The 519062-nt window shown below is 44.7% G+C and overlaps 3 protein-coding genes and 1 non-coding gene across 10 annotated transcripts in view; 1 reads left to right on the top strand and 3 right to left on the bottom strand.

The window, feature by feature from the left end:
- Positions 1 to 9957, bottom strand: part of NOPCHAP1 (NOP protein chaperone 1) — a 24468-nt gene extending 14511 nt beyond the window's left edge. For all 4 annotated transcript variants that reach the window (XR_007135926.1, XM_047788123.1, XM_047788121.1 and 1 more), the window contains exons 1-2: positions 9791 to 9957; positions 7877 to 7963 (exon numbers count right to left, since the gene is read on the bottom strand). Coding sequence is in view for 3 of the 4 variants with exons in the window: in XM_047788123.1 (XP_047644079.1) it covers positions 7877 to 7963; positions 9791 to 9905 (202 nt within the window). In the remaining variant the exon portion in view is untranslated. The remainder of the gene's footprint in view (positions 1 to 7876; positions 7964 to 9790) is intronic.
- Positions 9958 to 28381: 18424 nt separating this feature from the next.
- On the top strand, positions 28382 to 156811 carry SLC41A2 (solute carrier family 41 member 2). Of its 3 annotated transcripts, none has more exons than XM_047788127.1 (11): positions 28382 to 28642; positions 52819 to 53543; positions 66286 to 66393; positions 80221 to 80292; positions 83956 to 84100; positions 87071 to 87217; positions 97685 to 97832; positions 102880 to 102959; positions 113842 to 113973; positions 114996 to 115144; positions 131943 to 132118. In XM_047788127.1, the coding sequence occupies exons 2-11, from the start codon at positions 52989 to 52991 to the stop codon at positions 132048 to 132050; spliced, it is 1644 nt and encodes a 547-aa protein (XP_047644083.1). In that variant the 5' UTR covers positions 28382 to 28642; positions 52819 to 52988; the 3' UTR covers positions 132051 to 132118. The 3 variants fall into 3 exon arrangements, with proteins under 3 accessions (XP_047644083.1, XP_047644082.1, XP_047644081.1); XM_047788126.1 differs by lacking the exon at positions 131943 to 132118 and adding an exon at positions 153123 to 156811 and having other exon boundaries at positions 28383 to 28655; XM_047788125.1 differs by lacking the exon at positions 131943 to 132118 and adding an exon at positions 153123 to 156811 and having other exon boundaries at positions 28383 to 28642.
- LOC125131908 (U6 spliceosomal RNA) lies at positions 112227 to 112334 on the bottom strand. The gene has a single exon (XR_007136083.1). It is a non-coding gene; the product is annotated as a U6 spliceosomal RNA (small nuclear RNA).
- Positions 156812 to 211671: 54860 nt separating the features above from the next.
- Positions 211672 to 487260, bottom strand: CHST11 (carbohydrate sulfotransferase 11). 2 transcript variants are annotated; one of them, XM_047788129.1, is made up of 3 exons: positions 486496 to 487260; positions 360190 to 360275; positions 211672 to 213054 (listed from the first exon to the last, which is right to left on the bottom strand). In XM_047788129.1, the coding sequence occupies exons 1-3, from the start codon at positions 486596 to 486598 to the stop codon at positions 212200 to 212202; spliced, it is 1044 nt and encodes a 347-aa protein (XP_047644085.1). In that variant the 5' UTR covers positions 486599 to 487260; the 3' UTR covers positions 211672 to 212199. The 2 variants fall into 2 exon arrangements, with proteins under 2 accessions (XP_047644085.1, XP_047644084.1); XM_047788128.1 differs by having other exon boundaries at positions 486481 to 487260.
- Positions 487261 to 519062: the final 31802 nt, after the last annotated feature.

Below are 519062 nucleotides of genomic sequence, written 5' to 3' on the forward strand. Positions count from 1 at the left end.
CTGTAAAACACGTCTCACTTTGATAGGAATGAGGACAATAATTATAATAAAAAATATTTCAAATTCCTCCTATTTAAAAAATCTTCATCCTCTTCTAAATTCTTTTTTTTTTTTTTGGTCTTTTTGCTTTTTCTAGGGCTGCTCCTGTGGCATATGGAGGTTCCCAAGCTAGGGGTCTAATCGGAGCTGTAGCCGCCGGCCTAAGCCAGAGCCACAGCAACGCAGGATCCAAGCCGCATCTGTAACCTACACCACAGCTTACAGCAACGATGGAACCTCAACCCACTGAGCAAGGCCAGGGATCGAACCCACAACCTCATGGCTCCTAGTTGGATTCGTTAACCACTGCACCACGACGGGAACTCCCTCTTCTAAATTCTTAAAGCAGAAGGACTATACAATTCAGCAGTTATTTCTCATTGTTTTGTGTTTTTCATATATCCTCAGAACTGGAAATGTCTACAAGGCTGGCTTTCAACAAATAGTCACTGCATAAGTAGTAGACAATAGGATTTAATAGTTAAATGCAGGAAGCTGAGGTTTTGGGGTCAGACTGATGAGGTTATTAATGGAACCCCAGTTCCACCTCTTACCATCTGAGTTGCCTTGGGCATGTTAATAAAGCAGTGGTTGTTTTTACCTGCCCAATATCTGTTCCCTTTTCTTCTGAAAACAAAACCCTGACTTTCCTTTTAAACTCTGTCAAGAGTCTTCCTCACTCTTGTCCCTACCCCATTCTTGCCGATATGTTCCACACTCTTGGTCACTGCAATCTGGTTCAGTGACACTGATCTGTCGGGCCCAAAAGAGATCACTCTGGGACTTCGGTTTGACCTGTTGAGAAAGAGACCCTTCTTTCAGAGGAAAAGTATCCGTGAGCTGCTGAATGTAAGCCTGGAGCTGCTCCTAAACTGGTCCACTTGCCACCTGCTGGGGAGAGCTTGTTCTGGATGAAGCCAACACCTAGGAAAGCAGAACTAAGATACAGAGCAACTCAGATACAAAGCATCTGTCTGATGATACCACGCACCTGGATGCAGGTGTAGCTGAAATCACTGGACTATTTTTTCCCCAACAAAATGAGTCAACGTTATTTCTTTTTTTGGCTGAAGGCAACCTGAGCTGGTTGTTTTAGTCATCTGCAACCACAGGAGTCCTAACTAACACATTTACTCATTCAAAACCCCACTTTACTCATCAGTGTAACATTGTGCTAAGTACAGGGGAGTCAATACACAAGGGATATCTCATATCTTTAGCTCTCAAAAGAGGTCCAGGAATTCCCATCGTGGTGCAGTGGAAACGTATCCGACTAGGAACCATGAGGTTTCGGGTTTGATCCCTGGCCTCGCTCAGCGAGTTAAGGATCAAGCATTGCTGTGAACTGTGGTGTAGGTCCCAGATGCGGTTTGGATCCCGGGCTACTGTGGCTGTGGCATAGGCTGGTGGTTACAGCTCCAATTAGACCCCTGGCGTGGGAACCTCCATGTGCCACAGGTGCAGCCCTAAAATGTCAAAAGAAAAAAAATTTAAAAAGCAGCCCAGCACATAACGGGCTCTCAGATTTGTTAGGTCACCAGTGTAGTCACACAAGAGCTGACTAAAATATCCAGAGTAAGGAGGAAAAGAAGAAAACGGTGGTGAAGGTCAAGAAATGGCCTTTAATCGTAAAATAGGACTGCTGGAAGGATTCAGTGAGGTTATGCACACACAAAGCCCCATACAATGCCTGGCACATACTAAATACTGAATAAAAATTAGCTCTCACACCTCTTTAAACACACAGTAAGATAAGTGACCTATAAAAATAAAGGTATAGGGGTGGGGGGTGGCACACCTGCAGCATGTGGAAGTTCCTGGGCCAAGGACTGAACCCATACCACAGCAGCGACCTGAGCCACCCCAGTGACTATGCTGGATCCTTAACCCTCTGTGCACAAGGCAAGTCCAATGATATAAATCTTTACCACAAGAGGATGATCAGGCCAGATTTTGTTCTGCTTTTGTTTTTAGATAATGAATCATGTGGAACAAAACATGCACCTACAAGTGGCATGAACCATAACTCTGAAAAGCCAAATGTTTCTAGAAGAGTACATGCTAAACTCTGAAACTAGGCCAGTTATAGTTCTTTTAAACAGAAGAAAACATAATCTAGCTTACAAGATAAAATTTGAAATGTCCAGCATCCAAATTACCAAGCACGCAAATAAGCAGGGGAATATAATCCATAAAAAGAAAAAGTCGACAGATCCAGAAATGACAGAGATTACAGAATCAGCAATAAGAATGTTAAAACATATTTATGTTAAAATAAAAATATATTATATATATATATTCAAGAAAGCAGAGAAAAATAAGAAAATTCTTCTCATTTCTCACAATGAGGAAATAAATGAAAGATATAAAAAAAGACAGAAAGTGGAATTCCAGAGATAAAAACTACAATACTTGACCTGAAAAATAAACTGGATGGGTATAAGCAGCAGATTAGACAATAGAAAAGATTAGTGAACTTGAGGACATAACAACAGAAACTACTCAAAATGAAACACACACACACACACACACACACACACTCAAACTCACACACACAAATAAGACTGAAAACAACAACCACAAAACCCCTACAAAACAAAACCAAGCATCAGTGAGCTGTGAGACAATTTCAAGTAGAAAAATTATGTGTAACTGGAGTCCCTTAGTGAGAGAGAAGGGGGACATAAAAAAAAAAACTACAAAAATGACCCCAAATTTCCCAAATTTGAAAAAAAAAGTTATAAATCCACAGATCCAAGTTCAACAAACCCAAACTCAAGAATCACAAAGAAAACTACAAGGCACATCACCATCAAATTGGTAAAAAATCAGGGAAAAAGAAGAACATTGTACCAATAGCCAGAGAAAAAAAGAAATCTACACAAGACAAAGATGAGAATGATAGCATCAAAAACCATACAAGTCCAAAAGATAGTAGAGCAACATCTCAAAAATACCGAAAGATGGAGCTCCCACTGTGGCACAGCGGAAACGAATCCGACTAAAAACCATGAGGTTGTGAGTTCGATCCCTAGCCTCGCTCAGTGGGTTAAGGATCTGGCGTTGCCATGAGCTGTGGCGTAGGTCTCAGACGCAGCTTGGATCTGACGTTGCTGTAGCTATGATGGGGTAGGCTGGTGGCTGTAGCTCCGATTAGACCCCTAGCCTGGGAACCTCCATATGCTGCAGGAGCAGCCCTAGCAAAGGCAAAAAGCCAAAACAAAAAAACCAAAAAACCCCAAAAACCTAAAGATAAAAAAACCTGTCAAGCTAGAATTCTACATCCATTAATGACACCTTTTGAAATCAAAAACAAAATACTTTCTTGGACATACAAAAGCTAGTAAATTCATCAGCAGCAGGTCTGCACTCTAAGAAATGGTGTTTATCAATAATATAAACACCTTGTTTTTTAAAATGGGCTAAAGATATGAACACACAACAAAGACATAAATGGTGAATAAACATGAAAAGGTGTTCAATATCTTAGTCACTAGGGAAAAACAAATTAAGGTCACAATGTATAACCATAACATATACACTAGAATAGCTAAAATTAAGATGACACACTTTACCACAGCTTGTGAGAATGTATAGCAGCTAAACTCTCATACCTGGCCAGTGGGAACACAAGATGGTATATTCAACTTTGAAAACAGTTTGGAAATTTTTCTCTTCTCTTCTTTTTTTTTTAAATTGTTATTTCCCCAATAAAAAATCTTTTTTTCTACTATACAGCATGGTGACCCAGTTACACATACATGTACACATTCTATTTTCTCACATTATCATGCTCCATCATAAGTGACTAGACATAGTTCCCAGGGCTACACAGCAGAATCTCATTGCTAATCCATTCCACAGGCAATAGTTTGCATCTATTAACCCCCAGCTCCCCATACACCCTCCCACCCCCCCCTTGGCAACCACAAGTCTATTCTCCAAGTCCATGACTTTCTTTTCTGTGGAAAGGTTAATTTGTGCTGTATATTAGATTCCAGATATCAGTGATATCATATGGAATTTGTCTTTCTCTTTCTGACTTACTTCACTCAGTATGAGAGTCTCTAGTTCCATCTATGTTGCTGCAGATGGCAGTATTTTGTTCTTTTTTATGGTTGAGTAGTATTCCATTGAGTATATATACCACATCTTCCTAATCCAGTCATCTGTTGATGAACATCTGGGTTGTTTCCATGTCTTGGCTATTGTGAATAGAGCTGCAATGAACAAGTGGGTGCATGTGTCTTTTTTTAAGGACAGTTTTGTCTGGATATATGCCCAAGAGTGGGATTTCTGGGTCATATGGTAGTTCTATGTAGAGTTTTCTAAGGTACCTCCATACTGTTCTCCATAGTGGCTGTACCAGTTTACATTCCCTTTTCTCCAAACCCCCTCCAGCATTTGTTATTTGTGGAGTTATTAATGATGGCCATTCTGAGTGGTGTGAGGTGGTATCTCGTGGTAGTTTTGATTTGCATTTCTCTAATAATCAGGGATGTTGAGCATTTTTTCATGTGGTTGTTGGCCATCTGTACATCTTCCTTGGAAAAATGTCTTTTCAGGTCTTTTGCCCATTTTTCAATTGGGTTGTTGGCTTTTTTGGTGTTGAGTTGTATAAGTTGCTTCTATATTCTAGAGATTAAGCCCTTGTCAGTTGCATCATTTGAAACTACTTTCTCCCATTCTGTAAGTTGTCTTTTCGTTTTCTTTTTGGTTTCCTTTGCTGTGCAAAAACTTATCAGTTTGATTAGGTCCCATTGGTTTATTTTTGCTTTTATTTCTGTTGCTTTGTGAGACTGACCTGAGAAAATATTCATAAGATTAATGTCAGAGAATGTTTTTCCTATGTTCTCTTCCAGGAGTTTGAAGGTGTCTGGTCTTATATTCAAGTCTCTAAGCCATTTTGAGTTTATTTTTGTGCATGGTGTGAGGGTGTGTTCTAGTTTCATTGATTTGCATGTAGCTGTCCAGGTTTCCCAGCAATACTTGCTGAAAAGACTGTCTTTTTCCCATTTTATGTTCTTGCCTCCTTTGTCAAAGATTAATTGACCATAGGTGTCTGGGTTTATTTCTGGGTTCTCTATTCTGTTCCATTGGTCTCTATGTCTGTTTTGGTACCAGTAGCACACTGTCTTGATTTCGGTAGCTTTGTAGTATTGCCTGAAGTCTGGGAGAGTTATGCCTCCTGCTTGGTTTTTGTTCCTCAGGATTACTTTGGCAATTCTGGGTCTTTTTTGTTTCAATATAAATTTTTGGATTGTTTGTTCTAGTTCTGTGAAAATGTCATGGGTAATTTAATAGGGATTGCATTGAATCTGTAGATTGCTTTGGGTAGTATGGCCATTTTTACAATATTAATTTTTCCAATCCAGGAATATGGATTTCTTTGCATCTTCCATTTATTTGCATCTTCTTTCATTTCCTTGATTAATGTTTTGTAGTTCTCAGTATATAAGTCCTTTACCTCCTTGGTCAGGTGTATTCCCAGGTATTTGATTTTTTGGGGGTACAATTTTAAAAGGTATTGTATTTTTCTATTCCTTTTCTAATATTTCCTTGTTAGTATACAGAAATGCGACTGATTTCTGAATGTTAATCTTAGGTTCTGCTACTTTGCCGAATTTGTTGATCAGTTCAAGTAGTTTTTGGGTTGAGTCCTTAGGGTTTTCTATATATAGTATCATGTCATCTGTATACAGTGACAGTTTTACCTCTTCTCTTCCCCTTTGTATGCCTTTTATTTCTTTTGTTTGTCTGATTGCTGTGGCTAGGACTTCTAGTACTATGTTGAATAGCAGTGGTGAGTGTGAGTATCCCTGTCTTGTTCCAGATTTTAGTGGGAAGGCTTTCAGCTTTTCTCCATTGAGTATTATATTTGCTGTGGGTTTGTCATAAATGGCTTTTATTATGTTAAGGTATGTTCCCTCTATACCCACTTTGGTAAGAGTTTTGATCATGAATGGATGTTGGACTTTGTCAGATGCTTTTTCTGCATCTATTGAGATGATCATGTGGTTTTTGACTTTTCTTTTGTTAATGTGGTGTAGGACGTTGATTGATTTGTGTATGTTGAACCATCCTTGTGCACCTGGGATGAATCCCACCTGGTTGTGTATGATCTTTTTTATATGTTGTTGGATTTGATGGCTAAAATTTTGTTGAGAATTTTTGCATCTATATTCATCAAAGATATTGGCCTATAGTTTTCTTTTTTGGTGGTACCTTTGTCTGGTTTTGGAATGAGGGTGATGGTGGCATCATAGAATGTCTTTGGGAATGTTCCTTCTTCTTCAACCTCTTGAAAAAGTTTTAGGAGGATGGGTATAAGCTCCTCTTTGTATGTTTGGTAGAATTCACCTGTGAAGCCATCTGGTCCTGGACTTTTATTTGTAGGGAGTATTTTTTTTTTTTTTTGTCTTTTTGCCATTTCTTGGGCCACTCCCGCCACATATGGAGGTTCCCAGGCTAGGGGTCGAATCGGAGCTGTAGCCACCGGCCTATGCCAGAGCCACAGCAATGTGGGATCCAAGCCATGTCTGCGACCTACACTACAGCTCATGGCAACGCCGGATCCTTAACCCACTGAGCAAGGCCAGGGACCGAACCAGCAATCTCATGGTTCCTAGTTGGATTCGTTAACCACTGAGCCACGACAGGAACTCCTGTAGGGAGTATTTATGACATATTCAATTTCATTTCTAGTGACTGGTCTGTTCAGTTGATCTATTTCTTCTTGATTCAGTTTTGGCATTTTTTTCTTTATAAATGTTTTTCTTTCATTTCAGACTCATCAATTCCACTCAGGTACACACCTCCCAAAATAAAAAGCCATGTCCACTCAAAGCCTTGTATTTGAATGGAGAGCCACTGTGCAGTCATTTTATTTTATTTTATTTTATTATTATTTTTTTCTTTTTATAGCCACACCTGAGGCATATGGAAGTTTCCAGGCTAGGGGATGAATTGGAGCTGCAACTTCAGGCCTACCCTACAGCCACAGCAAAACCAGATCTGAGCTGCATCTGCGACCCACGCTGAAGCTTGTGGTAACACAGGATCCTTAACCCACTAAGTTAGACCAAGGATGGAACCTGCATCCTCATGGACAGGACACTTTGTCAGGTTCTTAAGCCACTGAGCCACAACGGGAACTCTTATAGTCATTTTAGCTGTTGCAGATTTAGTGCATGCTATAGTTAAATTCCCCTCTCAGAATACTCACAAGTTCTTAGTTTATAGACCTGATAACCTCATGAATCATTTACACTGTTTTCACAAATTCTTGCCTTTTTTAAAAAAAAACATTGAGTGAATTACACAGATGCTGAGTATTACATGAAAGCTATCTGAACAGTCTGAGTGGTTTATATTTGAGTGTGCAGTAGAGCAATGTCACAGAGTAATTAAGAAAGAGAACCGGCCCTGTTGTGTCACATCATGAGTAACATTTACCATTTAAGTAATTATGTCCAATTTAATGGGATGTGATGTTTTTCCATACATGTATACTAAATTTGAGACTCAGAAGCCTCTAGAAAAAAATTCCCATGAAGATTAACAATAATTGGGTTTGCTTTCCAAAAAACCCTCCCATAAGGAGTTTTTCTGGGCAAAGTTACCCTCTTACAGCAGAGGAATAATACAAGAAATTTCATCAGTGTGCACTGACTTCACGATGTAAATCCCAAGTAAGAACTGCTCACTGGACTCTCTGTGGTTTGATATCTGACCACAAAGGCAGATATTGTCTCATCACGTAAATGCTTGACAAGGCAAAATTTAACAGAGAGGGTTCTTGAGAGAGAGGAAGAGAGAGACAGGGAAGGGTACTTACAGGGACTCCTCTCTATCCGAACTGTTTGAAGAGTGGAATTCTTTCTGGAATTAGGCTTGGAGTTGATGAGCAGCTTATCCCATATACCTGAAAACACACACTAAATTTATTAAAACATAAAGGAATAAGAGCCCACTGGCAAACTTGCCAAGACCACCCTCAAGTTTTGACCATTCTTTCCTCCCTTCCCAAGACACTGTTTAACAAAGAAGCTCTCCAGAGTTCCCATCGTGGCACAGTGGTTAACGAATCCGACTAAGAACCATGAGGTTGTGGGTTCGATCCCTGGCCTTGCTCAGTGGGTTAAGGATCCGGTGTTGCCGTGAGCTGTGGTGTAGGCTGCAGACGTGGCTCGGATCCTGCGTTGCTGTGGCTCTGGCAAAGGCCGGTGGCTACAGCTCTGATTGGATCCCTAGCCTGGGAACCTCCATATGCCGAGAGAGCGGCCCAAGAAATGGCAAAAAGACAAAAAACAAACAAACAAAAAAACCCCAAGAAGTTCTCCAAGTTCTCATACAACATTTTACTTCTTTACACATATCGATCTCCCCTTTCTTAAACCTGTCTCATACATCTGTGTCACCAATGCCAAGTAATACATGCACCCAAAATGCATCTTTCTGAGTCAGAAACCCATCCGCCACAAATGCAGGTTGGCCATGACAGAACTCAGGAAGCAGTACAAAGTACAATCACGGTTAAGTGAGGCTTTACCATCTGCATTTTATTGGGAAAATTACTTAAGCTCTTTGATGTCCAACCTAGACAAAAAGCCTTTGGAGAAATGCTCTCTCTCCCCACTCAGCTCCACCTATTCACTCTGATTCAAAACTCCTCAAATCAACCCTCTCTTCTGTCCATTAGAGCTCAGAGAATAAGACTTGTCTTTCAAAACCCAAGGCTTTGTGTACCTGGTTTCCAACACCTGGAGAATCTCTTCACTCTGATATAAAAATCCTGTTCACCCTCAAAACAGCAGCTTCATATTCCCTAAAGAACTACCTTAGGCCTAGCAACTGGATTAGTGTAAAGAGCATGGACCCTGGAGCCACAATGACTGGATCCAAATCCCAGCTTTGCCACTTCCTGGTCACATGATCTCCAGCAAGTTACTTATTTGTATGACACCAGGACTCAGTTTCCTCATCTATAAAATGGCACTAACAGAACTTTTACACAGGGCAACTGCAGAAGATTGGATTTGTGAGTCAATTCCTGGGGCATAGTAGGCACAACTAAAGCTTATGTATTATTTTAACTTTGGATGTTCTGGGTTCTCACAGCATCGTTTCTTCAAGGTAATATTTAAACAATACGGCCGAGACCTTAGGTACATTCTTTTCAAAAAAAGTTTTACAGGTACTACTACCTCCATTTTCCAAATGTAAAAACCGGGGTATTGAGAATGTAAACAACTCTCCTGAACTTTCACAGCTAATTACTCATGGAGCTGGGATTGGTGTCTTGCTTTTTAATTTTCTATTATGTTGTCTGAAATCCTATGTGGATTTCCTGGACCCATCTGGCTGTACAAGCAAGCAGCAATAACGGTGGCTCTGTGAGCATTTACAGAGAGAGGGTGGTAAATGCATTATACTCCTCTGCTCCCCCTACCAGCCACCTCTTGGGACACAGGACTGACCCTAAGGCCGCCCCTTTAGGGGTGATGTTTTGCTACAGCGCTCGGCAGTGGGCACTCACCACTGTGCGGAACACCTGGACCACCCGTGAGCCCCGACCCCCGCGGTGGGTGGGGCACTCTGGAGTCCTGAGGCCACTTTCGGGGATCCCTGTCAGGTGCCAGGCCTGGACAGGGAGCAGCCAACTGGCCCCGGTCGGCTCTCACTCCCCGCCCCCCGCCACATGTGACGACCCAAGCCTCCACTGCCGCCGCTGCCGCCGCCCGCCCCTCACCTCCTTGGCCGCCGCTCCCCGCCGTCAGCAGCTCCTTGGACACTGAGACCCCAGAGTGGTTCTGGGAGGACGACGAACAGGTCGGGCCAGACTGGGATTCCGACTGAACCTCCATGCTGCTCACCCGTTGTCAGAGCCAGCCCATCCAGGACCGGATGCAGGAAATAGGCTAGGGCGAAGGGCGGAGCCACGACTCCGATTGGCGGATAATTGGAGGGGGCGGGGCTAAAGGCGGGGCGAGGACGGCCCAACGGCGAGGGCGACACCTATCAGAGCCAGGAGGCCATTCCTGTCATGCGTAAAGGAAGGCGGAGGCTCCACAGACTCTGTAGCTGGATTTTAGCTAAACCAATCCGAACGTGAAGTGCCGCACCAGGCGGCCAAACCCCTCTTCATTTTTTTTTTTTTTTAATTGTGGTTAAAAAAACACACAACATAAAATGTACGATCTTAAAATGTATTTACCATGTACAATTCAGAAGTATTAATTATATGTTGTTATGTGACAAATCTCTGGAATTCTTTTCATCTTACAAAACTGAAATTCTCTGTCCATTGAGCAACCTCCACCCCCCACTGCCCCTTGCTTCCAGCCCCTGACAACCACTGTTCTAATTTCTGTTTATATGAATTTAATTACTTCAGATATTTCATATAATTGGAATCATACAGTATTTATCTTTTTGCAACTGTTAGGTTTCACTTATTAGTACAACGTACTCAAAGCTTACCCATGTACCACATGATTCCCTTCTTTTTTAAGGCTGAATGATATTCTGTTCCATGCACGTACCACATTTGCTTTACCTATGCATTCCTTGATAGACATTTGGGTTGCTTCCCCTCGGATATTGGGAATAATGTTGCAGTGAACATAGGTATGCAAATATTGATACTGCTTTCAATTATTTTGGATTTATACCCAGAAGTGTGATTGCCGACCATGTGGAAATTTTTTTGTTTGTTTTTATGGCCACAGTGTGGCATATGTAAGTTCCTGGGCCAGGGATTGAATCCAGCTCTCAGCTGCAACCTAAGCAGTAGCTGAGGCAAGGCCAGAATTCTTTCACCCACTGTGCCTTTCAGGGATTGACCCCATGCTTTTCTAGCAACCTGAGCTGCTGTAGTCAGATTCTTAACCCACTGTGCCACAACAGAGGGGAACTCTTGGTAATTCTATTTTTAACTTTTTAAGAACCTTAGTACTTGTTTCCACAGAAGCTGCATTATCTTACATTCCCACCAGTAGGGCATAAGGGTTCCAGTTTCTCCACATCCTCACCAATGCTTTTTCCATTCATTATTTTTTTTATTAGCGGCCATCCTAGTTGGTCCTGGGTGGTAATTCAGTGTAGTTTTGATTTGCATTTTTGTAACGATTGGTAATGTTGAACATCTTTTCATGTGTTCAATGGTCATTTGTACATCTACTTGGGAGAAATGTATATTCACATCCATTGCCCATTTTAATTCAGGTTGTTTTGTTGGTGAGTTTGAGTTGTATGAGTTATTTATATATTCTTGTCAGATATATGATCATGTTTTAGAGACACAAACCATTATGAACATGCAAAAACTTGGGAAATATTGTTCCCATAGCCTTCTTGAGGAATTTAGTAAAGGATATGATTCAGAAAATAATTGGAGAAATCCAATTCAAGTTTTGTTGGTAAACATTTTACAGTAGAATTGAGGAGGAACAGTGAGAATAAGGTTGAAAGAATAGTATTTAATTTTCATAGGTTTTGATAATATGGATGTAAGACAAAAATTAAGATGGGGAGAGGCGTTCCCACTGTGGTGCAATGGGTTCAGTGGCACTTCTGCATCACCAGGATGCAGGTTTGACTCCCCAGTCTGGCACAGGGGGTTAAAGAATTTTGTGGCACCACAGGTGTGGGTCGAAACTGTGGCTTGGATCTGATCCCTGGATCAGAATTCCATATGCTGCAGAGCGGCCACAAAAGAAAAAAAAAATGGGGAAAATTATATCTGAAGAGGAAATTTTTCTTTTTAAAAACTGGGAATGAAACGGTAAGACTTCAAGTTAGATGTTGGGAGTAAAGGAGAGAAGAGAAGAGAGAGGGTACTAGCTAATTACAATATTGTTCACAGTGGGAAGACAATATCAAAACAAAAGAGGACTGAGTGGTATTGAGTAAAGTTAATAAAATGAAATTAAAATATTCTGAAAACCAAAATTCATTAGACAGAGAAAGAGAAATAAAACAGACTTCCTAGGAAAAAATGTATATGACAAACTGAAGCACAGCATTCAATCGTATCTGTACATGCAATAGGGCTTAACTCATCTATAAAAAGAAGGATTTTCAGATTGGATAAAAGTCAATGTCCAACTTTATGCTGGATAGAAGAGACACCTAAAATATAAAGTTAAAGTGGAAAAAGGATGATTTTTAAATAAATGTTATTGAAGTATAGTTGATTTACAATATTGTGTTAATTTCTGCTCTACAGCAAAGTGATTCCATTATACATATATATGTATTCCTTTCCATATTATTTTCCAGTCTGGTATATCACAGGATATTGAATGTAGTTCCTTGTGCTATACAGTAGGACCTTATTTATCCATCCTACATATACTAGTTTGCATCTGCTAATCCCAAACTCCCCATCTTCCCCTCCCTCACTCCCCTCCCTCTTGGGAGCCATAAATCTGTTCTCTTTGTCTGTGAATCTGTTTCTGTTTTATAGATATATTCATTTGTCTCGTATTTTAGATTTCGCATCCATTTAGACTCACATGATATTTCCCTTTCTCTTTCCAACCTACTTTGCTTAGTATGATAATATCTAGGCCATTCATACTGCTGGAAATAGCATTATTTCATCTTTTTATGGCTGAGTAATATTCCATTGTGTGTATATATCTTCTTAATCCATTGTCTGTCAATGGACATTTAGGTCGTTTCCATGTCTTGGCTATTGTGAATAGTGCAGCTGCTATGAACATAGGGGTCTAAGTATCTTTTCGTATTATAGTTTTATCTGGATATATGCCCAGGAGTGGGATCGCTAGATCATATGGCAACTCTTTTTCTAGTTTTTTTTTTTTTTTTGTCTTTTTTGTCTTTGTTGTTGTTGTTGTTGCTATTTCTTGGGCCGCTCCCGCGGCATATGGAGGTTCCCAGGCTAGGGGTCGAATCGGAGCCGTAGCCACTGGCCTACGCCAGAGCCACAGCAACGCGGGATCCGAGCCGCGTCTGCAACCTACACCACAGCTCACGGCAACGCCGGATCGTTAACCCACTGAGCAAGGGCAGGGACCGAACCCGCAACCTCCTTGTTCCTAGTCGGATTCGTTAACCACTGCGCCACGACGGGAACTCCTTTTTCTAGTTTTTTTAAGGAAGCACCATACCATCTTCCTAAGTGGCTGTACCAATTCACATTCCCAAGGGACAGTGTTTATTTTTTTTTTAATTTAAATACACCTGATTTATCTATAGCTATTCTAAATAAAACCTAAATTTTAAAGGGGGGGGGCAAATCAAAATCAGGAGATATCACCTCACACCTGTTAGAATGGCTATTACTAAAAAAGACAAGACATAGCAAGTGTTGGTCAGGATATGGAAAAAAAGGTCACCCATGTACACTGTTGATGGAAATGTATATTGATGCAGCCACTGTGGCAAACAGTATAGAGATCTCTCAAAAATTACAAATAGAACTACTATATAATCCACCAATTCCAATTCTGGGTGTTTGTTTGAAGAAAATGCAATTTCTACCTCAAAAAGATATCAGTCCTCCCATGTTTTGCAGCATTATTTACAATTGCCAAGACATGGAAACAACCTATGTGTCTATCAGCAGGTGAATGGATAAAGAAAATGTGGCATATATATTATTCAGCCCTGAAAAGAAGGAAATCCTACCATTTGAAACAACTTGGAAGGACCCTGAGGGCATTACACTAAGCAAAATAAGTCAAATAGAGAAAGACAAATACTATGTGTTCTCACTTACATCTGGAACTAAAAAAAAAAAAGAAGGAGAAAGAAACTACAGAGAGCATAGATACAGAGAACAGGTTAGTGGCTGCCAGAGGAGGGGAGTGGTGGTGGATGAAATAGATGAAATTCTAGTTATAAGATAAATAATTGGAGAAATAAGGTACAACATGGTGACTAAAGTTAACAATACCGTATTTTATATTTGTAAGTTACTAAGAGAATGGATCTTAAAAGTTCGCATCACAAGAAAAAAAAATTGCAAGCATGTGAGATAATGGATGATAACTTATTCTGGTAATCATTTTGCAGTATATACATATATCGAATCATTGTAATTTACACCTAAAACTAATATATGTTATATGTCAATTGCATCTCAATTTTAAAAAAGGAAACGGAGTTCCCGTCGTGGCGCAGTGGTTAACGAATCCGACTAGGAACCATGAGGTTGCGGGTTCGGTCCCTGGCCTTGCTCAGTGGGTTAACGATCCGGCGTTGCCGTGAGCTGTGGTGTAGGTCGCAGACGCGGCTCGGATCCCGCGTTGCTGTGGCTCTGGCGTAGGCCAGTGGCTACAGCTCCGATTCGACCCCTAGCCTGGGAACCTCCATATGCCGCGGGAGCGGCCCAAGAAATAGCAACAACAACAAAAGACAAAAAAAAAAAAAAGGAAACAGGATCAAGACTTTTTTTTTTTTTTTGCTCTTTCTTGGGCCACTGGATCGTTAACCCACTGAGCAAGGGCAGGGACCGAACCCGCAACCTCATGGTTCCTAGTCGGATTCGTTAACCACTGCGCCGCGACTGGAACTCCGGATCATGACTTTTTACTATACAAGGCACAATTCAGTCCTGTCCTCCCAAAAGGAAATGAAAAGACCCTCTATTACGCTAAATGCGACAATTTACAAAGAGGAAAACCATCATTAATATCCACATGCTAATAAGACAGTAACAAGTATTATAAAAGAGAAACCAAAAAGAGTGCAAGATTAACAAGCAGAAACTCTAATAATTGGAAATTTTATCACCTTTCAGAACAGAATAGACCTAACTGGACAAAAATTAATATGGATACAAAAGACTTAAACAAAATTATCAACAAAGTAGATCTAATAAATGTATATTGAACACTGAATCCTAATAATAGAGATTAAACCTTTTAAGTCACATGGAAAATTCACTAAATTGACCTATTATAGTCCACAAAGAAAATTTCAAAACAATCTAAAAATGAAAATGATGTATGGGACTTCTGTGGTCACAATTTTCTGTAACTACAAAGAATGACATTAAAAAGTCTCTTCCACCTAAAACTTTAAAAATGCACTGCTAATCAATCCTTGCATCAAGAGGAAAGTATGAAATGAAACTCTCTTCCAAAAGCTAAGTATCAAAAGGGTAAAAATAAAATTTTAAAAGGCAGGAAAATAGACAAATCACTAGCTAACATAAACCAAAACAGGAGAGAGGAGGGAGTTCCCTGGTGGCTCAGCAGGTTAAGGACCTGGTATTATCACTGCTGTGGCTTGAGTCACTCTGTGGTGCAGGTTGGATCCCTGGCCCCAGAACTTCTGCATGCCATGGGTATGGCCAAAAAAAAAAAAAAAAAAAGTTTAAAAAATATACAGGAATGGAGAAAGGCTTGGAGGTATAAATATATGAAATAAAAGGTAATATATGAAATAAAAGTTATGGGTAATAGAATAATACCTATAAAATCAGAGGAAATGTATAGAAACTGATGAAACAATATAAAATGGTTAATATTCCAGAAATAATTTACAAAAATTTCCCCAGAATCAATAGCAAGCCTGAACAGATCAATTTCTGTAGACATTACAGAGAAGATGGTCAGAGCTCCTACAGGAAAGCACCATACCCAGTTGGTCTAACAGGGGAGTTCTGCCAAACTTCTAAAGATCAGATAAATCTAATGCTACTTAAACTATTTCAGAGTATAGGGAATAAAAGTAAAATTCCCAAATTCTAAGAAAGGAATATAGCATTCCTTTCAAACGTCACAAAGATTGTATAAAAAAGCAAATTATAGACCTGGCTTAATTGGTTTTCCCCAGAGGCCAATCTAGAGGTGAGGTTCAAGTGCAAGTAGTTTGGGAGCCAGAGAGGGAACGAGAAACAAGAAAGGAAGGGAAGCAATAATGTGTCATTATTAAGAAAATTGTTGCTAATGGCAACTGGCACCTAATTCACAGTTATCCTGAGTGAGCCTAGGTATTCACCAGCTTATGTCAGTCATTGGTTGAGGGCTACTCCCAGAGGATGCAAACTTCTCATCATTTCTGGCCTGCTCCTTGCTCTCTAGGTATGTGGGCTCCAGTGGCCAGAGAAAATCTTCAGGCAGGGTTGCAAATGCTGGCCAGTGAAAATTGGGCAGAGGTGTTCACAAATGGTAAATGCCAATGGGGGTGTGGGAGAGGCACTGACAGTCTCTGTTACAAGACGGGTCTTATTTGCGAATATTGACACAACAAATTAAATATTAGCAAACAAGAGCACATTAAAAAAATATATGCCATTCTGGAGGTGTTTATTCCAGGAGGAATTAGTTTATTCATTAATATACTGGGGTTTTTTTCTCTTTTTTTGTTTTGTCTTTTCTAGGGCCACACCCACGGCATATGGAGATTCCCAGACTAGGGGTTGAATCGCAGCTGTAGCCACCGGCCGACGCCAGAGCCACAGCAACGCCAGATCTGAGCTGCGTCTGCGACCTACATCATAGCTCACTGCAACTCCAGGTCCTTAACCCACTGAACGAGGCCAGGGATCGAACCTGCAACCTCATGGTTCCTAGTCGGATTCTTTAACCACTGAGCCACAGTGGGAACTCTTCATTAATATATTAGTATAGTTATTAATGGAATTCATAGGCTTAACAAAATTAAGGAGGAAAATCGTATAGTCATCTGTATAGATGCTAAAAAGATACTTGACAAAATTCAACATTCAATAAGATGAAAATTGATACCCATTATGTATAATAAAATGTATGTACCTCTGCCCCCCAAATCAGCATTTAACTTAAAGGAGAAATACAGGGCTTTTCCTGTTACAGTCTCTAGAGGAAATACAAGGGTGTACACACTCTTCCCTTAATTGCAATATTAGCCAAAACAGTTTCCTAAGAGGAAATAGAAACATAAGAAATGGAAAGCACGAGGTAAGACTATTTCTTTTTCTTTTTTGTCTGTGCCCAAAGCACACAAAAATTTCTGGCCCAGGGATCAAATCTGTGCCACAGCAGTGACCCGAACCACTGCAGGGACAATGCCAGATACTTAACATCTAGGCCACCAGGGAACTCCCAGGTACTATTTCTTTTATTTATTTATTTATTTATTTATTTATTTATTTATTTATTTATTTATTTTGCTTTTTAGGGCCTCAACCATAGCACATGGAAGTTCCTAGTCTAGGGGTCAAATCAGACCTACATTTGCCGGCCTACACCACAGCAACGTGGGATCTGAGTCTCATCTGCAACCTCCACCACAGCTCACGGCAATGCCAGATCCTTAAACCACTGAGCAAGGCCAGGGATTGAACCCGCATCCTCATGGATTCTAGTCAGATTAGTTTCCCCTGCACCACAAAGGGAACTCTCCAGGCACTGGTTCTATATGTAGAAGCTATGATGGTGTGTGTATCTGGGGGTGGGGGTGGGGGAAGCATTAGAAAAACTGCTACAGACAAGAAAATGTGGTAAAGTAGTAAGAAATAAAATAAATATACAGAAATGCCATCCAGGAATATAAACCTTGGACATCTGTGGAGCCAGAAAGCAAGGAAGCTCTCCAAGACTATTGGGGTATTGTCAAAAGGAATCTGGAACATATTTCGGAGACTGCCACTAGCCAGAGCTGACAAAACTGGCTCTGCCAGCTCTTCTGACATCACTCAGAGCGTGACCAATCCGAGTTTGTGTGCCCCTGACCTAACACATTAGAGGGTGCACAGTGCCACCGAATACGTTCTGTAAAACAATGAAGACTTTCCTAAAAGCCCCAGTTCTAAGTACCATCTTGTAGGAAATATGAGGAATAGAAAGATAAGTGACACTACTCAAGGAAGCAATCAGCCAAAGCTAGAATGTGCGAAATCCTGCAGGATAAATGTCTCTTTTATTCAACAGGAAAATCATACAATAAGAAGGTGAACTGTTTTAAATTTTAAGATATGTAAAAGGCACATAAATATAAGAAATTTGCTAGTTGACTTGCACATAGGTTATAGTTACTCTCTTGGGTGAGAAGGGAAGAAGCTCCTGATTGCTGATTGGATAATAAAACTTTGCCAGGAAATTGGAATTAAGATTGCCATCCAAAAGTTATAATGTAAAACTAACCAATTTGGGTCACAGGCCCACCATGGAACTAGTTAAGACACTGGGAATAGATTAATCCTAATTGGTTTAGGCCTATCAGGGCCTACCCTCTTCAGCTGGGGGTGGGTGGGTCAGTATTACCCAGAAGGCAGAGCTGCTGTGAATGGAAGAGGGTGCAAAAAAAATTAAGGAGGCACCCACATGTCTACTACAATCAATAATATTTGGGATTTATTATTTTGAGCTTTCTTCCTAAGAGGTAAATTTTACTTTTTTTTTTTTTCAATCTTTGGCAGATTAACCACACCAACAATTTATGTTGGTAAACTTTCAAGTTGGTATTACCTGGCTCCCAGGCCAATAGGAACAATTATCTGCTTGATTTCATTACCCAATTTTGTAAATCAAAACAATTTTATCTCTAGAGACATGAATACTTTAATGCTGAAAATGATGGTGTAATTACATGGCAAATAATTTATTTTGGCTAGCCTCTAATTCGTCTACTTAAGGCTATGGATAAAAATCAAACATTTGTGTCAAAGAAATACTTTATTTTCTAGCAACATAAAATTTTCACTCCAGGGTAGGGAGTGGGAAAGAGGGGAAAGAGGATTGTATTTCTAGTAATATTCTGAATAGTAGCCACCTAAAATAAACCGGCTTAAACCTTGATTTTTCTGCCTCCTGTGCTAGAATTATTTATTCATTTTTAAATTTGTTTTGCCTTTTTAGGCATATCTAAGTTCCCAGGCTAGGGGTCGACTCCAAGCCACAGCCACACCAGATTTGAGCCACATCTGTGGCCTACACTGCAGCTTGTGACAGTGCTGGATCCTTAACCTAATGAGTGAAGCCAGGGATCAAACCCATATCTTCCTGGATACTAGTTGGGTTTTTAAACTGCTGAGCCACAGCGGGAACTCATTTTAATTACTTTTTTTAAGGTTTGAATATTGTATATAGTGCAAGGCATCATTTATTCATCAAAGTTTCATCCATAGCAAAGCACAAATGAGGTCTGTGTTAAATTCTGCTAAATATCCCAGAAGTAACACTCATGAGTTAAATTTTGAGAGAGGACTGGAAGGAAACAGATTTTTTTTTTTAACATGGGTAAATTGTGTACGGTTTGTACTGTTCCCTTTTCTCATCCTACACTACCTCTTTCACCTATCTCATGTTAAGAATATCTTGCATGTTCAGATATTCTGATTACAAACTATGACAGGGCCCTCAAATTGCTATCCAGGACAGAGAGATCTCTAGTGTTTAAAATGAATACTTTCATTTTCACAAAAGCTGTCTTCCTTTGAAGTTGCCCGAACAGAACACCTACACAGTGGCGATTAGTCCCTGATTTTTTCAGCCAAGAATACAGAAGTTATCAAAAGAGAAGTGGCTGCAGAGAAGCAGAAGCAGAACCAGCATATTTTTGTATGGCTTTTCCCACTGCACTGGTGGGATGTTGCCAAAGTAATTTTTATGTCTCTGTTCCCCCATCTCAATTTTTAGTTGGCCATATTCTTAAGGCACAGCAGGTTAAGGACCTGGCATTGTCACTCAGTGGCTCGGGTCCATGCTGTGGCATGAGTTCCAAACCTGGCTGGGGAACTTCCACACGCGATGGGCTCGGCCAAAACAAAAATTTTGTCACTCTTTTGGGATATAATTTCTTTTTTTGCCTTTTAGGGCTGCACCCACGGCATATGGAGGTTCCCAGGCTAGGGGTCCAATCAGAGCTATGGCCACCGGCCTATGCCACAGCTGCAGCAATGCGGGATCCGAGCCGCACCTGCGATCTACACCACAGCTGACAGCAACGCCGGACCCTTAACCCACTGAGCGAGGTCAGAGATCGAACCCGAAACCTCATGCTTCCTAGTCCTGCTGAGCCACGACAGGAACTCCTGGGATATCATTTCTGATTTGGGGGCAGGTTGTATAACTCCTACAAACTTTTCGTCCAGATTAAAAAATGGATACATTTTGCCGCATTTGTTTTTTGGCTTTGTGGTATGTTTTCTCTCTCCCCACATCATAGAGCATAATTCTTATTTTGAGTAATTCCAGAGCAACTTATAGATAGACTTTTTAGTCTGCTCACCCATCAACTCTTTCATATATAAATCCTAAGTACAGAGATATTTTCTTACATAACCAGAGTACAATGAACAAAAGCAGACAATTTAACATGGTTATAGAGTAACCCACTGTTTGTATTCAAACTTTATGTCTCAATGCTATCCTTTATAACTTTTTATTTTTTGCCAGTCTAGGATTCAACACAATATCATGCATTGCATTCAGTCTTCTCCTTCAATCTGTGACAGTGTCTCAGTCATCTATTGTCTTTTATGACTGACATTTTTGAATTAGATAAAACTGAAATTTTGTAGAATGCCCCTCAAGCTGGATCTTTCTCCTGTTTCCTTGTGATTAGATTCAGACTATGTATTTTTGGCAAATAAACGATAGAGGTGATATTAGGTCCTTCTTGGTCCATCACCTCAGGAGGAACATGATGTAGATTTGTCTCCTTACTAGTGATCTTAACTTTGTTCACTCAGTTAAGGTGGTGTCTATGTGATTTCTTCCCTGTCAGCTTACTAGTTATTTCTTTTCAATTAACGAGTATTTGTGGAGAGATATGTGAACATATTGTCTCAGACTTTCACTCCTTAATTTTTACATCTATTGATTATTTTCTCTTTTATTCATACACTAATATATTAGTTTTTTGCTGTTTTTTTTTTTTAGCCCCCCCTCCCCACACACAGCATATGGAGGTTCCCAGCTAGGGGTCAAATTGGAGCCATAGCTGCTGGCCTACACCACAGACACAGCAACACCAGATCCAAGCCACGTCTTTGAACTACACTGCAGCTGGTAACACCAGATCCTTAACCCATTGAGCAAGGCCAGGGATCAAACCTGCATTCTCACAGACACTATGTTGGGTTCTTAACCTGCTGAGCCACAGTGGGAACTCCCATTTACTTATTTATTCATTTATTTATATCTGTTTTGACACATAGATTTTTATTTTACTTAATGGATTTTAATCCATTACTATTATAATTTACTTTGGTACTAAAATTGCCCCAGTGGGAGCCCTTTCAATTCGCAAATCTCTCCTTTTTATGTATTCCCATCATTCTTTGAGCACTTCCTTAAGTTATGGTACAGTTTATTTCAGGCTCATTTTGTATTTTTCCTGCCCTAGCCCTGGAAGTAACCTTTACTCCAAGGAGCTCTAATTCCTTTTAATGTGGAGCATTGTATTTAGAAAGTGAGATCTAGATATGTTAGTTAGCTAGGTATGCTAGTTACTACTGACGTGTTCTAGCTTTTAGGTCTTTCTACTGTAGAGAGCAAAGAAACATACACATACACACTCATATCTACAGTATACCTATATTTATTTCCACATTTATCTATATTTAAAAACTTCATGGAGTTCTCTTGTGGCACAGTGGGTTAAGAAACGGGTGTTGTCACTGCAGCAGCTCAGGTTGCTGCTACGATGTGGGTTTGATCCCTGGCCCACATACTGTGGGCATAGCCAAAAAATAATAAGTAAGTAAAAACTTATTTATGAGAGGTTTGCAGAAGTGTGTTGGAACCAGTTTATGAAGATGCATTACTAATTATTTGTACCTTTGTGAGCTGGTTATTGCTTGAAATCAGCCATGGGAACATTTACACCATTGCAATTGGCAGCTTCTACAAATCGGGTTTTTTGTTTGTTTTTGTTTTTGTTTTTGTTACCCACCAAGAGAACCAGTTGAGCGGAACAGCACTGGAAATCTAACTGTCATTATTTTCGATATATTTCTTCAGAATACTTACATTATGTGGCAAAAGGGTATTAAGGTTGCTGATCAGCTGACTTTAACACAGGGAGATTATCCTGGATTATCCAGGTAGCCCAAGGTACACACAAGTGTCCTTAAAAGTGGAAGAAGGAGTCAGAAGAAGAGAATCAAAGAGATGTGAGGATGGAAGGAGGGTCAGAGATGCTGTCTTTGCAGATAGAGGAAGGAGGCCACAAGCCAGGGAATGTGGTTGCCCTATAGAAGCTGGAAAAGGATTCTCCCCTCGGACTGTCAGAAGAAATGAAGCCCTGCTGACACCTTACTTTTAGTTCAGTGAGACTCATACTAGACTTCTAACCTACAGAACTGTAAGACAACAGATGTTTTTTTAAGGCACTGAGTTTGTGGTAATTTGTTACAACAGTAATGGAAAACAAATATGCATAGTATGTATATTTTTTCTTTCAGGGCTCTCTCTCAGAATAATATCAGTGAGATTCATCTGTTTTGTTGAGTATATACATAATTTGTTTCATCTCACTGTGGAGTAGTATTCTATTACACGAACATAACAAAATTCATTTTTCCATTCTCCTATTGATGAACTTTTGATTATTTCCAGTTTTAGACCACTATGCCAAAGCTGCTATCAACAGTTTTGTATTCTATATGAGCATCCATTTAAGGGAAAGCTTACAAATACTGGGTTTGCCTGGTCCTTAAACCAAACAGTTTCAGCAAGGCTACATCCTCATCCCCAAAAGTGTAGTCAATACCCAGATGTCCCTGAAAAATATCTCAGCCATCAGCATCCCAGTGTTGCAGAAAGCCTGTCTCCCAGCAAAATCCAAAAAGGTGAGTCAAGAAACCAGAACAATGCGATATATAATTACATTTTAAAATTTATTCAGTATTCTGCTGGGAGGGGAACTGGAACAGGAAATCCAAATGCCAATGACAGCACCACTAAAAGTAAAGGAAGGCCAATTAAAACGTATTCGTTCATTCATTTCAGGGTGAAAATTATTGAGTATCCACTCAGGGCTAAAAACTGTATGCCAGTCTGAGAGAGAAAGGCCCTGCAGACAACCTACGCAGAAAGATGGACAGATTAGTAAACCTGGCAACGTGGCAATTTTAAGTGCTATGATCATGCCCTTCCCTGACTGTGTGGAGGCCAAGAGGGAAGACCCCAAGTCCACCTGGTGGGTGTAGACTCAGGAAGGTTTATGGGAGAATGGAATGTCCTAGTTAATGAGAACAACAAGCCCAGACGCTGGGAGGCAGGAACCCGTAGCATGGTTGAGGGATGACAAAGCCCTGAAGAGTATTCAAGGACAGCCGACCTCTGCTTTCTCAGACAGCAGGAACAGGGAACCCTTGAAACACTCCAGGGTGTTGGTAAAGGAAAACCTTCAATCAATAAGGTGCTCTAAAAGAGAGACAAACATCACACTGAAATACTTTCAATTCACTAAAATCCCCCCTTTTTTGCACACGTAGTTCCCTCTACCTGGAATACTCTCTCCTTTCTTCCTATGCCACCTCCTAAAATGTCTTTTAGGTTGGCTACTGATCTTTTAGATTTTGGCCCATGATCACCTCCTCTTACAAGTCTTCCCTGACTTCTGCCTGTCTCCCTTACTCCCAAACTTTGCAAGATGCTCTTGCTCTGGACCACTGCAGCCCCTCAGACTCCTCCTCCCATAGCTCTAGAGATTGTTGTAATTGTGTATTGAGCTGTCTGTCTTCTCCAACAGACAACTCAGTGGTAAACTCAGGAGAGTCAGTATCCCCGCTTTACAGCTGTGAAATCCGAGGCACACTGTAGAGTGAATGATTCGGTCCCTCATCTATAAAATAGGAATAATAACAGTACCTACTGAAGAGAGCTATTGTCAAGACTGAATGAGTTCATCCAGACAAGGCACTTAGAAAAGCGAGCCCTCACTAGGTGGCCTCATACCTGTCTCCTGACTTGCTTCTCATAATATCTTCCCTTTCAGCAAACGGTAACTCCATCCTTCCCATGGCTTGAGCCAAAAACTTTGGAAGCATCCTGAAACCTTCTCTTTCTCTCGTACTCCTCACTTTACTCCATCAGCAAATCCTGCCTGTCAGCTCCACTCTTATTAACTGTATCCAGAGTCCAGACTCTTGTCACCACTTTCTCTGGACCACCAGCCCTCTCACCTGGATCAATGGGGAAGCCTCCTCACTGGTCTTCCTGCTTCCATCACTCCTCCCCTCAGTCCGTCCTCCACAGTGACCTCATTGAGCCCTAAGCCATTTCTCTGCTCAGATCTTTTCAGTGGCTCCTGCCTCCTCCAGTGTGAAAGCTCAAGATCTTACAATGGCTTCCAAGCCTTGCACCTGCTTCCAGCCACTTCTCTGACCGCATCTGCGACCACTAGCCCCTTGATCATGTCACTCCAGCCACCTAGGACTCTTTGCTGTCTTCTGAACATAATGCACACAATTCTGTCTCAGGACCTTCGTGCTTGCTGTACTTCCCTCAGAGAGCATAGCTGCTCCTGCACTCTTTTCTGTTCAGACCAGCAAGACCTCCCTGGATCACCCTGTAGAAAATAGTCTCCCTTTCTCTCTACACCCCTCCCACGACCCTGCCCCCAAACTCTCCAACTTTGTATTATTTGTCTTCATACTAGTTATCACCATACGGGATATACATTAATCTATCAATATACATATACATGTATATTTGCTTGTTGGTTGTCTTTTCCCACTTGAATATGGACCCTGCAAGGCATTTGTGCATTTTGTTCACAGCTATACTCCCAGAGCATAGACTGGAGAGGGCTTGGCATTAGGTGAGTGCTCAATAAATACTTATAAACAAATGAATGAGTATTGTTATTTGGTACACAGTAGGTCCACCATAACTGCCTGTTGAATGAATGAACAAATGAATGTCCTAGAGAGTCCCAGGAAGGGTATTATAATGGGGGTCTGGGGTTGGGAAAGAAACAGAGACATGTGTCTGCAAAAATGTGCTGCCTGGGCTCCAGGTCCTTTGAATCATGCTTTCCCCTAATCCTGTCTTATATGGTTAGTGGAATCACTTTGAAGTGGTCCATCTGGTAGTTCTTGAACCTCAGTGGTCGTCAGAACTATCCACAGAGATTCTTATTTAGTTGGGAATTTAAGTAATTTTGAGCAAGGATTAAAACCCTAGCTTCCGTACATGAGAAATAACGACTATAATACCACCCTCATAGGGAGTGAGGATCAAATGAAATAATCTCTGTGAAGGGTCTCACAAATAGTAAATTTTAGGTTCCTTTGCTTTTGCTCATTTTCTCTAAAGTTTACAGGTTCAATTCTTACAAACAAGTCATATTCCCTGATCTCTTAGAACTTAGCTTCGATTTCTTCTTCCGCTACTTTGAGTTCCAGATTTATTTTCCATATATATATGGAGCATCTTCCCAGATATGTCTCATAGAGAGACGTCAAACTCAACACACGTAAAGAAACTCAAAATAGTCCCTCAGACTTCCTCCCCTGGGTTTCCCCCCCTTAGGGAGTAGGATAAGCTCAAGCTAGAAACCTGGGGGTCAGTCAGTTTTGGACACTTTTCTTCACCTTCCACTTGCAAAGATCAAGTCTTTACAGTTTTTTTTTTTCTTGGTTATTTTTCTTTTTAGGGCTGCACCTTTGGCATTTGGAAGTTCCCCAACTAGGGGTCGAATGGGAGCTGTAGCTGCCAGCTTATGCCACAGCCACAGCAATGTGGGATCTCAGCCACATCTGCAACCTACACCGCAGCTTGCGGCAATGCCAGATCCTTAACCCACTGAGCAAGGCCAGGGATCAAACCTGCATCCTTGTGGACACTGTGTTGCGTTCTTAACCCACTGGACCACAGTGGGGACTCCATGTCCTTGCAGTTCTAACCCTGTTCTATTTCTTTGATCCACCATCTCCTAATCTCCATTGCCTGTAAGCTGGTCTTCGCACTTCCTTTATAGCTCAGTTCTCATTCCTGCTCCACACTGCAGCCGGAAATGTCTTTTACAAATACGGATTCTGATCATGTCCAGATGGACCCTTTCCAACTCTTCAGTGGTTTTTTTTTTTTTTTGTCTTTAGGAATAAGTCCAAAGCTTTCATCATGGCCCTCAAGGCGCCCACCTTCCTCTCCCGCAGAGCTAGCCACCTCATCCCAGCCACAGGGGCCCTGTCCCAAGGCCTCCACAGGTGGAACCCCTTCCCACCAAAGGGCTTTCAAACCTGCAGTTTCTGCAGCTTCAAGGGCACACTCCTTACCCCACCCCCTTCCCTTTGTTGTCAGGACTACTCTTCTTTATTTTTCCAGGCTCCGATTAAATATCATTTCCTCAAAGAGATCTTTCTTATCCTTTAGAACAGGCAAGTCCCTTTGTTACACATTTTCATAACTCCCAGGCTTTTTTCGAGCAATCATCACAACAGTGATTACTACATATCCTCAATTCTAAGTCACTTGCTTCACATTTGAATTTGCCAGCTGTCAGGCAGAAGATGAAAAATCAAAGTGATCATTGTTGCCAGCACATGTTGGCACCTAATTTTTCAGAAGAGGGTGTCACTTCACCAGCTTCCACCTTGAGTTATTCTCAGGATTCAAATTTAACTTAAATATGAATTCCAACTTGAAGCTTAAAATATCTAAATACTCTAGGTTGCAGCATACAGAATGAAGGGCACTGCATGAGTAGAAGGTTGCCACATGCCGACTAATGAAATCCAGGGCACTGGAAATCATCATCTTTCAGAAAAAAATGCTGGTAGAGTTTTCAAAACCTGTAGAGGGTTTCCTATATATGGAGGTTTGTGCAGAAATCTTTTTCTTTTTTTTTTGTCCTTTTTTGGCTGCACCCGAGGCATATGGAAGTTCCCAGGCCAGGGAGTGAATCCGAACCACAGCTATGACCAGTGCCATGGCTGTGGCATCGCTGGATCATTAACCTTTCGCACTGGTCCAAGGACTGAACTGGCATCACCACAGAGACAAGCCAGATCATTAACCATTAATCCACTGTGCCACAGTGGGAACTTCTGGTGCATAATTTTTAAAATGATAGTCTCTCTCTTAGGAGAAGAGCCTGAGGATGAAAACCTTTGTTTTGGTTAGTGGAATACCACTGGAGTACTGCCCATTACTGGAATCACCTGCAAAAGATGCTCCAAAGACAGCTGTTAAATAAAATAAATGAGTTCTCAGCTTCACATTGCAAACTTTGGCTCACTTTTACCTAGATTTAAAAATAAGCATGGGCAATCTTGAAAAGTCTGGCCTTCCAGCCACTTCCACAGGTCCCATGCACTTTGCTTGAACACTGCCAGGAGCTGCCCTAAATCTCATCCCCTTGGGGGGCTTCTCTCCTCTCCATGGCCCATTCTGTGCTGCTCTGAAGAAAGGCATACACAGTTTAAACCCTGGTCTGTGAAGCCAGCCCAACAGGAGGCCCCTGGTCTTGAGGCAGGAGATAGGTCCCAGGCGGAGCAACTGGAATCTGTCCCCTGAGGACAGATACTTCACGATAAAAATTACGGCAGGAGCTGCATCCTTCTTGGATAAAAGATAAAATATTTCTCATTGTCGAGGTAAAGGAGACCTCCTGAACTACACATGTGCAAAAAGGTTCCTCAGGGGGTCTAAGAAGGGAGGTGGGCACTAGGCCATAATGCAGCCTGTCAACTTCCCAGAGACCCTTGAGCTAGGATCCATACTGGCTAAAAGATAGGCGTGAACGTAGGGTAGGGCCCTGAGTCAGGCCAAATATGGATTCAAGGTCAGGCAAAGCAAGGTGATTGGCCAGAGAAAGCCCAGAAGGACTGCCCCCATTCAAGTGATTTGGACATGGTGCTCTCTTTCTGTTGGTCTCCCGCCCCCTCCAACTCCCTAGCCCATCTTCTCCCTTAATAAAACACCTCATTTGCCTCACTACTCTCAGTCTCTTCGCTGAATTTATCTCCAAAGAGACAAGGAATGGGGACCTACATCAAATCCGGCCCTTGAGGTCTAGTGGTTAGGGTTCAGCATGCTCACCTCTTAGCCAACAGACAACAGTTTGAGAACAGAAATCATGAGTCACGGATTTGGGGGTTTGGTCCTAGGAGCAGCCAGAGATGTGGATCTGCCGGGGTCAGAGGGGATGGTGTGGGCTGGCAAAAAAGGAAGGCCACAGCCCTGCTCTGCTCAGTTGGCTCCCCTGAAAATTCCCCCCCCCGGCTCTGCTCAACAGGGTTCCGGGCGGGCTTCGGTCAGGGTGCCGCGAAGGGTCCGGGAAGGGCGGCGCTGGCGCTCCCGGTTGCCGCCCCCGCGGCCACATCATCAGGCGCTCGCTTCCCCCTCCGCGGAGATGGTTGCGCGTGCGCGGGGCGGCCGCGCGGGGGCGGGGCGGGGCAGGGCGGGCAGCGGGGAGCCCGCGGGCCACGGGCGCCGGCTCCCCGGCTGTCAAGCGCGCGGCCGCGACGGCGCGAGGAGGCAAGCGAGACGAAGGAGCCGGGGGCCGGGCAGCCGCTGCCGCCGCCGCCGCCTCGGGGCCTAGGTGAATGCCTCTTCCATCCTCCGACCCGCGTGCCTTGTTCGCGTCTGAGGAGGCAGGGTCCCCTCGCCTCTCACCGCGCTCGGGGGCAGGTGTTAATGGAGGGAAAGTCTCGGCTTTGGCCGCCGCGCCGGCTTCGGGCGCATCCCAGGTACCAGAGGGAGGTGCGTCGGGGCCGGGCTGGGGACCCGGGGACCGGGGCGTGGGGACGCGGGGGCGAGGGGAGCGACTGAGCGGCTGGGCCCGCCAGAGCCGCTGGGTTCCCTCCCGGCCCGTGGGCAGAGCCCGAGCCCCGCGGCGCGGCGGCCCCAGCGCGGGCAGGAGGGCGGGCTGGCCCTGGGCGCCCGCGGCGGAGTCGGGCAGCGGCCGTGGGTCGTCCTTGGCCCTGACACTGGACCAGGCAGCGGGGGGTGGCTGAGTGATGGGTGGAAGGTGAGTACCCATGGAGACGCTGAGGCAGGCTGGGGCGCACCCCAGATCCATGGCTCCAGGGCTCACAATTGCTCCGAGTCACTCTGTGCCACCATTCCTTTATTTGTGTGTGTGAAGTATATTTCAGGAAATAACCAACCCCCAAAACGTTTATTTATAAAGAGATTACATACATGTACGTAATACATATGTAGGTAGAGTACATGTATATGCTATCTCTTTCTCTACATGAACAAATTTTTTAAAAATTGAGGTATGCTTCACATACCATGAAATTCATCTGTTTAAAGGGCGACCTTTAGTATTTTCACCAAGTTGTCCAACTATCACCATTATGCAGAACTTTTTCATCTCCCCCAAATAAAACTCTGTACCCCTTAAGCCGTCACTCCCCATTCCCTCCTTATCCCATCCCTTGGCAACCACTGACCTCCTTTCTGTTTCTATGGATTTGCCTATTCTGGAAATTTCGTATAAATGGAATTACACAATATGTGGCTTTTAGTGTCTGGCTTCCTTCATATAGCCTGTTTTCAAGGTTCATATCCATGTGTAGCGTGTATCAGTATTTCTGCTTTTTTATGGTTGGGTAGTATTCCAATGTATTGATGTACCACAATATCACATTTTTTGTTTATCCATTTTTCAGTTAGTGGACATTAAGAATGTTTCCGCTTTTTGGCCGTAATGCTGCTTCGAACATTTGTGTGAAGGTTTTTATGTGGGCATATGATTTCCATTCATTTGGGTCTATATATTTACCTTTTTCAGAAACTGTGAAACTTTTCCAAAGTAGCTGTATCATTTTACATTCTCATCAACAGGGTATGAAGGTTCCAATTTCTCCATGTCCTCACCAACACTTGTTACTGACTGTTGGGTAACTTTTATTATAGATATTCTAGTGGGTGTGATGTAGTATTGATTTGCGTTTCCTTTATGACTAGTCGTGTTGAGCATCGTTTCATGCGTTTATGGGCCATTCGGATATCATCTTTGGGCAAATGTCTATTAAGATCTTTGGCCAAAATTTAATTGGGTTATTCATCTTTTATTGTTGAATTGTATTGTTCATTTTCAGGAAAAAATTCTAGGTTTGGGGGGCTAGCCCTGACTGAAAAAGCCAACCAACCTGTTACCAATCAGTATAATGCTTCTGGTTTGGGGAAGTGAATAAGTGCCATTTAAGTCTTTCAGGATACACTAACTGTCAATTATTGGGCCTCTTACTGCCCATTTACCCTTTCTGGTATTTTGAGGAAAGCCACAAAAAGTGCGTTCATGACCAGAGCCAAGAGAGACCACACACAGCATTTTCATATATCCTATGCCTGGTTTGAAAAGTCCCAGTGATTGCTTTAATTACAGATAATTTATTTTGGTGGATAGCTAAGCAAACTAATAAAAAAAGCAAACTCCAATTACTCAATTAACATTTCGTATACTTCTCAGGCAAAGTGGGAGCTCTTATTAGCCTAAGTTTGTATAGTCTTTATTATTCATATTTGGGTGGCAAATAAATATTTTTCATGGAGCTGAAGTTAAGAGCTACTTGCAGCTGAATGAATGCTGCTCTGCCTACTTTGTAGTTGATTTCTGAGTGCACACAAATGTAGCATCAGCCTCAGGTCTTTCATACAAAAAACTCCTGAAAAAGGCATGATGCTTGCCTCCCAGTAATTCAAGCTCATTTTTCTATTACTGTAATGTGGCTGTTCAGATTATACCACCACATTTCAGAAACATTATGGAAAATAAAATTAAAGATCTCCAAGTGGAATTAATGAATGTACAACTGATTCAAAGTGTGTGAAGAGCAGTCCAGCCCTGCTTTTCAACTACTAAACTTTAAATGATGGAAATGTTATTTAACCCTTTTATGCCTCACTGACCTCTTTAGTAGAATGAGGCAACAATTGCAGTATATAACCTGAGCATATGTTTTTGTTTTGACTAATGGAATGATTTATCAAACATAATGAAAATAAAACCTATCTAACCTAATATTGTCATTGTCTTACCCAGTGGATGTATGAATAGCCTGTAGCTACAAATGCTTTTCCAAGTTGGTTTTTTTGCCAAAGCTCTCTGGGGTTTTTAGCATCACTTAAATGCTGACTGTTGGGGAAAATGTGGGAACAACTTTGGGGCCATGATTCCTGGGAAACACTGGTCAGAGCAGACCTGCCTCCTTTATGGTGGACTTTTAATCATCCCTCATCTTTTCTCTGAAGTTACTGTAGTTAGATTTCCATAGCTTAAAAATATGTGTGTGTGTGTGTATAAAATAAAAAATAGATGTATCTCTGGTAGGATTCAAAGGCTAGGACTGTCAGCTGGATATTTCCTTTAATGTGAATGGATTTACTCATGTTGCTTTCCTCCCAATCACCTGCACTGAGGAAGTGGGAGTTCTGACTAGAGGAGGGATAGGAGAGGTTGGTGGTATGGGATCACGGGACATTTTGGAGGTTTGGGGAAAAGAGCTCTGTTTCTGAAAGTGTAGATGTTGAAAATGGAGATCTTTGGGCAGTGCGAGGGGTCTGGAAGATGAGGAAAGTAACACAAGGATGAGAAACAATTTGGAAGGAAAGTTGTAGGATATAGATTCAATTAATTTAGACATTTTTGCCCAAGAAAAAATTGAAATAGGAAAAGTAGATGAAACCTTCCTCTCTTTCATTCCATTCCTCTTCCCTTTTGCCCCACCTTGTTCCTCTGTGCGCCTCTTCTCCTCAGACCCAGAAATCATTATGGGGTTACTGCTGCTCCTGTTGGAGATTTTTAGTGTGCTGATTATATGTCTTCTTTCTCCAGATTCTGCAAATTGAGATCAGATTTAAGAAGCCAGATGAGTTTAATTTTCACTTCTGGTAAAGCGGGATTGGAGAATTTAGCTTAGAGCCACGCTTACTCTGTTCCTTCTTATCTACCCAGATGTTTCTATGGCACCTAAAACACTGCAACTCTCCCCTGTAGAGAGAGTACGTCTTGTCCCAGGGAGATTACCTTAGAGGAATTGGACTGAAAAACGTTCTCTTTTCAAAGGCATACAGGTCTAGGGGAGCCGGTGAGAACTCAGGGGTGGAGCCTGTCTGGAATATTGACCTTTACTCTTAGCTGTTATATAAGTCCCTTTGCTGTTGGGAGAAACTGATCGGGTAGGAAGCAAAGTGTCCTTCAGTCCTGTTTTCTCCTCCTTAGAGGAGTGACAGTTCTGTTGGCTTTGCAGAGAGGGAACTAGGCAGCCGTCCTCTCCTCAGTGAAGCGTGTCATGGGTGCTAGTGTTTTGTAGGCTGGCTTAGGAACTTAATCACCATTTATAAAATTGTAACTGAGCGTATATTTCCCTTGGAGATAGCTAAACCTCTGACCACTTTTTAAGTGGGTGCTCATTTCATTGTGTGGTTAAGTATGTTGTTTATTCAGGTCCGTTTCCTTGTTTTACTCCTCAAACATTGATCAGATGCCTAATATTTAACAGACACTGGGCTAGGCTCTCAGGATTCAGCAGTGAACAAAAATGGGTCTTGGCGGTCACGGAGTTTTTAGCCTAGAAAGACAAAGAGTACACGTACAAGTTCGATAAAGCTGATATGTTAGGAAGCATGGAGTACTTCAGGACCACAGAGGAGGGGGAGCTAATCTGAGAGGGTCAGGGAAGTGAGGTTTAGAAGCTAAGGTCGCAAAGGAGAATAGGAAGTAGCCAGGAAAAGGGAAGGGAAGAGTGAGGATGGGCAAGAGTGTTTAAGGCAAAAAGAACATGCAGAAAAGCCAAGAAGTGAGAGAGAGGGTGTAGTATGTACTAAAATGGTATTTTTCAAATTGCAGGCACCTAGGCACCTACCAGAAGATTGTAAAATCAATGTAGTGGCTGTGATCTGCATGTTTTTATAAAGAAAGAAAATAGAAAATAAGTGTGTCGCACATGGATGCTTTATTAATAGAGTGTGATGTATAAAGCTTGAAAATCCCTACAGTAGAGGAAATGGAAAAAGTGCAGTATGACCACAGCCAAAGATCTTTGGTTGGTGAGATTGATGATACAAACTTTAGTTAATTTTTTTTTAAGTTTATGGCTCCACCTGTGGCATATGGAAGTTTTCAGGTGAGGAATTGAATACGAGCCACAGTTGTGACCTATGCCACAGATGAGGCAATGCTGGATACGTTTAACCCACTACACCGGCCAGGGATTGAACCTGCACCTTGGCAGCAGCCCGAGCCACTGCAGTCAGATTCTTAACCCACTGTGCCACATCAGGAACTCCTAGTTAACCTTTTTAACGGCTTTAGATTTATCTTAGAAGAAATGAGAAGCCATTGAAAAATTTTAATCAGACCTTGATAAGATTGGTATTTTCTAAGGATCCCTTTGAATACCTAGTTTTTCTCTATTGGAATGTAAAGTTCACATTCCTTGGCCCAGGATTACAAGTTTTCCAAAATCTGGTTTCAGGCTCTTTCTTTTAAAGAATATTTCTACTATTTTTGGTACTGGAGCTTCTTTTTTTATAAAGATTTGTGGTTTGCCAAAGTTTCTTCATCCTAAGAGGGAAAGATCTGTGTGAGCAGACCTTGCTTCTGTCTTGTTCACATTAAACCTCTGGCATTTAGCATGGTGCCTGGTACCCAGTAGGGACTAAGAAAATCCTTGCTGATAGAGTCTAATACCTTTAATATTAGAACATTACATAGTAGTGGAAATGACCTTGATGTTTCTAGCAATATTTGCTTTTGGAAAAAGAAGGTGGCTTTATTAGAAATTTCTTTTTCCCACTTGGACGTGGTAGTGATAGAACTCCATTTGCTTGTTTAAAAGATACTTTAACCAAAAGTACGCTTATGTTATATTAAAGCAGTAGTAGAGAAAGAAAAAGAACTACGAACTTTCTGACTTTGGCGTTTCTCCTTCCAAGGAGTACAGAGCAGTAACAGGTGACTTATAGGAAGAGGCAACCCAGCAACCATTTGTATTTTGTTTGAACAAATAGGCATTCTCTGAGCACTCACCAAAAGGTAGTTTTATAAAAATGGCTGGGGACAAAGAGAAGAAATTAGGTTAAAATGTATCGATCATACAAGCTTAATGGAGAGGCAACAGAAAATAACTTTGGTCTTAGCAGAAGTAAAAATAGAACATGCACATACCCCATAGAACTTGCAAATAAGAATTTAATGATGTCAGTTTGTTGCCAGAGAATGATTATACTGTCACAGTACTGTGACTTCACAGAATTAGATTGTGAAACCCAACTGTGAAGGAAAATTCTTTCAGTGTATGGTTTTGATAAGCCGCAAGAGAAGTGATGAAAAATTCATGAAAGGTAGAGAGACTTGAAGTTCTGTTTCAAATTTCTCTTTAATACATTTTTGAGATGTGGAAACTTTGCTAATTAGTTTTGTAAATTAAATTTTATATATCTTAAACATGAATGCTAGAGTCAAATTTTGCTGCTCTAGGATGCCTTTTAAAAAATACTTATTGGATTTTATATTTTCATGTTCTACAGAGTCCTATTTGAAGCCGTGCATTATAGAGCTTAAATTGAAATCGTTAATGTGTGTAAATTTATCCTAAGGAAATCATTCTAAATATGGGAAAGTCTTATGCTCACTCAAAGATGTTCATTTTCATTACGATGTAATTTAGTCAAAAAAATATCCCGCTGTAAGGAAATGATTCATTAAAATGTGGCAATCCACTTGAAGAAATTTAACCATTAAAAGTGCTTTTTTAGAGCAATGGTTTCTTATTACTTTTTAAATTAAAAAGTGCTCAATAAAACAAAAGTTCAAATAACTTAAAAATATGCGGGATTTAAATAGTGAAAATAGGAGCTCCCTTTGTGGCCCAGTGGTAAAGAACCTGACTAGTATCCATGATGACGCGGATTCAATCCCTGGCCTTTCTCAGTGGGTTAAGGATCCCATGCTGCCGTGAACTGTGGTGTAGGTTGCAGACACAGCTTAGATCCTGTGTTGCTCTGGCTGTCGCTTAGGCTGGCGGCTGTGGCTCCTATTGGACCCCTGGCCTGGGAACTTACATATGCCACAAATACGGCCCTAGAAAGCAAAAAACAAACAAACAAACAAACAAAAAAACCCAGAAATTTAAAAAGTCTGCCCAATTTAGAAACTGAAATCCTAACCCCCTCAGTTAGGAATTCCAGATCTCCCCCAGTTTGCTGTTTTGCTGCTCAGCGGCGTGCATCTTCTACTCAGACCTGCCTTTTCATTTCCTCAGCAGTTTTCTGCTGGTTACCAGCCACCTTGCTAGAATGCAGTTCCTCTTCTTTTTCCCTATCTCTCTAAGTCTTGTTCTTTAAGACTCAGCTCATCATCATTTTGTTGACTTCTTTCAAGATGTGTTTAACGGACACCACCCACATTTTGACTAATTCTGAGCGGAGGATATGCAGAATTTTGTATGAAAAGCTCATAGGCTGCTGAAGGGTGACCTTCATGTAATTAAGTGCAGTTATGTATTATAAAGTATGAGCACTTGAAGGGCAGATAGTGGAGTTCCCGTGTGCTTCAGTAGGTTAAGGATCCAGCATTGTCACTGCTGTGATGCGGGTTTGATCCCTGGCTTGAGAACTTCCACATGCTGTGGGCATGGCCAAAAAAGAAAAGAAAGATTTTTTGAAGGGCAGATACGAACAATGTAAGTGGGCTCTTCCTTCTGCACTCTCTTATATGGCATTTATAAAAAGGGCAGTTAGTGGTATGGTTACATATCTGGGTCTTCAGTAAATATTTACTCATATATTTATATTTATTAATGCAGAAGATAATTCACCTGTGGATTAGGGGGTGAGACTTGGGAAGGAGCTGTTTGCGTTCTTGAGCATCAGTTGTGTTCAAAAATGACTCCAACTTACTGGATTCCAGTGTTGAATGGCATTGGGAGAGGGCACTGGAAGGACCTTGGTCCTATTATCCTTATCTCCATGGCTGCTCACACTGGTGTACAGAGAATGCCTCAAGTTTCTTTTTTATCATTAGCTGGTTGGTCAGAAAATCATGAATTTGAGTCCTGTGTCTTTATCTTACTGATTTTATAACTTGGTCATATTACTTAACTTCTCTGAGACACAGTTTCCTAAACTTTAGTGTATGACCTTGTCTATCTCCTAGGTGTTTAGAAAGGATTATATAAATATATACAAATGAAGTCTCTTTGCTATAAGTGGCTTTGATGCTTTATGGAATGGGTGATTGTTCTCCTTTCTTTTTCTTTTGGGTTTAAGTTTTTATTTAAAGTATTTTGGAGGACTTAAGGGATTAGACTCTAGTCCTTTGAAGAAGTGTTTTTCTTTAGTCTCAGAGTGGCTTTTTGATAAGCTATTCACATTCCTGGTAAGGTAAGAATAACCAATATAGGAAAGTAATAGGGCCAAAGGAACAGTTAGTAGGGAAATAAATCTTTTTCATTATTGTCCAGTGTATTCCCCTAGGACTTAACCTAGGAGAATGTTATATCTGTGATCAAGAAAGCAAAATTGGAATTCCCCTGGTGGCTCAATGGTAACGAACCTGACTAGTATAATGAGAACTCGAGTTCTATCCCTGGCCTCACACAGTGGGTTAAGGATCCGGCCTTACTGTGAGCTATGGTGTAGTTTGCAGATAAGACTTGGATCTGGCATTGCTGTGGCTGTGGTATAGACCGACAGCTCCAGCTCTGTTTCAGTCCCTAGCCTGGGAAACTCCATATGCTACGGGTGTAACCCTAAGAAGACAAAAAAAGAAAAAAAGCAAGCAAGCCAGCAAAATTAATAGGTAGGCCCAGAGGCCAAAGCTTGCTCTATTTTCTTTATTTTATCTTCTACTTTCCTCTTTTATAAAACAAACAGTAAAGAATTTTTATGGTAACATTGTAGTTCTCTTTAAAAAAGAAAAGTCAGAAAACTCTTGTCTGTCATTGCTGGATATGAAGTTTCAGAATAACTCCAGGTATGAATTCATGATATATTCTGTCTTTGTAATATTTCACATTCTGTTTGAGTAGACTTAGTTCTTTAGTCCAGTTAAACCCTATGATAGTGGTTTAAGATAGTCTCTTTTATTTGTAAATTGTAAAAATGTTGTTGAGGTATTTTTTGTTTATTTTTGTCTTTTTAGGGCCGCACCTATGGCATATGGAGGTTCCCAGGGTAGGGGTTGACTCAGAGCTACAGCTCCAGCCCACACCACAGCCACAGCAATGCCAGATCCAAGCCATGTCTTCGACCTACACCACAGCTCATGGCAACGTGGGATCTTTAACCCACTGATAGGGGCCAGGGATCGAACCTGTGTCCTTGTGGATATTTGTTGGGTTTGTTACCAATGAACCACAATGGTATTTCCAAGATATCTTTTTAAAAGTAAAAAAAATAAGTAGGCATGATATTTACATTTAACAACAGTATTAGATCTACTTCCTATTCCAGCTTTCATTTTCTTTTTTCCTTTTAAAACATTGTGGTTTCCTGAAGACCTCTGTTGTTCAGCTTATAAAGGTACCGTTTGGTCTGTGTACATACCGGTCTTTATGGATAGGCAATACTTTAAAGCATGTTGGCAGCGTTAGTAAAAGTAAAATGAGTACCTTGTATAAAATATAAATATTAAACTTCAGTTCCTTTTCTTACAGAAAAATATAATGAACTTTCCAATATAATTGATCTCAAAATTACAAGCTAGGGGTTTAATACAGTGATGTATATAACATTTTTGTGATTATATGGACTAGTGTATTCTTTGTTAAGGGGAGAAAGAGATGGAAAATTAGGTTTTGAGCCTTTTATAAAAATGGATAATAATAATGAATAATGAGAATAATTAGCAAATATTTATCGAAGGCTCAATATACTGTTCTAAGCACGTTGTATGTATTAAGTCATTTAATCACAAATAACCCAGTGAAGGAGAAATTTTTTTCACGAGGAAACTGAGGTATAGAGGCATAAGTCCCATAGCTAGTGAATGTCAGAATTTAAGCCAAAGCATTTTGACTTTGGAGCCCAACCTTTTAACTGCTGTCAGTATTGTTAGTGTGTTGACACTTCTTCACATTTAATTTTTTGGAAGTGAATCGTCTCTTTTAATTGAAGTGTGAAGATTTCCTGAATAAGTCACTTTAAATTCCCCTATAAAATCAGTCATTGCAAATCATAATATCAATCTATTCATCTAATGAAAGCATATCAAATATATCAGTAAGCTTTGTACAGTTTCAAACATGTCATAAAATATTTGTGATTCCACATAAATAATACAACTTTGAATAGACATCAGTATTCTCTGTTTCAAAATGTGTTCGACTGAAATCTGTTTACTCAAGTCTGGGATTTTTTTTTTTTTTTTTGGCCACACCCACAGCATGCAGAAGTTCCGGGCCAGGGATGGAACCTGAGCCACAGCAGGAACCCAAGCTGCTACAGGGACAATGCCAGATCCTCAACCCACTGTGCCGCAGGAGAACTCCTCAAGTCTGGGATTTTGATTGTGTAGATTTTATCATCTGAGTTTAAGCTCATATTATTCCTTAGAGCAAAACCTATTCTTTTTCAGTCCCTAGGGGCAGTGCTTAATAGACAAGCTAAGCATGTGGTTTGAGCATTAGCAACAGGGCACCAAAGGAGAGCAAAAAAATAATTTAATGTTTTATAATTTTTTAGTTACAGATTATTTTCAGGTTATTTTACATTATAGGTTATTATAAGAGATTGAATATAGTTCCCTGTGCTATAGAGTAAATCCTTTTGGTTTATCTATTTTGTGTATAGTAGTTTGTATCTATTAATTTTTTTTTTTTTTGTCCTTTTGCCTTTTCTAGGGCCACTCCTGCGGCATATGGAGATTCCCAGGGTAGGGGTCGAATCGGAGCTGTAGCCACTTTATGCCAGTGGACATTAGAAGTACTATTTCAAATGAGCTAGGAAAGAAAGGTAGTCAGAATATTTTTATGAGCAAAGACCATTCAATGGGAACTAAGTTGTTTTGGAATAGCTTTGAGGGAGGTTTCAGTTTGAACTTCAGGTTGGACTTAGAGCCCTTAGGGAAAAGGGCTTTTTTTTTCTCCTTAAACTGGTATTTGAATAAAAAAGTATACAACCCTGACCAAAAGGTAGAAGAGAGACTCCACTGCAGAGAGTAAAGATACAAAGAGTTAGGCCATTGTTTCAGTTTGATGCCAAGCTGGTTGAGTAACCTAACCCTGTGTACCTGTCCTTCACCTGATCTGCACAGAGCCTCTTGCAGTGAGTTTGTGCACTTGGCTGACTCCACAGCTCTGTGTGCCAGGCGGCAGTACCGAGGCAGAGCACAGTGTGGGGAAGGTGACCAATAGCCCTCATCTCCCTGGGGGGTGCCGTTGGGAAGGTGTCCCAGTGAGGGAAGGTGATATTCGCCACCATCCGAGGAAGACCTCGCTCAGTGTGGGAGCTGTCCTCTGTCATCACCGCGTGGAAGGTAAAGTGATTTCGTGTGGCCTGCTCACCAGGGCATAGTGTGCTGCGGGCTTCACCCCCAGAGATGGGGAAAGAGCAGGGCCCCTGGATAAATAGAAGTGCTTGGAGTAAATACCTGGAATGGGATGGCCATGGAAATTATGGAACACTCTTGATCTTCAGATGTAGAAGAAAAATGCTAACCTTACATGTGGCAGATAATTTTTCCCTTTCCCTTTTCTTAGAAGGTGTTTTTTTTGCTTTGACACATGGGCATCCTTTCTGTACTTTACAATTCTGGAAGCTTTTCTTTTCAGTTCAGTTTAATTAGATGAAAAGTAGATTAAATTAAGTAAATGAAGTTGGTCCCAGAAGTGCATTGAGTTTTTAAAATTGAATTCTCTCTAAAAGTATAAAGATGTATTAAGGCTAAAAGTAGGAAAGTGTACTTTTTTGGTGAGTTCTGAATAGTAATTTCTCCTCATTTGAAATGCTGATGAACTCCAGTTTCTAAATTTAGGTGTTTCAGATTTATAAGCGCCAGAGAAAATCAGTAAGAGAATGTATTATTTATATTTTATTCTCATGTACACTATCTTTTACACAAAGATGTTGTATTTTATAAAAAACTGTACCTACAAGAAATATTGGCTTAAGAAAAAAGTTATAAAACTAGTAACAGAGAAAATAAAACTAGGAGTATAACATTAAGATGAATAAATTGGTCTTAGATTTGAGTTTCACTTGTAGCTGTAAGTTTTCTTGGCACAGAAGTAAAACAATGGCTCAGTCTTTATTAAAGAAAATAAAAATACCAATTTTCAGTAGCAAGGCTTCCTGTAACTGTAATTTCTTTTTTTTTAAAGTAACATTATTTATTTATTGGCTGGGGCATACAGCAGCTTTGTGGGATCTCAGTTCCCCGACCAGGGAATTGAACCCTTGCTGCAGCAGTGAAAGTGCTGAATCCTAACCACCTGACTACCAGGGAACTCCCTGTAGCTATAATTTCTGAATAAAGTTCCATGTGACTTATAGGGATGACTAATGAGGTGGTGATGTTCTGGGCATTAGTCTGCGGGAAATTAATGTCAATTGCCAAGTTAATTGCAAGAGTGAGTCTCTAAGTGTTTCGTAGTGTTTTTTGGAGTAAGAGACATGTAAGAAATGTTTTAGAGTGGGAGAAATACACTTTTTTGTTGTTTACGAGCAGTTTCTCAGCTTTAAAACAGAATTCTCTGATTCAGCTCCTTTGCTATCCAGCCATTCCCTGAATTGTTTCAAACAGTACAGTACTAAGTGATATTTCTGGTAATTGTTTACTACCCGTACTATTAAAATTATGCATTACTATAATTTAATTAGAATATCTAGTTAAATGATTGATTTTTTCCCCACTTTTCAGTTGCTTTGATGGGGACTAAACATATAACTGATGGCACTTGGTAGAATGAACTGTACTTTGTTGATGCAATACACTTAGTTCTTTGGAACACACTGTATTTATTCTGTCAACATTTTCTCAATAAGCAGGAATGGCTTAACTGTGGATTTTGTTTTAGTTGGTTCACAGACTTGGCTTTGATGTTTCATTCTTCCAAATGAAGCATCTTTTAAAAATTTATTATTTTTTTAAGTGAGGTTAAGGGTTGTGATTTGGAAAACAAAATCAGTTGTCTGGGTCTGGTTTCCTTTGAAAAATTATTTGATGAGTGTTCCCCCTGTGGCTCAGCAGGTTAAGAACCCAACATAGTGTCTGTGAGGGTGCGGGTTCGATCCCTGGCCTTGCACTGTTGGATAAGGATCTGGCATTGCGGCAAGCTGTGGCATAGGTCGCAAATGTGTCTTGGATCTGGTGTTGCCATGGCTATGGCATAGGCCAAAGCTGCAGCTCTGATGTGAGCTTCCATATGCCACAGATGTGGATGTAAAAAGAAAAAAAGAGAAATTATTTGAGATGTATTGAGCATTTATTAAACAGAAGATTTTCTGTCCCCACTGGTTATTCCTCTGGGCTTGAACAAATTCTTTACAAATGTTTAGCTGTCTTTCAGGCATGTAGAAACTTTAGGATTGATCAGGTTTATGGTGTTCCTCTTTTCCATCAGTGGGCAGTCTTAGAAGTGATTGTTTTGTGGAATCAGCTAGCTTTTGATATCAGTGGCTGAACCATGCCCGTGATTCTCAAGCTTTTGTGTGTATTAGAGAATATCAGGGCCACCAAATCAAGAAAATTTGACATCACTGCTTATTATCTAAGTGAAACTTGTGTGGAATGCTTGAATTCAGTTTAAGTGACAGTTTCTAATTTAAGTCAAAGAAATCAAGATTTTTTTTAGGCGCTAACTCTGCATTTCAGCCAAAACCAACAAACAGGTTGGATAGGGGGAAGATACCTTCATTCCACTTTAGAGGTAAGCCTTTTTATCAGGGAGGACAGTGTTTGTGAGATAGTGTTATTTATTTATTTATTTAATTTTTATTTTTGTCTTTTTAGGGTCGCACCTGTGGCATATGGAGGTTCCCAGGCTAGGGGTCCAGTCGGAGCTGTAGCTACTGGCCTATGCCACAGCCATAGCAACTCGGGATCCCAGCCACTGTGTCTGCGACCTACACCACAGCTCATGGCAGTGCGGGATCCTTAACCCACTGAGCGAGGGCAGTGATCGAACCTGTGCCCTCATGGATCCTTGTCAGATTGGATTTTGCTGGGCCATGATGGGAACTCCCGAGATAATGTTTTTTATATTTCCATTTCTAAGTATTTTTATATGAGCTGAACAGTGAGTGATAAACATTGTGGGACAGGAGTTCCCGTGGTTAACGAATCCGACTAGGAACCATGGGGTTGCAGGTTCGATTCCTGGCCTTGCTCAGTGGGTTAAGGATCCAGCGTTGCCGTGAGCTATGGTGTAGGTTGCAGACGCGGCTCGGATCCTGCATGGCTGTGGCTGTGGTGTAGGCCGGCGGCAACAGCTCCGATTCGACCCCAAGCCTGGGAACCTCCATATGCCGCAGGAGTGGCCCTAGAAAAGGCAAAAAGACAAAAAAAAAATTTGTGGGGCAAAGTATGTATATTACTAATATTACTGTTATTCAGTTGTTTGGATCAGTTTGAGACTCACACCTTATGGAGTTAGTGGCATAGGTACTGACGGGGCTCACCTTTGTTCTTTAGCATCGCTACCTTGGAATCGTTCCTTTTCCTTGGTTAGCTACAGGAAATGACAGAAGAGGGTCATACATTTTTTTTTTCTAGCTATACATTCTTAACTATATACCATGAATTATACCTCTGGTAAGCAATAGTAGTACATTTGGAATTCTGGAGATTTCTATTAGATGCCATATTGATTTTTAATTATGAGGGTCAAGTGATATATTAAATATCACATGAAACATAAGATGTTATCTTTGCCATGTGAGAATTGGCAGTGGGAGACCAAAAGGATACCTTTGATTTTTAAAAGTTATTATTATTTTTTTGACCATACCACATCTGCAGCACATGAAAGTTTGCTGGGCCAGGGAGTGAATTTGAGTTGTAGCTGCTGCAGTGCCAGATTCGTAACCCACTGTGCTGGGCTGGAGATCAAATCCATGGCTCAGCAGTGACTGGAGTGGCCACAGAGACAATGTGGATCCGTTTCCACTGTGCCACAGTAGGAATTTCCTAAAAATTTCTTCTTCCTCTTTTTTTTTTTTTTTTTTTTTTTGCCACCCTGCAGCATATGGAGTTCCTGGGCCAGGGATCAGATCTGAGCTACAGTTGCAACTTATACCACAGCTGCAGCAACTCTGGGTCCTTTAACAAACTACTGTATTGGGCTGGGGATCAAATCTGCATCTTGGTGCTGCAGAGATGCCATCAGTCTCATTGTGCCATAGCAGGAGCTCCTAAAATTTTTATTTAATCTGTACATGATAGGATATTGGCTGTTTGGGGTATTTAATTTTGAATATTTTTCCTTCTCTGTACCTTTAATCATACATTAATTTGGGTAGATTTCTTTGGGGGTGGGAGAATTTCTTGTGACCTTTTGAATAAGGTGAAAGTTCCTGGCCATTAGGAACAATTGCTAGAAAGTATGGAAGTAGGAATACTGAATAAACAAAATTTGATGGAATAAAGGAATGTTAGAGAAGAATCAGAGAGAATAATCTAGTCGGTTTAGGAAATCTAGCAGTGAGTCAGTACGAAACAATTAGGAACCAAAAATAAGTGTGGAGAGCCCTGTAGATGAGAAAAATGAAGGCAAAGGTTAAAAATGAGACATGATTTTCGTTGTAGCTGCAGGGCTAGCTTAAATGGGGAAGAGAGTTCTTCAGTATGATGTAGTCGTCAGGGTCTGTGATCGCCATAAATGGGACTGGGGTGTCCTTGTGGGTTCTGATGCATTCTCAAGGGAGAAGGGTTTGGCAGTGAGATCATGGCAGGACATCAGAAAGTGGTGTCAGCGTGAACATGAGAAAACCAAAGGATGTTTAGTTAAGAGCTGTTTGGAATATGTGCTGAGAAGAGTGATTTAATGGTAAATTCTTCAGGAAAAGGGAGTTTGGGATAAGAAATGGAGAAGCTGAGAAGTTCGGATGATGAAACTGATAGCTAAAAGGCTACTGAAACTTAAAAATAGTTTTTGCTTAAATGGAAAGAATTAATCATTGAAATTGGGGAGTGTTTAAGTTTACACAGGTTTCATTCTTTAAGTGAAAACAGTAGAAGAAAAAATTGAGCAGCCATAAAGTCAGCCTGCTGTTCGAGTGCTGCAAAAAGCAAATTAAATAGACATAAGCCTTCTTTATGAGCCTGCTATACAGTTAAACAAGTACTTGCTGGGTATTAGTTAAAAGAACGTACCAATATTTTTTAAAACATAAGAAAATGATTTGTAAATATCAGTTAAAGTCTAGTTTGTCTGGCATGACCTCTCTCTGAAAGCTGATTTAATTGACCATATAATACATACTGTTTGGTAACTTTCTACATCTTAACAACAAAAGCAAAGAAGACATATACTCAAAGAGGAAATGAAAGAAACAGAACGCACACTTTCAGAGTGACTAAACTAAGAATCCATTATAACCATAATATGACTTGACTTCTAGGTCATTGTGTGTGTGTGTGTATGTGGGTGTAGTGCTGTGGTTTTATGTGTGTGTATATAAATATAAAATTCCCCTTGATAAAGAGTTTTGAAATTTTTTTACTAAATGTGATAGTCTTTTTGTTGTTGTTCATGGAGATAATGAAGTATTAAACTTGCATTTATCACCTTTCTTAATAATGAGGCGTGACTTAAGCCTGCCAACTCACAGTTCTGCTTAATTTTTCAAGTGTATTATTTAATCTTTGCAATGAAACAGAATGCCTCTTCCAGCACAACGGGCAGATTTTCTCTGAGATACTGGTTAAATTACTCAACATACCTACAATACACTTTTGTGTGTGTGTGTGTGTGTGTATCTTTTGTCCTTTTTAGGGCCACACCCGCACATATGGAGGTTCCCAGGCTAGGGGTCTAATCGGAGCTGTAGCTGCCGGCCTACACCACAGCCACAGCAACTCCAGATCCCTAACCCACTGAGCAAGGCCAGGGATTGAACCCAAAACCTCATGGTTCCTAGTCAGATTTATTTCCGCTGTGCCATGATGGGAACTCCACTTTTTTTTCTTAGCTTTTAAAAATAAGCAATTTTACCATTAAGGTTTTTTTTGTTTGTTTATTTTGGTAATAAAACATTCATCAGGATTGCCTGGTATTAGTTTATTTTCCTTTAAGTCTGTGGTTCCCTGACATGGTTATAGATTAATGCTGGCCCGTGACAAAGCTTTCACAGGGAAGATGGAGTGAGTCCTTCATAATTCTAAATGTGTTCAATGGAAAGGTTTTTAGTATGAGATTTTGCCCTTTGTACATTTTTGGTGTTAAAATGAACACTTATTTTTAAAGGAAAGATCATCTTTAACTTGGTAAAATTTGGGGTGAAATTTGGCTGGCTCCTGAGATCTAAAAGTTTGGACACCACTGTTTCACGACTCTTGAACCGTAGGCAGAACTCTTAAGTGCTCAATATATCAGAGAAACTGTCTTAGGCTAAAATAGATGGGAATGTGTAGGTCAGATTCCTCTTTCAAATACATGCTTTTTGGGGTTAGCTTTCGTAGATCATGCTGTGCTAGACAATTCCACATTCTCTGTGGCTTTCAGCAGCACAGCTTTATTTCTCTCTCCCGTTACCTGTTGCCTGTGGATTGCTGCTGTTCATCTGCCCTAGCTCTGCACATTATCTTTGTCCCAGGACCCAGCCTGAAGAGGCACCATTTGCCTGGGACATGCCACTCTTATGACAGAGGGAGAAGCCCTAGCTGAAAGTTTGTAGATGTTGCTGCTGCTCTCATTGTATTGGCCATTGTGAGTCACGTGGCCAAACTCGATGTGGGTGGAGATGAGGAAGTGTAATCCTCCCACAGTCCCTGCCAGTAACCTGGCAACAGGTAGAGATAATATAATCCTTGTATAGGAGAGGAGCAATAATTGGCAGTAATAAAATCTATCACCATATGATTCATATTGAAGCACTCGTGTAAAGTAATGAAAACGTTTAAAGAACAATAATAGATTTCCTTGGTGGCCTAGTGATTAAGGACTCAGCATTGTCACCGCTATGACTTGGGTTACTGCTGTGGCTTGGTTTCCATCCCTGGCCCAGGAACTTCTGCAGGCTGTGGGTGCAGCAAAAATATAAAACAAAACAAAACACACACACACAAACCTGGTAATAAACAGGTATCTATTTACCAAGCTTAAAAAATATAACCACTACCTTTGGAGCCCCCTGTGTGCTTTGGTTCCACTTCCTCCAGTGTAACCATTCTCTGGAAATTTGTGCTTGCTTATCATACCCTTCTTCATATATTCCATTGTGTGAATATCCCACAATTTATCTTTTTTCCTTGAGTTAATTCCAGTTTTTTTTTTTTTTTTTTTTGCTGGCATGTAAATCTGTTGCTAAGACTATTCTTTCATATGTCCTCTTTTTTTTTTTTCTTTTTTTAAGGCCACACCCACAGCATATGGAGGTTCTCAGGCTAGGAATCTAATCGGAGCTACAGCTGCCGGCTTACGCCACAGCCACAGCAACGCCAGATCCAAGCCGTGTCTGTGACCTACACCACAGCTCATGGCAACGCCGGATCCTTCACCCACTGAGCAAGGCCAGGGATCGAACCTGCACCCTCATGGTTCTTAGTCGGATTCATTTCTGCTGCACCACAATGGGAACTCCATTTTATGTGTCTTCTGGTATACAGAGCAAGAGTTACGTCAGGGTGTGTATTTAGGTGCGAAATTGCTAGAATGGAAGCATGTGTTGTCTTCGATTTTAGCAGATAACACCAAGTTGTGTTCCAAAGTGGTTGTACAGTTTACACTTGGACTAGTGATGCTGTATGTCTCACCGGTACTTGTGTCCTTGTTCACATTTGAAAGTCCAGTTTTTAGTCTTATGAGTGTAAATTATATTCTTTTTTGAATGTTCGTGGACATGCTCTCAAACTTCCATCATTTGCTTGGAGATGCTGTTCAGAGTGCAAGTGTTTATGGAGTAGGTTGGGGTGTGGGTGGGACCTGAGAGCCTGCATTTCTAATAAGCGCCCAGGTGGTGCCAGTACCGCTGCATCATAGACTGTCCTTTGGGTAACAATATCTCAGGCATTCAGATAGAGTTGTCTCTCTCTTGGCTGCATATAACACCTAGAGAATCTTTGGAACAAAATGGCTAGGTAACATTTGATATAGCCACTCAGTCTAGGAATTTTTGAATCATGTCTGATACTTATTGATATGACATGAGCATTATAGATAAATACATTTTCCATATGAAGTAATTTGGAAAAAAAGTCCCAAACTGCAGTTTTAACCACTGTACTTATAATACCTGCTGCAGATGCTTTTTTTTTTTTTAACTTCTGTTTTGTGCAGACATTTGCCATTAGTGAATAAAGTGTGGATTCTTTTTTCCTGGAGATTGGTTGCTTTCTAACTTACAAATAGAATTGACAGTTTAAATGTAAACCACCATAGTAAAATTTTAAAGACACTGTTTCTTCTTGGCTATGTTGTTACTAGATTAATATAACCTACTAGGTAGCTAAAGAGTGACCTGCAGCTATCTCCACTGGCCTTCTTTATTTTTTCTTTTTATGGCCACACCCATGGCATATGGAAGTTCTCCTGCTAGGGTTCGAATTGGAGCTGCAGCTGTGGGCCTATGCCACAGCCATAGCAACTCGGGATTGAAGCCGCACCTGCAACCTACACTGCTGTTTGCAGCAACCCTAGATCCTTAACCCACTGAGGCTGGCCAGAGATCAAACCTGCACTTTCACAGACTATGTTGGATTCTTAACCCGCTGAGCCACAATGGGAACTGTCATTCTTTAACTTAAACCATCTTTAAAAATTTTTTTAAATCTTTTAAAATTTTATTTTTAATTACTTTTTCTATTAAAGCATAGTCGATTTATGATGCCGTGCCAATTTCTGCAGTAAGCAAAGTGGCCCAGTCATACATATATATATATTCCTTTTCTTATATTATCTTCCATCGTGGTCTATCCTGAGAGATTGGATAGCTCTCTGTTCTATACAGCAGGACCTCATTTCTTATCCATTCTAAATGTAATTGTTTGCATCTACTAACTCCAAACTCCCAGTCCATCCCCCTCCCTTCCCCCTCCCCCTTCTCTGTGTCGATGAGTCCATCTGCACTCTAATAGACACCAGGTTCAAAAGGAGGTAATGAAAATACTGAAGGAATTAAGAATGGCTATCAATAGTAACTCAGATTATTTTTAAAAGGAACTAGAAACTGTAAGGAGGACCCAAGAAAAATTAAAGCACCTTAAAGTTGGGGAAAACATTGCACAATTCTATTCACTTACATTTAAATTTTTTCCTTGTGTTTAACTCATCCATAGGTGAATAACAATGGAGCAACTGATTTTGTATGTAATGGCATATGTGTACCTTACCCATTTAAAATCAACCACAAACTGTTTTGATTGTAATCCATTATGCAACTAGCTTCTAAGTGACTTCTTTAAAGGTAAAGTTTAAGGAGTCTTTAAGGAGGATGGTAGACTTTGTCAGTATGCAAACGTTAGAGTAACTGATCACTTTTTAACTGGATAAACTGAAAGATAAGTAAAAATGAATGCATTTTCCTCTGTGCAGAATGGTCAGTGCGGTCCATGGCGTGCACTTGTAGCTGGGTAATTCCTAGTACTTCCAAACTGCATTATTTGAAAAACAGCTGTTAGGACAGAAACATTACTCAGACCAAGATTAAGCAATGGAAATGTAGCGGCCCATGTAATTGGGAGGAACAGGGGTGGAATGTGCTTTCAATGTATGAGACAGACATTCTCATTCTGTCAGAACCTCATCATCTTCTAGCTCTGATTCTCTGTTTCTGTGGGTCCTCTTCAAACATAGAGCTTTCCTCCAAGTGTTAGAGGGGATGGTGGTGGAGGAGGGAGCTTTTTGAGGAGGAAGACCTAGTGACAGCTTCAGAATGATTTCATCCCAAAGGGAAGTGAGAAAATACCCTTCCAGATCTCCCCTTTCACGTAGCCCCGTCAACCGTTCACTCCGTCCTATGTCAGCTGTTTTCCTTCACTGCCTTTATCACACCTATTTATTTGCTCACCTGATGTTGTCTTTCCTCCCTGCCACAGGATGAAATCCTTGAAATGGGAATAGCGGCTCTTTTGTTAATCTAGTAGGTACTCAGGAAATAGTAAGCCAGCACATATGGGAAATTCTAGGGAAGGGCTCAGGCCTGCTCCTGGCACTTGTCTTATATGGTCTGGAGCATGGGGGATTGTGATTACTAGGCCTGCCAGAACCTCATAGAATAGGGCAGGTGTGGTTTCATGCAGGAAATGGAGATACCATAGACTAAAAATTGGGGAAAGATGCTGAGAAAACAACAAAACATGTGTTTTATGCTTTTTAAGCACAGTTCACCTAACTGCCCAGTCTGTCCTGTGTGGTTGTGCAGATTCTGCAGTGCTTAAGGGTACTTGGCTGAGGTGCTGCAGTGGGGCTGAAATCCAGCCCAAGAGTGTACTCCTGGAGCTTCCTTTTTCTAGGAGGCACTGTTTTAAATTTATACAAAAGTTCTGTCTGGTCTCTGTACACAGTAGTGGTTCTGGTTGTGTAACCACTTCTCCATCTAATCTTTTAAATAATTTAGACTGAAGAAAGAATCCTAGGAGCAAAAGTATAAACTGGATGTGTCTTTGCATCTGGATCCCACTTGCAAACTGAGTGTAGACTGTGTGCTTAGCTGTGTCCTGCAGATATTCTAAGAGAGGTGACTTGTCTTGGGAAATTCTTCTTTTTTCCTTCTTTCTCATCTATATTTCTATTTAGTATTGGTTGATCGAATTTCCTGAGCATGCAATTTGAGCCGAACAGTGATACAAATACTGTCATCTTTCTTTCTTGTTGATCTACATTTCTCTGCATTTCTGTTTTGATCATCCTTATAACTTTGGTTCAAGAAAAAGAGCAAACTGTCTATATCCATGACTGGCCCTTCAGTAGTGTAGACTTGTCTTAAAGCTTGATCTCTTTGAGATTTGCTCTGCGTTTTCTTTGATTAGGGATCTCTCTGGGACAGTGAAAATGCTTACCATTTGAAAAGGAGAGGAAGTTCCCATTGTGGCTCAATGGTAACAAGCCTGACTAGTGTCCATGAGGATGTGGGGTTGATCCCTGGCCTTGTTCAGTGGCTCAAGGATCTGGCTTTGCCTTGAGCTGTGGTGTAAGTCACGGATGTGGCTCAGATCCTATGTTGCTGTGGTTGTGGCATAGGCAGGCAGGTGCAGCTCCAATTCAACCCCTAGCTTAGAAACTTCCATGTGCCGCAGGTGCGGCCCTGAAAAACAAAAAATAAAAAATAAATAAATAAAAAATTTTAAAATGTGAATTGGTTGAAGGAACAGAAACCCACTCGATTTGACTCATGTAAGACTTCTGGGAATCACATAAATTCCAGACATAAAGCTGAGCCTCTTATTACATGGAAATTTCTCTGGTAGCTGTTCTGTCTTTTCCCTCCTTCTGGACCACTTGTTTTTTTCTTTGCTTCACTCTGGACATTGTTTCCATTTATTTGATTTTCTTTAACCATTGACTTTTTCTGCATACTAATCTGCAGGTGGCAAAAATGGTATCTAGCACTTAATCTCATTGGATTCTCAGCGCAAGTCTGTAGGATTTCTGCATTGTAATCTCTTGGGAAGCTAGAAAAATGTGCCTCAAATGTAGGCATTTTTAGTCAGTAGGTCTAGAGTCCTAGAATCTATATTTTAAGAATATTCCTGGGAGTTGCCTGGTGGTCTAGTGGTTAGGACTTTGCTCTTTCACCACTGCAACCCTGGTTCAATCCCTACATACCATGGCAAAAAAAAAATTCCCTAGCAGGAATTCCCCTAGTCACAAGAGGGCAGAAAGAAAAGGGCTTGAATGATGGAATAGTGAACCAGGCCCTACTATCCACTTGTCCCCAGCACAGCCCCTTCTCTTTTTCCCTTTGCCATTTCTTGTTATTGATCTTCCTATCCAAAGAGATCAAGGAATTGAAAACAAATATTAAAGAATACACTGATTTTCATTAAAAGCAGCAGAACAGCAGCAACAATTCTAGTCTAGCTTGGTGGGTGGGCAGTCCAGTTAGGCAATTGGGCCATCTTTCCCTTATCAAATCAGGGCCAATTTATTGATCTTGGATGGTCTTGGACGTCTAAGACAGGTCTGGGTGTTCCTGAGAAATACCTGAGGTCATAGACCCACTGTGATCACTTTGAAAGCCTCTGCCTCTACTGTGACAGCTGTCCAAATAGACTCTACCTGGGCAGGTGGTGTGTGACCTTGCCGCTTCAGTGTCTGTCACTCTCAGACTAGCTTAACACTATGTGTCTGTGTCTTTAGCTCAAGATCTTTTAGAGAGAAGCTGAGCACTGCCCAGCCAATCAGGGGCCTACTCTGGAATTGAGGGTCAGAGCTGACTTTGAGCAAGTTCTTAAGTGATAGGTATAGTACAAACATTCTTTTGGTTGGTTTGGAAAGTAGAGGAGTAAGTGAATATTTGTTCATTTTGGTTATTTCCTTTATTTTTTATTTTGTTTTATTTTCATTATAGCTGATTTACAGTGTTCCGTCAGTTTTCTGTGGTACAGCGTGTTGACCCGGTTACCCATACATGTATAGATTCATCAGAAGTGATTAAACAGAGTTCCCAGTGCTGTACAGCAGGGTCTCATTGCCCATCCATTCCAAAGGCAACAGTCTGCATTGATTAACCCCAGATTCCCAGGCCATCCCACTCCCTCCCCCTCTCCCCTTAGCAACCACAAGTCTGTTCTCCAAGTCCGTGATTTTCTTTTCTGTGGCAAGGTTTATTGTGCCGTATATTAGATTCCAGATATAAGTGATATTATGTGGTATTTGTCTTTCTCTTTCTGACTTACTGTACTCAGTATGAGAGTCATTTTGGTTATTTCCTACGTAGCAGTGGGATTACATTCCTAAATCAATTATAATGTATTTTTTGTATGTCAGAGCTACAAATATGACTTCAGCCTACTTTTATTTGTGAAAAAGATACCCTGTACAGTATTCAGGATACTTACCAAGTATTTTTATGGCAAACATTATCATGTGTTTCTTCATATTTTAATAACAAAATATATATTGTTATAAGTAATGTGGTTTATTATTTAATATGTTTAAAATGTAATGCCATATACTTTATCTTTTATTGTGCTGCCATATGTAAAGGGTTATAGCAATTTGATTCTGAGACCTCAATATAAGTAATGGAAACCATTACTTTATTTAAATTTTTTTTTTTTTTTTTTTTTGGTCTTAAGACCACACATGCGGCATATGGAAGTTCCCAGGCTAGGGGTGGAATCATAGCTACAGCTGCTGGTCTGCACCACAGCCATAGCAACGTGGGATCCAAGCCACATCTGTGACCTACACCACAGCTCATGGCAATGCCAGATCCTTAACCCACTGTGAAAGGTCAGGGGTGGAACCCGCGTTCTCATGGGTACAAATTGGGCGTGTTACCACTGAGCCACAATGGGTACGCCTAATACATTTGTCTGTTGTAGAACTTCAGAGACATCTGGAGACTTTACATGGCTATTAATTATATAAAGTATGCAAAAATAAATACTTAAACAAAATGGGGCACATGAAAAAGCTGGGCACTGTATTTCCGTGTACAAAGCAGTTGTATGGCACAAAGCAGTTTTGTGTTAAACCCACCCAGTAACATGTCAATACCTTAGGGTTGGTTTAAGAACATTTTGTACCTTTAACTGTGAAGTATTAAGGCAGTTAATCTGATTTTTAAAATTATTTTATTTTTCCAGATCCAATCCCTCTGTGGAACTTCTAAACATCTTCTATTAGTGGAAACATTATTTTCTGCACCATGAAGTCAGCATCTTAATTGAAACCAGCATTCGTGTGCTTCTGATTCATCTGCTATGGTTCATGAAGCTTGATATCTAAGGCGTCCAGGGTCCTTTGCGATGACAATATGACTAATAGTAAAGGAAGATCTATTAGTAATAAAACAAGCGGTGGATCAAGTAGTGGAGGAGGTTTTGTAGACTGGACTTTAAGTTTAAATACAATTCAGTCTGATAAGTTTTTAAGCTTACTGTTGAGTATGGTTCCAGTAATTTACCAGAAAAACCAGGAAGACAGGCACAAAAAAGGGAACGGCATTTGGCAAGATGGGCTGTCACCTGCAGCGCAGACATTCAGTAATAGATCTGAACAGCACATGGAATATCACGGTTTCTCGGAGCAGCCCTTTCATGGCAACAGTGGGCACACGCCATCAAGCTGTAGCCAAAAGTATGACGACTATGCCAACTACAATTACTGTGATGGAAGGGAGGTGTCAGAAACTACGGCCATGTTACAAGATGAAGATGGAGCTGGTGACGGTGATGAAGACGTCCTTGTGGAAGCAAACCGGAAGTTACCAAAGGAATCCAGTGGTGTCATGGCGTTGCAGATACTTGTGCCGTTTCTGCTGGCCGGTTTTGGAACAGTTTCAGCAGGCATGGTTTTGGATATAGTCCAGGTAGGTTTTCGTCTTTAACTTCACTGTCTTTGTTGTTTAATGTGCGTTGCTTCGGTGACTTAACCCAAACATTTTATTTCGATTTAATTTATCCCTTAGCTTAGATGAACTGATGCCGACTCTGATGGAGAATCTGCCACTTTGAGGTGTTTTTTGTTTGTTTTTCTTTGGAAGCTCTAAGAGAATAGTCTCATTCTGACCATAAACTAATTTTTTGTAAAGTATTAAATAATAAAAGTAACTCCAGAATGGGAAGATCAGTTAAAGGAATCTCCTTGTTTACAGGAAGCATGTCTTACCTTTGGATCACCGTCTACTAGTCAGAACTCTTCTGTTGTAAGGAATTGAAGCTCAATTAACCAGTTAATTGAAGCAATTAACAAAATGAAGACACTGTCTTCTGTAACTGTGCAGAGCAGGTGCATAGCCTACCTCAGATATAAATAGATCAGGGACTTCAGTTTATGATGAAATTTATGATTGCCTTCTCTCTTTCACTTCAACTTTGATTTTGTTTGTTGCCCTCATTCACTCCTAGTACTGATGGCTGCTGACAGTTGTGAGGTCATATCTTTTTATTTTGTTTTATAAAAGGAAAGAATGAGCTATCCTTCTGTCTGTAGTTTGGGAAATTCCAGGGAAAAACTCAGCGGTTGGCTTGACTTCGGTCACATGCTTATCCCTAGGAGCAGGGGATGTGACTAGGGAGATACTACCATGGTATGGTTAGCCCGGTTCAGGTTACATTTCTCTCCCTGGGACAGATGGGCATTCAGATCAGTAATTGCACCAGAACCATAAACACTAGGAATGCAACTGCTTCTCAAAGGAGAGGGAATGAATATTGTTAGAATGAAAATGGAGATGGAAAAGTGTGCGGAAGAGGCAAGAACACCTTTAAAGCAGTGACTCCCCACGTAGTGGCCTTTATCTGAATCAGTGGTTCTCCAAGTTCAGTGCTCTTTGAACCAGCATTCTCAGCATCATCTGGGAGCTTGTTAGATACGCAAATGCTCAGGCTCTGTCCCAGCTCCACAGAATCGGAAACTCTGGGGGAGGGGCCCTGCAATTTAATTTTGTAAGCGTTCCTGGTGTTTTGATAATGAGCTAAAGTTTGAGGACAAATAGTCTCTACTAATCGAAGTTTCATTCCTCCTAGGAAGTGGGGTTGAGTGGGAGAGTTAGGCCACATGGTCTTTGGTCCCACTTAAGTGGGCTGCAATCCAAAACACCAGCCTAATGCCTTACACAGAACGAGTATTCAGTAATTCCTTGTGAAAAGAATGAATGAAATAAAATAAACTCACCTCTGTTATAAAGATCTTGATAATCAGACGTAAAGGGTTTTAAGTCATAGAATGTCAGAATCAGAAATCCTTAGAAATCATCTAGTCCAAGCTCCTTGTTTTTTCTTCCCTCACTAAAAACGAGCAGAGTTTTAAACGATTTACCCAAGAATATGCGGTTAGTAAATGGCAGAGCCCTGTCTGTGGATAGATGCTGTTCTCTGTAAACATGCTGCATGTGTGTGTCAGATGGTCTGTAGACCTAATCTATTGTTAGATTCTGTAAAAGGAGATTAGTATCAGCCATTCATCCATCTTAAATATAAGTAAACTGAGCTAATACCTTTGTATGTTCTAGTAATTCCCAGGTAAATTAATACTTATCATTAGAATATTATTAGAAGCTCTGGAGTTCCCGTTGTGGTTCAGTAGGTTACGAACCCAGCTAGTATCCATGAGGATGTGGGTTTGATCCCTGGCCTTGCTCAGTGGGTTAAGGCTCTGGCATTGTTGTCAGCTGTGGTGTAGGCTGCAGACACAGCTTGGATCCCACATTGCTGTGGCTGTGGTATAGGCCAGCAGGTGCAATTCTGATTTGACCCCCAGCCTGGGAACTTCCATATACTGCACGTGCAGTCCTTAAAAAAAAAAAAAAAAAAAAAGAATATTATTGGAAGCTGATATTTACAAAAGCCTGAGATCTTGTATTCTCTGGAGATGTTGTTGCCATGCTATAAACAATTCCTTTGAAGTAAGCCATAGTATGGCTCTCAAGTATTCCTTATTTTATTACTGTGCTGTCAATGCAAAGTATGTATGTTTCCAAATTGAGATGAAATGATGCAGTACCTGAGTTATATTTCTAACCCTGGAAATCTGAGTAGGGCTGCTTTTCTCATGTGTTAAGTAGAGAGATCAGAGAGGAAAGGGATGCTTTGTTAAAGTTTTCTGGATTAATACCAGTGTTTTGAAAGTGCGAAAGAAAATAAGAGGGCATTATCAATTTTAGACCAATTTCGTCACCTTTCTCGTTTTGCAAAGCTAGGAAGGTATTGCCATGTTTGTCCCTCCTTATAAAGTATAGCTATAGTTTTAGAGTTTGTATTAGATAAAATGCCTCTTTCAACATAACTGTGACCCCCAAGAAGTCACTATCACTCTGATGAAATAGTTCTGTTTTTTTATTTAAAAAATAATAAATGGACTTCCACTTCTGGGAAACCGTGGTAGATGTACTTTTACCTATCCCTGCTGTTAAGTACCAGAAAACCCTGGAAACTTTATATAAAACAAGCATAAGAAGACTCTGAAAGGTAGAAAGAAAGAAGTTGGCTAGGCCCCTTAGGATTCAAGGAACAAAACAGAGGTGAATTTTCTGGGTTTCCTTTTGTTTCACATACTCCAGACTTGAAGCCAAAGAAGCCAGCAGCTGGAGTTCCCACTGTGGCCCAAAGGGATCAGCGGCATCACTGTAGTGCTAGGATGTAGGTTCCCACCCCAGCCTGGCATACCAGGTTAAAGGATCTGGCATTGCCATAGCACCTGTGGCTTGGATCTGATCCCTAGCCCAGGAACTCTATATGCTGCAGGATGGCAAAAACCAAAACAAACAAACAAAAAAAGAAGCCAGCAACTAAGAAATGCCACCGAGGCAACAGGGCAGACAAAACAAAACAAAAAACCCCCTGTTATTTATAGTTAAAGAGCTAGGAAAGGAACGCATAAGAGGACAGAAAAGTTTTAGACAATAACTATTCTACTCTAGCCAAACACTTCAGAAAAAACTGCGGCCCCACCCACACCTACACCAGCAAAGGGCCCTGCAGGGAGCTCAGACTTCCTCCTCAAGAGATGTAATGCACAACATGGGTGAACCTGGATGGCATTATGCTAAGTGAAATAAGCCAGCTAGAGAGACACATATCATATGGTATCACTTCTGCGGGGAATCCTAAAGAGAAAGAGATCTTGAAAACAGAGAGTCTTGTGGTGGTTGCCAGGGCCTGGGGGCTGTGGGGGAAGTGGGGAGAGGTTGGTGAAGGGCTTGAAACTCCAGGTATGAGAGTAGCACATTCTGAGGCTCTGATGTACAGCGTGATGACCGTAGCTGATGACACTGTGTTATATACTCAGTATTTGCTGAGAGGGGAGATCTTAAGCATTCTCACCAAAAAAAAAAAAACAAAAACAAAAAAACCGAAAAACACTGTGAGGTGATGGATATGTTAATAAACTTGTTGATGGAAATCCTTTCCTAATTATATGTGTATCAACTCATGATGCTGTGTTCTTTAAATGTATTACAATTCCGTTTGTCAGTTATACCTCAGGAAAGCTGGGAGAGCAGGGGTGGAAAGGAGGCTGTAATGAGACGCTGTAACTCTTCAGCTGGGTGGTACCAGAGAAGGGCACTTAGAGTGCTGGGACTTTTCATCCTGCCAGCTGATAATGCAAACCACCAACAAACCAGAAAGGAGACATAGAAAAATCCACAATTACATTTGGAGATTTCAACACCCTTCTTTCAGTAATTGATAGGACAGATAAATAGCAAATCAGCAGGGATAGAGAAGAAATCAAAAGCACCATCAACGAATGAGATCTAATTGATATTTATAGGACCCTCCACCCAAAACAGCAGAATACACATTCTGTCTGAACTCAAGTTCATATGCTAATAGAGAGCATGCTCTGGGCCATCAAATATACCTCAACAAATTTATTTATTTATTTATTTATTTGTTTTTTTGCTATTTCTTTGGGCCGCTCCCGCGGCATATGGAGGTTCCCAGGCTAGGGGTCGAATCGGAGCTGTAGCCACCGGCCTACACCAGAGCCACAGCAACGTGGGATCCGAGCCGCGTCTGCAACCTACACCACAGCTCACGGCAACGCCGGATTGTTAACCCACTGAGCAAGGGCAGGGACCAAACCCGCAACCTCATGGTTCCTAGTCGGATTCGTTAACCACTGCGCCACGACGGGAACTCCTATTTATTTATTTTTGTATATAATAATTTTTATTTTTTTCAATTACAGCGGGTTTACAGTGTTCTGGCCGTTTTCTAATGTACAGCATGGTGACCCAGTCACACATAGTTGTATACATTCTTTTTTCTCACATTCTCATGCTCCATTGCAAGTGACTAGACATAGTTCCCAGGGCTACACAGCAGGATCTCACTGCTAAACCATTCCGAAGGCAGTGGTCTGCATCTGTTAACCCCAAGCTCCCAGTCCATGCCAGCTCCCTCCTCCTCCCCCTTGGCAACCACAAGTCTAACAAATTTAAAATACTGAAATCCTTCAGAGTGTGTTCTCCGACCACAGTGTAATCAAACTTCAAATCAGTAACAAAACAAACATTTCAATCACTTAGAGACTAACTAACATACTTTCAGATAATTCATGGGCGAAAGAAGAAGTCTCAAGAAAAATAAAAGACAAAACATTGAGCTGAATGAAAATAAAATATAACGTGAAAATTTGTGAGTTATCGCTAAAACAGTACAGAGATGGAATTTGTAGAACTAAATGCATTTTTTTCCGGAATGAAAAAAAATCTCAAATCAATAATCTAAGCTCCCATCTCAAACTTGGGGAAAAAATGAGTAAAGTATTCTCAAAGCAAGCAGAAGAAAGGAAATACTAAACATAAAATCAAAAATCAATGAAATTGTAAGCAGGAAAACAGTAGAAAAAAAAATCAGTGAAACAGATATCTGGTTCTTTGAAACGATCAATAAAACTGACAATTTGTAGCAATACTGACAGTGAAAAAAAGAAGACACGAATGACCAATATTGGAATGAAATCGGGGCTATCACTCCAAATCCTGTAGATGTCAAGTGGATAATAAAGGACACAACAAACAACTCTGCACACAACTTAAAGTGGATCACTTCCTCAAAATCACAATTACCACAGTTCACCCAAAATGAAGTGGATAATTTGAATAGCTCTATACCAAGGAAATTGAATTCATCATTTAAAAAACTCCCCCCAAACAGAGCTCCCATTGTGGTTCAGTGGGTTAAGAACCCAACGTAGTATCTGTGAGGACGTGGTTTCGATCCCTGGGTTAAGGATCAGTGGGTTAAGGATCTGGTGTTGCTATGAGCTTGGTGTAGGTCGCAGATGTGGCTTGGATCCGGCATGGCCGTGGTGGAGACCTGGAGCTGCAGCTCCCATTCAAACCCCTAGCCTGGGAACTTCCATGTGCCACAGGTGTGGCCATAAAAAGAAAACAACAAAAACAAGAACTCTCCCAAAAGAAGTCTTCAGATGCAGATGGTTTCACCTGCAAATTCTACCAAATGTTTAAAGCAGACTTAACACTAATTCTACACAAGCTCTTATGGAAAATAGAAGAAAAGGGAATACCTACCAGTTCATTTTAAGAAGCATCAAAGACAATGCAAAAAACAAACAAAAAATTCTACAGACCAGTATCTCTCCTGAACAGAGACAGAAAAATCCTTAACAGAACATTGGCAAATAAAATTTAGCTACATACAGGATGAATTATACACCATGAACAAATGAAGTATATTCCAGCAATACAAAGCTTATTCACTATTTGAGGATCAATGTAATTTACCTATTAACAGGCTAAAGAAGAAAATCACATGACTGTGTCAACTGATAAAGAAAAAAATTCGACAGAACTCAACACTCATTCATGATAAAAACTCAGATAATAAGAATAGAGTGGAACTTCCTTAACATTATACCTAATGGTGAAATACTGAATGCTTTTCTCCTAAGATCAGGTACTAGGCAAGGATGTCCATACTCATTACCTTTACTTTACATAGTGCAATAAGTCAAGAAAAGAAAAAAAAAAAAACAGATTGGAAAGGATGACATAAAACTGTTCTTATTTGCAGGTGACATGATTGTTTACTTAGAAAATCTCAAGGATCCAAAAAAAAAAAAGATACTTCTAAAACTGATAAATAAGTTCAGTAAGGCCCAGGATACATAACATATACAAAAATAAATTCTGTTTTTAGCAATGAATAGGTAGACATTGAAATTTAAAATACAGTAACATTTACTCAAAAATTAGTATCTAGATGTGAATTGAACATAACATGTTACAGGACTTCTATGCTGAAAGCTACAAACCATTGATGAAAGTAATCATGGAAGGTCTAAGTAAATGGAGAGACATGCCATATTCATGGCTTGGAAGACTTAACACAATAAAGATATCAATTCTCCCCAAATTGATATACATGTTTAACAAAACTTTTTAAATCCCCACAAGATTTTTTTTTATAGAATAAGTAATATTCTAAAATTTATGTGCAAAGGAAAAGAAAATAGAATTTTCTTTTTGAAAAGAAAAATAAAGTGCAAAGATCACCCCGTGTGATTTCAAGCTTACGAAAATGACCACAGTAATCAAGACTGAGGTATTGGTGGATGGATAGACACACAGATCAGTGCAGCAGAACAGACAACCCAGAGGTGGACCCACACCAGTATGTCCAACTAAATTTGACAGAGATGCAAAGAAATTCAATGGAGAAAAAGAAAATAGCCCTTGCAGCAAATGGTGCTGGAGTGATTAGCCATCTATAGGCCAAAATAAATAAATAAATAAATAAACCTCAACTGAAGTCTCATACTTTATAGAAAAATAAACTCAACATGGATCACTCATTTGCATATAAAATGTAAAACTCCAAAACTTTTAGGAAAAAACGTAGACAAAAATCATCAGAACCTAGGGCTAGGCAAAGTCTTGGACTTGACATCAAAATCATCACCCATAAAAGGAAAAATAGATAAACTGGACTTCATCAAATAAAAATTTTGTCCTGTGAAGAAAGCTCTTGTTAAAAGGATGTAAAAAAGCCAAGCTACAGAGTGGAAGAAAACGTTTGTAAACCACACATACGACAAAAGATTAGACTAGATAAACAACTCTCAGAAACTCAACACTAAAAGCAAACTAAGAAAAACAGCCCAGTTAGAAAATTGGCAAAGAAAAACATAGAGGCATTTCACCAAAGAATGTGTACAGATGGTAAATATACTTGAAAAGATATTAAATATCTTTAGCCATTAGAGGAATGCAAATGAAAACTACAATGAGATATCACTAGATACCTATTGGAATGGTTATAATAAAAAATAGTGGTAATATCAGATGCTGTTGAGCATGTTGAGAAATGGTTATCACTCATGTATTGCTGGTGGGAATTTAAAATGGTACAGCCACTCTGGAAAACACTTTGAAAAGCAGTTAAAAAAAAAAAAAAAAAGCCTAAACATTAACTATCATGCAGCCTAGCAGTTGCCTTCCTGGGCATCAGCCACTTTGGAAAACACTTTGACAGTTAAAAAAAAAAAAAAGCCTAAACATTAACTATTATGCAACCTAGCAGTTGCCTTCCTGGACATTTATTCCAGAGAATGGAGACTTATGCTCACAAAAATCCTGCGTATGAATGTTTACAGCTGCTTTATTCATAGTAGCCAAGAACTAGATACACCCTGGAGGTCCTTTAGGAGTTAAATGGTTAAACACACTGTGGTAAATCCATGTGACAGAATACTACTCAACAGCAAAAAATAATTAGCTATTGATACATACAGCAACCTAGATGAATCTCCAGAGAATTACAGAGTGAAGAACGCCAGTCTTCAAAGGTTATGCAATACCATATTCATTTATATGACATTCTTTAATTGACATTTTATAGAAATGGAGAAAGCTTAGTAGCTGCCAGGGATTAAGACCGGGCTGGGAGCAGAGAAAGGTGTACGTGGCTATAAAAGGGCGACAGGAGGGATGCTTGTGGTGAAGGAAATGTTCTGTATCTTGACGTTATCAATGTCAGTATCCTGGCTGTGATATGGTTTGCCACTATGGTTTTGCAAGATGTTACCGTTGGAGGAAACTGGATAAAGGATACATGAGATCTGTCTACATTACCTTTTATAGCTGCGTATGAATCTATAATAATTTAAACACAAAAAGTTTAATGAAAAACCAGTGTATGCAGCTGATAAAACACATTTAAAAGAATATACTGGAGAAAGAAGACTCCTTTTTTATGTGCCCTTCCCCTGTTCTTTTCTTTAAAATTTACTGGTATTATTTTTTTCTGTCTCCTTGAAGAACATTAAATGCATACACACACACACACACACACACACACACACACATACACACACTAATACAAGTGTGTATATTCGCTAAAAATATAATAACAGAGAACCCTATAATTCTGTTCTTCACCTTGCTCTTCTTAATTTGTCTTGGAACTTCTGTGTAGATATGCACAGATTTACCAAATTCTTCGCCAGCTATATAATGCTCTATTGCAAGGATGTGTCATTATTTTCTACCAAGTTACCTATTGAAGGAAATTTAAAGTGCCTGTAATCTTTTGTGAGTATGAACAATGATGAAATTGACTCATTATATGTATGTGCTTGAACTCATGTTTAAGTTTATTTGTGGGATAAGTTCCTTGAAGTAGAGTTCCCAATTGAAAATTACGTATTTTACTTTTGATAGATATTGCCAAAAAGTTAAAACTTTGTATTCTCACCAGTACTGTAATAGAGTGCCTGTTTCTTTATACTCCTACCAACAGAGTAGTATCCAGTTTATTTCCCCCTTTTTTGGCTGCCTCACAGCATGTAGAAGTTCCTGGACCAGGATCAGATCTGAGCTGCAGTTGTGACCTATGCCACAGCTGCAGGAGTGCCAGATCTTTTAACCCACTGTGCTGAGTCTTGGATCAGACTTGCATCTTGGAGCTCCAGAGACACTGTCCATCCCACTGCTCTGCAGTGTGAACTCCGTCATCCAACTTTTTGACCTTTACTAGTCACACAGAAGAAAACCGATCACCTTTTAATTTGCATTTTTGTAATTATGAATGCGGTTGGTTATTGTGTCATATGTCTAGAAGTGAATAGGTGTAGTTTTATTTAAGTTAAAATGGAGTTCCCGTTGTGGCTCAGTGGAAATTAATCTGACTAGTATCTATAAGGACGCAGGTTTGATCCCTGACCTTGCTCAGTGGGTTAAGGATCCGGTATTGCCATGAGCTGTGGTGTAGGTCGCAGGTGTGGCTTGGATCTGGCGTTGCTGTGGCTATGGCGTAGGCCTGGAGCTGCAGGTATGATTCTACTCCTAGCCTGGGAATCTCCATATGCCGTGGGTGCAGCCCTAAATAGACAAAAATAAATAAATAAAGTTAAAATGAGGAACATCTTTTTCAAATCTGGGATATATAACTTTTTTTTTTTTTTAAGTTGCAGTAGCTTCTTTTAATTAGATTTTTAATTTTTGCTTTTTGGAATATATGGAAATTCCCAGGCTAGGGATTGAATTGTACCTGCAGCTGCAGGCCTATGCCACAGGCACAGCAACACCAGATCCAAGCCACATCTGCGACCTACACCACAGCTCATGGCAATACCGGATCCTTAACCCACTGAGCGAGGCCAGGGATCGAACCTGCATCCTCCTGGATCCTAGTCAGGTTTGTTTCCGCTGAGCCACAAAGTGACCTCCAACAATTAGATGTTTTTAAACTTTTTCTGTTTTTTTTTTTTTTTTTAAACTTGTTCCTTTTTCTTGTTTGTTTCATTTTTGTTTGTCCTTTTGGACATTAGTCAATTTTTAGGTTTCAAGTGTAGTAAGTATGTAAGTAATCTGACACTATGTTTGTTGTGTGGGGTTTGCCTAAGGTTCTGGATGTTGACAGACATCCGAAAGTGGGTAAGATCAGAAGTTGGTTTCCGGTAGGGCAGATTCTTGTGGAGAAGTCTATCAGTATATAATCATCTGCATAGCCTCAAAGGACATGTCTGTATCATGGCAGCATTTGTAAGTAGGTGAAATTTATTTTGGGCACTAACTGCCTCAGCATCCCCTTCCTGGACTTTTTTTGTTTTTGCATTACCTCCTCCTAACAGGAAAATTAACTGATACGTCTTGGTATTATAGTTTATCAACACTCAATATTGTAATTTATTACTATGTATGGCATGATCCTGAGCACAACTGTATAAGTAGGTACAATTATGACCCTATTTTAGATGAAGAAAGTAAAGCATGGTTTTGCTCAAGTCATATTGTAAAAGTAGTAGTATCAGAATTTCCACTCAGATAATCTGATTCTGATTCCCAAATATGTGTCTGGACACCCCAGGGTTGCTCTGGAATGTTTTAAATTTTTTAGAGAAACACAATGATACCTCTTGGACACCCTACAGACTGCTGGCTCACAGTGGTTCAACATTTTAACATTAGATCTCACTCCATTTTTCGTAATGACACATCTTTGCAAAGATGTATTTTCAGCAGTGCTATGAAAAATAAAAGCACGTGTCACACAGAAATCCAGGTAGAACAAGAAATGAATGCAGTAGTTTCCAATTGCAAGATTTGAGAAGTTGTGCAGTGCCCAACAGATACACATCTCCCATTAGTTAAGTACTTGTGATTATATGACATAAAAACATGATTTTTTTCTTTCAGTTTGTGTTATTCCTTCAAATAGCTGCCACATTGTTAGGAAATAAGTACTGATTAAGTTATTTGGATCTAACTACTTAGTAGGACTGTTAGGTATTTCTTTTGGCCTAGGGATGCTGTAAAAACATTTCTCAGACACAACAGGTACTGTGTGCTGAGAAAGTTTTGAGAACCTCTGTAATCATAGCTCTGCAGGTGTAGAGAAAAGAATGTCGAATTTATTGGGCATGAGGGAGGAGATCGTAAGTGGATAGTTCTTATTGTTTTATCAATGCTAAGGTGTAAGTGTTTTCACAGTAATTCTCCTGGGAACATTTGATTTGAATTGAACATGGAAAGGGTGGGAATAACCTAGAGGGGCGCATGCCAACAGAGCAGAGTGGGATGGCATGTGCCTGATAGAGAAATTTGGATGTTCTGGGGTTTCTCAAATCATATAGGTAGGTGTCTTAAGTTTATGACCTAGGTAAAATACATTCCTGAATCGTGTCTAGTCTGATAAAAATGATACCTAGTTTGTAAGTTTGTTGTGAAGATTAAATGATTAAGCCTTAAGAACAATGTCTGGGACATAACAAGCAATCAGGGAATGCTGAATATTTATTACTATTACTATTATTATTATTGTTACCTGTTGTCACCATCACCACCGCCATCTTCATCTCTGAAGGACGCATATCCCGCTTGCATAGCGGAATTCTTACCCTTCATAAAACATGGACAGAATTATTGGCTTAATTTTGTTGACAGGTTAAGGAATCTGGGAAGCTATTGGATCTCCAGGGCTTTTTTGTAGGCCCATCTTTAGTTGACCTAAATCCTGGAGGGATCTCCTTGTGAATCCTTTGAACCAAGTTTTTGCCAAAGACAGATCTGATAAATATTTCCTAAACTCTCTTTAGGCCTTAGTTCTCTCCCTATTTGGAACAGCCTATGGGGACACTTTGGAAACAGATTGAAACCTTTTTTCATTTATCTGATGGATTTAAGTCTTATTTTTCTCACCTGTCTTGGTGTTAATGACAAGACGATACTCTTGATATTTTTGGCACAAATTAATATACTTAGTACATAAAATCTCATACTGGGACATTCACCTCTTAATTGCACTTGTAAAATAGCACTTTGTGTTATTAAATCATTTGTTTGATCTTTGCAGTTTATAAAGTACTTTAATAACTATTGTTTTCATTATTATGGTATTTCCCCATAGGCTAGTCAGAGCAGATAGTATCTTCATCTCATGGATGAAGAAATTGAAATCAGAAAGGTACATCACTCATCCAGGATCACACAGCCAGGTTATGACAGATCCATGCCTAGAATCATGGGTTTTCTTATTTCCATTTAGTGTTCTTTTATGATCCTGTGCTCTGCAGCCTCTTGCCTCACACCTTAAAATGGGGAGCAGAACATGGGATGACTCCAAACTCCTGGGGTCAATTCTAGGTCTCATCTTTTGACCTTAGGAAAATTGTTTGACTTCTCTCAGTCCTCCTTTCTTCATCTGTGAAATTAGCTGATAACATTACTGTAATTTTCCTGTTGGTTTGTTGTTGTTAGTCTTGGAATCAAGATTCAAATAGAGGCCATCTAACTCTTGAGTCTGTGCTCTTAACTACTATAAAGGTTTGCCATCATAAAGGTTTAAAGTAGAATTTAGGAATTTAGGAGTAGGAAAGAGTAGCAACCTAGATGTGCTATGCTGTGGGAAAAGTGACTTTATCAGCTCTCATTCCCAACTCTAACTGAATCTTCAGAGTAACTCAAGGTTTCAGAACTGTTGAGGATGTGTTAAGCTAAATGCTCACTGATTAGATGACCTGTGTAGTTACTCAAAATGTAGGTGCAGCATTGGAAAAAGGCTGAGATTTTTAGAAATCTTTATTCTAAATGTTTTTAAAGAGTGTCAGAAAATTCTTTTCTTTTTTTTTTTCCCTTACAGCATTGGGAGGTGTTCAAAAAAGTAACAGAAGTTTTCATTTTAGTTCCTGCACTTCTTGGTCTCAAAGGGAACTTGGAAATGACATTGGCATCCAGATTATCTACTGCAGTAAGTGATTTCCTACCTCCAATTATGTATATTATCTTTTCTGTTTTTCTTAATTAGGGAGAACTTATATCAGGAAAAATCTCTCCTCTGTCTATTGATAAATTTCTGAACTTCAGGGCTTTGCTAAGTAGTTCTACCTGTTAACGTGCCCTGAGCTTGTCCAATCTGGGAATTATAGGCTCTCCTTTATCCTGAGAAGAAGTAGTATCCTTGCCTCCTTTCATTCCTAGGCGTTCTGGCCACTGTCATCAGTGCTTAAAACATGGAGCAAGTCCGATACTGAGATTCTTTATGGTTTGATGGTTGGGGTTGGTTCATTGGTATTTAAACTTTATGTGATTGTATAAGTAAGAAATATTTATTGTAAAAACTGAATCAAAAGGGGAAAAGTGTAAAGAAGAAAACTTTAAACTACCCCCAATTTGTTACCAAGACATAATCACTATTAACATCTTAGTGTAGATCTTTCTGTACTCGGCTACCTCTACTTATGCCTGGGTAGCTCATAATGTAGATATGAACTGGAATCATAAATATATATATTCTCTTTTATAATTGCTGATATCCATTTGAAGATACATCATAATCATCTCATATGAATAAATGCAGACTATGTCTTTCTTTTTATTAGCTATGTGTTTTTCTGTGGTGTAGCTCCAGCATGATTTAATCCATCATCTATTTTTTTATATATAATGATTTTATCATCCATTATTGAAGATGTAGGTTCTTTGTAATGTTTGGCTATTATAAACAATGTTGTAATGAATATTATAATTCAGACAGTTTTGCATTGTTTTCTTATTCCTTTTGGGTAAATTCTAGAATTGTAATTACTGTTCAGGAAAAAAACACATTTAGCCACATATTGCAAAATTGTAATCCAAAAAAGTTAAACCTTCAAAAAAATACTGCCACTGGCAGGGCTCTGAGGGTTTTTTTAAGTAGCCCCCAAAGACATTGTTTTCTCATTGTAACATTCTTTGGGGGTTCACCGTTGTGGAACCAAGTTATGGTTAAAACCATGCAGAGGTTCACTCTAATGAGCCGTCAGCCCATTGAATGTTAGGCAGGATTAACTAGGCCATTACTAATTGCAGAGTTGTTAATATGTGAGATTTTTTTTTCTTTAAAGAAGGTACAATGAGTGAATCTATCTGTGAACTAGAACAAAACATTTGTGTATCTGAAAGTAAATAACTAAGACGTGGAAGTTGAACAACCCTTTTGTTGATGGGAGCTCGCTTTTCCTTCTCTTCTCCTCTCCTCTCCCCATGTTTCCTCAGGCAACTGTTCTGAGTTCTCTAAGGTTTCTTCAATAAAGCATATGCATGGAAAGGAAATGCATTAAATAATGTTTTATTAACATTATTATTGGCTTGCTCAATTAAGAGGAAATGCTGCATATACCCTGTGGAATTTTCTAAGCCCTTTCCTTGCATGTGAAAGGTCACATAGCCGTACTCTGCCTGAGCAGTAATGAAATATTGGGTATTAGTGAGTTCTCCTCTTGATGTGCCAGCACTGTGCTAACTGCTTTACAAGGATATCTTGTAACAACCCTATAAGATAAACACTGTTCCTGTTTTATAGAGGAAGAACTGAGGCTTTGAACAGTGGAGTAACTTTCCTAATGGCACAGAGGCAGTATATAGCGGACTAAGTCACATTTGAGAACTTCAGCTTGCGCAGGATAAATGTGTCCAAGTTTATAAAACCAATAAATAACAATAACCAAACCTTAATAATCTCCTCCTGTACATTGTAGGGATGCTTTCCTAAGGTCTTTGTCTTAGCACCCACATACTATATTTTTGATATATCACATTTTAAAACTTTATATTTAAAAAATATTATTTACAGATATAGTCATGTTGCTTATCTCTGTAGTTAATTGGCAAGCTGGAAATGATGTCTGGGATTATCTGCTAGTTACTGAAGGTGGAATGAAACCTCATAGAGTAGAATTACTTTGGTAAATTCACTTTAGTCCAGTCTATAATTTTATATTATTGAATAGTAAAAGTACTGAAGAATAAGATAAATTTATATATGGGCTCCTTGGGCTGGAACGTAAAAGGCCAAGATGACCCTGGAACATCTTGGCATGCCAGAAAGTAAAGAAATGCTAAAAAATAAAAAAGGATGGGCACATGATAAAAGATACAGGGTAACATACACAGCAGATCTGGAACAATTTGAACCACAGACTAAGTAATGATAGTTACAGATTATAACTCATGGCATAAGATAAGAATCCATTAGTCTGTAAATGAATAACAAGGCAGGCAAGATCTCTGCTCTGATGGAATTTACATAAATAATTTCAGATACTGGTAAGGACCGTGAAGAAACTAAAACAGGGTAGTGTGATGAAGGCTGATTCATGAGGGCTATTTTATATTAGGTGGTTATAGGGAGGACTTCTCTGTGATGTGTAAGCTGAAACCAAAACAATACAACTGAGTCAGCCATATCAAAATCTGGGAAAAGACCATTCGGGGTTACTATTGTATCTAATCAGTATGATGATGTCAGTGTAATAATGTCAAATATTTACGAGCATTCTGTACAGTTTCACTTTCATAGTTGAACCTGGGCCAAGAATATAAACAGAGGCCCATATAACCATGTTCTGTCATTGAAAATTGTACAATAAGCTTACAAATATATATTTATTTATTTAGTCTTTTAGTCTTTTTAGGGCCACACCCGCAGCAAATGGAGGTTCCCAGGCTGGGGGTCAAATCGGAGCTGTCGCCACTGGCCTATGCCAGAGCCACAGCCACGCCAGATCAGAGCCGCGTCTACGACCTACACCACAGCTCATGGCAACACTGGCTGAGTGAGGCCAGGGATCGAACCCGCAACCTCATGGTTCCTAGTCAGATTCGTTTCTGCTGCGTCACAATGGGAACTCCAGTAAGCTTACAAGTTAAAACAAAAAACAAACAAACAAACAAAACCTCTATCTTTCTACCTTGGCAAATAAATTCTTTTACAGTCTGAGAGTCTAAGATCAAATTTAGAATTCTTGGACTTTTTGGCTTCTATTTTGGACCATGGTTTTGTGGAGAGAGCCAGCCTCTGGTGTAAGCCCTGCCCCCCTTCCTTCCCCACCCTTGTCTCTCTGTCCTGCGCTTTGATAGATCTCGCATAGGAGTTCCCACTGTGGCACATTGGGGTTGGGGCATCCCTACAGCATCAGGACACAGATTCAATTCCTGACCCAGCATAGTGGATTAAGGGATTTGGCCTTGCCACAACTGTACGTAGTTCACAGTTGCAGCTCAGATCTGATCCCTGGCCTGGGAATTCCATATGTTGTGGGGTGCCACCTCCCCCCACCAAAAAAAAAGACCCCTAAAGATCACACACATGCCTCAGGCTTCATGTCCAAACTCCATCTATACCCCCAACAAACAGCCGGCCCTTGAGCAGTCCTTGGGTTGGGTATGCACCAATGGTGGCAGGTCTGACTTTTAGGAGAGTTGACTTCAGGGAGAGGTCCTAGAATTGGGCTCTAGGCCCTTTGGTCAGGGGACTTTATCATCCCATATATGTGGAGTGTGGCCTAGACAGGGATGGGGCACACTGCTTGGGCCCAATGCACTCTTCACCCTATGGAATGGGGCATAGCCAAAGGAGGGCCAAAGTGAGGGCTTCTAAGCCGTGAGTCTCAGGGCTGGAGCTCCTCTTACAGATTTAGAGAATGGCTGATTCTAGATGCCAGGAGTGAAGCCTTCTTTTGGCCTAAGGAAAATTACGTGACATAGAAGAGATTTCAAAGCTGCCTTGTGATGTCCTTCTGCAAGTTACTAAAACAAGATGGAAAATTATATATTGAGAAGTGTTGCTTGAACAAAATAGCCTTAATATTATGCTCTGAAGGTCATGGGACTTCCTAAGAACCAGTGGTTGCTTATAGAGAATGCAGTTCTTTTACTGGAACCTTCTTAAGTAACCAAATGGGTGTAACTTGAAGTGTACAAATATTTCTTAGATGATATCTGCTATGAAAGTCCTGTTATTCTATTCTTGAGAAGATACTGAAATTGGCATGAATGCAATAAAACCTGAGATGTAAATGTGAAATTTACTACTTTCTTGGTTTTTTGGAAGCCAGTCACATTGCTCCATTGTTACGCTTTTACATCAAAGGTTTAAATGAAAATTTTTCTCAAGTGAGAGTATGAAGCAGTAAGGATGTGTAAAATTATTAAAATAAAAAATGTGTTAGGACAACAATCTTTCACTTATCTGAAAATATTTAGAAAGCATTGTCATCAAGCAATATTGGAAATTTCGGTTTATGGGATTATTTCAATGAAATTACATCATCACTATTAACCAAAACTTCAAACCTTAAAGAGAAGATAATTTCAATGAAATTACATCATCACTATTAACCAAAACTTCAAACCTTAAAGAGAAGATAATTCTTTTATCAGTTATGAGAGGAAAGAAAGCCTAATAATTTGGTAACACCATCCTTCTCAGCACTATCTAGACTGGCAAAACTAGCCAAAACCAATGCTGATTCTCTAATAACTTTGAAAGTTAGCATCTATGTGGTATTACAAATATGAAGTATGGTGACTACAGGATCAGTCTGGCAGCTCTAAGTGCTAAGAAATCATTTCTTAAAAATTTAATAATAAATGATAATAGGATTTTAAAATTTGATTAAATTTCCCATTTGTTCTAGCATCTTAGTTCATTATGTAATGGTAACTTTGGTGTTAGCTGAGTATTGATTTTAACACTTGGCCATTTGGCATCCAGCTGGAATGTGTGTCTAGTATAACCTCTAGCTTTGACTTGAAAAAACAAAACAAAAACCTTTATGTAATTTTACTAAGGTTTTCCAAATTAGTGAAATTATATCCACCTGTTCTATCTGCCATCTTTTCCCAGTGATCTGCACTTGCATTTTGTTTTAAGAGCTCATGCGTTACCTAAGGAGAACTCAGTACAAGAAGATTTTGGCAGGAGAAGAGAATAAAAGAAGAGATCTTGAAAAACAAAAGTGGCGACATTTAAAGGGAGAAGAAAGTTATTAGAATGAGATTTAAAAGGTGGCTTTAGTTTCATTTTGTTGGAAAATGAACTTTGTTCTGATAAATGAAGTTAAGCATACAAACATTTAAGCAACTTGATAACTTTGCCAGGAAAACTGAAGTTTTGGCTAACTTAACTTTAAAAAAAATGTTTCTAAAAGCCACATTCTTGAGCATTACCCAGCATTTGTTTAGATTCAAATAACAGATTAAACATGCTAGTTGATTTTAAAACAGGGCCATGCTGTAGGGAATTTAGTTAAAAAAGAATATGCTACAAATTAAATTGTTTAATTTGATCATGTATTACCATGAAAGCTGAATTTAATCTTTTTATTTGAACTTTGTGTGGTGCCTGTATTTTATATTAGATATTTTTATCAAATGTCCGATTATATTTATTTGTCTGTTCATAGATGACCCTGTCTGACTGCAGGGTCATCTAGTTGGACTTTGCTTTGGGGAGGTAGGGATGGAGTTGCTGTCTTCCATAGGTCAAGATGTGTGTCACTGATTATAAGGTATCTGAGCCATAAACTGAATGAATTATTCAGTTCTCTAAGCAATAAAGCACCATAAACTAGATGAATATACTACGTTGTCTTAGCTTGATGCCATGAGTTATTGCTTTTCCATCTACTAATTTTTTTTGGCTTTAATTTTTTGAGGCTATTTGAGATAAGACTGTTCCAAGTATTGCCAGGGCCAGAGGCAGAACTATTGTTGATTTGTTAACTCGGTGCTTCTCAAAGTGTGGTCTTCTGAACAGCAGCATCAGCAACTTGTTCGAAATGTAAGTTCTGGAGTTCCCATCTTGGCTTAGCAGGTTAAGAACCTGACATAGTGTCCATGAGGATGTGGGTTCCATCCCTGGCCTTGCTCAGTGGGTTAAGGATCTGGCATTGCCATGAGCTGTGGCCGTAGGTCGCAGATGCGGCTCAGATCTGGTGTTACAGGTTGTGAGATCACCTTGTGGGCCATTGTGAGGACTTTGGCTATTCTGTGAAATGGGAAGCCTCTGGAAGCGTTTGAACAGCTGAGTGATGTGATCTGATATTTTTAACAGATTATTTTGACTGTTTTGTGGAGAGAGAACTGTAGGGAGCCAAGGACTAAAGCAGGGAGCTAAGCTGAGAGTCTGTTGCAATAATACTGCAGGCTAGAGATGAGGTTGGCTTGGATTAGCGGGGAGTGATAGCAGTGGATGTAGCGAGACACAGTTGGAAGCCAGAACTCACTTTCACAGGGATCTGACAGAATTGGGCCAATGAGTTAACTGAAATAAAAGGCCAGGAGTAGTCCCTTGAAATTTCCTCTGGATTTGAGAGGGGTAAAAGTAACCAAATTAGAAGATGGAAAAGCAGTAACTTGAGGCATCAAGCTGTGATGATGTGGTATGTTCACCTAGTTTATGGAGTTTTGATTGCTTAGATTTCAAGTATGCCAGACAGAGTGCTACCATTCTGACAGCATGCTGGAGAATCATTGTCAGCTCTATTCCAGTTCTGATGCCCTATTCTCCATTAAAGCAGCTCTAGGTTAATGACTTCTTAATAGCAAAATCCCAAAGCCTCATCTTCCAGAGACTCTTCACTGGCTATTCTCTACTTGAAATTTTTATTACCCTTGACTTTGAGGTTACCCACTCTTCTCATTCTCCAACCTCCTTCATGGCTTCTTCTTAGTCTGGTTTCTTATTCCTTGCTCATCCTCTTAATTTGAGGTTTTCTTGAAGTTTCAGTACCTTATCTTACATGTTCTCCATCAGTAATGTCTCGTAGTCCACTCCTGCTAGCACACAGCTGACTCTCAGATTTGCATCTCCAGTCTCTTTCCTGACCTCCAGAGCTAATTTTTGACTGTCTGCCCCACTCACTACATTCAAAACTAAACTCGTTACCTTCTCTTGTTCTAACCGTGTTTCCTATGTTTATCAGTTTATTAACATTACCCAATATCCTCCCCTCTCTATTCAGTTACTGTCTAGGCTGTCAGTTCCACCTATGAAATCTTTCTTCCTTCTTTCTTATGCTCCACCTGCCCCCACCTTAATTTAGTTGCCTGTTGTCTCTAATTGAGATGGTGGTAACCATACCTCCCAGGTTCCAGGGAAAAGGATGGATGAGTATAATTTTATTTTTAAAAAACCCTTAAAACAAGCACCATTTGAGAGTTAGTTCTTTCATCTATGGTTAAAAAAATAATTCTTTAAAAAATTTTACAATTTTCCTAGGTAGTGGTTATTTTCATTTGTGAAAAACAGGAGTAAAAATCGTAACTATAGAAGGCCAATCTACTATTACTTTAATCTCTTGCTCCATTAAAAATTCTTTTCTCTCTTTTTTTTTTTGTCTTTTTGTCTTTTTGTTGTTGTTGTTGTTGTTGTTGCTATTTCTTGGGCCGCTCCCTCGGCATATGGAGGTTCCCAGGCTAGGGGTTGAATCGGAGCTGTAGCCACCGGCCTACGCCAGAGCCACAGCAGCGCGGGATCCGAGCCACATCTGCAACCTACACCACAGCTCACGGCAACGCCAGATCGTTAACCCACTGAGCAAGGGCAGGGACCGAACCCGCAACCTCATGGTTCCTAGTCGGATTCGTTAACCACTGCGCCACGACGGGAACTCCTCTTTTCTCATTTTTATGATTGTCTGCAGTAGAGTCAGGATAAATGAGTTTATATGATTTTAAGGAAGGCGTTGGGTAAGTATAAAGATGAAGAAAACATAAGGTATCAGATACAGCCTACTCAACTAATCTGTTGAAGGTCATTTGTCTTTAAAATTTGTTATTCTATAGAGCTCAAGATTAAATGTTCACAGAAGAGATATTCCAGTAAAATAGGTTTCCTATTTTAACAAGGGAGATTTAATTATAACTTTATCTTGCCACCTTAATTTAGTTAAAATTTATTTCTAAGGGTATAGTGATTAACTTGAGTAATTTTTCCTATATTTTTATCTTTTCAACAGTAGGTATAGATTATAGTAGATATTGTTGTAGATATGTAACAGTAGTATATAATTGAAAAATAAACCAAGTACCGTGGTTCTGAAAATTGCTGCATTTAAGTTCTGGTATCTGAGATCTAAATTTTTCTGCTTCTGAATGCTAGATATAAAAGATTCAGGAATGATATTTCACTGTCCCAAAGATAGTATTTTTTTAAAAAAAGCCTATAAAACTATTTTCTAGGAGTAAATGTCCTATCACTTTTTCACTCTAGCCAGAAGAGATTTTTGTTACCTCAAAACTCTTCTCAGAGAACTCTTGATTCTCTGGAATTACTTTGAAACATTCTGCATTTATCTATCTATCTATTTATTTATTTTTTAGGGCTGCACCCATGGCATATGGAAGTTCCCAGGCTAGGGGTCGAATCAGAGCTGTAGCTGCCAGCCTATGCCACAGCCACAGCAATGTGGGTTCTGAACTGCAACTACAACCTACACCACAGCTCACAGCAATTCTGGATCCTTAACCCAATGAGTGAGGCCCAGGATCGAACCTGTGTCCTCATGGATGCTAGATTTGTTTCTGCTGAGCCATGATAGGAAATCCACATTCTACCTTTTTAATTCATTAATTGAAAACATCTTTTTGAGCCCTTAGTATATGCCAAGCACTGATCTGTGTGCTAAGGAATCTGCAATATACAAACTAGAAAATGTTCTTGCCTGCATTGAGCTTATATTCCAGTGGAAGCATATGAAGTTGGAAAGGCCTCTTTCCATAATAATTTTACTTTAGGCTTCCCATTCAAATTAGAAAACTTCTAAAGAAAAGAAAAAATAAAGCCCCAAATAGTGATATTAATAAGTATAGCATAATTTAAGTACTGTTACAGCCTTAGTATAGTTTCCTAAATTTGGCGTACTTCTGAATTTTATGTGTTCTCATCATACCCTGATTGTTAAATACAAATGAGATTACATATTCCTATTCTTAATTTTAAGGTATGTTCCTGAATTTATAAATACCAACCCATAGTCATAGCTTTGTAGAGTGGAACTGTATATGTTTAATTTAAAACTGTTTTAATCAGCTAGATTTTTAGCTCTCTCTTAGTCTTTTAAAGTTTATTGAAGTATAATTGACATACAAGAAATTGCACAATTCAGTCTTCGATTTGATACATTTCAATACATAGTACGTAGCTGTGAAAGCATCACCACAATCAAGATATGAACATATGCATCACACCTGTACATTCAGAAAGATAATAAGGTGTGTGTGTGTGTGTGTGTGTTGGTGTATTAAGTTTTATTATCAAACATTTCAAACATGTAAAATTCTAATAGTGTTCCCAATTTTAGTTAATGGCAGAATGAAATGGTTGAAACTTCCCAGAGAAAAACCTTTGCAAAATCTGAATAATAAACTATGTGAAGGCAATGGGAAATGATTAAAAGCAGATAGAAACTAGAGTTTACCCTTAAAAGATTATAACTACATTAGGTAAGAATTGCAAAGCTTGTGGCTTTTTCTGCTTTATGAAATTCCCCAATCCTTGGATTTCATGGGGCAGAATATCCATAGTCTTACCAGCTTGGGGTGCAGAGGTCAGGGAGAGATAAAAGAAAAGAAAAAGAGAAATTGGCAGAAATGTGAGAGGCCTATACTTGAAAAACAACTCTCTGGCTAGAATATATGAATTTTTGCATTTTTTGACTAAGTGCCTCTATGACTTTATGCGTAGTGATAGTGGCAGAAAACTCAAGTTTTGCTGGCTCAGATTATCAGATAACAGAGATTAGACCTGACAAGAGCATGGGCAAATCCCAGCAGCAAAAGCACTGCAGAGAGGATGAGCCCCCAAATCTGAGTATTAATTCTGTCCAAATCTTTGGCTGACCATTAAACTACACAGGTACAGGAGAGATTCCCAAAGGACTGGACTAAAAAGCAATAGTCAGCAGCTGAAAGAATGAGCAGAGGTATGACAACCATTTGTAGTTTGGGTCTAGGCAAATTAACTGCCTATTAGAAAATCCAATAATCCTCAGAAGAACATAAACATATCCATAATCATTATAACTTTTTATTTCATTGTCTAATTTTTGACTGAAAACACTGGATGTGGAAAGAAATGCAAAAGTGTGATTCATATTCAGGAAAAGTGTGATTCATGTTTAGTCAATGGAAAGTGACTCCGAGTGGGCCCAGATGTTAGATTTAACAAAATCTTTCAAAGCAGCTCGTAGTATAAATTTGTTCAAAGAACTAAGGAAAAATGTTCAAAGACTTTTAGAAAATGTGTCTTAAGAATGTATCAGATTGGTGATAGCAGAAGAAAGAATTCGTGAACTTGAAGATAGATGGATAGAAATTATTCAGTCTGAAGTAATGAGAGGAAAAAATTGAAGAAATGTAAATAGAACCTTGGAAAATATAGTGATAAACATATATGTGATATGTTGGCATACTAAGTATGGTAGAATTTTAATATTTGACAAAGCCAGGTAGTGGGAATATAAATGTTATTTTACTTGTTCCAAGAATTTACATATTAAATGTATGTTTTCTAATATCAATTATAGCAACTATATCTGTATTTATATTTCAAGGTCATCTCCACCCACTTTCATCGTTAGCCCCAATAAACCTTGAGTCCTATGCATAACTCGTACATTTGAAGGTCAGATAAATGACAAATAACATACATTTGTGAAGAGGAAAGTGTAGAGATTATAAAGAGAAGAGACTGCAGACTCTACCTAAAGGCATTCACATTCAAAACTTTAAATCCACTGCGTTGGCCAAACATAACACATCTTCAGGCTCTGGCTATCTCAGCTCTATTTCCTCGAAGACTAGTTGGTGTCTCTGCAAAAATAGTGGCCTATTTTTCTTGTACTTTAAGATAGATGTAATTTAAATAAATCTGGGTTACACTGAAGTCTTCATCAGATCATGCCCTACTGTTCTTTATCAAGTTCCAAGTTCTTAGTTTCTCCAGCTAAGCACCATCAGGTCAAACCAATCTAATAAAAGTAGGTCTAGCAAAGGCCTTTAGGTAGAACATTCATGCTTCTCCCTCTCTACTCTGAAAAAAATGTAGATATTTCATGTTAATCCTAGGCCTCTGGACAGTAGGGTGGGTCAGCTCGATTCTTGGTACAGTTTTTACAAGGTGGAGGCAACTAAGGTCAACTTTCTGTGTTCTGCCATGCCCCCACCCCCACTTCTAATGCATACCCATAGCATAACTATTTTCTATAACTATGGAAATAGGTCAGCATTTCCCATTTTATTTTTATACTTCTAAAAAGTATACTCCTGCTTTGTAGGAGTTCCCATCATGGCTCAGCTGAAACAAATCTGGCTAGCATCCATGAGGACACAGGTTCGATCCCAGCCCTTGGTCAGTGGGTTAAGGATCCGGCATTGCCATGAGCTGTGGTGTAGGTTGCAGATGTGGCTGGGATCCTGGGTTGCTGTGGCTGTGGTGTAGGCCGGCAGCTGTAGCCTCAGTTCAACCCCTAGCCTGGGAACTGACATATGCCTCAGGTGCAGCCCTAAAAAGACAAAAAAAAAAAAAAAAGCCTTTGCTTTGTAAAATAAAGTTATTATTTGTGAATATATTCTACTTTAAAAATTTCACATCATAAATTATATTTCATATATATAAATATATTTTATTTCACTTCACATTTTAACTTACTATTTATTATTTATCGTACAGTAAAAGGATGACAGATGGAAAGACTTCTAGATTGGAAGGGACTTAGAGATTGTGATCATCATCCTTTCCAAAGTGATTAATTGAATAGTGGGAAGTTGCTCTGTCAGGTGGACTTGGTCAGGAAAGCAGAGCCATGTTGTGTATTGTGGCAGTAAGGAGTGTAGTAGACCAACGTGGGCTCACACGGGTGTGGGAGAAGTCGAAGGGAAGTTCCGTAATGGGAGGATCAGAGGAACAGCCTGAAGCTCTGGAGTAGGGGAGGAAAGCCATGGGTGCATTGCAGTGAAGAGGTCCAGATACCTACCCTATCTGACCAATGGGACCTTCCAAAATGAATAGCTTCTCCTTCTCTTCTGCCTTTCAAACCTTAGGCAAGTGCTTCTCACTGGCAGACTACAGTCTGATGCTCTAGGGAAGCAGATTTTGAGGCATGCTGCCCCGGACATCACTACTAGTGAGATGCTAAGGGAATCTGGCAAATCCCTGATTCATAGCACTCATTCTTTCTGTCACTCTCACCTTTCTCAATCTTTTGCTAGACTGTAATGAATGCGTGTCTCCACTGATCATCAAGCAGTCCTGAAGTCTTGACATCTTGTACTCTTTCATGGAATCATTTTAGATTGTTTCTTCCACCTATAGGCATGTTTCTAAAAGTTATTAAAAACAACGCTCATTTCCTTCATACCTATTTCTCGAACACTAAACCTTAGACAGGTTCACACTTTAAACATTGCTTGTTCCTTATTCACTAGGGCAAAGATCCAGGTTGTCTAGAGCTACAAACACAGATTTCATCTATCATTTATACTTCCAGGCTTAGGAAGGAAATATTCCAGTAATTGTTCTGAAATGCTGAGAAATCTGCATGTGTGCATTTGCTTGATACTTTGAGATTACAGTCCAGAGTGGGGTTATAGAATCGTTTTCCAGACTGATATAGGAAATGTTGTAGCACTTAACTTGTTGGTCTGAAGCCAGTGAGCTAAACCCTAGTTTGTCTGTGGTTAACTACCCATAAATAATTACCCTTATGTTATCTCCCAATTTACACATTCACCTGTCTTCCATGACCAACCAGATGAATAATTGAAACCTAGTTCAGTATATTTTTAGTAATCATTACTTACTGCTTTCCAAATGAATGCTTTAGAAAAAACTTGTCAGATTTAGATATGCATTTTTTTGAATCCTAAGAGGTTGAGAAGAAGGGTGATTTAATTACAGAGCAACTGAATGAGTGAATAATATTGTTTTTTGGAGCATATTCTTCCATTTAGCAGAAAGACATATAAATTTTAATAGATATATTATCAAAATTCATGTATGAACTGAATGACTTTTTTATTATTAGCTATTTTATTTAGGACTCAAATAGATTTTGTACATATGAATGATTTATTTATATCTGGGGTTTTTGGTCAATAATTCTTCAAATTACATAAATTTCCTGATGTGGAATTAAATGCTAACAGCTCCAAATTATGTAATTTTTTTTTTAAATGGCCGTATCTGTGGCATATGGAAGTTCCTGGGTTAGTGGTCTGGTCAGAGCTGCAGCTGCTAGCCTTTGCCTCAGCCATAGCAATGCCAGATCCGGGCTGCATCTGTGACCTACCCCACAGCTTGCGGGCAATGCCAGGTCCTTAACCCAGTGAGAGAGGCCAGGGATTGAACCCACATTCTCACAGACACTATGTTGGGTTCTTAACCTGCTGAGCCACAACGGGCACTCCACAATTATGTAATTATTTATATTGCACCTCACTACACAAAATTTGGCACATTAGTATGACACTTGATGTTAGTTGTAAAGTAACATCATAGGGCAGATAGATAGTATTAATTGGTCCACTAGTTCTTGTGAGCTAGTAAGTTAAATTTTTTTTTTTTCTGAACACTTCAGGCAAGTTGAAGGTAAGATGCAAGACTTGTAATGAATTCAGAATTATATTTAATGTGCAGCGTGAGCTCATCAGATATACTAAAGGATTGTTTTTGGCTTGAAGACTTCATGTGCTGTTTAAACAGTAGAGAGCATATAGACTATTCAATGATATATGAAAATATCTATCTTAACAGGTAAATATTGGGAAGATGGATTCACCCATTGAAAAATGGAACCTAATAATTGGCAACTTGGCTTTAAAACAGGTAAGTAATTTATATATATTTGTTTATAGATCTTGGGCTTTACCTGTAAGGATGGAATAAATTTTAGTGCTCTTAAGTCTACCATTTAATTGTTTCAGGGTACCTAAAACAATAATTTAGTATTATGAACAAGCGATAGAATAAATGGATATGCATGGCTTCTGATAGTTTTTTTTTCTAGAAACTGATCAGATTCTTTTAAGTATGAAAAATGTGTAGTGTACAAAATACACAATAAATATGCAAAATATTTTCTATCTTAAGTGTGTGAAAAGAGCCAGAATTTGAGTTAATATCTGTACAAATAAATATTTGGCACTTCATTGCATAAGTGCTGTTTTTCTGCTTTGATTTTTTTAGAAGTAAATCCTCTAATTAAACTCAGCTCTTTTTTATATATTATGGTAAGATGTTTCAGCTGAATTTTCTTTAATTTGTTAATGTTATCAGTTTTAATATAAATGAACACATTAAATTGTCAATTACATATACATGGATTATATATAGATAATCTAAGTTTCTTTCTAATCTCAGGGGAATATCTCTTTTCTTTCCTACCACCTTCTCTTATCCGCAAGACACAGCCCCCTAACAACTCTTTAGCAAGTCTGAGCTAAGGAAATGATCATGTTGCAGAAAAGCAATTCCTTGTAGTACATTTCAAAGACAAAGAAATAAAGGAGTTTTTGGAATAAAGGCTTTAAAAAAGATTTTTTTTGGCAAAAAAAAAAAATCTGTGCAACTGTTTCTAGAAACACAGAGTTGGAAAAAAATCTGGTAATGTCAGCTCTAACATTAATCAGCTGTATCTATAACCTTTGCTAACCTGTCTATGCTTCATTTTCCTCTTCATTTCTACAGTATTGCATTAGAGATTCCCATGACCCTTTTCAGCTTGAAACTGTAGGAATCTATGCAGGGGTAGTAACTGAAATATCTAACAACCAGTAGACTACTGTAAATTAATGTATAAATTAAACTTTGAAAATATATTGCATTATATTCTTTAAATACTTTAAGCTCTTACTAAGTAATATGAGTTGTACTATGTTATTCATCAAATGATTCCAATAATTTCCATCTCAGCTTTTAATTTTTCCCTTCACTCTCAGTCTCCACCCTCCCCATGTCATCCTCTCTCTGTAACGGGTGGTCAGAATGGGAGCCAGAGATGGCTGGGGATTCGCTGATTGAGGTTGCCAGAACCTGAAGTCTCTGTCTTTGTCTCACGCCACCAAGGAAGTATGAGAAACAGGAAACCCCACACAGACCCCTTAGGACATAACTGGTGCCAGCCAGTGAGGCAGCAACTGGCTGGAGCCCAGTTACTTGTGGACAAAAGGAGAAGGGAGAAGAAAACAAGGGCAGGTGGGGGCAGGGGTTGTGCTCTCTCTGAAGCTTCATCTGCTAAGGCTTGTGAAGGGGTAGGAGGCGTGGGGAGGGGAGAGGGGTGGGCTAGCCGTGCTCTCTTGGCTAGTGACCAGGTCTGGACAGTAGAGGTGGGGAAGGATGGAAAGGCCAGCAGAGGCTCCTGCTCTCATTAGCTGGGCTGTGTGTTCTGACTAATAAATGGATCCCAATCAGACAACTCGTTGCAGATTTCTTTGCAGTTGTTCATGGTTTCCACCTCAGCCTGCCCATAAATTGTCAAATAGAACAAAGTTCCCAATCCCTATGAAGAACCACTACCTCCCTGGGGTGGGGGTGGGGGGGTATGCCCTGTGCTCACATCTGTTTAGGCCTATGGCTCCTATTAACCCCCCAGCTACTCCTTAACCCAGACTTTGCTCTTCTCTTGGGTACAATTGGATATTTCCTTTGCAGGTTTACAGAATAGGACTTTTTTTTTTTTTTTTTAATCTCAGCTGTGTGTGTTTGTATGTAAATGCTGTGATGTCTTACATAGGCTTTCTAGCTCTGAATTGTGTTTCTAAGAAACACCTAGTTGGAGTTCCCGTCGTGGCGCAGTGGTTAACGAATCCGACTAGGAACCATGAGGTTTCGGGTTCAATCCCTGGCCTCACTCAGTGGGTTAAGGATCCAGCGTTGCCGTGAGCTGTGGTGTAGGTTGCAGACGCGGCTCGGATCCCGCGTTGCTGTGGCCCTGGCGTAGGCCGGTGGCTGCAGCTCTGATTCGACCCCTAGCCTGGGAACCTCCATATGCCGAGGGAGCGGCCCAAGAAATAGCAAAAAGACAAAAAAAAAAGAAACACCTAGTAGACTTTACATTATTAATTAATGTTATTGTTTTTAACATGTGGTATTATTTACTAAACAGTATGAGAATGCTGAAGTATCTTAGCAACTGATACATCCGTAATGCTGCCTGACTCTCAGCTCTGAATCTGCTGTAATGAAAGATCTGGGGCTGGAACCTAGAATATTTGGACTTGCTAGCCCTGGCTTTTTCACTAGTTTAATCTGTGATAAGATCATACCACTAGGGTTTTTTACCTGGAACCCTGGATTCCAGTACATAGATGGGCTTCAGAGAGTCTGTGAGCACCTAGAAAATCTACCCAAAACGGTGAATGTGTCTGTGTTTTCATGGAGGTAAGAATCTATAAAATTTTCACCAAGATTTTTACAACTGTATTTGTGACATAGCACAATTAGCATTACTTTTTCCAGGTGTTTTTTTTGTTGTTGTTGTTGTTGTTTTGCTTTTTAGGGCGGCACCCACAGCATGTGGATGTTCCCAGGCTAGGGGTTGAATCAGAGATACAGCTACTGGCCACAGCACAGCAATACAGGATCTGAGCCACGTCTGCAACCTACACCACAGCTCACAGCAACACCAGATCCTTAACTCACTGAGCAAGGCCAGGGATCAAATCTGCATCCTCATGGATCCTGGATGAATACTAGTTGGATTTGTTTCCGCTTTGACACAACCAGAACTCCTAGTTGCTTTTTTTTTTTGAGGTTTGCTTTGTGATACCACTGTGGGAGGCACTTCGTATATTTATGTAATTCATTTAAATGTCAACCCTTTCCTGTTTGATATTGTCACTATCACTTTTCAGATTAGATGCTTAAGTTTTTATAGCACTAATCATGATTGTGACTATTTGTGAGGTTACTTTTAATGTCTGCATCTCCTATTGACTAAGAGCTCTGTGAGGGCAGGGAAGAAATCTATTTTGACCACTGTTGTAGCCCAGTAACAAGCATAGCACCTGGTAAAAGTAGATTCCAAATTAATGCTTATTGGATGAATGAATTTAAATAACTTGCCGGGAGATTAAGTGATATAGCCAGGAATCAAACTCTTATCACTCAGTTATAGAACCCCATCTCTTGTCAGTATTGCCCTAGAGTCAGACTTCAGTCATGTGGATTGGGTACTTTTCAGTCTTAAGTTTGGTATTTTTTTAGATGATCAGTGATTGCATCATTAGAGTCCCATGAGGTGCTTGGTAACAAATAGATTCCTGGACCCTATTCTACACCTGTTGCCAAGAGATCTGGGCACTTTGAGACCCCATAACCTCAGGGAATAGTAAAACTAAAACGTAGCAGCTTCTTCAAAAGGTAAGGCAGCTTAATTACCATTTGACCGTATTTCTTTCTTCTTACTCCTTGTATGCATACTTATATAATCAAATAAAAATGTTTTCAAAATGAATAATTCAGTTGGATTTTATTAAAATTCTTTTTAAGGTTCAAGCAACAGTAGTTGGCTTTCTAGCAGCTGTGGCAGCAATTATACTGGGCTGGATTCCAGAGGGAAAATACTATCTTGATCATTCCATACTTTTGTGCTCTAGCAGTGTAGCAACTGCCTTCATTGCATCTCTTCTGCAGGGTAAGTAAATTTATAAATGTCTACATTTTTTAACTTTCTAATTATCTTCCATTTTAACTATTTTCATTTAAATGATATTTGTTCGTTAAAAAAAACTGAGAAAGGGAGTTCCCGTTGTGGCGCAGTGGTTAACGAATCCGACTAGGAACCATGAGGTTTTGGGTTCGATCCCTGGCCTTGCTCAGTGGGTTAACGATCCAGCATTGCCGTGAGCTGTGGTGTAGGTTGCAGATGTGGCTCAGATCCTGCGTTGCTGTGGCTCTGGCGTAGGCCGGTGGCTACAGCTCCAATTTGGACCCCTAGCCTGGGAACCTCCATATGCCGCGGGAGTGGCCCAAGAAATGACAAAAAGACACACACACACACACACACACACACACACACACAAAAAGAATTGGTTCGTCTTATTTTATAGTTGTCATCTTGTCACCTTATATCACCAGTGAAGTAAAAAATAGAAAATTTTCATGTCAAGTGATCATACAGCAAAGCTAACTTTTTTGGCTTGACTCTGGTAATTTAGAGAATGTTACTAAAATTAAGATTTGGAGCTCCTGTTGTGGTGCAGCGGAAACGAATCCGACTAGGAACCATGAGGTTGCGGGTTCGGTCCCTGCCCTTGCTCAGTAGGTTAACGATCCGGCCTTGCCGTGAGCTGTGGTGTAGGTTGCAGACGCGGCTCGGATCCCGCATTGCTGTGGCTCTGGCGTAGGCCGGTGGCTACAGCTCCGATTCAACCCCTAGCCTGGGAACCTCCATATGCCGCGGGAGCGACCCAGGAAATGGCAACGGCAACAACAACAACAACAAGACAAAAGACAAAAAAAAAAAAAAAAGATTTGACTTCTAAAATACTTTTAGGCATGTGTTTTAGTACTTAATTTATACCAGCGGTAGTTTTTTGTCTCTATATAGAACTACTAGAATTGAATGGTGTTATTAACACTGTCAAAAATAGAGTGAAGATGAAGTTCCCATCATGGCTCAGTAGTTAACGAATCCGACTAGGAACCATGAGGTTTTGGGTTCAATCCCTGGCCTTGCTCAATGGGTTAAGGATCCCGAGTTTCGGTGAGCTGTGGTGTGGGTCACAGACACAGCTTGGATCTCATGTTGCTATGGTTCTGGCATAGGCCTGCAGCTTCAGCTCTGATTCGACCCCTAGCCTGGGAACCTCCATGTGCCGTTGGTGCGGCTCTAGGAAAGGCAAAAATACAAAAAAAAAAAGGAGTGAAGTTATGTTATTGGAAAATTAATTTCTGGTAAAAAAAATGTTAAAGCTTTAGTACTCTCTTTCTTTAGGCTCATTTGCTTCTGTTCTCTTTCTAATCTTGTTTCATTTAAAAATAATTGTTTCAGTTTTTTCAGCCTAACAAGTATTTGTGTTGCTTGGGATTTTTAAAACCTTAACCATTCAGATTTTTAAAATACATTTGTTTGTGCCTTCTTTCTTTGAATAATGTATGTTCTAATTTCATGATAATTCACCCTTTATATATGTAAAGCAGATACTATTGACCACCTTTAGGAGGTGAGAAAACTGATTCAGGTAAGGTAGCTTATCCAATTTTGTCAGCTCATTCACAGAAAAATCAGAATCAAAACCGTTTCTTGCCTCTCAACTCTTTCCTCTGGTCCATCATGGTGAAATATTTGTTTTCAGCTGAAAAGATAAAGACAGCATTCCGTCATAGGAGAACTTTCCCCATTGATCTTTAAATGTGCTAATTTTGAAAAAAAAATTCTATCCAATCATATTTTGACTGAGTCAATACTTAAAATAATACATTTAAAGGTTTTTCTTCTATTCTTTTTTCTGTTTACAATAATATTATGGGAAAGGTAAGTCCATAGATTGAAAGATTGAAAAAAAACCTCCAGAATATAAGATGTGAGACATTGAACCAAGACAAAAATCTACTTTCAATAATTTTGGCTCAGAGTTCTTGCTATGGTGCAGTGGGTTAAGGATCCAGTGTTGACTCTGCAGAGGCCTGGGTTAAATCCCGGGCCTGTTGCAATGGGTTAAGGATCTGGCATTGTTGCAGCTGTGGTGTAATTTGTAGCTGCAGCTCAGATCCCATTCCTGCTAGGGACTTCCATATGCCAAGGTTTGGCCAAAAAAGAGAAAGAAAAAAACTTCAGCTTTATGGGTTAGTGGAAAAAACACTGTAACTTACAAACTTTGTGACCTTAGGCAAGAATTTAAACCTACTCCTAAGACCTCAGTTTTATTATCTATAAAAGGAGTTAGAATAAAATCATTTAGAATAATTTTCAGTCTAAAAGTGTACAGTATAGATATAAATGTTATTTTTCTCCTGTTTCTATGATTCAGTAATATAAGGTATTAAAAGTGCAAGTATATCTTCATCTTCTGTTGTTGTAGGTTCATAGTCAGAAACTTTTGAGTTTAAAGAATAACCTTTACAAGGACTGCTTCTTGTATTCTAGCCTCCAGTATTCAAAATTTAATAATTCCCCTCTTCTTAATACTTCAGCACTTTTTAATAAAACGAAGCAAGCATTTCTGGCTACCACTATATAAACAAATCTGATTTTGTTGGTATTCTTCCCATTTGCTATGTATATAAATATGACTCACCTTTCTTTGACATTTTCATACTTTGAGGGTTAAAGTAAAATCTTTGGCTTTGATACACATGGATACATTACATCTAGGACATGCATTTTACTAAATTTGAAATTTTAGCTTTAATGTTATTTTACAGTAGCTTTTCAGATCTCTAAATGCAACAATGAACTTCTCAAATCTTTTGTGATTCCCCACTTGGAATTTGATGAAAGACATTTTGCCAAAGCAAAAATGTTTTGTTTGCTCTAATCAGCTTATCTAAGAAGTCTAACTGGAACTGATACACTGTTTGTCTAGCCAATGTATTTCAGTATTTAGGGGATTGATATTCTTTAAATCATAGCACAGAAAGTAATGAGCTTTCTTTTTTCTAGGAATAATAATGGTTGGGGTTATCGTTGGTTCAAAGAAGACTGGTATAAATCCTGATAATGTTGCTACACCCATTGCTGCTAGTTTTGGGGACCTTATAACTCTTGCCATATTAGCTTGGATAAGTCAGGGCTTGTACTCCTGTCTTGGTAAGTTGACTTTAAATTAAATATGATGCATTATTCAGTCTCTTTGAATAAATATTGTTGCAGCAATGTCGTCAATCCATGGTGGCCTTCATCTGTATTAGAACTGTGGTTGAGATTGATTAGAACAATATCTTCTATTCATTGTATACCTACTATGTGTTGTGGTACTCACATTTTTTCTCCTCTTAAGGAGTTTTAAATTCCAAAAGATAAGGATTATCTTCTCTAATTTCAGATGAGAAAACTGAAGATCTTAAAGGTTATATATGTTGTCCATAACTGGTAGGAAAGTTGAACCCAGGTCTAGCAGGGTGAATTCTGCCTTTTCCTCTGAATATGTAGCCAGTGAGGGGTCAACCCAGAGGATTCTGATACATGTTTTGCACTCTTGTCTCAGAACATAAGGTTACTTAGTGATTTTTTCCCCCTATCAGAAACAGATGTGACGATTGCTAGCAACAACCAAAAAGTCACTATGAAAATTAGCCTGAATGCTGTGTGAATTTGGAGTCATATATGAGATTCCTGATAATAGTAATAAAGTATGTATAGAATTGAATGAATTGTTTTTATGCACATTTATACTCTGGAACTGTGTCAATGAATATGATTTGTGAACATAAGTTTTGCCGAAAGTTGATTGTGGTTTCATTTTTTTTAGATGCCAAATTTTTTGGAAGATTAAAAGAAAAATAGAAACCCACAGTAATAAAAAAAAAAAAAAGGAGGGAGAGATTAGTAGCCAAGCTAGAAACAAATTCTTATTCGCATATCTTCGTATATTTTCATGGATTTTAGACAGATTTATGGTATATTTTAGAATAAATCCAAAGTAATTTGGTTTGAAGAAGAAAGAGTCTCAGATAAATGTTTTTGAATTAAGAAAGGACTTTGCCAAGGCAGTCATTTTCTATTACTTTTGGAAATACCAAGAGAAGCCTTTTTTTAGTATATAAAGTTACCTTAAGTTATTTAATGAGGGGAACTCCTGTGTGCTCACTTTTTAAATTTTATTTTTAAAAATGACAAAGTGATAATCTCTCCTTTTAAAAAGACTTAATCAGGAGTTACCATTGTGGCTCAGTGGTAAAGCACCCAACTAGTATCCACGAGGACTCGGGTTTGATCCCTGACCTTGCTCAGTGGGTTAAGGATCCAGCATTGCTGTGAGCCATGGTGTAGGTTGCAGACATGGTGTGGTGTGGGTCCCTCATTGCTGTGGCTGTGGCATAGGGTGGCAGCTGCAGCTCTCATTTGACCTCCCCTAGCCTGGGAACTTCCATGTGCCACAGGTATGGCCCTCAAAAGATGAAAGACCAAAAAAGGAAAAAAAAAGACTTAATCATAATGTGTTATTCTGTAAAGCTTTCAATATTTTGAGTGTTATAGATGATATATTAGTAGTTTAACTAGATCAGGAAATTAAAAGGTGAAATATAATGGTACCATTATAGGCCATAATTTTGGAAAAATAATTTTATTATTAAATATTATTGAAGCTTTTCCAAGCCTTTACTTATCATCTGAAAGTTGGCTTAAAGTAATTCAAGATGAATTAATTAAAACAAGATCTTCTATCTTCCATCTGAATCATTTGTTTCCCTAGAATGACATTTTTTTAAATGGGCTGCCAGATTGATTCCACAGTTAATTTAAAGATGTTTCTCTTTCTTTCTTTCGCCACATCTGTGGCATGTAGAAGTTCCTGGGCTAAGAATCAAACCCTTACCACAGCGGCGACCCAAGCTGCTGCAGTGACAATGCCTGACTCTTACCCCGCTGTGGTGTAGGAGGACTCCTTAAAACTGTTTCTCAAATGTTGGTTTTGGATTTCTAAAGTGTTTGCATTATGAACACTAGGGGGCCTCCTAAGACCAGCAGTTGGAAGCCTAGTATGGGTCGGGGAGGTGGGGGGCAGTTGGGAGGTATTGTGATCACAAAGATTAGGAATGGGCACGTTTAAATTCCAAGATCCCATTTGCTCTGCTGAGATGCCTAGGTCTTGGAAACCAAGTTTAATTCCTGACTATGTTGGAAACACTTGGCAATCTTTAGCGATAAAAAGAGGATTTCATGGCAGCCATAGGCTTTGGATATAAAAAGAGGCCATGAATTATGTGGCTCTCAAAGAACTGGACACTGAGAAAAATCTCACTTAACTCTTCACTTAGAGTTTGGATTTTCAGAAACAACTCTGAACAGCTCCTCTGGTGTTCTGTTAGCTTTGGTGCATGCCCTAAGGCTCACTCAACGTTTGTTCAGTGTCCTGCCTTTCTTTTACGCCTGAGAAAATGTGCTGATTTCTGATATCCGAAGTAAATATGAAATTTCCCTTCTCACCTCTCTAGTTCTCAAAAAAAGGTCAAAGGAAACAAAGCTTTGTTTACTGTTACTGACTTTATTTTTGCAGTCACCCTGAGGAAATCTTTATTGCTTAGGGAACACGGTTAAAGTTTTAGCCTGGTGTTCAAGCTCCCTGGAGTCTTACCTTCTTGTCAAGCTCCTGCCGGCTTCTCCCTTTCTGTACCTTCCGTGTACCTCCTCCCTTTCTTGTTCTGCAGCCAAACTCAGCCATTTGCTGCTTCTCACACACTGCCTGTGATTTTTCTTTCTCGTGTCATTCCCCTCCTCTCCATGAAGGCCAGCCAGAATTCTCATTGTTCAGTCCTAAATTCACAGAGTTCCCTAATCTTCGGTATCTGCTCTGAATCCTTACAGCGCTTTATCAACACTTCTCTTGAGACATTCTTTACATTTGGCCCATCCCTGTAGCTTTTTATGTAACGCTGTATCTTCACTTACGAGGCTCTAAGCTTCTTGAGAACAAAACTGTGTTTTTATTTTGTTTGTTTCTTAGGCCCCATAGTGCCTTACACATAATGGATGTTAAATAAGTGGCTCTTCACCAAATGCTTTATTCCTTTTGAAAGCTATTCAGTTGATGTGAGTAGAAATTATTCAGGAAGCGGTATATGCATGGGAAATGAAGGATAGATACCTCTTTGAATGGCTTTGCCACAGTACCTGTCCAATAACACAATAGATTGTAATAAAAATCCTTTGATGAGGACATAGTATTAGGAAAATATTGGAAGGGCATATTGTCTTAGCAGAAAGTATCTAGAAGTTAGTATCACCACAGAAAAAATAAAAATGGCAACATATGGCCAGAAAAGCTGTATTTCAAGTGAAAATAGAAAAGGAAATAGAAAGTGAGTTTAGAGAGTAGTCTAAGCTCTAAATTACGATATGCTTCGTATGACTTGCAGAGAAAATATAAAGATATTTATTCATTCATAGAGTAATCTTTAAACAGTAATCTTCAAAAGCTATTAAAAGGATCTAAAGTGGGGCCAGTGACTGAAATACCCATACCTAATAGTTGTTGGCCTTTTCTTCTTGCTTGCATAATTTTAAGAGGATTTTAAAGACTCTTTTTCAATTAGTTATAACTCCGTGGCTATGCAGTTCCTTTATGTACATGATGTTTACTGATTTGAAAAATTATCAGCTCTTCCTTTTTTAGGCAAGATTTGAGAAGCAAAATGTTGGTTCATTTTTCTTCTTCAGGGTTAGCTTTAAAAACACGACTCAGGAAGCAGTAAGCTCTAAGAGCAGTAACAGCCTCGGGTTGTTACTTCAGTCCTGTGGTGACCGACAGAGAGGCCCCTGGTTATTTACAATACTTTCTAGGATATCATGGCCTTGATGTGGTAGTGTGACTAGAATCTAAAATTATTGGCGTTCCCGTCGTAGCTCAGCAGAAACGAATCTGGCTAGTATCCATGAGGACACAGGTTCGATCCCCGGCCTCACTCAGTGGTTTAAGGGTCTGCCGTTGCTGTGAGCTGTGGTGTGGGTTGCAGACGGGGCTGAGATCCCCATTGCTGTGGCTGTGGTGTAGGCCCATGGCTACAGCTCCAATTCACCCTCTAGCCTGGGAACCTCCATATGCCAAGGGTGTGGCCCTAAAAAGACAAAAAATAAATTAAAAAAAATTATTGTGCATGCCATTCTTCTGCACTTCTTTAGCTCTGTCTGATCTTGGTTCCTAGAAGGTCGGTTTGGTGAGAAAATTCTGATGGTTACTGTAAAGGGCCTTTGAAAAATTGCTCACAACTTACCATGCCCATTGCTTTATTACTTCAGAAAGACCTGACATAAAAATGTCACTCCTAGCAGTTATATATTTCAGAAGAATTTCAGGGAAATAATGAATGCTGTTAATGCAATTATGTAACAGTAGTCGCAAAATCCCACCAACAATATAGTAAAATGGAAAGCTGTGAATCAAAAAGATGGCAATTATGTTTGGCAGTTAAGTGGAATCATGGCAATTTGACCCACCTTGGTTGTGTTAACCCTTACTTTTCTGTAGTTTATCTATAGCATTGAATCAGTACTAATCTACACAGACATTTATTAGGCTTAAAATTCCACAATTTGTGTGTGTGTGTGTGTTTTGTGTTTTTTAGGGCCGCACTTGTGGCATATGGAGGTTCCCAGGCTAGGGGTCTAATCAGAGCTGTTGCTGCCGGCCTACACCACAGCCACAGCAATGCCATGTCTGAGCCACATCTGCGACCTACACCACAGCTCACAGCAACGGCGGATCTTAACCCACTGAGCGAGGCCCGGGATCGAACCTGCATCCTCATGGTTCCTAGTTGGATTAGTTTCCACTGCACCACAACGGGAACTCCAGAATTCCACAATTTTATCTGTAGTCCCATATTTATTTGCATTGCTGCTGTAACAGATTACTACAACTTTATGGCTTAGAAGAACAGAAATTAATTTTCATATAGTTCTAGAGGCCAAAGTCCAAAATGAGTTGGTTGTTCAGCGCTAAAATCAAGGTGTCAGCAGGGCTTGATCCTTCTGGAGGTTTCAGGGGAAATGTTCCATCTTCAGGTAGCCACCAGCATTCCTTAGCCTGCAGCCACATTACTGATCTCTGCTTCTGTGGTCACATTGCTTTATCTCCTGTAGTTAAATTCCTCTCTATTTCTTGCTTATAGTGTAACTGTGATTACTTTAGGGCTCACTCAGGTAACCCAGGATATTCTCCCTGTTTCAAAATCCTTACTTAATCATATCTGCAATGCTGCTTTTACCAAGAAGGTAACATTCACTGTTTCTGGAGATTAGGATATGGATGTTTTTGAGAACCGTTATTCAGCCCACCACAATGTCCATTCTGATATATCCAGAAATTAATATATTATTCTGACTATCATTTAAATATATTTGATTTAGAAGGAAGGGACTTTTAATGCACAAGTTCGTGGTTGGATTTTTTAAAAAGTATAGTTCTGTCAATGTTCTGTCATGGCTGGCTTTTAATTAACCATCTTCTCTTGCTTATTGTGTCATTAGTGGTTTTCTAAAAGTAATTCTTTAATCTTATGACATCTATAAAACACTAATAGAGCCTAAAAGGAGGAATGTTTAACCACCTTCCCTTTTTGTCTAATTGCAATTTCCCTGTAACCATCGGATTAGAATTTGGCCAGGGAAGAGGTAAGAGGGTCCTATACAATCAAACGTATTTAATTTGCTAGGGATGGGCATTTTAGATTTGGCAGGAAATTGAAGACATTTGCAATAAATCGTCTTAAATATTTTAATTTTATCATGGTTTTTGCCCTTTTCTTTCATGTTAATTTTTTTTATTTGGAGATAATTTTAAACGTATAAAATATTTGCAGAAATAGGAGTCGTGGTGCAGTGGTTAACGAATCCGACTAGGAACCATGGGGTTGCAGGTTCGATCCCTGGCCTTGCTCAGTGGGTTAAGGATCCGGCTTTGCCATGAGCTGTGGTGTAGGCTGGTGGCTACAGCTCCAAGCCAACCCCTAGCCTGGGAACCTCCCAGCGGCCCAAGAAATGGCAAAAAAAATATATATATATATTGCAGAAGTAAAGGTACCAAAAAACCCTATATACCCTTACCCATATTCACCAAATGTTATAATTTTACCCCATTTACTTCATCCTTTCTTCTGTCCATCTGTATGTATGTATACATCTGTGTCTTTGTCTTTAACATTTTTAAGGACTACAATTCCCATTCTTTTTTTGTTGTTGTTAGAATTTTTAAAGTTGAGATATAAATCACTTGCCATGCAATTCACCTTTTAAAAGTGTACAATTCTGTAGTTCTTGGCATATTTATGAGAGTGTGCCACCTATTATCTCGTTCCAGAACATTTTCATCACCCTAAAAAGAAACCTTTAGCAGTCACTCCGCATTCTACCTTTCCCCCAGCACCAGCAGCCACGAATCTACTTTCTTTCTCTATGGATTTGCCTGTTGTAGACATTTCAAGAAATGGAATCGTACACTGTGTGACCTTTTCTCTCCAATTTCTTTCAGCTAGTATGTTTTCAAGGTTCATCTGTGCTTTGGCATGATGCAGTACTGAATCATGACGAATACTGAATAATATTTCCTTTTATGGATTAATAATATGGCTGAATAATGTTCCATTGTATGGATATATCACATTTCATTTATCCATTTGCCAGTAGATGGACATTTGGTTTGCTTCCACTGTTTGGCTCTAATGCGTAATGCTGCTTTGAACATTCTTGTACACGTTTTTGTGTGAACATATTTTTTTCAGTTCTCTTGGTATATACATAGCAGTGAAATTTCTGGATCATATAACTTCTAACTTTTTGAGGAACTGCCTACTCATTATTTTTCATTTCTTTCCTGAGAAACTTTTCCCCCTCTTTGAAAATTCAGGGCAGTGATTCTGGAGTTAGGAAGATTAGTGTTTTTTCACCTTCAGATGTCCTTCCAGAGATGTGATGTTGAGAGTAAATTAAAAGTCTGGCATGGGCTCCTCTCTTGACCTGACAGTGAAATACTAAGATGATCTGACCTGGCAGAATAGTTCTTTTCATTTATGTTTAGTGAGTTTTAATGCTTTTGGTTTTCTGTCTGATTCTATAAAGAGATTTTTGGCAACCTTAGATAGGCATGCTTTCTAATTGGAATGTTAGCAAGGAGAACTGGGAATCCATCCAGTAAAGGTTTTTCATCTTTTAAAAAACTACGGAGAAGATGACTCTATATGTAGTATTAGTCATATCCCTTTAAATGGAAGAAAATATTTAAATGAATTCTGTTAGTTTAATTATTTTGAAGATGCGATGGCAAATCCAGATGAAGCAATGAGGATGAAATTTGGATATTATTTTAATATTTGTAGTAATTGTTCCTATCTGATTGGAGAAAAAATCGAGTTTCTATCTAATTCAAACATCTTTAGTCAGAGTTGAGGGAATCTTTAAATACTTAAGACAATGAGGAAATACAAAATTCATTCAAAGATAAGAGTATGAATGAGGGTTGAAGCATTTTGTGAGATGTCAGAAAAGTTCAGTAACACTTAACTTAAATCTAAAGCCACAGGCTACAAGGACTGTGAAATCAACTCTATCTTTAGGTTGTGAAGTCCCTACCATACAAAATAAGTATTAGGGTTTTTGAGATAAATCCAGGAATGTCTTGGCTGAAATCTCTGACAATAATAAGACCTTGATAAGCTAAGATGCTATTACCAAAAACGTTTTTAGATGCTATAACTGTTTCACTATAAAAATACTGAGAATCAAATGTGTGGTACGAATGGTTTTATGCTAAAGAAACAGTACCTAGTGTTGGAATATACTTGTTACCTAGCTCATTAGAGTAACATGTCAGTCTCCTAATTCTGTTTCAATATTTATAATTAATTAACTCTTATAATTGTCAAATAGAAATTTTACCAAATTTGTGTACATTGTGTGAATATTTATGAAAACTTGACTCAGTGTATTTGTACACTTGTTAGATTTAGAAATATTATCTTAAGTACTAGGAAGCTTTTCTGAGGTACGTGAACTGTCTAAAGTAAATAGAATATCTCAGGATGTTTAACTAAGTAAATGCAACTAAATATAATTCCAGACCCTTAAAAATAATTTTTGGTTGGATGATGAACACTGTGAGTGTAATGTTAAGTGCTTGACTGTTTTTTTCCTTACAAAGTGTTGGACTTTTTTTTTTTTTAATTAAAGTATATTTGATTTACAACATTGTGCCAGTTTCTGCTGCTTTCTACAGCAAACTGACCCAGTCATTCATATATATATATATTTATATTTATATATATTCATATATGTATACACACACACACACCCACATTCCCTTTCTTTTATTATCTGCCATTATAGTTTATCCCAAGGGACTAGATATAGTTCCCTGTGCTGTACAGTAGGACCTAATTGCTTATCCATTCTAAAGGTGATGGTTTGTATCTGCTAATCCCAAACTCCCAGTCCATCCCACTCCCTCCCTGCTTCCCCTTGGCAACCACAAGTCTGTTCTCTATGTCTGTGAGTCTGTTTCTGTTTTGTAGCTAGGTTCATTTGTGCCATATTTTAGATTCCACACATAAGTGATATCATATGGTATTTGTCTTTCTCTTTCTGACTTGCTTTACTTAGTATGAGAATCTTTAATTGCATCTATGTTGCTGCAGATGGCATTATTTGGTTCTTTTATGGCTGAGTAGTATTCCACTGTATATGTGTGCCACATCTTCTTAATCTATTCATCTGTTGATGGTTATTTAAGTTGCTTCTATGTTTTAGCTATTGTTAATAGAGCTGCTGTGAACATAGGGGTCCATGTATCTTTTGAATTTTAGTTTTGTCCAGATATATGCCCAGGACTGGGATTGCTGGATCATATGGTAGTTCTGTATTTAGTTTTCTTGGACTTTGTTGCTATACGCAGCTGTCTGTAGATTATTTGGAGCCTTACAAGTCTTGGTTTTAAGCTTTATTATAGTAGATCTAAAGTCGACTTTATACTAGGGCTAGCCCCACTACTGAGAAGTGACCCTTCTCTGGTCTTCACTGACTGTTCTCAGTGTCCAAAGAGGCTGTTCTCTCTAGGGGGTTAGATCTCAAATGACTTCTAGCCCTTTTTAAGCTTTGGGAAATTTTTAGTTTATGACTTGCCAGTTATTCTTGGCCTAGCTTTGTGGAGTTCACCCTATGCATGCATGACTTGATTTTCAGTTTGCAAGCTCTTTCTATGATAATTTCCTCTTCTCCAGTATTCTACCCTGTAAATTCCCACTCTTTTAGATTCATTCTGCTGGAATTGACCGGTGGTCTGAAATACGCCTTTAGTCAGAAAGCTGAGGCTATGGTAGGGCTTATCTCATTTCTTTCCCCTTGGGGAAGTCTTGAAGTATTGGCTATCAGTGTCTGAAAACAGTTTATTGTCACCTATCTACACATCTATGTAAATCTTCTAGTCATTTGTAGAAGTGCATTTCAAATTTTCTTCAGAGACAGCATGCATCATCATGTCCACAAAGCAAGATAAGTGGCCAAGCCCAAAGTCACTAAGCTTTCCTAAACTCTATCTATAGGAACACATCATAAGAATGAAGAGAGGATGAATAATTGTGACGGAAAGTCTTGGCAGTCGGTTATCTGCGTATGTGCCAAATAGCAGGATGTTAATAATGATGAGAGTGATGGTTACGATGATAGAAATTGTTCAGGAATTGTTAGCTATGTGCCTGAGCACTATTCTAGTTTACTTACAGGTATTAATTCTCTTAAGACTCACACTAATCCCATGAAATAGGTATTATAGTTTTTACCATTTTATAGATAAGGAAATTAAAGTGTAAAGAAGTTAAATTTCTTGTCCAAGGTGAGTTGTAACATCCAGATGAGAAGTGAGGAGTTAATGGTTAATAGACCATCCTATAGTCTGTCTTGGCATATTAAATGTTCTGAGTAATTCTGTAGTGAAGAAATCTCTTTATTAAACCTAGTATTTCAGCTTTATTTTGGAGCTTGGAGCACTGTTCGGGATTGGGAGGATATCTATTCTCAATCAATTGGCCAATATTCCATGGAATGCTTGTACTGTAAGATCCTTATGGGTTCAGACAATGTTTTATTAGGCTTTATAGTTTGGAGTTAAGAGCACTAAATCTGGTGTCAGACAGATTTCGTTTTCTCCCGGTTCTTGCTATTTCTTAGCTGTGCACCTAAGTGCCTAAGCCTCAATTTCTTCATAAGGTAGGAATGAGTTTCTCCTTCCTACTTGTGAGGACAATTAAATGAGATAATGAACATAAAGTATTTAGCACAGTACTTGGTAAGTGGTGGGGCCACATGATGTTAGCTTTTTTGCTGTTGTTATTCTTGTTATTACTATTATTGTTACATCTAGGTTATATAACTATTTCAATAAATGTTTGTTGGATTAATGGATTAGTTTTGTCACATTAGTTAACATTTTTTACCTTATCTATAGTTTTCAAATTGTTTGAAATTTGTGGAAAATCTATAGCATGAATCTGTTTGTAAATATTTTAGAATTTACATTTTTGCTACATGGTTAGAAAAGAGATCGAAATGTTGTCTCTTTTTGAATTTTAGAGACCTACTACTACATTTCTCCATTAGTTGGTGTCTTTTTCTTGGCTCTAACTCCTATCTGGATCATAATAGCTGCCAAACATCCAGCCACAAGAACAGTTCTCCACTCCGGCTGGGAGCCTGTCATAACAGCGATGGTTATAAGTAGGTTAGTATTAAAATGTGTGTGTTTGTATGTGTACAGAGTTTATTCTATCTGCATGTATCTCTATGTATGAAACCAAATCAGTTGCCTGTTTTGTAATTCTTAGAACAGTCATTTTATATAGCCAAGTCTTTATTATCTCAGGTAACAGGGATATAGGTGATGAGAGTTATTAAAATCAGTAGATGTACAGAACCTCATTTGGCTACCAGTTTCAAACGTTTCCCCAACCAAATTCTTACCAGATTGATGTTTAAAATGTAATGGTGTTGGTCTTTGTGTGTGTTTTAACTTGAAAAGGACATTACTTATCTGAGTAAGTTGCTCAGATAAGTGTCAGAAAACCTTAGAAATGTACATACCGTTTGACCACTTCCACTTCTAGGATTCTGACAGACTTAAAGGTATAATTAGGATTTGTGCAAATGATTCCGTTGTAAGGATCTTCATCACAGTGGAATTTTTGATAACAGAAAAGGGAAGGTGAACACCTTAGATGTCTAGCAATCAGGTATTGATTAAGTAAATTGTTGCATTTTCTCAAAATGGAATATTAGTCAGCCATCAACAATAACACTAACATTTCACATGATATGAGAAAATGTTCATTATACATTTGGTGAAAGAAGAGAGGTGTAGAAGAGTTTGAATTTCCTATTAAACACGGTAGATTGACATATGTCTATCTTCTTCCTTACCGAAACTATTAAAATGACAGTAAAAGAATAAAAATGTGCTATGAAACCATAAAAACAGACTGGGAGCAAAGAAGACAGCAGGTGAGAGATTTAACAAAATTAGTAAGATAGGAATCAGTTGGATGATTGTTAACTGAACTAGCAGAATGAAAAAAGCTAAAACCTAACTGCCTGTAGGATGAAGGGACACCCATAGGGAGCAAGCTGATCTGAGTCTCCGAAACCCAAAAAGGTGGAGGAATTAGAGGCACTAAGAACTTCTGAAAGCTGAAATAAAGATTGGTTGAAAGTTAATGTGAGAAGCAATTATATCCTAAAAGCCCTTTTCTAGCTTGACCACCCAGGTGGCTGCCCTTTCCCACTCTAGCAGAAGATAAGAATTAAGCCCTAGAGAGGCTAAGTCAGAGAGCCTCTGGATTCAGAATCCCCTGCATCAGTGAGGCTGTGGTTTAAGCACTGTATGAAAAACAAGGATTAAGGAAAATTCTTCATGCTGAGCAGTGAAAACCCTATCCCACTTCCTTTTCTTTTCTCATAGAATGTTGGCAGTCTAGCTTATACCCCCAGGTTAAAAATTAGGTAATTCCTTTCTGGAGAAACTTATCAGCTCAAAACAAAAACCTGCAGAAACTGACCCTGTGGGCCCTTTAGTTAAAGAGCTGCTTGCCCTACCCGACCACTCTTCAGTGAGGCCCCCTGTTGACAAATTCTGCCCATGAGCACAGAGAACTCCAAGTGTGCTTCGCAGTGTCTCTTAAAGAGGAGCAGACAGTAAAGGATCACCAGACATTTGGTTAGGGCTATTAATATGACAGAGCCCCCCCCCCCAAAAAAAAGAAAAGAAAAAAGAAAGTACTCAAAAAAAGAAGTGCAGGCGTAGTTGAAAAGTCTCCAAAAAACTATCCTTGGAGAAATTAGAGAAGCTATGGCATCTATAATGTAAGAACAGAATGGTCTGATAAGGAGGATGTGAAAAATTAGAAGAGCTCTTGGGGTCTTAAAAATACAGAAGTTGCAGAAACAAAAAAAATCAGTAGAGAAATTTTGAAGATAGGGTTGAGGAACTACACTGAAAAGTAGAACAGAAAGCAAAGATATGGACAACTGGAGGCAAATGATGAGGAGAGGAAATCATCATAGAAATAATATAAGAAAATTCCCCAGAATTGAAGAACATGGGCTTCTAGATTGACCACCCACTGAGTACCTTGTACAATGAATGAGAGTAGAAGGGACCCAAATCAAAGCACATTATCATAAATCCCAAAGCTTCCAGAGAGAAAAGTCCAGTTGCATATAAAGGACTGGTTGTTGGAATGATGTCCAATTGCAACACTCAACCTCAACCTCAGAATTCTCAGGGAAAATTATTTTGAACATGAAACATGATCCCTGAATCAACTGAACATAAGGGTAGACTCAAGAATTTTTCAGACCTGCAGGATCTCAAAAACTTTATTTCCCATATACTCTTCCATATAAAAGCCAAAAGAAGATATAGTCTCTCAAAATGAGGAAATAATCAAGAAAGAAGTCAACACAGGAATAAGGAAACCTATCCTGTGACAGCATGTGGATCATTTTTCTATAATGTAGATTGAGCTTTCCTAGAAGACTCAGGCAACCTGTCCTATGATATGTTGGGATCTGGCCACAGTATGTAGGCCAAGACTCACCGTGGGGGGATGAATAGAAGGTACAGGATGACAGCTGTGCATCAGACCTAGAGAGCAACAGTCCAGGCTGGCAGGAAGATAGGGGCTCAAGGAGAAATGTCTCTAAGGAAAACAGAGTGGAACTGATCAGTTGCCTGACAAATTGGACTGAATTCAGAGGCCTTTCATTAACTTTCTTACAGTTTTCAGGCTGGATTAATAAGAACTTAAAAAGTTAAGAAAAATTGAGTAAAAGCAAAAAAGTATAAGTAAGGAAATATCCTAATACATTGTGGCTCTGCTGTGAATAACAATTTCATTGTTATAATAAAGTAAATCCTAAATCTTTCACCAAAAATTATAACAAGATTGGCAGGATAAGGGGAAAAAGGGAATTGTGAAGGGACTAAACCAGGGAGGAAAATGTAAGAGAAACTAAATGCTCACTTTCCATAGTGGAAGTCATTAGGTTAATGTCTAAAATTAGAAGTCAAGAAATAGCAGTATGAGGAGTTTCCACTGCAGCTCAGTGGGTTAGAAACCCAACTAGTATCCATGAAGATGCGAGTTCAATCCCTAGTCTGGCAACATATGGAACTGCCATGTGTGGCAGGTAAGGCCCTAAAAAAATATTAAAAAGAAAAAGAAATAGCAGTATGAACATGTTGTGTAGAAACAGAGGATTAAATGCCAAAAGAAACAGTTTAAAAGTTAGAAAGGATTGCTAGTGGAGAGCAGGTTCTGGGGGTGGGGCTATTTTATAAGCTTTTGTGGTACTTTTGCTTTTTTTAAAATGATGCACATATATTTTTTGATAAAAATCAAATTTAATAAAATTGAAGAAAACTTTTACATTTGACTTTTAAAAAAATGTACATGTTTAAAAATGTCTTGGAGTCTGTATATGAATAGTATCATTTTGAATGACCTAACTATGGTTGGTTTTTATTTTCTTCTTTTTGTTTGTATTTTCTAATTTTTCTGTGTTTTATCACCTGGATAATAAAAATATTTTAAAATGTATTTTAGCAAGTGTTCATGTTATATACACAGCATGATCTATGTATTTCAGCAGGATGATTTATTCTTTGACATATAACTAGTTTATTCTATGAAATATGTTTTTCTTGGAGGTTTTTTATGTGTGCTTTTTTAGGGCCGCACCCACAGCATATGGAAGTGGCTAAGTTAGGGGTCGAATTGGAGTTGCAGCTGGCAACCCATGCCACAGCCACAGCAACACCAGATATGAGCTGCATCTGCCACCTACACCACAGCTCATGGCAACGCCAGACTCTTAACCAACTTGTAGATACTAGTCAGGTTTGTGACTGCTGAGCCACAACAGGCACTCCCATCATACACACACACACACACACACACATTAACATTAAGTCAAAATGGTAAAATATTTATAAAGGTGACTATTTGGGGACTTTATAATATACCTTTTAAATGGCAACTCCTGGCAGTTGAGTCATATTAAAACTTTCCTTTGCTTTATTAAAGAGTTGAAATAATAAAGATGTAGTAATTTCCTAATATTAACTATCACACGGTGGTAAGAAATTTGATCTGATACTTTGACCATCAGTTCCGTTCTGTGACAGCATGAGGTTCGTTTTTCTGTAATGTGGATTGCATTTTCCTGGAAGATTTAGGCAGCAGGATTCCACAGAATATTGGGACTGGAAGTGTTTTGTATTACATAGACTTTTCATATCTGAAATAAACAACTTCATTATCTGAAGTTAACCAGTTGATAATGGTCTTAGAAACGAACAAAAATCTCCAAGCTCCATTGAGACAGTGTATAGCCATATGTTATTTTTCCAGACCTCTCTGTTCTCCAGATCAGCTCTTTTCTATGGCTACAACTCATTATTTTAATTTACCAGTGATAAGACACTGTAATTTACTGTACCTAGGCTTAGTTTTAACCTGATAAAAGTCATCCCTTTAGTGGCTTGTTTACTTCAGATATGAAAAGACACTCTTAAATTTTTAAAAGTTTTTTAAAATTATAAGAGTAGTAAATGCATGTAGTTTAAAAAACTAATAAAGTGCAGAAGGATGTAAAATGACCATGAGCCTTGGAGTTCCCATCATGGCTCAGTGGTTAATGAATGCCTAGTGTCCACGAGGATGTGGGTTCCATCCCTGGCCTCACTCATTAGGTTAAGGATCCGGTGTTGCCATGAGCTGTGGTGTAGGGTCGCAGATGCAGCTCAGATCCCGCACTGCTGTGGCTGTGGTATAGGCCAGCAGCTACAGCTCTGATTCTGATCCCTAGCTTGGGAACCTCCATATACCACAGGTGTGGCCCTAAAAAGACAATAAATGAATAAATAAATAAATGACCATGAGTTTCTAGGGATAGACATTGTTAATAATTTCTTATATGTGCTTCCAGACATTTTAATGCACTTTAAGTGTATGCTTTTTTCTTTTTAACATGAACCTTGGAGACTAGAAGGAGAGCCCTGCAATGTGTGGGCTACAGTTCCGCCATGTTTTACTTTCAACATTTTGCTTTGGACCTTCATTTTTACTTTGAATATTTTTTCTTTTTATTCTATTTTTTAAATCTCTAAATATTTTACTTTTAAAAGTAGGGGTGTTTGTATGTAAAGAACAACTTCAAATTAGTACGTTGCCTTTCCTCTTCTCTAAATCATATGGTTTTGTATTTTTCAGCATTGGGGGCCTTATTCTGGACACAACTGTATCTGATCCAAACTTGGTTGGGATTGTTGTTTACACACCAGTTATTAATGGTAAGAATTAAACATATGGTTTCATGGTGATACCATATCTCTATTCTCAGGTATGAACAGGTATCTCTGGGTTCAGATTTTTAAGAGGTCTGTCTTCCCATCCCATCCATTTTATTTTCATTCACAGGTTGTTGCTCATGGTAGAAATTGCTTTCCCTGTTCTTAGTATACAGAACACACTTTTTTTTTTTTGTCTTTCTGCCATTTCTTGGGCCGCTCCCACGGCATATGGAGGTTCCCAGGCTAGGGGTCCAATCGGAGCTGTAGCCACAGGCCTACGCCAGAGCCACAGCAATGCTGGATCCGAGCTGCGTCTGCAACCCACACCACAGCTCACGGCAACGCCGGATCGTTAACCCACTGAGCAAGGGCAGGGACCGAACCCGCAACCTCATGGTTCCTAGTCGGATTCGTTAACCACTGCGCCACAACGGGAACTCCAGAGCACACTTTTGATAAGAGTTCTTCCTTAATCTTATCTCTAGATATTACCTTGTTAGCATCTCTAGATGTTGTCTAACTCTCTTTTGTGGCATGGCAAAATAGAATATTTCAGTTCTATATTATCATTTACTGCAGGCTTATCTGCTATCTTGTGTCGTTTTGTTGCTTCCCTTGTCGGTTTTTGTGGATAAATTAGAGTTAGCTAGGTTTAAGCATTGCTGGAATCAATTCAGTCCATTAAAATCTATCGCTCCTCTCTGATCCCTTTCAAATCTGCCTTATATTTTTTCTTATTTATAAAATGGAAATTACAATACTTAAATTCATAGGGATTTTTATATAGATTCCATTTAATAAGATAATTAATCCAGTCCTACTGACTTTAGGGATGGCTGTCATTAAGTTGGATTTCAATATAACTTAAGCCAATATAATTTAGAAAATATGTCTGGGGAAAAATGTATCATAGGATATACTACACATTTAATATAAATTATTTTTATAGATATATGGACAAGAAAGTATGTTATACAAAGGCAAGTTCTCCAAACTCTAAATTTCTGTCTAAAATTTTTACTGAACATTTTGATTTTTGTGTGCCTCTAGAATGTACATAAACAAATCTCCCCTAGTAACGCCTCTCCCAGTTTTCCTGATGCCACCATTCTCCCCATTACCTGCTCTTAAAATCATGGAAACATTTGATTCAGCCTTCATCCTCTTGGGACAGACAATGACCAAACCTTGTCTATTTGCACGTTAACATAATTCACTTGTCCATTTATATAACAAGTATGTCTTACCACTGCGCCCGCTCATGTCTCACTCCAGCCATCATTCAGGTGATAAAGTAACCTTCCTGACTAACTCCTTATTAAATGCAAATTGAATGTCCCTAACAGACTGGTCTGCCTTAAACACTGTTTTTATAACATTTGTCTTGGGATGAGCTTAACAATGGATTCCTCCGGCCAGTAAAATCAAGTTAGAATTCTTCTGCCTAGTTATCAAGGCTCTCTATATGCTGTTGGACGCCTACAACTTTATCCTGACTTGATTCTTCTATTGCGACCCTCAGAGATCAAATTTTCACTGCCTGGAGTACTGTCACTTTCTTTCTCCCTGTTCAGAGTCTCTTCAGTGGACTATTAGTTGATGAAATCACTAATTTTTATCCAAATATGGCTGTTAGAACTGTATTGCCCAACATTTCATTGAGAAATTTAACTTAAATTACAACCCCATTATTCGTAAGGTTTTAGTGAGTATCTCTGTTATTTCGTGTTACATAAGAAACACCTTACAAAGCACTTGCTAAAATGCTTTCCTTGGAAGTCTGTGCATGGCATGGCATGGTGGTGAATCTTTTTTTGTGTCTCAGTAAGTAAACCTCTTAGGTATCACAGTAAACTTGTGTCAGATTCCACTTATTAAAAACATTGATAAGATTCACTCCATGTTCCTTAAAAATGTGGAACTTTGGAGAATTGAATTTCATTTTAAATGTTTTAAGGGATGTACTATTTAAAAGACCTCTGTTTTATCATTGTCGTCATCATCATTTGCTATTTAGTGAGGACCTATTATGTGGCAGTTTACTTTTAGATCTTTTATGCAGGTTATATTATTTAATCCTCAGGTATAGATGAGGTCTCACATCTACTAAATGGTGATTTAAACTCAGATCTGCTTGATCTCAAAGCCTGTGACTTTTTTCTCTCAAAGTGAACTTTTACTAATTTATCTGTTTTTTTAGATACAGAAATACATACTTTGTTTAAGTTTAGGTATATCCGTGCTGACACTGTGATTAGGATAGCTTTTAACACTTAGCAACATCTCTCAGAACTGGTAACATCTTCTAAAATATATTTCATGCACCAGTAGTTTTTGATATATTAATACTTATAACTCAAGGAACCCCCTGGTGGTCTAGCAGGTTAAGGATCTGAGGCTGTCACTGCTATGGCTCTGGTCACTGCTGTGGAGTGAGTTCGATGCCCCCAGAATTTTCTGCATGATGCAGGCACAGCCGAAAACGAAAAATTTCCCGGAGGATGAAGTACAAATTATTTAGCATAACATACTGAGGCAACCCAATCTGCCTTAAAATCTCCATCTCTAATCTCATTTCTCCACCAATTCTTAAAGTTATCTTGCTGAATTTTTGATGCTTTCTTAAATAGATCATGTCATTTCTCTATACCATTCCTTTGTATCTGTTGTTCCCTCTGTCTTACTCCCCTTCTTTTACTTACCAAGTTCTGTTCATTCATCCAGACCCAATTAAGATGTCACCTCTTCTGCAAAATAGATCTTTGGGAAGAGTTAGTTGTGCTTTTCTCTGCTTCCACAGCATACTTTTAACATTTTTATTATACTACATAATTATTTTGTGTGATTACTTTCTTTTTGTATGACTCTCTGGGTAGTGCCTAGTGTCTTAACCTCTGCTAATTGCTGCGTGAATAAATGCATGAGTTAAGGAATATGCTTAGTTTTGCTGTAAACTATATATTACTGAATTTGAAGTTATCTTGTTAAATAACACAACTTCGATCATAACCAAAACATTTCCTATACTTAGGAACTGGTGAAGTGCATTAAAAAGGCAAAAATAGAAAATTGTTCCTACTGTTTGTATAAAAAATTTATCAGTTATGGCAACTTTTATTACTTTCCTTAATAGTTTCTCTGGTGTATAACCAGATAAATTGGTTTCTCAGAATTTCTTTCTCTTTGGTATATTCTACAAGCTTTTTAGATAGGAGGGACTATTTAGATAGAAGCTCCTTAGATATTGAAAGAGGTTAGAGAGCCACAGAATAAATATTTTGTTGGCAGAAGAAGAAAGAGTTGAGCTAGAGATCAATTGGTTAGAAGAAGGATTAGCTAAGTTAGTGTAGCCAGGGGAAATGATTCAGAAGGGACCATTTCTTCAGTGGTTTGGAAATCATTTGAGGGTTCAGCTTTTTCACATATATATGGTAATAACCTAGAAAAAAGTAAGAGAATGAAAAATACAATTAAGGATAGTTACTCTGATTGAGGGGGAAGGGTAAGGGATTGGGGAGGGGCACATAGGATACTTCAAATGTAAGAGTAATACTGTATCCTTTTTTTTTTCTTTTAAAATTTTATTTTATTTATTACTTTTTCTTTTTTCGGCCACCCCATGGCATAAGGAGTTCCCAGGCCAGGGATCAGATCCGAGCTGCAGTTGTGATCTAGACCATATCTGTGGCAATGCGGGATCCTTAATCCACTGTGCCAGGCAGGGGATCGAACCTGCATCCCAGCACTCCAGAGATGCTGCTGATCCCACTGCACCACCATAGGAATTCCTGTATCCTTAACAAAATACTAGCAAACCAAATCCAACAATACATTAAAAGGATTGTACACCATGATCAAGTGGGATTTATCCCAGGGATTCAAGGATTTTTCAGTATTTGCAAATCAATCCCTACCATGTGTACCCCTTTTCTTAAACTGGGTGATGTGTACATGGGTGTTTTCGTAGTATGGTTATTTATATTTATATATCTTTTCTCCTCTCTGTCCATGAGTCTGTTTCTGTTTTGTAGATAGGTTCATTGGTGTCATATTTTAGATTCTACATATAAGTGATGTCATATAGTATTTATCTTTTCTCTATAGCTTATATATATTTTATAAATAAATATTATTTCTGTATCTATTAAATATTTGGTACAAAACAAAAATCTTGGAAGTAGCACTTTTAGATTTCTAAAAGTGGTTGACTATGAAAAGAATAGAATTAGGATAATACCTAGGAGTCCAAATGAAGAGTTTTTTCCAAGGTGGGAGAAATGGAGACATGTTCATTGGCAAGGAAGCAAAGGAGTAAAACAAAGGAAAGATTAAGGATGCTTGAGAGATGGTGAATAATGAAGGAGCAAGGTCCACAAAATGATGGACTGCAGAGTACCCTTGGAAAGAAAGGATACCCTCATTGCAGTACGCAAAAGGAAAGGAGAGGCTAAGCTGAAGGGCCTTACTTACAGTGACATCCCCAAGTTGTCCCAAGAAGGTGGATAGATTCAGTTCTCCAGGACAGCTTCCCAATCTGTTTCATGTCATGGCACACACGGGAAATTGTAATATTTGGATGGCACATTAAGGTGAAGAAGGAGGCCACTTACAACCAGAGACAATCAGCCTGGGGGCATCAGCTGCCTCAGGTCTCGCCTGCGCCTGCAGTGCTTAGGTCAGTATCTTGTCACACCTATAACTGGTTCAAGGCTTCCTGGTTTGGGAAGCTCTGGTCTAGGCAGTGTTTCTCAACCTTTTTTTCATTATCATCCTTTGAAGGAGCCATTGAGAACATTTTCCCCTAAATGTGTCCACCCATGAAATTTTAATATCACAAGTGCCCAGTTTACCCATTTCTGTATTTTATGTGTACCATAAAATGAGAAAAAAAAATTTTCTTCCCCCAAGAACAAATTTTTGTCCCCACTGAGAATGCATGATCTAGGGTAAGGGAAGTAGAAAATTTGGTGACCTTATAAGTCATTCATTAGGTTGTCTGCAAGTCTACGAGTACACTGGAAGGAAGTAGTGGAGGAGGATGAATTAGGGACTTGGGAGGTGAGCCCTTGTTTAGATGAAAGGGCCTTCACTCTGAGGACATTACATGTATTCCCTGTGAAAAATATGAAACAGTGGAAGACGCATTTCTCCCATCCCTTTGCTTTCTTGAAACTAAAAGAGCAGTTCCTGGGTGTGAGTTCTGATAAGGAGTCATGAAATGAGGAGAGGTGAAAATGCAGAGATGTGTGGAGGTGGCTAAAATACGGAAGATACCAGATCTGTTGTGCTGTTGATTATAAGGCTTTACTTTTTAACAAAATGAACTTTCACTTCAGGTTCCCTTGGAAATGTCCAAAAGAATTATTGTCATAATTTAAAATATATTTCGTGGTGTGAATGCTAAACATTTGCTGGAAACATATTTCCAAATTGAATAACACGTAAAGTCGGATAGAGTTCCCTTGTGGTGCAGTGGGTTAGGGATTTGGCATTGTTACTGCTGTGGCTCTGATTGCTGCTGTGGTGTGAGTTCGATCCCTGGCCCAGGAACGTCCACATGCTGTAGATGCAGCCCCCCTAAAAAAAAAAATCCACTTTAAAACATGAAGTTAGATTTTAAAGTGGTCCTTAGATGAACCTTCTGAATGTGTTCATACTACCAACATTTATATTATCAATGGAGCTCATGTGAGCAACAAGGCACTTAAAAATTAGGTCTTATGGATGCAGAAGGCCCTTAGTAATTATTTAGGATGTTGAAAATCTGTTTTTACTAATGCTATTAATTTATGTGACAATCTTTAGGTGCTCTCCACTAGCTTTAGTAGTACAATTAGTCTGTGAGGAATTTAAGTAATTTCAAAGAAATGCTGATAGACTAGCTCTTAGTAGAAGTATTGTGTGTCATGATAGGAAGAAAGCATTTTTGACATTAAGAAAAAACTATTCTAAGGTAAGAATTCTGCTTAGTTTAAAAATATAATGAGTGATCATGATGAGATCATGATGGGGTTTTAATTCCATGAGAAGGTAAAACTTTAATAGGTTTCTACACTAATTATTTTAATTATTTTGCCTTTCATGTGATGCCTTTAATCTACTTGGAACTGATTTTTGTGTAAAGCATGAGAGTAGGGGTCCAATTTCATGGTATTTGCGGGGCATATTATTACCTAATTATCTTGGCATTATTTACTGAAGTTGTAGCACTATTAATCTGTACTACCTCCTTTGTATATCTCAGATTTCATCTGTGCATGTGTGGTTATTAGGTTAAAGAGGTCCCCTTCAATTCCTGGTTTGCTAAGAATTTTTAATTATAAATAAAGAATGTTGAATTTCATCAATTTTTATGCATTTATTCATATAATCATATTTTTCTTCATGTATTTATTAATGTACTGTATTATTTTAGTTTCAAATATTAATTCAGCCTTACATTCCTAGGATATATTCACTTTGGTTGTGATGTATTATGCATTTAACATTTTTCTGATTTGGTTTGCCAACTGTTTAATATCTTTTTACATTTATTTTTATTCATAAGCTTGGCCTATAATTTTCCTTTTTCATATTTCCATTGTTGGATTTTGAACTCAAAGTTTTGCTGGTCTCATTATGTGAGTTATACACTTACTTATATTTTATACTGTAAAGTAATATGTGTAGGATTTTATTTTTTCTTTTTGGCTGCTCTCCAGCATATTGAGTTCCTGGGCCAGGGATCATATCTGAGCCACAGTTACAACCTATGCTGCAGCTGCAGCAATGTGGGATCCTTAACCCCCTGTGCCCGGCCAGGAATTGAATCTGCGTCTCAGCACTCCCAAGATGCCATGGATCCCATTGAGCCATAGTGGGAACTCTGTGTAGGATTCTATTACTTATTATTTTTATTTACTTATTTATTGCTTAACTATTGGATAGACTCACTTGAAAAAAACCAACAAAGCAAACAACTTATGTGGGGCTGAATTTTTGAGGAAGATTTGAAGTTTTAGATTTGATTTCCTTAATCATTATAGAATGATTCAAATTTTCTGTTTCTTCTTAAATTAATTTTGTTAAATTGTATATATTTTAGGATATTTTCCCATTTAAATTTTCAAGGTTAAATTGGCATAAAGTTATTCATAATATTCTTATTTTTAAAATATTGGCAGTAACTGGAATTATGATTTTTTCCCCATGTTGTTTGTGCCTACTCTTTTTTTCTTTTCGAAGAAGCCATAGTTAGCTTTATAGATGTCCTTAATTTTTTTCTCTTTTCATTATTTTCCTTCTTCTAGTTTATGTTTGTATTTCTTTTCTTCAAACTTCTTCTTTTCTTTTCTTTTTTTTAACCCAATGAATTTTATTACGTTTATAGTTGTGCAGTCATCATCACAACCCAATTTTATAGCATGTCCATCCCAAACCCCCAGCCCATCCCCCTCACCCCAAACTGTCTCCTTTGGAAACCATAAGTTTTTCAAAGTCTGTGAGTCAGTATCTGTTCTGCAAAGAAGTTCATTGGATCCTTTTTTTAGATTCCACATATAAGTGATAACATATGACGTTTGCTATCTCACTGTCTGACTAACTTCACTTAGCATCATAAGTTCTAGGTCCATCCATGTTGCTGCAAATGCCATTATGTCTTTTCTTTTGTGGCTGAGTAATATTCCATTGTGTATATGTACCACATCTTCTTTATCCACTCCTCTGTTGATGGACATTTAGGTGGTTTCCGTGTCTTAGCTATTGTATATAGGGCTGGAATGAACATTAGAATACGTGTATCTTTTTGAGTCATGGTTTTCTCTGGATAGATTCCCAAGAGTGGGATTGTTGGATCAAATGGTAGTTCTGTTTTTAGTCTTTTGAGGACTCTCCATACTGTTTTCCATAGTGGTCGCACCAATTTACACTACCACCGAAAGTATAACAGGGTTCCCTTTTCTTGGCATCCTCTCCAGCATTTATTATTTGTAGACTCTTTGATGATTGCCATTCTGGCTAGTGTAAGGTGGTACCTCACAGTAGTTTTGATTTGCATTTCTCTAATAATTTGTGATGTTAAACATCTTCTCATGTGTTTTTGGTGATCTGAAATACGGGCAGAAACCTGAATAGACATTTCTCCAAAGAAGACATACAGAGGTCAACAGGCACATGAAAAAATGCTCAACATCACAAATTGGTAGAGAAATGCAAATCAAAACTACAATGAGATACCACCTCACACTGGTCAGAATGACCATCATGAGTAAGTCTACAAATAACAAATTCTGGAGGGGGTGTGGAGAAAAAGGAACCCTCCTTCACTGTTGGTGGGAATGTAAATTGGTACCACTATGGAGGAATATTCATGACTTACCTGAGAACAGGGATGTGGTTTGGACCCAGAAGTGATGCAACATTCCTTTCAGTCCTTGTTTGAGCTTTTCTGGTTGTTATCATGACAATTGCCAACTGTCATGGCACAGTGGGTGTGTCATTTAGCATTCTAATATATTACAATGAGCACATAATGAGATTCACGGTCTACTGGAAGTCGAATTTCCTCTGTCTTGGGCCTAGTTTGTTTTAATTTGTTGTTGTGGGGATTTTAGTTTATTTGTTTTTGGGTTTTTGACCCCCTCTTTGCAACTTCTTCCTAAAATTTAGATGAGTAATTGGTTTCCATTTGGTGTCAGGGCAGGGATATGGTTCTGGGCAACAGCTTTAGTAACAAATTGACCTTCACAACCATTATTCAGTGTTTGTCTTTAACACTGGTGTGTTTAACCCTAGAATTAGGTAATAGTCCCTGTCACAGTCTTTTTTTTTTCTTTCTTTCTGATACTGATATAGCCACTCTAGCTTTCTTTTCACTAGAGTTTACATGGTATATCTTTTTCCATACCTTTACTTTTAACCTATTTAGGGTCCCATCTTTTAATAATGTATATTGTAACATCTTTTCCATTAGATACTTTAACATATTAACATCACAGTTATTTTAAAGTCCTTGTCGGATTGTTTCAATACCCGAGTCATTCTGGCTCTGGTTCTGTTGACTTCTTTACTCCTGACAATAGTCTGTTTTCTTTATTACTTTTTACTGTCCCAGAAATGTTTTAACAAATGCTGACCATTGTGTATAAAAGAACATTGGCTGTGGAGGTAATTATTTATGCCTTTAAAAAGGCAGACTTTTCTGCTATTAAGTCATTAGTATGGAATACTGAGTCAGTCTCATCAGTAGTTGAACTTGGTTTTTTTTTTGTGGTTATTATTTTTTCTTTAAATATGGAATGCTTCACGAATTTGCATGTCATCCTTGCGTAGGGGCCATGCTAATCCTCTCTGTATTGTTTCAGTTTTTAGTATATGTGCAGCCAAAGTGAGCACTGTGGTTATTAATAGTTAACTTCAGTGCCCCACTGACTTCAGATTTCTTTTTTCCTTTCCTTTCCTTTTTTTTTAGGGCTGCACCCAAGGCATGTGGAAGTTCCCAGGGTAGGGGTCAAATTAGAGCTACAGCTGCCAGCCTACACCACAGCCATAGCAACACAGGATCCAAGCCATGTCTGCAACCTACACCACAGCTCACAGCAGTGCCAGATCTTTAATCCATTGAGCGAGGCCAGGGATTGAACCTGCATCCTCAAGGATCCTGGTCAGGTTCATTACCACTGGGCCACAATGGGAACTCCCATATTTCTTTATTGATAAGCTTTGGCTTAATATGAGCCTGGAGTGCTGTGTGCCTGCAGCATGGAAAGCTTAACTATCTGTGCTCTTGCTCCTCCTCTCTCAGTAGGCTGCTGATGCTTTTTACGTGGTACAAGGCATGGGAAGGAGTTGGGGATTGTCTTGTACTATTCTCAGTCTTAGGCAATCCTTAATGCACTTGGCCACAGAGGTGAGGCCTTCTCAGTGTCTTTTTACTCCTCTGTCTGTTGGCAGTCACTCTGCCAGATTGGTCTTGAGCAAGAAGATTCTCTTTCATTCATTCAGCAGCAGACAGCCTTTGCTTCTACACTTACTCCATTGGCAATTGATTTTTGCCCAGGAAGAGGTGGCTGGTGTGAGCCCTTCATCATGCAAGCAGCTCTTGTTTCATATGAGAGAAGGATTGGGAAACAGATGTGGTTTCTTGCTGTGTGCTGCCAAGGTTGGGTATCTCAGTGTTCTCTCCTATCTCAGTACGCCTCACAAGCAGCCAGGGGAGGCTTGCAGAAATAGCTGGCAAGTGGATAGACTCCTCTGGTGTCTAAGGTTCCCAGGCATTCTAAATGGTTATGTTAGCACATACTCGGCATTTAAGAATTTGACGTTTTCAATTGCTTTCTTCCTACTCGCTTTTCTGACTACTTCCTCTTCCTCTCATAGTCTATCAAGGAAGAATGCATAGGGGTTTCCTAACTCACCTTGGGCACACTTACCACCCTTTGGAATTCATTTCACCTCTTGGAATCAGCTCCTCTTCCACAGAATATATGGGACGATAATCTAGGTTAAAAGATGACTTTCTTGAGTATTTCTTTCAGCGTCTTATCACAAGCCTCGACTATTTGAATAAATCTAGCTTATTTTTCCTCTCATTAAGATGATAAACATAAAACACCTTGCTACCTAGTTTTATGTCTTGGTTCTGATAGTAATTTTTAAAAATTGCTTATGCTGCTTTTATACCAAACAGTGAATTAGATTTGAAAAAATAGTGAATGAGTCTTTCACAGCAATAAATGGATGCTTTTGGAGTATCTACCTCAAAATTACATGAATCAACTTTTAAGAACTCTTTGTTTTGTTTCATTGGTCCAGGATGTGACATAAAGAGGCATATATTTGATTGAATTTATGCAAGTTATTTAAAATATGGAGATAACTGCTTTGTTTTTCTCTGTTTCAGGTATTGGTGGTAATTTGGTGGCCATTCAGGCTAGCAGGATTTCTACCTACCTCCATTTACACAGCATCCCAGGAGAACTGCCTGATGAACCCAAAGGTTGTTACTATCCATTTAGAACTTTTTTTGGTCCAGGTAGGTACGTCTGGATTTTTGCATACTGTATTTGAGTGACTGTTTCTTCATGAGTATAGACAAGCAACATTTGCTGAAAACATGTTTTGTTTGTGAACGTTGCACAATTTTCCATTTCTGCAAGCTAAGTAGATTTTAAATAGAACAAATTCGGTTCTCTAAATCTCAGTGAACAATAGAAAAAAATTGTGTCAGTTCTGCAGTTGCTGAGGAACTTCGTATAATTTTTCTTTTCTCTTTCTCTGGGATATCGTTTTTATGAGTCAAGAAAGAGGAAACTTGTACATTTGAGAAAGCATTGTTAGCGAATGTTAGCTAAATCAGGGAGACAGAGATACTGTCTTTTGTGTAATAATCTTTTTGGCCCTTATAAATGTAGGCATTTGATCCCAAACAAATGGAATGAGAGAGGATAACCTCAGTTACAAGGAACAGTGCATTGTTTATGCCCCAGGCATAGGATACCCAAGAAACTAAACCACAATTTTAAACCTCACAATTCTTGAAAACTTTTTCTTCTGATGAAAATTAATGTAATGTAATAAATGTAACTTTTGAACGAGGATCGGAAATGCCCAGTCTTGGAATAGCAGTGAAATAACTCTAAAGGAAAAATAAAATTAAAACATTTCAAACCAAAGGTCTCCTATTAAAAGACCATGAGATGGTTTTCAGTCATTGAAATAATCCATAAAAAGGAATTAAATGATGTGGGGAAAAAACCCGCATTTTAGTACTTTAAGACCGTCATATTTCTTCTTTGGTCTTCTTTTTTTAATAGTAGATATGATAGTTTGACCAATGTTCTTCATGGCAAGTTTTCATCAACCACCTTTCATTTAATTAATATATAACATATAGGGAGAATTTCTAGAAATTAAGTGAATTGTAAATAGTTAAAATTTATTTCTAGCAGTTGAATTTTATGTGTTCTGTGCAGTGTAGTAACTAGAAGTCATACTCAAATTTTAACCGCTGTGACCAAAAGATGATTTTAACAACTTTTATATCTTATGTTACAGGAGTAAATAATAAGTCTGCTCAAGTTCTACTGCTCTTAGTGATACCCGGACATTTAATTTTCCTGTACACTATTCATCTGATGAAAAGTGGTCACACTTCTTTAACTGTAATCTTCGTAGTAGTATACTTATTTGCTGCTGTGTTACAGGTAAGAGTTAAAAACTTTTGCACTCTCTTTTATGCTCAGATGGATGTAAAAGCATAACTTTGTGTCCTTCCCATTGTGACTTAGTGGCAACAAGCCAAACTAGTATCCACGAGGATGAGGGTTTGATCCCTGGCCTCGTTCAGTGGGTTAAGGATCCAGCTTGCTGTGATCTGTGATATAGGTTGCAGATGCAGCTCAGACCTCTCGTTTCTGTGGCTGTGACATAGGCTGGCAGCTGCAACTCTGATTCGACTCCTGGGAACTTCCATATGCTGCGGACGCGGCCCTAAAAAGACCCAAAGAAAAGTGTGACTTTCTAAATCTAAAGGCACAAGAAATATTTTAACATTTTGGAAATCAGGTGAATGTCTTCGTATTGATTTGATCTTCTTAAAATTAATAACTCAGGACCACTTTTAATACGATTTTTTAAATGATTTGATCAGTAGAGCTTCTTTGAATTTCCTCTTTACTGGATTCTATCTCTTTCCTTCTTTTGTTCTCTTGTTTTATATGAACACATCTTCAGATAAATTCCTCGGAAGGAGTATTGGCTAGGAGAACAATTTTTGAGTCTTGGCATGTTGTGAAATGCTTTTACATGAATAGGTTGGGCGGATATAGAATTCTGGTTTGTTTGTTTGTTTTTAGGATTTGAAGGTATCGCTTCTTTGTTTTATAACTTCTCCTATTACCATTGAAAGGGGCAACAGGAGGGCGTTCCTGTTGTCACTCAGTGGGTTTAGAACCCAGTTAGTATCCATGAGGATGCAGGTTTGATCCCTAGTCTTGCTCAGTTGGTTAAGTATCCAGTATTGCCGCAAACTGAATGTAGATGCAGCTCAGATCTGGCATTGCTGTGGCTGTAGCATAGGCCAGCAGCTGCAGCTCTGATTGGACCCCTAGCCTGGAAACTTCCAAATGCTGCAGGGGTGGCCCTAAAAAAAGAAAGAAAAGAAAAGGACAGCAGCTGCCATTCTCACTTCTGATCTCCTTATACTTTTATCTTTGTAGAAGCTTGCAAGATCTTCTCTTTTTCCTTATTGTTCTTGAATTTCTTCTGATATTTATAAGTTTTAAAGTAATATGCCTAAATTTCTAGTTCATGATTGATCTCCTTTAGACTTTTGCTAATAAAAGTTGAGCATTTGGGGTATGTTGTAATCTTTCCCAAATGGTTATATCACAGATTTTGGTTAAATTAGTAGTCAGTGTTTCTATCATAGGTCTATCTAAACATTGTTTATTATAGAGCCAGAGAGTGTGCTATATTTCCTTTTTCTGTATTTTATTTTTCTTGTGGTTAATAATCATATCTTTTTTCATTTGCATCATTTTCCATAAACCCAGCCCAACTATTCCAGCTTTATTTTGGCTTCTTAGCCATGGCTTCTTGCTAAATTCTGTAGATATGGAACCTCTGAAAGTGAGAAATCCTAATTTAAGAGAAGCATTCAAATAATTCTTCTAAGAGATAACATTTGAATTTGACCTTCAAGGGGTTTTGTAGGAGTGAGGTTGGAGGATAGGTATGTGGAATTATTCCAGTTGAGAGAAACTGCATTGATGAAAGAAACTGCATTGATGATAATAAGTTAATGAAATTAACTGACATTTACTGTGTTTCCTATATAACCAGCATTGTTTTAAGTGCTGTACATGTACAGATTCAGTTCATTCTCTCAAATACTCCGTGAGATTTATACTCCTCTGATATAAATCAGTTATTTTTAAAGTGGAGTAATACAGAACAATGCATTGTATACAGAGAGAAAAGATGAAAACTTCTGTTTATATATGTCTGTCTCATTTGTTTAAAATGTCATTTTTTTCATTTTTATGATTGCTTTACGATAAGCAGATAAGCGCAGTGTTAAGTAAGTATGCTCATTTATATTGAAAAGGCTGCCTAAGGTAAAACTTTTGGAGAGTACCCGGTAAAAGCATAGCAATGAAAAAGCACAAAACCTATGCCAAAAAAGAAAGTGATTCATACAGAGGATCCAGCTAAAAGAGTAGATGAAATAAAGTTAAGAAGGCAGATTAGGGCCAGTGTAGACAGGCCTTAAATGCCAGATAAGGAAGACAAGAATCTACTTATAAAATAATGAAAACCCTTTTGACTTATTTGCTATTTTTAACTTTTCTAGAATGCTTTGCAGTACCTGAGGTTTTCTTAAAAGTCACCTATCAAATCATTTATTCATTCAGTAAACATTCATTCTCTGAGATACAGGAATGGGTCTCAAATTCCAGGATGAATAAATTCAGACCCTCTCTTCAAGGACATGGTCTGAAGGGAAGACTACTGCATGAACAAATGACTGTGTTATATTGTAATGTAATATAAATGCTGGGAATATCTACGCACAATTTGCTGTCAGAGCTTGGAAGAAAAAGCATCTAATTCTACCTAGGGGGTAATATTTTTCTTCTGTTCAGTAGGGACAAAAATTATTTCAAATATGCTTTTACTACTGGCTATCTTTACTGCTGTGTATGATAGGGTCATTTATTATTATTTATGTTCTCCGTGTGTGTAGGTATTATGAAAGAGATGCATTCCTCAACCCCATGGGCAATCTTTAAGAAACCATTCTTTAGTTATTAATACATATGCTATTTTTAGAGCAAGTTCCTATTTGTAACTCTAGCTCTTCACCACATGCATGGATTTATGGTTTTTTGCCATTTGCTATATGTATCATTTCCCTTAGGTTAATGAAAGATAGAACTTTTTCTGAATTTGTACAAATATTAGATTTCAACCTATACTTACAGTATACCTACATGTCTTTTTGAAACCTCTGACCTAAATTCTGACCAATGAAGTTGGAGAAACTAGAGTTGAGGAAAGAGTAAATGTTAATCTCTCTGTGTCTCAGTTCCCTCCCTTATAAAGTGGGAGGAATATAGATAGTCTGACTTATGATTTTTTAACTTTATGATGTGCAAAATACACAACAAATTCAATAGAAACCATACTTCAAATGTTGAATTTTGATCATTTTCTGGTCTAGTGATATTCAGGGCGATACTGTCTTATGCTGCTGAGCAGTGGCAGAGAGCCACAGCTCCCAGCCAGCCACACAATCAAGAGGGTAAACAACTGGTAAACCAGTACACTTACGGCCATTCTCTACCCGACAAACCATTCTGTTTTTCAATAAACTACATGAGCTATCCAGTTTTAATTATTTATTATAAGTATTGTATTATTTTTATAATTTAGTAGGATAGTTTTAGTAAATGCATTTTTGACTTACAGTAGTTTCAATTTACCATGTGTTTATTAGACATGGTAATATATAACTTATAACCCCATCGTAAGTCAAGGAAGATCTGTAGTAGTACGTAGCTTTCAGGCATCTTTAAGAATTAATTGAATTAATTACATAAAGCTCGCTTAGTAGTGGATGCTACGTGAATGTTAGCCGACACTGTTGTTGTTACTGTTATTAAACATAGAATTTTAAATGAGCCATTAATCTCTGAATGAAATTGTAATTTTTTAGAACTTATACTATGGATTGAATTTTCTTATGTATCTTTTTTTAAATGAATTTTATTACATTTATAGTTGTACAATCATCATCACAACCCAATTTTATAGCATTTCCGTCCCAAACACCCATTACACCCCCCCAGCCTGTCTCATTTGGAAACCATGAGTTTTTCAAAGTCTGTGAGTCAGTATCTGTTCTGCAAAGAAGTTCACCATGTCCCTTTTTTAGATTCCACATGTAAGTGATTGCATTTTATGTTGGTGTCTTGCTGTCTAACTTCACTTAGCATGATAATTTCTTGGTCTATCCATGTTGCTGCGAATGCCATTATTTCTTTCCTTTTAATGGCTGGGTAATATTCCATTGTGTTTTTCTTCTTTATCCACCCCTCTGTCGATGGACAATTAGGTTGTTTCCATGTCTTGGCTGTTGTTATAGTGCTGCAATGAACATTGGAGTACGTGTGTCTTTTTGAGTCATGGTTTTCTCTGGATAGATTCCCAGGATTGGGATTGCTGGATCAAATGGTAATTCTATTTTTAGTTTTCTGAGGAATCTCTATACTATTTTCCATAGTGGTTGTACCAATTTACATTCCCACCAACAGTGTAATAGGGTTCCCTTTTCTTGGCACCCTCTCCAGCATATATTGTTTGTAGACTAACTGATGATTGCCATTCTGGTTGGTGTAAGGTGGTACCTCATAGAGTTTTGATTTGCATTTCTCTAATAATGAGTGATGTTGAACCTCTTTTCATGTGTTTTTTGTATACCTGAATGTCTTCTTTGGAGAAGTGTCTGTTTAGATCTTCTGCCCATTTTTTGATGGGGTTTTTTGTTTTTTGGGTTTTTTTGCTATTGAGCTGCAGGAGGTGTTTATAAATTTTGGAGATTAATCCCTTGTCAGTCGATTCACTTACAGTTATTTTCTCCCATTCTGTGGATTGTCTTTTTGTTTTGTTTAAAGTTTCCTTTGCTGTGCAGAAACTTTTAAGTTTAATTAGGTCCCATTTGTTTATTTTTGTTTTTATTGTAATTACTCTAGGAGGTGAATCTGAGAAGATAGTGCTGTAGTTTATGTCGGAGAATGTTTGGCCTATGTTTTCCTCTAAGAGTTTTATAGTATCTGGTCTTATATCTAGGTCTTTAATCCATTTTGAGTTTATTTTTGTGTATGGTGTTAGAGAGTGTTCCAATTTCATTCTTTTATATATGGCTGTCCAGTTTTCCCAGCACCACTTATTGAAGGGGCTGTCTTTTCTCCATTGTATAGTCTTACCTCCTTTGTCATAGATGAGTTGACTGTAGGTGTCTGGGTTTAATTCTGGGCTTTCTATTCTGTCCCACTGATCTATATTTCTGTCTTTGAGCCAGGACCATAGGGCTTTGATGACTGTAGCTTTGTAGTATAGTCTGAAGTCAGGGAGCCTAATTCCTCTAGCTACATTTTTCTTTTTCAGGATGTCTTTGGCTACTCTGGGTCTTTTGTGCTTCCAAACAAACTTTAAAATATTTTGTCCGAGTTCTGTGAAAAATGTCCTTGGTAATTTGATAGGGATTGCATTGAATCTGTAGATTGCCTAAGGTAGTATAGTCATTTTGGTAATATTTATTCTTCCAATCCAAGTTCATGGTATGTCTTTGCATCTGTTTGTGTCATCTTTGATTTCTTTCATCAGTGTCTTACAGTTTTCAGAGTACAGGTCTTTTGTCTCTTTAGGTAGGTTTATTCCTAGGTATTTTATTCTTTTGGATGTGATGGTAAATTGGATTTTTTCCCCTAATATCTCTTTCTGATGTGTTAGTATATAGAAATGCAGTCAATTTCTGTGTATTAATTTTGTATCCCATGACTTTGCCAAATTCATTGATGAGCTCTAACAGTTTTCTGGTAGCAGCTTTAGGATTTTCTGAGTATAGTATGTCATCTGCAAATAGTGATAGTTTTATTTCTTCCTTTCCAATTTGGATTCCTTTTATTTCTTTTTCTTCTCTCTTTGCTGTAGCTAGGACTTCCAAAACTATATTGAATAGTAGTGGCGAAAGCAGACATCCTTGTCTTGTTCCTGATCTCAGTGGGAATTCTTTCAGCTTTTCACCATTGAAAATAATATTATTTGTCATATATGGCCTTTATTATGGATTTGTCATATATGGCCTTTATTATGTTGAGGTAGGTTCCCTCTATGCCTATATTCTGAAGGGTTTTTTATCAGAAATGGGTGTCGGATTTTATCAAAGGCTTTTTCTACATCTATTGAGAGGATCATATGGTTTTTATTCTTCAGTTTGTTAAAGTTGTGTATCACATCGATTGATTTGCAGATATTGAAGAATCCTTGCATCCCTGGGATAAATCCCACTTGATCATGATGTCCAATTCTTTTAATTTATTGTTGGATTCGGTTTGCTAGTATTTTGTTGAGGATTTTTACATCTATGTTCATTAGTTAAATTGCCCTGTGATTTTCTTTTTGTGTGTGTGGTACCTTTGTTGGTTTTGGTATCAGGGTGATGGTAGCCTCATAGAATGAGTTTGGGAGTGTTCCTTCCTCTGCAGTTTTTTGGAATAGTTTCATAAGGACAGGTGTTAGCTCTTCTCTAAATGTTTGTTAGAATTTGCCTGTGAAACCATCTGGTCCTGGACTTTTGTTTATTGGAAGTTTTAAAATCACAGTTTCAATTCCATTACTTGTGATCGGTCCATTCATCTTTTCTGTTTCATCTTGGTTTAGTCTTGGAAGATTGTACTTTTCTAAGAATTTGTCCATTTGTCCTAGGTCATCCATTTTATTGGCATATAGTTGCATGTAGTAGTCTCTTATGATCCTTTGTATTTCTGTGATGTCCATTGTTACCTCTCCTTTTTAATTTCTAATTTTATTGATTTGAGTCCTCTCCCTTTTTTTCTTGGTAAGTCTGGCTAAGGGTTTATCAATTTTTTGATCTTTTCAGAGAACCAGCTTTTAGTTTCATTGTTCTTTTCTTTGTTTCTTTTTCATTTATTTCTACTCTGATCTTTATGATTTCTTTCCTTCTACTAATTTTAGGTCTTGTCTGTTCTCTCTCTAGCTGCTTTAGATGTAAAGGTAGATTGTTTATTTGAGCTTTTTCTGGTTTCCTGAGACAGGATGGTATTGCTACAAACTTCCCTCTTAGAACTGCTTTTGCTGCATCCCATAGGTTTTGGAGTGTTGTACTTTTGTTGTCATTTGCTTCTAGGTATTTTTAAATTTCCTCTTTGATTTCTTCAGTGACCCATTGGTTGTTTAGTAGCATGTTGTTTAGTCTCCACATGTTTGTGTTTTTAGCAGTTTTTTTTTTCTTGTTGTTGATTTCCAGTTGAATAGTGTTGTGGTTGGAAAAGATACTTGATATGATTTCAACCTTCTTAAAGTTACTGAGGCTTGATTTGTAGCCCAGAATGTGATCAATCCTAGAGAATGTTACATGTGCACTTGAGAAGAATGTGTACTCTGCTGCTTTTGGATGGAATGTCCTGTAAATATCTGTTAAATCCATCTGGTCTAATGCTTCATTTAGGGCCTATGTTTCCCTGTTGAATTTTCTGTCTGGATGATCTGTCCTTTGCTTTAAGTGGGGTATTAAAGTCCCCACTATTATTGTGTTATTGTCAGTTTCTCCTTTTAAGGTTGTTAGCAGCTCCCTTATATATTGAGGTGGTCCTATGTTGTTGCATATATATTTAAATTGTTATATCTTCTTCTTTGATCCTTTGATCATCATGTAATGTCCTTCTTGGTCTCTTATAGTATTCTTTATTTTAAGGTCTGTTTTGTCTGATGTGAGTATTGCTACTCCAGCTTTCTTTTGATTCCTGTTTGCATGGAATATTTTCTTCCACCCTCTCACTTTCAACTTGTATGTGTCCCTAGAAGTGAAGTGGGTCTCTTGAAAACAATATATGTATATGGGTCTTGTTTTTGTATCCATTCAGCCAGTCTGTGTCTTTTGGTTGGGGCATTTAGTCCACTTACATTTAAGGTAATTATTGATAGGTATGTTTTAATTGCCATTTTGTTAACTGTTTTGGATTTGTTTTTGTTGCTCTTTTTTCTTCCCTTCTTCTCTTGTTCTCTCCCCTTGTGATTTGATGACTATCTTTAGTGTTGTATTTGAGTTGATTTTTCTTATTTGTATGTGTATCTATTGTAGATTTTTGGCTTGTAGTTACTCTGAAGTTTTGATATAGGGATATATATATGATTGTTTTAAGTTGTTGCTTTCTTAATAGCAAGTGCATCTCCAGTGTCCTGCATTTGTACCCCCCTTTTCTCACAAATTCTGATTTTGGTAGCGTATTTGTGTAGGAAATTATCCTGTATATATGCCTTTACTGGTGGTCCTTGTCATTTGTACTATTTTTGTTTCCAGTTGTAGCCTTTTTTTTCTGCCTAGAGAAGTTCCTTTAGTATTTGTTGTAAAGCTGGTTTAGTGTTGCTGAATTCTCTTAACTTTTGGTTTTTTGTAAAGCATTTGATTTCTCCTTCAAATCTGAATGAAAACCTTGCTGATAAAGTAATCTTGGTTGGAGATTTTTTTTCCTCTCATCACTTTAAATACATCATGCCACTCCCTTGTGGCCTGCAGAGTTTCTGCTGAAAAATCTTGCAATAACCTTATTGGGGTTCCCTAGTATATTATTTGTTCCTTTTCCCTAGCTGCTTTCAAATATTTTCTCTATCTTTAATTTTGGTCAGTTTGATTGTTCTGTCTTGGGGTGTTTCTCTTCAGGTGTATTTTATATGGTACTCATTGCACTTTCTGGATTTGAGTGAGTGGTTCCTTTCCCATGTTAGGGAAGTTTTTGGCTATTATCTCTGAATATTTTTTCTGTTCCTTTTTGTCTCTCTTCTCCTTCTGGCACCCCTGTAATACGGGTATTGGTGTGTTTAACATTTTCTAAGAGTTCTCTTAGACTGTCTTCATTTCTTTCTTTTTTTTTTTTTTTTGGTCTTTTTTGCTATTTCTTTGGGCCGCTTCCGTGGCATATGGAGGTTCCCAGGCTAGGGGTCTAATCGGAGCTGTAGCCACCGGCCTACGCCAGAGCCACAGCAACGCGGGATCCGAGCTGCGTCTGCAACCTACACCACAGCTCACGGCAACGCCGGATCGTTAACCCACTGAGCAAGGGCAGGGACCGAACCCGCAACCTCATGGTTCCTAGTCGGATTCATTAACCACTGCGCCACGACAGGAACTCCTTCATTTCTTTTCAATCTTTTTTCTCTCTTCTGTTCTGCATCAGTGATTTCCACTAGTTTGTCCTCCACCTCACTTATTTGTTCTTCTGCCTCCTGTATTCTGCTCTTGGTTGCTTCTAATGAATTTTTTATCTTCAGTTACTGTATTTTGCATCTCTGCTTGCTTAAGTTTTAAATCTTGTATTTCTTTGCTCAGTGTTTTCTGTAAATTATCGATCTTTGCCTCCAGTTTATTTTCAATGTCTTGCATCATCTTCACCATCATCAGCCTGAAGTCTTTTTCCTGGAGGTTGATAATCTCCAGATCACCTAGCTGCTTTTCTGAGGTTTTTTTTTCTTGCTCCCTTATCTGAGTTATAGTTCTCTGCCTTTTCATGTTTATAGGTTTTTGTTGTGGTCTCCTTTTTTGCAGACAATAGAGCTGTAGCCTCTCTTACTTCTGATGTCTGCCCCCCTTGTGGTTGAAGTTGGTATGGGGGCTTGCTGTAGGCTTCCTAATGTGAGGGACTGGTGCCTGCCCACTGGTAGGTGGGGCTGATTCCTGTCCCTCTGCTGGGTGGGCTTTGTCTCTCGGTGAGATTAGAGGTGGCTGTGTGCCTACAGGGTCTTTAGGCAGCCTGATTACTGAGGGTGGGGCTGTGATCCCACCTGGATTATTGTTTGGTCTGGGGCTTCTCAGCACTGCTGGGTGGGGCCAGATTTTCCCAAAATGGCCATCTCTAGAGGAGCACACACTGATGAATATTCCCAAGACCTTTGCCTCCAATGTCCTTCCCCCACAACGAGCCACAGTCACCCCCTGTTTTCCCAGGAGATCCTCCAAGAACTGCAGTCAGGTCTGGCCTAGATTTCTATAGAGTCTTTGCTTTACCCTGGGACCCAGTGCACATGAAAGCCTATCTGTGCCTTTTAAGAATGGGGTCTCTGTTTCCCCCAGTCCTGTGGAGCTCTTGTGCACAAGCCCCAGTGGCCGTCAATGCCAGATGCTCCAGGGGCTCTATCTCCCAATTCAGATCCCCAGGCATGGTGACCTGACATGGGGCTCAGAACTCTCACTCCTGTAGGTGAGTCTGTGTGATACATTACTTTCCAGTCTGGGCTGCCCACCCGGTGGGTATGAGGTTGCTTATATCACGTAATTGCCTTTCCTACCATCTTTTTTTTTTTTTGTCTTTTTGCCATTTCTTGGGCCGCTCCCGTGGCATATGGAGGTTCCCAGGCTAGGGGTCGAGTGGGATCTGTAGCCAGCGGCCTATGCCAGAACCTCAGCAACTCGGGATCTGAGCTGCATCTGCAACCTATACCACAGCCCATGGCCACGCCAGATCGTTAACCCACTGAGCAAGGCCAGGGATAGAACCTGCAACCTCATGGTTCTTAGTCGGATTCGTTAATCACTGTGCCACGATGGGGACTCCCTCTCCTACCATCTTGATGTGGCCTCCTCTTTGTCTTCTGGAGTAGATATCTTTTTGAAGGTTTCCAGTCCATTTGGTTGAAGGTTCTTCAGCATTTGGTTCTAATTTTGCTGTTTTTATGAGAGAAGTTGAGCTCCAGTCCTTCTATTCCGCCATCTTAATCCCATTAAATTTTTAAATTTCACTTATGTGTCTTTTATGACTTTCATTTTTTTAATGGGTTTTAGTTTTTCTCTTTCTACCCAAGAATCAGATATATTCCAGATTAGAGCTTTGTTTTTGCACCTGACATTGTGCATTATTCCTGTGGAATATCTTAGGATCAGATTGTAAATTCTCAAATCAAATCTTTGTGCTCTCACACTAAAATATATAACACATCCATAAGCAACACATTTGCTCATCTCTGTGGAGACTGAGGTGTAGATAAAAGATCTTGACCTTTCTCTGCCTACTTCAAGCAATCCAGAGATGAACAGAATAAATACTTTTTAAAGATGAAGACTCCCTTACCATTTAAGACTCATCTTTTAATATTCTTTACTCGATTGGCTTTCTTTTTGATTTGGGTTCAACTTATATTTAAAACCTTGGTTTAAATCTCAGCTCTTAATCAAATATTTCAGTTTGTACCAGTCTTCCCATCACTAAATGCTATATTTTGATTGAATATTATATAGTAAAATTTTCTAGTGCATGTTTAATTTCTCTCCATATAGATTCCTACTTCTTTTGTTTGTTTGTTTGTTTTGGTTTTTAGGGCTGAACCTGAGGCATATGAAAGTTCCCAGGCTAGGGGTCAAATTGGAGCCGCAGCTGGCAGCCTGCACCACAGCCACAGCAACTCAGAGTATGAGCTGCATCTGTGACGTACACCACAGCTCATGGCCAGATCTTTAACCCACTGAGTGAGGCCAGGGATCAAACCCAAGTCCTTGTGGGTACTAGTTGGGTTCATAACCCACTGTGCCACAATGGGAACTCTCAAGATTCCTACTTCCTTGAGGGTAAAGACCAAGCCTTTGTCCTTTTGGTGTTCTCCATAAGACATGATAGAGTGATTGTTTTTTGAATTCTTGATATTTTACTCTCTTCCCAGACTAATGCTTTTAAGGAAACTTCCCCCCAGTCCCTAATTCTCCAGCGAACTAAATGAAGGAAATCTGTTTGAAAGAAACTTCATATTGAACTTACTCTAATGGCATGATACCAATTCTTTGCAGTGTTTTTGCATTTCCTCAGATGTCATGTCTTCCTAGAAGCCTTTCTTGAATACCTAATTTGGTTTAAGTGCCTTCATTCTTTGTTCCCCTGGTCCCCTGTGAATACCATTTTCCTAGCTTTTCCACATTATGTTGGCATTATATGTTCATGTGTCTGTCTCACCCATTCTAGAGAAAGCGTTTTTGTTTATTCACTTTCTTGTCTAGCACCTAGCCCCATCCTTAGTGCTCAGAATTTGTTAAACTTAATGACTGTATCTTGCTAGCCCTCTCTCCCCCTTCAGGAGGAGAAAAGTTTACAACTGTAGTTGGGTACCAGAAATTCCATAAAAGCAAAAAAAATCTAAATTTTCTTCTCCTTGCTCAATTTTCCTCTCCTTCACTGACATAGGTATTTAAAATAAAGGGCAATGAAAAATAAAACGCAAAATACCACAAATTCTATCAGTGTTCAGTCAGAATTGTAAGGTTCTACTGAACTATTTAGAGATAAGACAACTCAATAGTCAGGGAAAATGCAAAGTTGGCTTTTGATAAAGCATTTGTTTGCCTTGAGTTGAAAATTGATGAAGGTGAGGGATGGAACATGAGAGTGGTGTGGGGATAATTTGCTCTATTCTATCTGCTTTTGTGTATGTTTGAATTTTTACATAGGGGTTTTTAAAATTAAGGTTTCTTTCAGAGCATATTGACTTTCTAATTTGGGGCCTATGGCTATTTTTAACTTAAAGTGAAAAGTAAAAAGTCAACTTGAGTTTGAAAATATTCAAGACTTAGAATGGTTAAGTTTGTGTCTCATTTGGCTCTAGATAGACACTGAAACTATTTTTTAAATTTAAAAATCCATTTTTAAAAACTTTTTTGAAACTATTTTTTAAATTTAAAAATCTACGTACACATCACAGATTTCATTGTTTAGACATTTATTATGTGACTCGAAACTAGAAGGAAGCTAACAAATGTGTTGTTTTGTTTTGTTTTGTTTTGTTTTTTTCCTGCTTTGGCTGCACTCGTGGCATATGGAAGTTCCTGGGCCAGAGATCAAATCTGCCACAGCTGGGGCAACGCTGGATCCCTAACCCACTGCACCAGGCCGGTGATCAAACTGGTGCCTCCACAGAGACGAGCTGGATCACTCACTCACTGCATCACAGCAGGAACTCCTAAGAAATGTGTTTTGTCATGTGACGTTGCAGCCACCAAACCACTGTCAGTAGATGTGATGGATTATGTTTTTACTTGTGTTCCTGCCCGGTGCCCGAGAGCAATCAGAGTAGTTGGAATATGTCAAAGCCATAATGTACGAAAGGCATTCATATTTGGTATCCCACCAGCCACACTGTTTTTTGAGCTCGTTTGCTTTCAACATTAAGGATGGGTTGGCACCAAGTTAACCATGCTGATTACCCCTTTTACCTCTGATGTCACCAGTCAGCATTTGTGAGACTGCTGGCTGTGGCTGAGGGTGCAGTTGTTGGCTTTAGAATGTAATTTTTCATCTATGTCAAATTAGCCCACTAAACCCACAATTTCAATTTCATAGTACCAGAGTGTACCTTCTTCTCCAAATTTAGAGATGACTGGATTCTTTTCTAAGCAGCCATTTCCTGTGTCTCCACATCTTACTTATTCCCATGCTCCACTGACTGCTCAAAACTTGTTAATTTGTGAAGTCAAAAGCATAAAATGGAATTCCAGGCTGCAGTGGACCTTGTTGGCCTTCCTTCTGAGATGAGCAGACGGGAATTTCGATAAATTCCTCAGGGTTTTCTGTCTCTGAGTCATTTGTTTGCCTTATTCCCTGCAGTCTTTTTCAAGGACGTAGTACCTGGATAGCATAATCAACTTGAGAAGGTACACAAATACCTATCAATCAAATAAGCAGACTAAGGAGTTCCCTGGTGGCTCAGCAGGTTAAGGGTCTGGCATTGTCACTGCTGTGGCTTGGGTTGCTGCTGTGGCACTGATGTGATCACTGGCCCAGGAATTTCTGCATGCCAAGGGTGTACCCCCCACCTCCCCCCAAAAAATATGCAGTCTGGTAATCTCTTGAACAATGAAAGAACAGCAGTACATTGTAGTTCATTTCCCTACTTAATTTAAGGCCTCTGCTAATTCCCCTTTGTGTTTGAAGTCCTAAATATATTCCCTTTGTCTATGAAGAGATAAAAGCTTAAACTTTGGATGACATAACCTAAAAAAGGCAAAAAAACAGGCATATATGGAGTATATTAGTATTTTTTTTCTGCTGTAAAATATTTCAGTGGGAAAGAAAAATGAGAGTTTTTTAGCCTGAGATGCCTATTCCAACAAAATGTTTGTTAATATAATTCATAAGCAATGATTAAAACCATTTCAAAATGAAATTTTTAATTCCTTGTTTTAGGCACTGATTTTTCAGATAGAAAATCAGGTTACTAAGAACCCTCCTAAACTTCTAGCCACACCAAATTCCATGGAAATTTCACGTGAAAGTTTTGTTGTAGAAAACCTGACTGTGTCTGTTTTTTTAATGTGGGAGAGAGAAAATGTTTCCCTTTAATGGTGGAATGACAAGTTCTCAATATATGAAGGTGAGAATTGTAAATATCAGGATTTTATCAAATATGTAGTGCACATAATCTTCCAAGCACTGTACTAGTCACTACACAAAAGAAATAAAAGATATTGTCCCTGCCCTGTAGGTTTTTCCCTTATCCGTGGGAGATGAGACTAAAATGCATGAAATAATCAGGGAGGAACCTAAGACTTAACCTCCTCATAATAGTAAGTTATAAGCATCTTCCTGTATAACTTCAGTGTCACACTTTGCGCTTATGCCAGGGTTTTACTCTTTAACGGTGTTTTAAGAATTTTTTTTTTTGAGGGGAGGATCAGAGAATGTATTATAGCTGATGAGAAACCTGAATTAATGTCAATAAATATGAAACTGACCTTAGCAAAATAGTAATGCTTATACTTCTTATTAATATAATTTTTTTTGGCTGCACCATGGCATGTGGACGTTCCTGGGTCAGGGATTGAACCCACAATGCTGGATCCTTAACTGGCTGTGACACGAAGGACAAGTCTTTTTAATATAATTTTAAAAGCAGAATTTGCCGTAGTTTTTATTACTGCCTTTCGGTAGGCAGTGTTTGTTTTTTAATTTTATATATACATGCAAATTTCACTCTTTTACATTTCCCAACAGGTTTGTGTTTTCAAGGAAAATTATTCTTAGCAAATCCCCAAGCCCAACTTAAATGAGCAAATGAATGCCCTTCCTAATAAAATACATAATCTGGATATTGATTAATGAATTTCCTAAGACGTGCCTCTGTTTCATAAATAATAGTTTATGGTTGTTTTGAAACCCACGTTTGTAACATGAACATGGCCGTAACAGGAATAGTGCAAATTAAGAGCAAACATCTTCCACTTCTCATCCAGTAGAACATGCTTGGGGCAGAAACATGGTCTGTGTACTAACAGAGGCATTAGCAACATCTTAGTTCTGAAGTCACATTCACATGATTCAATGTCATTATTTTAACAATGAAGATATGTTTTTACAGAAGAAAAATATTTATAAGCCTTGTAATTCATCACATACATCACATACAAAGGATAGCGGAGACAAGAGGGAAGATAAGATTCAATACACAGAGCATTGTAGAAAAGTTAGAGGCAGAACTGAGTCTGAATTATTGCTCTGCTGCTTATTTGGTGGCCTTAGTCAAGTTTTGTAACATCTCTGGCCTTATTTTTTCCTCTCCTCAGGGGATAATAATGAGGACTAAGCTAGTGTATATAAAGCAGTTGGTGGAGTTCCTGGAACATAATAAGTTTCCAGTAATGGTAGTAGCTGTAGTTTATCATCGTTATTGTCATAGATATCATTTTTGTCTTCCTCTCATTATTGGAGCGGGTTAGTCACTGCCCTGAGGCCTGTTTCATCTCCTCGCCATTCTCCTTGCATTTGACCCCTGTTCTCTACTGCAGGATTCTTTTTCTTGCTTTTCTGAAGAGTGCCCTAAGCTTCAGAATCCTCCTTGTCACTGCTGACTCCAAAACTGCCATCTCCATTCTGGCTTCCTATTCTGTATCTCCAGTTAAATACTGAAAACACCTCTCAAACTTAACATGTGCAAAACTAAATTATTTCTCTCATAATTTCCCCCATATCATTAGGGATAGTGGACAAGAAGCCCCAAGTGAAAAGGGAAATAGGCCAGGCTTAGGCACACAGAGATCCCCTAAATCGCTCAGCCCTCAGCTCCTGACATTGTAAAGTCTCTCTAGGATGGGGAGAGCCTTACTCCCATAGACTTTATATCTACTGTTTACTGTGAGTGTCCTAAATCCTGGCCATTGCAGTCATCACTCATTACCTTGTTACTGGTGAGTCCATGCAGTATAATAGGAAGACTCCTGGATAGTTTTGGGTTCTAATTCTGGTCCCTTCTCTTAAGTCCATAACTTTGTCTAAATCACAGAACTGCTCTGTGGCTTAGGTTCCTCACTCGTAACATAAGAGTGAAGATACTAACACTAAGGGAATCATAATTTTAGTCCAAACCAGGACACTTTTGAGAATGACAGGGAGCTGTGAATAGTTAGAGTGACAAGCATAAACCATGCCTATCCTGGGCAAACCAGAGAGGAGTATGACCCGAGCCGTCACCCACACCCTTTCCTGTATGCATGATGTTTGATTGTGTGAATTCCCACTTCTCCAGTAAAGATAATTTGTTACAAAGCATTGTTGTACATAATTAGTAATGCATGTGCTACCATTAATATTATCTGGTAGCTAAAACTGTTTAATATTAAAATCTGTAATTACGACTAAGTAATGGCAAGTTAAATTGGCTTTTGTGGGTTAGCCAGAGAACTCAAGCCATACGTAAAATATTATTTTTCTTAAAAAAAATTATATTCCAGGTCCAAATAGCTGACTGTGAATTAGTCTATTTTTAAGTTAGAAGCTATCTATTTTTTAATGATTTTTTGTCCTAAAACAATCTCCTTGAGATTCCTGGGGGTACTCTGTGTCTAATAGCTCTGTATTTTACCTGGAAGTCTGTATGTACCCCTTTCTGCCATAATTTGACTTGTTATTTTATAGGGTTCAGCTCTATCTCCTCCTTGTCTGTGACTTTGGAGAGAAGAGTACTGGTCCTTTTAGTTACACACGTGTTTATCTCTTTATCACCTACGTTATTCATTCTGAAAGCTTTCCATCCCTGACAGTTCCCGTCTTGGGTCTGGTGATCTAAGCCCCCTTTTCACTGTATATAAGAGTTTCAAAAATGGTAATAGCAGTTATTTATATAGCGTTATTCTGAGCCAGGCACTGGCCTGGACCCTTCACGTCAGTGAACTCACTGCCTACTCACCACAACCCAGCGAGGTGAGTTGGCACGGCTCGTTCCCGTTCACAGGTGAGGCAGTTGATGAGGAAAGCAGCCGAGGGTCCAGTCCAAGTCCACACAGCAAAACGGAGCCTGCATCCCATCTATGCTCGGAACGACGGTGTTTTACAAGGTTAAGTTTGACCCTTTGTTCTGCTCTTAGTTTTTATGATGACAGTTCTTGGAGACTTCAGACTCCCTCTTCTCTCAGGTTCCATTAGATCTTCACATTTCTCCCAGCCAGGCGTTTTGCCTCCCAGGGGCATTCATTCCACGGAGTATACACAGCATCTGTGCCTACTGAAATCAAGTAGGAATCCACTCGAGGACGCGAATATCTCCCAAGAGGACCAAGTGCTGTGGAATTCAGTAGTGGGAGGGCATTTTTCTAGGTGGGCAGGGAAGCTTTATAGAGGATAAATGTTGTTTTGTGAGATCTATTGAAAGTTCCATTCCAACCAAAGGGAGTAGCATTAAATAAATGAGAAAACTCATAGTATTTACAGAAATAGTAAGAAAATTTCTAGAGCATAAGGTTTATGAAAGGGAGCAATGGAAAATAAGATTGAAAATTACAGATGGTGATAAAAGATCATAGAGGGTCTGGACGACCGGAATGAAGAGTTCAGTTTATTCTGTTGAATGAGGATTTTCACCCTTTCCCCCACTTTCAACAAACTTGAGAGGTCTGATGCATTCCTCTCATGCAGCCTCATGTAGTGCAGAAAGGCTGGGACATGGCTTTCCACCACTCACTGCCTGTGTCAGAGTAAGCAAGGTAATCTCTCAGCTGTTTTCTCATCTGTGAAATGAGGCTAGGAATAGACCTACCTTGTGGATTGCTATCAGGATGAAACGAGATCATGCACATAAGGTGCTATTATTGTATTATTTCACCACCATCGTTACTAGTAGCTGTGAATTCCCCAGGGCAGTGAGTCTCTAAGGGTATCAGTGAGGGGATCAGAACCTGTGGAATCTAGTGTTGAGACCTGTGATTCTTTTTTTTTTTTAATTTTTTTTACTACTCAATGAATTTATTACATTTATAGTTGTACAGTGATCATCACAATCCAATTTCATAGGATTTCCATCCCACAACCCCAGCGCATCCCCTCACCCCCGGAACTGTCTCCTTTGGAAACCATAAGTTTTTCAAAGTCTGTCAGTCAGTATCTGTTCTGCAAAGAAGTTCATTCTGTCCTTTTCTAAGATTCCACATGTCAGTGAAAGCGTTTGATGTTGGTGTCTCATTGTCTGACTGACTTCACTTAGCATGATAATTTCTAGGTCCATCCATGTTGCTAAAAATGCCAGTATTTTATTCCTTTTAATGGCTGAGTAATATTCCATTGTGTATATGTACCACATCTTCTTGATCCACTCCTCTGTCAGTGAACATTTAGGTTGTTTCCATGTCTTGACTATAGTGTATAGTGCTGCAATGAACATCGGAGTACATGTGTCTTTGTGAGTCATGGTTTTCCCTATCCAGAGACCTTCTGTGATTCTAACACCCAATTCATTCCTTGGCATCATCCTTCCAAGTAAGGAAAGGGTAGCCATATGGGGGGCAGTGTGGAACCCCAGGCTAACCACCCCATAGCTGAGCAATTTAATTGGCTTAGTCTTGGGCAAGTACTTAATTCATTGGGGGTCTTATCATTCTTGCCTGTAAAAAGAGAATAATGATGCCTCTTTGCACAGTAGTTACGGTATTTAAATGCCTGGCACATAGTAGGCCAGCCCCTATTATGTGGTGTGGTTATGTCTTTTTTTATTACAACATTAAGTCAAATCCTATTCCCAGAAGGCATCTCGAAGGAAGGAGCTAAGCAACCAGGAGATTTTACCAGGTTGCTTGCCTTCACTCACGTTTTTTCTCTCATTCCTCAGGATTTAAATCTGCCAGGTTCCAACAGGAAAGTAAGGTTCTCTTTGTTCTTTCTATGTGACTGTTCTGTCTTTGTCTCCTAAATGGTGTCTGTGTGTCAGCTTGAGTTGAGGGGAAAGTATGAGGAGAATGATAAAGGAATTGTAAAAAGAGGATCTACAGTTCCAGGAATTTTTTTTTCTGGTTGTAAAAATATCTGCTTTAAATTTGCAAGTTGATTAATATGGTTAAGAAAGGAGGTGGGAACAGGTGATTTTTTGAGATTCCTTTTTAGCCCAGCAGTTGCAATTTTGTGATAAAGTAGTGTGTGATACTGTTATAGCTTAGGTTGTAGAATCTTAAAATTAAGACACCTTCCTAATTAATGTTTGCTGTTAATTCTCTGGAGAGGTAAGTATGCTTGGGCTCCAGGCCAGTAAGCAACAGATGAAATGACCGCTTGCCTCATTGGAGGCAGAGCATGCTAGAGCCCTGCATAGCAGGGCACTGAGAAAGGAAGCTCTTTTCCCTCCTGTCAAGCTTGATGAGGATGCAGTTAGGACCAGAGAAGCTGAGCCTAGCCTTCTTTTTCTAGTGTTCTGGTTAGATTCTTACTGCCTGTGCTCTGAGTCCTTCCGGAATTGCAGACATGACTTAGAGGAATTTTCACGTCATCTACCAAAAAAAAAAAAAAAAACGAAAAAACAAAAAAACAAAAAACCCCCCCAAAACTCCTTAGAACACAGCTATGTGAAAGTGCTTACTTGAAAAGCATAAAAAAAATTGCTCCAGAAATTCACCAGAATAAAATCTTGGTTGATTATGACCTCAGAATATTCAGTCAGAAAATACTGACCTAAAAGATTCAATAGTTTACATGTTTTTGCTATTTAAAAAGCAAACAAACATTTAGCAAACATACTTAAGCTAAATGTCTGAGTCAGTTATACACATAACAAAGCTAATGTAAATTGTGATTTTGTTTTTTGGAGATCTCTGTTGGCCTAATGGCCAAAGATCCAGTGTTGTCACTGCTCAGGTCAGGGTTAGGGTCACAGCTGTAGTATGGGTTCAATCTCTGGCCCAGAAACTTCCGCATGTTGTGGGCATGGCCAAACAATTGTGATTTTTGTACCATTTAGAGAAATGCATAAAAGCAAAAAGTCTCAAGATGTTTGCATTTATTAAAAAGGGGGTGTTTAAAGGATGTCAAAGGACGATGAGACCATCACTCAATATCCAAAGTAAAAAGACAAAGTTGAATGTACTGCTCACTGTGGTAAGGGAGCTGTGCTGGGATCAGGCAGGATCTCTCCAAGCAGAGCCAACTATCAATCTGTTATAGGGTTTTAGGGAAGCATGGAGTTCAGGGTGGTCACATGTTCAAATGCCTGCATAGGCTCAGCTCATCTGTAGAGGTATGACACTTGGGTGTGACTATTGTTGTCTAGTTGGGCATCAGAGGTGTATTTATGGGACTGGATTTGTTCCTAATTGGCTACTTTGGAAGCAAGGACTATCATTGACTAGCTACCTTCTAAAACCACATCCAATAGGAGTTGCCTGAATTCCTGTTGTGGCTCAGCAGTTTAAGAACCCAACATAGGGAGTTCCCGTGGTGGCGCAGTGGTTAACGAATCTGACTAGGAACCATGAGGTTGCGGGTTCGGTCCCTGCCCTTGCTCAGTGGGTTAACGATCCGGCGTTGCCGTGAGCTCTGGTGTAGGTTGCAGACGCGGCTTGGATCCCGCGTTGCTGTGGCTCTGGCGTAGGCCGGTGGCTACAGCTCCGATTCGACCCCTAGCCAGGGAACCTCCATATGCCGCGGGAGCGGCCCAGGAAATGGCAACAACAACAACAACAACAAAAAGACAAAAAAAGACAAAAAAAAAAGAACCCAACATAGTGTCCATGAGGATGTGGGTTTGATCCCTGGCCTCACTCAGTGGGTTAAGGATCTGGCATTGTCGTGAGCTGTGGTGTAGGTCACAGATGAGGCTCAGATCTGGCTGCTGTGGCTGTGGCATAGGTCACCAGCTGCAGATCTGGTTGGACCCCTAGCCTGGGAACTTCCATGTGCCATGGGGGTGGCCCTAAAAAGACAAAAACAAGCAAGCAAACAAACAAAAAACCCAAACCCTCCCAAAACACATTCAGTAATGCAAGTTGTTTATTGATGGGATGACCTTAAAACCAGTTCTGGTGGCCTCTTGTTGATGATCAGTCTTTTCCAGGGAGTGTGAGAACCTTTTACATTCTTCGTCCACACTTTTGTTCCTCCCTCAGTCAAAGCTTTAGGGTATCATTAAGGATTGTTCAGACCTTCTCCTCTGTCGAAGATTCTTCTTGAAGATGGGGTGTCCTTTGTGAAGATTGGATTTTCAGTTTGAGTCCATAGCATAATTTCTTTTGAGGGAAAGGAGTCTTTGAATTATTTTTTGAAACATCTGATGGGACAGTGGCTGAGTCGAAACATTTGAGACACTGGACAATGAAAATTAAGTGTGAGATAAACAATAATTAAAAGCATTTTAATAAGGAACTAGAATACTCTTCACTACCGTAACCTAAGGTTTTTCAGGCTTGACCAAGAAAACAAGTCTGTGATTGTCAAGGTAGCCAATCTGGCTTTTCTTCTAGCTTAGCTGGAGATTGTTTTTATTTCACCTGTAACATTGATTCAGGTGTAATATGAAGTGTCAGCAATGGCTTTGGTTGGCCAAAAGAAAGTCCAAAACCATTCTGTCGTCTGAGACTATAAATGTTTTGCTGGTCCCAGATTGGAAGCTATCTATTTTTTGTGGTCATCTCTTTGCTCTGAGAACCTTGGGCTAATAATCAACCTCCGTGAACCATTCACTTCAGGAAGTACGCTGGAGAACTTCGATGTAGATTCCCTGTGGTGTTAACTTTCCAACTCTGCTAAAGGACTTTTCCATTTTTTTCTCCCCAGAAGCCAGCAGAGTATGTTGCTAGTTCAGGTTCATTCAGGGATTATGTTTTATTCATCATCATAGACTTGGCATCCAGTCCCTGTCTGGTACAGTAAATATTTATAAAATGAATATTCAGCTTTATGTTATTCTTGGGTTATTTTTGGTTTTTTGGTTATGTTTCTTCATTTAGATTCTGATCTCAATGACAGCAATAACCATGTCTTATTCTTCTCTAAATGCTCTGGAAAAAACTTAATCACAGTGTTTTCCATGTTAGATATAAATAAATATTTATTAAATTGGATTGAAGATATATTGAGTGTACTTTGGGTAATGAGGCAAATACTTGACAGGGTTTTTCATATAAAAGAGAGAATAGATCTGTTGGAGAGGTGAAACATATACATAAAAGAGTTTAAAGATGATGCTTTTAAAAAGCTTAGTAAGTACATGCTTAATAAGTGCAAATAAAATATTCTGTAAATGACTGCTTAAATGTTGTAACAATGTATTTTTTAAACATCCTCAGCCACTTAAACAGAATGCTAAACTTTAATGTTATTTTAAAAAGTAAAGTTTCATGGTAGATACCACGTATTTCACAATGAATAGAGCAAGGGTAATGAATGATCTACCCCTTTGTGAAGCAATATATTCACAACACTGTTGTGATTCCCACTTACTTAAGGTTAAGCAAAAGAATCCAGACACCAAAAGAGAATACAGTATGTGGTTACATTGATATTAGGTATAGAAAGTACAGACATAGGCATTAACAGCTTAAAAGTAAATGAAGCTTGATAACTTTTGCCAGAGTAGAACTGAGGCATAGTGGGAGCAGTAGCTTTTGGTGGATGATCAGGCTCGTAACCCCCCCGCCCCTCGCCCCATTTGACAAGCCACTGCTCTTGAATACCTCCTTTAGAAGGAGAATATGAACTAATACATACGATGACTATTAACTGCCAGACAATATGTATTTTATTTACGTCATTTCATATAATCCTTTGAGCAGTCCTCTGAGATAATGTATGTTCTATCTATTCCATCACAAGAATAGTTAAGTAAAAGGACCAAGAACTTAACCTGGTAATGTAAGTACTTGTTAGTGGAGGATGACAAGAAGAGGCTCTATACTCTGGGGCAGGGATCAGCAAACTTTTTCTGTAAAGGGCTGTGTTGTTACCATAACTGATGATCAGTCTTTTAGGCCTTGTGGTATAAGGTCTCTGTCACAAGTACCCAACTCTGCCAGGACAACACAGAAGCACCCATAAACAATATGTAAATAAATAAGCATGGCTCTGTCCCCCAGAACTTTACTTATGGACACTGAAAATTAGATTTCTTATTATGTTCATGGGTCACAAAACTGTATTCTTCCTTTGATTTCTTTCTTTTCTTTTCTTTTTGGCTGCAGCATGTAGGAAGTTCCTAGGCTAAGGACCAAACCTGTGCCACAGCAGTGACCATGCCAGACCCTCAACCTGTGAGCCTCAAGGGAACTCCTTTCCTTGTTTTTTTCCAACCACTTAAACATGTAAAAATCATTCTGGAGTTCCCGTCGTGGCGCAGTGGTTAACGAATCCGACTAGGAACCATGAGGTTGCGGGTTCGGTCCCTGCCCTTGCTCAGTGGGTTAACGATCCGGCGTTGCCGTGAGCTGTGGTGTAGGTTGCAGACGCGGCTCGGATCCCGCGTTGCTGTGGCTCTGGCGTAGGCCGGTGGCTACAGCTCCGATTCGACCCCTAGCCTGGGAACCTCCATATGCCGTGGGAGCGGCCCAAGAAATAGCAACAACAACAACAACAGCAATAACAACAGCAAAAGACAAAAAAAAAAAAAATCATAGCTTATGGGCCATGCAGGTGGTGGGCCAAATTTGGCCTCCAGGCTGTAGTTTGTTGATACCTGCTCTAGGCTGTTGCTGGGAAGAAAACTCTACCAGAGTCCTCATGTATTTTTAGGCAGTCCCTTTCTAGACAGGCTCAATAGCTCAGAAGATATTTCTCAAACCTCTTCTGTGGACTCCACGTAACAAAGATGCTGCTTGACAAACAAGGATGACGTCTCCAACCTATGAAAGCAATTTGAAAGAAAATATCAGTAAGGTATAATTTATATACAGTAAAATACACCCATGTAAAGTGTGGAGTTTGATGCATCTTGACATATGTGTCCACCCACATAACAACCACCACAATTGACGTATAGAACGTTACCTTCACCCCCTAAAAGTTCCCTCCTGCTTATCTGCAGTCAGTTCCTCTCCATCCCTGGCTCTTGGCAGCCACTGATCAGTTCTCTGTCACTATAAATCATGTTCCCCTTTTCTAGAATTTTGTATAAATGAATCTAAGTATGTACTGTTGTCTCCTTGGTTTGCTTAGCATGTTTTTGAGATTTATCCATGTCGTGACATGTATTAGTAATGTGTTCTGCTTTGGTGTTAGTATTCTGTTGTATGAATATGTCACAGTTGGTTTAAATCTTTATCTGTGGATGAACATTTGTTTTGGGTCCAGCAGCGGCTATTATGAATGAAGCTGCTATTAACATTCACGTACAAGTCTTTGTGTGGATATACACTTGCATTTCCCTTGAGTGAATACCTAAGAGTAGAGAGCAGAATTACTGGACTTTATGGGAAATGCGTATTTAACTTAATAGAACAAAAACCTGCCAGCTATTTTCCAAAGTGATTCTGTCATTCTGCATTCCCATTAGTTTGAGAGTTTCTTTTGCCTCACATCCTCACCATCATTTAGAAATGGTTGGTCTTGGTGTTCCCTTTGTGGCGCAGTGGAAATGAATCTGACTAATATCCATGAGAATGCGGGTTCAATCTCTGGCCTTGCTCAGTGGGTTAAGGATCTGGCATTGCCATGAGCTGTGGTATAGGTCGCAGACATAGCTCGGATCCCATGTTGCTGTGGCTGTGGCTGGCAGCTATAGCTCAATTCAGCCCATAGCCTGGCAACTTCCATGTGCTGCCTGTGCAGCCCTAAAAAAGCCCCCCAGAAAAAGAAAGAAAAAGAAATTGTCAGTCTTTTTACCTTTAGCCATTCCAGTGGGTATAATGATGGTATCTCATGGTGATTATAATTTCCAATTATGATGACTAATAGTATTGAGTATCTTTTCATGCATTCATTGGCCATTCATGTTTTCTTTTGTGAAGTTCAAATCTTATGTGTCGATTTTTTTTTTTTTAGTTGAGTTCATTTTTGTTTATTTTTTAGGGCTGCACCTGTGGAATATGGAAGTTCCCAGGCTAGGGGTCGAATTGGAGCTACAGCTGCCAGACTACACCACAGCCACAGCAATGCAGGATCTGAGCCACGACTGAAACCTACACCACAGCTCATGGCAACGCCAGATCCTTAGCCCACTGAAGCGAGGCCAGGGATTGAACCTGCATCCTCATGGATCCTAGTTAGATTCGTTAACCACTGAGCCACAAAGGGAACTCCTTCTGAGTCCTTTTTTTATTTTTATTTTTATTTATTTATTTTTTTAGCCGTGCCTATGGCATATAGAAATTCATGGGCCAGGGATCAAACCCATGCCACAGCAGTGACAACACCAGATCCTTAACCTGCCGAGCCACATGGGAACTCCTGGGTTGAGTTCTTTACGTATTCTGCATACAAGTTCTTTGTCAGGTATATGCATTGGAAATACTCTGCCCCTCTCTGTGCTTTGTCTTTTCATCTTGTTGTTGTTGTTGTTGTTGCTATTTCTTGGGCCGCTCCCGCGGCATATGGAGGTTCCCAGGCTAGGGGTCGAATCGGAGCTGTAGCCACCGGCCTACGCCAGAGCCACAGCAACGCGGGATCCGAGCCACGTCTGCAACCTACACCACAGCTCACGGTAACGCCGGATCGTTAACCCACTGAGCAAGGGCAGGGACCGAACCCACAACCTCATGGTTCCTAGTCGGATTCATTAACCACTGCGCCACGACGGGAACTCCCTTTTTTTTTTGTTTTTCATCTTCTTAACCATATATTTTAATAGTAGAAGTTTCAATTTATTTATTTATTTTTTTGTCTTTTTAGGGCTGTACCTGAGGCATATGGAAGTTCCCAGGCTAGGGGTTGAATCAGAGCTACAGCTGCTGGCCTACACCACAGCCACAAAAACATGGGCTCCAAGCCATGTCTGCGACGTACACCACAGCTCACGGCAACACTGGATCCTTAACCCACTGAGTGAGTCCAGGGATCGAACCCGAGTCCTCATGGATACCTCATGGGTTCATTGCTGCTGAGCCACGATAGGAACTCCAGAAGTTTCACTTTTCACGAAGTTCAGTCTATCAGTTTTTTCCTTTATGTTAGTGCTTTTGTGTCCTAAGAAACCTTTGCCTATCCCAAGAATTTTTGCTTTCTTGTAGAAATTTTCTAGTTTTAGCTTTTGTTTGGACCTCTTGATCCATTTTGAGTTAATATTTGTACATGGCATGAAATACAGATTGAGGCTCACATTTTTCCATGTGAATACCCAGTTGTTCCAGCACCACTTGCTGGGAAAACTCTCCTATGCTGCCTTGAATGATCTTAGTATCATTATTAACAACCAATTTACTATATATACATGTGGGTTGATTTCTAAATTGTATTCTTGGGAGTTCCCTGGTAGCCTAGCAATTAAGGATTTGGTGTCATCACTGCTATGGCTTGGGTTCAAACTCTAGCCCTGGAAACTTCTATATGCCATGGGCCTGGCCAAAAAATAAATTTTATTCTTTTCCATTGATTTATATATCTTCATGTGCCACTATTTTGAGCTTTAAAATTTTTTTAGTCTCAAAAAGAACTCCTTTGCCATTCTTTTTCATTACAAACTCTTTTATTTATGTAGACCTCAGCTGACTTTCATCAGTGTTTGTATTTTTATAGGTATAAGTATTCCACATAACCAGATCTAATATAGATGCATTTCTCTCTGTGATTCCTGTCAAATCAACATCCTTTTCTTCTCTACTCTTGAAGTTGAGTTCTTAGTGTGATAGCATTTCCACAAGAGCAGTAATTATATTTGTGAATCCTAGTCTGATATTGTATCTCAAACTTTATGGAAGTCCAAGTTGATCATATCTGGGTTTTCACACTAGCGAATTCTCAGAGCTGCTTTTTCTAAGATGTTAATCAGTTAAGCATGCTTCCTCCTTTTGTACATCAGTTCTGTTCACCGCTTTTCTCCATATTCTGTCTCTAACCAAGGCTTTAGACCCTTCGAGGGCAAGAAGAGATTGATTTTCTAGGTTTCAAATATCTCAATTATTTCTTTGACCCTCCTTTTTATCTCCTCCCATAAAAGTAAGTTATCTTTTCTGAGTTTGTTTACCTGTCTACGTCAAAGAAATTCAGAGCGGTACTTTTTTTTTTTTTTTTTTAATGACTGTGGCATATGAAAGTTCCCAGGCCTGGGGTTGAATGCGAGCCACAGCTGCGACTAGAAACACCAGATCCTTTAACCCACTGTGCCAGGGATTGGCCCTGTCCCTCCGTAGTAACCTGAGTTGTTGCACTTGGATTCGTAACCTGCTGTGCCATAGAGAGAACGCCCTCAGAGCTGTGCTTCTGACTTCCTTTTATTTTCAATTAAAATTTTTTTCAGGTAGTTCCATTTTCTACCAATATCCATTACTTAATTCCTATAGATTTTAAAGTTGTCCTTTTAAATCTGTTCTCTGAAACCATATCTTACCTAGTAAAGGGGGGAAAAAAAAGATCTCCATAATGAACTTAAGCAAGGAAAGGGTTTTTGGTCTTGTTTGATGGTTTTTTTTTTTTAGTTTATTGATTTTGTTTCTTATCATAAAGAAATGCATATTCATCACTATAAAATTGTCCATAATCCCCATACTCAAAGACCACTACCTTGGATATGTTGGTGTGCTATTTAAAAAATTATTTCTCAAATTTGAGTAATGTATTCATTAGAAGGGCATTCAATAAATAGTTTTAAATGAATGGAAATTCTTTTTCTCCAGTGAAATGTTTTGCTGGAGTCTTCCTACTTGAACAGGGGTGGTATTAGAAGCAGAGCCATCTTTGGGCTCCAGGCAGAGGGCTAAGAAGGAATGCCTAAGTTATTTGAGGGCCCAATCTCTGCTGATTATATCTTTCCCTAATATTCTATGGATAGTAACAGCATTAAAGTAATTTTATTTAGCAGGTAGTAGACAGTAAATGTTAATTTTCTCTAGCTGTTTGATATGTTTTATTTCCATCTTTTTGTTCTTATTATTTTTTATTTACTTTTTGTCTTTTTGCCATTTTTTGGGGCCGCTCCCGCGGCATATGGAGGTTCCCAGGCTAGGGGTCGAATCGGAGCTGTAGCCCCCGGCCTACACCAGAGCCACAGCAACGCGGGATCCGAGCCGCGTCTGCAACCTACACCACAGCTCACGGCAACGGCAACGCCGGATCGTTAACCCACTGAGCAAGGGCAGGGACCGAACCCGCAACCTCATGGTTCCTAGTCAGATTCGTTAACCACTGCGCCATGACAGGAACTCCTGTTCTTATTATTAAACTATGAAACACCTTATCTAGTTTGCCTTCTTGATTTTCAGGTTATCATTTCATAATATTAAGTGACGTTAGCTGTCACTGGTTCTTTGAAAAATTTTTTTTTCAGGTAGTTCCATTTTCTAGCAATATCCATTAAATAATTCCTATAGATTTTAAAATTATCCTTTTAAATCTGGATTGGAACAAAATGACATGGTTAGATTAGGGAGTGACCAGTGGCAAGAATAACTTGCCAGGGTTAATGAGCACCCAGTCAAAAGTTACTGTATTTTTAAAATTTTTAATTGTATACTAAATATTGAATAGATAAGCAATGATGACATGCACAAAGTATAAAGAATAATAATACAGAGAACACCAGGATCCTGAGGCCAGGGATCAAATCTGTGTCCTCGTGGATACTAGTTCGATTTGTTACCACTGAGCCACAGTGGGGACTCCCTTGTTCATCTATTTTAGTTATATAGTATTCCATTGTATGACTATTCTATAATTTACTCATCCATTCTTCTTTTAATGGACTTTTAGGTTGTTTGTAGTTTTTTGTTATTAAAAATCAAGGCTGTGAATATGGTTGTATTGTCTCTTGAATACATTCTAAGGGTTTCTTTTGGATAGAAGTTTTAACCATTTTTGTGCAATGGACTCCTTGGGAAGTTTGGTGACTATTACAGGCTCCTTCTCAAGATAAAGTTCATTCATTTCCTACCTTCCCCCTCCTGCCACCTCTCATAAATAATTCAGACCAAAAAAAAAAAAAAAGATGCTTTTTATCTGTATACTAGGAGTAGATTGAATTCCTGTTGGCTGATAATTCTTAATTTTTCTTAACAGGCATTTAAATATTAGATTTTAATGAGTAGTATTAGTAGATTAGGGAAGCGTATAGGGAAAATGAATTCAGCCTTTGTAAGTTAACACTTATGGAGAACTGTATTAATTTGCTATTCCTGATGTTTGTTTGTATCATATTTCTAAACATTCCTCTCCCAAAGAAATCATCTTTCTTCACATGAGGCTGTTACTGGCAATAGGGCTTTGAGGGGTTGCTAGTGGATGGGATTGTTGATTCTAGGTCAAAGAAGGAGCTGGCGAGAAAGTCAGCCATCCAAAGCAAATATATATTCTTGTGCTTTATATATTTATTTAAGTTCCAAGCAATACATCTAGAACATGCATAATTATCTGTGGCTACAAAGTTGCCTTTTCAGGAGATATATTTACCCAAAGAAGTTATGCATATTTCATAAAAAACAAACAGATGATGTGAAAATACAGCCTACCCTTGGTTAGATTTTTTTTTGATGTGTTTTCCCAGTAAAAAAGCATCCATTCCATGAAAAATCATTTAGTTTGAAAATAAAACATGCAACATTGAGAAGCATCTGATGCTTATTGTGAATTTAATAATTCATTTATACATAGTGTTCTAAGGAAACGTTGATATCCTTTGTTAACTTGCAAAAAAAATGAATACATTTATATCTGCTTGAACTTTAAGTCATCCCAATACCTTTAAAAAGAAATTGCTTGGGAAGAGGAGTTAAATTTAATTACTAGACTGAGAATGTGGGAGGGGTGGAGGAAGAAACTCAGAGGTAGGAGAGCAATCACTGTGTGGTGTCTGACCACAGAGCTTCTTACCTTTGTACTTTAGAGCTTCGCCCATTTTAAAGGAGCCCAAACCAAGGCTCAGAAAGGTGAAAAATCATGCCTCTATTCCAATTACCTTTTACAGGTTTTTTTTTTGTTCTTGTTGTTGTTGTTGTTTTTCCTAGCTGTACCTGCAGCATGTGGAAGTTCCCAGGCCAGGGATCAAACCTATCCCATAGCAGCGACCTGAGCCACTGCAGTGACAACGCCAGATTCTTAACCCCCTGAGCCACCAGAGAACTCTCCAATTACCTTTTAAATAAAGGTTATAAATTCTGAGACAGCATGACAATTGATGATCAATGATGATGGCACTAACATTTATTGAGTTATTTACTAGGTACCAAACATTTGTTTAACCCTTTACATGTATTATGTCATTTAATTTCTGTGACTAGCCTGCAAGTCTCATTTTAGAGATGAGGAAACTGAGACTTAGAGGTTTTGTCACTTGTTGATAGTAACAGTTACTCAGTCGTAGAGCCTCTTCAACACCAGCCATTGTTTTCAGGCTTATCATGCATTAGTATTTTGCTGGAAACCAAGAGATCAAATAGAAGACACGGTTTTCCTCTCGCAGAGATTTGCGTGTTAGATCCCTAGAATGTAACAGGTAAGATGTACATGTTAGATCAGTAGCTTTCAAATGTTTTCTTTCTTTCTTTCTAGGGCCATGCCTGCGGCATATGGAAGTTGCCAGGCTAGAGGTCAAATTGGAGTTGCAGCTGAGGCCTATGCCACAGCCACAGTAACGGATCCAAGCTACGTTTGTGACCTACATCACAGTTTGTGGGAATTCTGGATCCTTAACCCACTGAGTGAGGGAGGCCAGGGATCTAACCTTCATCCTCATGGACACTGTATTGGGTTCTTAACCCACTGAGCCACAACAGGAATTCCTCAAATGTTTTTGACCTTAGTAAGAAATGTGTTTATATCAAAATAAATGCACACGTATTTATATTTTTATTTATATAAATTTTTATATTTTTAATGTTTTGTTTATACATAACTATGTGTAATTACATAACTGAAATGAAAATTTTATGAAATACCTTTACTGTGTGCTAACATACTAGTACTTTCTTTTTTATGTGTGTGTTTTTTTGCTTTTTAGGGCCACACCCATGGCATATGGAGGTTCCCAGGCTAGGGGTCCAATCAGTGCTACAACTGTCAGCATACGCCACAGCTGCAGCAACATCAGATCCAAGCTGCGTCTGCAACCTACACCACAGCTCACAGCAACGCCAGATCCTTAACCCACTGAGTGAGGCCAGGGATTGAACCCGCAACCTCATTGTTCTTAGTTGGATTTGTTTCTGCTGTACCACGACAGGAACTCTGCTAATACTTTCTTTTTTCATACTAATAGTTTCTATTTTGTTGTATTCATTTTGTTCTATTTAATTTTTTAAAGTTGTTACATTAACTCTATTTCATAACCCAATATGCATCACCTATTGAACAAAGATATTTTATATATGTTACAAAAGATATTTTATGTGTGTGTATAAAATGCTCAATACTAATAGTCCTCCAGAGTTCCTTTAGCTGTTTCTTCTGTTATTTGTCTTTATACAGTACTGGATTGATAATTTTGCTTCATCAATGTAAGAAATTATTTATGGACCTTTATTTATGGTAATGAGAATTTAGCTATTTTACCCAATGCCTTATTTCCCCAGCTTTCATCCTAATGTAGTTATACTCAATCTTTATGTCATAAACAAGTGTTGTTTGTATTCTTTGGCTATAAATATCATTTATCACAGAGCCATGTCATGTAGGCCAAAGTGTTTCCTTTTATCTCTCTTCATTTTTTTCTAGAGATAATGGACCTATTTTTTCACTTCCATGCCCATCCTTAATTTTTTTCCAAGTACTCCATCACAGCCATCACCCACCTATAGTTAGTTTCCCTCCCTCCCCAAACTCTATTATATCAGGTAGTTTACCAGTTTGCCTTTATCTTGGAGACTTCATGTCCAGAGCACTCCATCCTCCTGCTCTGTCTGGAGGCGGCCCCCAGCCCACTGCACCACTCTCCCACTGGAGCCCCCCTCACTTTCTCTTGGGTTGATGCCTCTATTTCCTGGGTCCCAGGTCTTTCTCTTTCTTGGTTCTCTCCCTCATTTTGCATCAACACATTTCCAAGAAAGTTCCAAAGAGAATACAGGAGAATTCTTCTGAGCGCATCCACGCCTTAGGATGCCTTTAGTTTACCCTCAAAACATGGCTGAGATGTAGGGCACAGGCTTAACGACTGAAAGTCCTCTTCTCTCAAGATGTGGAAGGCTTATTGCTCTCTTTTCTCCTAGTGCCACTGTTGGAAAGAGTCAGACTCTTGTTTCTTCGGCTGTGACCTGGTTTCTTTTAAATCATAGCAGATAGTCACTATGCTCTTGCTCTGTGTCAGGCACTGGTCTCACTGCTCTGCACTCTCGAATGCTTGCATCCTCGTGTCTGTGAGAGAGGGCTTGTTTTCTCTATTTTACAGGAAGCCGGCTGAGGTGGGGAGAGCTTAAGTGGCTCGAAAGTGGAAGGGGGCTGTTGACTGGGCACTTAACTTTTAGAGGATTGGAGTGGAGGGAGGTTGGCCATTTCACTGGGAGCCCTCCAAGTCTGAACATGGAGCCTCCTCTCTGGGGAGTTATACTCCTGCCTGCCCCTGTTCTTGGAACTAAACAAAGGTCTGAAGGAATCCCGCTGTTAAGTGTGCACACCTCCAGGTCATCCTCATTCTCAGGCCATAACTCATAGTTCCTAGGATCTTTGAGGCCTTGGTCTTTCCCATTCAGTTTCTCCAGAAAACATCCCTTTATTCTCCTATCTAGGGAGGACAGTTGCAAGAATGATGAGAGAATGTGCAAACATTGGCTTATTACTCCAAACATTGGCTTATCACAAACTTTTAAATAATTCTTTGTTTCTTATCCTCAGCACTGCTTGGTATTTACAAGACCAAACCTGTCTTGGATTCTATAGGGTATACTTACTGCCTTCCTTTCTCAGGCATCCCTTATGTGACGGTGTGATTCAGGTGGCCGTGGTCAGTGAGTTGCCATTGCCCCAACTTCTTACACTTTGTATTATGATAGGCAAATGTACAGCAAGTTATAGGAAATAAGATAACCATGTATTTACCACCCAGTTTTATCAACCCCTAGCAAATTACAGAGGCAACTATTTCTAAATGATTAATAAACATACATCACATAGGTGTTCTTGGTGGCTCAGTGGGTTAAGGATTTGGCGTTGTCACTGCCATGGCTCTGGTTACAGCTGTGGCGTGGGTTCAGTCCCTGGCCCAGGGGTTTCTGCATGCCATGCCCCCTCAAAAAATCTTAGTGATTGGTGCCTCCTGTGTATCCCTTCATAGTCTCATTTCATCTCCTCCCTAGCAGTTATTAGCATTCTAAATTGATAGGTGTCATTACCATGCATGTTTTTATACCCTTGCTACAAATATATGTATTCATAAATAACATATTTTTCATATTTATAAATCTTACTAGAATTACATATAATCTGCTTTTTTCATTCAACCTTATGCTTTTGAGACATATGCATATTGATTCGTGTAGTTCTTTCTCACTCATTTTAGCTTCTGTATAAGTGTTCAGTTGTAATGACCTAAGAATACATTTAGCCTTTCTTCTGTCCATAGGCATTTTGGGTAATTACCAGTTTTTGGCTTTTGCAGCAGTGATCCAGTGGGTAATCTTGCAACATGTATAGAGCTTACACCAGGACCCCAAACTAGTGGTCCTCTCAGTCCTTGGGTAGTCATGTGGGGCCTGGGGTCAGTAGAGCCCCTGAGGCTGGTCTTCTTTAGCCTCCACAGTTTTATCCTTTTACTTGTGTTGCAGAAGTTTAAAAAAAAAATTATTGTTTCTATTTGGAATTGCTGAATTAAGGAGATGCATACCTTCCCATGTAATAGATGGTGCCACATTGCTCTCCACAGTAGCTGTGGTTGCCAGTGTGGACTCATTTTTTTTTACCGAAACAGTGTACTGTGCAGATGGATAAGAACTTGGGCTTCAATGTGAGACTAAACTTGAGTGGATGAGTTTGAGCCTGACTCTGCCTCCGAGCTGTGGGATCTTGGGCAGGTTCCTTACACTCTGTAAATGCCTTGGTTTCCTCATATGTCAAATGGGGATAGAAAAAAAAATCCATAATATATTACAGAGATGTTTTGAAAATTAAATCAGCTCATACATATTTTAACCTCTTTGAATGCTGCGTACCCCCATAACAGGCCATTTCAGAAACAACGTTCCCTGTTGTTGTTGTTTAAAAGGTGGTTTCTGCCAGGCAGATGGATGTGGAATGGAGTTCAATGTGGTTTTAATTTACATTCCTCTATTATTAGTGAGGTTGGGCATCTTTTCATAGGTTTGTTAGAGCTTTAGGTTTTTCCTATTCTATTGGATTATTTCTTTTTCTAATGAACTATACAAGTTCTCTGGATACTCTCTATAAATATTCAGAGTACTAATTTTTTTTTTTTGGTCAGTTATATGTAATGCAGAGATTTTTTTTCCAAGCCTGGGGCACAGTTTTTAACTTTATTTATGGTATTTATTGAGCCACAGGAATCTTTAGATTATAAATGGTTCCTTTAATATATTATGCATTATACTTATGAAATCATTCCCTCCGTCAAGGTCTTAAAGATATTCAAGACCTTCTCTTACATTTTCTTTTCTTTTTTTTTTTGTCTTTTTTGTCTTTTTGTTGTTGTTGTTGTTGTTGTTGTTGCCATTTCCTGGGCCGCTCCCGTGGCATATGGAGGTTCCCAGGCTAGGGGTCTAATCGGAGCTGTAGCCGCTGGCCTACGCCAGAGCCACAGCAACGCGGGATCCGAGCCGCGTCTGCAACCTACACCACAGCTCACGGCAACGCCGGATCGTTAACCCACTGAGCAAGGGCAGGGACCGAACCCGCAACCTCATGGTTCCTAGTCGGATTCGTTAACCACTGCGCCACGACGGGAACTCCCTTACATTTTCTTATAAAACTTTTCGACTATTGCTTTTTATATTCGTCTTTACATGGAATTTATTTGAGGGTATATGCTACTGATGCCATTTTATTTCATCCTGTAAATAAGCACTTGTCTCCTGAGTAGGGGGGGACACAGCTTTTCTTGTAAAAGGCTGGAGAGTAAATATCTCAGTTTTTGTGGACCCTGTCCCAACTACATAATTCTGTCATCATTGCGCCAAAACAGGTTTTTTATTCTCTCTGACTCACTTTCTCCAGGTGAACATTAGAGATACTAATAGTACCTACTTAATAAGAATATTGTAAGGATTAAATAATAGACTAAATACACAGTAAGTAAACAAATGGGTATAGTTGTAGTCCCATAAAATTTTATTTACAAAAAATAGGCAGCAGATTGAATTTGGCCCATGGGCTGTAGTTTACCAACCCCTGTTCTAGATGAGTCTCCCATTCAGTTAGAAATGTTATACCAAGAGTTAGTAAACTGTATGTCCCACGTGTATGAGGCATAGTACGTACATTTATATAAATATATGTGATATTTTGTTATTATATAAACGCATAATACATATATAATATAGCTTGATTTACTTATGTTTCCTGCCAATCTCAGAGAAATTATCTACTCTACTCTCATTCTGTTTATTTGTTTATTTTTGGCCACACCCACAGCCTGTAGACGTTCTGGGGTCAGGGAATTGAACCCTTTGGCGCCAGTGACAGTGCCTTAGCCTTAACCTGCTATGCCATCAGGGACCTGTCTCTCATTCTCTTTAAAACTTTTGTTTCCTCCTGTACGTATTACTCACACAGTCGGCGCGTTTCTTTACTGAACCTTCATGTACTCCAGTAATACAGATTTTACTGTATAACTTTATAGACAAAACCCAAATTGGGTTGTTTGTTTTTTTTAGGTTTTTCGAGGTAACGTTTGGTAATGTTTACCCTTTGCCCTAAAACTCTACCCTCTGACGTATGGGTTATGACCTGGTGTCTCCTGACACCATAACCTCCGTGATGTTACATCTCCCGCCCTCCAGGACAAACAGTTCTTGTTCTCACACGAGTCTCTTGTGTGACCTTGTCTCCAGCTGATTCTCACGCGCTCAGTCCGCTGTGGAGCGTCTGCCTTGTGAGCTGGTCACTTTGAGAGGCACCGAGGCACCGACGTGAGCAAGCTCCTTACATACTGCCTGGAGGTGGCCTGACCCACCCAGAGTCCAGTGGGTGACACTCTCTCTTGGCCTGTACATTATGCTTTTATTAATGTAACCCAAGACCCCACTGCCTTTTTACCTTTCTCTTCATCTTCCTAAACCAAGGCTCTTAGCAATTGTCTCAGAGCATATATGGCAGATATTAGGTACTTGTGGGTTTTGTTTTCTTCCAATGAGGAAATTAAGAGTCAATGGTGAGACGCTTACCCTTTAGGGCATAGCTGATAAATGGAAGAGCTTTGCTTCCACACGCAAAACAGGTCCTCCTGATGAAATTTTATGTGATTCCAAAACAGACTTTGCCTGTGAAACACTAAGGAGGAATCAACCTCATGCCGAAGAAAACAGGCCTTAAAGTACAACCTCTCTCTGCTGATGTCCAGAGACATCTGAAGTTCCCCCCTTTGGAACAGGTACACGTGTCTCTGCTTGGACAAGCCACGCTCCTTCCTGGTAAAGGTGTCAGAGCCAAACCACAGCGCTCAGAAACATGGAACCCGAGGTGGACATCGCATCTCTACTGCGTACCTGTTAGAGTAGTGAAAGGTCTCAGACTCTGGCGAGGCTGGCCCTAGGCCAGGCTTCCCGCTGCTCATGGCTAATGTTCTCACCCCCTGGGCAGCCACAAGTAGTAATGGCAGTGACACTCTTCAGACCTACAAGTAGCAGGCATCAATTGAAAGTGTCTTGTATGCCAGGTACTGAGCTATTCAGTCTGTAATTAATCCTCCCAACATTCTCATGAGGGTAGATGCCCTTACCTCCAATGTTGGAGCGCTAGAATCAGAGAGGTTAAGTAACTTGCCTGTAGTCAGTCAGTAGCTATAGAGAAGTTATCTTAACCACTCTGCTATACTTGCCACCTTGTCCCAAACCAGTGAACATTAACCTCCCTAATCCCAAATCCCTTTTGTTACTTCCGAAGTTTGAAAATTAGTCCTCCTGCTCTAAGTGGATCAAAGAAAAAATCATTTATCTGAAGCCATAATTCAGAGCATTACAAAGGTCTTAATATTCCTGATATCCTAGAAAATACTTACATATATCACCTTTTTAAAGTTTTTTTTAGTTGAAGTATAGTTGACCTACAGTGTTGTATTCATTTCTGCTTACAGATAGCACCTCAGTGTTTGAAAAGCCCTTTGGAGTATTTTGACTCCGTCTATCTATGTCTACATCTGTATCTATATCGACAGGTCACTCTGGTTATCGCTCTTAACCGTTGCACTGAAATTTTCCATGACAAGCCACCAGTGGACTTACCATTAGTAAATGAATGGTCCGTTCTCCATCTCCATTTCATTTGATTATATCTACAATAGGAGAATGTTATTCCTTTTTTGTTGTTCTTGTTTTTTGTTTTTTGTTTTTTAGGGCTGCACCTGTGGCACATGGAGTTTGCTGGCCTACACCACAGTCACGACAGCGCCAGATCTGAGCCACATCTTCGACCTACATCACAGTTGACGGCAATGCTGGATCCTTAACCCACCGAGCAGGGCCAGGGATGGAACCTCCATCCTCGTGGGTACTAGTCTGGTTCATTACCACTGAACCACAGTGGGAACTCCTATTGTTCCTTATTTTTAACTTTTATTTCCTTCTTTGTATGTCTTCTTCCTTCTTCACAGATTTATCATATACAAAGAAGTTGAAATAACAGTGGTTTGGCAAAATGTACAAGACTATTAAATATAAGGATTGTAGTGGTTTGGGGGAGGCTAGAAAAAAATGAGAAGATAGATGTAAAAAGTTGAAGAAAAATGCTGTTAATCGCAGAGACACATAGTACTTTTTCTTATGAGAAGACAGTGTTCCTGTCACTTAACTCTTTCTTCTTTTCCAGCATGGTTCTCGACTGAGACACATGCTTTTCTTCTCAGAGCGCAGTGGCTTAAGTTCACGGTCGTTTTTCCTGGGCTGGGACCATGCGGACAACAGGAGTAATCTTTGGTGTTCTCTCCTAGGTGTTTACCTTGCTGTGGATCGCTGACTGGATGGTCCATCATTTCTGGAGGAAAGGAAAGGACCCGGATAGCTTCTCCATCCCCTACCTGACGGCATTGGGTGATCTGCTCGGGACTGCCTTGTTAGCCTTAAGTTTTCATTTTCTTTGGCTTATTGGAGATCGAGATGGAGATGTTGGAGACTAATGAATCCTCGCAAGTTACTGAGAAGGAACACACAAGACAACCACTTATGACTCTTTTTCAGAAAGTTTAATCCAGTAGTTTGACTTCTGCCAGGGTGATCTTCTGTTGGCCCTGATTCCATTAAATGGCCTTAACGTTTTTTAAAGGAGTTTGTGTTGAAACCAGAATGAACAGTATCTGTGCTGCTTTTCGTAGAATAAATGATGATTTGACACAGACATAGACACAAGCAAGCTCTGAAGTTACTTAAATAGAAAAGAATATTGGATGTTTACAGTGAGTAATTTTAAAACCACAGACAAGCAGAGATGTACTGTATTCCTGTGTAACTTATAAAGCCACATTAAAGGCAACAGAGTTCTGGTTTAGCCTTTCTGGACTAAATGTGTTATACTGCAAAGCAAACTGTAAAATGAAAGAAGCCCAGCCAAGCTTTTAGTAATTGCAGCTATGCCCTCTGCTCTGCCAGCTGAGGGTAGATTTACCAATTACTTGCTCCTAATCTGACCTCAGTACGTTCTGCTGAGTATGAGATAAACTCCCTTTTACCTGCTTGTACGAATTTCCCTATGCCAATCCTTAATTTCAACTCTGCAGGTTCTTGGCAGGCTACTCTTTAAATGTTGAATGGCCTTTAGTAAAAGCAGTGGGTTATTTTTGATCATTGATTTGTTGAATGAACGTTGATCTTTTTCAGAAGACTTAATAGTCAAAAACGAGGTAACCTGGAATTCCTGCTGTGGCGCAGCAGGTTAAGGCTCTGGTACTGTCTCTGTGGCGCAGGTTTAATCCTCAGCCTCATGCGGTGGGTTAAGGATCCAGCTGTGGCTTAGGAGTGCTCTGGCTCGGATTCCATCCCTGGCCTGAGAACTTCTGTATGCCTTGGTTGTGGCCAAAAACAAAACAGAACAACAACCGTAAAAAAAGGATAACCTGAGCTGCATTTGTAGAAACAGGATGGTGTGAGAAATTGTGTGTATGTGTCAGGGCAGGGAGTATATGTGAGAGAGAAGCATGTGACAGAGAGCTGAACCTTGGATTCTTAATAGCAGAGATCATAGTGGAATATTAGCATTCTGCAGTTATTCTTTAAACACATTTTATTGATATACTTTTGTCATTTGGTGCAACAATTTTGCTACTGCCCAGAATTTAGTATTTGTTACCTACATTATGATTCATACTTTCTTCTTGTTAAAAAAAAAAAAGAGCAAAACTTGTACCAGAGTTCTCTGGTGGCTCAGTGGGCTAAGGATCCGGTGTTGTCACTGCTGTGGCTCTGGTTACAGCTGCTGCCCCAGGTCCCATCCCTGGCCTGGGAATGTCTGCCTGCCGCAGGTGTGGCCAGAAAAGAAAAAATGTGCTATTTAATATAACCGAGATATTATTAGATTTTGAATGAGCACATGATTCATTTGCTCTTCTTATGTAGTCTGTGGGAACTTTTGGGCTTGCCATTTTAAGAAAAGTTGGTGGATGCCTTCACTTACTGCTCACGCCTGTACGTGTCATCTGTTGGCGCAGGCTGATTTCTACATGGGACACTATCAGGTACACGGCTGTGTTGCTCCAATACTTGCTAAAACTCTGATCTCTATTTCAGACCCTTGACCAACAGCTTAGTTATTCAATAGGTAAGCATTTTCATATCACGTATAGTTCATCTTTTTCAAAATGCAGTGTCATCTCTCAAGACTGTCAGATGTTTAATAACAAAACTGATAAAGGGAAGAAGAAAGGCACATTGACTTTGATCCTTGTGGTTTAAGTTGTGAGTTCGTGTTAACATTATATAAATAGTAGGTTGTTTATACATATATGGGGGGAAGTGTTCCTATTAAGCTCTTTAAAACAAGGAGACTTGTTGAGAGTTTTATATTTTTGCTTATTTTAAAACTTTATTCCATTCTTCTGCCTTATCATGAAGCTACAAAGGCAGAGAACTGAACTAATTATAGAATTTCTCCTTTGGAGAGTTATAATGTCATGTAGTGAACATTCTTATAAAAGAATAATTCAGTTGATGACTATTTAGCTGCAAAGATTGTTTATTTTTTAAAAATCCATGAATAATTTCTTTGATTTATTGCAAAGCATTTATAAATTACTTATTTACACTGGGGCTGTATGATTCATAAGGATTTATATTTCCCAGTGATTTCTGTTTTGAGTTTTTTAACATAAAAAGGTGCGCCACAAACCACACTTTGAAAGCATTTACCAACAACTCTAGTGCATTACATATTCCAAAGCACATTCAAATACGTTGTGTTATTTAGTCCTCGTGACTAACGTACGTGTGAAATAGGTTAGGTAGACAGTCCAATCTCTATTTTACAGCAGAAGAAACTAAAAAGCAGGGAAGTTACATTTTTAATGTTGCGCAGCTACAAGTAACCAAATTGTGACTAAAGCTGAGGTCTCCAATCTCTTAAGTTGGAAGAGACCTAACTCATTAACTGAGAGGAAGTCAATCGGAGAAAAAGGATTTTCTAAAGTAGAATAAAGTATTGCTACAGCTTTATGATTTCATACAGGAAATCTTCATTTACTGTATCTTGATGGTAAGTCTAGCCAACTCTGAATTATTCATGTTCCTAAAACCAAGGAGAGCAAAGATAAATGAAAACTTTAGAAGAAAGAACGATGCCTTACTTCATAGACTCTTTACTTGCCAGCACCCTTCCAGATCTAGCTGGTTTCCATAGATTCTAATAGATAACTAGGATGATTTGAGTTCTGTCCTCTTTCTCTTTTGCTACCCTACCTTGGTTACAGCATCAAAATATCTAAAAGATGTGTAATGAAAAAAAAAAAAAGATGTGAAAAAAGTCACTCATCAGTTAGCTAAGTTAATTTATAAAAGATTTAAATTCCATTTTAAAATTTTTACTAGTTTTTTGAAAGCCTTTACATTAGTATGGAATCGGTAACTTCCCTTACCTACCCACTAAAATCATTTTAGATCAGACTTAGATGAAATGAATTCACAATATTTATTTTCATACAATGTCAGTTTGCTTTCTAAACTTATTCCTTTCACTCATTTATCAGCCACTTTAAACACAGATAATCTTTTCAAAAACATTTCTATTTTTGCCCACCAATCATTTTTTTCTTTAAAAGATAAAATTTCATAGAACTTAATAAAATGGAAACTGATGGTAATGTATCTTCTGGGAGACATCAGAAATTCCATGGCATAGACTATCAATGATATAGGCAAATGAAGTACATTTTTAAAGGTCTTTTGGTAATTGGGGTTCCTTGCCTTATCATATAGCTCTGGTATAGCATACCCATTTATAATGGGCACCTGCCATCTCTGAATTGTTGTAAATGCACATAAGAATAAAACTTAACCTATTTACCCAGACTTGTTGTACTTACTTCTTGATAAGCTAGATGAACATTGAACCTGTGTGAAATTCACCCAGCAGAGACTGGGTGATCCATGTTTGTGTGTTGTATTTATGAGCATAATAAATTGGGCTTTGATCAGACTTAGACTTCTAATCCATTGCTTTACCACTTTTTCTCTGTGAAGTACACTTCTCATTCTTCAGCTTCCTTGACCCACCAATCCACCCATCCTCAGCTTCCTCCTTCATACTTACTGGACAGCTCAGGTTAAATACAACTCTCAGCCTGTTCTTTGCCTGCACTTGAATAGCTGAATATGGCTCACGAGAAAAACATGACTGCTAAGACAGATCGTTATATTCATAACCTCAGACATCAAGTTAACCCTCAACTGCCTAGTCTCTTTCTCTGATCACATCACTCCCTGGGAGATCAGGCTTTTGTCCCCAACACACCACTGCAAGTACACCTGCCAAGATCACCAAGAAAGCTCCATGTTGCAAATCCAGTGATCAGTTCTTAATGAGAATCCTCATCCTTCTCAGCCTCTCAAAGTATTTCACAGAGTCTCCTTCCTCCTTGGAAGACTTTCTTCACTTGGCTGATAAAAAAGTCTGCCTTTGCTCTCTTTTCTGCATCGCCAGAAGCCTCTTCTGTGTCATGCTGGTTCCTCATCCTCCCAATCTCTAAATGTTGGAATGCCTACAACTCAGTTTTTATTACGATTTTTCTATTTTTTTACCCGTAGGTGACCTCACCTATCTCATTTTTTCAAATGCCATCTACACCTATTACTCCTAAATGTCTCAGTCCAGCCCTCTCAGATTTGTATTTCCAAATGCCTACTGGACAACACCACTTGAGTAACTACTGGGGATCTTAAACACTTGAACAGCAGTACCAAACACTTTGACCTAATTGGCATATATAAACCACTCGTCCAGCAACAACGGAGTACACATTAAGGGCTAATCTCCTTAATTTATGAAGACCATCTATAAATCAGGAAGAAAAAGACCAACAACCCAATAGTAAAATAGCCCAAATCAGATAGTTCATAATAAAAACCAAATAGATGCTAAGTAACCACTCAAACTAAAAGAAATGCTAATTAAAACCACACTGAGATACTGCTTCTTACCTACCAAGTTGGCAAAAAATACAAAATCAAAACATTCCCTTTGGCAAGGCTATAGGGAAACATGAAATTGCTAGTGGTAAATGATAAATTTACCGTGATAGAAAGATAGTAGCTCTGTAGAGGGGACTCTGGCCATATCCACCAAAATTATAGATGCACTTACAATTTGATCCCTGCCCTGGGCCCTCTGCCACATGCCATGGTTGCAAAGCTATGGCCACCAGGCTAAATCCAGTTCACTGCCTATTTTTGTAAACAAAGCTTCGTTAGAATGTGACCATCCCCCTGTCTTTACATATTGTAAACAAAATATCTTTGACTGCTTACCTTCTATAAGAGTACCATTGAGTGCTGTCAAAGAGACCAAGTAGCCAGCAAAACCTAAAGTATTCATTCTCTGGACCTTTACGTAGAAAAAGGTTTACCCACCCCTGCTTTAGAATTCCTCAGATTTTATATCTAAATCTTTCAGCTACCTAGGGCTAGCTGGAATTAGCAGCGCCATCCAGTGGGCTGCCCCAACCTGAAATTGGTCCTGTATGGACTCCAGTTGCCAGAAGCATTTACCTCAGTTTTACAAGTCACCATCCAATGCCTGGGACCAGCCAGGGCTGACAGTGGGCTACAGTTTCTATTTTTCTCATTCAGGGAGAGATCCTTGTATGGGATCAACCACATGCCCCCCCGCCCCGAAAGTCAGAAATACTGCCTATGGGGTAGTCCCAGGACCCCAGGACTGGCCCCAGTTTTAAGAAGGCAATATGGTGAGCTGATCACTCTGGCCAGAAGAGTAATGGCTCGCTAGAGTGATGCAGACACGTTGACTCAAAGTGGCTTACATCAGACACAGATGCGTCCGGAGCTCCAGGCCACTGAGCGTCCACAGCCAACCCTCGGACTTGAGTCTCAGATCTCTTTTGTCAACATTGTGACTGTGGTGTCATTCCTGGTCTAGAGCATCTTGAGTATGGGGAGGGGGTAGCAGGCATCCTTTACTCTATATGCCCTCCCACTTCTTGCAACCAGAAGGGTCTCCCCACCCTCCTGCAAGATCCGTGTGGTATATCGGGCAGTCCCCTGAGGGTCACCACTGTTGTCTCCCCTGAAGACTCCACAATTGGTCTTTCCAATGGATGTTCTTTCTTGCCTCCAGTTGCTGTGGTGGTCCCCGGCTCTCACTGCTGTTTTAAGTCGTACCAGACAAGGAACAGCCATTCACTGAGTGGACAAGACCATTCTTCTCAATCTGCTCCTGGTCCCTCGCCTGACGACAGAGTGTGGAAGGCAGGGATTTTTGACCAAAAAAATAATCCGATGACACTTGTTAAAGCTGGTAAGGCAGACTTTATTCAGGGCAATCGTGATAGGAATAGGACTATTACGGTGTGTTTTTACAGCGAGGGAGAGAGATGGGACTCAACTTGGGTAAGTGGAAAGATGTAGCCAAGGAGAGGATGGAAACTTACTCTGAGGAAAATCAGGGGAAAGGGCAGTTCTGGCTACACTGAGCTAATGGGATGGGATTCTTTGCTAAAGACAGGCCAGCGTGATTGAACATTGCTGGGGAGTTGAGGGATGAAGATCCAATCAGATATCATGAGGGTGATCAGATATCAAGGGTGAGAGTTAAACTAACTTAGGGGTCTTGCTAAAATTGGAGCTTACAGGGCTGTGGATAGATGGACCTGGGAGAATTTTCTGCAACCTGACTAAAATTTGTATCTTTGCGAGGGTGCAATCAACACCTAGAAATGCAGTCACCGCAACCTAAAGTTTCAAGAGAAGACATGGTTGGAAAACGTGGTTTATTTATTTATTTATTTATTTATTTGTCTTTTTAGGGCCGCATCCGTGGCATGTGGAGGTTCCCAGGCTAGGGGTCAAATCAGAGCTGTAGCCATCAGCCTACACCACAGCCACAGCAACACCGGATCCTTAACCCACTGAACAAGGTCAGGGATCAAACCCATGTCCTCATGGATGCTAGTCACGTTCAGTAACCACTGAGCCATGACAGGAACTCCCTTTTTTTTTGTTTTTTTTTTGTTTGTTTGTTTGTTTTTGAAAATGAGTTGTTCTTCATTTACACAATGAAACGCTAAATGGCAAATTTTACATGATCAGAAAGCAAATTATTGTTCACACTTTCCTGCATACTTTTGGTAAGATGAGAGTGTGTGGCTGCTATCAACAAAGCATGGTAATGACATTTGAGCAGCCACTGGAAGTCACAGGGGGTGAGGGGTGGGGTGCAAATGAACGATGTACACAGCATTAAATAAATGGCACTAGGGAACTGCAGAGGCCAGAAAATCTGTACTGTTTCGATACAGATACATCCTAAAGAGCTAGAATATTGCAAGTAATAAGAGTTTTGCTTTCTTTTCCTTAACAGTGGGAGACTTTAGCCAGGAATTGCGCATCTGACAATAAAGAACACAAAAGATGTGCCTGGACACGACAAGGAATCTTTGCATTTATTGGACAGTCAACAGATATGTAAGCACCTCTTTTTTGCTCTTTTTTTTTTCTTTTGAGGGCCACACCCGAAGCATATGGAGGTTCCCAGGCTAGGGGTCTAATCGGAGCTACGCAGCAGTCACAGCCACAGCCACACCAGATCTGAGCCGTGTCTGTGACAGCTCACGGCAACACCGGATCCTTAACCCACTGAGCAAGGCCCGGGATCGAACACGAAACCTCATGGTTACTAGTCAGGTTCATTAACACTGAGCCATTATGGGAACTCCTAGACAGGAGGAGTTGCTCATTTTACTAAATCTTGATCAATATTTCTCTATACCTCACATGGGCCCAAGATTTTGTAAAACGTTTCTATTTTTTAAGGTACACATACAACTATCCTCACTTATTGAGCAAGAAATTGAAATCCAGAAAGATTAGGAAACTTTTTAAGTCAGAAAACTAGTAAATGGGGAGTTGGGATGGAATCCAGGCATTCTAGTCCCAAATCCTGACCTGATCACCCTGAGAACAACCCACTGCCCTTCTAAGCAGGGTGGTAAATTGACCCAATCTCTCATTTTTCTGCTTGTTTCTGCAGAACCATTTAGACTTAGGTGAGGCTGGGGGCAGGAGATAGAAGTTATTTTTGTCTAAGCTTTTCTCTTGTTTTTGTTTTTAATTTTATTTTTATTAGAGTATAGTCGTTTTACAGTGTTTCTGCTGTCCAGCATAGTGATCCAGTCATGTATATACATATATCCATTCTTTCCCTCATACTGTCTTCCATCATGGTCCATCCCAAGAGACTGGATAGAGTTCCCTGTGCTGTACAGTAGGACCTCACTGCTTATCCATTCTAAACGTAACTGTTTGCATCTACAAACCCTGAACTCTCCGTCCGTTCCACTTCCTTCCCCCTTGGCAACCACAGATCTGTTCCTCTATGTCCATGAGTCTACTTTTGTTTTGTAGATAGGTTCATTTGTGCCGTATATTAGATTCCACATATAAGTGATATCATATGGTATTTGTCTTTCTCTTTCTGACTTACCTCACTTAGTATGAGAGCCTCTAGTTGCATCCATGTTGCTGCAAATGGCATTATTTCGTTTATTATGGCTGAGTAGGATTCCATCTTCCTAATCCACTCATCTGTCAATGGACGTTTATGTTGTTTTCATGTCTTGGCTACTGTGAATAGTGCTGCTATGGCCATAGGAGTGCATGTACCTTTTTGAATTGCAGTTTTGCCTGGATATATGCCCAGGAGTGGGACTGCTGGATCATATGGTAGTTCTAGATTCAGTTTTCAGAGGAACCTCCATACTGTTTTCCATAGTGGTTGTACCAAGTTACATTCCCGCCAACAGTGAATGAGGGTTCCTTTTTCTCCACACCCTCTCCAGCATTTGTTATTTGTAGACTGATAGCCATTCTGACCGGTGTGAGGTTGTACCTCATTGTAATTTTAATTTGCATTTCTCAAATAATTATGGATGTTGAGCATTTTTTCATCTGCCATGCATGTGTCTTCTTTGGAGAAATGTCTATTTATGTCTTCTGTTCATTTTTAAATTGGGTTCTTTGTTTTGTTGTTGCTGTTGAGTTGTAAGAATTATTTGTAAATTTTTGGAGATGAGATCCTTGTTGGCTGCATCATTTGCAAAGATTGTCTCCCATTCTGTGGGTTGTCTTTTTTCTTATTGATTTTTAGATTTTTTTCCATTATAGTTTATTCAAATTGCTTAGGAGGTCAAGGTCCCTGAAAGGATGATTTCCTGGAGCCCCCACCCTAGGGGTCACTCTACATCCAATTTTTGAAATCTGTATCCAGATATTCCTGAATGTCTATGTAACAGCATACTTCAAGGTTATTCATTATAGCTTTTTCTATGAGAGCAGAGGAAAACAATTCAGGGGTCTTGGTGGAATAAACTGGTACAACCACACCATCGAACATAACACAACTGGGAGACCAGAGGGATAAGAAATATCTCTACAAACTGATAGGGGGAGTCATCCAGGATCAAGAATTAGGTGAACAAAGCAAGGCATGAGCAGTATGTAAAATATTCTCCTTTTTTTGCTAAGAATGAGGGAAATAAGATAAACATTTAAAAAAGGAACACCAGAAGGAAAAACAAAACAAACAAAAAAAGGTTACCTAAAGGGGACAAAGAGCAATAAGGTGCATGTGGGCAGAGAAGGGAACCAGACTTGGACTTTTTAGGTCATTTTTGATGATTTTTGAACCATGTGCCTATTACTATTCAAAAACTAATTTTAGGAGTTCCCAGAGTGGCTCAGTGGTTAATGAATCTGACTAGGAACCATGAGGTTGTGGGTTCAATCCCTGGCTCTTCTCAGTGGGTTAAGGATCTGGTGTTGCCTTGAGCTGTGGAGTAGGTTGCAGATGCGGCTTGGATCCCGAGTTGCTGTGGCCGTGGCGTAGGCTGGTGGCTACAGCTCCAATTCGACCCCCAGCCTGGGAACCTCCATATGCCGTGGGAGCGGCCCTAGAAATGCCGAAAAGACCAAAAAAAAAAAAAAAACCCCAAAAAAACTAGTTTAAAATTTTTACCCGAAAAATACGTTCTCTCACCTACTGATCCCACTTCCAGAAATCTAGTTCTAAGAGAATAACAAGGATATACAGTGCCACAATTTTTAGCTTGAAATTTTTCATCTGCAAATAGGCTTCAAGTTCAAAAAAAAGAGTTCAAAAAACAGTCTATATATATCTTATAGGTTCAATGAATTCACATTTTAAAAATCCTTTGATGAGTTAGAACAATGTGTGACAAGCACAGTGTACAAAATGATTGATGGAGTGATTGCAATGTTTAAAAGCATCAAAATATTTTAAATGTTTTCCCTCTGGATGGTGTGATTACAGGCACTTTTTTCTTTAAAAAAAAATCTTTTGTGTTGTCCAAATTTTCAACAATGAACATGTTATTTTACATTTATTTTTTACTTCCTTTCTAATTACTCCTTTTTTTAGACAATAAATCCCCATCTCGAATGAGCATTTAATCATTGATCAGGCTCTTAAAAAGGAAAAAGAAAAAAAAAAAAAAAAGGTCATAGGACTTTGAGAGGAAAGGGGACCGAATTTCCAGCTCTCTGTATAGTAAGTAGGCTGCCCCTGCCTCCTTTCCTCACCATTTCCTTTCAGCTTTGTACCTGACAGCCCATGACTTTTGCTCTTTCCTTACCTTCTTGGACCTCTGGACTGCATCTCATCTGTGCCTAGATCTCCTTACTTACAACTTTCTGATCCCATGCTTTCCTAGATATAATGACAAGCTAGACTAAGGAGTGCTTGCTTTCTGGATTTGTCCCTCCCTAGCTGTGTCACTGCACCACAGTACTCATCCTGGCCTTTTAATTCAACAAATATTTGACTCTACCTATACCTAGTTAAATAAACATGTAACTCAAATGTTTACTGAGTGCCTCTTTTTCTTTTTAAGGCTACACCTAGGGCACATGGAAGTTCTCAGGCTAGGGATCCAATTGGAGCCTGCAGCTGCAGCCGATACCACAGCCACAGCAATGCCAGATGCAAGGCACATCTGTGAACTACAGCTTGCAGCCACACTGGATTCTTAACCCATGTCACGAGTGAGGCCAGGAATTTGAACCCACATCCTCACAGAGACAACCTTGGGTCCTTAACCCACTGAACCACAATGAGAACACCTATTTTTTTTTCTTTTTTTCTATCTCCAAAACTTACCTAGTGGAAAAACTGCCCTGAGCGGCCATGAGGCTTTATGTGGTCTTGATTTATCTCACTTATTATGAATGTTCATGAGTTCATGAGGAAATTTTTTCTTTTTTTGCCGCACCTGTGGCATACAGAAGTTCTCAGGCCAGGTACTGAATCTGAGCTGTAGCTGTGACCTATGCCACAGCTACAACAATGCCCAATACTAAGCCCACTGAACAAGGCTGCAGATTGAACCCACATCTTCACAGAGAGAATGGCAGGTGCTTAACCTGCTGAGCCATAGTAGGAACTCCCAGCACTTCTTTTATGCTAGGCATTTTTCTAGGAGCTGGGGGTACATTGGTAAATGATTCTGATCAAATCAAAACCACTATGAGGTATACCTTACACTGGCCAGAATGACCATCATCAAAAAGTCTACAAACAATAAATGCTGAAGAGGGTGCTGAGAAAAGGGAACCCTATTACACTGCTGGTGGGAATGTAAATTGGTGCATCCACTGTGGAAAACAGTAAGGAGACTCCTCAGAAAACTAAAAATAGAATTACTGTTTGATCCAGCAATCCCAATCCTGGGAATCTATCCAGAGAAAACCATGACTCAAAAAGACACATGTACTCCAGTGTTCACTGCAGCACTATATACAACAGCCAAGACATGGAAACAATCTCAGTGTCCATTGACAGAGGAGTGGATCCAGAAGTTGTGGTACATATCCACAATGGAATAGTACTCAGCCATTAAAAGGAAAGAAATAATGGCACTTGCAGCAACATGGATGGACCCAGAAATTATCATGCTAAGTGAAGTCAGTCGGACAGTGAGACACCAACATCAAATTCTATCACTTACATGTGGAATCTGAAAAAAAGGACACAGTGAACTTCTTTGCAGAACAGATACTGACTCACAGACTTTGAAAAACTTGTTTTCCAAATGAGACAGCTTGGGGTGGGGTGGGGGGATAAGCTGGGTGTTTGGGATGGAAATGCTATAAAATTGGGTTGTGATGATCATTGTAAAACTATAAATGTCATAAAATGCACTGAGCAATAAAAAAAGAAAAAAGTTTGTATGGGAGCTATATTCTAGAGTGGAGGTTGAAAATCAATCAATTAATCAGATGATGATGATATCAGCAGAGCAGAGGGAGACAGAGTATTTTACATGAGATGTTCAGCTGTTCAGATAAGACCTTTGTAGAGCTTTGAGCTCTGATCTGTCTTTCTCAAAAAGGCCAAACATGAAAACCATAGAGGTTTAGCATTTCAGACGGAAGAAATGCAGATGTAAAATCCTTGAGGAAAGAATGAACTAGATCTACTCTAGAAGCCGACAGAAGGCTAGTGTCTAACTAGGCAACATGCTTCTGAAGGCTAGGAACCATGTCATACTTTTCCTTTGTTCTGCAAAGCATGTGACCACGTATGAATGCATACACAATCACATATTGTTTGGTACTAGTGAGCAGTTTTCCAGCATGTTCAGAGCATATTTGACTGCCATTTAAGAGAAGTTCGTTTTGTTTCGTTTTGTTTGCTATTTTAGGGCCGTGCCCACAGCATATGGAGCTTCCCAGGCTAGGGGTCCAATTGGAGCTATAGCTGCCGGCCTACACCACAGCCAGAGCAATGCAGGATCTGAGCCATGTCTGCGACCTACACACAGCTCATGGCCAAGCTGATGCTTAACCCACTGAGCCGAGGCCAGAGATGGAACCTGCATCCTCATGGATCCTGGTCGGGTTCGTTAACTGCTGAGCCATGAAAGGAACTCCTAGAGAAGTTCTTGTAACTGTGATGGATTTAAATTTAACTTAAACTCAGAGTTTGACATATAGCTAAAGTCTTTCATCACTGAACTCACCCAGACTGAAAGCTAGAGCGCTGTGTTTACCTGTGGGTGTTGTTGGCAGGGAGCATGGAGACTACCTCTGGCCTGAGCTGTGCTGACATGGTCTTCTCAGTTTAAGTCTGATATCAGAATCTCCATTGCAAGAAACATCACACTAACTTTGGAACCATATTGAGCTTAACCTGGTATTTGACCCCTCAAGAAACCTCTTTTCAATGATTCAATTAGTCATCAAAAACGCTTTTTTCAACAGAGGGGCTAAAGCTATGTCCTATTACTAATTGGCCTCCTCATTGTTATGCAAGAGACTCGGTACTCATCATTAAACTTAATTTTAAAAATTTGTGCATTTTTTATTGCAGTAAAATATACACAGCATACAACTTGCCATTTTAGTCATTTTTTTTATGCTCAGTTCCATGGCATTAAGTACATTCGCATTGTTGTACAGCCGTCACTGCTCTATATCTCCACAACTTTTCCATCATCCCCCATCATTAAATTAAAAAATATTTCAATCCCATTGTTACTCTCCATAGAATCGTCTGTCTAAACATGCCCATGAAGAGGAAGCAGTTGGACTGTAGACATATACTGAAATTAACATTTACGACTTTTCTCTTAGGGTGCATATTTGGAACCAAAATACATTTTATCCATGAATCTTAATGCAGGCAGCTTCTACATCCACAGTCGTGCAAAGCCTCTATCTCTAGTTTCAGCTGCTCTGGATGAAGATGTCCTGTCTCGGAGTTCCTGTTGCGGCTCAGCCAAAACAAATTTGACTAGTATCCATGAGGATGTAGGTTCGATCCCTGGCCTCGCTCAGTGGGTGAAGGATCTGGCGTTGCCTTGAGCTGTGGTGTAGATGACAGATGCAGCTCGAATCCCACGTTGCTGTGGCTGTGGCGTAGGCCGGTGGCTGTAGCTCTGATTTGACCCCTCCTGGGAACTTCCATGTGACACAAGTGTGCCCCTATAAAGCCAAAAAAAAAAAAAAAAAAAGAAAAGAAAGAAAAAAAGAAGACGACGAAGATATCCTGTCTCTTTGAGGTATGTTTTCTGACATTTCCAAAAGGACTTTCATGAATGTCACATTTTAAGTCAGACCATCCCAAAACAGACTCTGCACACTTGGAAAACTCTTCCAGCCATTTTCAGGTGGTACAGTGGCAGAGTCACCATGCACTTCATAATATTCACATGGATGATCTAGGCTCAGGGTGTTGACACAAATAATCAATAACCATACTACAGCAGAGACAGAAAAGAGTTTTATTTGAGCTAAACTGGGGACTGTAGCCTGGGAGACAGTCTCTCATATAACTCTGAGGAACTGCTCCAGAGAAGTGTGTTTTTCAGCAGTTTTATACCTTGTCAGAAAAAAACGAAACCAAACATCAAACAAATCAGTGTGACCTTGGCACCCAGGAAAGGAGTCTTACCATCAAAGGAGGACCAGCATTGGAGTCCCAGGAAAGAAGGCCTTTCATCTTCATTTTTAACGTGGACATTCTTTCCTTCTGTGCAAAGGGCCCTTTTCTTAAATGGATTAAAGCAAATATACAGTGTATGTTTGATAGGCCATAAACAGGCTGTTTTATTAGCATAAAATTCAAGCTAAATCCGGTATAAGGCAGAATGACTTCCCCAGACTTCAATATGTGAACATTTCTTCCATTACATGTCTGGCATATAATTAGCCCTCAATAAATCGTCACTATCAGTGAATTTACCAGAGAGCCAGCAGATTTACCAAAAAAGCACAGCTCTGAAACAACATGAACTGGGGTTCTAATCTCAGTTTCACCCTTGTCCAATTGTGAGACTGACTCTATGCAAATTAACATCTTTGAGGATCACTTCCTTTCACTATGATGCAAAGATTAGGGATAAAGCATGCACATCAGAAGGGCTCGAAGAAGAGTAACTATTGGGAGAACATGTTTTCCACTGTTTTCAGTTAAATGTATCCACTTCTCTGTGGGATGTGTTCTAAAGACAGGGACTATGGGGAGTTCCATCGTGGCTCAGTGGTTAACGAATCTGACTAGGAACCATGAGGTTGTGGGTTCGGTCCCTGCCCTTGCTCAGTGGGTTAAAGATCCGGCGTTGCCGTGGGCTGTGGTGTAGGTCGCAGACGTGGCTCGGATCCCATGTTGCTCTGGCTCTGGTGTAGGCAGGTGGCTACAGCTCCGATTGGACCCCTAGCCTGGGAATCTCCATATGCTGTGGGAGCGGCCCAAGAAATGGCAAAAAGACAAAAAATAAATAAGTAAATAAAAATAAAGACAGGGACGATGGGTTTGAACCCTGCCCCTGCCCCTGCCCCTGAATGAGCAGCTCAATCTTGGCAAGTTTCTTTAATCTCCAAGACTCAGGTTTCTCATTTACCAGAAGTGGGGAGTAATTCACAAGGTAGCTGGGAAAATTAAATGAGATCAAGTGCATGGAGCAGAACAGCAGGCAGGTGGGATGTACTTGACAGCTTTTCTGCTTTCCACTAAACTGTTTTCTATAAGATTAAAATAACAGCTGTAAAAAAAAGAATTACAGAGGGAAATACCTGTAAGAAAATCAAGGCCACCTGAGATGCCCTCCCAAGTGCAGGAGAACCTCCTCTTTGAAGGGTATGGCATCAACTCCAATTTCCTGAACTCAGGTGCTGGTGACTGATATTATAGGCATTTTACGTCATCGAGTCAAGAGGTATGGTCTTTAGTGCAGTCATTTTGTAGTTGTTGTTTTTCAGCGGTACACTAAATAATCTTTGAGAAATCAGACAGAAAAAAGAAAAAAGGTATGTATGTATATATACATTTATCTGTAGAGGTTTTCTGTTCTTTATTGAAGTATAGTTGATATGCAAAATATTGTGTTTATTTCTGCTGTACAGCCAGTTGATTCAGTTATATATATACACACACATATGTGTACATGCATAAACATATATATGCATATATATATTCTTTTCCATTATGGTTTATCATAGGACATTGAATATAGTTCTTTGTGCCCCATAGGACTTTGTTGTTTATCCTTCCATGTATAGCTTACCCCAACCTCCCACTCCATCCTTCCCCCAACCCCCTCCCCCTTGGCAATCACAGGCCTGTTCTCTATGCCTTTGAGTCTGTTTCTATCTTATAGATAGATTCTTATGTGTCATATTTCAGATTCCATATATCAGTGATATCATATGATATTTATCCTCTCTCTGCTGACTTCACTTAGTATGGTAATCTCTAGTTGAATCCGTGTTGCTGCAATTGGCATTATTTGGTTCTTGTTTATGGCTGAGTAGTATTCCATTGTACACATGTACTACATCATCTTTCCATTAATCTCTTGATGGACATTTAGGTTGTTTCCACGTCTTGGCCATTGTGAATAGTACTGCAATGAAATAGGGGTGCATGTTTCTTTTTGAATTATAGTTTTGTCCAGATATGTGCCCAGGAAAGTTCCCAGAGAGTTTTTGCCTCCAGGCTCTCTCAGTTAAGAGAGTAAGGAAACTTATGTGTGTTTACTAACTTATGCATTTACACACACCTATAAATATTTCTATATGCAGCCATATTATCTATATTAAGATAAACATGATCATACTAATGTCTTCAACTCGAATCTGTTACTGCATGGATTATTCTAGCCTCTTCCTTTTGCTTCTCTATAAACTCCCACTCCAACAGTGAGAAGTCTGGCCCCACCATCTAACATCTCTACTTAACTGTTCAGTTCCAACCCACATGTGTCACGTGTAAGTATCATAATTGTTAACCTGTATCCCCATGGGATGGCCATAGAGTTTTATTATGTCTAATGGTTGATTTGAAGTTGTCTCCTGCTTGTACTGTGATGTTGTCTTGCTCCATTGTCTCAAAGTTTTCAGTAAAAAGACTGTAACATATAAGAGCTTCAGAGTAAAAGAAGAAAAGTCTTTCCATGGCAGGAGGGAAGGGAATACAAAGCAAGGACAACAGCCAAGCGGCATCAAGAATTCAATAGGTACAGGAATTAAGACAAAGAGGACTAGGGGAACAGAAACCCTCATTCCTGTCCTTAAACTTTTAGAATAGGAGTTCCTGTCGTGGCTCAGCAGAAACAAATCTGACCAGCATTCATGAGACACAGGTTCAATCCCTTGCCTTGCTCAGTGGGTTGAGGATCCAGTGTTGCCCTGGGATGTGGTATAGGTCACAGATGAGGTTCGGATCCTGCATTGCTGTGGCTGTGGTGTAGGCTGGCACTTACAACTCTGATTCTTCCGCTAGCCTGGGAACTTCCATACGCCATCAGTGTGGCCCTAAAAAGATTTACAAAAAAAAATTTTTTTTTTCTTCAGAACTACTTCTAAGGGCTTGGGAGTTGTCATACCATTTGGGGTGAAGTTTGTATTCTTTTTTGTTTGTTTGTTTGTTTGTCTTTTTACCTTTTTCTAGGGCCGCTCCCGAGGCATATGGAGATTCCCAGGCTAGGGGTCCAAATTGGAGCTGTAGCACTGGCCTACACCAGAGCCACAGCAACGTGGGATCCGAGCAGCGTTTGCAACCTACACCACAGCTCATGGCAATGCCGGATCCTTAACCCACTGAGCAAGGCCAGGGATCGAACCTGCAACCTCATGGTTCCTAGTCCGATTCGTTAACCACTGCGCCACGACGGGAACTCCTGAAGTTTGTATTCTTAAAGACAGACTAGGATGGGGTAACAAACTCTGAAATCTCATTGGTTTCACAAAGTAAACATTTTAGCCTGGCATAGGGGGTGAGGTCTACTCTCCATCTTACAGCTGCACCACCTTGATCACATGGCTTCTAAGACCACCGCAGAAGAGGAGAAAGCTGGGCAGCTGTGCATCTTTAAGGACCAGGTGTGGAAGTGGCTTCCATCCCTTCTACCCATGGCTCCAACTTAACTGCCAGGGAGGCTAGGAAATGTGGCCTTCCTGTGTGCCCAAGAAGGGAAAAAGGAAATGAAATCTGGTTGGGCACATGGCATTTGTCTCACCGTGGCACTCACAGTGTTTTACCTGGATATTAGAGGAACACACGACTCAAAAGGTTGAAGTGCTTGGAGCTTTTTGAAGAACACAAGAAAGAGAAACACATAGAGCTAGCCAGCTCCGTTGCCATCTCAACTCCTCGGAACAGAAAATCCTGATTGATTCATCTTGGGTTTGGCGTCCGATCAGCTGAGGCCAGGTAAGGTCAGGAATCACGAGGTAATTGGATTTGCCTCTCTCGTGCTGTGAGCCCTCCAACAGAGAGGGCTGAGGGGACGATTGGCGTCTCTGGGGTGTCCACCAAGCCACACACCGCAGGGAAGGTGACGTGAAAGGGTCCTTTATCAACTAAAAAGAGCCCAAGAAACAACCTTTGCCTTATACTTGATGTGTTACTGTAACCAGGCACTTTCAGATGTAAAAGTTGCAAAGTAAAGTTATATAACATAAAGAGACAGTAAGAACCTAAAATAGCCTACAGACACACACACACACACACGTACACGCACACGCACACACGCAGAGTATACAGAGAAAATACTTGGATTATCTTTTAAATGGTTAACCTCCAGTTGTCTGTAGACTGTTTAGGAAGCATGATGCCCTTAGACTGAATATGGCTGAATCTCTCACCCCGCCCCCGCCCCACAAACATGAGTTTCTATCAACTAAAACCACAGAGAATGGAAACAGCTTCAGAACTCCTGCCGGAATAGGAAGTAAATGGATTCAGTCTAAATCCTGGTCAACTTGTATTCAGTGAGTAACTCTGGGCCCAGGGCTGGCAGGTACTAAAATCCAGTTTGGGTTCTGTCTGCTTCGTGGTGATGGTGAAACTAAAGGCTTTCAGGGTGATTTCTGGACGTGTTTTGGTTTTTGTTATTCTGGTTCTCCCCAGAGACAGTTGTCAAGTAGTGTTGGGTTGTACTCTTCCTCCGTGTTGGTGTTCTACTTCTCTTGGTGAATCAGTAGATTGTCCTATCTGTACTGGGTGGTTATTGTCATACACATAGTGTGCGTGTGTGCGCGCGCCCGTGTGCCCATGCGGGACTCTGTCAAATATAGACTTGATGCTATGATTTGCCTATGATGATATACATCATACAAGTCACCAGAAAGGTAGCTCAAACCTAGTACCTCCTAAGATTTGTTAAACAGTTACATGCTTTTTTCTTTTTTAAGTTACTCTAGGAGTCTAAACTTTACATATAGTTTACTTACAATGTTGCGAAGTATAGTTGATTTACAATGTTGTGTTAATTTCTGCTATACAGCAAAGTGATTCAGATACACACACACACACACACTCTTTTTAAAAATAGTCTTTTCCATTACAGTTTATCATAGGACATGGAATATAGTTCTTGTGTTATACAGTAGGACTTATCCCCTCCATGTATAATAGCTTCCATTTGCTAACACCCCGCTCCATCTGTCTTCAAAACCCCTCCTCCTAGGCACCACAAGTCTGTTCTCTATGCCTGTGAGTCTGTTTCTGTTTTGGAGATAGTTGCATTTGTGTCATATTTTAGATTCCACATGTAAGTGATATCATATGGTGTTTGTCTTTCTCCTGACTTACTTCACTTAGTATGATAATGTCTAGTTGCATCCATGTTGCTTCCAAATGGCATTCTTTCGGTTTTGTTTATGGCTGAGTAGTATTCCATGTGTATATGTACCACATCTTCTTAGTCCATTCATCTTTTGATGGACATTTAGGTTGTTTCCAGGTCTTGGCTATTGTGAATAGTGCTGCTATGAACATAGGGGTGCATGTATCTCTTTGAATTTTAGTTTTGACCAGATATATACCAGGAATGGGATTGCTAGATCATATGGTAATTCCATTTTTAGTTTTCTGAGGAACCACATACTGTTTTCCATAGAGGCTGTACCAATTTACTTTCCCACCAATAGTGTAGGAGGGTTCGCTCTTTTCCATATCCTCTCCAGCATTTGTAATTTGTAGACTTTTAAATGATGGCCATTCTGACTGGTGTGAAATAATACCTCAATGTAATTTTGATTTGCATTGCTCTAATAATTAGCAATATTAAGCATTTTTTTCATATACTTATTACACATTTATATTTCTTCTTTGGGGAAATATCCATTTAGGTCTTCTGCCCATTTTTCAGTTGGGTTGTTTGGGTTTTTTTGTCGTTGAATTGTATGAGCTATTTGTATATTTTAGAGATTAGGAGTTCCCGTCGTGGCACAGTGGTAAATGAATCTGACTAGGAACCATGAGGTTGCAGGTTCGATCCTTGGCCTCGCTCAAGGATTAAGGATCCGGCATTGCCATGAGCTGTGGTGTAGGTCACAGACACGGCTCGGATCCCACGTTGCTGTGGCCCTGGAGTAGGCTGGTGGCTACAGCTCTAATTAGACCCCTAGCCTGGGAACCTCCATAAGCTGTGGGAGCAGCCCTAGAAAAAGCAAAAAAGACAAAAAAAAAAAAAGAGAGAGAGATTAATCCTTTGTCAGTTGCATCATTTGCAAATATTTTCTCTCATTCTGTATGTTGTCTTTCCATTTTGTTTATGGTTTCCTTTGCTATACAAAAGTTTGATTAGTTCCCATTTGTTTATTTTTGTTTTTATTTCTATTGCTTTGGGAAACTGACCTTGGAAAACATTGGTATGATTTATTTCAGAGAATTAAACTATTCCTTTTGAAAGGACATAATTTGAATAGGTGATTTTGTTGCTGTAGCAAATGAATAAATATGCATGATGTATACCTTCATTTAAAAGTGTTTTTTTTTTAAATTATTACTTGTGTTTTGATTCCCTAGTGCTTTAATGGTTTCTGCTAATAGCATTTCAGAAGTTGAGCATAACAAAATATGAGATGCCTACTTATGGAGCGAATAGCTCATGATAGATGCTAATTGGATTTGGCACAATCTTGTGATTTCATATACCTTAATATTAAAAAGACAGTTTTCACAGGGCCCCAATTCAAGCTGATCTAGACCATGAGTGGAGTTAATGAGTTTTTATTAAGTGCCATATGTGAAACCACTTCTGCTGTTAGTGCTGAGGAGAGTTCCAAGGATGAAACAAGATATTTGCTATTCATAGCAAATAATCTGTGAAGGATTCAAAGATTTACATATGAGAAAATTCATAGCAGTTATTGATAAGATTAAAAAAATGTAAACAAACTAAATGTCCAATAATAGAGGAGTGGTTAAAGATTATGTTACCTGCTTTTCAAATTATATATAAAATATATATCATCATGTACAGATTTTTCACAAACATTGAATGACATGGGGGAAATTCTCACTATATACATGAAAAAAATCAGGATATATTCAGTTTGATTTTATTGTAGATTGTCTTCCACCAGCCCCCCACCCAGATATTAGTGGCCCCCAAAAAGAAGCCACTTGGGTTTACCAAATTCCTGGTAAATTATTGCAAAGAAACTGCAGCACCGGCAGGAAAGAGTAAATACTGCAGGAAGAAAATGAATTCTCACAAAGGAAAAGCACCTTTGTCCTTACCCCCATGGTCACCATCTCAAGCCCCAGTGGCCAGCATCAGAGGTCAGAGACCTTGGCTCACTGCTGCCCCTTGTGGAGCCAATAGGAACTGCAAGGAGTACAGCCACTCCTTGTAGTCTGTGAAATTTGCAAGACAATTGTGAGCCTGTTGTTTTTTCATAGGGATGAGTGGCAGGGTACTTCAGAGGAAAAGGAGCAAGTTGGGGAAACCACTGGGAGAAGGAAAAATTGAGGGAGAATTTGGGTGTGAGGTCCACATGGCACAGCCCTGAAGACTTAGGCAGCGGTTTTCACTACCACATATTAGAGTCACCTGAGTGCCTAAAAACCTAACCGGCCCAACTAACCATCATTTCAATGTTTGCAATGGGTAAAGATGCATTTTCAGAAATAGATTCAGTTTATCAAACTAAGTTCTCATCATACCCACCTCCTACCTCTCTCCAATCTTCAGTGACTCTCTTTTCCCCACTATATTAAATAGGCTTTTCTGCCCAACCCTCGGGGTCTTTGGTAATTCTCCCTCCCTTATTTCACTTTGACACAAGCTTTTGCTGATGTAGGGGCTGGCCTCCTCATTCCGCATTTTATCACCTGAGCTCACTTCTCCATGGTTGACTCCCATCTATCACTGGACAAAGAATCACCTATTGAGAAAGAGGGAGCCCAAGGCAGGTAAGCCCACGGCCCAGTGAAGAAGAGGGATGCATCTTTGCATCTAAAAGGAGGGTAGTCATGGTAAAAGCATCCCTGATATCTAAGCCAGCTGACCCTTTGAGCAAAGGTTTCCACACGAGCTGACCATGCCCATCACCTGGGAAGCTTTTCTAAAATACAGCCACCCGGGGACTTCTCTCGTTGTAACACAGCAGAAACTAATGTGACTAGTATCCATGAGGATGCAGGTTCGCTCCCTGGCCTCGCTCAGTGGGTTGGGGATTTGGCACTGCCGTGAGCTGTGGGGTAGGTTGCAGACGTGGCTCGGATGGATCCCATGTGGTTGTGGCTGTGGCTGTGGCCAGCAGCTACAACCCCTAGCCTGGGAACTTTCATATGCCACCTGGTTCCGCACCCAGAGATGCTGATTTGAATACTTTGAGGTGGGCCCAGGCCTCCCAGTGTTTTCAGTTTTCCAGGTGATTCTAAAGTGCAGCCGGGGTAAGAATTACTCCTTCAGAGCAGGGCTTTGATGTGCTCATAAATCACGGGAGTGGCGGGTGGGGAGGGGTTTTGTTGCAATGAAGATTCTGGTTCGGCCGGCCTTGGGCGGGGCTTGGCATTTTGCCGCCTTTCAAAGTTCCCAGGTGATGCTGTTGCTGCTGGTCTGCGGACTACGCCGCCGGAGAGAAAGGTCAGAATTGTGAAGGTGGAGGAGGACGCAAACAACATATTTTGGGTCCAAAAAGGTGAGGTAGAGCACGCTTGCTGTTATACTGGGTTTCTGCAGAATAGGCTGATGATGAAAGTAATCGGAAAGCTGGGTAAATATAATTCAAGTGTCCCCAGACCTCACTAATCTGTGAGCACAAATAAGGTCTCATGTTTACAGTACGTTTGTAGCGCGACTCGAACGTCTCCTGCTCGTCACTATTTGCGAATCACAGAACTTCGCGCGCCCTCTCTGTGTCTCCCCCGAGGATTTCTAGGTGGTCCTGGGGATCTCTCATTTTATTTCAACAACAGTTTTCTCAGGCTCTTCAGCTAGGTATCTGCTAGTTCCCTCTGGAAACTCAACATACCACTTGGGGAGGGGTGTCCCCCGCGGCTGGTCCTGCCCTGGCAGCCCTGGTGTCCACTCCAGAGGTGCCGTCTCCAGGGGTCCCAAAGGTGCAGAACCCAGAGGGGCCAGAACAGGGCTCCCTTCGGAACCCGCGCCCTGCCGCTCCCCACAAGCCAGTTCCTCCTTCATTCCTCAGATGCCCTTGGTGCAGAGTCAGCCCTGCTTGCTTCCTGCCACATCAGCCAGAGAGTCTTCGGAAATGGCATTAGATGCTTACTTGCAGCCCCTCTCCAGACCCAATTGAGGCAAAGACGCAGACATCATATCTGTCTGGGTACAAGAGGAAGAATGTAAATTGGCTCCTAACTGAAAAATCCGCCTCCTGGAAGTGAGCTTCTCACCTGAAGAGGTATTGAGGTAGGAGCAAAATGGCCAGTACTCGTGAATGCAGTGGGGCAGTGGTTCCGACTTTCCCCGGCTTCTTGAGTGGGGAGCATCCTCCTTTCTGAATTTCTTTCCAGATGCATCCGGAAATTAAAGTGCAAACGAACATGGAGATAAAGTTTTGCTCCCCATTCCTAGCCCGCTGCTCAGAGGTAAGCCCTGCAGTTTCTAAGTCTTTTCACTGCTGCCTCTGTCTCACTAAACCATATGGTTCTACCTCTGCTTCATGGTTTCTTGGTTTTAAGCAATGTCCGTGCATGACCAACGTGAAAAATGTGAAATTTAATATGATCTCCTTTTCTGATGCCCTCCTCCTGAGTTTGTTGGTTATATTTTTGAATGACTTACTTTGGTTACCTTTATAACTTACAAGTAATATATACTTAAACTTGTTTTTTGATCCATACTCGAGAGATTGTCTTTACTTACTAATGCGTAAGGTAAAGGAATTGACCTGCCCTACATATTCCTCTTCTCTTTTCTTTCCAAGCTCAGTTAGCTGTGTTGTTAGTTTGTCAGTTTATCTCAACAGGAAGACAGAGTTTAGAAAGTTATGTTTAAATAACCACTGTTCATGAAGAAGCGGGGCAGGTTGATCTGGATGTGGAGAGTAGAAAATCTAATTTCATATCAATGGGGGATATCCCCAAAGTCAAAGTCAGATCCTTTCTTTCTTCATAAGCTTCATCAAGTATGTCATGAATCATGATAATAGTTTGTTTTGCTTTTGGAATTAATATTCTTGAACGGTTTTGTCCCCCCTGGCATTTTAAAATTCTTTCTTTTTTGTTGATAAGGTAATTTTTCCCCTAATCACTAATATCTTCCAGCTGTGTAATACATTTTGAGGACAGGAATGTACACTGGCTTCTTTCTAGGCCACACATATGTATACTATCCTGGAAGTACTTTTTGTTTGATGTTCGTAGAGCTTGGATCATTGCCTTTCTTTGAGTTATTTTTCTTTTGACCACAGTAGATCCTTAACTTACTTTTTCAGAAAAAGGAGATAGGTGTTTTTATGTCTAAAAATGCATTTTTAGGTGTCCAAGTTTCTGCTTGTATTATGCTCCCCTAATATCTGATTAATGTTTTGGTTAATTTTACAATAAAAATAATTTTCTTCCAGAACCTTGGAGGCATTTCTCTACTGCCCTCTAGAATTTAGTGTCAAATTTAGAATTCTTCAAAAGTAGAAGTTAAGAGTACTAAATTAAATTGCTGGTTTTGTTACCCAATGAAGTTTAGCTGCTCATCACTCAATAATTCAGTAATGAAAGACAAGTGTTGGGTGAAAGGACAGTAGCTTTGTTGAGGATGCTGGCAATTTTGAGGAACAGGTGGACTCATGTCTCGAAGAACCAACTCCCCACTCTTCAGGTTTTATTTGGAGATTACATAGGGAAAAGAGGAAAGGGTTACATGCTAGAGAGGGCTAAATTCCTATTTTCAGAGATTATTGTCTCAATCATACAACTACAAATAGTGGTCATGGGAGTTCCCCTTGTGGTGCAGGAGAAACGAAGCCAACTATTATCCATGAGGATGCAGGTTCAATCCCTGGCTTCACTCAGTGGGTCAGGGATCCATTGTTGCTGTGAACTGTGGTGTAGGCCAGTAGCTATAGCTCCCAATTTGACCTCTAGCCTGAGAACTTCCATATGTTGTGGGTGTGCCCCCCCCAAAAAAAGGCAAATGGTGGTCATGTCTTGTTTGTGGTTGGAACATTATCTGAGCCATAAATCTCTCGTCAGCTAGTCCTTCTGGTTCCAACTTGTCTGGGGTCTATGTACTTGTGGGCAACATGCAGCTAACTTCTTCCCTCTAATGGGGATTTCAGGCTCTGCAAAAAAGATATGGCTCAAAATATTACCTATAGCCCTTGAGGAGGAACTAAAGGTCCTTGACTTTGTTTAATGGATAAACTATTAGTATTTTGTCTTGCTTGACTGTTTTCCTTTCTTTCTGCATTTTCTAACTTCCCTGATTAAATGTATTCCTTGGATAAAGTTTTTCTATAGACAAGAGCCAGGCAGAGGACATGCGAGGGGAGGTGCCTGTCCCAGGAAGGCCCCATAGGGTCTTGCCGGGTTGCAATTTGAATTCCAGTTCTGTCACCTGCTGGTTCTGTAGCCATGGATAAATTCCTTGGTATTTTCATCTGTAAAATGGTAGTAATAGTAGTAAATGATCATCATTAGCAGTAGCAGAAGCAGCATCTCTTAGGACTATTGTGAGAATTGAATTTCCTAATATGTATAAAGTTAAAACAGCTGCTCACACACACTAAGCCCTGTAAACATGTTAGCTCTTTTTTGGAATCAATTTTATCATCATTATTATCTTTATATTTATCCTCGGTATTCATCTCATTATACTAAAGCTCTGTGGTCCTTTAGCCCTCAGTGAACTTGGTACTTGGAAGACCTTTCCAAGTGTCTTCCTTTAGTTTTGCAAATTAAAAATTAAAAAAAATAATAATTTCATGGCTCCCATTTCCTCTCTTTCTGGGATAGTGTAGTCAAATGTGGGCCATTTTGGATTGAGATTACGTGTTTCTTATCTTTTTTGCTCAGATTTTCAATTTCGTTCTTTCTGTTCTATGTCCTGGGAGGTTTTCTCATTCATGTCTTCTAACCTAATTTATTACCTGCTTAATTTCTGTATTTCTGTATTTTTTATCACAAATTATTTCTTGTTCTTTGCTCCTTTTTGGAATTTTTAATGGACATAATATCTATCCATATCTCCTTTTTATTTAGATTTGTTTTGTGAGCTCCAATTTCAGCTGAATTATCTCAGTTCCTTCAAAATGTGATGACAATGGTCCTTTAGAAATGTTTCACATCTTTTGAACATTCTATATTTTAATACTTCTCCATTTATATTATGCCTTCTTCACATAATAGATGTATTTTAAAAATCACATTTCCAACTCCCTGAACCTAGGACACAGACTTTGGTCCTGTCAATCAAAATGTATTTCTTTGAGAATTTTGATTCTAAATTTGGTTATACAAAGAAACTGCTAGGACTCCTGGCATCTATTTCACATGGAGGGGAGGCAGAAGCAAAATTTCTCTGAGATCTGTAGCAGCAGGGATCACAGCAGATCCTTTACTAGACTAGTTGCAGTACGGCTCTGGGAGATATTCCTGGAAACTTGTGGTCGATTCCTCCTATCCTTTTAAGATTGTCTGAGAAGCCAAATACCCAATAACATACTTTCCTGATGATGACTCTCGAGCTCGACTTAACCCGAAATTCCAGATTTTTCCCAAGCTGCCCACATAACCTTGCTACAATGGACATCCAATGAATCCCCCATTCTGGTACTCATTCCCTTGTATAGTCCTCTTTCTTTTGAATGTGGGCAGGCTGAGCATATGAGCTTTCTTATAGTGAGTAGAATATGGTAGATGTGATGGGATGTCATATCTAAGATGATGTAAATAAAAGACTGAGGCTTGCAACTTGGACACTCATTCTTTTTATATCACTCTTGGGTCATTCACCCCAGGGAAAGCCACCTGCCATGTCATAAGGCAGCCCTACAGAGAGGCCTTGTTTTGAGAGACCAAGACCTGCCAGAAACCATGTGAGTAAGCTGGGATTCCCCTCACTCTAAACTGAGCTTTCAAATGAGACCATAGCCCTAGCCAACAGCTTGACTGCAACCTCATGAGAGACCTTGAACCACTGAGATAAACTGATTTCTGGCTCACAGAAATAAGATAGTAAATATTTAGTGTTTCTCAGCTACTACATTTTGGGGTAGTTTGTTATGCAGCAATAGCTCACTAATACATATATCTCAAATTTAACTTGTCTGAAATCAAGCCCTGTGTCCAACATGCTCCTTCTCTCATAGTCTTCCCCATGACTACCTTATCCTTTCCGTTGCTGGGGCCAAAAAGTTGGAGTTATCCTTGACTTCTTGTTTTCTCTCATAACTAATAGCCAAACCATCCACAAATCCTGTCAAATCTATCCTAAAAACATTTCTAAAATCTGACCATTTCTCATCACCTTCACTACTACCACCCTGGACTGCTCTGGTTCCTGAAAACTCACTGAAATGGTAAAGGTGGTAAACTCAACTGGGTGGTATGTCATCTTTAACCAGACGGTACCCCAGTGTATTGTAATTTTTATTTCTTGTCATCCCCACTACATGGTAACGCCTTAATTTTTCTACTTGTCTTTACTACTATTATTACCAGAAGCTTTTATTCCTGGTGTCATGAAATTTTACAATGATATGTCTCTTGGTGTGGGCATTTTTGATTCACTGTGTTGACTCCCGCCTTTACTTCTGGAAAAATTTCCGCAATTTTTTGATAACTTCCTACTCACTGTTGCATCTCCCTGGAATTCCTGTTGGTTAGAAATTGCACCTCCTGGATATATTAACCACCTTTCTCATCTTTCTTCTTTTGTATCTTTGTAATTTTTTAAAAAATCTCCTTTTTGTGAGGTTTCGTCATCTCCGTATCCTTCAATTAAATTTATTTTAGCTTTCCTATTTTTAATTTCCACAAGTTCTGTTTATTCACTATGTGTCCCTTGTTCTTGGCATTTCTTGTGATATGAATACAATATCCTTTCTTACCTCTTAGAAGATACCAGCTCTACGTGGTGGGTTTTGTTTGCTTTAATCTTGATCTATTTCCTCAGGACTTAATTTTTTTCTCTTTGCTTTGTGTTCTTTTGCTTTGGATGGCTTTCCCAAATATTTGGAGCTTCCTTACTATATGCTCTGTTAAAAGATAGACTGATGCCTATTAAAAATTTTGAAGAGTTTATTTAAGCAAAAGCACATTTGAAGCAGCACCAAACAGGAAGTGGTTAGGAATACTCTTACCCTCAGGAGCCAGGGGAAAGACTCACAGTGCAAAAGCAAAGAAAGGAAATTATTTGATCAGCTATAGTTTAAAGCCTAGTTAGCTGCTTGTAATTGGTTGTCCTTAGAGTGTTGATTTCATAACCTTGAAGCACTTAGAGGCTTAGATTTTGGTGACTCTAATGTCATGTGGCTTATGTAAGCAAACACCAGTCTAACAGCCTCCTTGTTTAATTAACTTAACTGCTTATAGTCAAGACCAAGCATGGGTTTCATTTGTTGGCTCATGGATTTCCTTTTAGAAAAATTAGGACAATTGGCCATTTCTATGGAGGATATTTCTTTGGGATCCTGAATAGTATGTGTGTTGCAAGAGGCTGCTTTTCACATTGGGAGATAAGGATAATAGTCAATCATAGAATGGCAAACATCAGTACTAAAGTATTATTTTCTAAACATGATTTCCTTGAAAGATATTGAGCTATACCCTTATTATATTGTACTATTATTATGCTATAATCTGACCAACTTGAGGGCAAAGACTGATATTCATCTTGATATTCTTCAATGTGCCAATAAATGCATGTGGAATGAATGAATGTATAAGCTAAGCATGGTAGCCCAGAACCTCAAATAACACTACCCCAGTAACTGCTGACTCATGGGTACCTGCTTAGGCCCGTAGACATCCACCCTTGGTGAAACAACTCAGATCTAATGTGCTGGAGATCAGGATCTGCATGTGCCCAGCGCCCAGCAGGAGGGCCATCATCTCTGCTGTTTTGTGTTGCTGCTTATGCTTAGCGATGAAACTCAGTTCATTCTTGATTCCTTTTTGTCAGAACTAAACATGGAAACAATGTCTTCCAACTGCAGTTGGCCTTTGAACAACATGTGTTTTGAATTGCATGGGTCCTCTCGTACATGGATTTTTTTCAATAAATATGCAGTCAACCTTTTTGCATTTCTGGGTTTTACATCAGTAGGTTTAACCAACTATGGATGGAAATTTCCATTCTGGTTGCTTGAAATCACTAATGCAAATGTAGATGTGCAGAGGGCAATGGACTATGCCATTTTATTTTCAGGACTTGAGCATCCATATATTTTGGTATCTGTAGGGGCTCCTAGAACCAATTTCCTGTGGATACCAAGGGATGACTGTATATAGTGATCCCAAGCCACTTCTTATGTGTATTTGATTTGGATATTTTTCCCTCTTGTATTTTCAACATTAAAGTGCCCTTAGCACGAAGTCAGCCCTGTTGTTTTGCCATTTCACTGACCTGAAGAGTCACTTATCTGAAAATGTGCCCTCTTGAGACCAGTGGTGAACATTATATTCTTTTCCATCTAGGAAAAGGAACATTTAACCTATTCTCTTTTCCCTCTTTAAGTTAGTTTGTGTCATATTTTCCCCAACACCAAGATAATGAACCTTTTTAACATTTTTAGATTAGCTTTCTTAATACTTTTTGGAAGTATAAATAGACGAGGCCTTTCCCATTGAAGCATTTATTATTCACTTGCATCATACCAACTACAGTAATGGATAAGGAGAAAAAACTATCCCCTTCAGGATTTTACAATCTAGTGGAGGGAAAACACACAAATATAACTAATATAAAGTTAGCAAATATTGTAGTAGCACTATACCTCAGGAACAGTATTTAGGGGAAGGAGAATAAACCAGTGATCTCTTTGTGAGCCTGGCTGAGTATGCACAGAGCTTCTAAATGACTTTCAGATTCATAAGCAAATGTTTAAATCCATAAAATTACCTTGTGCTTTACTTTTATCACTTCCAATTCAAATTTGTAAATTAACAAATGAAAATCTGAAGTGACAGGCAGGTGTGAAAGAGAACCCAAAGAAACAGCTGCTTTGAGGAATAATATTGAAAATATATAAAAGCTGTTAATAAATAAAAAGAAGCCCATATGTGTATTTTAAAAACCCAACACTTCTTTCCTGGCTTTTTTACAATTCCTCAGTGTAAATAGCTTCAAAAAAAAAAAATTAACCAAATCTGCCCAGATTTCCAAAGACCCTCAAGAAAGCATAAAGGATAAGACATGAGTTAATGTGAAAGATTAAGTTAACGGCAAAACAATGCTTGTTAAAAAGGAAAGTGGAGCAAGCGCGAAAGACAGAATGAAGGCTCATGAACACAGCTGGGGGTGAACTAAGGTGGGAAGGTGGGTTTAACACACAAGAGAGGCTTGTAAAACTCCTCAGAGGCCCCCTTGGATTCTCAGAGTTCCTTGGGAGATGAAGAGGTTGAGAAGGTTCCAGGCCACCTTACTCCCCTTCTCCCATCACCAACAAGGACCAAAGCAGCTCTAAGAGTGTCTCTTTTTAAGATTGTTACCAAGTCCAAGCTGATACTGCTCACTGCATGACAGGCCAGTAAATCAAGGGACAAATTTTTGGGGCAAGGAATACTGACTTTATTCAGAAATCCAGCAGACTTACTTCACTTAGTATGAGAATCTCTAGTTGCAGTCCTATCATTGCAAATGGCATTATTTCATTCCATTTTATGGCTGAGTAGTATTCCATTGGATATATGTACCACATCTTACTTTTTAAATTTATTTTTTATTAGGGTGTAGTTGATTTACAGCACTGAGTCAATTTCTACTGCACAGCATAGGGACCCAGTCATACACATATACACATTCTTTTTCTCATATTATCTTTCATTATGATCTATTCCAAGAGACAAAATATAGTTCCCTGTGCTATGCAGTAGAACCTCATTGTTGATCCATTCTAAATGTAACAGTTTGCTTCTACCAACCCCAAACTACCCATGCATCCCACTTCTTCCCCCCTCTGCCTTGGCAACCACAAGTCTGTTCTCTATATCTATGAGTCTGTTTCTGTTTTTTAGATAGGTTCATATGTGCCATATTTTAGATTCTACATACAAGTGATATCATATGGTATTTGTCTTCCTCTTTTCAACTTATTTTACTTGGTATGAGAATTTCTAGTTGCATCCATGTTGCTGCAAATGGCATTATTTAGTTCTTTTTTATGGCTGAGTATTATTTCATTGTATGTATGTACCACATCTTAATCCATTCATTTGTTGATGGACATTTAGGTTGTTTCCATGTCTTGGCTATTGTGAATAGTGCTGCAATGAATATAGGGGTGCAGTACCCTGTACTATACAGTAGGATCTCATTGCTTATCTATTCCAAATGTAATAGCATGTATCTACTAACCCCAAACTCCCAGTTCATCCCAATTCTTCTCCCTTCCTTCTTTGGCAACCATGAGTCTGTTCCCTATGCCTGTGAGTCTGTTTCTGTGTTGTAGACATGTTCATTTATGCCATGTTTTAGATTCCATATGTAAGTGATATCATATGGTATTTGTCTTTCTCTTTCTGTGGGATAGAACATTATGGAAGAAAATATGAGAAAAAGAGGATCTGTTACTAACTCCAGGTGGAAAGTATCAGACTTGAACTGAAATGCAGGGCACCAATCTGGCATCAGAGAATTAGTCAGTGTGGAGAAAAAACCCACACATTTGGCAACTAAAAAAGAATTGTAATATCTGGTGAACAGGTTTTCTTTTAGCTGTATTTAAAATTCAGGGTCCAATTTTTTAATATATAATATTATTAGCATTTTCCTTTTTTATCAAAAGTTTTCATCATAAATAAGATTTTTAACAGTTTCATAGTATTCCACTTTTCATGTATTCCATAATCACTCTCCTGTTCTGCTTTTAGGATATTTCTCATTTTTGTTATAAATAACATTAATGAACATTCTGTAATATAAAACTTTGTGCATTATTTCATTATGTCCTTAAGATAAATGTCTAGAAATAGAATTATTGAATTAAATAATACTACTAGTGAAAAAAAAAGAAAATATGAGAAAAAGAATGTATATATATGTATGACTGGGTCACTTTGCTGTACAGCAGAAATTGACACAACATTGTAAATCAACTATACTCTAAAAAAAGAGAAAAGGCCAGCATACCAAGAAGATGATGGACTAGTGTGTCAAAGAACTATCTTACCCAAGTTAGAATTCAGTCTTCTTTTATATATACTAAAAGGGGAGAGGGTGTGGTTGGTTGGTGCAAACTTCTTGGTGCCACAGTTTTTTGTTCTTGCAGGTGTCACATAGATAGGTTCCTATAAACCTCTAATAGGACAAACGTTATTCTCTGTTCTGCAACTTTTTATCTCTATATGAAAGAAAAAGTATTATACCTTTGAAGGTCAGAGCCTTGATAATGGGCTATCCTGTACATTTCATATTCTTTTTTTTTTTTTTGGTCTTTTATCTTTTTAGGGTCTCACCCATGGCATGTGGAGGTTCCCAGGCTAGGGGTCCAATTGGAGCTGTTGCTGCCAGCCTATGCCAGGGCCACAGCAATGCTAGATCCAAGTTGCCTCTGTGACCTACACCCAGCTCACTGCAATGCAAGATCCTTAACCCACTGAGCGAGGCCAGGGATTGAACCCTCAACCTCATGGTTCCTGGTCGGATTCATTTCTGCTGCGCCACGACGGGAACTCCCAACATTCTTAACTTGTAGCAAAAGCAATAGGATCCAAATGTTAAAGTAAAAGAAACAGATCCAATATGGAGTCAGATTTGTTCTTCCCTATTACAAGATGGGTCTTCTTCTGCATAAGATTTAATTTGAACCCAATGTTTGGAAGTTCATGCAAAGTTTAAAAGAAGGTTACTACATTGGCACAGGGAGTCATTTGGTAATGCGGAAGTTGCATCTGGACAGCAACCTGAATAAAGACCGAATCACAAAAGCAGACACTATAATGCAAGAAAAGGGACAGACCCCAGAAGTCCTGGCCAGTACTTAATAAAATAAGTAGAACAAGCAGATCCCAACAGTGTCTAAGACTCCACAGGAGAGGCCAGGATGAATGGAAATCATTAAAGATCAATGTTCTGACCTGAAGGGCAACATCGATTCAGCCATTGGGAGGAAACAATATAGAAATCCATATAAGAACACAGCTCAAAGAAAGATAGCTGCTAGTCAAGGTTTTAAACATCAGGATTAAAGACAGGCTCTTAAGGATTTAAGAAGAAAGGAAACATAGAGGTATAAAACAAAACAAATTTGGAGTTACCCCTAAAAACATTAGAGAATAGAAAAGGAAGGCTATGGGGAAAATTTGCACAAAACTAAGAGAAATGAGGCTGTCAGTATTCATGCAAGGTTGGCTGGGTTAACCTTTACCCTGACCTTTAGCAGCGACCAGGTTGACCTTTTTTTTAAAAACCAAAAGGGCATTTGTAAGAGGTGCTGAAACAGATCCCACAGCTGCAAGAATTTTCATGAGGGGCTCTGCAGATTTGAATTGGATGAAGGCTCGTCTGAAAGAGAAGTGGCCTAGTACCTTCCCAGGAGGCATGGTTAATGAACGAATGTTAATGTCTATCAATCAGACCACAAAAATATGAGACGCACAAGACAAAAACTTGACTCTTAAAAAAAAAGTCAGATTTCTGGGTTAATCCAGACACCTGGTCTCCCTAGCATTCATAGAGGAGCCCAGCAGTTATTTTTAAATGAATAAATCAATGTGGCAGTTGCTGTTCTGGACACTAGGTATATGGTGGTAATAGCATAGACGTGGTCTACAGAATTTGAGGTCCAGTAGATTGAGGTACAGAATGAGGAGACATCAAGACGTCAAAGTTTACTGCAGCAGCATGTGAATAAAAAGCAAGCCGTAGTAGCAATTAAAGATGTACATAGTAGATAGTGAAAAACATAAATGTATCACTTATAAGTTAAAAAGATGGAATCCTCTGGATAAAGAAAAGCCACTAACAGAATTAAGAGCAAAATCTAACAATCTGCTATTAAAGAGATACACTTAAAAATGAAATCATATATAAAGTAAAAGAGGTTAAGCTATGTACTTTACTATCCTACGAAATGTAACAAGGCCCTACAGGAAAAATACCATAATTCTTCCTGACATGTCATCAAGGTTGATAAACAGAGAGTTTATACAACAAGGAAATTCAGACATTTAATTATCCATTGGGCAAATGCACACTTTTCTTAGCAATATAAGAAAAATAAACAAATTAAGCCATCTTCTAAGCACCATTACTCATGGTTTCAACTAACAAAAATAAAGTGACAAAATCCAATGATGGCAATCAGGAGAGATATGTATTCATATTACAGTGCCTAGTAGCACTGTAAATGGGTTTTATCTTTCTAGGAACAATAAGGAAATATTGCAACAAGAGCTATAAAATTGTTCATAGCATTTGTTCTGATAACTTTGATAAGTCTCAAGGAAATACAAGCCATGGGGTATATAGACTTTGCTATATAGCTTTTGAAATGACAAGGAGACATTTGCATAGGACCATGAGGGAGTAACACAGTCCAGAATTACTCTCCTATGATTAAAAAAAAAAAAAAAAACCCTGCTGAAATGGACAAAATATAGGAAACAACTATTGTTGGATGTTGGACAACAGGCAGAAATGGATTGTGATCCTTGAGAAAAGGGAACAACTGAGGTAAGGTCTCCCATTGTCAAGGCTTTCTGTCTGGAGGTAACTCCTTGACATGTAGCTCACAGAGGAAAAACCCCAGACTCAGTCCACCAGTTTCTCTGAGTTGGAGAGAAAGACTGGAATTCTGCAAGGCCAAGGTGGTTTCAGAAAGTTGGCTAGAGGTCCTCTTGAGTTTTTGACTGAACACCAATGAGTGCATGTCTACAGTAAAATACTCAAAGCCCAGACTAAAACAACTTCCACTGAAAGACAATTGCTGGGAAGATCTAATGACAAATAATTCTCAGAGGTTACACAGTGCCAGGAATTATTCGAGTTGCCTCCAGCCAGAGTGAAAGATCTTATTGCATATCTGAGGCACAAAGCAGGAGCCTCAGAAAGGTCACACCTTGTAAATGGAATTAATTAGCTCCATAATAAAGGCTACTCAAGACCTACCCTGTATGAGCTTAAAACAGACCACTGAAGGATCAATCTAATCCAAAAGTAATACAAATGCCTATCAGAAACTTTCCAACATCCTATAAAGGAATATTAAAATAATCCAGGACTCAACAACATAAAATTTAAAATATCCAGCCTGGGAGTTCCCATTGTGGCTCAGCAGTTAATGAACCCAAATAGCATCCATGAGGATGAGGGTTATTCAATCCCTGGCCTCGCTCAGTGGGTTGAGGATCCTGTGTTGCTGTGAGCTGTGGTGTAGGTTGCAGACACAGCTTGGATCCTGCATTGCTGTGGGCTCTGTTGTAGGCAGATGGCTACAGCTCTGATTGGACCCGTAGCCTGGGAACCTCCATATGCTGAGGGTACGGCCCTAAAAAGACAAAAAAAAAAAAAAATCCAGCATGCCAAAACAATCTTGAGAAAGAACAAAACTGGAGGTATCACACTTCCTAGTTTGAAACTATGCTATAAAGCTACAGTAGTCAAAACAATAAAAACAGATACATAGATCACTTGAATAGAATAGAGAGCCTGGAAATGAACCCATACCTTTTTTTTTTTCCTCTTTATTTAGGTGTGCACATGTGGCATATGGAAATTTCCAGGCTAGGGGTCAAATCAGAGGTACAGCTGTGGGCCTACACCACAGCCACAGCAACTCAGAACCCAAGCTTCGTCTGTGACTTACACCACAGCTCACAGCAACACCAGATCCTTAACCCACTGAGTGAGGCTAGGGATCGAACCTGCATCCTCATGGATACTAGTTGAGTTCATTATTGCTGAGCCACAACGGGAACTCCTGAACCCACACTTTTATGGAAGGAGACAAGAATATACAATGGAAAAAAGACAGCCTCTTTGATAAATGGTGTTAGGAAAACTGGACAGCTGCATGCACAGAAGCAAATTCAAAGTGGATTAAAATCTTGAATGTAAGACCTTGAACTGTAAAACTTCTAGAAGAAAACATAGGCTGTATGTTCTTTGATGTCAGTCTTAGTAATTTTTTTTTATATATGTCTCCTCAGCCAAGGAAATGAGAGCAAAAATAAACACATGAGACTACATCAAGTTAAAAAGCTTTTGCGCAGCAAAGGAAACAACCAACAAAATGAAAAAGCCACCTACTAAATGTAAGATATTTGCTAATAGTATATCTGAAAAGGGGTTAATAGCCAAAATATACAAAGAACTCATACAACACAATATTAAAAAAAAACCTGATTTAGAAAGGGCAGAGGATCTTAATAAACATATTTCCAAAGAAGACATACATGTGGCCAACAGCCACATGAAAATATGCTCAATTCATTAACCATCAAGGAACACAAATCAGGAGTTCCTGTCATCATGCAGTGGTTAACAAATCTGACTAGGAACCATGAGGTTGTGGGTTTGATCCCTGGCCTTGCTAAGCAGGTTAGGGATCCAGCATTGCCGTGAGCTGTGTCGCAGACGTGGCTCGGATACCTTGTTGCTGTGGCTGTGGTATAGGCCGGTGGCTACAGCTCCGATTAAACCCCTAGCCTGGGAACCTCCATAAGCCGCAGGAGCGGCCCTAGAAAAGGCAAAAAAAAAAAGACAAAAAAAACTGCAAATCAAAGCTGCAATGAATTATCACAATTGTCAGAATGGCTATTATAAAAAAAAAATAGTAAATGTTGGCCAGGGTGTGGAGAGAAGGGTACCCTTGTGCACTGTTGGTGGGAATGTAAATTGGTGCAGCCACTATGGAAAACAGTACGGAGGGGCCTCAAAAAATTAAAAATAGAACTACCATATGATCCAGCAATTCTGTTCCTAGGTATATGCCCAAAGAAAATAAAAACCCTAATTTGAAAAGATGTATGCACACCCATATTCATAGCAGTAATATTTATAGCATCCAAGATACAGAAGCAACCTCAGTATTGATAAACAGATAAATGGATAAAGAAGATGTGATATATATATACACATGTATTCATTTAGATATAGTGGAATATTATTAAGGCATGAAAAAGAGTGAAATCGTCCTTTTGCAACAACATGGATGGACCTGGAGGTTGTTATGCTTAGTGAAATAAGTCAGATAGAGAAATATTGTACAATTTCATTTAATGTGGAATCTAAAAAACAAAACAAATGAGCAAACATAATAAAACAGAGGGTTATAGAGATCAAACCAGTAGTTGCCAGAGGTGAGGGGAGTGGGGGGAGAAAAGAAATAGCTGAGGAAGATTAAGAGGTACAAACTTCCCATTGCAAAATAAATGAGTCATGGGTATGAAATGCACAGTGCAGGAGAGTTAATAACTAAGTAATTTTTGTATGGTGGTCATTTTGAAATGTATAGAAATACAAATCACTATGTTATGTACCAGGAATTAACATAATGTTATAGGTCAATTATACTTCAAAAACAAACCAACAAGTTCATAGAAAAAGAGATCACATTTGTGGTTACAAGAAGTGGGGCATAGGGAAGGGGGAACTGGGTTAAAGCAGTCAAAAGGTACACACTTCCAGTTATAAGTATTATCAATATAACATACAACATTATAAATATAATTAACATGGCTATATGTTATATATGAAAGTTGTTAGGAGTAAATCCCAAGAGTATTTATCACAAGAAAAAAGTTTCTTCTATTTTTTAAGTTTTGTATTTGTATGAGATGCTGGATGTTCACTAAACTTATTGTGATAATTATTTCATGATGTATGTAACTTAAATCATTGTGCTGTACACCTTAAATTTATACCGTGCTATATGTTAATTATATTTCAATAAAACTGGAAGGAAAAAAGTAATGATATGTAGAGGAAAAAAATATCCAGCATCGAATTAAAACTTGATAGACAAACAAGGCAAGAAAATGTGAAAAATCAGTCAATAGAAACAGATCACAAAACGACAAGTGATGGATTAGCATATAAGAACATTAAAGTGCCTGATATATGTATTCCCAAGATGTAAATATGATCCTGGTAAGGGAAAAAACCCTGAAGATTTTAAAAAGACCCAAATAGAATTTACAGATATGAAAAAATACAGTGAATATACATTCTTTTGAGGGGCACAGAGAACATACAGCAGATTGACCCTACTCAGGGACATAAAGCAAGTCTCAGTATAGGATCAAAGTCCTATAGTTATATTTTTCTGGTTATAATGGAATTAAACTGGAAATAAAAGACTGAAATCTATGGAAAACTTTCCATGTATATCTAAGTAACCTCATGAGTCAAAGAGGAAATCACAAGGACACCTAGAAAATACTGTGAACTGAAAATGGAAACACAGCTTAACAGAAATATATGGAATGTGGCTAAGGTAGTGCTGAGAAGGAATACTGCAGCTTTAAGTGCTCATATTAGGAAAGAAGAATGGATGCAAATTAGTGTTTTTAGCTTCCACTGTAAACTAGGAAAAGAAGAACAAATTAATCCCAAGGCAAGAATAAGAAAACAAAATAATAAAGATTAGAACATAAATCAGTGAAATTGAAAACAGAAAAACAGCAGAGAAAGATCAATGAAACTAAAGCTTATTTTTAGAAAGAATCAATAATATTGATACATTTCAAGCCAGACTATTGAAGAAAAATGAGATGACGCCAGTCACCAACATAAAATGGGATTTAATTACATATCCCAAAAATATTAAATAAAAGAATATTATGAACAACTTTATACCAATGAATTCAACAACTTAGAGGGAATGCATATAAAAGATACAAACTACTTTAAAAGATATAAACTACCAAAACTCAGTCAAGAAAAATCAGATAATTTAAGTATTCACATATCTATTAAAATAAATTAGTAATTCAAGGTCTTCCCACAATGAGAATTCCAAGAGCAGATGGCTTCATGGGTGAGTTCTTGTTAACATTTGAGGAAGAATAATACAATTTCTACATAGATTCTTCCAGAAGACAGAAGTCATGTTATAAGGTCAGCATTACCCTGACACTAAATCAGGTGAATACAGTGTAGGAAAAGATAACTACAGAACAGTATTTTCTATGAGCATGGATGCAAAATCCCTAGTAAAATAGCAAATTGGCTGCTTCAGTTTGCTGATAGAGGGGATCCTCAAAAGACTATGGCTGACTCCATGCTTTATAGTCAAGACGTAATGCTGTATGAGAGTGTGTAGCCAGGGCAATTAAAAAAAAAAGATATTGGAGGAAATTACATGACTTTGAGGCTTAGAGTTAAACTACAGTCATTAAGACAGTGTGATGTCAGCATGAAGATAGGCATATAGATCAGTGGAAGAGAACACAGATGCCAGAAATGTACCCACACAGACATGGGTACTTCATTTTTTACAGAGGCAACAAGGTGAGAAAAATAGGGTTCTTTAAACAAATGACCCTTAAAAAAAAAGGATACCTATATGGTCCTAACTATGACCCTTACTTCATACCATATACAAAATTAACTCCAAACAAATAAACATAGATTTAAATGTGAGCGCTAAAATTATAACAACTGTAAGAAAACATTGGAGAAAATCTTGGAGACTTTAGGTCAGGTAAGGATTTCTTACATAGGATACAACCTGCTATAAAATAAAGATTTATAAGTGGGATAACAAAATTTAGAACTTTTTCTCTTTGAGAGATCATTTAGAAAATGAAAAGACAAGCTACAGATTGGGAGAAAATACTTGCAAAACACATTTCTTTCTTTTTTTTTTTGCAGTTTATTTGTTTTTACATAGTATTTTTTAATTGTTATTTACCCAATACAATTTTTTTTCATACTGTACAGCATGGTGACTCAGTTACACATACATGTACACATTCTTTTTTCTCACAACCTCATGCTCCATCATAGGTGACTAGACATAGTTTCCAGTGCTACACAGCAGGACCTCATTGCTAATTCATTCCAAAGGCAATAGTTTGCATCTATTAACCCCAAGCTCCCAATCCACCCCACTCCCTCCCCCTCCCCCTTGGCAACCACAAGTCTATTCTCCAAGTCCATGATTTTCTTTTCTGTGGAAAGGTTCATTTGTGCCGTATGTTAGATTCCAGATATAAGTGATATCATGGGGTATTTGTCTTTTTCTGACTTACTTCACTTAGTATGGGAGTCTCTAGTTCCATCCATGTTGCTCCAAATGGTATTATTTTGTTCTTTTTATGGCTGAGTAGTATTCCATGTACCACATCTTCTTAACCCACTCATGTGTTGATGGACATTTAGGTTGTTTCCATGTCTTGGCTATTGTGAATAGTGCTGCTATGAAAATACAGGCACATGTATCTTTTTGTAGTCAAATGCTCTACTCCTGAGCTATACCCCAACAAGTATATTTTTGAATTGTAGTTTTGTTGGGGTATATGCCCAGGAGTGGGATTGCTGAATAATATAGTATTTATAGATTCAGTTTTCTGAGGAAACTCCATACTGTTCTCCATAGTGGTGTACCAATTTACATTCCCACCAGCAGTGTAGGTGGTTTCTTTTTTCTTCACACCCTCTCCAGCATTTGTTATTTGTAGACTTCTTAATGATGGCCATTCTGATTGGTGTGAAGTAGTACCTCATTGTAGTTTTGATTTGAATTTCTCTAATAATTATGGATGTTGAGCATTTTTTCATGTGCTTACTGGAAACCCACTCCTGAGTACCTGACCTCTATTAGTGGCTCCAGGCTCCAGCTACTGTATCCCAAACTGCAAATGTGCCAGTCTTCCTTGCTTTATTTTCCTCTTCCTCACCCACACTTTCATTTAGCTACTAAAAGCCATAGATTTTTTTTTTTTTTTTTGCTGTTTATGGCTGCACCCATGGCATATGGAGGTTCCCAGGCTAGGGGTCAAATCAGAGCTACAACGTCACAGCCACGCAGGATCCAAGCTGAATCTGCAACCTACACCACAGCTTATGGCAATGCCAGATCCCTAACCTACTGAGCAAGGCCAGGGATTAAACCCATAACCTCAAAGTTCCTAGTCGGATTCTTTTCTGCTGCGCCACAATGGGAACTTCAGAAGACATAGATTTTAACACTTAACATTTCTCCCATGCAGATTTCCCAACCCTGGTATTTTCCAGTCTTGATGTTCTTTGTTGTGGATGTCTGTCCACTGGGTGCAAATCACCACTACTCCAATCCATCCTCTCTCTCTCTTTCTCCAGCAACATACTTGGATCACTTCTTTCCCAGGGATGTTTTGAAGTTTCATCTTCATGTATGTTTTGACTATTTTATAGCTATCTGTTAACATTCCTGTGTTCTCCACTTGACTAAGAATCCCCATAATCTCAGCATTCTGCACAGGGTCTAACATAGGCAGATGCTTAATACATGTTTGAATGAATGGATGAATGAACAAATGTATCCCCTGACAGCTGCAGGTTCTGAGAAGGGTTGGGGAAGCTCAAGACCTAGCTGACAGATCTATTCAGGGCTAGAGCAACATGTGGCAATGTCTGCAAGGAGCCTGACCATGCAGACGGAGCTGTGAAGACCAGAGGCCTGATGGACATCCAAAGCTGTTTCTGCCCTAGGACACTCCTACCTGCCCTTCAGCTTTTCTCTCTTGTCCTGTTTCTGTCTGGCCTCATCACACTGCATGGAAAGGCCATTCATCCTACTCCTACCACCTGGGGTACACTGCATAGCATAGGTATGTGAACAGTTGATAGAACACAACATCTGTGTCCTGAGTGGCTGCCCTTGAAACTTGGGGGCTTATGTTTGAAGCCCAGGTTAAGCTGTCTGCCCAGACCATCAGATGACTTATGACTTATGCATTCCATTCAAGAGACTCATAGCCTTCTCTGAGATGCCAGTTTGGATTTTTCTATTGCCATTTGGCCTTTATTTGAAGTCCAACCTTTCTGAAGAGTTGTCCAAATTTGTTGATAATTGGTCCAGCTGTTTTTGATGAGATACTATAATAGACAACTGTGAGTTACTAGAAAACATGAATATTGGTCCTTGCCCCAATTCTTGGCATAGAGCTCCTAAAATCTGTGTAATTGCCTAAGTGATAGAGCATTAGGATCATCTTTTAATCTAATAGACTTTGATCCCAGTACCTGACACAAAGCTTCTAAATCCCTTGGAATTACCTGGGTGATAGTAGTGTCTTCTTTTTTTTTTTTTAATTATTGAAAGATAGTTTATTTATAATGTGTTAGTTTCAGGTGTACAGCAAAGTGATTCAGGTATATATGTGTATATATGTACATATACATACACATATATATGCATAAACATTCCCTTCCATTACAGGTTATTAAAAGACATTGAGTAGTGTTCCCTGTGATATACAGTATGTCCTTGTTGGTTATCTATTTTATAATTAGTAGTATGTATATGTTAATCCAAAATTCCTAATTTATCCCTCTGCCACTTCCGCATTGGTAACCAGAAGTTTGTTTTCTATATCTGTGAGTCTGTTTCTGTTTTGTAAATAAGTTCATTTGTATTATATTTTTAGATTCCACATATAAGTGATATCATATGATATTTGTCTTTGGCTTACTTCACTTAATATGACAATCTGTAGTTCCATTCATGTTGCTGCAAAGACCTTATTTCCTTCTTTTTTATGGCTGAGTAATATTCTGTTGTGTGTAATGTATATTATATATGTATATTACACATATATAATATACATTATAATGTATATTACACACACACACACAAACACACACCCCACATCTATATCCATTCATTTGTTGATGGACATTTAGGTTGTTTCCATGTCTTGGCTATTGTAAATATTGCTGCCATAAACATTGGGGTTCATGTATCTTTTTGAATGATGTTTTTCTCCAGATATATGCCCAGGAATGGGATTGCAGGATCATATGGTAGCTCTATTTTTACATTTTTAAGGAACATCCATACAGTTCTCCGAAGTGGTGGTACCAATTTACATTCCCAGCAACAGTGTTGGAGTGTTCTTTTTTCTCCACACTCTCTTCAGCATTTATTTTTGTAGATTTTTTGATTATGGCTATTCACACCACTGTAAGGTGATACTTCTTTGTAGTTTTGACTTGCATTTCTCTAATAATTGGTGATGTTGAGCATCTTTTCATGTCCCTTTTGGCCGTTTGTATGTCTTTGAGAAATGTCTTTTCAGATCTTCTGCCCATTTTTTTATTTGTTTGCTTTTTTGATACTGAGCTACATGAGCTATTTGTATATTTTAGAGATTAATCCCTTGTCAGTCACATCATTTGATTTCCTTTGCTATACAAAAGCTATAAGTTTGATTGGGTCCCATTTGCTTATTTTTGTTATTTCCATTATTCTATGAGACAGATCAAAAAAGATATTTCTGCAATCTATGTCAAAGAGTATTCTACTTATGTTTTCCTCTAGGAGTTTTATAGTATCTGGTTTTACATTTAGATCTTTAATCCATTTTGTGTTTACTTTGAGTATGGTATTAGAGAATGTTCTGATTTCATTCTTTTACATGTAGCTGTCTAGTTTTCCCAGCACCACTTATCGAAGAGACTGTCTTTTCTCCATTGAATGTCCCTTCCTCCTTTGTCATAGATTAATTGACCATAGGTGTGTGGGTTTATTCTTGGGTTTTGTCTTGTTCCATTGATCTATATTTCTGTTTTTGTGCCAGTACCATACTGTTTGAATGACAGTACCTTTGTGTAGCACAGTCTGAAGTGAGGGAGCCTGATTCCTGAGCTCTATTTTTCTTTCTCAAGATTTTTTGGCTATTCAGGGTCTTTTGTGTTTCCATAAAAATTAAAAATTTTTTTTCATTCTGGTTCTGTGAAAAATGTCATTGGTAATTTGATAGGGATTACATTGAATCTTAAGATTGCTGTAGGTAGTATAATCATTTTGACAATATTGATTCTTCCAATCCAAGAACACAGTATGGATTTCATTTTTTTTTGGGGGGGGGGTGGTCTTTTTGCCATTTCTTGGGCCACTCCTGCGGCACATGGAGGTTTCCAGGCTAGGGGTTGAATCAGAGCTGTAGCCGCCGGCCTACGCCAGAGCCACAGCAACCCTACACCACAGCTCATGGTAATGCCAGATCCTTAACCCACTGAGCAAGGGCAGGGACTGAACCCGCAACCTCATGGTTCCTAGTCGGATTCATTAACCACTGCGCCACGGCGGGAACTCCCTTTTTTTTTTTTTTTTTTTTTTTTTTTAGGGATGCACCCACAGCATATGGAGGTTCCAAGGCTAAGGGTCAAATCAGAGCTTCAGCCATCAGCCTATGCCACAGCCATATCAATGCAGGATCTGAGCCGCATCTGCAACCTATACCACAGCTCAAAGCAATGCAGGATCCTTATCCCACTGAGCGAGGCCAGGGATTGAACCTGTGTCTTCATGGATACTAGTCAGATTTGCTTCTGCTGAGCCATGACAGGAACTCCAAAAACATAGTATATATTTCAATCTGTTTGTGTCATCTTCAATTTCTTTCAAAATGATTTATATTTTTCAGACTACAGGTCTTTTGCCTCCTTAGGTAGGTTAATTCCTAGGTATCTTATTCTTTTCGATGCAATGGTAAATGGGATTGTTTTCTTAATTTATCTTTCTGACCTTTCATTGTTAGTGTATAGGAATTCAGCAGCTTCCTATTTATTAATTTTGTATCCCACAACTTTACTACATTCACTTATGAGCTCAGGTAATTTTCTGATAGCATCTTTAGGATTTTCTATGTGTAGTATCATGCCATCTGCAAACAGGCAAGTTTTACTTCTTTCCCTCTTTGTATTCCTTTTATTTCTCTTTCTTCTCTTATTGCAATGGCTAAGACTTCCAAAACTATGTTGAATAAAAGTGGTGAGAATGGACATCCTTTCTTTCTCCTGATCTTAAAAGAAATGCTTTCAGCTTTTCACCATTGAGTATGCTGTTAGCTGTGGGTTTGTCATATGTGATCTTTATTATGTTGAGATAGATTCCCTCTATGCCCAGTTTCTGGAGAGTTTTGATCATAAATGGACGTTGAATTTTATTAAAAGTTTTTCTGCATCTAATGAGATGATCATATGGTTTTTATTCTTCAGTTTGTTAATGTGATATGTCACACTGATTTATTTGCAGATATTAAAAAGTCCTTGTATCCCTTGGATAAGTCCCACTTGCTCATGGTGTATGATCCTTTTAATGTATTGTTGGATTTGGTTTGTTAGTATTTTGTTGGGGGTTTTTACATCTATTTTCATCAGTGATATTGGCCTATAATTTTCTTTTTTTGTGTTGCATCTTTGTCTGGTTTTGGTATCAGGGTGATGGTAGTCTCGTGAGTTTGGAAGTGTTCTTTCCTCTGCAATTTTTTGGAATAGTTTCAGAAGAATGGGTGTTAACTCTGAATATTTGATAGAATCTGCCTGTGAAGCCATCTGGCCCTGGACTTCTGTTTGTTAGAGTCTTTAAATCACAGATTCAATATCAGTTCTTGTAGTGATCTTTTCATATTTTCTATTTCTTCCTGGTTCATTCTTGGGAGATTGTACCTTTCTAAGAATTTCTCCATTTCTTCCAGGTTGTCCATTTATTGGCATATAATTGCTTTTAGTAGTCTCTTATGGCTCTTCGTATTTCTGTGGTGTCAGTTGTAACTTCTCTTTCATTTATGATTTTATTGACTTGGGCCCTCTCCTTTTTCTTGATGAGTCTGGTTAAAGGTTTATCGATTTAGTTTATTTTTTCAAAGAAGCAGCTTTTAGTTTCACTGATCTTTTTTTTTAAGTATCTATATCATTTATTTGTGCTCTGATCTTTATGATTTCTTTCCTTCTACTAATTAGGTTGTTTGTTTGAGATTCTCCTTGTTTCCTGAGTTAAGTTTATATTGCTGTTAACTTCTTTCTTAGAACTGCTTTTGCTGTGTCCCATAGGTTTTGGATGCTTGTATTTTCATTTTCATTTGTTTCTAGGTGTATTTTTTTATTTCCCCTTTGATTTCTTCAGTGATCTATTGGCTGCCCACATGCATTTAGCCCACATGTGTTTGTGTTTTTTGCAGTCTTCCTCTTGTAGTTGATCTATAATCATATAGCATTGTATTAGAAAAGATGCTTGATACAATTTCAATTTTCTTAAATTTACTGAGGCTTGCTTTGTGGCTGAGCATGTGATCTATCCTGGAGAATGTTCCATATGCTCTTGGGAAGAATGTGTATTCTGCTGCTTTTGGATGGAATGTTCATAAATATCAATTAAGTCCATCTGGTCTAACGTGTCATTTGAGGCCTATATATATTTTTCAGTTTTATTTTGTTGCCACACCCATGGCATATGGAAGTTCCTTGGCCAGGGATCAAATCTGAGCCACAGCTGGTACCTATGCCGCAGTGATGCATCATTAATCTATTGCACCATAATAGGAACTCCTAAGGCCTATGTTCACTTACAAGTTTTCTGTCTGGATGATTTCTCCATTGCTGTAAGTGGGTTGTTAAAATCCCCCACTATTATTGTGTAACTGTCCATTTCTCCTTTTATGTCTGTTTTAACATTTGCCTTATATATTGAGGTGCCCCTATGTTGGGTGCATATATATTTACAATTGTTATATCTTCTTCTTGGATTGACCCCTTGATCATTAGATAGTATCTTTCTTTGTCTCTTGTAACAATATTTTATAAAATCTATTTTTAATCTCATATGAATATTGCTCCTCCAGCTTTTTTTTTAAATTTCCATTTGCATGGAATACATTTTCCCATACCTTTACTTTCAATCGGTACATGCCTCTAGATCTGAAGTGGGTCTTTTGTAGACAGCATATATACATATATTTGTGTGTCTTGCTTTGGTATCCATTCACCCATCTATGTCTTTTCGTTGCAGCATTTAATTCATTTACATTTATGGTAAATATTGATATGTATGTTCTTATTGCCATTTTGTTAATTGTTTCAGATTTATTTTTGTTCTTTTTTCTTCCTTTCATCTTTTGTTCTCTTGTGATTTTATGACTTTAGTGTTGTGCTTGGATTCCTTTTCTTTTTTGTGTGTATATCTGTTAAAGAGTTTTGGTTTGTGGTTACCATGAGGTTTCGATATAGCAGTCTATCCGTACAGACTGTTTTCTCTTGCTGATCTTAATTTCAGATGCATTTCAAATATCCTGTATTTGTATTCTCCTCTCACAATTGCTAGTTTAGATATCATATTTGTGTGTAGTTGATTTCCTACCTTTACTGTATGGTTGCCTTAACCAGTGAGCTTTCCATTTTGTAATTTTCTTTGTTTCTAGAAACAAGAAAAGTCAAAAGTTTCAGTGGCTTTTCTTTTCTGTCTAGAGAAGCTTTTTTTTTTTTTCTTTTTTAAGGCTGCAAATGTGGTATATGTAAGTTTCCAGGCTAGGGGTTGAATCAGAGCTGCAGCTGCTGGCCATAGCCACAGCCACAGCAACGCAGGATCCAAACCATGTCTGCAACTTACACCATAGCTCACAGCAATGCTGGATTCTTAACCCACTGAGTGAGGCCAGGGATCAAACCCACATCCTCATGGGTTTGTTACCACTGAGCCACAACAGAAACTCCCTAGAGAAGTTTCTTTAGTATTTGTGGTAAAGCTGGTTTGGTGGTATTGAATTCCTTAAGCTTTTGCCTGTCTGTTAAGCTTTTGATTTTCCATTGAAAATGAATGAGAGCCTTGCTGGGTAGAGTATTCTTGGTTGTAGGTTTTTTCCTTTCATCACTTTAAATATATCTTGTTACTCCCTTCTGGCCTGCAGAGTTTCTGCTGAAAAATCTGCTGATAACCTTATGGGATTTCTCTTGTATGTTATTTACTGCTTTTTCCTTGTTACCTTTAATATTTTCTCTCTATATTTAATTTTTGTCAGTTTGATTACTAAACATCTTGGTGTGTTTCTTCTTGGGTTTGATAATGTATGGGACTCTGCTTCCTGGACTTGGGTGACTGTTTCCTTTTCCATGTTAGGGAAGTTTTCAGCTAGTATCCCTTAAAATATCTTCTCAGCCCCTTGAGATCTCTCTGCTCCTTCTGGGACCCCTATAATGCCAATGTTGGTGTGTTTGATGTTGTCCCACAAGTATCTTAAATTATCCTGCTTCTTTTCATTCTTTTTTCTTTATTCTCTTCTATGGCAGTGATTTCTACCATGCCATCTTCCAGCTCACTTTTCCATTTTCAGCTTCATTTATTCTGCTATTGATTCCTTCTAGTGTATTTTTCATTGTAGTTATAGCCTTCAACTCTGCTTGGTTGTTCTTTATAGTTTTTTCTACCTCTTTGTTAGAAACTTCTTGTAACTTCTCTATGGATGTATTCTTTTCCTGTGTTCTTGAATCATTTTTTCCTGCTTTTTTCTTTTTTTTAGGACTTCACCTGTGGCATATGAAAGTTCCTGGGCTAAGGGTTAAATGGGAGCTGCAGCTTCCAGCCTACATCACAGCCACAGCATGCCAGATCTGAGCTATGTCTGCAGCCTACACTACAGCTCATGGCAAGAACAGATCCTTAAACCCACTGAATGTGACCAGAGATTGAACCTGCATCCTTATAGATACTAGTTGGGTTTTTAACCTACCAAACCACAGTGGGAACTCCTTGTTCTTGGATCATCTTTACAACTATTACTCTGAACTCTTTCTTGGGTAGATTTCCTATCTCCATATCATTTAATCCTTCTAGTCATATTTTTATGTATGTGGAAGGTTAGTTATGTTTCTTGACCTTGGAGAAGTGGCCCTCTGTAGAGGATATCTGATGTGTCCTAGCAGTACATTCCCCTCTCATCATCCAGTATTCAGTGACCAGTTGTTCTCACAGTAGGTTCTGACCCCTTTGCAGACTCAGTTCCACAAACTGTGGGGCTGTATTTTTCTTGCTTCTTGTGTCTCCCTCCTAGTGGGTGAGGATGACCTAGAGGCTTGGGCCAATGCCTGCCCACTGGTGGAGTGGAGTTGGATCTTGGCTATCTGGTGGACAGGACCATGTCAAGGAGCCTGTCTAGAGGTGGCTGTGGGTCAAGGAAGTCTTAAACAGCCTATCTGTGGATGGGTGTGACTGTGTTCCTGCCCTCTTGGTTGTTTGGCCTGAGGTATATCAGCACTGGAATGTACAGTTTGTTGGGTAGGGCCAGGTCTTGGTGCTAATGTCCCAAGAAAGATATCAGCCTTCAGATGAGTACACCTGGCTATGTTTGCCACCAGCTCTTTTGTCCCAGTAGAGAGCCACAGCCACTCCCTGCCTCCCCAGTAGACTCTCTAAGACCAGCAGGTATGTCTGGCCCAGGCTGTTATAAAGTCACTGCCTTTGCCCTAGGTTCCAGTGCACGTGAAACCTTGTATACATCCTCCAAGAGTGGAGTTTCTGTTTCCTGAAATCAAGTCCCATTGGCCTTCAAAGCCAGGTGCTCCGAGGATTCCTCTTCCTGATGCTAGATCCCCAGGTGGGGGAGCCTGATGTGGGGTGAAGAACTCTAACTCCTGTGGGAGAACTTCTACAATATAGTTATTTTCCAGTTTGTGGGTTTCCCACCTGGGGGAATGGGACTCAATTATATTGTGAGTGCACCCCCTCCTACTGTCTCATTGTGATTTCTTCTTTGTCTTTGGATATAGAATATCATTTTTGGTAGGTTCCAGTCTTTTTTTATTGATGGTTGTTCAGCAGTTGTTGTAATTTTGATGTTTTCATGAGAGGAGGTGAGCTCAGGGCCCTCTATTCTGCCATCTTATCTCTTCCGTGGTAGTGACTTGGTCCTCTGGTGGGTCTGGCTCCTGGAACAGCCCTGGGGAGGGCAGCTGCTGCTCACACTCATCCAGCCACTGCTGCCTCCTTCCCAGGAGTCTGGCACTCCTTCCCTGGAGATGATGCAAGTGCCTGCAGCTCTCATGCCATGTGCTCCATGACTGACTGAATGCAGATGAATTAAACTGGACTCCCATCTTACATCTGACAAAAATAACATTGAGACATGGTTAATTCTTTCATGTCCTTAAAATCCAAAGCCAAGGATGTGATGACCCAAGTATAGAGGCTTTTCATTGACTCCCTAGCCTCAGTTGGCCAGCTTTTCCTTCCAGAGGGATCAGGGGGTGGTGGTGGTGGGGCATGGTGGTAGTTTAAAAGCTGTCATATTGGAGGCATCTCCAAATCTTCATGCCTTTGGAAACATAGATAGGGACAATCTTCCAGCAACTGGATGCCTCCCAGACCCTCCTTGCTCAACTTGGCTTTCTATTTAATTTTCTCATTTAACCTTCCAGGCTCATCAGGCATTTCCCTGGCATCAGGAAGGAAAGTAGCAGATATTCACAGTTGTGGCCACTCCTCTCTCTTTCCCTTGATAATACTCCTCTCCCCACCACTTTTCTCCCCTTAATTTGGAAAATCTTGTCTCTTCTCAGATTTGATGGGGACATGGCTTAGGGGGCTGTTAGAAGAGTGATTCCAAGCTTCAGAAACCCATCTCCCCAGGCCTTTCATGAAGGTGTCTGCTCTTAGTAAACTTTGAAGGGAGGCAGTGGCAGGGACATCAGGCAAATGGCGGGCTTCTGGGTCCTGGCAGATGGGCTGGTGTCTTTTGTTCTAATGGAGTGACTCTTGGTGGGGAAGCTGGTCACCAGAAAGACCAAGCCATGATTAGAATCTTGGAATATTCATCCACTCCCCACATTCTCCAGAGAGGGAAGAGGGGCTGGATAATGGAGTTAATGATCAATCATGCTTACATGATGAAGCCTCCATAAGAATTCCTGAAGTGGGGTTTGCAGAACTCCTGGTTGGAGAACATGTGTGGGTGGCACTCAGAGAAGGCATGGAAGTCCAAGTCCCCTTTCCATACCTTGTCCTATGCATCACTTCCATTTAGATGTTCATCTGTATCTTTTATTGTATCCTTTTACAAGAAATTTGTAAACAATAAGGACTGTTTTCTTGAGTTCTGTGAGCTCCATTAGCAAGTTAATTGAACCTGAGGAAGGGATGGTGGGAACCTCTGATTGGTCAGAAGCACAAGGGACAGCCTGGACTTGGGATTGGACTTGGGTAGGGAGTGAGCAGCCTTATAGAACTGAGCCCTTAATCTGTGGGATCTGTTGTTAGCTCCAGGCAGATAGTGTCAGAATTGAGTTAAACTGTAAAGCACCCTGCTAGTATCATAGAGAATTGCTTGTTGTGGGCAAAACCCCCTAGGCATCTGGTGTCCAAAGTGTTGAGTGTGATTAGTGGTGTGAGAAGGAAGGATAAACAGAAGGGGAACTGTTGTTCCCATCTCAACATCACAGGCAGAAACTTAATTTCGTCATCTACTCTTCTAGTGACTGTTTTAGTCTGAGGTTTATTTTTTTAATCTTCCAGCTCTTTAGTTTTATCCTCTCTTTGCTTGTATTTAATCAGCTTTTGCCGCTTTGGCTAAAATTTTAATGTCTCTTCATTAATGTTTGCTTGTAGCATCATTATCCCTGGAATGTTGACTTCTGATTCCTCCCCTGTTGGCCTATCAGTGATACTGATTCTAATGGGCCAAGGAGTCAACCAGACCTGGGTTTGAATCCTGGCTGTGCCACTCATTAGATGAGTAACTGAGGGCAAGTTATTTAATCATTCCAACTGTTTCCTTATCATTAAGAAGAGTGAAAGTATACTTTGTTGCGAGGATTGAATGGAAAGCATTATTATAAGCGGTATAGTAAAATATATGAATGAATAAAACAGCCACATTTGTGGTCAACTTTGTTTATGGAGCTATATATTTTTGGAAAGGACTATGTTAAAAGCAAACCATTCTAAGCCACTTGCATTTGAATCTGTGCTCATTATACAGAGAAGCTCAGCATACAGGCATCATCATTCCTACAGTCAGAAGTCCTTCTTCTTCATTTCTTCTTCAGGCACTTTCCTTTTATCCCATTGCCAGTTTGGTTCCAGGCACAAAGTTGTTTCTGGCTTGATTTATCAGCTTAAAGGTCCAAGGCTGGATGCAGCCACAGAAAAGATCTCCCTCTCTAGCTGCTGGCTTGTACAAACCAACTTGCTTTGCTCCCATAACAAGATACTCCATTATTTTTAAAAAACAGACATTGAAAAACAAAAAGCAGATTAATAAAGAGACTGTTTTTCCTTCCAGTCTCTTATATTTCAAATTAATGGGGATTTAAAGGAATTTGAAGCCTGTGGTTCTTTATTTAAAAAGAGGGGTATAAACTTTGATTCCTCCCATCTTAAATCTGGGTGGGAGCTATTTCTTTCCTGCAGCTGCTTCTATCTTTTTTTTTTCTTTTTCCTTATTTCTTGCATTTTAGTCTTGTTGCAGCACTGTTGCCTTAACTTCCGTTTTGAAAGAATTTTGCTTCTGCGGTACCATTGAATTGCTAACTTAACCAACCTCATTGATGTAAATCCACAGAAAGCCACAGAGGAGGATTTGGGCAGATTATTAGACAGTGTCAACAATGGAATGGCTGGGGTCATCCAATTTAGTGCTTCTCAAACTGTGTTCCTTAGAACCCTAGGGGTTCCTAGTGGGCCACAAGCCTTTTACAGGGGGGAAAAAAAGAGGCTCAGCTTGGCCCCAAACTATTTAATCACAGTATCTCCATCTCATCTATTTTTACATGAATGTTCCCCACAGAAAAAAATTTTAAGAGGCTCATCCCCTACCCCAATCCCCCCAAAACCATAGATATACATCAGTTTTGTCACTTTACAGATGAGGAAACCGAGGCCCAAACAGGAAGTGCTTACCTCTATATTACAAACAACTCCTTGGTAGGTGAAGTAGGACTGGCAACCTCAACTTTGGCGTAATTCATATGTTGCTGTTTTCTGTTTCAAAGAGGAAGAGACTGAGGCACTTTGTGAACAGTTGTCAGCCAGCTATGTATTTGGAATCAGTAGGCTCCTTCCATTCTGTCTGTTCTATTTATGGGTTGTTAGGACAAGAGGATGAGGTTGGCTCTAGGAGAGGACTGGTGGGTTGGTTTGGTTCTCATGTCAGTCTTGCTAGAATGTCCCTTTGTTGGTTTTATACTGGAAATATCCATCACTGCAGAACCAAGATGTCTGATAAATGCCCTATAGTGAATGTGGAACCAGATCAGTCCTCAACTTCTTGTACGTCATCCCAGGACCCCACAGGGACTTACAGTGTGGCAGCAGGAGTGTGGGTGCCAGCTGTGCAAAACTCAGAATTGTGCCCCAGGAAGGATTTCCCCAGAGTGCTGGTCTCCAAGCCAATGCATTCTTTGCCAATAGTTCCTGGTCTTTTTGGATATCATGACTTTCTGAGAAGATATTTGAAATGACTTTGAGGGCTGCCATGAAATTGCCAGTATTTGTATTTTCTAATATCGGTCAATACATACTGTTCTAAAAGTTATTTGAATACCAAAATGTAGGAAAGGCCTAACTTGAGAAAGGAAGGCTCTTCCCCACAAGGGACGCTTTGGCACCATAGGCTAAGGATTCTGGCTGATGTTATTTTTTTCACTTGGTGGTGGATCAGTAATAACCTCTGGCCCTGGCAGTGTTCTAGGCCACAGGCTCCTTGGTTTCTGTAGCGTCTGCAGTGTCAGCCAGAGGACACCTGTGGCACCACAAGAAACAATGATCAGTTGGCCACTGACAAGAGAGCATTTCAGTCTTGCTCCAGGGGGAGTAAACCAAGACTGGGGGGGTGCCCTCCTCTGGCTGTGCTTTCCACTGACATTTAGTGTTCCAAATGAGACATGGAGAAGCCATAACAAAGTCGCATCCACTCACCATACTGAAAAGTAAGCATACTTTCCCTTAAGACAGCTAAGCTCCACAGTCTGGCCATTTCCCAACCAGATGATGGGCCCAGAGCAAGGAGAGTGATGATACTGGGTGGGAGCCAGGCCACTAGGGGTAACCACCAGCTGGGGAGTGGACATAGTACACACCAGATCTGGCATGGCTGAAAAATGGGATGTATCTTCTAATCCAATATTATCATGTTAAAATGTTTACATAATATATTTTTAAAAGTTAGGGTGCAATAAAATAGAGCTACAACTTTGAAATTATTTCTTCTTTAGCCAGTAGATATGTTTAATCAACAAAGCTGAAAATGTCCATCAGTGGAACTGAAAGAAGCTATACGGGACATTAGAAAAGGAATGGGTTTGGAATTGGGAAACTGGGACTTGAAAGACAGCTCGGCAACGTCTGGACTGTGGACAGTCATTGAGAGAGGCATGGCATCTAGTGTCACCAGCATGGGGCTCTGAAGGCACATCAACATGAGCTGGAACAGTGGCTTGGCCACCAATGCCCTTTAGCCTTTCAGGCCCTGTTTCCTTATTTGTCACATGGGTGGTAGTCGGTATGATCATAGTGGGCCCTCTAATGCTCTACAAAGAATTTACAGACAAAACAGGAATGAAGAAAGCCTCTATTCATCCACTACAAAGATTGGGTTCGGATCGATGGCAGTCTTTACCATGGCCAAGAATGCGGATGGAGTCTGCATCTCCGTCTCTCCCTCTCCATCCTTTGATACACACGAGCAGGGCCCCCCACATAGTACGAAACACAGCTCACCCCACCCCTACAGTCTTTTATCAATGGGCCATGAACAAACCATACACAGAGAGAAGCTGCTTTTTTTTTTTTTTCCTTCAATTTAATTGAAGTTACTTAGAAAAATAATCAGGCTTGAATGGCTTTTCCTGGAGGAAGGTTCATGAACATTTTCACGCTTTTGTTGGCAATGTGGAATTCAGCTTTCTGGAACGGTACAGTAAGATACAGGGAGAGTTTTCTACAACAAGCCCTCTACTGCATACAAATATGAAAAAAAAGAAAATCACACTTCACAAAGATGTTAAATTATATGTCCATATGCCACACCGAGCATCCTCATAAGAAAATAGTACGGGCAGCCCCTTCTGTACCTGACAAAGAGTTAACACACTGAAATTTGCCCGTTCATGGCCGAGGGTCAAGCTGGTTGTAGGAGATCCTGCTGCCTGTTCAGAGGGTCCAGTCAGTTGCGATGGGAAAGGGCTGGAGGAAATACTGGTTGTGGGAACTTGGGGAGTGGGACGAGGTCAGTCCTGCCGACATGAATGGGAAAGGAATTCTGGTCACCAGGATGGCACAGAATGGGGCAGCTCAGATTGTGTGTGTTTGTGGTGGGGAGGGTGGGCAGGCTGTGAGGGATCCGCTCTAAACACCACCCACTAGGGACAGAGTCCCTTGGCTAGGACAGAGACATTTGCCATTCCCACCGCAGCACTGGTCCAGGCTCCACCAGCTAAGGATGCTAGGGACTCGCTCTTCTTCTGGGAATTTTCTCCCAGCAGAGATGAGACCCTTGTGTGTCCACAACTTTGCCACCAAGACACTGGTTCACCTGGAGTTTCCACTGCCCATTGCTATCCTGTGCCGTCCAGGTGAACAAGCAGGACAGAAAAACTCACCTGGTGGACAGGTAGGAAGGAAGGACCCTTCTGAGACACAAGTCAGCAGATGTCCCTTCTCCCCAGACCAGCTGGGGAGGCAGAGAAGGGGGTGCGTCTGGAGAAGCTGCAGGAATTCAAACCAAACCAATAGCTAATAGTCTAGAGTTTTCCAACCAAAGGGGCAGGACAAGCAGGAATGTCCTTATCAATAATACTCTGTACCTGGTTTTGAAAACACAGCAGCACCTCTGGAAGAGGCTCAGAGATGGGATACCTGCCTGTACTTTTCTCCAGCTAAGCATGCAGAAAGCTTTTTCAAACAGTTAAAAAAAAAGAAGAAGAAAACAAAGAAAAAACCCAAAACTTCTGTTTTCCAGGCACATGTTCTCCCATGGATTTGATTTTACCTAAGGACACAGTGGACTCTCTACATTCTGCAAAAACAGTTGAATAGATTTTTTTTTTAAAAAAGAAGTTTTGATGCCATTAGAAAATAAAATATGAACACAAAACACGAGGTGAGAGAGCCTCGATCACAGAACCATACTGCCATACTGTTCCCTGGAGGACACGCTTTCCCACTAGAGAGAGAAGACGGATGAAGGATGGCAGCTGCACACGGCCTGGAGCAGCTCACACCTCTGATCAAAGATAAAGTGCAGAACTGCAAATGCAAAGTTTGGGAAATCTATGTGAATTTCCACTTAAAAAAAAAAAAGCATACAGTGAACAATTCCAAACTATGGGATTGAAGGAGCATTCATCAAGGGTTGAGCTGTAAGGGGACCAAGTGAGGCTTTGCGCACCCCCCCCTCTTCTGTCTGCACCACCCAAGATGCTCCTCCACTCCCTGTGGGAGGGAGGGCATGGTGGCCCATGTAATACCCAGGATTAGAACCATTGCACTCAAGGAAAAGTTGAATTTATTTGGTAAAGTACCTTTGTGGCTATAAACCAGGTGGAAACCGTGGTGCTGTTTTCTTGTTATTTTGTTTTGTTTCTGAAGGGGGGGGTCAAGGAATCAGTTTTTTTTATCCTTGAAGACCTCAGAGATGCCAAAGCGACCTAACCAAAGAATATTCAGTGGAACATTAGCTCTGTGAGATGAACTGCAGAACAGACTCTCCTGCTCACAAAAGGTCAGGAAATGGTACCGACCCCATCAGTAATGCTCTTGGGGATTCACGATGCACAGCACACATTCAAGGCTCTGAAAAGTCCTGCAGAAGGGAAATGGACTTAGCTTTATTTCCCAAGGATGCCGGACCACAAAAACGCCTATTTTGCATCGCACCAGATTGTGTCTGGGAAGCCCATTATCAGGAAATGCTGGAAACCTCTTTCATTAGCAGAAGCCCTAATTTTGAGGACAGTGTCCCCTGCTTGAAAATATGGCCCAGGGACAATCTCAGGGACAGCTGAGGCCTGTCACACTGCTTGGTAAAACACATGGCACAAATCTCTATCCATCAAGGGTAGAGTTGCTTTGCCCTTTGCAAAGTGGAGAGAGCTTGGAAGAAAGTACACAACATTTTATAAATAGTTTCAGCCACCCTCTCCAGCGCCATGCCTCACTCATGTTCAATAAAATAACTTCCTCGGTGAGACACAGCAGCCGCAGCTCACCGAGCTGGCTGTGAGCTTTACAATATGCCTTTAACAGTTTCTGTGAATAAATTATTCATTTTCTGTCTGTTTAGAATAGTCTCCCCTCTGTGCTACCCACTGCATCAAAAACGAAAAACAGAAAGCAAAACTGACCCACACCCTACCTACCCCCTATTATTAGAACTATTATTATCATTATATACAGTATCTGCCACCAAAAAGTCATTCACTAGCTGTAAGAGGGGTGTGGCTCAAACTTCAGCCGAGGCACTGGAAACAGCTGGAAATGAGAAGCCTATGCAGACATTAATTAGCCAGGATCAGGAAAAATGGCAGGTTTCCAGGCTTCCAGAGGAAAGGGGCATGGGTTATGATCACAGAAGGCTGTCCTTGCTGCTTGATGCTGGTGGTTGCAAAGGCGCCGAGGGCTTCTTGGCCTCTGGAGCACTTGGGAGCCGGTATGTGTCTGCATGTGTCTACAAATAGTCTGCCTCTGACCTTCGCAAGTAGAAATGCTGCCAGACCATCGCAAATCCTTGAGTGTCTGAGTCCCACCACAAAACTTCTATCTTTTGCATAGCAAAGAGTAGAAAACACACCTCTAGGTGGAGACCTGAAGGCTGGGCTGGAGATGACAGGAAGAGAGGATGCATATTCCCCTTCCTTCAACCAAGGCAGACATCACTAATCAATCACAGCACTCTTCAAGGCTGTGCCTGGCAAATCTGTTTTGGGGCTTAACTGCAGTGGGCACATAATAGGAAACGGTTTTGTCATCTCTTAGGTTGGGCAATGAGCTTGGATTACTCACCAAGTTAAGTGGCCTGCTCTAAGCGTGTGGTTTTCAAATTTGGACCACATAAAACTGCAAATTTGTAGGTGTCCTGAGGCTTGTGGGCTTGTTCACGAATAGTCCAAACCTGGCGTTCAGTCCATGAATATCAAGGGCTTGCTAATTGTCGAGCTGGATAACTCTGTGTCCACATAAAGCTTCTTGAGGGCAGAGACTACTGGTTTTGTTCAATGCTCTATTGGCAGGATCTAGAATTCGGCCTAGCACATAATAGCTGCTTAATAAATACTTGTTGAATGTTAAAGCAACAGCCACTTTACCTTCATCACAACTGGCACTGCCAGTTAAAAATTTCTGTAGAAAAGCCTGTTCTATCAGACTGCTAATTGGGGGGGGGTGCCTACAATCAGCTCTCCCCTTGGGTTAAAAAAATAATCACTTTTCCCTAGAGCGAGGGACTTTTGGGTTGATTGAAATTGGTATGGAATCAGTCCCTTGCAAAGATGCCTCTATTTATTTCTAGCAGAATTTCCAGACCGGTTGTATCAACAGCACAATGGTTGTTATCACAGCGACTCTCTGGGCGGTTAGTGAGAAGAACATTCATGCCCCCACATGAGCTGTTGCAAGCACAAAATGAAACAGATTTCTTCCGCAGAGACAGTAGCATCTTCCTGCCACAAAAAGAAATCTATACAGAGACCATGTTTAAATAACTATAAATAACATCGATCGGAATTTACGAGATGCACAATTCATGGAATTCACCAGAACACAAAGAAACCTCTGAGACAGTGTTGCGGGATTCACGTCTAAAAACAAGGACACCCATCCTATTCCCCTGCAAAGACAGCCGTCCTTCCCTACTAAGGATTTTTAAATAATTCTCACTATGCTGCTCGCAGCATCATCCCCAAAGAAATATTAATTTACAAAATAACCCAATATCCATATAATTCTTTTGACAAATAAAAATCTTAAATTAAAAAGCAGGATTCTCTCCCCTCTCCCCACCCCCACCCTTCATTCCAATTTCAGGTAGCTTGGCACTGAGTAATTGAACATTAAAAAATCGAGTTTGTAGACTTCGTACAGCTGCGTTTGGTGCTCGGAGCTGATGTTCTGGAAGAACTCCGTGGTCATCTCATCAGTAGTTCTCGTGGACTTGGCGTAGGTGGGGAACTTCAGGTAGCTGCCCACGCCCGCCAGCTGCAGGACGTAATTGGAATCCTCCTCCAGCGTCTCGTACTTGCCCACGAGGTCGTAGTGGATGTGGCACGGGTGGCAGAGGGAGTAGACGGTCTGCCAGTGTTCGTTGAAGGGCTCCTCGCGCTGGGTGTGCGGGTCGATGAGATAGGCTACGAACTCCTCGAACTTGACGTCGTCGCCCTTGCGCAGGGCCTCCTGCGTGGCGTTCTTGCGCTGCCGCTTGATGATCTTGGTGCCGTAGCGCTTGTGGAAGGAGGTGTTGTACTTCTGCGTGAACTTGTTCCGGTAAGCGGACACCAGCCTTTCGAAGGGCTCCCGCACGAACAGGAACTTCATGTAGCTTTTCAAGCGGTGGTTGATTTCGGGGATGCTGTACTGGTTCAGGGTCTTGAGGTTGGCCGACACGTGCGCCTCATTGGCTGGGATCTCCATGGGGTCGCTGTACTTCCCGCGCCCGGTCAGGACCATCATGAGCCGCTTCCAGTTGGTGCACGCCACCTTGGGCACGTAGCAGTAGATGAGCTCGTGGTCTTCGTCCACCACCAGGTGCTTGAGGTCGTTGGGGGTCAGCACCCGCCGCTTGCGGCTCATGGCGCTGCTGGCCCGGCACGTGTCTGTGACCTGGTCCCGGCGCATCTGGTGCAGGACGGCCGTATTGGAGAGGTCCAGCTGCAGAGGGGACACAAGAGGACCAGAACTCAGGACTGTGTGCGGCATGTTTACACTGGGCCACACCCACAACCAGGATGGCCAGAGCCGGCCCCCAAGGCAGCCTCCGACCACCTCAGTGGCCTCTCTCCATTTCCAGCTCTCCATTAGCTGTCTTGACTGTTTTTGGTCTTTGTTGCCCCAGTGGTATCCTTTGGAGAGGAACAGTAACGACAATCACAACACTGTACCTTACCCATCACCCTCCGCATGCCTGGCGTTTTCCTTTATATATACAGTTTTTCGTTTCTCTGTCCAAGGAACCTGACGCACTCTTGATTTACTTAAATACCTGCCAGTGTGCCAGGTAACATGCTGCTGGGGTTGGGCGGTGGGTGCAGGGGGAAGTGTGGTCATGCAGAATTACAAGGTGACTGCCCTTATGGAGCTGGCAGCCTAGCTGGAAAGAGAAAGGAACTGGGGCTCAGAGAGGTTAAGTTATTAGCTTGAGATTACACAGTAAGGGAGTCAGTAGTCATAGTCAGGTCTGCCTGGCAACCAAAGCTGTCCACTTGCCACTCTAATCTGATGTACTCCCATCTTCTTGATTGAAGCAGAAGCAAGCATGGAGTTCTCACATTTGATTGACTTTTTGAAGCAAGGGGATCTAATTTTTCTACAAGGCTGCCACTGTGGATGCCTACTGCTTTTTGCTTCCTCGGCACCAGTGCCTTGATTTTCCTCTGGGAACCTGCTTTCTTTCTTTCCCAGCTCCCTTTCCTTCCAAGCTGATGAGCTGAGACAATGCAGCCTGGAGCTTGGGGACAGGTAGGAGGGCCACCATACGGAAGAGCTAGGAATGAAGGGAACAGAGGTGGGATGAACAGAAAGACAAAGGGGTGGATTCCCAGTGACATCATCTGAATACCCACGTCCATGCATTGTTGAAACCAGACCCCAGCTTCTGGGGTTTTGTTAGATTAGTCATCTCCCTAATGACTAATTAGCATTTGCTACCTTTAAATGACAGAATGAGTTTCTCTTCAGGGAAACTTGCTATGAAAGGAGGAAGGCTCCTCTGCAGCTGAAGAAACTTCCCAGTTGTCTGCAGATGCCAGAACGTTCTTTAACAGAGGCTATACTAGGATGAAGAGTGATCCTCCCAAATTCATGGAAGACCTCGGAATGTGACCTTATTTGGAAATAGGGTTTTTTTTTTTTTGGCAGATGCAATTAGTTAAACTGAGGTCACACTGAGTTAAGCCCTAGTCCAGGGACTAGTGTTGTTACTAGGAGGCAATACGGGGTCTTGGAGACACACACAGAGAAGGCCACGTGAGGGCAGAGGCGGAGGCTGGAGTGATGCATTGACAAGCTGAGATGCCAAGGATTCCTGGCAACAACCCAAATGGGAGAAGGGCAAGGAAGGGGGGAGCCTGAGAGCCATCAGAGAGAGAGCACAGACCTGCTGAGACCTTGCTTTTGGACTTCTAGCATCTAGAGCTGTAAGAGAATAAATTCTTGTTATGTTAAACCACCGTAATTTGTTATGGCAGTCCTGGAACCTAACGCAGGAACCAAGCCGTCAGTCAATACCTTTGAGCAAATTGATATAAAATATAAATGTATAAGAGAAGGTAACATTATATAACATTTTTAGAGAAGAATATAGGAAAGGGTATTAGAGCACTAAGCAGAAAGTGGAGAAGATCTGATAGCAGAAGACCTAGGCTTGGGCAAGACCCTCAACCTTCCTTTTTTTTCTTTTTCCTGTTTTTTTTTTTTTTTGGGGGGGGGGTCTTTTTAGGGCTGCACCCACTGCATATGGAGGTTCCCAGGCTAGGGGTCATAGACCCTCAACTTCCTAAGCCTCAGTGCTGTTATTGCAAAATGGGAATAGTACCACCTACCTGGCAGGGATGTTGATGAAATCGAAATATGGGACCTCATTTAGAAAATAAGATCAAGTCTAGCTCAGAATTTGGACACTGTATGGCACACTGGAGGCAGTTGGTGTGTATGCCTTCTTTATGAAAGAAGAGAAAAAGAAATCCAAGAGAAGGCCAGAAATCTCACCAGCTCTATAGTTTTGTTGCAGGCCAGCGCTAGGTCATGGCATTCAATTAATGCTTACTTTGACTAGTAAAACTCTGACTTTTGCACTTTCTGACTTCCGAGCAGATGTATCCATCACCTTAAAATGAACAGTCATGCCACTTCAAAGACCAAACTAAACCGAAACTGCCCTAAAGGAAGGAGGAGGGCCAGGAAGGAAAAAGAGCCCATCAGTTTTGCCCATTTGAATCACTCCTGGCCAGTTCTGAAGGCAAGTGAGCAGAGAAACAAGAGGAGTCTCCTCCCCCACCCCCCACCCAACTTTTTTCAGTGGGAGACAATTTTCTGGCCAACTGAATCCCTGGGGAGGTAGCAAGTCAGTTGATAGCGCATTGAGGGCAACAAAGCCATGAAAGATGAGAGACCAGTGCCACAGCGTCCTTTTAAGCCCAATTGCAGAGACAGAAAATAACTCAAAGGGACTTTGAAGTGTGGTCTTTGCCGTTTCTCTGTCATTCCTTTCGTCTCCCGGGCAGTGTAGGTGGCAAATGGTGCACCTGCCTCGATGAGGCATCGCAATTTCCCTCAGGACTTTGGGGCACAGGTGAAGAGAACAAGCATGTTCTCAATCCCGAGACGTAGCCAGGCCTCTTCTCAGAGCAAGAAATTCACCCAGGCCTCTAATGTTGAATTTATGTTTTAACCTTTGAATTTTTATTTAATACATTGAATATTTAAAAAATTTGTTTATAAATCCAAATCCCTCAAGAACTGAAGTTCGGTGTACAAGTCTTTTTTTTGTTTTATTGTGTTTTTCTTCCTTTTTAGGGCCACACCCACAGCATATGGAAGTTTCTGGGCTAGGGGTTGAATTGAACGTGCAGCTGCCAACCTACACCACAGGAACGCCAGATCCACACCGCATCCACAACCTATGCTGCACCTTGCAGCAATGCCAGATCCACTGAGCAAGGCCAGGGATCAAACCTGCATCCTCATGGATACTAGTCAGGTCCTTAACCTACTGAGCCACAGAGGAAACTCCCCAGTGTACAAGTCTTTATGAGCATACTTTTGCAATTATTTTAAGGAGGACTTTACAAATTACACTAAATGTTTTAATGCCCTTAGAAACTTTAAATGATCTATTTTAGAGTACTTCAGTGTCTAACAACTGGACTCTCAGAATTCTAATTTTAAAACATCATTAGGATTGGTTCTTAATGTCTCATGTTCCTATACTTGTAAACCTAAGGCCAAAACTCTCACTCAGTAATCTATTTTAATTTTTTGTTGAAGTATAGTTGATTTAGAGGGTTGTTAATTTCTCCGTACAGCAAAGTGACTCAGTTACACACATATATACACTCTTTTGCATATTCTTTTCCCTTACGGTTTATCCCAAGATACTGAGTGTAGTTCCCTGTGCTATATAGTAGGACCTTGTTTATCCGTTCTATATGTAATAGTTTGCTACGACTACCCCCAAACTCCCAATCCATCTGTCCCCCTTGGCAACTATACAAATCTGTTCTCTGTGTGAGTCTGTTTCTTTTTCATAGATAGGTTCATTTGTGTCATACTTTGGAATCCACCTATAAGTGATATCATGTGATATTTGTTTTCTCTTCCTGACTTCATTTAGTATGATAATCTCTAGTTCTATCCATGTTGCTGCAAATGGCATTATCCCATTCTTTTTTATGGTTGAGTAGTATTCCATCACATACATGTACCACCTCTCCTTTATCCATTCATCTGTCTATGGACATTTAGGTTGTTTCCATGTCTTGGCTGTTGTGAATAGTGCTGCTATGAACATAGAGGTGCATGCACTTCTTGAATTGTAGTTTTGTCCAGATAGATGCCCAAGAATGGGATTGCTAGATCATATGGTAATACTGTTTCTAGATTTTTGAGGAACCTCCATACTGTTTTCTGTAGTGGCTGTACCAAATTATATTCCCAACAATGTAGGAGGGTTCCCTTTTCTACACACCCTTTCCAGCATTTGTTACTTGCAGACTCTTTAATGATGGCCATTCTGACTAGTATAAGGTGATACCTCATTGTAGTTTGATTTGCATTTCTCTAATAATTAGTGATGTTGAACATCTTTTCATGTACCTGTTGGGCATCTGTATGTCTTTGGAGAAATGTCTGTTTAGCTTTTCTCCCAATTCTTCAATTGGGTTGTTTTTTGGTTTTTGATTTACATATGCTATTTGTGTATTTTGAAAAGTAAGCCCTTGCTGGTTGCATCATTTGCACATATTTTTTCCCATTCTGTAAGTTGTCTTTTCGCTTTATTTATGGGTGCCTTTTCTGTGCAAAGCTTGTAGGTTTGATTAGGTCCCATTTATTTTTGCTTTTATTTGTTGCTTTAGGAGCCTAAGAAAACACTGGTACAATTTATATTAGAGAATGTTTTGCCCATGATCTCTTCTAGGAGTTTTGTGGTATCTTATAGCCACTTTGAGCTCATTTTTGTGCATTGTGTGAAGGTGTGTTCTGACTTAATTGATTTACATCCAGCTGTCCTACTTTTCGAGCACCACTTCTGAAGAGACTGCCTTTCCCATTTTATATTCTTGCCTCTTTCAACAAAGACTAACTGACTGTACATGTGTGGGTTTATTTCTGGGCTCTCATGCTGTTCCATTGATCTGTAAATCTGTTTATGTGCCAGTGCCACACTGTTTTGATCACTGTAGCTTTGTACTGTTGTCTGAAACTTGGGAGGGTTATGCCTATTGCTTTGTTATTTTTCCTCCTCAGGATTGTTTTGGCAATTCTGGGTCTTTTATGGTTCCACATACATTTTTTGATTGTTTGTTCTAGTTCTGTGAAAAATGTCATGGGTAATTTGATAGGGATTGCATTAAATCTGTAGATTGCTTTGGGTAGTTTTGCCCTTTTAACAATATTAATTCTTCCAATACAAGAGCATGGGATATATTTCCATTTTTTTGAGTCTTTAATTTCTTTGATTAATGTTTTATAGTTCTCAGCACACAAGTCTTTCACCTCCCTGGTCAGGTGTATTCTTAAGTATTTTATGGGGGGGGGCAATTTTAAAAGGTATTGCTCTTTTTTTTTTACATCACTTTCTGTATTTTATTGTTAATGTGAATAAATGCAACTGATTTCTGTACGTTAATCTTGTATACTGCTACCTTGCTGAATTCATCTATCAGTTGTAGTTTTTGTGTGGACTCTCCAGGGTTTTGTACATATAGTATCATGTCATTAGCATATAGTGACAATTTTCCTTTTTCCCCTCCAATTTGAATAACTTTTATTTTTTATTCTTTTCTGATTATTGTGGCTAGGACTTCCAATACTATGCTGAATAGAAGTGATGAGAGTGAAGTTCTCATTGTGGCTCAGCAGTAACATGCCCGACTAGTATCCATGAGGATGAGAGTTCAATCTCTGGCTTTGCTCAGTGGGTTAAGGATCCACTGTTGCCTTGAGCTATGGTATAGATTGCAGACACAGCTCAGTTCCAGTGTTGCTGTGGCTGTGGCTGGCAGCTGCAGCTCCAGTTCGACCCCTAGCCTGGGAACTTGCATATGCCACAGGTATAGACCTGAAAAAAAGCAAAAAAAAAAAGTGGTGGGAGTGGGCAGATTGTCTTATTCCAGATTTTATCAGGAAGGCTTTCACCTTTATGCCATTGGCTATTATGTTGGCTGTGGGTTTGTCATGAATAGCTTTTATTATGTTGAGATATGTTCCCTCTATACCTACTTTGGTAAGAGTTTCTTTTTTTGTTTTGTTTTGTTTTTTGGCCACACCTGTGGCATATGGAAGTTCCCAGGCCAGGGATCAAACCCATGCCACAGGAGTGGCCCAAGCCATAGCAATGACAATGCTGGATCATTACCCAGTAGGCCACTGGGGAACTCCCACTTTGGTAAGAGTTTTTGTCATGAATGATTGTTGAATTTTCTCCAATGCTTTTTCTTTATCTATTGAGATATCATCTGATTTCTATCATTTCTTTTGTTGATGCAGTGTATCACATTGAATGATCTGTGTATGTTGAACCATCCTTGTGAACTTGGGATGAATCTCACTTGGTCATGGTGTATGATTGTTTTTGTGTGTTGTTGGATTTGGTTTGCTAGTATTTTGTTGAGAATTTTTGCATCTGTATTCATCAAGGATATTGGCGCCTGTAATATTTTTTTGATGGGGATGTAATGTTTCATTGTCTGGTTTTGGTATTAGAGTGATGGTGGCTTCATAGAATGTCTTTGGGACTCTCCTTTTCAACCTTTTGGAAGAGTTTCAGAAAAATTGGTAAAAGTTCTTTGTATGTTTGTTAGAACTTGCCTGTGAAGCCATCTGGTCCTGGACTTTTGTTTGTATGGAGGTTTTTTTTTTTTTAATTAAAGAATTTATTTCATTTCTGGTGATCAGCCTGTTCAAATTATTTATTTCTTCTTGATTTGGTTTGGGTGGGCTGTATGTTTCTAGAAACTTGTCAATTTCTTCTCAGTTGAATTTGTTGGCATACAATTGCTCACAGTGTTCATATGTCTTTTTTGTATTTCTGAAGTATCAGCTGTTATTTCTCCTTTTTCATTTCTTATTTTGCTTATTTGGGTTCTCTCTCTTTTCTTCTTGGTGAGCCTGGCCAGAGGTGTGTCAATTTTGTTTACCCTTTCAAAGAACCAGCTCTTGGTTTTAATGTTTTTTTTTTCTATTGTTTATTTACTATTTTATTTCCTCTCTGGTCTTTACTATTTCCTTCCTTCTGCTGACTTTAGGTTTTGTATGTTCTTTCAGGTGAAAGGTTAGGTTGTTTGAGATTTTTCTTGTTTTTCTATGGACTTTTTCTGCATCCATAGATTTTGTATGGTTGTGTTTTCCTTGTCACTTGTCTCCAGGTATTATTTTAATTTCTGTTTTGACTTCCTCATTGACCCTTTGGGTTTTTTTGGTAGCATGTTTAGTCTCCATGTAATCATTAATTTTTTTTCCCTATTTTTCCCTGTTGGTCATAGAAGATGCTTGAAGTAATTTCTATACTCTTAAATTTGTTGTGGTTTCTTTTGTGCCTTATTATATGGCCAATCCTAGAGAATGTTCCATGTGCACTTGAAAGGAATGTGTATTCTGGTTTTTTTTAAATGTAATGTCCTGAAAATATCAATTAGGTCTAATTGTTATACTGTATCGTTTGGGATCTCTGTTGCTATATTGATTTTCTGTCTAGAAGATCTGTTCATTGATGTGAATGGGATGTTAAACTCTCCTGCTATTATTGTATTTTTGTCAAAGAGATGGGCTCTTTGCAGTATGGCATTAATCCTCTAAGTGCTGTTCGACTTGCCCACCACTTTCTCACTTCTAGTTATTGTAAAATTTAGCACCCTGTAGTATGGTTTGAACTTTACTTGGTACAAGTGCATCATTTATATATTTTCTGTCTCTGTTTCTGATGAGCCTAAGACAATAAAAGTGGTGCTACATGGTGCCACCAAAACTGTCAATGAACACATGTGCCATAATTTCACATGGTGGTACTAGATTATCAGGGTGGCCCTGATAACCCCAAAATGCTTTAACTTTTCCCAAAATAAACACAAAATAAAAATTTGAAATACAATTTTCATACAGAACTCAGACCCCTGGGAGTTCCACCTGTGGACCCCTTTAACCTTTGTTTAAGAAAACTGGATTCAGGGGAGCCTTGGACAGGTCAAAGGGAAGAAAATAATGTTTTACCATCATGGCCAAGATGGAACAGGAGAGATTTTGGATGGCAGCCTGGGCTGTTCCAGATATCTCCATTTTTCTTTTTCTTTTTGCTTTTTAGGGTCGCACCTGTGGCACATGGAAATTCCCAGAGTAGGGGTTGAATTGGAGATGCAGTTGCTGGTCTATGCCATAGCCACAGCTACATGGATCTACACCACAGCTCACAGCAATCCTGAATCCTTAACTCACTGAGCAGGGCCAGGGATCCAACCTGCATCCTCAGGAATACTAGTCGGGTTCGTGACTGCTGAGCCACAGTGGGAACTCCAACATCTCCATTTTTGTTATTAGAACCAAGAGCATGTTAGAAATTGTAATTAGGTAAACAGCAATTTCTACCCTCAAAGAAAATGCAAATCTGGTCATGTCACTCCCACTATGTCCCCAAGCAGCATTCATAGGAGCTATTGTAATGGCCTCAGCTCTTCAGCAACTAACAGGTTCCCTGAGCACCAGGTCGGAACCTACAGCCCTGGGACATTGGGAAGATGAGGGCACAAAGAGCACTCCTTGGTGGCTAGTTGACTCTCTTGTCACTGAAAGAAAATTTCTATCTTCTCCAACCATGTTTTACCAATTCTACAAAGGGGGTTTGTTGTTCTGATAATTGTCTGAGCTGTGAGATCTTTCCTCTTTTACTCCCTCTCCCCTGTGTTTTTTTCCTTTCACAAAGGTACTGAAGAGACCATAACAAGGACAGATGGGTAGTATAAAACTGAAATAGGAAAAAGCAAATATACTAAGAGAGCTGTGATTAACAGTTTCCATTGGTGATGAGCTTCCTAGTAGCTGGGACAAAAGGGGAAACATGATTAAATCTCCCGGTTTTGTTCTCAGAAAGGAGAGGCATTCCAATTACTTGGGGTGGGAAATGTATACAATCTTAAGGACTCAGAACTTTCAGTCAAGGATGGAAATTCTTGGGTTCACTTGGCTTGTGTTGGAGTATTCAGAGGGTCACTTTCCTCATTGGACACTGTTATCACGTGTTACTACCACCTCATGCCCCACAGAGTGCTTCAGCCCTCACAGAGCACTTTCACACACAGTCCCAGTTAAAGATCCCACTAGGACTTCTCCAGACCCTACTAAAAGGACATTTATATGTAGTGGGCCAGCCTGTACTTCCAACCACATGTCACCTTCTCCTGGGCTGGCTCCCACAAGGTATTACTACCAACACTTCATGTGAATGGTTCTTAACCTTTAGCATGCATGGCAATCCCCTGGAGGTTCTTTGTCAAAACACGGTTTTTGGGGTCCAATCCCAAGTTGCCAGTTCAGAAGGTCTGGGGTTGGGCCTGAGGACTTGCATGTCTAGCAAGTTCCCAGGTGGTTGGTTTGGCAGGGCTGCCGTAACAAAATTCCACAGACTGGGTGGCTCAAGCTGCAGAAACAGATTTTCTCAGAGCTCTGGAGGTGCGGGCAGGGGTGGCTTCCTCTGAGGCCTCTCTCCTTGGCTTGCATATGTCTGTCTGTCTTGCTGCCTTTTCACATGGTCATCCCTCTGTCCATCTTTCCCCGCGGTGTCTCTTTCTATAAGGATACCAGTCCTCCTGGGCTCTACCCTAATGGCCTTGGGTTAGTTCAGTCACCTCTTTAAATGCCTCATCTCCAAAAAAGGGTTACATTCTGAGGTGCTGGTGGGTGGGGACGTCAACATATGAATATATTGAGGGGCATAATTCAGCCCATTACACCAGGTGCTGCTGATGGTCTGGGGGACCCCCACTTTGAGAACCGCATCTTTACACTATGAGGAAAGGACTGGAATCTAACATCTTTTACCAATTCATAGCTATTCCTAATTATAGAACCCACAGCCAAGTTTGTCATCTATTGCCAGGCGACTCCTAGGTCTACCTCCAGCTCCAGCCCTGACTCCCCTCACCTCCCTTTGATCTCCGCAAGTACAGATTAGGTCAGAGGAGGGCTGATTCTAGGAAACCACGAGCATGGCTACAGGCTCAGGGCTGTGTCCTGTGTTCTCATGTATGTCTGTTTTTAATTTGGACAGTTTAAAAAGGCAACTGTAATTAGTTTAAATACCAAATTTAGGGACCGTTTGAAAAAGTCTTTAAAACTTTACTACGTTTCATCTTAAAAGGAAGGAAAGCTGGTTGCCCTTAAATCAAAACATCTTCTGTGGTGTTTACAATTTCTTTCAGATACAAGAACCCAAACGGAAGGAGCAGCTGCTCTGTTTTACTGCCCCAGCTGGAGAAGATACAGAGGAATGGAAACCTAGAGAAAAAGGTAAATTTAAGGCACCGGGAGTTCCCACTGTGGCTCATCAGGTTAAGGAACTGACATTTGTCTCAATGAGGATGCAGGTCTGATCCCTGGCCTTGCTCGGTGGGTTAAGGACCCAGCATTGCTTCAAGATATGGTGTAGGTCGTAGATGTGGCTCAGATCCAGTGTTGCCATGGCTGTGGCATAGGCAGGCAGCTGCAGCTCTGACTCAGTCCCTGGCTTGGGAACTTCCATTTACCACACATGAGGCTGTAAACATTAAAAAATTTAAAAAATTAAAAAGGAGTTCCCGTCGTGGCACAGTGGTTAACGAATCCAACTAGGAACCATGAGGTTGTGGGTTCGATCCCTGGCCTCACTCACCGGGTTAAGGATCCAGCATTGCCGTGAGCTGTGGTGTAGGTCGCAGACGCGGCTCGGATCCCGTGTTGCTGTGGCTCTGGCGTAGGCCGGTGGCTATGGCTCCGATTAGACCCCTAGCCTGGGAACCTCCATATACTGTGAGTGCAGCCCTAGAAAAGACAAAAAAAAAAAAAAAAAAAAAAAAACGAAAAGGCTTCAGGCAAGCAGGGTTTGGCAGAATCTTCCATTAACAACTATCTGCTTGGGCCCAGCCTTGGATTCACCACTTAAAAATCCTAATGCAAAAGCCCTTTGAGCATCGCCGTTATCCTGTGGATTGTGGAACTTGGGTCATGGGGGTGGGGGATTGGGGAGATCTGCTTTGTTATGATTCTATTGTATTTCCTTCTGGTATAGAAATTCCCAAACTCTCATGAAAAGGGTTAATCATGAGGAATAACTGAAGAAACCAAATCTACACCAAAAAAAAAAAAAAAAAAAACGAAAAGTGGCCCGCTTTTATATTGGCTGCTGTTTATTGAGTGCTTACTAGGTACCAGCCATGGTTAATCCTCAACTCTGAGAGACACATATGTGAGATAAAATCCCTATTTTATGGCAAGACAAGAAAAATTTAAACATAAAAGTTCTTCTCTGCCCTTTGGCCTCCCCTCTCCCCACCGTGTCTTGTGTATCTGCATTATATGCATCAACCAGACCTTCCCCACGGGCAGGAACACCTGCTCAACCATAAAGATATATTCTCTTAGCATCACCAAGGCACCTCCTTAAAGATAGCATTCCTCCTTGATCTTGTAAGAGGTCTCAGGACCAGCCAGGATGATGCTTAGATCTGGATTGTGTAAACTGTCACTAATATCATTTGATGTACAGTCCTCTCTCTCACAAACGTATATAAACTGTGTCTCAATTTCTAACAGGTGCAACAGCTCTCAGAGCTTCCTGAGATGCACCTCCCAGGGTATAATCATCAAATTTGCTCAAATAAGAATTCCCAATTCTTTTTTAGATCGATTGATCAATTTTTCATTGCCAGGTATCATTAGCATCCCCAACTTATGACTGAGGAAACAGAGGTGCAGGGAGAAGGAGGAACTTGATCAAGATGAGGGAGCTAGGAACTGGGGCTGGGGTTCGAAATCCAGGCAGCATGCTTGGAGCTCTGCACTGCACAGCCTCCCAGGGTCTGCAGACCCACCTCTGGGAGTTAGCACCTCTGGGGCAGCCACTAGAACCATGGGTCTCCACCCGAGCAGCTCACAGGGAAGCTTTAAATACCACTGAAGCCCAAGGTCCACCCGTGAGATCCCATGCAAGTGCTCTGGGTGTGGCGAGCTCCCTGGGGATTTGAAAGCTACTCAGGTGGGGACCACTGTCTTAGAGGCTCCAATGTCAGCAGCTATCAACTAAACCACTTGAGCAATGACCTGCGTGTGATCTTGGTCAGGTTTCACTTTCCTGGTCTTCAGATTTGAAACAAGGGGCTTTCCATGCCATTGGGCCAGAGATCAAAGGCCACAGTTCTGATGTGGTCTTTGGCCGCATCCTTAGGGAACCACTGGGAATTCTACAATGCTTAAAAGCTTTTATGTTTAGAAAAGAAAGGAGAAAAACGAGCCTCTAAAGAAACAATCTAGTCTCAACCTGTTGCAAAACTTAAAGGGGTGTAGGAGAGAAGTGATTCCACATTAACTGACATTAACATTGCCACGGAAATTGGTTTCTTAGGATTTCAACTTGTCACCAGGGAATCATCTGTTGGATTATAAGGACTGAATCACTGCAGGAGCTTTTCCTACTTATCCAAAGCAAAAGGAAGGGGGAAAAGGTACAATGGATGGGAAGCATTTTGAGCCGTGGAAGGTGAGGCAGGCGTGCAGGAGACCTGGGTGGTGGACAGCCTGGTGGTGGTGGTCACTGGAAGCAGCCCCTTCCCCCCATCTACCGCCCCCCCAACTGGCCAGCCAGGCTCTGCTGACAAGGCCACAGGTGAGCTAAGGTTCTGGGCTGCATTTTAACCTTGGCAGCTTTGTGGGCAGAAACAAGCAAGCAGAGGGGTGTTTCAGGCTAGTGGTTAAGGTGCTTCTTTTGCCTGCAGGGCTTAAATTTGGTGATCTGGGTTGGGGTCACAAACTCAAACTCTTCCAGAGCCAGCAGGGAGTCTCCAGGCCACTGAAGGTGGGAGATGCCTCTGAAATCTCTTTCTTGTGGTCATGACGGAATGGGGACCTGGTTTGGGTGATGGTTCAAATTTTCAAGAGAAGCCGGAAACACCGATCTGATGTGTTATCTGCATTCTCCAATGTTAACTATAATTTTTAAAATGGTTTTTAGAGTGTTGTTTAAAACTTTTTAAACATCTTGTTTGGGATGGATATATCTGAGGGCCAACAGTTAGTGCCCTCACCCAGGCGTTTGAAGACCATGAGGCTAGTAAGGAGGTGCCCTCTTAAACCAGCTGTTCTGAACTGCACCTGCCACCGCTGCCTCCCACCCAGCTGCCCACTCAGTTAACTGAACCCACCGGTTGAGGGAGGAAAAAACTAGCATGGCATAGGTCAGACTGCAGAAGTTTCAGAAGGCATTTAGGAGTTCCCGTCGTGGCGCAGTGGAAATGAATCTGACTAGAAACCATGAGGTTGCGGGTTCGATCCCTGGCCTCACTCACCGGGTTAAGGATCTGGCGTTGCTGTGAGCTGTGGTGTAGGTTGCAGATGTGGTTTGGATCCCAAGTGGCTATGGCTGTGGTGTGGGCCAGCGGCTACAGCTCCAACTGGACCCCTAGCCTGGGAACCTCCATATGCTGTGGGTGCGGCCCTAAAAAGACAAAAAAAAAAAAAAAAAAGGAAGGCAATTAGTAAAATTCATCATCAGCAATAGTCATGAACAGGCACCACTGGGACCTCAGCTTTCCTCACCCCACTTTCCTTTGCAATACCCCCTTCTAACACTCGCATCACCATCTACTAATCTTGTGGGTCTCTCTCTCCCTTCCAGAGTGTAAACTCTGAGACGGCAGGTAGTTCTCACTTTTTTTTGTTCCCTCTCGTATCCTCAGTGCCTGGAACAAACTAGACACTCAAAGCTTTGTTGAATGAATGAACAGATGCATGCATGCATGAATGAATGACTTGGGGATGCAGGGATTTTAAAGCCCACTTGAAAAGATGGCCAGTGAGGGTGTATGAGCTTCCTGGTACCCCAGCCTATCTTCCCACGGAGGGTTCCTGGCACAGATCCTGCAGCTGCAATGGGAGAGCTTAGTATCAGCCCAGAGGCTGGAGGCCAAGAGACAAGCAGCTGGGGCGCTCGGCGCTGGCTGGCCATGGGCTCGGGGTGCCCGCAGCAGCCTTTGATGATGGGGGGAAACTGGTTTTCCACCCAAATGGAGAAAGGAGGAAGGGAATCCCTTCAGAGGGTGCCGGTGCCAAGGGACACCCTGGGAGGGGGCCTGGCCCAGGGTGCATGCTGCAGGGCTCCCTTTCAGCCTGGCCAGGTGCGGTGGAAGGGGCTCATTTCCATCTCAGATCAGCTGTTTGGGCTTCCGGAGGCCTGAACAGGGTACGGGAGGGGTGCGGGGCTGGGGCCGGGGCTGCTGCCAAGCTGGACCGGCGTCCGATGAATGGTGGCCCGGAACAGGGACAATGGTGGGGAAGGGATGTGGCTCCCACACTGCTCAGGAGGCTGGATTTCCTGGGAAAGCAGAAGTCAGAGAGTGGGCAGAATGTGCACCTGTGGACTGGTGCTTTGGGACCCTCGGAAGTCACTGCTGACGGCAGGGAGGGGGAAGAGGGGTTCTGCTGCACAGCCTCAAACGGCTCGCTCTCTCCCTGCCAGAGTGGCCAAGAGCACCCACCCGGATGGCCTCTCAGAGGGCAATGCTCTTCTGAGGCAGGGGGTTTGGACCCCCCAGCTTCTCCTTCTGGTTGCTCCCTCCTTGGGACCAACTGGCTTTATTGGTTCTCTTTCTGATTCTCTTTCTAGACTCACCAGAATGTTCTACTATTCATATTTTGCCCAAATCACTTGACCTCTTCAGGCCTTGGTTACCCCATCTGGAAAGTGAGGACAATAATAATGTCCCCCCTTAAATATAAGACACCATAAAGCTCCTAGGAGAGATCACAGGCAAAAGATTCTCTGATATAAATCATGCCAATGTTTTCATAGGTCAGCCTCCCAAGGCAATAGAAATAAAAACAAACAAACAAAAGGAACGGGACCTAATCAAACCCACAAGCTTTTGCACAGCAAAGGGAAACCATAAGCAAAACGAAAAGACAACCATAGAATGGGGGAAAATACTTGCGAATGATGGGAATGACGATGGCTTCATTTCCGAAATATACAAACAGCTCAAACAACTCAACAGCAACAACAAAACATCTCAATGGGAAAATGGGCGGAAAGACCTACATAGACCTTTCTCCAAAGAAGACATACAGGTGCCCAGTAGGCACATGAAAACATGCTCAACCTCACTCATTATTAGAGAAATGCAAGTCAAAACTACAATGAGGGACCACATCACATGGGTCACAAGGGCCTTCATTTTAAAAGTTTACACAGAACAAATGCTGTGGAAGGTGTGGAGGAAAAGGGAACCCTCCTACACTGTTGGCGGGAATGTAAGTTGGAAAACAGTGTGGAGGTTCTTCAAATATACGAACATAGTATAACCGTATGATCCAGCGGTCCCCCTCCTGGGCATGTATCCAGACAAAACTATAATTCAAGAAGTACACGCACCCCTGTGTTCATAACAACAATAGCCAAGACGTGGAAACAACCTAATGTCCATAGACTGATGAATGGATCAAGAAGATGTGGTACATATATGAAATGGACTACTACGCACACATAAACAAGGATGAAATAATGCCATCTGCAGCAACATGGATGCAACTAGAGAGTCTCCTACTAAGTCAGTCAGAAAGAGGACAAATAGCATATGATTATCACTTACATGTAAAATCTAAAATATGGCACAAATGAACCTATCTACAAAAACAGACTCACGGACAGGGAGAACAGATGTGTGGTTGCCAAGGGACAGGGGATGGAGGAAGAGGGTGGAGGGGAAGCCTGGGGTTAGCAGATGGACGCTATTATACATGGGGGGGATAAGCACAGGAACCACAGTCAGTGTCCTATGATAAACCGTAATGGAAAAGAATATGAAAAAAGAATATATATACTGAATCACGTGGCCGTACAGAAGAAATTACTACAACATGGTGAATAAACTCTACTTCAATAAAAAATTATACAATAAATATACACTCTTTGGAAATAGAGGCACATATGAGGGAGAAAGTCAAGGTGCTTCTCCTCTCCCGACAACAACTGTTACAGTTTTGTATACAATCCTTTCACACCTTCTAGATATAATCTTTGAAAATGCAAGTAGAATGATAAAAACAATAATGTTTTTATCCTTCCTAGAGTTGTTTAGAGGACTCAGTGGAAGCCTACAAGGAAAGCACCTAGCATGGTGTCTGGCACATCACAGGCACTCAGTAAACAACGCCTCTCTTTATCATTATAAATATTACCCCGAGTGGCTGGCTTCAGAAGTAGGGGGCAGTATAGCGAGCATATTACCCTGCCTTCCTCTGCCCCACAGCACTTCTGAATCACCGTGGGCGTTGGGTGAAATGTGGATCCCTAGACACCCTGAGAAATTCTGACTCGATGGGTCTGCTTGTCCTGGGGTACCTGCTCTTGGCTGCCCCAGGGTGATTCTGCCAGGCCAACCCCAAGGGGGGTGGTCCTGTGTCCCATTTTGAAAACTGCTCATCAGACACCAATTCTATGGGAACAGGTTCCACAGGTAACATCCAACCCATCTGTCACCTGTGCAAAACGCATGGCCCGCGGTGATTCAACATCTCACTGACATCAGAGATGGATTGAAGCGAGTGTAGGCAACTTGGATTAGCAGCTGTTAAGCAAATTGGAGGTCTAAAGAGCAATTTTCTAGCTGGAGAGAGATCAGCTATTAATATGTATGAACAAGCTGTACAGTACGCATGGAATTTCAGAGTAAGTGAACTGTGGGTTGGGAGACACCCCAAAAGGTCAATTTACTTCTTCATCACGTGGCATGTTGCAACAACATCCCCTTTCCCCGTGGTTCAAAGGGTCTATCCCCTTGGGTTTTCTTTTCTGCATGTTGTGTGTTTCCTGGCGAGGGCAAGGCTGGCCTGCACCAAGAGGAAAGGTGGGGTCAACTCTCAGATGGGACCCCAAAGCCTTCCTTTCCCCTGTGGCCCGGGGACATCTCCTCCTCACCCCCAACCACAAACCCAGGGCCCCAGAGGAGCCGTTTCTGCCACCTTCGCCCAGACCTCTGTATCTGAAGCTGCCCCATCCAGATCACAATTCCATCACCATGGACGATGGGAGTTCCACTCATTTCCCTCCTCCCCGCTGTGAGGACAGGGCCCAGGTAGCTCTGTGTCCCGAGTGCCAGGCACTCAGTGCCCGATACTTGCGGGACTTACAGTTGCTTCACTGCTTCTTCCCTTGTTCAAGGATGGCCCACTGAGGCTCATAATGCAAGTGCTACGGGGACAAGCATATCTCAATTCACCCACCGTTGACTGAGAAACTTCAGAACCTGGGCTGCTTCTCAGGTCACTTCTGGGGACATAGACACAACGGAGCCACAATGACGTCAAGGACCCACAGGTGACTAAGACACCCTCCAGTCAATGGCATCAGAGGCGGGCATGTCCTTCTGTTGGTAGAGCTTCCAAGCAAGGTCACATCCTTAAGAGTCCTCGGAACACGGAGCCTTCGAGGTGGAGAATCCTTTGCGATCCCCTGACAGCACGCTTTGATTTTCAGATGGCAAAACTGAGGCCCTGAGATGCTAACCCATCTGCCCACACCCAGGAAGCGGCGGACCTGCAGCTGGAACCCGGGTCGCTGACCCCTCTGTGCTGCTGCACTGTCCAGCAAAAAGAGGAACTTTCTCATTCCACCCTCCCAGCAACCCCTGTCCATGGCACAGGGGTGGATTTAGAAACAGAGCCATGGGCTGGCCAGCCCAGGTACCACGTGCACGGTAAAACATCTCTGACAGGGGGAGAAAACAGCCCTGCATCCACCAACCTAGGGAGTATTTTGGTAACACATGGGGAGTCAGGATCAGTGGCATTTCTGAACCCAGACAGGAGCCCGTGACCTTTTGAATTATGCAGAATAGGGACCATGGCAAAGTCTCTCTGGGCTAGCTCGGATTGAGGGACCCAGAAAGAAAAGCGAAGAAAGAACCGGGAAAAGTCTTGACAAAAAATTTTTTTCTTTTTTTTAAAAGAACAGTGAGGAGTTCCTGTCATGGCACAGCAGAAATGAATCTGACTAGGAACCATGAGGTTGTGGGTTCAATCCCGGACCTCGCTCAGTGGGTTAAGGATCTAGCATTGCCGTGAGCTGTGGTGTAGGTCACAGACACGGCTCAGATCTGGTGTTGCTGTGGCTGTGGTGTAGGCCAGCAGCTGTAGCTCCAATTTGACCCCTAGCCTGGGAACCTCCATATGTCTAAAAAGAAAAAAAACCGAAAACCAAAAGCCAAATAAACAAAAAACCACCACCGTGACTCGGGGCCAGCAGAAGAAAATAAATGACTCGACTTCAGGACAGGGTTTTTATGGAAAATCAGTGTCTCCCTGATCCCATGAAATACATACTGAACAAATATAGAGAGTGTTTGGTTCTCCTTGCCTAGGAAGTCTAGGATTCTGCTCACTTATAACCTGACACAGAGGTCCAAGGTCAGACTCTGAAGTCAGGCAGACCCATCTGGACAGGAAGCCTGACAAGGCCCCTGACCAGCCTCATGACCCAGTGTTGTCCTATGCACCTCCCAGCCTCAGTTTCCTCATCTGTCAAGTGGGTGTTGACAGCAGCACATGCTTTACAGGCAGCGGTGAGGTTTGAAGGGATGAAGTCAGCAAAGAGCGAAGCATATGCCTGGCCCACGGCTGCTCTTCATGCACATGCAACTAAGATTCAGAGTTAAAAGTTCTGTCCCCTGGGGCAAAAAGAGGTCTTCCTTCCTTTGTAGTTGTTTCCATCAAGGGGCAGAACACAGACTCTGCAGCAGGATAGTCTGAGGTTAAAATCTGACTCCACCGCTCACCGGCGGTGGGACTCGGGCAAGTTACTTGACACTGACCTCAGTATTCTCATCAGCAAAATGGGGCTTGTGACAGCCCTGACCTCCTAAGGTTCTGTATGATGGGCACGACAGCTCACCGGATGCCCCAGCCCACTGGGGGTGCACAGGTGACTGTCCCAGAGGCATCACTCGGCTTCTAGTCAGGCCACTGTGATATTGAAGAGATGAGGAAATTCCTCACCTGAGACCCCTTCCCCAACTAGACCTCTGCCCTAAGGTGCCGATGAGGGGGGAGAGTGACTAATGTCATTGGTCCTTTCACGTCCCCTGTCTCCCTTGGCTGGAGGCCAAATAGTGGCAAGTTCAGGGCAGAATGGGGAGAGAGCTCAGACCACACGCGCCCACACTATGAACCAGCCTTCTGACCTCTGGCAGGCACACTGTTGGTTCTCGAACTTCTCAGCTGACCTCGCCTACAACCTGCAGGTCCCACTTTGCCCCTCGGTGGGCTGAGGATGGGTCAGTGCGGCCTTCTCCCACTGCCCGGCTTGCCACTGAGCTCCCAGCACTATAGGCCATGCCCCGGAGGGACACCTAAAACTGGGCATCCGCTTCATGCTTTGCCTCAATCCCTCCACTGGCACAGGGTAAGCCACCAGGCCCCAGACTCAGGCAGTGGTGGGTAGCTAGTGCAAAGCCAAAAAAGGTTTGCTTTTAGGGAGGAATCTCTCAGTCTTTTTTTTTTCTTCTTCTTTTTTTAAGGCTGTACCTGCAGCATATGGAAATTACTGGGCTAGGAGTCGAATCAGAGCTACAGCTGCCTGCTTATGTCACAGCCACATAAGATCACACCACCAGATCTGAGCCCCGTCTGCAACTTACACCACAGCTCACGGCCATGCTGGATCCTTAACCCACCGAGTGAGGCCAGGAATCGAACCTGCATCCTCATGGACACTATGTCAGGTTCTTAATCCACTGAACCACAATGGGAACTCTGGAATCTCACATTCTAACAATGGACACAGGCAAGGACTATGCTGGTGTCGGAGCCCCAGATCTAGCACCTGCGAGCCCGAAAGTGTGGGGCTGCCTTAACCTCCCCAAGCCTCTATGTCCCCATCTGTATGAAATGAGCAAGACAAAAGTCCCCCCCAAACGTGGTGGAAAAGGTCAGACGAGAAGAGCTATGTGCACTCTGGCACGTAAGCGTTCAGGAACCTGAGCACTCAACATCTCACAAGGTGGGTGTGATGACGACGCAGGAAAAGCCAGCCTGGGCAATGCCTTTTCTTTGGTAGGAGACCATTTCCCCAAGAAGGGAGTGTTTCTGGAGAGAGAAGAAGTTGTGAGCTGCCCACGGCCCACCCCCTCCGTGAGTGGGGATGGGGGAAGGGTAAGGCAGCACAGAGACTCAGCAGGAACAGAGAGCAGGGCTGGCCCTGCACAGGCTGTGTGCCCCAAGTGACAAGGACAGGCTGGTCGGCTGAAGTCCCATGAATCTCCAGGGCCCTTGGGAGGCTGCAGCTCACCCCCATCCCAGCCTTCCAGAAAGGAAGCTTCACAGACATAATTACACTGGCGGAGCAAGCAGGGCCGCTGGGAATCTCTTTTTTACACACTAAGTGGCATTCTCTGAGCCAAAGCAATGAACAGAGAGGTTCAAATAAGCAATGGGGTCAAGGCCTGGGGGTGCTGATTTTCATGAATGAATCTACTTCCTGTGGTGACTGAGGCCTCCAGGGGAGCCCCTTCAGTTCCAGGGAACAAAGGCACCTGATATCAGCTGGGGACAGGTCACCACAGCCTTCCCAGGGGACAGAGCCTTGGCACTACCCTCCTCCAGGCTCCTCTTCCACTTCCCCCTGCTCAGCAAATGCTTCAGGCCTATTTGTTTTGTTTTGTCTTGTTTTTTTTTTTTTTTTTTTTTAAAAAAACATAAAAATCATAGTCACTCAAGAGAGACAGAACACCTCTACTCTTGTGTCTCCTGGACTGCCCTGAGGAAGGTGCTGGGCAAAGGGTCCATGTGAGGTCTGGAGTGAAACAGAATGATCTAGAAGAGTCTAGATCAACTGACCACTTGTCAACAAGTTTATGACCCCAAGGTAGCCAGACAACAGAAAACTACAAATTCACCCGAAGCCCTAGGTGGAAGAAAGAAGAAAACCAGATGCTGCTTTTACTGAGGTCAGCGTTAGTGAGTACTTGTCATGTGGCAGGTGAGGTGCCGGGTCCAGCGAGGGGATCAGGTATGGTGGAGGGACAGGGATGGACCGGGAAGACCCTGGGCTGGGGTGGGAGGCTCTGCCTGTGGCAGCGCACTGTTTATTGCCTGGGACCCAAAACTGAGAAATAAATGGGGATGTGGGGGGGCTCGTGCCTCTTTGCTACCATGGGGAACTCTGCATCCTTAAATGAACTCAGGGATTATCAGAGCCAGACGACACCAGGAGGCCTCTTTGTCAAATACGGTGTCACAATGATGACAATGGCAGACTTAGGCCTTACCTAATTTTACCTCTGACTCTGATAACTCTGTGAGGTGTATGTTAACCCTCCACTTCACAGTTAGGGAAACTGAGGCCCAAGGTCACCAGTCTGACTTGCTCTTTGATGCAGCAGTGCACTCTCTACTGCGAGCTGGATGTTTGTGCCTGGAGAATAGTCTGCTATGTGGGAACTGTGCTGAAGTGCCACACAGATAGAACTGGTGGTGCTTGTTCAGTAGTGGGACAGGGCAGTGGACACCCACCATGTGCCAGGCATCCTGCTAAGCACTTGACAGCCACCATCTCAGTTCAGCCTCACGGCAACCTGGAAGTCTCATCCCCACTGTACAGATGAATAAACGGAGGCTCTGAGAGCTTCTAATTTATCTCAGGACACACACCTTGTAAGTCCTGAAGCCTAGATTAGCCCCTGGTGGTCCAGCTCTGAAGCAGCGGTCTTCAGCCCCCAGCCAGTGTCCCCCACGCTGACCTTCAGCTGATCCACCTTTATGTAGGACCTTAATCATTCCCACTGGGAAGAGCCTGTCCACACTGGCTCATCCACGGCCCAGATCTACCCCAGAGAAGCAGGCATGGCTTCTGGGTGCATGGAAGATGCTCAGGCAGTAATTACTGAACCAAACTCTTAGGAAGGAGGCTCTGATTAAATTCCCATCCTCGAGTTGTTGGGTAGTTTCAACAACTCTCATAAGTAATCGCCTAGGCAGGACGTCCCATTAAGATCATCTACAAATGTGTTAAAGGGAAATGAAATTTTCTTGCGAAAGATACTGCCAGTTTCAATTCTGTAGGCCTCAGGGCGTGGCTTGTGCCTTGTCCTCTGAAGCCACGTTTTGTTTCAAGCCTGGCAATGAGGACGCTGGGGCTGGTCCTCCAGCACAGCACAGGGATGGATGCCTTCCTCCTTGGCTTTCATAAATCGGATTTTCTGGTCGGTTTACATGGGACTTCCCACACAGCTACCGCTCTGTTGAGAGAACTTTAAGGGGCTCTGTGTTCCACAGGCACCAAGTGGAGAGCAGATCAGAACGGAACCGGCCCCATACGAAGCGCCCCCTCCGCCAGCCCGAGGCGAGGCAGGGCGTTCACATTCACCTTGACAGCAGCGGGACCTCGTGCAGGCGCACAGCCGTCCACGTGGCCTTCCTGAGAGGCGCCCAAGGTGGGGCCCAGCCTGCTTCTCTGGGCTCTGCTACAGCACAGTCAGCCTGGGTGCTCTTCACACAGGCCAGATCCATAGGGCAGGGCATTTTCTCGGAGTTTTATAGTAATGTCTAACCAGAACCATCTGGAAATCTAAGGGGCTAAATTAGACGCCTCAGGGCGAAGCTCCAGCTCAGCCAGGCAGGGAGCCTGTGAGTCACTGGCTTCTCTCCCAGCCGCCTCCTCCGCTGCCCGCCTGCCCTTCTCCCGTCGTCCTCCCCCCACTCCCGTCCTCCTCCCCCACTTCGTCCACCGTCATCCCCACCCCCTGTCCGTCCACTGAACACAGGGAGCTCATTTCACCTCAGGGAGGTTGGACTTCCTGTCCCTCTCACTCGGAATGCTCGTTCCCCCGACTCTTCAAGGACACACGGGTGGCTGTTTTGTAGGGAGGACCCTGGGGAAGGTGGGATTCATGGGGAAGCAGGAAGCACGTGCTCACCTTCCCACTAGAACGTCCAGCTGGCACCTGGCACTCCATGTTGGCACCTGCCTCTTTCATGTCCTCACCTCTGGGAACAGTACTGCTGTGTGCCCAGTGACCTACCTCCGCTCCGCACAGCCTGGCCCCATCTCCCCACCTCCGCAGCCTCGGCCCAAACCGCATCCCCCGCAGCCTGGATGGCTGCCGGGGCTCCAAGCCCGGGTCCCCTCCTGACCAGGTCAGTCCCTCTGAACAAAGCTCTGACTCCACGGGTCCTGCATTTTAAGCCTCCAACGAGTCTCCCCTGCCTTCCTTGGGACGTCCGAGCCTGGACCCAGAGCCTGCGCGCCCGTCCCGTTCCTTAGCAGCCCCTTCTGGGCAGCGCTGCCGCCGCTGTGGCTTCTCCGGAAGTGCTGCGTTTCCTTGTGGGGGGGACCTGTGCGGACCTGAGCTTTCCGTCCCAGAGCCTCACTCCTCACGCCTCCCCGGATCAGCCATTCTTCCTGCTACCTGCGGTGGGTTTCCAGACGTTCCTTTCTCCAAAACAATGACCATCCCCACCCCCACCCAGATCAGTTAGGTACCCCCTCTTCCTGGCGTCCCCCACGAACCTGGATTTACCTCTCTTACAGTACACGGGATTACTGTTGTCATGAATCTTTCAAGTATTACCAACAGCACAGCCAACAGCACCACCAGAGGAGCTGAGATCTTCTGAGGGCTCTGCGCCAAGCACTGTTGCAAGCTCTTGCTGTGTAACCTCACACATTGGAGCCCATGGAGGGAAGGATGCAGTGAAGCCACACCCTCGCCCCTGCCCCTGGCAGAGTAAGAAATAGGGGACTGGAGCATTACCCGCCTTCCCATTTTCCACTTACCACCTGTGCTCAGGACCAGGGTAGGGAGGACCAGGCAGGTACTTGGGGTGAAATCCTGGGTCCAAACCCTGTCCCTTGTTTGCCACTTGGCTTTGAACAATCAACCTCCCTGAGCCTCAGTTTCTGTTTCTGTAAAATGGGCCCACAGTGAGAGAGAAATGAATTTCATCCATCACATGCCAATGTAGGGCCTGGAGGAGTTACTGGCCCCTCAGGAGGGACCTCTCTCCTGGGCAGAGCGGAACCAACATCAGATCCTGAGACCAAACACCATCTTATGGGTCTGGGGGCTGGATTTTCCCCCAGCAGTTCGTTATCTCCATGACTGCTTTAGAATCAAAATTTTTAAATAATAAAAATAACAGAAAGACACGTCCACTTCTGTAGAGAAGTATGAGTAAGTCATCCGGCCCTCTGCCAGCTGGCTCTGAGCAAGCACGCCCTGTGCTCTGCCTGGCAGCAGCGCCCACCAAAAAAGCCCCATTGCATTCTTCTGAGGCGCTGGGCCCAGCCAAAGGCTGCAGAACAAGCTGGAGGTGCCTGGAGGGGCCCCAGCCTAGGTTCCCAGCAGCCTGCATGACCCCTTACTCAGGCCTTCGCCCTCACAGGGGGGGGCCTGGAGAGCAGCCACCTCGGCATCCTCAGCTCACATAACCCCAGCTGGCTTTTCAAAGTAACATCTTCCCCCCTCCACTCCCCAAACCCGCCTCTCCTCCTAACTTCCAGTCTCGAATGCAGAGTTCCTCTCCTCAGAGCCAGAGTAGGTTAAGAGTCAATCTCCCTGGCCTTGAATCATAGCTCTCCCACTTGGCTGTGTGACCTTGAGCAAGTCACTTTACCTCTCTGTGCTTCAATTTCCTCCTCTATTAGGTGGGAACAGTGGTGGGACCAGCCTCACCGACCAGGAAGAGGGCTCAGAAGGATGCCTGAAACACAGCATGTGCTGAAGTGTAAGCTGTTCTCACCACCAAGTGAGCCAGGCCGGGGCAGGCTTGGGTGCAGGGGTGGGCACTGACGAACTCTCTGGGTTTAAAGGTAGCCCCAGAGCAGGCCAGGCCCTTTCTCGATATCCACAGTCTGTGTTCCTCCCTCCCACAAAGGCTTTATAAAAGTCTCCTTTCCTCTTTCTTCCACTCCACTGGGGAATCTTGGAGCCACTTGAAGAGGGTTCGATGTGATCTGGACATCTTACATCAAGCACAACTCAAAGCCTGGCCCCATGCTTTCTCTACTTGTGCAAAACACCTGTCACCTCCATCACCTTCTAGATAAAGAGCCCAGTGGCACCGTGGAAGGGCACACACTTTAAATACAAGGGCATGGGTGGGAATCTCAGCTGCGTGACCCGGGATAATTCACTTAACCAGTCTGTGCCTCGGATTCCCCCACCTCTAATGGGGCTGAGAACACACGTTCTACCACACGGGAGTGCACAGGGAGGATTAAACGAGATCGCACATGTCAAGTTCAGAGTACAGGGCCGATGCCCTCCTTGCGATGTGACCGGAAAGAAGAGCTTAAAGACTGTTCAATAAATACTTAATTCCAGCAAGCAAGAAAGTTTCCACTTCTTCGTATCATTGCAAAATAAATCACCATTTGTTTTACCATCTGGTCTCATTAGTGATTAGCAAGCCGGGAAAGAGGAAGCCAAAGAGACCCTGGAGATGGTGGGGGTGGGGGGCGGTATTGATGGATGACGTCAACTGCTGGGATTCAGCAAATGCCTCGGTGACACAGATATGACACCGACATGAACGGGATTCACCTTACTGAGCTCAGACTTTGGTCCTGCTGCTTTGACATGAGGGGCAGTAGGACGGGGTGATCTCAGCTGGCGACACACCAAGAGGTGTTTTATTTGCCAGTAATGTGGGTGACAGATACGCTTGCCCAACCCCCATTCTGGAGTCTCTCCCATCCCCTACCCCTTGGAGGCTGGGTTTGGAGAAGGGGTAAGAGATTGGGGGAGACTCAGATAGGGCAGTAAGGTTGATTTCAAATGTGAGAGGTGACTTTTTAAGAAGTGAAAGTCCAGCGATTTGGTTTTCAGGCCACATACAAATGCCCCTGGGGTTAAAACGGCCATGCAAATGTGCCACAGTCTAGACCTCCTGTCGGGACCTGGTCAAGGGCTGGAAGGTCCTTAGAATAACAAGTATCATTGCTTTCATCTGTCCATAGTCTGCATGTATGCAGGAAAAGCCCGGCTGGCTTTTAGCACGTGGGCTAACCCAGAACACGCACTGGTCCACGCCAGCGGAAGCCCCTGACCCCTGGGAGGCCCTACTTGGCGTGGACATGAACCATCATTCCTTAAGCCCCACACATGAGGCGCTGCCGGATCACAACTGCTGGCCACCAGCGGTTCCATGATCTCCTTGGAGGGATGGGGCAGAGCCAAGGCTCTGACTCTACCTTCTCCTACCCTACACCAGAGCCGAGATGGTGAGGCAGAGCTGCCACCAGCAAACACGCCAGCAAAAGCTGGAGTAACTGTCAGAGCGCAGGGGCAGCCGCCGCACCTGTCTCACAGTTGTATCCTCCTTGGCCAGCCCAATACCAGGCAGCACTCATGGAAAAGCCACAGTTTCATCCAAAACCGTATTCTGGAATCATTACACTCAATCCTAGGGAAGGGCAGGGAAAGGAACTAACATTTCAGAAACCTTTACTTAAGGCTAGAAACCTGGTGTCTTTCCTGAGTCCCTTCCTCAGTCCTGGGAGGTGGGTAAGTGCAGCTCTGACAGACAGATGAGAACACAAACTTGAGAGGTCCCGTTCTGGTCCTGAGGCTCAGGGCTGGCAGGGAGGGGTACAGGGGTTCACACCAGCTTGCTCACTCTTCTATGATAAAACGTGGCCTCAGAGCAATAACTTGAAGCCCATTTACAGGACAGGAGGTACCAGATTCCCTTCCTCTACTCCCCATCAGCCCCAAACAAACTTAGAAGTCTCCCTTTGCTCTGTTTTCTTGACACTTCCAACGCAAGCAGAACTCTGTCTCCGAGTCCTGAGTGTAGGAGAGAGAGACACACACCAGCCCGCACATGCCGGGGAAGCATGACATCTGCACACTCCTTCGGGCTTTGGTTTGCTTATAGTTTGAACTTCCTGTTTGGTTTGCTGGCTGGGAAGGAACTGTTTGGGCTGCACCTGTTTTCAGGGCAGGGGTCAGTGGAGTCTGGGTGATGGGTGTGCCAGCCTTCCAGTCCTCCAAAGTCTGTGCGAGCAGCGAACCAGCCCTCCAAGGAAGGGTCTGCTTAGTTTGGGCTCTTTGGCTTGGAATGCTGGAGCAGACAGCCAAAGTCAAGGCACAGACAGGATGAAAGGGAGCAAAGACGGGCCCCAGGAAGACACCTTATAAGTGGAGAGCAGAGGGCTGTGCTCCGAAGGATGCAGAACAGCTGCTCATTCCTCCTGTATCAGCATTGACGTTGGGATGCTGCAGAGATGCTTCTGAGAGGCTAATTACCCCACAGCTGGGCCGGGGTGCCAGCCAGGCTGGGGACCCTCTGGCAGCTGCAACCCAGAGGGCAGAAGGGTCCTTCTGGGGAACTGTTGAGCCTTCTGTCTGCTCCAAGGTGGCCTTGGATTCAACTGTTGGCCTCCCGCAGAGACTGAGGGTGAGTGATCAAGTGGCCCTCCTGGCTCACCTCTCTGCAAAGCAGAGAGTACAAGAGTAAGGATGTCACACCCTACATGGGGCTTTTCATAGCTCTTCCCTCTCCCTGGGAGCCGCCCCCCCATTCTGCCCCCTCTTGCTTCAAGGACCAACCCCAGCGCCTCGTCCTCTTGGCCAAGTGATGAGGCAACTGCTCTGGGCCACCTGTGTCCTGGACATACTGCTGTTATCACACTGTGTCACATGAAGCTGTTTCACACCGGTTTGGGCCCCAGGCCATGAGGTCCTTATGCTTCTAGGCCCTCCTCTACACCTAGCATGCTAGTGTTCAGCAATGTTTATTGAGTGAATAGCTGATTATCATTATCGGTAGCTCACAATCATGGAGCCCTCCCTGAGAGCCAAGCCCAACAGGGCTTTCCTGGGGGTTATGACCTCAGCGAAAAGCCTTATGACAACCCTCAGTGTGACAAGAGAAGTTCAGTAACTGGTCTCAGGTCACAGAGCAAGCGAGTGAGTGGCAGAGACAGGACTCTAGCTCAGGCAGGTGGCTTCTGAGTGTTCTGGCCATGGCACCAAGCTGCTTCTCAAATGAATGAAGGAAGGAAGGAAGGAATGGCAAGGGGAGCAGAGGAACTTTCAGAGTCTACAGGGAGCACACCAGGGCATTCAAGACCCAAGAGGCAGGCCCTGGCGGTGCCTTTGTTTCTGGAGTGGCTCTGCTGTCATCTGGCTCCAGCCAGCCTGGCAGGTTGGGGAAACAGGTGCCAGTTTGTGCAGCCAGCCTCATGCTCCTGAGAGCCCCCCGGTCCTGGGGGCAGGTAGAAATCAGGGACTGGAGCGCAGAACTACCCCGGCCACCACCCCAGCAGCCTGACCCACACAGCCTGAGAGGAAGGCCCGGAGAGGGGAGGCCATCCCCTCCCGTGTCTGTGTCCCTGCCCCCCAGGCCAATGCCCCACGCCTCCTGTCTGCTCAGCCTTCCTAAATCCCACCTCTCCTTGGTAGATCTCCTTCGCCAGCTTCACGCACTTCCTCTAAACACACGAGCACACATACTATTTAACCACGTGCACGCTGTGGTTCTGCACAGCTGTTTCTCATGTTCCTGCCATGATGCTGTTGCCTTTAAAGGCCTGGATATCTCAAACTTTAATGAACACGAGACCTGAGGGGCGGGCTGAAGGGGGCATGTACATGCCTGTTAAAAATGCAGATTCGGGGGTCTGGCTCCCAGAGATCCAATCCATGCCCAGGAATCTGGTTTTTTTTTTTTTTTTTTTTGCTTTTTAGGGCCACACTTATGGCATATGGAAGTTTCCAGGCTAGGGGTCGAATGGGAGGTGCAGCTGCCAGCCACAGCCAGTCACAGCAACACCAGATCCGAGCCTCGTCTGCGATCTACACCACAGCTCACGGCAATGTTGGATCTTTAACCCACTGAGCGAGGCCAGATATTGAAGCCGCATCTGCATGGATACCAGCCAGGTTCATAGCCAGCTGAGTCACAGTGGGAACTCCCAGGAATGTGCCGTCTTTACAAATTATTCCAGTAAATCACCTGCAAAGAAACACTTTAAAATCCTCAGTACCTAATTTCTGGTGAAGAGGGATTGTTCCTCTTCATGCAGACAATCGCATCGTCTTCCAGGCCCCCCTACATCTCCCTTGAGCATCACAACAATGGATAAGATGGTCCAGACAGGAGTCAGGGGCACGACTGCACAGAAGAGAAAGTTGAAGTTCAAAGGGCCATTCGTTCAAGGTAACAGAGCAAGTCGGAGAGGAAGCAAGGTTAGACGGCTCTGGTCTAGTGGTCATTCCTGCATGTGTCTGTTCCTCTGCCAGCTTATCTTGGCCTCTGTGTCTCTGTTTCAGTCTCTCTTTTTTCTTTCTTGCTATAACATTTAAAGCAATTCTAGAAACTAAAAGTAATAATTAGAGATAAACAATAAGAGGGAAATAAAAATCCCCCAACGCCCATTAACCAGAGATAATTATTATTAATGTTTTGGTGAATTTTTCCGGCTTTGTTCTTAACATATTGTGATTCCGCTGTTCTGTAAGCCACATTTTCTCTTCCAACAGTTAACCAAAAGGCTGGTATTGCTTTAATTGGTCCTTAAAGACAAAGAGATTAACTGTCTACCTGGTCCCACTGCCCCTTCATCCTCTCCCCCAGCCCCGCCAGCTCCTCCAGCAATTACAAGAGCAGGTGGTCCCCCACGGAGGGGAGTGCACCTTCCTGGGCAGGGAGGGGGCCACTGGATGTTCAAGTCGTTGGGGACAGGACTTCAGGGCTCCCACATGTTTTCTTGAATTGAACCAGGGGAACTATAGCACACCATAGCCAGCATTTCCCACAGGGACACTGCAAAATGCAGAGCACTAAGACAGCCCAGTTTAATTTTTACTTTTACTTATTTTTGAATTTTTTTGGCCACACACAAAGCATGTGGGAGTTCCCCAACCAGGGATGGAACCCGCGCTGCAGCTACAACCTGTGCCATAGCTGCCGCAATGAGGGATCCTGAACCTGCTGTCCCACATGGGGAATTCCTGATGGCCCCGTTTTAAATCTTGGGTCTGGGGACCCTGAAATCCATGCTAACCTCAGAGGGATGGGTGGCTTGTGCCCAAGAGCCCTCACTCCAACTCCCACCTCCTTGCTTCTTAAAGACAACAAACTCACAGCTGAAGCAAACTGACTTCAGAACTCTTTTCTGTAAAAAAGGCATTTGGAGTTGAAGACAGCTGGACTATTCCAGATGCTTCTGAATGGAGGCTAAGGAATGAAATGGCATGTGAGGGTATGTCTGCTCAGTGTAGGCATGTCTGACTTCCTCTTCTCATTTGGTCTGAAATCCAGCCTGGGTTCTCAGAGGCCTTGATTGGCAGGTCTCCACCACTTGGGGGAAGTTTTAAGGCCAGGCCTGAAGAGACTTGCAAATTGGTTATTGCGAAGACTTCTGAATAGTGACTGATTACAATCTCCAATGATTTCTAAGCGAACCACTTACCCAATTAAAGCTACAGCCTGTGAAAGGGAAGCCAAGGATCTCTGGATGGAGAACTGGGAGAAACTGCAGCCATCATTATTATTATTGTTGTCATTGCTGTTGTTTTCTACAGTCATGCTCTGTCTAGAGCCATCGCTCTTTCAACACTGGATTCCACCCCAACGCCTGCCAGAAGGCGCAGCTGTCTGCCTGGATCCGCTTCTCTCTCCCCTTTGCCTGCAGACCCCCTGCCAGGCAGAGGCTAAAGTGTGGCTTCCTGGGAGGACGTTCCTGAGCAGGTTAGGGCCCTGCACGCCTCTTTCCCAGCACTTCTCGTGATCCTGTGCCCATCTGCTTGTCCTCCATAAGCTTTACGTGGGCAAGGAGCTTGTTTGTCATGCTCACTGCTATACCTACAACACTGCCCGGCACGGAGCAGATGCTCGGTGAACACCTGCTGAATGAGACTGAATGAAGGAGACGGGAGCACAAGACACTCCCCCCTTGGGTTCTGGATGTAGATTTCTGCCGAAACGCGATTACAAAGGCACATTGACGCATTCATTCATTCATTCATTCATTCAACAAACATTAAGGAACGGCTGCTATGTGTTGGGGGGTGGGCTGATTGGTCCAATCGCATCCCCTCCACTCCACCACCATCCGAGACACCACTCCAGGGGGTGGCGAACCTGCTTCCCGAGAGCCCTGCGCTTGTGGGGCCCGCACGCTCCCGCTGGCCCTTTGGTTGGCTCTACAGCCTGCATCATTGTGCTTTGAGGAGTGAATTTCCGGTTGGACTGGTGTAACCTGGACAGAGAGCCCACATCCCTAGCTTTGATGTCAGCTCTCGGCTAGGTGAACACATCTGTTGCATCTCAAAGGGTTGAATGGGATGAGGAGAAAGGTTGACCTTCAAGGATTTGAAGACAAAATTTGATCAGCTGGATCATTGACGGGCAGGGAGGAAGTACCATTCCTTTTAGAAAGTTCTAATAATGTAATTTGTTGTTACCACGACTACATCATCACTTGGGGTGGGGGATGGGGGGGATGCGTAGCTGAGTAAATGCGTGTTTCCTTCTAGAGTCCTAGAGACGGATCTGTTCAAAGTTACACTCGTGACCTAAGGCAGCTTGGTGAACCAGGCAAAACTGCCAGGTGGGCAAAATCATCCTTCTCAAACTATTTGATGTGGTCTAGACATGCCACTAATATCTTCCCTCATCCATCTACCCAAATTTATCTGCCCCACGTCCTAGTCTTTCAGGGCCCTGAGTTCCGCTAGACAGATATAAGACGGCGCAGATATCTTAAACCTGGCCCATGGGTTCCTTAGGCAGGGTATTCTAATCACACATACCTAAGTCCAGCTAAAACACATGTGTCTAGAAAGATCTTGAAAAATAAAAATGACATTCTATTGTCTCAGCCCTACAGCAAGGTTACAGCCACCTTTGAGGGCCCTCAAATCCTGGTACCACCCCCCTCCCCCATCCTAGCTCATTAAACCAGTATAACTAGAGTGTTCTTTCTAGAAAAGTCCGTTCTGGAGCAGCATTGCTGAACTCCTTTGTCTGGGGGGGTGGGATGGGGTATGTGGAGATGGAGGGCAGGTGTGGCTGCCTCTTTCATTTTCCAAGTTCCAGGGACCCAGCATCCCTGGGATTCTCCCGTTTGCTTTGGGGAAAGGGTCCCTTTTTAGTTCCATAGCAGGGACCCATCCTAGGCCTCTGGTCTGTACCACAGCTTTTTAATTAAAAGCTCCTGGGTTTCCATTTTAGTCCGACTTCCCCAGTTTTCTCTTAGAACACCTGGAGGGGCAGGTCCAGGGTTGACGGCAAGCTTGGACTCTGGACCTGAGGGGCGTACAATGCCGTCTTCCCTGGTTGGCAGAGACCACCCAAAACCCAACTTCTAAGTGGTGGGTCAGATAATGCAAAGGACAAAAACTCCTTTGAACTTTGAAGCTGGATTCAAGCAGAGGATTAAACAGTCTCTGGTTGCGTATTTTGCTGAGGCTTGTAGATGAGACACTGAGAACCCCTTATGAAATATGTAATTATTTCTCTCTGCCACATGGGATGGGGGTATATTTGTTTTCTGTCCTGTCCTCTGGTTGGCAGAGGCCTCACTGAGCAACGCCTTTATCATCTCCATTGTTCTTGCCAATCCTCCTGCACGGGCTTAAGGGAGGGACAAAAAGGGACAGATGATGGAAAGGCTGAAGAGGTCTCTGTTGTTCAGTCACATCCTGATTATTCAGAACAGCGGCAGCAAGGGCGCTGGGAAGAGAGCCAGCCACCAGTTCTACGGGCCTTTGGGAACCATACGGATTTGCCACACCTAGACCTGCTGCAGTCTGGTGAGTGGTGACCCCGCCTGGGAACACCTGACCTGAGGCTGCAGCTGTGAGACCCTGCCCTCCCGCCACCACCTCCAAGGTCCATCCCTGGTCTGCAGAGGAGGATAAGAATGGCAGCACGGCAAGACCAACATTGCAAGGCAGGCTCTGCCACATAAGAGCTGTGTGACCCCGAGCAAGTGACTTAGCTTTTCTGAGTCCCAAGACTCATTAACCATCTGCGAGAAAAGACTCTTGCACTGCTCGTGGTTTCAAGCATCATGGGAGAAAACAGGCCTGGGTGCCTCGTGCAGACACTGGCAGGAGGTGGGGGCGGGGGCACACTTTGGAATTTAGAAAGTTAATATTAACAGCTTTACTGAGGTTATAATTTATACTTCTAAATTTGAAAGCCATCCTAGAACTATCAAATCCAATTTATTTTTTACTTTATTTTTATTTAATTTTTTTTGTCTTTTGTCCTTTTAGGGCCGCACCCACGGCATTTGGAGGTTCCCAGGCTAGGGGTCTAATCAGAGCTATAGCCACCAGCCTACACCACAGCCACAGCAATGCCAGATCCGAGCCTCGTCTGTGGCCTGCACCACAGCTCATGGCAATGCCGGATCCTTAACCCACTGAGCGAGGCCAGGGATGGAACCCCCCTCGTGGTTCCTAGTTGGATTCGTTTTTGCTGCGCCACGATGGGAACGCCTATCGAATCCAATTTAGAGCTGAGGAAACTGAGGCCCAGAGAGGTTCACTGATTCACCCAAGGTCACACAGCATAGGACAGCAAGGCTGGGCCAGGAAGCCGGGCACCACAGCCTAATGCTCATCAAGTACTTGGTTATCTTTAATTCACAAAGGCAGGAAAATAATAAATATGAGTGAAGCGTTACCACTCACTGAATACTTATTGCGCTAAAGGCTTCATAGGTATTATCATTTAATCCTTTACCGCCTCATGAGGAAGCACCTATTATCATCCATGTTTTAAGACAAGGCACTGAGTGAGGCTCACAGAGCTGAGTCACTAGCCCAAGGGCATGCAGGTGAATCTGAGACGGAGCCTGTATTCCCAATGCCACATACCCCCCAGGCCCACCGGCTGCCGGCCACGAGGTGCTGAGACACGGAGAGAATGAGATCTAGGTGGCCTCTAACGGCAGTTTGCCAGATTGAGCAAAGAAAAGACAAAGGGCCAGGGAAAGCGGAATTTCAGATCCTGAGCGTGTGTCCCCAGTACTGCGTGGGACATCCTTACACACTAAAAGGTTATTCGTTGTTTGTGCACGTCCGCGTTAACTAGGCGTCCTGGATTTCCTGGTCGGCCCTTCCCTAACACACGCCGTTGCTTCAGGCGAGCCTCTCTGGGTCTCCACTTCTCTCCTGGAAAAAGACACCACCGACCACAACTGATTGCAAAGGCTCTGTAACTCAGCTCCACCAGGAAGGCAGGACCAGGCGAACCCTCTAGCGACTGTTCTGAGCAAAGACCAGCCCAAGAAATTGACACGGAGGCCTGACGGTGCAGGAAGGAGGCCTAAGGGTGTCCCTTAATGGCACTTAAACCCCTTCCTCTGCAGAACAAACATGCCACGTGGCGTGAGCTACCTGGGCAGTGATATGGGTGGAAAACGACCCAGATTTGTTTGTTCTAAATTGCTTTAACTCAAAATTTGCCTTTTTAACTCTTTTCGCGCATACGCTTCCGTGGTATCAGGCACAGTCACATCCCCACCATCCATCTCCAGAAATCCTTCATCGCCCCAGGCCGAGCCACGTCCCTGTTCAACCCTAACTCCTCCCACAACCGCCCCCCCCCCCGCCACCCCCATTCTGCCTTCTATGGCTCTGAACTGGACTCCTCTAGGGACCTCAAGGTGGAATCATAGTGTATTTGTGTCTGCCTGTGGCACTGAACACAGCGTCTCTGAGGCTCCTCCGTGCTGCAGCTCGTGTCAGAATTTCCCTCCTTTCTACAGCTGAACAGAGTCCACTTCACAGAACTTTGCTCTCGGGAAGAGACGGAGAAAACATCCTGATACACATATTCAGTCTTCTGGGCTCTTATGGGACAGGGTGGAGCCCCCTCCCCAGGAGGGGTGGCCGAGGGGTAGGCAAACTGAGGCTGCCCACTCCCCAGCATCTAATTGGGAACCCACAAGAGTTTATGGGCCTCACGACCTCCTGGAGGCACTTCTTTCCATGCCAGAGGCTCCAGCAAGACGCCAGGGGCAGATATATGGGGCCCTCTGAAGAGGTTTTTTTTTTTTTTTTTTTTAAATAATGCTTTTTATTTTTTCCATGATAGCTGATTTACAGTGTTCTGTCAATTTTCTACTGCACAGTAAGGTGACCCAGTCACACATACATGTATACATTCTTTTTTCTCCCATTCTCATGCTCCCTCACAAGTGACCAGACATAGTTCCCAGGGCTGCATAGCAGGATCCCGCTGCTTATCCATCCCAAAGGCAGTGGTTTGCATCAGAAGAGGTTTTGTTGGGGCTCTAATAATACTGCTGAAAGGGGGAGGGATTTACAGAATGTGAAGCTTGGGGAGAGGGAAGGGTCGTTTCCCACTTGGCCGAAGGCCACAGAGCAAGCAAGCCTTTGGCATCAGCGGGCATCGCAGGCAGAGTCCTGGAGCAGACCCACGGGCCACTCTGCAGCCAGGTCACAAGACCGCACGTGGTCCGGCCTCTGGGCATCGGTGGCAGTGTCGGTAAGGGAGCTCGCAGGGTGGTTCCCCAGGGTGGGGGTGAGGCCCCGTCAACCATGCAGCATTCACCGGCATACAGGAAGTGCTCAGGAGAGGCAGCTGTTCTCCAGAAGGTAGTGGGGGGAAGGGTACTGAGAAGGTGCTCAGAGCACAAAGCCCTGTTGGATGGGTGTGTCTGTTGGTGGGATTTAGGGGGTAGGATCCACCTAGATGAAAAAGAGGATTGATTTGGCAAAACTAAAGAAAACCAAAAGGCAGAGCCTGACAGGCCCCTCTGCTCTCTCTGGTCAGATGCCCTCAGGCCACCTGCTGAGCCAGTGGGGGGCCCTGTCCCTCCCAGGGGGCCTGGGGCCCTGAAGCAGAGCAGGTGCTCTAAGGAGGAAACAGCCCCCAGGTTCACAGGGTCTGAACCCCACTCTGTTTGGAAGGAGATGAGCCTTTCATCCACTCTGGGTTTTGCAAACAAGGTGCATGCGTTTGGAACAGCTGTTCACCGGCTCCCTTAGAAAGAAAAGGCCCCGGAGAAGGTGAGATGCCCAGCTCATCTCCACCACAAAGCCAGTCCCGCATGCAGCCTGCTAAGGCCAGGGCTGGGTTTTTACAGGAGAAAAAAATGAAGAGCGGAGACTGGGAGGGCATCAGAGAAAGAGGCACAGGGTGCCCTGTGTGTCCTGCCGGCAAGCGTTACACCGCAGGGAAGACAGCCACTGGCCTCACAGTCCCTGGGGAAGGACAGAGAATCCCATTGCAGGCCATGGGGAGACAGTGCCTTCCACACGGCTTTGGCTCCTGCCTCTGCCACGGATTGGCTGTGTGACTCCGGGCAAACCGTTAACCTCTCTGTTTTCTCACCAGCTGTTGTAAGACATTCAGGAGTGAAAAGACACAGAAGTGCACATACCAGTGCATTTAGGTTATGGCGAGCATTTGGTAAACGTGAGTTCGTATTCTCACCCACGACAAGTCAAGTCTTCTCTGAGGTTGAGCTCCCCTTGGTATCAGTGTTGTTAATTCTGCCTCCTGTGGGAAGGGACACTACCCTGAGGTTACAGATCAGGAAAGTGAGGCTCAGGATGCTGCAGAGGGCGGGAGTCGGGACTGGGGTCAGGCATGTCTGGCACTTGTCTAGGGCAAGGGGAACTCTGAAAGAAATCAGAAACTTGTGGGAGTTCCTGTCATGGTGCAGCGGAAACAAATCTGACTAATGTCCATGAGGATGCAGGTTTGATCCCTGGTTTGGCTCAGTGGGTTAAGGATCCAGCGTTGCTGTGAGCTGTGGTGTAGGTCGCAGACACAGCTGGGATCCTGTGTGGCTGTGGCTGTGGCCGGCAGCTACAGCTGCGATTCGATCCCTAGCCTGGGAAATTCATATGCTGCAGGTGAGGCCCTAAATAGCAAAAAAGGAAAAGAAAAGAGAGAGGAAAAAAAAAGAAATTAGAGACTCCTGTGACTCTAAAATACCCCCGCTGAGAGCTGGGGGACAAAACCTAAGAAAATCATTCCATACCACCCAGACCCAGGTCAACCCTTCCCGTAAAACACTGTGGTTTGCTGGTAGCGAGTTTAAAACCCTGATTAGAGTTCTGGAAAGAGGCCGTTCGCATCTCAGCCTCAGAAAGGCCTCTTTTGACCATGAGCCATTGCCAGGGCCTTTGAGAAAAGCCCCGAGATATCACAGGGAAGCAGAGAGAAAGCCTGGTGGTGGGGGTTGGGGGGGGGCTCTCTCTCTCTCTCTCTCTTTTTTTGGCTGCACTTGCCACATGCGGAAGTTCCTGGGCCAGGGAGTGAACGCATGCCACAGCTGTAACTAGAGCCACGGCAGTGATGACACCAGGTCCTTAACCTGCCAAGCCACCAGGAAACTCCAGAGATCCTCTTTTCTTTGGAAGGAGATGGGCAAAGACCCTTGACATGGAGGCTGCAAAAGAGACCCAGAGCGCAAGAAGGCAGCCGGCCCAGGCTGCATCCACCAGGGCCTGTCCTCCCCCACAGACAGAAACCATGACGTTCCAGAAGTAAAACTCATCTTCATCATTTCTGAATGCATTGGAAGCGCAGGATTTAGCGACCTGCAATAGATGCACGTACGCTGTGTTTTATAAAGCAAATCCACCACATCTAAGTACTGCAGTTGATTAACACTACAGGAAACATACTAACAACCATGGTTAGGAGGGTGCTGAATTTGGGCATTGCGCTTCGCCTGAGCTTCCTAGCAGCCATGGTATAAAGGGAAATATGATGGATGATGAAACCTTTCAACTCTGAAGACGGTGAAAACACACAGGATTTAGAGTCAAGGCCAGATGTGAATTTAGACTCCGCCCCTTGCAGACCACATACCCGCAGGCAGTACTTTAACCCTTAACACCTTAGTTTCCTCCCTCACTGAATGGTCTTAATATTAAGGGACTCAAAATGTGTACGGAGCGGTACTTTGAAAATTCTGAAACATCTCATAAAGAGTTTATGATGAAGTATTTATATTAGTTCTTCAAGAAAAACAAAATTTTTCTATGCCAGTTGGTTGTTCCTTGAAGCAGTTTTGAAAACACATGATCACAGGACTCCTCATACAAGGACCGTGGAATAAAAGAAAGGACAGCAGTAATAGCCACAAGGCTTGAGCACTAACTATGTTCCAGGCACAGAGTTATACCCGTTTGAGTTGAAATGAGGTAAGCACCGCTCACTCATCTCAGTGTCACAGAAAGTCTGGATATGGGTACAACTGGTATCCCTGTCTTTACAGAAACTGAGCAGAGAGAGAGACATGGGCCAATCATACGCTCGCTCCCATGAATGTGGCGCTGAAGATCAGAGGGACAGGGTGAGCTGGTGGCAGGCAGTGGACCACTGGAAATGAAGGTTCCAGACTGAAGGCACTACTCTGCAGTGGCTACATGGTCCATGTAGAGAGTGAGAAGGAGGGAGAGAGGGAAGGAGGGGACAGAGGAGGGAGCAAGAGGGATATGGGAGGAGGTGAGAGATGAAGAGCCAAATCAGCAGCAGCAGAGACTCAGGCCAGAGACAGCGATGGGAAGTCATAGCCTAATCCTTAGACTCCTTATTTCCAGGGGAGTGTGGGGGGGAGATGGGGGCCCGGCACAAACCCAAATGCCGCTCTCTCCAATAAATTCGGGCAGATTTCTATGCTTCGCAAGCAAACATCGCCCAAGGAAGACAGGAGTAGATGGGTGATAAGACCAAGGAGGTGAAAGTGGGTGGTGGAGCAAAGGATGCACAAGATGTTGCTCGCCGCCCTCCCACCCATCCCTTAGGCTCAGCCCTGTTCTTCTGACCCCCAAAATGCTAAGCCTAAGAACCCAGGCTCATGAAGGGAGGCGCGGGGAGACGCACACTGGGTCTAGAACATATACTGTGGTGTTAAAAAGCCACGAAGCAGCAATCGACCAGCTCGCAGCACAGCACACTTCCTGTTTGTGTGAACCGGTTCTGTTTTTATCCAATTAGATTTCTACTCACTGATCCTCTCCATTTTTTTTTCTTCTTTCTTAATTGAATAGCAAATCAAAAGGGAGGCGAAGGAGAGCTCGCAGTGTTCTCCCTCAAAGGCCAAGCATCTGCTGGCTTTGTTCGGTCCTGGCGCTGACCGTGGCATTTCATGCTGTTCGAAATGAGTAGCTATGACAATTCATCTTCAAGGGGAAATGGGTCCTGGGGAGGTCAGGGACCCACTCACCCAGCTAATGATGTGAGTGTGGCTGCTGCCCAGCCCCTGGTCCCCGCATCGGAAGGTACGCCTGGGGAGGGGCCAGCAGGACAAGAGTCTGGAAGGGGAGACTGAGTCACAGCCCTTGGGGAGGGGGGGCAGTGGGCATGGAACTGAAGACAAACATCTCAAAAACAGGGCAGTGAGGACTGCCCAAGTCCCCAGAAACTTGAGTCAAGTGCTTGTCCTAAGCTGACATCGTCGATCCTGGCTCTGCCTCTCAGGATAGTGCAGCTGTGGACGAGCTTACAGACCTCCTACCTTGGTTCCACCTTCCTTAGCCATAAAAATGGGAAAGCCATATTATGCACCACTTAGGACAGCATCGGATTGTGTGGGTAAGATGCTTGGCACCCAGGTGTGGGTAAGACCTTGGCACACAGGTCCTTAGAAATGGGAGCTGATACAGTATGCTGAGTCCCATCCTGCCTGCTTTTGGGGTGTTTCAGGAGGAAGCAGGTTTGCTGGGGCCCCCAATGCCTCCGGCTATGTTTCTGGAACCAGAAAAGTCTACCCCATCCATTTACAAAAAGTAACATGTTTATACAACCATGGTAGCCTCACACTCGAAAGTATAGAAGGGCCTAGAAGGCAGAGAAGGTCTGGAGAAATTCTCCTTTCAAGAGGCTATGGAGCAGGGAGCAGTTCTTACACCGTTTGCGCTTTTACTCCAGGAAATGGGTGCCTGGCAAAAAACCCCACTGCGCCCGGGATTACTGCCGTGTAGGAAGTGGCCTGGGCCCCTGGTCCCTGGGGGTTCTGCAGGGAGTGGAGTCTCTGGGTCTCCCTTGGCCATCCCCTGCCCCCCCAGCATCTTCTGGTGCCGGCCACTTCTCTGGCCTGCTCATCCTCTGCGCCACCTCCCTGAGGCCTGCTGGCTACTCAGTAACTCTTCAATTCCAAAGAACAACTTGAAAGAAACGAGGAGTCCCAGCTAAAAGGGGGTGTTTATAACTTGAAAACTGCTGATATGCCAACCGGTCATTTGCCCCGAAGTAGGTATTAGCTAGAGCAGCATTTCTTGGAATTAAAAAAGAACTATGAATAGACTGTTATGCTGTGTCTGCAGTCAGGGGCCTCCAATTAATGGCAGGAAGCCTATATTCCTGCCAGACTGCAGCCAGCATTGTGTGTGTGTGTGTGTGTGTGAGAGAGAGAGAGAGAGAGAGAGAAGGGGGGGGGGGAGAGAAGGGAGGGAGGAGGATGAATAGTGGGCGGCAGTGGATGGCTGTTTTTGACTGCAGAGTACAAATGATGGCTGGCCTGTTGACTTTTAGAACAAATGCATCCAGCCACTTTGGATCTCAGGGGGTCATCCAGAGGGCCAAATGGAGGGCCTCGAAGACAGTGCATTGGTTGGAGGAGGGTGTTCCGGCGCCGGGGACCCCCCAGTTCTGGAACCATGGCAGCCAAGTCAGAGTCCTGGGGCCAGGCCTTTAGCCCAGCCCTGGCCGCGCCAGAGGACAAAGGGAGGAGGAGGCTGGAGTCACAGTTGTGCCCATTCTGTACCCTTGACCTCAGCAGATGTTGAGCCTTCAAAGGGGAAACGCATTGGGGTTCCATGCACCCCGGAAAGTGAGTGAAGCTTTCCTGACAGAAGCATACCTCTTGCAGCTTGATCTTAAGCTTGCAGGAACATCTGTCTTTTTCCTCAAAAGCCTCCCCTGTCTTGTTTAATTTAGACGTGGGTAGTGATGAGGGCTGTGTCCACTCCACCCTCATCCACGGCATTGAAAATTTTCATTAAGGTGATTCTGGGAGACCAGCCATGCTTAACTCCCTCTAGCATCCTATCTGCCTGCCTGTTGGAATCTCCAGGCCGGGCCTAAATCAAAGTCCTGAGTGGCAGGTGGGAAACAGCATCCCGTTCATCCTCTAAATAGCAGTGATTACTTACCTGTAAGCAGGAGGGGCGGGACTAAACACAGTCAACACTCCAGAAAGGGCCTGGGGCGTGTTGTAAAAACATTCATTTCTTTTCTCTTTTCTCTTTTCTTTCTTTCTTCCTTTGTTTCTTCCTTCCTTTTTCTTCCTTCCTTTCTTCCTTCTTCCTTTTTTTCTTCCTTCCTTCCTTTCTTTTCTTTCTTTCTCTCTCTCTTTCTCTTTCTTTCTTTCTTTCCCTCTGTCTCTCTCTCTCTCTCCTTCCTTCCTTCCTTCCTTCTTTCATCTGTCTATCTTTTTAGGGCTGCACCCGTGGCATATGGAGGTTCCCAGGCTAGGGGTCGAATGAGAGCTGTAGGTATACCACAGCCACAACAAATTGGGATCGGAGCTGCATCTGTGACCTACACCATGGCAACACCGGATCCTTAACCCATCGAGCTCGTGGCAATGCCGGATCCTTAACCCACTGAGCAAGGCCAGGGATCACACCTGAGTCCTCTTGGATGCTAGTCAGATTCATTTCCGCTGAGCCATGATGGGAACGCCATGAAAACATTCGTTTTTCTGAATGAATTCATCCGTAACGCACAGTAAGGCAGCGTGATGCAGAGAAAGAGGCTAAGCAGGACACCAAGCAGCTGGGTGAGGCTGGGCTGGCCACGCAATCATTCTCCACCTCAGTTGCCTAATCTCAGCGATGGGGATTAAAGAGAAATGTTGCCCTCACAGGGCGGATGTGCAACTGAAAAGAGATAATGTGCCTGACTGCAGAAAAGGAGGAGAGCAAGCCAGGGGAGAGCAGCATTCTCGAGTCCAACTCCCTGGGTTCAAATCTCAGTTCTGCCACCGATGGGCTATTGACCTTGGGCAAGTCACTAAAGCTCCCGGTGCCACGGGTTCTTTTTCTGTCTAGTGGGGGTGACAACTGAACCCGTGCTTGGCAGAGTGCCCTTTCCATAGTAAGCGCTACGAAAGACCGGCTTGGAACAGCAGGAATGCTGCTGAGTGCAACTAACGCTGGCACACGGTCGGGGGCTCCCTGAACATTTCCTGATTCTGATTCTAGGCGATCATCTTTTATTGAGGCGGGTTTTACTGGCACTGATGACCAGCTCCAGGCAGTCATCACAGCACAGTCTGGAGTGGTACATTTCAGGAAGAGCTAACACGAAAGTGGGGCTGGATCTAGGACTTGATCCTCCAAAGATGCTTTGGAGTACTTTAAATAGTGTCTAACTTAGCTTTCCTATCTTCCTGAATAAATGAAAGTCCCTGCGGTAGGCAGAAGAGTGCTCCCCCAAAGGTCCACAGCCTAATCCCTAGAACCTATGACTACGTTTTGTCGCTTGGCAAGGGGAAGGGATTAAAGAAGCCAACGGAGTTAAAGCTGCTAATCATCTGACTTTAAGGACAATATCCTGGATTGATATGATGTGATACGATGTGATATAATCACAAGTGTCTTTAAACAGGGAAGAGAGAAGAGTCAATATCGAGTCAATGTCAGGTTGATGCTGGTGGGAAAGACTGGCAGCTGTTGCTGGCTCTGAAGATGGCAGGAGGCCATGAGCCAAGAAAGGCAGGGGGCTCTTAGAAGCTAAAATCCCCCCATTTTAGCCAAGTGAGACCCCCAATGGACTTCGGACCTCTAGAAATATAAGGTATAAACCTGCACTGTTTTAAGCCAGTAACTTTGTAGTAATTTGCTGTAGCAGCCCCAGGAAATCCACACAGTTCCCTTCTAAGCCTGTGAACCCCTAAAGGCTTCAGAAGCATCCAGAGGCCATTCTCCCTGCCCCCGCCCCCTCCGCCGCTCCCCACCTCTGCTACCTTTGGAGCATCAGTGTTTCCATTCATTCATTCACGCACTCTTTCAACAGATACTTTTCTGAGAACTTGCCATATGTCAGACCCAGCATGAGGTACAGGGGACACAGCAGTGAATGGGACAGACAGGCCCCTGCCTCCCCTCATGGAGCTCAGGATAAGAATGGACACTGATCTTTAACAGATAATTTACGCGCCCACTATGCGCGTGGCACTGTCGCCGTCCTTCCCGTAAATGAACTCGTTCAGTCCTCAGCTTTATCTATGGAAAGATGCTGGAATAAATGAGCTTGTGTGTGTCATGCTGGAGGGAGGTACTGGGGCACGGGTTAAAACCCCCATTTTACAGATGAGGGAACTAAGGCACAGTGCTGGGTGGTGGACCAGATCTGGAAGCCAGGCAGCTTGCTACGCTATTCTAGGTTGCATCGCAAACAAGGGGGAGTAGGGATCATCCCAGAGAAGATGTAAGTGTGACGGGGGCTCTGAGATGTCCCTCTGGCCCAGCGAATACAAGCGCCCATTTAGAGCAGGTGCCTGCGATGCGGGCCCTGGGGGCTGATTTTGAGAAGATGGGTGTGAAAGTAGATGCTATAGAGAGTCAAGAGCCCTTGGCACCGCCTGTGCAAGATAAGCACCACCAGACCCAGTGGAGCCTCGAGGTGGGGCTGCACCTTTCTCCAGGGTTGGCAGGGACCCCACACCTGAGCCTGAGCAGGGCAAGCCATGCGTCAGTCAACAGGCCTTTATTGACCGTTCATTCTAATGACCACAGACTCCGTGTGAACTGTTTATAGCCCGTGGAGTCTGATTTAATCCCTCACAATGGCTCTAAGAGAAGCGGCCGGTGCTGTCTCTGTTTAACAGAGGAGGACTCGACGTCTCCCAGACTGGTCCATGGACTCCTGGCAAGTCAAGGGCCCAGGCAGGATTTATACCCAGGACTCAAGACTGGGCTCTTCCTACAGCTCTGCCTTGAGCGGGGTACTCCAGGTTTGTACCCGGTCTGGATTTGGATGCAAGGTCTCCAGCTCCAGCCCATGGTCTTTGAAAGTGAGGATGCTATGAGGGAGGTACTGCTATTGTGCCCATTTTACAGATAAAGAAACCTGGGCGCAGAGAGTGTGAGTGATGTGCCTACGGTCATTGAGTGGGGTTGGAACCCTTGCCGCTATACCGCACCGCACCTCAACTACATGCAATGCTGTATCCTACAGACGGTGGACTGTGTAGCGCTCCCCCGACCATCAAAGCTCCCTTCCAAGAGGAGCGTTCGGATGCTGCACCCGGGCCAACGTCAAACAGCACCGTGTCGGGCAGAGATCATCACCATTCTCCCCACCACCCGTATTATCATCACCATCGTCAAAGCAAACCTGATTCCTGACCTTTATCAGGCACTTTTTTTTTTGTCTTTTTGCTATTTCTTGGGCCGCTCCCGCGGCATATGGAGGTTCCCAGGCTGGGGGTCGAATCGGAGCTGTAGCCACCGGCCTACACCAGAGCCACAGCAACCCGGGATCTGAGCCGCGTCTGCAACCTACACCACAGCTCATGGCAACGCCAGATCGTTAACCCACTGAGCAAGGGCAGGGATCGAACCCGCAACCTCATGGTTCCTAGTCAGATTCGTTAACCACTGCGCCACGACGGGAACTCCTACCTTTTTTATATTTTCATGCGCTTGACTCTCCACCCCTTCGCCCCTCTGACCTCAGCCCAGCCTGGACAGACAGCAGAGGCAGGGAAGACAAGCACTCAGCTCGGCAACCTTCCAGGCTGGGGTCTTTCCCCTGGTGCCCCAATCTGCTCATCCTCTGGCATTTGTGGGAGAGGCAGGAGGAAGCCGCCCCGAAAAGGGGGATTGCCTTGCAATGGAGACGTGGATCATTTGCTCATAGGGAGGGGGCTCCCCCCCCCTGCGGGACCCTCTTTGTGCTCCTTCACATGCTTGGTTGACCTTTAAAACGTGTATACACATCCGTGTGTGCGCGCAGCCCTGTGATCCTAAACTTGAATATCAAAGCATGATGTTCTGAGACCTCCTTTCGGGGAGGCAGAGGGCTATGGTGCTGCCCACTGGGCATCTTGACAGCTCGTGACAGGTCAGGGAAACTTGGAAGCAGCTCTTTCTACCCAGCGTCTCCAGACAGCACAGCAAACTGACCCCAAGGAGAACCCACGGCAAGAAAGACAAAAGGCCCAGACAGGTGGGCTGCCAAAAAAGGTAACCGACACCTCTACCATCCAGCCTTACCCCCACCTCCAACTGGGTTCTCCAAGCAGCCTCTGCTCAGGCACATCCCTGCCATGAGAGACCCCGAGCGGCAGCATCAAGGGGTAGTGGGGACCAAAGGCCCTGAGCAGGAAAAAAAATCCTGGGGAGACCAGTCCTCGGGGAATTGGCCTCGTGGGACAAAGAGAGATGTGGTCCATAGCATGTCCTACGTGTGCAGGGCTCCCCAGGGAGGAGGTCGCCGAGCGAGGGGTCCACTCCTGTCACACGCCCTTTTCCTGCCATAAGACACCCTCGTGGAGTAAGCCACACGGAGTGTGGGTTCAGCTCTCTTAGCCTCACACAGAGCTGCATGGCAAAGCCCCTTTGTATCTGGTTCTGTGCACCTGGAGAAGTCGGCTCCTACCTGGGTTTGGTAGGTACCTGTAGTGCTAGGAGTGGCAAGGCCAGGTCAATGGCCACGTGCACAGGATGCTGCCTAGCCTGGCTGATTTCCACCTGGGAGGGGCACCATCTCACACATACGCACACACCCATTGTCATCTTGGCTAAAGAGCATTCCAAAGTCAGGGGTGTCAAATGCCCAAGCGGAATAAATGAGGCTCAACCGTGTCCTCAAATACCTCCTGGAATTCCGAGGGGGCCTGGGGTGGAAGTAACAGAGTGTGGCCTGTGTTTGAAGAGGATGAGCTCCCAGAACGGCATGGCCCGGCTGGTTGACAAAGTGTGATTTGAGCTCTGCAGCTCCCAAGAGAACCTGGGGACGCATTCCCTCTGGGTCCTCACAGGCCAGCTGCAGGAATTAGGAGCTGGGGTCCCTCAGTGGGAGCATTTTCTTTTTTATTTTCTTTTTTTGGGTCATGCCTGAGCATGCCAAAGTTCCTGAGCCAGGGACTAAACTTGTGCCATGGCAGGAAACTGAGCCACAGCAGTGACAGTGCCATATCCTTAACCTCCAGGCCACCAGGGAACTCCCGTGAGAACGCTTTCTTATTTATCTTGGCGTCCTAAAGTGGGAGGTAGGAAGGGAGTCAGGTGGTATTTGCACAAAACCATAGGAGACTATTCCCTAAAATAGCAAGGCCCTTGCCCCCAGGGCCAATGAGAAGCACCCAGCCAAGCTGCACAGAGCTCAGATCAGCATCACCCCATCAACTGGGAGAAACAGCCCCGGAGAAAAGGGCATTTGTGCTGGCGAGGAGAGAAGGGAGGTTTTAAGACTGATGCCATCGTGAGCTTAAAGAATGTACACTCGGGGGCCCGAGGGACCTGGGGTGGGGGGTGTCGGGAGCCAGGCTCTGGCTGACCAGTATTCCTCTGGGCCAGAGTGCTGAGGGTTAACAGCAGATCAGTGTAGACGGGCCCGGGAACCTTCACACCAGACCGTCTCCCCCAGATCCCCCAGATCCCACCTTCTCCCAAAGCCAGAGTTCCGTGGCTTTGGGAGAAGGTGGCTGAGGGGGCTTGGGCACCAGACAGGCTTGGATTTTTATCTCAGCTCCACTACCTTCTAGCTGGGTGACCCTGGACATGTTACCTAAACTCTCTGGGCCCTCACTTCCCCCTCTGTGAAGAGGGAGATGAGATGGCTGTGAGGAGCTTTATACCAGGCACACGGTAAATACACAATCAAAAGGTATCCTCTGTTCCTTTTGCCTCTTACCTCACCCGGGCAGGTGAGTGAGTCAAGGAGGGGGCTCTGAAGGCAGCCTTCGAATCCTGTATTTTTACCTCGCAGCTGGCTGTGGGCCTTGGGGGAAGCTGGGCTCCTCTGTGCCTCGGTTTCCTCCGATGTAACATGAGGGTATAGGAGTCCCCGTTGTGGCTCAGCAGTTAAGAACCCGACTAGCATCCATGAGGATGTGGGTTCGATCGCTGGCCTTCCTCAAAGATCTGGTGTTGCTGAAAGCTCTGGTGTAGTTCGCAAATGCCGCTCAGATCCCACGTTGCTGTGGCTGTGGTGTAGGCCAGCAGCTGCAGCTCCGATTCAACCCCTAGCCTGGGAACCTCCATATGCCATGGGTGCGGCCCTAAAAAGCAAAACAACAAAAATAAAATGAGAGTAGTAATCACAGGACTGACCTCAGAGAAACCGAATGACACATGTGCCTTGTCCAGTGCCTGATATGTGGAAGTTCTCCACGTGACTTTTCCATCCTAATAGCTCATTCCTGACCACAACCTCCCCACACACCCAGGCAGCACATGTCCAATGACCTTCCGATTTTCCTGAGCTATTCCCTTCCTGCCTATGGCTGGGGCATACATGCCATCCCATCCCTCCCCTGGAAAGTCAATTCTTTGGGGTCAGAGAAGCGCCAGATGGACCATGCTGAAGCTTCAAGGAAGGTGCTTCCCTCTGCAGTGACTTCTCACGCTTCCTTGTTTCAGAGAAACAGGGCCCATTCAGGAAGAGAATGAGCCTAAGATGAACCCAGAACCAAGCGATACGAGGCTTTCATTAAGGTTCTGTGGTTCAGTTGCTTCCTCTCAAAGTTGTTTCTAAACGCATCCCTCATCTTCAGAGAGACTGGCAGCCAACTCCACTTTGCCCCCCAAAGTCTCTCTCCATTCACCCTTGTGGGTACTCCTTTCAAGATGCCACCGCACATGGCTGAGGAAGGAATAAGCCTCTCACGTCCCATTTTTGCCACCATCCCCCCAACACCGCCCTGATGTGGATTCAGTTATACACTGGCTAATGTTGTCCTTGAGTCCTTCCCAAGATTAAGTGTAAAAACAACACTAAGGGCGTTAAAAAAAAAAAGTGAGCCTGGCTGTTTATTCACCAAGGAAGGAAAGGGGGGGAGATAATTCCTGATGCTATTTTCTTGTGACTTCCCCGCCAGAGGTGTGCCAGCAAACAGATCAAAACTCCAGTGTAATTCTGCAACCCCACATCTCTTTTCTATTTTTCTTAAAAGCGTTTGTTATTTATTTGGCTTTGCGACCTATTCAAATGGTGGCCTGGTGGGGCAAGAGCATACCGGGACCTCCCACAAAAGGAAACTCATCCATAAACGAGTGAAAAAAATCAAATCCATCTGGAAATTTCAGGCACCGTTTGACGAGGAGCATCTTGAGAAAGCACTTAGGGGGCATCTTAGGAGCTGCACGCAGTGGACAAGCCCACCCTGGCATGAATATGGTTTTCCTGAACATGGCCCCGCTGGTCCAGGGAAGATGTGAGAATACGACCTTCCCTGGCAAATATCTTATAATTGCATCAGGATATGAAAATGGAAGTTTCCGATGAAGCATGAAGCTCCATGATACACGAGATGGCTCAGTTCAAAGCCGGGATTGGACGACAGGTCGACTTCGCCAAGGAGGCACTAAGAATGGAGTGCCCTCACTTTGCTGTAGAGCAGAAGTTGATACAACATGGTAACTCCACTATTCTTAAATTAAAAAAAAATTAAAAACAAGAACTGAGTGACCTGGCTTCACAACCTGCCCCACAATCTCTCCCCCCTGCCCCCAGCCTTGTCCACATCTACAACCAAGGGGCTGCGTGTTAGGAGCCAGGAAAGGGGGTTTTAGAGCGGTTTACTGGACAGAGCTGTTGAAGGGCTGAAATGCCACCTGCAACCACACCCAGATGAAAGGGCTGGGAGGTTCCATCTTAAAATGGGGGCAGGGGCGCCGTGAAACCACCAAAGGATTCAGTATATGTGCTGCTCCCCCGCCCCCCCCCCACCCCCACAATTTCAGGGGCCATATCTGCCCAATGTCTGAGGCTGAAATCTGCCACTTCCTAGCAGCTTTGACAACAAATAAGAACTCGTGTGCTGAACTGGGGGGCAGCCCGCCCCCTTGGACTTCATCAGGGAAGGGATAGATGTGGCTTCCCCTAGACCAGATAGGGGCCTCGCACCCCCGCAAGGCTGATCCCTGGGCCACCTGCAGGGGAACCATGGGGGTCCCAGTCCTGAGGAAGGAGGCAGACCAGCTGGAATAGCACCTCATTAAAAGAAAATAAAGGTGAGAGAGCCTCCGGGACTGAGAAGTCTCCAAACAACCCAAGAAAAAAAGACCCGCTGGAAGCATCTGCCTGGTTCAGGGACAGCCGAAGGCAGCTCAAGACTGCGTCATCCCTGCAAGAATCATCTTGCATCTTTCCACTCCTGCCTCTGGCACTTGAAAGCTCAAGGCAGAGAGAGTAACCAGAACCTGACCCAGCTGTTCCCCAGCTGCAGGAGCAGGCGGGGGTAAGGGAGTGGAGGGGAAGAGGGCTCGACTTTAAAGGAAAAATTTGAAACCCACTTTTTTGAGATAAAATTCTCACGCCCTACAATTTAAAGTGCCCTGTTCAATGGCTTTCAATACTCACAGCGTTGGACCATTGCAATTCATTTTAGGGCTTTTTCATCACCTCCAAAAGAAACCCCATCCCTATCAGCACTCTCCTTGGCAAACACTGCCCCCGTCCCCTGCCCCCCAGCCCTAAGCAACCGCTGCTCTAGTTTCTGTCTCTATGGATTTGCCTATTCTGGGCATTTCCTAGAGAGGGAATCAGACAGTATATGGTTCTCTATGACTTGGCTTCTAAATCAAAGAACCCTACATGCTGACCAGACATGGGGAAAGGATTCAATGAGATGTCCCCGGTTTACCACCTCATCTGAACCGATTCACTCCCCTCCCCGGCTCCGCCCTGAGCTGCAGAGGAATGAACTTCCCAGCTTGTCCGTCAGTGGGTGTCGGGACTGGGGCAACGTCCTCTGTTCCACCACATGCAGAGCTCTGTGAGGGCCCTGTCTGTCTCCTTTACTTTCCTGTCCCTAAAGGCGCCTGGCCCATATCAGAGCCTCAATAAACATTCACTTGCTGGCTGATAGTGGAGGGAAGCAGAGGAGACGGGGAGGCCGTGAGGCCCATGGGGGGTATGGCGGGTCTGTGGGCAGCATGGCTCATGGGCTCTCCATACGTGGATGCTGGCCTGGGAGGCCAGGAGGCAGTGCCAGATGGCACACCAACTCTGCTGCTTTCTGGTTATGTGTCATGCCTGCCTTTGTTTTTCAGCCTCTTTGTCACTGACAACTGCTGTGTTGTATGGCTCTGGAGGCAAAATGTAAAACAGAAACTATCTGGGATGTGCCGTGTCTCCCCATCCTGGATGCTCTGTTGGAAGGGCCTTGTCCTTGGACCACGGCCGCCACCTCCACGCCATCCTGGTGACGTTTCTCGTTCCCTTTGACCACTCTGTCATCTCCTCCCCTATGGCCAGAGGCCACCATACTATAAAGGTGAAAATGACAATCTATCCAACTGATGTGCCTCAAGGTACCCCAGGGGACCCCAATGCGGGTCCCATGGGATCTTTATACCAGAACCTTCTGGAAGATGCAGAAGCTGATCCTTCTCAAGCCAGACTGAGAGTGGCTCAACCAGTGGAGGATGCTGGTCAGTGACGGGCTGGCTTCTGCAGGCGCTCCTGCCTGGGTGCAGATCTGAAGATGGCCCAGGAGTCTCCATGGTGGAGGGAGCAGACTGTGCACCAAGTGGAAGAAGTAAGAATGTTCCTGCGTGGATATAAGTGTGTGTGTGTGTGTGCGCGCACGCACGCATGTCCACAAGCATGTCTGTGTTGTTTCTGTGTCTGAGTTTTCATGAATGCTCGTGTCTATACTATACCTGTGTCACAGTGTATACGTGTTTGTATGTATAGGTATGTGTTTGTATTTCTGTGTGTTTATGTCTGTATGTGTGTGTGTGTCTGGGTGCGTGTGACTATGTGTCGGTGTACGCTTGTGTGCTGGTGGGCGTGTATCTGTGTGATTGTGTATACATGTGTGCCACTGCATAAGTAATCACAGGCATGTCAGGAGAGTCTGAGGAGACTGGGTCCCCCCTGGAGTAGAAAGCTATTCATTTTTTTTTTCCAGTTAATAGGAAACAAAGGAATCTTTTCTTAAAGTTCTCCTTTGGGCCCCAGAATGTAAACTTGATGTGAGTAGGTTTACAGTCTCGGAGGGAAGAATGTGCCTTTTGAAGATCGAGCCTGAGAAAACCTAGAATTCACTATTGAGTTGCAAACTTTTCTGACTACTCCACAGTGAGACATAAAGCCTGTCATTCCCTATATATGGCGTTGACGTATGTACTTGTATATACGGTTCTTAAAATAATACTTACCCTTACTATGTGTAACATGCTGTGCTATTTTAAATTCTTTTCTCTTCCATTTTTTAAGATCTCAGCTAAACTGATGTCACGACCCACCAATGGGACATGACCTGCAGTTCGGAAAACAGTGGTCTCCAGTGACCCCACCCCCTAGCTCTATATAAAGTGATTTCATCCATCCAGCTACCAAATACAGACAGAGCAGTTACTATGCACCAACTGCTTGTCGAGGTTCTTGGGAAACAAGTTTCCTGCCCTCCTGGCACTTTCATTCTAAAGGAAAAAAATAAACCACAAACCCCAAAGCACTTAGGATAATTTCAGGGGGTGATAAGTTCTAAGAAGGTCATTCAGTGGCTGGTCAGGGAGGACTTCCTGGAGGGGGTGACCCAGGTGATGAGAAGGAGCTGGCCATGGCAAGAGGCAGGGGAGTAGGGCTGTCCGCTATTGTATCTCTAGTCTCCGCCATCAAAGGTTAGGAATTAGCTATGATTCAGATACTGGCCGTGGTTCTGTCCATCCCTTCCCAGCCCTGCTCTCCTCCCCTTTCAGCTCTGTGGTGCCTCAAGTGCGCTACACTGGAACTTGGCAGCTGTACAGTGGCACATATTCATTCTTCCCCTGGAACATTTCAAAATAACATTTGGTCTGATTAATTCCGTTATTAAGACAAACTCCCTGAAGACACAGTCAATCTTGGGGAGGGTGAGTCGATTGGTCAAAATGGCTCAGAAATGAAGGAGCAGAGGCCAGGCGATGGGGCTCAGGATCCACATGCTGGAGAGCTCACTCCAAAGCGGCAGAGACAGCAGGCGAGCCTCCCTCTGGGGCCGGCAACGCTGCATGGCCAGTGCCCTCTGGGCTCTAGGGTCTTACTTAAATGCCATCTATTCAGCAAGCCTTCCTGCCTACACTGTTTAAACCAGCACCCTTCTCCTGACTGACCTATTTTCCTTGTTATCTGGTTATCGTCTGGCTCCCCATCCAGAAGGTTAATTCTGCAAGGGCGGGGATCTCTGTCACTGTTATTCCCCAGCTAGTATACAGCTGACACTTAATAAATAGCTGTTGCATGAGCCAATGAATAACCTCTCTCATTTATGGAGCGCCTACTGTGCGCTGAGCTCTGGTGCTCACAGGAATCCTGCAAGGTGAGTATTATCATTCCCATTTTAAAGATGATAAAGTGAAGGCTCAGAGAGGCAAAGTCAATGCAAGGAGTACGTGATGGATTTGGAGCTGAAACCTGGGCACCCCCCCCCCGCCCCCCGACTCCAAATGCACCAGGCTTCCACCTACAAAAGAAGAGTGTTGCATAAACCAGATGACCTGGACGGAGATCCCTCCCAAAGCAAGCTCCGTCGGCAGAGTGCTGCTCTCCGTTTTGCCTGAGAAGGGTGGGTTGTTAATTGGCAGCAGAGACCCGTGTCTGACAAACAGCTGGGTCATCCCCTCCGAATAGGAGGCATGTTTCAGGGCATAGTTTTATTCACCGACAGTTTTCATGCATTGGGACGCATGGAACGTAAACAGGCTGAAACTCATGCACTGAACACCCCGTCCCCCCGCCGTCGAACGCCCTGAGGTCGAAGCTGGGTGCACAGCTCTGTGTGTCACCGGGAGGTGGTCCTAGGGGCCAAGGGGGCCCAGGGAGGCAGACACGACAACTTTGCATTTCCCGCCACACCTCAGGGTCAAACAGCCAAGGTCAAATTAACCAGGGGAGATCTCTGAAGACTGGGGTTCAGGACACCAACAGAGTGGTTTTGCTTGGGGACAGCAGCTGTTTGAAATTACGAGCTACTCTGAACAGAGAGCAGATTAACACGGTTTGTCGGCCCTGGAAAGAGACCAAATGACTCAGGCCATATCTTCAGACTCTTCAGGGCCAAAGCTTCCAGCGGAGAGGCGGGGCAAGGAAAGGCCAGAAGAGGTGACAGTGGAAGCCAATGGTCCCAGCCCCTGCCCCCTTCCCGGAGGGGCAGTGCTTGATTCCCAGAATGTTTGGGCAGAACCTGAGTGCCCAAGGTGAGGGTGGTTGAGCCTATACAAAGGGGTCATCTCTGCAGGGAAAGCAGCCTTCCTCCCGTCACCTGCTCCCTCTCCCCGCAGCCTCAGCCACCGCTTAAGCCTGGTCAGGAGTTCAGTTCCTGCCAGGAGACCTCAACCCTGGCTTTCTTGATGTCTTTGAGCTTGGAGCCAGAAAGTAAGGGTTGGGCCCGAGGGAGGTGACCCAAGCAGGGGTATTTCCCCAGGCAGGTGGGGCAGGGGAGCAGGTGGGAAATTTTGCCTTCAGGCGACACAGCAATGATGGGCTCCAGACACTTCCCTCCAACTGTTAAGCTCTCACGGCCTCTACCTGGCGGGCTGTGTGCTGCCTCACTCTATTCACCTCTGTGTTTTCAGTTCAACAAACATTTGAGTTCCCACGTGGTGCCAGGCATTGGGCCAGGCCCTGGACGTGTCACCTAGGGACCAACCTGAGTGTCTGCTATGACTTAGGACCCAGGATCCACTATAAGAAGGCAGCAACAAGTAACAGCTATCGAGCTAGGCACTGTTGTTATTGCTTTTCCAGTGTGAACGCTTCAAGCCTCAAAGCATCAAAACAGAGGCCTGAAGGAAGCGAGGAAGTGAATGATGACAAGCGTATCTGCGGAAGCAGGATGAAAACGCTCGGGTGGGTACCCAGCATTTTCCAGGAACCACAGGGAGCCTGTAATGGGGTGGTGGGTGCCAGGCCTCACAGGCCACGGGGAGGACCTGGACCTGCGCAGGAAGGTGGATGTGTGCATACAGGAGTGGCATGATGCGACTTAGGATCCAGAACAGCTCTGGCGGAAGCATTAGAATGTTCTCTGCAGACAAAGCTTGGAGACGGATATAACCAGGTGAGACTGTAGGAACGAAACAGCCGTGGGGGTGGGGAGACGCTGTTCCGTTCGTGGTTTATTTTGAAGCTGAACACATGGCATGGAAGAAGAGGGGGTCCAGTGGGCTCTAAGGATTCTGCCCTGAACAGCTGGAGGGAGGCAGCGGCCCATGTGCTGAAGTGGGAGATGTGAGCCGAGCGGCTTTCCACAGTTTCCTGCATGATGGATTTGCAGTGTCCAATAAAGACATCCAAGAAGCAGATGGGGAGACCAGACTGCAGTCCAGGGGGCCCATGTGTCAGCCAAAGCCTACTCAGAACAGGAACTACCGATGCTTCATTCAACAGATAACTTACTGGGCACCTATGATGGGTCAGCACTGTTGTGCGAATGCAGCAGGGGACAAGGAGACAGTCCAGTCCCAGCCCAAGAACTGGCAGGCATGCGGGGGGGGGGGGCGTGATGACAAGGGAAGAGGCCGGGAGTGCCCGAGCGGCCAGGTGGTCAGTCCTGACTCCCTGTCTGCAGAGCCCCCCAGGCCGCCCCGGGGCCCCAGGCCCCTCCCCGGGGCATCGGCCAGCAGCCCCCAGAGCACGAGAAGGACTTGGATGCCAGGCTTGCATTAGATCTGAACAACGTCCAATCTGCTGGAATCCATTATCGACTCTCGCTGACCCGCTGCCTGTCCTTGGAGAGCTGTCTAAACCGCTCCATCTAAGCCAACACCAGCAAAGGCGAATAGCAGGGGACCAGTTAATGTTTCCAATATGCTTTGAGACACTGCTGGGGGCAGGGAGGAACTGGAGAAGGTGCTGAGGGAGCAGGGGAGAGAGATGATCTGCCACAGGGGCTGCAGGTCGTTCACCCTCCTAGGATGAAGAGCAGCCTGAGCCCTTCTCGAAGCTTCCGAACGGCAGACCCCGAGCTCAATCCTCTAACATCCCATAGGTCTGCATCCTCTCGTCTATGTTCAGAGATCAAGTTCGGGGTCACCTGGGATTCCGACCTCGCTAGCTGTGTGACTTTGGGCAAAGGGCTCAACCTCTCTGTGCCTCAGTTTCCACTTCTATAAATGCGGGCTACTGTGAACTCTTACAGGGTTGCTGAGAGGATTCAGTGCAACAGCAGAGAGCATGGCCTAGAATGATGACCGAGCACTCACTCCTCGGTAGCAGTTATTTACTGAGCACCTAGAAAGTGTTGGCAGTAGGACATCTCTGAAGTGGGCCACAGACAACTTGTAAATGGCAGGGCTAAGGAGATGCTATCATGGCTTACCCAAGAAGGAGAAACTCCAAGGATCTCTGAAAATGGAAGAGACGAATTTCTCAGCCTGCTTGTCGAATGAATACAAGATGGACTTTTAGACTCCAAGGGGATCTTGGTGGCCATGTGACCAGATGCTTGGCACAGCACGTGAACCTGAGCCCTCCCTAGCCCAGCCTGGCTACCAGGAGTACTGCTGAGTCCACCCTGGCCCCTGCCCCAGGAGAGGCTGGCCTAGACAAACAGTGGAGCCCATGACTGGGGGAGGGAGACATGGCAGAGTCTGTGGCCAGGGTCACCCTGTGCCCCCGCCATGTCCCAGCACCCAAGTGGGCATCAGGCTTCATCCTCCCTGCCCAGCCCCATGGGAAATGAACATGATGACTGGCCCCAGGGCAGCCCAGGTCCCGGCTCCCTGTCTAATTCTCGGCTCCCTCCTTGACTTGCATGCTCATGTCTCACCTGGAGGGACCTTGTTGGTCTCTCAGGACTGAACATTCCTGAAGGCTGCACCTTTAGCCTCTGCTAGACTCCTGCAGGACAGGGAGCTCCATTCAGCCAGGAAGCCTGCTCTTCCACCCCTCCTTTAATCCTCATCAGACCCCTCTCCTAGAAGGACAGCCCACCCACAGTGTCCCGAGGGGTGTGCTTCACAGAAAGTGGGGGCCTTCAGGTTTTAATCTTGGTGATGTGTTTTTGCCTGGTCTTCACTAATGCTGGGGAGGAACATGCCTTATTGTAGGAAAGGAAGATTTTTCAGACACATGGGAAGGAATGAGCCCATCACCTTAATTGCGAGAACTGGAGGTGGGAGAAGGAGCAGAGGATCTGTGGGCAGAAAGACTTGAGTTTGGATTCAGCTCAGCCACTTGGTCGTAGGTTAACCTTGGACTCAGCCTTTCTCAGCTTCTCCTTCTGTGTCAGATGGAGTAGTTATAAAGATGAAATGAGGCCATGCGTGAAACGAACTTGTAATAGGGTTAGACTACGGCAGGCATTTAGCATTATTATTATTGTTGCTGCTGCTGCTGCTAGCATTATATTTTGCCTGGCCAGCTCCTCTGAGTTTTCCTTTTGGAATCTTATGGCTGCTAACACCCTTCATCTTTTCACTATGCCATCTTCCCTAAAAGCTGCTGTAATGGTTAAAACAAACAAACCAAAAAACTTCCCTTTGAGTAATATCCTAATAATGTCTGGCCTAGACTGCGTATGGAATTAAGGGTTTTTTTGTTTGTTTGTTTGTTTTTTGAGGGCCACACCCCTGCGGCATTTGGTTCCCAGGCCAGGGGTTGTATCTCATATCAGAGCTGTAGCTGCCAGCCTACATCACAGCCACAGCAATGTGGGATCCAAATCGTGTCTGCGACCTATACCACAGCTCATGGCAATGCTGGATCCCTAACCTATCGGGCAAGCCCAGGAAGCAAACCTGTGTCCTCATGGATACCAGTTGGGTTCATTACCACTGAGCCACAATAGGAGCTCCCAAGGTTTGAAAATGCAATCAACACCATAATCATATACATATGAATTATGATAATCAATTACATATAAGAATTTATGACCAAGTGCCAGGTGACACGCTAATTGCTTTGCATACATTGTTTTCATATAACCCTCTCCATGTTAAATGAGCTAATTATTAGCATCATCCCCATTTTACAGAAGAGGAAAATGAGATATTGGATTAACCTGCCCAAAGTTCCATACCTAGTAAAATGTAGCGGGGAGGATTTGAACCCGGATGATCTGACTTTGGAAACTGCCCTTTTGACCACCCCATTGCCTCATGAATACATCATTTTCAGAGCAAATGTAGGAGGGGGAAAAAGCCCACAGATACTTAATCTGCTATTTCTAGAGTTGAGTCATAAATTATGTGTGATTGGGATAAGAATGAATAACAAATTCCAGAAGTTATGTGGGGACAGATGTAAGAAAGATGGGCACTGCAGCAGGACTATTCCTGGTTCTACGTGAAAACAAGAGGAAATCTGGGAAGGACTGCAACAGAAGATGAAATCAGAGAGGGTTCCCAACGAGGCTTCTGACCTCACCCCTCGGTGAGCTGGGGACACCATTATTCCTGCCCCCGTGGAGCAATGCTTTGCAGTCCCCGCAAGTGGAGGAATAAAATCCTTTCTCCAAATCACTGAAGAGATTGAACAGGAAGCAGATAATGGGGCTCTGGTTACCCTGCTTATTTTACAGATGAAAAAACCGAGGCCCGAGGACCCGTAGTAGGTAAGAGGAAGCCATGTGTTACTGATCACATTAACCTCATTCATTCACTCATTCATTCATTCACCCAACAGACACTGCATGAGCACCAACTACCTGATATTTACCAGGAAACAAGCACTGTGTTCTCAGCGGCTTAATAACCCAGATACACCCCATCCCATAGAAATACGCCGCAAGCCACACTTATAATTTAGAGTGTTCTAGCAGTCACATTAAAAGAATAAAAAAACCCAGGTGAAATCAGTAATTTATTTAACTCAGTAGATCCAAAACAGTATTGTTTTAACAGGTCATCAATATTTGACAAACATTAACGAGGTATTTTCCTTTTTGAGGAAAATTCAGTGTGCATTTTACACGGACGGCACCTCTCCCTTTGGACTGACTGACCCTCAAGAGCTCCGTAACTACACGTGACTAGTGGCGACCATATCAGACAGCACAGATCTGGATCCACGGTTCTCCACCTCACTGTGCATTGAGATCACACGGAAAACTTGTTAAAACACTGATTTCCAGGCCCCCCCCCCCTCCCGAGATTCAATTCATTCCACCTAGGGAGAGGCCTGGAAATCTGCATTTTAACCAGCATTCCAGGGGATTCCAAAGCAGCTGGTCGTTCTGGAACTAGGGAGCTTATAAAATGCAGCCTGGTCATTTACGGCGCCTTATAGAGGTTGATCAGATAGCCAGGGAGGACTCTTCCATACTTCCTAAGGACTAGGAAACACTTGCTCTTAATTAGCAAAATCCAAATTAAAGACAATATTTGATAATGTTCAGTTGAACTACTTTAGAAAATAAACTCAAAAGAGTTTGCAAGTAGAGCGCTTGCTTCAGATAAGATTTCCTGATGAAAAATAAAGTCTCTGGCACACACTCGGCTAAACGCTTTAAAAACTAATTAATTTTCGTATGATTAAATAAACCTTCAATCATGCCTCCAGAAATTTGCTCAACAGAAAACTTCTTTAACAGGAGTTCCTGTCGTGGCGCAGCGGAAACAGACTAGGAACCATGAGGTTTCAGGTTTGATCCCTGGCCTTGCTCAGTGGGTTAAGGATCCAGCATTGCTGTGAGCTGTGGTGTAGGTTGCAGATGTGGCTCAGACCTGGCGTTGCTGTGGCTGTGGCACAGGCCGGCGGCTGCAGCTCTAATTAGACCCCTAGCCTGGAACCTCCATATGCCATGGGTGCAGCCCTAAAAGGACAAAAGACAAAAAAAAGAAAACTTCCTTAGCAAATAATGGGCCGATGGGTGGTGGTGATGCCTATGCTGAGCTGGTAAGGGCAACAGTGAAGGAGCTGGGAGAGTTTCATTCAAAGTTTTAATGAAGCACCTTCTGTATGCTGGACACAGCCCTCAGCGCGGAGGCTATGAGAGAATGAGGATGGCGCCTACTCTCTTTGGCAGAGTTTGCACAGTAGCTGGCAGGATGGGTAAAGCTCTCTGGGAACACAGGAGGGAGAACATCAGCGCTGCCCTGGAGCCCTGGGAAGATGACTCAGACGGGGATTGAGCTGGGTCTCAAGCAACCGCAAAATGTTTAACAAGTGGAGCCCAGGAACTGTGTCAGAGGGAGCAGGGACATTGTCGGGAGTGTTTGGAGAACTGTGGGCAAGGCGACGGGCTGCTTGGGGTGGAGAAGGGGAAGAGGATGCTGGGGAGAGGGGCTGCAGTTGCGACGGTGAAATGCCTTGAAGGCCAGGCTCAGGCATTTGGATTTGGTCCAGGAGGTAATGGGGACCATAACTCATAACTGCAGTTACAGAGATGCACTTCAGGGTATCAGTCAATGGTGGATGAAAAAAATGGGTTGACAAATGACTGTATCAAATGAATAGAAGTGTTAGAATGGGGGTGGGGGTTGAAGCCAGGAGGCCAGTGGGGTTGAGGGGCAACTGTCCAGGTGAGAGGCAGGTAATGGGACTTGGACCAAGTGCTGACAGCAGGTGGGAGAGGAAGCACAGATGTCTTCAAATAATCCAGAGGAAGAAAGTCAAGACCTGGTGAAACTGCGGTAGGGAGTTGTCCTTCTCCCGGCTAAAGCCAATATGCAAAGCTGTGCGCTAGAGGCTGAAAAGTCCCAGGAAGAAGAGAAAAGGCTTTGGAAGCCAGAATCTCTAAGATTCCCACAGAAGGAAGCTGCTGAGTCCTAGAATTTACAAAGCATTCCTTTTTGTGAGCAGGCTGATGGCACTTCGGTGCCAGCTCCTCATTGTTTTTTCTTATTTCACATTTTTTTTTCTTTCAATAGAGAGGTCTTTCGTTTGGTAAGAAATGCAAACCACCTGCCAAATCAAGTGCCTGGGAGGATACAGGGAAACAGGAGCCCTCGCCCACTGCTGGTGGGCATCTTGACACACAAACTGTAGTCAAGACTCTTGCACTTGCGCATCCAGACGTGGACACGCACGAGAATGTCCAATGCTATTTGTGATGACACAAAACTGGAAGCAACCCATGTGCCCTATGGATAAATAAAATGTGGCATAGTCCTGTGACAGAAAGCCGTAGAGCAATTAAACGAAGAGACCCATAGGGCTAGACCTCAAACCCAAGGTTAAGTGGAAGAGGCAAACTGAATACATTCAGGATGACAGCTCTGATACGAATGGCAGACACACAAAAACCTACACTACATACTGTATGTGGCCACACATGGCAGAAGTTAAAGCATCAACGTGTGGACTGGAGTTGACACAGTAAATTCATAATACACGGTTGAGAAGAGGGGGGCTGAAGAGGAGGTTCAAAAGAGAGTTCTACACTGATGATGTTTTATTTTTATTATACGGCAGATCTATAAGAGCTGAAGCAAAGTCGCCAGAAGGTTATATTCATTCACGTGGGATGGTGAGTAAAGCAATGTTTATTATATTATCTGCTATGCTTTTCTTTATCTTCAAAAATTTCCCAAACTAAGAAAGGAAGGAAGGAAGGAAGGAAGGAGAGAGAGAGAGAGAGAAAGGTGGAGTGGGTGGAAGCCAGACAGAAGGTTTAGAAACTGTTCACTGAGCCCTGCCAACTGGGGCCTTTGCACAGCAAAGGGGGTGCAGATGGTTATTTGACAAACTAAGAGGTCCCCCAGGGGTGGAAGGTATTGCGAATACTTGGAATGACTGCTCTGGCAAAGGCAAAATAAACTTCTTTCCTGTGTGTCCCGGTCTCAGCCCTGCACCACTGCCAAAATGGGAGGGCGGTCCCCACATCCTTTATTTACATAAGGTCCTCTGTACAGATACGCCGCCACTAATGTCATTCTTCCCATCGGCTCCTCCAGGGCTGTTCTGCTGTTCCTGGCAGTCCAGGAACATGACTACACAGCCAAGTGTAATATCCAAGTCACCTCCATATGTGGCAACAGGGACATGTACAAGAAAGGAGAACAGTGACAGGGCACCTGAGGGCTGCTTCTGCATAATTGATGCCTTCCCTCACTCTGGCTCAGCCCTCCGGGGGCACAGCGTTTTTAAAATGATTTAATAGTAGGTGAAAGCACATGAGAGGTGGAATTGAGAGCAAGGAAACCTTCTTATCACTAGTTCAGAAGCAAGATTAAAGTGTCTTTAATCTTGCCTCCTTGCTGCCAGAGATGGTGCCTTCGTCTCTTTTTGTCTCCAGGGCTTTGCAGGGTAGGGGCTCAGGAAATGCTTGCTCAAGAAGTGGAACTACTAATTATTAGAGGAATGCAAATCAGAACTACAACCACCTTACACCAGTCAGAATGGCTATCATTAGGACCGTGATGGAGGATAACGTTAGAAAAAAGAATGTATATGTATATATGTATGACTAGGTCACTTTGCTGTACAGCAGAAATTGACAGACAATCCACTGTAATAGAAAAAATAAAAACCTAAAAAAAGCTAAAATAATAAGAATGGCCATCATCAAAAAGTCTACAAAAAAAAAAAAGTCGATGAACAGTAAATGTTAAAGAGGGTGTGGAGAAAAGGGAACCCTCCCATACTGTCTGTAGGAGTGTGAATTGGTGTAACCATTACAGAGAATAGTATGGAGGTTCCTTAAAAAACTAAATTTAGAACTACCATATGATCCAGCAATCCCACTCCTGGGCATATAGCCGGAGAAAACCATAATTCGAAAAGATGCATGCATTTCAGTGTTCACTGGGGCACAATTTACTATAGCCAAGACAAGGAAGCAACCTTAATGTCCATCAACAGAGGATTAACGATATGGAACAATGTACAGTGGACATATACACAGTGGAATACTACTCAGCCATGAAAAAATGAAATAATGCCATTTGCAGACACACGGATGGACCTAGAGATGATCATACTAAGTGAAGTCAGTCAAAGACAAATACCATATGATATCACTTATATGTGGAATCTAATAATGATACAAAAGAAAACAGAAGCTAACTCACCGATTTCTATCAACCTTATAACTACCATAGAGAAAACCACAGAAAGGGAGGGACAAACCAGGAGGATGGGAATAACAAATACATACTCCTGGATATGAAGTAGATAATTACAAGTACCTACTGCATAGCCCAGGGAAATCTACTCAATAGTCTATTTAATAATCTATATGGAAAAAAAATGGACGTATGTATAACTGATTCATTTTGCTGTACACTTGAAACTAATAACAACATTGCAAGTCAGCTATATTCCAGTTAAAAAAAAAGTGGAACTACATGGACACACCCATGTTTTTGAGGACTGTGCTTCTGTTTTCATGGGTTTTCTCTCTCTTAATAGGGCAATGTCACCTAATGATTAAGGATGTTGATTCTGGACCCATATTGCCTAACTTCTCGGAACAAATGTGGAACTCTCTTTGTTCAGTACCTTCACCTCCTGGTATCTCGAAGAGGGCAAGACGTCGCCCTCGGTGCAGTCGCTGGCACCAAAGAAGCACTTACTAACCATTAGCAACTTTCACTACCTAGTCCTCAGGGCAAGCCAGATGGACAGGCAGTATCATGTCCATTTTACAGATAGGCAAGCTGAGGTTCGAAGAAGTCCTGTTGCTTACTCAAGTTCCTGGTGAATGACAATGCCAGGATCTGAAGGCAGCTCATCTATCTCCAAAGAACTCCCCATGCCCCTTGCTGTGGCAACTTTCCAAGAGGTGACTCAAGGACCAACTTCCAGAGCCTTCTCTGGCTGCTTTGTTTCCCACCCAGCTAAGGGTCTGGTGGGAACCCTCTCAGCTGAGTGGAAGCTCCTGACTTCTGCAGCGTGGGGGCCAGACTCTGACTCAGTTCTGGGAACTCTAATTCCCACATCAAAGCTGAGAACGGAAAGTTACTCTGACTAAGTGTACAGAGAAGGTTCCGAGGCAAAAGGAAGACTCTAACTGGCTTTAATCACTCCCCACTTGCCCTAGGACTGACTGACGCCCAGAGATGAAGGCTTTGGTGACATCTCCGTCTTTTTATCCCAGGAGTTCAAAGAACCTCACACCCATTCTGCCACATTCAGGCTTCACTGTATTGCATTAAACATGATTGCAGGTAGAATGCCTGGCTGGCGACTTAGGTGAAGGCACAGTCTACCTCATATGGACTCCACAGTGTCAGAACAGGGGCTTGGACTCCTGACCATAGGCCCAGAGTTTTCATGGAAATGACCAAAAACACATTTGGTGGCGGGGGAGTGGGGTGGACTGGGGATTTGGATTGGCATATGCATACCGAGGTATGTGCAATGATTTGCGACCTGTACTGCAGCTCGCAGCAATGCTGGATCCTTAACCCACTGAGCAAGGCCAGGGATCAAACCTGCATCCTCACAGAGACTATGTCAGGTTCTCCTGAATGCTGATTTTAATGCTTCCATTTTTCACATGAGCTGGACTCAGCAGCCAGTTTTTATTCCTACCCAAGAAGAAAACAACAGTGAAGATAACTTTTTTAAAAAAGTTACAGTGGTTTTAGCTAATTGAAAAGAAAACTACAAACGAAGTGACTCAATGCTTAGAGTGCACAGAAGATGTGACTGCAAGGGAACATCTCAGTTTTCACAGACCCCGCATCCTCTCCCGCATGCTCTCCTGCCAACTCCCTTTGAATAGAAAGCTATTAACCGGATTCTCACCGTATTTGTGGTGCATGTTATTTTGATGAAAGCAATCTTGCTTTTTCTTTCTTTCCAATCCTTTCTCTGCTCAACTGATTTCCTGTGGCTCCCTGGGAATCATTTATATTTAAATCTTCACTTGAGTCCCAAGAGTTTTAGCCCCTCTGAATGGGGAGATAATTGCTATTACATAAATCTAAAATGCTCTCAAGAACTTCATGCAGACACATGCAGCTTTCCACAGGGAATCTACCCAGTTATGACCTAAACTGTGATTTTTCTGCATAGTGGTATTAAATCAAAAATATATGGGAGCATTTTGTGAAAGTGGTGTACGGGACATGGGAAGGGTGGATAGTAAAGATATGACCGTAGAGGGAAATCTTCTCGGGAGAGGGAGCTGGGAAAGCCCATGCAGGCGCAGAGCCGGGGGCAGGGATACAGCCTCTCCCCCATGTTCAAGGCCAGGTGCCCCCCTCAACCCACTCCAGCCTTGAGATGTCATGGGGATGGACATGAGACAGCACTTATCAGTGTCTAGCACAGAGAAGCATCAAATAGAGTTAGTACCATCCATCATATAATCATAGAGCTCCAGAAAATGTTGTTAAAGAAATAATGAACGGACCAGGCTCACTTCTTGCTAGCTTCCTAGATGGGGGGTGGAGCGGGGGGTGGGGGGGGGGAGTCTTGCCCCAGCCTTAACCAGGACACAACACACCAATGAAGGGCTCAAGGGTCCCCTTGATATGGGCTAGGACAGTCACTGCCCTGCCCTTGACAATAGAAAAAGCTTCCAACGTGATTCTGGCAAGAGGGAAGCATGTTTGCTGTAGGAGGCAGCAGGTGATTTACAGCCCTGAGGTTGCAGATGGGTAGGAAGGACGTTTGGCTGGGGCCACATCAAGGAACAGTATGAGATCTCCAGGTATTTTTCTGAGCCTGTTCTTCTTCTTCTTTTTTAATACTTTTTTTTTTTTTTGGCTACACCCATGGCACATGGAAGTTCCCTGGCCAAGGCTCAAATCCATGCCACAGTTGCAACCTGTGCCACAGCTGTGGCAATGCTGGATCCTTAAGCTGCTGCACCACAAGGGAACTTCCTGAACCTGCTTTTCTAACAGCAAACGTTCTATCCACAGTTAAAAATCCAGTGGAATCGGTCTCCTGAAGGCTTGTATCTCATTTGCAAAGTGGAAGGATGGGAGCCGTGGGTCCCCAAGGTTCTCTTCTGCTGGAACAGCCTTAAAGCACACTCGGGGTTTACTGACAGCAATAACCACACACCTCAGTGTTTTCTGAGAATTATAAGCCCATCGGATGCCATGCTGAGAAGTGACGCACAGAAAACCTGACCACACGGTTGCCAGATACAAGTGTGAACCTACCCCCTCCACACACTGGCTGCGGGCAGGAAATACAGAACGACAGCCCCACCCCCTGCCCAACAGCATTAAACAGGAGCAAATGCGATTGTGATATGATAACAGCGGCTCGAGGACCAGAAGACGACATCTGGGTTATTTCTCAAGCTAAAATCTCAGGTTGGGAAGAAATTTTTTCATGGGTGCTATCTAGAATAAGATTGCTCTGGACAGAAAAGTCCACTTTCTTAGAAGGAATTTTGAGTTAAATGAATCTTGGCATCCATCCTCGCGTCTCACCCCCGAGCATCTGCCCACTTCCAGAAGGTGCCTAAAGACACCTGGGGCTCAAATCCTTGCCCCATGCTTTCTAGCCATGATTATGGGCCATTTTTTAAGCTCTTTGGACTCAGCTTCTTCATCTATAAAATGGGCATCTCACAGCATCAACTTGATGGGGTGACTGGAGGAAGAAATGAGATAATCTGAGTAAAGCACCCAGCATGGTGTGTGGTACACAGTAAGCGCCCAATAAATGGGAGCCATTATTATGGGTCATGATTACTGCTGTGCTGGCTTTGATTTATATATATTTACCTAGGAGCTCTCATGTGCAAGGCGCTTTTGAGAATTCATTCAAAACCATTGGCTTGAGCACCCAAATGAGATGCCAACAAGGCATAAAACAGTTGGTGCGAAAATGATGGCCCCAGAAGTGCTGGTGACTGGCATGGGCCCTGATGGCTTCCCATTGTAACTCCTAAACCTTCAGCTCCATCACAACTCTTCCCAGCAGCTGGCCACACCCAGAGAGGCTGCTGCATGAACTGGAGGTTTGCAGCTTCCATGCCTGAGAAGGACCATGGGCCTTCTAAGTTGGGACCTATACAAACAAGTCTCAAACCAACCCTTACAGACAGACTGAGGGGAGCAAATCCACAAGAGAAAGCCTTAAGATACAGCCATCTCCACCACTGCAAGCCTTGTCCAGAACCTAAAACTCTAAATCAAGAACCTGTAGAGAGTGACCACAGGAACTGAATTTGTGTGAGCCTCGTGGGTACCAGCATCAAGTGTCCTCTGCCTTATGACAGCAATCAGCAACCAGCTACTGGGCTATCATGTCTTCTGCACCTGGGCAAGCTGGGAAAAGCAGAGGAGTGCCTCTTAGAGAATGACTGTCCCGCAGTCTGGCACCTAGGGGCAGTCAGCCAAGCCCTGGAATGTGGCAAGAGAGGTTGAGCTGCTGTTCATCTGACTTTTAGGAACTTTTAGGCAAAGTCAGGTCAACCCTAGGGAATCGCTAGGTAGCTGTGTTTTGAATGAATTTCAGCAACCATCAGAAAACACCAAAGGATAACAGGACAGGAAGGATGCAAATTGATTCGGATACCAGGGAATACAAAGACAGAGAGCGGGGGGGCCCAGAACCAGTGGTGCTGGGGGCGTTATTTTGATCTGACTTACTCTAAAGGGAAGGACAGGCCAGATCTCTCATACCAAAACCTTCATCAGCACAACCACCACAACAGTGCCACCTAATAGCATTTACCAAGTGCTTCTAGATGCCAAGCGCTGCATGTACATTCTCGTGTTTAACCATCACCGGAGTCCTCTAAGCAGGGGTTCACCTGCGAGATGAAATGGAGCTCGGCTAGGCTGAGGAAGGAAGGGCTCCGTTGGAAAGGAGCCACACCCACGTGTCTGGGCAGTTTTACAGAGAGAGTGTTTGAAACCCTTGTCCCTGCCTCAACAGGTTATGCCTTAATGATTAATGCTGACAAATGGAAAAGGGGCATTCAGAATTTACCACTGGGCGATGTAAATTGCAGCGTAATTTTCCTCAGTGCCAAACAGCTCTAAGTAAGTTGAGACAGACAGATGTATTAAGAGTCATTAAATAAGTTCTTTTAAAACCCAAACAACCTAATTTGCTTCTATGTACATATCAAGGGATGGAAAAGAGGACTTGCAGCCAAACGGAAAAAAAAGAAAAGAAAAGAAAAAGCGTGCAGATCACACCTCAGCTCTTTCAGAGGCCATATATTAGGATTATTTCTTTAGGTCTTATACCTAATACTTTTAGAGCAATAAGACAGATGAGATTTTTGCAGATTTATTTTAGCATAAATTAATACTAATCATTTGCATGGATAAGATAACCAAATAGCCATAAAATCTTGGCAACCTCCAACATAAGAAAAATGGCTTGGGAACTGAGAGGAGGGGAAAAAAAAAAAATCCGTGCAGAGTTCGTTGGAGGAATTTCAAAGTGACTACACAGTTTACTAAAATTTTGACTTACTCTTGGACTTTAATAGTAATATATTTGCAAAGTGGGGGATGACAGGCAGTCTTTGTAAGGGAAGAGGTTTCCCAGATAGTAATTCCTTGCAGCTGCAGAGCACCGTGACTGAATGAAGGTATCTGGCTTTTATTTTGAATTTTCTGATGGCCCTTGGAGAGCGAGAGGGGGGCAGGGTTTATCATTCTCTTCACAGATTATGGAACTGGGCTCAGGGAGGGAGCAGGCTGTCCGCTTTGCCATTCAATCTCAACGCTCTTTACATTGTCCCATGTTGATGTCCATCTGTCCATCCATCCATCCACCCACTCACTCCTCTCTCCACCCATCCATCTGTGCATTTGTATTTCCTACCAATTCCTATTATTCCGTAATCCTTCAAGAAAGAAAGGAAGGAAGGGCTCCGTTGGAAAGGAGCCACACCCACGTGTCTGGGCAGTTTTACAGAGAGAGTTCTTTCTTGCCAATAATGCCATCAGCTTGGGGAGCTGCAGCCCTGCCCTCCTTCTGCTTCTGCTGCATCTCCTTCATTCCCACTGCTGACTGGTCTTCGGCCAGCAGTGTGCACTTACGGTCAAGGGCCAACCATTAGGGGAACATTCTTTCTCCTCTCTGCCCTTCTGCTAATCCACCAGATTGGTAGGACTCCAGGCTGCCTCTCTGGCGTGGGTTCCATGGCTGACAAACACCAGTGCGAGGGAACTGAATCCAGGGGCGAATATCCTATAGGAACGAATGTTCCCACAGATGTCCATGCAAGCATTCACTCGCACATTCATCCATTCTTTCCTTCCTTTCTTCCTTCATTCAACAAATAGCTGTTAAGCTTCTACTAACCACCCACCGATGTGCTGAGGGGCACAGCAATAAACACGATTCAATGTCGAATAAAAACATTCAAAGAACAATTAAAAAAACTTCCCTTGAGGATGACAGTCTGCTATTGGCAAATCAAACACGGATCCCACTGAAGTTACAAGGTCTTGGTGGGTAGGAGGAGACTCTCACAATATCCTACTGTTTCCTGGGGAAAATGAGTGTGGGCCACATGTTCTTAACAACTGACCCGCCTCCACTGAGCTGTTTCTCGGCAGGTACAAGAAAACTGCTCAGTGTAGCCACAGCTGGATTTAGACCTTTTGAAGTCCTAAGTCCTGATGAAAGCACAGGGCCCCTTGTCATGGGATTAGAAGTAAAAATAGGGTAAAACCATGAAGTATAAGTCCAACCCATTTCTGACTTTCCCTGCAATGACTACATTGATGATTTTAATATGTATCAAAAGGTTATCTCTGTTTTCTTGAGAGGTGGGAGTGGAGTGGGTTCTCAGCTTGGCCAAAGCCTCCGTATTGGACCTGCCTGTCTTCTGAATCATCCTTCGCTGGGTAGGGCTCTGCTTTGACCCAGGAGGTGGCAACCCCGCTGTTCTCAGTGAGGCTCTGCTAACCCCCAGGTGACCCCCATCCCTGCTTCCACTCGTGATCCACTTTTCTCCCTCTCCCGTGCGCTTCTTTCCTGCCCCAAATCAGCCGCCCTTTGAGATACACAGCACACCCTTAAGAGTGGATTCACACCTGTCCATGAAGGCAGGTAGCATATCGCCATGAGACCAATTGGAAGGTAGAGGCACAGAGCAAGCCAGGCACTGGCCAGGTGGTGCTGGTGCAGCCTGGGTACCCAGTGACTACTGTGACTCTAGCAGCTGGCTAGGTGGGGCTGGGAGCAGCGTTCAGATCCAAAACCTGGTTCACTGTGCTTTTGCGACATTATACTGCTGCTACTAGGATGGAGCATCTATGGCCACAGGTCAACTTTCATTCCCTAATGCAGTGAGAAATCAGAGCACATTAAGGTTAAATCTTTGGACCATAGAGAGGCCACCATTATTAACTCTAGTCTATCTTTCTCTCTTTCTTGATGTCGCTTTGGAGAAAAACAAGACAAGCTCCAGAGAGATGGCAAACTTCAGTACTAAGATTTGAGCCAAACATCACAGGTGTTATCAACCCTGGGGTAAGTGGGTGTCTACTGGAATCACTGACTCACTTGTGACTGGTGGTCAGTGGGAGTTTCTTGTTATCAAGGACAGAACTGAAACACAATCATAACAAACACCGCTATGGTTCCTTCAGGCAGGGAAAAGCCCATAGAATATTACAGATGCTGCTACTTCAGCCTAGATCATCTCAATCAGTACAAGGTACACCTGTTCATCCCTCACCATCTGCTCAGGTGAAACCTCCTTTGAGAAGTGTGCCTGATACTCTTGCCCCAGATGGAACGCACCCTTCCCAGGACAGTACAATATGTACACTTCCAGTATGGCCCCACCCCACATTATATTATTTCAGCATATGTCAAAATAATCTGATATAACAGCTTCTTTTTAAAAAGAATCCAACAAAAAGAAACTTAAAAGGAAAGGGTGTGTATGAGTGTTTCTACACTGCATGGATGGAGAAACAGTGGGTTTATGAAAGGAAATGGGTTTCTTTTCATTGCAGGGCTTATCAGGGCCTTTGGTGTACAAGGGTGCTCTTTGAATTACCAAGGACTATAGGAGGCAATACTTCCCAACTCTTCCAGAAACTCTGGAGTGAGTGGGATGTCTTACTGGGGTGGTGTGATGATTAATTTTATGTGTCAACTTGACTGGGCCATGGGGTGCCCACACATTCAGTCAAATGCTATTCTAGGTGTGTCTGTAAAGGGTGTTTCTGGATGAGATGAGCATTTGAATCAGTAGCCTGAATAAAGTGGATTGACCTTCCCAATGTGGGTGGGCCTCATCCAATCAGTTAAAGGCCGGAATAGAACAAAAAGGCTAACCCTCCCAGAAAAGACCATCCAATTTTTTCCTGCCTTCGGGCTCAAAGTGATACATCTTGGCTCTCCTGGGTTTCACGTTTGCAGATCTTGGAATCTGTCAGCCTCCATAATCACACAAGCCAATTCCTTATAACAGATCTCTTTCCACACACACACACAAGCACGTGTTTCTGTTTCCCTGGACAACTTTGCACAATGGTATCTTAAGCCACACTGTTCCGGGAGGGTGCCTGTATTTTCAGGGCCACAGTGCCTAGCTCTGGTTCAGTATCTAGGACAGTGGCAGACACACAATGGGTTCTCAACATGCATGTCTCAACTGATGCTAGTGAAATTCAGTGTAGAATTAGGAATCATTTCCATTTCTGCAATCGCTTAGGGCCTTCCTCTGAAAAGGACTGGAAATCGAACCTTTACAAAATCAAGGAGTCCTTCACTGATTTCAATTTTTATTTCTTCTCCTAATGCTCTGTGAGGAGGGAAGAGAGGTGAGTCTTAGAAGCTCATCTCCTTGGATAGTTTTTGCATTTTTTTCTTTTTTGGCTCCCCAGGGAATATGGAGTTCCCAGGCCAGGACTGGATCCGAGCCACAGCTGCAAACTAGACCGCAGCTGTGACAACACTGGATCCTTTAACCCACAGTGCCAGGTCGGGGATCGAACTTGTGTCCTGGCGCTGCAGAGATGCTGCTGATGCCACTGGGCCACAGCGGGAACTCCAATTTTTGCATTTTTGCATTAACACTTGACATGTCTTCTTTTCAAACTATGCATGATTCCTGAAAGTACCGAAACCACATCTTTTTAAAACAGCTTTAACTGGTATCATTTTCCATCACAAAATGCACCCAGTGAAAGTGTAGAGTTCAGTGGCTTTTAGTATATTTAGAGCTGGGCAACCACCGCCATAACCTATTTCTGGAAGACAGTTATTACTCCCCAAAGAAACCCCCATCCTAATAGCAGTTACCTCAACCTTCCCCTGCCCCCTCCCCTCCAAGCCCCGCACAACTTCGAATCTACTTTCTGTCTCTGTGGACTTGCCTGTTCTGGACATTTCACATAAACGAAGTGAAATCATACATGTGGTCTTTTGTGACCGGCTTCTTAGCGTCATGTGTTTGAGGTTCCTCTGTGTCGTAGCAGGAATCAGTGCCTCATTCCTTTTTTATTGATGGTCTCTTTTTATGTGGACTCTCATTTGAGTGGCAAAGCACACAGTCCCGGGGCTCAGGCCTGCTCACTTTCCTGCAGTGATGAGAGACTAGAGATGCTCTGTCCCTTTTTTGCTCCTAAGCCCCACACACCAGACTGGCTGCTCAAAGACTTGGAGCAGAGGGCCTTGAGACGGATTAAGCATGCCCCCTCCGCGCTAGATGTTTTCATTTATTTTCTCCATTAACTACAACCTTCCCAGGTTGACATTTTTATCCATCCCCCTTGTTCCCGAAATTCAGAAACGGTAAGGGGCTTGTCCAAGACCACACAGTCAACGAGGTGGCAGGAGGGGTTTCGAGCTTAGCCTTGTCTGCCCCAAACATCTCCAGTCCTTGCTTCCATGAGAATGGGGGGCTTTGCTCAGACGTGTGGGTCCCACGGACCCAGCTGTTCTCCACTTGAAGGACATAAGGGAGCAGAGTGTAGTAAAGGTCGGAGTGGGGTGAAGATTTAAAAACGAGGGTAAGCACGTACCAGAGGAGAAGGGAGGGCAAGGGACTTGACTAAATCCACAGAAATCTTGGAGCATCTCCATTTCCATCCTACCTGGGACAGGTGCGGGAGCCGAGCCATGGCCTCAATGAGCCCAAGTCAACCCCCTAACAAGAGGACACCACGGGAGGCCCCACCCATCGGTCTGCCCAGCAGTCCCAAGCAGTGGGGTTTCCTGGTAAAACATCCTGATTTCTGTGGCCTCGCCAGGGTCCGTGGATTGGCCCCGCCCGCCCACCTGACCACACTTCCCGCCCTCTCCCCACATTCACTGACGTCAAGTCACACGGTCTTTGTTTTGGGTTTTTCAAACTGCTGAGCTTGCTTCCACCGCAGGGCCTTTGCACTTGCTCTGCGCTCTACCTCACACTTCCCCAAATGTCCCCAGGGCTGGTTCCTCCCCCTCATTCAACTTAAATGTCCACCATAGTGAGGATCCACCCCCATCCCATCACCTGATTCTGCTTTCTTTACTGCATTCTAGTCCTAGCTGGTATTTTCTCGTTTATCTCTCTGGCACTGCCCATGTCCCATCAACTAGACGGTATCCCCCTTGAACAAGAATCAGGTGGCCTTGTGCAATGTGGTGTCCCCAGCGCCTGCCTGGCACAAACCTGGCACATAGTAGGGGCCTAGTCAATGCTCGATGAGTCAATGAATGCTAGACAGATTCAAGCCGCTCACATGAAAGCAGACCCTTATTACATGAGGGGCCGGTCAGCGGACAACACTGACCCCAGAGGAAGAGGGGCCACAGGTGAACAATAAGAACACAACCACAACACACAGCAGAGGGGTTGTGGGCAAGGCCTCTCATCCCACACAGAACTCCCTGGTGCCGGGAAACTGTAATGAGTTGGCAAGATTCTGGTCTTCCTCTGAAAGCTAAGGTTTTGCTCAGGGCGAGGCTCTGTTTTACCTTTTTCCCTGCTCTGCTGTGAATGATTCATGGGCAGATTCTAAAAGAGATGAAAGGTGCCCGCTTGCTCTATGACAGGTGTCTAAGCTGGTTGTCCCTGCAGCCGGGGCTCAGCTGCCACACTCTGGCCAAGCCCCGAATCCCACTCCCTGTCCACGGAGGCCTGGCCTCACCATCCAGGAAAGCCCCAAAGCAGGATGGCTTTGTTTTCAAGGCTTCCTCTAGTCCCAACCCCTCTTCCCGGAGCCACACGTGGGGGAGAGACCAGTGCTGAACACAGACTCCAGAGCCCCACTGAAAGGGGACTCACGGTGCCCCTGGGGGGATTCTGGTCCCGACTGGGCGGCCTCCTAGGGGGTCACCAGGTATGTGTGTACTCTTGTTGCCCCCTTTGCCTCTAAAGTGCAGAGGAGAGCTGTGGGTCCTGAACCCCACTTGTGCAGGCTGCACTGGCAGAAGCTGGAAACGTCTAGGATGGGATCGGGACTCATTAACCAGCGGGGTGACCTTGACCTGTATCTCCCTACATGTCAATGTCCTCATCTGGAAGATGAAAAAACCCACCCTCCCAGGTTGGCTGGTGTCCTTTCTCCCTTCATTGATTCGGCCAGCACTAATAGAGGCACTCTGCTCTGGGGTAGAGCCTCTATCTGGACAATCTCAGGAGAAATAAAAGTAGAACAGAGACTGTGCGAGAGAGGCGTTGCACCTCCCTCCATCTCTGTTCCCCAAACTGAATGAAACGGGGCGATGCTGTACTTCTCAGGGTTGCTTTGTGTACTTAAAAAATAAAATGCACCCTGGAGTTCCCACTGTCACACAGTGGGTTAGGAATCCACCTGCAGTGGCTCGGGTTGCTGCGAAGGTGTGGGATCAATCCCTGGCCTGGCGCAGTGGGTTAAATATTCTGTGGTGAAAGTCATAGCTGTGACTTGAAATCAATCCCTGGCCCGGGAAGTTCCATAGGCCGTGGGTACAGCCATGAAGTAAAAAATAAAATAGAATAAAATAAAGCAAATGAAATAATAAAATAAAATACACCCAACTATGGAAATTGAATCCCAGAAAACAAAATAAAACAAATAAAATAAAATGAAACGTAGCAGAATGCCTAACACAGGATAGATGCCCAATTAACATGCATTGCAACTCTATGAAACTGTAAAATGCAGCCTCTATCTCCCATCCAGCAGAAAAATAAAAAACCTTGTTCTTTCCTGCCCCTGTCACCCTTGACGGTTATGAAGAAATGGGATGTGTTGTTTCACAGAAGGACTGCAGAATAAATAATACTTACTAAATTAATTATTCTAGTTATTATTAGTTATTCTAGTCATACCTAGAATATGGCTATCAATTGGACTTACTGTCTTTGGACTTACTAATTAGTCTACTAATTGGACTCATTTCATTTATCAAACCATGTCTCAAGTTTCCTCATCTATGAAATGGAGGAGTTGAGAGGAATTAACTGAATTAATGCACCTAAGAAATTTAGAACCGGATGTGGCACAAACTGCCACGTGTTAGCGCAGTTATTATCATAAATGCCCTCTGTGTGTGAGGGCATGTCCCAGCTCTGGGTGACAGCCAGCCAAGGTCCCTGCTCCCTTAGAGATGAGACAGCGAGAGAGACACTAGACAAACCCGCGAGCTACTTTCTGATGGTGAGAAGTGCTGCAAAGACAAAACAAGGCGACACAACAAGGAGTGATGGGAGGACGGAAGAACTCTTGGGGGCAGTGAGTCTTCATCTGAGATGTGACACGAAGGGACCAGCCACACAGCGATCTCTGGGGATGCGGCTTCCAGGAGCGGAACAGCCACCACCCGAGCCCCACCGTGGGGACGTTGGAGCGCAGCCCGTCGGCAGGACGACACAGATGAGGGTGGAAGACAAGGGAGGCTCCTGGGGAAACACACACTCTCCGTTTACCGCCCAACCTCCAGCTGCCCATCTCGGCAACACGGTCCCCGAGGTGGCCATGCCGTGGGTCTGAAACTCTGTGACAGTCCTGAGGGCCTGGGAGTCCCTACCTTTCGCTCTGCTCTGTTCCTCGCAAGTTCCCAGTGGTTCCTCCCACTTTCAAATGGACACCGGGAAAGATTTATTCCAATTCCTCCTGGAAACATCATACACCCTGGGAGAGACGGATCACACAGGGTTGCTATTTAAGCTCTGGGCCTCAATAGGGGCCGTAAAATATCTTGTGCCTTTTTTAATATAAACGCTGTTACAAAAGACTGCCTTCATCTGCAGCCTTGACAGTAAAATACTGTTGGACAAGCTAATCTCAGCTCCCTGTCCCCCTTCTGGTCCACACCTATCATCTGGTCCGCTGAATAACCCTCTTGTTCCCAGCCCTGTCCAGTTCTGCTGAGCTGGAACCAAGTCGGGTTCTCCCCCCCCCCCCCGCTTGCTTTTTGCAGGTCATTATCAGAGACCCCCTTGACTTACATGCTAAGACCTTTGTTCGTTTTTACCAAGACACTGGGCTCTGTTTGTTGCTACAGGAGCATTAATAATAATTTGAAAGTGATATTCGTGGGAATAATGGTCCCCATTTCCGAGAGCCAATTAGGACCAGGCACTTTACAGCCATTATTTCGTCTTGTGCTCTTACTGGCAAAGCAGGTGCTGAAGCCTTTATTTTTCACATGAGGAAGGGAGAACGTGGGGCACAAAGAAAGGAATGCTTGGCCGGGGCTCACAGGGGAGGGGCTGGGGCTGGGACGAAGTCCACCTCCCCCTGGGGCAGACACCACACAGCAGCACACAGAGGCCACGGTCCTCCCCACGGAGCCCGAGATGGCAAAAGGAGACTCTACCGATGTGATAAAGTTGGGGATCTTGAGATGGAAAGATTATCCTGGATTATTCAGGTGATAATCACAGGTGTCCTTCTAGGAGGGAGGCAGGACGGTTAGAGTCAGAGGAGGTGACAATGGAAGCAGAGGCTGGAAGGATGCAGCCACCCGCCAAGAACGCGGGCAGCCTTTAGAAGCTGGAAAAGGCAAAGGACAGATTCTCGCCCAGAGCCTCCAGAAGGAACTCAGACTGTGGACAACTTGATTTTAGCCCCATGAGACCCACGTCAGACTTCTGACCTTCAGAAGGTGAAATAACACATGCATTTCATGTCATATGTATTTTACGTATTATTTTAAGTGCCTAATCTGTGATAACCTGATTCGGCAGCAAGAGGGGACGAATACAAAATCCACAAACTGAAGGATGGTCTCTTGCCCGCGATAATGGGTCAAAAATAAACTGATATAAAAAAAGATCACACGGAGCAGCTTCCCTGTTGTGCAGAAAACATTCCCCAAGATAACTGGTTGAGACGTGTGAGGGTTTAGCGTGTGGGCCCTGCCCCTGCAGTCAGAGCTGGACCAGAGCCCGTGCTGCCCACGACCCTCCCCCCACCCACCCCCTGCAACACGTGCACAGGTGACCCCGAGGCAGCCACCAAGCCTCTCTGAGCCTGAAGTCCTCGTCCACCTCCACGGCAAAGTTCTTCAAGGAATTAATAGCAATCAGCATGACCATGTGCCCACAGCTTGCCAGAAAGCGAGCTCTGAGCTGCCCTCTTAACACATACCATCTCATGTAAACCTCAAACCACCCTCTAGGAAGGATAATGCTATGAATTCCATTCTACAGGAGAGGAAGCCGGGGCACAGAGCAGTAACTTGCTCAGTCAAGTGCATGGCTCAACACCAGGAGTCTGAGGTCAGAGCTGGTGGTTCTTCCATCACTAACACAGGATTGCCTGGCACTAGTCAGCACTCAGCCCATAAGAGCAGCTATTATTGTTAGAATTAGTAATTATTGATTATTATTACTGCTACTATTATTCTTGGTCCCAGGCAGCATTCTGGATCCTGAGGAGAGTAATGCATCCTACTGACACTACATAGCGAAGAGAAAAGGAGAAGAAAAACAGAGACGGGAAAGCCAGAACTTCTTTTTTTTTTTTGTCTTTTCACCTTTTCTAGGGCCGTTCCCATGGCACATGGAGGTTCCCAGGCTAGGGGTCCAATCGGAGCCACAGCCGCTGGCCTACGCCAGAGTCACAGCAGCGCGGGATCCGAGCCGCGTCTGCAACCTACACCACAGCTCACGGCAACGCCGGATCCTTAACCCACTGAGCGAGGCCAGGGATCGAACCGCAACCTCATGGTTCCTAGTCAGATTCATTAACCCTTGAACCACGATGGGAACTCTAGGAAAGCCAGAACTTCTGATCACCCAGGTAGAAAAGGGCCAGGATCCACAGGGGGCAATTCGAGACCACGCTTCATTGTAAAGGAGGGACGCACATGAGCGCTTAAGAAACCAAAATAATTGATGTCGACTGTCATTTCTTTCTTTCTTTCTTTCGCCGTTTTGCCTCTTTAGGGCTGCACCCGTGGCATGTGTAGGTTCCCAGGCTAGGGGTCCAAAGAGAGCTGTAGCCACCAGCCTACCCCACAGCCACAGCAACGCGGGATCCGAGCTGCATCTTCGACCTACACCACAGCTCACGGCAATGCCAGATCCTTCACCCACTGAGTGAGGCCAGGGATTGAACCCGCATCCTCATGGATGCTAGTCAGGTTCGCTAACCGCTGAGCCACGACGGGAACCCCAACCGTCAGTTCTCAATTAGACCCACTGCGATGGTAAATGACTCCGTTTTGTACGTAATGATGAGGATCACCATCCATTTCTGATTTTAATTTTAAAAGTATTTCTTTATCAACTTTTCACTTGGTCAGAAGAGTTCAATATAAATATTAGAGTGTTCTCCACTAGCAACACATGTTCTTATAATAGAGCTATCTGTACGAGACTAATTTTAGCAAAATAGAGTTCAAAATATATCTTGAGAGTTACACAATACCTTTCTCCAAAAAAGCTCAAAGTAATTTCTATTTTACTTTTCAAGTTACCGTGTATTGAGATTTTGCACTTTACATATATTGGCCAATTTAATGTGTTAAGTGTTATGAACCCCAGAAAACTGAGGCTCGGAGAGGTTGATGTAGCTTGCCCAGGTCCCAGAGCATTTGGGTGGGAAAAACCATCCTTTCATACAAGGCATAAGTCAGAAGACGAGGGCATTATAGCCTAGATGGGAAAACCAGTAAGAGAAAAATTTATACCAGTCTCAAGCCAGGAGGGCAAGGAAAGAGTTCCAGTTTGCTAGCAGACTGAGGTTTCTCAGTTAACAGGAAAAGCCATTCAACATTCAATTAATTCTATAAAACATTTATGGAATTTTGTGCCTCCTAGAAATTGTTGCAGACATTTAATGAGGGGCTCAGATCCAGATGCTAAACTTGGAGTGCCTGGGTCCAACTTGGAGTTCCAGCTTCACCACCTATCAACTGCGTGATACTCGGCAAGAAATTAATGAAACACTTTGGGCTTTCTTTCTTTCTTTCTTTCTTTCTAATGTTCAGAGGAGTTTATTTTTGCATTTCTCTTATTAGGTGTGAGGCTGAACATTTTTCATACATTTAAGGAGGATCTTTAGTGAATTCTTTTTTTGTGGGTTGTGCCCAGAGCATATGGAAGTTCCCAGGCCAGGGATTGAACCAGCACCACACCAGCAACTAGGCCAGGCTCTTAGCCTTCTGAGCTGCCAGGGAACTCCTCTCATTTGTGAAATGGGGATTGTAACAGGACCTTCCTCATTAGGATGGGAGGAGGGAAGGTAAAGCGCTTCGGACATTGCCTGGCAGAGTCAGGACAATGGGACAGTGGCTGTATAGTACAGACTTTTGGATTTATGATCTGGCTACTGCTGACTATGACAGACCACTGAGGAGACGATGTAACATTTTAATGAGTGGTTAGGAGTTTCAAGCACAATGAGTTAGAATTTGCCCACAAATCTTTTAACTAACAGAACAGCTCTGGTGTGCTTAGATATTCGTGAACTTCCTCCCCAAATATGCCAGCAAGAAACAGCTCAGAGAGAGCAGTCTGGAATGCACAGCCTTATCTGAGCTGGAAACAATAAAAATTAGGCTCAGAGGAGGAAACCGACTCAAAATAACTGCAAGCCATTCCCTATAGGCTGGGGAGAGCTGACCGCAGAGGAAATCCACGCAGCAGTAAAGACACAAGCAGAGAAGAAAGATGCCACCAGTGTTGATGAAGTAGCAGCAAGCTGTCACAGGATGTTTTCTCATTGCTCAGCCCACAGGGATGTTTGTAAACCATGTGTCACACAACTGACCACTTTTCATCTTTCAGCAGCCTTGTATGGGGCCAAGGTGCTACCAGACTCAGAGAGGTTAAGGAACTTGTCCATGATCACACAGCAACACCTTCCAAGCTATTTCCACTAAGCCAAGAAGTTGAGGCATAAAAAGCCAACAGAGTAGAAGAGTCCACCGAATGTAAAATGCGGGGTCGAGGAAAGTCTCATGGTGTGAGACAGGTTCCAATGGCGATTATGATGCCATGATGAAAATCACCATAAAAATGGCTAACACTTGGCGAGTGCGTGCTCTGTGCCAAATGGCAGTTGAAAAACTGTACTGGCATTTAATCCGCACAAGACTATGGCTAGGTACTGGGATTGTTACTCCCATTTTACAGGAGAAGAAACTGAGGCCCAAAGAAGTTAAGTAATCTGTCAAACAGCTGGAAACAGGTATCACCAGATGTTTATTCTTGAGGTAATGCTTTAGGGTCACCATAGAAAACCTCGAGTCAGTGTTACTCCGTATACATGTAAACGTCCCATTAAGAGGTGCCCTGAGTTGAACGTGCCTCCCCTCAATATACCCAACATGTCCACATCCAAATTCCTGGCACCTCTGAACGACACCTTTGTTGGAAAAATGGTCTTTGTGGAGTTCCCGTCGTGGCGCAGTGGTTAACGAATCTGACTAGGAACCATGAGGTTGCAGGTTCAATCCCTGGCCTCGCTCAGTGGGTTAAGGATCTAGCATTACTGTGAGCTGTGGTGTAGGTTGCAGACGAGGCTCGGATTCCGCGTTGCTGTGGCTGTGGCATAGGCTTGGCAGCTACAGCTCTGATTGGACCCCTAGCCTGGGAACCTCCATATGCCATGGGAGTGGTCCAAGAAATGGCAAAAAGACAAAAAGTAAAAGAAAGAAAGAAAAATGGTCTTTGTGATGTAAGTTACAGATCTGGGGCTATGAGACCATTCTGGATCTCCAGGGTGGACCCTAAATCCGTTAAGTGTCTTCGTGAGAGACAGAAGATATAAAGACCCAGAAGAGGAGGCAGCGAATGGAGAAGATGACGCCTCCGGAACCAGCACCTGCCAGCAGCTGGGACAGGAAAGAGCGAATTCTCCCCCAAGAGCTGCCTGGGGGAGTATAGTTCTGGCTTCTAGAACAGGAGAAAATAAACATCTGTCCTTTGTGCCACCCGGCTCGTGGGCATTTGTCAGGGCAGCCTTCGGCAAGGACGGGGAAGGCAAGCACCAGCATCAGAGTCGAGGCTCACATCCAGACCCGGGGGTCTGGGTGGATGCAGCGGGAGGACAGGGCACCTCGTGGGTGGCATGGGAGACCCGGGGGAGGTTCGCTTCTGGAAGCTGCAGGAGGAAGACTCGCCATGGATGTAAGGAGCCAGCTTTTCAGCCAGGTGGGCAGGGGTGGGGGGGGCGCAGCCGGCAGTGTGTGCACCCCTGGGTCTGCACGGAGCTGCCCCTCTCAGAGTCATCTTGCTCGTTTGGGAGGTTATTCCTTCCAAGGTCTCTTTGGAGGTGGGGCTGGCGGACCAGGATCCGAAGCCAGCATCACTCCCATGGTCTCCTCGTGAGGGAGGCCAGGGCCAGGCGGGTGGCCTGTCTGAGGGAAACCCTTGCTCATGGAATCAATGGACACACGTCACATGACAGCTCATACAGCAGTTTTCTTTTAAAGCTTTCCATTCGTTGTAGTCTTTTAGCAAAACGTTAAAAAAAAAAATTGCCAGAAAGCAACAACCTCTTTATTTTCCATTTGGGGAGCTCTCTGCTCCTTCCTGTCTATCTCTGCATGGACACCTGCAGCAAGACAGCTGGACAGCCTGGGACGGGGCCGAGCCATACGTGTCACCCCCACAAGCTATTACTCTGAGTGCTAGAGCTGGCCTCGGAAACTGTTTCCGGTCCCCTTACTCCTGACATTGGACCTGGGGGAGCCTGCGGGCATCATGTGCATCCCTCTTTCATCATGCTTCTCAAAACAACTGCCCTGGTACTGCCCTGGCTTCTCACAGTCAAGGATCAAAAACCTGGGATCCCCTAAACTGTATCAAAATACCTTGAATCAGAGCAGAATGCTTAGCATTCTTTCCTGCGAGGCTGATAGTGAAAATACTCTTTTCTAACCAGTGCAACATGGTCACTGACCAGTCAGAAGAGATGCTGGGGGTGACCTCAGTTACAGGGAGGAAATCGCTGTGTCACTGCCCAGTTGGCTAGCTTTGGTGTTCCCACTGCCACACTCCTCTAAGGGACACAAGAGGCTTCCCTCTGCACTATCGAAAAGACTCTGCTTACTGTATACAACATGGAAGAAAGAGGGAAGAGAGAGAGAAAAAAAGAAAAGGTGTTGTTTGAAGGTAATATCTAAATATCAAACAAGCTGGAGAGGCTTTCTGTAAGGAAAGGAATCCTCTGGAAACAAATGATCACCTTGCTTATAACAGTGGCCTTTTCTCTATTACAGTTGTTCTCCAGAGTTGCACAGGCTACTGTTCTGGCTCTTCATTTGCTGCCAGACCCTTGAGGGGAAGAGAGGGGACAAGCACATCACTGATGACAGGCCAGTCTAATAAGTGCTTCTGTGATGAAAATCAAGATAATAGTAGCAATAGGCATAAAAGGTGGCCAGTCAGTCGAAGGACTTGACATGGGTTGTCTCGCCGAGTATTCATAACCACCCAGGAAATAGGGGCTAATAGTGGCTCCATTCTGCACACGAGGGAGCCAAGGCAACTCACTGGCAGAGTCCAGGTTTCCATCAAGCAGCCAGGCTTGGACCTGCCTCCTCCCACCCCTTGGTCAGGGTCACGGCCACACAAAGCCACTGAATCCAATCAGAGGAGCTCACGAGAGGCTTCCAAAGCGGGGGTGGTGGGGGGGGCGGGGGTTGCAGAACAACAGACTAGATGAAATTCAGCCAAAGAGGAGAGATTACCTGCCCCCACCCTGTGTTCGTGAGAAAAGACACAATTCGCCATTTGCCTCTGCTTTAATTCAAACCTTCCTAACTGGTGATTATCTTTTCATCTCCATACAAAGTCCTGGGGCTTTCTTATCGGCCCATCACCTTCAGAAGGCAGGGCAGGAAGACCAGTTTTGGTTTTGGAGTAATCCACCCAGAGGGAAATCAAAGTGACTGAAAAGGCAGGGGCGGAAACACTAAGCTGGGAGGGTGTGTTTGAGCTCCACGAAGGGGGAGAGTTGGGGACCCAGGGGAAGAACCCTGAAGCCAGGACCACTGCGCCCCTGGGAGTGGAAATTGCTGGTTGCTTCTGAGCTGTGAGTTTTTTTTTTTTTTTTTTCTGTCTTTTCGCCTTTTCTAGGGCTGCTCCCTCCGCATATAGAAGTTCCCGGGCTAGGGGTCCAATTGAAGCTACAGTTGCTGGCCACGCCACGGCCACAGCAATGCAGGATCTGAGCCATGTCTGCAACCTACACCACAGCTCACAGCAATGCCAGATCCTTAACCCACTGAGCAAGGCCAGAGATCGAACCCGAAACCTCATGGCTCCTACTCGGATTCGTGAACCACTGAGCCACAACGAGAACTCCCTGAGCTGTGGTTTTGAGCACCACCTTGGCTGTGGGTTCCCTAGCGAGACCCTCCCTTAAGCGTCTCAAGGACAGAGAATCAGCAGAGCTTTCAGTGGACTGTCCCAGCCAGGAGGCCCTGGGGAGGTGGGACACTCTTCGCCTTCCTCTTCCCATCAGGTCAGTTAGCCCTTCAGGAAGCGGAGGGGAGAGGCCAGACGCTTCCACCTTCTTGGCAAGATTCTGCTGCTGTCCCGCTATCAGCTTGCTTGGGCTTAAGGAGGGAGGGGGAGAGTAAGTTAGATGGATCAAGTGTCTCTTTCTGGGAGGCTGTGTGTGTGTGTGTGTGTGTGTGTGTGTGTGCACGCGCACGCACGTGCTCTCTCTCTCTCTCTACTGCCACTGATTTCACTGAGCCCTTTCTAAGTGCCAGGCACTAGCATTTTGTGTGCCTTAACTCAGTTCTCACTACCTTTAGAGAACTCCCTATTTTTCCTAACTTAAAATTAAGTTAACTTAGTAAATAGAGAAGCCAAGTCCACAGCACAAGGAGGTGGCAGCGCTGGGATTTGAACTTGGGCCACCTGACTTCTAGAGTAATAAGGTAGGAGCTGTTATCACACCCATTTGACAGATGAAACACAAAGTTTCAAAGAAGCTAAGCACCGTGCCCAGGGTCACACAGCCCTTTGGCAGAGCATGGCTTGACCTCAGGGTCAACCTGGATACAAAGACCACGCATGCTCCCTGGCCTCCAAGGTTGCAGTTGCCTGTGTTAGAAACACCCACAGTCCTCATGAAGAGGGGGAGCAGTTCGCTAACAGGAGTCTGGCCTGGAACGAGGAGGCGCCGAATTCATGTTTATGGCCAGCCTGCGTGAAGAATGAACAAAACCTCAGCTAATGCACCCAAGTCTGGAGGTTGCATTCAGAATCCAGCCTCGAGGGCAGAGGAAGGGCCCAGAAGCATCCTTTTCAAAGAAAGAACACAATCATTTGCACCATTTCTGAGAGCTGGAGGGGAAAAGGATTCAAAACAAGCAAAGCTCTCCGAACAGCGATAAATACCTTAAATTACCCAGCAAGTTTAAAAGCCTTCATGCTGCTCTTTTTCCCAGCACAGAAACAGGCTCCTGATTGTGGCTGTTTAGAATGGAACATTCAGGAGGGTGTGGAGCCAGGGGCAAGAGACGAGGGGAGCCGTGCTGGGGGAGGAGAAGGCTCGGGTGCCCAGGAACACTCAGCCCAGCTGCCTGGCAAGAGACAGCCGGCAATTGTGCGGGCCTGTTGCTTGCAGAGGGCTGTGTGTCTAAGGCGCGCTGGGGCTGGGGACACCCCTGCTTCCTGGGGCCAGTCATCCTCCTTCATGAAACGGAGAGAGAGGGGGGAGGGATACATTAGGAGGTTGGGATTAACACACACACACACACACACACACACTGCTATATAGAGAATACATAACCAACAAGGACCTACTATGTATAGCACAGGGCATTCTACTTAATATTTTATAATAATCTATGAGCAAAAAGAATCTGAAAAAGAATACATATGTGTGTGTGTGTGTGTGTGTATATCAATTTGCTGTACACCTGAAGCTAATACAACATTGTAAACCAATTATACTTTCATAAAAAAATTAAAATAAAAAACCCATGGGCCTCAATCTAATTATAAATATCACTTTTTTAACCCAACTCAGAGATGGTGCTGAACCCATCTTAAATAGTGAAAAAATTAAAGGCTCTCTTTATAATTAAGATACAAAAAAAAAAAAAAAAGTCAGGGCTACCACGGCTGCTTGCAGATGCCTTCATTTCTGGAACCCGAGTTGCCTTGGGGGCTTCTCTGTTCTTACAGGAAAACAACTGTATTGATTCCAAAAAGGAGGGCAGTTCCTAGAGAGCTATAAATCCCCAGAATCCTCTCCCTCCGAACAGCATGGGTTTGGGCTGAGCTTCTCCCTCTGTGGCCGTGATGCATCCATGTCTGGGGGCTGCTGCCATCAGACTGGTATGGAGTAGTGCCGCCCACCCCAGGCACGCAATAGAGCTTCACAGGCCAGACAGCTGGAGGGACCTGGGAAGCCTCTTCCCTCGTGTGCCACACAGCTGATCTGCAGCCCCAGATAAGAGAAGCGTCATTATGGAAAAGAGATTCTGTGCCTGTGCGTGTGGTCAGCTGCAGCTCCTGGACCAGGCACTCACAGGCTTTTGGGGTGGGGAGAGGGGGGTGGATCCACTGGCTTGGCTGAAGCTCGTCATGGCTTGTTCTGCGGTGTGTCACAGTGAGGACCACCATGGCTCGGGGAGCAGGTTCAAATACCCCTGAGGGTTACAGAAATGCTCCACACATGTAAAATGTGAATAATAACGGTACCTACCACCTAGGGCTGTTCTGAAGACCAAGGGAGTTAAGACGTGTCATGTGCTTATGACTTATTGGAGGCTTATTCTGTGCCAGGTACTTAGAAGACTGACTTGCATGATCTCATTTAATCCCTCTATGACCCCATGAAGGATGCTCACATTGCCCTCATTTTCTGCTTGAGGAAACTGACTTCCAGAGAAGTGATGTCACTGGGTCAGGGTCAATGGTACATGATTGGGGGGGAAGGGGGGTGTGTGTGCCAGGGTTGAAACCCAAGTGTTCTGACTCCAGCTTCTATGGGTTGGCCATACTGGCTACACTGCCTCCCAAAGAGAAGCCTCCATGAATCCAGTTCCTTTAGAATTCGTTGTTTCTACTCTGACTGAGCATGCAAATCATCTCTGGGGGATTTTATATTTTGGATTGGATTGGATTGACTTGTATTTCTTTTTATAGCTGCAACTGTGGCCTATGGACGTTCCCAGGTCAGGGGTCAAATCGGAGGAGCAGCTGAGGCCTATGCCACAGTCATGGTAACACCGGATCCAAGCTGTATCTGTGACCTACACAGCAGTTTGTAGCAATGCTGGATCCTTAACCCGCTGAGCACGGCCGGGGATCGGACCCACATTCTCATGGAGACCTTAGGTTCTTAACCCACGGAGCCATAACAGAAACCCCATCTCCGGGAATTTCAAAAAATATGAAGCTCTGGGCATCTTGGGTGGTTGACAAGACCTCCGGGTGATTTGGATGTGTGACCACAATAACCAATATTACCTCAGCCCTGAAGCAGGGCTGAGAAACTGACATGCCTCTTGTAATCCTCACCACCTTTTAGGGTAGCCCCATGACTATCCCCAACCTAAGCCAGATGTGGAACCTGGGGCCCGGGGGAGTTCATGGGCACCCAAGGTCATCAATGAGTAGAAAGCAGAGCCTGCATGAATGCTGCAGGCCTTCGTAGCTTCAACATCCTGCTTTGTATGAAACCACGGATGAAGAGGTCAGGACCCCTGTCCAACAGTGCTCTCTGTCTCCACGGGCACCTTCCCAACAAAGGGCAAAACTCTGTGGCTGCCTGAGATGCAAGGTAAGGGCTGGCATGAAACTCCAAGGGCCAGAGTCTTTGAACGCGTATGTATTATTACCATACGACATTCACCTGGGGCCAGACCCATGTTCTACAACCCCTGCGGAAGGCTCGGCCTTGCTGTGTGGTCTGGGAGCTGAAGGAGCCACGGGAGATAGAGCGCCAAGTCATGGGGCCGAAGCTGCATGACTTTCACATCTTATTACAAAAATAGTGGCCAAGGGGGGGCGCATCTGTAGACGTAACGGCACCAAGATGCTGTGAACATCACAGGAGAGCGGCTGGAAGAGCCTTAATGTTTGCCATCAACCGTTCAGGCCAAATGACTGAAAACCAGAGACGCTGCTGGACCAAACTCACTAAACCGAATGACTCTTGGGGATAAATCAGGGGGTGACTTACCTCCCAAAATACAGTCACATCCTTTAGGGCAGGTTCCAAAAAGGAGACAGCTATGTTCCTTGAGAAATTCTCAGGCCGATGACGTGGTTCATACAGCAAGTATTTTTACGGCACCTACTGTTTGCTGGGCAGAAGGAATAGGACCAAGAGTCTTGGCCAGCTACCCTTGGCACAGTGGTGGAGAACAGGATGGGGGCAGCAACGTGCTGTTCTGGCTCTTTCCAGACCTCGCTACATGCCACACACGGTACTGTAGAACTGTGGACACAGGGCTTTCGCACCGCTCCCCTCTTCTCGCACCCCAACTTACTGCTTACGCACTGGATGCCCCTATTGGCCCCTCCTGCTTCCCCTTTCCCCCTCCCCCTCCTTGTCCTTTCTTTCCTTCTCTGTTTAATCAAGAAACATTTGTTGGCCATCCATTGTCTTTCAGAGCAAAATCTGTATTTCAGGCATGTGGAGCCTTGCATACTAAATTCGAATTCCAATGTAGAAAGATGTCTGTATTATATCATCCCATTTTTATTTGTCCATAATCACACCCTCTAGAATCCAACAGGCAGACAGATGCAAATGGGTTACAAAAATACAGAGTCCCAAGATCAACAAAAGGAAATTGGATAGGCTCATCTTAATACAATCTTGTTTTGGCAAAAGGCGGAATTCAAGGCAGAGGGGACTGCAAGACACTGCGCATGTTTTGCAATAGCTCTGCTTACTCCTGTATTGCATTTTGGAAAAAAGAAACCCCAAACTTCCTTTATAAAATTTCTCTGTTCTTGCCTCCATCCAAAGGTCTTTTGGGAAGTTTGAGGATAATAGTTCAGGTGTTTTTCAGGGAGAGAGAAGCTATACTTGCCCCAATTTCAAAACATGAAATATATTTTTAACCCCTGCTGAAACAGACCTTGCCATTATTCGCTATTTAAATACAATATCCCCATGTCAAATCAATATATGTTGGTATTAAGAAAGAAGGAAGGAAGGGTAGAAGGAAAGAAAGAAGGGGTTTAAAAAAACCACATAAAATGGGTATTTCCTCTGTGCTAGAGAAAAACTACAAGTTTTTGTTTCAAATTTACATGTGGAGTTTTCAACAGGCATGAAAAAGTTAAAAATTAGATATCTGGGCGTTCCCATCATGGCTCAGTGGAAATGAATCTGACTAGTATCCATGAGGACTCAGGTTTGATCCCTGGCCTTGCTCAGTAGATTAAAGATCCAGTGTTGCCTTGAGCTGTGGTGTAGGTTGCGGACAGGGTTCAAATCTGGCGTTGCTGTGGCTGTGGTGTAGGCCGGCGGCTACAGCTCCGATTCGACCCTAGCTTGGGAACCTCCATATGCTGCAAGTACAGCCCTAAAAAGACAAAAAGACCAAGAAAAAATTAGAAATGCGACTACTTACATATATGTTGAACATACATGTGCCAAACGCTGCGCACAACCCTTCAGCCTGATGATCTAAGCTAATGGTCAGAACAACCCTATAAGGAGTTGCTATTATTATCCCAAGATTACAGAGAGGAGATGCAGGCACAAAGAGGATACATAACTTGCCCAAAGCCAGACGCTAATACACTTGCCTAACACTCAGGAAGTGTGACCCCAGAATGTGTCCTTGTAACTTCTACATGCACCTGCCTCGCCATAGATGACACACTTTGAAGCGAGACTTTTCCAGATGATGATACATTTTTACATGATGGTGAAGTGGCATTATTTCCATCTTTTCTTCCTGCACTGCCCCTTGCTCTTCTCCCAAAGCTCTTTTTTTCCCTCAAATCCTGAGAGAAGTGTTATTATCGCAGCCTTTTACAAAGGTAGAAATAAGCCCAGAGAAGGAGAGTAACTTAACCCAAGCCACACAGTTAACAGTAAATTGGGTAGAGAGAGCCAGACCTCAGATTCAGGCTGTTCCCACAAACCTGCAATCAGCCCAAGAGTGGCCAGAGGACCTAGAGAGACGGTGGCAGGGAGGGGAAGACGAAGATGAGGGGGTTCACGGAGGAACCCCCTGCTCTATGCTAAGTGGAAAACATGTCCGCAACACTCACCCAAAGCCAGGAGCCACTGTCTGTTTCTTTGTGAAGAGCAAGGGTGTCGACCACATTCCTTATTATAATTAACCTCCAAGGTCTGCCTCAGGGTTGGGGTTATGAAAAATATTTTGATATCTTTAAAAAGCCACATACAGTGTAGGTACCAAAAAGTAAAAAATGGGCCTAAGTTGGTGACATGGAAATGTGTGCATGAAATGGTTCTAGCAATTCCATAAGTGGCACATGTAAAACTTTAGGATGTCACTAAGGCCCACTGGAAGAATTATTTCCTTATAAATCTATGGCGGTCTCAGGAAGTCAAAATGGCACCATTTAAAAAAAACAAAAACAAAAAACCCACCCCACTTCCCTGGAAAAAAATGCAGCCTCCTCTAAAGGGGGAGCAGGGGCTGTTCACACTTGTAACATTTTACAGTGACTGCGGCCGGCATCCAATGAGGTACTTCCTCCGGCTGTATGCTGCTGCTGGGCGGTGCTCTGAGTTATATTTTATTGGCAAAAATAAATCTCACCTTTTTACACAAAGCCATGCTTCTCTAGAAAACACCAGGAGGGAGGGGACTATTATTTAAACCTAAACAGAATAGTCTTGCTATCTCTCAGACACCTAAGAAGACCACACTTAAAAAAAAAAAAAAAGAATCAAAAATCCTCTTTCATCTTAGATATAGGAGATACATAACATTTGCAGTGAGAAACGGCTTTTTAAAAAGGTGGCTGCCGCTTCAGGCTGTTCTAACATTCAGTTCATCTTGCTGTCCCTCCCACTGAGTAGTGGGCGACAGGTGTAGTCGGCATTTAGGGGTTTATAGAAAAGAAGGGGTACAGAGCCTCTACCCTTGAGATGCCTCCACTGTGAAGGAGGAATCCCCTAGCGATCTGCCTGATGGCTGCTTGGAATTGATCCATTTCATGATGGAGAAATCGGATAGAGGTTACTGTCTCCTGTTCAGGGCAGATGGAAGTTCTGGGGGGATCCTGGTAATTCCTGGTGGACAGGGGCCTTCATCATCTATCTCTGCATCCTTACTACCAAACGCAAGGCCTGGCAGAGCCTTGCTGCTCAATACACGGGCGGGCTGGCTGGCTGGCTGGATAGATGAATGGCTGAATGGCTGGCTGGATGAAAGGATGGATAGATGGATAGAAGGAAGAAAGGGAACAAGAAGAAGTCACCCTTATGAACTCGTTAAGAATGGCACCTTACATGGGCTAAGGAAAGGGGGACAGGCTTCTGTATCATGTCAACATCCTTAAAAATGACACTGAAGCAACCCAAACAGAAATGCACAGCCACAGTCAGTCTCACATCTCTGCAAGGACACGATGCACTTAGGCAAACCATTCCAGTCAGATATGCGTTTCTTAGGGTCAGTCTCAATAAGCCCCTCTAAACATCAGCCCAAGAGAGTTTGTTGACTGTTACGGAGAAAATCTGCTCAAAAATGACCAGTGAATAAAACAGGATTAGAGTTTTAACCTGTTAACAAGCAATATAAGCCTATGTGTGTCCATTTTCATAAATAGAAAGCTGTTTATTGGAGGAAAAAGTGGAAGGGTATTGATCACCGTTAATAACAATGATTGTCTCTAGAGGATGGATATGCTGGTAATTTCTAGATTCTGCATTTTCGCTTGCTTGCAGTACTGGAAGAAGCAAGTACTTCTTTCATATCATTAAGAAAAAAATCCCTGATGAAAACCACAAGAAATCTCTGCTTGTGTCAGAGAAGGAGGAACAGCAAAACCAACCCACAGAAATCAGCCTCGGTGTCATCACAGATTCAACAGAGAATCGTGAGATGGGAAGAAACATCTGAGGGATTCTCCCCCGGCTGACGTGTGAGGGTCAGTCTCTTTGTAGAAGTCCCTTCGCGGCTGCTCTAGAGCGGTGTGGGGAGCACGTGGCCGTCTTCCCCTCCATCCATGCAGATAAACTGCCCTGGGCTCCACAGCAATGAGGGCCGAGTGGATTAAGAGAGAGCAGCCCAGTCCCGCTGACCTAACCCAGACCAGCCTGCCAGCCCCCCTCTGACGCTCTCTAGAGGCCTCACCCCAATCCCTCAGGCACCCCCTGCTCTGCTGGAGGAACAGTTGATATTTGTTTTTCCTGTGTCTTGGTGAGGAACAGCTGCAGAATGCAGATCACATTAAACAAATTAGTGACTCCGGAGTGGGCGCCACGGCACCATGTCTAATTCACACAATGCCTCCAATTTTGCTATTTCAACGGAATCATTTATCAATCCCTTCATGGATGTCAGTAAATCTCAGCCTCTGGGGGCCTGCAAACATTAAAATAAGAAGCTATAAAATATTAGCCAGCCAATTAAAAGCTCAAGTAGTCATAAACTCTGCTTGCATTACACCTCAAAAACAAAAACAGCCACCTCCTTCTCCGAAATGAAATAAACATTCTGTGTCAGCAGTTTTTCAAAGGGCTTTTTCTTTCTTTTCAAAAGCGCTCCCGATCTCGCATCTGGTACCTTGGTGAGCTGGGGGATGCTAATGGATCAGGCAGAAAGGGATAAAAGATGAAAGATACCTACGTTTCTGCCTCCAGAAAGCAAACATGATTGAAAATTGGTTGGAAAATGGTCTAGAAGCGGTATCATTTGAAAAAGATCTAATTTGCTTCAACGACAGGGAATGGCCAATTATTTACCCAAATCAAATCAAAGAAGTACAATTATTATCATTAGCCACCGTCATTAAGGAGGGGGAAATAACAGTCTGCATTTTGCCATTACAGAATACTTTTATTTAGTTGTTCAGTCTTCATAACCACCACATGAAGCAGGTAGCGTTGTGGTTATTCCCAGTTTTTTAAGATGAAAATTCCCTGGGCCACAGAGATGGCAAATGGCTTGCTCAAGGGCACACAGCTAATGAGAGTCTCCGCTGCCACCTGAATCCAGGTCGAGGACTCGAATCTCTTTCCTTTCATCTTCGACCTGCTTCAGGAACCACACCAAGGACAAGAGAGCAACACACGCAAAGATCCCACCACCTGCCAGGTGCCATGTGAGCCATGAGAAACCTTCACTTTAATTAATAATCCCTGTGACCATCTGAGTTTATATTTCCTATAAAAATGACTTCCTGCTCCCCTTCTCCTCCACCCAGATGGAACTCACTGAGTCATCCCCAAATGGGAAAGAGGCTCAGGATGTTTAATCAAAAGTAACGTCTCTTTGCCAAGACTCCTTGCTCTAGTCCTGACACAAATAGAAAGAACAGGTGGCTTCTTAAAAGCAGACAGGGTGTTCCTGTCATGGCTCAGTGGTAACAAACCCGACTAGTATCCATGAGGATGCGGGATTGATCCCTGGCCTTGCTCAGTGGGTGAAGGATCCGGCGTTGCTGTGAGCTGTGGTGTAGATCACAGACGTGGCTCAGATCCCGCATTGCTGTGTCTGTGACTGGCAGCTGCAGCTCCAATTCAACCCCTAGCCTGAGAAGGTTCATATGCTGTGGGTGTGGCCCTAAAAAAGCAAAAAAAAAAAAAAAAAAAGAAAGAAAAAGAAAAAGAAAAGCAGAGAGGTAAGAATGCTAGCAATCTCCAACTTTCAGAACACTTTTTCCCAGTTTTGTATGTGCTATGGAAGAGAACTCTTCACCGGGGGCCATTCAATTGGGATGAAAATCCTGCATGTGGTGGAGACCAGCCCTCATCTGCTCTCACCTGCCTTGGCCAGGGGAAGCTGTCATGACTGGAAGGCAGAGCAGGGTGAGAAGGAAAAGCAAACCCTCAGGAACCAGCAGAGAAGGGTCGTTCACGCTTCCGAAATGTCTATCACGTCCTGGGCACTGCCTGCTGCTGTTTACATATTTTCATTGAACCCCAGTGACCAGCTGGGCAGGTGCTACTAGTTCCACATTTATAGAAGAAACCGAGTCTCAGAGAAGCTGTCAGTTGTCCCAAACCCAAGACTCAAGTGCAGCTACATCAGGATTTGGTACGGGTGAATCAGAGTGCATGGAGGAGTTCCCGTCGTGGCTCAGTGGTTAACGAATCCGACTAGGAACCATGAGGTTGAGGGTTCGTTCTCTGCCCTTGCTCAGTGGGTTAAGGATTCAGTGTTGCCGTGAGCTGTGGTGTAGGTTGCAGACGCGGCTTGGATCCCACGTTGCTGTGGCTCTGGTGTAGGCCAGTGGCTACAGTTCTGATTCGACCGCTAGCCTGGGAACCTCCATATGCCTCGGAAGCAGCCCTAGAAAAAGGAAAAAAAAAAAAAAAAAGACAAAGTGCATGGAAGTTGTGTGGCAACATGCTCAGAAGGGTGAGTGAGAAAGGCTAGGCTTGAGGTCTGAGGAGAAAATGGACCAGGTAAGGTCTGAACCAAGTCTTCCGGGCTCACGTCTCCTGCATGTGGAGCGCGCCTCAGCAGCAGAGATGCTACAGGAAGGAAAAGAACCACAGAAATCTGAGAAGAGCCTGGACCAGTCCCCTCAGACCCCTTCCAGCTCCAGCATTCCCTGCCTGAAATTCCTCCCCTGATGTGTCCCCCCTCAGTGGTCGCAGCTCTTGGGACTGGTCAGGACTGTGGGTGGAGCCGGCCTCCATTTCCAGAGACGGGAGGTCAGAGACACATGTTAGCTACACACCCCCTTACGAGAGCTGGCTTTGGGGTTCACTTTGGGAAGAAGGGGAGGCGGAGGAGGGACAGAGGCAGAAAGATGAAATTTCCTATCTGTATGAGGCTCAGTCTGAGATGCCAAGTCCAGAAGGGGACCTCAAATGTGGTGGAAATTTCCTTCAGGCCTTTCTCTCCTGCGCACTGTGTATAGTGACCTCTTTCACGGGCCTCCTTTGGCTGAGGGCGTTCATGTCCTCTGGCCAGATTGGTTTCTCTGAAAATAGAAGAGACTTCCACAGCCATGTTTTCCCTCGGGCTGAATAGCGAGGCTACCTCAAGAGAGGTGGAGGGCTGGCCATCAAACCCAGCCATTCAGTGGGAAGCTGGCCTGGGCCACGTCCAAGGGTGAGCTTGAAACGCCAGTCGGCAGGGCTTTTCCCAAGCGCTGGGAGCCGAGGGCTTTCTCAGTTTCTGGCTTGGTTGGAAAATGGTCTGGACCCATCCGGAGCTAAGAACAGAGGACCTGTATAATCAAAACTGCATCAACAACTCTATTTTTGAGCATCTCCTGTAAGGCCAGGATCTGAGTGAGGTGCTAGGATACAGCAGCAAACAGAACAGATGTGGTTCCTGGAGCTCACAGTCTAGACCAATTAGTCCAGACCAATCCTGTCCAACAGAAAGAAGTATAATGCGAACAAAACATGCCATTTTAGATTTCCTAGTAGCCACATTAAAAAAGTAAAATAAAAAAATTAAATTTCTTTTTAAAATTCTTTAAATTTTTTATTTTTTTTAAGGGCTGCACCTGTGGCATATGGACGTTCCCAGGCTAGGAGTCAAATCTGAGCTGCAGCTGCTGGTCTACGCCACAGCCACAGCAACTTGGGATCTGAGCGGCACCTGCGACCTCTACCACAGCTGGCGGCAATGCCGGATGCTTAACCCAATGTGCGAGGCCAGGGATCAAATCGGCATCCTCATGGTTACTAGTTGGTTCTTAACCCAATGAGCCACAATAGGAACTTCAAACAAATTAATTTTAATGATATATTTTAGCTAACCCAATATATTTAAACATTATCACTTCACTGTATAATCAATATAAAATTATCAATGAGGTGATTTACATTGGGGGGGTGCTAAACCTCCAAAACAATATTGCATATTTAATGCTTATGGCACACTTCAGTTCACACTAGCCATATTTCAAGCCCTCAATAACCACCCAGGCCTTGGTGCTACCCTACTGGACATCACTGCTCTGAGATGGAAAATGAGGTGGGGACAGCGATGGGCTCTTTTAGGAAAATGGTGAAATAATGTCACTGCCAATAACGATATTTATTCAGCAGTTACCATGTGCCAGGCGCTCACGTGGTCTTCCCTAAACAACCCTAAGAGAATGTCATCGCCACTTTGCAGATGATAAAAGTGAGGCACAGAGAGGTTCCATCACTTGCCCAAAGTCACACAGCTGATAAACAATGGCATACAAACGAAGAACCCAGAGCCTCTGCTCTCTGACCCATTGCATCACCCTCTTCTTCAGCAGGGAAGCCATGAAAGGCTTCATGTTGAATACTAAATCTATTAAGTAAGGTGGAAGTAGTTTATAACATACTTCCTGCGACCAAATGGCCTGGGTTCAAAGCTTGGCTCTACCACTGATTAGCTATATGATCTTGGGCAAGTTACCTGGCTTTCCTGTGCCTCAGTTCCCTTGTCTGTACAATGGGGATAATAGAGCCTACCTCAAGAGTCATCATGAAGACTACATGAGTTAATACAAATAAAGTACCCAGTACCTTGCTTGGTACTGAAGAAGCAACAAGTAAGGAGTAGCCCTAATTACTGTGGTATAAACAGGGATCAGATGCTGGGGGTTTCTGACAGGTTTACCTGGAAGGAGGAGGATGGAAGAAGAAGGCAGAGAAAAGGGTCAAACAGCAATCCACTACAAAGTGTCAGAGGTATGGGCCCTACAGCTGCTTCCCCATTTCCAGATAAGATGGAACATGGGTATGTGCTGTTGTGGGTTGAATTGTGTTTTTCCAAAATTCCTATGTTGGAGTCCTAACCCCCAGTACGCCTAACCTTATTTAGAGACAGCATCTTTATAGAGGTAATCAATTAGAATGAGATTGTTAGGAAGGGCCCTGATCCAATGTGGTTGGTGTCTGTGTAAGAACAGGACACTTGTACACAGACAGCCACAAAGGAAGAGCACCACGTGAACATGAAGACCATCCACCAGCCAAGGAGAGAGCCTGGAACTGCCCCTGCCCTCACAGCCCTGAGAAAGAACTGGCCCCAACACACACACACACACCCCCCCCTTGATCTTGGACTTTGCCTCCAGAACTGGGAGACAATAACTTCTGTCCTGAAGCCGCCCCCTCTGGTACTTTTCTAGGGCAGCTGTAGGAAACTAGTACCCAAGCCGACAACATCTTTCCCATCCTCTGACGCTGCAGATGCGGGTCCCACAAAAGGGGCTCGAGGTCAGTGGGCAGCTCCAGTCCACACGGCGCGCTTGTAAAATCTCAGTCTCCTCGGCCAGCCTGCTTCGGCAGGGCTGTTGCAGTGGAAAACTACCCAGGAAGGTGGGCTGCGCCCCTGAACACTGCTCACTCTGTTTGCCCCGCTACCTCCAAAAATCCCCCTCTGTCAACTGAAAGGGAAATAAAGCGTGTCTTTATTTGGGCCCAGGCTCCCTTGGACACCAAGCTCCTGCCCGAGCCAAGGCAGACACAGTGGCTCATTGAGCAAGGTTCTCCCTCTGCGTGTTCCCAGCACACTCCACCGGGGCCCTCGGACCCTCCAAAAGGCACAGACATTCATCCAAGGCCCGAGCTGCAGCGACGCAGGGTGAAGGTGGCAGAAACTGCCCGGGGAGCCAGCGCCACGATGCCTGTTCATTCAAACACATGGGGCACTTGGAACTTTCTATCCTTTTCCTTCCCAAAGCCCAGCAATTGGAGACAAGCATTGCTAATTCTCCAAGCTGTGAAATGCGACGTCGTTGTTTCTCACATGCTGCTCATGGGCAGAACACGGGAGGAGGGGAGGCCAGCCTGCAAGTAATTCTGAGGGTTTTTTTCTCATCTGCCACGGAAGAAAGAAGGTGCTGTGACTCCCAGGTCAATTCTCCATCCTGAAGAGTGCTGCGTGAGGGGTGGGTTCCTGAACGACCTCACGTTCCTCTCCGGGAACAGCTCTTCGGTTCCTAGTCAATCATGTCTTTCACCCGGAGAATTAGCTAAATGTAGCAAGTCTTGTATTAGAAAATGCAGATCACTGACAATCACGTAAAAAGTGGAAGGACGGGTCACTGAGGATGAAGGATGTGAAACATTTGAAGTTTATTCTTTCTCTCTCCCAGAGATGAGAATGATCCACACACTGTGAATTCAGGATGCTTCCTAGCACAGGGAAGGTGACCCCGCTAGATTGTTACGTAACTGGCAAAACCAATCAGTGTGGCAGCATGGGACCCGCCTGACGGCCCAGAGACTCGGAGCTGAGACTGGGCACCACAAGCTTTACAAGCTTTGTGGCCCCATCACGTAATTTCCCTAGGCTGCCCTTGCTTCCTTTCTTCATCAATTAATAAAATTTGATTAGGCAATGTTTATAGTCCTTCCTAGCATGTCGTACTTGGCAAAGAATCCCGTTATCACAGAAACATTGACACTTGCCAAGTATGAACAAGAGGCAAGGACTTGAGTTGGGTCTACTCTGTAGCCTCAGAACCTAGAAAGGGTCAATAAATGCTTGTTGAACAGAAAGACAGTAAAGAAGGACTTAGCCCTCCTTTCTCGTCCACTGTCTCCTCCTTCACCCCAACAAACCCTCCGGGGTTAAGAGGATGGTTTGTGGGTGGGTGTTACTCTGTAACTCACCGGTTGGGGGCAACAGGCCAACACCCCAGGAGCAAAACTGGCAGGAGCCACTTGTGTATCAGTTAGACCCACTGCAGTCAGCCTGGGGCTGAGGATGTCCTATAGTTCAAATTCCACAGAGGTCAAGGACAGGCCGCCTCGCGCACCTGACCTCCACCCGTATACCACAGCTGGCCCCACCGGGCGACTCTAGATGGTGGAGGTGGATCTAAACAGTTACTGTGGCCACTTGAGACAAACTCTGGGCTTGGTGGGGTCTGGGGCACTATCTTTTGTCTATGAAGCCAGACGTTGGACCTGAGTTCCAGGCTAAGCACTTTCATCTCCATGCTGGGGAGCCTCAAGCTCAGTGTAGACAAAGGACAGGAGAAGACGAATGAGGAAAGTTAGGTGGAGGTTAGTGAAAGGGATAGAATTTGGTTTAATTCAAGAGAAGTCCCATAGCAGCAGTGCTAATTAGCTACCCTCCTTGGTTTCTCACCAAGGAGACCCTGATGTAATTGGGAGTAGAGAACGAAATTTCCTGACCCAGCTAATGATGACCACTTGACATAGTTCTGCCCAGTGAAATTGTAACCGGAAATCTTCTGGGGTTTATTCAGAGAGCTTTGCTTTCTAGCCTCTAGGCATTGCCTCTTTTGTCTCACATCCCTTCCTCTTTTCTGCTGCTTGGAATTTAGACATGATGACTGGAGCTATAGCAGCCATCTTGCAACCATAAGGGAAAAACGAGGAAAATCATAAGAGATTTTAGTTTTGTCATTTTTGAGCTACTAACCCAGTGAGAACAACTTTAACTCTGCACTTCTCATGATAAGAGAGAGAGAGGAAAAAACAAACAAACAAACAAACAAAAAACCCTCTTAATTGATATAAGCCACTATAGTGGGATCTCTGTAACTTCTATCTGAATAGGCCCACCCTAATTTAATGTGTGTAACAGCATTCCCGTGATACTCTGGAACTTTCCAATCCAACTGAGCTTGTAGAGTTGCATTTCCACTCTTCTTTTTACCCAATGCTCATCTACTTCACAGAACACTTTCTCTGTCAGGCTGATGCTCCTGAGTCCATTCTGTCTGAGCGACGAGAAGTGAGGCAAGGCAGCCTGACATGTGCTAGTGACCCCCGGCTGTGGAAACGGAGAAGGAGACCCCTGCCTCCCACACACCTCCCTCCTCAGCAGGAGGGGCTCCTGCTCCTGCTCTCCCTCGAGGAGGAGTCACAAGAAGACAGTTCTCCCTCCTGTCTTGCCTCAGGCTTGGCCCCTCATCCTCTAGCCTGGAGTTCAGAGTAAAGGCTTGATAGACCTTCAAGGGAGTGCAGACAGCGGGATCGGTCCCTCAACACCCTGCTGAGGCTGCGGGGCAGAGCTGCCTCCACACTGGCATCTCCTAAATCAATCAGGAAAGAATGACAAGAAATGCCACGACGTGGGAAATACCTGCTTGCTGCTCCAGCTTGAAGGTGGGAGTGGGGGTGGGGGGGGCCTGTGCTGAGCAGCTGGATGTCTGCTCTGAGCCATGCAAAGACGTTCAGCCCTCCGCTACCCAGAAACCTTCCCTGTTGACTCCATAAAGGCCCCCTGCCTTTTCCATCAACTGTTACTGGACATGAATGCACCCCCCCTGCCTAATTTCTGAGCAGGTCACAGAATTTCATGGATGAATAAGACGGAGAAAGAGAAAGACCCAACACACACAGGCTGGTAGGCCAAGGATGAGAGACAGGAGAGCTAATGGCATATTCCTTCATCGCCACATACTGTGCCAGCTATTCACACGTTGCACTCAGTCCTTACAGAGGAGGGGCCAGGATCACCTCCATTTTGAGGGAGGAGCTGCTGACCTGATGGTGAGGTCCACGTCTGGGGGGCGCTGGTAGTAAAGATCAGTAGAAAGGAAGGATGGAGGACATGCGTGGTTATGGGGTTCCCCAGCATCCTTCTGCAAGTGACCCTGCATTACCCAGGCTCAGCAACATGCTGGGGTCTTCCGGCACCAATTCCTTGCTCCTGGTGAGTGGACAGACCAAATCTCCAGAGCCTTAGGCTGGGGTAGGGGGTGCACAGGGAGGTATAACCCCCACAGGAGTGAGGAAGGAAGCGTTCCAGGCAGGGAGAGCCTCCTCCGTGCAGGGGATCACACCCACGGGGAACCCGGGGAGCCAGGAAGTTGAACCCCTGGCCAGGAGCGTACTGGGTTCTCTCCGACTTTACAACCCCCTGCACACGTTGCCATGTCCTGGGCCATTTCCCGCTGAGTCTCTGGGCACCTTTCTGGTGATCTCATTACCATCCTGTTATGACAGCCAAGTGGCTCCTCTCACACTCCTGGCCCTAGGGGTTTTTAGAAAACTCTACAGGGAGGAGCCAAAGGAAAAGTCTTTGGGTTCTACCACGTGCCAGGATAAGCTTGGAGGATTCTGAAATGCTGGGGATTATTTGTCTGATAATTTGCCCAGGGCTGCGAGCCCCCAAAGAGCTTCCTCCCCTTACATCTGGCCACAGACTTCACAAGTGAAACCAGGACCTCTGTCTTCTAGATCACCTTTGCATCCCCAGCACTTAGCACACACTAAGCGCTCTAGAAATACTTGTAAAATGAGTGTCATAAGGCCACCCCCCCCTTACCTTATCATATCAAGATAGCAAAAGGCCATGTAGGGCACACTGAGCCCCTGCTGGCCTCACACTGCACTCCATTATTTCCTGCCAACTGGGAAACCACCCCACTCTATGACATGCTGGGTTGAGGGGGGCGTTCATTACCATGGGAGCAGCATCTTGACCCCGTGTAGGTGCAAGGGACACTGCGATATAAATACGGCACCCCTCTGAGGCTTTGCAGCAGGTCCCTGCCACTCTTTGGGGGGAACTGGGTCACGGGTCAAGGCTATGCAAGGCAATTGCCCGGGAAGCTTTTTCAGGACACTCTTCACGGCTTAGGCCTGACTCCACAGTAGGACAATGCATCTACCGCTTAGGAATTGAAGGTGTGGAGCCAGACAGCCTGGGTCCTAATCCTGCCTCTGTCACCACCTGCAGCACAACCTTGGACATGGCATTGCCTCTCTTGGAGTCTGTTTTTCTCCCTGGAGATCACAGTAGTACCTCCTTTATAAGGTCATTGATATGATTAAATGAGATGTGTAAAATGATGACACCAATACAGATCTCAGACGGGGCCTGGCACATAGTAGGGCCTTGATAGACATGGATCATGATATTGCAGGGATGCTGTAGGGACGGTCTCATTTTAGCTCTCACTCAGTGGGAGATGGAGTTTTATTTCTTCTCAGGTACTTGGACCCACATATACTGTGCCTCCCACTCAGATACGTTTTGGCCCATGGAAAAGGGTGTGCTGGGGGTGGCCGCCGGCAGGTACCCACCACAGAGTAGGTGCTCAGGAAATCTTTGCTTAAAAAGAGTACATGCAGGTGGAAGCAACCCAAAGAGCCATTAATGGATGAATGGATAAAGAATATGAGGCATATACGTACAATGGAACATTATTCAGTCTTAAGCAAGGAGTTTGGGGTTAGTAGATGCAAACTATTATATCTAGAGTGGATTGGCAATGAGGTCCCACTGTACAGCACAGGGAACTATGTCCAATCTCTTGGGATAGACCTTGATGGAAGACAATATTAGAAAGGGAAGATATATATGGACGACTGGGTCACTTTGCTGCACAGCAGAAACTAGCACAACACTGTAAATCCAGCATACTTGAAAGAAAGGAAAGAACAGAGAAAGAAAAGAAGATCCTGGAGTTCCCGTTGTGGTGCAGTGGTTAATGAATCCGACCGGGAACCATGAGGTTGCGGGTTTGATCCCTAGCCTTGCTCAGTGGGTTAAGGATCCTGAGTTGCTGTGGCTCTGGTGTAGGCTGGTGGCTACAGCTCCGATTAGACCCCTAGCCTGGGAACCTCCATATGCTGCAGGAGCGGCTCTAGAAAAGACAAACAACCAAAAAAAAAAAAAAAAAAGAAAGAAATTCTGCCACATGCTACGACATGGATGGACCATGAGGACATCAGGCAAAGTGAAAATAAGCCAGTCGCCAAAAGATAAATACATATGATTCCACTTACATAAGGTCTAAAGCATTCAAACTCCTAGAAACAGGATGTAGAATGCTGTTTGCCAGGCACTGAGGCGAGGGGGACACAGGGAGCTGTTGTTTGAGGGGGACAGAGTGTTGGATGTGTAAGAAGCTAAGTCAGGAGATCTGCTGCACAAGGTGGATATACTTCACACCATACCTAGAAATGGGTACCTGAACTCTGTGCTTAGAAATGGCTCATAAGGTGACTGTTAGGTTATGTGTTTCTCCCCCACAATTTCTTTAAAAGGGGGGTAAACACCTCTCTAGATGGAATGGGTGGTCACGAAGCCCAGGGAGAAGCGGGATGGCTCATGGTGCATGCGGGTGGAACGCACCTCCAGAGCAGGGCGGTAGCCCCTGGCCCTTTGCACCTGCTTCTGGGGAGGACCACAGCTCAGGGGCAAAACCAGTAAGACTCACCCATTCGCAGCCTCATTTCCATGTCTCCAAGATGGAGATGATGACTCTTTCAGGACTGGGTTTGTCAAGGAGTCTCTGTCTCAGGTCTTAAGAATTTAACAGTTTCCCCGCCAGGACTGGGCGAGTTAACCGTAAACACAGCTGTCATAAAATATTTTCTAAATTATCCTGAATGATCGCTCTGTTCTCCAGAGACAACCCAGCAGGATACACAGCAGTGACCATTTGCTGGCTACCTCGAACTATTTCCCACCATAGGCACGCTGCCCCCCTCGCAGTCCCCTCACCTGATTGTACCTTCCAGTCCTCTTACAACCACTCAGGACGAGGGACCCTGTGTCAGCTGCTGCCTGCAGGGGCTGACAGGCACGGCTCCCCAGCAGGCTGTTTCCTTTGTGTAATTGGATCAATTATCCTGCTGCCGACAATTACTGTCATTGCCCAGCACCATTTTTAGTTGATTCGGTGGTTATTCTTCTCCTCTCAATCAAGCTGCAAGTTCAACTGCACCGAAAATGTAAATGACTGTTAAGAAACACTGAGAAAAAAAAATCTCAGCATTTTTCAGGCATCTCTGAGTTGGACTCGGCGGGGAGGAGGGGACCTGACCTTGTGCTGGGTTCGGCCTCACTGCCCTTACACATCATGGCCTGGCTAAGTGGGTAGGCTTATCCGTATACTACAGATTAAAAAACTGAGGCTTAGGGAAATTACCTTCCTCGTGTCATGTCACTAATCGGTAAGGCCAGAATTCAGTGGCCTTGCTCATGGATCGCAAGAGACGGGGGGAGGGAGGATGGGAGACAGAAAGGGGTGGGCAGAGAGAGAGAGAGAAAGGGAGAGAGGGAGAGAGAGAAGGTTAATTTTGCAGTAGGTAAAGGAAGAGCAGTGATACCATCCACCCTCCCCAATACCAATGGAGAGCCTCTGGAAGCAAGATCCAGTGCACAAGAAACTAGGTCAAGTTAACAAGAGCTGGGACTGGGAAAAGTCAGGGCCATAGAAATAATAAGTTTTGTTAGTTGTTGTTTTTTTAAAAATTTTTTTTTTGTCTTTTTTAGGGCCGCACCCATGGCATACGGAAGTTCCCGGGTTAGGGGTCAAATCAGAGCTGCAGCTGCTGGCCTGCACCACAGCCACAGCAACGCCAGATCCAAGCTGCGTCTGTGACCTACGCCACAGCTCACGGCAACGCCAGATTTAACCCACTGAGCAAGGCCAGGGATCGAACCTGCATCTTCATGGATGCTTGTCTATGGTGGTTACCCCTGAGCCACGATGGGAACTCCAGACAAGTTATTTTTTAAATTAGGAGCAAAGAGCAGCAAAAGACTGAAGAAGAAAAAGAAGGCCACTGGGCTGGGAGTCATAGGCTCTAGGTTTATTCATCACAACCTCTGGACACTTGTGGTCACCGCCACACAGAGGCAGTAACCAGGGATGGGCAAGGCCAGGGAAGCCCACACAGGACCAGCCTGCAGGAGAAAAGCCGAGCGGGGGTCCAGGCTCTCCCACCCCAAGCCAAACCAGACCCACTCTGCTTATCAGGGCCAAGTTAATATTTTGTTTAAAGTGTTGTCCTTCTCAAAAAGCACTGAGGGGGAGGCACTGCGGAGCTGTGTAATGAGGAACATGAGGAGGTGTTCAATCAATGTTAATTAAATTATCTGCACCCGCACATCGCCCGCTTCAACCCAAAAGGACAGAAAGGTGTCACATTCCTGGCTCACAGAGAACTTTTTCAGTAAGAGCCCACAGGTCATTTTCCTGTGAACGGACGCCCAAGTTTAAACCAGGATTCTCACGTTCAGGACTAATTTTTAAAATGCAAATAAGCAGTGAACACAAAGCTTTAAATGCATTTAGAAATTAATCTAAATGATGGTGTCATGCTGGAGAGCTTTGGAGGTGAAGTGGCAGTGAGGCCAGAGGCAGAGGGTCCTGCAAAAATCCAGGTATCACGGGCCAGCTTGGGGGTTTGTTTGTTTTGCAGTTGCTGTTGCTGTTTTACGGCTACACCTTGGCACATGGACGTTCCTCAGCTAGGGGTCGAATCAGAGCTGCAGCTGCCGGCCTACACCACAGCCACAGCACCACCAGATCCGAGCCACGACTGTGACCTAAGCTGCAGCTTGTGGCCACGCTGGATCCTTAACCCACGGAGCAAGGCTAGGCTTCGAACCTGCATCCTCATGGACACTAACTATGTTGGGTTCTTAACACAATGGGTCAACAGGAACTCCTGTCTTTGCTATTTGAAAGTGGGGCTAAAAACTAGGAATAGTAATGACCAACTTATGCTGTGTGCTCTTCATAGGTTCTGTCATTTAACCCTTGTAACAACCCTACCAGGTAGGGCTATGCTTATCTGTGACTCATCCGCGATCACAGAGCATGGGATGCAAACCCAGGCGGTCTGGCTCCTGAGGCCCCCCATTCTTTTTTTTTTTTTGGCCATGCCCACGACATGCAGAAGTTTTAGGGCCAGGGATTGAACCCACACCCCAGCAGCGACCCAAGCCACAGCAGTGACAATGCCAGATCCTTACCCCACTGAGCCACCAGGGAACTCCCCAAGGCCCCATTCCTAACCATCTCCACACTGTGAAGCTCCTGGCAATGCTGACAGAGGGAGCACTTAGTGTGCACAGGACCCTGGGTCAAAATTCACCAAGCACTCCCACGCCTCCCCCATCTTAGGAATTCCAGTCCAGGACATTGTCCCATCGGCCGGCAAAGGTTTGGACGGGAACCTGCCTCTCCCTCTTCTGCTCTGGAAATTTTATGAACACGTGGGCTTCCTGTCCCCACCAGGATCTCCTCCTCCCTGTGCCCCACTCCCCGCCCTGACGCTGTGCCTGCATCACCAATGGGAGTCAGCAGAGTGTGCAGGTGACCCTGCCAGAGACCCCGACGCAAGCTTGGCTTCCAATGAGCGAGATCAGCCAGGTAAGCATCTCATGACTCCAGGCTGGATTAGCTACTCCAGTCATGGCACCTAGAGTCTGGAGTATAAATAGAAGATTCTCCACTGGGAAGAGAAATGCGCAACAAATCCCCCAAACCCACCAGGTTCGGGCGGTAGCTCCAGGAGACCTTGACCGAAGCGTTGAGCCCAAGTCCTCCCAATAGCTCCGGCCCCTCCTCCACTGAGGGGACCTCCCCTGGCAACGTCACCACAGCCACTCTTCCCCTGTGGGAAGAACCCCAAGGGTAGAGATAAAAACCAACCAGGGAAGTTCCTGAATTTTCTGACCACACGTCCAGCCAGAGAAGGTCATTTTCATTATTGCAAAGTGCTGAGAAAGAAGACAGGCCATCATGTTACCTCTTTCTCCCCACCCCCTGCTTCCCTTCAGCCTTCCTCACATCCATCCTTGCTCAGTGTGGGGGGGATTTGCCTCCAGAACCAAGTCATTGGCAGAGTGCCTCCTGGGTCCCCAGGGCTGCCAGGGCACTGCCTTCAGGAATGCCAGCGTGCCGGGCCCACCCGCAGCAGCCTCAGCGTGGCCATCTACCCACATCTCAAAGGTGACCTCTGTCCCATCGGCTCACCACGTCGAGCCCTGTGCTCCTCATTCCGTTATTCCCGGGGGATCTTTTCTCTCTTTCTTCCCTGACTACTTTGTATGCACCGGCACAAAACTCATCATGTGCCAAACACACGATATTCTAACTCCCGGGCAGCTGCCCAGCTGAGATGGTGTGTTAAAAGATTTATTCTTTTTTGGAAACGTCTTGCTCTGTTCTAGAAGCAGCCATGGAAGGCTGCTCGCAGAAACCGCCTCGGTCCACCCCGTGAGGTTGGCCTTGGCTGCTTCGAGAGGAAGGTACTTGGGGCTTAGAGTAAAACAGACTGGCGTCCAGTCCTAGCTCTGGTCCTAATTTTGTCACCCCAGGCAGGATCTTGAGGCTTTCCAAGCCCATTTTTCCTTGCCTGAAAGAGGTTCATAATAATATGTGCCCAACAGATTGGCTGTAAAGATTAGAAATAGCATGTGTGAAATGCCCTGTAATGTAATACATTGCCCTGGACATGGAAAATACTTAACACATTATGGCTACACTGCCATTACAATTATTATTAATAATAAAATTACCCCACGTCTACACCACGGCAGGGGCAGTTACGTCTGTTCTGATGCACGGTTCTGGACCCTTTTGATGTTCCAAAAATACTGACAGCATGTTGGTTACTCTTGCTTCCCTCTTCTCTCCATCCTCCCATCCACTGCCCATGCTTCTCTCTTCAGCACTAGGCTGACCCCATGGACCACATCAGCTGAGCTCCATGCTGGCCATCGGTTGACCTCTGCTGCGGTAATGGCATTAAGGGGAACCAGCAGAAGGAGAGAGAGTCAGGGAGGGAGGGGGACACCAGGAGAGACCGAGACGGGAGAGGGGACAGAGGAGAGTGATCAGGGTGCACCTCTCTTGCACTGCAGTTCCGGCAGTTCTGTTGTCCCCTCCCTTCAGTCATCAGGGTGGCAATGGCTTATCTCGGCTGGCCAGTTTCAGGAGGCCTCAAATCTTGTTTGTTTCCTCCCCTGCCTACATCTCGGTAAGCGGTTCCTTTATTAGAGCCTGAGTTGAATTCTGTTTCCTGCCAGACCCTGGTAATTCACTGAATTACCATGGCAATCTCCTCAGGGGATCACCCCGTCAAGGCTTAAAGAGAATGGTCCAGAGGGGACCCAGCCTTGGTACAGCCCCAAATGATTTTGAAACCTTGGCTGGATTAAGTGAACCCAAATGCAGATGAGACACTTAGATAAAATAATATCACACGCCTAAGGCTTTTCAGGAGCATACATTCCATACGATAGCAAAACAGTGGAAACAATCTAGATGCCCAACAATAGGGGACCAGTTAAGCAAGGGGAGGTCGCAGAAATACGATGGCGGGGTAGGCAGCCTGTGGTATCTCCCAAAGATCCTCCCTCCTGGTATTCATAGCCTCCAACAAACAGGGCTGACCTGTGTGACAAACAGAATACTGTCTAAGTGACGCTGAGTGACCTCCAAGGCTAGGTCGTAGAAGAGACACAGCTGCTGCCTGGCTCATTCTCCCTCTGGACGATTCACTCTGGCGGAAGCTGCCATGTTGTGAGGACACTCAAGCAGCCCAGTGGAAAGGCCATGGGAAAAGCGCCACTGGCGAGCCACGGGAGTGAACTGCCTTGGAGCAGGTCCCCCAGCTCTGGCCCAGCCTCCAGATGACTGCAGGCCCAGCTGACACCTGACTGCAACCAAACCAGAGCCCCCACACCAGAATTGCCCAGCCAAGCAGCTCTCAAATTCCTGACCCACAGAAAATGGTCAGGTCACCCAGAGAGACAGTGGTGTTGTTTGCTCTGCTTTGGGGTGATTTCAACAGATGACACATAAGTGGAAACATCCTATAGTAGGTAAAAATCTCATTCTGGAACAATATTTAGTGACATGAAAAATGCTCACAATCTGCTAAGTGAAAAGAACAAGATCTAAGATATCATCTTATTTTTTAAAAAATGTGTACTTTTATATACATCCAAAAGAATTGCAAGAAAATATATTTAAATATCTACAATGATTATCTCTGGGTAGATGAATCAGAGTCCTTCCAATGTAAGTTTTTTCTGTGTTTTCTGAAATAATCACGTTTCGTAATCCGAAAAAGAAAAGTGTACTTTAAAAAGATAGTTTTCCTTGGTATATTTTTTTAAATGGAAGTTTGTTTTACACGAAATGAAAAGGTTTGGCTCCAGCTTTCAAGAGGCATCTGTTTACTTCCACCAGGAAAGAATGAAGACAAAGTCTGCTTTGCAGGCCGCCCAGGGTCCTCTTCCTGATCTCATTTTCCTCCCTCCCTGTAGGTCTAGCCTGGCTGTGGCTTGACCTCTACCCAAAAGCAGTCAGCCCAGTGTCCTTCAGAGAAGCAAAGAAATTTGGAGGAGAAAGAGACGTTCAGGAGGCTTCACTTGCAGCATCATAACAATGAACTGCCCGGGCTCTTCTTGAATACTTCTGGTGACGGGGAGCTCACCTCCACTTGCACTAGCCAGTCCGCTAGCTGGGAACACTCCTTGGTAGGCATGTCTCAGTGAGAATGAACAGATGCTCCTAAACATGCAATGAGTGGCTGGTCTGCCAGTACTATGACAGTGGGCACTTTGCTTTGTTCATTGCTCTAGTCTTTGTACCTAGCATGGTTCTCAGTACAGAGCAGATACTCAAGAAATATTTGTGGAACGGATAACTGAATAGGCGAATGGATGAATGGCTAAACAGTACTTGCCAGGCTCAGGGATTCAGCCTTGAGTGGGACCCATCCTGTCCTCACCTTCACGGAGCTTAAAGTCTACAGAAGAGACGGGTATTTATGAAATGCCTAATTACCACGATGATGAGTGCAGTGAAGGAGGATTTCGAGAGGTCACGAGAAACCTCGTTTAGGGAGCTCAGGGGAAAGCCTTCCTGAGAAAGAGCCATGAAAGACAGGGTCTAAAGAAAAAGGAGGAGTTGGCCAAGAAAAGAGGTAGCAAGGGGGACGAGTACTGCTGGCAGAAGAGCACAGGTGGAAGCCCTTGGAAGTTTGGGCCACAGCAAAAAAACAGTGGGGCAAGAGCAGCGAGGAAGAGTGGTGCTGGAGACATGGCTGGAGTGGGCCATCCACAGCCTTGGGAAGCAAGAGTCAGAGGAGTATGAGATGCACCTTCTCCCTACGAAGGAGGTAAGATGTTTGGAAGCCATGACCTCGGTCCATTCCCCAGGGAGTAGCTGGCCAACCTGGTGTCTTCTATACATAAGACGCTGAAAAGGGGCAAAAGAGGGATGGACGTGAGCAAGGTGCTGGAGACCATGGCCCCACCACCCAGGCCCCTACAACCATGTCTGCTAAGAGCACCATACAACCAGCCTGACCGCAGCCATCCTGCAGAGCTGGCAGGGGTGGGAAGCCAGGAGGCTGACGGCACCGCTTGCTGGAAGCCCCCGATGTGTGGGTAAGTATCTGTCCTATAGGATAAAGAACTAGACTCCATAAACTCATCTGCTCTGCTGCTGTGTTTCTTCTCGATGGGGATTTGTTTATCCTTTCATTTCCGAGTTTAATTTCCTTTTAATAAAGCCCTAATCTTGTCTTGGCTCACCTACTGGGGAAAGGGATTAGTCCTCAGCTAAGCCAGGGGTGGGTAGAGAGGAGGGCTGGGGGCCCTTGGAGACCAGGTCCGGTGTGGGGAGAAAGCGGGCTTTGGGGATGCACCTCCAGAGCTCAGGCAGACAGACAGCAAACTCAGGAGAGGCCAAAGTAAAGACAACTCTGGTGCCCACCCCCGCCCCCGTGGGTCCCTCCTCCCCTAGCTCGGGCTAAGTTTCCAAAACAAAGAGCTCTTTCAAAACAGAAGCTGCAAGGCCCTGAGCGCCAGTCCTGTCTTAGCCCCTGGTTCTGGGCTGGGCAAGTTCTTTAGCTTCTCTGAGCCTCGGTATTCCCACCTGTATAATGGGAATGATAATCAGAGGATCTACGTCAGAGGAATAATGCAAGTACCGGCACGCAGTAAGCACATTCAAACCACAGTAACCATTATTATTCGCTGGAGAGGAGGAGAAGCCCAGCTTCAGTGGATCTGGCCTGGGGTATTCATACAGGGAAGCCACCGCCTGTGCCAGCACCCAGGCCCTGTCTCTGCAGTAACTTCTCCCAGCTCTCACCCCAGACGATCTCCCAGACTCTGGTGACCAGCAGGTCTGGCTTGAACCCCACTTTCAAGGCACAGACCTGATTTGGGGAGACCCGATGTTCTTGCCTCACCCAAACTGGCCAGTTCTGTGGCCTCCCTTGGAGACAGAACCACCCTGTCGGGAGTGGCACATCGACAAGGCCAAGGCCATGCTGCTTGCTGCCAGTGGTAGGTTCACGGCTTGAACAGAAATTCCAAGCCTGGGGCCCTTTTCTCTGTTCCTCAGTGCTGCTCCTGGGGCCTTTAAAACACAAAGCAGCAATGCTCCTCCAGAAGGAGGGAAGGTAGACCAGCCTGTCAGCACCTGGGCAGTGCCAAGCCAGCTGCAGGGGTACAGGTGTGCCTTTGCAGCAGGTGCGTGACATGGCTCTGCCTTTCAAGGGAGAAGATGGGCTACATGTTCCCGGAGGCGTGAAACAGAATCTGTTCTTGACGAGGGACGGAACCAAGGAAAAACCACTTACAAGGTGACCGAGGAAAGACTTCAGCAGGAGGGAGGGCCATCTGGGAGGCTGCTACATGTAATTTTAAGGTGTAGAGAGTCAAAAGGCCATCTGAGATGAAATGCAGCAGGAGGCCACAGGAATCTGCCCAGGTGCATCAGAGGTGGGGAGGAAGCATTCTGGGGATATCTGGAAACTTCTCCAGACAGACATTCAGGAGTGTGTGTGCTCTGGTGAGCATCAGGTGGAGACTGCAGGACTCACTTCCCACTAGCCTCTCAGCATCAGTAGGGACGGTGATTAGTGCGAAGAAGCCTCCCTGTCTCCATTCTGCCATTCCAGATTACCCTAGAAAGCCCCTGTTCAGAAACCTTTCAAGAACACCACTTGCAGGTGGCAAAGTTGAAGACACCTAATGGGTCCCCTTCCTTGCCTCCAAACACCAGGGGAAATAAGGAAACTCAATCCGCTTCCTCTCAGTACCATAAGGTATGAGGGTCTGATCATGAGATGACAGCTGGGAAACATTCTGATATGCTCATTGCTCACTCTCGGTTGAAATAGCGAAGCCTTTGCTTCATAGGAGCCAGTAAATACAGTCAAGAGACTCAAACCCTTTCCTTAGACACAACTTCTAATCTAGAATGAGTTATTCCAGCAAATTTTCCAAAAAAGAAAATGCTCTCCAAGTGTCATCAGCAGATAAAAAAACATTACTGCAACCTGTTTTATATGTATAAAGAGAAATTCCCAGGACCTTCTATAAATTCTCAAAATGGAAATCCCCTACATGTGTTAGGGTTCTTTAAAAGACATAAAGAAGAAAATCTAATGTATTACTGATAACCCAACATCACCTTGTGACCATGCACTGTGGCGGAGGCCCTACTGTGGTACCACAGGAAAGACTTGGATTTGGAAACCATAGGTCATATAAGCCCATCACTGCTATTGACTCTGATAATTCTCTCCCCTACTTATTTCTACAACAGGCCTGAGAAGCAAGCAACAACTCAACAGGACTTTTTGAGAAGTAAATGAGATGTATTGAAATCTGTAGTGGATTCTTAATTGGTATGGGAGTGTTTTTGAATGTAAGCCATAGTTGAAAATAAACCTTAAATTTTCAGCCACCTTTGCTTCATCATATTTCCAGTTGCATACTTTATTTCAAAAACTGTATTTTTGTTTTATTGTTTTAATTAGAAAAATAATAACTGTTCACTGTAAAAAAATTCTAAATATCAAAAGTAATTTCAAAGGGTCAAAATCATCTATATTCCAGCCACCCAGACACAAGCTTGAGATTTTGATAGGTATCTTCCCAGACATTTTAAGACACTCATAGGCACTCTGTCTTCACGGACATGTGAAGAATTATTTTCTGCATGTAGCTTTGTAATCTTTTCTCATTTATAATATCTCATGAACATTTTTTCATATTAAAATTATAGCTCTGGGAGTTCCCATTTCCCATTAAAACAAACCCAAAGAGTATCCATGAGGATGCAGTTTTGATTCCTGGCCTCCCTCAGTGGGTTAAGGAGCTGGCGTTGCCGTGAGCTGTGGTGTAGGTGACAGATGCAGCTCAGATCTTGCGTTGCGGTGGCTGTGGTGTAGGCCAGCAGCTGCAGCTCTGACTCAACCCTTGGCCTGGGAACTTCCATATGCTGCAGATGCAGCCCTAAAAAGGCAAAAAAAAAAAAAAAAAAATTATAGCTCCGCCCTGCTGTTCTCCAGGCTGCACAGGATTCCACAGTATGAGCACACTTTTATTCAACCTCTGATGAATGACCTTGTGGTTCTATGTCTGTCTACCATGAACACCACCGAGATGAATATCTATGACCCCGCCCACTTTCCCAGTTGAGTCTCCCAGCAGTGGCACGAAGGATACAGCCCCCTGTCGTGGGGGCAGGATGTTTCGCAGCAGCATCCACCTGTTAGGTGCCTCTACCTGTTAGCTGCCAGTGGCGGCTCCTCGGTGACAACCAAACGTATGTCCAGACATTGGGCGGTGGAGAACTACTGCTTTAAGACAAAACTCTGAGAAGCGGAATGAGCCAGTCAAGCCATGACACACTTTCCTTACCCATTGCTGACGTGCCCTCCCGAGGCGGAGTGCCCTGGCCAGCAGCGGGGAACACCCATCTAGTCGTCTTTTCATTTTTGCCAATGTGAAGGTGAGTAGGGTCAGCCCACTCTTTTGTTCTTAATTAAATTAAGAGGATGGAGGGAGGGGTTGCACAGGGAGATCAGAGTTCTCATTTACCCCCTCACTCCTCGCCCTCAGCTTCTCCTCCTCTGAACATCTTTCAGAGGTGAGGTACTTTCGCTACGATGGATAAGCTAATATGGCTCCATTATTATTAACTAATGTCTGGTTTACACTGGGGCTCACCCTTGGCGAGAGGACATGTATCTACCCTGACAGTATCATGCAGAAGAGGTTCACTGCCCTAAAAATCCTCGTGTTCTGCCTATTCATCCCTCCCTACCCCCCAGCCCCGGCAACCATTCTTACTAGTCTCGCCATGGTTTTGCCTTTTCCAGAATGTCACATAGTTGGAATCATATAGTATGTAGCCTTGGTAATACGCTTTTTTTTTTTTTTTGGTCTTTTTAGGGCTGCCCTTGCGATATATGGAAGTTTCCAGGCGAGGAGCCGAATCAGAGCTGTAGCTGCCGGCCTACACCACAGCCACAGCTGCACCAAATCCGAGCCTCATCTGCAACCTGTACCACAGGTCACGGCCACACAAGATCCTTAACCCACTGAGCGAGGCCAAGGATGGAACCCACGTCCTCATGGAAACTAGTCAGGTTCATTACCGATGAGCCATGACGGGAACTCCATAATATGCCTTTTTAAGTTTCCTCCACGTCTTTCCATGGCTTGTTAACTTGTCTCTTATTAGTGCTAAATAAAATTCCATTGTCTGGCTGTACCGCAGTTTATTTACCCACACACCCGCTGAAGGGCGTCTTGGTTGCTTCCAGGTTTTGGCAAGTACGAATAAGGGGGCTATAAAAATTCATGTGCAGGTCTTGCATGGATGTAAGGTTTCAGCTTATCTAGATAAAGAACAAGAGGCACGATGGCTGGATCATAAGTAAGAGTATGTTTAGCTTTCTAAGAAATTGCCCACCTGTCTTCCAAAGTAGCTGCATGATTCTGCATTCCCCCAGCAAGGAATGAGAGGAATGTGTTCCTATTGCTCCGCAGCCTCATCAGCCCTTGGTGTTGCAGTGTTTTGGATCTGAGCTGTCCTAATATCTCTTTATTGAGCTATCTATTGTTTTAATCTGCAACTTCCTAATGACAGGATGTTAAGCATCTTTGCATATACTTATTTGCTATCTGATATCTTTGGTAAGGTGTCTTGTCTTGTTAAGGTCTCTGGCCCATTTTTAACGGGTTGTATTCTTATTGTTGAATTTTAAGACTTTTCTACATACGTTGAAAACCAGTTCTTTATCAGATGTGTATTTTACAAATATGTTCTCCCAGCCTGTGGCTTGTCTTTTCATTCTCTTAACAGTGTCTTTTGAAGAGTAGAAATTCTTGATTTTAATGAGGTCCAACCTATCAATTATTTTTTTCATGGATTGTGCTTTAGGTATTGTATCTAAAAGGTTATCATCACCAAACCCAAGTTCATGCAGATTTTCTATAATGTTATATTCTAGGAGTTCACTTCTATAGTTTTGTACTTATTAGGCCTATAATTCCTTTCGGGTTTTTTGTTGTTGTTGTTTTGTTTGTTTGTTTGTTTAGAGCCGCACCTGTGGCACACGGAGATTCCCAGGTTAGGGGGCTCGAATTGGAGCTACAGCCGCAGGCCTACGCCACATCCACAGCAATGCAGGATCCGAGCTGCATAGGATCCAAGCCGAATCTACGACCTACACCATAGCTCACGGCAACGCCGGATCCTTAACCCACTGAGCGAAGCCAGGGATTGAACCTGCAACCTCATGGTTTCTAGTTGGATTTGTTTCCTCTGCGCCATGACAGGAACTCCCCTATCATCCCTTTTGAGTTAATTTTTGTGAAAGGCATAAGATCTGTGTCCAGATTCATTGCTTACTTGCCCTGTTTAAAAAACTATTAGTGAGGTTGGGCACCTTCTTTCTTTCCTTTCTTCCTTCTTTCCTTCCTTTCTTTCTTAATGGCTACACCTGCAGCATAAGTTCCAGGGCTAGGGGCTGAATCAGAGCTGCAGCTGCCAGCCTACACCACAGCCACAGCAACACCTGATCTGAGCCGCATCTGTGACTTATGCCACAACTTGCGGCAACGCCATCCTTAACCCGTAGAGCCGAGGCCAGGTATCGAACCTGCATCCTCATGGACACTATATGTTGGGTTCTTAAGCTGCTGAGCCACAAGAGAAACTCCCATCTTCATTTTTGAATTGACATTTGTATTTTCTCCTGAATTGCCTTGGTGTGTCCTTTGCCTGATTTTTAGGTCATGCTGTTCCTTCCAACTATTTTTGCCATTTAAAAATCGTTTTTACTAATGTATTGAGGTATAATTTACATACAAAATATCTTACCCACTTTAATGTACAGATTGATGTTCCAGTGAATGGAAATTACATTAATGACTGCAATTACCACCACATCCAAATTTTAAAGTCCTTCCAATCACCCCAGAAAAGTTCCTCTCCTGTTCTTGCAGTCATTGCCCTGCCCCCAACCCCAGCCTTAGGTAACAAGTGATCTGTTATCACCATAGTTTTGCTTTTTCTACAATTTCATATCAATGGAATTAGACAATGTGCAGTCTTTTGAATCTGGCTTCCTTGGCTAACATTGCTGAAATTCATCCTTGTTATTGCATATATCAGTAGCTGCTCCTTTTTAACTGCTGAGTAGTACTCCACTGCATGGATAGACCATATTTCATATATCCATTCACAGGTTTGTGGACATTTTGTGTTGTGTCTAGTTTATGAATAATGCTATGAATATTCATGGACAATCTCTGTGCTGTAACTTATGCTTTAAAATACTATGTCACATTAAATTTTCAACCTGTAATATATAAGTATGTCCTATTATAGTCCAAATCATGTCAACTAATACCAAAAATGGTGGGTGATATGGGAGGAGACTCCAAACCTGTGTTTCAAAGCACATTGATTAGAAGTTATTGATCTGTGTCCCACTGACCCCAAGGTGGCATAAAATCCTAACGAAGGTCATAGGAAGCCAGCTGTAACTCTGAGAACCCCAGGCTCTGCAGGACACCAAGCCAAGGTGCATCCAGAGTAACGAGACCAGGAAACGGACGTTACACTGACATTTTCAAGCTTTCCGCTCCCAAACTGACATTTCTAGAAAAGACATTCTCAGCTTGAGTGCCAGGAAAAAAGGCATGTGCACAGCTCCTTGGATCTGTGCCTGCTGTTGGCATTTGGGATTTGCCAAGCCCAATGCCACTGCTCTTTGAAGACTGGTGATACCCTTCTGGTTTTAGGAAGAAGGGAGGAACAAAGCTGAAAACTAAAGAAAATAACATTACGGCCAATAAAAGGAATTGCAGGACCTGGACCTGTCCAGATAAAGAAACTCTTCCCTTCCATACTCACTGGCAATTTCCACTGAAGCGAAACAGGAAGAAGAACTGGAAACAAATTCCCACAGCTCTTCCTCCACAAACTGGCCAAGCCAATAGAAACAATCGAAGGGGATTCCTAGCAGACGTGTCCGCTGGTTTTTTCTGTTGACCCAACCCCACACCATGTTCCACTCCATTCCAATGCCCCCGCCCCATCCGCCCACCGAGTGTTCCCTATATCACGAGAGTGGTAGGTGCTGGCAATTTGACCATCAACTGATCACTCTTTGCCATCCCACCTCCAATAGGGAACATGGTAAGTCAAATCCGGGTATATGGTTGACCCTTACTCCACATCCGCTGCTAATATCATCATAATTTGACAGATGAAGAAACTGAAGCACAGAGGGGTTAAGCGACTTGCCCAAGGTCACAGAGCTAGTAAGCAGCAGAGCCAAGATTCATGTTCAGATCCGTGTGCACTATACAATGCCACTAACTCAATAAATTGCACATGAAACAAGTGTTAGAGAAGGAAAGAGGGTGCTCCTTCTTGCCTCTTTACCAGAATTGGCCATCAAAGGTGCTACAGAGATGGAAAACACTGGAGCATGTCCAAAGGGCCGAGGACTTTTCGAGGAGCATCTCAGGCTGGGAGAGAGAACACAGAGAACAAACACACAGAATCGCACAAAGGGCCAAGAGCTGGGATGTTTCTCTGGTTTGTCCTCCCCTCCCCAGGCTTCCACTGTCCTCTGGAAAGCAAGGGGGCAGCGGAAGATGTTTCTTGGAGTCAGAGAGTAACTCAGTCTGGTCAAAGTAAAAGGCGGTAGGATCCAGGTGGAGAAATCAACATTGAGGACACTGAACGACACAGAAATGAAGATATGGGATGAGCAACGACCTGGATTCGGGTGCTGACACCCCCAGGGCTTGATCGTACAACCCCAGATCAGTCACCAAGCTCCCTCAACCTCGTTGACTACCTCTGTAAAAGCTGGGTGATCTCAGTCATGATCCACAGTAGGATTTCAAGTGAAGCTCTTAGCATATAAGCCACACTAAGTGTTAGCGATATTATTGTTATTATTATTCAATGTACTTGGTCCAGCCCATCCTGCCAGGAATGAAAACCCCATGAGGCCACACGGGGAATGATGCTCACTCAGGCTGTGTCACATGTTGGCCTGGGAGCTGCTGAACACTGAGGACTTGATGGGCAGTGGCGGCTTCTCCACTAGTGATTAGCGAGCCCCGCCCCCACATTTGCAATCACTGGACTCCCTAATTCACATCTCCAGATGAAACCTGCACTGCTGAGCTCTTCCGCATTAAAGGTGAGAAATGGGGATTCATCACACTCAGATAAGGTCTACGACAGCAGATGTGGCCACGGACGTGTCCTAGGGCTATGTCAAACCACCAAGAGTCTGGACACATGCAGCCATCGACACAATCATTTTTTGCCTTGTTCAAAGACAACATCCAGCGAAATTGCATCTGCCAGGTGTTCATGCTATTATTTGCCTCCTGAACTCTCTTCCCAATCCCCCCCGCCCCCCGCTGCAGTCCTGCAATGAGATAACTGCTTGTTAAGATAAGCCACAGTTACGGTCCTTTGAAGAGTGTGAGTATACATTAAAAGATTAGAAGTCTTGGGCACATGCCACCAGATGACCAGGTAGCATTTGTGATACAAGGGGCCTGGAAATGATCATTCAAGTGTAAATATGTGCTTTTTGTTCCTGAAAATGTGGTGATTCTGGCTCTCCCTCCTCCCGATGTGGTCTTTCACAGGCTTTTGCTACATATGAAGCACAGAATGGTGGGGGGGAAATCAAGAAAAGCTGTTTTGGGGTCTCTCAATGTGTTATCCTGGTGGTCAAGTTCATCTACTGAAAGGCTTTTGTGATCAATGAAATATACAAAGGGGGTGGAGTTGGCTATAGAGACAGGGTGTGACATCACTTCCACTGCTGGTCCAGAGAGAGGAGCTTTCCTGTCTTCAGTGACACCCACATACCATCCCTTGCTCCCTCTCTCCTTCCCAGGGCCAGGTGCACTTGCCCAGCCCTGACAGTCAGTGCTGCTGTACCTTTTGCAACCCAGAAGCCTCACTTGCCCCTGTCCAGTCCTGGCCCTGCTCCCTCCCACTGTCATTCACTTGTTTTATGAATGGATGCATAATGAACAAGTGGTCAAATGAACTGGCCCCATGCGATAAATGGGGCCAGTACATCTTGTTGGGGGAGCTGATGATCTGTTTCTCAGCTGAGGTTTTTTTTTTTTTTTAGGAGGTTAATACCTGCTCTGAAGACAGATCAGAAGGAAGCAGCCAGGTGAGGGTTCCAAACAAAGATGCTGAAAGGGACAGTGCCCAACCAACCCCAAAGCACAAGGAGACCCCTCGTAATACCTGAATGAGGAGGTGGCCTCGGGCCAAGTAAAGGGTCCTGTCACCATCATCCAGTAAATAAGATCTGGCATAAAATAAAACGACCCCAGGAAGTTTTAAGAGCTGTAAGAGTGCAAATGAACAGAAACTGGATAGAAGAGAGATTTGGCGATGGTGCAAGCTGTGTGGGGCAGATCACTGAGGACAGACACGGAGACCCCCCAGGGAGACCCGTGACTGAGCTAACTCCCCTTCCCTCAGGTTCCCTCTCATTTCTTGTAATCCAGTCCTGAATCCATGATGAAGTCTGGATTCCAAAGGAAGACACTGCCACCTCGGGGAGCCGAGATGATCAAATGGCAGCCATCCCATCACAAGCCACCCGGCATTCCCTGAGAACCCACTGTGTCTCTACTGTGCACGTGGGATTCATGCACTTGGTGAGACGGAGACTCTGATCAACAAGACAGATACGGGTCTGTCCTAATGGAGCTTCCGGGCTACTGGGGAACACAGGGCAATAAACTTATTGCCAAATAATTATTCGTCATCACAATCTCAATGAATTTAGACTAGACTATACAACCTCCATGAGGACAGGGGTTTGCTCTTTGTGGGTTTTTTTTTTTTTTGCTTTTTAGGGCTGTACCTGTGGCATTTGGAAGTTCGCACACCACAGCCACAGCAACGCAGGATCCGAGTTACATCTGCGACCTACGCCACAGCTCACAGCAATGCTAGATCCTTAACCCACTGAGTGAGGCCAGGGATCAAAGCCGCATCTTCATAGATACTAGTTGGGTTTGTAATGTCCTAAACCACAACAGGAACTCCTGGACAGGGGTTTGAGCCTGTTTTGCTTACTGATGTGTCGCTAATGCTGAGAACACGGCCTGCCAAAAAAAGACTTGTGGAATGAATGAAATGCTAAAAAAGAAACGCAAAAGGCAGAGTGACAGCCTCTGGTGAGCAGACCTAACCTAGTTGGAGGCCCAGAGAGAACTCTCCCAAGGAAGCTGCTAGAAGCGGATCTGAGACGGTGGAGGATGCTATAGGCAGAGGGAATGGTGAGGTGTGAGGAGGGGCTGGGAGCATCAGATGGACTGAAATCTCCCTGGGAAATAGGACTCTGAGATGTGGCCTGAGGGTTCCCAACACGCTAAGCCACAATGGGAACTCCTGGACAGGGGTCTGTGTCTATTTTGCTCACTAATATGTCACTAGTGCCCAGGGCCCCAGGTGCAGAGCCGACATTCAAGGATGCTTTTGAAGCTTCCACCCCCTCAACCCCACCCTCACCAAAAAAATCCAAATTAAGGCAGTAGAGGGAAAAAAACTGTGAAGCTCTTCCCCTCACCATTCTCTCCCCTTCCAACCCCACTAAGTAATTAAAAATCATCTGATTATATATATCCATAGAATAATGTCTGCCTTCCTTTAATTGCTTAATAGAAGGCAGTGAAGAAATTGTGAATTACTGCCCCAAATGGGACATGTGCCAAAGAAGAATTACGAGCCTCCATCAGCGGGTGCTCGCATCGGAGCAGCCAAATATTTCAAGCATTAGAGGGACAGCGCAACATAAAGCGGAAGAAGATCCCCTCCTCCTGCTTCCTGGCAAAGCCCAGTGGCTTTTCTCGCTTTTATGCCCTTAATTCCCTGTGGAAAAGCTATCATCTGCCCTGCCCGTAGGCTCACTGTGAAAAAATGAGGAATGGCCTCAGCCTGACAAAGTGGATGATGAAGAAAAGAGGCTCCCAGGGCCCCCACAGAACCACGGGCATTTCAACATCACCTCCCCTTCCCGCTTCCCCTTTCCCACCCCGCAGGACCACAGCCAGAGCCTGCATTTCCCAACTACTCTTTCATATCAACAACTGCTCCAACGTTCTGGGAAACCGACGGGGTGTCTGGAGAAGCAGCAGGAAGGAGTGGGTGTTGTCTGCAGAATACCACCACCCACCCAGGTTGGGATGCAGATGAAGGGCAACTGAGGGACTTGGAGTCGTTTCAAACAAGAGTTCAACAAACTTGGAAGGGGATTTAATACTTTCATCTGAGCCAACTGATGCGTTAGACCTAGGCAACCGCACTGAGTGGACTAGAGAACCATTTACATGGAGTGGTTTCCAGAGTTCCCCCTTACCTCCCCCCAAATTAATCCCCATAGCTTGTCGACTTCCAAAATTCCACAGTGAGAAAATATTTTCTTTGACACAACCTCAGGGACTCCGATGCCTACTGGTAATCTCTTGGAAGACCAGACCCCCTCTCTTTTATCTAGCACTTCCCTTGCACAGAATCCAACCTGAGCTGGCTATAAGCTTTCCTCAGGAGCAACTTGGGAGCAGGGACTTCATCATTTTAAACTCAAACCTTCTGCACCGAGCACACAGACACAGTTGGCATCTGCTATATAAACAGAGGTCCCACCTCCACACCTTTGCTCATGCTGTACCTCCTTTCTGAAGTCATTTCCATCCCCTCTCCCACATTATCAAGCCCAATTCTATCCGCCCAGCATTTGAGGCATACACCATGTCCTCAGGGCAAAAGAAAGAAGCTGGGACTAGAACCTGGGACCCCCTCATTAGCTCACAGAACAGCATTTTCCTCCGCATACTCCCTGCTCTGGGTACCCCCAGGATCGGGCTTTGCCTCATGGTCTGAAGGGTGATAAAATGATCTATACCCTTACCCGTCTCCCCCCTCCCTGGCTCCTCGAGAGAAGGCTTGGCACCATATTGATCTTAGACTCCATCCAGGGCAAAGCACAAGCTAAGACTCCCATGCAGCTGACTTAACAAGGGAGGCTCCCAAGGAGGCAGAGGGAGCAGGCAGGGCCAGCATCACAGGTGTGCCAGCTGTGAGGTCACACAGGGCCTACCAATCACAAGGGTCTCAGGCTGGATGTCATGCTCTGTTGTCACCACCTTGAGATTCTTAATAATTTTTAACAATCCTTTAACAAGGGGACCTGCAAATTATGTTGCCAGTCTGGGCTGCCGAGGGTAGGATAAAGGAGTGAAGAAGCCCAGCAAGGATGTAATTTCAGGCTTAACGCCCTTAAACCAGACGCTCATTGGGAGTTCAGGAGTGTACTTTCACTATTCTGAGTTTGTCTTGACTTAAGGTGACAGAGATGGGCTAAAGGGTGCCCGGGAAAAGGTAAATGCTAGATTCTTCCCCCTCTCTGGGCATTTGAGGAAGCAACTCCAGGAACCCAAATGCAGCCTCAGAAGCAAGTCAGAGGTGTACCATTTGAAACGCAGCTCGTAGGTTTCCAAAGGAGACAGTTTGGGGGGTGGGGGGATGCGCTGGGGTTGTGGGATGGAAATCCTATAAAACTGGATTGTGATGACCATTGTACAACTATAAATGTAATAAATTCATTGAGCAATAAAAAAAGTTGTTTTTTTTTTTAAAGAAAAAGAAAAGAAACACAGCTCATAGAAGCTGGAAGATGGGTGCCCAGGAACCAGAAGTGGATGCAAGGGGGTCTGGGCAGAGCATCAGCGCTGTCCACCACCCCAATCAACGGTACTTGAATTGATCTATCTGATGCAAAGCATATGATCCAAAGAAGCAAATGACTCGCCCTGAGTGACCCAAGTGAAAGCAATTGCAGTGAAACCACTCCCTTCCAAAGACAGAAGCTGCGTCATCTTTCTCTCCCTGCCAGCTGCAAGGCATAAATATGCCACCGTGAGCTTGCTTCATTGACTCACCTCACCACGTCTGCCCACGTTTGGTTAACAGCATCCCAGACTGAGCAACAAATCAATGCCTAACTCCCTCCAGCAAAGCGCATGCACCACGGAGCAGGCTTCCACATCCCACAGCACCCGTTCATGTGATGGTGAGGCTCACTGGGGTGACAAGGGACCCTTATTTTAAAACTGAACCAACTGGGATCCTGTTTCAGGAGAAAGCCTTCCTCGAGGTCAGACCTAAATCTGAGGGGACAGCTGCTTACAAAAGCTGCCCAAACATCCAGTTATGCTCATTGCTTCATATCTGGGATGTCAGTTTTGATGAAAATTCCTCACGTAAGGGATTTTAAGCTTCCTGAGAGAGAGAACGTTCCTCTTTGCCTTGAGAAGAGATGTTTTAATGAAAGGAACCCAAGTGGGGGCACGTGCACCACTTATATCCACTTTGCTTTAGCAACTAGATACAGCTTTCCATCTGCCTCGCCCGTGTTCGCCCCGTGGAGTGGAGGCCGTCAGCTTTCCCTTTTAGCACGGCCAATTTACCAAGCTCATTGATGTTTTCCAGTCTCTTCTTTCTCGTTCAGCCTGGCTTCTCAGATTTCATTTTCCAGCCAGTTGGTGGGTTGGATTTCTAAACTTGGATCCCCCTGGCTTGGTTAGGGATTATCATCATCTTTATGATTGTAGCAGCTAACATTTACAGAGTACGCGCCACCTGCCAGGAATTGTTTTAAGCATTTAACATAAACGAGCTCGTTTAATCATTGCCACAAGCCCTATGAAGTGGGTACTACTCCTGTTCCCACTTTACAGAGGCGGCTGACGGTGGCACAGAGAGGTTAAGCAACTTACCCAAGGCCACACAGCTAGAGTGGGCGTCAGAATTCTAAGACGGTCCCTGTGATTCCTGCCCCTCTGATGTACAGGCCGTGTATAATCCTCTCCCCCTTGAGCACAGAGGACCTGGGAAGATGATGGAACATCACTTCCATAATTATGGGACATTATCGGGCAAAAGCAAAGGGATTTTGCAGATATTAAGGTCTTTAATCAGTTGACTGTGTTAATCTAAAAGAAAGGTATCCTGGATGGGCCTGACCTTATTAGGTAAGCATTTTAAGTAGGGCTGAGCCTTTCTATACGCTCAGAGAGACTCTTGTTGCTGGCCTGGAAAAACCAAGCTGCTGTGATTTTGACAGCTAAAAGAAAACGAGTTTTGCCAATAACCACGAGAGCTTGGAAAGGGACCTGAGCCTGGCATGGACCGTCGCCCTGGCAGACACCTGGCCTGCAGCCTGGTGAGACCCTGCGCAGAGGCCCAGCCAAGCCTGCCCAGACTCCTGAGCCATGGAAACTGGGATAATAAATGTGTGTTGCTGTCAACCGCTAAGTTTGTGGTCATTTGTGAGGTGGCAATAAAAAAAAAATAAAGCCAGTAAGAGGCGAGGCTGGGATACACACCCAGACAGCCTGGGTCTAGAGTTCTCACCTTCACCACTTTCCTATGTGTCATTCTGGGATCTAGGATGGATGGAAAAGGAGTCACTGAGTAGCTTGAGCAGGAGACCCAGCTCTTATAAAATTTGGGGTACCCCATTCTCACCCCATCTCCCCAGCACTCACCCTGTTTCAGGAACAACATTAGCCACAAAGCAGGCACAGAGGCACGCAGCATAGACCCTGGCGACCAACAGGGAAGAAGGCACTTAAATAACGAAAACTAAAATAATTACAGTTGGTAAAGGGCTAAAAAAGAGAGGTAAAGGGGCTAAGAGACCACAGAACAGGTCCTAGGGCTGAGCAGGAGTCCACCAATTAGAGGGGAGGAGAGGAGAAAGCTTTTCAGGCAGCAGAATAGCATGTGCAAAGGCCCAGAGGCAGGAAAAAGCCAGCACAGCAGGAGAACTGAGCCAGGGCCTGTATAGTGGGAAGGGGAAGAGGGGCTTGAGATGAGACTCAAGAGGGAGGGAGAGGCCAGCGCAAATGAAACGAAGCCCTCGTTATAGCTGGTGCTGGGCCTCTTCCATCAGATGAAGTCAATGCTGCATCACTCTGGATAATAGAAACTCACTGCACTGACACCAGTGGCCCCACTGCTGCTTTCTGAGAAGGAAACCGGAAATGCTTCCACACTCAGCAAGCTCTGAGAGGCTCATGTCGTGACCCTGGCAGCTGAAAAGAGAAACCTTTTTTTCCTTTTGTCTTTTCTTGAAAGCAAAAAACTGAACCCTGACGAGACGGTCTAGGCGCATGTGGTCGCGGGCCCTGTGAGGTGAGGGGCCACCTGTCAGCACTTGTCAGCTGCAGATAAGGCCCCTGAAGGAAACTCAGGAAAAATGGGACGTTGGGGATTAAGCAAGAGCACTGCCGTCTCCTGTCTCCTGACCTCACACTTGAGGCCGAGGCCCTGACACGCATTGCTCCCAGGCCTCTGAGTCACCATGTGGGGAGCAGCATGTGGCCTGGGACTTGCAGGAGCCTCGGCAGATGGAGACAGAGCCCTGTGCCAGCAGCGAGGGGGCATGAGATGGCCAGAGTTGACTTCCCGTTGCTGTCCCTTGCCGGCTGTGTGACCTCAGGCAAGTTGTTCACCTCTCTGTTCCTTGGCACCTGTCAAACAAAGTTTCTACATTCTAGGGTTGTGAGGATTCAGCTGGCAGCAAAGCACCCAAAGAGTGTCTGGCACACAGGGAGCGTGCAAGGAACACAGGCCCAAACGACTCCTCCGGCTCTGACCACTTCCACTGCTGTATCACCACCATCACCATCGTCTCACCAAGCAGAGAACTGGGCTTAGGAATAGGGAATAAGCCTTCATCTTCCACAACTCCAAAATGGAGTTAACGATGCATGAACTACTCAAGAAGGAGAGGTTCAGAAGCGCCCTCCATCCCCAGTACTGGGGGCATCCCACCCTTGTTCACCACGACTGTGCAGAGACTTCCTCAAGTTCCAAGGCCAGGAACACCTTATAATTTCCTCTGCCTCAATGGGGCTGTGAACCTGGGCTCACTAAATCATCTGCCGATTGCTCTCTGGTACCCTAACGGGTCTGACTCTAGGGAAAGGATGTGCGGCTTGATTTAGATTAATAAATAAGCATCTCATTTACTTTTTTAAAAAAATCACATGGAAAAACAGCCCATTCCCTGAGGAAGCTCCAAGGAAATGCTGCCTTGATAGCCACAAGCATATTTGGACCAGGCTTTGGGGGCTGCCCAGACCAGAGACGGCAATTAAGAAAAACATAAAGCATCTGCATATGCTTCCCAAATGTATAGAACTCTTTCACACGCGTTATTTCATTCACTCTTCCCCCATCCTATAAAGTATTCCACGTCTTGTTTCTCAGGGGTTCCATGAATGCTGCTTTTAAGGTTCAGATGAATAGACAAACGTTCTGGCCTTTTAAAAAGAAGCTGTTAGTGACATAATTCTAAGAGGGAGTGCTGGTTAGAAAGAATTGAACAGAAGGTTTTATGAGGTTTTTTAAGAAGCTTTTCTTATTAAATCACTATAAAACCTCACCAAAATAGCTCAAACTAACTTGGGAGAAGGCCAGTCACAATTAGGGGAAAGCTTGCAATGCAGAATATTCTTTTAAATGTACTTTTAATATGTGAAGTTCCACACAGTGAAAGGAACCCACGGTTGTAAAGTGCCTGTGTCTTTCACACACAAACAAGACTCTGTGCATTAGGCTGCTGTCCTGAAAGAGGGGAAACAATTCCACTGGGTGAGCTTGGAGGAGCCAGGTCCACTTGCTGGGTCTCAATTGCTTCATCTGAACACAAAAAGCTACCAAGGGAAAGGACTGGATCACTCCAGGTACCTCCCAGCCCTCCAAGACTTGTCTTTTCCAATTATGTTCACCCAATGAATTTCCTTCACGAATTCCACTTCACGCCGAACTCGGAGGCAATGTTACATAGTCCAAATTAGCAGCGTTCAAATTAATGAGCTTTTCACTGTCTTCTAGGCAGATTTGGAGATGAAAAAGAAGAGAGAAAAAGAAATGAGATCTAGTTAGCGCACTTGCTAACACGGAACAGCAGGTTCACAGGGTCAATTTCCACACCCAGGGCACCTGTTTTGTGGAAGCCTCAGAGAGAGGTATTTTGCTTTGCCTTTTTAATGTTTTTTAAAGTAAAGAAGCATTAGTGAATTGCCTATTTGTCTAATAGAAGAGAGTTAACAGGATGACTGCTGGGGGCTTTGCAGAGCACGAGACAGGCACCGCCATGTGTGAGGACATATGCTGCGGGCAGTCCATCCAATCTTCCAGAACACTGGGATGGTTCCAATTTCTCTTCTCAGGAAAGGATGATTCCAGCGTCGCTTAGTGACAAGGTTAGGCCTAATAACTGCAACAGCCAAGTCTGATTCTTCACCGTGTGTGACAGACAGAATTGTCCCCTCCTCGAATTCCTATGTTGACGCCCTCCTCCCCCCACCCCCCGCCCCCAGTGTGACTGTGATTCTTAAGACAGGGCTTTTAAGGAGGTCATTACGTTTATATGCTGTCGAAAGGGTGGGGCCCTAATCCCCCAGGATTGGTGTCCTTAGAAGAAGAGGAAGAGACACCAGAAATCCCTCTCCTACCTCACAGAAAAGAGGCCACGTGAGAAAATGCTAAGTAGGCAGCTGTCTGCATGGCAGGAAGAGAGATCGCATCAAACATCAACCCTGCCTGCCCCTTAACCTTGGACTTGTAGCCTCTAGAGCTGAGAAAATAAGTGTCTGCTGTTTAAGTCATCTAGGGTGGTATCTTGTCATGGCTGTCCACACAGACCACACACTTGGGGAAATGTAATAAGAGTACCTGCTGAAACTGTGTGCCTGCTAGTGTCAGGCACTGTGCTAAGGGTTTCATATGCATTCTCCCATTTAATTCTCCCACCAGCCACACAAGGTAGGTTCTCATATCATCTTCATTTTGCACGAATGATTGGTTTATTAATTTGTTCATTCCTTTCCTCCCTCCCTTAGTCACTTGTTGGACAATTATGTGGCCAGCAGCAGTCACTCGTGCATTCACTCAACAAACATGTCCAAGCACACTTGAAACCTTCTACAGAGCAAAGTGCTTTGATTCCAAGGTTCCTGTTAAGGGCACCAAATGGACTGTCCACGTGGCCCAAATGTGATTCTGAGACCACACACACTTCATCTTGAGTGATCAAGTGTCGGCCTCTTTATAGCCCTGTCTTCTTTGGTGCAACAGCCATTTAATACCTATTGTTTCGAACCATCTCCCTTCTTTTTCTCCGCCTGCCAATTATGCACTGACCCCTTTTCAAACCTCAAAATTGAGGTTTGCACATAATTGCTCTGACAATTCCCGCAGTATCGAGGCCAAAATGGAGTGCATCTTAATGAGATGCATAATTGCTCGGCACAATGCTTTTATTCACCAACCATTCTGTGATTCAGCGCAGCAATTCATTTACCACCCATCTTCCCTTGATAAAGACTCCAGGTTTCACTTCCCCAGCCTGAGACATCTTGCCCGGGTATTGTGTTTCCCTGGAGCCCCCATTCATCACAGTCATTTTGCTCATTTGCAATTTCCAGGATGGAGATCAATTCTGGCTAAACCGAAGGCATTGTTGCTTTAGAAATACCTCATGGCTGTACAGTGAAGCTTTGGGAGGCTGGTACTCTTTTCATATCCCCAAATAAGATGAATGTAATTGAAATTAAATAGCCCGTTCCTGATCTCATCACGCAACTGCAGACAGGAGAGCTGACCAACCAGCACCCAGCATTTTCTACCAAGTGCACATGCGCGCTTCATCCATCAAGGGTGGCCTGGACCACGACTGTAAGACCAGCAGCAAAATGCCAAGAACCAAATCAGGCTCAGTCCTCTATAGTTTACGAATGCTCTCATGGTCTCGCCATCTCCTGAGAAAGGCTCTGATTCCTACTTTGAGAGGTGAAGGACCTGGGTCCTGGGAGGACTTGCTCAAGCATGCCCTTGCAGGGTGGGGAGGCTGGGACTTGAACTTGGGGCTTCTGGCTCTCAGCACTGTCTAAAGCAGAGGTTGCTGTGGACCAAATCCAGCCGCGTCCATTCATTTACATGTTGTCGGCGGCTGCTTTCAGAGTACAAAGGCAGAGCTGAGTTGTGGCAACAAAGACCTAAAATTCTGTCTAGAAAATGTTTGTGGACATCTGGTCTAGAGCTTAAAGGCACCAACTTGGTTTAGCACTTTGGAATGGTCCAGCAGAACGAGATGGTTTGAGGTGCTTCAGCCCTTAGTCTGTGAGCAGTCCTGCCGTGAGCACTGAAATATGTACTCGAGTGACTTTGGCTCTGGTTGTGTGGCCGCTGCAGCTGCTGACACACAATCACATACCCTACTCTGTGCCCGGTGTCATTCTAAGCATCTTACTGCTTTATCTTCACTGAGACCTCACAACAGACCTATGAGGTATGTACTACGATTATTCCTGAACTGATAGATAGGAAACTGAAGCACAGAGAGGTCAAATAACTTGCCTAAGGCCATCCAGCTAGTGACTGGCAGGACTTTCTGCCTTTTTTTTTTTCCCTTTTCTTTTTAGGGCTGCACCTGAGGCGCATGGGCGTTCTCAAGCTAGGAGAATTGGAGCTGCAGCTGCCAGCCTATGCCACAGCCACAGCAACTCGGGCTCTGAGCCCTGTCTGTGACCTACACCACAGCTCATAGCAACGCCGGATCCTTAACCCACTGAGCAAGGCTAGGGATCAAACCTGTGTATTCATGGATACTAGTCAGATGCGTTAACCAGTAAGCCACAACGGGAACTCCAGGATGATCTGCTCTTAACCAACATCATCAACTCCCCACTCTAGGTGAGATGTTCAGGTTTAGCCTCACTCTGTCAAATATTAAGAGCTCACATTTGGAGAAAACCATAATTCAAAAATATACATGCACCCCAAAGTTTATTGCAGCACTATTTACAACAGCCAAGACATGGAAGCAACCTAAATGTCCATCAACAGAGGACTGGATAGCAAAGAAGGTGTACATACATACAATGGAATAGTAGCCCTAGCAAAAAATGAAATAATGCCATTTGCAGCAACATGGATGGACAGAGAAATTATTGATACTGAATGAAGTCAAAGACAAATATCATGAGATCACTAATATGTGAAATCTAATTTAAAATGATACAAAAGAACTTATTTATAAAATAGAAACCTACTCAAAGATTTTGAAACCAATTTTTTTTTTGTCTTTTTGCTATTTCTTGGGCTGCTCCCGCGGCATATGGAGGTTCCCAGGCTAGGGGTCGAATCGGAACTGTAGCCACTGGCCTACGCCAGAGCCACAGCAACGCGGGATCCGAGCCGCGTCTGCAACCTACACCACAGCTCACGGCAACGTCATATCGTTAACCCACTGAGCAAGGGCAGAGACCGAACCCGCAACCTCATGGTTCCTAGTCGGATTCGTTAACCACTGCGCCACGACGGGAACTCCCCAAACTTGTAATTACCAAGGGGAAACATGGTAGGGAGGGCTAATTAGGAGATTGGGATTAACATATATACACCACTGTATACAAAATAGATAAGCAACAAGGATCTACCACGTAGCACAGAGAAATCTACTCAATACTGTATAATAACCTATATGGGAAAAGAATCTGAAAAGGAATCAATTATGTATAACTGATTTACTGTGCTGTCAACCTGACACTAACACAACTTTTTAAATCAACTCTACTTGAATAAAATTTAAAAAAAAAGAAAGAAATCTCCCAGCAACAAGGTACTACGATAGAGCACAGGGAACTATATTCAATATCCAGAGATAAGTCATAATGGAAAAGAATATAAAATACATATAATATGTATATGTATAAGTGAATCACTCTGCTGTGCAGAAAATAACACAACGTTGTAAATTATCTATACTTTTTTTTTTTTGCCTTTTCTAGGGCCGCTTCCTGCGGCATATGGAGGTTCCCAGGCTAGGGGTCTAATCGGAGCTGCAGCCGCCAGCCTACGCCAGAGCCACAGCAACGGGGGATCTGAGCCGCGTCTGCGACCCACACCACAGCTCACGGCAATGCCAGATCCTTAACCCACTGAGCGAGGCCAGGGATCAAACTAGCAACCTCATGGTTCCCAGTCGGATTTGTTAACCACTGCGCCACGACAGGAACTCCTAAATTATCTATGCTTTAATTTTAAGAAATCTTTTTTAAAAAGAACCATCTTTCAACAATATTAAAGACAATTTCAAAAAAAAAAAAGATAAAAGAGCTTGCCTTTGGAGAATTGCTTAATATCTTGAGCCTCCTTCTCTTGGTATCTACGGCACGGGAGATGATTACCTGCCTTGCTGACCCCTAAAGAATCCTAAGTTTCAGTGATGCTACTGATAGGCATGGAGCAGGCACAGGTAGTAGGAGAAGTCCCAATAAGGGACCACAGTTAAAGAGGGAAACTTAGGGGACTTCGGGAGCTTGCTGTAAGTTAATAACTGCTGGAGAAAGCCATCAGCACAAGGCAGGCTTGCTGGACTAGTGGGTGTGTGAGAATTGCCTCAGGTCGTTGGGTGGGGGATGGGGTGAGGCCTGCATTCAGATTCAGACCAAGGGCAAACTCTGCGGATTTGAATGCACGCCTTACTGGATACTAAGGAGGAGCTACTACTCCCAGAAAGAAGGAGGTGGGCTTTCCAACCCCCATCCCCTTTGGATAATAAAACTGTAGCCCAGTGGATCCTGGGGCAGAGCTTCCGGCCTCTGCCCAATGGCCTCTCTTACAAGCGCCGTCTCCTAATCAATCTATTTCTTGCCTATCACCTTGTCTCTCCCTGAATTCCTTCTGCTCGGAGGCATGAAGAACCTGAACCTCAGTGAGTCCAGACCCAGGGTGAGTGATTCTAATTTAAAACCATGGGTTTAAGTCCCAGTCTGGGTTTAGGCTGGGTTCAAATCCCGGCACGTGAGTTCAAGGGTTCCAGATAGGTTCAGGCCGTCAGTTCCACTACCTCATAGGAAGGTACTTGGAGGACACTGAAAGTCTTACATAATCGTGAAGGGAAATCTTGACAAGTAGAACACCATAAGCTGCCCATACATATTCAGTCTTTCCTTTTTTTTTTTTTTTTTTCCTTTAATGTATTGACTAGACACCGTGGCCGTAACTCCCACCTATGGGACCCCATCAACAGAACTGGGCTCTGCTGTGAATTTCAGGTGGTGTGTCCGGCTGTCAAAGAGATGTTCACAAGTGTAAGGATTTGGGCTCTATCACCTCTGCCTGTTCCCTGAAGGTGAGTGAGGCTGTGATGGGCCAGTGCCTTGGCCAACCAGGCTGCTGGTTCACAACTTAGATTGGTGGGGCGTTTACATGGTACCTCGCTTAATGCTCAAAACAATCTCTGAAGAAGGCAGTATCAGCACCTCCTTCATCAGCAGCATTCCCTCTTTTCACACTTGCTCTACAGCTGCTAGATTCTGCTTTCCTGACACCACACACCCAGCATCTCCTTGACCTCCCTCGGACCCTGGACATAGATGGGAGCTGATGTATTAGTTTCCTATGGCTGCTGTAACAACCACCACAAAACCAGTGGCTTAAGACAACACAAGGGTACCCTCTTATAGTGCTGGAGGTCCTAGAGCCAAGGTTTTGGGAGTTTCTTCTGGAGGATCTAGGAGAGAATCCATTTTCATGCCTTTCTCAGCATCTGGAAGCCACCTGCTTTCCTCAGCTCATGGCACCATCCTCATGTCACCCTGATCTCCGCTTCCAGCAGCATCCCACTTTGACTGTGACCCTCTCATCACCCTTGTTATTATGCTGGACTTACACAGATCATCTAGGATCAGATCTTAAAATCCTTCACTAATCTCACCTGCCAAGCCCCTCTGCCCTATAAGGGAACATAGTCACAGGCTCCGAGCATCAGGATTTGGACCGCTTTGGTGGAGCCATTCTGCCCACCATAGTTCAGGAGGCAAGCAACTGCAGACCTTGAGTTTTGAATGACCCTGGGTCAAGGACAAGGACAGCACCAGAGAGGTAGAACAGATGTCTGCTCCCATTCCCTTGAGTGGGTTTAGCAGCTCCTGGCACGCACCCTTCACCCCTGAGTCTGGCTTGGCTTTTATTCCCCCCAATAAATCCTTTCCCTAGGCCTTGATTAAGGTGCCCCCAAACCAGTGACTGTGGTCTACAGGGATCCCCCGGATCCCACTGCCTAAAGCTTGAGATGAGAAGCATCATCACCTTCCACAGTTTGCACTGGATTTGTACATGGCTCTGCAGCAAGTTCACTTTGCATCATGCAACTGATAAAGACAAGCAGGCCTTCTTAGGCTCAAGAAAGACGGTACCTCGTGCGAATCAGATAACAGATGGCTGCAATTTGCTGGGGGCTGTTCTTGGCCTGGCCTTATCTCAACAAGATACTTATTATCACTCCTTCTCCTGACTGCCTGCACCATAAAATCCTGGGCCAGGAGACTCAACTATCAGTGGCAATGACCCTCCTTCTCCAGGCTTCTCGTTCTGATTTCAACAGGACCTATGCCTGAATCCCAATACGTTTTTTGTTTTTTGTTTCTTTTTAGCAATTAAGAAAATCACCATGTCATACGCTGTTCTCTGATAAGACAATGAACAAACCAACCCACGGAAGCAGCTCATTTTGCCACTTGCTCAAGAAGAACGACATTTTACTCTGAGTGAATAACAAAAAATAATAAGCAGCTTTTCTAAGGGGAAAAAAAAAAAAGAATTTCACTTTCTCTACATGCTCTTCATGAAGAAAGGGGTTGGCAAATTATTTCTTTTGATCACTCAAGATCTCCATTCTGAAAAGAGTGATGAATCAGCCCATCTCCTGGCCCTGGTTAAAGGCATCTCGGAAGAGAAGGCTATTGATTAACATGAGGTCCGGAGATGATGGGTGGATTTCCACTTCTCATTCAATCCCTCTCCCCCAAGACCCTGAATAATTGGAGATCAGCTCCTTTAAAAAGTCACATTTCTTTTCTGGCACCAGCTCATCTATCCTGGAAAATGAAGGAAAATCTACTGAGAGCCAAGGCCCAGATTCTAAATTGAGATTAACCATTCCATGAATGAGACCGACCCGGTGCAACACAGAGAAAAGCAGGGGTATGGATTGTGAGCCAGTCTCTGTGATGACAAAACACCTTTGAGGGAAGGGTCCCAAGACAGCCTCTGAATTTCCAAATGTCATGCTAGCACGCAATTTCCCTACAAGAGGATACGAAAATTTCAAGCGGCTCCACCAGTCCTAGAATGAAGATGCTTCAGGGGTGAAGACCACAGAATTACAGAGCTGCTGTGCTAAGGGGCTCACTTGTGAGCTGAGGGACTGACCTCCTCTGATTCCACTTTGTCCCTCTCAAAGAGGACAAGTTGCCCCTTGTGAATGGACTCTCAGGCTGCTCTTGAAAAGTGGGAGCCGGGATGTTTCATCTGCAAAAATCAAGGGCTTAGTGTGAATCTAGTTAATTCTTTACTCTTAGTGATCAGTGGGTTTGGGGGTGAGTTAACCCTTTCTTATAACCGGTAGCCTCGGCCAGCTACCGGTGTGGTCCATGCCAGGCTATATAACCACCACTGACCCCATAGAAGCCCGGTGCATCTGCCCACCAGTGTAGCCCACCAGCCCCCAAATGCGCAGCCCTTCTTGGCCTTACCAAGCTGCCGGTTGGCTTTCCCTGGCTCTGTGCTTTCTGTCAATTAGGAATGAGACCTGGAATCCTCCCGATTCCTGTTTGAACACGGATTCTTGGTTGGGGCTCTGGCAAGACGATGAAAGATGGTGGCCAAAGGATGTCGCCACAGAGCTTGTAACAGTGACCCCAGCGGATGAATGCCAACAGGCCACTGCTGACGAGATTGTATTGAGAAGACAACGGTAGATGGTGACCGCGCCCAGGCAGGGAGGAACCCCCAAAAGCAATCTTCCAACTCTTAAACCCTCAGAAGCACCTCCTGGCATTTCCCTGTCTCAGGCACCGTCTCTGGCCTGAGCAATCTCATTCCTGGTCTGAGGAGGTTCTGAAGGACTCATGAGGGGTTTGAGTGAGTTTCTGGGAGAGGCCGCGAGGCCGGAAGTTGCCAGCACAGGGGGCAGGTGGACACATGCCCCTCCATCCTTGCGACCCTTCTGAGCAGCCTGAGGAGGGGACCTCAGGACTAGGCGGCATCCTCCACCGAGCTGGGCCTGGAGCACCGTGGTCTCCACGTGCCGAGGGCAGGCAGCCCATTTACAAGTTCTCGCAAGGAGGAGGGAATTCCATCTCTACCTGAGGATGAGGAATTGAGAATCAAAGGCGTTCAGGTCACCCACTTAGTCAAAGAATCTCCACACCAGCTACGCTGGTGGAGACGACCTGAACTGGGTTCCAAGAGCAACAGGTTGCAGATCTGGACTGAATCGTGGCTCTGCAAGTCTTCAGCTGAACTGGATGACCCTGCATGTGTTACTTTAAGAGGCAATAATGCTCTGTGCCTCAGTTTCCCCACCTGTGAAATGGGGGATGCCACGTTTGAAAAGCAATAACAGGCTGTTTGAACGTGAGGAGCTAGAAATGTTCCTGACAAGAGAAGCCTCTCCTGAGAGTTCATTACTAGAACCCAAGCTGGGACTACCAATTTTTTGGGGGAGGGGGGAAGAAGAATCGTGGGAGATTTTAGACAATGAAAACATAAAAGTAAAAAAAGAATACTAAGAATACTTGCTGACGCATTTGACTCTGCTTCCAGCTCCTATTCTAGGCACTTGACACAAATCAACTCATTACATTTTCATAACAACCCAAGGAGGTAGGCATTGCATTAGCCCCATTTTTATAGATACAGAAACCCAGGCACCCAGAGATTAGGTAACTGATCTGAAGTTACTCTGCCAGTAGGTATGGGTTTCCACCTGATTCCAAGAACCCCCAGCTTTAACTGCCATACTACATGGCCTCTTCATCTAAAATTAAATAATGTTTTTCCCACTTTGAGACACTTGTCCAAGATCACATTGCTAGAAAGCAGAGAGGGACAAAAATTTAAACTTGGGACTTAGGGCTCTAAATTCCATTCTCTTCCCATTAAACTGCATTGTTTATGATCTGCTGTGTCCGGCATTTGGAGGCAATGGGGGCATGGGGGGGGGGTGGAGGATGACACCTAAAAATGTCCTTTGGAGGTAAAGCCTGGAGTGAGCCCGGAGGAACACGGAGGGCCTATCTTGGGCTCCTCCTTTCCTCTTTCCTAACAAAGTGAGGTCAGGTACAGCCCAAACCAGGAAGAGAACAAACTCAGACCACCGTCACCCAAAGGAGTCCAGCTCAGCTGCTCACCCTACAAATCCCCTTCACCCCAGGGACTCAGCACCCAGGAACGACACGGCTGCCTTTTAAAGGCAGTGTAGGGCTTTTGCTTCCAGGGTCCCCATTCAAACCAGATTTCTTTCTCCCCAAGTTGAGCCCGTGGTGATTAGCGCACGCACTGGACCTGAGAGGCTGCGCATCTGTCTAGCCCACCACAGGCCACCAGCGCCCTGCCACTAACAAGCGCTCCATGTAGCATCAACACGGCATCTGCTTTCTAGGTTTTCAGAAAGCAACAGTGTGCCAGACTCCAGGAAAGGTAAGCCTCCCTTCTTGGTCCCTGTCTCTGATATCCATGCAGACTCCGTACCACTTGTCTTTTGTTATTTAGCACAGACGGTTGCCGTCTACTAGAGGAGCCCCCAGGGAGCGGGCTGTTCTCCCGGGAGCCCCCCTCCAGTTAACGCTGGTGCAGACCACCTGGGACCCTGTTACCCTGTTACAATGCAGGTTGCTATTCAGCAGACTGGGGTCGGGGCCAAGGTTCTGCATTTCTAACAGGCTCCCGGCTGCCAAGGCTGCTGGACTCCGTCTTTGAGTGGGAAAAAACCCACAGCAAGTGGTTCTCAAACGGGGCGGCACACTGGAATCACCTGGGAGCTTTTCGAAAAGTCCTGATGCCACAGAAATTCCTATTTAGTGGGTTGCAAAGTGTGTGTTGTTTAAATGTCCTTTTTGATTCTGAAGTGCAGCCCAAACTGAGAGCCCCCTGCTCTGGAAGACGGAGTTCCCTCTTAACAGGTGGAAGAGGAACCGGCTACAGGGAGCCCTGCCTTCCAAGTGATCTGAACTGCAACTTGCTCATTTGCCCCATGGATCACTTCCTCCTTTCTGGTTTTCATGCCCGAATAACAGTAACAGCAAATAACAAACGGCCAAGACTCACGTTGGCCTCACTTCACGGATTCATTTAATCCTCCTAAGAACCCTGTGAGGTAGGTGCTAGGATGTATGGTCCTCATTTTACAGGTGAAGAAACTAAGGCACAGAGAAGGTAAGAAGCTCCCCCGAGTCACACAGCTGACAGGAGTGGTCCTGGGATTCCAGCTGGTTCTAAGACTTGAGCTCCTGACCCCTGCTAGGTCCTCAGACATTCTGCTTTCTCTCAAAACTTTCCCCCAAACACGGGATGGGATGTGAGGCCTTTATCCAAGCAGGCATTGAGCTTGCCGAGTGCTCAGCAGCCAAGCCCAGCACTGGCGAGACAGCATTACAGCCGCAGACATATCTGCGGGTGTCCCTCAGGGAACATGCTAGAGATGGAACAGACAGCCCGAGCAATTTCTCCAGTCCAGACGACTGCCAGAGCTATCTGCTGGCCACGGTGTGGCTTTCAACCCCTGATTTAAGACAAAGAGAGGCAAACATTGCAAAAGGCCATTTTAGGCAGCAGCAGAGTCTGCCTGGGCATCCCACCCCCGTGGCATGTTCCAGAAAGGCCAGCTTCCTTCCAGAGCGGCCCTGCACCTGCCAAGGCTGGGGAAGGGCCAACCTGGCAGTGTCCCCCTGGCGCGGTCATGTAGCTGTTGAACAGCAGAATATCAGCTGGAGACGCTGGAGTGGCAGACTTTTCTAGAAGTCAGGAGCTACAGTCCAAGCATTTTTCACACATCCCTGGGCTGCTGGTCCTAACCCAAGGGGCACAGTTGAGGGTCCCCACCCAAGAGGAACAGGGCTCCAGCCCCTTGAGAGTGCGTCCTCTCCCCTTGGATACGGTTTGCACGGGGGAGGGTGGAACCAGGCACTCCTCTGTGTGTCACCTCTCCTGTGCCTTTGCTCAATCGGGTAACAAAGGGCATGCCCCCACATGGGCACACGGGTGTGCTCGCATCCCCAGGTGCACACATGCCCCGGTTACACACCTCATCTAACCCAATGGTCCATTGCCACGCTCCTCCAGTATCATGCGCTGAACTCAAACAGAACTTCATTTTGTCACGGCCAGCTTAGTGGCCTGACTCGCCCATGGAAGTGTGAACTGATAGAGGGGCAAGGACCTTCTTGTCCTAAATGCCCTGGCATCAATAGCACAGTACAATGCACCCAGCAGGTGCCACATCTTGCACAGTGTGACTCCTCCCACCTGCCCAAATCTCTATGTTGAAGTCCTAACCCTGCAGGATACGACCTTATTTGGAAAGCTGGTCACTGTACGTGTAATTATTCAAGACGAAGTCTTACTAGAGCAGGTGGGCAGAGATCCAATACATTTGGAGTCCTTGTAAAAAAAAAAAAGAGCAATTTGGACACAGGCACACATACACACACACACACAGAGAAGAGCATGTGGAAACAAAGGCAGAGACGAAGGGATGCTTCCATGAGCAAGGAAAGCCAAAGACAGCAGACACCTGGCAGGAGCTAGGAAAGGGGCAGAGCCAGAGTCTTCTCTGGGCTCTTGGAGGGAACAACGCCACCAACAGCTTCGTCTCAGACTTTGAGCTTCCGGAACTGGGAGACGATACCTCTCTGTTGGTGAGGCGGCCCAGTTTGCGGTCCTCTGCTACCGCAGCTGTAGGAGATGGACGCGGAAGGTTTATAAGTGAGGGGAGGAAAGACGGTGTGAAGGAATCGCAGTTCCATTCCACCCAATGCAGTCTTACCGGGTTCCTGCTGGTGCCATGGGAGAAGCGGGGAAGGAGCCGGGGGCGGGAGCTGGGCTGGATGTGGACGGTGTGTGGAGGGAGGCTGGGGTCTGGCTCACGCAGCTCTCCCCCCACCTCCACACACACACTCCCTTTTCCAGTCTGTGGCTCCCTTTCTCCAGTTCCTGCGAGGATCCAATTCCCTGAACCTATTTTCTCCACCCTTCTCACACTGGCATAGGTCAGTCTCAAGAAAGAATCTTAAAAAAACCCGAAGTTGAGATGCTGAGGTGGCCGCCCCAATGCCAGGCTGGTTCCCGGCCCTGCACGACCCCAAGCTGGCCAGACACTGGGTTCCCACCATGGGCATGTGGGGCGCTGACTGGCAGCTGATTCTAGACGGGGTACCCTACATCAAGGGCAAGTTTCAGAAGGACAATGGAATAAACCGACCCCCCCTCAGACTCTCCTGGTATCTGGTGGTGCTGCCTCCTTCCAGCTGCATCTGGAACAGCCGCACGCTCAGAGGAGGAACTTCAAGGAAATACACAGATTTTCCATGTTTGTGAAAAAGCTTCAGAGTGTGAGTTACGATGCTGCATGTGCGCACAGCAGTAAACCTCGCTCTGAAAGCAAACGCAGCCTGAGCGGAGGAGTCCACGACCAGTACCTTTCCAAGGGTCCGCCTTGTCCGCAGTCCTCGCCCGTCCACTTTGGGAAGGATGTTCTTCCTGGAAACATCAGGCATCAGCCTGGGGTGAACAGGTCCTCTCCAGACCAAGGACCTCCCTGGGCTTTAGCAAACCTCCCACCTGGCTGGGTGGCTGCCTTGGGGCCCCCAGGTGGCACCAAGCCCTGGTCACCTCCTCAGCATGATCTCCACACACTGGACTTGCTCAAGGCACTGCAACAGACGATTCACTCACTGCCAAGCATCTACTGATCGCGTGTGTGTGTGTCTTTTGTCCTCTTTGGGAGCACATGGAAGCTCCCAGGCTAGGGGTCTAATCGGAGCTGCAGCCACCGGCCTACGCCAGAGCCACAGCAACGCCAGATCTGAGCCACATCTGCAACTTACACCACAGCCCACAGCGACGCCAGATCCCCACCGAGGGAGGCCAGGGATCGAACCCGCAACCTCGTGGTTCCTAGTCGGATTCATTTCTGCTGCGCCACAACAGGAGCTCCTGATCTCCTTTTCTATGGCTGCCTATAGTAGCCACAGGGCACCAGGCTGAATGACACAGCTCCTGCCCTTGAGAGCCTCAAAGCCTAGAGAAATCATTTCAAACACACAAGGTAGGTGTCACAGATGAGGTGAATGTGGGCATGGGGGTGAAGAGAAGGCAGCATTTCACAGACCGGCACTCTCCAGTATGGCGCTCGCCAACCACACGCGGCCACAAAGCATGTGACATGTTGCCAGCCCAAACCTAGATGCTGTGTCCACTACACACGAGAGTTCAAAGACTCAGTATAGAAACCAGTGTGTAAAATATCTTAATGTTTTTACTGATTACATGTAGCAATGATCATATTTTGGTTATCCTGGGTTTAAATAAAATATATTATTAAAATGAATTCCACCTGTTCTTCTTCCTACTTTTTAAAATGTGGCTACTAGAACATTTCTTTCTCTTATTTATTTACTTATTTGTGTCTTTTTAGGGCCCTACCCACAGCATGTGGAAGTTCCCAGGCTAGGGGTCAAATCGGAGCTACACCTACTGGCCTACACCACAGTCACAGCAACATGGGATCCAAGCTTCATCTGCGACCCACACCACAGCTCACGGCAATGATGGATCCCCGACCCACTGAGTGAGGCCGGGGATCGAACCCGCGTCCTTGTGGACCTAGTCGGATTTGTTTTCGCTGCACCACAATGGCAACTCCTGCTACTAGAAAATTTCAAATAACATAGGCGAATCACATTATATTGTGAGTAGGCAGCACCATTCTAGAAGGACACTGAACCCGAGTTTGAAGGGGGTTAGAAAATCTAGGTGAGCTTCCCAGAAGAGTTTTCATCTGTGTTAATATAAGGTTTTTTAAAAATAGCATTGACCGAGCAGCTTGCCATGTGCCTGGACCTTGCGCACGCACTCTCTCTCTCTATATATGTATCCTAATTTAATCCCTAATAACTGAACGGTTGGTATTTTATTTCCACTTTACAAGCAAGGTCTTCAGTGCTTGAAAAGGTTCAGCTGTTTGCCCACAGAGTTCACAGTAATTAATGCTGGAGGCAGCGTGGAAACCTGCAGGCCCACTTCACCATCAAGAGGGAGGCAGGATGGGGGCCAGGGGGGAGGTGGACACCCACCCCCACCCCAGCCCACTCCACCCCCATGTCCTTCCTACAGAGCATTTGAGAACAAGCCAGGGCTTTGTCTCAGCTCTCGCCATTCCAACAAGGTTAAAGTCCAGTTGGCTGAGAAGCTCCTTGACTTGTATAATTTACAGAAAAATCAAATTATGTAGAGGCCTCTTATAATTGAGGGTAATTTAGGAAATAACTTTCCGAAAATGGCAGATTTTACAGCTGTGTTACCATTTGGTAATTGCCGAGGTCGTTTTGTCACTTGAATGCCCTCCTCTCGCTGAAATATGCCAGATTATATCCACACAGCCTGACACAGAGAAGCCCCATTAGAGCACTGAGCTATCCAGATTTGAATATATTGGGTCAAATTAGGCTTCCAGAAACAGAACTGCCTATAAAAACAGCCTGAGTGGAAGGTGGACCAATCGATGAAACCAATGGCATCACATTAACACGGCTCAGAGACAGTCTTATTTAACGACTATCACTGCGGCTCTTAGCCAGGGACAGGGGTAGGACAAACACAGCCATGGGAGACCTTTAAAAGCTAACAGCTCTCTCTACCTGCCCATTTTCCAGGATGTGGGCTGAGGGCACAGAGGGACACACACACACAGGGCGCCCATGGCCTTATAAGTCAGCAAACTTCCCCATAACCGCGTCAACCAGACACATAATATAAATCAAAACTTTTAGGTAGTGCTCAAGACGAATGGCTAGTAGCTTCCGGGCAAGAGGAGATCATCTATCTTATTATTATTCAACAAAATTCCAAGCGCACATCTGCCAAATGTCTAAGTCTGTGTCACAGGGACATAGCATGGCCCCAGACCCCCTAAGAAAAGTCCTAGATCACTGATGGCTACTGATTATCACTCACTCTGCCTTGGACACATCCTGGGTGATTTTTTCTTTTTGGCCTCCCTGAGGCATACAGGGTTCCCAGGCCAGGAATCAGATCTGAGCCGCAATCGCAACCTATGCCGCAGCTGCGGCATTGCCAGATCCTTTAATCCACTGTGCCAGGCCAGAGATGGAACCTGCTGCAGAGATGCCATTGATTCCATTGGCATGATAGCGGGAAACTCCTTCTTGGTGCTTTTTAATCTATGATTCTGAATCTCACAAACCTGCAAGACTGGCAGCACACTCCCACTTTACAGATGAGGAAATCAAGGCTTGGAGAGGTTAGGTAACTGCCCCCGCTCATAGACCTGGGCTGGGACCCCTCCAGCCTCCAGTCATCTCCTCCGACCTGAACTGTGTCTGACTCCAGCTTCCCCACCTGTCCCTGCTTGATGAGAAATCTGACCAGGGCACCTTCTCTTTCAAGAATAATGGAGCCACTGGCCACAGAAATAAAAGGTGCCACACCATCCCTGGTTTCTGCAAGCTCTGCTCATCTATTGTAATTTGCAATTAATAATGAAGCATTCTCCCAAGTGCTGTGTGTAAGAGCAAGCTGATGTAATATTTCATCTTTGCCGGCCAGCTGCCGTTCTGCTAGGCTGACAGTAAGTAATATCTTTGCATAAGAAGCCAGTCCACAACTAAATCAATTAATCCCTCTTCGGCTGGTAGACAGCTGTTGGGTCGAGGCAAGATCATTAGATGGACTCTCCATTTACCAGGTGGTTGGTAATGAAGGGATTAATTGACCAGAGCTGGGGGCTGGACAATGTCTGCTCTATCTTGCCTTCCCCAGTAGATACGGCCATTCAGCATCATTCTTCCCGAAGAACCATCCTAAAGGCAGAGAGCCCCTTCTCCCTTCCATGCTCATTTGTGACACTGAAGCTGATCCTTCAGATGCACCCACCCGATGCCTGGCCTGGAACAAGTCTGGGTTCTCCTGCTCACGGCATCAAGAGCCAAGTGGCTTGTGTGTCCTCAAATGTCGTGTCCACAGGTTTCCACCCAACACTCTGCCCAAGGGCTCTGCCTCTTGGGTTTGTCCACACAAAGTGCGTCTCCAACGTTCAGGGCATCAACCCACAACCCACGGTCTCAGCGCCCTAGTGGATGAGGCTGAAAAATTAGCACGGGCTGTCCCAGAGACAGACCTTAGAGAAGGTAGTGAGCGATCTTAGCACACACGCTTTGTGTTGCTTTTCATGTCATAGATGATGGGTTATGCGAGAATCAAAGAATCAATGATGTGAAAACTGGAGGGGCTCTTACAGAATCTCCAACCCAGGGCTTCCGAGCCCTGGCTGGCCCTCAGAATCACCTGGGGAACTTTGAAAACTATTGACACCCCCAGACAAATAAAATCAGAATCTCTAGTGTGAGGCCTGGGCCCCGGTCATTTTTTCAAAGACCCTGAGTGCAGGAGGTGTTGGGAAGCATGGATCTAGTCCAACCTCTTTATTATTATTATTATTATTATTTTATTTTAATTTTTTTGTAGGGCGGCACTTGCAGCACATGGAGGTTCCCAGGCTAGGGGTCAAACTGGAACTGCAACCACAGCCACAGCCATGCAGGATCCAAACCCAATCTGCGATCTACATGGCAGCTTGCGGCAACACCGGATCCTTAACCCACTGAGTGAGACCAAGAAATGAACTCACATCCTCATGGATACTGGTCAGGTTCTTAACCCACTGAGCCACAACGGGAACTCCACGTCCAACCTCTTCATTTTACAGATGAGGAGGCTTCGGCCAAGAGGGGGAAGACCTCCTTAGAGAAGCCCCACTGTTAACCAGTGGCTGAGTAAGAAGCAGAAGCTGGTGGGTAAGTTGCACACCATCTCCAGTGGGTTCCTTAGGGCCACCAACCCCGCCAGCGGGTGAAGACTAAACCCTCTAGAAGGGTGAACATGCCTCCTCCAGCTGGTGCCAACCTGCCCTTCTTGCCTCTGTGCCAGCTTTGGGCCTCGCTCCTGCTGTTCCTGCCCTCTGTGATGCTATTCCCTCTTCTCTGTCAGGTGAAGCCCGCTGTGTCTTCAGAGGCCTGGGTCAAATGCCACCTCCTCCAGGAAGCCACCCATCATGCCCTATACCTCAAAGGGTTAATTAACTGCTCATTTCTGGATCCTCCTATAACCTTTCGAAATGCTTCCAATCCCACAGCGCTTACTGTGTTCTGTTACCCACGTGCCTCTCTTCCTCGTGTCCTTTTCCCCTGTTTATTCTATAAACATCTGCAGAAGAAACAAACCTTGGCAAGCCCGGCTCAGAAAACTATTGAGGTTGGAGCTAGAAGAGTTCCGCACCCTCCCTTGGAGAGGTCAAGCTTTTCTCAATGTGAAACTGAATCAGAGACCCCTGACTTCCAAATGTCACCAAGCTGTGACTCCTGCTTAGCCTGGCGCCAGCCCAGGAGACGAAGCCCTCTCCAAACATCAGGTTCAGCGAGGGAAAAAAAAAAAAAAAAAAATCTGCAATTGTCTGCTGGACATCTACCCTGCATTCCATACCATTCCACAAGCCATGGCCCCTGCCTTTGGGAATTTTACAATATCCTGAGCACATCCCAGATCTCAGCTTGAGTCGCTATGAAAGAGAACCTCAAGGAAGCATGTCTCCCACCCGGAAAAGATAAAAGGGACAGGCTCCCCTCCTCCTACCTCGCCAGGTCAGACCAATCCGGAACCACCATTCAGAAGCTTGTGTGACCCTGGCAAGCTGCCCAGCCCTCCCAAGCCCCCGTTAACTTATGTGAAAAATGGGCTTATCAGATGCCTTCCTCCTAGGATGACTGTGAAGATTCCACAAGAGGTGCGTGGAAAACACCCCAAGGCGTCACTGCCGTGTATTATACATTCCATCCACAGTAACTTCCTTCCTTTCTCCCCCCTTCCTTCTTGCCTGACCACCTGGCTTCTCTCCATCCTTCCCTCCCGGCGCCTACCTATGGAGAAGCCAGTGTATTTGAACACCTTGAACTGCACCGACAAGGGTCCCATTTTCTTATTATAATAATGAAATATGGACTGGCCCTCAGAGGCCCCTAGGAAGGCCCTCAGACCAAGGTGCATGCGGGGAGGCCTCCTAGACTCAGCACTTCGGAGCTCCTGGGCTGCCTCTGGGCTGAGCCTCTGTCTTCTTGGAACACGGTAATCACAGAGCAAGTATAAACGCTAAAGAAAGAAGCAGGCCGGGCTGGGCTGAACCACATGAGTGATGCTGGGAAGACTTCAGGGAACCCACGAGAGGACCGGGAGGTGGGTGAGGCGGGACAAGCTGTCCCACCCTCGCTGGCATCTTAGGGGCAATTATGCCCTATTAATGGCTGACAGTGCAGCGCTGCCCTGCAGTCTGAGCTGAGCCGGGCAGGCCGCAGATGTGCTTGGCCCACAAATATGCAGTTGGCAACTCCTGAACTTTCGGTGACTTGACGCGAGCTGATCTGATCAGCAATTACGTTTTATTTTGGGGCCAGGGAGACAGCAGAGAACGAGGAAAATTATAAGACATCAGAGTACAGTTTTTCTAAGAATATCAACTCCAAACTCTTTGTTCGCCAATTGTTGTTTTAATGGTTAAAGGGTTTGCAAGGCACTAAAATAAGAAAACCTTGGACACTAAAATCAGATTATAGCCAATTTTCCTCAGGGAGCTTTTAAGCTTTTGTCCAATGAAAATCTAGGTGTGATTTTTCTTTTTTTGGAAGGGGTAATCCCTGCCAAGAGAACCCTGCTGGTGACCGTGAACACAGCAAGACAATAAATGGATCTGCAGTTTGTCCTGGGTTTGAATCCTTACTCCACTTCTTACCAGCTGTGTGGCTGTAGCTCCTTGGCCTCAGTTCTCCCATACATAAAATGGGGCTGTAAAACACAGCTCGGGGCTTGACATAAGCAGTCCACGAGATATTTACAAGCATCTAGATAGGACGCGGCATCCAGGACCCGTGCATGGTAACTAAGACGGTACCTACTTGCCATCATGCTGGTTTCTTGTCATCTAAAATAAATAGCCCCTGTTTTCACCATCATCTATCAAACCCAAATAACCAGTCAGCATAAAACGGGGAAACGGCATCTCCGGGAGTAGTTTGGTTTCTAGCAATTACGGGGTTTGCCATCTGCCCCAGTGATAACATCCATCCAGGCTTAGCGGCTTCCACAGCGTGGCTGGTCGGGAATGCAAGACCCCACAACACGGCCCTCTCGGGTGCGATGTTTGTAACTGTCTTGTGGACACTAAACCCCAACTCCTCAACTCAACGGGATGGCCTTCTCTGCTCTGAACGCCCCGGCCCACGGCAGCCCGGAAGATCACCAAGACGGTGTCTCCGAGAAGCGCCCCTGATGGAACGTGCGTGGGAAGCGAACATAACTGCAGCTTGTAAAGGAAACCAGCCTAAGAAAAAAACATCCCGGGACAACATCCTGAGGAAACGGGGTGATCTTCCTGCAGAGACATTTTCCTGGTTACCAGCAAGTGGGGCCAGACATCTTGCCCACGACATTGTGGATGAGGGTGGTGACTCACGCAGCTACACCCTCACAAACGGCTCCAGAGCCGCCTCGCCAGCCCCGTCTCCCCTCCCAGAGCCTGGGCTCCTGCCAAATGGCCATCTCACCCAAGACCACCAATCAAAGAGACGACCTCTACCCGGGAAGCTTCTCTCTCCTGCGACTGGTTGACAAGGGGACCAGGCATGGTCTCCCTCGCCAGGCGACCCACTCCAGTCAACTCTGGCTTAACAAGGAAACCCAGACACGGAAGGCTCACTACACAACCCCTGCCCCCGCTTTGGTGCCCAGTGCCTGGCACTGTGCTGCATGTAGTGGGAACTCATAATAGCAGATGAAGAAATGAACGAATGAATGAATCTGAGAACAAACAGATTCCATAGGAGGCACAGAGCAAGGCCCCTCTTCTCACGGAATTGTTAGCACCCTATCATAAAGGAGGGAGGCATCTCAGAGGTTAAGTGTCTTGCCCACACTCAGGAAAGCTGGTCAATGAGGAAACCAGGCTTTGAACCCAGGTCTGACCCTAAAGTCAAAGCTTCCAGTACTGAAGCTATTCTCATGACCATGCATGATAATGACGAACCCTGTTTACTTAGCCCCTGACACACAAGAATCATTTCGTCCTCCCAACATTCTAGAGAGATGGAAAAGCTGACCCCTGAAGAGGACTCATCATGTATTCAAGGCTGCACAACCCGTTGGAGCTGGACTTTCATTCTTTCAATCACAGATGTCGGGGGCACCCACCACAGGCCAGGGTTGGGGACACAACCGTGACCACGGCAGACACAGTCCACAGACTTCCTGTCTGGAGGAGCATCTACTTCAGAAATAGCTCTTCCCATGACACCATAGGCTGCCCATAAAATTTCCTCAGGAAAGCAGGAGCGCTTCAGCAGTTCTGTTTTGAGGGAGAACAGAGGAGGTCACCTCAAAGACGGGGGGTGGTGTGCATCTCAGCGGCCTGTGGTGTTTTCAACACGGCTGCTAGAAATCCTCTCCGCAGAAGCTGGTTTTGCCACCTCCCTAGGACCAGTGTGTGTGAACAAGCTGGGAGACTGGCCTCTCATAACTCAGATTATTTGGGAACCTAAACACAAATTCCCTGCTGAGTCACCGGAAAGCCCAGGAAAGGAGGCCTCGGGCAATCTGAGTTTGTAATAACCTGGCTAATCAGGCCTCATCCCACGTGGTGGGGCTGGTGGGGCTGGCAGGGGAGTGAATTAACGAGGTCAGGCCACCCATTTTGCACCAAGTCGGGAGTCCATTTTTCCAGAAGGGAGTGTGGGTGAGAGACAGGGGAAGAGCTGTTGAGTCAGAAAGTTGTCACGCTCATCCCTTTGCAAGACTTCAGGGAATTCAGCACTTTTGAAGGACCAAGCAGTTTCTTCCTCTAAGCACCTTAGTCCACAGAAATCCTAAATTAAGACTTTGATACAAAATACAGCTCAGAGATCAGAGACAAAGCAGTGCATTTTTTTCCCCTTTCTCAACAGCTATCAAAGGACAGCTCATGGGCCGCTAGGTGTGCATCCACCAGTTCTGGGCATCGTAAATTAATTCACGTTCCCATAGAAAGACCCACACACACCAATGAGGCCATCACCATGGCAACCAGGCCTTCTCCCTTTGCTCCTGGATTTCCAAGGAGGACATCTTGCCTTGGTTGGAGCTTGTTTTGCTCCAAGAGGCCCTCTTTGCATAATCAACTCCCACTTACATGATAGCCACTTAGCAAAAAGTCTCCCCACACAAGGAGGTCCTGTCACACTGGCACAGTGAGGTGGAACTCTCGGGAGCATCGCTGGGCTCTGACGATCACATGTGGGAACTGGGTGGGGAGCTCACCCCCATGTGAGCCTTCTTTAGGGGTGCCAAGGGGAGCCTGCCCGGCCTGGTAGGCTCTGCAATTTCCAAGTCCTGGAAGTTGCATCTGTAACCCTGTGGCTCTCAGGGATCCAAAACCTGGGCAGGTCAGAAAGCTCAGGCCAGCACGACCCCAAGCTGCTCCACCTCTTGCTAAAGTTTTAGAAGCAGTTTATAGAGAAAAGGTGACCAAGAAAGCAACCACTGAAGGTTAAATGCCAGGCACTGGAACAAAGTGTCAAATTCCCAAAGAACAGAATTCTGGAGTTTTCCAACCCCCCCCCCCCACACACACACCCCCACTCAAGCTTTCCCAAAATTGACACATGGAGACAGAGCCGAGAAGCAAGGAAGTTTCCAGGGCTTACCTGGGTCGGGTTGTAGAGTTCCTGCAGGGGGCTTCGAGACCCCTTCCGACAGCAGATGTCCACGCCGAAGGGGTTCCTCCGCATGACTGAGGAGAGAAAGTGAAGGTGCATCAGAAACGAGCAGCAAATGTTGGCAGTCTGACCAAGGAAAAGGCACAGAGGAGAAACAGGTGGGGAAGCAAGAGAGAGACCAGGCTTCTGGCAGAGCGGATCCCTTGCCCGATGTCACGGGGGCCCATGTGCCTTCCCCAGCTCCAAGGCACATCCATGCCCAGAGAGACATAAATAATGCTGAAAATTCTTCCCAGAAAATCCTTAAGAAAACAGGACAGGCATGGAAAACGCTGACATGAAGCCACTCACAGAAGAGAGCGTCCAAGCTCTACCAACGTCAGGCTTGGTGATATTTTTCAACTTCCACTGACTTCTTCCTCAACAAGAAGAATAAAGGTAAGACCCTTTATTCCTGGTCCCCGAGCTGAGTGGGGAGCTCACCCTAGGGGTGCCAAAGGGGAGAAAGGCACAGGGGCCTTTCCCAAACCTTTTATAAACTGGGTTATTGTTAATGAAACGATCCGCTTGAGGCAGAAAGGACGAAGGTTTACGGTCCCAGACTGACAAGAGGTAGCCCTTCAAATACATAAAAGAGGGGGAACAAAGTGAGTGTCTCAAAAACCCAAGAGTGTTGAGGAGACCAAGGACTGCTTTTGCAAGGAAAAAGATTCATTCTTCTTGTTCACAAAACAGCCTCATTCACGCAGCCCCTCACACAGAGTTTAACACATGGTCACCTGCTAGATAATTATTTGTTGGAGGGAGAGGCGGAGATGGAGGGATGAATGACTGAAGGAACAGGTGCTTCCTTCTCATATAGGAGGGCGTTTTCCTGTGGAGTGTCATGGTTGGGGCACAGGTTGGAACAAGGAAAGCAGATCCTCTCACTGGATCTGCTAAAGAATCCATCCATCCCCCGCTTCAACACTCCCCGCCACTGCCCCAGGTAGGGGCAGAAGGCTGGACAGCAGGAAACCCCTGAAGCAGACAGCCTGGGTTTCGATCCTGATGCTACCTTGCTGTGTGACCTTAAGCAAGAAGCCTACCCTTTCTGTGCCTCTATTTCTTCATCTGTAGAAAGAGGGTGAGAAGAGGATCTCACTCTCTGAGTTGGTCTTGAGAATTCACCGAGTTACTACAACATGTAATATGCTTAAACCAACCAAAAGATGTTTGTTGTAAATTTCTGAAGCTTTTGGTGATCGTCAACTAGATTTGCGCATAAGTTATGACAAAAAGCGCTTGCCCCTTGGGAGGAAATGGTAGGGGGGGAGACATTATTCTTGAGCCACCAAGGGAGCTGATGAGAAGTTTCCAGACCTCAAGATGGGCTTCGGGGATTCTCTAACAAGAAAGCCAGGCAGACAGGGAGGGCTGGCCAGTAGGGGGGCAACTCAGATCCCTCTGCTTGGAAGCCAACCTGAGGTCAGTAAAACAACGAAAGCCATCTTCACAAGCAGCCCATTTCTTCCAGAAGGTCTCCAGGAGAATCGACCCCTCCTCATGCAGTTCTCCTGTGACTTGTCATTTTGAACCCCATGGAAACTCTGAGGGTAAACCATTGTCGTGGTCTGCACATGTGGGTGGAAAAAGAATTTTCCAAATTCAAAGCAAGGTGAAGAAAAGGCAAGTCAAATGAGGTAAGAGATACAGTTGACACAGCAGGCTGATTTCATGATAATTAGGGAGAGCCGACCCTGGGTGCATGGTCACGTCTAATTTTATAGCCCAGGGAGAGGAGAGGTCTCAGGATGCACCTGCTGACTGGTGAAAAATGGGGTCTTCCGATACACTTGCTGGTTAACTGGGGGCATATGAGGGCCCTAATTGGGTGCAGTGAGGAGTGGGCCACATCCCTTTCCTAGCAGAGGCAGGAAGGAGTAGGCCAGGTTGCTCAAGGTTGGGGAGGGGCATTACAATGAGATGGATGGGCCGATGATAAGGTGTGGTCGTTCTGGTCTTGGACAGAGGCTGTGTTCTACCTCCTTGAAGGGGCCTTGAAGCCCAACAACCATCAATTCTGAGAAACTCAAAGCTGTTTTCTTTGGCCTCCCTTACCTCCTAGAGCAGATTCAGCCAACCTTTTCCATAAAGAGCTAGAGAGTACTACTGGGCTCTGCCCCCATGCAGTATATTGAAACTTGTCAACTGGGCCAGGGCAGGGCAGAAGGGGCCCCAGACAACCCAGAAATGAATGGGCCAGGCCATGTGCCAATACCGCTCCATTTCTGGACCCTGCAATCTGAAGTCCATATCATTCTCATATGTTGGAAATCGTTTGATTTTTTTTTTTCCCCCAACCATGTCACAAAAACAGGAGGTGGGCCGGATGTGGCCCCTGGATGACAGTTTGCTGACCCCTGTCTGGAGGTTGGCAATACAAGCCCCAAACATAGCCAGTATGCCCTGCAGCCCTCTCTGGGGACGAGGGGGACCTGTGGGCAAATGTCCACGCATAAAAGCCATTAGGATTTGATTAAGCAGTCCCGGGGAAACACTGGTTCTTTGTTCTTCCACGGGTGCCTTGAGAAGAAGGGAAAAATCCACGCTGTGTTTTTCTTTAATTTATGACTTCATTTTTCATTTCCACCCCAAACGAGGTAAACTGTTAAATGCACGCAGGTTGCCCTCCGTGCACAATGACATAGCAACACTTTGGAGGAGAAAAAACAGCCGTAAAACTTGTAAAATTATGCCCACGCCATGCAAGATTACACTCTCCTCGTGGCGGCAGGCAGTCTCACCCAGACCCAAGGCTACGAGACCGCCACAGAGAAAACCCCACCATGGAACCCATTAAAAGCCAGCTTTTATGGGGGGCAGTATTATTTAATGGGTTTATTTTTCTAATACAAGGCCTTTAAAAATGCTTTGACCGTGTGGGGCCTGCACCATGGGCCCTTTCCCGAGGCCGTCCGCCCTCCGTGCCTCCTCCAGGCCTGCCCGCGACTTCACCAGGCACCCTGTGAACCCACTTCGGCACCCCAGGCCACAGAAGCCAAGGGGCCTGTGTGCTTTTTATAGAGATGATAACAATCCCGCCATTTACGGAGGGCGCCTTGTGTGCTGGGCACTGGGTTCAGCATAATCCTGGGCACAGTGAAGGAAGTGGCTGCGTTTTCCAGATAACCTGTGCCTCCCTTGACCACAGGAACTTGACCAAGGTCAAGGCCATGGGGGTGTGGGGGTGGGGGTTGCCAAGCTGCGACTTGAACCTGATCACTGGGCTCTTTCAAAGGCAAATGATAAAAGCAAGGAGGATTTACCTTGTGCCTGGGAGGCCAAGGAAGGACCAGCCATCCAGCACTGGGGGTATTTATCCTGGGTGTGTCTAAGGCATCAGAGGAAGCTGAAGGACCAACCAAAGGCAGAGGATGGCAGCTCATGTTTAGAGGGCACTCACAATGCGCCAAGCAGCTCGCAATGTTTAACCCACACAAACACCCTGTGGCATGGGCACCGCTACCACCCCCACTTGACAGATGGGTACGCTGCAGCACAGCAAGGTTGGGGAACTTCCCTGGGCCTCGCAACACGGGAGAGGCGAAGACAGGCTTCTGACACAAGGCAGCCCGTGCTCTCGCGGCCATGCTGGACCAACATCAGGTGCCAAGTCCACCTAACATCTTGATAATTTCCTCCTGGCCCCAGACCTGACTGGCTGGCCACCTCCAGGACAGGTGACTCCAGTGTTCTAGGAGTCATCAAAATGATGGAATGTGACAGCCAGACTCTTAACTAACAGTTATTACCTGCATTCATTTTCTTGCTCAATAAATTTTTTTAAGCACCGAGGATATGCCAGACATTAGGTAAGGGGGGGGGGTAAAGACCCTCTCCGTGTTATTCATGCTGTTTCTCTGGTGCTTGGTACACAGCAGGGACTCAGAGAGGTTTGTGAATGCCCCAGGAGGCAAGGCTGCCTTTACGCCATCAGAGAGATTGTTTCCTGCTATGGAAAAAGGCAACTGCTAGTAGCATCAGGCTGCTATTTTTTTTTTCCCTTTGAAAATGAAAGGTCTGATGATCAAAAGCCCTAAGAAAGGAACCCCTGAGGGCATTTAACGGTGGCCTTCTGCTGTCTACCCACCGCCACGTTTTATTTGGCTACGGCACTTGTTTTTCCCCTCTCTAAATCCAAATCAATGAAACGTAAGACCGTTGTGAAAGCGTCTAATTGGTCCCATCCACAGGATGATTTCTTGGACCCAGAAACAGCTGCATATACAGATCTTCCTTGACTTAGGATGGCGTTAATACTCATAAACCCATCATAAATTGAAAATATTGTTAAGTCAAAAATGTATTTAATACCCCAATCTGGAGTTCCCGTCATGGCTCAGTGGTTAACGAATACGACTAGCATCCTCGAGGACTCGGGTTGGATCCCTGGCCTCGCTCAGTGGGTTAAGGATCCGGCGTTGCCGTGAGCTGTGGTGTAGGTCGCAGATGTGGCTCAGATCCCACGTTGCTGTGGCTCTGGCGTAGGCCGGCGGCCACAGCTCTGATTCGACTCCTAGCCTGGGAACCTCCATATGCCGCGGGTATGGCCCTAAAAGAGAAAAAGACCAAAAAACCCAACAAAACAAAACCCAATCTACCAAACATCATCGCTTAGTGGACCATGTTTCAATGTGCTCAGGGCACTTACATTAGCCTACACTTGGGCCACATCATCTAACACAAAGCCTATTTTCTACCAAAGTATTGAATATCTCAGACTTTACTGAATACTGTGCCGAAAGCGAAAAGCAGACGGAGTGTCTGGGTTCAGGAGGGTTGTGAGTGCACCGGGGCTCTACCCCGGTGACGGCGCGCTGACTGGGAGATGTAGGCACTGCTGCTGCCCAGCATCCCGAGAGAGGATGGGTTCACACGTCGCTAGCCCAGGAAAAGAGCACAACTCCAAATTCACGGTATGGTGTCTACTGAATGTGTATCGCTTTCACATCATCGTGAAGATGAATAATTGGAGGTCAAGTCATTTTAAGGTGGGAATCATCACTATTCCAACACACACACATGAAGGTAAAATTACAATCAAGCCATGCATGTGTTGCTTCATGCTTTGATGAAGGGCATGCTTTTGGTTTTGGTTTTGGTTTTGGTGGGGTTTTTTTGGAAAGGCATGTTTTTAAGGAGATGCCCCACTACCAGTCAGCTGGCCACAGGTGACGGAAAGCCAGCTAGTGACAAAGTAGGGAAGCCTCTTTCATTGCCTGAGTGGCTTCCCAGGACCCTGCCAGCGCTGTTTTGGTGAAACAGAGGCACAGGACTGTGAACTCAGGTCTAAAGATATAACACTGAAAAGCTGCAGAAACTGGACTGGGAACTTGTTTTCGAGGCATTTCATTAAACCAAAGACATAGGAATTCTAAGGGATTTTAGTCCAGCTCCTTCAGTTTATAGAAGAAACTCAGAGAATTTAGGTATTGGTCCAAGGTCCCCAGAGCAGCTAGCGGAAGAGCCAGGGGAGGAAGTCAGGTCTTATGCAGTAGAGCAATAGTTAATAATATTCACAAGAACTACCATTTGTTGAGAAAGGACTGAGGGCCTGATGCCTGATAAGCCATGATGCTAAGCCTTTTTCTGACGTTGCTTCATTTAATTCTTACAAAATCCTATATTGGGTTAATATAGGCCTTAATAATAAACCATATTATTCAGTTAGAAATACTGAATAATACCATTTATTCCCATTTGATAGTCAAGGAAACAGAAGTCCAGAGAGATGAAGTAACTTGCCCGAGATCACACAGGCAGCAAATGCAAACCTCGGCTTATCTGTTCTCTGAACTAGAGGTCCACGTCACCTTACCGTGCTATCGTAAAGGCAGGAAAAAATGCTTTTACACCTAAAAAATCACCCGGCATCTCCAGATGCTTTCCAGACCTGATTTGCTCACAGCCTGGGCGTGCCTCCTCCTCCACCCTACGCAGTGATGCAGTTACAGAGGTGTTTTCTCCAAATGCACTAATTCATACTGGTGCTCCGGTCCAGTCCAGTCCAGCCCACCTGTCAAAAGCACGCTGCAACGGGACAGTGGCTGAGTCAATCTCATCGAGTTCGGAGAACCGCCGAGCAGAGGATCTGGGTGGGCCCCCAGGTCTGAGAAAAGCGCTCTATGGAAGCAGAGCTGTGGGTCTCTGGCATGAGCCATGGGGACAGGCTCTCGGAACCAAAAAACCCTCTCATACCAGACACGCAGGGCTCTGGCCTAAAATTCTTTCAGAGGGAATTGGGTTAGGAAATCCCAGAGTGGGAAGAACCCAACCTTGCATCAGATACACACTTGAACCTCACCCTTAGAGATGACCACATCCTTAGGAGTTTGGCATTGCCCTTGGCACCCCCCCCCCCTTTTAAAATGCAAAGGAATGGGACCTAATTAAGCTTAAAAGCTTTTGCTAACAAACCGAAAAGACAACCCACAGAAAATCTTTGCAAAAGAAGCGACCAAGGGATTAATCTCCAAAATATACGAACATCTCATACAGCTCTACACCAGAAAAACAAGTAACTCAATTAAAAAATGGTCAGGAGATCTAAACAGACATTTCTCTAAAGAAGACAGACAGATGGCCAAAAAGCACGTGGAAAGATGTTCAACATCACTAATTATGCGAGAAATGCAAATCAGAACTACAATGAGGTACCACCTCACACCAGTCATCACGGCCATCATCAAAAAGTCCACGAACAATAAATGCTGGAGAGGGGGTGGAGGAGGAACTCTCCTCCCCTGCCGGTGGGAACGTAAACTGGCACAACCACTCTGGAGAACAGCATGGGGGTTCCTTTAAAAACTACATATAGAAGTACCAGGAGTTCCCATTGTGGCTCGGTGGGTAACAACCCAACTAGTACCCAAGAGGACGTGGGTTCGATTCCTGGCCCCACTCAGAGGGTTAAGGATCCAGCGTTGCCTCAAGCTGCAGTATAGGCTGCAGACACAGCTCGGCTCTGGTGTTGCTGTGTCTGTGGTGTAGGCCAGCAGCTGTAGCTCTGATTTGACCCCTAGCCTGGGAACCTCCATATGTCCCATGTACAGCCCTAAAAAAAAAAAAGAATGATCCAGCAATCCCACTCCTGGGCACCTATCTGGAGTAAATCATAGTTCAAAAAGATACATGCACCCCAATGTTTATTTATTTATTTTTTGTCTTTTTAGGTCCACCTGCATGGCATATGGAGGTTCCCAGATTAGGGGTCCAATCGGAGCTGTAGCCACCAGCCTACACCAGAACTGAAGCAACACGGGATCCAAGCCGTGTCTGTGACCTACACCACAGCTCACAGCAACGCCAAATTCTCGACCCACAGAGCGAGGCCAGAGATTGAACCCACACCTCCTGGTTCCTAGTCGGATTCGTTAACCACTGAACCACGACGGGAACTCCCCCAGTGTTCATTGTAGCACTATTTACAACAGCCAAGACACATAAGCAACCTAAACATCCATCAACAGATGAATGGATAAAGATGTGATACGTACATACAATGGAATATTACTCAGTCATAAAAAGGAATGAAATAACGCCATTTGCCGCAACATAGATGGACCTAGAGATGATCACACTCTAGCGAAGCAAATAGGACAGAGAAAGACAAGTATCATATGAGATCACTAATATGTGGACTCTAATAAAAAATGATACAAAAGAAAAAAAATTGCACAGGAAGACCCTCCCTTTGAGGCACTGCTCTCACTAAAACCTGAATGTGTTCCTGCGACGAGACCTCTGGAGGACAGAGGAAGAGAGAAAATGAAGGGGAGGGCAGGGAGGGGCGGGAGCAGTGAAGCTGTGAGGGCTACTCTACAGCCCAGTCTGGCTCAGAATCAGGCAAGCTCAAGCAGCTCTCTGCAAGTTGGGAGCTCCATGCAGGTAACGAAAGTCCGCATAAACACTACAGTCTGCTGACTTTTTTTTGAATGCTCAGCAATCTGTCTGTCTGTGAGACATCGTTTTATCTCAAGGAACCTGCAGCACTTTGAACCCTTGTGAGCGTTGCGCATTTACAGGCCCCACAGGCCCAGGCCTCAGCCTTTCTTCTCTGCCAAGGACGAAGAATCAAAACACGCCTTTGGAATCAGAGGGGTTCTTAGCCCCATCTGACCCCCTCCGCTCATTTTCAGAGGGGAAAACTGGGCCCAGCGAGGGCACAGAGGGGTCAAGGTCCCTTGGCAGGGCTGGGAGAGCAGGGCCATGCCTGCCCTGCCCCAGGCCTGCTCGCCGCTCCCCTCCCGCTCTGGTCCCTGGCAGCCAAAGCCGCGATACACCCCCATCTCGTCTGCCCCTCTCTCCTTCCCTCGGACTAAGAAGTGCTTAGTATGTAGAAGGGACTCATACATTTGCGTCAAAGAATGAAAATAAGGCGACAGCTCAGTGATCTGAGGGTTTCACCAAAGATACTTTTTCAGCTAGAAGATATTGGGCCAAACCACTTATAGGAGCCAAAGAACCAAGAACAGAAGTTAGCATGTTCTTTCCTAGTGAACTGCCTCAAAAGTCTTTCACTAGCCTTCTGGGTCAAAGGAGTTAAAACATCAAGCAGGAGTTCCCACGGTGGCGCGCAGCAGAAACGAATCTGACTAGTGTCCACGAGGATGCAGGTTCGATCCCTGGCCTTGCTCAGTGGGCCAGGGATCCGGTGTTGCTGTGAGCTGCAGTGTAGGTTACAGATGTGGCTTGGATCCCTAGTTGCTGTGGCATAGACTGGCAGCTGTAGCTGTGATTTGACATTTAGCCTGGGAACTTCCCTACGCAGTGGGTACCACCCTAGAAAAACAGAAAATAAAAATAAAACATAAAGCAAAATGAATGGTGTGTTCTGTGGATCTGTGATGTGCTGGAAATGACCTTGACAAGCACTCCATAAACATGAGCCTGCCTCGCTGCCTCTCCTCTCTTCCTCACGACAACCCCGGAGGCAGGCAGAATCATGCCTATTTTAAAGACCAGGAAACCGAGGCTCAAGACAGTTGAAGCATTTATCCAGTGATACAGCTAGTGAGAGGCAGAGCTGGGATCCAAACCCCACCTGCTTCCCCCCAGTACCTCTGCAATGAGACACGTTACAGCTTGTCGACGTGCAGACCTGGAAGAAGCCAGGCAAAAAGGTAGTCCTGGATACTGGCCAGCCTTCTCCCCCTGACTAGGGCGTTGGGGTGTTTCACAGACCCTCGCCTCATTAGTGTCGCAGAAGACTGTTGGGGAGGTGGGGCTGGGTTCAGCCTCGGCTCTCTCATCAACACGCTTCCATTGTCCAACTTCCTGTCCCTTCCTTCTCATAGACCCTCCGAGAGGGACCAGCAGGAGCCATTCAAAACTGCTTCCAGATCTGCCTCTCGTTATTGGAGACTCTACAAACAGCCAGAATATTGACAGCTCTGGGGTTTGATTTAGAATAATCCGAACCCTGTATTACAGCTAATTCCCATGTCAATCTCCCCTCCCAATGTACACGCCTGATGCCCAGCCTAGGGTTGCAGAACTAAAGCGAATTAAACTTTTGGCAGATGAAGGTCAAGGTATAAATCTAAGAATTAGGTGAATGCGCTTGGGAAGAGACAGGATACAGCTTCATCTAAGAGCCAGGAGATTTACTACAGAGACACCTTCCACTGAGGGTCTCTGTTACCCAGCTTTGGAGAATATACTGGATACTTCACAACATGTGCCTGCGGGGGGAAGAACTGGACCAGCAAAAACAACAGCAGTCAGGGAGTCCCCACTGCAGCTCAGCAGGTAACGAACCCGACTAGCATCCATGAGGATGTGGCTTCGGTCCCTGGCCTCACTCAGTGGGTTGAGGATCCGGCATTGCTGTGAGCTGTGGTGGAGGTCACAGATGCGGCTCGGATCCAGCATCGATGTAGCTGTGTAGGCCGGCAGCTGCAGCTCTGATCTGACCCCTAGCCCGGGAACTCCCATATGCTGAAGGTACAGCCCTAAAAAGCAAAAAAAAACCCAAAAAAACAAAAAAAACAGACAACCAAAAAAAATAACAAGCACCAATGACAGTCAAACCACTCCCTCCCTCAGGTGATTCTGGCCCATTTGAGAAACATGCCTAGAGCTGAGAGAGGGTTGGACCAAATTCCAAAAAGAAAAAGCACAAGGTCCCTGCCCAGGGGCAAACCAGCTGCCGATCAGACCGGTGAGGGCAGATCGGTGAGTGCAGATGGGTTGGTGCAGATTGAGGCACGTCTAGGACCGGAAGGGCCTTTAGGGACCAGCTGGTTCAAATGACCCCCACGCCAGTGAAGGGGTCATTTGGCTTGGTACAGCTGGGGAAAGACACCCTCAGAATTGGTTCTGATCGAACAAGAAAAATGGCAGGATGCAGGGCTCAAGAAGGACCTTCCTGGCCAGTAGAGTGTGCGGTCCACCTGCTAAGAAAGCAGGAAGAGGTGAAGGAGGGAAACAGAGGGGACGGACCCTCCCCACCCCCACCCCCCAGACCCATTTCACAGGTGGAGAAATGCACCAGGACACACAGGATCACTCCAGGCCCCCACAACACATGAGAGACAGAGCTGCAGCTAGAACGAGGGGCTCCTGACTCCTGTCCTTGTCCCTTTCTCCTTTTCCCCCCAGTTTACATGTGCTGAACTGATACTAAATACCAGCACAACGCAATGAATTCATTTTACAACCCACATGGTTTAAGACTCCCCGGCCTGGATGTCTTGAGAAGAGTCAGGTCAAGGATAAGAGCATTGGTTTAGATGTTCGCTTGGGGCCCAGTGGGTTCAGGATCCGGTGTGGTCACTGCAGGGCTTGGATCACCACGGTGGTGCAATTTCGATGCCTGACCTGGGAACATCCACAAGCCACAGGTGTGGCCCAAAAAAAAAAAAAAAAAAAAGTGCTCATTTAGGTTCAATGTGTGGTTGCTCATGAGCCGAACATATTAAACACTGATAAGGAGAATGCCTGCCTTTCCCCCTAAAACGTCCCTCCCTGCTGTTCCCCATTGCAGCAAACACCAGCACTACGCACGGGGCTGGGCAGACCAGCCAGAAGTCATGCTTCATCCCCCTCCTTCACCTGCCAGCACACCTCTCTCCCCACCAGCTCATTTAGGCCCCAACGCCTGGTCCAAGCCACCATCATCGACCCCTGGGGCTACGATGAAACTCTTTTAATGGGTCTCCCTGCTGCCACCTTGGCCTCCATGCTCTATTCCCTGTCAGCGAGCAGAACAGTCTTCTCAAAACATAAATCAGTTCATAGCATCCTCGATGCTCCCAAATCTTCCTGCCATCTTAGCACAAAACCAAAGTCCTTCCTAGGGCCCAGGAGGCCCCACTAGACCCACTTCTGTCTACCTTTGGCCCCTCCTCCAGCCACCACCCCTCTGCCTTCTGCGTCTACGAATGTGACTCCTCTAGGGACCTCATATAAGCAGAATCATACAGTATTTGTCCTTCGTGTGTCTGGCTTACTTCACTGAGCATAATGTCCTCAAGGTTCATCCATGGGGCACCATGTGACAGAATCTCCCTCTAAGACTGGATGACATTCCGTGGTATATCTATTTTTTTTCAGCCACACCTGCAGCATATAGAAGTTCCCAGGTCTAACAGAGGTACAGCGGAGGCCTACTCCACAAGCCACAGCACCACCCATTCCAAGTCGCATCTGCAACCTACACTGCAGCTTGTGGCAACTCTCAGTCCTTAACCCACTGAGCAAGACCAGGGATCAAGCCCACATCCTATGGAAAATTCAGGCCTTTAACTCACTGAGCCATAGTGGGAACTCCCATATTTTGGTTTTTTGGGTTTTTTTTTTGTTTGGCCACACCTGAAGCATGTTATATACCCACATTTTGTTTGTCCATTTATCCGCTGAGAGACACTTGGGTTGCCTCTTTTGGCTACTGCAACTAATGCTGCTACAAAGGTGGATGTACAATTATCGGGTTGAGTCCCTGCGAGAGTTTTGCCTTCGAAGCTGTCTTGCTAAGACTTGGACCCTGAACCTGAGAAAGGCCAAGAGGCTGCTGACCTCTGTACAGGTGCCATGAGGATGCTAGGTGGTCACTGGAGCATGGCTCCATGTGCACGACCCCAGAGCCAGATGCCATGGTCTTCAGCCAACCCTCCCTTTCGCTAAGTCTTAGGGCGGTAAGCCCAGGGGGCAAGAAGGGACTCAGAATGGAATGAAGCCACCAGCTGGGGGCTTCTCTTCCATGGGAAGACATGTGAATTAGGTAGGAAGTGCCTAGAGTCTGGGTCACAGGCTACAAGAGCCCCCACTTGGGGGAAGCATCGGCTCCGGAAGAAACGTCAAGCCTCTAAGGCAACAGCTCAAAAAAATTGCCAGAGAAGGTGAGCCCCAGATTGTATGAGACATCCACGCTGTTTCTTTAAAAACCCACCATGATTTCAAATTAAATACCAATAATATCCCAAATGGGCAAATAACAGACCCTGAACGTACGCTAGTGCTTATCTAAGGCCAGGGCCGGGGATGGCAGGTGACAGCAAACAGACACAGAGGTTCTTTTTAGGGTGATGGGAATGTTCTAAAATCAGGTTGTGGTGATGGCTGTGTAACTGTAAATATGCTAAAATTCATTGAATTCTACACTCAAAGTAAGTGAATTTTATATGTAAATTATATCTAAGTCAGGCTACTTTTTAAAACACAGAACTGTTTTAAAAGAAAACCCGTAAGTTTACTATTTTTAAGATTTTGACCGGTTCAAGCAGGAGGATCTATGTTGCCATGCCAACATGAAGGATTTAATGCAACAATTTATTACACTGGAGATATGAAGTTGAAATCTCCCAAGTGTACATGTCATATTGGAGCATTTAAGAAAATTTTTGTAACAAGGGTATTAGATTTAAAGTGTTTGTTGATCAAGCAGCTCAAGTACGCAAAAGGACATAAAGGATGAAATGTGAGATGCAATTTAACATGTGAGGCGTTCCCTTTGTGGCTCAGCAGTTAACGAACCCGACTAGGATCCATGAGGGCGTGCGTTCGATCCCTGGCCTCACTCAGTAGGTTGAGGATCCAGCGTTGCCGTGAGCAGTGGTGTAGGTCGCAGGCACAGCTCAATGTTAGGGTTGCTGTGGCTGTGGTGTAGGGAACTTCCATAGGCTGCAGGTTTGGCCCTGAAAAAAATTAACATAAAATAATATGTTACAAGAAGGTGAAGTTTTGTTCAAGGGTCACTTATTAACCAAAGGTCCCCCTAAATATAACTGTTAAAATTTACTAGATGTCTAAGTCGAAGAGTAAAATTCTTAACTTAATGCCTAGCTTGCTAGATTTGTAACCAAGTTTTCTAAAAGCTTCTTCGTACACAGCTAACACACCCAGTGACATGAAACACTCACATTAACAGAGAATTAACAGCAATTGGCACCTGGAAGCTGGTCTAAGGATGGAGACCAGGCATCTCGGGGCAGGGAAAAGCAGCGGGCACCCCTAACCTCGGCACAAATTCTGCTCCTGAAAACCCCTACCTCAGTGGATGAGTTTTACTGTGGAAAAACCTAAGGACCTGTAGAAAAACACAGTTCAAGGAATTAAGTTGGCCGTTCACCTAGGAAAGCCCTTATAAATTACCTTTCATGTTCACTTAAATAAAACGAGGGACAGCATGGCAATCAGATCATATTAATTACATGCTGCACACCTTGACTGAGTGATAATGGACACTGGTTAACTTTCATCCTCCTGGCCTGCTAGAGCATCTCCACCCTCTCCCCTGCAGCTCTCCTGGAATGCTTCAAAATGCATTTTGCGGTGATGCAGATCATATGCCAAAATACTTCCTTCCCTGTGGCCGGAGCTCCATGTCTGATTTTACAACCTGGAGACATTTGGGTTCCCCTACAGCTTCAGATGTACAAGGTATAACACGGCTGCTTGAGAAGGGGCATGTTCATGGTAAACTTTACTTAAGCTATTGAAGCACGGCGGGGCACGAATCCCAAACCCACCCTCCTATCCAGGACGCAAAGCTAGCTGGCTCCGGGCAGGACCATTTCCTGTTGATGCAATTGGGCCGTGCCGGGCTACCCCACTCATTCCTGGCCACACAGCCTCTTGGAAGTCCCAAGGGAATGGGCACCCGTCCTGTCTCTCTCTCAAGGCCATCTGGGCAAAACTTGGTTCTGCCTGAATTTCTGCTTTCTTTGCCTTTCCTCCACCCTGTCCTAGAAGACAGAGTTCTGGCTCGGACGACAGTGCCTGAATTCACGTCCCTCAGAATCTCAGAATGGAAGCTTATTTGGAGGTAGGGTCTTCTGCAGATGTTATTACATTAAGACAGGTCATCCTGGATTAGACCGGGTCCTAAATCCAATGACCGGTATCCTTATAAGAAGAGGAGACACAGAGAGAGACACACACACAGTGGTACTTTGGTTATGGTGGCTCTAGGAAACAGATCCATGCGAGTTCACATTCCATGTGACTCTGATAAAATACTGAATCTCTTGGCCTCAGTTACCCCACCTGTAAAATGGGGGTAATAACCACCTGCTTAGGAGGGACGGTGTGAAGACTCAATAAATTCATCCATGTCAACTGTTTGGAACAGCACCTGGTCTGAGCTAAATGCTCAAGAGACTATAATTAGCTAACAAGTCCTGACATCCCGTACCTTCTTTTTCTAATAATCCCCCGAAAGAGCATCTCGAAATCCTCTTCTATTCCAACCCAAATCCCACTGTTGGACACAGAATACACACACACTGATGGGCAGACCCGAGGATATTTAATGGCTCAGAGAGGAACGCTTATCACAATGGGCGATGTATGATGGAAGTCTGAACATTTCGCTCAAGATGAGTGTGAGGCGGATTCAGGATGGTAAAGCGGGGGTGTTGAACAGAGAGCGTGCATATCTTTCCCTCGGAAGCCAGAGAAAGCTAGAAAGAGACCGTCTCCCACAGTGAAACACACAGTCACGGCAACAAAGAGCCAGACACTTCCAAGGCAGCCAGCCACCCATCTACGCAAACTCCTGTTTTCATTTCCATATGTCTAGATGCGTTAAAGATGGGAATCGTCCTTTTAATTGTTCATTTGTATCATTTCCTTCTGACATTTTTCTGGCACATGATGCTAGCAGAGGGAACACTGATTTTTAAAAACATCCCCATATGCACGACGTCACTGGAACTGTGAAGATGTTTATAGCCTTCCACTCCAGCAATTCCCCTCTTGGGAAACGACACCAAGGGAGTAATTCAACAGAAGCAAGAAGATTTATGCACAAAGATGTTTAAGATAATATTTCCCTTCCAATGGCCAAAACTGTAAACACTCTAAGATGTCCAAGATCCGAGGAATCATTTCCTACATCCCAGTTCATTGCGGGACATGATCACCACATCACAATATATTCACTGCTCAAAAAATGATACTGGAATTAAAAGTAATAATATGAAGGCCTGGAAAAGGGGTTTAGGTATAAGCAGCACAATTCACAATATTATGAGAATCGGGATCTTGGCTACGTAAATACAGACACTAATAGAAATGAAAACAACCATCAGTGCCCTTTATACCTTCTTCCACATTGTCTATCATTTTTCCCACTTAAAAATGATGGCTTTGACATTTCCATCGTGGCTCAGTGGAAGCGAATCTGACTAGCATCTATGAGGACGCATGTTCGATCCCTGGCCTCGCTCAGTGGGTTGAGGATCTAGCGTTGCCATGGTCTGTGGTGTAGGCCACAGACGCAGCTCGGATCCTGTGTTGCTGTGGCTGTGGTGTAGGCCAGCAACTACAGCTCCGATTCGCCCCCTAGCCTGGGAACCTCCATATGCTGTGAGCATGGCCCTAAAAAGACAAAAAAGACAAAAAAAGATAGCTTCAGTATGGTAATTAGGTCCAAATCAGCTCTCGATTTTCAAGAGCTACCAGAAAGCCAGAGAAATTATAAAACAGAGTTGGAATTTTCCCAAAGAAGACCCCCAAATTTTCTGCAGCTCCCAAATGATCTTCCCCAATAGAAATTTGAAAAATGAGCACACTTAATTTTTGCCTGGTGCAGGATTCTAAGTTGCTGAAGTGTAACTTATGTGGTCGCCATCCAGCAGTGCAGGGATGAGGCAGGGCAAAGCAGGTGCTGGAGAAGATCCAACAATGAGTGAGGGGGAGGCTCAGGATGGGGGTCGGAGAAGGCACAGGCGGGCTTGCGGGGAAGCCAGGCTGGGCCTCACGTGTTATTCTGGAAATACGGTCAGAGGGAAAAGGCCGTTGCAGCTGTCGCGCATTACACAGGCCTCTGCGCCTCATCTCCTTCCCCCTCCCTCCCTCGTAGGAAATCCAAGAGGCGATACTGAACCTCAGTCCACAGTTCCATGCATGGGGATGAGACTAAAGCCAAGGAGAGGCAAGAAAGGACCTGAGCTACGGCAGCAGTTTTCCCCAGGGAAACGTTTCCCATTTTGAGACTTATTCCCCACTTCCCCCCAGAAAGCTTTGTAACAACTGTAGACAGACAGAATCCCATCTTTCTCTAAAAAGGAAGGAAGCTGTGCACCAGATCTTTATTGCCAGGAGAAGCAGGAAAGGATGGCCTCTTGGGGTGCAGTGTACACGTCCAGGCTAGGTTTAGATATTAAAATTCCTTCAAAGTTAGCCAGGTAGGCTCTAGAAAAAGCTGTAGAACAGTAAGAAAGTGTTTTGCAAATGGTTCCATCTACAAGAGGATGTGAGAGCCACTTACTTGTCTATATATATGAGATACGGCCAGGTGTGTTAGAAAGGGTTCTGGTTCAGGGCTTGTGGCCACCTACGATCTGGGGGGCCCTGGGGGGAGGGGGAAACAAGGAGAAGATACTTTGAGCTCCTATTAGACCCCGTCTAATAAGCACATTCGTAAACGTTATTTAACCTTCCCTTCCTCGTTACCATCCTGAAACCTAAGTGTTACCATTCCCTCATTACAGATGAAGAAACAAAGGCAGGGAGGTATTTGCAGAGTTGCCCAGCCCGTAATGGTTTCTCTAGACTAATATGACAGCTGCTTATTATCTCTTGTGTTATCAATAAAGATCTAACGGATGTAGGAGAGGAGGGGAAACAGAGGGGACCCGAAACACACTGAAAGCAGGATGTATAACCCGGAGTCCAGCCCTTTGCAAGAGGAATAACGTGAAAACCCTTAGTAAAAGGATTGAGGTTTAAGGCTCTTAGGAATAGTAACAGAGTGGGGTCAACACATCTGTCTGACACAACTGGGTCTATGTGTTGACATCAGAGGGTTCCAACACCACAGACTTCATGGGGATAGAGCAAAGTGGCTCAAGATGTTAGTCCTACAGGTGACACACGTCCTGCTTCAATCCCAGCTCCTCCACCAGCCCGCTGAGTGGTCTTCTGCAAGTTCCTCATCCCGCTGTGTCCCAGTGTGCTTGCAGACAAGACCGGAATGAGAGAACGTGCCTCTTCGGGTTACTGAGAGGATCACGTGAGATGAAAGCAGCAAGGACGCCGCCGGCCATGAGTCTAACATATTCACGTCATTTTTCTTGTTTTTTTAACTTCTCTGAAATCGAGGCGCCTCTTACAGTGAGAGCCTTTTTGGACTCGATAAAAGCGGATGAGATGAGATGAGGATGATGTGATGATACCTGACTCCTTCCACAAATGTATGCCCCCTCCATCCCTGTCCCCATCCCCATGGCCCATCTTAAAGTGCAAACCCCTGGAAGAAATATGTTCCCCTCCTTCCACCCCCACTACCCACGCCCCCCCGCCCCCCCCCCCCGCCCCGCCCTGCTGCAAGACTACTGCTTTCTTTTCCAAGCCAAGACACATATCCCCAAGTCCAAATGACACAGTGCCGCAGGATCAAGTTGCCCTGCACCAAGGGTGACCCCAAAGAAAAGGCTCACTCAGGTGCAAGCAGGCAGCTGCAGAATAACCAGCCCCCTGAGACGGCGCCATGCCCAAGCCATGCATCACAACGCCAAGGTCCCTGCCCCAAAGCCCTGAACAGCAGTGGAAGCCTTCACACCGTCTGGGTATCAGGGTAAGACAGAGTAGTGGGTCTTTAGCAGAAGGAAGAAAGATCCTCTAGGAGTTCCCATTGCGGCTCAGCAGGTTAAGAACCCAACACAGGGTCCCTGAGGAGGTGGTTGGATCCCTGGGCTCGCTCAGTGGGTGAGGCATTGCCGGGAACTTCAAATGCAGTTCTACGCCCAGTGTTGCCGTGGTGCAGGCTGGCAGCTGCAGCTCCGATTCAACCCCTAGCCTGGGAACCTCCATATGCCACAGGTGCGGCTTGTTTAAAGATAATAATAAAAAAAGGACTCTCTATTATAAAACCCAACCCTCCTCCAAATAACTGCCTGGACTTCACTGCCGATGGACAGAGCGAAATGGCTGAAAATATTAGTCCTAACGTCTTGAGGGAAATAGAATTCCCGAGGCCGGAATCCCGGAGACAATCTCCAATGTTTAGCCAAATCGAATAAGAACCAGCTTGCTGAAAGTCTGAACAACCACCACATCAAACATAGTCAGGAGTAGGATTTTCTCAGTTATCCAGCTTTCCTCCCATAAACTTTGTTAAGAAGTTGATACAGTTACGTTTGAAATATACATGGCCGGGTACATACATAGACAGATCTAATGCTCATGTTTCAAAAATATTAACATACTGAGGTGACTTCCAGGTGAACCTCCAGGGAACCAAGTCTGGGGTTACTCCTCCCGCAGAAGGTTAAGGTCAGCATTGCTGGGAGCAGGTCCCACGTCCGGCAGAGGGAGGGGGCTGGAAGCATCTGCTCAGAAGACGTTCTTATGGGAGAAGTAGGCTCCTGGGTATCCAAGGTCAAAGGTGAGAGACTTCACAGAGGCAGAAGTGGGAGGGCCACAGAAAAAGAGGGAAGACACTCTGGCCTTTCACTTTCTTCTGAAACATCAACACTTGCTTTGCACAATGAGCAGAAATGAGGCGCCTGATGTGTGGAAACAGCCCAGTGTTGAACCTAACTGATGTAATTAAACCTTTTTTGTTTGAACATCCTGAATTTACTATACTAGCCGTGCCTGCGGTCAAAGCTTTTGGCTTCATTGTGGCTCAACAGTAGAAGCTTCAGTCAAATTGAGAAAGCAATTTTTAGCTTTGAGTTTCTTCTATATGCTCGCTGAAGTTGAGGCTCTTCCTTCTTGTTAACGGAAATCACAAAAGATGTTATCCCCCAAATCTGTGCTGTATGGGAAGAAAAGTCACAAGTGCTTTCTGCCTTTGACCCCCTAATGAAAATAGCCGAAGGGTCGTGAAAGCAAAAAGCAAGCGGTTTTGTGCAGAGTTCAGGCCTTTTTCTTCCAATGCCCATCAGAAATAAAAGCGACTGCCGATGTAGGGTTGATCTGATGCGACCGTTGTTCGTGGCCTTCAGTTACAAATTCCATTCCGTGTGCTTCTCAGTCATCGGTGCTGGTGGAGGGTGCGGTGATCCAAGCCACCCAGAAGCAGCAGGGGGCCCACAGCCTCGCGCCTGTCAGCCAGGACAGCTCAGCAGGCCCCTTGAACATTTCACTTTTATCTCTAACGGTATTACTCAAACGACCCTGGATCTCATGAGCACGGCAGCAGAATCTGGGCTGAGAGGCTGAGGGATGCAGCCCAGGGGACACGTCCACACGCTGGGGATGGGAAGTTCCCCAGGTGGAATGAATGCCCTTACTCTCTCAAAGCACCACTGCAGATGGAAGAGTCAAACAGCCCGTTCCCGACACGGGATAAATGATGAAGGCCTGTTTAGCTGTCTGCCTCTTCCAGCGGGTCTTCCACACTCATCCTCACCGCCTCTCGTTTTAAAAAGGAGACATCTCGGATGAGAAATGTTCAGGGAGGCACCCATGGTCCCAAGATGCATCACGGTGTCTCCATTCCATCAATGAGGAAACAGAGGCTCGGGGACCTAGGCGACTTGTTCAGGGACACGGCGGGGGGTGGGGGGAGGGCTGTGCATGAAAAGAAATATTCGTTGAGCATCCACCCTGTCCTGGGGCTTCGGGGGCGAAGTGTAACAGATGCAGAGCTTCACTGAGCTTCAAGGGTCAACGGCGCCCTTCGTTGTTCTAAGCATCTCTGATGTGTGAAGAGTAACGAGGAAACAGGAGTGCGGACTAAGGCCCCTCAATAGTGATCTGGGCGCCCACTCATGGCCTCCTCCTTATGTCAGAGAAGAGGCTCAATGTCTTTGTCTATCTCCTACTTGGAGGGGGGCCCATACAAAAGAAGTCCCCTTAAACATTTCATACGTCGTCCGTTCATTAACCTGATGTTGCAGCTGTGATGACTGGACATGATGAGCTCCCAGAACCTTCCTAGAAGGTTCTACTTGGGCATGTGAGGGGTCTGGCACTCGCACAGAGGTTCATCTCCAAGTTCTACTGCCAGCTTTCCACAGCTCCTCAAGAACCCACAGAGGGCTCCGTGGAGTTCTTACATGGGACGCATTTCCCAGACTGAAAGGGACAGTGACTAAGTAACATCGGACAGGACTTCAGAATTCCGGGACAAGAGAGGCCACGCCAGAAAGCTGAGGATTCAGTTTTCCACCAGCTGCACTGCCATCCTGGAGAGAGAAGCAACGCAGCAGGGCTCTCCTTGGAACAGAGGCGGGGCTTCCCAGAATGCAGGCAGGACGATAAGGCTCTTAGGAAAGAAACACGCCGGAAAGGTCTGCTCAGGAGCAAGACGGATTCTACCCAAAGACAGGGAAAGGCCAACGGAGAAGGCACGAATATATAAACGTATAAATGAACGTGGGACGACGTCTCCGTTCAGGAAAACTTCTCTTCGGGTATATTACCCTGCAAACCATTTAGTCAATGGGAGCCAGAGTTCAAGGACTAGAAAGGTCAGATGCAGTGAGACAAGAAGGATGCTGAGACCAGGCGGCTGGTGCTGGGCTGGGTCCCTAACTAGCAGAGGGAGACCCCTCTCTTGGGTCTCAATTTCCGCTTTTTTTTTTTTTTTTTTTTTTTGCTTTTTTAAGGGCTGCACCCTTGGCATATGGAAGTTCCCAGGCTACGGGTCTAATCGGACCTACGCCACAGCCACAGCCACAGCCACGCCAGATCTGAGCCACGTCTGCAACCCACACCACAGCTCATGGCAACGGCAGATCCTTAACCCACTGAGCGAGGCCAGGGGTCGAACCCGCAACTTCATGGTTCCTAGTCGGATTCATTTCCACTGCGCCGTGACGGGAACTCCCCTCATCTTTCAATGAGAGGGGTTACTCTGTGTAAGATCCCTTCCAACCGCAACATGCAATTCCCTCTGTAACCCTCCGTCTATTTGCTGATTTGATACCCTCCCCTCCAGTCTATGAGGCTCACCAAATTCCACCCGCCACGTGCTCCACCACCAAACAGGCCAGCTTTTGCAGGCCCCTGCAGAGCGGTGACCACAGAAATGAACCCAAAGGCCCCCAAAGATGTAAACAGGTCATGCGTTCTCTCACACGTATGAAGTCAGCAGCAGGAAATGTCTAACAAGATCGTCGGCAGATCTTTTGTTGACACGTAGTGGAAAAAAAAACAAAACAAAAAAACCCTCCTCTTAAATCGAGAAAGGCCCATGTGTGTGGCTCCCAGCTCGATGGGCCTTGAGTCGCCAGCATGTGAAACCTTAGCCGCAGTCACGACTGTGGGCGGCTACCTGCCAACACACACGCACTGGAGGGAAACTTGGATTCTTTCCAGAACTATCCTCTATTCTGCTGGGGCACTAGGCGAGGCGGGGGAGGTTGCCCTTGGCATTGACCAGCCCTTGGCATTGACCAGACAATGAACTCATCCTCCTGCCTGGCCCAGAAATAGAAATGGAGCGTTAAACATAGTTCACCGGCGTCTCCTCCACCAGCATCTCAGACGGACGTTAAGTTGCTCACAAGAAAGTCAGAAGCCAAGAAACCTACCAAACGCCTAGGTATTTACCCTCGCGCCCCAATGACCCCCACCACTCCCCTGTCATCCGAAAGTCATTATTAGACTCCTTATGTATACATAGCCCTTCCCTCCTAGAGTGTTCCAAAATAAGCCCCATGGATTGGGCTGTGTGCCCAACAATGTAACTGTACTGAACGCCCTTGACTTGGACACCAAAATCCAGTTAAAATGGTCAATTTTATGATACGCATGTTTTACCACAATTTTTTTTAAAGATACCAAAAAAAAGAAAAAAAAAGACTGCAGCCCCCAGACACACCTAATCACACTGATGCAAAATAGAAACACTCAGCCACCGAGCTATTTCCAGCACGTCCCCAAAATGTCTGGGGCTGATGATCATAGCCTCCCCTGGCCAAAGTAACCACGGCATTTGTTTAAGCAGCGCGCCGAGGGCCTTAGACTCAATCCCTGGCCATGTCCACCCCACCTTGGGAGGCTCCATATCCACGCCTAGACTAGCGCTTTTCCAACCTGAACGCCCCCCAGGACTACCTGAAGGAGGTCAGTGCAGACTCCAGGGCCCCGTGTTCAAGTCCTGATCCCATAGGCCTCTCTCAAAGCCCAGGAGTCTGCCCTTTGAAAAGCATCCCTGCTGATCCGGGGGGACTCGAGGCGTGTTAAAGGGCTGAGAGGGGGGCAGCTGGACCAGATGCAGCCCTTCTGTGGGCTTCAGACTCTACCACGGGCTGTGGCCACAGGTACTGCCACCAGGCCCTGCACCCCACTGAAGGTTGCCCAGGGCTCCTTCCCAACTTCAAGGAGGCCCTTGGCTTTGAGCCCCTGAGTAAGTCCAGGCGAAGCACACAGCGTGCAGTTTCGCCGCCTCTCTCGCAGCTCAAGAGCCATCCGTCAGGTCCAGAACCCCTGGACTCCAGCCCCGCCGCTCTGTAAAGGGATAACGTCCAGCCTGACTGCCTCCTTCGACTGTTGTATCAGCAACGCCAGGCCCCGTTCTCCCGTCTGTGTGGCCTTGGGCTCTTCATATTTCACTCACTAGATCTCAGCTTACACATCTTTAAAGTGGGAATAAAAAGAGCTCACAGATTTTTGGCAGAACAGTATAAATTAACTACAATTAAAAAAATTAGGAGTTCCCATTGTGGCTCAGTGGAAATAAATCTGACTAGGATCGATGAGGATGAGGGTTCAATCCCTGGCCTCGCTCAGTGGGTTAAGGATCCGGCATTGCCATGATCTGGGGTGTACTTCGCAGAGGCGACCCAGATCTGAGGCGTTGTGATAGAAGCCAGTGGCTACAGCTCCAATTCAACCCCTAGCCTGGGATCTCCCTATGCCACAGGTGCAGCCCTAAAAAGATTAAAAAAAAAAAAATTAAAAAAAAAAAAGCTCACGACTAAGGCAAGAAAAGCCCTCAACCCAATGGAACTTGCTCAAAGAGCGCTTCAGAAGCGTTATTAGTGTTGTATTTATTGGTATTATTGATTATTAATTTATTGTGATAAATTATTAATTTATTGTATTACTTGTCATAGTATTGTTACTATTACTGTATTTTTTCATGTGGTGCAGGTGGACGTCCTGGGAAGGCAGTGATGGGGAGAGGAACAAACGGTGCAAGGAGGAGAGAAACAAGCACCCGAGCCAGGCGTTTGTGCAACTTAACCCTTTAGGAGGAAGGGGTGGGGTGGGGGGCACCCGGACTGGAAAGCAGGTGAGTGGGGGCAGGGCAGGGGAGCAATGAAGTTAACTTAGATCCTGCCCTATGGGCTGCGCCACAGCCTGGCTCACACGCTCATCTCATGCTCCTCTGGCACCACGGAGGAGATCAAACACCGGGCGTGTGGGTTTTACAGGCTGTCTGATACGACCAGACGGTTGGCTGTTTCCAAGTTTAGCAACCTGGCAGCACGTGGAGCAGAGCTGCTGGGACAGCCAAGGGCTTTGACTGCAAAGAGAGTTCCTTTCACAAACTTGTCCTCTTCTGCCAACTGTAAAATGAGCTTATGGGGCAGAAGAATCAACAGGGCTCCATGGAGGGCTGGTCCTCAAGAGGGAAAGCAGGTGCCGAAGGCTCCCAGGATCGTGGTCAGTGAGGACACCCCAATGCTACCTGTACCACCGTCACCTTCAACCCCATCACTTATCCCCCATGGGCCCACCAGTAGGGGAATAGATGGCTAAGGTCTAGCCTGGGTACCCTGGGGGCACCCGAAAATGTGGTCCCTAAACATCTAGCCTGGAAGCTCCCCGTTTCATTATCTTAACCCCAGCATAATGCTTCAATATCCAGTCAATCCAGTGCATTTACTGTGCTCCCAGGTGTGCATGATGTGCTCGGCTACAGAGCCATTTGTTAGAAAGATCTTAAAAGGGTGTCCTCTGACCATTAGGTAAGACATCCTGTGAGCTCTTCTAACTTTAAAGCAACTGCTCACAAAAGAATACTGCCAGGGAGAATGGGGGTTGCTGTTGTTGTTTTGGCCGCGCCTGCGGCATGAGGAAGCCAGAGATCAAACTCCAACCATAGCAGTGACAATGCCAAGTCCTTAACCACTGGGCCACCAGGGAACTCCCAGGAGAAAAGTTTTTAGGTAAACTGTCCACAAATCCTGATGACTGTTCCTTTAAGTAAATTTGACAGGTGATATTTGTCGTGTGCTTTTTTTCATTCAGAATATAAAACATTCTGAAAAATGAGAGGTTTCATAAATTGAACTCTAGTAACTAATATTATAATTCCAGAAGGATTCTCTAGTCCTAGAATTTCTTCCCCTAGAATAACCAAGCCCAGAAGTTTGTATTGTTTTGTTGCATGAACTAGTACTTCTACTTATGTATGTAGAATATGGAATCAGACTATTGGGTTCCAATCCCAGCTCTGTCACATCCTGGCCCTGTGACCTTGGACTGGTTACTCATCTCCATCTGCCCTGGTTTTCTTATCTCTAAAATGGAAATAATGGTAATAATTATCATGACTGTCGTGGGGCTTAATGAGCTATTACAAGAGCATTTAAAAGAGAGCCTGGCACACTTTTAAGTACTTAATTAAGTAAATACTTAATAAATGCAGCTACATAATAAGGCAACCATGCCTTAAAAAGCTAATGACCTGCTTTTATTTCAAAGATTTCTAAAAGCAGCTTTCAACTTTTATTTTACGAATAGAAAGACACTATAGAATGCTGGTTAAGAACACAAACTATTAAACCACATTGCCTGGGACTGAATCCCAGTTCTGCCTTTTACTTGCTGTGTGATCTTGGCCAAATTACTGAACCTCTCTGAAATTTAGTTTATGCAAAATGGAACTAATACTGCCTTCAGGCTTAAGTGAGTGCAAACACATAGTAAATAATAGCAAAACATGACAGTTTGTTGTGGTCATTGTATTTTGGGGGGGCAGGGAGCATCAGCAACTCCCAGGGTCACATTCATAAAATGTCAAAATGACATTCAAAGTCCTGGGAAGCGACTGGGTAACTAGTCACGAGCCACTCTCACCCCATCTTAGCTCTGCTCAGAGTTGCTAATGTTTGCATCGGCAGTGATGGTGCAGCAAGCAGAATTCAATTAAAATTGGCCCAGCTTGCTGTTCCAGTCCCCTCTGTTCCCACCCTGCAGCAAGGCTGAGAGCTGAGGGGGGCAGACAGAAAGGCCCATGTACAGTGGGAGGGGCCCACTGGCACAGTACCTTTGGTTATTGTGTGGCAGATGGAGCTGCCAAGACAGCAGAACAGCAACAACCTACAGTGAGTGAGGAGAGCCTGGCTCCTCCCCGCAGTCAGCATCAAGGCATCCATGAGGCTGGAAGGCAAGGAGACCTCAGGCTTGAGGTCTCCAGCCCAAGCTTCTAAATCCTGGCGTGGAAAGGAACAAACAACTGGTCCTTCGCCATGGTGACCTGTCCTGGAAAGTCACAAATGCATGGATCAGCTTAGCCTCTAAGCCTTCCACACAGCTCCAGGTGGGCCTGGAACCCCACTCCACATCTCCAGGAGGGAGGCAGAAGATGCACAAGAAAGCTCATGCCTGAGTTGAGCTACAATGTCTGATTGTAGACAGAACACCGCAACCTAAGATATAGTTCAGCAGGAGCTTAACTAGAGGTGCTGCAGGCTCTCGGCACAGGGAAGGTTTCCCAGAGGAGGGAGCTGGATCCTAGAATATACAAGGAAATGGAAGAGGAGGCACGGAAAGAAGGGCAGTGACACAAGCCCCATGCAGACACCTTTCTATCCAAAGAGAAACGCATCATTTAAGACAAACCTTTCTCTGTCTTCTAAGAAAGGGCTGAATTTTCTGCCCCATCTGATGGAATCGCAAAGGTATTTTGTAACTGCAATTCCCTGCCAATCGTATAATGTCCCAACTTGTCAATCATCCTCGGCCTCAAATGCCTTTTACCTGTTTCACAATTGTGGTCCATCTGACCCATGAGGCTCAATTTCCCAAAGATTCTTGCAGCTTTAATGTGGCTGCCTTAAGTGGCTATGATATTTTATCAAGGTGACAGGACATTTTATTCTTTAGAGGCGTCAGCAAGTTTGGCCTCTGGCGAATTGGTCCTGATGGAGAATCTCAGCTTTAAAGCAACAGGAGGAGAAATTTTATATCATTATACACACAGACAGATACACACACATTATGAAAACCGTATATATAAACTTTATACATGCATTAACTTTATGTGTGTATGAATGTGTCTGTGTTTTAGCCCTCCTAACAAGATCTGCCTTGAGGCGTTCTCATTGTGGCGCAGTGGAAATGAATCTGACCAGGAACCATGAGGTTTCGGGTTCAATCCCTGGCCTCACTCAGTGGGTTACAGATCCAGCATTGCCATGAGCTGTGGTGTAGGTCACAGGCTCCAATCTGGTGTTGCTGTGGCTGTGGTGTAGGCAGGCAGTTGTAGCTCTGATTTAACCCCTAGCCTGGGAACCTCCATGTGCCGTGGGTATGGCCCTAAAAAGCCAAAAAAAAAAAAAAAAGAAGACGACCTGCCTTGAGCTGGATACATAGTGCTCTGGGCCTCAGTTTCTATGACTGCAAAAACACAGGGTTTCTGTCAGGCTTAGACACTGTGGGGCAAGGATCCTAAGGCTCCTTTCAGGTTCAGGGTAGAGAAAGGTGCTGGGATCCGTTGGTGATGTCTGCTGTGGTCACACTAAGGAGAGATGGGAGGTGTGTTTGCTGGTACCTGGATCATCTCAAAGGACCCACCTGACAGTCCTAAGATCCTGAATAATTACATGAATCCCAAATAGTGGGTTATTTTAGAATCCCTCAAGGTCTATCAGTTCAAATGCTCTGAGCATTGAGTAAAAGGCCACACTCATGAGTTCAAAGCAATCCCTTTGCTGCAAATAGAAGAAAAAATGCTATTTGTGTTGGGCCTACGCCTCCCAAACCCATTCCCACAAGCTCCCTGCGAACACAGGCCCCCCCTCCTCACACTGGGACCTGGTGGGACAGGGGGATGGCTTCCCAGCATTTCTGCATAGCAGAGTCACAATCACAACTTCTGTGAGAGTCTAAATTATTTCCATTATAGGCAGCTTTCACTTTAAGATAGACCCCACCCCCCCCCTTGATACAACTAAAAATGGGAGGAGTTCCTGCCATGGCTCGGTGGTTAATGAACCTGACTAGTATCCATGAGGACTCGGGTTTGATCCCTGGCCTTGCTAAGTGGGTTGGGGATCTGGCATTGCCATGACCTGGGGGGTAGGTCACAGACACAGCTCGGAGCTGGCATTGCGGTGGCTGTGGTGTAGGCCAGCAGCTACAGCTCTTATTGGACCCCCAGCCTGGGAACCTCCATATGCCAGGGATGCACCCCTAAAAAGGCCAAAAGAAAAAAGAAAAAGAAAAAAAAGAAGATGGACAAAGAAAGAAAAAGAGAAAGGAGAGTTCTACAGAAGTGACAGACTTCTACGAAGTTTGAGGTAGAGCTTAGGAGAAGGCGTGGAAAAGAAGTAATTACAGGGACCCTGAAGCCTCAAGATCTATCTGTGCAGGACATTCAAGATTGCCACACGGCAAGGATACTGAGGCGCAGAGTCACAATATCAGCTTCCTGTGACGGTCACACATCACCTCAGCTTGCCACGCTGTAGTAACACCAACTAGACACACCTCTGGGGGCTGCAATGGGGCAGGGCTGGAGGATCTGGCATGCGGACAGGCCCTGGGAAGTGAAGTCAGAAGAGGATGCCCAAAGGAAGAAGAATGCAGTTTCCACGTGGCGCATCCCACGGCTCAGAGAACCTCAGGAAACATAGTCTGGGTGTTTCTGTCCCAACGTCTCAGCATCCGTTTCCATTTCCCTCCAGCCTGCACAGCCGAGGGAGATGCAACAGCTGCTTGGGGGGAGAATGCTCTGCTGTGCTCCTTTATCACTAAGAGAAGATCTGGGGCCTCGCCCAATCTCAAGGGGCTGCCGAGAACACAAAATCACCAACTGCGGAAGGCAGGCTTCTAACCGCCAGGCAGACGATGTCAGGCCCACAAGTGCCTCCCCTGGGCCCTGGCATCCTTGTGCGTGCACAGCTCCCCTCCCCTGCTCTGGAATACTGGTGGCCACATGTCTTACTGCCGGGGGAGCATTCTGAGCTACAGGCCCATACAGGAAGCAATTCACTGTCCTTAAAAAGGGCAGGGACTGTTCAATGCGGCCTCTAGAGTAGGTTTCGTGACGGCGGTTCAGAGACATCTGTAGCTGGTTCTGACTTTCATCAGGGGTTGCATCCAGGAAGCTTCAGGTCCCACCATCAGAGGGCCCCTGGAGGTCCAAGGTAAATACATGCCTCATGGGGGGACCATAATACATTAGCAAATGATCATTGATCCCCGTCTTACACAGGCTTGGGGAGAAAACGATTTGATGGGAGCTGAATGTGGAGAGGGAACTAGGCTCTGAACGCCTTGAGCAGTCAGGGGCCACTGGAACAACGTCTTAAAAATAGCAGTTATGTTTTCTGCACACCTGTTACACACTGGGCACAGTGATGCCGACTCCAGAAGCACTATCTCATTTAATCCTCTGCTTTCCCTGCCTTAGAGATGAGAAACTCAGACACTGAGAGATTCAGTGACTCCCCCAAGGCCACAGGCTGTTCATCCATTCCTTCAAAATATGTGTTTTTCCCATGTGGCTCTGGGCGCAGCACCAGATCAGGAGCCACAGGGATCCGAGCCCAAGCATCCAGATGCTAGACTTCACAGCCCAGAAGGACCAGTCTGCAAAGAGGAACCCGGTGATGCTGAACCAGGAAGACACATGGAGGAGGCCCTCCAGGGGCAGCCAGGCCCCAGCCCACCCTGGGGTGGGCTGACTGCGGGAGCTGCAGGGAGGAGAGCGGGCTGGAGGGAGACTGCGTCCTGCTGGACAGAGCTTCGGAAGGCAGAGACTCCTTCCTCTGAGTCTGCCTTGGCCTGGATGCCTCCTCAGTGTCTTCATGTAGCACAATCTCCAATAACTGCTCCAGGAACAGATCCTACCTCCACCTTAGCAAGGCCGAGCCTCCAGGCCCCCTGGCACAGTGGGAACCAGGAGCTGACTGGGAAGACACAGAGCGTTCTGTGGCAAACATTAGCCAGCCCGCCACGTTCCCGCACCTAGCAGAGCCCACGCGGTGTCCCTCTCAGCCTGCAACCCAACACAGCCCCCTTCCCACGCACGAAAAACCACCAAGCACAACCCCCCACAGCACTTCCACCAAGCCCAGCACCAGAACCCCATTTTCATCAGGCCACACGGAGCCTAAGACGGGTGGGTTTATTTGCTGCCAACCAATCACCAAGAAAAGTCAAGTTCTAGGTGGCTGCAGCTGAAGCAAGCTGCAAACAGACAGCATTGACGACTGACGCATCCATACACAAAGCAATGGCGATAAGCAGATACCCAGGGCATCACGACGTAGAGAGTCAATGTTGGCAGATAGTAAATATATCCCCTCTTAGCAAACACGGAGCACCCGTGACGTGCCAGGCTCCCTTCTAGGCACGCGAGATGGAGCAGTGAACCAGAGACAAAGTCTGCTCTCACGGAGTCCACTCCGGAGGGGAAGAGAGACTGCCTGAAAATTCACAGGGGGGTGGTCAGTCACGTGAGGGGGGGGTGAGGCTGAACGCCACCAAAGCAGGGTCAGGGAACAGAGGGCGGGAAAGCTCTTTGGGCAGTGGTGGCTGAGAAGGCCTCTCTGACGGGGTGACTTTGGGGCACTTCATGATGGGGGTGGGGGGTGAGCCACGGGAGATTCTAAGGGAAGAGTGTTTGTGGCAGAGGGAGCACCAAGGATGAAGGCTCCCGAGAGATGCGGATGAGCTTGGCCCGTGCGGGGAATGGCATGGCTGGAGGAGAGCAGGAGAGGTAGGCCCGGGCCAGATCGCACAGGTCAAGGTCAAGGTAAGCCTCCTTTCCAGGCAGTCTCCTGATGTGCAGGATGACCCCGGGGTTTTCCTGGGAATCTCCTGTGTGGTCTACACAGAACAGAATCCGCTGGCAGAAAAGTCTTCACGGCGTCACCAACCACCCCCAACCCACTGCACGATGCTAAGGAACCCCAAGCCTCTGACGCCCAGTGGGAGACCCAAACTTGTGTGACCTAAGCTCTGCCCTCAGAGGCCTATCCTCACCCACTTACAGGAAACAAGGGTTCCACACGGACCCACATAAAGAATCTGACACAACCACTTCTTTTTTTTTTTTTCTTTTTTGGTTGCCACGAGGCCTAAGGAGCTCCTGGGCCAGGGATCAGATCTGAGCCACAGTCGCAACCTAAACTGCAGGTGCCGCAACACGGGATCTTTAACCCACTGGGCCGGGCCGGGGATAGAACCTGCATCCCAGGGCTCCCAAGATGCCGCTGATGCCTTTGTGCCACAGAGGGAACGCCAACCGAGCCTCTTCTCTCTGGTGGCTCTGAGTATTTTGCTTAGCAACAGCCATCCACACAGAAGCTGAAAACTATTTTTCAAATGTTTTCCCTTTTTAAAATTGAGATGTAATTGACGTTTCCCATTAGTTTCAGGTATACAACAGAAGGAGATGATATTTTCACATACTGCAAAATGATCACCTCCATAAGTCTAGTTAATAGGTAGCATTCATCACCAGGACGACAAATATTTTTTCCTTGTGCTGAGACCTTTGAAAATCTACTCTCTTAGCCACCGTCGGTTAGGCAATACCGTCACCAGGCTATTCACGACATTCTCAAAACTTACTTTTTTTTAAAACTCGAAGTTTATAGCTCTGGGACCCCATCACCCATTTCGTCACCCTTCCACCCCCCGCCCCACCCCCGCCTGGGACGACAAGTTCAAACCATTTCTGAAAAGCCTCTGGTAGAGCTGCTCCCGGTGGCTGGGGACCTGAGATGAAGAGTTTATGCCTGAAGGGAGAAACTATCCAGTGAATGGCACGACGGATTCATCTTAGGCACGTGGGAAGGGGAGTCGGGAAGAGGGGGGACAAGCAGGACAGCCCTGATTTGCAGGGGAAGGCACCGAGGGCTCAGGTTCCAAAAGTCTCATCTGTCTCAAGTCGCAGACAGATGCGGAGGCTTCAGGGGCCTGGGAAGCCCCTCTGGCAGGCCCACCAGCTGGGCCACCGGCCCTTCGTCCCTTTATTTATGGAGGCGGCTGACAATGGCCAAAAGCAGAGGGAGGCGCTGGGTGAAAGTGGAGATGAAATATTGCTGAGCGCCAGTAATTGCACAGCCCTGTGAGCAGAGGACAGGGCGGCCGATGCCGGGAATTGCTCTCTGGACACATCAAAGCACTCGGCTCGGATTGGGGCCTCAGTCCTGGCTGTCCACACCCCTGAAACGCCCCCCACAGCCTCCCCCAAGTCAAGAGCCCTAGGAAACGAACCGACCTGAACGAACCGACCTGAACGCCAGAACCATGCAGAGCCTCCTCCTCTGTCCCCCTTATAATCTGTCAGCTGGAAGGGGAAGCAGTGGAAAAGGGGCGTTGGGGGGGGGGGCGTTGGAGCCAAAGCTGGCTTCTACTCTGTCCATCCAAGTCACCTGGGACAGGTCCCTTGAGCTCCCCAAGCCTCAGTTTTACCATCTGTGAAATGGGGCAGCATGTCATTGCCAGGACTGGTGATAATATGATAAGTAATTTGCATAAAGATAGCATCAGCTGACATTACTCCATCTTCTGTTCCTAAGAGGTCTTTCTTGTCCTTCCAGAGCTCACCCCAGGATCATCTTCCACCTCCGTCAAGTGTTTCAGGGTCTGCCTCTGGGAGCACTCCCTGCCCCCTGGGCTCAGTAACCCCTTCCTCCCGAGGGCAGGGCTCCTCTCAGGGCTGCAAGCTGTGTGAGGGCCTTGGAGCCCCTGCCTGGAGAGCAGCAGGGAGACTGGACCTCCGCAGAGACTCCCTTTGTGAGCCTGCCAGCACTCAACCTGTTGCTTTTAAGGCCAGGCCCTTGCTAGCTCCATCTGCCTCGGGGACAAGCTGTTTAATGGAGCGAGAGTTGGCTCCAGGGAAGACAATGCATTTTAATGCTTCCAGACACAGGAATCAGACCTCAGACCGAACCCTGCCTTCCAGGTGTGGCCAGGAGGGGCTTCGAAATCATGCAGCCCAACCCCCTCCTGGGCACCTGAGCCTAGGGTGGCCGGGTGGCTGCTCTGAGGTCCCATAGCTGGTTAGTAGCGGTCCGTTCCTGGCTCAGGACCAGCCCTGACTCCGAGTCCTACAAAGAAGCAGCATCTCTTATAATATGCTAAAAATAAGCAGAGGATGACAGGAAATGAAAGCGAAAGAGGAAAAGGCAAAGATATGCACCTCGAGTCTAGAAAACCAGCGAGACTTCTGGGTTCTTCTAGATTCATGAAATTTAACCCACTGGAAAGTGAAAACCCTATCACACAAATACATTTCCTGCTGCCAGGGATCCAATTCTCTTTACCCTCCTCATCTTCGCTGCCCACTCTGCCCAGATACTCCTTCCCATGGCATGGGGAGGGACCATGACCCTGACGTTGCAAGATCAAAGGAACAGAGCAAGCCCCAAGGTGAGGAGAAGCTTGGGTATCACCTCCTGCCTGCTGTGGCTGGAACTGGAGCTTCCTATGCCATGCGCTTGGCATTAACGAAATACGTTGGGGGTCGGGGGTAGACCAGAGAAGACCCCCATGGCAATGTTAAATAGCGCTGGATGAACAAAGGAACGGATGGCTGAGTGAGGGGGCCGGTGAATGAAATAGTTCTCATCACAAGCTTAGAAACTGGTTTTCTAACAACTTGGTACCCCACCTCCACCAGCCCAGTGCAGCTTCAGGTCCCCCTTTTTCGTAATTCTGGATGGGAAAACAATGCCAGTGTAATTGACTGGCTCAGGATGCATACTTCTGGTCCTGGCTCAAGCCCATATGAACCCTGACATAGGAAGGCCCTCCGAGAGCAACAAGTACAGGCAGTGTCATAGAAGTCTCTGCTAAACGAAAACCTGGGGCAGAAAAGCCACGCCGGAACAGAGGTTGAAGGTGAGCTGCTCTGGTGGGAAGGGGATGCTCACCTCTCTACACTTCCATCCTCCCAGCAGCTCCTGGAGTTCCTTGGTGGAACCCCAGGATCCCTGGCATCCAGGAGAAAGTGCCTGGTCTCATTTTATTCAGCAGAGGAAATGAAAGCCTAGAGCAAAGGACACATCCTCAGTCATTGCCAGGGGCAGTGATGCCAGCACCAGAGCTCACATATCCTTGCTTCTGGTCCCTTCTCATCTCCAGTCACTCCACCAACCACTGGTCAGCCACACCCACCAAGACAGGCACTTCCTCCATAGAACATGGGTCCCTGTGCCTCTGTACCTTTGCACATGCCGTTCCCGCCACCTAGCTTGTCCTTCCTCTCCCACCCTTGGTCCTTCTTTCTGCCTGTGACTCTAAGATGACCTTCAACAATCCCCAAATCCTGAGAGTTGCAGCCTTGTCTAATTTCCCTTCCCCCTTGAGCAGGGGCTAGCCTAGCAACTTCCTTCTAATTAATGGAATACAGCCAAGGTGAGGAGATGGCACCTCTGTGATTATGTCACATAAAATAACAACTCTGATCTGCCATCACTCTCTCTTGATGGCTTTGATGGAACAAGTTGCCATGCTGTGAGCTGCCTGATGGGGACACCCACTGGCAAGAACTGAAGGAGGCCTCCAACCAACAGAGAGTAGGAACTGAGGCCCTAAATCCAACAGTCTACAAGGAACCAAATCCTGCCTGCAACCATGGAAGCCTGAAGTAGATCCTTCCCCAGGCGTGCCTTTTGATGAGACCTCAGCCCTGGCTGACATCTTCACTGTGACCCGTGAGAATCACTCACAGAAGCTCCATCTAAGCCTTGCCCGTACTCGTGATCCACAAAAGCTATGATGTAATAAATCTGTGCTGTTGTAAGCTGCTAAACTTGTGACAATTTGTTACACAGCATTGGTAACTAATACACTGCCCTAAGAAATACACCTGCCTTTTGAAAGAGAGCTCAAAGAATATTTCGCTTCCCTGAAAAGTCAGGCACTCCCTCCACAACCACCACCTCCACTATCACTGCCATCCTCACCATTGTTATCATCACAGACCTAGTCTACGCCAGGTACGTGGCTTTAGTGCTTTACATCTATTATGTCATTTAATCCTTACAACCAATGTATGACGGAGGTACTATTACTTAACCTAATTTTACTGAGGAGAACACTGAGACCCAGAGAGATTTTTAAGACACACAAGTCTATAACAATAACTCTTTTCCTACTGTCTTTCTTAACACCAGAGATACAACAAGGTACTCACTTCTTCGTCTCTCCATCCAGCCAGTGGGATCTTTGAGGATAGGAATTCTGATCTTTCATGCCACAAATTTTACTGAGAATCTACTGTGTGCCAGGCATTGTGCTAGCACAGCTGGATATGGGAGAGGAGATAGGAGTGAACGAGACAGGCAAGGTCAAAGTCTCAGCTCTCCTGGAGCTCATTCTCTCACAGAGAGAGTCGGAAAAGACATATGAAACAAGCTAACATCAGAGAAATTTAAAAGGTAGATCTGAAATGGGAAGCTAATTTAGATTTGGGCCATCAGGAGAAACAAGTCTCCCCAAGGTAGTGACCCTACTGCTGAGACTTGAATGAGAGGAAGAAGACAGCCAAGTGGAGACCCGGGGAAGGAGCATTTAGGCAGATGGGAAAGTGAGACCTCAAGTGTGTTGTTTTCATCTTGTCACATGTCACCAAAATGACACAGAGCTTTGGCCTTGCGACTCAGGTGTGGTCCCTGCACCAGCATCAACCAGGAGGTTGTTAGAGATGTGGAATTTCAGCCCTACCCCAGACCCACCGAATCAAGATATGCATTTTAACGAGATGCCCGGTGATTTGCATGCACATGAAAGTTTGAGAAAATCTTTATCTAGAGCACTTAAAAATGATTGTTGAGTGAATGAATGAAAGAATGAACAAATGAGTGAACACCTGCAGCTCAAGTTCCAACTCCACCCGCACCTCCCATGGCACCCAGACTGCCTCTCCATCCCAGACAGCAGGGAGGGTATCAATTTCACACCCTATGAAGCAGATCAACTGACAACTGTCAGCAGAGTATGGACGAAGACCATCAGCACACTTATGGATCAAATCCCCCGACCCACACCCGAGTCTTCCACAGCCTCATTCTCCCTCCACCTCCCATTGCTTCCCCACAGCCTCACGTGAAGCTCCAGATTCCATTACTAGTCGGCAAATGGCTATCAAACCCACACGACTGGGTTAAAAATACTCTTCACATTCTTTAAGCCTCCCCACTGTTCAATCCCCTCGAGGAATCTGACAGCTCTAATTAGCAAAATATGTAAATCCAGCCTTTTCACAGAGAGGGCACCCGGCTAAGTTATGATGGCACAGTGCAAGCCAGAAAGAGGGGGTAAGGATATGGCATTTCTTCTTGCAACACCTCAAAGTGATTGAAACTGGATGATTCTAGCAAGAAGGATCAGGGTTTTCAACGCTTGAAGCTGAACTGCTCCTAACAATCTGTAACCAATACATGCTCATAAAAGCAAGTGGACATAAGATAAAAGCTTTACAACTCCCCTGGACCTCACCCCTTGGAATAGGGCTGTGGGCATTTGAAGATTTTTACACTGATGTGTGTGGGTCTCTGAGGCCTCAGTCTGACCCCAGGGGACCTCCTCTGTGTCTTCACATGGAAACAGATTTGTGTAGCATGCCACTGTGTGTTAATTTCTCCTGTCAAAAGCCTATCAGGGAAATCACATTTATAAAACCAGAAACTCCATAGGACCATCCCCCATCTGGAAGGAAAAGCAGATGAATCCCAACCCACACTTCAAGATGGTAGAGTAGGTCGCCTTTGAAATAAGACCAGCACCTGCAAATTGCTGAGAAATAAGCTACCAAATGGGAATCATCACCACTCACCTATTTTCTTCTTTATCCAGCCTCTTAGAGGATGAAGGAAATAAGAGAAGGAAGACGTTAGCAAAGTCCTGGGCAGAAAGTTAAACGGTGGCCAGGCAGCCAATAGCAAGCATATTCCCACCATCTCACTGGAAGTCCCAGTGGCTCAGCAACCAGATGAGAGCAGGAGAGGGTTGAAGTGGCCTGAAGATGTTCTCTGCCTCCTTCACTCCCCAATGAGCCGCATCACCACTAATGGGACAAGAAGGGGTCTGCTCCCCCCTTTTTGTTCCCTCCTCTGAGCTCAAGTGGTAAGAGTTTTATAGCATAATAATGCAAGGACATTTGCAATACATTACTGTCCATATTGGCAAGAGAGAGGCTTCCATTCCATCTAAGACCCCTTAGAGCAGGGGTCAGCAAACAGCACATAGACCAAACCCTTCCTGCTGCCTGTTTTCATAAATAGGTAGCCTCATTGGAAGACAGACACGCCCATTCATTTGCTTATCACCTGCGGATGCTTTCGCTCCTTAACTGCACAGTTGAGCAGCTGTGACAGACGCCATATGGCCCCCAAAGCCTGAGATGATGTTTACTACCTGGTCCTTTAAGCCGTTTGCCAGGCCCTGCTTTAGAAGAATGAGGCAATGCTCACAGCTGGGTAAAAGTAGGAGGTATTTTCCATTTTGTTCAAAGAAAAATCAAAACGGTTGGCGGCTGGCCAATTCCTCAGATCCTGATCTATAACTTAGAGCAGGTCTGCCACAACGGGATAGACCTCATGAGAAGATGCCAGCCAACCCAGGAAAAGCACCATAAATAACACAGAACTACCACTGCTCCTCTGCTGTGTGGCTGCAGGTTCTATATGGAAAAAGCCCCCCAAGACTGATACCCCCCAACCAATGTTCCCCTGGAATTAAGGGGTCAGGTCAAGATTAACCCTGACTCCCAGTGTACCGTCTGCGTCTGCTGAGACATGGTCTCATTGAACCTCTGCTCTTCCTTTGTTTGTTTGTTTTTCTTTTTAGGGCCGCACCTGCAGCATATGGAAGGTTCCCAGGCTAGGGATTGAATTAGAGCTACAGCTGCCGGCCTATACCACAGCCACAGCAACACAGGATCCGAGCCACATCTGTGACCCACACCACAGCTCGCGGCAATGCCAGATCTTTAACCCACTGGGCAAGGCCAGGGATTGAACCTGCATCCTTATGGATACTAGTTAGGTTCTTAACCTACCAAGCCACAATAGGAACTCCAAACCTCTGCTCTTCCCAACATTTCTTTCAGCTGAAGTGAGCCCTCTTCAAAGCATCTTCTGCTCTTCCAACCCTTCATCATTCTCACATTCACTGGATACACAGCAGAGCTCCAGCTTGTCTATCACGCAGAGTCCTCTGAGCAGAATCACTCATTTCCTTGCATCTCCTCCTCCCCCGCCTCTGCCATCCCTCTCTGGGCCTCTAACGAGGTGGAACTGATAAATCACTTGTAATTTTTTTTTTTTTTTCAAAAAAAGCTGTCACCTGGATATAAAATCTGAAAAAGTCCTGAATACAGAAATATCCCATAGTTCTTGCCTTTTTCCCAACAAGGGCCCCAAGGTTGACATTTTCCTTATTATGTATTTCTCACCTGTCAGAGGATGGTGATAACTCCAGACTGTGATGTCGCAATCTGCCCTGAGAACAGGTAAAGGAAGAAGCGGCTCCCACACGGGAGAAACTCTGCAGTCATCACTCATTCTCTCTACTCCACTCTGGCCAGAGTCGGTCCCTACCCCAAACCCACGCAGGACCTCCCAGCCCAAATGGAATGCAGTGAGTTTGCCCATCAGAAGCATTTGTTTTCTCTTCTGGATGCTTTCCTGCAATCGCGTTGTGCCCATCCGCACTGATCTCCTTTCTTGCCACCTCAGCTATCACTGGGGTTGGTATCTGTTCGGCTGAAGAAACCAACTGTTCCACTGTGAAGGCCAAGGTCAGTTTATGATGTCTGCAGTGGAATCAGAGATGGAGGAAGGCAGGGGAAAACTTCGTAATTTTGATGATAACAAGGCTGGTTAACTTTACCCAAAAGGCAGTTTTGAGGTTTGAAAAATAACCCATCCTGTTCAGAAAACAGTCCCCTTTGGGACACTCTTGCTTTTGGATGCCCGCTGGAGAGCTGGCTCTTATCGCCAACAGATGCCCACCTGTATGCAGAGAGGCAAGGGGCTTGGCTCTAGGGAGTGACACATGAATGGCCTAGGCTCACAGCATGTCCACGGCCCTCTGTTCTCCCCTCTCTTGTAGCCAGAAGAGGCCATGGGACCCGGTTTAGGACAAGGAGGAGGAAGGAGATGACTGGGAAGGACTCGGAGCAAACCTGGCACAGAGTCGACCCTCAACCACTTTCAGGTCCTTTGTGGGTGTTTTTTTTTGGGGGGGGAGGGGTTGTTGTTGTTCTTTTAGGGCCACGCCCGCAGCATATGGAGGTTCTCAGGCTAGCGGTCAGTTGGAGCTGCAGCCGCTGGCCTACGCCATAGCCAGAGCCACGCCAGATGCAAGCCATGTCTGCAACCTACACTACAGCTCACGGCAACACCAGATCTTTAACCCACTGAGCAGAGCCAGGGATCGAACCCACGTCCCCACGGATACTAATCAGGTTCGTTATCACTGAGCCACAACAGGAAGTCCAGGTGTTATTTTTATCATTATTACTAGTAGTAATGTTATTAGAACCTTTCCTCTACCTGTTCTTCCTCCCTCCCTTTGCCCCTCTGTCCCTCCAGTAGTGGCGTGGGGCTGGTTCACAGCAGGTCACAAGCGCTAACATGTGTGTCTCCTCCTATCACTGAGTTCAGTGACATCGCATTGGTAGCTTGAAGTCAGCCGTGAGGGGAAAATCTGCACCGTGGAAACTGCTACAAATCAGGACCTCTTCCCCCCAGAGAGCTAACAGTTTCCCAGAACATCACTTCTACCAGCCTTCTTCCCAACCATCTCTCTTCCCCGTACACCACTGAGTACCTACTGTATGCAGGGCGTTATGTTAGCTTCTCCTGTGAGAACTCAAAGGTGATTATATCATTGCCCCATCTACAATGAATTTACAGTCTCATAATAAATTTGTATAATTAAGATACATTTGCGAGTTCCCATTATGGCGCACTGGAAACAAATCCGACTAGTACCCATGAGGATGCAGGTTCGAGCCCTGGCCTCGCTCCATGGGTGAAGGATCCAGTGTTGCCGTGAGCTGTGATGGAGGGTGCAGGCGTGGCTCAGATTCTGTGTTGCTGTGGCTGTGGCGTAGGTTTGGTCCCAAAAAGCAAAAAAAAAAAAAAGATACATTTGGCTGCAAAGCGTAGAAATCCCAAATATCAGTGGTTCATTCTTACACGGAGGGGGTCCAGAGTCTGGGAGGCATCGGTCTAGCTGCTAGCAGGGTCATTAATGACCCTGTGGTTCAACCCCTCCTACCAGCCATCCTTTGCATTATCAACTTTCCCCTCATGCTCATCTCACAGGCACAAGAGAGCTGCTATGGTTCCAGGCATCAAGACTGTGTTCAAAAGCAGGAAGCAGGGGTAAAAGGGTTTTTTCTTTTTATGCAGGAAGAAAATCATTTAATCCTCAAAGCAAGTTCACGAGGTAGCTACTAGCCCTATTCTCATTTTATAGATAGGAAAAACCTCCCAAGATGAACTAATGTGCTCAAGGCCACACAGCTCGAGCAGTCAGAAATATAAACCCAAACATTCTGATTCCAGAGCCTGTGCTGTGTCAGATCGACCATGAACCAGAGATGCTAGCACATGGGAGCAAAGGCATGCAATCAATCTACTGCTTAATGACCTGCCGTGGACTCTTGTCCGTTGCTGCACGGATTCCTCTTTCGGTCCAAGACTTTTTGTCACTCAGAAATCCTGTTTGCTCATTCTTCTTGGACCCCCTCACCCCCATCTTGGCCATAATATCAGGTGCTAGCATTTGTTAATGGAGATGCACCCATCTCTGTTCTAAGACTTATCCAACCTGAATGGAAAATCGTGCTGTTCCAGGCACCAGCAGGCCTGCATTTGGCTCCTTCCTGTGCTAATTACCTACTTGAAAACCTGAAGACTTGGACTCCAATCCACTTGGCAAGCAGCTCATCTTCTTGGCCCATCTGCCTGTAACTACACAGCCCCTTTTCTGGGGCTGCATTCCTTTACTGTACCTGCTGCTTGGGAAGATCTTACGATTTGGACTGCTCCATTTACTCCCCCATCACAGACAATTCCGCTGGCATCCTCACCACAAACCATTCTCCTTTAGACGCAGCAAGAGAAAAAAGCATTCGTATTGGCTGGAGTGGTCAAAAGACTTGAGTCCTTTATTAGCAGTAATTTTTTAAATAGAAAAAAATACTTGGAGGCTCTGGTGTCTCGATGACACATGTCAGCTTCAGAAATCCTGATCTGCAAAGAAAGGCATCCGTCTGGTTGGGAAATCGAAGCCTAACTGGTGCTCTGTTAGTGAAGGCTCAGCCTAGGGCTGGATTTGTCATGGCAAGTTTGTGCTCACTCCCCAACCAAGTGCCAGCTACCCAAAGGGAACACAGCTGGTCCTATCGCCACTTCTCTCTGAACTTTTTCTTTGGCTTTGTTCTGTTCTTAGCCAGGAGAGAAGTGGTTGGACCAAACTGGCGATGGAACTTTTCTCCACCCTGGAAAAAGAAACTTTCAGCTGCTGCACACACCCCTCTCTGGGGCAGCATTTCAATTCCTTTTGTCAACATGTGCAGAAGCACAACCCAGGCTTTCGGAGTTCCCATCATGGCTCAGCGGAAACCAATCTGACTGGGAACCATGAGGATGCAGGTTCGATCCCTGGCCTCGCTCAATGGGTTAAGGATCCGGCCTTGCCGTAAGCTGTGGTGTAGGTCGCAGTCTCAGCTCGGATCTGGTGTTGCTGTGGCTGTGGCGTAGGCTGGCAGCTACAGCAGTGATTCAGCTCCTAGCCTGGGAACCTCCATATGCCGCAGGTTTGCCATGGATGCGGCCCTAAAAAGACAAAAAACAAAAAAACCCCAAGCTTTCCAGATCAATCTGAAATAATGAGAACTAAAACTGATCCCTTAGAGTTTGATGACCTTGGGCAGGTCACAAGTGGACCCTCATCCCTAGGGAAGTGGGGTAAGTGCAGGCTTGGGCTCTGGGGCCAGAATGTCTGGGTTCGAATCCTGATTCTGTCACTTACCAAGTACAATCTCAAATGAGTTACTTAATCTTTGTATGTTTTCATGTCCCGAGTTCTAGCATCTACCCTCAGAACACTGTTGAAAGGAGTCAAACTGTACATTTTATGTGCAAAAAATTTAGTTTTGTTTGTAATTAATGTTACTTACTATTATTGGCATCCCCAGATCTTGGGAGAACTATGAAAAAATGTATTTATTTTTCTTTTTAGGACTGCACCTGTGGCAAATGAACGTTCCCAGGCTAGGGCCTGAGTGGGACCTGCAACTGCCAGCCTACACCACAGCCACAGCAACGCAGGATCCAAGCCACATCTGCGACCTACACCACAGCTCATGGCAGCACCAGATACTTAACCCACAGAGCAAGGCCACGGACTGAACTTGCATCCCCATGGATACTAGTTGGGTTCCATAAGGAACTCCCAGGAAAAAAAAGAAAAAAGAAAAAAATTTAGAACAGAGTTTTCATTCAATAAATACTGAACTCCCAGGAACTACAGGAACTCCCAGGAAAAAAGAAAAGAAAAGAAAAGAAAAAAATTTAGAACAGAGTTTTCATTCAATAAATATTAGTTTCCCTCTCAAAAAAAAAAAAAAAATAATAAGGAGGGGGGGAGTTCCAGTCATGGCTCAGCAGATATGAATCTGACTCGGAACTATGAGGCTGCAGGATCGATCCCTGGCCTCACTCAGTGGGTTAAGGAGCCAGCGTTGCTGTGAGCTGTGGTGTAGGTCACAGACACAGCTCAGATTCTGCGTTGCTGTGGCCGTGGCGCAGGCCGGCAGCTGTAGATCTGATTTGATCCCTAGCCTAGGAACCTCCATATGCCGTGGGTGCGGCTCTTAAAAAAAAAAAAAAAAAGTATCTTAATATCCATTTGCTCTATATTTAAGTCCGGGTTTCTAGATTTTCAATCAACCAAGTGTGTGCCCAGCAGAAGACAAGGACTGCTATTCTCAAAAACCTGACTCACGGTGCCTTTTCTCCTTCCACCCTTCATGGGAACACAGTCCACATTCATTCAAAGAAGGAAACCTGGGGCAACTCTGCAAAGGAACGCTGAGACGATGGATCGGTTCCAAGGCCACAATACGGGAGTCCAGCAAAGCCAGGAGACAGACCGCCCCCAACCCTCAAGAGGCCACTGGCTCATAGTCTTTAAACCTCAATGCACAACATGGCAGAGACATTAAGAACACAATCAATTGATTTTTTTTTTCTAATTTGTAACAAAACACGCCTTGGTCCTTTCTCCTTTCACTCTGCAGGGTAACAGCAAGGATGCCCAACCAGAATTTGGGCCCCGGCTCAGAGGCTTCCTGCTTTCCAAAGAGATGATCCAAACAAGAAGGACTGTGTTTCCCCCCCACACACACACAACACCTCCCACTGCTCAGAACAAGGATGCTGCGTAGCCGGATCTAACAAACAGCACCTCCCCATCGTTCAGCCACAGGGCAAAACGATGGCAGGCTTCTGAACAACACAGCTGCTGCAAAAAGGCCAGCATCCACTCCACAGAAATTTACGCTAGTGATGCAGAGGAGGTTGGCAATGCCTTTATTATTTTGAGAAACAAACAAACAAAAGGACCAAATTTGGTATCTTGGCAGAAGGATTCTGACCACCACTGTTGATGGTTTCAGCTCAAACTTCGGATTTCTACAGCATCGGAACAAACGCCCTCCGCTCCCCCGTCCCCATCCAGCTGTCCATTTTCCTAGGCTGACACGGGGCACGGCCTCTACAGTTTGTCCTTTCCTCCAATATCCGTAACACTGCTCTTTCTGAGCAAAAAGCCCACGGAGGCCAGTTGGCCAACATCGTCTTCAGAATCAGGAAGCGTCTCTTCAGAAATCCTACCTACGAACATGCAGCAGTTCTTTTCACACCTCTTAACTGGTACCCAGAGTGAGCGAAGGGGAAAAAGAGCCACAATTGGCCCAGGTGAGTAAACTCCGTCACTAGGACGGAGGAAGGAGGGGTGGGGGCGGGAGGTGGCGATGAGTAAAAAGCAGTAGGTGACTTTTAGTGACTGTCACTGTGTGTCTCATGAAGCTACAGACAGACAAAGGACCTCAGGCAGCATTCAACCCAATGGCTTCATTTCCCTCGATTTACACTTCCTGTAAGGCTGGGCTGATGCCAGCGTAGGAAGGAGGGTGAGGACCACAATCCTGGGCAGAAAAATGGTAAAGGCATCAGAGGCGGGAAGAGAGCATGATGCCCCTCCCTCCACCCAGGAACCAATGAAAACACAGCAACTGTGACCTATTGACAAAAACACCTGTGCTACTCATGTATAAACCTGGAAACAGACCCAGAGTCCTCTTCCTCTGTCCAGCCCACCTTGGTCCGTGGGACCTCCCAGAGGCTGAGTGCCATCATCGACCCTTCTGCAAGGCGGCCCCCGGCCCCAAAATGTTCTCTTGGGAATTACGGCTCCCTGGACCACCGTGACTGCCACTGGATCTGAGGAGTGAATCTATTTTTTGACTAAGTAACGAAGCCACAGAGCCCCCGAAGATCCCAAAGACATGAAAGGATACCCACGATGAAAATGCCTCTTCCCTCCTCCCCTCCACCCACCCTAGGCAACCACCGTCTAGTCAGAAGTATTCATAGAACACACCCGGTGTGCTAGAACACTGTGCTTCTTGGCCCTGGACTGTTTCATATCATCACTGATACCAGTTTCTGCACGTCCGCCCCAAAGGGTCTGTGCTTATCCTGGCGAGTTGGATGCATGTGCATCCACCCACTGAGCAAGGGCAGGGACCGAACCCGCAACCTCATGGTTCCTAGTCAGATTTGTTAACCACTGCGCCATGACGGGAACTCCGACATACACCACATTTTGTTTATCCATTCATTTTTCAATGGACATTTGGGTTGTTTCCAAATATTTCACTATTATGTATAATGCTGCTATAAATAGTGGCGTTCAAATACCTGTTCAAGTCCCTGCTTTCAGATCGTCTGAAGTGAATTCACCCAGAAACGAATTGCATGAGTAATTCGACATCAAAGTCTTGAGGACCCGCCACGCTGGTTTTCATGACACCTGCATGGGGAGTCTTCCTAAGACCAAAGTGTGCATCCTTCAGATGCTCTGCAGTGCCATTTTAAAACACGTCACTACTTCCAGTTAAGGAAAAGTGAAATCACTTATTAATCCCCACTTGATCCTTCATATACAAGATTCTGAATAACAGACATGAGAATTGCTAGAAAGTAAAAGGCAATGGTATCATTGCATGATTACTTAAGGTCTAACAACAGTTTGTCTGATGGTCATGACCCTGAGAGACTTCTTTCCCTTCTGGTCAGTTGTCCTGAAATAACTTTCACTGCTCTTTCCTCTGCTGTTTTCCCATTTTCCACAGGATGTGGTACAAAGAGCGAGGGTGTCTCTCAAATGTTGAGCACATGCATTGAGTAAATATCCCATCTTCAACGGGGGATTCGAAAGGAAAAGACAATGGCCAAAATTCTATTTCAGAACATCCACGGGGCCACCACGGAGATTTTCTTTTTTTCTTTTTTTTTTTTGTCTTTTTGCCTTTTCTTGGGCCGCTCCCGTGGCATATGGAGGTTCCCAGGCTAGGGGTTGAACCGGAGCTGTACCCATCGGCCTATGCCAGAGCCACAGCAACGAGGGATCCGAGCTGTGTCTGCAACCTACACCACAGCTCATGGCAACACCGGATCATTAGCCCACTGAGCAAGGCCAGGGATCGAACCTACAACCTCATGGTTCCTAGTCGGATTCGTTAACCACTGAGCCACGAAGGGAACTCCACGAAGATTTTCTTAAAGTTAAAAGAACGGCTTCATAAATGTCAGACGAGAAAGTTTAAAAAGCTGAAAAGAGAACACTCCCATTATTTTTGCTTCGGAGCTTACAGGCGAGCCGAACATGGATCACTTTGAATAGAACAGGTCTTGCAGACCCTGAGAAGAAACCCGCCAAAAGGCTGTTAAGGCAGATTGTCATTGAAGATGTGAGTGTCTCAGTCACGTGATCAATCACTCTACAGGTTGACACCACTCCTGGAGGTCACCTTCAAGGACTTTGGCATCGGAGTTCCCGTCGTGGCTCTGGTTAACAAACCCAAGGAGCATCCATGAAGGACGCAGGTTCCATCCCTGGCCTTGCTCAGTGGGTTAAGGATCCGGCGTTGCCATGAGCTGTGGTGTAGATCACAGATGCTGCTCAGATCCCGCATTGCTGTGGCTGTGGTGTAGGCCGGTGGCTGTAGCTCTGAGTTGACCCCTAGCTTGGGAACCTCCATATGCCGAGAGTGCAGCCCTTAAAAAAAAAAAAAAAAAAAAAAAGCCAAGGACTTTGGCATCAACAGAGCAAAGGCAAAGACTGCCAGTTAATCACCAAAGGAGGACAGCATGACCGGGCAGATGAAAACTTTTTAACTCTGTGTGTGTGTGTTTAATACAAAACAAAACCAAAAAGAGCTGCTGGATATAAGCCCAGAGACTTTTCTTACTTTGAACACATTCTGTGGAATAAAAATGTGTGTCTCATTTTGATCCTTGTTCTCACCAGCTAGTATGTGGGATACTTGAGGAACGTGGGGTCTTCTAAAAAGCATTTGCGAGTTCTGCCACTGGCTCTTTGCTTTTGCTCTCCAAAGGCGGCAAGATGAAAAAGGTTTTTCTGACCTGACCTTAACCTTAACTCAGGAAGCAAAATCCACTGCTCCCATCCAACACACACACACACACACACACACACACACACACACACACACTTAGAGAAGACCGTGTTTCCTGGCTGATGTCTTCTAGGGTATCATACTTGTTCCTGGCTCACCCCGGATCCTCTGCAGCCCTCATCTCTGGTCTCATTAGCTTTGTAATTAGAGTGGATAAAGCCTTGGCATTCATAGACCAAACACTGTGTTTTCACCCAGGTGTGACTTTCCCCAAAGGTCCTTGACATGTTGACACGTCGTCAATTGTTTCTGATTTTTTGTCGAGGCCCAAATCTGAGTCAGGAGCACCCAGTTGAGGGTCAGGGAGGCAAGGAGAGTGGCCCCCGGTCCCCAGACATCCAACCTTATGGCGTTAGGTTTCTCTCTCTTACACACACTCTCTTCCTCCCATTCTTTCTTTGCAAAAATACGGCTCTCCCGCAAAAAGCTGCCTGCCAGAGCTATGGATAGAAGCAAAGCTAAAATTAAAAAGTCTAGGAATCGGCGGTTCTTAGCTTAAAAATGGTGACGTCCCCTAAATCTGAGATGCTACCTATTTTCTTCTTATGGATCCTAAATTGCAATAAAATTTTAAAACACAGGTCACTATAATGGCAAGTTTTACTTATTAATGTTATTGATGACCTTTATTCCTGTATTTCCCTATTAAGAGTTGGAAAAGATAGCTCAAGGTTTTCCGATTATGCTTTACTACGTATCATGTTATTCGGCTGACAAGTCTGGGGTCTACGAGAGGGTCTTTAGATGCCTCTCTCCTGAAGGGCACAGGTCCTGAATTGTCCTGGCTTCTCAGTCCCATACCGAACTGAGCTCTTCCACCTTCCTTCCGAGCATCTTGTAATTCCACTGGGCGGCCATCCAACTCTTAGAAGATATTGCCTATTTTAATCAGTTCATCTTGGAGTTCCCCGGTGGCCTAGTAGGTTATAGATCCGGTGTTGTCACTACTGTGGCATGGGTTCAATAGCCGGCCCAGGAACTTCTGCATGCTGCAGGCAGGGCCAAAAAAAATAAAAAATAAAAAATTCAATGGTTCATATCTTGTCCCTATACTGACACCGTTTTTCATCTGCATGCCTCTACTTTTAACTCAGAAACTATGGCAGTTGTATTTGTAATAAATGCTAGGTTTGGGGCCTCACCTGCATTATCTTATCAAAGCCTCGCAGGGAGGTACCAGTATTATTATCTACATTTTACAGAAGCATAGACAGAGAAGGGAAGTAACTTGCCCAGGGTCACACACTGCCCAAGGTCTGACAGTGGGCAGGTGCTGAGCCAGGAATCAAGGACCCTCTGCTATCGCAGAAAGAGAAGGCTGTGTGGAATTATCAGCTAGCACAAGCACCAGGAAGGAACAGTGCCACAGAAAACCATTGGCCTTCCAAATCCCATGGCCCAGCTCTGTAATTTACGAGCTGTACAACCTCGGGCACGATTTCTCTGAGCGCTACAATTCTCTGTGCCTCAGTTTCTCCATCTGTAAAATGAGGACAAGGATAGCACCTGCCCTGTGGGGTTAAGAGTTGGCATATGTTCAATGCGAAGACTGTGTCTGGGGTGTGTGTGTGTGTCGAAGTGAGCCTTTGGTGTCATCACTGTGCGCTTCTTAGGCCTCCCTCGCTCAACATCAGCCCTCCTCAAAACACAGACAGTAAATGCTCCCCAGCGAGGGATACTGTAATACTGACCGTGGCTGTGGACTGGATATCAGGTACCTCATCCCAAAGGCCAAGGCATGTGGCCAACTGACCTATAATGTTTATACAAAGGAGCCATGGTTCTTTCCGTAAAGGAAACCTAGTGGCGAAAAGAAATAGGGTGGCTTTGAATAAGACGTAGGATGTCCCGAGTGCTGAATAAAGGTATGGACAACATTTTAAAAAATAAAACACACAACTTCTCTTGAATGTACTCCTGAGTATAGGCGACAGATAATGACCTCCTCCCACAGAACATGGTATGGAAAGGGGGGTGAGGGGAGACAACCCCCTGACATTGAAACGTGATGAACACGAGCTCAGCCAGGTGACCAAAGTCAAAATCAACAGCTGTTAAGGCCTCTGCTGTAAGGTGAGAGTACACACCCTGGGTGTGATGCGCAAACAGTGGCAATTTACCTCTGTGGACTTCCTCCCCAAACCCCAGGCAATTCATGAGAAAAACGTCCGACAAGTGCCAACTGAGGCATAGTCTGCACAAGACCAATACACCTTGAAAGGACCCAGATCCCCAAAACAAGGGGTGTGTCAGAAACTGTCACAGCTACATGCCTAAGAAGACGTGACAACTAAACATACTGTGGTCTCACGAGGGGGATGCTGGACCAGAAGAAGAACATAAGGTAAAAACTAAGGAAATTGTTATAAATCAACTACCCTTTCATTTTGAAAATAGAAAAACTAGAAGTTGAAATAAAATATCGACTTTAGTTAATAATAATGCACTGACACGGGTTCATCGGTTGTAACAAACGTACCACACTAAGTTTAAAGGTTAAGGGGAGAAACTGGGTTGGGGTCTGTGGGAACTCTGTACTGTCTTCACTAAATGTACCAACTTTTCTTGAAATCCAAAGCTATTCCAAAAGTTAAAGTACACTTAAAAAGATGGATTTTTTAAAACATCTGTTGAACAGCCAATTCAAAACCTCAGGGACCAGGCAGAGCATAAATTCATCTACAGTTTTCTTGTGAGTGTCATGGTTTTTCCTTTATTTTTATTTATTTATTTATTTTTTTGTCTTTTTCCCTTTTCTAGGGCTGCACCCATGGCATATGGAGGTTCCCAGGCTAGGGGTCCAATCAGAGCTGTAGCTGCCAAACCTGTGCCAGAGCCACGGCAACACGGAATCTGAGCTGTGTCTGTGACCTACACCACAGCTCACGGCAACGCCGGATCCTTAACCCAGCGAACAAGGCCAGGGATCGAACCTACAACCTCATGGTTCCTAGTCGGATTCGTTAACCACTGAGCCATGATGGGAGCTCCAATGAGTGTCGTGGTTTAGTGAGAGGCAGTGATCCAGCTTCTAGAAGACAGAGGTAAGATTTCAGACCTCAGAGCCCACCCAGGTAACATGTGACCTCATTCCCGCTAACATGACGGAAGCCCGTGTGACTACTGCGGAAGTGGTGCTAATTCAACGCAAGGCCCTCAGGAGGCCTGTGGTTAAAGAGTCCCATCTGACCAGCTGTGTCCATGGTCAACCCCAGCCCAGCGCCCTAGGATTTGTTGTTTTAGAGCTTATGTGTCTCAGGACCACACCCCAATCCAAGACAACATCTTCCCAAGTTGATGGGCCATTGAAGCCAATTTAAAATAGATTCAGGAGTTCCCATCGCAGCTCAGAGGTCATGAATCCAACTAGTATCCATGAGGACGCGGGTTCAATCCCTGGCCTCCCTCAGTGAGTTAGGGATCCGGTGTTGCTGTGAGCTGTGGTGTAGGTCACAGGCACAGCTCAGATCTCGTGTTGCTGTGGCTGTGGTGTAGACCGGCTGCCACAGCTCCAATTCAACCCCAAGCCAGGGAACTTCCCTGTGCTGCAGGAGCGGCCCTAAAAAATAATAAATAAATAAATAAATAAATAAAATGGATTCGGGTTTTTCATTTTCCATCTCATTCCAAAGTGACACGGTGATGGATGCTGGCCCCCTTCTCAGCAACTACTCCTTTCGTTCCGCACACCTGTGTACCGCGTGGTTATGCCCCCAAACCGTGGTCGTGGACTTGCCCGAACCTGACTGACAGCAAAGACGCTGTCTCATAATAGGCTTCTAAAAGAATGCTCCCCCAAGGAGCTCCTGTTTTGATTGCTGCCTCTGACTCACCTTTCCAAAGGTCAAGGATTTTCAGCTAGAGATGCTAGTGCTAGACACTAGCTCTGTCACCTGTCAGACAGGTTCCAGGCACAGAGAGAAGGGGCACAGAGGAAAACAAAGACAAAGCAGACGGAAGCCTCTTTCAAAACCCATCAGCAGGAGAAACAGGACATAAAGAGCACCATTACATCGCTAAGAACCACCATGTACTCTCCGCCTAGCTCTTGGGTGAGTATTTTACAAATCATCTCCCGTCTAAAGCTTGAAAAATCCCTATGAAGTTGTGGCTGTTCTCTCCACTTTACAGACGAGGAAAGTGAGGCAGAGAAACATAACTTTCGAGCAGCAGAGCCAAGATAAGGGCGGCTGTGAGATCCTGAACCTGGACTCCTTGCACTCCAAGCAGGAAACCGTGGTACAGGGCTCACTGGCTACAGCGCTAACAGAGTGGAGAAAAGGGCAGCAGTTTATACAAGGACGTGGCGTGGGCAGGCCAGGGCTGAGATGCTGCATTTCTAACACCTAACAACAGTGCTGCTGGTGCTACTGGTCCTCAGACCACACTCTGAGTAGGAAGGAACCCTTACCAGGCAACAAAGGCCATTAACTCACAGAGAGTTCTATACAAAGGAGAGAATGGCCTCGTAAGCTTTACATCCTGGGTTTATGGACACCAACACCAGATGTAAAGTAGATGAAATTGGTCTTACTCGGCCCCAAAAGGATGTAAGAAAGCACCCACTATCATTTTTCTCTTTTTATTTTTATTGCAATTTTTTTATGGCCACATCTGCTGCATATGGAAGTTTCTAGGCTAGGGGTCAAATTGGAGCCGCAGCTGCTGGCCTATGCCACAGCCACCGCCACAGCAATGCGGGATCCAAACTGCATCTGTTAACTTATGCCACAGCTTGAAGCCATGCTGGACCTTTCACCCACGGAGCGAGGCCAGGGATCGAACCTGCATCCTCACAGAGACAATGCCAGGTCCTTAACCTGCTGAGCCATAATGGGAACTCCCCCACGTTCATTTTCCATGAACGCCAAGTCATCATTTCTCAGCCTTTCTGAACCTATGTCCCTTGGTGCTTTCCCAGTCCGTCTTGTCCATACTGGGCCAGGAGACTTGTCCAGCTTTACTCTCTGTATTAGACATGGTATTATATGTATTATATATATAACAAATTGAATTGATGTGCTTTATCAAATTATGGCCTTGCCCCCATTTCCAATGCACATCCCCTCTAAATATTGCTGACCTTCCCCTGAAAATAGCTGAACTAAGAGATGCCATAAAGGAAAGTGAATGTCCTATAATAAAAAGGATTGTCCTTCACCATCTAACTCTATGTGGGATTCTAGAATGAATCTGATTGATAACATTGAATCCAGAGCCAAGATCGCTTTCATATGTATACGTATAAATTACATTTCCTATAGCACCATAACCCACTACATGATTGTGTTTTGGCAATAAGACCCTGATTCGTAACTCTGAGGGTACCTCTGGGTAAAGAAAGATCATCACAGACACATGAGGCTGTGTACTTCCGAACCTCCCCAAAGTGCCCCATCTGCTCCGTGTACCCATATGGATTTAATTTTAGTGCACATGGAGCCACCTTGGCAACAGGAGAGGAGCAGATATTTTCAAATGCCTCCTCGGTCCCACAATGTAAGGTTTATGCTCCTTGAGGTAAGCAACATTCCACATGGCTTCTGGAATGCAGCGCAGTCAAAGAGCCAGTGTGAGATCTGGCCCTGAGGTTTAAGGACACGCAGACCCCATCGGGATGAGCAGGTTAGAACACCCGGACAGTAAGACCCTATGGTGCTGGGACAGTTGGCAGTTAAGACCCAAGTGCGGGGTGACCCGTGCAGCACCGAGGGCAGACACACCCAAAGACGGACTGCCACCCAGACAGAGAACCACGTCTGACCCTGATGCCTTCATTTTTAGATTCTTCTGCCATTGCTCCCCCAATCCACCCTGAGGTCCAGGAAGAGAGGGAGTCTCTGGGGGAGGTCAAGGTCAGAGCCCCTGGCCGGTAACAGCCCACGGGCTCCGAAGAGCAGCAAGGCCCCCTCAGAAGGCACAGTTTGCCATCTTTTCACGTTGACAAGCTTTCTGACAAGAACTAGCTCCCACCAGGAGTGACTTTACACCCCAGGATGATGCAGTCTCCTCGGCAGAATCTGTGCCCCAGAAAGAGGTTTTACAGAAATGCAAATGTGTCAGGTTTTGTGGCAAATGCTACTTTAAAAAAATAATAATAAATGTAGAATTCACATCTTCAATTACCTAATGAAGATAGGGTGGGACAGCTTAATCACAACCTCGGCTCCTGTGAACAAAGAATCATGGAACTCCTTAATAATATAAACATAAAAAATCTTCGCCCATATGTTCTGGTGCTTAATAAACCAGGAGGCAAATGAAAAATAATCAAAACAAAAGCTCCCAAGAAATCAATCTACACACTCATTCCATTTTTCAGTCTGGCAGATGGGCAATGAGCACGGCAGCAACCACACAGAGCCAAGGCGGGATCACCCCCGAATCCCTCCTTTCTGGAAGGAAGTATTAGGGTGGTAACAGTTTCTCTCAACATCTTCAATGGGATCTGCTGGAATCCACCCACCCCGCAAGCCTCAGGGACCTGTTTCTCATGTGATCCAAACGAATGTGAAAATCCCTCTGCGCTAAGCCAAACGTTCAGTGAAATGGAAATTGCTACACAGGAACCCATGATCAGCAAATGACTAACTGCCACTTGGAAAAATAGTGTCGGAAACAGGTTCTTGCTCGATTTCCCTGACTCGGAGGGAAGAAGAGGGAAGAAGCTCCATCTTGAGAATTGCTCGGGAAACCACAGACTGTTTCAGGGCCAACGTCTTCACGTGGGGTGTCTATTACACCATCAAAGAAAAGGGGAACCAAAGACAGCACCCCCTGATACCCATCTTGGCCCTCTTCCTCCGTAATAAAACATTCTCAACTAAGACACCGAACTTGTCACACAAATTTTGAATAAGTTGGTTGGCTCAGTAAGTTTATTTACTTACCTTAAGACGGGGTATCGATATTACATGAATAATTTTGCGGGGGGAAAGAAGTCAGTTACTTCCAAATGAATCCTACCAAATGCCAAGAAAACCACATTTTAGGGCCCTGGGGTGTTTTTTGGTTGTTTTGTTTTGTTTAAGAGCATCTTGAACTAACCCAAGACCTTCTTTGTATTATGGGGTAACTTTAATCCCACTTAAAGGACTGGGAGGAGGGCACATTTTTATTTCATTCCCAAGAGATGCCTGGGGTGGTTGGGTTGGGAGTGGTTGGAGGAAGGTGGTCAAAAGGTATGAGCTTGCACTTATAAGATAAATAAGTACTAGGGGTGTAACACGACTGCAGTTAACACTGCTGTGTGACACGGGAAAGCTCTTAAAAGAACAGACCCTAAGAGTTATCACAGGGAGAACTTCTTTTCATCTATATGAGATGATGGATATTAACGAAACCAGTTGTGATAATCACTTCACACAATATATGTAAAATCAAACCATCCTTCTGTACGCCTTAAACTTAATAATGTATGTCAATGATTTCTTTGTAAAACTAGAAGAAAAAAAAACTGCTGCATAATTAAAATCAAAAAAGAAGGATCGGGAGTTCCCTTTGTGGCTCAGTGGTTAACGAATCCAACTAGGATCCATGAGGATGCGAGTTCGATCCCTGGCCTCGCTCAGTGGGTTAAGGATCCGGCATTGCCATGAGCTATGGTGTAGACTGCAGACGTGGCTCAGATGCCGCGTTGCTGTGGCTGTGGTGTAGGCCGGAGGCGACAGCTCCAATTTAACCCCCAGCCTGGGAACTTCCATATGCCGTGGGTACAGCCCTAAAAAGCAAAGAAGAAGAAGAAGAAGAGAAAGAATGAATGAAGAAGCAAAGAGGGAAGGGAGGGGAGGAAGAAGAAGAAGGAAAGGAAAAGAAATGCCTTCATATCGCCAGCCTAAGCACAATTGGAAAGTAAACGTGTTAAGGATCGGTTCATAATGCCAAAAGCTCTCCTGCTCATTTATTTCTCTATTTAATCTGTCTTGGTTGGCAAATCCAGATGAAAGAGTCGGCGGGACACACCCAACCATGAAAATAAGACTTGATGAAAGTGCTCTAAATTTTAGTCAACCTCCCTACCCAATGTGTTTCCAACGGTCATTTTTTTCTGAATCAGAGAAAATTAAACTCGTGAGACCTACCCCCTAATATTTCACAAAATAGTGACACTTTCACATCAGACATCAAGATGAAGGGCGAGAAAGTGCAAACCCAATGGAACTGTCACGACGGGCAAGTGCGATCATGTTCGCAGATAAAGCTTTCAGTTCTCAACCTGGGGCTCCCCAACTTCCTCGATTCTGATCTGTGATGCACGGCCAACGGGGGCAGGAGGCGGTAAGCACAGAAAGGAGGCAGGGTCACCATATGATGGGAACTCATAAAAGAGTGTGATCAACTCTGCTGGGGGTGTAGGGCTTCCAGTGATTTGGGGGCTGATGAAGAAAAAAAAAAGGGAGTTCCCATCATGGCTCAGCAATTAATGAACCCAACTAGCATCCATGAGGATGTAGGTTCAATCCCTGACTTCACTCAGTGGGTTAAGAATCTGGTGCTGCCATGAGGTGTGGTGTAGGTGGCAAACACAGCTTGGATCCTGTGTGGCTATGGCTCCAGTGTAGGCTGGCAGCTACAGTTCCTATTCGACTCCTAGCCTGGGAACCTCCATATGCCACAGGCGCAACCCTAAAAAGACCAAAAAATAAAAGAAGAAAGAAAGAAAGAAAAGAAAAAATATATATATACGACCGAGCTTATTGGGAAGGGACTTCCTCGCAGCAGGAGACCATCCAGAGGCTTGGCTCAAGCTCCACCATTCAAAGGAAAGGAGAACTAGGGAGGGAGTTCTCCTCTGGTGCATTTGGTTAAGGCTCCAAAGTTGCCACTGCAGCAGATCAGGTCACTGCTGGGGCACTGGTTCAAACCCTGGTCAGGGGAACTTCACCATGCCACAGGTGTGACCAAAAATAAAAAAATAAGAGAACTAGCAAACTTCAGTGGGGCGGGGGCGTGGTGGTGGTGGGGGTGTCAGCAGCAATGCCAAGAAGGCTTACTTGTCCGAGTAATGTCACTCACCTGCAGGCAGGGAGAGTCTCTGAGTCACAGAGCTCCTAAGGGCAGTAGCAGCTTGGCGTGTTATAACCACAAAGCTCCACCTTATCACTGACCAACAGATGTTGGGTATAGTTTCACTGGGTATGCAAAGCAGGTAGACAGACACTAAATGGCTAAAACCCTGCTTGTCTGGGCTATTTTTAAAGCAACTGGATATGTAAAAATTTGAGTTTGATGCGGGTGGATTTTTGAGCTCATAGATCTCAGCCCGCAGTGAAGAAGTAAAAACCTTGGAGCCAACCCACAGCAGCCATCATTGGCTTATTTACATGGAGGGGGGGTCATCACAGAGGGGGCTGTGACCTAGACCCTGAAGGACACCTTTGGCAGTCAAAAAAGCAAGGGAAGACTCTCCTGGCAGAAGGGACTGCAGAGGCAAAGGCACAGACACAGAGACGTGGGCGATGCCCAGGTCTTGCCGTTCAAGTCAATGAGACGGGCAAGGAGGGCACTTAGTAGGGTTGGATGCCAGGGCATGAGGGAAGAAGGTGGCCAGAGAAAAGCCAGAAAGAAAAGAGTCGAACACATCATGTGATGCTCACATGCCAATTCTGCAGACCCATCCTGATTTCATTACTTTTAGCGGGTATCATTTGGTAGGTTACTTAACCTATCTAGGCGCCATTTCTTCAGCTCTAAAAGAGAATCATAAATAATACCTTCCACCACGCTGCTATTCTGCTTGTTACTAATATGTGAGCAGACAACCACAGTAATGGCCTAGCCTTGGAGCCCATGCCAAGGAAGGCGGACTCGATGCTATTGACTGCAATGGAGAAAAGAGACGATTTGGTGCCAAAAGCATGCCCAGGCCAGATCCACGCTGGGAGAACATGCACGGGATGGGGGAGAGGCAGGAAACTGGGAAACCAGAAGATGACTGCAACAGTCCTGGCAGGGGATCCTGAAGGTCTGACTAGAACCGTAACAGAAGGAACAGAATGGAGAGAAATTGCCCAGCGAGTTCTCAGGGAGCATCAACTGAGAGGAGAAAAGGATGAGGGAGAGATGGGGGAAAAAAAAAAAAAGGACAATGACTTTCAATGCTTCTGTCTGGGGATTTCCTAGTCCCTCGTCTCCATGGTCCTTCATCTTTCAAGATAAGTGACTTGGTAGAAAGAAGCAAGGTTATAATCTTAGCACAGTTCTTCCTAGAAGAATGTCACTGTCTGACACCATAGTTTTAAAAGGAGAAAGGAGAAGACAGATAAGGAGGTGAGATGTGGCTAATGGAAACCATGGAGGCTGGCTAGGGCTCCATGAAAAGAGCCTCCGTGGGATTTATGGCAGGAAAGTGGCATCTAGCTTCCTCAACACTTTAATAAATTCTAAATCTATGTGATTTCTCCATGAACCGTCTCCACCAGGAAAGATTCTTGCAGAGCATTCAAATCATCAATAAGAGGCTATAGAACAAATCCCTTCATTTTATTTCAAGTGCCTCTGGAATAGAAGAAACTCAACTGCCACATCCTTCCAGGGCCAAGGATGTTGGGCCTATCATACCGTGGAAACCCCAAAGGAGAGTCAGGAGGCTAGATATCCAGACTAAGAACTTTGAGAAGAGCTCTTGGCATCCTCAGGACAGGCTCACAAGCCAGTCAGTGGAAAAGGGAAACATTCCTGACCTACATTTAAAGGCAGTTAGTCTCTTTTTTTCCTTTCATCAACTTTTCCTGCAATATTTTAATTAAGCTGACAAATGCATCAAGACTTGATGATTGAGTCTCCCCTATTCCTAAAGCGCCCGTGTCTTCACCAGCTTTCGCATCCATTTTCTGTCACATGGGATATTGGAGGGCTGTGGTCGTGGCGCCATCCTCTAGGTATAAGGTGTCAGAAGAACATGGACATGGAACAAATTGTGCCATGGAAAAAAGTACAAGCTGAGATGGAAGTACAAAGAAGTACAAGCTTAGATGGTCTTAAGTGGAAGGGAAGGAGCAAATCAGGAAGTGAGTTCATGGAGGATGATCTTGTAGGTTAAGAGCAGAAATGCTAACGATTGTGACAACTGCGGTAATGACAGTGGTGGTGGCGGTGGTGGTAAAAACTACATTTATTGAACACCCAACTCTTGAACAGAAATCGCCAACTGATCCCTTACACTCAATCTCTCTTTTTTACATAGTAACAGAGTTTTTAGTTAAGTACCCAGCTAAAGACTAAAATTTCCCTAATTCACTTTTGAATAATATGACTAAGCTATAGCCAGTGGAGTAAGACAGTAGGTAACTTTCAGGCCACACCCTCCATTTCCCTTTTCCCCTTCTTGGCTGGAATACAGAAGTGATGGCAGGAACTAAAGCAGCCATCTTGGACCTTGAAATAGAAGGCACATATTAAGGGCAGCAAGGCAACAAGGTAAAGGAAGCTGAGTCATTCTGCAACTTCCATAACCCTCCTGGGCCCTCTACCCTGGCCTTACGTCAGAGAGAAATAAACTTTCATCTTTTTGAAGCAACTGTTATTTTGAGGCTCTCAAAAGAGCTGAACGAATAAAAACTCTGTGCTACATATAATGCTATATAGACTTTACATGCACTGTCTGGTTTAATCCATATGCAGCTTCAAAAAGTAGCTACTATGGTTGTCTTCATTTTACCACAGGGGACACCGGGGTCCAGAGAAACAAGACTCTTGTTAGGCAAATGGCAGGATCTTACTGAACAAGCCAACCAGATTCCAGGGATTAGAATAGGACATGTCCCTGTAGAGGGAACTATATTCAGTATCTTATAACGACCTATAACGGGAAAGAAGAGAAGACTATATATATCCCAAGTCACTTTGCTGTACACCCGAAACTAACACAACACTGTAAATCAACTATATCTTAACAAATACATATATATATATATATATATATATATATATATATATATATATATATGACACCTGCCTGCCACACAACCAGCCCACCTGAATCACGGAAGGAATGTGACCAACGCCCAATATTTTAGGCCAGACTTAACAACCTCTGCGGCCACGGGTGAGTGGGCACACCTCCTTGGCTACCCTTGGACATTCCAGACTCTGGCGAATGAACTTGCCCTTCATCTCCTTCCCCAGACTCAGGGAAGCTCAGGTGGAGACTTTGTCACCTCTCCATTTACATCTTATTTCCTCCACAGTGTGGATCTGAGCACTACAATGAAATGGGAAAGATTCTCAAGGGCTGCAGACACAGCTATTTCAGTCCAAGACGGAGGTCCTCTAAGCCCGGTGACAGGCTTGTTGCATTTCTAGGCTTCTTTAATCTTCTCTCTCCCCCTCCAAAAGGCCAGGTTCCCCTTGGTGGATCCTACAGTGCAGCACAATTCAGAAGGAATTGCAAAGTCAGTCCTGAGGACACAGCAGCACAAGGAAAGGCTGTCAAGTGCATTGACTCAAAAAACAGCCAAGTCGTCATTCTTCTCTTACCAGTTTTCAAAGCCAAGAACAACTACAAAGCCCCAATAGTACTGAGAGTGAGGAGTGATTTTTAAATTCTGTCTATCTAGACACCAAAGGAAAAGCAACATAGAGTCTGGTTCACTCATTGACTTTTCTTATGACCTGACAAAGTCGCAGAAATTTTTCCAGGTCTCGGTTTCCATATCCAAGAAGTGGCAGGGGAAAAAAAGCCCCTGGGGACCCAGCCCCCACCCCTACCCCACCCCCTGCTGCATGGTCCCCAGGGAACTTATAGCAGCCCCAGTGAACAGAGCGGTTGGTAAAAGCAGTTCCTCCCTGCGTTATCAGATGAAGAGAGAGGGAAAGGAGGTTTACTTGCCTCACCATTTGCACTGAAATTTTGCTATGCAATCGAGCATCTTAAGAAAATCCTTTGGAATTCCCATTGTGGCTCAGCGGGTTAAGAACCCAACCTAGCATCTATGAGGATGTGGGTTTGTTCCCTGACCTCACTCCATGGGTTAGGGATCTGGTGTTGCCACCAGCTGCAGCCTAGGTCACAGCGTTGCCATGAGCTGGGGTGTCGGTGGAAGATGTGGCTCAGATCCCACATGGCTGTGGCTGTGGCGTGGCCAGCAATTGCAGTTCTGATTCAACCCTGAGCCTGGGAACTTCTGTGGGTGAGGCCCGAAAAAGAAAGAAAAGAACATCCTGCTTTGGGTGTCAAGGCCTGCGAGAAAGGACCTGGAAGCCTTTAGCATTTGGATCTCATTGCTCACAGTGAAGGCTGCCCCCTCTTCCAGAGAGAGTTGGCTCAAGTTTACTTGAAGAGAAGCTTCCTTGAAAGGGTGTCATGAAGATCAGATGACGTATGTGCTCTCGGGCATACAGAACGTGCTTGATAAACACTGGCTAAAAAGACGGGTCTTGTCATTGTCACCTGGGGACATACCTGTGGGGAGCTGTCAACACCCCATGGAGAATCAAGGTTTATCATCTCTCCCGACAAAAGTCGGGGAGCCGGGCTTCCGAAGGAAACAGGCCGGTAAAAGTCTGTCTTAACTGATGCAGTAAATGTTGACTAACTCCCAGGCTCAGAGCTGCCGTGTTAGGGAGAAAAGACAAGCCAAACCCCTACCCTCAAGGTTCCCTGAGTATAAGTGGGAAAAATACCAGAAAATGAACAAATACAGCATGACTGCTAAGAGCTGGGGCTGAGGTTTAATGCTGGCAGGGCAGGAGTTACGAGGGGAAGATCCAGGTCTGTGGGGACAGGGACGAGTGGTGCAGGAGGGCCTCGCAGGGCAGGTGGCCCTTGGACTTGGCCAAAGGATCAGGCAGACAGAAGCCAGAAAACAAAGGGCCTTCTGTGACATTCCTCGGGACTGGAAATTTATCCCAGAGTCAAAGGTAGTGCGTATGGGTTTGCCAAGGCTGCCGTAACAAAATACCACCAACTGGGGGGCTTAAACCACAGAGATGTATTGTCTCACTCTGCTGGAGGCTGAAAGTCCTGGAGCGAGGTGGGGTGGGGGGGTGGTTTCTTCTGAGGCCTCTCTCCTTGGCTTGCAGACGGCTGCCATCTCCCTGTGTCTCCACATGCCTTACCTCTGGGAGCATGCATGTCTGTGTCCTAAGCTCCTCTTCTGCTAAGGACACCAGTCAGAGTGGATCAGGGCCCACTCATATGACCTCCCCTTATTTTAATCTCCTCTTTGAAGACCCCATCTCCACATTGTGAGGTCCTGCGGGTTAGGACTTCAGCCTATGAATTTCGAGAGGTCCTGATTCAACCCCTAACACCTTGACAGGAGCTGCAAGAGGAGGGTGACATAGCAGGTTGTCACTGTATGAAGAGCACTCTGATGGTGGTGAGAATAGAATTTGGGAAGGGAGAGCCTCGAGGCAGGCAGGCCTCCAAGGAGACAGTGCAGGGACCAACCTCAGGCCTGTGTTTAGCTGAGTCTTGGTTGTTTTGCTCAAGACGCCACCTCTTGCTCCTCAGTACAAATCCCTGCTGTCCTTTGCTGGGAGGAGTCTTCCAGTGGATGTGGATTCTTTTTTTTTTTTTTTTCTTTCTTTTTTAAGGCTACACCTGTAGCATACGGAAGGTCTCAGGACTTCCAACACCGGATCCTTAACCTACTGAACAGGGCCAGGCACTGAACCCACAACCTCATGGATAGGAGCTGGGTTTGTTACCACTGAGCCACAATGGGAACTCCAAGGATTCAATTCCCTTTTTGGACCCACTGTTCCAGCACGTTCCCAGGCTGAGCCTGATCACCCAGCACCAATACCTGCCAGAGTCTAGGGGCCCCCAGAAGCTAAAACAAACAGTGGCCTGGGGAGCAGGGATAAAAATAACGCTGCAGTGCCTTCCAAACACAGGCTGGGGGCCTGGGGACCCCAGGCCTGGGAGTCAATCCTTCAGAAGAACAAGAACTCCGGTGTCCCCAGCTGCCCCTCTGAGGCCCCAGTAACAAGCGCCCCTTACAAATAAAGCCCCAGCAGGAAGCCCATTAACACCTCACGGGGGCAAACCTCAGGCCCCATAAGAGAAACTTCAAAAGACATCCCAGCAGCACAAAACGCCAGAAAATCATCAATCAAGTACACCATCCCAGGAAGTAGCCAGCGGAATTTGGGCAAAGAGTCATGCCCATAAATTACGCGTCCCCAAGCCCGCATGTGGCTCTCCATTTACTACCATGGAGGCCAACTGCGCTCCTTAAAGTTTAAAAAGGATCAAGGCCTCTATAAACAGTATACAAAACCACCTTCCATGGGAAAAAAAAAAAAAAAAAAATCCTTGCTCTTTTTTTTTTTTTTTGAAGAAAATGATCCTTTTGTGAAAATAATTTCCATGACACCGAACACTTTGCCTCAAGTGTTACTATAAAATCCAACTTGCTAGTCGGCCCTTTAAAAAATATAATATCAGCTCCAATTACCAATTGCCTTCGATTTGTTGAAATTAATTTCAGAATTGGATTTTCTCCTTGAGTAGGTGACCCACCTGAATGATACACTAACAGCTCAGGGCTGTTAGCAGAAAATCTATGACATCGCTCAGAAGCTTAAAGCTCTTTCTCCTTCGCTCTCCACACACACACAAACACCCACCAACCCCATTAGCTATAAAAAGAGCTTGCTCGCCATTCATGCCTGTCATTGCAAAGATGCAAAAAGGAGGGGAGCTATAGGAGAAGCATTATGTTAATATTTCTCAGGGGATTGTTAGTTGTGTAAAACCCAAAGGCAACATCCATCTCATTTCCACCATAAAACTTCAAGTTGCCAAGATTTATATCTACACATTTGAAACCACCCAATCCCTTTCTCCCTAATAATCATCAAAAGAGCTAGACTTTCTGTGTACTTGCTACATGCTAGGCCAATGCTAATAAGTACTTTGCAAATCTTTGATCTCACTTCATCTCATAATAATTTTCTCTTGGTGACTGTCACTGTACCCATTTTACAGAGAAGCTCAGAGAGATTAAGCAACTTGCCCAGGGTCACACAGGGAGAGAGAGGCAAACTGGAGATCCAAATCCAGGTTGGTCAGATCCTATACCTATGTCCTTAATCGCTAATGTTAGTGGCCCGTCCCTGGGCTAATTTGAAAGCCAGACCTCTCTGCCTCCCAACTGGCCTTCCAGCTTAATATATTTAGAAGGTGTTTTGGACTTAAACGTAGCCAAGGCTCAAAAAGCAATTTTGAATATTATAAATGATAAGCCTTTTTGAAAAGCTTTTTAAGAAGTCCAGTGAGCACCCTAATACATTTTTGTTGTCCTAAGATTTGATCTTTTTTTTTTCTAGATTATGATTTCTTCCCTTTTTTTTTTTTTTTTTTGTTTAATGATACAAGCACTTACACCGTGCTCAGAGTTATGCAAAACACGAAATTCAACTCCCGAACTTGAGTTTAGAAAAACAAGTGAGAATGTCACGATGGTTACATGCCGGGCTTTGTTCAAAAGAGATGAGAACCAAAACAAAATTAAAAAAATTGGTATGTGTCAAATATGAATTTGGCTTAAAATTGAGGAAAACATCCCTCACCCTAAACTGCTGATTCCTTAAGGTCAGGGATCCTGTCTCGTGTTACTTTTTATCCCAGAGCCTAGCACGAACTGACAGATAGGAGATGCCCAACGACCATTTGCCAAAATGGAGGGTGGGTGGATGGATGAGTGGATGGATGCATGAACACATGAATGGATAGGTGGGCAGAAGGATGGATAGATGGGTGGATGAACAGAAGGATGGGTGAGTGGGTGGATGAACGAACAAATGAACGGATGGGTGGGCGGATGGATGGATGGATAGATGGGTGGATGGATGGATGGACGGACGGACAGGTGGGTGGATGGTAGAAATGCTTATACCAATACTTAAATGCTAAAATTCTCTCTAAGGAACTTATTCTATGTTTCTATGTTTAGGATTGTCTTCTGGCCAGATAATATATTTTTCAACAGTCTAGCCCAGATTCAGATAAACAAATGATCCAGCTGCACAGCCCACTAGTGCAATGACAAAAGGGCCAAACGGAGGCTATTATGGATCTGTGACCTTGCCCAAGGACAAGCAGACAAATGCCGGCAACTGCACTCTATAACTGCCCATTTACCAAACACATGCTGAATGCAAATAACTTCTCTGGAAGGCAGCCCCATTTGTTGGCACCAAAGCGTATTTGTCCTCTTCTCCCTGTGTGCTTCCCATTCCTCAGTCACCATGGTGGGAAGCAATAATTAGTCCAGAGAAAGACACTTTGTGTTAGAAACTACTCCATAAAACTAGTCTGGCAGGGCCACGCGATTCTGATTGAGGCGCAAAGAGAAACAACTCTCTGGCTTCTGTGACCACTGCAGCACCAGGGCTGCTGGTCAGAGCCCCTGCTCACAGGCATCTCTCCTCTCTCCAGCAACACGGCGCATGAGTTGGACTTTTAAACACAGGCAGGGGTGGGGTAGGGGAAACAGGTATGAGACTCCCAAAACATCCTTCTTCAAAGTGTCTGGGTGCAACAGGGTTCCCAAGGGATGAAAGAAGCTTACATACAAATAATTCTCCAGGGAGTTCCTGTCGTGGCGCAGTGGTTAACAAATCCGACTAGGAACCATGAGATTGCGGGTTCAGTCCCTGCCCTTGCTCAGTAGGTTAGGGATCTGGCGTTGCCGTGAGCTGTGGTGTAGGTCGCAGACGTGGCTTGGATCCTGCATTGCTGTGGCTCTGGCGTAGGCCGGTGGCTACAGCTCTGATTGGACCCCTAGCCTGGGAACCTCCACATGCCGCGGGAGCAGCCCAAGAAATAGCAAAGAAAAAGACAAAAAATAATAATAATAATAATAATTCTTCAAGTTAAACATAGAAATAACAGGCAAACAAACAGCAAAAATTCAGAGTAAATGCCAGTGTTCTAACAAATAACAAAATATTCCTTATACATTCAGGCGACACTACTCTGTAGTTTTACAAGGCATCTTTAGATAATATCTCGTCTGGGAAAGCCAAGGAATGGGAACATTCTACCCACCTCCCCCGCAACTCCGACCCCATTTCACCAATAAGGAAACCACAGCTCACTTTACGAGATTCAATTTCTTGTCTCAGGTCATAGAACCAGGAAAGGGAAGGGGGCGTGTTTTGCATCCATCTCTGATCTATCTCTGGTTGCTCAAAACATTTCTTTTTTTATCTTTTTAGGGCCACACCACAGCATATGGAAGTTTCCAGGCTAGGGGTTGAATCAGAGCTACAGCTGCCGGCCTCTGCCAGAGACACAGCCATGCAGGATCCGAGCCGCATCTGCGACCTACACCACAACTCACGGTAATGCCAGATCCTCAACCTACTGAGTGAGGCCAGGGATCAAACATGCCTCCTCATGGACACTAGTCGGGCTCATTACCACTGGGCCACAACGGGAACTCCCAAGAGAGACATTTCAATGCCTCATGTTGAGTGCCAGGCCATACGCAGCTAAGTTCCCAGCTGGGACCAGTTCCCATCTTTATGAAATCTTCAGCCATTGAAGGGCTGAAGCTAGAATTGAAGCTGGCTTCCTTGACTCCACAAGCACCAAGGTCCCCCAGGGGGTGCTCCGAGTTCTCTCAGCACTGGGCCAACCAGACGAGGAGGGAGGGTAGGAATGGGGGCGGGGAGGGGAGACAGAGACAGAAAAGAAACGCCACCCACACATCTGAACACACATATGAAACTGCAGGCTGACTGACTCCATCTCAAAGCTTTTATCTCCGAGACAAACCTCTGTGTGTGGGAAGTGAACCCAGGGGCACCTGAAGAGAGACAATCCAACCATCTTTCGTGTGATGAAGGAGGCCTTTTTAGGAGCAAATTATCCATTTCTAATCAATCAAGCATCCTACCTTCTCTTCCTAGACAATTTTTTCTAATTGTCCCATTTCCCACCCAGCGCAGTCCAACACACAGAAATCACTTGCTCTGAAAAAGCGAGCCTGCAGCAAACACCGGTACGTGGCCAGAATGTCTAAACCCTCAAGTCATTTACACCACACTAACCTTTTGCCTTGATCCAAGATGACCGGAGAGAATAAAACCCATCCTGCAGAGGTTCCCAAACGGTGCTGGGAATCAAAAGCAGCACTGGGGAGCCTTTTTAAAGGATGGCATGCGGAGCCCACCTCTAGACGTGTGCACGAGTGGTTGGTCTAGCGGGGCCCAGGCGGCTGGTGGGTGAAAGCACAGGGTAATTCTGCTGATCACACCTACACAGATCATCCGGGGCCGAAAGCTGTCTGGACGGCACCCACCTCAGTATGTAGACCTGTCAAGCACCGAGGGAGACCTGTCCCCCACCAAGTCCGACGTCCAGTCATCTTTACAACATCTTCAAGACCAGCGCAACGATACCTATTTACCAATAAGAAAATTGGCCCTCAGGGATCTTTCCCTTGTAGCTCAGTGGAAATGAACCTGACTGGTTATCCATGGGGTTGCGGGTTCGATCCCTGGCGCCTTGTCAGTGGGTTAAGGATCTGGCATTGCCTCGAGCTCTGGTGTAGGTCACAGACGTGTCTCAGAGACCCCCTGGTTAGGGTGTAGGCCAGCAGCTTTGGCTCCGATTTGACCCCTAGCCTGGGAACTTCTATATGCTGCTCCAATGGCCCTAAAAAGCAAAAAAAGGAGAGAGAGAGAGAGAGAGAGAAAGGAAGGAAGGAAAGAAAGAAAGAAAAAACTGGGCCTCAGTGTAATACAGTCATCCTTTGGTTTCCAAGGGGGGACTGGTTCCAGAGTGCCCCTCCCCCTGCAAATCCCCTGATTCTCAAGTGCCTCACACACGGCCCCACCGATCTGATCCTCCGAGTTCTGCATCTGCAGATTCTCTCTGGAGCCAGTGAATACACGGGGCTGACTGTATACTGATTTGCCCAGGAGCTGTGAACTCCTGGGCTGTCCCAAGCAAGGCTGCTCTGGGCGCCTAGGCTGCACAGAAAAGTCCCCTCCTGAGAAAGATGAGTCAGAGCCAGTATTAGAACACAGACACCAGAAAAGTATTTGAGAGGCTGGCGAAGATTCAAGGAATGCCTTGATTTAATTTCCTCTTATTGATTAATAAAACGGAGAAAGAAACGCTAGCGGAGACAGACAGCCCAATTTCACAAGCTCCAGGAGAGCTGCCTTTTCTGGGCGTGGGGCGGGGGTGGAACGCCCGTTTGGGTTTTCACCACCAGCAGGAACTAGGCCACACAAGTCCATTGGCCTGCAGGGCAGCTCTGTGGCCACAGCCTGGGTGCCCAGAGAGGGAAATGCCGAAAATGCCCGCGGGCAGGGACACAGGATAGCTTTTACCAGGCTGGGCGGCGGGCGGGGGGGGGGGAAACAACCCCCTCTTACTCAAACAGTGAAGACACAAGCCCATTTCCCCTCAGTGTCCAAAGAATGCAAGTCTCCTGGGTCCGCCAGAGAGGCAGAGTGGGGGACGCTGACACCCCCACGCAGGACATTGCCCTCCAGGGCACCATCTGCGCCATATCCTCCGGGGCAGAAGTCACCGCGTGCCTTCTTAGAATCAGGCCAGAGCCAGGAGACCAAGGTTTCTATCCAGCCGGCCCTCACTCAGGGTGTTCTCGGGTTCGTCACGTCCCTTTGAGTCTCAACTTCCAACACACAAAGGTGGTACAAGCCCATCTTTGAATTCCCTGCCAGCTCTGACGACACGGGACACCCAAACCACGCTGGCCGCAGGGCCAGCAGGACTGTGTTGAGGGGAGTTTGCCAAGAGGCTGAGCTTGGGCAGCTGGAGGAGGGAGAAAACCAGCCCGCTTCTAGGAGACACGCATTGCCCTTTGCGGGCAGATAAGAAGAAAGTGGTTATCCGGGAAAAGGAAAAGGTAGCGACCCAGAGAAAAAACGGAAGATATTATGAGAAAAAGAATGCATAGGTATGCATAACTGGGTCGCTTTGCTGTACAGAAGACATGGACAGAACACTGTAAATCAACTATAATAAAAAAAAATTTTTTTTAATATTTGCCCTAAAGACCGCCCCCTCCCGCCGCCAGACTGGAAGCTAATGGTAAACCTCCAGATCTTTTTCTACAGATCGCCAAGTCCATTTCTTCATTGAATAAACATATATAAGCAACTACACTGGGAGCAGGGGACACGAAGACCCACTCTTATCAGTATTATTCATTATTGTGACTACTATTTATTTTATTTTTGCTTTTTAGGGCAGGCACCGGTGGGATATGGAGGTTCTCAGGCTAGGGGTCTAATTGGAGCTACAGCTGCCAGCTTACGCCACAGCCACAGCAATGCAGGATCTGAGCCGCATCTGTGACCTACACCAAGCTCATGGCAATGCCAGATCCTTAACCCACTGAGCGAGGCCAGGGATCGAACCCACAACCTCATGGTTCCTAGTCAGATTTGTTTCTGCCGTGCCATGGCGGGAACTCCGTGACTACTATTATTTAATCAAATCAATTTTGGGGGAAAGATGTCAAGTAAGTGAGGTTGGGAGCTTCACTGTGGCTCAGCAGGTTAAGAACCCGACATGGTATCCATGAGGATGCGGATTTGATTCCTGGCCTTGCTCAGTGGGTTAAGGATCTGGTATCACGGCAAGCTGCCGTGTAAGCACAGACACAGCCTGGATCTGGTACTGCTGTGACTGAGGCGCAGGCCATCAGCTATAGCTTCAATCCGACTCCTAGCCCAGAAGCTTCCATATGTCGCAGGTTCGGCCATAAAAAGGAAAAAAAAAAAAAAAGTGATGCCAAGATTCCTTTAAGAGATGAAAAAAGTACACCAGCAAGATTTGGTACATGTCCAATTGTTTTCCCCCTCAATTCACATATTCCAAAGGACTATCAGGCAGTTGACTTCACAAGGCCCAAGGCCTCCAAGGCCAGAAAACACAAGGGAAGATGCATGCACCAGGGACTGTGGATTGTCTAACTTCCTGAGCAGAGACAAGCCAAGGTCAAGGGCTCTCAAGGGAATTCAGACCTCCCCCTCCGATGCTCAGAGCCCAGCACTGATTTAGCTGCCCCCCCCCCCCCCGCCCCGCAATGGAACATGACTTCACCACCCCGGCTAGATGGGCTAGATGCACGGAGCTTGCCGTGCCCCCGAGAAAAGGTCCCATCACTGAACACCACTAGTACCTCCTAAGCATCTCTTTGAGCAAGTGCTTTGGAATGTCAGGCGACAGAACATCTGTCCTATAGTAAACTCAGAGTTAAAAGGAAAAAAAAAAAAGGCAAAAAACCCTGCAACTGGCTTGGTAGCACTGGTAGAACTCCTTCGCCTAACAGCCACCCAAGGACTAACTAGTCGTTCTTACTACTAGCAGTTACTACAACTACTCTGCTAAATAACGTTATCACCACCAACCATGAGGCTACACTGCCTCTAACGGCAGGACCCACATCTATGCCTTCTTGTGTATAAAGCATTTCCTTGTCGGTATCTTACGGGCTCGTTTAGACCTTGTGAGATAAGCAGAGCAGGTATCATTGGACCCATTTAACAGATTAAAAAATATATTAAGCAGCTCAGAGACGTGCCTTATCAGGGCTTACAGCTGATAAGCAGTAGGAAGTTTTTCGGGTTTTTTTGGGTTCTTTTGTTTTTGTTTTGTGTTTTTGCTACTGCATGCCCCTCACTGCCTGCAGCACGGCTGTGCAGAAAGACAAGTGACTCTGAGGGCAGCCCTGCACCCTCATCCAGTTCTGATGCCAGCAGCCAGGAGGGACAGCAGAAGGAGCTCCTCTGCTCCGACAGAGTCCCCTTCTCTTCTACAGTCAAGCCTCTTCTACTAAAGACACACACACACACCTCTTCTACTAGAGAAAGACACACACACACACACACACACTGCAAGCAGTCTCCCAGGAAAACCAGACCACCAGCCTTCAGAATTCAGTGCTGCGCCTGCAGAAGAACCTTCAATGCAACCAACTGGGAAGACTTTGCTGAAACAGCTCTCAGGACAGCTGTCCCGGGGCGGCTCCAGCACAGGAAATCTTTACATCTGGGCAAACCCCACTGCGACCACATTTCCACGCTGCCACCACACATGAATGGCAATGTCAACTTCAGCCAAGCAAATCCAGCAGGCTGTCACGCAAAATGCTGGTGTCAAATCAACCCCACACAACCAGTCGTTATCCATCGTACCAGCACCGTAATAGCAGGTTCCTTGGGGGTCACATCTCTGGAAGGCAGGGAGGTGGTTATTAAGGAGAGGTGGGAGGGGACAAGCAGGATGACAGACTTAAGAAAAAGACCTTTCACTCTGGGTTCTGCAGATATATCCCCAGCCCAACCTCCAGGAAAAAAACAAAAACAAAACAAAACAAAACTACCCCTCCTCCAAGGTCAAAATGCATCCCGTGACGGCCCCCAGGCTTGGGCAATGTTGAGATGGTGAGGGCACATTGCCCTCTGTGACGCTGTGCCTGCCTCTAATTTTAAAGGAAGCCGGCTTTAGATAACGGTCTGAAAGGTGCTTCCTCTCAAAACTGCTGTAATTAAACTAGAAAAACATTAATTTGTAACTTCATGGTAAGAGGGTTTCCTGGAAACTCCTTAAAGGAAGTCTGTAATTGATAGACTGGCTAAACATCACACATGAGCTCAAAAACCCAAACCGAGTACCATTCGTGACAACTCCCATCCCTTGGGAGAGAAACAGAGCTCTTTTCCACAAAAGCTATCGTGCCACATCTTCTCTTTGGGGCTGGTACTGTTCCGAAGAAACACACACACACACAGGCACGCACAGTAAGCCCAAGATTTGCGGCTTCGGATCTCAAAGCTCTCGACAATATTTGCTCCAACTCTTAAGATTTGATTGAAGAGAGAGGAAAGCATTAAAAAAAAATTTGTAATAAAACAATAGTTTCTATTAAAATGCATACACCATCTTTGAAAAGATGAAAGGACTGAGTAGAAACACCCTAAGCCTCAGAATTACACCATAAATTGCTTCTTTTGTTTAAGGCAAATTAAAATCCAGTCACAGATAAAAAATAAACCCACCCAACATCCCTAACTGGATGCTCCCTTCATAAGGCAGCCTGGAAGATGGCATGCTGTCTATTTTGTACTGAAGGAATGAAGGGCTGGTTATAATCACCATTCCACACAAATCCTCAACTCCTGTCTCATTACCTAAAGTGTTGTCCTGCAAGTGACATATCAACGATTTTCAAGTCTCTGTTTTCCTCACATAAGCCACCATATGCACAGCGAGGCAAAAGCCCAGGGTATAGTGACTGTGCCAGCATCTACCCAGGATCCCCTAAGCACTACCCGAATCACAGGTTATCAGGTCTGAGAGTGAAGGCCTTTCCAGGGGCTTTATGAGAGTCTAGGAGAATCGGGCACAGAGGCCGTTGACAAAACTCCCTGACATCCTTTAGGAGGCCTCTGAGAAGCCGGCTCCCTCAGAACCCACATAACTAATGAAGGAAATACAGCATGAAAATGCGTGTAAAATCTGAATCTTCCCTCTTACCCACGGGCTCCTGGCATGCAAACGATGGCAGGCTTGCTGACTCAAAGCCGGAGCTTATTAGGAAAGAGTTGTCTTTCTCATTGCCAAAGTGACCAGCATACTACTCGGTGGAAAAAGTAAACACACATAGTAGGCATTCAGAAAGTGCTAGCTACTCCCTTAAGCGACAAGACCAATTATAAAATGTCTGGCTTGGCTCTCCCAGGCTCATCAGTAGGCAGCTTGAATAACCTCACATCGCACAGACTCCATTTGCCACTAAAAGATGGACTTGCTCCTGGAGCCTGGCTCCTGGGCTGCTTCTGGGGCACAACCCCTTTTTCAAGAATTTGGTTCAGCCCTTGAAGGCGGCGGGGGGGGGGGCGGGGGCGCGTGAGGACAACGTCATCTATATTCAGCTACCCAGTGGAATCGGTGGACAGCAGCTTCAGCATCACCTTGGAGCTTATTTGAAATGCAGACTCAAGCCCCAGGCCAGACCTACAAAGGAATCACGATCTGCTTTTTAACCAGATCCCGGAGGGCAAGAGGGATTCATTCACATCCAGGCATGTTCTATAAAGGATGATTCCAGGGAAGGGGGTCGGAAAGGCCCCCTAAGGCACTCCGGTTCTCCCAGCCTTAAAACTGACAAGCTTCAGAAGGAAGAGGATGCTGATGGACAGAAGAAAGAAGACACTGCAAGACTATTCGAAACAGCTCCCCAGAAGGATGGCAATCCATTGTGAGTCCATCACTAAGACAGACTTCAAGGGTCTTGGTCCACATTCATGCAGAAAAATGGGTGGATTCAGTGACAGGTGAGAGGCGCTGATGGCAGGGCCTGGGAATCCCACCAGTACTAGGAGCTCTAAGATGCAATTTTAATTTCTTTGGAGGATCCTCAGCCTCCGCTTGTGCTGCATCTAAGATTTTGTGGGGGGAGGGGAGACCAAAAGGATCAAATACCAGCTTCTCCAAATTACTTAACTGCTGAGCTTAGCAGAGTTACTTAACCGCCTGGGAACGGATCTTCCCAGGCTTTAAGTGGCAATAGGAGCCCAGAGGGGGACAAGAGGGAGAAGCAAGGTAACAACAACGCACAGAGTTCTTCCCAGCACATCAGAAGCGCTCAAAACATCAGTCACTGCCCCTTAGCCATGTGACAATCTAAAAGGAAGCACCAACAGAAACTCTGTCCCGTGACCAGCTCAGGCATAGGTGAGGGGGTGCAGGGGAGGAAATAAGCCCAAATGAGTCCGGCATGGAACACAAGTTCACACAGGCACTTTCGGGCTCTCCCCACATACCCTTTCTTGGTGCCCTGCTCAGACTGGGAGAGACAACGCCAGGGTGCCTGGGGTCTGCCCATTCCTTCCGGTTGCCCTTCCTCTTCACAGCCTGTGTCCCTTTAATTCAGCTGGACCAGAGGCGATGTGAGTCAGCCAGCGTGTCCTTGGGGCTCCCTCCCTGGGGCAAAGAAACCCTTTCAAAAGGATGTGTAACCAGCAGAGCCACGGAAGAACAGTGCCAAGGCTTCTCCCTTTCCCTAAGTGCACAGCTTGCCCCCCCCTTCACACCACGTGGACCAGGCTGCCCACAGCCCAACCATTGCCAGCCCGTGCTTACTGCCAAGGGATGCAGAACTCAAGCACCCCAGGCGTGTTCCTTAAGCTCAGAGGCCCTCCATTTCCAACCACCCCTAAAAGGAAAAGAAATGAGATCCAGCGCACAGGTCAGTCTGGACGTTGTCAAAGGCAGCCGCACGTGAGGGATATTGATTATTAAAGGGAAAAAAAAAAAGCAAGAGAACATATTTTAGTGGCTTGTACTTGAGTCAATCATGTAAAATCATATACACACTTTTTCCCCTTTCTTTTAATGGAAGTTCCTGGGCCAGGGATTGAATCCAGGCTGCAGCTGCAACCTACGTGGGATCATTTAACCCACTGAGCCAGGCTGGGGATTGAACCTGCACCTCCAAAGTGACCTGGAGCCACTGTAGTCAGATTCTTTTTTTTTTTTTTTGCTTTTCAGGGCTGCACCTGCAGCATATGGAAGTTCCCAGGCTAGGGATCAGATCTGAGCCACCGTTGTGACCTACCCTCCAACTGCAGCAACACCAGATCCTTTAACCTACTGTGCTGGGTGGGGGATCGAACCTGCATCCTAAAGCTGCAGAGACACCATCAGTCCTGTTGCTCCACAGCAGGAGCTCCGGTTTGGAGATATTTTTGGTTGTCACAGCTGCAGCATTACTCCTGAGACCTGGGGGTGGGGGGTAAAAGCCAGGAATACTGGTAACCATCCCCAGTGCACAGGACAGCCAAGAATCATTCCACCTTCAAGGTCAACAGGGAGGTTGAGAAAGCCCTCCCTGGCACTTCCACTCTTAGCCACTGCACTCCATCATCTCCCTTCCGGTTTTCTCGTGTGCCGGAAGAGCACAATAGCTCATTTGCAACATCACCATGTTAGATTATCATCATCAGATTACCAAACTCTGTAGCCAATGCTGAGAACTCACCAACAGCCCTGCCATGCACACCTTGTTTTGCTTGACTTTCTCCCACGCTTCCACCCCAAAGCTTCGCAACTTGCTTTTTCCCTGTCTGAGTAGTTCTCTCCCCTTGCCCCCGAACCCGCTACTATGTTCAGGGCTCACTCCCCTCTTCCTTCCTTAGTAAGGCCCTTCCCGACCATGCCCGCCTTTCCCCAGAGCACTGCTCACCCTGCCCACCCCCCCCCCAGACATGACAGGTACTTTCACCTGCAGAGTATCTAATTCCTCCAATTAGACTATAAGCTCTGTGAAGGCAGAGATCTTTTTCTTTTTTTTCCTTTCAGGGTTGCACCTGTGGCATATGGACGTTCCCAGGCTCAGAGCCAAATTGGAGCTGCAGCTGTCAGCCTACCCCACAGGAACACGAGCTCCAAGCCGCATCTGTGATCTACACTGCAGCTTGCAGCAACATCAGATTCTTAACCCACTGAGGCCAGGGATCGAACCTGCATCCTCACAGACACTATGTTGGGTTCTTAACCCACTGAGCCACAACAAGCACTCCAGGGATCTTTTTCTGTGTCACTGATGGCTTTTCCTCACCATCTAAAAGTGTGTCTGGCACATGGCAGGAACTCAAGAGATACTTGGTAAAACAATAAGTGAATGAAGGAAGGAAGGAAGGAAGGAACCAGCAAACCAACCAGCTTAGAGTCCTGACTGAAGAGCTGGAGAGCATTAGCTTTCCTGAAGCTTTAGCCTCATCGGGGAAAACATCTCTGTGTAGAATATGGCTCATCTTGCAATGAGAACCATTGTTCTGGACTGGGGTTGGCCCACTTTTTTCCTGTAAAGGGCCTGTCCAACATTTGCAGCTTTGCAGACCCTTCAGCGCCTGGAACAACAATTCCGCTCCACCCCAACAATGCAAAAGCAGCCACAGAATATCTATGAACCAATGAGCAGGGTTGAATTGCAGTGATCCTTTATTTAAGAACACTGGCCATTTGAATTTCACGGAATTTTCATACGTCAAGAAATACTCTTCTTCTCTAATTTTTATCCAACTGTTTTAAAATGTGAAAATGATCCTTGGCTCTGAGGACCAAGCAAAAAGAGGAGATAGGCAAGATTTGACACATGGGCCATCGTTTGCTCATGTTGTCTCTGTGAATTTGGGGGATTTATTCAATAAAACATTACACCCCATTTGGAGGGTCCTGAGTCCTTTCACGATCATCTTCTCATTCATCCTCATGAGAGCCTGGGAGGCTGGTTCTTCCCATCCTTCTCTGCCTCAGTTCATCTCCGAGGAAACCAAAGCCTGGCATGACGTATCTGCTGTCACCCCGCTTGGTCTCCCAACTCCACTGCTACGATTCTATCCACACTCACAGACTGTCACGATCCTTGCCAATATGGACACAAAGACCTCGATAAATCCATTATTTGTTTCACTTTTTAAACTGAAATATAGTTGATTTACAGTGTTGGGTTAGTTTCCGGTACACCTCCAAGTGATTCAGTTACACACACACACACATATATACACATCCTTTTTATTATTTTTTAGGGCTGCACCCACAGCATATGAACATTCCCAGGGCTAGATGTCTCATCAGAGCTGCAGCTGCCGGCCTACACCACAGCCACACCACACCTGAGCCTCATCCAAGACCTACGCCTCAGATTGTGGCAATGCTGGATCCTTAACCCACTGCGCAAGGCCAGAGATTGAACCTGCATCCTCATGAATACTAAGTGGGTTCTTAAGCTGCTGAGCCACAACGGGAACTCCCATATATATATATTTCTTTTTCAGATTCTTTCCCATTATAGGTTATCACAAAACAGTGAATATGGTTTCCTGTAAGATAGAGTAGGTCCTTGTTATCTATTTTATATCCAGTAATGTGTATATGTTAATCCTAAACTCCTAATTTATCCCCCCTCCCCGCCATTTCTTCTGATAACCATAAATTTGTTTTCTAAGTCTGTAAGTCTGTCTATTTTGCAAATAAGTTCATTTATATCATTTTTTTTTAGATTCCACATATAAGTGATATTATATGATATTTGCCTTTCTCTGACTTCACTTAGCATGATCATCTCTAGGTCCATCCATGTGGCTGCAAATGGCATTATTTTATTCTCTTTTATAGCTGAGTAATATTCCATTGTATGTATATGCCACTTCTTTATTAAGTCCTCTACTGGGCTGACATTTCGATTGTTTGCATGTCTTGGCTATTGTGAGTAGTGCTGCTATGAACATTGAAGTGCATGTATTTTGGAATTAGAGTTTTTGTCTTTTCCCGATATGTGCCCAGGAGTGGAATTGCGGGGTCACATGGTAACTCTATTTTTTAGTTTTTTAATAAGCCTCTGTCCCCTCTTCCATAGTGGCTGCCACTATTGGTTTTGGAGAATTATCAGGGCGCATTCCATTGAAGGGAGCATCAAAATCAGCAAAGGTTCATGTACTAGACACAACACCAAATCGACAAAAGGACAAATGCACATCATCCATCTCACAGCACAGATGGTTGTTCTGCTTGCCTTGGAGAAAGAAAATGTGGTACTAGCAGCCTCCTGCCCTTTGGTGTTACAGGAAAAAGTTAACGACACAGAAAATTTGTTGTGCTGCCCAGGATTGTAAATAGGATTCTAAAGGTGAAGGCTCTATAATAAACACATAGTGTTATATTTTAATACCTAAGCCAGGCATGACTCTTTTTCTATCTTGATTTCACGAAAGTTCCCTGAACGGTAATTAAGACACTCAAACCAAAGGCAAACACTCAGGCGGGAAAAAATCCACATCCAAAATCCAAAATACCTGAACCACATTCTGCACAATTATTACCTTAGAAATCACCTCTGGACATATAGACATGTCACCTTATAATGCTTCCAAATCTATTGCAACCGATGTGTTTTCAGTGTATGGGAGATGGGGCACAAAACAAAACAAAAGCCCTCCAATTTCAAAAACTGGGTCAAGGAAGGGTTAACTCCCCTGCCCCCACCTCCCCTGAGCAATCGGGTCATTTTGAAGCCCCTGAGGAAATGCTAGGGAGAGGCAGCTGCTGGCCACAGCCACAGCCACTGGATCCTTAACCCACTGAGCAAGGCCAGGGATGGTACCCAAATCCTCATGGATACTAGTCGGGGTCTCAACCCCCTGAACACAATGGGAACTCCACCCACAGGACTTGAGTACCTAGAATCAGAAAGGAAATGACCATAAAAACCAGGGCAATAGCCCAGCACAGCTCAGCATCTGACGTGCAGGCAGTCAACCTCCCTCTCTCTTCCTATTAGAGAGTCCTTTAAACCAAAGTTAAAACCTAATAGTTAGGGTGTCCATAAAAAAAAAAAAAAAACTTGAGGACCTGCTGATGGATGAAACCTAAACGAAAGAGCCTGGGCACCTAAAGCTGGCTCTTCACACTCTGGAATTCAAGGTGGCATCTCCAGCCGGGTTTCAATCCCCACTGGTGGTGCTCGTTCCGGCTCCAAAACGCGGTCCTCTCTGCCTCCTCCTGTCTGGCCCTACCGTTATCCTGGATCCAACTCGCCGAGGAGTAGCTTTCATTGTGCTCTTTCCAGTTTGGGGCTTCAATAATCCTCTTCTCAAGAAACTCCCTCTGTGTCCACGACAGACTAGACGAGTGTCTGCGTAACTGGTTTCTCAAAACGCGACACTTTTGAAATCAAAGGAGCACTATCAATAATTATGCTAGGACAACTGCAATAAACTAGGACGATCAAGGGCAAATTAGGGCATAGGGTCACCCCAGCCATAAGGTGTTAGAAGCAGAACGCTCGTCTTACCTCGTGAATGCTGTAGCACTTTTTTAACCCAACAGTTTCAAGCATAGCACTCAAACACTATTTAGTGCTGAATAAGAAACATTTGTGGAACTGAATCTGCAAATAATAGGCACCCTAAGGGTACCACGGGTACCAGCTGCTATGGATTTGCCTCCACAAGGGATGCTATAGATCATTAAAAATGAAGTGATACCAGAAAAATCCCTGCCCTTGATATTCTATTTCATTTTATTTCTACCATGGCTATTTTCAAGTCTCTCACTGATAGTGATTTTTCTATATAACGGTAATAATTTCTAGCAGTTGTCACTTACTGAGTCCTGTGTACGTTAATTACAGTTGGGGAACCTTAGATACAATCTCCCAACAATTTTAACAAGGAAAGCAAAAAAATTAACAGACCCAGTCTCTGAGTGGAGAAATGGAGGCTCAGCAGGGATAAATAACTCCCGTAAGGTCAGACTCTAGACAAGCCTCAGTCCCTTCCATCGACTATTAAACTTGCCAACCATAACATCTCAGTTCCAAAGTGGGTTTTTTTGGTTTGTTTTTTTAGGGCCGCACCTGCAGCATATGGAGGTTCCCAGGTTAGGGGTCAAACCGGAGCTGTAGCCGCCAGCCTACACCAGAGCCGCAGCAATGCGGGATCCAAGCCGCATCTACAACCTACACCACAGCTCACAGCAACACCGGATCCTTAACCCACTGATCGAGGCCAGGGATAGAACTCGCAACCTCATGGTTTCTAGTCGGATTCGTTAATCACTGAGCCACGACGGGAACTCCCCGACATATTTTAAAACCATTTCATGAATGAGACAAGGTAGCTGAACATTCAGCCAGCTACACAAAGCCATGAAATTGGCCACGCATGGCCCAACTATACCACGGATGGTCTACTGACTTAGTCTAACACGATGTGGACTCAAACTCAGTGAAAAAGGGACCAAGAAGATCGCCAGCAAGATCTCATAATGCCACCCAGCACAGCCCTTGAGAAAAGGCGGGAAGGCAGAAATTGGCATCTTGATACCCAAGTGCCAAATAAGCTTTGCAGGCCAGTCCCACAAATGGGACCTGTAAACAGAATTTCCTAAGTGATGACATCAAGTAAGCACCTGCTTTTCTGAAGGCAGGTGAGGGGAGCAGTCGGGGAGGGGAGAAAGTGTCTATTACTAAACAAAAGCAATGAAGTGTGCTTTTCCAGAGGGGGAGGGAATTTAAGCTGTAAACTCCACACGGGTAGAGACTGACTGAACCAAGGGTTTGCCCCCAGAGCTCTCTGGCATTTTATCCAACTTATTCTCAGTGAAATTCCACATACAAAGTCTAAAAAAATTCATCTTTTATAATGCTTTGATCTTTGGCAGTTTCACACCTAACACGAGAGGTTACTCTTTCAAGTGCAATGTTCCTGCTTAAGGTTTCGTTTTTAAAAGTTCATGTTTAAAGGTCATGTTTCAAGTTCCTTTTAAAGTATGTACAAATTCCCCAAATCTATAAAATGAGGAACTCTCATGGGTGTAATCTTTAAATTACAAGCTACCAAGATACTTTACAAAGAATACAATGGGGTTGTTGATGTCTCCAGGGTGGGGAAAAAAAAAAAAATTCAAGAACCTCGCACGTACGCTTGCAAGAATCACAAACCGCCTTCTCATAAATACACTCCCAGGAAATTAGCTGAGCATCTCAATCCCAACAAAGAGAAAGATTTGTCTGCCGAACAAGAGATCCTCTCCATTAATGCCTCACTTATATTGATTATGGAAGACATGATGTACAAACAATGTTTCTGCAAAGAGGAGGAGGAAGAAGCAACGTTTTGCTGCCGTCACTAAACTCAATAGTCACCAACTCCCTGGAGATGAAATTCTGCTCCCAAAAGAACACTTGGCCCTTGCTGATCTCAAAGGCTTTTAAACCAAGCAAGATGGGCACTGAAGCTGCCAGCTAGCAATACCATACATACAGTCAGTTAGCGTAAAGTTAACTGTGTTCTGAGAAAGGCATGGAGCAACGAGCATAAAGCATAAACAACAGCTCACATCCTCCAATCCCTCCTCCCTGGTTCAAAGATGCCCATTTTGTCACAGGGCTGCCGCAGACTGAAACCCAATGTTGCATGAAATGGAAGTAGGATTTGGTTAAAATTGGCTTAACAGTGGAAAATCAGAGAGGTGCTAAAAAAAGCAAGAAAAAAGAATGCTGCATGTCTCTTGAATAAACACTGTCACAGGAAGTCTTGCTAAATAGAAAGTGAACATAGAGCTACTGCATTTCCCCGCCCTACGGAGACCAAGCTCTGGCCAGCAGAATGGGAGCAGAAGTGATGGGAGCCCATTCCAAGGCTGGCTCAGCAACTCAATGAGGTGACCTTCAGAGCGACCTTGGAAGCCTTCTGTTGAAAATGGCAGATCAACAAAATGGAAGGAGCCTGGGTCCCTGAAACACCAGATGGAGGAGAGCTGCCCAGCCAGCTCCTAGACTGCTGCATAAGTGAGAAACTTTTCTGGAGTTTATTTACTGAGATGTGAGGATTTATGATACAGAAGCTAATGTTACCTTAAATAATACAGGCAGTCATGAAGAGTCCATTTATAAGCATCTAAGAGCCCCTCCTTGCTCTGCAGCTTCCTAAAACATCCTATCCATGGAATCCAGTGTCCTGCATCACTTGTGAATACTACTCTTAGCACATGCCTCTGAAACTATAGCAGCCTGGAGGCTTCTCTCATAGTCTCTGGTCTTAGAACAAGGTTATCAAGGGTGACCTAAAACTCCTATGCCAATAGTTCCTCATGGTATATAACTCATGGTATGTAAAAGGTTCTCTTCTAGATACTAAGGTACAGAGACATGTTTTCTGCCCCCTTAGGAGAAAACATGTCTCAAACAGGAGACCCATCAACAAACACTGGACGTCAAACAGCATGATAGAACAGAAGCACGTGTAAGATACAAGACAGCAGAGGGCTATCATTTGTTTGGGAGAAGCTGGTTAGGAAAGTCATCAAAGAGATGATTGGGCAGGGTTCAAAAGGTGGTAACGATGATTCTGCTTGTGCTGGAGGTGATGATGATGGTGGTAAAATGGTGAGTCAGCTCTTAGAAGGACTGTCCCACCAAATCAACAATCACAGGAGAGATCTTCCAACACTACCATCGCATTTTCTCACATGGTGATCATATCCACAACAAAAACATAAGAATGATGCTTGGGGAGGTGAGGGTTTGCTTGTCTTAAGAAACTGGGTGGATTCCCGTTGTGGCGCAGTGGTTAACGAATCTGACTAGGAACCATGAGGTTGCAGGTTCGATCCCTGGCCTCGCTCAGTGGGTTAAGGATCTAGTGTGGCCGTGAGCTGTGGTGTAGGTCGCAGATTTGGCTCAGATCCCGTGTTGCTGTGGTGTAGGCCAGAAGCTACAGCTCCAATTAGACCCCTAGCCTGGGAACCTCCATGTGCCGCAGGTGTGGCCCTAGAAAAGACAAAAAAACAAAACAAAACAAAAACAACTGTGAGGTTAGTAATTGTGGTAAGTTACCCAAATAGCTCCATTTTTTCACCCCACTCTGATGCATTCCTTTGGCCGTGGAAGTTTGCATGCCATTCTGAGCAGTGCATTCTGCGCCCTGCTCTGACTCTCTGCTTGGCTGGGTAACGTGTTCTCATTAATGGGATATGAGCAAATGTCCCATAGCAGATTTAAAAACACGTGCATGAGGGGCTTGCTGGCTCTTACATCTGTCGTATCTATGAGAACTGGCCTGGGCTACCCTGCCAGGAGACCAGACACAAAGGGAGCCGAGTCCAACCACCTCAGTCATCCCAGCCAAGGTCATTCTGGGTTACTACCCCTCAGCCACGTGAGCCCATCCAACCAAGATCACAGGCCAGCCCCCACCCGCCCCCCTGATCACCAGATGTGTGAACAGTAAATAGTAATGATTGCGTGCTACTGAGGCCCCTGGTTGTTTGCCAGGCAGCATTACTGTGGCACTGGGTGGAGTGCTACTGTCATCGCAGCGAAGTAACTTCATTGAGGTTACACGACTGGTACATGGCACAGCTAGAACCTGAAGGCAGGCAGTGGCTCTATAGTCCTTGCTCTTATCCATTTCACTCAGCATAACTTCTATCAAGCTGTAAGAGTTGGGATCTATCAGAGATGAAGCACTCTGCCTGGGCTCCAGGGGGAACCTCCAGTCTGGGAGGAGGGATCCTGGGTATCCTGCTAATTGGCAGCACTCACCTTCCTCTAGGTACTGATTTGGCGGTGGCAGTGATGGGGACCATCTGGTCTCCCCAGGAGTGTGCAGCACCTGAGCTCTCCCTGCCTTTCCTGCACTGCGGCTCAGACCCTTCTCCTCCAAAGGTGCCTCCTCGGAGCCAGTGAAACCAAGCCCCACTAAAACTGAGTTCCCCTGCCAAGTATATGATTAACCCCTCTACCCAAAACTTTATTCCCTTTCTTGTCCCATCCCTGGTCCCCTCAGAATTGAGGACTGGCAGAGAAAAGGCGGGATCGAAACTGAGCAAGCTCCCTCCACATCCTCCATTTTCATTTACTTGTTTTATAATTTTTATTGAAATATAATTGACTTAGAGTTGTGCCAGTTTTAGGTAGACAGCAAAGTAAATCAGTTATACACAGATCCATTTCTTTTCAGATTCTTTCCCCACACAGATCATTACACAGCATTGAGTAGATCACGCAGGGCTCTATAATAGGTCCCCATCCCTTTCACATACAGTAGTGTGCATATATGAATCCCAACCCCTAATTTATCCCTCCCTCCGCCCCGGTGTCCCCTTTGGTCAACAAATTTGGTTTCAAAATCTCTGAGTCTGTTTCTGTTTTGTAATTTCTTTTGTATCGTTTTTCATCAGATTCCACGTAATCTCATCTTCCATCTCTGGCCTTGTGAGTACAAGAGCAGACTCAAGCAGTTAATGATTAGGACACAAGAGTTTCCTGGTTCTTCCTGAAGAGGTTTGCTAAGAATCTGATGCATATCTTTGAGCTGTTCTGCAGAAACTAAGACCCCACCCAGTGGAAGACAATAACTACATGCCAACCACAAGCACGGAGACCCCCACACTGGTTGGAACCAGCAGGCTGATGACTGAGATTCCCAAAACGTCATCTATTACCTAACCACCAACCAATGAGAAGGAAGCCCATGAGCTGCAACCCTCACCCTATGTGTAGCTTTTAAAAGTCCTTCCCTGAAAGCCATCGGGGAATTCAAGTTTTCCGGGAGTGAGCTGCCTGTTCGCCTTACCTGGCATCCTGCCGTCAATGCTGTACTTTCCTTCACCACAGCCAGTGTCAGCAGACTGGCTGTGCTGCACATGAGGCAAGCGGACCTGAGTTTGGTTCGGTGACAGCAGCCCCTGGAGCCAGCAGGGCTTCCTCGCCGCTGGCTCTCCTCCTCCTCCCCCTGCTCACCTCCCTGTCAGGCTTTCCAGCTTGGCACCCTTGTCATTTCCCATTGACCAGGAAATCTACAAAAAAGACCTTTGGCCCTTCCTCTGCCTTCACCTCTCCTTCTTGCTTCCAGATGGCTTATGCCTGACTTCGAGGTTATCCTATTGGGAGGTCACTTATTCTGACAGCCAGCTGTAGTTGTCCCCTCTCCCCTGCACACTCTCCCTCCTCTTTCCAAGTGATGAATGATGGCTTGGCAAAGAAAGCCTAAGCCTCTGCCAAAACAAAAAGTCTGTCAGAGCAACTCTCAGGAGTTACTGTGTCCTCTTACCCCTCCACCTGGCCGCTTTTCCTGTGCATTCTCCACCTCTGCCAACCAGCACAGTACCAAAGGTGACACCCTTAACCTCAGCCCTAGGACTGCGTGTCTCCAAGTGCCACACCAGTACCAGAATGCCCTGGGCTGCTTCTATGAAAAGCAAGTTCCTGAGCCTGGCCCTCATCATGAGACTATCTGAGGGAGGCCTTAGAAGCTGTATTCATAGTAAGCTTCCCACATGATTCTCGCTCTTGAAAACTGTCTTCCCAACAACCACCTTCAATTACAGGCCGAGAACGATGCTGGTCCACAGTCAAGCAGGGTATTTATGCTGCGTCTCACATCAGCCTCATACAATCACTCTCCTGTCTTAGAGAGGAGGAAGCTGAGGCTTTGAGATATTAAATTATTTCCAGGTCACATGGCTAATACATGGCAATGGTGGGCTTTAAACAAAGATCAACCCCACACTCAAAACCTGCTCTGAAATCCTTGTACACTAGAGGACTTTGGTATTTCCAAAAGCTGATGAAACTGAGTATCTTTGTTTGCTTGTCATGTTTCTCTATTATCCACAAAACCATTATTAGAACGAAGACTCAGAAAACAGGCACCTTATTTTTAGAAAATTCTCCCCATATCACTTTTGGTGAGCGAGTGCAGTTCACTGTGTACCGTGGATATGAAGGAAAATATTGTTAATTTTACACCTCTTCCGGCCTCAATTCCCACACAGTGCCAGAGGGTGGGGTGACATGATAAAATTGACATGAGTTATCTTTATAATTCATCCACACAGAGATAATCCTTTGTACTTCCTCCCAACTAATCTTATTTTAGCAAAGCATTAGGCACAGAATAGGTAAACGATGAAACCCTGGACAAATAGAGCTGAATTGCTAAGCAAATAATAATAATGGCAATAATGAAAACAACAGCTACCATGTATTGACTGCTCGCCAAGGCCAAGCTCTTTGCAGATATTATCATCCCATTTGAGCCTAAGGAATATTATCCCCAATTTATAGATGAAACTTAAATGTATAGAGGTCAAACAACTTACCTAGGTCACAAAGCTAGTTAAGCAGCAGAGCTGAGATTCCAACCCAGAGTCACTTTGAAATCGGCTGCTGTAAAAACACATGCTACACAAAGTGCTCCCCAGAAGGGGCAGCATCAACACTGACCAGGAGCTTGTTAGAAAGGCAGAATCTCAGTGGGCACCTACTAAAACAGGACCGAGTTAAATCTGGGAAGTATTTGTCTCAATCGGGGTATCTCGGCCTCAGCACTACTGACATTTGGGGCTGAATCATTCTTAGCTTCGCAGGCTCTTAGCGGCATGAGTTTCTACCCACTGGTTTCCAGTAGTAACTCCCCTTCCTTCCCCAAACCCTAACGACCAAAAATACCTATAGCCGTATCCAATGTCCCCTGGGAGAGCAAATGTCCCCCAGCTGAGAACCGCTGGTTAGTTACCAGTGCTTTTCTGCTGGGCTGAACTGCTGATGTGGGGCAAAGAATTAGAAGCTTAGGGGTCTGGAAGCAGAAAAAGGAACTTCTGGGTTCCAAGCACTAGGTTCCAGGTCTGTCTGTCCCTGCCTGCCCCGTGAAGCTGGGAGTGCTTCACAAAGCTGGACAGTCCACAAAGGCTGGACTAGAGCAGGGTTCCTTCAAATCACTCAGAAGTTGTTTTTAAAAAACAGATTAAATCTCTTCCCTAGTGCCTAGCAGTTAAGGATTCGGCGTTGTCACAGCTGTGGCTCGTTCAATTCCTGGCCCGGGAACTTCTGCATGCCTCAGGTATGGGCAAAAAAAAAAAAGGAAAAAATACAGATTAAGAAGTGCCCTCCCCAACCATCCGGATTTACTCAATAAGAAACCCCAAGTGTAACCCGGAATCTGCTTCTCTAACAAGCTCCTTGAGATATTCTAACACACCTCCTCCCTGAACTGGCTTTTAGGAAGCACTAGACCAGAACATTTCAAGGGGCCCTAACGTTTAGGCTTTGACCCTCTTTGTCTGTGTCGCAGGCCTCCCTCCCATCCCAGAAGTGTTACTGAAAGCAAGTCCTACCGAGATCCTCCGGCTGCACCTTGCTGTGATCTGGCCCGCGTGAACCACACTTGGACCCCAGCAGGCGTCCCAGGCGGGCTGAGGTAGCCTCCCGTCTCCCAGCGTGGCACCCGGCAGGACTGAAGGAAGCACACAAGGCCTGACCTCCTTAAGCGCTGCCTAAACCTGCCGCTAATTATGCTAATACAGTGATGGAGTCAGGTGAGGCAGGGCTGCTCCCGTCAAGGGCAGTCGTGGGAAATGAGACGCACATGTGAGATCTTTTCCGCAGCTGCAGAACTGCGGGAGGTGCTAACTCGGGCCGGGAGGAGCCGTCCCTCCCAGCCACCAACACTCCTGACAGCGAGATGATCACTGCGAGGATGCCGTCCTGAGAGTAAGGGCTACGTAGCCCCAGCTAAGGCGGCCAGAGAGCCGGAAGCGTTTCCTGATGGGAGCAGGCTCAGTTGAAGGTCCTCAGCAGAGCCAGAAAGATACAGCTGAGGTTTACGGAGTGCATCCAACGCGCGTGCACCACCTTTGTCCCTGCACGGAACATGCATGCCTCATCTTCATCCCTGCATGGCTGGGCTGCAAGATAACCTGAGCGCCACTGTCTTACAGATGAGGAAACTGAGGATCAGAGCCCAAGAGTCATTTGCTCCACAGCCCTTGGCACTTATGGTGGAAAGGGAACTGGGCTCGTTTTCAAGAACCCCAGAGGCCTCCATCTCATGGATTTGTTTTTTTCTTTTTTACAGCACATGGAAATTCCCAGACTAGGGGGCAAATTAGAGCTGCTGCTGCCAGCCTACATATGCCACAGCCACCGCAACACTGGGTCCGAGCCACATCTGTGACCTACGCTGCAATTTCAAAGCAACACTGGATCCTTCGCCCACTGAGTGAGACCAGGGATCAAACCCACATCCCTACCGGTGCTATGTCAGGTTCTTAACCCGCTAAGCCACAAGGACAATTCCCCATCTTGTTGCTTTTTTGTTTCCTGTACCTGAAGGGAATGTTCCTGAACCAACTTTATTTTTATTTTATTTTATTTTTTTAATTTTAGGGCCGCACCCGTGGCATATGGAGGTTCCCAGGCTAGGGGTCCAATCGGAGCTGTGGCTGCTGGCCTACACCACAGCCACCACAATGCCAGATCCGAGCCACTTCTGCGACCTACATCACAGCTCACAGCAACACTGGATCCTCAACCCACTGAGCAAGGCCAGGGATCGAACCTAAGCCCTCCTTTCTGCTGAGCCATGACAGGAACTCCTGTGAATCAACTCTAATATTCAGCCAACACCCACAAGAATATAAGTAGAAGCAAGGACCACCATGCCACCTGGCCCCAGGAACAGACCTGCAATTCCTAGCTGAAAACACCAAGTAACTACGACCAAATCTCTGTCCTACAGCAAAGCACCTGAGAGGCTTTCTAAGCTCCAAAACACTAGTTTGCGCCCAAAAGGGTTTTATTGCTTTTAATTCATGAACCTGCCCGATATTTTTTTCTTTTCTTGCAAGGAATGCATTTTCTTCCCCCAAATCCTCACCCACTCAGCTGCAGCCCTTTTTGGCTTTTCCTATCAGTTCCTGAAACAGAGAAAGGGGGTTAGGTCCTAAGGGGTCCCCTGTGCTAATGGTGGCCAGAATCCCAGGAAGGATCAGGGCAGCCCTGCCATGAACCAGGTGACAGGAGGACAGTGTCCCAGTCCTGAAGCACATGCTGGGGACAGAGGGCCACAGGCTGAAAGCCTCACTGCTCGAGTCCAATTAAGTAGAGGTGCTTCCAGATCCGAGAATGGAACGACTCCGTTGGCTGCTCTGTAGGGACCAGGAGCTGTTGTAAGCATTTACAGAGATTTGCTCTTTTATTCCTAAACACACACGCACTTAAAGGTGTGTACTAACTACTATCCCCAATTTGCAGGTGAGCAATGAGGCCCTGAGAGGGTTAATGACTGCCCAAGTTTTATGGTCTGAATGTTTGTGTCCCTCCCAAATTCCTATATTGAAATGCGAACCCCCACCAATGTGGGACCTGAGAGGTGCTTAAATCATTAACAGTGGAACTCTCAGGAACAGGATTAGTGCCTTTTTTTTTTTTTTTTTTCTGGCTGCACCCATGGTATGTGGATATTTATGGGACAGGGGCTGAACGGGCACCATAGCAGGAACCCAAGCTGCAGCAGTGATAAAGCCGGATCCTTAGCCCGCTGAGCCACCAGGGAACTTCGTAATTAGTGCCCTTACAAAAGAGGCTCCAGAAAGATGCCCAGCCCCTTCCACCAGGAAAGGACACAGCTAGAAGCACCAGCTCTGAACCAAGGAGAGGGCCCCCACCCCACCATGCTGGCAGCCTGATCTCAGCCTCCAGAACTGTGGGAAATGAATCTGTTGTTTACAAGCCAGCCGGGCTGCGGTGGTTTGTGATGGCAGCCTGAACAGACTGACACCAACGTGGCACACCTAGGAAGTGACAGGGGTGGGGTTTGAACATAGGCCATGCAATGCCACTCGCCACCATGGGGAATGTCTGGCAAGGTATGTTCTATCAGTCCCATGTGCCAGCATTCCTTCTCCCTTGTAACTAACACCTTTCCTCACATTATGTGGATTACAGACCATGCCAGTCTATCATCTGAGACCTGGCTACACCAAGGGTGACTCTCAGACCAGCCGCATCCGCATCAGCATCACCAAGGGGCCTGTTAGAAAGCTCCACTCTAGGCCTCCAGGATCTGGTTTGAGAAGCGCTGATAAGATCCTCCTCTTCAATACCTGCTTCCATACCAGGAGCTGCCCCAAATGCTCCTCTCCTGGGTTCTGGGCCCCAGGAGTTTGGGGAGTCTAACAAGAGAATTTTTTTAATTTCCACTGTTGTACTGTCTCCACACACTCTGTCCTGATGACTCCCCTCCGTGGTCTCTTGGTCTCTCCCTTCTCTCCCTCCTCACCTTGCACTTGACAGTCTGAATGGCACCACGTCTGCCAGCTGCCTAATTTAGCACCTGGCACGGCCTCCCGGCTCACACACAGTCATCGTCTCACACGTGCAGGGGGCGGGGCTAAGAAGTTAAAAGACTGACGGCTGAGCGGATGGAAATGATCACTCGCAAATCCAATGGTCTGTATCCACTTAAATGACTAGCCATCTGGGGAGAAAACAGAAGCTCTGCTTGGGGGGGGGGGTGGTATTTTTTGCCCCATAGCAACCCACAGGTACGCCCGCCCGTGAGGACACATCTGATAGCGGGATCACCAGGCCCATCCAGTCTGTTGTAAAAACCACACGCTTAGCAGGAAAAACGAAGGGGAGCTGAGGTCCTAGATGGGCTGTCAGGGGACGAGCGGAAGGGCAGGGGTTTGCTCACCACTGTGAGCAAGCAGGAGCAAGGGGCAGAGGATCTAGTAAACGCTTTCCCCAGGGACTGACACCAGGGCTTGGTGGAAGGCCCTTGAGACGCACCCCGCATTCCGAGGGGGCGGCTAACTCTGTCCTGGGCGCCACCCGGGGCAGCTGGAGAAGCTCGATGCGTGCTGACTCTTAACTGCGAGTTCATTCCCTCCAGGCTGCTATTACCAGCTGGTCCCGGGGCTGAGCGCACTTCCTGCATTACTTGATTTAATCCTCACAATGTCCTCGAGGGCGCTCCCTGTCCCTACCCTCCACCCCCGGCCGGAACCCATTCTGCAGGTCAGCTAAGTATCTGTGAGCCTGTCTTGCCCAAGTTGTGGTTGGGCAAGGACTGTTACAGGCCACTTCATCACCCCCCTCCCTCCCCTCTCGCCCTTGGCAACCCACAAGTCTGTTCTCCAGATCTGGGGGTCTGTTTCTTCCTGCTACCTGCCATGCAGATGTAAATGTCTATTCGATTTATATAACAATGACTACTTTATACTCACAAAGCTGTTAAGACCCACCCAGAGCACATTTTCTCCAAGTCTTCCGGCTCGATGTTTTCTCGCTGAAGCCAAGCTCAACAAACCCATCGTCTGGCCCCAGGACGGCATAAAGTTAAGCAACAAACATTGCTGTTCTAGGCCTGGGGAAAACTGAAAAACAGCCCAGGCACTTAACCATGGGGGGCCCCCAATTCCTCCCCTCCCACCCCATTCAGGCGAGGGACCAGAAAGTAGCCTGTTACAAGTATTTCCACCTTAATGGCTAGTCCCAGGCCTCACCCCGACTCTGACCCAGGCTCCAAGATACTCACCCCCACCCCCAAGGGCCTCGATGGCCCAGGTGCAGAGGAGTAAAATACAACTCTGCTTCTCGGAGTTCCTGTTGTGGCTCAGCAGTAACAAACCCAACTGGTATCTCGGAGGTTGTGGGTTCAATCCCTGGCCCCGCTCAATGGGTTAAGGATCAGGCCTTGAGCTGTGGCATAGGTTGCAGAAAAGGCTGAGATCTTGCATCGCTGTGGTTGTGGCACAGGTGGGCAGCTAAAGCTCTGATTTAACCCCTAACCTGAGAATCTCCATCTTCCTCAGGTGGCCCTAAATAAAATAAAAAACAAAAATAAAAACTGTTTCTCCATAGAAAACAAATTAGAAAGTGTGAGAGTAGCAGATACAAATTACTACACATAAAATAGATAAACAAGAAAGATTTATAGCATAGGGAATTTTACTCAATATCTTGTAGTAACCTATCATGACAAATAATCTGAAAAAATATATATATAAATGAATCACTTTGCTGCACATCTGAAACTAACAATATTGTAAATCAACTATATTTCAATTTATTTAAATTAGACCAAAAAAAAAATGGTCTGCCTCTCTAACAGCCTCTAAGAAAAGTACAAAAAACCTAACACCTCTTCCTTCCCCCCAAAAAAAGATCCACCAATAAGTATTTGTTGAGTGCTTGCTCTATTCTTTGGGATCCATGTGAATTGAAAAACAATAACCATGGACCAGACAGCGAGACCTATATTAAACCAGTCCTGGGACAAAAAGAGAATGAAGACTGGCAATAGTGAGCCACTGAAGGTTGTAGAGCAGGAAAGTGATGGCCAGATTGAACGGGCATGAAAAGAGAACGAGACAAGGAGAAGAAAGTCAAAAACCCAATCATCTCTTTCTCCCTTCTTACTTCTGGAAACGAATATTAACAAAAATAACTCCTCCTTCCAGCAACCTACAAACTATTGCAAGTTTTCCCAAAGAATCCTTTAACAACGTTATCAGCTGCAAAAGACAATTAAAATCAAGAGCTAACTCAAGCATCCTCGCTCTTAAAATGAATCCTCCCTACATCCACTTGAAGGAGCTCTCAGAAATCACTGAGTTGCACAAACAACCAGAAGACCCTTTCCTGACAAGTCAGATAATGCAGAAGGGCCATTTGCTGAACTCTTCAATGAAAAGGGTCTCCCAGGAAACAAAAGCATCTCTGAAGGCCTGGCCCCCCTGGGAACCCCCCCATAAATGACCACGGTCCTGAGACATTCGCACCATCCCCCTTCTCCATGAGCACATCCCTTTGTTCCTCTGGCTCTTTCCCAGGCTGAAGTGAAGTTCACCCTGGCAATTTCAGATTCCCCTAAAATCTAGTCACGCCTCATGCTATGTGCCTCTCCGCCAGTAACGGCTGGCAGTAAAGCCTTTTAAGTAAAACGGATCCACATGCTTAAGGAAGCATCTTACATCTGACCCATGCTTTGACCAGCAGGGAGAGAAGCCCCCCCACAAAGATGGGGCTCTTACTAAGATGAAACGTGATGTTCCGCATCCCTGCAGCCACCAAGTGGCATGAAGCAGGGGACAGGAAGATGCACCCAGAAGATGCCCACCCACAGCTCATGCGGAGCAGAGTGGCTCCGACACAGTGCCACGTGTTGACATGTAAGCGGCTTGTCAAGGAGCGCCTGGCTTCCCCACATTTGCTATCCTGTGGCCCTCCTCTTCTGCTCCCATCTCACACCCCTGTCACCAAGGCAGGGCCTCTGAAAGGGTGGGACCAAGAAGACAGCAACCGACACAGGTGAGGAAAGGCTAGAGGAGGCCACCAGACTTCCTTTGGCCCCCTCACAGGAAAAACCCAGAAAACAACTAAAGAAGAAAACTCCCAGGAAGCCACTTATAGAGAAAATGAGATGTGGACTTTTTCTCATTCATGAGGTATCCACGAAGTTGTGACAGCATCCAAGGAATGAAATCGCGCATGAGTCTGCCAGGACTCCCATAACAAACACCGCCAACTGGAGGGCTCACACAACAGAAATGTATTGTCTCACTGTTCTGGAGGCTGGAAGTCCAAGATCAAGGCGTCACGGAAGGGCTGATTTCTTCTGAGGCCTCTCCCGGCAGCGTGCAGACGGCCGCCTCCTCCCCATGTCCTCATGTGGTCTCCCCTCTGTGACACATCCTGCCGCTGACTCTTTGTGTGTCCAAATTTCCTCTTACAAAGACACGAGTCACACTGCATCAGGGTCCACCCGTATGACCTCATTTTAACTCCATCACCTCCTTAAAGCCCTGTTCTCCAAATAGTCACATTCTGAGGTCAGGGGGGTTAGGACTTCAGCATATGGATTTGGAAGGGGTAGCAATTCAGCCCATAACAAATGACAATGCCTGTAACTGTCCTTTAAGGCCTATGACCCGCATATTATGCCAGGACTTTGATGCCCCTCAGCAAGTTACATCTTTGCTGAGGTCCCATGAGGAGTCAGAGTGAAGGGCTCCAAGGGTCACACAATCAGAAGGTGATTAAATTATCCACAAGCCCAAGTGTAGAGGTAGATGTGTGTCCAGGACAGGGATAAGCGGGCCTTCCCTTCCCCAGCTCCAGTGGAAAGGCTGCTTCTGCACAGCCAATTCTTTCAGTCTCCCTAGTTCAAGGATCCTCAGAACATACCAGAAAACTCACCCTTCAAACTCAGTCTAAGATTTTTTGTGACAGGAAATGACACATCATGCTTTGTCTTGTCTTCAAAAAAAAAATATTAGGGGATTAGTCTGCTGAGTTCTTAATGGAGACTTGATTTTATGGTGCCCAAATAAGAAACCTGTAAACAAAACATCTCAGCGACTGAGGAGCGGGCCTAAAGATTTCATTGGCCTCATTAGAAGGGCCCCGTGCCGTTATTACTGATAGGATTAGCAGATGAGAGTGTAGAATTGCTCCCTGACCTGAAATAATGTAATGTATGTTTCCTAATGTAATTTGAAGCATTTGTTAATACAATAAGCCAACACAAACATTAGAACTGATGTGGCGAATTGTGGCCAGCACGGCCCGTCACTACAACACCCTAAAGGAAACGTGATTAATTTGAGGCCTAATCAAAAAACACAAATAAGATGAAGAGTGACAAAAACTAAACCAAATATAGCTGGCCCTCTGGATCTGCACGTTCCACACTCACGGATTCAACCCATCACAGAGCAAAAGAAAAAAAATTTTCTTAACTTTCTAGAAAGTTGGAAAAAGCAAAACTTGAATTGGCCATGAGCTGTCAACGAGTCATACCGCATTCACATTGTATTTACAACTATTTACACAGGATTTACACTGCATTAGGTATTGTAAATAACCCAGAGACAATTTAAAGTATACAGAAGGATGTGCATAGGTTATATGCAAATACTACCCCATTTTATATCATAGACTGGAGCATCTGAGGATTCTGGTATCTGTGAGAAATCCTGGAACCAATCCCTAGAGAATATTTAGAGAAGACTGTATTTAACACTTAATTTTAAATTGGCAGGCATTCCAATGCTTCCACGGCTTTCTAGAAAATCCAGGGGCTCTAAGAATAAGCCCTCTAATGCAAAAATAACTCATTAATTCAACATCCCCCTTCCCCCAACTCACACACACAGAATAGAAACCAAATTCAGGAGCTGAATGGGGTTATGAAAAAATATTCAAAATTATGTGTCCCTTTTCTCACTTTTTCTTTTACTCAAGACTTGGGGGAACTCAGGCCAAAAAAGCACAGTCTTTCACAAGCCAAGGGCTCAAGAGATTTGGCCACTATTTGGGGAATCCCGGCTCTGGGCTGCAACAGGATGCTTCCGGGACAACGGAGGTATGGGACTTATTCTGAAATCTTCTACTCCTGAGCCCACCAAGCAAGTCCATTCTCCAGGAAGGACCCCATTATCTACTATACCTTTCATGACATGGGTCACCTCAGGATGTGAATTTTAAACAGCTTAGTTAGGAATAAAGAGGCATAGAATTCTCTGGAAGCCAGACAGCTAGGTTCAAATCCAGACATAAACCTTTACTACTTATATAATCTTGCGAAAGTTACTCAAAGTCTCTGGGCCTCGATCTCCTCATCTTGAAAATGGGGTAAAAAATGGAACCTTCCTTATAGAGTGGTGCTGAGTCACAAAAGGTATTTGCAAGACTCAATAAACAGTCGCTTTTAGTTTGGATTAGTAACCATTTAGGTATTGATTGCAACATGAAGTATAAAGTGATAAAATTGCATTGTTTAACCATAATGAGATACCAGTTTACACGCAAGAGGATGGCTATTATCAAAAAAACAGAAAATAGTGGAGCAACAGGTTAAGGACTCAGCTTTGTCACTGCAGCATCTTGGGTTGCTGCTGTGGTATGGGTTCAATTCCTGGCCCAGGAATTTCCGTATGCAGCAGACTCAACCAAAACCAAGCAAGCAAACAAACAAAACAGAAAATAACATGTACCAGCGAGGATGTAGAGAAATCAAAACTCTTGAACACTGTTTGTGGGAATATAAAAGGGTGCAGCTACTACAGAAAGCAGTACAGTGGTTCCTCAAAAAATTACAAACAGAATTGCCATATGACCCAGCAATCCCACTTCTGGGTATATACCCCAAAGAAGTGAAAGCAGAATCTCAAAGAGAGAGTTGCTCCCAGATGCATAAAACCACTGTTCACAATAGCCAAGAGGTGGAAGCTACCCACACATCCACTGATGGATGAACGGATTAAGAAACACGGTATATACATGCAATAGAGTACTATTTAGCCTTTAAAAAGGAAAGGAATTCTGACACAGAATAGGGTTACACCATGAATGAACCTTGAGGACAATAGGCTAAGTGAAATAAGCCAGTCACAAGATAGATACCACTTTATGAGATATTTAAGTAGTCAGATTCAAAGAAACAGAACATGGGTAGTTGCCAGGGGTTGGAAATAGGGGGCGATAGGGTATTGTTTGACAGATAGGATTTTGCAAGCTTCAAAGAGCTCTGGAGATCTGTTGCACAACAATGTGAAGATAATTAATGCTACTAAACTCAACACCTAAAAATATTTAAAGTGGTAAATTTTATGTTACAGGTTTTTTTTACAATAACTTTTTTTCTTTCCTGTCCTTTTAGGGCCGCACCCGTGGCACATGGAGGTTCCCAGGCTAGGGGTACAATCAGAGCTGTAGCTGCTGGCCTATGCCAGAGCCACAGCAATGCCAGATCCAAGCCGCGTCTGCAACCTACACCACAGCTCATGGCAACGCCGGATCGTGAACCCACTGAGCAAGGGCAGGGACCGAACCCGCAACCTCATGGTTCCTAGTCGGATTCGTTGACCACTGCGCCACGACGAGAACTCCTACAAAAACTTTTTTAAAAACCTCTCCACACAAAAAACCTGCATTGTTAAAATGCTTTTTTTTTTTTTTAATAACCTCTAAGATGCCTCAATGTCAATCAGCTGGCCCCCACCTCCACCCAGAGTTATTCTTCAGAATTCATGGCTATTTGCAGAACTCACCCACCTACAAGATTGCTGGTGAAGTTCTCCATGTGGAAGAGTTTTGAGACGTTAACTTTAAAACAAGTATCTGACGGAGAATGGATTCTATTTTCATGCTTTGAGACAAAACCCTTCCCCTGGGAAACTGCCTCCAACTCACTTATCACGTCCTCAGACGTGGAGACCCTGCTTTCATTTCAGAGATGTTCCCGCAGAGCCATTCAAAGAAGGCCGGGATAAGAAATATTTAACAAGTGATGAGGCCGGGATAAGAAATATTTAATGGGTGATGCCAGGGCATCAAGGCAGCCAGGGCTTGGAAATACCAGGGTGGCTGAGGCCAGCGGGCCAGTCCGCAAGCTACCAAGTTCCGGGCTCTGTTCAGCGGTGCAGGCTCCATCCTTCAGCTCCAGGGCATATCCCTTCAGAGGAACCCGGTGGGGGATGTGGAGAAATGAGCCCAATTCCATCCACCCACCTAGGGTCACGAATCCTCATGCAGTGGCTCGGTCACCAAGAACAAACAGCTCATCTCTGCACATGTCAAGCCGCAGGGAGTCTCGCGCCAACCCCATTAAATGCTTCAGAAGGGACTGCCCTCCGCAGACCTTAAATGTATTTTGGTCCATACAAGTCCCTCTTGTCCTTCTCGGCCTCCCAAGGTGAGTCACTGCCAGCATGAGTCTGAGCCAGAGTTGACGGAAAGGAAAAAGACGAAGGGAGGGAAGCTGGCTGCTCACACCCTCGGGCCTTCAGATTGCCCCTCCACTGCCAACCTGAGGTCTGATTGCCCAGCACATCTCCCACATAAGTAAATAACGCCTTTACCATCTATGAAGCCCTTGACCTGTCTGCATATGTCATTTCCACCTCTGTCACACAGGACATGTCCAAAGCCACCAGCTACCAAGCCAGCAAGGCTGTGTTATTCAGCAGTGTGCTCCCAGCACCTCACACCTAGCAGGGGGTGCTCAGTAAGTGTCTGTGGAGGGAATGACTAGGGCCTCTGAAAACACCTTGCGTCTATTAAAGAGCCAACTGGGAGTTCTCTGGTGGTTCAGCAGGTGAAGGATCCAGCAATGTCACTGCAGCAGCTCCAGGTGCTACTGTGGCATGGAGTTCAGTCCCCGTCCTGGGAATTTCCACATGCTGCATGTGCGGCCAAACCATTAAAAATCAAAAATTAAAATGAATAAAGAGCCTATTACATATCCCAAAGCCTACCTGGTTCCAGATAAAAACAGCCTCTTCCGCATGCATCATCCAATGCGAAAGCAACAAAGATCTTGCGAGAGACTCCAGCTCCAACGTATACACAAACCAGAAGCTCCCCTCAGCTCCCGGCCATGCATGTGCGCAAAACTGAGGTTATAGGTGTTGCCAGCAAGCCACGGAGCTGTGACACACCATTACCGCCTTGTTTCACTTTCTGATTTTTTTTTTTTTTTTTGGTCAAGAAAATCTAACTTGGCTGAGAACGGGAGAGAGAGTTGTGGGTAGCGTGGCACAGGATTTCAACTCGAGTTCCTCAGCTATACCTTGGACGCTTACTAATAAAACCTTAATCAGCTCCTCTGATGTCATACTCCACGGTGGTATCTCCAAGCTGAGTCTTGTTCCAGAAACATGGTTCAGTGGCCAAAAGCATAACTTTAAACAGGAATGCTATTCTTTATTCACAGCTTGCAAAGGGCATTAACAGGGATTTATTCATCCAGTGAGTCAACAGTAATATTTATTGAGTTCTTACTTCTTGGTATCTGCCAAGGATACCCAGGGAGGGATGAAGAGACAAGGGCTCTGACCTCAGGCAGCCTCCGTGTGGATTGGGGGGAAGGCTAAGAATAAGGGAAAAGAAGAAAGAAACTCATTTCAAAGGGTGATACCTGCTTTGAAGAAAATAACAGAGAGTGCGGTAACAAGGGGGGATGCTCAGGGAAGGTGTCTCCAAGCGGAGACCCATTCAGGGAAATCAGGCAGCCTGCAGGAAGAACAGCATTTTCGGCAGAGAAGACAAGGGCAAAGCGCCTGAGGCAGTTTTTGAGACAGAAAGAAGATCCACGGGGTTAAAGCAAACCAAGCGAGGCTGAGGGTACTAGGAAACGGTCATAAAAGTGGGCAGGAGCCGGGTCTTAAAGAGCCTTGTAGACACTGGTCAGTGGTGGTCAGAATTCTGTTCCAAATGCAATGGGATTTAAAAAAAAAAAAATGCATTGGGAAACTCTGGAGTTTTTTAAGAAGTGGACTAAAGTGCACTGATTTTTTTTTTGTTTTTAAAAATCTGTTTCAGCAGTGAGATCCTGCTGCATAGCACAGGGAACTAAATCTAGTCACTTATGATGGAACGTGATAGAGGATAATGTGAGAAAAAGAATGTGTGTGTGTATATATATATATATATATATATATATATATAAAATGTGTGTGACGGGGTCACTTTGCTGTACAGTAGAAATTGACAGAACCCTGCAAACCAACTATAATGGAAAAAATAAAAATCATTAAAAAAAATTTTTTTAATCTCTTTCAGACGACTGTATAAGTAAGAGTAGATCATGGATGCGGGGAGATCTTAGATGTTCTTACTAGATTCTCCTGTCCATCCCAGCCCAGGCCACTCTCAGAAAAGTCTGAATCAAGTGAAGCTGGTACGGAGGATTGGGCTGGCAAGTACGGGATTCTCTCTGGTGGCCAGGAAAAGCGATACCTGGAGAAAATCTACCGAGAAAACCCTTGAAAGCTTGGGACCATGCCTAAACGCAGCAGGCTCTCAGAAATGCTTGTTGGATAAATGAGAAAATGAGAAAATGATTCAATACACTGCCTCCACTAAGCTCAATGCTAAGATACAGATCAAAAAAGTCAGAGACTTCCGCTGACGTGCAGCAAAGGACCAGATCCACGGCAGGGGCTCACAAGAGGTGAGTGAAATGTAAGCAAAATGACAAGCTTTGCCAAAGATCACCCTGTATTTTTCTCTTTGAACGATGGTCAATATTTTATTACTTCTCAACTCTTGCTCTAGAATTTTTGGAAACAGTTCAAAAATAAGCACTCCTGAGAGCTAACAGTTGTCTCTTCCAACCCATCACATGTACTTAAAGTGCTTTTTTTTTTTTTGAAATGTCAATTCTTGGCGATAAATCTATCTTCTCTCTTCAAAGGCTGAGAGAAGGCCCACTTCTACCTGCCAAATTCCCCTAACCAATGTTCAGCAGAAACAGTTTCAAGACTTAACAGATAATAAAAATGCAGCAGCGAATCTGATCTCCCTCTTGAGTTGGTTGAACTTGTAAGAAAGGAAATAAAGCGTTGTGCTTCAACCTTGACCTGAGAACAGGGCAGGCTCAAGACACAACGTTGATTTGGTGAAGGTTTCTGACAAACTCTTATGTTGTCTGCGGTTTACCTTAAAACACTGTGGCACCAACTTCGTGACATGATGTACATCTATTTTAATCTAGGTACAGTCAGGTAATCTAAGGTCCCGAAACAGGAAACACACATGGCCAGGGGTGGTCAGTATTTAAAAGGGGACCATCAGAAGCCCACTCCCCATTGGTAGTCTAATGCCAGGTCTGCCATCTTTATCTCCCATAGATGGTGGGAAATTGAGCCTAATGAACGTTAGAAAAAATTTCACATCGGTGAAGTGAGGAGTGCTCAAGACGTGTGGTTTGGCTAACCTTGTCGACTGTTCCTCAGTAGGCTGTAGGCCAAGTCCCACATCTCTCGGAGTCTACTCTGGCCCAGGGCACCACCTGCTCTGTGAGCCGGCTTTGCAGAGGATTCCATTGCTTGATTCAATAAAAGGTGAACTGACTGCTGCCCCAGAACCTTCTCATCTGCCATGAGAGAAACATCCACGCAAGATGTAGTCAGAGAGCCTAAGAGTACAGACAACAGAACGTCACCAGATTCCAGATACAAGCTGTGATGTGTGTTTTTGTGGCTGCTTACATGAGACAGAATGTGATCTAAGACCTGCCTTCATCCTTACATTGCCACCACAGATCAAATGGGAAGCCTAAAGGCCCTCAGCTCCCTTAAAATGCTGGAGGCATAGATCTCTGCCAAAATAAGCCCAGAATGGTTGTTAAGGGCCGAAATGTCTCTCTCCAAAATTCATATGTTGTTGAAGTCCTAACACTCAGGATCTGGCCATGTGACTATATGTGGAGACTTGGCCTTTAAAGTGGTCACGGAAGGAGTTCCTGTCTTGGTTCAGTCATAAGGAACCCAACTAGTATCCATGAGGATGCACGTTCCATCCCTGGCCTCGCTCAGTGGGTTGAGGATCCAGCGTTGTCGTGAGCTATGGTGTAGGTTGCAGATGAGGCTTGGATTCCATGTTGCTGTGGCTGTGGTGTAGGCCAGCAGCTGCAGCTCAATTCAACTCCTAACCTGAGAACTTCCATATGCCAAAAAAAGACCTATAACCTGACCTCCCATGTAGGAAAACTTCCTTTTTTTTTTTTTTTTTTAACAAAAGCAGATACATACTGTTCCATGTGCATTTTACCAGGATTCTTAACATAAAAGGAACCAGCAATCCAAGTTCCACTGATGACCTTGAAAGCAATTTCCCTACCTCCCTAAACCCTACTTTCTCAACTGTAAAATAAGGATGATGAGAAGAACCTCTCTCCAAAATTGTATAAAACAGGATAGTGCCTCTAAAGCACCCAGCACAGCATGCAGTAGGCACCCGAGAAGAGGTGCCACTATTATTAGCTTAGTAATTGTTGGGAACACTGGGTCATTCACAAGCATGAATTTTTGACAAAGTCATGGGGTGGGAAGAAGACTATTTTTAGGCAAAGACAAGTGAAAGTCACCTAAGGCTGGGTTCTTCATTTATCCCATCCAACACACCCACCTACAGATTCATCAAAAACAGAGGGAGACTTGAAAATATCTCAGAAATGTGGTTTGCTTTTGTTTAGTCTTAACTTTATCTGGACCCAGCTCTACTGGACTGCGAACCTGGACTATTAGTAATTTGTATGACCAAAGTAGAAAGCTGCAAAGTCCTCCAGTGCCTTGAAACAGGCTCCTCCAGCAGAAATCCACAAGGGGTGGAGTCCGAGCCTCGGGCTGGGGTCTCCCTGGTCCTAGAAAGTTCTCTTCCCTCAGACTGGCTCAGGGGTGCTTTCCAGCTCTGAGGTTCCATGAGTTGCTAAGTCCGAGGGAGCAGCCCTGGCAGTCAGGCCTTTCGTGTGTGGTCATTAAATACACACCATGGTGAGGCCTGGCTGGAAAGTTCCAGGAACACACCCTCTAGACCATCTTAGCATCCAGAGGAATGAAGCAGAACAGGCAGCCCGTGAACTTGGCCTGGTTCTCCTCACCCCCCAGCACACACAGCTTTGAGGCCCACAGTCTGGCTCATTAACCCCACAGTCCAGCCACACCGTGTCACCAACAGGCCAAAAGCCAGACCCCCAAGAAGCCGAAGTCAAAAGCGAGGGCTCCCATCTGAACAGCCATTAGCCACAGAGTGGCCTCGTCTAATACCCAATTCTACGGCACTAAAAGAAATGTACACAGACTTAAAAACACTCTTCTCCCATGGATACAAAGTGAGGTGGGAAGACAGCCTGTGATTCAAATACATCTGCTGGGCAACGCAGGCTAAGGATCATATTTTCCCTGAAGAGAAAAAGAAACATCTAAAGGTCAAGCAGGAATGACTGGCTGCAGCCTTGTGGGCTAGAACCAACCTAGCAAAGTGAGACTCACGGGGCAGGAAGCACCAAAGCCATGGGAGCAGGTCTCACACACACACACACACACACACACACACACACACAGCTGCATGATGATTTATGCTCCAGTTTCAAACCAAGATAAGCCGTGCAAAGCCCCGGTTCACCGTAGGTGGCGGATGACAACCCGAGATGCACTCTGCACGGAGAAGGGAGGTGGGCCAGCAGGAAGTCCGGGATCAGAGGGCTTTTCATGTCCCACCGTTGCCATTTTCAGTTCAACTGCTCACGTGGAGCCCTGCTAATCAGAAAAGTGCTGTGCAACCAACACAAGCTCTGGATCCAAAATCAAGGCGCCCCTCGACCCAGCTCGCAAGTCTGACAATGGATGGGAACACGAAGCGGTGCCTGAGCCGGTCTGCTCTTGGCAGGGAAAGTCTAAACTCAGTCCTCCTGCTGCTGCTGCAACGGCACAGAATCTGCACGACCCCAAGTCAGGGCTGCGTTCAATGTGTGGCATTCACCCACTGGAAGGTCAGAGCTCCCAGTGGCCCTGGACCCTTCTTGGGAGCTGTCATCCCAGGCCCCCCTGGCTGCAGCTTCAGTCCTGCTGCTCCACATCTGACCACCCCATACACAACTTTGTAACATCAAATACAAATGTTCTTTTATTCTTCACCAGAATCATCTGCCCTCGTAAGGATCAAGTTCAGATTTGTCAGAACCAGCCAATCTTCCAGAGATGTGTTTCTCAAAATGAGGTCAGGGAACCGCCTATATCAGCGTCACCTCAGACCCTCCCCACCCCACCAGCCAACTAGGTTTCCTCACTGTAGCCTCTCTCGATACCCTGCCCTTCTCTTTACTACAATTAATCATAATTAAATACATATTTGCTTCTTTGTGTAATGTCTGATCCTCCACTAGATTGACAATGATCGCAGCTATAGATCTTAGATGACTTACAATGAAGTCTGGCCCCAGACTGGGACCTCCGTTGAGTCGCACCTGGGCACAGGGTACACTTGAGAAGCCACCACTGATTCCAGCTGGAAACAATTCCCACTGGGTCAAAACAAGAACCACATTCTTCCTGTGTTCTTTTCCTCCAGCTACGGTAACAAAGTGCCATTGACATGGCAGTTTGTTCCCTCACAAGCAGAGGCTAGAAATCCCAAATCGAGGCTTGGCAGAGCCACGCCCCCTCCAAGGTCTCTGGGGGAAGACCCGTCCTGGCTTCTTTCAGCTTCCGGTGGCCCTCAGTGCCCCTTGGCTTGTGGCAGCATCACTGCAGTCTTCGCCTCTGTTGTCACATGACCTTCCTCCTGTGTATATCTCTGTGTCTACGCATCTCTTCTCAGAACACACGTCATCAAAAAAAAGGAGTTCCCACTGTGGCGCAGCAGAAATGAATCTAACAAGTAACCATGAGTGGGTCTGGCCTCGCTCCCTGGCCTGGCTCAGTGGGTTAAGGATCCGGCGTTGCCATGAGCTGTGGTGTAGGTCACAGACATGTCTCGGGTCCCACGTTGCTGTGGCTGTGGCTGTGGCCAGCAGCTGTAGCTCCGATTAGACCTCTAGCCTGGGAACTTCCATATGCCTTGGGTGGGGCTCTAAAAAGCCAAAAAAAAGCCAAAAAAAAACCCACATCATATTGGATTAAGGGCCCACCTGACTCCAGTATGACTTCATAACATCTGCAACAACCCTATTTCCAAATAAGGTCACAATCTGAGGTCCCAGGAAGGATGTGAATCCTGGAGGGACCCCACCCAACTCAACACACTGACCAGGCAAAGGTTTATAAAATAGAGTTGCCTTCAACAAGGATTGAGGACTTAATTCTGAAGTGTAGAAACTTCATGTGGCAGAACTACCAGTGAACCCCCAATATCCATTCTCATTCTCTCCCCCTTTAGAGCTAAAAGGCCCAAATTTTAGCTGAGCCCATGACCACACAGAATAAGGACTCCCTGCCCCAGCCTCCCTTGCAGACAACAATGGCTGTGGCTCCAAGAGATTCAAGCCAAAGTAATGGGTATAAGAGGTACACCCACGGGCAGGATGCAGTCACGGAGGTGACCCACTTCAACAGGTAGAGGAGGACCACGACACAGGTAGAGCGGTGCAACACGACAGAAGGCCTCCAGCACACAGAATCACCGCGTCAGCCCTCATCCAAGAAAAACATGCACTCCAGCTCCATCAGGGCCTGGTGACACAAATGTCCTCCAACAGATGGGAAACGGAATAAAACTTTGTGTCACTTTCAAGAGGGGAGGGAGGGTGGGATGGACGGGGAGTTTGGGGTTGGTAGATGCGAACTACTACATTTCGAATGGATAAGCAATGAGGTTCTGCTGTGTAGCACAGGGAACTCTATCCAGTCTCTCGGGATAGAACATGATGGAAGACAGTATGAGAAAAAGAATGGATATAGGAGTTCCTGTCGTGGTGCAGTGGTTAACGAATCTGACTAGGAACCATGAGGTTGTAGGTTCGATCCCTGCCCTTGCTCAGTGGGTTAACGATCCGGCGTTGCCATGAGCTGTGGTGTAGGTTGCAGACGCGGCTCGGATCGCGAGTTGCTGTGACTCTGGCTTAGGCCGGTGGCTATAGCTCCGATTGGACCCCTAGCCTGGGAAGCTCCATATGCCACCAGAGCGGCCCAAGAAATAGCAAAAAGAAAAAAAAAAAAGAATGGATATATATGTATGACTGGGTCACGATGCTGTACAGCACAATATTGTAAATCAAATATATTTTAATTAAAAAAAAAACTTCATGTCACTTTCAATCCAAAGAGGTTTTCCAAGTAGCAAAAAAAGTCCAAAGAATACTGCCTATTATAAGAGCATAAGTCTTTCAGCCATTTTGAGTTTATTTTGGTGCATGGTGTGAGGGTGTGTTCTAGTTTCATTGCTTTGCATGCAGCTGTCCAGGTTTCCCAGCAATGCTTGCTTAATAGACTTTCTTTTTCCCATTTGATGTTCTTGCCTCCCTTGTCAAAGATTAATTGACCATAGGTGTCAGGGTTTATTTCCGGGTTCTCTATTCTGTTCCATTGGTCTGTCTGTCTGTTTTGATACCAGTACCACACTGTTTTGATGACTGTGGCTTTGAGTATTTCTTGAAGTCTGGGAGAGTTAAGCCTCCTGCTTGGTTTTTGTTTCTCAGGATTGCTTTGGCGATTCTGGGTCTTTTGTGGTTCCGTATAAATGTTTGGATTGTTTGTTCTAGTTCTGTGAATGTCATGGGTAATTTGATAGGGATTGCATTGAATCTATAGATTGTTTTGGGTAGTACGGCCATTTTTACAATATTGATTTTCCCAATCCAAGAACATGGAATATCTTTCCATTTCTTTACATCTTCTTTGATTTCTTTGATTAAAGTTTTATAGTTCTCGGCATATAGGTCCTTTACCTCCTTGGTCAGGTGTATTCCGAGGTATTTGATTTTGTGAGGTGCAATTTTAAAAGGTATCATATTTTTGTATTCCTTTTCTAATATTTCATTGCTGGTATACAGAAATGCCACTGACTTCTGAATGTTCATCTTATATCCTGCTACTTTGCTGAATTTATGAATCAGTTCAAGTAGTTTTGGGGTTGAGTCCTTAGGGTTTTCTATTATAGTATCATGTCATCTGCGTACAGTGACAGTTTTATCTCTTCTCTTCCTATATGGATGCCTTTTATTTCTTTTGTTTGTCGAATTGCTGTGGCTAGGACTTCCAAAACGATGTTGAAGAGCAGTGGTGAGAGTGGGCATCCCTGTCTTGTTCCAGATTTGAGTGAGAAGGCTTTCAGTTTTTCCCCATTGAGTATTATATTTGCTGTGGGTTTATCATAAATGGCTTTGATTATATTCAGGAATGTTCCCTCTATACCCAGTTTGGCGAGGGTCTTGATCATGAATGGATGTTGGACTTTGTCAAATGCTTTTTCTGCGTCTATTGAGATGATCATATGATTTTTGACTTTTTTTTTGTTAATGTGGTGTATGATGCTGATTGATTTGCGTATGTTGAACCATCCTTGTGAACCTGGGATGAACCCAACCTGGTCATGGTGTATAATTTTTTTGATATGTTGTTGGATTCGGTTGGCTAAGATTTTGTTGAGAATTTTTGCATCTATATTCATCAATGATATTGGGCGATAGTTTTCTTTTTTGGTGGTATCTCTGTCTGGTTTTGGAATGAGGGTGATGGTGGCATCATAGAATGTCTTTGGGAGTATTCCTTCTTCTTCAACCTTTTGAAAGAGTTTCAGGAGGATGGGCACCAATTCCTCTTTATATGTTTGATAAAATTTACCTGTGAAGCCATCTGGTCCTGGACTTTTATTTGTAGGGAGTGATTTTATGACCTCTTGAATTTCATTTCTAGTGATCAGTCTGTTCAGTTGGTCTGTTTCTACTTGATTCAGTTCAGTGGGAAAATTAAAAAAAAAAATTAAAAAAAAAAGAGCATAAGGTGTCTTTTTAATCCACTTACGGATACTTCACCCTTTGCCTTTCTTGTTTCAGTTATTCATGAGAAAAAAAAGAATATCGGAAACCTTGTGGGGCACAGCGGATTAAGGATCCAGCATTGTCACTGCAGCAGCTTGGAGTGCTGCTGTGGTGCGGGTTCAATCCCTGGGTGGGGAACTTCTACATGCCGCAGGCATAGAAAGAAAGAAAGGAAGGAAGGAGGGAATTAAGAAAGAATATATATCCTTGGAGGGGAGGAGTAAATAAAGACTTCGAGATTAACATACTCTACCATCTGTAAAACAGATAAGCAACAAGGACCTACTGTATAGCACAGAGAACTGTACTCAGTATTTTGTAATAACCTCTAAGGGGAGAGAATCTAAAAATATCTATGTAGAGATACAGATACATATATAAAACTGTATCACTTTGCTATACACCTAAAACTAACATCACTTTGTAAATCAACTATATTTCAATAAAAATTAAAGAAAAAGGAGTTCCTGTCGTGGTTAACGAATCTGACTAGGAACCATGAGGTTGCGGGTTCGATCCCTGGCCTCGCTCAGTGGGTTAAGGATCCGGTGTTGCCGTGAGCTGTGGTATAGGTCAAAGACGCAGCGGCTGCGATCCCACATTGCTCTGGCTGTGGTGTAGGCCGGCAGCTACAGCTCCGATTGGACCCCCAGCCTGGGAACCTCCATATGCTGTGGGTGCAGCCCTAAAAAGACAAAAAAAAAAATTAAAGAATAAAAAAGACTCCTGACCAATACCTTAAGACTACCTCAGAATTTGAGGGCAACTTTTCTGAAAATGGCCCTTAAACATCCCTCACCCCCAGGTACTCACCCTCCACCTTCCAAGCTGTCATTTCTAGTCTTTAAAAAACTCTCTCCAAAACCCTCCTGAAGTGGCGGGACCAGCTGACAGCCTGTCCCACTGTGAGTTACGAGCCAAACCATGTCAATAACCCCAAACAACCAGAGACCAGCCCATTGCAGCCACCTCCTGGAGCTCCTGAAATTGCCTGCTACTGCTGCCGGCCACAGGCACCATCACCTGAGTTTCCCCAAGGGCTAAATCATAGTGGCTTTTTTCAAGGTGGCTTCTGGGTCCCAGGGCTTCTGAGAATTGCTCTCAGCCAAGCAGGGACCACCATGCCCCGGGGCCCTCTGTACACCCACTGCTGCAGGAGGGCCTGAGGCAGACACACAAATAACCGAAGTTAATTGACCACATCCTATTCAACAGGAAACCTCAGAGCCAGCTATTCTGGACTCATTCTCACTTCCCCCCTGCCCACTTCTACCACAGTGCCACAATGTCAGAGTCAGGGTGTGTGTGTGTGTGTGTGTAAGAGGAATGTGGGGAGGGGGACAGAGACTCCAGAGGTGGGAAGTGACAAGGCTTTGGGGAGGCTATGGGGTGGAAGGGAGCTGCCAGCCACCTCATCTGCAAAGCAAACACTGCGTTTTTCCTTAGTGTGTGTTTGGGGGTGATCTGGTGTGGGCTGGTGGGAATTATGGGGGGGGGGGGTCTACACTTTGCCATAAGATATTCTCGGTGCTGCCACTAGAGTGGCTGGCAGCCAGTCTCGCACTAATATCAAGAATAAGCTACTGTTTCTTTTTAAGAGAAAATCTTGTTTTAAAATATCCAAGAGAATGATTCAATCTATCCAGGCCTCCCCTTTGAAAGCAGAGGGGATGCAGAGAACACACAGGAAACCCCCATCTGCTCTGTGTGTGTGTGTGTGTGTGTGTGTGAGAGAGAGAGAGAGAGAGAGAGAGAGAGAGAGAGAGAGAGACTAAGAGCAGTGTCTTTCGCTTTTGCACAAGGAAAGACATAGTCATGAGTTGGGTTTGGTTTTCTCTCCCCGCCCCCTGCACTCTGCTTCCTGTTTAGGGGAGCCTGTTCCCCCAACCCTGAGACGGTCATCCAGGAACGCTTCCCAGGAGGAGGCTTCCTTCTCAAGGCACTGCTGAGCATCCCCTTCTGGGAGTGGCACAGGGCATGTGAAGAGCTGCTCCAGGGTGCCACGGAATCTCTGTCCTGGTCCCTGCACAAACTCCCTCGCATCTGAATTCCTTCCTCAGGCTGGCTGAGGACCACTGGGTGCACAAGACCTCCTAGAGCTATTGCTACATCTTATCAGCTATGGAGCAGTTGTCCATGTTCCTTCCAGCTCAGGGATCGCCCTGCTATCCATTCTGCCTCCTCAGTCACAGAAAAGAGGTTTGCACACCAGCCCATGCTTTGTACAGAAGTTCTTAGTAAAGCATCTGAAGTCCCACAGACCTGGGCACTAATCCCCTTCAACGAGGGCTCCACCCTCATGACCAAAGCGCCTCCCGAGTTCCCCCCACCTGAGACCATCACTGCTGGGGGTTAGAATTTCAGTACATGAATTTTGAGAGCATACAAATATTTAGACCACAGCACTGTGTTACCATAAGTTAATTACAAAACTTCTCTGAGCGTCATCTAAAAACGAGTGCCTCCCTCACCAGGCTGTTGAGATGACTAAATAATTGAACACAGATCAAAGGACAGCCAGGGAGTCAGCAGCCAACCCTGTGAATGATCTGCAGACCACTCGGACATGCGTGGAGAATTGCAGAGGGGGCTTTCAGACAAGCACTTGTGTATGAATGGGTTTCCCTCTCCCTCAGTACTTTGGGACAATGACAGAAGTTCTAGCCTCTTCCTAGCTTTTAAGTGAAACCTCCCTCCCACCCTTTGGGGCTCCTTCATTCAGACGCACAGGTCCTTATTCAACAAACGTTTATTCTCTCACCAGACGGTGACAAGGCAGGCGCTGCGGACCCACTCTGTGCTGTCCAGAAGCCTGTGATTTAGCTTGGACCAAAAACTAAACAAGTGCATCCATGCTGAGTTTGAGGGAGACTCAGGAATCTGGACAGCAGCCAAATCAAACTGGCTCCAACACTTTGATGCGCTGCCTGCCGACTGGAGCATAAATAGATACACGCTTCCAGACAACGCTCTGACCATACCTACCAAGAGCCTTCAATAGTTTACAACCTGTGCATTCCCCTTCTGAAAATTCATCTCAAAGAGACATTATAAAACTCAGAGCAAGGTTTATGTACAAAAAGGTATATTTTTTCAAAGGGAAAAGTCGTTTTCAAAAGTGTTCAACAAATGAGAACAAGTAAATTATGTCCATATAATGACATATCCATACGATGGAATATTCTGGCATCCATATGATGGAATATTATGGTGTTTTCAAAGAAAACTTGGATGACCTGAGAAAATAACCTATGCTCAGTACTAAAAACAGACACGCTATAATATATGCATGATGATTTCATCTCTGCACTTATATGTATGTATATGTATGGATGCGTCAAACAGCAGACCAGAGGTGAACAGAGATCCTTCCTGGGTGGTAGGAGGATCAGGGGTGACTTTTTTGGAAGTGGGTTTCATTTTTTCAAAATGCCCTGTAATATGCCTAAATTAAGTTTGTAATTTGAAAAAAAGAATATACATATGTGTGTGTGTATATTATATAATATGTGTATAATTATGTCATTATAATATATACCCACACACAAACCATTACTTTACTCTGATACTACAAGGCAGGGGATGGGGTGATGGTGAAAAGGAGCCAGCGGTGTCACCAACCTTGCAACTTGATGAATTGCACGCCAAGAAATGTCAGTGCCATTGAGACAGGGATCTTGTCTGTTTTGTCTCCTGCTGCTTCCTTAGCCCCTGGAAGGGTCCTGGCACACACGGTAGGCATTCAATATGTGCTTGTTAAATAACTGAACGAATGACCGCAGCCCAGCTCAAACGTTCTTTCTCTGTGAAGTTCCCTGACCTCCCTTGAACTAATTACTCCTCTTTTCCTAGCAGCCCGTAGCCATTATTACAAAGCTTTACAGCTCCCAATTATGGGTCTGTCGCCACTTGCTAAATTGCAAGTTATTGGAATTCAGGAACTAAGTCTTATTTAGATTTGTCTCTGTAGTCAGATGAATGTTTGCTGGATAGACAAATGTTTGAGTGACGGATGGAGGGGTGGGGAGATGTCAGCCCGTTCATACTGGATTAACAGTAATTATTCACTTCAGTTGGGATTTAACTCTAACTGTAAATATGTGTCGATTTTGAGAACTGCTAAGAGAGGAAGACTGGAGTTGGGAGAAATTGGAAGTAGTCTCCGCAGCCAGCTGCAAAGCTGATGGTTTTAGCCTTGCAACATTTTCTTCTAACAGAAGTTTACTCAGAACCCCAAAACCTAAAACAGGCACAGAGCCACTGCCAACATGGACATTCCCTAGCCATGTGTGAGAGGGTCCCCGGGAGGGAGCAGAAGAACCAGGACCAGAACCTTCATTTCCTGCCCCCCACTCCCACTCAACGAATGCCCTTTCTACTTTCTGCTTAACTGCATCTCATCTTCCAGTCAGGGTTACCCATGTTTTAGAACAACTCAAACACTCAGCTATGACAGCCAAGGCTTCCATGCAGAGAACTCAGTGCTCTGAATCCACGGCTCTTTTATTTCCTATGAAAATAAGAAGGAATGTCGCTGTGACTTTCCAATGACAACATCCTTCACGCGGCTCGAATCCCATTTGCAGGAAGACACTTGCGATCAGACCTATATTTATTTTTAAATTCTCCATTTGCTTTTACAGACTCAGGAAACAAAGTCTGCTCAAGCCTCAAAAGAATCCTCTCTAGAATCCTGTAGGAAAGAGCCCTGAACCACTCCCCTCCTGAATTAAATGGATTATCCTAAAATGAGCAAGGCCACCGTTACTACTTAATATTTTAAGTGCATAATTATCTTTCATAGTATGGCTCACACTCTCCCCGGAAAAAACTGCTTTATTACAGGCGACTAAAAAAACTGCCCGTTCAGTTTCCGACTTCAAACCTGTACTTCCCTGTTTTGTTGTTACAATTTTTAGATACATTTATTTTTAAAATATTTTATTAGAGTATAGTCAATTTACAATGTGTCAATTTCTGCTGTGTAGCAAAATGACCCAGTCATACACATAAATATATATATATATATATAATATATATATACACACACACACACACACATTCTTTTTCTCTTATTATCTTCCATCTTGTTCCAAGAGATTGGATATAGTTCCCTGTGCTATACAGTAGGGTCACTTCCATTTTTGAACAGCAAAATTATACAGAGAGCCCTACGTTCCATCACACCTTGGCTCTTAAAAGAGTCCAGATCTCACTCTTCCATTTTCAAAATAAGCTTGCTTCCCATACTCTGGCATAGATCCCTAATGATAAGCACTGTCTTTTTTTTTTTTTTTTTGTCTTTTGTCTTTTGTTGTTGTTGTTGTTGCTATTTCTTGGGCCGCTCCCGCGGCATATGGAGGTTCCCAGGCTAGGGGTCCAATCGGAGCTGTAGCCCCCGGCCTACGCCAGAGCCACAGCAACTCGGGATCCCAGCCGCGTCTGCAACCTACACCACAGCTCACGGCAACGCCGGATCGTTAACCCACTGAGCAAGGGCAGGGACTGAACCCGCAACCTCATGGTTCCTAGTCAGATTCGTTAACCACTGCGCCACGACGGGAACTCCAGCACTGTCTTAATTAGACCTTCCAATCCCTAATCCCTAACTCCGCACAAGTCTGTAAGTGTAAATCCAAAAACCACTGGAGCTTGGGAGGCCACACGCCCCCTGCCCCTTAAAAAAGGCTGCACGTCGGTGATGGCATTGTATTACTTTTTTTTTTTTTTTTACTTTAATTAAGCCTTTGGGAGAGTTCTCCCTGTGTGTTGTTATTTTAATGGACGGAAAAGGAGATCAAAGGTGGTGAAATACCCCGCGAGGAAACCAGCTCTGGGATGTTTGTCAATGGATGTCAAGTGCCACAGGCTCGCAGAGAAAATGAAGGGGCTCTCGGGGTGTACCCAGCACAAAGGTTCTGCGGCGGAAGAGCTCTACAATTAGCCCATCCACTCCAAGGAGGCGGCCTTTTGATATGAAGATGACACAGGGCGGCATCTTTCATCGAGACAAGGACAGCCTAGCCCACACGCAGCGCACAGGGCGAGTCTCTGGGGGGCCTTAAAGCCTGGGGTCTCAGTTCCCAGGAGGAAGGGGCTGACGTTGGTCCAGCAGACACTGCTCAGCTCCGGGGACAGCCCCACAGCCACGACCTGACCCCAGACAGACCCAACCGCTCACACCAACTCGAGAAACCCGCCTTCCCGAAGCTCTTAACACAGTCCTGCCACTCCTTCCAGGGCCTCAGAGGGTGAACCCAGGGCACCATTAGCCACCGAGAGACTCAAACTGCAACTCCAAGGCTCTCATTTTGGCCCGAGCGATGCAAACAAACAGCGGATTTAAACCCCATCCCAGAGTGCTTTTAAGCTGTTGGGTACTTTGCACTTTAGGCATTCATGAATCATCCTCTCTCCCCCATTAAACGATGGTAATAGCAGCTATTTCCAAATGGCTCCAAGTTCATTCTCAGAAAGTGAGTGGAAAACCTCTGCCCTTCGCGTGAAACAAGAGAGTTTCATTGCACTAAACATAAATGTCATCATCGGAAAAACAGGAGACCCTAAGCCGTCTATGGCTCCCCAGTCCCAAGAATAAAAGTCAAACTTCAGGGGCTTCAGAGCCCTCCAGGTTGGTTGTCCAGCCATCTCTCCACCCTGGAGCCTCCTGTGTCCGCAGACATGGCCTCTCCTTCCCACCCACCCTAGTTCTCCACGCATCCTTCAGGGCCCTGTGCAAAGTCACCTCTCCTGGGAAGTCTTCCTCTTCACCACTCTAAAGCAATCACTCCTCTTGTCTCTCTCTCTGACCCCAATCACACTTGGCCCCGTGAGACAGTTAATCATGAGTGCTTCCGCCCACTCAATAGAGTGAACCTTCCTTGGACCAGTCTTGGCACTCAAACGTTTGCATTAGAACCACTTTAAACTGAGTTTGAGCAATTCCCTGCACCCCCCTGCGTCTGTATTGCCTCATCTGCAGAATGAAGTTGATGGCTTCTCTCTCTCTCTCTCCGTTAGAGTTTGCAAGGCTCTCATCAGGAAGGTCATGCTTCAGATGACGACTGATTGGCCAGAAGACTCTGAAGATCCCTGAGTATCCACACATTTATGACTCCACAACGAATATCTCATTTTTAAGACCTAGTGTCCTAAGAGAGTCAACAGTCTTCCCAGAGGCATAGCTGGAACCCAGGAAAGAAAACATTCCCTTAAAAAGCGGTAAAGGAGCAAAAATTTAAAAAAAAAAAAAAGAGAGAGAGAAAGAGAGAACATAGTGAACCCCCAAATCCTAAGGCAATACACAGAAAGCTCTGCAACACTTCAAAGCTGCACTATCCAACATGGTAGCCACCAGCCGCATGTGGTTATGGAGGACTTGAAATTCGGTGAGTGTGAACTGCCAGCTGCTCTGAATGGAGAATATACACCGGGTTTCTGAAGACTTAGTACAAAAAAAGAAATAAAACAATCTCGATAATTTTTAATATGCATTGCCTCAAAACGATATTTCAGAAATAAATTTCACCTGTTTCTTTTTCCTTTTTAACGTGACTACTAGAAAGTTTGGAGTTACATCTGAAGCTGACAGCCTCTCCTATTCAGGCAGGGCTGCCCTAAAACGGCCTTCCGAGCCGAATTTGCAGACCCTGGCTCCGAGCACACACAGGTTACATATCGCAATAACAACCATATCTTTGAGAGCTGTTCCCTTTTTGTCTGTGTCTCCATCTAGCCATGGTGTGAAATGAGTCCCTCTTTGCTCTCTCGCCTGGCAGGTCATTGGAGAATCAAACTGGAAATCAAATTGGCAATGGAATAGCTGAAAACGCCATATCTGCCATCCCAGTGCGGGGAATTTTCTTCCTGGTCACCAATTACCATCAGTGCATTCATTCTTTCAGTCAATGCTTCCTAGGTGACTACAGCTATGGTCTAAATGCTTGTGCCCCCCCCCCCCAATGTGCATGTTGAAAACCTAATGCCCAAGGTAATAAATTAGGAGGTTGCGCCTTTAAGAGGTGGTTAGGTCAGGAGGACACAGCTCCCATGAATGCGATTAGTGCCCCCTCCCAACCCCCCTGAGCTGCATCACCCCGTTTGCCATGTGGAGTTACATGAGATGTCTGTGGCTGGAAGGGGGCCCTCGCCCCCCACACTAGCACCCTGATCTGGAACTTCCAGCCTCCAAAATGGCAAGAAATAAATGTCTGTTGTCTATAAGCCACCCCATCAGTGGGGTTTTGTTGCAGCCGCCCAGAGTCAGACAACTGCTATTATTACCCCAGCTCTGTTCTAGGTGCTGGGATCCCACGGCACACAAGACACAGCCCGCTCTGGATGAGCCAGTCCACCAGCGCACGTCATAACGGAGGTGCACACACACTCATACCACGGAACACAAGGAAGGACACCCAGCCCCTTCCTCTGGCCAAGAGGGGATGGATATTGGTTTCACACAGGAGGTAACATCTGGACATTTACCTCCAGGCACATCCAAGTAGAAGAGAGGTGAGTGTCACCTGAACACAGGTGACACCACTGGCCCCAGAGGCGATGAGCTCAGCCAGGGATAGAGTGTAGGGTAAGAAGAGAAGGGGCTATCACTGAATTTCCCATGGAGCATCTGCAGCTGAGCTTACGGCCCTTCTAAAATAATTATGTTCTTGACCTAATTAGCTAAAACCAAGAACACGTGGATGGGATATTCTGGTGAGGCGAAGAGTCATCTTTGGTGTCAGACTCAAGCCAGGATCCTGTTTCAACTTTCCAGCACTGGGACCTGAGGTCCAGTGCTCCTTCGCCTCTCCGAGCCTCCATTTCCTCGTCTGTACAATGGGTTGTGAGGAAGATTCAATGTGATTATCTGAGCACAGCAGTGGGCACAGTGTCTGATTTATAGTATCACTCCGTGATCATCTCACTAGAGTTATTTTTAGGAAAGCATCAGAAAACTCTGGGATCTAAAGAAGGGTTTTGCCACTGTTGATATTCTGGGCTGGATCATCCCTCGCTGGGGGGCTGTCCTGTGTGTTACAGGATGGTGGGCAGCATCCCTGGCCTCTACTCACTACACGCCAATATGCCCCACCTCCCCAGCTGGGACAACCAGGCTGTCTCCAGACACTGCCAGATGTCGCCTGCCCTGGGGGAGAGAAGGGAGCAAAGCTGTGCTGGGTCCAGGACTGTGGGTCTAAATCAATTAGATGAGGCGGAAAGTTCAGCTGGAGGGCCACGCGCTTCATAAGCGACTTTTTCAATTTGTAAAGAACAGCGGGCCCGGACAGACGCCCCGCCCCACCCACCCTCCCCCACCCCAGCAGGGACTGTGCCCAGGGGGCCCGAGGTGGAGACCACACAGGCCCTCCGTCTCAGGTTGAAGAACCCTGGGCCTGGCTCAGACCAGGAGCACGGTCTGGTCTTTGGACTGAGTTCAGTGCCTGCTCTGCCGGCGACAGGCGGACGCGGGCCCTGGCCCCTGCTGCGAGTGCCACCCACAGAGGAAGCTCCCCTCGGCTGCCAAGAGTGGGGTGACCGGCCTCCTCTGCACGTCACAGGCTCAAATGCAGAGACACAGGCTGATGGGTTCTGTCCTGTGCCACGCGTCCGACCACGGCTCCTGGGAACGATCTGCATCCTTCTCAGAGTTTGGCTTCAGAAGGGGCAGGGATGAAGCTTCCCACAGAAAAGAAACTCATGGACCTGGAGAAGAGACTAGTGGTTGCCAAAGGGAGGGGGAGGGACGGGGAGCTTGGGGTGAGTAGATGCAAACCATTGCCTCTGGACTGGACAAGCCACGGGAGGCTGCTGTATAGCACTGGGCACTATGTCTGCTTGGGAGGATCATGTGAGAAAAAGAATGTGTGTGTGTGTGTGTGTGTGTGTGTGTGTGTGTGTGTGTGTGTGTGACTGGGTCTCTGCTGTACAATAAAAAATTGACAGAACACTGTAAACCAGCTATAATGGAAAAAATAAGAATCATTAAAAAAAAAAAGGAAAGCAATGACATGATGGACACCTGTCTCTGGTTTTTCAAGCATCATGTTTTAAAGCTAACGGGGACCCGAGGGGTACTTTTGTTCCTCACTGGGGGGAAAAGCTATGGCCTTTGCCTTCAGCATGAAACCACAAGGCTGATTTTTCAACAGATAAACTCAGCTTTTGCAAAACACCACACTGCGATGTTGAGGCAGGGCTAAGTTCTGGCCTCGGCTGTGGAGGGTGGGCTGACACAGCAGACGGGGCCAGGGCATCTAGAAAGGAGATGTTCCTAGGAGTCTAGAAGCAGGACCCTCTCGGTAAACCTGACAGTGTAGTCACACCTACGAAACGGAGAAACATTTGCTCAGGTTTCAAGCAGGAGGAAACACAGCAGCATCGTCGTTAACACGAAGATTTACGTCTTGGAAAGAGGAGCCACGGGGCACTGATTTTAACGACACGTGTACACCTTTTTGCATCCATTTTCAGTGTATTTTCCTATCTTGTTTCTCACTGAATCCTCACCACCATGGCAGAAGAGAGGTAAAGGCGACCAAACCTTTGAGTTTGTGACTTCCCCTCAGTCATTCGCTCAGTCAATTATTAAGCCCCTACAATGTGCCAGGCGCTTTCCCAAACCATCGAGTGCAGCCAAGTACCACGGCAGATATCGCTGAAGCATGGAGGGCTAAGGATGGCAGCCATCCCACACTGGGTGGGATCTCTCTGCCCGTCAAATAGGCATCTCATCCACGGGCCAGTAATGCTCCTCCTGGAGAAATACCTCGAGACTCTCCACGCTTCAGTGGTATCTCATTAAGAAATGTAACATGGGAGTTCCCGCCCTGGCTCAGGGATCAACGAATCCAACTAGGAACCATGAGGTTGCGGGTTCGATTCCTGGCCTCGCTCAGTGGGTTAAGGATCCAGCGTTACCATGAGCTGTGGTCGCAGACATGGCTCAGATCCCGAGGTGCTGTGGCTCTGGTGTAGGCCGGAGGCTACAGCTCCGATTAGACCCCTAGCCTGGGAACCTCCATATGCCGAGGGTGTGGCCCTAGAAAAGACAAAAAAAAAAAAAAGAAAGAAAAAAAAAGAAATGTAACATGTTAGGGAGTTCCCCTTGTGGCTCAGCAATAACAAACCCGACGAGTACCCATGAGGACACGGGTTTGATCCCCGGCCTCACTCAGTGGGTTAAGGACCTGGCGTTGCCATGAGCTGTGGTGTAGGTTGCAGATGCAGCTCGGATCCGTCATTGCTATGGCTGTGGCTGTGGCCGAAGCTGCAGCTCCCATTTGACCCCTAACCTGGGAACTTCCACATGCTGCAAGTGTGGTCCTAAAAAGACCCCCCCAAAAAAAAAAGAAAAAAAAAAGAAAAGGAATGTAACATGTTACATTACAATTCTGCCCTAGAGGGGCCTTTGTGTTTTCCCTTCTCTGGGTTTCTTGGAAGTTAACAGCTTCTAACAGATACCTATTGCACTTGAGTTGCCTTTGAGGGTTTTTTTCACAAGGCTTTTAAGATAACCACTCAAGCCAGAGACTGATAAGGCCTGAAAGACGTACTTGGCCAGCCAGGTTTCTTTATTTCTCTCCACATCTATAGGAGGTAGACCTGACCTCCAGTGATACTGGAAATATCAGTCCTACCCATTTTATTTATCTAAAGGCAAACTCTGACTCACCATTTGGCCAGAGTGGGCACCAGGTTAACACTGTACGTTTACCCAAAGTTGAAGACAGAAGGTCCGACCATCCCCAACTACCTTCAAGAGTCTAGGAGTTCCTGCTGTGGCTCAGCAGGTTAGGAACCCAGTGTTGTCTCTGTAAGGATATAGGTTTGATCCCTGGCCTCACTCAGTGGGCTAAGGAACGCTGCAGCATAGGATCTGGTGTGGCCGTGGCTGTGTCCCAGGCCTGCAGTCAGCAGCTGCAGCTCCGATTCCACCCCTGGCCTGGGAACTGCCATATGCCACAGATGTGCCTATAAAAAGAAGGGGAAGAAAAAAAAACAAAAAACAAAAAAACAGTCTACACCCTGGGCTTCCAAAATTGAGTGGACACTCAATCTATCACAAAGGGGCCTGGGAAGGAAACATCAAGCCTTCCATTGTCATTGAAATTAGAAAACCAAATTTAATGTAAAAAAAAGTGAATTAGTGTTACATAGGAATGGACACAAACATCCCCCCGCAACTGTCATACCAAGTGACATGGCATTTATGAAACTCGGGCATCTTCAGGAGGGAGACGGAGAGGTACAAAGTGCAAAAACTCAATTATCCCACCGCTCTCAGCACATTTCTATGGATCACCATCTATCACTGAACCAGAAGTGGATTTACACATTATCTCAGCTACTTCCACCCAAACTAATCCTCAAGAAATGGAATAGAGGCTTAAAGAGATCCCAGTCAAGGGAACTCCGTCCTGGTACAGCATTAACGAATCTGACCAGGAGCCCTGCGGTTGTGGGTTCGATCCCTGGCACTCGCTCAGTGGGTTGCCCTGAGCTGTGGTGTAGGTCGCAGACACAGCTCGGATCGGGTGTTGCTGTGGCTGTGGTGTAGGCTGGCAGCTGTAGCTCTGATTCGACCCCTAGCCTGGGAACCTCCATACGCCAGGGGTGTGGCCCTAAAAAACAAAACAAAAAATTATCTTTTGAGATCCCAGTCAAGAAACTACAGCTTGGAGATAAGACTCACGAGTTATGCACACAAGAAAATGGCATTCCTCTCCCCACCCCCACCCCCCTACCCCCTGAGTCTTCTACGCCACAGTACAAGGTAAAAGGATGAAAGAGTCAGAGCTGACCAGGAGCCAGCTAACGGAATTCTGCAGAAGATAATGAACATGTGGGTTTACAAACACTGTGGATTTAGAAAGTTAAAAAGATCCTTATCCTACATATTTAGATAACGGGAGTAATATGTATACATTTGCTATAAACAAAACATATGCAGGATGGATGCTCACATGTTTTTCCAATCGGGTGTGGTGAGGAGGACTCTGGGTGTTTGCTCATGATCCATTCCACCCCTTCTAGAAGGTCTTTCTATACCACAGAGGCTGTTGATGAAGCTAGGGTTCTGAACGTGAATTTAGTTCCCCCAGGCAGAAGCACTCACGTCAGAGTTAAAAAGAGGGCACAAGTGAGAAGCCGTCTTCCTACCTTCTGGGTTGTTTTCACCCTCCTGGTGATGGAGGTGTGGGAGTTTTTTGCAACAGCACAAAAGGGACCACTCTCTGGCCTTCTGCATGTCGAGAGGTGGCTGCAGTGGGGAAGCGTCCGAATTCTAGAATCAGGATTTGTGATCCCTGGTCCCCAGTGTCATTGGTTTGTTCTTGGATTCAGCAGTTCCAGAGATGGTCTCAGAGGTGGTGACACATTTAGTGGGTCATTACTTGTTTGGGACCACAGAGTTATTAAGTGGGAGCAGCCATGCCAATCTATGTTTGCCTATAAGTTGTTACATGTACTACTGCTATTAGGTGAGGCTCATTCCTGGAGGCCCAGTGGAGAGCTCCGTGCCTCCAGCCCTCTCAACAATTTTATAGAGACCAGATTCCCTCCATTAAATACCTTTCTGCCTAACATACCTAGACTGCTTTCTAGTTCCTGATATCTGAAACATGACTGAATCCTAGCAAACCAGGAGCCAAGAGATTCAGGAGACAAATAAAACAGACCATACCAGCAGCCGACTGGACACAGCAAGCCAACCTGGCTCTTCCCTCTGGGCTGTATGCACATGGGAGAGGTGGGGACTGGGGCAGAAGAGGTATCCTTGCCAACCACTTACATACTGGCCAAGCTTAGAGGCTATAAAAGGAACCTGGCAGAGGTTCCTCAAAAGAGGAAGATGTGTAAGTAAACAAACAACTACAAGGTATTTCTAAAAGGGCTAGAGAAGAGAAATGACCAAGGCCATGGGAGCTCAGTGGCCTTGAAATGTCAAATCCATACTGGGGACACTTTCCCCAACAAACAGCTCTATCTATTTCTCTGTCCATTTCCAGGTTTGAGCTCCTCCTTAAATAACATACTCCCCGCCCCTTCCTATTGCCGACCAAAGCCAAAGTTGTTTTTTTTTTGCTTTTTAGGGCCACACCCACGGCATATGGAAGTTCCCAGGCTAGGGGTGAAATCAGAGCTACAGCTGCTGTCCTATCACCACAGGCACAGCCACAGCAATGGCAACACAGGATCCTAACCCACTGAGCACCGAGGCCAGGGATTAAACCCGCATCCTCATGGATCCTAGTCAGGTTCATTAACTGCTGAGCCACAAAGGAAACTGCCCCCCTCCCACCCACCCCTCTGCCCCCAGCCAGCAAAGCCTTTATGAAGCAGGTGATCAGGGCCGATCAGGTACCTCCAGGCCCTCAGGTGAAGCCTGAGTGCCATTTTTCGTCACCCTATGGAGGTCCTGGAGGTTCACAGAAAGCACTTTCACAATTTACAGGGCATCAGCTGTAAGATACACGGGCCACTTTATGTTCCACTAAGAGAAAAAAGGCTACCCGTTAGAGGTCAGCACAGCTCTAAGGTACTATCAATCACAGCACGTCAAATTTCCTAACTAGGAAAATGGGGGGGAGGGGGTCTTAGAGTTGATGAAATCAATCATTCCTGGGGTTAGGCAGTGGGGACCACCCTAGCACCTGGGTCTTTCACTCCCAAATCATCCGTCCGTTCCATCTCTATTTTTCTTGACTGCCTACATAAGTCTGGGGCAGCTGATGGTTGTTTTACATCTAGGAAGGCCGTGGATCACACCCTGAACATTTTAAGAGTTTCCCAACACAAGCTCAGTTAAAATTCCTGTCAGATCTTTTTTTTCTGATTTCTGCTTTTAAAAACTGAAAATGGGACTGGTCTAGTTTTGGGGGGGGCGCTGGTGGAGGGGAAGTGGGTTTGACATGGTAACCGCCTCACCCAATGCACTACAGGCCGCCTAGATAAACACGAGTGCAAGTAAGAGGCTTCGGCTCTGCCACCCCCATTCCATGCCCCTCCTCCAAGGGTCCTGGGCTCAACCTCCTCCAGGGCATCTCATTCCCTCCCCAGTCAAGGCCGCAGCCCCACCACCTCTCTCCACCTCTTAGACTTAGCTGCTGCCTCCCTCTGCCCCAGACCCTCAGAGCTGCCTGCTGCAGGATCCTGCCTCAGGGAACAGACTTGTGCTGCCCTCTGTCTGGAATGTTCTGCCTGGGGCTGGGCGGACAGTGGCCGGCTCCTTCAGGTCCTTCTGGTTCCTGCTGTCCAATGTCACCCTATCAGGGACACCCCGAGAATGACCTCTCTGTTAAACTGCATCGCCGGCCTCTGGCATCCCACATTGGTCTCCTTGGCTTTGTTTTTCTCTCTTCGCACCAATGACACGCCACCTATGTGACTTCTGCCTTTGCCTAAAGCCTGCCTACCCCTCTAGAAGGTAAGTTCCATGAGGACAGAAACACTGTCTTGTATCCGGGCGCAGAGTAGAGGCCAGAGACACAGACAGACAGAGACAGAGAGAGACACAGCGAGAGAGACAGAAAGAGCCCCTCTGCGCTCAAGTTCTGATCAATGACATCTGATGGAAGAGGCATCAAAGTACAAGTTCCGGAAGTTTTCTCGGACAGATCAGGTTATTCCATGAGCTCAAAGGAAGAGCCTCGCCTGGGAATAAAGATGGGGTCTCAAAACTCAAAAGGAAAATAAAAAGAGAAAATGAGCATCTAAAACAACATCTGGTTGTCCTCAGAATCTGACCTGACAAAAGGCCGTGACTTTTATGAGAGTCTTTCCCCCTCACCGGCCCCAGATGAAGAAGAGGTTTGTCCTTCTGGGGGATTTAAGAAGGAAAAAGGCGGTGCCCGGGCTTGTAAGCCTTTGATTTCCTGTTTTTAAATGGCTGTTGCTGATAGAGCTCGTCATGAGCAAAATGACTTTTCATCCAGATAAATACAAGCAGCAGCTGCCTCTGCTGGAGAGTGGATGCCTTGGTCCCTCGCCCATCAGAAATCCCCCAACCACACTTTCTCCGGTGCACGATCACCACTTGATTTCAGAGGCAATGAAATGAGGACTCCAGGGCAGTGGCTATAACTGTCAAAGGAAATTGCCTAACTGTATCTGTCCTATCTTCATGCAGCTATGAAACTCCCCATTGAGGTGCAAACATTTAAACCGCCAAGGGGAGACCCCATGCTGGAAGCGTCTTCTCCTTCACTTCTTTCATGTTGTCTCCAGAATTTATAACCGTCTCATATTTGAGATTCTCCTGAATTTTTTTTTTAAGGGCCACACCCATGGCATATGGAAGTTCCCAGGCTAGGGGGTCGAATCAGAGCTGCAGATGCCAGCCTGCACTACAGTCACAGCAATGCCAGATCCAAGCTGTGTCTGTAACCTACACCACGGCAATGCCGGATCCTTAACCCACTCAGCGAGGCCAGGAATCGAACCTGCATCCTCATGGATATGAGTCAGGTCTGTGACCCCTTGAGCCACAAAGGGAACTTCCCCTCCTGACATCTTTTCAAAGGAAGTTTCAGATAGATACCATAACGACAGCCTCTACGAACTAGTACGACTCCAAACTCATTTCATATGTCAACAAAAAGGTTCTTTAAAATTAAATATGTGCAGGTGATTAACAAGAGCCTACCATATGGCACAGGAAAATACACTCAATAGTTTGTAAAAAACCTATGTGGGGAAAAAAGACTGGATATATTTATATCTACGGCTGATTCACTTTGCTGCACACCTGAAACTAGTACAACATTGTACTATACGCCAATAAAATTTTTAAAAAATATATGTGCAGGAAAAAAAACAAAAAAACAAAAAGCAGGATACCAGACTAACATCCTGCAAAGAGGTGGAGGCAGAAAGCTAGAGGTATGTGCCACTCCATACATATAAAAGGTTGTGGTTAAATTCTCTGTCTTTAATAACTAGTCACCATCATGATGCATGTGTCTAAAATACATATCATCTCTCAAACAAGCTACAAAATCCGTGATGCAATCTTGTCTGTTTCCTATGTATATACTATAATACACAGAAAAAAGTACCTACTGCCTCTGAGTGGTAGATTAACGGATGATTGTTTTTCTTCTGTACTTCCTAGCCTGTCCAAAATGAGCACATATTATGTGTATAATTAGATTCAAATTATAACACAAGCGTTTTACATTCAATCTAATCAAGCCAACTACAAAGAGGTAACCCAAGACGTCTTTAAATAAAGGGTATAATCTTTCAATACTTTCAACCAAGGCAAAGAAATCCCAGGCAACAGTGAAAGTAAACATGCTGCAAAAGGAAAATAAAAGAGAGAGAGAAAGAGAGGGAGAAAAAAGGCTTTCTCTGCAGGCTTCTCTTCTAGGAACAGGAGCTTTCAAACAAAACCACAATCCTACAGAGGAACACAAAAGGAAGGTTCAGAAGAGCTGTCTGCACACACTCAGCGCAAATGCAGCCTGGGGGCCTCTCAGCTTTGCCTGGCCTGACACAGCCATCAAAGGCCGGCTGTCTGGGGCAGGTATGCCAGACACTTCAAGGTTCAGGATGTGCTTTCACAGGATCCGTTCGCGGATGGACTCAAACATGTGCAGAAGCCACAGGCATGTAGCTCCGCTGTCACCGACATCAGGAGCAGTTCTGGCCCACGGAAGGGGTCTCGCCTGCGGATGAGTGTCTACAGGTCGATGGCAAAACGAGGCCAAGCTTCCCCAGTACCCAGGACAGCCAGCAGTGCCTCGTTGCCTTATACTTCCCAGCAGCAAATCTAGGCCACGGGGAATGCTCCTGTCTGGTGCATGATGAGCAGGGATCCATGACTCAGGGTCTCTGAGAGGCCAGGAGGGCAGAGAAGTGTCTGGACCCTGTCCCCTGTCCCACCGCCCCAAGAGAGCCAGACTTACGGACCAGGCATTCTTGGCCAGGTTTGATATAACCTTCTGGAAAACTGGAGAAGCAGGTCTCCTAGAGTCTAACCACTTTGTGCATTCATCCAGCAAATATTTTATTGAGAACCTACTATGTGCCAGGCACTGTGCAAAAAAAAAAAAACAAAAAACACTGGGATTAGAATGGGGCCTGAAACCTAATCCCTGCCCTGAGACTATTAACTCAGCGTGTCAAAGATCTAAAGAAAACTGCCTTTACTCATGGCCTGCTTCTGCTGAGCCTGCCAACCAAATTAAAGATCAACTACTCAAGTTTATACATTAGAAAACACAAAAGACAAGGAAGTCTGGATTAGAATCAGAGGCCAGGACAGCCAGCCCCCTGCCAGCTGTCTTCCTTTATTCCTTCTCTCTCTCCTCACACACTGCAGGTGTTCTCTAGCCATCAATGAAAACGGGAATCCATTTCTTTGGAATACTATTATTCTGTTTCTGATATAAACAGAAATAGCCCTTCTGCCAGAGGACTCCAAATTTCTAGCAACACAATCTGTGCCATGCTGTGGTCCCTTCCACCTCTCCCACGGTGGAGAGAAGACAACTGCAGAGTCAGGCTAAAGGATCAGCTGTCATTACCCGAAATCCTTCAGAGAAGCAAAAATCGGCTCCTCTTTAATGACATTCAAAGCAGTAGGAAAAAGATATAGCATCAGCCGCCCACAGGGTAGTTTAATAAAATGGGGAGTAAATGTTTAAGACAAATATCAACGCAAATGTTTATGTCCCGTGTAACAATAAACCATTGACATGGAGTTTTCATGGAACAATATGTAATTCAAAATAAGGAAGATCTGGAGGTCCCGGTTAAGAATCCAACTGCAGCGGCTTGGGTCGCTGCAAAGGTGCGGATTCAATCCCAGGCCCAGGGCAGTGGGTTAAAGGATCCTTTGTTGCCGCAGCTGCGGCTCGGATTCCATCGCTGGCCCAGGAACGTCCATATGCTGAAGTTGTAGCCATTAAAAAATAAAATCAAATAAAAATGAGGAAGACCTTTCAATCGAACTCCCTGTAGGTGCACGTTCACAGAATGTACCCAAAGTCATATTTGCTATGGACTGGGAAAAAACTCTCAGAAGAGCATGCCCGCGTAGGCACAAATAATCAACAAATGCCATTTGTTGGGAGGAAACGGGACCAGGAAGGAAAGCCAAGCTTGAGAGCAGAGGACCAAGGACAGAGGATCCTTATCAGGACAGCTTTGGAAAAGCTTCTATCCCTGGTTCCAAAAGGCCAGACTGAAAGGCACTACCACTGCTTTCAAGGCAACTTAATATTCCGACTAGCAGGAAATTTTTTCAAAGTGCCAGTGGCAAGTTGAAAGTTTCTTTCTGGTATCTCTGGCTGGAAAGTTATTTCCTAAGTCTCACAAAGGATAAGAAATGCACCAGACGCATGAAAACCACGGATAGAGGTAGTTTTACAGGTCCAGTTAGTCTCACTGGACAACCAAGAAGTACAGAGAAGCTAAAGAACATTGCTGCTGGAGCCTAATATTGATCCTCCTTCCAGGCAATTGTGCAGAGAATTACCTGACATGTTCGGTCCAGGCAAAACTGTAAGTGGCCTAAACACATCTGCAGTTTCTAAAGCAAATCATTTGGCCCTTTGTTTAAAGGGCTGGAGCCTCGGTGTATGGGCACACCACCCAGCCTCCCACGGGGGGCGGATTCTAGCCTGGTCTCTGGGATGTTGCTGTCTGGTTCTGCCCACGGCAACCACCGCCTGGCTGCTGGTAGGCAAGCCACGTCCATTTTTAAATTCCCTTAGAAGTTTCACAACCACCAGTTTGGGTGAGGAGACAAACACCGCTGCAGTTTGCTGACAGGAAACTAAAAATATCCAGCTGCAAACAAAAGCCACCTTGTACAAGGCTGGCGTGGATGTCCTGAGGTTACAGACCGTGGTATCAGACCCTAGGACTAGATCCTTGGCCATGGGGCCACCTTAACAACGGCTCCAGGCAGAGCAGGGGCAGAGGGGCCATCATGCCCGGGTGCTGTCAAGGAATCTTGCACCAGACAGCCTGTGTGATGGACAGAACGGCTTTATTCCTCTGCCATCCACCCAAAGGCAGGCTAGATGAATATAAGGCTGCGCCTGCTGAAAGTGTTATATACACACTGAAAGGAGAAGGCAGGAGGCAAAAACACCAACCCTATGTCCCTGGAAGGAAGTGTGTTTCCAGCTCCCTCCTTGCAACTATAAAAGCAAATTACTGCTGTGGCTATACTGAGAAAAGCAACTCGAGGCGTGGAAAACGGATTTGGGAGCCAATGGGGCCCAGTGGGGGCCTGCTGGGCATTGAGGGGGTGGTGGACCACGGCTCCAACGTGAGACTCCTCTCACCCTGGAAGCTTCTTTGGAAGGTTTTACCTGTTGGGCTTGGGAGAGGAGCTGAGAACCTGGGGCCGCCACACTCGCAGGCGCCCCTCCCTCCCCAGGTCCCAAACTTTCCTTTGCACCCCTCCGAAGGGGCGAGCCTCGTCCCTCCTCCAGTCCAGATTTCCGGAGTGGAACCTGAGGCACTGGGGACGGTGGGGACAGGGCTCATTCCCACGGGGACCGGAGGGCGCTAGGGGACTCGATGCTCAAAACCTTGGAGTGGGGTTTGCAAACTGACCATCAGCCCAGGACCTGGCCAAAGTTTCCTCCCAAACTATGGCGACGCGACCCAAGAGCTCGGAGTCTCCCCAGGGAAGCAGGGGGAAAGGGGTTATGGGGGAGGGAGCAGGCCCCGAGGCACCACCGCAAGGTCAAGGCGTAGCCGAACCCGGGGGCAAAGAGCCGAGGCCGTGCCCCTTCCCCAGCCTGGAGGAGGGGCAGAGCCAGGCACCCAACCTCTCCCCACACCTGCTCAGTGCTGTGCCAAGCCCAGGACACGTGGGAGCCTAGCCGGGGGCTGCCCAGTTCTAGGAGGGGACTCGGAACCTCTCTGGGGCGCGCACCCTTCACCCCCTGCCCTCCAGCCAGTAACAGGCAGCGTGCTGGAGCGCTGAGCGGCCGGCGCCCGGCGCCTCTTTCATCCTCAGATCTCGGCAGGAGCGGCGAGGGAGTTTCGTGCTCTTTAAACCGATCCCCCACCTCCGGCAGCTTCCTACAGCCTCTACCTTGCCCTGCTACCTCGCAGACAGACAAGAGACACAAAGAAAAAAACAAAAAACTACCACCCCTCTGGTCCCATCCTCCAGCCCGAAGCCGGCAGGAAGAAGAAAAGGAAGCACATCTTTCCTCCTCCTCCTCCTCCTCATCGCGATCCGGTGATGTGGGCAGACTCGGTCATCAAGGAACCCCGAGGTGGCCCATGGAGAAGAGGTAAGGTTGGAAGAGGCAGAAGCCAGGCGGAGCGAGGGAGCGAAAGCGCGAGAGAGAAGAAAATATCCAACAAAACCACGCTAACGCGCCCCCTACCTGGGTGCAACATACTTTGGAAATAGAAGATGACCAGGATAAAGGATCCCAAGCAAGTGGCCAGCACCATCCGGCAAATTCTGTTCATCCTCATCACTTCCAGCAGCGCCGGCTTCATGGCTTTGTCCTGGCTGCGGGGACCCGGGTGTCCGGGAGGCGCTCCCGGAGCGCAAGAGCGGGGACCCCGCCGCGCCGAGCGGAGCCCGGGAGGCGCAGGGCAGGGCTCGGCAGGGTTCGCAGGGAGAATCAGGCTGGCTCCGCGGCTGCTCTCGGAGCCCCGAGCCCTGGGCAAGGGTGTGGAAGGCGCCGGAGTTGCTCTGGAAGTGGAGATGCGTGGACTAGCCGGCTGCGCGCTCGTGCTCCTCCTGCTGCTCCTTCTCGCCTCTCCGCCGCCGCCTCCGCTCCCGCCGGCGGCAGCCGCTGCCTCCTCGCGGGCCGGGCGGCTGGGGTGCGAGCGGTGATGGTGGTGCAGCCGCGCTGCCGCTGCCGCTGCCTCTGCGCCGGCCTCTGTGGTTGTCGGACGGGCCCCCTCCCTCGTCTCCACAGGCTACTTCATTGCGCTCCAATGATCTATATATTCCGGGGCTGGGTTTTACCAAATGCAACTCGCAGCCCCCGGCGAGGGGAGGGCGCCTGCGGAGAGCCGGGCGGAGGGAGGGACCCGAGCGCCGGGGCGGAGCGTCGCGCTCCCCCCGCCCCTACCGGGGATTTGGTCGCGTCCAGCTGTTTCCCGGGGAGTGCAGAGTGCGCGCCGCGCTCCCGCAGGGTCCCAAAAGCCCTCAGTCCCCCGCCGGCCCGGCGGCCGTCTGGAGGTTGTGTGTCAGCGTTTCCATGACAAAACCCGGAGGAAAAAAAATACGAATAAAATCGCCTCTGTGCTGCCACCCCCTCCTGCCGGCGTGTGAAGACGGAAGTGGCGGGGAGCGGGTTAGGGCACGGGAAGCGCGAAGGGGTCCAGCAGTTCGGGATAATTTAAAATCCCTGGGTAGGGTAGCCGGGAAGTGGTCCCGAGCCCCCAGGGAGCGAGTGCCCTTTCCCCGAGTCTCCGAATTGGGCGGTTTCAGGTTTGGATGTTTTGTTTTGTTTTGTTTTTCCTTTCAAACGACAGCCCAGCACGAGCGACGTTTTGGAAAGGGGTTAAAGACGGCTGACTTCAGGTCAAGGTTAGGAAAACTGCAGAACTCGAAGGGGTCGGGCGAGGGCTGAGCTTTCCTGGGGATTTAGGCGGCCTCTGACACTCATTCTCCTCCACAGAGTAAAAGGGGTTTTGGTGAATTTTCGAAGTCTGCTTTCCCAAAGGGGAGAGCTCCCTCCAAATCCTCCAAAGGGCAGAGAGTCCTGGCAGAAGGGGGGTGGAGGTGGGGGGAGCGGATGCCCCACGAAGTCACTCCTCCCGGTACGACCAGCCATTGGCAGGTAAATGGAAAGATGGCGTTGCTTTCTTGTGTTGTGTGAAGTGACTTAAAAATGCCAACTCCAGTGCATTTCGATTGTTTAGACATCAAAGTGGAGGCAGGTCACACCTCCCTGGTACTAGCTGGAGAAAAGTGGTTAACTACCCGGAATGGAAGATCTTGTTGTTCTGTCCCTTGTGAATTCTGTAAGCTAAGCGAGAAGGCTGTAAATAAAATAAAATCCTTTTATTTTCCTTATAACTTTATACCATGTCTTTAGAGGATTATTGAAATTCCAACAATATTTACCCCCAAAAAAAGTTATTGTAAAGACCATCAAGTCTTGCACATGTTATCAAATCTTTACTACTATTAACTCAATAATGAAAGAAGATAATGTGTCTTTCAGTACCTCTCACAGAGCAGGCATTTGATAAATACTTATTGAATCTGGATGTAATGGGCCGTATCCTCCTCTCACTACATCAGAGACACAACTTGCAAACAGATACCTGCCGCAAAATCCATCTCTACACCCTCACTTCCCTTCCCCTAGTCTTCCTCCAGCGGTTGCAAGGCAGGGAAAGTAACAAAGTCAGCAGCCTTGCCTTTGATTACAGAAGACAATCAATTACAGCATAATATTTATGCAGCCGGTTTGTACTGTATTAATTTGTGCTCACTTGTGAATGAGCTGCTTACTAAAGGCAGCCAAGCTGAACAAGATCCAGCGCAAACTCATTCTCCAGTGATCCCCCCTCCCCCGACTTCCACCCCCAGCCCCGCACCCCAGGAGATCAGGATGAGAGCGGTGCTTAGCCCATCCTCCCCATCCTTGACCAAGGCAGGGATTCCTCACAGGGAGCACACCTAGGTGGGCACTTACAGTGCTTGGCCTAGCATGTCAGGCTCTTGTTTAACTCCTGGTTTTGCCAGGGCGGAGACAACACTGTACCTGTAGAAAAGCCTGGATATACATAAGGCAGTCTGGGAAGTCACAGGGTCAAGGATAGAGGTCAAAAGCCAAATCCCCGGTAGGTCTTGGAAGGTTGAGTTGGGGCCCACCTGCTGAGGAAGGATGGTGAACTGTGCCCAGCATCCACTCCTGCATTCTCACAGCCAGGAATAGGCCCAAACATAAAGTGAGGGACAAGGTTCTGACAGGTGAACTACCACCTCTTCCAAGAAGCCTTCCCTGATTTCTCTCCTGAAGTGGCCTCCTTCCTCCTCTGTGCTCTGAGCAGTAGGTCCAAACCCCTCTTGGATCCCTGTACCTACTGAGCTGCGTTTTATTCATCTCCATTTCTTTCTAGTGTTCAACAGAGCGACTGGCACATGGTGGGTGCAAATAAGTCTGAGATGGAGAGGCGATGCCTTCTTGGGCTAGGAAGTTAAAGTAGATCCCCTCTAAAGTGTATGGTCCTGGGCAGTGGTAATGATCTGCAATTCTACTCTGTGCACATTAGGGGTAGAAGTTCTATTTCTTGTCTCCTTGTCACACTATAATAAACCTCCCAACCACTAGTACCACCATTGCTTTCTTTCCAGTCCTAACCTAACAAAACTTTGTTGTACCTTTTATGCATTCTACATTGACCAGATAAAGGACAGGGTTGACGCTAAGACTGAGGAGAAAGGAGATATGATATTTTGCATTTTGAAGAAACGTCATTGGAAAGCTGCCTTGTAAATCATGCTTTTTGTTTTCCCCGTATAGCGGTCAGGACAGGTGAGGTTAAGCTGCAATAACAAACAAGCCCTAACGTCAGTGGCTTCAAACAACCAGGGCTTAGGCCTCATCAGTTATCAGCAAGAACCACTCACACACTCCTCCACACCCCATCCAGGCTAGGAAGTCAGAGAGCCCGGAGCATTTGGGAAACAGTCTTCCTAGCTACGACCCCCCACCCCACACTTCCCTCTTCAGACCTTATTTTCCTCATTTTTCCAAATTCCCATTCACTCTGAGAGTTTCTGCGTCTCAGCGGCACTGGGCTTACCCTGGGGCCTGCTAAACCTTGGTCCATCACAAGGCATGAATCATGACTCCAGATGAAACAACATACAAGTGCAACTGGGGTCAACTTCAAAACCTAGTGTGGCCCCGGAAACTGTGTTGACAAGCAAGTTAGATGTATAGGGGTCACCTTGGGAAGATTCAGAGCAAGAGAGCAAAAGAAGCAAAATCAGAATTCTGGCTCCCGTGTGCCATTGGCAGTGAACCGACAGATATTTACCAAGCCCTCCAGGACCTCTAGGCTGAGCTCTGCCTCGTTCCTGTAGGTGATGCCTTCAATGTACTGTCTTATTCAGATCTTGCACAACCGGCCGCCGGTTTCTGCGCTCTGTTGGAGAGAGATGTGGGCCCAGGGCGCTCGTAGACAGAGACCTCTTTATCATCCTTGGGGTGGGGTGGGGGCATGTCTTGGACCAGCATCAGCCAGGGGCTCCAGACTGGCCCTGCCCAGGATGGGCTTTGCCCATTTGCATCTCTCTGGCACCTCCAGCACAAAGTACACTCAGTTAACCAGAGCACAGTAAATATTTGTGGAGTTGAATCAGAAATCATTTGCCCCCAGCATGTGGAGACCTTAGGGTACAGCCCTTCTACAGGTAGGTAAACCGCAAGTACACAAGTGGGTTACTCAGGGCCTGGCTCTCAGAGAGGCTCTTCTTTCCTCGCCTTTCAGAACAAGTTGGGGAAGAGAGAAAGGACAGAAGGAGAGCTAGAGAAAGAAGGGGGAGAGGCGCGAGAGAGGGAAGAAAATAAAGGACGAGAGGAGAGGAGGGAGGGAAGAAAGAGTGGCTACTATTCTAAGTCACTTTCTGCGGCTGCCTTTGCCCTTCCACCCAAGAGACTCCTCTCCCTCCCTTACTGAGGGAAGAGGCCGTCAGAGCCTCGGGTGCTACCCCAAGCCCCCTCCAGCTGCCCTCTAGGGGGTCTGGACCACCCTCCCCATCTCCACACACAGCCCAGAAATGGCCTCCCCAAACTCTTCATCCTCTAAAGAATCGTGGTCCCTGGTTGAGTCCCAAACACCTACCCATTCACACGCCCTAGAAGCTCTTCAGCTCCAGTCAGAGGGTCTCACCCCATACCCACCCAAGCACGGGCACACACACACACACACACCCACACCCAAACCCCATACCCCCACCATACACCCACCCACCTCCCAAACCCCCCACTGCCCCCTCCCACCCCCCACCCGCTCCAGCATGATCAAGGGGGAGCCCCCATGTACATGGCATCCTAAGTGTTTTACGCACTTCCCCTCACCACGAGCCTCCAGGCAGAGTTCATTCTTAGCCTCGTTTTACAGAGAAGAAAACTGAGGCAGAGAAACGTGACATACCCAAGGTCACCCCACTGGTGCTGGCTGATCCAAGGTCAAAAAGCCAGAAGCCAGGCAGTGGCAGTGGCACCAGGGTCCCCTCTCTTGTCTTCTCAGACTGCCAGTGGGGCTGAGGGCTCAGACAGAGCAGGTGCGACCTGAGCGAAGTCACTGCCCCACTCTGAGCTCTAGTTTCTCCACCTACAAAATGAAAGCAGCTGCAGCTGCCTCAATGGACCGGCCAGCAGAGAGGTGTCCTGGCACTCAGTGACTATTGGGTGCCATCACTGTTTTGTTTCGTTTTGTTTTTTCCCTCTGCCAGCACCTTGGCATGCCCGTCCCAGATGACATTAGCATTTCTTAAGCACACTTTGACATTCATGGTATGGTAAGTTATTGAAATATTCATTTATGTTTGGTCTCCTGGTATTCTTTACTTCTTTGCACCTCCATTTCAGTTCAAGCAGACTATGTGCTACTTTGCCTGAAGGATTTTTTTTTCTTTTTTTCCTCTATATTTTTTTCTTTTTGGCCTTGCCCCTGGCATGCAGAAGTTCCCCGGCCAGGGACCTAACCCGAGCCACAGCAGTGACAACACTGGATTCTTAACCCACTGTGTCACCCAGGAATTCCCCGAGGGATCTGATAAAGACACTCTTGAGGGAAGTTTTCAAACTCTGGAAGAGATACTGCTGAGCAGTATTCCATGATATAAAGTTCCTACAATTTATCTATCCATTGGCTGATGGACATTTGCACTGTTGCCAGTGTTAGATTAATCCAAGGATGCTGCAGTGAATATTAGCATACAAGTCTTTGTATGGACAAATGCTGTCATTTATCACGGACAAGCACTTCAGACACTCTGAGGCAGTCTTCTTCAAAGTGAATGCACCCTTCACATTCTAGCCAAAGAAGTAGGAGTGTCCCACATCCTTGTCAACCCTTAGTGTTATCAGTCTTTTCCATTTTAGCCATTCGGCTGAGTGTGTAGTAATGGCTCACCATAGCCTTAATTACATTTCCGTGATGATCAGCAATGTTGAGCATCTTTTCATGTGTTCAATCATTCAGAAATTTTCCTTTGTGAAGTATCTGTTCAAATCTTTTACCTTTTTTTATTCTGTTATGTCTTTCCCCATTACTTGTGATATTATTACATTCTTTATGTATTCCAGATACCAGCCCATCTTCAGACACATGTTTTGTATATTTTCTCTCATTCTGCTTGCCTTTCTGTTTTTCTTAACTGTGCCTTTTGAAGAGCAAACATTTTCAAAACTGATGAAGTGCATGTTATTCATTGTTTCTTTGATGGCTTACGATCTTTTGTGTTCTGTAAAGAAACGTTGGCCTAACTCAGTGCCACGGAGATTTTCTCCTATGGCTTCTTCTTGTGGAAAGCGTCATCATTTGGGGATTTATGTTTAGGTCTTTGATCCACTTTGAGTGAATTTTAGTGTACAGTAATAGGATTCCAAGGATGTCATAGAAATGCACGACTGAGTTCATCTTTCTCCCCCAAATCCCCTGGAACATCCTATGTTGCTGCCCTACCATCTGAGTCCTTCCATGAGTTAACAGAGGCAAAAACAACAACAACAACAGCAAAAACAGCCTCCTTGATCCACTGATAGACATGAGGTTACATCACTGGAAAACCCCAATGGGCACTTATTCACCCTGTCTTTTTCTAGTGGTTTCTGAGCTCTGGGACCCCTCGGATCATGTCTATATCATATCTAACATGACAGTGTAGACAGGACTGTCTAGATATACATATTAAATGAATGGTATTATTTTTACCTAGAAGCCTGGCAAAGATGATAAAATATCAACAATACCCAGGGCTGGGAAGGGTGTAGAGGAAAGAGAACCCTCTTTCCAGTGGTGGAAATAAGTATAAACTGATACAACTTTTATAACATTTCTGAAAAGTGATCCAGCAATGCCTTGACTAAAATCACTAACTTATACTGTTGACCGATCTGGAGCATTCATGTACTCAGCTGTGCTCAAATCACCTAAGTGTCTAATAATTAGAGTTTCGTTAAATAAATTCTCAAACCTTCATATGATGGAATACTCTACAGCCACCAAAAAGGAAAATGACTAAATCAATTTAAAATGTTAAAAAAAAAATCAGACACAACTTAGAATAGATTTACAAGGAGATCCTGCTGAATAGCATTGAGAACTTTCTCTAGATACTCATGTTGCAACAGAAGAAAGGGTGGGGGAAAAAATATAATTGTAATGTATACATGTAAGGATAACCTGACCCCCTTGCTGTACAGTGGGAAAATAAAAATAAATAAATAAATAAAATGTTAAAAAAAAATAAAGGAGCTCTTACTGTGGTGCAAGAGAATTGGCAGCACCTTGGGAGCTCTGAGATGTGGGTTCGATCCCCAGCCCAGCACAGTGGGTTGAGGATCCGGCATTGCCGCAGTTGTGACTTGGTTCATGGCTGTGGCTTGAATCTGATACCTGGCCTGGAGCTCCATATGCTACAGGGCAGCCCCCCCAAAAATGTTTAAAAAATTCGTGTTATAGGAAGTTCCCTTGTGGTGGATCCAGCATTGCCACAGCTATGGCTCAGGTTGCAACGGCAGCTCAGGTTCAGTCCCTGGCCTGGGAACTTCCACATGCCGCAGGTTCAGCCAAAAAAAAAAAAAAAAATTAAAAAAGAATAGTGTGTACATAAGCCACTGCCTTTGGATAAAGAACAAATATATTTATAGACAAATATATTTTTACAGCAAAGTATTAATAATAGGTATTCCCGGGTATTGCAATTTTTAAAATTGATTTACTATAGTCTCTAAGTATTTTTTAAGGAGTATAGATATTTATTTATTTATTATTTATTTATTTATTTATTTATTTTTAGGGCCATACCTCCGGCACATGGAAGTTCCTGGGCTAGGGGTTGAATCAGAGCTGCAGCTGCTGGCCTACACCACAGCCACAGGAACATGGGATCTGAGCCACTTGTGTAACCTACACCAAAGCTTGCAGCAATGCTGGATCCTTAACCCACTGAGCGAGGCCAGGGATTGAACCCACATCTTCATGGATACTAGTCTGCTTCATTTCCTCTGACCCACCACTGGTACTCCCTACATATGATTTTTCAAGAGGAAAACTGGGAGTTCCCTTGTGACTCAGCAGGTTAGGGACCTGGCTTGGGTCATTGCTGCGGCACAAGTTTGATCCCTGGCCCAGGAGCTTCCACATGCCATGCTTACAGCCAAAAAAAAAAAAAGGAAAAAAGAAAAATAAAAAAAACTGTATGGCTATTTTCATTTTCAGAGGGAAAAATACTCTGTCTAATAAAAAGAGTCTATGTTTCTTAAATAATCAAAACCCAATTAAGCCAGAGATATTGCTTTGGGAAAGCAAGTGTGCTCTTTACTTGCCGCAAGTAACAAGTCCTTCCTTCTCCAGGAAAAAAAAAAAAAAAATTAAACCCTTACTTCCTCCATGATGCTTTCCCTACTTACGTCAACCTACAGAAATCTCTTCCTGCTCGTCAGAGCTAACCCCCTGCTCTGTAATTCAGTACTTCTCCACTGCCATATAGTTACAGCATGAGTTGTGCCCTATCTCCTGGGCCACACTGCATAAGCTCAGGAAGCTTGACACTGGGACCTGTTCCTACAGACCTGGTACAACATTGGTCACACAGCAGATGACCCACAAGTACTTGCCAGTTAATTTCCCGATATGTTACAAAGGGCTCTTACTGTGTACCTCCTGCAGGCCAGACATGCTAAGGAGGCAACACACACCACTGCTAATGTTCATATTGATCACATGAGGACAGCATGAATAGCCCACTACACAGACGACAAAACCGAGCCTCAGAAAGATTAAGGGACTTGCTCACATTTGCGCAGCTGTTTCGTGCTGGGGGGAGGTGGGATCTGAGCCAAGGTTATGTGCCATCAAGACCCATGCTTCTGAGTGAATCAACCGTGTCTATCTGCTCACAGACACCTAACGGCACCTCCTCTGGACTTCTCAGCAAGATCCTGCCTTATCCTCAGTGGAAATGAATCTGACTAGCATCCATGAGGACGCAGGTTCCATCCCTGGCCTCACTCAGTGGGTTAAGGATCCAGCGTTGCCATGAGCTGTGGTGTAGGTTGCAGACACAGCTCGGATCTGGCGTTGGTGTGGCTGTGGTGTAGGCCGGCGGCTACAGCTCCCATTTGACCCCTAGCCTGAGAACCTCCATATGCCACAGGTGCAGCCCTAAAAAAAAAAAGAGAGAGAGAGAGATCATGTCTTAGCAAGATCAACTCTTCAAGGAGCTTGGAGGCAGAAGTCACATAAGCCCAGAGGTGCTGGGGGATGAGCAATCAAGAGTCAATGGAGAAATTTTCCAGTAGTCATTTCAGAGCCTTTCCTAGTGCATGTCAGAGCTCAGTGACTTTTAAACCAGGGTCTAACATTCTCTCCCTACAACAGCTGTTTAGACAGGAGCATGAGATGGGTCTCTGTAGAAGATTGGCTCAAACAATATTCACCTTTGTCTTTCTTTCTATATTTTTTGCTCTGGGATGCAGTGAAAAACCATGCCTCTCAGGGTTGTTTATGGTCCTCTCTGGAGAGGAAAGGGCTCTGTACAAATCTACTGACCCCAAAGTATTGTGAGGCGCCAAGGCCCAAAAAAAAGAGGAATTACCTGAGTATTCAAGGTTAGAGAGGTTTTCCCCTAAAGCAATCTCTTGCGTTTTGTGGGCAGCCTGAGTAGTATGTGTTACATTTTTGTCTCCAAAATATAAAACTCCTGATGTCAAAGGAAAAGGAACAAGGTTAAATAGCAAATAAAAATGTAACAGAGGAGTTTTCCGTCCTGGGTTAAGAACCTAACTAGTATCCACGAGGAGGTGGGTTTGATCCCTGGCCTCACTCAGTGGGGTAAACTGGTGTTGCCGTGAACTTCCGTGTAGGTCTCAGACACAGCTCGGATCCCATGTTGCTGTGGCTGTGGTGTAGGCTGGAAGCTGCAGCTCTGATTTGACCCCTAGCCTGGGAACCTCCATATGCTGTAAGTGTGGCCCCCCAAAAAAGAGGAAGGGAGGGAGAGAGGGAGGGAGGAAGAAAAAAGTAGTAGAAATACTCAGGAGAAAAATAAAAGGGGAAAAAATGAAGGGTGAGACCTTTCACTCCATATAAAGAGCTCGTATGAACAACGAATAACACTACCGAGGAGTTCCCGTGGTGGCTCAGGGGTAACAAACCTGATGAGTATCCAACAGCTAACACCACCACTGAGACCCCAATAAACACACGAACAAAAACCAGGGATGGGATTATTCACACATACAGAAGAGAAATATAACTCGATGTTGAAACATCAGGAAAGGTGCAACCTCAATCATTTAAGAGAAAAAGAAGATACCGTTTCAGGGCATGAACGTAGCAAAGGTTTGTGTGAAAAGATACATTTTCCTTGAAGCAACTGGAACAACTCCTTTGGCAGTACAGGTGTCCTTTATCCCAGCAAGAAGGCTGAGGCACCGAGCATGGTTATGTGTATTTTTTGGCAGCCACCAATAATCTGCTACAGTCCGATATAGACAGGACACGTGATGTCTTTACTGGAGCAGCCCCTGAGGGGCTCGTTTTCAGTTCAGTAGGCATCTACCTGCTTCTCTGACCCTCCTGGATTTCTGTGAGCTTCCTAACATCCTTTAAAATATGCATGATCTCAAGCTAGCAGATTAGTTGCCTTTAACCAAGAACTCTGACTGATACATACATGACTTTCCAAAGCTCACTTTCCCCCCAGGAAAATGCCAGGAAGGATGCATATTTCTCAGTGAAAAAAAAAAAAAAAAAAGCCAATCACTGTATAATTCCAACTATATGGCATCTTAGAAAAGGCAAATCTAAGGAAATAAGAAGATGATCAGGGGCTGGGGGAGGGAGAAATGCATAGTTGCAGCACAGATTTTTATGGCAGTGAAAATACTCTGTAAGATACCATAATGGTGAATACATTTGTCTAAACCCATTGAACGTACAACATCAAGAGCGAACCCTAATGTGCACCATGAACTTTGGGTGACCACGATGTGTCCGTCTACACAGTTCACCAATTGTGACAAATGTCCCACTCTGATGGCGGACATCACTAATGGGGAGGTTATGCGGGGGCGGGGGGGGGGTACAAGGGAAATCTCTGTATTTTCCCCTCAATTTCGCTGTGAAACTTAAATTGCTCTAAAAAATTGTCTTTGGACATTTTTAAAGTATAGGGAAAAATTATGATTGAAAGCATTGCAAATGTTGGACTAAATAACTTTAGGATTCTGGGGTGACTCTAGAATTGACAGCTGATAATTCGAAGATCCTGCAGATGGGTCATATCAGCATCAAGAAAAAATACTAGGAACTCAAATGGAATTCCTTTCTTTTCTTCTTCTTCTTTTCAGGGCTACACCTGAATCATACAGAATTTCCCAGGCCATGGGTAGAATCAGAGCTGCAACTGCCGGCCTATAGCAAAGCCACAGCAACAGGAGGATCTGAGCTTCCTCTTCAGCCTCTGCCTCAGCATGTGGCAATGCCGGATCCTTAACCCATGGAGCAAGGCCAGGGATCTAACCACATCTTCATGGATACTAGTCGGGTTCTTAACCCACTAAGCCACAACAGGAATGCCTGGAAAGCCTTTTAAACATGACCTCTACCCAAAGTGGCAGGGGTTGGGGTGGGAGGGGTGACTTACCCTCGAAGTGATGTTTCTCAAAAAAGAGCAGGCAAAATGCTGGGGGCTGGTAAACAAGAATCACCTTGGAACACAAACCTTATCCTGTGGAGTCAGATTTTTAGTACTCAAGATGTTAAATAATCTCGTTATGATAATAATAAACCGGGCTCTGGAAACGAAATTAAGAATGCTGATCAGCAAGGGAGAGCAGCAAGGACTAATTGTACACAGCAAGGGGTGAATTTTCAGAGCCACAGGAGCGGGAAGGATTATGTTCACATGAGATGCTTTAGAGAGAGCTCGGGGCGGGTGCCGGGATTCAGAGGTGGGAGTTCTGATCCGAGGTCAGCCACCAGCTGACCACGTGGCTTGAAGCAAGTCATTCTTTTCCAGGTCTCAATAGCCACCTAGATAAAGCCAGACAAGAGCCAGATCCAGATGCACAAGTGTTGTTAGGATCTGTTAAATAAAAGGACTCCAGTAATAGCTCTCAGCGGTAACATTCTCTGGGTTGGGGGGCAAGGTGGGGGAGGGGAGGATCCATCTCTCCTTACTGGTTTGTTTTTTGGGGTTTTTTTTTAGGGCCACACCCACGGCATATGGAGGTTCCCAGGCTAGGGGTCCAATTGGAGCTGTAGCCACCCGCCTACGCCACAGTCACAGCAATGCAAGATCCGAGCAGCGTCTGACCTACACCGCAGTTCATGGCAACACTGGATCCTTAACCCACTGAGTGAGGCCAGGGATCGAACCTGCCACCTCATGGTTCCCAGTCAGATTCGTTTCCCCTGTGCCACAACGGGAACTCCATCTCCTCACTGGTTTTAATTGCAAGGTCAATGCCATTGGGATGGTTACACACCTTCTCTTGAGTGGTACTAGATTATGCTCAATAGTATTGAACCTCAGCAAAATCAATCATCCAGTAACAGCATTTAGGTGACTACTGACCAAGCGACTCTACCAGGTGACAACATTTGGGTTCAGAAATCCTACTCCAACGAGGCTAAACAAAAAGAGACCTTTATTGGCTCCTGTAATTGGGAGCTTCAAGGGGCAAAGCTGGCTTGAGGCATGACTGGATTCAAGGTTCAAACCATGGATTAAGAAGAACGTCTCTTGCCAGCATTCTGCTCTGCTCACCTGTGTGTCGCCTTCAACCTCAGGTGGCCACCACCAGCTCCAGGCTTACCTTCTTCACCTTGACCCCCACTGTGGAAAGTGCATGCCTCCTTCCTGCCAGCTCCAGCAAGAGCCCAGTAGTTTATTCTGCTGGGCCCAGCTGGGGTCACCTACTCATTCCTCACCTGTCGCGGGGACAGAGAGTGTGCTCTTCTCGCTGGCAGGGCCTGGGTAACATATTCTGCTCTGGAGCCAAATGTGGGCTCAGCCCCACTCCCACCACAAGGAGCAAGAGGAGGGGCAAGGTGGCTCCCCAGAGGCAACCACCCTGAGAGGCTGAGCTGGATTCTGCTACAAGAAGGGATGCAAGGAGCACCCCTTTCCTATTGCTTTGGTAACAAACATCCACAGACTTCGTGGCTTAAAACAATACAAATTTATTATTGTCCAGCTCTGGAGGTCTGAAGTGCAACGCCAGTCTCTGTGGGCTAAAATCAATGTGTCATCAGGGCCATGTTACTTCTGAAGGCTCCTGAAAGTATCAGTGTGCTTGCCTTTTCTAGCTTCTGGAAGCCGCTTGCTTTCCTTGGCTTGTAGTCCTGTTCTCTCTCTAAGCCACTGCATAGCATCTTCCCATCTCTCCCTCTGACTCTGACCCTCTCATCGCCCTCTTAATAAGGACCCATGTAATTATATCGGGTCCACCCAGATAATCAGAATAAACTTCCCATCTCAAAATCCTTACCTGGGATTACACGGGAAAGTTGCTGTTCCCATAGAAAGTAACATATTAACAGGTTTCATAGATTAGGGTTGGGTATCTTTGGGGGTCATTACTCAGCCCACCACACTGGATGAGAAAGAACAGTTTTTTTGTTTGTTTGTTTGTTTTTACCACATCTGCACCTGTCCTTAGAGTACAAGCGGCAATAAAGATCTCTGGTCAGCAATGAATGTCATGTAGTTGGAAGTTTACTGGACATTAAGTCTGAAGACCTAAGTTCAAGTCCAAGCTCCACCATGAACCAGCCCTCTTTTAGTCTCAGTTTCCTTATCTATACCTCACTGGGGGAACTGTTGTCACATAATGGTCATGAAAGCCCATTTGTATTGTGAAGCATTGTACAAATGCAAATGATTGTGTCTGGAATGAAATGCAGGGAATATTAAATTTTGCCCACCTTTGCAGCCATCCACGCCAAGCGTACCATGAGGCTTCTCTCTGCACGGAAGGAAAGCTCTCATCTAAAGCAAAAAGGTCATCTGTCGGCAAAGCAGCATTGGAAGCCGGGATTTACAAGGGAGAAAAGGACAGTCTATATTTCTTAAGTTCCCGTTAAGCCATTAACAACAGCTGAAAGCCTGGTGGCCTAGATGTCAGAGTTTACTGCGCACATAATGTCGTGACTTCGAAGACATAGGAAACCACCTGTTCCCATCTCAGTGGACCGTGGGAAGGCGAAGAGAAAAGAAGGCGCAGGAGCAATTCAAATGCCCCGATCTTCTTCCTCCTTCCCAACTCCCTCCTTGGGACCCAGCCGGGGATGAATGATCAGACCCAAGGGGCATATCGGCCACTAAGCAGAAGGAGCAGGGGGACGTCCCCGTGCAGCCGCATCCAACAGAGCATGGCAGCATTGATGGAAGGATGTGTCCACCTGCCACTCCACTCCTAGCCTCCTGTGGCCTGCGTGGGATGTGCATGACTTCAGAAAGCAAACTGCCTCCCACAGAACCCAGAACCTATTGTGACCCCGTGGTCACCGATCCAGCAATGGAGAATATGCATGTGGAGCCGAGGCCCTGTGCAGAAAAGAGTTAGCATAGCTGACTTGAGAATATTTGCCAGGCTGGCCTACCTGGGAACTCGGATTTAAAGACGGTTCTCAGCATCCCCAGAACCGACGACAGTGGCTTGCAGCGCCAAGATTTCTTGTGTTAACAATATGGTTTATGCAGAACTCCTGCCTTGCTTCTGAAAGTCTAGAATTTGGGATGCCTACACGACTGGTCCCAAGAGATCCCTGGACTCCTAGGCTCACTGGAGCTTCCCTGATAGATTGTTTCACACGTGTTGTCACGACTCCCTGCTGAAGCAATTAAGAGCATCCTGTGTGACTCCACTGGGAGAAGACTCTGGACTCTTGCACCTGGTTTCCTCCAGACTTCATCCCACGTGTCTTTGCCCTTTGCTGACTCTGCTTTGTACCATTTACTGTAATAAATCACAGCCAAAGATACAATTACATGCTGAGTCCTGTGAGTCCTCCTAGTGAATCTCCAAAGGTGGGGGTGGTCTTGAGAGCCCCAACCCAGACCCTTCCCCAGCAGGTTCCCCCCCGCCCCCGCCTCCAGATGTCGCTAGAGTCCTCCTCCATGCACTCAGCTGATGTCTTACAGGGAAACATGGGCGGGGTGGATCTGTAAGTCTGAGCATTTAATTATGAGAGTCTCATCCCTTCAAGAGGATGCATCACTTTTTCATCGGACTAAATTTTGATTTCTCCCATCTCACCACTCATTTCCTTTGTATCTTTAGGTGCACTCAAGCCATGTTGTTATTATTGAAACAGCCCCCTTTCTCAGCAGTCTCCCTGGTCACCACTCTCCTACCGTCCCAGCAAGTGACTTGGCAATCTTGTGACCATCTGGCTCCCGCTCTCTCATCAGCCCAGTTTCCAGTTTCCATGACCCCCCCAACACCAACTTCAGGCTCAGTCACAACTTTTACTTTCCAAATAGATGGTTGTGTATTATATGGATGTGCTTAACATGTATATATTTGGTGGCCACATTTTTCCTTATCTTTCAGTGAGACTTGGAATGCTACAATATCTAAGTTCTTGATCATTGCTCAATAAAAATGCATACTTACATCTTGGAGTTCCCGTCATGGCACAGGGAAATGAATCCGACTAGGAACCATGAGGTTGCAGGTTCGATCCCTGGCCTCACTCAGTGGGTTAAGGATCCAGTGTTGCCATGAGCTGTGGTGTAGGTTGAAGACACAGCTCGAATCTGGTGTTGCTGTGGCTGTGGTGTAGGCCGGCGGCTGTAGCTCTGATTAGACCCCCTAGCCTGGGAACCTCCATGTGCTGCAAGTGCGGCCCTAAAAAGACAAAAAGACACACAAAAACATTGCATAGTTACATCTGAGTGTATGTGCGCGTGAGTGTGTGTGTATGTGTGTGTGCATGCGTGTGCACGCATAGGCAGATAGGTGCTAGGAATATTATCTTAAGCAGTTCAGGTTGCTACGACAAAAATACCATTGACTGGGTGGCTTAAGCAACAAACACTTCTCACAGTTCTGGCGGCTGACGGAGAGGGAAGCGCAGCCCGTCTTCCCGCTGCAGACAGCTACCTTCTCGCCCTATCCTCACAAAGCAAAGAACAGTGTCTAAGGACAGTAAACCCATCATGAGGCTTTGCCCCCAAGACCGAATTATCTCCCCAAGGCCCCACCTCCAAATACAGTCACACTGGGGATGAGGGTTTCAACCTATGAATTTTGAAGAGTCCATAGTACATACATAGCATAGCGTATAGATCATTGGGTCCATAGCTTGTGTAGTACATTCCTCAGCAGAGTTAGGAATTTCTTACTATGCTTTCCTTTTCGACGCATCATCCTTAGTCAAGCCCCGCTAATGCTCTTAGGGAAATGATAGTTACAGATAGAGCCATAAAAAAACTCAGGTTTGGCTTGACCATGGAGAGTAAAGTTTGTGTTTGTCTGCGTGAGTCAAAAGTGAATAACTTCTGATTTAAAAGTTTTTTAAGTAGGAAAAAATTTCCTGAAATTCAAGGCCATTCCATAAATCAGTGCCTGAGGAATACTGGCCTGGTAGACCTCAGAAGTCATGGCCAACTCTAATGCGCTGTGATTTTTCATGTGGAATGCACTCAAGACAGGTGTCTCGACCAGAAAGTTCCTTTCCAACACTATAATTTCATGTGTCTTAGATTGTATAAAATCCCTCTTTAATACTCTCATTTTTACTTTCATATATATATTACATATTTATATGTGTGTGCGTGTATATATTTCTATCTATGGTTTTAGGGAAAAAAGTGCAAGCATGAAGTGCTTGAAGAAAAACCAAAATACCAAAATTCAGAAAACCTAGACAAGTAAAAGAAGGAAAAGCGATGTGTGTGTGGGGGGGAAGCTTTCTTTTCTCTCTCTCTTTTTTAATGCCTCCCAACTCAAAAACCTAAACTCCATGAGGGCCGGGGCGTCAATTGCCTGGTTTAGAATTAGTTCTCCACACTGGTACAGAGTCGGTGCTCAATACGTATTTGTTAAATAAATGACCAAATTAGTCAATTCACATTATCATCAATACATCTGGAATTGAATTTATCCATTCAATTATCAGCACTATTCCCTGAGCCCCCCCCACCTCCCCCCGGCCGCCGCACCCCCAACACACACACACACACAAGCTACTGCTATCTTCAGGCAGTTGTTTCTTTGCAACCAAGACATAGAGACAAGAATTCATTTTTCTAGGGCCTCATCAAGGGAGGCAGGAGAACAGTTTGGACTTTCTTTTTTTTTTTTTTTGGCTGTGCCTGTGCCTGTGGAAATTTCCAGGCCAGGGATTTATCCCACGCCACAGTAGTGGCCAGAGCTGCTGCAGTGACAACGCCAGATCCTTAACCTGCTGCGCCACAAGAGAACTCTCTAGAGTTTGGACTTTCAAGGGAAACTGTGTTTGGTCCTGACTTCATTGACAGGAACTAGCCCCAAGTGAACAGGTGAAGAAAAAGATTACTCAGGTTTTTGAAGCTTGTGTTAACTTGCCCCATAGAAATTTCTGGACTAACTCTCCAGAGGGGCAGCAACAGCCCCAGGCAGTGTGGCCTGCGGGGGTCAGGGTCACAGTCTCCTTTCCAGCTCTGCCACTCACGGGCTGGGTCCCTGAGCCTCGGGCAAGTTCCCCCGGATCCTTGTGCCTATAAGTTAACAATATTGATAGCCTGTCCCTCAAGGGTGTTGAGATGATTCAATGAATTAAAATACATAAAGCACTTTTTTTTTTTTTTTTTGCTTTTTAGGGCCACACCCATGGCATATGGAAGTTCCCAGGCTACAGGTGGAATCAGAGCTATAGCTGCAGGCCACAGCCACAGCAACACAGGATCCAAAGCAGGCCTGTGACCTACACCGCAGCTCATCCTTAACCCACTGAGCGAGGTGAGGGGTTGAATCCGCATCCTCATGCATCCTAGTCGGATGGGAACTCCTATAAAGCACTTTTTAAGCCGATGTGGACAAAACATGTTGCCTACCACTCTAGTAAACGATGAATGTGGGCTGCCATTAAGCCATCAGCCAAGGCAGCTGCCCCTGATGGTGCCCCCGAGGGGAATTCAGGCTGGATTAAAACAGGATACTGGACAGCCAAGATGTGTACCTAAGGAGTAATTTCAAAGAGCCCAGATTCTTGCATCTTCCCATACATAGGAAAGTGCTAAAATCATTAACTTGAGATGTCTGTTTTTTGTGATAAGTAGTAATCCTTTGATGTTTGATTACAAGGATGGTTTTTTTGTTTGTTTGTTTGTTTTGTTTTGTTTTCCAGACAGAACTTCTTAATATCCTGGCTCTTTCCTTACCTTTTTGGAAGAGTCCTTAGAGCTACCTGAGAGGCTGTCTCCCAGATTATAGTTCTCACTAAGCTTCCCGAATAAAACATAATTTATGATTTTTAGGTTGTGCATTTTCTTTCAATTGACACTGGATATATGGTAAACAGTCAGTCAACGTTCCTATTATTATTAGAAGTCTAACTTGTCTCATATATGTTCTTTAAGCCTCCAAAGATCCCTGTAAAGGCAGTTATTGTTCCTTCCACTTATCAGATGAGAGACAGAGGCTTGGAAAAGGCCAGTTCCCCCCAGACCCCATACCAGGGCTGAATCCTTTGCAAAGTCCCTGGACAAAGTTCTGGTTTCTGAAGACAGTACTGATGTCCCTGGCGAGCTGATGACTAACAGCTATGCCCTGAGTGTCCATCACACGGGCTTATTTGGGCACCTGCGCAACAAAAGTTGCATTTACTTGTACCAGGCTTGTGCCATAAGCCAAGCCCCGTAACAGGCATCAGGTATCAGGGAGGTTGAGGAGTTCCCGTTGTGGCTCAGCAGTAATGAACTCCTCAACCTTTAGAAACTCTCATCAGGAAAAGGCCAGGAATTAAACCTACATCACAACCCTACCCTTGTTCACTGTGCTTTTTCCTGGTTACCGCCTGTAATGGACTCCACAGCCCTATCACTTTTTTGTCTTTAGCTGAAGATGATGTTTAAGTGAGGCCTTCTACCTTTTCACAAAGTTACTCCTTGTGATGAGAACTGGAAAAATTTACTCTCTTCGCAGCTTTCACATAGACCACATGGCAGTGGGACTTGTATTTCTTTTTGGCTTTTCAGGGCCGCACCCACAGCATATGGAAGTTCCCAGGCTAGGTGTCTAATTGGAGCTGTAGACGCCGGCCTACACCACAGCCACAGCAACACCAGATCTGAGCCACGTCTGTGACCTACACACCAGGTCACGGCAACGCCAGATTCTCAACCCACTGAGCAAGGCCAGGGATCAAACCCACAACCTCATGGTTCCTAGTCAGATTCGTTTCTGCTGCGCCACGACGGGAACTCCTGACTTGTATTTCTCATGATGTACATTACACCCTAGGACTTACTTGTCTTATGATTGGAAGTTTGTACCTTTTGACCACCTTCATCCAATTCCCCCTGACACCCTTCAGTCCCTTGTTTTGTTTTAATGGTAGCATCTGTGACAATGCAAGTTCCCCAGCCGGGACTCCATCTGAACCACAGCTGCGACCTACGCTCCAGCTGCAGCAATGTCTGATCCTTAAACCCCCTTCACTAGGCTGGGGATGGAATTCACACCTTCACAGCCACCCAAGCTGCTGCAGTCAGGTTCTTAACCCACTGTGCTACAGTGGAAACTCCTCAGTTCCCTTTTTTGAGAAGCTTCCCCGCCCCCCGAATCCACCCTCTTCCTCTCCCTCCATTTTCCTGGATCTCTTCCATGTGTATGTGTTAGGAAACTTGGTTTTTCTCCATTCTTCTGTCTTTGGTCAGTTTGATCATTGGCCTCTTCTCCCCTATAGGACAGGGTCTGGAGCAGCAGATGGCTCAGTGCAGGAGGTCAGAGGCAAAGGCCTTGAGGGAATTCGTGACCCCAGGAATCCCCAGGCCATCACCTGGCCTGCAGGAGCCCTGATAGGCCAAGTTCACACATTTCGTGGCTCAGCTTGACTTGAAGTAATTACAACGCGAATAATGCCTCCCATTTGCTTAGCACAAAGCACAAAGGCAATCAGAGTCTTAGAGCAGGCCAGAGTTCAAACCCGCTACTCGCCAACTCGAGTCTTGAGCAAGCTACTTCACGCTGACCGTCAGCTTTCTCATCTATAAAATAACACCCATTTTCTGGGGCTGTTAGGAAGATCAAATGAGATGATGCCAACGGAAGGAGGAAGAGGGCAGAAAGGGGGATGTTGACCACCGATCTCCCAAAAGACCAGAAAAATCCATAGGTCAAGCAAAACTAAGTGCAGTGGACTAACTACAGTAAGAGAGACACCATCACCATGACAACGTGTGAGTGACGTCTCGGAAGAAGGATGTCTGGGAGGGCAGGTACAGGCTTCAGTGATGGAAATGGCTGGTTTCAAAGTGGGTTTTATATAGCTGAGAACTGTTGGGATTGGAGACAATAGCTTTTGATTTGCTGTTACACAAGGGGTGGGATTCTTCGTGACCAAGCTGTTAGTCTTCTTTTTTTTTTTTTCTCACACCTCTACATATGGAAGTTCCCCAGCCAGGACCAGGGATTGAATCCAAGCCACAGCTGTGACCTATGATGTAGCTATGGCAACGCTGGATCCTTTAACCCACTGCACCAGGCGGGGGATCAATCCTGCACCTCCGAAGAGACCCCAGTCACTGCAGTTGGATTCTTAACCCACTGCACCATGGCAGGAACTCCCAAGCTGTTGGTCTTGATGAGGAAACTATTTTAGTTGGTTTGCAGTCTTACATTTTTTAAAAAACAAAACATCTATTAAGGTCTTCCTGTACAGCACACGGAAGTCTATCCAGTCTCTTGGGATAGGCATGACGGAAGATGATATAAGAAAGGGAATGTGTGTGTATGTGTGACTGGGTCACTTTGCTGTACAGCAGAAATTGGCACAACACTCTAAATCAAGTATACATCAAAAAAAAAAAAAATCCAAGCAAGTAAATTTGAAGGTCTAATGGACTTGATAATTCATGAATGGGCAGTATCCGCAGTGCTCGGAGAGGGTTATACAAATGGGAAGGTTTATATAGAAGAAGGATAGGGCAAGGGATCTGTTAGCAAAAGAAAAGAAAGGCTTATTTCTAGGCCAGCACATCTTTTGGGGGTGGGAGAGGAGCTACAAAGGTTTTGTCATGCAGGTTGCCTCTTCTTCCTGGGGCTGGGGGTCAGCAAGGCAGGGCAGGAATAGATAGAGCCCCCTTGAAAATCACCTCATTTACGTTGACCAGAAAATCCCAGACTGGTTGATTAAGATGACATTTCTGGTGAACAGGGCAACTGTAATTAGGTTAGAGAGTAAATCTAGATGTGGGGTGTTCCCACTGTGGTGCAGAGGGTTAAGGATCTGGCATTGTCACTGCAGAGGCTTGGATCACTGCTGTGGCAAGGGTGTGATCCCCAGCCTGGGAACTTCCACATGCCATAGATGCGGCTAAAAAAAAAAAAAAATCTATGTTTGGTATCACGAGCTTTAGCACAGGTGATGCCATTTTGGGTCTGCGGGTTTTCTCTTTAATATATTCCAGGAATAAATTTTCCTTTTCTTTTTCCCAGTATTAATACAAGGACAGGGAAATATGCTGGCTCACTTCTGAGTGTGGCACCAAGTGCGTGAGGAACTACCTCATTTGATTCCACCACATCCCAGGAGGACTCAAGGAAGGGTCTTATCTTAGCCATCCTTCACTGTAGTTCTAGGAAGTAGATTTTACTCATTCCCATTTGAACGATGAAGTACCTGAAGTCAAGGAGGCATTGTTATTAGTTCTAGAGAAAAAAAAAAAAATGAGACTCAGAGAGGTTAAGGACTTTTCCCAGAGTTCACAGAGCTTGTAAGTAGTGTATCCAGGATGTGAATCAAGCACTTTTGATGGTGAATTGACTATGGACATATCATAACATTCCCTGAAACCAAACAAGAAAGCATTATTTGTAATAGCCCAAACCAGAAAAACAAAAATCTGTTAACAACAGAATGGATAAATAAAAGGCGATGTAGTCACACAAGGCAATACTCTACAGCAAAGAAGACGGAGGAGATGCTGCCCCATGGCCCCACATGGATGCATCTCACTGGCACATGGCAAAGACAAGAAGTCAGACATAAGAGACTACCTACTATGTGGCTCAATTCGTAGAAAGTTTATGAACCCACGGGTTAGAGGAAAGGACAGCAGCTCCTTTGAGAACCAGGCAGGGGTAAGTGGTTGGGCAGGATTGCAAGGGGGGTGTCCTAGGAAGGACACAAAGCTCTCTCTTTACCTGGAGCCTGGGTGCACAGATGTGCTCACCTGTGCTAACTCCGTGAGGTACACACTGATGGACGGTGTATTTTCCTATATGTTATCTTTTTACTGAAAACCTTTCTTTTAAGCAGGGATATCTAGACTTTAAGTGTTAATTTCAGGATCGCTATTCCAGAAGATGTCTGTGCTCTTCCAAGTTGAAATTAAATGAGCAAAGGCTCTCAAAGCACTCAGCGCTGTGTCTGGAATGGAGAACTACGCTCAATAAATTCTAGCAAGTGTTATTACTACTATTATTATGTCTTTGACTTTCCAAATGGCAGTGGAGCATTTTTTAAAAGCACACCGCAACTAACTCCCAGCTTGAGTGCCAGGAGTTCGCTTAGAGGGGGCCGGGCGGTACCAAAGAAGGTGAAATTCCCCACCATCCAGGCCTTTTACGAGCGTGGGGGGAGGGCCACGGAGGGCTGGCAGGGGGTGGTGGGCGCCTGGGGAGGGCCCAGCTGCTGCCAAGCTCCAGCGCAGCCCAGATCCCCTCCCAAGTCCATAGGATTTTCTTTGCCCTTTTTCCATTACCCGCACAGGACACCTTTTTATAACACGAGCTTCTGGACCAGCCAGCGCACAGGCACATGTGCACGTAGGAAAAGCAAAGCAGCTGAGGGGCGCTGGCAGCCCCCAGGGCCAGCAACCATTGCTACCAAGTTAACTGCATCCCACCCCAAAAGGCCTCTCTTCCTCCCAGGGCATCCACACCCCTGCTCTCCTGGCGCCTTGCTCCTGGGCCGCCCAACCCTGTTCCTACCGGTGGTCTAGTTCTGCCGCGCATGCTCACGGCGATGCTCACGTGCCAATAATCGCAGCTGAGACGTGCGCGCGCTCACACGCATGGTCCTGCACTTTCGTATCAGCAGCACTCACCAAGAACGCCTGATCACGAAGAACTGCCCCTAGTCCACCAGAAGAATCTCGAACCTAGGGCGTTGTCCCCAAAGCATGGTCCCCTGACGGCCTAGTCACAACCACCTGCTGTGTAAAAATGTGCATCCTGCAGCCAAATCTGTGGCATCAGGAATCTGCATTTTAACGAGTCACACAGGTGTCACAAACCTGAACGTCAGAGATCTTTCTAGAGAAAAGGCAGAGAGATGGATGATGTGGCTTCAGGAAAAATGCGAGTCCCTTCTTCTGACTCGCAGGCCCCCTGCTCTGAGCCCAGCCGTGGTGGTGGCGGCGGCGGGTCTAGCTGAACTCAGAGGAGGATGGGGACAGGTTGCAGGATGAAAGGGAGTCAGAGGTTGAGTTTTTGCTCTTCCTCAGGACTGGGAGCTATATTCGGAAAGGCAGGAAGTGCTGATGTGGCAGTCTACAGTAAGGTTCAGAGGCGACTTTTACACTAGATTGTTTGACTGTCTGTTGCAGGGTAATATGCTATCCCAACATGTAGTGACTAAAACCACAACCATTTAAGTACCTCACAAAATTCTGTGTGTCAACCAGCTGGTTCATTCTGTAACGGCAGAACCAACCCCACACTGGCCCTGTCCTGTCCCTAACAAGATACTGAGTTGTTTTTCCGACACAACGGAACAAAACTGCAAGTCATACCACGAAAGAGGAGATTTTGACTTGCCTCCCCCCCTCCCCCGGCTGTGGAACCATGGAACCAAAGGACAGGGACATGCCCAAACCTGAAAGCCAGAACCCTTTCATAAGTAAAGTGTCCCTTGTCCAGAAAGATCAGGGGCTGAAACTGCTCTACCACACCTGACCGTAAATGGCCAAGTTCCAAGCCCTCCAATCAAAACCTGCCCACAGCACAGCACTGGCACATTCCAGCCTCCTCCCCAAACTCATACAAGTCTGACCAAACCTCAGATTAGGGAGAGATTCAAGCCTTGCCTCCTATCTCCTTGCTGGTTGACTGGCAATAAAACTCTTTCTTTTTTCAAAAACCAGTGCCATGCTATTGGCTCTTATGCATGTCGCACATGGAACCCTTTGGTAACAAGGTGTGCTGGTCTCACTTGAGGTCTCACATGTGGCTTCAGTAAGATGATGGTTGGGACTGGAACATTCAAAATGGCTTCGCTCACGTATCTGTCACCAGAGCAGGGGTGGCCGAAGGCTGGACCACTCTCTCTCTCCCATAGCCAGGTTGGGCTTCTTCTTCTTCTTCTTCTTCTTTTTTTTTTTTTTTGCTTTTTGGAGGTTCCCAGGCTAGGGGTCAAATTGGAGTTGCAGCCGCTTGACCTATGCCACAGCTGCAGCAACACCCGATCCAAGCCGTATCTGCAATCTATACCACAGCTCACAGCAATGCCAGATCCCCAACCCACTGAGCAAGGCCAGGGACCGAACCCACATCCTCACAGATACTAGTCGGATTTGTTTCCACTGCACCACAACAGGAACTCCCCCAGGCTGGGCTTCTTAACACATCAGCTGGATGGCAAGATGAGCGTTTCAAGAGAAAGAAGTCCTTCTTCCTCACCCCAGGTTTGCACATCATTTTTAAACAATCTTGAATGAGTTTGTCTTTGTTTAATACAGTTAACTATTGTAGTATCAACTAGAACTTTTTCAATTGATTGCCAAACATTTTTCATGTGATCAGATGTCAAGGAAGAAAGCAGTATGTTCCGACAACATCCGGATTTTCCATTTTATAAGAGATGCAAGACTCTTCCTGGATCAACCATGTCTGTACAAACACCGTTTGTACAGACGCCAAATAACTCTTTCAAGATAGACCATTTGTTTTCAAACATAAAAAAAAAAACATTAAACATTAAATTCTTAAACAAAAACATTAGAAAAAAATCTTAGAGACCTTGGGTTTAGCAAAGATCTGTTAAATAGAATACAAAATAATAATAATAATAATAAAATTAACCAGAGGGGGGAAAAAAAAGCAATGAGTTGGACTGCATCCAAATTTAAAACATTGGAAGACAGATCTGAAAATCAACATGCAAGCCCAGCTGAACAGAAACTATCTGCCAGACATATAGCCAGCAAAGGACTTAACACCTGGAATAGGAAGAGTACTAACAACTCAGGAAGAAGATAAACAACCTAGTAAAGACTGAGCAAAACATTCGAACAAACACTTCACCTAAGTAATATAGCTGGAGACTAGACACATGAAAAGATGCTCGACATATTGATAATTAAAGAACGAAAACTAACTAAACAGTGAGATAACACTACACATCACTAGAATGCCTAGAATTAAAGAGACGGGTCAGACCAAATACTGGGGAAGATGTAGAGTAACTAGAATGCTCAGAGTCTGCAGGTGACATATATGCCATGGTACAACCACTTTGTAAAACAGCTTGGCAGTTTCTCATCAAATATGAGCAGCCATTCCACTTCTAGGTATTTACTCAAAATAAATGAAAGCTGTTATGTCCACACAAATGCTTACACATGAATGTTCTTAGCAGCTTTGTCAAAAAACAAATCAAATGTCCATCAACAGGTGATGGGATAAGTGGTGGTATATCCGTATACTAAATTCAGCGTTAAAAAGGGACAAATTATATACACACAACAGATGATTCTGTTGTGTCTCAGAATAATTATGCTGAGTGAAAGAAGCCAGACACCAAAAAATATATACTCTATGATTGCATTATATTAAATTCTGGAGGAGTTCCCGTCGTGGCTCAGTGGTTAGCGAACCTGACTGGCATCCATGAGGACACAGGTTTGATCACTGGCTTTGTTCAGTGGGTTAAGGATCTGGCGTTGCCCTGAGCTGTGGTGTAAGTTGCAGACGTGGCTCGGATCCCGCATTGCTGTGGCCATGGTGTAGGCTGGTGGCCTACAGCTCCAATTGGACCCCTAGCCTGGGAACCTCCATATGGCGCGGGTGCAGCCCTAAAAGGACAAAAGACAAAACAAAAAAATCCTGGAAAATACAAGCTATTGTAGTAAGATCAACATTTTCACCTGGGCCCAGGAATAGAGGGAGATGAATTACACAGAGGATGAGGAGCTTTGGGGTTGATGAGTATATTCATTATTTTGATGGCGGCGATGGTGTCACAGGTGTACAAATATGTCAAAGCTCATCAAATTGTGCAGATTATGGTATGGTAATTATACCTCAATAATGCTGTCATAAAAAAATAAAATAATACAATAAAAATATATATTGGTCTTGTTGGGGCACAAACAAATACCATATGATATCACTCATATCTGGAATCTAATATATACCACAAATAAACCTTTCCACAGAAGAGAAACTCATGGACTTGGACAAGAGACTTGTGGCTGCCAAGGGGGAGGGAGTGGGATGGACTGGGAATCTGGGGTTAATAGATGCAAACTATTGTCTTTGGAATGGATAAGCAAGGAGATCCTGCTGTGTAGCACTGGGAACTGTATCTAGTTGCTTATGATGGAAGACAATGTGAGAAAAAGAATGTATATATGTATGTGTGACTGGGTCAATTTGCTGTATAGTAGAAAACTGACAGAACACTGTACACCAACTATAATGGGGGAAAAATCATTAAAAAATAAATAAAATTTCAGGAGTTCCCATCGTGGTGCAGCAGAAACGAATCCGACTAGGAACCATGAGGTTGCAGGTTTGATCCCTGGCCTCGCTCAGTGGGTTAAGGATCTGGCATTGCCCTGAGCTGTGGTGTAGGTTGAAGACGTGGCTCAGATCCGGAGTTGCTGTGGCTCTGGTGTAGGCTGGCAGCTGTAGCTCTGATTAGACCCCTAGCCTGGGAACCTGCATAGGCCATGGGTGCAGCTCTAAAAAGCAAGAAATAAATAAATAAATTTTTAAAGTATTTTTAAAAAGAAAAAAAGGAATTTTTTATTAAAGTATAGTTGATTTACAATGTTGTGCCAATTTCTGCTGTATAGGGAAACTCTTTGCAGCAGAAAAAAGTATTCTTGAATGCCACCATTTATAAATTTTACAAATGCTACGCCATGACATGCATTGGTGAAATCTGTTGACATATCAGCCTGGATAGAGAAGCTATTGTTTTTCAGTTTATTACCTAAGCCTCTTCAGCATCATGTGACATGTCATCAATATGTTGATTTATTATACTCTTTGAGAGTGGAACCTTTCCAATTCCTCATCCTGCATCCTGTCCTGACATTTTACTCACTAAAATTTTACTGGTATTATTAGGTTTTCACCAATTGTGTGGCCTTTCCTTTTCTGAGTAATAAGTTCTGCTGCTGGATAATTTGTTTCCTGAACTAGAGTGTGACTTTTTCTCCAAAGCTTTACACAGTTTGTTTGAGATTCCAAGAGTCATTTAAAATGACCAGCTCTAGGAGTTTCTGCTGTGGCACAGTGGGTTAAGAACCCAACTGCAGCAGCTTGGGTCTCTTCAGAGGTGTGGGTTAATGTCTGGCTTGGCAGCTGTAGCATAGGTTGTGGCTGTGGCTGGATTCAGTCCCTGGCCTGGGAAATTCCATATGCCATGGGTGCAGCCAAGGAAGAAAGAAAGAAAGAAAGAAAGAAAGAGAGAGAGAGAGAGAGAGAAAGAAAAGAAAGGAAAGAAAGAAAGAACGAAAGAAGGACAGACAGACTACCTCTAGAGGATGTGGAGAAAGGGGAACCCTCCTACACTGCTGGTAGGAATGCAGGTGGGTATAGCCACAATGGAAAACAGTATGGAGGCTCCTCAGAAAACTAAGGATAGAGTTACTGCATGATCTAGCAAATTCCACTCCTGGGCATACATCCAAACAAAACTGTAATGTAAAAAGATACATGCACCCCCCGCCTCGGGTTCACAGCAGCACTCTTCACAATAGCCAAGACATAGAAACAACTTAAAAGTCCATCAACAAAAGAATGAATACAGAAGATGTGGTACATATACACAGTGGAATATTACTCAGCCATAAAAATGAATGAAATAGGGAGTTCCCATTGTGGCTCAGTGGAAACGAATCTGACTAGTGTCCATGAGGACACAGGTTCTATCCTGGGCCCTGCTCCGTGGGTTAAAGGATCTGACATTGCCATGTACAATGGTATAGGTCTCAGGTTCGGCTTGGATCTGCCATTGCTGTGGCATAGGCCAGCAGCTGCAGTTCTGATTCGACCCCCAGCCCGGGAACTTTCATATGCCTCAGGTGCAGCCCTAAAAAAAAAAAAAAAAAAAAAAAAAAAAACAGAGAGAGAGACAGAATGTGTATTTGTATAACTGAATCCTTTTGCTCTCCAGCAGAAATTAACACAACATTGTAAATCAATATACTTCATTTAAAAAAAAAAGAAAGAAAAAATAAAATGACCAGCTCTTTCCTTATCCAATGGCCATAGCCTGTAGTTCAGTGTCTTTTCAGTGGGCCAGGCCATTGCTGTGCTTTCAAGTTGTCTGTCACGCCCATGCACAGCACCTCGTGAGTCACCAGCCGGTATAAATCTGTTCATGATTGGCTTTCCCCGCGAGGAACAGTGTGGCTTCTGTTCCTTAATCAAGTAGTGCTGAGGACACGTCTAGGAAGACTGTGGTCTCTCATCACTGATTTCAGGTGGCAGGACCCACGTTACGCTCCGGCACTGATCCTATCAGGACGTCGCATCTAGCCCTGGAACCCCCTCTTCCACTTCCTACCTCACCTTCAAAACTCACTGTATCACCCTCTGAAGAGTTGGTCAGACACAAACACGGATGATACATGAACTAGAAGGGCATAATAAATAACTAAAGAAAACTGAGCAAATGCAGGAACTTCACCACACAATTCTCTTCTAACCCACACAATCTATGCTGTGCAGTGTTTACAAGGAGAGCAATGAGGCAGAGTGGGGCAGCCGAGGCGCCATGGGCGGACATTCCCATTGCAGTGTTAATAGTTCTCTCTGATTTGGCCTACACCTAAACAGCTTGTTTGCTCCTGTGAGCCAGGCAGCAGCAAGGAAGGAAGGTTGGGAGAGGTCATTTGAGAGGAAGAAACGGATGGCATCAACTTACTATGTCGCCTTGGTGCAATTCAGAGTTCACTGGCTTTCTACAGCCTTCCCTGCCTTAGAAAACGGACTCAAGGGAGAATGGATTCAATGGATGAGCTTGTCTCTTCTGTATGTTTCCATAGGAGCTGTGATGGTGAGTTTTACATGCCAACTTGCTTAGGCTACAGTTCCCAGTTACTCAATCCAGGACTCATCTTGGGAGTACCCCCGGGGGCCTAGCAGGTTAAGGATCAGGTGTTGTCACTGCTGTGGCGAGAGTTCGCTCCGGCCTGGGAAATTCTGCATGCCGCTGGGTGCAGCCAAAAAACAAATAAAACAACACCCACCTTGGTGTTGCTGTGGAAGTATTTTGTAAATGTGATTAAAGTCTATAATCCGTTTTCTTTAAAGAAGATTATCCTGGATAATCTAACTGAGCTTGAGTCAATCAGTTGAAAGGCTTTCAGAGCAGAACTGAGGCTTTTCTGAGGAAGAAGGAATTTTGCCTGTGAACAGCAGCTTCAGCTCATGGTCAAGAGTTCAGCCTGCCCTTCATACAGCCTGCCCCAAGAATTTCAGACTTGCCTAGACAGTGCCCACAATTGCTTAGGCCAATTCCTTGCAATAAATCAAGCTCTCTGTCTTTTTTTTTTTTTTTTTTTTTTTTAGGGCTGCACCCACAACATATGGAGGTTCCCAGGCTAGGGGTCCAATTGGACTTGTAGTTGCTGGCCTACACCACAGCCACAGCAATGTGGGATCCGAGCTGTGTATGCGAACTGTACCACAGCTCATGGCAACACCAGATCCTTAACCCACTGAGCAATGCCAGGGATTGAACCCGTATCCTCATGGATGCTAGTCAGGTTCATAACTGCTGAGTCACAACGGAAACTCCTAAATCAACCTCTCTCAATATTGATTTATAACCAGTAGGATATATATAATATTTACTCTCATTAATAAAATTAAATGCATTTTGCTGGTTCAGCTTCTCTGGTGGAACCCTCACTGATAGAAGGCCTGAAGGACCTTTGACAAACTTTTAAATACAGCTGCTCTGTCCAAGTCTTTTATTGCAAGTGCTAGCATAGCACAGGCATAACATTTTCAATGTGATGTGGGCTTTTCTTCAATCGCCCTCTCTCACAGACCTGGGTTCAAAGTCTTAGTTCTTAACTACTCACCTACACCTCCTTTTCCATGGAGATCCAATACCCTTTCTGACATTGGGCATTTTCTCATTTTTAGTTCTTTATCTGAGCCATGCTTTGCAGGCTGTCTTGAATAAGCAGAAACCTCCCCAGCTCTACTTGCTTCAAGGACCCACCCCCCACCGCCGCTTCTACCATGCCCCGCTCCCTGCTCCTTGTAAGCCAGTTTCCAAGAGGCCACCCAGGGACCTAAGTAGAAAATAAAGCTCCCCTGTCTTCATGTGGAAAATGAAGATAATCGTATTTTTCCTACCCAGCTTCATAGGACTGTCATGAGAAGCAAAGCTGATAAAGGATTACTTTGAAAAACTAAAGTCATAAAGATGGAAGAATCATCATTATCTTTGTAATTATCTTAATTATTATTGTCACTTTACTAAACCCACCAATTATTCTCTTCCTTCCCACATCCCTTTCTAATAGAATTTGCCTTCATCCAAAAACCAAGGGGGTATTAAACCACTACATTTGCACCGGATGCTGTAGAGAAGATAGATGCCTGACAAATTTGGGTTCCTTCAAGAACTGGCCCTCTAGTTCAGCACTCCGTACCCTTGAATTCCTTCAGACCATTCAGGATTCCTGGATTGTAAATTTCAGAAAACCCCAGCATACTGACTTAAGAAAAATAACTTACCAGCCCATAAACTGAAAGTGTGCAGTCAGCTCTCACCACTAATGATTACATAGTATGACAGGTCATAGCCAAGGCCATAAAGAAAGAAGAAAATGGTGTAAAAATTGGAAGGTAAGAGATAAAACTGCCATCATTTACCCAGAAAAACCAACAGGATCAACAGACAAAATATTAGAATTTATAAGCAGTGTTGCCAGATACAAGATTAACCCATAAAAATCAATAGCATTTCTCTTCACCGGGCATACATCAACAGAAAAAAGTAACTTTCAGACATATTCTTTCCACATTGTAATGTCTCTGAAATTGGGATGCATCTTACATTGATGGCAGCTTAGATTTGAATAAATACAGAATTGAAAATAAGACACCACTCACAATAGTCACAGTTATTTTAAAGTGTTCTGGGGACAATATACCAAAGAACACACAAGACCTCTAAGGAGAAAACTTTCAAACTCTGGCAAAGGATACAGAAGATGATCCAAGTAAGTGAAGTGACTTTCTGTGTTCTTGGTAGGATAAGTTAATATTATGAATTTATCCATTCTCCCCGGAGTAACCTGTAAATTCAATTCAGTTAACCTATAAATCCATATGGATTTTTTTTTTTGGAGGAACTCATATTTTACATAAAGACCTCAGTATGAGAGATAACATGATTAAGTTCATTTTTGAAAATATAGAATAGCATTGACATGGGCCAATGTTTCTCAAACCATATTTGTTTTTTTTTCTTGGGCTGTGCCTGTGGCACACAGAATTTCCTGGGCCAGGGATCAAACCTGTGGCACAGCAGTGACAAGTGATCTTTAACCTTCTAGGCCACCAGGGAATTCCCTCAACCTTTTTCTATTATCACCTCTCAAGGAATTTGTTTAGATATTTCCCCCTAATTGTAACTCCTCACCCTCACCCCAGGGAAATTTTAACACCATAGTTACATCGAGTTGCTGTTTTCATATTGTATGTATCTCTGTGCTTTACACATAAAACGATTTAAAATTCCTCTCACTCTCCCAAAACTAATTTTCTCCCCTTTGGGGGTGATCACCCCACCCTACTCCACCCACTGGGAATGCTGCACACATAGATTAGGAGAAACTTTTTTCTTTTTTAATTCAAAAGCAGGCACAGATCACAAAGCGAAAGGTTAATAAATATGATTACTATACGGCTGCCCTATTGATGCCAAACAAATTACCACATTTTTTTTCAGCTTCAAACAACATTTATTTATTATCTCACAGTTCTGCAGGTCCCAAGTCCAATGGGCTCAGCTGGGAGCTTGGCCTAGGTTCCCAGCTGGTTGATCTGGACTCTTGTCTGGAGGCTTAAGAAGAATCCATTGTCAGGGCTCATTTGGGATGTGGGCAGTTCCACGCAGTTGTGGGTCTGAACTCCCTGTCTGCTTGTTGGGCACCAGCCCAGGGGGGCTTCTTGGCTTCCAGAGGCCACATCTATTCCTTGGTTTGGGGCTTCCTTCCTCTTTCTCTCAAGCCAGCTGGATACAATCAAGAAGGGACTCCTCAGATTCCAGTCCCTTTCTCTCTCTCTTTTCATTCCTTCTCTCTTTCTTCCTCTTCTTCTTTTTCTTTCCTTCTTTC

Source organism: Phacochoerus africanus, chromosome 7, assembly GCF_016906955.1.
Source record: "Phacochoerus africanus isolate WHEZ1 chromosome 7, ROS_Pafr_v1, whole genome shotgun sequence".
NCBI classification, from domain to species: domain Eukaryota; kingdom Metazoa; phylum Chordata; class Mammalia; order Artiodactyla; family Suidae; genus Phacochoerus; species Phacochoerus africanus.

Bases quoted from the DNA above. Each gene is read 5' to 3' on its own strand.
- SLC41A2 (XM_047788126.1), top strand. From the start codon at position 52,989: ATGACTAATAGTAAAGGAAGATCTATTAGTAATAAAACAAGCGGTGGA. The intron at 97,833-102,879 runs GTTAGTATTAAA...TGTATTTTTCAG, and splicing joins ACAGCGATGGTTATAAGTAG to CATTGGGGGCCTTATTCTGG. The intron at 113,974-114,995 runs GTAGGTACGTCT...CTTATGTTACAG, and splicing joins TAGAACTTTTTTTGGTCCAG to GAGTAAATAATAAGTCTGCT.
- CHST11 (XM_047788128.1), bottom strand. From the start codon at position 486,598: ATGAAGCCGGCGCTGCTGGAAGTGATGAGGATGAACAGAATTTGCCGG. The intron at 360,276-486,480 runs GTAGGGGGCGCG...TTCTCTCCTCAG, and splicing joins CCAAAGTATGTTGCACCCAG to TCATGCGGAGGAACCCCTTC. The intron at 213,055-360,189 runs GTAAGCCCTGGA...TCCCCTCTGCAG, and splicing joins AACTCTACAACCCGACCCAG to CTGGACCTCTCCAATACGGC.